Below are 576,716 nucleotides of genomic sequence, written 5' to 3'. Positions count from 1 at the left end.
CTGCAAGCAAAAATGAGATGTTACATGATTCGTTCTGATATAGTAGTACGGTTTTTTGTTATCTTTGAATAAACAAAAGCTTTTCTCTGTCAATTTGCACCTTTCACATTTCTTCGTTCAGAACATAATTAGTGGAACAAAATCTCTTACCTCTGCTCCTTTTATTTTTTATATTTTCTACTGTTACTTTATACTTATGCTCATAAATAATAGTGATAAAAGCATCACGGATGTATAATTTGTGCAGATTTCATTTGGTCTTGTTGAAAATTACACAGAACCATTTCATTAGTATTTGAAATATAATATAAACTTCAAGCCTCAGTCAGGATATATGGTTAGGAATTGAATGAGCATGAAAATCTATTGTATTTGCACATATTTGAGACATCCATTTGGGCAATAGACTATAAAATAGCTGGTTTAGCAGACTAAATGGAGTAAATGCATTAGGTTTTTAGATCATTTGGAATCATCTTAGATGAATTCCAAATGAGAAAAAATAATCCATGTGCATTAAAAAGAAACTAAAATTACTCTCTATTACAGAATGTGTATTCATAATCATTGTAAAGCTGTCTTACTAATGATTTTATATGACCATATGATGCTAACCATTTAAAAATGCCAGACACTATTTATTATAAAAAATAGTTCAAAAATGTTACAAACCATTCCAATACAGGGAAGAGCACAGTGCCGCTACCTTAACACACTGTGTGTGAATTTTACCGTCCATTCTCACAAGTGTTTGTCCTAGGCAGATTTTTACATAGTTATAGTTGAATCTATATTCCATAGCCTATAACGTATGTTTTTGCATTTGCTATATTTTACTTATTTGTAGTGGCAGAGGTAGTTCACTAGTCCAAGTATTTGTTCTATAACTTGCTTAAACATTGCTCATTGGCTGGATGTGTATGTGTGTGTGATTCACTTGTTGTGTCTGATTCTTTGCAACCCCATGGGTTCTAGCCCTCCAGGCTCCTCTGTCTGTGGGATTCTCCAGGCAAGAATAATGGAGTGGGTGGCCAGTTCCTTCTCCACACTGGCCAGAGAGTCTGCCATTTTTCTACTGAAATATCATTATAATAAATATGTATTTATGTATAAATACATACATAATATGTATTATGTATACATATACATGTATACATAATCATTTTTACCCATTTTGGATTATATTGTTGAGAAGGATAACTACTAAGTTAAAGGATATAATATGCTTTGTGGTTTTTGACACATATAGCCACATTGCCTTAGAAAACTTTTATGCAATTTTAGAGTGCAATTAGCAATGTGTGAATCTGACAGTTTCACTGCACCACCATCAAAATATAATTATTAAAGAAACTAATTTAATAGACTTGATAGACTTTTCTGGATTTTGTCTTAAATTCTTTGCAGAATAGGTCCAGTACTGCTGTGGAAATACAGTTGTGGTTAGAGAGACTGAAGCAAGAGACCCAAGGTGTTTTGGTGGGTTTTACCAGTAAAGCCAGAGGAGGGTGACAAATGAGGTGTTTCAGCTAGATGTAGATAGAGTACAGAAGGGTTTCCATTCAGAATCCCAGGGCTTTTCTCTCCTACTTTTTGGTTCAGGCTTTAAAATTTGTCATGTTCTCCTGTTTGTTGGAAGTAAAGAAATAATCTCTACCACCTGGCACTTTAATAAGAGACTGATTACTTTAGTCCCCTCAGACTCTGTTTTGTGTGTGTTAGCCGAAGATAGGGTCTCATCTGAAGTTTAACCTGGACTCTCCTCTGTGCTCACACTGTCACACCTCTGGTGTCAGGGGAAGTTCTGCAAATGCTTTCTGAGTCCTGCCTGAGGAGGAGGCAACTTCTGAATGGAAAGTCTGACTTTTGGAGACTCCAGTAGATTTTTTTTTTTAAGTATTATGTTTTATAATTTCTGGTACTTGGAAGACCTACGACTTCAAATAGCCTTAGGCCATTTGACCACTGGTCAATTAGAGTAAGCGATTCAATTACTTTTGCAATTGGCAGTGAGCAGGACCATGGGACCTGGCAGGGACTTACTGTATTTCAGGCATGAAGGAAAGTCTGTGACAGTCTGCCACCTTGACAAGTGTGTGTGTGTGTGTGTGTGTGTGTGTGTGTGTGTGTGTGTATGTGCACACATGCATACATTGGCAAGAGAAGTAATGGGGTTTGAAATTATGTTTGTTATCTAAGTAATACTGTAATAAGGGGAGGGAACCAATATAGCCCTGTTTTTTTGTTTAGTCTTTACTGAAAGATATTTAATTTTCTGTCTTGATTAAAACTAGACATGTTTTTCTGGTTCAATTCAGTTCAGTTGCTCAGTCGTGTCCAACTCTTTGAGACCCCATGAATCACAGCACGCCAGGCCTTCTTGTCCATCACCAACTCCAGGAGTTTACTCAAACTCGTGCCCATCGAGTCGGTGATACCATCCAGCCATCTCATCCTCTGTCGTCCCCTTCTCCTCCTGCCCCCAATCCCTCCCAGCATCAGGGTCTTTTCCAATGAGTCAACTCTTCTCATGAGGTGGCCAAAGTATTGGAGTTTCAGCTTCAGCATCAGTCCTTCCAATGAACACCCAGGACTGATCTCCTTTAGGATGGACTGGTTGGGTCTCCTTGCAGTCCAAGGGACTCTCAAGAGTCTTCGCCAACACCATAGTTCAAAACTATCAATTTTTCGGTGCTCAGCTCTCTTGTACTGGGTCTATTTGCTAGGGCAAAGTGTAAGATGAACACATTATCCAGGTGTGCTAATTACAGCAAAGGACAAGACTGTGTGTACATACGTGTGTGTGTCTGGACGCTCATGCCCATGTCCACTATTTGAAATAGAAGTGGTGACCCACTAAACTGAACAAGACTTGAGTGTATCTGTTTTTAAAGAAAAAAAGGAGTTTCTGTTTTTAAGTAGAGTTATAGACTATGGGAAAAGAGCTGGTAGGACCAGAGAAGTTAAAGATCCAGGAGAGAGAGGGAATGACTAATAGAACAATGCTCCTAGTCACAATTCACAAGTAGGACTGATTGAGCAATACAAAGTGGAGAAGATAGTCCAGTGTGGCTTGATGGTGAATCTGGAAACTTGAGCAAGAGAAAATAACTGAAGTCAAGGGAGTGGTGAACTTGTTTTGGGCGATCATGCTGAAGGTGGAATAACTAAAAACAAACTTAGATGTGGAAACCTGAAAAGAAGGAGCAAGTGGAGAGAAAACTTGTGAGTGTGAGTTCTGTGTTGTCTACCTTGGTGCTTTAGTCTACAAATGCCACAAAAGTCTATACTTGTCACCTGAGAAAATCAGAATTAAATTTTTTTCCAAGAATTTTAGGACAAAATACATGCTAGTATGCTTTCATTTTATTAAGAGTATTAGAAGACTTAAAGCAATTACACTTCTGAGTTCATATTCAGAAAAACTGAAAGCAAAGATCTGAGTAGGTATTTGTGTACTCACATTCTTTTTTTTTAAAATTTATTTATTTTCATTGGAGGCTAATTACTTTACAATATTGTAGTGGTTTTACCATACATTGACATGAATCAGCCATGGATTTACATGTGTTCCCCATCCTGAACCCCCTCCCGCCTCCCTCCCCATCCCATCCCTCAGGGTTGTCCCAGTGCACCAGCCCTGAGCACCCTGTCTCATGCATCCAACCTGGGCTGGCGATTTGTTTCACATATGATAATATACTTGTTTCAATGTTATTCTCTCAGGTCATCCCACCCTCACCTTTTCCCACAGAGTCCAAAAGTCTGTTCTATAGATCTGTGTCTCTTTTGCTGTCTCGCATATAGGGTTATTGTTACCATCTTTCTAAATTCCATATATATGCATTAGTATACTGTATTGGTGTTTTTCTTTCTGGCTTACTTCACTCTGTATAATAGGCTCCAGTTTCATCCACCTCATTAGAACTGATTCAAATGTATTCTTTTTATTTATTTATTTATTTTTTTCCAAATGTATTCTTTTTAATGGCTGAGTAATAGTCCATTGTGTATATGTACCACAGCTTTCTTATCCATTCATCTGCTGGTGGGCATCTAGGTTGCTTCCGTGTCCTGGCTATTATAAACAGTGCTGCGATGAACATTGGGGTGCACGTGTCTCTTTCAATTCTGGTCTTCTTGGTACGTAGTCACATTCATAGAAGCATTATTCATAATAGCCAAAAGGTAGATGCAAAGTAAGGGTCCTTAAGTGGATGAAGGGATAAACAAAATGTGATATATACATACAATGGAATATTATCCAGTCTTAAAAAGGAAGGAAATCCTGATATATGCTTCAGCATGGATAAACCTTGAGGACATTGTGCTAAGTGAAATAAGCCAGTCCCAAAAGGATAAATACTGTTATGATTCTATTTATATGAGGTACTTTAAATAGTCAAATTTATAGAGAAATAAAGTAGAATGGTGGTTGCCTGGGGTTATGGGGAAGGAGGATGGGGAGTTAGTATTTAATGGATATTGAGGTTTAGTTGGGGAAGATGAAAAGTTCTGGAGCTGTATGATGGTGATGGCTGCATAACTATGCGAATGTACTTAATGAATGAACTCTGTACTTAAAATCGGTTAAAGTGGTAAATTTTATGTTATGTATATTTTGTCTCAATAACAAAAAGCTGAGAGCCATATAAATGAAGTTGTATCCCCCCGAATTATAGTAATCTCTTGCCAGATACAGTTTTTGGAACTCTTGGGTCCATTTATAGTGATTCAAATTTTTATAAGAAATTTTAAAATCTGAGGTCATTTACATATATAAAGTTTAGTTCCATCCTTGGCATGTGTTTCCATATCTGGCTATCAAAATCCCTTATTAAGCTTTATAATACACAAAACACAAATTTCTGGGCCCTGTCCCAGACCATTTAAATCATACTCTCCAGGGATGGCAGCCAAAAATTAGTATTTGAGTAGTTGTTTCAATGGTCCTTATTCAACAAAGGAATAGTAAAAGTTCTGATTAGTTTTCCTCTTTCAGATATGTATGTATATCTCTGGGAGGGGTCACCCAAAGAAAAAAGATTTTTTATATTTTTCCCTTTTGATAAATGTTTAGTAGACTAGTTTAGGGAAATAATACTTCTTTTATTATTATTTTTAAAGTTTCCCCACCAAGAAAGTTCTGAAATAATTCTTCTTAATCATCTTGATAAATTTTAAAAAGGTGTAAGCATTTTGTAGAAGGAAATTAAGGGAGCACCAATAATAACTAACATAGAAGTGATTGCCATCCTTGGTGAGTGGAAGTTCACAGTCAGGTATTAGTTAATATAAAGAAATAAAGAAATTTGACAGTTTTAACACCTCAAATGTTGTGAAACACTATATGTAGTGCTGATTTTCATAAGGCTTGCATCGGGCAGGGATTTGGGAATTTATATATAGGAAGAATGTAAATGTAAGATATTAAATTTCAAACTAGTAGGTGATGATTCTTGATTTTTTTTTAACTGGATGCTCAGGCTATGAGTACGTATACTTCAACAGATCACAGAAAAGCAGCAGTGGTTCTAGAGCAATTGAAGAAGGATCTCATGGAAGATTTCCTACCAGGACAGGCTTTTAATAACAAATGTGATTTGTTTTGCACAAGATGTCTTCCAGACTTTTACTTACTCTGCTTTCAAATATTATATATATTTAGTTATTTAAATTTTTTTTCCTGTTTGACCTTTTATTTTCTATGAAAAAATATTTTTAACCATTTTACCAGCTCCAGAAGTTTTCAAAAGCAGTATTGGCAAAGGATTACTGTAATTATTTCAGGAATGAAAATAAACATTTATACACTCACTCTTCATTACCTTAAGAAAAATTGGATAAGTAACTGAAAACATTTTAATAGGGTGGCAGGACAAGGCATTAATAATTTAATGGAATGATTTCCCCTATGCCTCACCTCTTCCCTGTCCTACTGAGCATACTTACAAGAAAAAAAAAATGTTGACAGCACACAAGGAGGATTGTCATGAAAGCATTTGTGAAAGTGAAATCCTTAAAGCTACAGCCTGTGGGCAGCCGTCAGAGTCTGTGTGGTTAAGGTGATGCCCATTGGGGAGACAGGGAAAAAAGCACCTTTGTAATTTCTGCAGGCCACTGCATCAACTGTCCTTGATGATGGGGAAGCACAAGTGTGCCATGGCAGAAGGCCGTCCTCAAAAGAGGAACAGTAAGATAGCAATCTCAAAGGGATAAGAATCTGGGCCTTCCCCATTTCCTCTGGACCTTGTCAATCCTGGGGTCCTTGTATAGTTCCTGGAGGAGAATGAAAGTAAACACCAAGAGGTGATTTTGATTAGCTGTTTTCCCACTGAGGTGGCTGGGGACTCAGATCTAGGAACAATTTGATACAGTAGACAAAGAATTCTAGTACCTTATGTTGTGGAGCAATTTATGAATGGTACATATGATGAAGGGTGGTGAGGCATATGTACTGCTTACCATTTATTTTCAAAGTTGATTTTCACAAGACCTGTTTTTAGGTGGATGGGGCTTTAATTTTACCTAATGGCAGACAAAGCTTTCCCTGAATCAGGTGTTAGAGAAAGAGGGAAAGACCGTGGAATTGGTTCTGAGCACAATTATAAGTGACAATAATGTGGGAAAGATCAATGCAAATTTGGAAGGTTTCCTAGAATTATTGACTTTATACAAATTCTTTTTTTAAGGCTGAATTAGCAGCTATCAGAATCCATACACAATTTTTTGTTTTGCATTTCAAAAATTGCTACAGTATAATGGAGTTGCTGTTGACAGTATGTGTGAAAATACCAGTAGGGGAGCAGGTTTTTTTTTAACTGATTAAAATGTGTGGAGCTGCCGTGATGATTTCCTCTGTGTTTCCTTTGGCTGCAGATAATACCGCAGAGCGAACTCGGTGACGCACGCAGGCAGCTGATAACAGCTGACACATGTGGATCTCAAGCCAAGTGTGTATTATCAGAAAACGAGCTAAAAACCCCGTAGAACTCCCCACTGCCTGACTTGAAAACACTCCTTTTGAAATCGGTTAATGACTGATGATGTTTTAAGTTTTGCATGCAAACACACTTCCAGTGAAATATGAATTGGAAGCAAGAGCGTGCCCCTTTAATGAATGTGAGCTAGGTACACAACAGAAGTATTGATGTACTTTTAATAGCAGAATATCTGAGAATTGCATAAATCATTCACTGGAATTTAGAACAAAATATTGGATAGCCTTTATTTGCCTTTTAAAATTTAATTTTAATATTTTAATCAAAGTTAAACATTGATAAGAGTTTAAAAAGTCAAATACCACAGGCTTAAAAAGGAAAATAGCAGTTCTCTGCCAAACCTCTTTCCACCAGATTCCAGCTCCCTAGAGACACCACTTTCAATCATTTTAGTCATAGCCTTTATTATTTACTTTAATATTTTAAAAATAAACTGCTTATATTGTTGTTTCTTAATTTTCATTCTTACACATCAACTATGACTTCCTATTATAGAAGATACGAATTTGGTCTCTTCCACCCCTAGCTTCTCTGTTTATACTTTGCTTTTCCAATCCTTCCAATAATAGTTTTTCTGTTAAATCATTTGGTGCATGTTTCCTGGTTAAATTCCATGCTTATAATGGTTATTCAAATATAATTCACCACTTAGCCATAGGGAATTATTATCATATTTCTTTCTTGTACAACTTTTCATTTTCCCTCCTAACCGACTTTTGTCAAATTTAGTTTCCTATGCACACACATAGCATTCACTTTTTCCCCAGCTCCCCAACAGGACTGCAGGTCTCCTCTCATTACTCAGCATGGTCAGACACAGCAAGTGTGGTGGTTTCAGCACTGCTCAGATCGTTGACAGAGCCAGCTACAGGGCACACGAGGCTCACTTGTAGTTACTGCTTCCAGGAATGACTTGGCCACTCTTTCCCTGAGTTGCTCCCAGCCAATGACTGAGTATGACAGGGGGATCAGGGCCCCCTTTCTGCTCTGGTAACAGTGGGCGGTCTTTGCCTGGCGGTTCCCATCTTCACTGGCTTAGCTGAAGATTTCTCACGATGGCATTGTTTGGGAATTTCTTACCAAATCCTTCCCTTCTCTTTCTCCTTTCGAGTGTCGAGTCAGCACTCCAGCCTGAAGGTCTCCCTACGTAATCCTGCTGCATTCCCGTTTAAGCATCACAGACATTTCTCCCAATAAATACCTTGCATGTTCTAATCTTATCTTGACCCCTGCTTCCTAGAGGTCATAAGTGGGCACACGGGTGCTGGGTGGGAGTGTTCTGAGGAAACAGGCAGTAAGATGGGGCTTGGGGACTGGCTTGCTCTTTGCCAGGTGAGGTGGACCTCATCGTGAGAGGAAAGTGAGGCCTGGTACAGCTGGAGGCCCAGTTACTTAAGATTTCAACCTGTGATTTGGGAAACCAGACAGCCAGAGGGCTGATTATTGCAAAACTGTATTGATGTCCTACAAGGGATAATGAGAAACTGAGGGGTGATTAGCACATGGTTAAGAGATAATTGTGTGCACCAGAGGGACTTTTTCACAGGTTACAAGTAAGTCCTTATCTTCTACTGTGGAAAAACACAGCCAACCAGCATCATTCTCAGCACAGGGACTAAATGTATCTGTAATGCAAACTAAGGACTGTCTGATTTCACAGTCCAGTCACTTTGCAATAGGTCAATAAAAATGGCCCAATGATGCAAGCATGTTTGCCTTTGAGCCCTTTGCTATGTTCACCTATGTAGGTTAGACAGAGTTTCTGCTTTATACAACACTGGCAAAAAAATTAGTGTTTCACAGCTATTTAAATTATTTCAGGTACATTCAGATTATCAAGGAGAAGTCTGGAAGTTGAACAGAAACATAATTTCTCGATTGTAATCTTTGCAATCCTGTGGACTGTACCCTGCGAGGCTCCTCTGCCCGTAGGATTCTCCAGACAAGAATACTGGAATGGGTTGCTATGCCCTCCTCCAGGGAACCTTCCCAACTCAGGGGTCAAAGCCACATCTCATATCTTCTGCATTGGCAGGCAGATTCTTTACCTGTAGCGCCACGTGGGAATCTCTCTATTGTAATTGGAAAGGTGGATTAATAGCTTGTCTTTTTATGTAACTTCCTTCTTGTATATTCAAAAAGCAACATCTTCAAAGATTTTAAAACTCTTAGAGTAAGATTACCGCTGATTCTTAATTTATGATATCTCACTTCAGTAGAAGTTAACATTGGTACTAACTTCGAAGAAAAAATTTGATAATCAGTGTAAAAATTTACACAAAATTACAGGAAATTTTGTGAGTTTGAGGGATGGTGGTTAAACAAGCTATTTTATTGATGGCAAATTTGTTAATCACTTCAGTCATTTATCAAATGTATTAATACAAATCAATCAGGGCTATAGTATAAAATTTCTTTTTTAAAAATTCTGTGATTTAGGATTTCCATTATGGTGGTCTTTTTTTTTTTAATTCATAGGAGTTTTTTATGTTCACATGTTCACATCTAATTTTTATTTTTGAGAGACAAGATTTGTTTTTATTTTACTATTGGTTGCACTGGAGAGGAACAACATTATTGGCCACCTTGTGCATATGGGGATTTTTTTGGAAAGTGAATACTATGGCTCGTTTATAACCATACTAAAAAACAACGATAAAGTAATGAGGGTGATGCCGTCCCACAGTGGTTACCTCTGCAGCATCAGTCGTGGCACTGTTTTGGTGAACAGACTTAGAGGTCTGAGCACCTCTCAAAGTGATTTTTATCTTTGAACAAATATAGAGACTGATCAGCAGAGTGAATTACTCATTGAGGGCTTGGCAAGAGGGAGTTACTATGAACAAATGCTGGTGAGTTTAATGACTCTTTAGGAACATGCAGGCACTTATGAGTCTCTGGGGTTGCAATTTGGGTACTTCATGAATGTGAAATTGCCAGTCTAGTTAAAAGAGGCAGAAATTATGCAGTGCTTTTAGGAAGCAATTTTAATATGAAAGGAGCACTGGAAACCAGACAGGGCATGACAATATTGTGTTACTAACTTTCATTCTGTCATCATGAAACAGTGAATTGATTCCATGAGGAAGATGGAGCAAAAGTGACTTTTTAGACATCTTTTTTTTTTCCTTCTAAGAGTAGAAGAGATAATCGGGGCAAGACTTTTTATTCTCAGTAAAAACATGTATATCTTATCCATTTGTGTATACCATTTAATTTTTCTCAAGGATGTTTGCCATCTTACACAAAATTTGTTGTTTATCCCTCTTTCTCAAAATAGAAAGCAAATGATAATTACAGAGACTAGTGCATTCATGAAAGACATAAGGATGGAGATTCTTTTCATATGCTCCTTTAATTCTGTAGTTTGGCCCGAATCAAAATGACTAGCTTTGGAGAATGATGCTGGATGAATCAAGTAGTCGCTCTGTTTACAGCAACTGTTCCATTGATGATATCCATTTTTGGATATTACAAATATTTTCTTTTTTCTATGTCAAAATATAAAACATACCAAACAAATCATTTTACACTACCTGAGTTAATTAGTTCCTAAGACATTGGCCCTTTCTTAGGACTTCATACACATTCATTTCATTGATGATATGCTGACAGAACAGGAAAATTTGCTTGTCTGCTGGGCATATTGGAGTACATGTTCTTCTACAAATACAGGGGTCTGACACCTCAGTATATTTTTTGGAGTCCAAAAGTTCTTGGCATGAAAGATAGATATCTTCACAAATGAACTCGTCAACCTTTAGTAGGACTGTTTAAGGGCTTCCCTGGTGGCTCAGTGGTGAAGAATCTGCCTGCAATGCAGGAGCTTCAGGAGATGCAGGTTCGATCCCTAGGTCAGGAAGATCCCTTGGAGAAGGGTACGGCAACCCACTCCAGTATTCTTGCCTGGAGAATTCCATGGAGAGAGGAGTCTGGTGGGCTACAGTCCATGGGATCGCAAAGAGTCAGACACAATTGAAGTGACTGAGAACACACACAAACAGGACTGTTTAAATTTTGGAAGTAGTTTATTCCACATATTGGAATACTGCCTAATCTGTTAACTGGATGACCTAAAAAGCTGCCAACTTTGAGTAATGCCCAGAGTAAGAGAAAGCTCTTCAGTTGGCTCAGGCTGCAGTGTAAGCAGCCCAACCATTTGGCTCTAGTATCCAAGGGAATCCCATGTTATTTAGAGTGTCTATAGAAGACCAGAATGCTGTGTCAAGAGCTGATGAGAAAATTATGGCAGAGACTCATACCTCTGACTCAAGAGATAGCTGGGATGGAAAGCTGGCTCACCTCTCTTTCTGCCTCACGGCTCCTCTATTATCAAGGAAGTTCATGGGAACTTGCTTGGGCTGAGTCCATGCACACTATCCCTGTCTCCTTCTTTCATGGGCAAGTCTGGGAGGCATTCTATAAACTCATCAGGAGGTCCCAGGGGAACAGTGTGGCAACACCACACAACCAGAGACCACCAGGAACACAGCTGTAGTTGAGCCAGTTGGGTTTCATGCTAGCTGCAGACAGAGAGGACGTACCAGACGAGGAGCTGTGGGACAGCTCTGTCACAGGCAGTGAGGAAGTTGTCATTGTTCAGTTCCTCAGTCGTATCCAACTCTGCAACCCCAATGACTGAAGCGCACCAGGCTTCCCTGTCCTTCACCATCTCCTGAAGTTTGCTCAAACTCATGTCCATCAAGTCGGTGATGCCATCCAACCATCTTATCCTCTGTCATCCCCTTCTCCTCCTGCCTTCAATCTTTCCCAGCATCAGTTTCTTTTCCAATGAGTTGACTCTTTGCATCAGGTGGCCAAAGTATTGTAGCTTCAGCTTTATCATCCATCCTTTCAATGAATATTCATGGTTGATTTCCTTTAGGATTGACTGGCTTAATCTCCTTACAGTCCAAAGGACTCTCAAGAGTCTTCTCCAACACCACAGTTCAAAAGCATCAGTCCTTTGGTGCTCAGCTTTCTTTATGGCCCAACTCTCACATCCATACATGACTACCGGAAAAACCATAGCTTTGACTAGATAGACTTTTGTTGGCAAAATAGTCTCTGCTTTTTAATATGCTGTCTAGGTTTGTCATAGCTTTTCCTCCAGGAGCAAGCATCTTTTAATTTTATGGCTACAGTCACCATCTGCAGTGATTTTGGAGCCCAAGAAAATAAAGTCTATCACTCTTTCCATTGTTTCCTCATCTATTTGCCATGAAGTGATGGGACCAGATGCCATGATCTTTGTTTTTTGAAATTGAGTTTTAAGCCAGCTTTTTCACTCTCCTCTTTCACCTTCACCAAGAGGTTGTTTAGTTCCTGTTTGCTTTCTACCGTAAGGGTGGTGTCATCTGCATATCTGAGGCTATTGATATTTTTCCCAACAATTTTGATTGCAGCTTGTGCTTCATTCAGCCCAGCATGTTGCATGATGTACTCTGCATATAAGTTAAATAAGGAGGGAGACAATATACAGCCTCCTTTCCCAATTTGAAACCAGTCTGTTGTTCCATGTCTGATTCTAACTTTTCTTCTTGACCTGCATACAGGTTTCCTTAAAGAATTTTTAGTTGTGCTGGGTACTTTAAGAAGTGTTCAACACAGGAGCTTGGCTCTGAATCCAGTGCTATCAGGAAGTGAGGATAATTCTATGATTAGGCATTTTATATATTATTTATAATGTGGGAGGAATAAAGTGAGGTCCTGTCAATAATTGGTAAAGAAGTAGCAGTCACATTAACATGGTTAGAGAGATGCTTTGTGATTCTTATTGTTTGGACAGTGTTCATGTTTTGCCTGTTTTTAGATACAATTATGTTTCAGATATAATAATAGTTTTGTATTCTAGTCTATTTTAATTGCAGTGTAGCCTTGTCTGATGTTGATGTTCTATGAAATTACTTGTGTCTAGGAGGAGAATACCAAGAGCTCGCTATGAGTACCAAGCCAGATATTAGTCTAGCTGATAGTTCTAGGTCAATCATGTCTGAAGCTGTTTTTCTCTCTCTTAAAAGCCACTGGTAGGCAGCTTCCCTGGTGGTCCATTGCTTAAGAATTTGCCTTTCGATCAGGGGATCTCATTTTGAACCTTGTTCAGGGAAGTAAAATCCCACATGCCACAGAGCATCTGAGCCCTTGCACTCTGGAGCTCATGTGCCACATCGAAGACCCAACAGTGCCAGATAAAGAAGTATTGTTTTAAAAAGCCACTGGGGATAGCACTGGTCTCGGTAACATCTCTTTACATTGGCTTTTATCCTTCCCTGTCTCACTCTTCACTTGCACTCCTTGGAATATAAGTTTGGCTTGCTACACTTTATCCCAGTCTGTACCCTCATCCTTCCCCAGGCGTGATAATTCAAGCTAAGTCACTCTATTAGGGAAAAAATAATATTCCAAGCAGTATTCTCCTTTGGGATGAAGGCAGTTTAGGGGTGATTCCTGGCAGCAGTTTTCTGTGGTGGCCGTGAACACAGTGCCATGGACATGAGCAGTAGCATCTATTGGACTTGGCCTGGGGCATGGTGACTGAGGACCAGAGACGCACCACACTCATGTCCTTCCAGATACTGTGTTCCTACATAAGCCTCTGGAATGAAACTATAATCCTGAAAAAAAAGGAGGTAAGTAGAAACATTCTGATTTTACTGTGGAAAAAATTAGAATGAACTAACTGTATCTTCTGTTGGCTAATATTATGTTTCTACCACCAAAAGAACCTGAGACAGAAAACAGTTTCAGTGATCAAGAAAATAAAGAAAAGTCTGCTTCCAAATGTATGGTTTGATAATTTAGTCTCATAATTAGAAGTGTTGACAATGACCAGAGAGGGGCATGGTCTAAGAGGAAGCAGAGAAAGCCCAGGCTATTTAAATTTTCTTATCTGTACATCTTTACATGTTAAAAAATATACAACAAATACATATTACTTTTGTAATCAGTAAAATACAAGCATTACTTTAGAGGAATATCATCAAAGCAAATTTAGTCCTGAAAGGTCAAAACTGATTACCAATGACTGACATTAAGTTGTACCAAACAGTTATTATTATTAAATGTATCTTAATAGAAATAGTAACTGATTAAAACATTTAAATTGGTCTTGTTAATATTTTCTCAGCTATTGATAATAGTATCAATTTATACTATAATACTGACAATTTTTGTCTTTTTTTTTTTTTTAACAAACTCCTGAAAAGAAAAAATGAAATTTCTGTTTCTTGGCATATATATCACAAGTAATTGGAGAAGCTACTGAGGAGTTCATGCTTATGTTATAATCAAATCTGTGATCACATGGCATTAACAAGTAGTAATTTGCTGGTAACATTCTGAGTTATTGGGGGCAGGTATTGGGGCTTCCCTGGTGGCCCAGAGATTAAAGTGTCTGCCTCCAATGAGGAAAACCCGGGTTCGATCCCTGGGTCGGGAAGATCCCCTGGAGAAGGAAATGGCAACCCACTCCAGTACTTTTGCCTGGAGAATCCCATGGACGGAGGAACTTGGTAGGCTATAGCCCACGGGGTCGCAAAGAGTCGGACACGACTGAGCGACTTCACTTCACTTCACTTCATTGATAGACACTTAAACGAGTCATACAGGAAATGTCATGACATTCACTTTTGTGGGCAGTAGGGGCAGGGAGATTCTGTCTTCAGCTCTAATTTCAACAAGGAAATGCCTCTTTCTGCCAAAAGAAGTCTCATTCTACCAAATCCTCCCCCCCGCCCTTTTTTTTCTTTCAGTTAATGTTAACATGGTATATTTTTCTCCATTCACTGACTTAAAAAAAATATATATCACAGTAGAGTGGATGTACCATTGTATTAGTTTCAGGTATACAGAAAAGTGATTCAGTTATACGAATATTCATTCTTTTTCAGACTCTTTTCTCATATAGGTAATCACAGAATACTGAGTATTGTAGTATACAGTAGGTCCTTGTTGGTTATCTGTCTTACATAGGGTAGTGTGTATGTTAATTCCAAACCCCCTTTCCATATGGAAAACATAAAAAAAGCCAAGTTCATGCCACAGAGAGAAAGCAGTGGTTGGAGTGGAGGGGCCTGTCTGCTGTGAGAGGACAGATTGATCACAGGGAGATACTGGGTGCAACTGCTGGGCAGAGAGCATTAGGCAAGATTCAGAGCCTTCAACAGTAATCAGCTAATGCTACCTAATCATTCAGAAAGTGAATATGAAGGTGAAAGTCGCTCAGTCATGTCTGACTCTTTGTGACCCCCTGGGGTGTAGTCCATGGAATTCTCCAGGCCAGAATACTGGAGAGATAACTTTTCCCTTCTCCGGGGGATCTTCCCAACCCAGGGATCAAACCCAGGTCTCCCATGTTGCAGGCGGATTCTTGACCAGCTGAGCCACAAGGGAAGCCCCAGAAAGTGAGTGATTAAGGACTAAAATGGAAAGGAAAAACACAAAGATGCTGAAACAATGCATTAGAGTTGTACAAGAGTGAGAAGGGGTGGTACACAATGAAAGGACCCCGATGACATAAGCACTGAGCCCTCAGCTGGCACTAATAGTTAGTTGGAAGTCATCTACAATTTGAAAAATTGTAAATACATGTATAGATAGGGTGAAACTTTCATAAAATGAAAATTTTATTATATTACTAATATAATCAATATGATTCAAAGATACGCCACAAATCGGGAAAATAGTGGCCACTGAACTGTTAACATTTTTTTCTTTCTGAGTTTGTGTCCAGTATTGTGCTGAGCAGTTGGTACCAGTTTGCCTTGGTACATTTAATTTCTTACAACACTGAGGTAGGTACTGTTATTTCCCTCATTTGGAAAACCGATGTTCAGAAAGACTAAGCACCTTTCTTAAGGTCTCACAGCAGACCACTGGCAGGACGGAATTCAGACTCAGCTGTCTGACTCCAGAGTCAGCTATCTTCATCACTAAGTACACTGCCTTTCCAAACTGACTGCCTGTTGTCGTCATCATACCGTCTGTGAGGAGCACTTGGAAACTCATCAGAACCTGTCTATCCTTTATAGAGTTGGGGGAGCACAGGTAGAGAGCGTTTTAGAGTGTGTATTCAGCATCTTGCAACAGATTTTCTGCGTGTCACTTGCAGGTAATCAAGGCAAAGTACAGTTTCAGGCAGCGATATTTATGGATACCTGGATCATACGAACCATACCTAACATTAAAAGAGAGGTTCTGGTGCCTAGGTTGAGCAGGAAAGGTAATTGATTCAGAATTCTGTCTCAGCGAGGTTCATTTCTCTCTGGGGAGGCTACATTTCAAACTTACACAGCATAAAATGCTACCACAGATATTCTTGAGAGTTGATGGTTGTAAACCTCTGAGATTGAAAGGTTGAGCGGTGAATAAATTTCTTTTGGAATCAAGCCCTTAAGTTTGGAAACAGAATTTGTAGAAGGTTACAAGGCAATAAAGTAAGCACCAAAAATATGACAATATTTTAAAATTTTCAATTGAAAACCCATTTGTTTGGAAATCAGCAAGCAAGTGTTTTGCAAGAATAGAAACATCTCTAGCATTTTAAAATTAGGATACTCTTCCCCGTCTTGGCCTAAGGCATAAGAACCACAGGGTCAAGTTTTAATGGTTGGGGCCAAGGCAATTCGCTCTTTCTGTGTGGAATAAATGAAAAGGAGCAATACAAGATAAATAAACCTGTTCTAATCTAAATAGATCTAACATGGCAGATTTTATAAATGCCCAGGTTTTCATTTGAAGCAAATTATTCAACCTGACCACAGCTTTCTCCTTGCAGATTAATATTGATTTTGACACATCAGACTATTAGATATTCCTAGAAGCTGATTCCTTTGGCTATAATGCCTCATTCTTTTACCCAATGAATATTTATTGAAATACTTCTATTGGCCAAGCTCTCTTCTGGCTGGGAAAATAGTTGGTCACAAGATAGGTCCCTGCTCTTTTAAAGGAAACACTCTGATGGGGAAAGCTAGAGAGTATTCAACATTTTGTGTATATATATGTGTGTGTATGTATATATCTCAGATAGTGATGAGTGCTTTCAAGGAAATAAAGCTGAGGCCTGTGATAGGGAGGGAGCTGGGGCTCATTTGGAGGAGGTAGCCGAGGAAGACCTGAATGGCCCACAGGAACGACTTGTGCAGAATCAGTGAAAAAGCTTTCCAGCAGGGGAACTGATAGAGCTGTCTGCTAAGAACCAAGAACTAGACTGTTCAAGATAGAGATTGTATAAATCACAGATTGCCTTATTGAAGCAAAATAATCAAGAGACTACCTAGCATCACCCCCATCTGCTGATGAGGTCCCAATTCCATTGTCACAAATGAGTCAAATACACACTGTTTGGTAATACTGGTTTTTATTAACTATTCACAGTAATGGCAGAAACAAATGAATGGGCATTCTTGCATAGTAAACAGGAGACTAATATGTGGGTTACCTGGAGAAGCTTAGTAAAATAGCTGGGGCCAGTTTGATAGTTAATAGGTTAATTCTATTAATTATCTCTTAAGAGTTAAAAACATGCTATGTAACACACAGGTTAAATGTTGTTTGCTGTTCAGCCGACTTCATTTGGAGGGTCACTTTTGGTTGTTTCTGTCGCAAGTGCATTCCAACAGCACTGGCCCAAGCCTGTTATTTCCACCTTGTGGCTCCCATGGTGAGTTCTGACGCTGATGTGCATAAATGTGGTTGTTTCTTTGGTTTCCTAACAGGTCTGGAGAGTTACAGATTGTGCAAAAGACTGTGGGTCAGTTTATCTTTCCAGATATAGAACAAAGTAAAACTCTTCTAAAATGCTGGTACTTAGTAATTTTGTAAGTTTAGCTTGCCTTTCCATGAATAAGAAGGAAGAGCAGAAACTTAAAAATAAAATGAGAAATCATGAGTGCAGGATAATGCTCTTGAGACTATGAAGATAACAAATAGCAACAACACACACACACACACACACACACACACACACACACACAAGATCCTTCCATTGCTCCTACTGTTATCTCTCTTTTTGTAGTATTATTAGCTGTACTTTTTCTAAAGCCTGAGAACATTCGGTGGTAATTTAAAGTGAGAAAGCACAATATAACACACTGTGCTCAGTCGTGTCCAACTCTTTGTGACCCCATGGACTGTAGCTCACCAGAGTCCTTTGTCCATGGAATTTTCCAGGCAAGAATACTGGAACATGTTGCCATCTCCTACGCCAGCAGATCTTCCTAACCTAGGGATGGAACCCCTGTCTCTTGCCTGTAATATTACTATATATCTTTAATTCATAGTAACTGGTGAAGGAAGAGAAAGATAATTGAGACCTTATAAATCAGCAAGGATAAGTGAGCCAGGCTATAAATCTGTTGGTAATTCAAAAATATTTAGAATTATCTCCTGACAAAATTAATTGTGGAGTATCTTAGTAAAGTTAATAAATTAATTGTGTTCAACATAAAAATCTCCTAATATACCAAGAGAAATTAAGTTGTGAGGGATGTTCCCTTTATAGGACTTCCTCTTTCTCCTTTTATCTTTTTATGGCAAGTTCTATCTTAGAGAGCAAGGTGAATGTTTCTTGTTTTCTTTCAACTATTTGTTTTTAAAGAGAAAAAACTTGAAAATGATAATTTGTTATTAAATTGTAGAATGGGAAGATGTGTCACTTACTTATCATCATCCTCAAGCTGGCTGTGCTTTAGAATCTCCTAGCCTCTTGAGTCTCAACCTTTAATCTGCATAATAATGTGAAGAAATATACAAAAAAGATCTTCAGAACCCAGATAATCACGATGTTGTAATCACTCACCTAGAGCCAGACATCCTGGAATGTGAAGTCAAGTGGGCCTTAGGAAGCATCACTATGAACAAAGCTAGTGGAGGTGATGGAATTCCAGTTGAACTATTTCAAATCCTGAAAGATGATGCTCTGAAAGTGTTGCACTCAATATACCAGCAAATTTGGAAAACTCAGCAGTGGCCACAGGACTGGAAAAGGTCAGTTTTCATTCCAATCCCTAAGAAAGGCAATCCCAAAGAATGCTCAAACTACCACACAATTGCGCTCATCTCACACTCTAGGAAAGTAATGCTCAATATTCTCCAAGCCAGCCTTCAACAGCGTGTGACCTGTGAACTTCCAGATGTTCAAGCTGGTTTTAGAAAAGGCAGAGGAACCAGAGATCAAATTGCCAACATCCGTTGGATCATCGAAAAAGCAAGAGAGTTCCAGAAAAACATCTATTTCTGCTTTATTGACTATGCCAAAGTCTTTGACTGTGTGGGTCACAACAAACAGTGGAAAATTCTTAAAGAGATAGGAATACCAGACCACCTGATCTGCCTCTTGAGAAATCTGTATGCAGGTCAGGAAGCAACAGTTAGGACTGGACATGGAAAAACAGACTAGTTCCAAACAGGAAAAGGAGTTCGTCAAGGCTGTAGACTGTCACCTTGTTTATTTAACTTATCTGCAGAGTACATCATGAGAAAAGCTGGACTGGAAGAAGCACAAGCTGGAATCAAGAATGCTGGGAGAAATATCAATAACCTTAGATATGCAGGTGACACCACCCTTATGGAAGAAAGTGAAGAAGACCTAAAGAGCCTCTTGATGAAAGTGAAAGAGGAGAGTGAAAAAATTGGCTTAAAGCTCAACATTCAGAAAACTAATGCCATCCGGTCCCATCACTTCATGGCAGATAGACGGGGAAACAGTGAAAACAGTGGCGGACCTTGTTTTGGGGGGCTCCAAAATCACTGCAGATGGTGACTGCAGCCATGAAATTAAAAGACGCTTGCTCCTTGGAAGGAAAGTTATGACCAACCTAGACAGCATATTAAAAAACAGAGACATTACTTTGCCAAAAAAGGTCTGTCTAGTCAAGGCTATGGTTTTTCCAGTTGTCATGTATGGATGTGAGAGTTGGACTATAAAGATAGCTGAATGCTGAAGAATTGATGCTTTTAAACTGTGGTGTTAGAGAAGACTCTTGAGAGTCCCTTGGACTGCAAGGAGATCCAATCAGTCCATCCTAAAGGAAATCAGTCCTGAATATTCACTAGAAGGGCTGATGTTGAACCTGAAGCTCCAATACTTTGGCCACCTGATGCAAAGAACTGACTCATTGGAAAAGACCCTAATGCTGGGAAAGATTGAAGGCAGGAGGAGAAGGGAAGGACAGAGGATGAGATGTTTGGATGGCATCACCAATGGCCATGAGTTTGAGCAAGCTCCGGGAGTTGGTGATGGACAGGGAGGCCTGGCGTGCTGCAGTCCATGGGATTGCAAAGATTCGGACATGACTGAGTGAGTGAACTGAACTGAACTGAATGTACATAATGAGATTCATGTGGGGAATCTTATTAAAATGCAGGTTTTGATTCAGAAGTTCTGGGGTTGGCCTGAGATTCTGCATCTGTAATATGCTCCCATGTGAGCTATTACATATTGATGCTGCTTTTCTGTGGACTACAGTTTGAGTAGCAAGGAGATAAAAAATTCTTAGTATAGAGGCCACAACCCACTGCATGTTTGAATTCATCATATCTAATGTTAGATCCGGGAAACTGAATGTTACAGAAGCAACCTCAAACCAGAGTTAGGTCTAGCTAGAAGGCAGTGTTAGTCCAATTATGTATTAGAATCCCTTGCACATCATTAAGGGTGCAGTTTCTGTGCATCTCTAGTCTTAAAATCTTTAGAACTGATGCCGATGGAGGGAACCACTCTTCCAGCAGTTCTGGATAAGAATTCTTTCATTGCATGAATTTAGTGAAATTGTGTTGGAATTTTATTGTGCAAACAATCTTGGGGTGATGGTTCATTGCTATCAATTACTTTGTTAAAGAGCTGATAAACCCTGAGAGTTAGCTGGTGGCCTAATAGTTAGGATTCTGTGCTTTCACTGTCATGGCCTGGGTTCAGTCCCTAGACAGGGAATGAGATCCCACAAGCCATGAAGCCAAAAACCAATAAAACAAAGAAAAAGGAGCTGAAACTCCTAAAATATTACAATCCACTGATTTAAAAAGTCTAGATTAGAGAAATATTATTGTTTACAAAAGGATCCTTTGTAAAATGCTGCATAATCGCTTTTAAACTAAACAAATACTATTGATTATGATATGATTATTTAATATTACTAAGAACTAAGGAATGAGTGCATGCTTAGTCATTTCAGTCATGTCCAGCTCTTTGGGACCCTATGGACTACAGTCTCCTAGCCTCCTCTGTCCATGGGATTCTTCAGGCAAGAATACTGGAATGGGTTGCTATGCCTTCCTCCAGGGGATCTTCCCAACCCAGGTATTGAACTCAAGTCTCCTGCATCTCCTGCACTGCAGGCAGATTCTTTACCGTTGAGCCACCGGGGAAGCCCCAGGAAACCACCAGTTAAATAATGACACACCATACATCGTTAAGATGTATTCTAATTTCAAAGATGTTAGAATTTTTTGAAGTGTGCCCTGGAATCAATGGATTATACTATTCAGTTATGTAAATTCTCTGTACAAAGTAATTGTGCAAAGTATAAACCAGACTAATGTGGACCCTGTTAGTTGCATATATAAGTGTAAGGTGCATATATGCCTTCCCTTTTCTGCAGCTGGCATCAGTTTTGATTGATTGATGCTTAGGCCCGTTTATATATTTTGAATATATATATTCAAGAGTGCAAGGACATTAATCACCAAATCTTTTATAATAGTACTTAGAAATGTTGTAATGTCTGTTAATATAAAATTGGTAATAATGTATGTTGATATGTCCACACAGTGGGTTACTAGAGAACTATTAAGATGCTTATATTTATTATCATAAACTAAATTCATGCTATATTGATAAGTGAGAAATAGGAGCCTGTTTCAATAATATACATAGTTGTATGTGCATTAAATATATAAAAAGGTATTTATCAAAATATTTTAAGTAGAAGATTATGGGTAATTTTATTTTCTTACTATTTTTTATACATTTTATTTGTAGTTTCATGCACTTAACAGGCATTTTTTATAACCACAAAAAGACTGAAAGTCTATTTCTACTTTTAAAAAGTGATACTGAGAATTTTATTATAATTAAATTGGGGAAAATGTATGGGTACGATACTCTATATTATGGAGACAAAACTATAGAAAATACCTACAGTTCTTAAAGAGGAGACATACAATCACATCACAAATGATAGCCTGTTTTCTTTGGAGCAGAGGGACATGATTCTTAATAATATTAACAAGAGCAAGTCAAGTATATAAAAAGTAGAGTATTAGTAAGGAAGGTATGGAAACATACTGTTTTATACACACACCCCCAGCCATGGTTGCTATAAAAATCATGCTTGCTTGGTTCTGTAAAAGGAGGAAATATTTCAGAATTTATGGTAAAGTCATTTTGGAGGTATAGAAGGCTGCTTTGGAAAAAATTCCACATTAGTCATGCTTTCTTTTAGGCTTAATAAAAGTGAGCCTGATCTGATGAATGGAACATTGTTAGAAGTCAGAAAATATTCCTGTTTCTCATTATGCTTATCATTTGTCACATGACTTTGATGAAGGATCCTCATCTTAGCATGAGTCATTAATCAACCAAAGGTATTTAGAACATTTTCTTTAAACATAGACATTTAATAAGCAAATACTAGTTAAAAATAAAGCTATCTAAAAATAGTTTTGTTTTATTATACACTTTGAGGATCCAGTAAATCTTTTCTGCTTTTGAGAACAAAGAAAGGAAATTAATTTAGAGCTTAACAAGCCAATTTATATGTGTGTGTGTGTGTGTGTATATATATATATGTTTCTTTTTTTAAAGAAAAGTAGTGGCAGGTAATTTTGTTCTATAGTTTCAGGTAATGAGAGGCTATTGGAACAGGGACAGGCATACAGGTGATGATTTTTACTGAAAGAACCATAATTTCAGTGATAGATTTTGCCAGGTTAGGACTAGTGTTCGGTAGGTTCTGTATTTCAAAGTTCTATATGAGATTTGGCTTGAAAAATGAGTCTGTTGCAAAATTAACTTTGAAAACCCTTTAATTTTTTTCATTTCCACAGTGTATTGACAAAGAAACAGGTTCAGAGTAGGGTCCCATTCAAGCTCAGCGATTAGTACCTGGTAGGTGTAATGCCATGTGCTTTCCTGACACATTTGGTCATTATAGCAATCCTGTCACCTTGGCTAGGTGAATATCATTACCACATTTGTCCCTTGAGTAACCTGACACTCAGAGAGGTTCAACAACCACCCAAGCGATGGCATACCTGTCTCTGCGCCCAGTCCTGCTTCTCCTCCTCCTGTTCCTTCTCCAAAGCACTTTCTACCTGGGCAGACTGCCTCTTCGCCATGTTGGTTCTCTGTGTTTGAGCTTGCTTCAAACCAATGAAGTCATAGCATGTAATTCATAGTGTTCCTAAAAACATCCATTGAAATCGCTGTTATTAGAAATGGCTGATCTCAAGACAGCAGCCCTTGTGCGAATATGTTCAGTGATGACGAACTCTACTCAGTTTGTACTCAGTATAAGTACAGAGTAAGTACTCAGTAAATACTCAGAATAGTATGAAAGTTTTATTTAATAATTTTATAAGATCAGTGTGGGGAGTATGTCTGTGCAGACTTCTCTATGTGTTTTTCTTCTATAGCAGGAAAATGATATATTTGTAACTTTAGATGTTATCCTGAAGACCTATAATTTTGCACTGTGGGCATAAAGGTTCTTTATTTTCACAACAAATCTTAATGATATTCTTGATTTTGAATTCATTTTATATAGTGTATTCCTTTCATGTGAACTAAATTTCTACAGATTCTGTAGGTTCATTAAAAACATTTGCTTAATTCTATTATAGCTATTGGTGAAATGCGGTGAAAATGTGGGAAAAACAGAACCCTGGTAAACTGTTGGTAAGAATGTAGACTGGTACACCATTATGGAAAACAGTATGGAGATTCCTCAAAAAATTAAATACAACACTATCATAAGATCCAGAAGTCTGACTTCTGAGTATGTATGTAGCCAAAGGAAATGAGATCAGTATCTCAAAGAGATATAAGGACTTCCCTGGTGGCTCAGATGGTAAAGCGTCTGCCTACAATGTGGGAAACCCGGGTTCAATCCCTGGGTCAGGAAGATCTGGAGAAGGAAATGGCAACCCACTCCAGTATTCTGGCCCGGAAAATCCCATGGACGAAGGAGCCTGGTAGGCTACAGTTCATGGGGTCGCAAAGAGTCAGACACAACTGAGCAGCTTCACATTCACTTTCATATTCATTGCAGCATTATTCATAATAGCCAATAAATGGAAACAACCTAAATGTTAGTTGATGGGTAATAAAAATGACCCCCTGGAAGAGGAAAAGGCAACCTGCTCCAGTATTCTTCACTGGGAAAATCCCATGGACAGAGGAGCCTGGTGAGCTATAGTCCATGGACTCGTAGAGTCAGACATGACTGAGGACACACACACCAACATATGTACACAGTGAAATACAATTCAACTACAAAAAAGAAGGAAGTTTTGCCATTTTCAACAGCATTGGTGAACCTCGAGGACAGCATGCTAAGTAAAGTAAGCCAGAAACAAAAAGACCAACTGTATGACCTCACTTGTATATAGAATCTGAAAAAGTCTACATTATGAAACTAGAGAGTGTAATAATGGTTGCTTGGGGCTATGGGTTGGAGGAAATAGGGAGCTGTTGGTCAAAGAATACAAACTTTCATTTATACAAAGAATAAGTTCTTGGGATCTAACGAACATCATGGTGATTGTTGTTAATCGTACTGTACTGTATACTTGAAGTTCCGTAAGAGAGTAGATCTTAAAGGTGCTCTTACCATACACACAGACACACACGTGTACATCGACAAAGTAACTACATGAAGTAGTAAGTGAGTGAAGTTGCTCAGTCCTGTCGATCTCTTTGCAACCCCATGGACTGTAGCCTGCCAGTCTCCTCTGTCCATGGGATTTTTCCAGGCAAGAATACTGGAGTGGGTTGCCATTTCCTTCTCCAGAGAATCTTCCCAACCCAGAGATGGAACCCGGGTCTCCCGCAGATTTCAGGGAGATTCTTTACCATCTGAGCCACCAGGGAATCCCCATATGAAGTAATGGATGTGTTAATTAACTTGATTGTGGTCATCATTTCACAATGTATATTATTATGTTGTACACCTTAAAAATCATATTTCACAGTCTAAATATACCCAATTTTTATTTGCCAATCATACTTCAGTAATGGGGAAGGAAATGGCAACACACTCCAATGTTCTTTGCCGGGAAAATCCCATGGACAGAGGAGCCCGGCAGGCTACAGTTCATGGGGTCGCAAAGAGTCAGACGCAACTGAGCAACTTCACTTCTTCTACCTCTTCAGTAAATCTGGAAAAAATTATCTTTAATTTGTACTTTAAAAAAAATGTTTACAGTACTAATGGACTAAAAATCTCAATGAGATGTCATTACTCAAGCTCTGTTCTCTCACAAAATCTTAGAAATTTTTTCTTTTGATTGCCTTAAAATGCTCTCTAGGCTGGAATTGTTTCACAAACAGTTTTATGTTTATACTCACTGTGTAAATTTGGAACCCCAGGCAGGTGCTGGGCTGGTTACCAGTGAATTCATCTGGTCAGATGCTTCTGGTTGCTATTTTAGGGTCACTGTGCAATGTGTACTTTTTAGAAAATCTCTTTAGTGTGGTGTAGCAAAGTTGATTAGACTTCCACCTAAAGAAGGGCTTGGGTAGCATCTAAATCTCTATTTATCTATGTATTTAAATTGAACTATAGTTGTTTTAGGGCTTCCCTTGTGGTGCTAGTGGTAAAGAACCTGATTGTGAATGCAAGAGACATAAGAGATGTGGGTTCGATTTCTGGGCCAGGAAGATTCCCTGGGGGAGGGGATTGGCAACCCACTCTAGTATTCTTGCTTAAAGAATCCCATAGACAGAGGAGCTTGGTGGGCTATGGTCCATGGAGTCGAAAAGAGTCCTACATGACTGAAGCAAATTAGCCGATGTGAGTAGTTGATGTAAGAGGTTCCCAGGCAGTTCAGCTGTAAAGACTCCTCCTTCAGTGCAGGAGCCATAGGAGACGTGGGTTCGACCCCTGGGTCAGGAAGATCCCCTGAAGGAGGAAATGGCAACCCACTCCAGTGTTCTTGCTGGGGAAATTTCATGGACAGGGTAGCCTAGCGGGCTACAGTCCGTAGGGTCACGAAGCGTCAGAGATGACTGCAACATGCTAACATGCAACACAATTGATTTAAAAATTGTTTTTATATGACTGGATAAGGCATAATTCTTTTCCTATCTTAGATATTATTTTTCAACCATGAATTAAATTTGTCTCAGTTCAGTTCAGTTCAGTTGCACAGTCGTGTCCGACTCTTTGCGACCCCATGGACCGCAGCATGCCAGGCTTCCCTGTCCATCACCAGCTCCGAGTTTACTTAAACTCATGTCCACTGAGTTGGTGATGCCATCCAACCATCTCATCCTCTGTCGTTCCCTTCTCCTCCTGCCTTCAATCATTCCTAGCTAAGTCAATTAAAAATACTTTAGAATGACGAATTATCATTATCCTTAGATATGGCAAAATCACGTTTTCCAAGGTGGGATTTATAATTATAAGGGGAGGGCCTCATTGTCCTCTTAGTCACCTGCATTGTGCTCAGTTACTCAGCTGTGTTGACTGTTCAGACACAATGCATTTTTCTGAAGAGTCTACTCGGTGTGACCCATAGCTACTTCCACGGGTATTTATCCTCCCTCGGCTACTAAAGAGAATGTGCCCTTGAGATAACACGCCAGTTAGATTGGGGTAGTAGAATTAGTAATGTTACTTACTGACTGCTTTTTCACCTTCTGTGGGTCTCAGTGAAATGAAGACCAGCCCCTTCTCTCAATGATTGCTTCCTATCCATCCTGAATGTTGCCATTTACATTCTTCACTGTGATTTTTTTTTCCTATTTTGCTGTGGAAATTCATTTCCTTAGTAAAAACAACAAAAATGGTTGTATATGAAGATACAAGATATTATTTGGTTAAAACAAGCCCCTGTTGCTTTTGTTGTTTCATTCAGTTTCTCATCCTTTGAGTAAACTTCAAGCAAAACTAGCTTTGCTGTGTTGAAGAACATCCTACAAATGTGTATGTGTGTATGAAAGCGAAAGTGAAATTCACTCAGTTGTGTCTGACTCTTTGCGACCCCATGGACTGTATGCTGCTGCTGCTGCTGCTGCTGCTAAGTCGCTTCAGTCGTGTCTGACTCTGTGCAACTCCATAGATGGCAGCCCACCAGGCGCCTCCGTCCCTGGGATCCTCCAGGCAAGAACACTGGAGTGGGTTGCCATTTCCTTCTCCGATGCATGAAAGTGAAGAGTGAAAGTGAAGTCGCTCAGTTGTGCCCAACTCTTTGCGACCCCATGGACTGCAGCCTACCAGGCTCTTCTGTCCATGGGATTGTCCAGGCAAGAGTACTGGAGTGGGTTGCCATTGCCTTCTCTGCATGGACTGTATAGTCCATGGAATTCTCCAGGACAGAATACTGGAGTGGGTAGCCTTTCCCATCTCCAGGGGATCTTCCCAACCCAGGGATTGAACCCAGATCTCCCACATTACAGGAGGATTCCTCACCAGCTGAGCCTTCAGGGAAGCCCAGATATGTGTGTGTATATATACATATACATATACACACACAGACCTTGTAAGTTCAAATCTGTTAAGTAATTATCATAATCATAAATCTTATGTGATATTTGCTTATCATTTATTTATCTTTTGTCATCTGAAGTGTCTTGTCTTCAGAGAATACACATCCATTTCTGTAACTTTTTTTATTGATAGTTCATTTGCACTTCCCATGTACAATTCTTAAATGTATATTTATTAATATTTGCTTATTTAGTTATATAAAAGATAATCCCACAGGCAATTAGTCCCTGCCCACTGTCTTTATATGTTCATAATAGATCCTTATGAAGGATTGTTTTGTATACTTAGTCTTCTATGGGCTTCCCTGGCGGCTCAGTGTAAAGAATCTGCCTGCAATGCAAGAGACACAGGTTTGATCCCTGGGTTGGGAAGATCCCCTGGAGAAGCAGATGGCAACCCACTCCAGTATTCCTGTCTGGGAAATCCCATGGACAGAGAAGCCTGGCAGGCTACAATCCACAGGGTCGCAAGAGTCAGACACACATTAGTGATTAAACCACCGTTCTTCTGTATTTTAAAGTCATGAGTGTCAAGCTGCTTTATCCACAAAAGAAATTCCTTTAAACTCAAAAGTATGCACAGGTAGACATTTTATGAGGATTCAATTCTAAAATGGAATTAGTTCCCATCGGGCCCCACAAAACAAGGAGCCTTCTCTTACTAAGTGTGAAAGTACAAGCATAAATTTCAGTTGTGGAGATATTCTATAAGTTCATTATCTTGCCTAAGTAATTATTTTTGTTTTTATGTCTAAAGATGTCTAAAAGATGGCTAAAAGCATAACAAATCTTTAGAAAGTATATTTTTCCTTTCATTTTAGTAATTTTTACTAGTTAAGAAATTTGCTGTAAATATTTGTTGACGCTAACTTTTATAAAATCATGATTTTTTTCTGGTTATAAACAATACAATTTCATTGTAAAGATTTATAAGATCAGAGAGGCATAAAGAAAAGAAAAATTATCAATGTTTTTAACAAGTAGCAAATTATCTTAAAAATGCACATCTATAAACATTTTAATGCCATTGGAATCATATATGTTTAACTTTTTTCTCTTAACATTATATAATTTGCTCTTTAATGGAACAGCCATCATATGAGATTTCTCTAATTTATTGAAGTCCCCTGTCTCATCTTGGTCATTTAGATTTTTCACACTTTTCACTTTTATGTATAATGGTTCAATAAACATCCTTAAATATAAATATTCATGTGGTTTTCTGGTAACTACTTTAGATATTTCATTTGGAGTTAAATCACTGAATCAAAAGATTTGCATTTTCTCCCATACTCTGCCCCCTTAGGTGATTTAATACTTTGCGGTTACTTTAGTTTCCTTCTGCAAAACATGAAAAACTGATCTGATAAACTAATTTACACATGGTAGTGTGTGTAAATGTGTTTTCCCATCCCTCTCTCTTGCTCAGTTGTCTTAGGCTAATTTGAGAAAAGAGTTTATGGAGATAGAGGTTTATTTGGGGGAAGTTTGTTGGAGAATGGTCTCAGCTACAACACCGGAAGCAGATTTGAGCAGAAGGGAAATTGTGGTCTTCAGCCATCCCAAGGAGTTCAGGTTGCTCTTCAGATGTTTCTTGAATTGGGATAAGATTTGTACCCCATCCCTGCCCCTGGGGATCCCCTTCTCACACTGACTGTCCTTAGGTCAAAGTGGGCTGTCCCAGAGGGGTGGGGTCTTGGGCAAGGCAGTGGACGAACTCAGCAGCTGCGTGGGATGAGAGCCTCAAAATGAGGGGTTGGAGGCGTGAACCATTGGTGCCATCCACTTGGCATTATCAATTAAGAACAGTTAAGGTGACAGTCTAAAAGAATTGCCTCTCCTTTGGGAGGATTTTCTTCTTGCTTGGCACCTAAACTGGAAGATGTATTTGAACGAGTTCTCCCTCACATCTCTTCCACCTCTTAGAAACCTACTCCAGAATTCAAAATAATATTTACTTATGTGCTTCCTCGGTAGCACAAACGGTAAAGAATCTTCCTGAAGTGTGGGAGACCTGGGTTCAATCCCTGGGTTAGGAAGATCCCCTGGAGAAGGAAATGACAACCCCCTCCAGTATTCTGGCCTGGAGAATTCCATGGACAGAGGAGCCTGGTGGGCTACAGTCCATGGGGTTGCAAAGAGTTGGACACTACCTTTTCACTATGATGTCTGAAGGAGGCACCTAGAGGCATTTACTGACAAAGCAGTGGTGTTAAACACTACATATTTTATATCAGTGAAGAGTTTACTAAGTCCAGCTGTGAAAATAATTTACTTATTATATAACAAAGTGACTTACTATATTTTGACCATTAAACCACATTTTGGCAATTAAAAATATTTATGTGTACTCCTGATGAAGAATCCCCACCCCCCCCCCCCCCCCAACCAAAGAAAAGGTCTACTCTTAACTCTTCATTAAGTATTTATTGGCTAGACAGTGTTGTCTGGGGACAATTTTATTTCTGTTGTATGTGGTTTTACTTGGTGAATATTCAGATTGTTTTTATTCTCTAAGATGAAAATTTAGATCACTTAACAACACTAAAATACTTAAGAAAAGCACAGTTCTTTGTTGCCATAGTCTGTATGCAGAGATGGAGTGAATCTGGTGAGAGTCATTTAGAGTACATTATACCTTGTCTCTCCCACCGAATGCAGCTATAAATCCTGGACTGAATGCATAGAACAAGTATTTGCAGATCCTAAAAAATAAGTGGTAGCAGATGTGGTAGGAAAGGAGACCACAATTTGAAGAAAATAGTGGTTAAATTCATCATTTTTTCCTCTGGTATCCATTAGCTTAGGCTCAAGGCAACCAGAATCTGTAAGTGCACATAGGGGAGTGAACAGGAAGAGCTTCAAAAGGTTTTTAGTCCAAAGGATAGGATCAGGAAAGTGGCAGAGTGTCAGTGGCATCAGTGAAGGTTTATAGGTGCCTCAGACTCTGGGGGGATGGACCTTTCTTCTCAGATTGGAGGAGGTAAGGTCCCAAGAGAGGGGGAAAACCCTTATTGTTGTTTTTCTACATCTGTCCTCCCACCGCTGAGTCCAGGGGTGGATGCAGTCACAGTGCTGAGTGGCAGATAAGGGATAAACAAAGTGTCAGCTTTTTTACTGAAGGACTGGGAAGGGAAGCTTCAGGAACTCAAGAGAGTAGAGGGGAGATTATACCAGGTGAAAGTTTGGGAAAGGGACTCCATAGAGTTTATGATTTTCTGAGGTCACTCAAGACACTACCAAATTGATATCTCTTTGCTCCTCCAGCCAAAATATATGACAGTTCCAGTTGTTTTGCTTCTTCACCAGCACTTGGAATTGTCTCTTTTTAATTTAGTCTTTTCCGTGTGTATATGGAGTGATGTGTGCTTTTTGTGTTCTGTCTAGTAATTCTCTAACCAAGTAAAACTCTTCTCTAATTTCTTCTTTAAATTTTATAGATTCATCATTTATAGTTAGGTCTGTGATCAATTTCAAATTTGTTTTTATTTGCAGTGTAAAATGAGTTGAGGCTCCATTTCCTACATGAATATCCAGTTGTCTAGAACTCTGTTGAAATCACTATTCTTTCTTCATTGAAGTACTTTGGAACGTTTGTTTAAAGACAACTGACCATATATGCATGGGTCCATTTATGGAACATGTATGTGCATGTAGTAGTGTCCTTCAGTAGTGTCCAATTCTTTGCAAGCCTATGGACTGTAGCCTGCCAGGCTCCTCTGCCAATGGGATTCTCCAGGCAAGAATCTAAAGTGGGATGCCATGACCTCCCCCAGGGAATCTTTCCAACCCAGTGATTGAACCTGTGGCTCCTGCACTGCAGGAGGATTCTTTACCCCTGAGCCACCAAGGAAGCCCTTTTATGGGTACTTCATTCTGTTGATTTATGTGCCTGTCCTTAAATCAATACTGTATTGTCTTGATGACTGTGGCTTTATAATGCATCTTGAAATCAAAGAGTAAGTGGTTAAAATTTGTTCTTTCAAAAAATTTAGTCTAGGCTATTTGAAGTCTTTAGCATTTTGATTTAAATCTCAGAATCAGCTTGCCTGTTTTTATCATAAAGCTGTCTGAATATTTACCAGGATTTCACTGAAACTGTAAACCTCTTGGAAAAGAATTGACCCCTTAACAGCATTGAGTCTTCTAATCTATGGACATAGTACATGTCTCCATTTAGTTAATTTTTCATTAATTTATTGTAGCAATTTTTTATAGTTTTGCTTGTACAGTCTGGCACATATTTTATATCTCTAAGAATTTCATGGTTATTGATGTACTAAAAATAACATTTGAAAATTTTAATTTTGCACTTGTTTCTTGCTAATAAGTAGAGACAAATACTTCTTATATATTGATTTTATAATCTTCTGCCTTTATAAATTGACTTATTAAATCTAGCAGGCTTTTACTAGATTTCTAGGGATTTAGTACATTACCTGAAAATAAAGACATTTTACTTTTAACTTTCCAATATTCATGTTTTTTATTTTTCTTTCTCCCCTTACTGGTCTGGTTTGGACCTCCAATAAAACACTGAAGAGAAATGATGAAAGTGGACATTATTTCTTGTTCCCAGTTATGGGCTGTGGTGGGGGAGTATTTAATATTTCAACATTAAGTATGATGCTAGCTTGTAAGAATCACAAAAGTTCTTTATCAAGTTGGGGGAATTCTTTTCTATTCCTAGTTCACTGAGAGTTTTTATCGTGAAAGAGTATTAGTTTTTGTACCAACTGAGATGACTTTATGATTCTTCCTTTATTTATGTGTTGAATTACATTTATTGATTTTTCAAATGCTATGCAGCCTTGAAATTCTGCAATAAACTATGATGTATTGTCATTTTTATGTAATGCTGTGTTAAATTTGGTAATATTCTGTTATGAATATTTGCAACGACATTCATGAGAATTTTGGTCTGTAGTTGCTATTTAAATTAGAAAATATTTTTAGTAATGCCTTTATCTGGTTTTGGTGTTAGAGAAATGCTAATCTTCTAAAATGAGTTGAGACATTTTTGAGGTAAATTTGTGTAATATTGATGTAATTTATTTCTTAATATTTGATATAATTCATTAATGAAGCCACTCGAACCTAAGTTTCCTTTGTATTTTAGTATTTTATCTAAATAAGCAAATAGAGAATACTGTATTCTGTTTTTCATAATATTCCATTATTATCCCTTTACTAGCCAAAATACATGTAGTGATGGTTCTCTTTTATTCATGGTATTAATACTTTGTTTTTTAAATAAGTCTAACTATCTGCTTATCGACTATATTGATTTCTTTTAAAACAACTGAACTTTTAATTTCACTGTTCTATTGTTTATTTCCTATTTCCTTGATTGTTTTGCTCAATTTTTCATTCTTTTCTTTTCTCTACTTTAGTTTTAACTGGTTTAAGTTGTTTATGGTTAAAGCTTAGACTGTGAATTTTAGGACTTTTTCCCTTTCTAATGTAAAAACTTGATGTTATACCTTTTTTCCCATAACACTGTTTCAGCTGAATCAGATAAATATTGACATGATGTGCTTTCATTGTCATTTAGTTTAAAATATTTTCTAATTACTTTTGTGATTTTTCCTTGACCAAAGCTGTATTCAAAGGCTGTTATTTAATTTCTAAATATTTGGGGATTTTCACAGATTTCCCTCTTCTGATCTATAACTTAACTCCAGTTTGGTCAGAGAACATAAATCTTTTTCCATTTTAATTATTTAAAATTTTATTTAATGGCCCAACTTGTATACTTATGGCTCAACAATGGTAGAAAACTCAGTCTTTCAAATGCGCATGGACCATTCTTTAAGAATGTGTTGACTGCGGTTGTTGGATGAATGTGGTGATAATGTCACTTAGGTGTTCATGCTGTGCCCTGGAGACATTTGCAAAAAAAAGTGCCTCAGAATTCTTTAGGTGAAAGCTTGATAGACAACTGTTAGAGAGTAGTAGCTGTCTACCCAGAATCTGTTTTCCCCGATTTCCGTAGAATTTTATTTTGGCGTGTGGTTGACCAGCTAAATATTATATTTCTCCTTTTTCTCTGTAGTGGCATATGGCTGTATGACCATGTTCTGAACAACAAGTTCCCTAGAAGGGCATGGGGTGTCCCTCCATTCTGCTGCGTAGAATGTGGATATGGTGGTAAGCCATCTTTTAGTATGTTGGGTGTGGGCAGAGCCTCAGGGATGGTAGATCAGTAAGATACAATTTGGGTGTCTGATCATAACAGCCCGGGACTGCTTAAAATCAGGAGAAATAAACGTCTTTCTAGTTTAATCTGTTGTTATTTCAGCTGCTGATTCTTAATCTCAATGAATAATTGTTCATCCCACCAAGTTCAATCAAAAATGTTCTATATCAATCTTATCATATTGACTAGGTACTGAGCTTACAGATAAGAATTTTTTTTTTTTTTTTAAGAAATGGTTTTGTTGCTTGAAAATAAGGTATACTCAGTCTTTATTTCCCCATCTTTATTCCCTCTGGATACAAAAATCTGTGCATGCATGGGTGTGTACACGCAAATACACATATACACACATACATTTTACTACTCAAACTCATTCTAGGAAGAGCTTGAGATGCTTTGAATGTGTGAGATTATTGCACAAATAACTACTGGCTTTGTGGTCTCTTGCACACCTATTAGTAGTCCAGGTCCATGCATACTAGTAGAACTTCAGCCCCTAAAAATTATGGGTTAGGTCTAGATTCATGTAGGTGTGGCTCTGTTTTCATGAAGTTCATCTAAAATACAATGTGTACTCTCAGTTTTCAGACTAAAGCCTTTTTTTGTTACATCAGAAAATATTTTTTCCTATTATTCCTTTGAAAATCGATGCTTTCCCTGTTCTCATTTGGAAATTCCTATTATATTGATACTATGATTGGTTTTATTTGATCTATACTATACATATATATATATATATTTTTTTTTTTATCTCTTTACCTTTGTGTTCTGAGTTCTAGAATTTCTCTGGTTTGTCTTTTCCTTCTAAATTCAGGCTTTTTTTTCCCCTGTGTCTAATTTGCAGATCAATGTCTCCTTTGTGATAAATTTGGGAATGAAAAAGTTGAGGATTACATGAATCTATATATATTAAGTGGCTGTCCTAATAAACATCAGCTTTCTTTTCCTATGGTGTTTTACTTTCTAGCTTTCCTGTTTTATTCCTCAGCACTCATTAGTTTTCATGCTTAGCATTCTTTTTGTCTCAGTTTTACTCAGATAATAAGATTATTTTTAAAGCTTTCTAAGAATTATATGTTAAAAACAGTAAAGATTTGAATGGAATGCTAAGATGAAATCTATGGTCATTTACTTATCTGGTTCATAATCTATACACCAATGTTATCACTACTATTATTTTAAGAATAACTAAAATTATTTAGTATGTATCAGGCATTGATGTTCTACACATATTAATTTATATAATCTTTAAAATAACATATGTTAGATGCCATTATTATTCTCATTTTGTTGAATATATAACTAAGGCAGCATTTTGTTACCCTATTATCTTTGTTAATATTATTTTTTTAAAACAATTGAATACTGGTCTATTTTTAAAATTTATTTTATTGAAGTATAGTTGATTTACAATGTGTTAGTTTCTGGTGTATAGCAAAGTGACTCAGTTATATATATATATATAAATATATATATATATAAAATATATAAATATATTTTCTTTGAACTTCACTATGAGCATTGCTTTTTTCCTTTCCTCACATAATATAGACAAACCTTCCTCACAGACCTAAGGCTAAGAAGTCAGAATCTGACTACAACAAATGTGTTGAAATTACATCAGGATTTTGCATTTTACTTAATTTTTTCCATTGCCTTAGTTTGGGTCCTAAGCTTCTCTAGCTTGATTTATTACTGTTGACTCCTAGCTGGGCCCTAGTCTTCAATCCCTTCTTCATCTGTGTCTTCTGCTATACTCACCACTAGAATAATTTTGATCATTTATGTAATTGATTTAAAAAATTAACAGCTGCTTGGGCTTCCCATGTGGTTCTGCAGTAAAGAATCTGCCTATCAATGCAGGAGACGTAAGAGACATGGGTTCAATCCCTGGGTTGGGAAGATCCCCTGGAGTAAGAAATGGCAATCCACTCTAGTATTCTTGCCTGGAAAAGTCTTGGACAGAGGAACCTGGTGGGCTACAGCCCATAGAATGCAGAGTCCAGCACACACAATGACTACTGAGTAACGATTAGGAGATCTTATTCAGTCCTCCTAAAAACTGAATCCTGACCTTGCTTATCGCTCTGCTGATGTCTCTTCTAACTGAAAGTAACTAACCCAAAGGCTCTTATTCACTCACAAATCATCATGATTTGATGCTGAATAAATTTACAACTCTTGACTAAGTACAACTGATTAAGGCTATACTTTTTTTTCCCCCACTTGGAGGGAGTTAGGTTGTAAGTTACTGTTTACTAAGGGCTTATGCTGGACCGGGGTGTGTGCTAAGCCCTTTGCATGCATCTACTTTGTAGAGGAAAGATGAGGTTTAAAAAACTGGCTTGCCCAGTATCAAACATTTAATAAGTAAGGCTGCTAGGATTTGGATGTAAGGGCATTCTAACTGAAGCTTGAGTTCTCACTGCTTTCTGCTAGTTTCCTGCTTTGAAGAATAAGAGGGATGGAACTGACTTTGCAAACAAAACATAGGCACCCAGTTTCCAAGAGGTAATGAGATAAATTGCATCTGGGTAGCTCTGTGGGGAGGAATTTGAATGTTGTTACTGTCCATTCAGTTCAGTTCAGTTCAGTTCAGTCTCTCAGTCGTGTCTGACTCTTTGCGACCCCATGAATCGCAGCATGCCAGGCCTCCCTGTCCATCACCAACTCCCGGAGTTTACTCAGACTCATGCCCATCGAGTCGGTGATGCCATCCAGCCATCTCATCCTCTGTTGTCCCCTTCTCCTCCTGCCCCCAATCCCTCCCAGCATCAGGGACTTTTCCAATGAGTCAACTCTTCGCATGAGGTGGCCAAAATATTGGGGTTTCAGCTTCAGCATCAGTCCTTCCAATGAACACCCAGGACTGATCTCCTTTAAGATGGACTGGTTGGATCTCCTTGCAGTCCAAGGGACTCTCAAGAGTCTTCTCCAACACCACAGTTCAAAAGCATCAATTCTTCGGCACTCAGCTTTCTTCACAGTCCAACTCTCACATCCACACTTGACCACTGGAAAAACCATAGCCTTGACCAGACGGACCTTTGTTAGCAAAGTAATGTCTCTGCTTTTTAATATGCTATCTAGGTTGGTCATAACTTTCCTTCCAAGGAGTAAGCGTCTTTTAATTTCATGGCTGCAGTCACCATCTGCAGTGATTTTGGAGCCCCCAAAAATAAAGTCTGACACTGTTTTCACTGTCTCCCCATCTATTTGCCATGAGGTGATGGGACCAGATGCCATGATCTTAGTTTTCTGAATGTTGAGCTTTAAGCCAACTTTTTCACTCTCCTCTTTCACTTTCATCAAGAGGCTCTTTAGTTCCTCTTCACTCTCTGCATATCTGAGGTTATTGATATTTCTCCCAGCAATCTTGCTTCCAGCTTGTGCTCCATCCAGCCCAGTGTTTCTCATGATGTACTCTGCATATAAGTTAAATAAGCAGAGTAACAGCCTTGACGTACTCCTTTTCCTGTTTGGAACCAGTCTGTTGTTCCATGTCCAGTTCTAACTGTTGCTTCCTGACCTGCATACAGGTTTCTCAAGAGGCAGGTCAGGTGGTCTGGTATTCCCATCTCTTTCAGAATGTTCCACAGTTTATTGTGATCCACACAGTCAAAGGCTTTGCTGTAGTCAATAAAGCAGAAATAGATGTTTTTCTGGAACTCTCTTGCTTTTTCAGTGATCCAGCAGATATTGGCAATTTGATCTCTGGTTCCTCTGCCTTTTCTAAAACCAGCTTGGACATCTGGAAGTTCTCGGTTCACATATTGCTGAAGCCTGGCTTGGAGAATGTTGAGCATCACTTTACTAGCATGTGAGATGAGTGCAATTGTACGGTAGTTTGAGCATTCTTTGGCATTGCCTTTCTTTGGGATTGGGATGAAAACTGACCTTTTCCAGTCCTGTGGCCACTGCTGAGTTTTCCAAATTTGCTGGCATATTGGGTACAGCACTTTCACAGCATCATCTTTCAGGATTTGAAATAGCTCAACTGGAATTCCATCACATCCACTAGCTTTGTTCATAGTGATGCTTTTTAAGGCCCACTTGACTTCACATTCTAGGATGTCTGGCTGTAGGTGAGTGATCACACCATTGTGATTATCTGGGTCATGAAGGTCTTTTTTGTACAGTTCTTCTGTGTATTCTTGCCACTTCTTCTTAATATCTTCTGCTTCTGTTAGCTCCATACCATTTCTGTCCTTTATTGAGCCCATTTTTGCATGAAATGCTCCCTTGGTATCTCTAATTTTCTTGAAGAGATCTCTAGTCTTTCCAATTCTGTTGTTTTCCTCTATTTCTTTGCATGATTGCTGAGGAAGGCTTTCTTATCTCTCTCTCCTGGCTCTTCTTTGGAACTCTGCATTCAAATGGGTATATCTTTCCTTTTCTCCTTTGCTTTTTGCTTCTCTTCTTTTCACAGCTATTTGTAAGGCCTCCTTAGACAACCATTTTGCCTTTTTGCATTTCTTTTCCATGGGGATGGTCTTGATCCCTGTCTCCTGTACAATGTCACGAACCTCCGTCCATAGTTCATCAAGCTCTCTGTCTATCAGATCTAGTCCCTTAAATCTATTTCTCACTTCCACTGTATATTCATAAGGGATTTGATTTAGGTCATACCTGAATGGTCTAGTGGTTATCCCTACTCTCTTCACTTTAAGTCTGAATTTGGCAATAAGGAGTTCATGATCTGAGCCACAGTCAACTCCAGGTCTTATTTTTGCTGACTGTTTAGAGCTTCTCCATCTTTGGCTGCAAAGAATATAATCAATCTGATTTCGGTGTTGGCCATCTGGTGATGTCCATGTGTAGAGTCTTCTCTTGTGTTGTTGGAAGAGGGTGTTTGCTACAACCAGTGTATTCTCTTGGCAAAACTCTATTAGCCTTTGCCCTGCTTCATTCCGTACTCCAAGGCCAAATTTGCCTGTTACTCCAGGTGTTTCTTTCCAGTCCCCTATAATGAAAAGGACATCTTTTTTGTGTGTTAGTTCTAAAAGATCTTGTAGGTCTTCATAGAACCATTCAACTTCGGCTTCTTCAGTGTTACTGGTTGGGGCATAGGCTTGGATTACTGTGATATTGAATGGTTTGCCTTGGAAACGAACAGAGATCTTTTCTGTTGTTTTTGAGATTGCATCCAAGTACTGCATTTCGGACTCTTTTGTTGACTATGATGGCTACTCCATTTCTTTTAAGGGATTCCTGCCCACCCTAGTAGATATAATGGTCATATGAGTTAAATTCACTCGTTTCAGTCCATTTTAGTTCGCTGATTCCTAGAATGTCGACATTCACTCTTGCCATCTCCTGTTTGACCACTTCCAATTTGCCTTGATTCACGGACCTAACATTCGAGGTTCCTATGCAATATTGCTCTTTAGAGCATCGGACCTTGCTTCCTTCCATTAGCTGCAGGTAAATTGTAAGGTCTGTTGAGTCTAGAGCTTGGCAATATGTTTGCCAGTACTGATAAGCAAAAGGTGGAGTGTTTCCCTTTTTTCTTTGGTTAAAGATCAGCTCACTTCTTTCATGTTTTGTTTTTATTTGCTGATAAAGAAGATGAGTAAGAGGATAACAGATGTGAACACCTAATCATGTTCCTTTCTATTATGAAGTGATGTAAAATCATGGTTGGCTTTTTATGTAGTTTTATGAAATTATCATGAATGGTCTTTTAGTTTGACTTAGAGTTACTACACAAATACTCTCTGGAAAGGTCATGTGGACTTCCAATGGATCTCTTTTGGCATTCGTGATTGTCACTTCCCGATCAGTGTGAGATCAGGTTGAGATCCATTTAACAGGTTGAGATACAATTAATTATATTTTGCTTTAAAGGAGAATGTTTAAGTCAATAAAGTAGTTGCCTAGAAATTGAAATTGTGGTAACTTGCAATAATTCACTCTTCATCCTTCTGAATGATGTTTTTAAAGTCTGTTACTCATTCTTCCTTTCTTATTTTTTTCAGATATCAAGAAATATGATTTCTGATACACTTATGTCTATGCTTAATCACTCAGTCATGTCCAACTCTTTACAATACCATGAACTGTAGCCCTCCAGGCTCCTCTGTCCATGGAATTTTCCAGGCAAGACTACTGGAGCGGGTTGCCATTTCCTGCTCCAGGGGGTCCTTCCAGCCCAGGGATTGAACCAGCGTCTTTTATGTCTCCTGTATTGGCAGGCAGATTCTTTACCACTGAACCACCTGGGAAGCCTTCAATGCACTTAGCTAATACCCAATAAGGGGTGAAGGAATTAATTCATTTAGCGTGTCCATGACAACACTAAATTAATAATTCAGGGTAGTTAAAATTTCAGCAGATGCTTTATTGATCCAAAATATAGTTTCAGTTTATCGAGTTGTTTAGAATAGCTTATCTATCATTAAACAATAATCAATTGCCAAAGGCTTGAAAAGGCCTATGACAAGCAATGGAAAGTTTGTATATTAGAATGATAATATAAAATTCTTGAATTGATACACATTTTCTATTTTTATAGTACTTTTGTGGTGATAAATAGTATAATGTTTCATTATTTATGAACACATCTACATTTTATATCGTTATACAATAGTTACACAATAACTGTCTGCCTTGTGGTGATAAAAAGCAGAACACTTTACATTATTTTAAAATTCATTAACCAAGAAAATAATACAAAGTTGTTTCATTTTCTTTTAAATTCATATGTAGGAGAAACTTTCAGTATGGGTTTTGGCTCTATAACAAATGTTGGAAAATGTCACTTTTTAAAATCACAGTAGCATTGACTATCTTCGAGATTCTTTTAAAAAATATTATTTATTTATTTGGTTACTCCGGTTCTTAGTTGCACCATGTGAACTCTTAGTTGCAGCATGTGGGATCTATTTCCCTGACCAGGGATGGAACCTGGACCCCTTGCATTGGGAGTGCAGAATCTTAGCCACTTGACCACCAGGGAACTCCCGGTCTTTCAGATTTTTAAACCCAAAAAGGAATATTGTTTTAATAGTTTGTTATCAGTCATCTGAAGCTGTAATACTTGCTCTCTAGAGCTCTTTCACTATATGATATGAATATGCATGATGCATGCAAGGAGGAATAATATTTCACATTATATGTAAAATTATTAAATCTTATATCTTTGGGATGTGGCAGGTGGGGTGAAGTGGAAAACTAATCAGTCTTATTAGAGTAGAAGTGCATTGTGGTATATGAGTCAATCCTTGCGAGATACAGGGAAGTTCTATAGCATTTGTGAGTGATCCATATGCCACCAGTAAATCTCCACCTAGGTCAAACAGAAATAACTTAGGAATTAAGATAACTAACATTTATTTGTAACTAATTGTGTATCAGGCACAGTCCTACACATTTAAGCTGTAAGAAGTCATTAATCCTAACAAAAATGTCTTGAAATATATATTGACATTAATCAGATACCAGTAGGTCCAAGTATCGGAGAAGGCAATGGCACCCCACTCCAGTATCTTGCTTGGAAAATCCCATGGATGGAGGAGCCTGGTAGGATGCAGTCCATGGGGTCGCTAAGAGCCAGACACGACTGAGCGACTTCACTTTCACTTTTCATTTTCATGCATTGGAGAAGGAAATGGCAACCCACTCCAGTGTTCTTGCCTGGAGAATCCCAGGGACGGGGGAGCCTGGTGGGCTGCCGTCTATGAGGTCGCACAGAGTCGGACACGACTGAAGTGACTTAGCAGCAGCAGCAGCAGCAGGTCCAAGTATTTCACAGATGAAGCGAATTGAAGCAGGGCGTGGTTAGATGACTTGCTGCCTAGCCAGAAAGCGGTGGGACTGGGACTGGATGCTGGCAGTATGGCAGTCAGCTCTCTTCATTAAATAAATGTCTCCCTTAGGATTTAGATTTAGATCTAAGTCATAGAAATAATCTGTTTTCCTGGCTTTATTTATTTATTTTTCACTTAAGATAGAAGATTCCTGCCAATAAATGTCTCATTTATTTGGAATTTATGTCTTAAGGATATTCAAGCCCTAGAGAATGTTTTATTACTCAGTGGTCAGTCTAGTGTTGAGCTTAAGTCATTTCTGTATTCAGTCCTTTCATTTGTTTTTTATGAAGATACAGAGAATATTCTCTGAGTTTCTTATGGTTTACTGCTGAGTCTTTCGAGGTATCTCTTCTACCTTTCTCCTCTTTTCCTTGTTTACAAGCACCAACCTAGATTAGGCTCTCTTCTGTCTCCTCAGTATAGTCCTAGCTCTATTTTTCTGTGTACACTCAGTCCCCTTTGTCTGACAGTCATGGCCTTGCTGGTGTGGATCTAACTACCTTTCTAGTTTTACCTGAAAATTCATAACAATCAGGGATGCTAACATATATTGAGCACTTACTATATTTGAAGCACTGTGCTTATTTCTGGTCATATAAAGATGAATATGACATACTGTGTGCATTTATGAGTATCACAGTGACTATCTCATTTAATTTTCACAGAAATCATATGCAGTATGTACAATTAATAACTTCACTTTACTAAAGAGAAAACAAGCTTGAGAATGTGCATAACTTATTCAATGTCACAAGATCCCTAAGTGATAGAGCTGGAATTCACATCCTCAGTTTCAGGTTCAATAATACACTGCTTGTCATCATTCTGAACTTAACCCATCTTTAACTCTACTGGACCACTCACTGGCTCCCCTTCCCCCCAGTTTTATTGAGACATAATTGTCTTATAACATAGTGTAGCTCACTGCTCTCCTTACATGTCATACTTTTTCCACTTTGTGGTCTTGTCTTATTGTCATAACATCCTCCTTGAAAGTATTTTTCAAATTCTCTTTCCCATCTCTGTTGAGTACTGATTGCCCTTCGAGGCTGTGGATACATTTGACCTTTCCGATCACAGAACTAATGTTGTTTTGTGTGTGTGTGTGGTAAACTCACGTAGTGCTCTGTCCTTTCTTGATGATACAAACTGTATATGGCTCCTGTACCTTAAGGGTTTCTTGAATTTTGAGATTTAACTTTATATTTCTCAAAGTGTCTACCAAAAGTCTGGGATCAATCAGTATGTTCCCCTAAATTCATGCTGTTAAATGATTGCTTTCCCTTCTTCTCAGAAGGAAGCAAGAATGGGTTCTAATTCATTATTCTACTTGCCATTTTCAGGATTTAAAGAATTGTCATTAACAGCCTTTTATGTGAAACTCATGATTTATTTGGCTCTTTAGGTACCAAGCTGAGCTTAATCAAGTGTGCTAATTTTTTAAACAATAAAATTTTCTGATGATGTCATGTAATAAAGTTCTCAGAGAAGCCGATTCAGACTTTCCACCAAAGAGTTGTGTTTGGGCATAGACAACATAAACATCAGCCACATTTTAGCACAACCTTCATCATTCTCCTGTGGTTTGACTTTTCTGATGCTGTCTAAACTTAAACACAAAAGGAAACCCCACCTTATATGGATGACTTAGAATGGAAAAGAAGCTCCACAGCTTTCCTGTTTGGCTGGCGAGTTTGACCTTTTCCACACGTGCATTTGCTTTGAACTCCTCCTAAGTTAGGTGCTGAGAAAATATAAGTTATAATTAACATGCTTTCTTTGGGTTTCCCTGAACAAAACACTTTCTCTCATGATGTACTGTGCATATTTACTTTGAATGAATTAGAAGTTTTAAAATTACATTTAGAAAGAAGATAATGTGACTGCTACTTGTGTCTTTGCTTTTCATCTAAGGCTGTAGGATTGGGCCCAAATGTGAAGGGAATAAAACAGGGGAGAACCTTCCTGTTTAGCCACGGAATAACCAGGGATAAGAAGTTGAGCATATAGGCTGTAATTAAATGTTTTATTTTTCATTGTCATGAGAACTAACCTATGGTATTACTGTGTAGCTGCTAACCAGCTGTTTCCTTTCTATTGTGGTTTTTATGAGCTCTCTACTTTAAGTTTATATATCACTTGGGATTCCGAAGCATAATGAACTATTGCTTGTAGTTTCAAGGTCAGTGGTTGGGATTTTGTTTACTTTTAGATTTTTAGTTTAATCTAACATGTTTAAAATGTTTTCTCTAATTGCTATTATGAGTATGTGAATATTTATTGAAGCCTGCCCAGAATGGCCCCCATGTTCGAGTGAGGGAAAATATTGAATGAGTTAATAAGCTAATTAAAATTCACCTCTCTCATCTGCCCTTCACTATTCTGCTGAACATATGATTGTCTCAGTTTCCCACTCAGCGTTAAAGTTGGAAACTTGGACCCTGAAGCAGAGGCATTTATTTGCCTACAAATTTATACATAATAATAAACACTATATTCACGTAACAGCAGCTTCTGTTATTTCATGCCTTCACTGGCCTGATGCCAGAATTTCACCAACAGGAGAAAATCCTTTGTTTAGTCCCGTTCAATATTGTTTGGGATCAGATAAACCAAAGACATATGGATAGTATATCAGTATCACGATTCCAAATTCACAAGTTACAATGTTGGAACATAATGGAATATGTTTATGTTTTCATTTTTCTGATTAGCAGGATGTGAGTAAATTATAATAATAACATAATATTTGCCATATGCTATTTGAGTTCTATGTATGTATCAACTTATTCATCATCTTGATAATTATTATTACTATCCTTGTCTTAAAGAAACTGAGAGAAATGTTAAGAATCTTGTACATGATCCTACAATATGTAAGTGGCAGAGCTAGGATTTGAATACAGGCGAAGTAGCTCTTTGCCCTGCCCTGGATTGCCTTGAGTTGTTACAAGAAGTAAGTATTAACTAAATTTGTGATTTCAGGATTCATCTAGTGACACGTGCCTCTTTGATTTTTGTGTTTGATATGTGTGATTGACTTCCTCTAAACCAGTGGAAAGCTTTCTTGATTCCTTAGGACCAATAGTGTAGGGTAGCAATGCTTCTACCTAGAGGATCAGCCAAGTCAGAATGAAGAATCCACAGTAGCCTGTCAGGGCAGATCAGGGTATATAAGGCAATGTCAACCAAATGCAGAGAGCATTGAGCTGAGATTACTAACTACATCAGGCTCCAGTAATTGAAATGTTTCATAGGAACCACCTTTTCTAAAAGCAAGGGCAAAATTCTCATAATTCTCATGTGAATTTTTGATAAATTTCAGAGCCTTAAAAGGTTATATCACCCTGATATTCACTTAAATTAACTAGATCAAATAGCTGAGACCACAGTAGGGGCTCTCAAAATATTTTTGCTTGTAGATTTGGATGGATAAATGGATGAATGGATAAGTGAAAGAAAGAGAACTGAAGTACATAAGATTTCAACTTGCCATGGTTTGTTGAGGCAAGCAATGTTTAAATGATTTTCTTTCTTTCTTTCTTTTTTTTTTTTTAATAGTTTTGTCCTCTCCTAATCCTTGATAGAGGCTTCTCAGGCGGCTCAGTGGTAAAGAACCCGCCTGCCAATGCAGGAGACCCAGGAAACGTGGATTTGATCCCTGGTTGGGAAGATTACCTGGAGTAAGAAATGGCAACCCCTCTAGTATTCTTGCCTGGAAAATTCCATGGACAGAGCAGCCCAGCATGCTACCTCCCATAGGGTCACAAAGAGCTGGACCTGACTGAGCAAGAGCACACTCACCCAATCCTTGATAGGCGAGGAAGAGGGGCTATAGAGAAAGGGGGTGCTGTCCAGGTCATTTTCTTTCTTCTTCTCAACCAGAGTTGCCACAAAATACGGAAAAAATAATCTCCATGCTATTCTTGGTGAGGGGCTAGGAATATAAACAGGAAGAGAAACTAGAATAACTATAATAAGCACACAGTAGGTAAAATGAAGTCATTGAATTAGCAACTGGGAACTATGTCATGACAGCTTAATCTATAGGCTCTGCAGGCCGTGTTATTAGAGGGTAAAGTGAAGTGGCTCAGCCGTGTCCGACTCTTTGCGACCGCATGGACACTAACCTACCAGGCTCCTCCATCCATGGGATTTTCCAGGCAAGAATACTGGGGTGGGTTGCCGTTTCCTTCTCCATATTATAGGGTAGCTCCAGTCAGTATCATCTAGTAAGGAACTCCAGCAAGAGTACTATGAAATACTTTACAGGTCAATGTTTGCCATTGAATGCAAAAGATTGATGATGTATACATTCAAGATGTATGCATAGCATATTGGCTTTCTTTGATTTAATATCTATTTGTATATTAATTAGAAGAAATTAGTAGCTTTGACAATAGTTTTAAAGAGCCAAAATGAGGAACTAAGTGAAATAGGGTGACAGCTAGTATGTGCTCTACATAGTTGACATGCTGCAAGTAATTGAGAAAATGTAGATGGACATGAAAGTGTGGAGAAGGCAATGGCAACCCACTCCAGTACTCTTGCCTGGACAATCCCATGGATGGAGGAGCCTGGTGGGCTACAGTACATGGGGTTTCGGAGAGTTGGACACCACTGAGCGACTTCACTTTCACTTTTCACTTTCATGCATTGGAGAAGGAAATGGCAACCCACTCCAGTGTTCTTGCCTGGAGAATCCCAGGGACGGAGGAGCCTGGTGGGCTGCTGTCTATGAGGTCACACAGAGTCGGACACGGCTGACGCAACTTAGTAGCAGCAGCAGCATCATGACTAGGTGGAGATACACTGATGAATTCATGGTGCCAAACTCTGAGATTTTACTGGGGAGGATTGAGACCCAGGCCTCTGGGAAGGTGGAGTGAACTAATAAAATGTCATGCTCAATCTTTGCTGAGATCCAACTGAATGAAGTTAATAGGAGGCGCTATTACTTAAGGACTCAAAGGTTAACAGAGACGAAGTTGTTTCTAGGGTGGCGTATGTTCCTTGGATGAAGACAAGGATAGTCAGTGGTTAACAAGTGAATGAGAAGTATTCTCTAATATTAGATGTTTTGCTATCAGATCAAGCAAGACAAAGGGACTGTGCCTGACAGAGCAGTACGCAGGGCTGCCCTCAAGAGGTGAATGGGATTAAATAACATTTCTCATCGGAAAAACCAGAAAATCATTTTAATACAAAGACTATGGGTTTTTCACTAGCTTTTCTTAATTTTCTTCACTTAATCTTTTAAAAAGTTCCAGTGACTGGAAATTTCATGGAGTCCTCAAAGCCATAAATATCACATGCAGAAAGATAAATGGAAAATTTTGCAGTTAGCTTAAGAGACTAACTACTTAAGTGGAAAATGGGGAGGAAGAGCAAGCTTAAAGCACTTTGCATGAAAATAAAAATTTTAAAAGTGAAATGAAGCATTGTATTCAGATGTTTAAAATTTAATCTTGTGTATGTCACAAATTAACTGTGTGACTGTTGGCACCAAATCTTTTTAGATTCTTAATTTCCCTATCTGAGAAAGAGGATGCAGGATAAGATCATCTTGGGAGTTCTATCTGGATTTAATTTTATAATTTTATAGTTTAGAGGTTTTCATTAAGCATAAATTCCACATGAAGCAATGATGTGACATATGATGCCCAAAATCTAATTCATTAGGAGAAATACAGAGACTAGATCATCCCACGGTATTCAACACCAGTCACTTCATTTGGCTGGACCATCAAGTTCTGGCTGCCATATATTTGGAAGGATATTGGAAAATTAATAGCACATCTGGAGGAGGGTGACTAAAGTGTTTATATTCTGGAAACAATATTATGGAAAAAATGGTAAGATGAACTAGGGTTCATTATCCCAGGCCAAAGAAGAAGGAGGCTCCCAGAAACTTTCTTCTAATGTCTCTTCTTGAAGCTCTAGGCAGAGGTTATAAGATTTTCCTAAAGGCTACATAAAAATAGATAAAATAGGATGTTCTAATGATTAAAGTTCTCTAGTAATAAATTGGATTGCTTTGTGATGAAGCTATTTCCTCACAAGGGTAATGTTTAGGGAAAAGTTGAACAATCATGTCTGTCTGGGTGGGAAACTCAATTTCATGACCTCAAGGGTCCCAGGCACTCAAACTTACTTCCATCCTATGATTTTATGAATACTGATGTTAGTTTTGAAATTGCAATTTAAAAAATTCACATACTAATTTCAGATGTGACTATTTTTAAGGCACACTACCTAGCTATTTTTTAATTAATCAGTAATAAAATAAGCTTTGTTGTTTGTATTCAGTTGCTCAGTCATGTCCAACTCTTTGCAACCCCATGGATGCAGCACTCCAGGCTTCTCTGTCCTTCACTGTCTCCTGAGTTTGCTCAGACTCATGTCCATTGAGTTGATGATGCCATCCAACCATCTCATCCTCTGTTACCTCCTTCTCCTGCCTTCAATCTTCCCCAGCATCAGGGTCTAGGAATATGTTAAAAATGGTCAAAACTCTGACAATTCCATTCAGATATAAATTGGAAAAGTATAAGAAGCTGCAACACAATCTAAAGGTTCTCACCAGCTCCTCTGCCTCTTTCTTTCACAAGGATTTCTCTCAGCACATTTCTTTCCCGTCTTATCCTGTCTTGATGTCTGCTTCTTGGATGGCCTGAACTGACATAGGGATAAGTGAACAATAGACATTCACTGTTTATTTGAATTTTAGCTGTTTTACTCTTCCCTCTATGATTCCAAATTACTTTGCTTTCTTTCTATCAACAGTTTCTTCCTGTTGATGGATATAGAGTTAAAGTGAGTTGGAATTTTGTTAATTTTTAATGGAAAAGTAGGAATGATCTTCCTGTTTGTTACAAAACAACTCATTATTTTAGAAGAATGATAGTTTAGAATATACTGAAGAATTTTAAGAAAAAATGAATATTTTAAGTGAAAGTATTTCATATCACTTAATCTTAGACTTTACATCTAAATGGACTAGTAAAATCTACATTGGTGTACAGGATCACTATATATGTGTAGACATGACTTTTAGGAGGGCCAGCTAAAGGGTGGTAGAGAGTCAAACACCTGGCCAGGCAAAAGTCCCTCCCCTGTCTGGATTTGCTGTCTCTTCTGCTGGCATGTCCAGCCAGTGAATCTCAGATGACCCAAAGCATGGAATTTCCTGCAAGGTAGCAGGAGGGACAGGAAACACCATGTGCTTCCTGGTTTTGGAGGTGGCACAGGGATATGGAGCAGCCAGTAAAAGCAAACAGCCTGAGGTGGGAAGGGATTTGGTGACCTTGTCAACAGAGTTTTGCTTTTCAGCAGAATGATACAATCACTTGTCAAACTTCAATCTGAACTCAGTGAATAACTACTGGGAACACTTACTGGCTATTCTTTGGTGGCTCAGCAGTAAAATGCAGGTTTGATCCCTTGGTCTGGAAGATCCTCTGCAGAAAGAAATGGGAACCCACTCCAGTATTCTTGAGTGGGAAATCCCATGGACAGAAGAATCTGGTGGGCTACAGTCCATGGGATCGCAGAGAGTCAGACATGACTTAGTGACTAAAACAGCAAACAATAACAACAAACCCACTTCTTGCAGAATATTTACTTTCAAGAAAAGTGTTAGTCGCTCAGTCATGTCCAACTCTTTGTGACCCCATAGACTATAGCCCACCCTCTGTACATGGAATTCTCCAGGCAAGACTACTGGAGTGGATAGCTATTCCCTTTCCAGGGGATCTTCCTGACCCAGGGGTCAAACCTGGGTTTTCTGCATTCCAGGCAGATTCTTTACTGTCTGAGCCACCAGGGAAAAACTGCAATTTAATAAGATAGAGGAGGGGAGAAAGACAAAGGGGAGAAAAACAAAGATAGACCCAATCTTCACTGCCTTGTAATGTGCCAGTGCTCAGTAGTGATCAGCAGACATTATTTTGCCCTGGAGTCAGGGAAGGCTATTCAGGAATCCCTTCACTGAGGAGAGTCTTGTGAAAAGTTGAGGAGAATAACAATACGTTTAGACGGAGAGAAGGGTGTAGTCATTTTAGTTAAAGAGAACTGCTGCAGACTTTAGCTCTGAGGCAAAGAGAATGATTTGTGAATGGGAGCCAAGAACTTGGGTAAACCTTTCAGGTGCTTAAACATGGTATAAAACACTATATATCAAGAAGTAGAGTGAGGCTATAGGAAAAAATATTTCAATTATAAACATCTCTTTCTTTTATTTCCTAATAAGAAGCCATATAATATAAAGATTAAAGGCAGGAATCGGAATGCAGTGTGGATATGAATTACAGTCATGTCATCTTAAGAAAGTTACTTAATCTTTCTGAGCTTCTATTTCCTCATGAGTTAAATAGTGGTAAATATTAGCACCAATTACAAAGGATTTTTATGAGAATTATAAGAGATGAGGCAGGTTTGATGTTTATCACATTGCTCATAATATTTTGTGGGGGTCCAGATTCAAAAGTGACCAACTGGAGGAGCTACCGAAGCATCTCAACATAATACTTCCTTACAAAAATGAGCACACATGGCTTTAAAAAAATTTTTTTTAATTTTTAAAATTAGTATTATAATTTATTATGGCTCTATCAAAATACCATTGATATAATCAGCTTTTATCACATAATTCAGTTTATATTAAAAAGATATTTACTTATTTATTTGGCTGTGCTGGATCTTGATTGTGACACATGAACTCTTAGTTGCAGCATGTCGAGTCTAGTTCCCTGACCAGGGATTGAACGCAGGCCCCCTGTGCTGGGAGCCACTGGATCACCAGGGAAATTCCTGCAGTTTATATTTTCAACACAGTGAGATCAAAAGAAAAGAAAGGTTTTCTGCATCCTGAATTAGAAATATCATTTGATAAAAACATTTTATAATTAAGAAACGGAGATGGTTATTTTAATATGATAGGGTCTCAATAAATTTTTTAAAATTTATTTTAAATGGAGGCTAATTACTTTACAATATTGTGGTGGTTTTTGCCATACATTCACATGAATCAGCCATGGGGATACATGTGTTCCCCATCCTGAACCCCTCTCCCTCAAATTTTTTTAAATGAATAAGTCTACCCATTTAGTCAACTAACCTTTATTTTAAATAGTGATACGTGTTATAAAAAAGTAAAGTAGGGTGATGTGATACTGAGCGGGCTATGTGTGTGAAGGTGGGGTTCATGCTTTCCAGTTAAACTGGGTGCTAGTTCTAAAGTCTAAATTTACAAATTGTTTGAAAACTGGAATTCCTATTTAGTATGTCTAAATTAAAAACTGTCAGAAGATGTATAATAAATACTTCAAATTTAAATTAAACACTTCTTTGTGATAAGTTAAATTTTATTTATCTCAGAGTTCATGGACTTCTTCTGGTGTTTTATTTTCCTTTCATTTGAAAATGAAATTGGAAAAAAAACAAAGTTACTTTCAGTAATTGAAGGTAAATTGTTAAGCATGGATTTTTCTCCCTTTGGCTAATGTTTCATTGCCCTCTACAATGCTGGCATTTCTAGAATGCCAACCAAGTGATTACTCTGGAGTCTCCCCAGTTGATTTTCATTGACACTATTAGAAATTCTCAAGAACTTTGGATTATTATAAGTTTTTGTGTTTGTATTAATTTACAATCATATACTGTTTTGTTGAATATTTGAAGCTGACTTGGTGATGATGTCCTTTTCTGTAATGAGTTTCACAGATAGAGTAGAATACGTGCCTGAATTCTCAGACTCATCCATTTATTACGAATTTATCAAGAGGCTATCATGTGCCAAGTGCTTGTGATATTAGGTTGAATCCTATACTACTGTTGTTCTTCTTCAGCCTTTTTTGCCTGAAAAATAAAAAATTTGTAATAGTTCAATTTACTAGAAAAACAAATTCTCCTTTAAAGAATTTTCAGTAGAATATAACATTGTAGATGGATAAACAAAGGAATGCCTTTGAAAATTTTGCTTTTCAGTTCAGTTCAGTTCAATTCAGTCGCTCAGTCATGTCCAACTCTTTGCAACCCCATGAACCACAGCACACCAGGCCTCTCTGTCCATCACCCAACTCCCGGAGTCTACCCAAACACATGTCCATCGAGTCGGTGATGCCATCCAACCATCTCATCCTCTGTCGTCCCCTTCTCTTCCTGCCCTCAATCTTTCCCAGCGTCAGGGTCTTTTCCAATAAGTCAGCTCTTCGCATCAGGTGGCCAAAGTATTGGAGTTTCTGCGTCAGCATCAGTCCTTCCAATGAACACCCAGGACTGATCTCCTTTAGGATGGACTGGTTGGATCTCCTTGCAGTCCAAGGGACTCTCAAGAGTCTTCTCCAATACCACAGTTCAAAAGCATCAATTCTTCGGTGCTCAGCTTTCTTTATATCAACTTAAAAATTTTGTGGCCATGGATATATACAATTCTGTAGGTCAACAATATTTCTGTGTAATGAAACTGTTTCCCTAATACCCAGGCTCATTTAGAGGAACTTGTTTCCTACATTAAATACCCCAGAGTAACATATGATTTCTTAATCCTTGTGCTGTACCATAAAGAATTACTGATTTGTCCACTTCGTTGTGATTTTAAAAACTAATTTATAATTAAAATTAAAATGAGGAGAAAAATAGCAGACCAGATTCTTTTCCTGCTTGGTAGAAATAATTAGTCTTTTAACTTTTCATATCCCTACCTAACCCCCTTTTCAAAGCACAAATAATTTCACTTACCAGATACTTCCAATGCCGAAGCTTTCATAATATACACAGACATGGGGCATGAAATTAGAATGGTACTAGAATGGGGACTGACATGTGTACTTGAATTCAGAGCTTTCCCCCCTCCTCTTTTTGATTTAAGCCTGATAAAACAACCACATATGGATTTTGTTCTTGTTCAAGTCTGACTGTGGTTATGAATCCTGGCAAATGTGTCCACCACTACAGAAGTCCACAAAGGGCTTTGATTATTGACTCTATTTAACAACCTTAAAAGAGTTCATTGTTCTTGGTCCCTTGGGGACAAGGCGAGCTCAGAAGGGTAGTGGGTTGGATAAGGAGGGCAACCAAGGAGAGGGTTATGAACACTGTAAAATGAAGATATTTTAAACCTGAAAGTTTCATTTTTAGTTTATACTTAGGCATTGTTATGTAATAGAGCACACAATTAAAAGTTAAGAAGATGGGTTTCCAGTCTGCTAAATCCAACAATCCTTTACCATAAAAGTTTATCTTCCTTTTTACCCATTGTTCCCTGCTCCTCCCACTTCTGTGGAGGAGGGGACCCTCCTTTCCACCAGGGCCAACCACCCCACCATGCTTAAATTCCATCCCTCTTCTATTATCCTTTTTCTCCTCTCTTTTTCTAATTGATCCTTCCTATCGGTATTTACACATGTACATGTATTTTAATTTTAAGAATCTCTTCATTCCCTCCAGTTACAACCCTTTCTATTTACCTGCATACAACAAATAACAGAAAACAGTTGTCTTAACTCAATGGTTCCATTTCCTTAGCTTGCATTTACTAACTAACCTTCCTTTGAAAGGATAAACTAGTCATTAATCACTTCTCTGATCAATGCTAAGTCCAGCACACATTATTAACATTTCATATCACTTGACCTCCTAACAAAGTATAATAAACCCAATCATTCCATCCCAATGGAAAACTTTACTGCCTTAGTTCTCATGACACCAGAGCCTCAAATTTCCATGAACTCTCTACTTGCTCATTCTCCTTTACCAGTGAATCCTCATCCATCTGATCTGTGAGCTTTAAACTTAAAGCTTCAGTCATAGACCTCTTCTGTTTTCCCTATACCAACCTTATTCAGTAGTTTCCCAGTCTGAGGAATCCCTACATAAAAATGATTATTCCTACATCTCTTGGTAAATTAGCATGATCAGTAAATTGCAGGTATAATAAACCAATAATAACATTAATGCTCTTTGAGGAGAGAATGATAGTTTTCTATTGATATGTTTATTTTGGCCAACTTATTATCAGCCTATTCATTTTGTACATTCCTGTTCTCACTAAGGATATCAATTTGAATGGTAATAGAGGAAACATTAATTTTTTTCTTTATCTTGAAGTTTCCTACTTGATTTTTTTAAACCTCATCTAAGACCTAAATGATTTTTGACAAGTTTCTGCTATACAAAATTTGAATTAGATGTGATATATGATATATAGTGTATGGCAAGAGTGTATTTTCCCTATTTATGACCAAAAATGAATTTTTAGTTTACCTTTATTGGAAAAACAAAAGGTAATTAAAGTTAGCTTACCTTTACAAAATTAATTGCTTTATTTTTGTTTTTAAAATTAATAAGGCAAATAGGATAAGTTTCTATGAAATAACAAATTTAGCCAAAACAAGACTTACTTTTTAAAAAGTAAACTTGATCCATTTAATTCAAATAAAATTTAAATTGAATTTAATTGTTCTTTACAATACAAAGATTTATTGTTAATGATGAATAATAAACCTCCTTGAATCATAAGCCAAAACAATATAAATAAAATATAGCCCCTGCTTCATTGACTATGCTAAAGCCTTTGACTGTGTGGATCATAACAAACTGGAAAATTCTTAGAAAAATGGGAATACAGACCACCTGACCTGTCTCCTGACAAACCTGTATGCAGGTCAGGAAGCAACAACTAGAAACTTACATGGAAAAACTGACTGGTTCAAAACTGGGAAAGGAATAGTGTATATTGTCACTCCATTTATTTAACTTCCATGCAGTGTACATCATGCGAAATGTTGGGCTGGATGAAGCACAAGCTGGAATCAGGATTGCAGGGAGAAACATCAACAGCCTCAGATATGCAGATGATACCACTCTAATGGCAAAAAACGAAGAGGAACTCAGGAGCCTCTCGTGAGGGTGAAAGAGAAGAGTGAAAAAATTGTCTTAAAACTCAACATTAAAAAAACTAAGATCACAGCATCTGGTCCCATCACTTCATGGCAAATAGAAAGGGGAAAATGGAAGCAGTGTCAGATTTTGTTTTCTTGGACTCCAAAATCATTGCAGATGTTGACTGCAGCCATGAAATTACAAGACACTTGCTCCTTGGAAGGAAAGCTATGACAAACCTAGACAGCCTATTAAAAAGGAGACGTATCAATTTGCTGACAAAAATTCATATAGTCAAAGCTATGGTTTTTCCAGTAATCATGTACAGATGTGAGAGTTGGGCCATAAAGAAGGCTGAGCACTGAAGAACTGATGCTTTTGAGCCATGGTGCTGGAGAAGACTCCTGAGAGTCCCTTGGACTGCAAGATCAAACCAGTCGATCCTAAAGGACATCAACCTTGAATATCATTGGAAGGACTAATACTGAAGCTGAAGCTCCAGTCCTTTGGCCACCTGATGCAAAGAGCAGACGCATTAGAAATGACCTTGATGCTGGGAAAGTTTGAATGCAAAAGAAGAAGAGGGCGACAGAGGATGAGATGGTTAGAGAGCATTACCAACTCAATGGACATAAATTTGAGTGAACTCCAGGAGATAGTGAAGGACAGGGAAGTGGGGTGTGCTGTAGTCCATGGGGTCACAAAGAGTCAGACATGACTTAGCAACTGAACAAAAACTCCTAAATTACTTACAGAAAATTTTCACTGAAAGCAACTTTTTTTTTTAACCAAAATCATTATCTTATTTGAGATTCAAATCCTTGTCAGATGATTGTGATTTATACGTCTTTTCAATTTTACTAAAGTTATTGCTGCCTTCTTAATTGTTCGCCACAGAATATACACAATGGATAGGACAGCTAGGATGTGAAACTCAGTAAGTAGCTTTTGTCATAAAGGTGAACTTCCCCTGGGTCCCTTGCTGCACTCCTTCAGTGAATTGACTCAGAAGATAACTCCTCATCAACCTTATCAATACTGTCCATAGCCCTAAGCCTAGAAGCCTCTTTTTCCATCTCATACCTTGTCTTTAGAAATCACCCTTTCTAGCCATCAGGCATATTTGTGAAACACAAATATGCCTGAAACACAAATAATATAATATGAAACAGAAAGACACGATAACTACTAAGTGAGAGAATATCAAGAAAAGGGAAAACCTCACAATACAGTTTACTTTTAACCAATGTAGTCCCCCGCCGGCAACCTTTACTTACGATGTGAAGCAGCAGGAGGCACATTACTATTGGTGTGACTGTGTCTTCTTTAGAATGACGATTTCCCTTTGATTTTCTATTATATGAGGAAAACTTCTTTGCTTTCTTAAGTCGGTTGGCTGTACATAAAGGGAGTTGCGGAACGTAATTTGAGGAGAGATTGACATCATTCTACCTTCCTCTAGTCTGTGTAACAACTGCACTCATCAGACTTCAAAACCCTCCCCAACTTGGCGTCAAATTCTGAGCATGAATTCATCCTGATGGACGCTATCTATCCCCCTGGCTACCTGCTGTTGGGGCCACCTATTCTCTAAAAATAATTGTTAATCAGAATATTCAGCCACAACCCATTACATCGTGCAGCATGTGAAGTTCAAAAACTGATGTTTAGTGTTTCTCCAATCATTCTTTCACATGGGAGCTGTGGTGGGATCTTACAGACCTTCAGACACTGCAGGTCTACTGAGAAACTCTGCAGAGACAATTCCACCTGTTCACAGGCTTCACTTCTTTCAAACTCAGTTCTGGGTGGATCAAATTGCTTACTCCCTGTCTCCACTTGAATGTTTCAATGGGCCAAAACCCAAATTCCTGACTAGGTCTCTTGTCTATCTCCCATTGTTCAAAAAAGCAAATTGTGAGCTGCTCCTTGTGTTGCTACCCAGGAAATAACGCCAATATCCACTAATTGCAAATATCAACACCTGGCATCCTTCTCTTATCAGTCTCCTTAACCTCCATATTAACTAGTCTCCAGTTACTGTTGATTCTGCTTCCTAAGTATCTCTAAGTTGAACATTGCTCTTTAATCTGTATCCCTGTCACCCCTCATCAGACTACTCTCTTCTTTTGGGCTGCACTTCCAGAGCACACTTAAGCAGCCTTCATCATCTACTATTAACCAGGCCACTGTATCCACTGTTCTGCCAATGGATGATTTTTACAATGCATAATCTTATCATGCCTCTCCCTACTTGAGATTCCTTAAGAACCGTCAGTGTATTGCTCTGATGATGAAGACTGAAATTCCTATTAAGACATGTAGTGACTTATTAGGAGTGGGATCTGGCCCCTGCTAACCTCACAGGCATCACCTTTGACATACCCCCTTTTATCATTGCTTTCCACTCATATAGACCTAAAAACACCCTATTCTTCGAGCTTCCTCTAGTTGCTGCACTGTGGCCCACATTACCTGTGCGTGTGCGTAAGAAGTTGCTTCAGTCCTGTCTGACTCTTTGTGACACTTTGGTCTGTAGCCCACCAGGCCCCTCTGTCCTTGGGATTCTCCAGGCCAGAATACTGGAGTGGGTTGCCATGCCCTCCTCCAGGCGATCTTCCCAATGCAGGGGTTGAACCTATGTCTCATGTCTTCTGCCCTGGCAGGTGGGTTCTTTACCACTAGCGCCACCTGGGAAAGCCTGCTCGTGTCATATTTAGGCAGCCTGCTTTGCCTAAATACCTCCCGCTCCTTTCTTCTCACTCTTACTCATCTTTCAGATCTGAGTTGAAATGTCATTTTCCAAGAGAAACTGGAAATTCCTTAGGACTGTGCATTTCTGCCTAATTTCACTTACAACAATTCTAATTATACAGTTAATTGCACAATGTGTTAGTTATTATCTATCCCCGAGGCAACTCTGATTGCTCCTAGAAGGCAGAGAATGTATTTGTTATGTTTACCACCTTATCTTTAGCATTAAAACATGCTAAACACAATTGGGGGGATAAATGAGTAAATGAATGAATCCTTAAACTCACTTCTTTGCTACAGCTCTGTTCTTGAGGAATAGAATTTATCATAACCATTACATAAAAGAAACCTGAATTTTTATTTTGACTTTGTAAATTAATTACACTTTTTGTAGTAAATAAACTGCTTAACATTTGAGACTTTTTTAAAAGTAATGTCAACCTTACCATCTCATGTGTCATAAGCTTCATGTGATTAAAATACATTTTGATACACAGCAAATTAAAGAACAACATGAAATGTTAAGTTATAACAATAATTATCTGTGGTTTGAATTTATTGGCATGAAAAATAATCCCATTTATTTGTAAAAGCAAATATAAATATTGATTTGAGATTAGCACTGCAGCTGTTCATTATTTCAGGGTTCATTAATTATTGCAAGACATAATTTTTGAAAGTTCAAGGAAAATAGAACAATTATTCTATAGTATGTTTTCCTACTATTATCTAGAAAGTGATATTTTCAAATCAGTAGTTCTTATAGAGAAAATACAAAAATATATAATTTTAATAAATTTACATGCCAAAATTAATATTTATTTTCTTTTCTGTTTGAATACAAACCAGCATAGACATGAACTTGGCTGTTTTCTCCTGGGATACAAGAAAGCACTATTCAAATTCAATCAGAACATCCAGATGTAAATGAACTGTTCATTTAGAGTTCACAGGATGTTCACTTTGGCTTTAGTTCTTCCAGACTGGATTTATATCAAGACTTAAAAAAAGTTAATTAGCAGTTCTGGCAAAATTAAAGAATATTGTTATTTCACCTTGAAATCACTTAGGTTGACTAGTTATTGCAAAACAAAAGTTGTCAAAATGTGACCAATTATTGCTTAAGTATAAAGATTAAAAATTAAACTCCTGATGTGGACTATGTGTTTTTTTCCTCAATCATATTTTTGAAAAACAAGGTAGGTATTTATCAAAGGATCTTCCACGGTGGCTCAGGGGTTAAGAATCTGCCTGCCAATGCAGGAGATGTGAGTTAATCCCTCATCTGGGAAGATCCCCTGGAGAAGGAAATGGCAACCCACTCCAGTATTCTTGCCTGAAAACTCCCATGGACAGAGGAGTCTGGCAGGCTATATAGTTCATGGGGGTTACAAAAAGTCAGACACGACTTAGTGACTGAATAACAACAATAATTTATCAAAGAGAAATACAAAATCAGTGGCAGAAAAGAACATGCCTTTTAAGGTCTGTTTTATACCTATTTAGTCTTTTCTTTCTTTCCACAAACCACAGATCCAGGCTGGTGCGCTACTGTGGCTGTCCACTGCTGAGGGCCAGCTCCTTGCTGGTTGCCTGGACGTGACTGCATCAGCTGAAGGGTATTTTGACAAGAACTACCTACTATACTTATGGAAAGTGTTGTTGTTCACTCACTCAATGTGTCCGACTCTGCAACCCCATGGGTTGTGGCTTGCCAGGCTTCTCTGTCCTTCACCATCTCCTGGAGTTTGCTCAAACTCATGTCCACTGAGTTGGTGATGCCATCCAACCATAGGAAGTGTAATGTTTTGTTTTTACCAGCTCAAGAATGAATATGTGACAACCAAAACCAAATCTCCTAAAGAATATCAGATTTGCAAATTAGTTATTTGAATTGCTAGTCTGACCTCACATTTTCCTAATTTTAATATAAGAGATTAACATATTTTAAAAGTTTGTCTTGTCTTTTCCAAAACGGCAATTTGTTTTCCAGAAACTTCCGGCCACTATGATTTAAGAGTGTCATAACCTGGCGCTCTCAGAGACCTGTTGTGCCTATGAGTCTTTTACTCTCTAATAAAATAAACCTGGATTTGCAGAACATCTGGGACAGAAAATTTTCCTCACTATGTTCTATTTGATATATTTGAATTTGTACAATGCATTTCCTAGAAAAATTCTACCTAGTACGCATATAAATCCTAGGTAGAACAAATATAAAGGAAACCACTTATTGGTACAGCACACTTAAATGGCAGAAAACCAAGAATAAAGAGTAAATTTTTAAAGTAAGCAGAGGAAAAAGACATATTACATATGGAAACAATGAATGACTGTAAAATACTATCTTTAAAGTACAGAAAGAAAAAAATCAGTCTAGAGTTCTATTCCCCCCCCAAAAAATCCTAATAATTAAAAGCAAAAAAAGAAGAAGCCAAAAGCATTTCCAACAGGCAAAAGGTGAGAGTTTTAGTTTTCAGTTAACTTTGCACTATACAAAATTCTGAGAGGTTTTCAGACTTAAGAAAAGTAATAACAGATGGAACAACTCTAGACCTACAGTAAGTAGTGAAGAGCACCAGGATGAGTAAATATTTGGTTAATGTATATATGCACATATTAAAAATAAAAATGCTAAAATAATATTTTAATAAAAATTAAAATACTATAACAATATTTTAGTTTCTTCAAATAATATGCTGACTATATAAAATAATAATAACAATCTATTGGGTCTATCACAAGTGTAGAATAAAATAGAGTACAAAAGTCAGAAAGTGGGAACATTTTACAATTATAAGCTTACAACTATAATGTTCTCACAGTGTTTGGGAGTACCATAATATTATTTAGATTAAACTGTGAAAGCTTAAAGATAAATTATTATTTCTAGACTGAGCAATCTATAAAAAGCAAAGAAGCATATCAAAATAATCAACTGATAGGAATAGAGTAAATACTAAAAACTACTTTATTCAAAAATAAGGCAAGAAAAGAGAAATGGAATAAAAGTTTAATGGTATAGACAACAACATGGGAAAATAAAATGCAACCATATTAGTACTTACGTTAAATATAAATAGACTCCAACTAAATACTCCAAGTAAAAGACAGATGTTCAGACTGTATAAAAATTCTATCTATTCTCTTAGAAAAACCACTTTAAATAAAAATGTACAAATGTGTTAGCCACTGATGAAGGTATGTTGTTTCATAATGAGTGATTTCTCTCTGTATTTTACAGAACATGTTAGCCAAAGGCTATGCAACTATTTTCAATCTGGGCCTATGTACAATATAGGCCAGGGCTTCCCTGGTAACTCAGCTGGTAAAGAATCCACCTGCAATGCAGGAGACCAGGGTTTAACTTCTGGGCAGGAAGATCCCCTGGAGGAAGGCATGGCAACCCACTCCAGTATTCTTGCCTGGAGAATCCCCATGACAGAGAAGCCTGGTGGGCTACAGTCCATGGGGCAGCAAAGAGTCAGACATGACTGAGTGACTAAGCAGAGTACATATACAATATATATTTCTGTTTCCAAAGAATCACTCAGTCATCAAAATTTGGGATGTACTTGGTTGAATATAGGATGTCTATATACTTTCTGAGAGAGATATCAAAATAAAAGAAGACCTCCCATGTAAGAAATGATCTAATGGTGGAATTAAGAGAAATACAACTGAAAACGTACAAGAAAAGATGCAGAATGAGAGTTTAGGGTCAACTACAGATAATAGACTATTAAATGGTCTGTTCTGATCAGACCTGAAATCTGTTTTGACCTTGCTTGCAAAATGGACCAGATGCAAATTATTAAAGGATGCTGAGGCTGGTGAAATAGAGAGACATTACCAAAGAAGTTCATTAATTCACTGAAAAAACTGGAGTTAAAACTATTGTCATGAGTGACTGGGGTAATGAGCAGAAGAGGGAGAATGTGCTTTAAGTGTAAGGATAAAATCTTGATTGTGATGAGGGAGAAAAGTCAGGTCTGAAGCCAGAGGAGGAAAAAACTAAAGGAAGGGAAAGATAATAAAAGAGTTAGCTGACTTAGGAAGCTAAGTCTGTGAACAGAGGGAATGTACAAGTCCCTTTCTTCATGCAGGGCTCTAAGAAAGCTTTCCAGGGTTCAAGTGGCCTGCAAAGGCACCACTCTGTAAGGCTAGACTCTAAGCTAAATATAATTGTGCTGCTCTCTGTCATTTGAGTGGGTGCCTTTGTTTACTGCCCATAAGTGACCACCTCTCAACAGATCAATATTCTTGGTCCCATTCTTGACATTTTAGTATTCTTATCAACAAGGACATGGCTTTCCCTCTTAGCATCTTAGCATAGTGTCTCAAACATTATTTGCTGATTTTTAATAGTTGGTTAACAAACACAATATCCTTCCTAAGTCCTGCTTTCAGCACCCACCAAATCAAAATGCCAAGATACAGCATTCCAGAGTCCAAGGAATGTTACAGTTGTCACCCAAAAAATTTAGAAAAGCAATCACACAAATTACAACTTTTTTATTCAGAACACAAGTCAGATATTCTTGAGCTCATTCAACAAATATTTATCAAGTATCCTCATATGGTTTCTGTTTTATGTACATGTGCCTTGTATAATATCTGTAAGCCTTTCAGCATGTGTGTCCTTATTCAGTGACATTGGTTGGGTAAAAAGCACCTAGCTTTTGATGACCACCTCATGCCAAGTCCCTAAAGGATATGCTGCAGGCTTAGGGTGTGGTTTTACTGATTACTCACTACTTGTGAACCTGCCAGTTTTCATTAATGTGAGTATTTCCATCAAAGCTTTGCATTCCTAAAATGATTTCCTTGTGGCTCTACTATGGAGTCCTCTTTGCCAGTTCCTGATATCATAAGTTTTTCTAACTGACCTCTGAGCTCTTTCTCTGTATTCCCTTTTGTCCCTTGGATATAAACGTGGATTAATTAGATGTTAAACCAGGCTTTCAAGGTGAAGCAATGCTCCCTTAACAAAGTTTTGGAAGGGGAGAATTTTCTTCTTCTCTGTTCTCCTTACTTATTCAAAGATACTCAGACTATATTTCTCTATTGGTGGAGATTATTTTGTACAGTTGGACTGACTTGCCAATGCACTAAGAATGTGTTCGTGGAAACTGACTCTAGAGCAGTGCTTCTCTGATTTGAATGTGATATAAATTGCCTGGGGATCTTGTGAACATGCAAATTCTTCCATTCAGTAGGTCACTGAATTTTACTGAATTTGTGCAATGCAAGCAGTCCCTTCCTGAACTCTGACCCCAAGGATCACCAGAATCACCTGGAGTTTGTTAGAAATATGACACTTGGGTACCACCCACATTTACTAAATCAGAATCTGCATTTTAACAAGATCCCAGGTAATTTGTTTGTACCTCAAAGTTTGGTAAACATCATCCTAAAAATCACACAGAATCTGGCAAAAGCACAATTATTAATATTATAACCTTTCAGTATATCTTTACTGAGTCCTTCTCTGAATATTCCATGAGGACATGGCTGCATATAGTATCATTAATTCAGTTCAGTCATTCAGTCGTGTCGGAGTCTGCAGCATGCCAGGCTTCCCTGTCCATCACCAACTTCTGGAGCTTACTCAAACTCATGTCCATAGCGTCAGTGGTGCCATCCAACCATCTCATTCTCTGTCGTCCCCTTCTCCTCCTGCCTTCAGTCTTTCCCAACATCAGGGTCTTTTCTAGTGAATCAGTTCTTCGCATCAGGTGGTCAAAGTATTGGAGTTTCAGCTTCAGCATCAGTTCTTCCAATGAATATTCAGTACTGATTTCCTTTAGGATGGACTGGTTGTATCTCCTTGCAGTCCAGGGGACTCTCAAGAGTCTTCTCCAACACCACAATTCAAAATCATTAATTCTTCGGCACTCAGTATTCTTTATAGTCCAACTCTCACATCCATACATGACTACTGGAAAAATCATTGCTTTGACTAGACGGACCTTTGTTAGCAAAGTATATCTCTGCTTTTCAATATGCTATCTAGGTTGATCATAGCTTTCCTTCCAAGGAGCAAGTGTCTTTTAATTTCATGCTACAGTCACCATCTGCAGTGATTTTGGAGCCCCCCCAAAATAAAGTCTGCCACTGTTTCCACTGTTTCCCCATCTATTTGCTATGAAGTGATGGAACCGGATGTCATGATCTTAGTTTTCTGAATGTTGTGCTCTAAGCCAACTTCTTCAGACTCCTCTTTCACTTTCATCAAGAGGCTCTTTAGTTCTTCTTCACTTTCTGCCATAAGGGTGGTGTCATCTGCATATCTGAGGTTATTGATGTTTCTCCTGGCAATCTTGATTCCAGCTTGTGCTTCCTCCAGCCCAGCGTTTCTCATGATGTACTCTGCATATAAGTTAAATAAGCAGGGTGACAATATACAGCCTTGACATACTTCTTTCTCTATTTGGAACCAGTCTGTTGTTCCATGTCCAGTTCTCACTGTTGCTTCCTGACCTGCGTACAGGTTTCTCAGAAGGTGGAATCCTTAAGTGCAGTACTTCCCACTGTAAATTCTATGGAGAATATTTTGAGGGAAATAAGAAGTGTTATAATTGAAAAGTGTTATTAACTGAAAAAAATATTTCTATGATCCACTAGGTTTGAATGAAACAAAAACAAATTTTGAAGGATATTTCAGAGACTTTAAATTATAGCATACAGTTTAAATATCCACAGCGACATTTCCCAAACTAATTTCGACATGGAACCCTTTGTCACAGAGGATCTCAAAGGATTAAAGTCCTGTAGAACATACTTTAGATCAGCAGTTGGCAATCTACACCCTGCAGAATGATTTCAACCCACTGCTTGTTTTCATACTGCCCATGAGCCAAGAAAAGTTTTTAGGTATTTAAGTGATTACAAATCAAAGAATAATGCTTCATGACATGGATAAAGCCAAAGGAGAATAACATTTCATGAAAATTATGAGAAATTCAAATTTCAGTGTTCATAAGTAAAGGTTTGCTGGACTACAGCCATGCTCACTTGGATCTGTTACCTATGGTTTCTTTCATGCTGCAGGGACAGATTTGAGCATCTGAAGAAAAAAGTCACATGTCCTGCAAAGATGAACATATTTATAACCTGGCCTTTTTAAACAAAAAATTGCCAGCACTTGCTTTTGATGATACTGCTAGGTCTGGCCTCTGACTCTGCAAAAGGGTCAATAATAATAGGTCAAAAGGGTCAATAGCAATAATATTGTTATTATTATAACAATAATAATTTCTTTTGAAGAGTACAGGTGTGTTAAAGATGACAGTAAGCTCCAGCAAATCAGTGTTTCCTCATAGAGACACTTTAAAGTCAATATAGACATGTAAAATAACTGTTTAAATAAATTATAATAAGAATCTCTTTCTGAAGTTCACAAGTAGCTTTTAGACTTCTAAAGGTATAGAGAATTTATATTTGGTAGCTAAACTCTACAATACTCTAAATTAACAATATCTAGTTAATAAATATTTACATGAATTTTTTCTCAGTGGTTGTTCAACTTTTTGATCTTTGGAGCCTTTCTCAACCTTAAAAATTATTGAGAATCTCAAGACTCTTTTATTGATGTGAGCTCTACCCATCAATATTTATCAGATTAGAAATGAAAACTGAGATATTTTTTAAATCTGTATTTATTACTCATTTAGAAAGACAATAAACTCACTTCATGTTAGTTCAAATAATAGATATTTTATGAAGAATAACTATAATTTTCAAAGAGTGTCATTGTTTGATATTTTATTTTGCAAATCTCTTCAGTTCAGTTCTGTAGGATACAGAAGATTCTCACCTATTTCTTCATTTAATCTCTTATGACATCACACATCATTAGGCCTCTGGAAAACTCCACTGTATACTTATAAAAGAATGATAGTGAAAAAGGTAAATAATGTTTTGAAATTACTATGAAAGTTGGCTCAACCTCATGTACTCTCTGAAAGGGTCTCAGAAGTACTTTAAAAATTGTTGCTCTGTTGTAACAGAATGAATATCATATACATCACACAGACATATACAAACATGCACATTTTTACAGTGGTAGCAATTCTTGACGGTCCCCAGTTTAGAATGTAGTGTGTTTCAAACATTTGCTTGTAAGCTGCCCGATTACTTAGTGCAAGTCACTGGGTCCAGCAGGTAATCAGGCAGCTTACAAACAAACATTTGCATGTGTCTGAGTGCCTCTGAGGCCCTTCAGAGAGCACAGAAAGTTGAACATACATTCATAACAATTTCAAAACTTTATTTAGCTTCTTCACTCTCATTCTCTTACAATCTCAGGGCTGCAAGTAGTAAGTGGTAAATGGAATCCTTCTCACCACGACTTGTTTTCTTCCCAACATAAGTACTACCTCTTCATTAAATACCTTGCTAACTGAACAATACCTACATTTATTTATATGTCCACCAAGTACTTATTGACAGGCCCTGCTCTGGATGCAGAGTATATGCTATAAGATAGATAAGTCTCTGACCTCATGGAGTTAATGTCCTAGAGGCAAAAACAGAAAATAAATATATATGATGTCCCATGACAACAAGTACCGTAGAGAAAGTGATGGGGAAAGCATGCTTTTTAATTAGGGTGATTAGGGACAACATCTCTGAAGTTACACTCAAGTAGAGACCTGAATGAAGCCAGGAAGCATGCCAGAGGGATATTGGAAGGAGCACAGTCCCAGACAGGAGAACAGGAAGAACAAAGGCTCTGGAGTGTCAGTGTTCTTGGCATGTTTGCAGGGAATAACAAAGAGGCGAGGGGCCTGGAATTAATTTTGAGTAGGGGCGGGAGCACTAGGGAATTAGGTCAGAGAGGTAGCCAAAGGACACTTTATCCAGAAAGATCAGAGAGATGGAAACTATTCAATCATGTATTCTCATTTTCTGAAAGGAAAAAAAGAAAGCTTTTTATTATATTAAGGTGTTTTCCTTGAGAAAATGCAAAAAAAAACACCAACTTTCATCATTTTTGCCATCCATAAATGGGTATTCAAGCTAATGTGTTCCATCAGTTTTTATTCTCTCAGTCAACCTTTATTAGGCACCCACTATGCTCTAGATCCTGAGCCAGGTCGGGCTGTGGCAAAGGAGAAAGGTAGTTCTCTGTCCTCCAGGGGCCCTGTGTCATATACAGGAGGAGGTCAGGTTGACAAGAGTGTCTTCCATTACTGTCCACACAGTTCTTTCCAGACGGTGGTTTCCACAAAGCCCTAGCTGGAAGCCTGCCACTTACTGACATGTTGCTACAAATTTTAAAATTAAATGTTCTACAAGAAATGGAATCAGTGTGGTAATGGACCCATCCTACTACTGTTTCAGAAGGGTTTAAAAGCATTTAATTTCCATGTCACATCCATTAAAAATTCAATGATGTCATATACTCTGGGGAGCAATCCATTTCCTAATTTGAAGTAGAATCAACAAAACATGATTCCAAGAGGAAATGAAGGTGACAGGGTACAGAATAACATGAAGCAGGACATAGACACCTATCGTGAACCTCCCTGGGATTAAGTGACCTTACAGAGAACAGAGAGTTTCATGGACACAAATCAGAGAACCAGACCACATGCCATTTTCCTGAGAGAGAGAGAGAGAAAAGTGTAAATCAGGATAAAATAAAGTCAATGTGATATGCATAAAACACTTTTAACATTGGTTTCCTCTGTGCTGAAATGAGGAAAACAGAGCATAAGGACAGCCAAGTGAGGGGACTGGATAATAAGCTGTGGGATTAGAGAGGATGCAGTTCTGTGGAGTGGCCTCTGCCTCTGCAGTCAGAGGTGCTGCTGGCCAGCTGGCACCCCCCCTGCACAAGGCTCTTTCACGTGCCAGGACTTCAGAACAAGAGACACGCGCTGTGGACATGCTCTCTCTCTCCGGTTCTGCTCCTCTGTCCTTCCATCCTTTTCTGGTGTGTTTACATTTGCACTCAGATATTTCATATGGATCATGAAAGCTGGTAATATATTGCGTCTACAGAGTACTACATTACATTTTCAAGGGCATAAAAAGCCTTTACATTAAGCTGCCAAGTCAAGTCCCTGCCAGAATGGTCCAAGCTAATGAGAAGGTTTGTAAATTACAGTTAAATGGATGAGACATGGAGAATGAGACATATCCTGGAGAGCAAGCAGAGGGAATCACTGGGGATCTTTGGCATTTCTTTTGCATGATTGTAGTTGAGTGTTGGAGAATATAAGTCTTTACATGTTAATATATTTAAAATGCCTATAAATTTCAACCTAGAACTAGGACAGGTGTAATTCAGGCTGAAGGGGTCTATTCCAATGTTTTATCCAATACAGTTGTTCAATAGATAGTCACTTAATGAAAGAAAGGACATGGCTCTATAAACACAAGTAGATAGGCAAATATCAGAATTCAGAAGTAAGGAGTAAGGACAATTTGACCATTTGAGTCTGCTTCTGTCCCTGCCTCATCCCCACAGAGGGGAAATTCTATTAGATTTTGAATAGATATCACTTTCTGATATGATTTAATTTTAACTAGTCCTACCACTAGTCAAGGCTATGGTTTTTCCAGTGGTCATGTATGGATGTGAGAGAGTTGGACGGTGAAGAAAGCTGAGTGCCAAAGAATTGATGATTTTGAGCTATGGTGTTGGAAAAGACTCTTGAGAGTCCCTTGGACTGCAAGGAGATCCAACCAGTCTATCCTAAAGGAGATCAGTCATGGGTGTTCATTGGAAGCTGAAATTACAATACTTTGGCCACCTCATGCAAAGAGTTGACTCACTGGAAAAGACCCTGATGCTGGGAGGGATTGGGGGCAGGAGGAGAAGGGGACAACAGAGGATGAGATGGTTGGATGGCGTCACTGACTCGATGGACATGAGTTTGAGTAAACTCCGGGAGTTGGTGATGGACAGGGAGGCCTGGCATGTTGCAATTCATGGGGTCGCAAAGACTCGGACACGACTGAGTGATTGAATTCAACTCAACTCAACTCAACCACTATGTCAGGTGATTCCATGACCAATTAGTAAACATCAACTGATTTTAACTTCTAAATTGGTCTTTTCCCTCTTTCTGCATTTTTTTGAAGTTTTGTTTTATATGCATTTGTTTTAGAGTCAAAAAACATAAAGGATTTTAAAACTCATAGACCTTTGATTCTTTAGACTATTTTCAAGCCATAAAGACTTTAGTTTCAGAGGTTTTCCCATTTTGCTGCTGAAAAGCAAGTGATTTTAAGGATCCTTAGATAAGAAATCCTTAGAAATGTCTGGTCAGAAAATTAAAGTAGAAGGAGAATCAATTTCATGGTTATAGTTTCACTAATTGGTTGGTCAGAAATAAGGCAAAAATTAATCAACTTCTTATTTTTCCAAGACATATTTTCTACACATCTTCATTACAAAGCATATTACATATTTTTGTGATGGATCAAAAATTGACAAAATTATTATATTTTTAAAAATAAGTTATTTTTAAATTTCATAATAACTAAGAGAATTTAATATTCAAGTTTTTTAAAAGCACATCTCCTCATTACCAAGCCAAGCATTGTGAGAGTTAAATTTTAGATGTGTGAAAGTGTTAGTCCCTCAGTTGTGTCCAACTGTTTGCCACCCATGGCCTGCAGCCCACCAGGCTCCTCTGTCCATGGAGTTTTCCAGGCAAGAATACTGGAGTGGGTAATGATTCCCTTCTTCAGGGGATCTTCCTGATCCAGGGATTGAACCCAGGTCTCCTGCATTGCAGGCAGATTGTTTACCATCTGAGCCACCAGGGAAGCTCCTAGATATAGCTAATGATAATTGCTTGAGCTTTGCTTTGCACATCAGTAGCAAATTGTAGTCAGATAGATAAAATCATACCTCCACTTAATTCCTCTCTCTTCAGGTTCCCTTCTATATAATTCTGCTCATCATTAAAAAGAAATTAACCAAATATCTAAATGTGTATGAAATTACCCTGTGGTATCTATGTTCCCTATTTTTAATGAATTGAATTGAAAAGAAAAAGCAACCTGTTACATTCTTATGAAATGCAGTTAGTAAAAACTTTAGTATTGGTTTTTGTGTTTAATTTTTGTTTTGTTAGGTTGTTTTCATGGCGCTCGTTATAAGGAATTGTGTGTGACTGGGAATTAGAGTTAAGAATGGAAAAGTCCAAAAGGCAAGGGGACAGGGAATAAGAAAGAAAATAATGGACTGAGCTTCTGTGTGGTGGGTTGCAGAGCTCAGAACAGAATATTGTGGGGCTTTCCTGGCCCTTTGGAATCAGAATGGCATTCCCTAGGGAAGATGTGTCTGAGATGAGTGCTGAATATGGGATCCAAGTCTGCCAGGCAGACCAGGGTGAGGATGGGGGAGAATGTTACATGCAGGCAGCAACACACTTCAAGGTCCAGAAGTGAGCGAACTAGCCCACTTGAGGATGTGCAGGAAGCTAAACTCAGTGAGTGTGTCCAGGGCCGTGGGAAGTGAAGCTGTTACGGCAAGCTGTGGCAGACCATGGCCCTTCACAGACCATGCCAGAGATTTTGGAATATATGGTGTAGGTGGTGTGAGTTCCTGAAAAGTTTTGTGCAGGACATAGGGGTGAAGTGCTTGTAACATGTTAATATATTCATTTTAGAAAGATCACATCTGAGGTTGTGTAGAATACTGAAACAGGACTGTTCCGAAGATGAGATCAATCTTGTGTTAGTCAGCATAAGCTAAGTCATGACGTGGTAAAAAACAATGCTTAAATCTCATGTGACTCAGTGCAACAAGGGGGTATTACCCACTTGTTCTGTGAGCTCTACACAGATCTCTGGGTCTCTGTCCCACAGTGTCACTCATGGACTCAGGCTCCACTGTTTTGACTGCACCATCTGGAGCACACGGCTTTTCCATCACCCAAAATGAGGTAAGAATTAACTAAAAAAAAGTTTGTGCAGTGGATCTTTGGGATGCTTTGGGATGAAGGTCATAAGTGTCATTTTCATATAATCACAGCAAGTTACATGGCTCTGCCTGATCACGGGAGGCTGAGAAACGGAGGAGAGCAGATGGAATGCTTGCCGGAGATCACAGCCTTTGCCACAGTAAGTTCAGATGACAAGATGAAGGCTGCTAGGGGATCCGCCTGCCAATGCAGGAGACGCAAGGGATGCAGTTTTGATTGCTAGGTCGGGAAGACCCCCTGGAGAAGGAAATGGCAACCCACTCCAGTATTCTTGCCTGGAAAGTTCCAAGGACAGTGGAGCCTGGCGGACTACAGCCCAAGGGGCCACAAAGAGTCAGATATGGCTGAGCAGCTAAGTACATGGGACTGGAGAAAACACAGTCGGCGTGAGGGTCTTAAGGTGGTAGAAGCAACAACCAGGCAGTCTTGTGGGGAGGAGAGAGGAATGACAGAGGATGATTACTGAGTAAGTACTAAGTGGTGCCAGTGTAGTTAACTTAGTAAAACTGAGAGAGGCCCAGCTGTGGAGTGAAGAGTGATAAAGTTCATTTTGGCCAGTACTGGTATCTGCGCAGTTTGATGAAATATGTCCAGTAGTTAACTGCAAGTCTGGAGCTCAAAACTGAGTCAGGGCTAGCTCTTGATATTTGTTCACAATCAACAATAATGCTGGAGATTTAAAAGGTGCAAGAGGATGATTCTTCTAAAGGAGAGGATATAGTATGAGAATAAGTGAGAGTCTAAACTGTTACATGGTTCATGCACTCTGGATCCAGAGTCATCACTCTCATATTGATGCAGGAAGTCGAGGGTCAGAATGTCTACTTACTCAAGACTATCATTAACTGGGTCTTGATGTATGGTTACAGAGGTCAGAGACACACCGAGAGATTTATTGAGTGAGTGTCTATCTGATACCTAAAGAAACAGAGCAAGGATTCTTATGAACTTTTGTAGAGATTTATGTTAGATAATGAAGAACAACTTGACACTACAGATCACAAGACACTAGGAGAGTTTATTAAATAAAATGGGTCGAAACACTGATGCGACTTCTCTGAGCATGTACGTTTTCACACTGTGTTTCTTGGAGGGGCCTCAGTAGCTGCTGTGGGATGCAGGGGAGGGTGGAGCTCAGCAACTCGCGACTTCCACTGCCACCTCCACCAGCTCGGCAGTTACTTGTTTCACACCGTTTAGGGTTTCATTTGCTAGAGAGTACCACACTATCAATAATACAAACGAAAACAAAAACATTTGCTTCTCCAGTTACAGTGTTCAGAAGACTTAGCTGAGGTTTTCAGCATTTCTTGCTTGGATGATCTTATTGTTCTTCCAATGGGTCTCCCTGCCTCATGTTCCCTCTGTAATCCACCCGCCACATTGCTCCCAAAGTGATCATGCTCAAACACAAATCCAGTCCTAGCACTTCTTTCTTTCTCCATGGCATTTATCGACTTCCTATCACCTTCAGGATAAAATGAAACTTTATAGGATGGCACTTAGAAGGCATTTCATGACCAGCCTCTGCCTCCTCTCTCCTCCATTTTCAAGACGCCTTCATTTGTTGCCTGCGCATCAGCCATAACAAATGACTTGCACTTGTAATGCCTTGAAGGTACAGAATGCTGTCGGCTTGGCTAATTCAGCTTTTCAGAGGCAGCTTCAGCATAACTTACCCTTAGAATATTCCTCTACTTCTGCTCCTTCCACCCTGGGTCTCATTGCAATGAAATGCATCCTTCTCTGACAGTGAATTTCCCACAGCATTGTATTAATGGATGTTTTGGTTTTCTCCCCACTGCGGAGAGCACCTTGGAGCTGGCTCATCAACTCAGCTTCCTCAGACCTTGACCCTGTACTCGGCCGTCACCTTGTGTTTTAACAACTACATGAATGAATGTTTTCCTTTGTAGACATTATTGAAAGCAATAGATTTTTATCTGTTTGATTCATTTGAAAAGATTTGGTCATTAAATATAGACAAAATGGCTTCAAGGTTTTGTTTGTATCACTTTGATTCTTTGTTTTTTGTATTTTTAGAGTTTAATAGCCCTTGTAAACATAATGTTTGGAAATAGCATTTCAGAATATTAGGTAAGACTTTTTGACTCTTTAAGATATAAATAAAAATATAAAGTAGAAATTATAAAATAAAAATTTGGATAGAAAGATCTTCTTTAATGAAAAATATCACTGCAGTCTTCCTATTTCAAATATCCTAAAGCATTACTTTCTTTTCTTATAGTGGCCCAGCCACAGGTTTAATATCACCCACAAGATAAAGTTGAAATTTCTTAGCCTGGTTCCCAAATCCTCTATAATTTGACCCCAAGTGACTTCCTCAGTCACATTACTCACTGATCTTTGACACAATTATTTTTGCCTCACTTAGATCTTTCCCCCATAGTATTTCTAGTTATTCTATTTGATTATTAATGGATGTTTTTCAACCTGAGAACTTATATGTTCTTATTTCTGGAAATTCTCCATCATTACATCTTAGATATTATATATCCAATCTTTGTTCATACATGTGGAATTTTTGTGAGGCAGGCATAGGAATTTCCATGATCCCTGACTTCTTTTTTATGTCCTTCATTGTTTTATCTTTCTCCAACATGCTAGTGAGATGTTCTGTTCTACCTTTGAGTTTGTCTTTGAGTATGACTTCTCTGCTTTATAATCATTTTCCTGAAATTTAAATTTAATGGTTATATTGTAACTTGACGTTTCTGAGATCTTTCATAACTTTCTGGCTTTAATTTACAGATGAAAATTCTTCCTTCATAGTTTAAATACTGTGAACATAACTTATTGTAAACTCCCTTTAATATCGTTCTGCTGTTGCTAGTTCCTCATGTCTTATTAACTGTCTTTCACGTTGAATGATCTATTTTGTTCTAGGGTTATCATTCATGACCTTTTTTTTCAAAGGGAATTATCTTTTCTGGAGATCTTGATAACCATGCTGGGGTGATTTCCACCGATATATCTATCTGTACTTTCAAGACGTTTATTCAAAATTATTTTATGTGTTAGTTCTTCAGAGCACAACCTGTAATAAGATTCCAGTTCCCACTCCCATAATCGCTCAGTCTTGAGGTTCTAATATTCCTAGAAGACTCCTTTTTTACCCACAGGGTGGGGCTGTTGGCTTATTTCCAGTGGCTACTTTGGGTCTGCAGGCAGAGATGTTCTGGGTCCTTCATGGTTTCTGCATTGCTTTCTGGGGTTCTGCCAGTTCTGCCCAGGGATCCCAGTTCTGATGCCAGCCACGCACATGTTTTCCTGGGCCAGATTCTGACCTTTAATGTCCATGTAAATACCAGGCTTTGCAACCTGTAATCTCTCCTGTTCCTGATTCATTTTTCTATTTTCTATGTCTAGCATGTGGAGATTTCCTTTTTTGCTTTTGTGTTCTGCTATATATCTAATATCTAAAAATGCCCATTGTCCCTATTTCTATATAGTTGGGAATGTTACCTATTGATCTTAGCTGGAAAACTGCCTACTATTAATAGTTATTAACTGTCTAAATATGTAGTCCTCTGTTTCTATTGTTATCTCCATTTTGAATAATCTCTCCAATTATCACTGCCTATTGGAAATTTATTCTAACATTCCATGATTTGAGAGCTTGCTAAAGGTAAACTCTTCAATGATTTTTTCCCCCTCCAAGAACCAATTAACCACTAATCACTTCCTTATTTGTACTGCTTTGACATCTTTTGATACTTAATGATATTTTGTTATAATTGCTTTCTGACTATTTGTCTTCTAGTGAGATTATAAAATTTTTGAGATTTGGGGCTATTTCGTAAGCTTCTTGAATTTCTCCATAGTAATATATATAGAACTGGGTATTCAAATAAATACTTTCTAGTGTGAGAATGACTGAAATAAAAGATACACTAGAAATAATAATTTTATACTATTATACTTTTATTTTAAAAAATCTTAACAGTTTCATGCATGCAACATCGTATTTTGAGTTCTGTCTACATTGTCACCACAAGATTACCACGAAAAGTTTAGTTTCCATCTGTCACCAAGCAGCTAAACTCCTCTAACCATTTTGCCTTCAACCCATCCCTTTCTGCTCTGGTAAACATTAATTTGTTCTTTGTAGCTATGTGTTTATTTTTGTTTGGTTTGGTCATTTATATATATATGTATTTGTTCCACACATAAGCAAAATCATATAGTACTTGTCTTTATCTATTTGACATTTCACTCAGCTTGATAGCTTCAGGGTCTGCCCATGTTGTCACAAATAGCAAGATTTTTATCTTTTTTATTGCTAAGTAGTATTTCATTGCACAACCTCTTTATTAATTCATCCACAAATGTTCACTTAGGTTGTTTCTATACCTTGGCTGTTGTAAATCATTCTGTGATAAACATAAGGGTGCATATATCTTTTCTAATTAGTGTTTTCATATTCATAGTATAAATGACCAGAAGTGGAATAGCTGGATCATATGGTAGTTCTATTCTTAATTTTTTGAGAAACCTCCATACTATTTTCCATAGTGGCTGCACCAAGTTACATTCCCAACAGTATATGAAGGTTCCTTTTCTCCAACATTTGTTATTTCTTCCTCTTTTAATATTAATAATAGCAATTCTAATGGGTGTGAGGTAATATCTCATTGTGGGAATATAGAAGATAGTTGCAAATCATGTATACAATAATATTCAAAATATGAAAGAACTCATATAACTCAACAACAAAAAACAAAGAACCTGATTAAAAAATATGCAGAGGATCTGAATAGATGTTTTTCCTAAGATGCATAGATGGCCAACATGCACATGAAAAGATGTTTAACGTCACTCATTTCTAGGAAAGTTTACAGTATTTCAGGTTTAATTTAAATAGATCCAAGTGTCCAGAAAAACAGGATTTCTTTTTCAAATTTTGTTTTCCTTTGTTTCATGTTTAATCATTTTATTCTGTAAATAAATTTATAAGGCCAGAGAGATTTCCAAATCCTAGGTTACTGAAGGGGAACAGAAAGAATTTATTTCAAGCAGTATAGAATTAATATAATAGATAAAATCTGAAGGGAATGTGTTTGTGCCAACAAAAGAAGCTTTCTTAAACCAGTAGGGAAATTTAGCTACTTTTGCAGATATCTGCTTAGAATTTGGTCCTGAATAAATGAACTAACACCAGCTGATCTGAGTCACTTTCATAGGGAACTATTTCTGAGTTCCAGTCCAAAGGAACTCAGGAAGGTATGGGATGCAGGTTACATTCCAACAAGAACCAACCAATAAAAACTTGAACACTTTGAGGTCTTTGGCTTTGCCTGTGAACACGGGAACACCCAAAGGCACCTTCAAATTAAAAATAAACACACTGTTCTAAAGAGTCCTGGATGTGTAATTTGGTAGAAATTTAAGGGATGTCTTTTTATAGTAACAGAGTCTACAAAGAAAACAGAATTCAGGTAAGGTTAAGACCTTTCCAGTCATAAGTGTATGTAAATGACCTTTAACTCCAGATTCAAATATGCTGGGCCAACCCCTGCTCTCCCCATACTTCGTGAATAAAACACACAGTGCACCTATCAGATGATAGTACATTAGAGTAAAAATACTAGCTAACATCTATTATATAATTTCTCATGAGAAGTTATGTTCTTATTCTTCACAAATGTCTTACTTAATACCTAAATACCCTATGATATCATTACAATAGTTATTTCCCATTTGCAGAGAGAGAAAACTGAGATTCAGAAGGCTAGTTAACTTGCTCCAGTCACAAAGTAGTCTCAAGCTACTAAGAAATTCTTACTGTCCTCCTATGACCCTACATTAGAAACATTTGTCCAGGGTTCTCTAGGAGAATTTAGATTTTATTGGGATTAGAGGGAAAACAGCAGTGTCGGTTAACCTGCTGGCAGTCTAAACTCAAGCCCTTTCTATTTTGTCATAGTTTGATTATAAAGTTCCTCTAAGCCTCTCTTTCTGGAAACTCCATTATTACCACTAATCTTAGATTTAGAAGGATGGCTTCCAACCACTCTCTGAACGTGGACACATCTGATATGGATTAAATGTAAATTAAAAAACAGTGACTCCCAAATCCACTTTAGCTGGTCCATCATACCTGTAAATTCTATGCTCTCTTCATCCCACACTCCAATCCAGGTTGTCTTACAAGCTGAGAGCCTGTTGCTAGCTGTGTGGGGACAGGCCACAAATCATCCTGTGTGCCTGGAATCCCTGTTTGTCATTTTTTTTTTTCTTGGAGAGTTGTATCCTTAAATATTGACTGGCAAAGAAGTAAAGTTTGGAAACTATGACTTCTGAAAAGCTTATAATGTTTAGAGCAGATTTATTTAAAGGAAGGATATGGTCAATGCTTTCCCCCTTTCTTCAATGAAGGCCTAGATATTGAATTTCATATTTGTTAAAAACAATATTTTTAAACTCAGAGAACTTTGGATAAGAAAAGAAAAAAGAAATTAGGTTACTATAAGTAAACTTTTGTAAATTAAATTACCTCAACTACAGAATTTATTACTGGGAAAGCTTTTGAAAACTTCTCTAGAGGTCCTTAAAATTTTCTTACCTGTACTCCTCAAGATGGAATAGTAGGGTATCAATTGACTTCATTTTAAACTTCCTTCCAACCTTCTCTTGCTGTTATTTATGATTCACCCCAATGAAAATATAAGCCTTTGTAATGTGTATTAAGAAAAGAAGCAATTTTCTGGTCCCCTGTAAATACAAACATGCCATGCTACACGGAAAATTAAGGACGTTGCTGTCACTAGTACTCAATTCGAACTCTTAGGCAATAAAAATGAGCAGGGCACGAAATTACAGCAAAGATTCTCAACTTTTGATAAAGTAGACTCCCCTTGAGGAGCTTATAAAAGTAAAGATTTCTGCATCTTCCCCTTCTACCCTCCTTTTCTGCTCCAAAATTCTGAATTTAATTACTTTGGGTGAGTCTGATGCATTATGTTTTATGAATATATGTGTGTTAGTCACTTAGTCACGTCCAACTCTTTGTGACCCTACGGACTATAGCCTCCCAGGGTCCTCTGTCCATAGAATTCTCCAGGCAAGAATACTGGCGTGGGTAGCCATTCCCTTTGCCAGGGATCTTCCAGACCGGGGACTTGAACCCAGGTCTCCCACATTGCAGGCAGATTCTTTCTCATCTGAGCCACCAGAGAAGTCCAATGAATATATGTATGTATTTTACAGCCTATTTGGCAGGCCATTTAATGGTTTCTTACAAAAATAAATACAATCTTATAGTAACATCTAGCAATCACTCTCTTTGATATTTACCCAAAGGAATTACCCAAAGGAGTTTGGATAATATCAGCTCATTATGAATTTACCCAAAGGGAAATAACATCTGCACAAAAACCTGCATCTTAATTGCCGAAACTTGGAATCAACCATGATATTATTCAGTAGATGAATGGATATACTGTGATACAACCATACAATGGAATATTATTCAGTTAAAAAGAAATGATCTGTTAAGCCCTAAAAAACATAGAAGAAACTTAAATACATATTACTGTCAATACAAGTTCATAAGTTGTAATGAACATGCCTGTCTGGTGGAGAGTACTGATAATGGGAAAGACTTTGCATGAGTGGGGGCAGGGGGCACGTGGGAAATCTCAGTACCATCCTATTAACTTTACTGTAGACCTAAAACTGCTCTAAAAAAGTCTTTAAAAAGTCAAGAGCACTCCCAAGCAGCACCCCTATGGCTGGGCAACTGCGTTGTGTCGTTTTTCCATTCTTACAAATAAAATAGTAGGAAACAGCCCAGTGCTGATTTATTCCTGCCCTGAGCCAGGTTCCCAAGTGGGACTAGAGGAGGGAGTCCCATTCAGGACCCTCCACACATGGAGGGCAGGCTCACCTGGTAACTGCTTCATCTGCTCAAACTTGAGTTCCAGCTCATTCTGCCATTTCACCTTCACCAGAGCCTCCCCGTCTCACACAGAGCTGCCCCTGTTCACCTCCTCCCTGCTCGCGTTGTTCACAGTCTATGCAGAGAGGGGAGACAAAGCTTGGTAACCACTTGGGAATTTCCCTGACCTTAGCCCTGGCCTCTAATCTCACCTTCCAGGCCAAGAGAAAGCCACCTGCAAACCAGAGCCTCGTTGGCTGAGAATAATCAGTACCAAGATAAGGCCATTTAAAGTGGATCCATTTCTTTAAAATATGGGACAAAATTTCAGAGTAAGCTGTAGACTGAAAATGTTGATTGAGGCTTAACTTTAAAAAATGAAACAGAAATTTACAGTTTTTCATATTTAAATACTTAGATTCTAACTGCAACTACACACTGATGCTTTGAACAAAGCAGCAATCATAATTTTTTCAAAATGGTTTGACAGCACAAACAATATCCTTCACCTGATGTTAAATTACACAGCACACAAAATTCTTTTTGTTACCTGTGAGGGCTCTAATTCATTTTTAACGAAATGTTTGTATCTTAACCCTTGTTGGTTTTCCTTTTTTTATTGTTAATTGGCCTAAGCCTGTTGGATCCTAAGTTGCCAGTGCCTTTGAGCATGTGACATCCTGGATCTTCTGCAAAACACGAAAATTCTCTCTGCAGTCCATTATACTGGACAGAATTTGTCTTGCATGTCTGCATGTGTATGTTCAGTCATGTCTGACTCTTTGCGACCCCATGGACTGTGGCCCACCAGGCTCCTCTGTCCATGGGATTTTCCAGGCAAGAATACTGGAGTGGGTTGCCATTTCCTCCTCCAGGGGAACTTCCTGACCCAGGGATCGAACCCCTGCATCTTCTGTGTCTCCTGCATTGCAGGTGGATTCTTTACCACTTGAGCCATTGGGGAAGCCTGAATTTGCCTTGACTTACCTGCTGCTGCTGCTGCTGCTGCTAAGTCACTTCAGTCGTGTCCGACTCTGTGCGACCCCATAGATGGCAGCCCACCAGGCTCCTCCGTCCCTGGGATTCTCCAGGCAAGAACACTGGAGTGGGTTGCCATCTCCTTCTCCAATGCATGAAAATGAAAAGTGAAAGTGAAGTCGCTCAGTTGTGTCCGACTCTTCGAGACCCCATTGACTGCAGCCTACCAGGCTCCTCCGTCCATGGGATTTTCCAGGCAAGGGTACTGGAGTGGGGTGCCATTGACTTATCTGCAAAACTCAGCAAAAGGCATATCTTTTGTGTATAATGACTCAATGGCTCAGATTGGATACTGATGTTAGTGAGGAGAAATGTTTGAAGGGGAAATGCTTTTTTTTTTTTTTTTAGTGGCCAGTTCATAGGCACTACTTTCACATGATGACTTTTGCTCTTTGCCTAAATATGCAATATGGTGGTTGGGATTTCAAAGACACTATGTGGACCCATGGACTGCCTGTATAATATGAGTCTTACAGATCTTTACCAAAAGTTCTAAGACCTTGGGTGTCTATGGACCCCTGCTGCTTCACCTGTCTATTCCAACCAGTTACTTTATAGCTGAGGAAACCTAAGACCAAGAGAGGGTGTAACTTGACTAAGGGTACACATAAAGGTATCTTTCAAAGGAGCTGTTTATTTAAGAACAATGCTTTCGAGTCAGAAAGACTTGGTTCTAATCTCAGCAATCTCTCTTACAACCTTGTGGAACATCTTATCTAAAAGGTAGGACTAATCACAGTAGAGCCTACATGGTGGAACTAGAGATGAGAATGTATGTCAAACTCTGACCACAGTGCCCGGCCCCTGGCAAGGGCTCAGTGATGAGCAGATGCTGTTAAGATGGATCTGGGATCCAGCTCTCCAGCCAGAATCCACCATGAGTTGAGATCTTGTGTGACCAATGACACCAAAGGAGGTGGCAACCATGGAAAAAACTCTACAATGGGAGACCACACAGTTCAGTTCAGTCGCTCAGTCATGTCCGACTTTTTGTGACCCCATGGACTGCAGCACGCCAGGCCTCCCTGTCCATCACCAACTCCCGGAGTTCACCCAAACTCATGTCCATTGCGTTGGTGATGCCATCCAACCATCTCATCCTCTGTCTTCCCCTTCTCCTCCCACCTTCAATCTTTTTGAGCATCAGGGTCTTTTCCAATGAGTCAGTTCTTCGCATCAGGTGGCCAAAGTATTCAGTATCAGTCCTCCCAATGACTATTCAGGACTGACTTCCTTTAGGATGGACTGGTGAGATCTCCTTGCAGTCCAAGGGACTCTCAAGAGTCTTCTCCAACACCACAGTTCAAAAGCATCAATTTTGGGGTGCTCAGCTTTCTTCACAGTCCGACTCTCACATCCATACATGACCACTGGAAAAACCATAGCCTTGACTAGACAGACCTTTGTTGGTCATGCAATGTCTTGCTTTTTAATATGCTGTCTAGGTTGGTCATAACTTTCCTTCCAAGGAGTAAGTGTCTTTTAACTTCATGGCTGCAATCACCATCCGCAGTGATTTTGAAGCCCAGAAAAATAAACTCAGCCACTGTTTCCACTGTTTCCCCATCTATTTTCCATGAAGTGATGGAACTGGATGTCATGATCTTAGTTTTCTGAATGTTGAGCTTGAAGCCAACTTTTTCACTCTCCTCTTTCACTTTCATCAAGAGGCTCTTTAGGTCTTCTTCACTTTCTGCCATAAGAGTGGTGTCATCTGCATATCTGAGGTTATTGATATTTCTCCTGGCAGTTTTGATTCCAGCTTGTACTTCCTCTAGCCCAGCGTTTCTCATGATGTACTCTGCATATAAGTTAAATAAGCAGGGTGACAATATACAGCCTTGACGTACTCCTTTTCCTATTTGGAACCAGTCTGTTGTTCCATGTCCAGTTCTAACTGTTGCTTCCCTACCTGTATACAGATTTCTCTAGAGGCAGGTCAGGTGGTCTGGTATTCCCATCTCTTTCAGAATGTTCCACAGTTTATTGTGATCCACACAGTCAAAGGCTTTGGCATAGTCAATAAAGCAGAAATAGATGTTTTTCTGGAACTCTTTTGCTTTTTTGATGATTCAACGGATGTTGGCAATTTGATCTCTGGTTCCTCTGCCTTTTCTAAAACCAGCTTGAACATCTGCAAGTTCACAGTTTACATATTGCTGAAGCCTGGCTTGGAGAATTTTGAGCATTACTTTACTAGGATTTTCCTTGTGGCTCAGATGGTAAAGCGTCTGCCTACAATGGGGGAGTCCTGGGTTCGATTCCTGGGTTGGGAAGATGTCCTGGAGAAGGAAATGGCAACCCACTCCAACACTCTTGCCTGGAGAATCCCATGGATGGAGGAGCCAGGTGGGCTACAGTCCATGGGGTTGCAAAGAGTCGGACACAACTGAGCGACTTCATTTTCACTTTCACTTTACTAGCACACATGACATCATTATTCAACTTTTGCAGCTAACTAGTGACTTAGGATTGCTCACTTGTCCAGCAAATATGTACCTGATAGCTACTGGCAGGTGCAGTAGTAAAGATTTAATGGTGGAAGGAGACACAGCCCCTCCCTTCAGTTCTGTTCACAGAGATCTGCACTGATGATGGAGAGAGACAGAGAAGGGGCACCTTATGAACAGCGTGTGAAGGCAGAAAGAGATGGCTTCCTGGAGGAAAGAGTGAATAAGCTGAGACCCGTAAGATAGACACTTAAATAGCCTAAAACTACACTACCTACATAGTAGTCACTAGCCTCATGCAGCCACTGAGTACATGAAAAATGACCAGTCTGAATTGGCATGTGTGGTAAATACCAGATTTCAAATAATTAGTAACCCAAAAATGTAAAATATCTCAATTTTTATATTGAAAACACATTAAAGTGATAATATTTTGGATATGTTTAGTTGAATTAAATATTTTAAAATTTAAATATATTTTACATGAAACATAAATAGAATAGACTATAATAAGTATATAAGTAAGATATATTTGTTATATTAATTATTTATTTGAGGTTAAGTTTCAGTGCTCATAAAGGCTATTTGTTTTGTTGTTTGATAATTACAGACAAACAAATTCATGATAAACAAATGACTGAAAAAGAAGGATGGGAAAATGAGAATTGGCCGTCCTCTTCATATCTTCCATCATTATATGTATGCATTTTCACAAAATGATAAATAGCTAAAAGTAGTCATTTTGCCTCAAATTCCCAATCAGGTTTAAGAAATCTCTTGACTGAAGTTTATAATTCTAACTGGACAATGACCAGACCCTTATGACATTGGAACTCCAATCACAGTGACCTTCAGCATTTGCCTAGAATTTCTTGAACCAAAGAGTGTTTAGTGGAAGGACTAAAGGCATGAAAGGTAGGATCCAGGTAGGAGAGGTGGTGACCTTTGGAAGGCTATATTTCATCAGAGGATACTTTCTGTGAATTTCATTAATGATGTTGAAGTTGAGCAGAGGAAATGCTCTTCTGAGGATGATACAGGGTGCTCTAACACTTGACTCCAAATGCTCCTTCTTGCCTTCACTCAAATAATGTGTGCTTGTAACATAGACTATATACTCAAGAGGCGATGCCCAAGTCTTCACAGTGTATCACTGTGAAGCAGTGATACACCTGCTTTATTGACTTTATTTTAGTCTTAAAGGGATTTAAGGCAATTTAATTCTCAAAACATCACTGAGTATCTACTATTTGCAATTCATTGCACCTGGTAATGAACATGAGCGGCAGAAGCTCTTTTCTCTATCAGTTCTTCAAAGGAAAGGGAGTTTATGTTATAATCAGGTGAGAAGATGCACTGTGCATTATTCTCACCAATTCATGGTCATTTGTAGTTACAATGCAGTGTAACTCATAAAAGGAGTCACAAAACCTTGTGACTTACTTCACTTTTTCTCTCTAGTTTTATAAGATATATACTGTAAATGCAAATTAAACTTCAAATGAGTTTAAGTCCTGCCTTCTAAAAAATCAGGCATAAACCGATACTTCCCGTAATTCTATCCAGAATGCTTGCATGTTTAATGGTTATGTGAATTCAATAATTAATTATAGTCTCATTATCTAGAAGAATCTATGTCAGAAAAGAAGCTTATGGACATTTAGGAGATAGCAGATTAGAGCATATTAAGACATTTCCTGTGTCATTCACCCCTCAGGCTGATCAGTCTTAGATAAACATATCTTCATCAAGATTCCAGGCTTACAAAGCTAGGAGACTAACCCTAGAAACAAAAACAGATAACAATCACATCAAGGTGATTACAGTTTTTCAGTGTACTTCCCCCAACATACTACACGCTTGTTTCTTACATCTGCTTAATCATGCCCGTGGACCAGTGTTCTCTCAGCCCTGGCTGCACATTAAAATCACCTGGGATATTTTAGGACTCTTGATGCCTGGGCCACACCACAGGCCACAAGCGACTAGCAGGCATGCATGTTAGAACCATTAGATGCAACAAGATAGGCACAGTAATAGTCTTGCACTTCCATTTTACAGGTAAGGAAGTGAGATGCAGAGGCACTTTCCCGGGATCACATAGTTAGTAAGTGACAGAGCTGGAATTTGAACTCAAACAGTTTGGCTCTAAGTTTATTCTTTGCCAATAATTAGGATTTTTTAAAATATATATTTATTTTTTTATTTGACTTCATTGGATCCTAGTTGCAACACATGGCATCATCAGTCTTCATTGGAGCATGTGGGTTCTCTAGTTGCAGCATGTGGGATCTAGTTCCCTGACCAGGGATTGAACCCAGGCCCCTTGCATTGGGAGCATGGAGTCTTAGCCACTTGGGACCAGAGAAGTCCTGGTGGAAGTCCTGGAAGACTTTTTCCACAAATACTTGTCTGATGCAGCTTTCAGAAACTTATGCTATGGCATATAGAAATTAGATATTGCAAGTTTCATGGGTGCTTTTAGATTTATTCTTCATATTTTACCCAAGACTTCTCTCTATTTCTGCTGCACTGGAGGAGCCATTAATAAAGTGATGCTATAGTTGCTTTCCTAATATTAGCCCATGGTTTCAAAATTTCTTTGATTTGTGTTAGGTACTGTAAAACTCATCAGAATTGCATGTTAAAGCAAGAAAAGAGTCTCTATGTCCCTTCCCAAATCTCTGTTACTTTTCATGTCTGAGACTCTTTTTAGTTCCCTTTATTAGTTTAGCGTGCCCTTAATTCAGCACCAAAAATCCAGATTTCTTCCAGCTCTTGAACATCGTCCCATTTCAAAATTTTAAAAACAAATTATCATAGCAATAACTATGTAAATAGGACAGATACATCTCAGCCTTTGGCAAGCAGCCTTGAGAACTGAAACAGTTTCACATTGTAGATTTCAATCAATGTAACAAACTTATGGAGCACCATCTATATATAGTGAATCAATTCTAGATTTTAAGGAATGATTTTAGAAGTTCCTTGTTTCAAGTTTTGATGCAAACAAATCCCTCGAGGCCCGTGTTAAAAAAAAAACACACACACTTTTTTTGTTAAAAAAAAAAAAAAAACGCAAAAATGTGATTCAGGAGGTGGGAGGTGAGATCCTGGACTTCGTGTTTCTAACAGGCTCCCAAGTGATGGAGGCTGCTGGCCTGAAGGACACTGCTGGTAAACTGGTTCTCCCCAAAGGAGGAAAACAAAGCCTTGATTTGTAGCATTTGCTAATTTCCCTGGTATAAATGCTCCTACAATGGCCAAGTTCAAGCTACCAGCATGATGTCACTGAAAATTAAGTTGGGAAGAGACTGTGAGCATATTGCACACAATGGACTCTCCCAAGCAGACACAGCCCAGCCCCAGCACACCACTGGTTCTACGTGACTTCAAGCACACCCTGTTTCAAGATTCAAAATAGCAAATGATGCGGTTCTACTCTGCAAAGAATTTTAATAAGGTTAGAGAGACAAAGAAAGTTGTAGGGAAAATGACCAGAGATTAGTTATAAACTGCTGAGAATCAGTTCAAAGTAATATAGTTCCCAGATAATATAGACTGAATTAGAAAGTATGTTTAAAACGTTAAAAATTGCATGGGGCCAATAATAGAAACATTGAGAGAGATTTGAACCAGGTTTTGAGGGTGGCAGCTTCAGATGAACAGAAAAGAAGATTCACAGAAAAGGAAGTGGGGAAGGAACCATCAAAATGTCTGAATCAGATGAGATGGGGATAGACCTTAGCTTATGAAGGAGTTGGGAGTAGGGTGGTGGTTGTTCCAGAAGCAGAACAAAGGCATCCTGCTTTCACAGATGTTTTATTCTCTGGCATGATTAGAGAACAAAATATTCAGATTAATCAAACTTCCAAGTTAATAGCGTAGACACAGATGCCAAAAAGAGATACCAATATTTAAAATAATCAGTTCAGTTGCTCAGTGGTGTCCGACTCTTTGAGACCCCATGGACTGCAGCACGCCAGGCTTCCCTGTCCATCACAAACTCCTGGAGCTTGCTTAAACTCATGTTCATTGAGTAAGTGATGCCATCCAACCATCTCATCCTCTGTCGTCTCCTTCTCCTCCTGTCTTCAATCTTTCCCAGCATCAGGGTCTTTTCCAATGAGTCAGTTCTTTGCATCAGGTGGCCAAAGTATTGGAGTTTCAGCTTCAGCATCAGTCCTTCCAATGAATAGTCAGGATTGATTTCCTTTAGGATGGACTGGTTTGATCTCCTTGCAGTCCAAAGGACTCTCAAGAGCCTTCTCCAACACCACAGTTCAAAATCATCAATTCTTCGGCACTTAGCTTTCTTTATGATCCAACTCTCACATCCATACATGACTACTGGAAAAACCATTCATTTAAAGTATGAAGTATACAGAACCTAATTTCTTTGTTCTTTAATGGAGAAAAGACTTCTAGAGCTGCCATTTCTCATAACTATCACTTTGAGCACCTTTGGTGAGATTCTGGTAGAGTCGGGCATGGAGCTTGGAAGTTCTGTTCCCAGGGTGCTATAAGACAAGAATGCTCATAAGCCTTTTTTCCAGGGCTGTGGTGTAAGGGCATCCTAAGAAACTCTATCCCATGGAGAGAATTGCTAGCTGGAGGAAACAGTCCTCCTTAAAATGTATTGAGTCTTTAGGAGTTCAACCTCAGTTTCTTCCTGTTAAATGGGTCTAATAATACCTAACTTATATGGCTTTTGTAAGGATTAAATGGAACCTGGTCAAGACATGTTAGTGCTCAGTAAACGCAGGTTTCTACATTCTCAGTATGTCTTGGAGAGAAACTATATCCAACTGTGAACTATGTTGGAATGTCTGGGGACCTTCGCTGCTTCCTTGGGAGAAGGCTACTGCTAGACCTTCAGACTCCTGCTTTAGTCAGCCAACCAAATGTGAGAAGCCTCTTTCCTTTTCTGAGAGCTGAACACAGATTTATTTTGAAAAAAAAAAAAAAAAAAAGGCCTTTTTCTTTTCCATGTCTTGGAATAAATGTGCTATTTCATTTCATTAATTTGAGCCCTGTTAAGAACCAGAAGAGGGAACTTAAGGTCAGTCGGCCTCTCAGGTTGAGAAACTCTTAAGCTATAAGCTCCAGAATCTTCTCTTTGTCTCTGATTCCAAACGGACTTGTGGGGAAAAGTGATATAACCATGAGATCATTGTGTTCTTTTAGATGATTTCCTGTTTCCTGTGTATTTAAATACACAGGGAATAATCCCACTATTAAAATGAGACCCTGTATGTGTGTACGGGCAGAAGTTCAATGAAAAAGGAAGAAAAATATGCTTGCTGAATACCAGATGTAGAATGCATAAATCCTGTCAGAACAAGTGGGGAATAGCTTTATGGCTGACTTGCAAGAAACCTAAGGGAACTGGGAAGTCAGATAGGCATGTGTCAAACAGACTTATTTAAATCATCCGCTTCCTCAGCAAAATAAAAGTTTGAGAGGGTTGTGTTTTCTTTTGTGGTTTGAAATTACAGTTGTATGCCTCAGAGGTCCCGCTTGATTGAGGGCTTTCAAGCAAAGAAGTTACACTACCAAGTTGAGGCTCTTTGCAACACTGGGATCACCCAGGGCCTCTGCCCGAGGTCTCCAACCTTGCCTGGTTTGTATTTTCTGCTCTTTGTCATCTTAGAAACAAACTGCTGTGCAACTGACCACTGCTTCAGGCCCTCCAGCTTGTCAGAGCTAAGAGACTTTTGCATCTGGAAGAGAATGGTGCCCACTAGCCTACTTTTCAGACCAGGTGATCAGGTCCTCAACCCTGTACACTTGGAAGGGAGGCAACTCTGTCTCCTAGCCTCTTTCTGCCCACAGTTCATACACTACTGATGACCCTAAAGACCATCAGTTTGTATTAAGACAAATAAACCTGATTTAATGTGCTTGGTGACAAGACTCCTAGGACTTTGTAGTGAGAGTTAACACTGACACCAGTAATGTTCAGGTCTGACCTCCCGATAGGAAAGTCCTTCAGAAGGCTGGCTACCTTACAGTGGGTAAGTTACTGGTGTGAAAAGATGCATAGCAAAGCCAGCTAGGTATTAACTATTTCCTTTAAGCTACGGTAGCCACCAACGCCCCCCCACCACCACCCCATATTCTTTTTCTCAGCACATTTCTGTTTTAAAATACCCTGTTGAATATATTATTTCTGTCACAGCTATACTCAGTAGAATAAAAAATTATCGTGCTGTGAGAAGACTATTGGCTTTGGAGACAAACTAACCTACTCTACTACTTACTATTATTGTTACTATTACCTTTCCAACGCGACTATTAACTAATTGTGAACTTGATATGTGATTATACCTCTCAGAGCCTCGGATTCCTTATTTTGTTACTGAGATTATATAGGTAAAAATCATTATCTTTAAAACCTAGCACGGTATCTCAGCATCTGTTAGTTTGGAAAACCTTGACAAATCCTTACTCTTCACCATTTTCTTACTAAATCCACCCATCCTTTTACTAAATGCTTACTGAACACTTTTAAGTGCCAGCGAGCCACTAAAAGGGTTACCGGACCAGGTTTATTTTGCCCAGTAAACCAAGACGCTAAGATGCTCAGGTTTGCGGCAAACAGAGGGTTTATTCGCAAGGCGGCCAAGCCAGCAGACAGGATAACAACTCTCAAATCTGCGTTCCTGGAAGTTTGTGTGCGTGTGTGTTAGTTGCTTAGTCGTGTCCGACTCTTTGCAACCCCATAGACTGTAGCCCACCAGGCCCCTCTGGGATTCTGCAGCGAGGGCCGCCTGAATGTGGGGTGGGGCGGGGGCGGGGGCGGGGGCGGGATGGTGGGCGTGGGCACGTAGGGGGCGTGGGCGGCGTGCAGAGCGTGGGGCGTGGCGACTGGAGAACGTGGCGTCGGCGTTGTGCACGTGGGTAATAGTTATAGGTCTCTGCAAAAACGCAGGCGCTTACCACCACCTGAGGGTGGAATTTTCGGTCCTCTTGAGTCAAAAGGTCACTTAGCAGGAGCTCACGGGTGCCCAGGTGGAGGGTTGGTGGTCCTGGACGGTTCAGCCCCCTGAACTCCAACTAGATGCTGCAGCGGACTCCGAGTTCCTAGAAAATAACTCAGGCAAAGGTCTTACTGTCTAGGCTTTGTGCCACTTGGAAGACGCGCAAGTCTTGTAGACAACCTTGATGCCTGAAGATAGGGAGAATGGATTTCACTAGGGATTACCCACGGTTTCAGAGCTACGAACAAGAGGAGCAAGAAGACTGGAGTGGGTTGCCATTTCCTTCTTCAGGAGCTCTTCCTGACCCAGGAATGGAATCTGCATCTCCAGCATTGGCAGGCAGATTCTTTCCCACTGAGCCACCTGGGAAGGTCTCTACGTGGAGGCAGGCAGGTATCGAAGGTATGCACCAGGCATAAAGCTGTCGTGAAGGGAATGTTGGGCTCTTTCAGGTCAGCGTAAAGTGTCAGGAAAGCCTTAACCGAGGACGTGACTCAGAAGCTGAGCCCTGAAGAACAACGGACAGCTCCCCCGCTAAACGAGGTGGGGGTTGGCAGGGGTAGCGATGATGGGAAGGGTGAGCCTTTTAGAAAGTACAGAGCGTGCAAAGGCCAAGAGACAGAGGAGCATGGCCCTCTTTGAGAATTACAGATCGTTCTGTGTGTAAGAGCAGGGAGTCTGGTGGGAATGGGAGGGCATGAATGTCAGGAAAAGTGAGTCAGAAGCTATCAGAGGCCTGAGGAGACATGCAGAGGCTTAGATGTTTTGTGTTGTGAGCAATGGTGAGCTCTGGAAACTTTGTGAACAGAAGCATTCTGGTCACTGTCTTGCTGATGGGACATGACTCCTGCAGAAGTGCTTATTAACTCTGTGTGTGTTTGTGTGTGTGTGTGTGGGTGCGCGCGTGCTTTGTCGCTCAGTTGTGTCTGACTCTTTGGGACCCTATGAGCCTGTAGCCTGCCATGGACAGGTTCCTCTGTCATGGGATTTTCCAACCAAGAATACAGGAGTGGGTTGCCATTTCCTGCTCCAGGGGATCTTCCCCACCCTGGGATTGAACACAAGTCTCTTGCATCTCCTACATTGGCAGGCAGATTCTTTATCACTGCACTGCTTAGGAAGCCCGTGCTTATAAACTTGATATTCATAATTATTTTTTATTCATCTTGATATTTAGAAATGGGCCTAATGTGAAAAAAGTTAAAATAATCAGGCCACATGTAGACACGCTTTGGCTTCTCCCTGACGCTTTCCTGGGAGGTGGTTGTAGTAGCAGAGGGCTTCTTGTTCTGCTTGTTTGCTCTTCACAGTCAGTTTTATTCTCCTTTTCTTCTTCCTTTCCTTCAAATATCCCTTTTTTAAAATAAAACTTCTGAAGCACGAGTGGATCTTTTCCTGTTGTGACAGTGGGGGAAATGACTAAGCTTTTGTGACCAGCCTGTACCTGGAAGGACAGCTAGAGTCAGTCTCAGTCTGGGGGCAGGGGTGGTGAATGGGAGTGAGGGTGAGTCCAAAACATGCTGGGCACTCAGTTGTAGACAGGGAAGAGGATGGAGGAGATTTGGAGTCCAAGAGCTGGGGTCCCAGATTACCTTCAGAGTCGGGGCCTCTGCTGCTTTGCAGCTCAAAGGAGGATGTCCCAATAAGCACAGACATTAGAACCAGCCTGATAGGAGGAGGAAATGTTCCAGGGGAACGATGCCAGATATATAGAAGTAGGCAGGATCTTTTTGGTTTATTGGATCAGTTCACAACCATGCAGGTAAGGGTTCTAAGCAAGATCGGTGGTCTTGATAGCAAAGTAGTGTATTAGACCTCGATGCTAGGTGAAAACCCGAGGGGTATGGTGGCAGTTGACTGCTTGGGGACAGCCTCATTTCTGGCACTCTGGCTACGGGCTCTATTGGCAGGATGGTGAGATTTCAGTTCACTAGATGGTAGGAATGAGTTTGCTGATTTCCTTCCTCTTGTCAGGTAAAACAGCAGCTGGGCCAAAGGACAAACTATGATGTGTGAGTCTCAGCAGAAATAATGCCTAGACAGTGTTGTTTTTCTAGTAGTAAGCAAACTGAAAAAATAGAAGTGTGCATGCCAAAGGGAGTGATTTTTACAGTTCCATGATTTCCTGTATGTTTAGGAATGGTCCTCTGTAGCAAGAAATACATGTCTTTCAGTTTTGAACTTTGAAAAGGCTTCTATAGTTTTTTAAAAGTGCCGTTGCATTGAGACAGAAAGAAAATTTCAGAATTAATATTGCCAAATCATGGGGAGAGGGAGAAGGGGGATGGCCAGGGGAGGGCTAGAATATGAAGGCTGGAAGGCAGAGTGTTGATTGCTACTTCCTCTATGGACTGTGACTCCCAGAATGCGTAGAGTGAAAATTTATTGGGACAAAATTTACATATTTATAACAAAATGCAGTTTAGAAAAAGTAGCTAAATGTGCTAGCATCTGTTTTCTTTGTTGATGTTGCAATATTATATAAGGCCTGAATCTTACCACATTTGTGGCTCTTATCTAAGAATGCATACCACCTGGGTTGGGAGGAGGAAGATGAAATTGGGAAAGTAAATGATTGGAAGTGTCCTGAAAGAAACCAACTAGATGTTTTGTTCAAGTCAGCAGAATCTGAGAAAACTTACTATGTAATAAGTTGCGGATTGGGTCAGGAATGTTCTGACATGTATTTTCCCCTCGTTTTCTCCCTCTTCTGCCAGAACCTATAGTGATTGTATCACTTCTCTTGACCTCTTCTCCCACTTGTTTTGTTGAGGTTACCTGAGTTCACTGTCCCTGGAAATGGACCAAACAGATGGGTAAGCGATGTGGTGAGTTTAAAGACACATCTATTCTCTGGGAAGGGGGCAGGAGAGCAGAAGATAGGTATATTAGCTATCCACTGCCGCATAACAAATTATACCAACATTTAGCATCTGAAAACAACAGTCCCTGAGAATCAGGAATCGAGAAGGGCGTAGTTGAGTGGTTCTGGCTCAGAGTCCCTGATGGAGTTGCAGTCAAGGCAGTCAACTGAGGCCACCATCCTTTGAAGCTGGGACTGACAGCTCCACTTCTAAAATGGCTTACTTATACAGCGACTGACTGGAGGCCTCAGGCCCTCACCCATGAAACTCTCCTCAAATCACGAAACTGGCTTCTCCCAGAGTGACTCTTGAGAGAGAGACGAAGACAGAAGCTACAGGGTTTTGTTATGACCTAGCCTTGAAAGTGAAGCAGTATCACCTCCACTGGAAGTCACCAGAAAGTCACTACGTCCATCCCGTGCTCAAAGTGAGGGAAATTAAACTCCACTTCTTGAAAGAAAGGATATCAAAAACGTCTGGGCATGTTTTAAAATATATCCTAGTTAATATAAAGTAGATAAACAACAAGATACTACTGTATAGAACAAGGAATTATATTCAGTGTCCTGTGGTAAGTGTGTGTAAGTTGCTCAGTCGTGTCTGACTCTTTGTGACCCCAGGGACTGTAGCCTGCCACGTCCACGGAATTCTCCAGGCAAGTATACTGGAGTGAGTTGCCATTTCCTACTCCAGGGGATCTTCCTGAACCAGTTATCAAACCCGGGTGTCCCGCATATCCTGTGATAAACCATATTGGAAAAGAATGTGAAAAAGAATGTATATAACTGAATCACTTTGCTATATAGCAGAAATTAATGCAGCACTGTAAATCAACTGTACTTCAGTAAAATAAATTTAAAAAATTAAACTAGGGCAATATGTGTAGACCTGCTTCACAAGATGTAAACCTGGGGCTGGGACAAAGTTATAGGTAGTGTCTCATTCTGCAGACAGCAGCATCATCTGTAATGAAAGACCAGAGTTCATGGGTCATCACAGACGAATAGGGAAAGGGCTTGTTGGAGAAGATTTATTGAGGATGTTATTTCAGGTATCTCTGTTCAATAACAAACAGATTTTATCCAGTTTTTTGGAATAATTAATATATACAAAAATCAAAGTTTATGGTCACAAAGTAAGTCTCTCTTTTTTCCTGGAAATCAATTTGTTGCTGTCGTGAAAATCTGAGTGCCTGTTTCTCCAAACCCTTGACAATACAATAGGTTATCCTCCTGATATTTGCTGTTCATTTAATGCTTAAAATTCCCTCATTTATTTTGCTATCAACTACATATACTTAATTTTGCCCACTTTTTATTTGCGCTTGTCTTTTTTTCTCCTCATTAATAAGTGGAAGTTCTTTAGCAGTTAAAGAAATTAGCTCTTTACAAGAATGTGAGTGGCACATATTTATTTCCAATGTGTCATTTTTTTTGACTTTGTAATGTTTTTTCTCTTCTTCTTCTTTTTTTTTTTTTTTTACTGTTTAGTAGTTTAAAAACTATCTGTTTTTGTATGGTCCCATTCATCAGTTTCTTTTCTACTTACAGCTTTGAGTTTGTATCATTCTTCGTCTTCCCACAGTAAGGTTATTAAGAATTCTTCTATGGTTTCTTTGAGTTTTATTATGGTTTATTTTTTTGCATTTTAATTTTGGTTGAATTGATTCTTTTAATGCTTTACACTGTACTAAAGTGTAATTGTATAAAATACTAAATTTGTGTCCATTTTATTTCTTATTCAGTTTTCTCATTTCCAAAATAGGGATAATAAATATTTACTGAGTACCATCTATGGCTTTTGGTAGAAAGGTTGAAAGCTAAATCTGAATTTTCTTTTTCATTACTTAGAAACCTTCATCCGTCATTGTATTTTTGTTTCAGTGGGAGAATTAAGACTAACATGGTTTACAAGGTAGTTTGCTTTAATGAGACAATCCTGGATTCATATTAACCATTTCACGTATGCCTGCATCAGGGCTTCTGCTTTCTCTTATAGTGTTCAATTGAACTATTTTCAACAATATACATCCACAGCTATCACTGTGGAAATAATTTTGGTGACCGATAAAACCGAACAGGAAAATGTCTTTTATCATGAATGTTACAGACAAAATGTTAGTCTTTAGTTGGTTATTTGGAAATCAAAATGATGTTCCACTGAAACAATATTTTAAATGTTGGTTAGGTTATTGGGCCTTATCACAAATCCCACATTTATATATTATATGATTCAGGATAGGAAGAACGGTGCTATCAATTACACATAACAATATTTTATAATACTATTTTTCTGGCAAAGTATAATGCATCTGATGGTGATTCAGGAAACTAAAATACATCTTCTCCGGCCCCAGCAGCAGTAATGAGGCTCCCTCGTGGAGGTATGTGCCGTTGGGGAATAATTGTAGACTCCAGAAAGACATTCTGGTCAGAAGATTACATCTTTGTATTAGGGAAAGTAATTTTGTAATATTTGATAGTTGCGCTAAATGGGATATCTAGAGAAATTATCTTCAGTGTAGAATTTCAGAGGTATACCTTATTTTCCTCTTAGTACATGGCCATATACTCAAGGAGCCTTCTTGAGTATAGCCAGAGAAGCTGGGGACTCGAACTCGGTCAGCTGTGTAAGGCAAGGAGCTAGAGTGAGAGAGATGGGAAGGGTGAACCTCGCTTTGGGATATGGGAAGCTGTGGAAGTTACTTAGTAGAATACAGTGTCTGTAAGGCATAGAAAAATAAGTATGTATTGAGAATGACATATGAAATGACAGGGTCACCTTTCTAAAAAATTGGATTATCTGCAAAGGTGGCTAAGAAATTTACATAGGCAGGTTGCTACTTTAGGGACATCTGCTAGTGTGAAACAGGGTCTTAGCCACCTAGTAGGTTTCAAAGGAAGATAGGTCCTGGGAAAGATAAGGAGGTGGGTCTCCAAGACAGAGTCTGTCATACACAGAAAGAAGATAGTAATCTAGCTGTCAGGCCTGGAGGCAAGATGAGCATTGAGTCTGAGGAACCAGGAAAAAAATTCTGTTAAAGCCTGAGACCAACCAAAAGGGTGAGATGATGTTGAGCCCCATGCTGGTGGTTTAGAGCTAGCTAATCCTTCATGTCTGTGGTTGAGACCTGTCTTTGGAACTAGAGCACACAGGTGGAGATAAGAATGAAAGTGGTCTACCTGTTGGGCAAGGAGGGAAGAGAAGCCAAGGGGCGAAAAAGATAGTTTTCTACCAATGAAAGGTGGCTGTTTTTCATGGAACTACCTATACTGATGCATTGTTTAGTATCAAATATATATTTGTTATATAGTATCAAATATATATTTGTGCCATGATCATTTAATGTTTTTGCCCATGAGGAAAAAGTTATACATGCATAGTATTTCTCAATGAAATTTGTTAATGTCACAAATGTAATGGCAATTACAAAAGTTGGCTAATAAATTTGTAAATAGTATTTCAGTTCAGTTCAGTCGCTCAGTTGTGTCTGACTCTTTGCAGCCCCATGAATCGCAGGACGCCAGGCCTCCCTGTCCATCACCAACTCCCGGAGCTTACTCAAACTCATGTCCATCGAGTCAGTGATGCCATCCAGCCATCTCATCCTCTGTCATCCCCTTCTCCTCCTGCCCCCAATCCCTCCTAGCATCAGGGACTTTTCCAATGAGTCAACTCTTCGCATGAGGTGGCCAAGGTATTGGAGTTTCAGCTTCAGCATCAGCCCTTCCAATGAACACCCAGGACTGATCTCCTTTAGGATGGACTGGTTGGATCTCCTTGCAGTCCAAGGGACTCTCAAGAGTCTTTTCCAACACCACAGTTCAAAAGCATCAATTTTTCGGTGCTCAGCTTTCTTCAGAGTCCAACTCTCACATCCATACATGACTACTGGAAAAACCATAGCCTTGACTAGACAGACCTTTGTTGGCAAAGTAATGTCTCTGCTTTTTAATGTGCTGTCTAGGTTGATCATCACTTTCCATCCAAGGAGTAAGCATCTTTTAATTTCATAGCTACAATCACCATCTGCAGTGATTTTGGAGCCCCCAAAAATTAAGTCTGACACTGTTTCCACTGTTTCCCCATTTATTTGCTATGAAGTGATGGGACTGGATGCCATGATCTTAGTTTTCTGAATGTTGAGCTTTAAGCCAACTTTTTTACTCTCCTCTTTCACTTTCATCAAGAGGCTTTTTAGTTCCTCTTCACTTTCTGCCATAAGGGTGGTGTCATCTGCATATCTGAGGTTATTGATATTTCTCCTGGCAATCTTGATTCCAGCTTCTGCTGCTTCCAGCCCAGCATTTCTCATGATGTACTCTGCATATAAGTTAAATAAGCAGGGTGACAATATACAGCCTTGACATAGTCCTTTCCCGATTTGGAACCAGTCTGTTGTTCCATGTCCAGTTCTAACTGTTGCTTCCTGATCTGCATACAGACTTCTCAGGAGGCAGGTCAGGTGATCTGGTATACCTATTTCTTTCAGAATTTCCCACAGTTTGTTGTGATCCACACAGTCAAAGGCTTTGACATAGTCAATAAAGCAGAAATAGATGTTTTTCTGGAACTCTCTTGCTTTTTTGATGATCCAACGGATGTTGGCAATTTGATCTCTGGTTCCTCTGCCTTTTCTAAATCCAGTTTGAACATCTGGAAGTTCACGGTTCACGTACTGTTGAAGCCTGGCTTGGAGAATTTTGAGCATTACTTTACTAGCATGTGAGATGGGTGCAATTGTGCAGTAGTTTGAGCATTCTTTGGCATTTCCTTTCTTTGGGATTGGAGTGAAAACTGACCTTTTCCAGTCCTATGGCCGCTGCTGAGTTTTCCAAATTTGCTGGCAAGTTGAGTGCATCACTTTCGAAGCATCCTCTTTTAGGATTTGAAATAGTTCAACTGGAATTCCATCACCTCCATTAGCTTTGTTCATAGTGATGCTTCCTAAGGCCCACTTGACTTTGCATTTGAGGATGTCTGGCTCTAGGTGAGTGATCACACCATCGTGATTATCTGGGTCATGAAGATCTTTTTTGTACAGTTCTTCTGTGTATTCTTGACCTCTTCATAATGTCTTCTGCTTCTGTTAGGTCCATACCATTTCTGGTATTTACAGGGAAGCAAATATATTAGAAAATGAGCCATCAAAAAGAGAATGAACTTCATTTTTACTCATTTGGAATCAAGTTCCAAATTATGATAGTTTGGAATGAAAGTCAAATTATATTTTACCCTTGGATACATTGGTGCATGCTATCAATAATCTCTGCTTCTTTTCCCCTGGGTCTTCTGGCTGGAAAGTAGGCAGGATGATAACAAGAAACAAAAATGCAAGGTAAACTGCAACTAAGAATGTGATAGATTTAAAATGTCAATATAAGAATGATATAAATATCTCAGCTGCAAAAATAAATTGTAACCCTGGTTAGTATACAGTATTTTCAATATGTGAAAAGTGATGAGGAATTGGCTTACATTCCATGCCAAAGAACAAGTTCTCAGAATGTTATCAGTGGAAATGTTATCAGTGGCCACATAAGCAGACTGCAGGAGCATCTGTCCTTGCAGGTGAGAACTGCAGAAAAATTCACTTTTAAAAAGCAAATTAAAAAAAAATAAATAAAAAGTGAATTAGCAAGTTCACATGGTTAAGACCTAACCACATTTCTAGAAGCAAATTAACAAAGCATGGCCTTAACATGGAAAAGTTGAGGTCACTCTTTGGAATCCGGGAAGACATTTGCAATGGAAAGGCTGGGTTTTTTTTTTTTTTAGAAAGTTATTTTAATACTTTTTAAAGAGGAAAATTGGGTGTGAAAATACGTGATACTAGATGAGTATACATAAAAATGTTGATATTATAGCATGTGACTGACTTGAACACAAACCCTGAAGGTTTTAAGGCTGGCTATGTAAAATCAATCTGTGATTTCTAGTTATGCTGCCAAGTTTAGGCAGACTTTGATAATTCCTCTAAATCTGCTAAACTTTATGCTGAGATCTACCATGAGTAATTCAGTAAGTGTGTCCTGTGTATGCTCCAGAATTCACCACAGTAGTCTAATTTGTTAAATATAAATTTTTTCATTAAAATAGATAATAGTGACCAGTGACTTGTAATAAAGCCATAGGTCTAGATTTGTGTTTTAAATAGATGTATAATACTCCTGGGGGAGGGACTCAGATGGTAAAGAGTCTGCCTGCAATATGGGAGACCTCGGTTCTATCCTTGGGTTGGGAAGATCCCCTGGAGAAGGAAATGGCAACCCACTCCAGTATTCTTGCCTGGAGAATCCCATGGACAGAGGAGCCTGGTGGGCTACAGTCTGTGGGGTCATAAAGAGTCAGACATGACTGAGGGACCAAGACACACACATACGTATGATACTCCTGATAATTCACCTGCATTGTTTTTTATTAGGTTATGACACACACACTGATTTCTGATAATTGAAGTTCGCAGAAGTGAAGTGCTTTTTTCAAAATTACAGAATGACGGACTAGAGCTCAAATGGGTAAATTCATACATAGTCATTCTGCTAAATCTTGTTTCTCTTCCCTGTCTTTAAAGAACTAGAAGGATCTTTATAGGAAGTTGATAGGAACTGAAAGGCCTGGAATATATAATCATGAGACAGAAAGAGATTTCCAGAACTGACTTTTACTTCAAAAAATTGATTGTTGAAAGGTTAAAAGATAAAACTTTAAGTTTGTATGCAGTTTTTATGATTTATTATTTGTCATTTTGCAAGTCATGTCATTTCTATTTTGGTTTTTCATTTGTAAAATGGAGATAACCATGGTGCTTATCTCACAGGGTTGTGGGGATGGCTTAATAATATAAAAGGCTTGGGATGGTACTTGGCACATGATAAGTGTTCAGTAAGTAGCAGACTTTACCACTGTGGGCTTCCCTGATTGGCTCAGACAGTAAAGAATCTGCCTGCAATGCAGGAGACCTGGGTTTGGTCTCTGGGTTCGAAAGCTCCCCTGAAGAAGGAGATGGCTACCCACTCCAGTACTCTTGCCTGGAGAATTCCATGGACAGAGGAGCCTGGACAGAGGGCAGCGGGGAGGGGTGGGGTGGGTAGCCACTGCATGCCAAGCCCTATTGTATCCTTAACGTACATGATTTTATTTGATCCTTACAATATCCCTGGAGGATAAGTAGTATTATACTTGTCTCATATGGTAGATGAAAAAAGTTTGGTAAATGGCAACATTTGTGTGGCTAACAAGATTAAAGGTCAAGGTTCAAATCCAGGGCTGTGTAATTGTATAATAGGGGTTGGCAAAATAAGAATTTTTTTTATACTTTTAAAGAGTTGTTTTAAAAATGGGAAGAAGACTCTATGTGACTTCAAAGTCTATAATACTTACATCTGGATATTTACGGAACATATTTGCTGACTGCTCTTGTAGAGTTATTTTTCCTTCTATCCTGATAGGTTAGCCTACCTTTTGGAAACCAGGTGCCTATTGTAACTGAAAAGAATTTTCACATTTTCATTTATTCAACAGACACTTATGTAGCTCTTGACAGGTGTGAGTCATTTGTATAGGTGCCTGGTCTAGAAAAAAAAATGAGACAAGGACATTGCATCAAGAAGCTTATAGTCCTGTAGAGTCAGAAAGACCCCTGATAACTACAGGACAGTGTGGCGGGGGTTCTAGTCCAGTATCACAGTGTTCCGTGGAAACACACGAAGGGACCTTGAGTGTAGGACTCAGAGGTCAGCTGTATCTTCCTGGAAGAACTAGTAGTTAACATTAGTTCCACAGTTTTAGTTTAAGGGTGGATATTGGATATTCCAGATAAATGGAGCAGCAAACAAACAGAAATGCCCAAAGATGAAAAAAGATTAGAATTTGAAGAGCTAAAAATGTGGCCAAAATTTCAGGTATGGGAAGAGAAGTGGGAAGGGGTGCCTGGCAAGAGATCAGGCTAGAAGAGAAGGCAGGGTTTGAAGTATAACTATCTTTCATGGCATGCGAAGGTGTTTGGCATTTATCCAAGACTATGAACCCTGTAAGATTATGGAATTATTGGCAACTTTAAGCATGAAAGTGGGATATTATTTTCATTTTAGAATAATCCTTCTGAAAGCAGCATTGGGGGGATTGTACTTGGGGGGGATCAAGAGTGAAGGCAAAGCTAACAGTCATTGAATAAAAGAGATTGGATTTACCCTTCTGCCTTAATCAACCATAAAACTGAACAAAATATATAAAAGCCACTCTTTCAGACACCAGATGACAGGCAGCGGGACAGTGAATCCTGAGGGAAGGGAAACGAAGGAGGTAAGCCCCATGACTGTGAAGGATTTCTTTCTGGGGGTGCATTCGACACTGCACAGCAGAGAGGAACAGTTGTCTTACGTAACTGAGGAGATGGATTTAGATAGTTTAGGAAGTCTGAGGTGTTTCTAAATGGTAGGGCAGAGTAAGGAGCAATGCAGGGAAAGAATTCTAGAAATACATATATGGGGGCCTGTGAGTCTTTGAAAAATATTAGGACGTGCATGAATAGGGTGAAACTTTGCAAGACTGGACAAATAACAACTAGAAAGTGTGAGCTGGACAGGTTTCCACAACTCACACAGGCCTGGAAATTACTTATATTACTGCCAGATAGAATGAAGGGCCCTCACTGATCTCTTGAGGAATGCTGTAGTGATTCTAGAAGGGCTGCATTTTACTAGTAAGGTAAACTATTACTGGAGTAAATGTTCCTTTGGGGGTGTGTGTGTGTGTTTTCTCAGCCCCCCAGTTGTATCTGACTCATGATCCCATGGACCGTAGGCCCCCAGGCTCCTCTGTCCATCCAGTTTTCTGGGCAAGAATATTGGAGCAAGTTGCAATTTCCTATTCCAGGAGATCTTCCCGACCTAGGGATTGAACCCACATCTCTTGCAGGTTCCTACATTGGCAGGCAGATTCTTCACTACTGAGCCACCTGAGAAGCCCAAATGTTCCTTTAGACCCCCAAACAAAACGTAAAATCAAGCCTCAATGCAATCTAAATAACTAAGTATTCTTAGAAAAGAATAAATAACAAAAATGTTTTAAATTTATTAAGATCTATTAGTCTCTGCCATAAGAAACTAGGAAAAGTGGAAAAACCAAATGTAAATTAATTGTAAGGGAAAGAATCAAAAACATAAGAGCAGAAATCAAAATACAAATAAATGTTGCAGAAACTCATGACCCAAAGCCAAGTCTTTGACAACATGTCTAACTAAGTTGATGAAGGAAAGAGAGGGAAGACATAAATTGTCAATATCAGGAATCAAAGAAGGACAATAACTATAGACCTTACAGACTTCAACTGGATAATAAGGGAATTTAAAAAATTATGACTGTAAAGTTGTTGTTGAAAATAACCTGTGATGGCAGTGGCCATCCAAGAAACAGCAAAATAGCAACAATAAAGCATTTATTGAACGATTTTCTGTGGCAGGTCCTGAATAGGCAAGGTAGGAATAAAGACCAATCAGAAGTGTGAAAAGCAAAAGCATTAATTACTCAGTCTTGTCTGACTCTCTGTGACCCCATGGACTGTAGACCACCAGGTTTCTCTGTCCATGGAATTCTCCAGGCAAGAATGCTGGGGCAGGTAGCCATTCCATTCTCCAGGCGATCTTCCTGACCCAGGGATTGAACCAGGATCTCCTGCATTACAGGCAGATGTTTTACCATGTGAGCCACCAAGCAAGGTAGAAATAAAGACCAACCAAAAGAGGAAAGCAAAAGCTATATTATTCAGAGCTTCCTATACCAAGAGAGCCAATCACTATTAACTGCACTTTGGCAAACACTCAAAGACAGGCAGAAGAGTCGGAGAACTTAATACTGGATAAAAGGGAAATCTCCAGGTATGTCCTAACTGGAGACTATTGGCATGGGGAAGCTATAGGCTGAACAGCTAGAAGCAAAACATTCTACTTGATTCATTCAGGGTGAAAATTTTACTTACTCTGGTTTATTCTAAGTTGGAAGAAGGGACAGAAAATAAGGAAACTGTCAGTTATTAATCAAGTCCTGGATATTCGAAGCTGGTTGTTAGAGAAGTAATTGTTTAGCTTCCTGGATAGTTATTAGAGATAACTGTCTGATGTATGGTAAGCTGGCTTCCTGGCCTACTTATTGTGAATAAGGGGGTTGATTTTTTGGCCAGGTTGTGAGTCAAAGTTCTGTTTTCACATATGGTCTGGCCATCATCTGTTTGTGTATTCAGTGCCTTAGTAATAAATGATATAGTGATACACTCTTTCTTCTGAGTGTATAATGAAAAGGGTGATTCAGTCCTCTTGGGGATATCTGAGAAGACTTCACACTAAAGGCAATATTCAAGATAAATCTTGAAATCTAAGGCAGAGGGAATAGGAAAAGAAATTGCTACCAGAGATTACAACATTTGCAAAGAAACAAACAGGCAAGTAGTGTTCGGGAAGCAGTGACCTTTGAGAGAAGCTTGAGCCTAGGAGGGTGGGGGAGCAAATGGTGAGCCAGGAAAGAAAGCTTGGAATCAAAATGTCATGGACTTTAAATGCTATTCCAAGGCATAACCTTATGGACTCCAGAGGAGAGAGGAATGGTTGCCAGCCAAAACTTATTAGACTTGTGTTTTAGGAAGATAATTTTTGTGACAGGAGAAAATGTGCATGAGGTGTGTCAGGAAACTGGAAGCTTGTATGCAAACTAGGACAGTATTTTATAGATTGAAAGAAGTGGTGGTGAAAACCTTGATCTGGGCAGAGACAGGGAGGATGCAGCAGGGGGCAGATAAAGGAGACCAGGGCAGCATTTTGGACACAGAGGGAGTGCTCTATAAATATTATGTTTCTGAATAGATAAATGGAATATCTAGACAGTGGAATGAATAGGGCTTGATGACTGATTGATATTATAACATAAAGATTGAAAAGAGCCAAGAACAATTAAAGTTTTTAGCTTCATGACTGTACAGCAATACATAGACCAAAGTATGAAAAACAGGGAGTATGATAGTTTATGGGTGAGGATGTCAAGTTCAACTCCGGATGTGTCTCAGGGGCTTATAAAATTGGAGTTGTTGTTTAGCCATTAAGTTGTGTTCAACTCTTTGTGACCCCATGACACCAGGCTTCCCTATCCTTCACTATTTCCTGGAGTTTGCTCAAACTCATGTCCATTGAGTCAAGTGATGCCATCCAACCATTTAATCCTCCTTCTCATCCTGCCCTCAGTCTTTCCCAGCAGCAGAGTCTTTTCCAGTGAATTGACTCTGCATCAGGTGGCCAAAAGATTGGAGCTTCAGCTTCAACATCAGTCCTTCCAATGAATATTCAGGACTGATTTCCTTTAGGATTGACTGGTTGGATCTTGCTGTCCAAGGGACTCTTATGAGCTTTCTCCGGTACCGCAGTTCTAAAGCATCAGTTCTTTGACACTCAGCCTTCTTTATGGTCCAGCTGTCACATCTGTACATGACTATTGATAAAACTATACTTTTGACTATGCTCACTTTTGTCAGCAAAGTAATGTCTCTGCTTTTTAATACATTGTCTAGGTTTGTCATAGCTTTTCTTGCAAGGAGCAAGCATCTTTTAATTTCATGGCTGCAGTCACCATTCACAGTGATTTTGGAGCCCAAGAAAATAAAGTCTGTCCCTGTTTTCCCCATTTATTTGCCATGAAGTGATGGGACCAGATGCCATTATCTTAGTTTGTTGAATGTTGAGTCGTAAACCAACTTTTTCACTCTCCTCTTTCACCCTCGTCAAGACACTTTCTAGTTCCTCTTTGCTTTCTGCCATTAAAGTTCTATTTCTGCATATCTGATGTTGTTGATATTTCTCCCGGCAATCTTGATTCCAACTTGTGCTTCATCCAGCCTGGCATTTCTCATGGTCTACTCTGCATATAAGTTAAATAAGCAGGGTGATAGTATACAGCCTTGTACTCCTTTCCCAGTTTTTAACAGTCTGTTGTTCCCTGTCCAGTTATAACTGTTGCTTCTTGTCCTACATACAGGTTTCTCAGGAGGCAGGTAAGGTGGTCTGGTATTCCCATCTCTTTAAGACTCTTCCACAGTTTGTTGTGATCTACACAGTCAAAGACTTTGGTGTAGTCAGTGAAGCTGAAGTAAATATTGTTTTTGGAATTCCCTGGCTCTTTGTATTGTTCATCGATGTTGGCAATTTAATCTCTGATCCTGTGCTTTTTCTAAATCTAGCTTGTACACCTGGAAGTTCTAGGTTCATGTACTACTAAAGTATAGCTTGAAGGATTTTGAGCATGATCTTGCTAGCATGTGAAATGAGTGCAATTGTATGGTAGTTTGAACATTCTTTGGCATTGCCTTCTTTGAGATTGGAGTGGTTTTGGCAATGAGGTGTGGATGCAGGCATTGGGGCTCACTGGTAGCACATAAGGAGTTGTTGGAATCATATGAAGGAGTAAGATAATAGAAGAGGAAACAGCAGTTAGTCAATTAAAAACTCTCCCCATTTTAAACTGTTAAAAATTGACCCTTCTTTGGAATATCCCCTTTAGATTGCTGAATGCCCAGTTCAGCCATTCATCTCCTTGGAGGTAGGGAGATGAATTTTGAGAAAAACTGAAGAAATCAGGTTGTATGGAGTGTACAGAATTCTGTGGCTCTGATTTTGAAGCATGGACTATGAGTAAGTGAATGACCTACTCATGTGGGGACCTGTGTTGGAACCAAACTCACCAAATTTCTGTGACTTTCACCATGTGACTTCTTTGAGCTCCCTACTGAGGTTAATTGTATTCACTTTAGAGAACATTTATGGTTAAATGAGATAATTCTATTATAGATATATATATAGTAGCCCCTAGCATATAGTTTTTGCTCAATAAATAGAAGCTATTATTATGAAAGGAGATAGAAGAGTAAAATAATTTTGCAACATATAAATTGTTTATATTATGAAGATAATCATGTAGACTTAATTTTTTTCTCTTATCTCTTTCCCACTTGGGAAAAAAAGTATTTTGCTCCAATAAAATTGATTATAGTTTTCAAGGAGAAGAATTTTTTAAAACCTACAAAATGATATTTTATTATTTCTTTGCTTCAGCATATATGCTTGTCATTGTTAAAAATTATTCTTAGAATTATCTCATATTATAGCACCCAAGCATTTATTGCATGCCCACCACATGTCATTTACTGTGCTTGGCATTTGAATCCAAAGGTAAATAAGGCTGCTTCTCTAGAGAAATTCATTCACTCAATAAAATATTCACTTAGTATCTACTAAAGGTGTGGAAATGCAGCAGAGAATAAAGGCTTTGCTAGGCTACATTTAGGTGAAAGGAGAGGCAAGAGAACAATAAACAGATAAAGAAGGTAAATGTAGATGGTATTTAATGAAGAAAAGAATAAAGAAATTATAGGTAGAGAGTAACTGGATGAGACCAGGTGACCCGTCTAGGGGTAGAGGAGCATGACAAAATGAAAGTGAAAGTCACATAGTCATGTCCAGTCCAGGCCAGAATACTGGAGTGGGTAGCCTTTCCGTTCTCCAGGGGAATCTTCCCAACTCAGGGATCAAACCCAGGTCTCCCACATTTCAGACGGATTCTTTACCAGCTGAGGCATAACGGAAGCCCAAGAATACTGGAGCGGGTAGCCTAGATTGGATCTTCCCAATCTAGGAATAGACTTGGGGTCTCGTGCATTATAGGCAGATTCTTTACCAACTGAGCTACCAGGAAAGCCCAAGAAGCATGACAGTAATGAGTCAAATAATTATTATGAACCCATCTATTGCACAGTTGGGGACAAAGGAAATTATAGACATCACAAATGCAGCCCAAGTAGGGAGGAAAAGCTAACAATACTTTGGAAATAAATTACTTTTGAATAAGATTTTAGTCATTTTAGAGGTTTTATACATTCATGTCTTTTAGTTTGCCCTCATTCTTGAACTAGGGGTAAACTTTAATACAGGGGAAAAAAATCAGCTTTCTTATATTCTTCCAAATATACACTTTGGATAAACATTCTGATTGTAGATTAACCTCAGAAATGTTGGATATAACTTTTGTTGTAAGTGAAATTTTTGTGTCAGTAAATCCCTAACCAAATAAATCTTCATCCTCTAGATCTTTAAAATCTAGGCTGAGTGTCTTTAAGATTCTTAATTATCCAACCAACATTTAGAATCTAAGTCTTGGGACTTTGGAACTGGAAAGTACCATCTTGTCTAAGACACTCTTATTTTGCAGAAGGTGGAATGGAAATAACAGAAAACAAAATAACAGAAAGTAAAAATAATAATAATTGACAGAACATGAACAGAAACTTTGGCTCCATTATCACCAAATCCGGTGATTGAGATCTTTCCAATTTTCTCATCCATTCAGTGAACTAGGACTTCCAATGTTCCAGGCACTGTATTAAATTCTTGGTGCCCAGATGAGTTAGAAGTTATTTGCAGGAAATCACGCTCTCATGTCCTGGAACTTTGTAGATTGGCAAAAGACATCTTAGTTAGGCAAGTTACAGTTAAAAGCTCTCAAATACAGTAGGCATTCTAGAAAATGTCAGGTTGACACATTAGAAGAAGCCTCTGAACATGTTCTTTATCCTCCTGCATAAAGATTTTTACTCATGGTAATTTAAGGGGAAAGCTTTGGTATTATAGATTTTGAATTACAATGCAAACTTAAAGACTTACTAATTTCTGAACTATGAAAAGTTTCTGAGCTTCAGTTTCTAGAGACAAATTGTGACAAGTCGCCAGCCCAGTGCCAGGAATATATAGTAGACACTCAGTGAATGTTTGCCTTTTATTTTCTTTTGTAACTTTATGATTCTGACAAGATGAAAATATGCTTGTGGAAGTACTTGTCAGAGGGAACTGAGAAATGGAACTGTAAGATCTAATATACTAATTCATAAAATAATTTTTACTGAATATAAAGCTTAATCTGAAATTTGTTTTTTACAAATATTATTACTCAGTTATTTGGGTTAATATAGTGATAATTTTCCTTCTGTGATTGAAAACTGATTGGATTTGATTGATTTGTCTGAATCACTAAACTTTTAACTTTGCTATACCAAACACAGACCAGTTTTATTTGTATTTCATCACTGTTATGCTTGTTTAATTCATTGCTAAGTCCTTGGTACACAGTAAATGTTCCATAACTATTTACATGATGAGTGAATGATAGTATTTACAATAGCTGTAAAATATATATGTATATTAAAATATATAATTAAGATGTTCTGTTTCATTTTAGACTTTTAAAACCCATTTTAATTCTTTAGATAACAAATGGCTTTTAGGTCAGGAAGGGAATGGAAGATATATTAAAACGACTTGCCATCCTCTGAAACAAAAACTCAAGAGAATTATTTTTACAAATGTTAAATACAAGCCATTCTGCTCAGAAGAAGAGAGGAAAATTGTCAGGGGCTAGGAAAGAGCTAACCAATTGGTCAGATTGATTAGATTGGTCACAAAAAACTAACTAATCTAATCACATGGACCACAGCCTTGTCTAACTTAATGAAACTATGAGCCATGCCATGTAGGGCCACCCAAGATGGTTGGGTCATGGTGGAGAGTTCTGACAAAACATGGCCCACTGGAGAAGGGAATGGCAAACCACTTCAGTATTCTTGCCTTGAGAACCCCATGAACAGTATGAAAAGACAAAAAAATAGGACACTGAAAGATGAACCCCACAGGTTGGTAGGTGCCCAATATACTACTGGAGATCAGTGGAGAAATAACTCCAAAAAGAATGAAGGGATGGAGCCAAAGCAAAAATAGCACCCAGGTGTGGATGTTACTGGTGATGGAAATAAAGTCCAATGCTGTAAAGAGCAATATTGTGTAGGAACCTGCAATGTTAGGTCCATGAATCAAGGCAAACTGGAAGGGGTCAAACAGGAGATGGCAAGAGTGGATGTCCACATTTTAGGAATCAGTGAACTAAAATGGACTGGAATGGGTGAATTTAACTCGGATGACCATTATATCTACTACTATGGGCAAGAATCCCTTAGAAGAAATGGAGTAGCCTTCATAGTCTACAAAAGAGTCCAAAATGCAATACTTGGATGCAGTCTCAGAAACGACAGAATGATCTCTTTGTCTCCAAGGCAAACCATTCAGTATCATGGTATTCCAAGTCTATGCCCTGACCAGTAACCCTGAAGAAGCTGAGGTTGAACAGTTCTATAAAGACCTACAAGACCTTCTAGAAAAACACTCAAAAAACATGTCCTTTTCATTATAGGGGACTGGAATGCAAAGTAGGAAGTCAAGAAACACCTGGAGCAACAGGCAGATTTGGCCTTGGAGTACAGAATGAAGCAGGGCAAAGGCTAATAGAGTTCTGCCAAGAGAATGCACTGGTCATAGCAAACACTCTCTTCCAACAACACAAGAGAAAACTGTACACATGTACATCACCAGATGGTCAACACCAAAATCAGATTGATTGTATTCTTTGCAGCCAAAGATGGAGAAGCTCTATACAGTCAGCAAAAACAAGACCTGGAGCTGACTGTGGCTCAGATCATGAATTCATTATTTCCAAATTCAGACTTAAATTGAAGAAAGTAGGGATAACCACTAGACCATTCAGGTATGACCTAAATCAAATCCCTAACGATTATATAGTGGAAGTGAGAAATAAATTTAAGGGACTAGATCTGATAGAGTGCCTGATGAACTATGGATGGAGGCCCGTGACACTGTACAGGAGACAGGGAGCAAGATCATCCCCAAGAAAAAGAAATGCAAAAAAGCAAAATGGCTGTCTGAGGAGGCCTTACAAATAGCTGTGAAAAGAAGAGAAGCCAAAAGCAAAGGAGAAAAGGAAAGATATACCCATTTGAATGCAGAGTTCAAAAGAAGAGCAAGGAGAGATAAGAAAGCCTTCCTCAGTGATCACTGCAAAGAAATAGAGGAAAACAATAGAATGGGAAAGACTAGAGATCTCTTCAAGAAAATTAGAGATACTAAGGGAACACTTCATGCAAAGATGGGCTTAATAAAGGACAGGAATGGTGTGGACCTAACAGAAGCAGAAGATATTAAGAACAGGTGGCAAGAATACACAGAAGAACTATACAAAAAAGATCTTCATGACCCAGATAATCACGACGGTGTGATCACTCACCTAGAGCCAGACATCCTGGATTGTGAAGTCAAGTGGGCCTTAGGAAGCATCACTACGAACAAAGCTAGTGGAGGTGATGGAATTCCAGCTGAGCTTCTTCAAATCCTGAAAGATGATACTGTGAAAGTGCTGCACTCAATATGCCAGCAAATTTGGAAAACTCAGCAGTGGCCACAGGACTGGAAAAGGTCAGTTTTCATTCCAATCCTTAAGAATGCTCCAACTACTGCACAATTGCACTCATCTCACACACTAGCAAAGTAATGCTCAAAATTCTCCAGGCCAGGGTTCAACATGGCCATGAACCGTGAAGTTCCAGATGTTCAAGCTGGTTTTAGAAAAGGCAGAGGAACCAGGGATCAAATTGCCAACAACTGCTGCATCATGAAAAAGCCAGGGAGTTCCAGAAAAACATCTATTTATGCTTTATTGACTATGTCAAAGCCTTTGACTGTGTGGATCACAATAAACTGTGGGAAATTCTGAAAGAGATGGGCATATCAGACCACCTGACCTGCCTCTTGAGAAACCTGTATGCAGGTCAGGAAGCAACAGTTAGAACTGGACATGAAACAACAGACTGGTTCCGAATAGGAAAAGGAGTACATCAAGGCTGTATATTATCACCCTGCTTATTTAACTTATATGCAAAGTACATCATGAGAAACACTGGGCTGGAAAAGCACAAACTGGGATCAAGATTGCCTGGAGAAATATCAATAACCTCAGATATGCAGATAACACCACCCTTATGGCAGAAAGTGAAGAAGAACTAAAGAGCCTGTAGATGAAAGTGAAAGAGGAGAGTAAAAATGTTGGTTTAAAACTCAGCATTCAGAAAACTAAGATCATGGCATCCAGTCCCATCACTTCATAGCAGATAGATGGGGAAACACAGTGGAAACAGTGTCAGACTTTATTTTTGGGGGCTCCAAAATCACTGCAGATGGTGATTTCAGCTATGAAATTAAAAGATGCTTACTCCTTGGATGGAAAGTGATGACCAACCTAGATAGCATATTAAAAAGCAGAGACATTACTTTGCCAACAAAGGTCTGTCTAGTCAAGGCTATGGTTTTTCCAGTAGTCATGTATGGATGTGAGAGTTGGACTATAAAGAAAGCTGAGCACTGAAGAATTGATGCTTTTGAACTGTAGTGTTGGAGAAGCCTCTTGAGAGTCCCTTGGACTGCAGGGAGATCCAACCAGTTCATCCTAAAGGAGATCAGTCCTGGGTGTTCATTGGAAGGACTGATGTTGAAGCTGAAACCCAATACTTTGGCCACCTGATGCGAAGAGCTGACTCATTTGAAAAGACCCTGATGCTGCGAAAGATTGAAGGCAGGAGAAGAAGGGGATGACATAGGATGAGATGGTTGGATGGCATCACTGACTCAGTGGACATGAGTTTGAGCACACTCTGGGATTTGGTGATGGACTTGGAGGCCTGGCGTGCTGTGGCCCATGGGGTCAGAAAGAGTCGGCCTAACTGAGGGACTGAAGTGAAGGAAAGAGCTGACTCATTGGAAGAGTCCCTGATGCTTGTAAGAATTGAGGGCAATAGGAGAACTGGGCCACAGAAGATGAGATGGTTGGATGGCATCACCAACTCAATGGGCATGAATTTGAGTAAACTTCAGGAGATAGTGATGGTCAGGGAAGCATGGTATGCTGCAGTCCATGGGGTCACAAGGAGTCGGACACAACTTAGCAACTGAACAATAGCAGAAAAGAGAAAGTCCATCAGAGTGGGGGCTAAAACTGCATGGCTGACCTTGTGCCAGGACCAGTTTAGGACCGAAGGGGCTGGGGTTTCAGTGTCCACTCAGGAGGCCGAGCTGTCTGTCTGCTGGCCACAGTGTTGGAGTGGAGGGGGCCACCAGGGTAAGCTGTGTGTTTGTGTGTGTTGGCGGGGGTGGAATCTTATAGGGAACGGGGAACTGAATTAATTCCACTCAGTGAGGAGGAAGAATCACCATGAAGGATTGGCTCCTGGCCCACATTCTTTACATGGGGTTCAAAATTACACAATTTGTGTGGAGCAGGATCCCCAAGGCTCTAATTTAAGCCCAAGTTTGGAGCCATGAAACCCAGAGGGCCAGACTGTGGCCCATCAAATTCATGCTAGTGGTTCCTCTGGGAAGAGGGAGAGGGATAGGATGGTGGTCAAAGAAGACTTCAACTTCACATGCAGTATTTGTTGGGGGATATAGCAAATATGAGAACATGCTACCAGTTTTCAATTATTGATGAAAACACGAATGTTTTTCTATTATTCTATGTATTTTTCAATTATTTTAATATGGTAATTATTTTAACAAAGAAACATATTTTGAAGAAATAGGGTAGCTTCCCAGCTTTCTATGGTAATTCTAGTGGCTAAAGTCTGTTTCATATTGACTTCATTTGGTAGCATCAGGAGTGATTAAGAAAAGAAAAAATGTTAATATAAATATCTATCTCCTATTTCTTAGAAGTTACAATGTTACAATCTATTAAAAAGTATTCTTGGGATAAAAGCTTTACAAATATCTAATCTAGTCATTTCCTTTGACTCCCTTGATCAGTTGTGATAGCACTAACTTAGAAGGAATACAAATCCACAGGACTTCCCATTCAGTTCACATTATGTGGCATGAGAATAGTGAATGAGAATTGAGGCCAAAAAAAGCACTTAAGTATTCTTGGACATTTATATATGATTGTCAAGTAGACCTTATATTGGCTGTGTGGTTTTGTGTCTGTGTGAGTGTGTTGCTTTAAATAAAAACTTTGAACTCTTTGCTCTAAAAGTAATCCACGTTTTTTCTTACTTTACTGAAGTGTAAATTTGGAACATTTATGTGCAGTAGATCTTCCTGAAATTTTTCTATCAGGTGCAATAATCAACATGCCATTCATATGTATTAATGTTTTATGCAAAAAGGAATATGTTTTTAATAGCAAATGACCGCTTATGCTAAGAAAAGGAGTTAAAAACGCTTCTATCTTCTTGAATGTTAACTTGGAATAAGAACAGCTTTGTTATTCTGCCTCATGTATTGTGCTTTCAGATATGAGTTTTCTCTCTTAAAAATATTACCTTGAAAGAAAGTCCTCTGTGAAAAAATACTCCTAAAAGAGTATTCCCCTATGAGAAATGATCTCCACTCAAAATGTCAATTTAAAAAATATGCTTTGAATCATCCAGTTGCATCCCTGTTCACTTTTTGTTTTGGCTCACTATATATTTGAAAACAACTAAACAGACCTTACTCAAATTTTCCAAAACAATTCTTTTTTGGAAAAAGACCAGGAAGCAGAAATATAAATGTCTGGACCCAAAAATGTTCTTCCAAAATTTAAGAATTCGATAAAACTAGATGTTTAAAGTAAGCTTTTTAAAAATACATTGAAATTATTTTTTCCATTGTAATTGCTTCACATTTCATGTAAATGTACACAGTCATATGTTATAATTTTTATAAATATATCCTGCTTGGATGTTACAGGAATCTTGGAACATGTGATCTGGAATGATAGCCCAGAGTTGCTCTTAAGAGAGTGATTATCTATTCCTCCATCACTGCTACATTTAGGATATGACGATATGTTAATGTTTGCAGAGCATTTTGAGATATTTAGAATAAAAGTTTGTTAATTTCAGACTTGTGACTGGAGATGGAGATCTTATAAATGGAAATGGCCATTGGGAAAGCCAGAGATAGAATTAGAAGAAGCATTTTAACCAAGGAGTGTTGAGGAAGGTTGTGAGAAGTAGAAACATAGAAAAGATAGACCTGGGTCAGACATAATCACAGCAATAACATGTCCAAAAGTTCTAACAATAGCTGATAATTTTCAAATTCATATTATTAGTCATAATTGTGCTTGAAAAATCATAGAAGGCACTCATACTAAGAGTATTGGTGATGGGCTTGGAGGACATATGCTATTCCAGAAATTTTAAAGGGTGAGTATAACTTTCCTAAAATAAGTGTAAGACATGGACACTTGTCTTCAGGCCATCACAATGGATAAATATGATTATATTAATAAACTTGGAGATGAATTAAGTCACTTTGATAAATATAATTATCTTTCTTATTGGTTGCATCAAGGTTGCACTGTAATGTGTATCCCCAGATCAGTTCCTAGAATTCTTGTCTATCTGCAAACCAAATTTTAGAACTTAGTTCTCATATGGATTCATTATCCTGGTTTCCCCAAACCTAGCTAATCAGCAGGAACAGCTGTGGAACTTCATGAAGAGTTCAGATGGAAGGATCTCAGAATCTCTTAAGATGGACCTTGGGAATCTGGCTTGCTTTTATAAACTCTCCAGGTGTTTGAGAACCCTTGCATAACAGAGATGTGCATCAAATATTCAACACCGAGTAATCTATTAACATTTGGTGTATGAATAATGGCAGGAAGTGAAGAGGAACTGCAGAGCCTGTTGACGAGGGTGAAAGAGAAGAGGGAAATAGCTGGCTTGAAATTCAACATTAAAAAAAAAAAGAAAAAACTAAGATCATGGTGTATGGTTCCATCACTTCATGGCAAATAGAAGGGGAAAAAGGTGAAAACAGTGAAAGATTTTATTTTCTTCGGCTCAAGAATCACTGAGGAGTGATTGCAGCCATGAAATTTAAAGATGCTTGCTTCTTGAAGGAAAGCTATGACAAACCTAGACAGCGTATTCAAAAGCAGAGACATACTTTTTTGACAAAGGTCCATCTAGTCAAAACTACGGTGTTTCTGTTAGTTATGTATGGATATGAGAGCTACTCCATAAAGAAGGTGAGCACCAAAGAATTGATGCTTTAGAATTGTGGTGCTGGAGAAGACTCTTGAGAATCGATTGGACTGCAAGGAGATCAAAAGAGTCAATTCTAAAGGCAATCACCTCTGAATATTCATTGGAAGGGCTGATGCTAATGCTCCAATACTTTGGCCACTTGATGCAAAGAGCCAAGTCATTGGAATAGACCCTGATGCTGGGAAAGATTGAAGGCAGGAGGAGAATGGGGTGACAGAGGATGAGATGGTTGGATGGCATCACCAACTCAATGGACATTTGAGCAAACTCCAGAAGATAGTGGAGGACAGAGGATCCTGGCACACTGCCACCCATGGGATTGCAGAGTCGGACACAATTTAGCAACTGGACAATGACAACACATGAATAAAATCTATCACTTATTCTGTGTGTGCTGTATGCCAGAAATGTGTTTTCTTTATCTGCACAGCAGTGTTTCTTGAAATTATTATTCCCGTTTTAAAAACTATAACTCATTTAGCAGAGCAGGTCTGTAGAGTTAGTAAAAGGCAGAGTGAGGATTCCAATATAGTTTTGCTTAACTCTGGGGCTTGTGGGCCTCTCCGAATTGCACAGATATATGTTCTGATTTCTCACAAATGTCCTGACCATGTGTGTATTGGGTTTGCTTCTGGCACATTTAGTAAGAAGAGTTCTGTATTCTAAAAAGTTCCAATAATATCTGGTGTGTCATTTAAGCATCAATATCATTACTGTTCTCTTGTGCTATTAAGGACTTTGAATTGTGAGATGATACTAGAGTTTTGTGTCTGTTTCTCATGATCTTTTAGCTGGTGGATCCTTTGAGATTTGTACTTTAATACTGACAAGGAGAAAAAAATGGAAAATATGCAGTAACTTTCTCTCTGCATGTAGAAGAGAGAAGAAATACTGTATGTTTTCAAGAACCTAGCATTAAAGAAAATGTTCCAGTGGTAAGCTCCTCTCTCTTTGCCATTCACTACTCCTCTTCCCATGGTGACTAGACATGGGTCCATTCCTAACAGGTGACTATAGAAGGTATTCTTTGGCTATGGGAAAGGAACCTCAAGAGTAATCTCCTATCCTTCTATAGTAATGACCACTCAGTCTTTTCTGGAACTAGGCAGAGCTTTGAAATTTGGCAGGAGGGTTGAGACCTCCCTCATTTCTGGATAACACCTTTAGATTTCCAGCAGTTCATTTCAATTTTTGTCCCCATGATCCATTCTTATGTAAGATTATTTATACATTTGATGTAATCTGTGTTGTATTGCAGCAAATGACAAACCAAGAATTTCCTAATGTGCATTCCTTATAGAAAGGCAATGCTGTGAATAAAAATCCTGTGAGAAACAAGACATTGTGATCAGGCTGCATAAAAGCAATAAAATGTACTCATCCTTTAACATAAATGTCCTAAAATGTTAAGGCAGAAGTGTGATAAGAAGATGCAGAAATACTGAAATGAAGAAATTATGCTTGCTTGTAAATGAAGGACATTCTTTTCAGCCTGGACCAGACTTTTGGTCAGGTCTTACATCTGTGTCCAGGGTTGTGTCATTTAGATTTTTGTTTCTCTGCTACATACCGTGCAGCCAGTAGACATGGACAGTTTTGTGAGTTAGTGGAATGAAGATGCTTTTCTGGCAACCTGGCAGTCATGCTGGGAAAGTGTGTTTCACATTCTCTTGCTCACTCTCCCAAAATCGTTGTCAGGACAATTTCATACAAGCTGGGTGTTTACAGTTTGGGGCTATGGAGGAGGGGAAAGTATTTTGGCTAATGTGTGCTGACGTCAGTGGCTTAAATCCCGGGCAGTTGAGGTACTCTTGTTGCTTAGCAAATGCATGCTTATTTTCTGGTCCAGCTTTAAAAGTGCTGAAATAGTTGTCTTGTAGGTGGTATTGGAACGAAAGGCTCCATCTTTGAAGCAAAAAACGCTTCTGAGAACTAGAGCAGCTTTATGTGTGGTTAAATTACATGTATCTTTCATATCGGTGTATAAGGTTTAATGGAATCATGATCAAATTTCTGTATGAGAGAGAAACAGAAATAGCATTTAGATTGCAGCCTGGTTGCATGCCATGTATAATAGAATTTCATCTCACCCACCTCTAGGCTATTGGTAAAAACTTTTCTTGGTCACATTTGTATATCACATAAAAGTTCAATATTTTGAAAGAATAAAGGACTCCCCCTTCTCTGGCCTCCTTCCATGTCCCAATCTAGCCTTTGGTAATATTTCTTCTTTAAGGATCTTTCTACTCTGGCATGGTTTGAATTACAGAGCAGAACAGTTCAGTTTAAAATGCCCCAGAATAGAAATAATAGAGTAATAAAGTATGGAAATGTCAAATTTTCAGAAATAGATGCAAACATTCACTTCTCCATGGTCACAGTTGAAATGAGCAAAGTAAATGGAAAGCATTGCTCTTTTATTTTGTTCCTTTTCATGAAATTTAACCACCACATAGGGATATAAAGATGTATAAAAATATAAGTATAGTACAAGCCAGAATATGATGGAGAAAAGCTTTAAAATGTTCAAGAATATATTATAGCTGATTACAGAATATAAATATCCCATCTGAGGGGGGCCTCCTTTCCAGAATCAGTGTGGATAAGATGCTCTAAAAACTTTCCACACAATATACTAGAAAATGGGATAAAGTATGACAGATATTAAATACATATTTGAGCATGCAAAAAGTAAGGCGAAATTGCAAATAGCAGGGGATTAAAGGGGAAGTTTGAAACCAGAATGGTGAACTTACACTCGATATAAAGCTATCTTGGGAGAATAAATTGTTCTCAGTAACTGGGTCTTGGATTTTTATGGGTGCACTTGTTAAAACTTTGGGTCAGTGCAAGGTGAAGAAATGTAACCCCATGTAAAGCCAGAATCTTCTAAAGCTACATATTTAGTCAGTGAAGTGGTGGATTACAGAAACCTTTTAACTACTAATAAAGGCAGAAGACTCTTAACTCCTTGAATCTAGGTGGTAAAAATCCCTTTCTAAAAATTGGTAACTGCAAGCTTGTCCTAATAGCACCATTTGAAAAGCCCCAAGTGGAGATACTGACTTCAGGTGGAGCTGAGTTGGTAGTGCCCCAGAGTTCCCTTTGAAAAAAATCTAACTCGATCCAGGAGGGATGCACCTACTGCAAATTCTTGCAGGATTAACACAGATAAAGCTCAGAAAAACATGAACTTGCAGCACAAAGCAGGCTTACAACCTTGAACTTGTTTGCTTGAGAACAGTATGACTCCAAGGATTTCAGATATTGAACTCACTGTAGCCAAGATAAAAATGTTTAAAGTACTTAAGGGAATTATACAGTAATTTAATAGCATTAGCATGGAAAAGGATATTTCAAAAAAGACTGACAAATGTAAAAACCAATTAGAAATTAACAAAAATTATTGAAATGAATTTTCATTGAGTGGGTTACACAATAAATAAAGCTGAATAGAATTAATTAAATACACATACATATATACACAGCTACTCAGTCGTGTCTGACTCTTTGTGACCCCATGGACTGTAGCCTTCCAGGCTCCTCTGTCCATAGGATTTTTCAGGCAGAAATAACTGGAGTGTGTTGCCATTTCCTCCACCAGGGGATCTTCCTGCCCCAGGGGATCTTCCTGCATTATAGGGGTGGATTCTATACCACTGAGCCATCAGGGAAACCCCAATTAAATATAAGATACGTTCTAAACGTATTTTCCAATGTGCACCAGAGTGAAATGGAAATAACGGAAACTAAGGAGCAATTAAGGAATGTGAAGAGTCAAATTATTTGGTGCAATAAACATCTCAGTATTTTAGAAAGTGAGAATTTAGGAAATGCAGTGCAGGACTTTAATCCTTAATTCAGCAAGCAGAACAAATCCCAAAGAGAACAAATTAAAAGAAATTCATACAAAGAGTAATTTTGATCAAAACATGTAGAATATCAGAGGCAAGAATAAAATCTTAGGTAGACAAGGTAGATTATCTACAAAGGAATGACAGAACAAGAGCTGACTTCTCAATAAGAATGGAAGCCAGAAGATGGTGTAATAGTGGCTTTCAAATTTTGAGAGGAAACAGTTGTCATATTAACATATTCAGAAAACTAACTTTCAAGATGCAGGGAAAAACAATGACATTTTTCAGGTAAACCAAAACTGAGAGTTGGTCACTAATCATCTTTTATAATTAAATTTTTCTAAAAGAGGAAAAATAAATGCAGAGGGAAAAAAAAATGAGGTACAAGAATAGAGAACAAAGAAATTTGTTAACTTGTAGAAAAGTTAAACAAGCATATTATAGAATGTATTATTTTTAGAAGTTAAAAAAGACAAGTTACCATGGTAGGTATAATAATGAACTCCCAAGGATGTCCTTGTCTCACTCCTCAGAATCTATGAACATTATATTATATGGCAAAGGGAAATTTAGATTGCAGATGGAACTAAGGTGCTGGCCTTAAAATAAGATTATCCTGTATTAAGGCTTCCCAGATGGCACAATGGTAAAGAATTGGCCTGCCAATTCAGGAGATGCAAGAGATGAGGGTTCAGTCCCTGGGTTGGCAAGATCCCCTGGAGAAGGAAATGGCAACCCACTCCAGTATTCTTGCCTGGAAAATTCCATAGAGAGCGGAGTCTGGCAGACTGCAGCCCATGGGGTCACAAAGAGACAGACACGACTAAGCACACACGTGCACACACACACATTCCATATTATCACCTAACCAGAAAGGTTCTTGCCCATGGAATAGGAAAACAGAAAAGGGTCCACGAGAGGGAGATGTGACTATAGATAAAGTAAGAGTGAATGTAATGTGAGAAAGGCTTGACTGCCTTTGCTGACTTTGAAGATAGAGGAAAAGGCCTTGGGCCAAGGAGTACGAGCGGCCTCCAGAAACATAAAAAAGCTCAGAACAAGATGCTACTCAGAGCCTGTAGGAGGGGATTAAGGTCTGCCAGCACCTTGATTTTAGCCTGCTGGGATCTGTGCCAGATTTAAGGTCCACAGACTCTAAGATAATAAAATTTTTATTAAGCTGCTAAGTTTGTGGAATTTTGATACAGCAGCAATAGAAAACTACTACCGATACCAATAGTGTAAGGCAAAGGAGGGAGGCATTTGAAAGCATTTTAAGATGTGTTTTTTTTCAGGAAGATAGAAACGCTGATTGATTTGTTAAATGAAGTATGCATATTAAACTTTTATGAGCTACTATTTTTGAAGAACAGATAGAATATGTAACCTCCTCAATACAGAAGGAAAAATGTATAAAAAATCTAAAAGTGATCATAGAAGGAGAAAACAAGAAACAATAATAAAAGCAAAATGAAGTGGAAGTTACAAAACAAGATGGTAGAAATAATTCCAAATATATTAGCAGTCATAATAAAACTATAAATGTATTTAACTCTCAACTTAGATATCAAGTTGAGTGAAAAGTCAGAACCCAGTCATTGCTGTTTAAAAGTGACAAATCTAAGGTGTAAAAACATAGATTGAGAATAAAATTAGAGAAAATTATACTTAGAAAACACTAATCAATCATGTTCCTAGTGTATCTGTTTTATAGTCAAATGAAAATTTGAACTAAAAATATTATTAGGTTCAAAGAAGATCACTGCATAATGGTAAAATATGGTTTAAAGCGCTTATAAAACATAGAGCTGTAATGAATTTGAACAAAGGAAAAATAGGAAATAAAAAACACAAATAATATTTTTTTTAACTGCAGCATAGCTACAGAAACAGCAAAGATTTATCCTTTTTTAATGTAATCCTAAAAACAAATTTATGGCAGTATATTTTAAAAATTGGGAGAAAAAAATCCCAAGAAAGATATAGCTTGTAAAACTGACTCAGAAAGAAATAGAAGGCCTAAGTAGAATTCTAAGTAATATGGAAACTGATGTCAGTCATATGATAGAGATTGGCTGGATACTCAGCAAGTCTATTTCCTTTTCCTGGAAATATTCATAGATCTGGATTCCAATTAGGTTGGATCCATAAGTCTGGTGCCACCTAGTTCAGTTCAGTTCAGTCGCTCAGTCGTGTCCGACTTTTTGCGACCGCCTGGACTGCAATACGCCAGGCCTCCCTGTCCATCACCAACTCCCAGAGTTTACTCAAATTCATGTCCATTGAGTCAGTGATGCCATCCAACCATCTCATCCTCTGTTGTCCCCTTCTTATCCTTCAATCTTTCCCAGCATCGGGATCTTTTCCAATGAGTCAGCTCTTCACATCAGGCGGCCAATGTACTGGAGTTTCAGCTTCAACATCAGTCCTTCCAATGAACACTCAGGATTGATCTCCTTTAGGATGGACTGGTTGGATCTCCTTGCAGTCCAAGGGACTCTCAAGAATCCTCTCCAAACCACAGCTCAAAAGCATCAATTCTTTGGCGCTCAGCTTTGTTTATAGTCCAATTCTCACATCCATACATGACTACTGGAAAAAACATAGCCTTGATTAGATGTACCTTTCTTGGCAAGTAACATCTCTGCTTTTTAATATATTATATAGATTGGTTATAACTTTCCTTCCAAGGAGTAAGTGTCTTTTAATTTCATGGCTGCAATCACCATCTGCAGTGATTTTGGAGCCCCCCCCCAGAGTAAATCTGCCACTGTTTCCATTGTTTCCCCATCTGTTAGCCATGAAGTGATGGGACTGGATGCCATGATCTTTGATTTCTGAATGTTGAACTTTAAGCCAACTTTTTCACTTTTTCATTTTCATCAAGAAGCTCTTTAGTTCTTCTTCACTTTTTGCGATAAGGGTGGTGTCATCTGCATATCTGAGGTTATTGATATTTCTCCCAGCAATTTTGATTCCAGCTTGTGCTTCCTCTAGCCCAGCATTTCTCATGATGTACTTTGCATATAAGTTAAATAAGCAGGGTGAAAATATACAGCCTTGATGTACTCCTTTTCCTATTTGGAACCAGTCTGTTGTTCCATGTCCAGTTCTAACTGTTGCTTCCTGACCTGCATACAGGTTTCTCAAGAGGCAGGTCAGGTGGTCTGGTATTCCCATCTCCTTCAGAATTTTCCACAGTTTATCATGATCCATATAGTCAAAGGCTTTGTCATAGTCAATAAAGCAGAAATAGATGTTTTTCTGGAACTCTCTTGCTTTTTTGATGATCCATCAGATGTTGGCAATTTGATCTCTGGTTTCTCTGCCTTTTCTAAAACCAGCTTGAACATCTGGAACTTCACAGTTCACATATTGCTGAAGCCTGGCTTGGAGAATTTTGAGCATTACTTTACTAGCGTGTGAGATGAGTGCAATTGTGCGATAGTTTGAGCATTCTTTGGCATTGCCTTTCTTTGGGATTGAAATGAAAACTGACCTTTTCCAGTCCTGTGGCCACTGCTGAGTTTTCCAAATTTGCTGGCATATTGAGTGCAGCACTTTCACAGCATCATCTTTTAGGATTTGAAATAGCTCAGCTGAAATTCATCACCTCCACTAGCTTTGTTCGTAGTGATGCTTCCTAAGGCCCACTTGACTTCACAATCCAGGATGTCTGGCTTTAGGTGAGTGATCACACCGTTGTGATTATCTGCCTCATGAAGATCTTTTTTGTACAGTTCTTCTGTGTATTCTTTCCACCTCTTCTTAAATCTTCTGCTTCTGTTAGGTCCATACCTTTTCTGTCCTTTATTGAGCCCATCTTTGCATGAAATGTTCCTTGGTATCTCTAATTTTCTTGAAGAGATCTCTAGTCTTTCCCATTCTATTGTTTTCCTCTATTTCTTTGCAGTGATCACTGAGGAAGGCTTTCTTATCTCTCCTCACTATTCTTTGGAACTCTGCATTCAAATGGGTATATCTTTCCTTTTCTCCTTTAATTTTGGCTTCTCTTCTTTTCACAGCTATTTGTAAGGCCTCCTCAGACAGCCATTTTGCTTTTTTGCATTTCTTTTTCTTGGGGATGGTCTTTTCCCTGTCTCCTTTACATTGTCACAGTCCTCTGTCCATAGTTCATCAGGCACTCTGTCTATCAGATCTAGTCCCTTAAATTTATTTCTCACTTCCACTGTATAATCGTTAGGGATTTGATTTAGGTCATACTTGAATGGTCTAGTGGTTTTCCCTACTTTCTTCAATTTAAGTCTGAATTTTGAAATAACAAATTCATGATCTGAGGTACAGTCATCTCCCAGTCTTGTTTTTGTTGACTGTATAGAGCTTCTCCATCTTTGGCTGCAAAGAATATAATCAATCTGATTTTGTTGTTGACCATCTGGTGATGTCCATGTGTAGAGTCTTCTCTTATGTTGTTGGAAGAGGGTGTTTGCTATGACCAGTGTGTTCTCTTGGCAAAACTTTATTAACCTTTTCCCTGCTTCATTCTGTACTCCAAGGCCCAATTTGCCTGCTCCTCCAGGTGTTTCTTGACTTCCTACTTTGCATTCCAGTCCCCTATAATGAAAAGGACATCTTTTTGGGGGTGTTAGTTCTAGAAGGTCTTGTAGGTGTTTATAGAACCATTCAACCATTCAACTTCAGCCTCTCCAGCATTACTCGTCAGCGAATAAACTTGAATTACCGTGATATTGAATGGTTTTTCTTGGAAACGAACAGAGATCATCCTGTCATTTTTGAGATTGCATCCAAGTACTGCATTTCGGACTCTTTTGTTGACTGTGATGGCTACTCCTTTTCTTCTAAGGGATTCTTGCCCACAGTAGTAGATATAATGGTCATCTGAGTTACATTCACCCATTCCAGTCCATTTTAATTTGCTGATTTCTAAAATGTTGGTGTTCACTCTTGCCATCTAGAAGGTAAGTACAAAAATGAGTATAACACTCACAAGGACTGCCACCCACAATCTTTCTTGGAGTTGTTGCCTCACTTTCACTTGCAGCTGAAGGTAAAAAAAATTTTTTTTAGATGGTAGAGCCATCCAGTAGAAAAAGCTGGAAGAGAGCTATGGAATAGAGATGCTAAGACCAGCATCCAGTTGCTACACACGTGAAGACTGACAAGGAAACTTTCTGTGTGGGTAACAAATGATATTTAGGGAATGTTGACAATAGCTGCTGTTGTAATCCTTCCCACTAAAACACACACACACACACATCCCAGACAATTACATAGGCAACTCTGACCAGTGTTCAAGGATCACCTCATTCTAATCTTACATAAATTATTCCAGAGAATAAGAGAGTGATAAGGCTAAAACAGGGCTTCCCAGGTGGCACTAGTGGTAAAGAACCCGCCTGCCAGTGAGGGAGACATAAGACAAAAGATGTGGGTTTGGTTACTGAGCCGGGAAGATCCCCTGGAGGGCGACATGGCAACCCACTTCACTGTTCTTGCCTGGAGAATCCCATGGACAGAGGAGCCTTGTGGGCCATAGTCCAAAGAGTCACAAAGAATTGGACACGACTGAAGCAACTTAGCACACATGCACAAGGCTAAAATAACATTAATACCAACACCCGAAGAAAACTGTATGAGAAAGAAATAATACGATTTATGAAATAGATGGAGAAATGCTAAGCAGCATAATAGCAAATTCAATCCAAACACAAACATATTTGTATTTACACACATGGACAAACTCATTCACCATTCGACAAACATTTTTGAGCCAGTATGTGCCGAGCAGCCACGTAATGACTTTAGACACATCACACATCAGAGAACACATGCACAAAGACCTCTTACAGTCTAGCAGAAGGAAGTAAATGAGAATCTGTAAATAACAGAGTCCCTAGCATCAGCCTTGACTGAGACAGTGGTTTTCCCTGTGCTGCCCAAGACTGCCGTAGTTTTGAAAAACCACATCTTTCTGATGACTCATACTGAGCTTATGGTTAAAAGGAATTCCCCAACTTTTGTTTTGTTTCATATGAGCTGTGACCAGGTCTCTTTCCAATCCAGTTATTATGACATATATCAGATATACCAAATATAAAAAAAAAATGTATAAAATAATGACCACCCAGATATCTGCCTCTAGCTTGAAAAATGAAACTTAAAACATTCTGTTGGACCTGCTGTGTACTGCTCTCTGCTTGTGTTTCCTTCTCTCTACACAAAGCTATTTCTAATGTAAATTTGTTTCCAGTTTTGCTACATATTTCTGTGTATTTTCAAGCCATAGGAAATATTATTTGCTTATTTTAAAGCCTTATATAAATGTATTTGAGGAATGTAACAAAAGCTATTTGCCTAAAGGGTTTGGCCTGTAATAGCCCCTGTGATAAGGCTTTGATAAGGCTGGAAAGATAGTTTGCAAATTTAGTAAAATCAAAATGCAAAATGGTCACAATTACTTGCTGCTTACCAGAAACCCACCTAAAACAAAAGGATTTTAAATATTTAATTTAAAAATCACAACTATAAAAATATAATAAACATAATAGCTATAATTTACAGAGTGCTCATAAGGTCCTTTATCTTCTCTAAACTACGGTCTAAACTAGGTCTTCTTAAAGACCTACAAAAATGTTTCATAATTATATCTACAAAGACATGCTCATTTTTTTAGATTCCAGGGTACTTTATGAATAATTATGGTAAATAATTATTACAGTATATTGTAATTTCATTTTCTGTTGTAGATTTCTATTGATGTAATGGATTTCTATTCTAATATATATCTAGTCATTTTGTTGAAATCTCTAATTCATTGTATTAATTCTAATGATTCTTTGGTAGATCCTCTTGGACTTTCTATAAATATAAATATATTTTCTGCAGTAACTGACAGTAATGTTTCTTTATAATCTTTATACTTTTTTACTTCTTATTCTATTTATACTGATGACTAGGACGTCCAGTTAAATGTTTCATTGAAGTTGTGAGTGTGTAGAGGGTAAGTATGTGTGAAAGTGTGGTAATCGCTCAGTCATGTCTGACTCTCTTCAGCCCATGGACTGTAGCCCGCCAGGTTCCTCTGTCCATGGGATTCTCCAGGCAAGATTACTGGCATGGGTTGCCATTTCCTTCTCCAGGGCATCTTCCTGACCCAGGGATTGAACCCGGGTCTCCCTCATTTTAGGCAGATTCTTTACTGTCTGAGCAGCTGGCAAGCTCATAGACAGTAGGGCTACAGTTTACAAGGCACTGAAAACTGAATGGCTTAAGTAACAGGAATTTATTCTCTTACCGTTTTGGATGTTAGAAATCAAGGTGTTGAGACTTCCTTGGCGGTCCAGTGGTTAAGACTCCCTTTCCAAAGCAGAGGGTGCAGGGCTCCATCCCTGATTAGGGGAATAAGTTCCCACGTGCTGTGGGGTAAGGCCAAAAACTAAAAAGAAATGAAGGTGTTGACAGAGTTGATCATGAGGAAAGTTCCTCTTCCAGGCTTCTTTCCTTGACTGGCTTTGTAGTAACACTCTTCCTGTAAACATCTGTCTCTAAATTTACCCTTTTTAAAAAGGACACCAGTCATGTTGGATTAGGGTCCACCCTAGTGACCTCGTTTTAACTTCACTGCTTCTGTAAAGACCCTATCTCCAAATAAGGTCACATTCTGAGGTCCTGGGAGTTAAGACTTCAGTTAATTTGGGGGCGGGAAGACACAATACAGCCCACAACAGAGGGCATCCTTGTCTTATTCCTGACTTTAGAAGGAATATTGCTAACATTCACTTTCAGTTACATTTTTTATAGATTTTACCAGATTAGTCTTTTATTGGTCAAGCCTTTTCTTCATACACATTCTTTTCCACTGCAGAGCCAGCATGTCGGGTAAGGCCATGCGGTTCCAGCATTCTTGCTGTGACTGCTGGCCTTGCAAGGGGCACACCTTGTAATTATTAAAAGAGTTCATCTTTGTGAAGTACTTAGAGCAGCCTGCCAGGTAATGTGGGAAAAGTTTTACCTGTTATCAGTATTATTGCCAGTGATTACTCTCAAGGTTTATGACAATTCTGAAACATGTAACTAATCCCACACCCTAGGAAAGTATGGGGAGTGCCCAGTTCATTCTCAGAAGTTGCAAAGATCTTTGTGTAGTTTTTTTTTTTTTTTCTCTAAAGGAAGAGAGAATCGATGACATTATGTCACCAAAATGTGCACTTTCTGTTAAGTAAGTTTGCACCAGCCCTGGCACTGGATCTTCATTCTTGGGCTGCATCGTTTCTCTCCTGATATTGCTGCTCCACTCTGAATTTCTCTACCAGTCACATCCTCCCTCCCTCTGAGTTTCTGCTTTCCCAGAACTTGGCTTATGGATACAGCTTCATTGACCACCGCTCCCCGCGACCACCACCTCTCTTATTTCCACAGTGTCCATCGTCTGTTTGAGCCTTGTTTGAATTCAGATTCCTGAGAAGGAAGTCTGATTGGCTCAGATCATCACATTTTGCCCTTCTTTGGCTGCTGTGGAGAGAAGAGTCCCAGCCATCAAGATGATCACCTAAATACCAGGAGCTGTGGCTGGGACAGTTCCATATAAGACTGTGCTATGATGAGCAGGCAGTAATCTGTCTGTGTGAAAATATGTATGTGAAAAAGATGGAAGTAGGACATAAAACAAAACATCAGATTCATTTTCTGTAAGGATATAAGCGCAGAAGTCCCGACTGAGTCATGATCTTTGTGAACCTGGTCCCTGCGATTGTGCACTGCACAGCAGCGTTAGACGGCAGTCTCACCCACAAGCCAGGACCCAACATCTTATTTAGAAAGAAAAGTACTACAGGAGTTGCCGCTTAATCAGGATAGCACAACAATGCCGGTGGTGTTTGTGATTATTTGATATTTTGGAGAAGACTCTTGAGAGTCCCTTGGACTGCAAGGAGATCCAACCAGTCCATCCTAAAGGAAATCAGTCCTGAATATTCATTGGAAGGGCTGATGATGAAGCTGAAACTCCAATACTTTGGCCACTTGATGTGAAGAACTGACTCATTTGAAAAGACCCTGATGCTGGGAAAGAATGAAGGCAGGAGAAGGGGATGACTGAAGATGAGAGATGGTTGGATGGCATCACTGACACAGTGGACATGAGTTTGAATAAACTCCAGGAGTTGGCGATGGACAGGGAGGCCTGGTGTGCTGCAGTGCATGCGGTTGCAAAGAGTCAGACACGACTGAGTGACTGAACTGAACTGAACTGATATTTTTGTGCATGTTTTCTTCAGTGTGACAAGACTTTAAATACAGTAAGTCTATTCATCTTAAAGGTAATAGCCTCCACAGATCTGTTTTGCTTGCCACTAATGCTCAGTGAGTATTTACAGAATGAATTTATGTAGAGATCAAATTAATGTTTTTGATAGTCAGTAAACTCAATAGAATCAACTAAAATTCCTTAGAATCAATAGTTTACATCAGTAGCATGGCCATGTATAGAAAAATTGTGCAAAAATCATAAAAGTTTTTATATTTATTAACAATAATTATAAAATATAGGTTGCCTTCACAATGGCAAAAACAGCAGAGAAAAATTTACAGTAAAACTAAATTAGAATATTTTGAAGAAAGCTACAAAATTTTACTTAGGTATATATAGGAAATTTAGAATAACCTTTCTGGATTAAAAAAAGAAAACAATATAAAAAAACGAAAGAGCAACATTTCCCAAGTCAACTTATCGATATAACTCAATTATAATCAACATGATATTAAATGGATTGTTGAGAAGAATGAATATATGTAAATAACATGAAAAACTTGGAAAGCAAGATACAGTGCATAAAGAAAAAGGTGTATGACTAGCACATCAATCTGTAGATCAGTTGAATACAATTCTTCATCCTAAAAATTCTTCCTGGACACTTCATCCTAGTTTATATACCACAGCACACATACATTCATACAATGACTATGTAAAGGCCACAGCATTAACCAATGACGAGGTAAGATTATTCTATAAACGATGCTGGGAAATTGCTTTTCAGAAAAAACTCAAATCAGACTTTCAACTTATATTACAAACCAAAATCATTTCCAGAATTTTTTTACTTAAATGGAATAAACAAAAATGGGAAGCTCAGGTGGCTCAGTGGTAAAGAGTCTGCCTGCAAACGCAGGAGATGTGGAAGATGCGGGTTTGATCCCTGGGTCGGGAAGATCCCCTGGAGGAGGAAATGGCAACCCGCTGCAGTATTTTTTCCTGGGAAATCCCATGGACAGAGGAGCCTTGTGGGCTATGTTCATGGGGTCACAAAGAGTTAGACACAATTAAGTGACTGAACATGAGTACAACAAACAAAAATACGCAAAAAGGCAACAAATTTGACTGGCAAAAGAGTTAATATAATTAATATATCAAGAGTTTCAAAAACTGATAAAAAGAAAACACCTTTATAAAAAGAAAGCAATTTAAATAAATAAAAAAAGCCAATTAAAATATGTACTATTATGTAAAATACATGCGTAAAAATGCTATTTTCCTCTATCAATATAAGAATTGCTTATAATAATACTTAATTCAGGCAATAGTATAATAACATGATCATTTATTATACTGCTGCTAGAAGGAGAAATCAGTATATCATTTTTGGAAAGTGAGCTTTAAGAAAATCATGCATTTGAACTGTTATAAATCTATTCTTTAAGAAGATGAAGTATACCAATACTTATATTTAAGATCCTATTTTTATTTATAAATTAAATCAGGAATGAATCATTATGTTCAATGATGGAATAATCAAGAAGTAAATTATAATACCGTGTGATAGAATTTTTAAAATACTACTTAATGAAAGAGAGGAATGCTTACAAAATAGTATTTAGTGAAAGAAAAAACAGAATATATTACTTTATATGCTATATACAGTAAATTCTTTTGGCATTTAAACATACTATAATTGATTATTAAAATCTGACTATTTGTTAAGGACTTATATGGTTCATGATATAGAATATGTTTTCATTTGGGAAAACTGCATGTGAAAGATTTCAGGTTCTTTTCTAATCTTTGTTTGTATACATGTTTCTTTAATTTGTCCATCAGCTCATTTATTTTTGTGTCTCTACAAAGATAGTCCTAAATTCTTTGATATCAAGTACGCAACAGGTGTGAATATTGAACATATTTTTCTCTCTTTCTAATACATCGTCCTCAAGCACCATGCCCCTTGCAGGTTAGGGCTAGATACACTGCCTTGGATAGAGAGCACGGGGTTGGCAGACTTTGACTGGTATGAATGCAGGAATCCACTCATGATGCGGTGCCCCAGATAGTCAGTGAGGAGGTGACCCCTTGGGATGTCGGCAGACAGCTGCCTCTGCAGAGGACTCTATTTTAAAGCAGAGCAATAACAGAAATAAAAAGGTCTCTAAAACCAAGACCTCTTGACTCATTATTCCAAATCTACTATAGTTAATAAATCTCAGAGCTGTATTATAAAGCAAATCAGTTATTTATAAATAATTAATTTGGGTAAGACTGAGGTCAAGACACTTTGAAATCTACAGGAATGCTAAATATTCCCTACCAGATAGTGTACTTCCCAGGTATGGAACCTAGACGTGTTTGAGCAAGGTAAGCCATTTATATCTATAATGAGAATTTATATGTTCATATACACATTTACTTGTTAAATATTTTATGCCATGAAGGCAGGGGCCATGTCAGTTTTGTTCGCTACTTTATATTCTGCACCTTGCACACCGTCTGCCACCTAGAAAACTCAAACACATATCTGGTGAATGAAAGAATGAATGAACCAGTATTGGAATGAACCCACCTTAAGTTTTAGGACCAGCTGATTGATTGTGTAAGGTGATATCTTTCTTCTTGTTCAAGAGCTTTCAGTTTCATCATGTACATTTCTTTTATCTTCATTCGGACCCAACATGTGTATAAAATAAAGAAAAGACTGGGCATAACGCTGTCACTTAATGGTTCCCCGTTCCTGTCATGGTGTTTTGGATAGACCTATACTGGGAATTTGAAACTAGGGTAGATATATAGTTTCATAGATTCTGCTCATTTATTAGAGTGCAAAACATTGTTTTTTATGGAAAATTACCCTATTATTTGAGGTATCAAATGGCTAGGAGACATTAGTACTGAAAAACCAATTAAACATGAAATTAGCATTGTTCAAGTAGAATCATCGAATGCAATATTTGGCTTGTGTGTGTGTGTGTGTGTGTTGTTTTGTTTTGATGATCAACCTTATACAAGCTTGTTTAGAAAAGTCAGAATATAACATGTTGAAAAGAAAAGATCACACACACTCCCCTTTCCAGAACCAACCACTGTTCTTTTGATGTATTGATTTCCTTTCAGTCTAGAATAAAAATTTTTAGCACTAAGAGAGCCCTTGGAATGCATTTAAATATATTCTGAAAGGAATGAAGAAAAGAATAAGCTGGGGAAGATAAACCAGGCTGGAAATATGAAAAGCATTAAAAATGATAAGAAAGAAAACACAGACATTCATTATTTATTTTTTAGTGTCAAAGGAACTTGAATTTGTAAAGATTCAATTTGAACTCCCCTCAATTAGAACCCACTGGTAAATAATTACAGAATTACAAATCCGGACTATGTCACAGCAATCAAATAAAACCAACCAAACATCCCGCCTATTTCCCCTGTTGCCACCAAAGTGATCTCGGAGAATTATCTGCTCAGTTTACACCAGATCTTGATTAGTAAGTTCATAGATGAAACCCACTGGGGACAAATTTTCTTATTTCCTTTCTTGTATTTACATGGTATTTCATGAGCAAGTAACAAAGACTGATTCAAACTTTGTGTTCGATAGATTGGTTGTTTTTTATGAGGTGATTTTAGAAAATATAAGATAAAATGATTGTGGTAAATAAGGATCATACAAAAGTTATTTTCATAGCAGCAGTGATTGTTGAAGTAAAATTAGAAATAATGTAAATGTTTTATAATAAAAACTGAGTTAAATAAATTATTGCGTTTTGATAAAATATGGTGATGTCACTGAAAGTTAATGGCATGAGAATATTATCACAATATTTGAATTGAAAAGCTACAGTAAATTACTCTGTGTGGTATGAATCTATTTGTGGAGAAATGTATTTTTACTTAGAAAAGAGACTGGAAGAATATACATCCAATTATTCAGCAGAATGCTGGAATCATGATGATTTTATTACTTACATGGGATCATATGTGCTTTTTAGTATTTCCCACATTTTCTACAATGAGTATATATTTCAGTAGATTGTCCTATTTAGACAGGCTGACATTATGAACCTAGTTAAGCCATCAGGCATTCTTTACCCAGAGTACTTAAGCTCCAAGAAGGTCCATGGAGAGGTGTCAAAGAATTTGTGAACCCCAACTTTGCAGGATGTTGTGTTTGTGTATATATTGTTCTTAGAAAAATGAAAGTGAAAGTGTTAGTCACTCCATGGTGTCTGACTCTTTGTGACCCCATGGGCTATAGCCTGCCAGGCTCCTCTGTCCATGGGATTCTCCAGGCAAGATTAGTGGAATGGGTTGCCATTGCCCTTTGCAGGGGATCTTCCTGACCCAGGGATTGAACCCGGGTCTCCCCCCACTGCAGGCAGATTCTTTACTGTCTGAGTCACCGGGAAAGTCGTTGTTCTTAGAAGAGGATCCGTATTTCACTGGATTCTCAGAGTGGTCTGTGACGCTCTAAGGCCCAAGAAAACTGCTTTCTGGTAACCTGTTCTAAATCCTGCTCAAGATGACATTTCAAAGTAGGTGTCTCCACACTCCTTATTTCAAAGACTCTATGTATATAAGCTCTTTGGCCAAGTGGGCCTTTCACATTAAATTTTAGCCTTCTATGTGTATTTGAAACAAAGCCAGAATACTTAAGCACATAAATAAAATTAGCATTTACTGGAAACTATAGCAGAAAAGGTAAATTATTTCCTGTGTGATAAGAGCTGTATCTTATCATCAAAACTCCAATATATCTTGATTCCTGTAAGAGTGAGAATCAAAGTTTCATATTACAACTAAATAGCCTAATCATTTATTACTGTTATTCATCTTTCTTATTAAATGTATTTTGAAGTATTACCTCCTGAGGAAGCATTCATCTTTGCTCCCTCTTGATTTTTTTTATTTAAATAACCATAGGACATTGACTTTACAAGAGTTCAAATGGTCTTTGGCTGAAAGTGATAAAATCCTAAACTGATCTTTATGAACTTATTTATATTTTCCTCCTATAAATGGACATAGCAAGGGACTCAAAGCTGTCCTGCTTGTTGCTTGTGGAGCCTAAAATCTTATGGGGCCTGTGCCAACACCACCCACACACTGAAACCCAGAAGGACATTAGTTTGTTTTTCTTTCAAAAATTAAGTTGCTTGAAATGTTTTTTACTTTGTTCTTAACTTTTATTTTGGATAATTGTACACACAACTCATAAAATACTTCTTTCATTCATTAACTGATGAACTGCACTCTGGCTACAAAGACCACATCATAAGTACTTGCTAAAGTTATAAGGAGAAAGAAGTGGATTCATTTTTAATTTATTATTCAATAAAATTATTATTTCCCATGTGGGACAGATACAGAATGTGTGGCTTTTTTGAAATACCAACCTGCAGCCTCATTTCTGTCCAGAGAACAGTACAGCCTTTTTGAGTCTGACCCTATAAAGTGTTTTGTTTATTTGCTTTTTAATTCCAGGGTTGATCTTGCAGCCTTTACACACACTGTTTCATGGTGAACATTGGAAACCTGCCTCCATAGTCTTTGCAGGGAAGAAGGTTGTGGTGGTTCTCCTTTTAAAACAAGTTCTTCCCAAAGCACAGCAGCCAGTTTGGATTTTGAAGAATTTTGTCTAAAACGGTAACATTTTTGTGGATTTTTGCACGTTGCAATGTCCTTTTCACTATCCCATTGATGAGAGGGGATGGTGCTGCCTTGCTGTGACACTCACTTCCTGGTTGCATTTGGTAATTGCCCAGGACCTGCAGTGTATACCACTGAAGTTTTCAGTATAAATCTTTAACTCTTAAAGATTAAAAATATTGTTCTAAGAGACATCACTCTAAGAATTAGTCACCCAGGTCTATAATTAGGATTATGATCAGAAGATTCTGATTAGGCCACCAGGAATAGCAAGGCAGAAGGGCAGAAACCAAAGATCTGAGAACACATGGAAGAAGTTTCCTTGAAGATACTGCTGGTAATTTTGCTGTGTTTGGCATAATAAGGTTTAAGAGTAGAAATACTTCAACTTTTCAACTTTTTCCTAAGCTTTAAACTTTTCAAAATCTGAGACACAGAGAATTGGCAGCTATGTATGGAGGAGCTGTACATTTGGTTAACATATTCCATTGTGTATTAAATGTAGTTTCCAACTACTGGTGTTCAATAGATGCAAACTTATTATGGTGTTCCTGGTAGCTCAGATGGTAGAGTCCGCCTGCAGTGTGGGAGATCCCGGTTCAATCCCTGGGTCGGGATGATGGCAACCCACACCAGTATTCTTGCCTAGAAAATCCCATGGATGGAGGAACCTGACAGGCTACAGACCATGGGGTCACAAAGAGTTGGACACGATCGAGCGACTTCATTTTCAAAATAAAATGGAATCAGTGTTATGTTATCATCTTTAATCTTAACAACTGTTAATAATTAGCTATTATATAAGCTAGTTAATATTAAATTATTATAATTTTTGCTGTCATGGAATACTGCAAAAAAATCTTTCCAGTGGAAATCTGTCCTTTTTAGACTCATGAACCATGGGGATGAGGTTCTCATGCCCTTCATGTTTGCTCAACCACATCACTAAACATCCCAGACTTTTCTAAGTGAATTTCATCTAACAAGAGATTTGTTGTTTAGTTGCTATGTCATGTCCAACTCCTTTGCGACCCCATGGACTGTAGCCTGCCATGTTCTTTCTCTCCGTGGGGTTTCCCAGGCAAGAATACTGGAGTGGGTTGCCCTTTCCTTCTCCAGGGATCTTCCTGACCCCAGATAGAATCTGCATCCCCTGTATTGGCAGGTGGGTTGTTTTTTTTTGTTTTTTTTTTAACCACTGAATCACCAGGGAAGCCCAATAAGAGAACACTTGTCTTTTATTGGCACAATCAGCTGATATCCAGGGAACACTCCACCATTTCTCTATAGTTTCAATATGGAAGCACACACCTGTTTTTCATCCTTCTTGCCAGTCCAGTGACTTCAACATTACTCACTTTTTCTTCCAACTCTCTGATCTTTACAAAATGCACAATTTCTATCTCCATTCAATTTAGTCACTGTATTTATGATAATAATTTAGATCTCATCATCATTTAGTACTACTTTATTGCTAGTATCCCAAACTGTAACATTTTTTAATCCCCCCCCCCAAAAGCTTTTTTTTTTTGGCTCTGTTTATTTTCTTACTTCTACTAGTCTACTTCAGGTCCTAATGATCCTCCAATCTTCTTGTTTAGTGGCCCTCTAACTCTAGTGTATATTCTAATTACTTGTTGAACTGTAGTCTGTGGGCCTTACCTCCAGAGTTTTGGATTCCATAACTCTGAGACGGGGCCTGAGAATTTACTGTTCTAACAGGTTTCAAGTGATGTTGCTGCTGCTCTGGAAACTGCCCTCTGAGTCACTATTCTTGTTCAATAACAAAACTTACATTCTCTTAGAGAAATAAGTGGTTAAGATCAGGATTTTTGGAATCAAAGAGACCTAAGCTCAAATTCTGCCTCATCAATTTTTGGTATTTTAAAGTTTTTTAAATTTTAAATAATCTATTCGTTAAAAATTTACATATCACTTTGTCAGTTGGCGTATTACTTTATTCCATCATCACCAGTATGGCTGAACCTATTTTTCAGTATTAGCAGTTGTTTTTCCTTTCATTTTTGTGAGCTATCAATCTCATATCTGTTTGTCTCTTTCTCAGTGATTGATACAAATTTTTATACATTTTAGGTACTAATCTTTCATTTCTTACTGTACAATTTTTATTTTATTACAGTCTATTAAAATGTTGGAGAAGACTCTTGAAAGTCCCTTGGACAGCAAGGAGATCAAACCAATCAATCCTAAAGGAAATCAGTCCTGAATATTCATTGGAAGGACTGATGCTAAAGCTGAATCTCCAATACTTTAATCACCTGATGTGAAGAACTGACTCATTGGAAAAGACCCTGATGCTGGGAAAGATTGAAGGCAGGAGGAGAAGAGGGCAACAGAGGGTGAGATGGTTGGATGGCATCACCGACTTGATGGACATGGGTTTTAGCAAGCTCTGGGATGGACAGGGAAGCCTGGAGTGCTGCAATCCATGGGGTCGCAGAGTCAGACACTACTGAGCAACTCAACTGAACTGACAGTCTGTTTTTTGTGTTTCAACTATATATATGATATCTTTTTAACATCTTAATATAATCAAGGTTATCAATCTTTTACACTATAGTTTTTTGGCTTTTGCATCCTATTTAATACAAAAGGCCTTTCCTACTTGAAGTCATGACCTAATACTATAACTCCCCTTTTGATGCCTTTCTAGGTTTAAAAACTTTTTATTCTATTTTTTATGCTTTCTGAAATTAATTTTTTCATGTGCTATAATGTAGGTATCTAATTTTTATTTTTTCCGTATTAATTATTTCTGTTGTTTAATTGCTAAGTCATGTCCACCTTTTTTGTGACCCCATGGACTACAGTCTGCCAGGCTTTTATATCCATGGGACTTCCCAGGCAAGAATACTGAAGTGGGTTGCCATTTCTTTCTCCAGGGGATCTTCCCGACCCAGAGATTGAAACCACGTCTCCTGCGTTGCAGGCAGAGTCTTTACCACTGAGCCACCTGGGAAGTTCATGCTTATTAACAGTTCATCTTTTACCATTTTCTTGAAATGCTACCCCTTTCATATATCAATTCCATTTTATGTATGAGTCTGTTCTGTTTGGTGATTTTATCTAACATTGCACCAATGCCACACTGTTGCTTGTGCGTTTTGCTATCTAGTAGAATAAGTCTGCCTTAAGCCTACCCACCCAAGTTTACTTCTTCCAAGAAAAAATTTTGTTGGTATTTTTGTTTAGTTTTGTGTTGCTTTGTGTATTAGTTTGGAGAAAACTGACATCTTTAGTGTGATGGATCTTCTCATCTGTGCATGTAGTATCCTCTCTACTTATTCAGGTCTTCTTCTATGCCTGTCAGGTAGGTTATATGATTGACTTCCTTCTTGTTGGTATTACTACATTTATCCTTAGGTACTTTGTATTTAATTGAAAACCCTTTCTTCAGCATAGTTCCTTCTCCTACTCTCATGCTGCTACTCTTAATTCCATAAACTGTCCATTTTTTGAATGACCAGTTTGGAGATTCTATTAGTATTTCCCCCTTTTCCACAGTATTTATTTTGTTCCCATACAATGTGGCCTCCTTTTCCATCACTGTAAAAAGTTACTCTTTAAATTGCTTACAGGTGATCCCTGAATTGCCAAGTCCTATCACTTTTCCCCAATTTTTCTCTTCCTCAGTTCTCCACATCAATTCCGATGTCCTTCTCAAAATTTCCTCCTTCTGTGTCCATGGCATCTCAGTCTCTTGGCTGCCATTTTTATTATACTCTTTGCCGCTTATCTGGCTTGTTATTCTCCAATTTTGCAAACATAATGCTCTTCTTCTTGAGTGACCTTCGCTTTCTATGTGCTTTCTTCCTATGCACTCCAGACTGGTAAGGATTTCTATGTGCCTTCATCAATAATACAAGCACTTGGCATATTGTAGGTGATGAATAAAGGCTTCTTAGACAAATGAATGGCTCTCATGACAGCTTCTTCTCTGTCCATGGGATTTTCCAGGCAAGAATGCTTGAGTAGGTTGCCTTTGCCTCTTCCAGGGGATCTTCCCAACCAAGGGATTGAACCCACATCTCCTGTGTCTCCTGCAATGCAGGCAGATTCTTTACCAGCTGAGCATCAGGGAAGCCCGTTATCAACACCAGTGCCAGGCACTTACTGATAATTATTCAAATTTGAACTTATTGCTATTTTTGTGCTTCATTATAGGCCCATTCTACTTTTGGTCTTATTCCCTTCTTCCCTTCTAATTAAAGAAGGTATCCACTGTTCCCTAATGTCTTTCTTCCTGATGTTTTCTCTTAGATCCTTTACATGAAATTCCGTCTATTATTTAAAGTCCTTTTTTTCTTGGCAGTCTTTTCTCATTTTCCTTGATTTCATGTAATCTCCTCTACTTTTGAATCTTCATACTCTTTGATTTCTGCAACTCTCATTGCGTCTGTATTCATTAATAATGAAAATCTATTTTTAAAGCAGGCAAAGATTAAAAAGAATGATAATTCCCAATCTTGGCAAGGGCAAGAGAAAAGAAAGTCTCACACCTTGTTGGTAAGAATTTATAGAGAATAATTTAACAATATGTATCAGAGCCTTAAAAATGTAAATAGTCTTTGACATAACAATTTTCATTTCTGTGAATTTTTCCTAAGGAGGTTTTAGTTTGGCAAATTTTGAAATATAGTATAATAGAAGACAATAAAACTGAAACTATAAAATCCTTACATCAGAAAATATTCACAGTATAAAAAAGGACATAAAATATTTTTTTCCCCCAGTATAGTGCCATTATTTCAGAGAAGGTAACTGTGCTTAAAATACCAGAAAGACGTACAGCAAAAGGTTAGCAATAATGTTATAGGATTGTGGTTGATATAAATTTTTTAAATGTTGCACTTTTCTATATTATCCACATTTTCCTGAGCATGTGTTATTGTTGTTGTCGTTCAGTCATTAAGTTGTGTACGACTCTTTGTGACCCCATGGACTGCAGCAAGCCTGGCTTTCCTGTCCTTCATTATCCCCCAGGGTTTGCTCAAGCTCAGGTCCATTGAGTCCATGATGCCATCCAACCAGTTATGTTTATAGCTTTTTTAAAGTGGCAGGAAAGTTGAAGTATGGTTGGTTTACCGCCCAGATTCCTCCTCCTCTCTCCCACTACTTCATCTCTTAGGACCGAAGCTCGCACTCCCCTGCTGTGGAGGTCCTGAAGACTAACCCCTTCCCTCAACACTGGTAACTGCCCTTAACCAAAACTAAGCAGCAGCTGAAGAGTTGCCTTTTCCAAGGTCAGGCTCCTGGCCTGGGGGTTCTTTTACCCCCCTCGGCTGTAGTTGTAGGGCTCTAAAGGCCCAGTTTGAGGGCACACAGCAGGGCCGGCTAGCTCCAGAGCCCGCTGTGCTGGTCTGTGTTGAAACTGCTTCATGTCCCATCTTCTCCCTCTGTCTAGTCCTGCTTCCTTCCCTCCCAATAGCGTCAATTTTAAGAGCACACCATAATAAACTTCCTAGGTGGAAGTTTCCATTTCAGAGGCTCTTTCCAGGGAAACTAACCTGGAACATCTACTGTCTGCTGGACACTTTACATCAATTGCTTCCAAAAAGTTTTGCCATAATATTGTAAGGTAATCACTGACATGTCTGTCTTTCAAAAGATGAAAATTATATTCAAAATGTGTATTTCGTGCAAAGACACACTATTAGTAAATGTCACAGCCAAGTTTGAAAGCAATGTGTTTGGGTATAAAGACTGTGATTTTTGCATTGAGCCAAACAGCTCTCTGTAGGCTGCCTTGTGTTTTATTATTTTTGTGCTTTTCTTGTTCTCTCTGGTAAATGGTGAATTCTTTGGCTGCAGGAATTTTGTCTTATTTATCTCTGAATCCCCTGCAGAGTATTTCATGGTGCCTTGCACATAATAAGTGCTCCGTGTTTGTGGAATTGAACTAGTCAAGGTTTAAAATGTAGTTAGTTCTACCTCTGTGCCACACAAAATGGATTTCCTAGCAGGAAAGGAAGTCATAATGGTAAGATGTAGCAACTGTGATTCAATTTATGTTCCATAAAATAATTTCCTATAAAAAAGTGATACTAATTTTCTTTTCCTCCTTCCTCAATATTAAGCAACAAAATATTAGTTTCCAGAACTTTGCATTTAATTACTAACATAAGCAAATCAGTGATGTGTAATAAACTTATATTGAACTTTGATGGCAAATATCATAGCTAATACCATGTGTATTTAACTCAGACTTCTATGAAATCTAAGTTACTTGAGAAAAAAAATCTACTGAGAAGAAAATGTAACAAGAAGATGAGCTTGTTTCTAACACAGAAATTGAAAGTAAGTATGGCTGAATAATAAAGAATCCACCTATCAGTGTAGAAGATGCAGGTTTAGTCCCTGGGTCAGGAAGATGCTCTGGAGGAGGAAATGAAACCCACTCCAGTATTCTTGCCTGGGAAATCCCATAGACAGAGGAGCCTGGTGGCTACTGTCCATGGGGTCACAAAAGAGTCAGATATGACTTAGTGACTAAACAACAACAGCATATTGACAGAATTGAAGATTTTGCGGCAGCAAACAGAAATGCCTGAATGAGGATTCCATCATCCTTTAGAGTTTGCAGCTGCAAGTTGAACTTTTCTTAAAAAGAAAAGCTGCCAGATTTATCATTTTAAAAATAAAAAAAAATTAACATATCAGTGATGGGTTGTGTTTTTATGATAAATAGCATTAGATCCAGCTTTATGTGTAGAGAAGGGAAGTTTAAAAGTAAACTACAAAAGACATGCAGTGGAGAAAATTTTTCTATGTGAACAAGTTTTATTATTCTTGTACTGCCAGAGAATCAGTGTGAAAAGTTACTTCTAACACTGATTAAGGGTCAATGAAGTTAAAAATTGTTTATGCTCTAAAGCGCCAGAAAAGGACATAATGGGCCCATATAGTGCATTACTGGTAACTTACCCAAAATACATTATAAAAGCAATCAGTACAATAGCCTGGATATTCTTCAGGTAGGTGAGGCCATGCAAAAGGGGTGATTTCAGGTGCCACCACCCCCATGAGTGGGTCCAAACACTGTGAATTCTGAGATACCACAGTTAAGAATTTATCACTTTGATAGATTAATATTTTCTATTAAAATACACATATCCCTAAGAAAACACTCATCCATTCTTTAAAATAAATGTGTCTTTTATTGGAGTAAAGCACAGGAATAGAAATCTGAAAGCTAAAATACAGCTTTGAAAATTGATAAAATAGACCATAGTTGTATTTATATATAGTGTTTGTTGTTGTCATTGGCTGCCCATGTGGCATGCAGGATCTTAGTTCCCTGACTAGGGACCAGATCTGTGCCCCCTGCATTGGGAACATGGAGTCCTAACCACTGGACTGCCAGGAAAGTGCCTTATATATAGTTTTGATCAGTGTTAAACCTTAAATCTGAAGCCTAAAATCAGTCTGGAGGTGGTGGTTTAGTCGCTAAGTCATGTCCCACTCTTGCAACCCTGTGGACCATAGGCCATCAGGGTCCTCAGTCCATGGGATTCTCCAGGCAAGAAGACTGGAATGGGTTGCCATTCACTTCTCCAGGGGATCTTCCTGACCCAAGGATCGAATCCAGGTCCCATGCACTGCACATGATCTCCTGTATTTCAGGGAGATTCTTTACTGAATGAGCCACCAGTTTAGTTCAGTTCAGTTCAGTTCAGTCGCTCAGTCATGTCTGACTCTTTGCGACCCCATAGACCGCAGCAAGCTAGGCCTCCCTGTCCATCACCAACTCCTGGACTTTACCCAAACTCATGTCCATCAAGTTGATGATGCCATCCAACCATCTCATCCTCTGTTGTCCCCTTCTCCTCCTGTCCTCAATCTTTCCCAGCATCAGGGTCTTTTTAAATGAGGTGGCATCAGGCGGCCAAAGTACTGGGAGTTTCAGCTTCAATATCAGTCCTTCCAATGAACACCCAGGACTGATCTCCTTTATGATGGACTGGTTGGATCTCCTTGCAGTCCAAGGGACTCTCAAGAGTCTTTCCCAACACCACAGTTCAAAAGCATCAATTCTTCAGCATTCAGCTTTCTTTATAGTCCAACTCTCACATCCATACATGACAACTGGAAAAACCATAGCTTTGATTAGACGGACCTTTGTTGGTAAAGTAACGTCTCTGCTTTTTAATATGGTATCTAGGTTGGTCATAACTTTCCTTCTAAGGAGTAAGGGTCTTTTAATTTCATGGCTGCAGTCACCATCTGCAGTGATTTTGAAGCCCAAAAACATAAAGTCTGCCACCGTTTCCATTGTTTCCCCATCTATTTGCCATGAAGTGATGGGACTGGATGCCATGATCTTAGTTGTCTGAATGTTGAGCTTTCAGACAACTTTTTCACTCTCCTCTTTGACTTTCATCAAGAGGTTCTTTAGTTCTTCTTCACCTTATGCCAAAAGGGTGGTGTCATCTGCATATCTGAGGTTATTGATATTTCTCCCGGCATTCTTGATTCCAGCTTATGCTTCATCCAGCCCAGCTTTTCTCATGATGTACTCTGCAGATAAGTTAAATAAGCTTCCCTGGTGGCTCAGATGGTAAAGCATCTGTGTGCATTGTAGGAGACCCAGGTTCGGTCCCTGGGTCGGGAAGATCTCCTGGAGAAGGAAATGGCAACCCACTCCAGTATTCTTGCCTGGAGAATCCCATGGACAGAGGAGCCTGGTAGGCTATAGTCCATGGGGTCGCAAAGAGTCAGACACGACTGAGAGACTTCACTCACTCACTCAAATAAGCAGCGTGACAATATACAGCCTTGACATACTCCTTTCTCTATTTGGAACCAGTCTGTTGTTCCATATCCAGTTCTAACTGTTGCTTCCTGACCTGCATACAGGTTTCTCAAGAGGCAGGTCGGGTGGTCTGGTATTCCCATCTCTTTCAGAATGTTCCACAGTTTATTGTGATCCACACAGTCCAAGGCTTTGGCATAGTTAATAAAGCAGAAATAGATGTTTTTCTGGAACTCTCTTGCTTTTTTGATGATTCAACGGATGTTGGCAATTTGATCTCTGGTTCCTCTGCCTTTTCTAAAACCAGCTTGAACATCTGGAAGTTCACGGTTCACATATTGCTGAAGCCTGGCTTGGAGAATTTTGAGCATTACTTTACTAGCGTGTGTGATGAGTGCAGTTGTGCATTAGTTTGAGCATTCTTTGGCATTGCCTTTCTTAGGGATTGGAATGAAAACTGACCTTTTCCAGTCCTGTGGCCACTGCTGAGTTTTCCAAATTTGCTGGCATATTGAGTGCAGCACTTTCACAGCATCATCTTTTAGGATTTGAAATAGCTCAACTGGAATTGCAAGGAAGCATTCAAATAACTTATACTGATCTATCTCATTATATACATCCCTTTTTTATTTAGCCTTATTCTAGATGTTCTCTAAAAGTTTCCCTGCAAAATATAAGCAACCATCTCTAAGTCTGGAAGATCAGTTGTGTGACAGTATTTTCCCCTGGACACTAATTCTTTGTTTTGAAGAAGTATTATGATCTTTGATAAACAGAACAAAACAAAACACCATACCCTCTTTTCTTGTCCTTTATTATAAAAAACCAATAACAGGGACCTCATATACTTTCGGAGGACCACTCTTGGATTGCCTCCATTCTGTTCATAGCCTTACCCTATCATGTTTTCTTTCAGTTCTAAAATGAGATGAATGTCTTCTAGAAAAAGCTTAGAAATTTTGAAATTTCTATTTTATTGCATCAGTTGAAACATCTCAAATTCATGAACCATTTAGACTAACAAGTCTCTTCTTTTGAAATCTCAATTATCAGTCATAAATACAATATTATAATCATTTCAAGTTTGTATAAATTATTTTAATTAATCAGTTGCTCTGAATTCCTACCTTTGATCACCCACTGAAAGAATAAGCTTTTTAATTTGAGAGAAAGAAGAGGGAAGATAGGATGGTAAGAAGGTGTGAGTGTGTAAAGTTCTTGTTGTTTTAGTCACAGAATCCTGTTCCACTCCTTGTGACCCCATGGACTGTAGCCCCCCAGGCTCCTCTGTACGTGGGATTTCCCAGACCAGAAACTGGGGTGCATTGCCCTTTCCTTCTCAAGGGTATCTTCCTGGCCCAGGGATCAAAACTATGTCTCCTGCATTGGCAGGTGGATTTTTTTTTTAACCACTAAGCCACCTGGGAAGCCACTGAAGTTATTAGGGTAGCACAATAACTGGGACTGGAGTATAAAAAAAGGCATGAGGTTAGTGCCAGACCAACTTACTATTTCAAAATTTTGTCTTCAATGGGTTTTGATTAAGATGAGAGAGATTCCAGCTTTTATCTCTTCTTGCTCATTGCTTTCTGCTATATCTCTACTCCCTTTTATCCTCACCCAGATCAAGCATGAACTTCCCTGGTAGCTTAGATGATAAAGAATCTGTCTGGAATGCAAGAGACAGGTTCAGTCTCTGGGTGGGGAAGATCCTCTGGAGAAGGGAATGGCTACCCACTCCAGTATTCTTGCCTGGAGAATTTCATGGACAGAGGAGCCTGGCAGGCTACCAGTTCGTAGGTTCGCAGAGTTGGGACACTACTGAATGACTAATACTGCATCAGTTGGAGATTCATTAAGCCTACTTTTACTAGAAATAAATTTAAATTACTTTATGGGTTCCCTGGTTTTTGCAGGCTTTGTGGCACTTATGATGCCCACTTTTTTTTTTCATTTATTTTTATTAGTTGGAGGCTAATTACTTCACAACATTTCAGTGGGTTTTGTCATACATTGACATGAATCAGCCATGGAGTTACATGTATTCCCCATCCCGATCCCCCCTCCCACCTCCCTCTCCACCCGATTCCTCTGAGTCTTCCCAGTGCACCAGGCCCGAGCACTTGTCTCATGCATTCAATCTGTGATGCCCACTTTTTAAAAAAGATGTCTTTACAAATCTGAATGAAAAATGCACAGGAAGAATTTTATAGCCAATTTATCTCTCAATCAGGCACACAGTCACAGACACCATTTTAAGGGGAGAAAGCCGGTACAAATGATGATTTAAGCAACTGTACTGAGCAAGTAGAAAAGAGGGGTGAGCTCATTGACTTGTCAGAGCATCCCCATGTGGCAGGGTGGGCCAACTGAAGAGGGAAATGTGGGCTGGTAAATATTTAGTAATTATGTAGTGTGTGAAAACCTTAGCCATGGAAATATTTTCTCAGTTTAAAATTCTCAATGTATTTTATTGGCGTTCCAATGATGTGTATGCATTTGGGGATAAAAAGAACAAAATGTACATTTAGCAAATAAAGTGAAGCAGTAAAGACATTGCTCAACACACTCGGAAAAGCTACTTGGCCACGTTCTGTGAACTTCCAAATATGTTATTTTCACTGAGGCTTTGGCTTCTTCCTATACCTTGTTCCCTTGTCAATTATACACACCCCCTCCCAGATCCCAAAGAACCCCCTTCTCTTTCCTTTTATTAGAGTGCTATTTTGCCTAATTTGTGTACTTTATTTATTCATCCCTGCACCTTTCTAGGGAGGATGATGTATGAGAATGGTTTATTTTTCCTGCTCAAGCCACTGGCTTCATTATAAGGACCCCAGGTAAAAGCAGTGGGAGTCTGCCCTTCCCAGCATGACTGCTGTCAGGGTTATGTTTTTAGGCAAAGTTTATGGTTGGTACAGAGAGGTTCATAATCTTAAGCATGACATTATGGAGCATATGGAAACTGAAACTTCCGAAGGAAACATTCCATTCCAATTTTTGGCAAAGAAAATAAGACTGAAGGAAGAGAGAGAATTAGATCATGACACATGTTACTTGGCAAAAGAGAAAGTTGAAGAAAATGGGATGAATAAAGGCCCGGGAGACAAAATACTGGCATCCCTTTCGTACCTACGACACTTTCTTTTAGCTGGCTTTTAAACTACTTTTTTTTTGTTATTCTTAGTGTCTTTATGTTCTTTAGTACTTCATGCTTAATGAAACATGTTGAAAGCCATTTAGTTATTTTTCTAGGAAGCTCCTCCTCCAGTTTCAGAGCTCTCTATGATATTTTTGTGGTTTTTCAATCTGCTTTGATTTTTCAGAATTTGACTAGATTCCTGAAGCCAATATATTGTCTTATTTCCATTTTTCAGCTGTGTTCAATTTTTGGATTATTTAGAAGGGGTGATATTTTGTTTCTTTTTTGGTGCTTTCAAACTGTATATAACAAATACATTTAAAACACAGAAACTAATATTGTAACATATTGACTAAGTAAGTCTGGTAGCAAGATGGAAAACTAAAGAACCTGGCACTCCAAGCAGGTATTATTTTTGAATGAAATTACATTTTCAAGAGGGTGAAATTATAGCCCATCTATGGGACCAAGAGCAGAAAGAGAGTTGTGTTCCAATATTTCAGGGGATGTGAGAAACAGGAATTTAAGTGAGCGATTTTGTTTTCTCTTTATTATAGAAGAAAGTAATTTGTGCATGCATTGAAAACTTTCCTTTGGAACACATATTTTACATATTAGAGTATGAAGTATATATGATGTTGATAAAGATTAGTCTATTAACATTTAATGAATAGAGCTTTCATAGAATTACCGAAAGAAATACTATTGCCAGTAAAAATACAGAATTCACTAAAGCCAGAAAAAGTATATAAATAGTCTCAATATTCAGGAAATTCTGTGTAAAATAAATGAAAAATAGAACTGCATGCTGTGAAGAAATTCTGTAATTAAAACTTTAAATAAGGAAGATTATTTTGATAATCTTGGGTTAAAATTGTATTTTGATAAAATATTTGGCTTTTTTGTGTGATCAGAGTGTCTGGTGTCGTCTAATCAGGGCATGTGTGCTAGCCTGAAAAATACATTCTTCTCTTGTTAGACTCTCCCTCTACTGCTGTTACTTTGATCATCATTTATCTTTTTATCATGATTTTTTGAACATTTATATAGATAGAGTGTTAATTTGTTGTTATGGTGTGATATTTTAAGGACAAGTATATTTTTATAGGAATAAAATCAGTATATATGGCAAATGCATAAAACTATGAAAGAGAATATCAGTAGTTCACCAAAATATATCTCCTCTTCTTCATGAGCACGGAGTTATGCTACATTTCCCAGCTTCCTTTGCAGTTGGGTACAGCCATGTGACTGACAAAGATGCCATCTCTATGCCAGTATCGAATGTAAAAAGCATCTCATTTGGAACGATAGAGCTAATTGATATACACTGAGTTATGAATATAATTGTCTTTAAAGGATTTTCAGAACTCCTTCTTGATCTATTACATTTTTCCCCATCTATTCCTTCATAGTATCAACTGGGAGCAATAACACTTCCCTTGACTATATGATAATATTAGTTAAATGAACCATTTACCTTATAGATGTTCCAATTCTGTGAAACCCGATAATGATTTTCTGTACATCAGTAAGCATGTGTTGATTGGCTTCCCTGCCCCAGATGGGGAGGCTGGATTAAGTTGACCTATGTAACAAGGGTACTCTTGGCCAAAAACAGAGGCAGAATTGCCTCTCTCCTGGGGCTGTGGATATTTGGATCAAAGGGAGAAGAGGATTCAAACTGAATCCCAGAAAGGGGGCTGAAGGAAGCCACAGAAGAATGCTCAAATGTTCGTTCCATTTGCAAAGGCTTGGAGTTGGTGAGCCACGTGAAAGGAGCGCCTGCAGGAGAGGACTGAAAGAAAGAAGGCGGATGTCTACAGAAGTGCCACTTGGCTAGATGAGATCCAAGCAAGGGCCAGTTATTTGAGGAGGATAGTTTCAAACTCAGTAAGCTTTCTGTGATTCCAAGTTTACATGCACCTTAGGTATACACAGTATTCATAATTCATTGCTCAACCATATTAAAGTATTACAGGGAATGTGAGTGGAGAATACCAGAAAAGGTAATTAAAGAAATATTTCAGCTACTCTGATCGACAATGTGAAAGCACGAGGAAAAAGTGTATGCTACCAATCAGTATTTTCAGAAATGTTTCACTCAGTCTACCGATGGAAAGATCAGGACTTCAGAGGAAATACAGGATGCTGTTTGACAGGTCAAAGTGGAAATAGCTCCTTAAATGTTACTTTTAAGCAGAGAAATATTTAACCTTGTATTGTCATACACATAAATTTGGCCCTCGAGAAGCCAGCGACCTTGAATATTGGAAGAAATCTTGACCAGTGCTGTGGATTCTGTCATCACCTGCATACAGATCTTAGCACCAAGTCTTAAGGCAGAGTGCCCAGTAGGGAATTTCTGGGACATGTGTCCATCAGTGCTGCAGTGACATGTTCTATTATGTAACATCACGGCAGGCATAAGCACAGAGAATGAGGATCACAGAGGCACAGTTCTGTGTTGCAAACATTCTCTTTATCCAGCCAATCAATCCACAGATGGATCCAAACATACAGATGGGAACTAGAATCACACTGGTTTTCCCAGCAAAGTGTTTTAAAGAAAAAGAAAAAAAAACTTTAGGTTTTGAGATTGCATTGCACATGACAAGAGAAAGAAAACTGTGGGAAGAGACAAATAGAAATAATTACCTCAATCTTGAACAGAAGAATCATCTTTATGTGCAACTAATGTATAAAGTAATTTGGAGTGTAGGTAGAAATTCAGCATTGTAGATAGGAATTATCGTATGAGTTCAAGTAAAAAGAGAAACACTATACTTCATTTTATTATACAACCTAGGGTCATTCTACATTTACAAGACACAAAGCAATTATATACTCTACATGATATTTTTTAAGACCTTGAATTTGGCCTGACTCTCTGTGTAACATATTCTACATTTCTATCTTTGAATGGAACTAACTTCCTACCTGCGATGTTTAACTTAACTGTGAGCAGATTTGTTATGTCTCAGGAGCTTTTCCACTCAGTTTTTCTTTGATTCATGTGTCAAGGGTTCTGTGGACTCAGAAGCCTAAACTCAGTTCAACTGTGTCAAGGGAAATCTTGCCACTAATAACAGTAAACGCGGGATACTTAGAAGGATTCTGACTGAGAATGTTTCTCCCTCAAGGAAGGACAGTCTGGGTCACCTTGATAGCAACTGATTGTGAAAAGGAAACACTTTTATAACATTAACCTTTTTTAAAAAGCATGAAAGTGTGTAACTTCCCACACATAGATTTATAGGACCTGGGAATATATAGTGATAAGCCAGCTAATCCCAAAATAGCCCTAATTTTGTGTCAAATAATGCTACACATTTCCTACCTGCCTTCTGCAGGTTTTTCTGATTTGTCTTTGAATTTTCTGGAAACTCAAGATGAAAAGAAACATGTCTTTATTTTTCAGACATATCCTTATTTTTGTTGCCCTGGAATATTAAAACTCGACAAGGAAAAGGTACCTGCCTATCATCTTAACCATGCATTTGAACATCACACCAATGAATATATCATACTCAAAGATTATGTATATAACATACATTATGTATTATATATAATGTATTTTATCTGTTCTATTGTTGTTTAGTTGCTAAGTCTTGTCCAACTCTTGTGACCCCATGGACTGTAGCCCCACAGGCTCCTCTGTCCATGGGATTCTCCAGGCAAGAATACTGGAGTGGTTGCCATGCCCTCCTCCAGGGGATCTTCCCAACCCTGAGACTGAACCCAGATCTCCTGTGTCTCCTGCATTGCAGGCGGATTCTTTACCCACTGAGCAAGCCCTTGCACAGAATAGTTTCACACATATCATTCTGTCAAATCAGTATACTGGACTGGGATTTTTTACACTTATTTTGGATACCAAAGCTTAAGTCAAATTGTTCATGGTCAATGAATAGTAAAGGTTGGAGCCAAAAGCCACAGACAGGTTTTCTGACTCCAAAAGGTAGGAATTCTAACTTGTAGTACAAACATACAAACAAAAACTTAATGCTAACCATAAGCATGCTATTTAAGATTTTTCTATGGAGTGGTGGACGTTTTGGCCAAGTTGGAAAAAAATGACTATGTAGGGGATGAATGGAGAGAGTAGCATGGAAGTATATACACTACCATATGTAAAGGAGATAGCCAGTGGAAGTTTGCTGTGTGACTGAGGAAACCCAGATGGGCTCTGTAATAACCTTGAGGGGTGGGAAAAGGTAGGCGGTGGGAAAGAGGTTCAAGAGGCAGGGCACATATGTATACCTGTGGCTAATTCATACTGATGTATGGCAGAAACTAATGCAATATTGTAAAGCAATTATCCTTCAATTATAAATAAATAAATAAATAAATCTTTTATAAGCATTAGTGTTTAAAGTACAAAAAAGATCTTCATGACCCAGATAATCACGATGGTGTGATCACTCACCTAGAGCCAGACATCTTGGAATGTGAAGTCAAATAGGCCTTAGGAAGCATCACTACAAACAAAGCTAGTGGAGGTGATGGAATTCCAGTTGAACTATTTCAAATCCTGAAAGATGATGCTGTGAAAGTGCTGTCAATATGCCAACAAATTTGGAAAACTCAGCAATGGCCACAGGACTGGAAAAGTCAGTTTTCATTCCAATCCCAAAGAAAGGCAATGCCAAAGAATGCTAAAACCACCGCACAATTGCACTCATCACACACGCTAGTAAAGTAATGCTTAAAATTCTCCAAGCCAGGCTTCAGCAATACATGAACCATAAACTTGCAGATGTTCAAGCTGGTTTTAGAAAAGGCAGAGAAACCAGAGATCAAATTGCCAACATCTGATGGATCATCAAAAAAGCAAGAGAGTTCCAGAATAACATCTATTTCTGCTTTATTAACTATGCCAAAGCCTTTGACTGTGTGGATCACAATAAACTGTGGAACATTCTGAAAGAGATGGGAATACCAGACCACCTGACCTGCCTCTAGAGAAGTCTGTATGCAGGTCAGGAAGCAACAGTTAGAACTGGACATGGAACAACAAACTGGTTCCAAATAGGAAAAGGAGTATGTCAAGGCTATATATTGTCACCCTGCTTATTTAACTTATATGCAGAGTACATCATGAGAAACGCTGGGCTGGAAGAGGCACAAGCTGGAATCAAGATTGCCGGGAGAAATATCAATAACCTCAGATATGCAGATGACACCACCCTTATGGCAAAAAGTGAAGAAGAACTAAAGAGCCTCTAGATGAAAGTGAAAGAGGAGAGTGAAAAAGTTGGCTTAAAGCTCAACATTCAGAAAACTAAGATCATGGCATCTGGTCCCATCACTTCATGGGAGATAGATGGGGAAACAGTGGAAACAGTGGCAGACTTTATTTTTCTGGGCTCCAAAATCACTGCAAATGGTGACTGTAGCCATGAAATTAAAAGACGCTTACTCCTTGGAAGGAATGTTATGATCAACCTAGACAGAATATTAAAAAGCAGAGACATTACTTTGCCAACAAAGGTCCGTCTAGTCAAGGCTGTGGTTTTTCCAGTTGTCATGTATGAATGTGAGAGTTGGACTATAAAGAAAGCTGAATGCTGAAGAATTGATGCTTTTGAACTGTGGTGTTGGGAAAGACTCTTGAGAGTCCCTTGGACTGCAAGGAAATCCAACCAGTCCATCCTAAAGGAGATCAGTCCTGGGTGTTCATTGGAAGGACTGATGTTGAAGCTGAAACTCTGATACTTTGGCCACCTGATGCCACCTCACTGGAAAAGACCCTGAAGCTGGGAAAGATTGAGGGCAGGAGGAGAAGGGGACAACAGAGGATGAGATGGTTGGATGGCATCATCAACTTGATGGACATGGGTTGGGGTGACTCTCGGGATTGGTGATGGACAGGGAGGCCTGGCGTGCTGTGTTCCATGGAGTCGCAAATAGTCTGACATGACTGACAACTGAACTGAACCTAACTGGAAAAAGCTGAAATGAAAAATTCTCTGAATGGGCTACATACAAGGCATATTTCATCAGTTTTTGAAAACCAGTAATATAGAAACTATCTTTTGAAACAAAGAAAAAAAAACATATTACATACAGGAGAACAAAAATAAGAATGATCATTGAACTGAATTATAAGCTAGAAGGCTATGGGATGACAACTTTAATGCAATAAAAGAAAAAAGAAAACTGCCAGCCTAGAAGTCTATGTCCAGTGAACATGTCCTTATTAAGATAACATAAAGACATTTTAGCACAAACAAAAGCAGAGAGAATTTGTCACTTTTCATCAACCTGAAGAAAATTATACCAAATGAGATTTGAATTTACAGAAAGAAGATTTTTCTTTACCCACAAATATGTGGGTAAATAGTAATTTTTTCTTTCTATGATTTCTTTAAAATAAGATCAATACCTAAGAAATAATAATACTATATTATAGATTTAAATGTATGAAAATAATATTACAAAGAGCAAGAGTAATGAATATAGTATTTTTTAATCATATTGTCTCAAATATTGGTATAATATTTGTCAGCTGTGAAAAGGTGAAGGTTAAAAATTGTAATCTCTTGAGTAGAGAAATTGCCTAAAAATAAAGCAGTGAGGTATATACCTAATAACCTAATAGAAAATAAAGTAGAATACTAAAAATTAATTGAAAATAGGAAAGGAGGAAGGCAAAAACAAAAAGCAAATGAGACCAATGGCCAAAAGGGAGACTACAAAATACTCTGTATCCTTTGTAATCAGGAGAGTGCAGATTAATGCCACAATAACATACCATTACATACCCACAAGAATGATTTACATTAAAAAAAAAATCCCAGCACAACTGTTGAAAACATATGGAGCTATTGGAACTCTCATACATTGCTGATGGAAGTATAAATTTTTACAACCACTTTGGAGAACTCTTTGTAGTTTCTTATAAAGTCAAATATACGCCTACTTTTTGACCATTTCTAAGTATTTACCCCAAATATATATCCATTAAAAGATACATTCAACAATATTCATAACAGATTTATTCACAGTAGCCAAACTGGGAACAATTCTGGTGTCTATACATAGGGGAATGAATAAACATTTTTGGTTTATTAATTCAATAATTGCAGTAAAACAAAAAACTCTTGATACATGCAACAACATGGATGAATTGTGAGGATATTACAGTGAGCTCAAGAAGCCAGCCTTAAAAGTCTGTCTTCCAGAATTCCACTTAAATATAAATCTATAGCAGGCAAAATTAATCTGTAGTGACAGAAAACGTATCAGTAGTGGCCTGGGGCTGAGAAGGGAAGTGTATGTAACTGATGTGAAAGGAACAGGAGAGAACCTGATGATCTGATGGGCATGTCCTACAACTTGATTTGAATAGTTGCACAGATGCTTACATTTGTCATAATTCACACTATACAGATAAAATGAGTACAGTGTGAGTTTTTTACATCATAGTTTACTGATGTAAATTATACCTCAATAGAGTTGATTTTAGTTGTCATAATGCATAGTAGAATAAATTCAATAATTAAGGTATATGTAAGCTATTATTCTATATTAATATTGCCCACTTATTATTTGCATCAGAAACTGCCAAACATGAAGAATCCCATGTATATCTGAAGTCGTCCCTTCAATTTCCTCTTGCCCCAGTACTCCTTTACCAAATTACCAATTAATAAATATCTTTCAAACCTTCATATTAGTTATAAATAAGTCACAAATTTCCTCAAATGTCTCATATAGTGAGAATTACATATATGTGTGGAATGAAGAAATTGTAGTTAAGGAGGATGTAAGAAGGATGAAAAGGAGATTAACTGAAATTTTGCTACTCAAGAAAGTCTGATCAGCATGATAGTATATAATAAGTATTACAGTTCTTCAGCAGCTGAGTTTGAAATAAGGCAGATGTCAGGAATCAGTCAGATATAAAGAGGCTTCCCACATTTGGTTTGAAAGTAAATTTTTTAAAAACACACACAGATCATTTGACTTGCACATGACCTAAAATTAAAGTTGGTCATTGTTGGCAATGAAAAAATACCAAGAAACCTGTTTGTCTGCAAGTACTGCTTATTTCTGCCCCCTGGTTTTGATTATTTTTTATGAGCCATTCATTCCACTTCATTCCTATTGTCTGTATCAACAGGAAACATAGAAAGTAAAGAAGTAATTGAATTCATGCTTGACAACTGTAAAGTTTAATGGATCATTGAAATTTCTCCCTTCACTGCCAGACAAGCAAGCTTTGACTTGTACTACACTTGATCTTAGCCAAAAGGCTGAGAAGTGATTAAGCTTTGACTTGTGATCAAAGAAGAAAACTTAATATTTAAAATTTTATTTTGTACCCTTTCACAGGTACTAAATAATAGGTACCAAAGAACCAGAGGTCAGTTAACTAAAATGAGATTATTTGTTTCTCAATTAACTGTGCAGCTGTCTGTCTGATCTCTGAAATAAGTAGCTGAATTTAATCTTGAAGGACATTTTTACTTTTAAAATCCTCTCACTACCTGAAATTGTGATGTAGAGTAGGAGAAAACTAGTATCAAAAGTAACTGCTCCTTACTGCACATTTCAAAATATTTTCTAACATGCACATTTGATGAAAATTTACTTAGAGAATTTATTAAATTACTTAAATTATATTCATATACTTTATACAGATATACAATAATTTTTAACATTTGACATGTGATCCATGTATTGAAATCATTTTTATATTGAAGTAGATGTTAAATAAATTGATACTGATTATATTTTAGGAAAAAGTATATAGTTTAGTTATAGTAATTTCCATTAATACCATTGAATTATGTAAGATTGTAAAAAATATAGGCATGTCACTTTTGTTTTTATTTCAGAACATATTTCTATACCAATGAGTAAATAATGATCTTATATTTCTTTGTGGTAATCAGGAAAAATGTAGACTACTCTTTTATTTATGCTGATTTAATTGTCATATTTACATATTTTTTGCCTTTTGATTGGCCCATACATCTGTTCTTAATGTTTCTGTGAAAATTATATGAAAACCACCAAGTCAAGGTTTTGATCAGTAGTTCAGAAGCAACCCAGATGCAATATAAACACTAGAACATAATGCTTCCCATGGCTAGTGATGGGACAGGGCCATTTTTCATGGATCCTGAAGAGCCAGAGAAGCCAAAAGTTAGAAATATGTCAGCCTCCAAGTTTAAGATTATCTTAAATAGCTAAATGCTTCCAAATGTGCAAGTTTCCCCAAAGCTACTTTGATTTTATTCTGTTCCTGCACTAGGAACTGAAGAAGGGAATGGCAGCCCACTCCAGTATTCTTGTTTGGAGAACCCCATGGACAGAGGAGCCTGGTAGGCTACAGTCCATGGCATTGCAAAGAGTCAGACAGGACTGAGCATCTATCACTTTCACTTTCATATTAGGAATGAAAGTTTCCAAGTGTAGATGAACAATTTCTTATAAAATTCTCAGTCGTTATCAGAAATATTAGGTCAAAAAATCCTCTTTAAAGATAACTCAGGGATAGTGATGTTTTTGCATGTGAGAAATGTGAGAATATAAAGACAGATCTCATTCACTGAACACATAATTTTAACAATGTGTTGTAAAATGAGAAAAGATACTTCCCTATATTTTGAATCTACAGTGATTCAGATGGGGGTGTGTGTGTGTGTGTTAGTGGCTCAGTCAGGTTCAACTCTTTGCAACCCCATGAATATTAAGACTCAACAAGGAAAAGGTACCTGCCTATCATCTTAATCATGCATTTGAACATCACACCAACGAATATATCGCACTCAAAGATTATGTTTATAATATACATTATGTATTATACATAATGTATTTTATATATTTTGTTGTTTTTTAGTCGCTAAGTCTTGTCCAGCTCTTTTTGTCACCCCATGGACTATAGCCCGCCAGGCTCCTCTGTCCATGGGATACTCCAGGCAAGAATACTGGAGTGGGTTGCCATTCCCTTCTCCAGGGGATTTCCCAACCCAGGGATCAAACCCAGGTTTCTTGGCAGATTCTTTACCATCTTGACCATCTGAGCCACCAGGGAAGCCTGATTCAGATGGTAACAAATAAGTTTAAAAACCATCGAATAAGAGAATTAAGTGAGATATACATCATAAATTATAGATAGTACTGTTTAATGTAGAATCAGGAATAAGCATTTATCATTTGTTTTTTTCAATGGCTCAAGTGCTTGTCCTAAACAGACATCAAAGTGCTGATTTGTAGCCTCTTTGTTCCTTTGTCTTCACATCACTAATATGTGGCAACTCAACTAGTCAGGTACAGTGAATTCAAATATCATTATTCTATGATCCTAAAATATGTAGTCTAAATATATAATAATAAACCAGAAGTCATGTCCATGTCACTTTCAGTTATGAGATCCTTGGTCATTATCATTGTTTGATTTTGTTTTGTTTCAATATTGAGAACAAAACGTAAAGAATGTAAGCACCAATTTGACAGAAAGTTTAGCATCCAGCAGAAATGATATCACTTTCTAGTCATCTTTCTTCCATTCCCACCCCCAAAAAATTAGATCAAGTAAGGAAAAAAGAAAGGGAAAAAAGATTCATTATTTTTCAGTTCTGATTGTCTGTCTTTTCCTGTTTGATATAAATAGTATTAAATACCTGTACATTTTTTAAAAAAATACACAATGAAGGATGTAGTTATATAAGTTGGTTCTACCAATTTGGAGAGCAATTTGGTTCAATAACAATATCTCCAAAACATTACATTCAAAAAAACAAAGTTGCACGGAGATACACTTGATGCATGTGTGCTAAGTCGCCTCAGTCATGTTCAAATTTTTGGGACCCTATGAACTGTAGCCCACCAGGCATCTCTGTCCATGGGATTCTCCAGGCAGGAATACTGGACTGGTTGCCATGCCCTCCTCCAGGGGATCTTCCAAACGCAGGGATCCAACCCACATCTCTTATGTCTCCTGCTTTGGCGGGCAGGTTCTTTACCACTAGCACCACCCAGGAAACAGATACACTTGGTCTGATACTATTTTAATGGCTAGGGGAGAGAAAAGAGAATTGTATTGAGAGAAAGGCAGAAATACTCAATTATATTGATAATGTTTAACATTTTTATACCAGGTGGTAGATTTGGGGATGTTTATTACAGTAAGCATTTTATACCTTTTGGCATTTCTGAAATATTTCACAGTAAGAAACTTTAAAGAGAACAAGGTTATTTAGCTTGAAGCTAGAAAAGTGTTTTAGCTTTTATGTGATACATGAGAACTAGCTCTTTTATGCCTTCACAAATAGAATTAGAGATTTAGTTAGGCTCACTTCCCCAGTTTTATGAGTCCTTAAATATTACCATAGGTTGCAAAGAAGTTTCTGTGACTTTCTGAACATCTTGAGAATGAAGCTGGCTTCTTATCTTTCTCAGAAAGTTTGGATGGCCCAAGCTAACATGACTACATCACCTCTCTATGTCCTGCAGCTTTTCAGTTCTTAATTGTAAGATGACAATAGTTCAAGGTGAGCAAAGAGAAGAGGGAAGAAGAACATTTGCAAATACAAATACCAGAGATCAAAGCCCATAAAGAAGGTCAAACAATAAACATCACTGGAAATAGTCTCTTTTTTCACTTTTGTTCTTTATCATTAGAAATGCTTTCTAAGCAAACCAGCTATATCTTCAGTGTGTTTTTTATTCAGTGTTTTAAATTGAAGTTTTTATTTGTATAGGCAGTCTCCTGGGAAAAGACCTTAAAGATATCCCCAAATAATCAGCCAAATGATAGAGTCAGTTGGAAAGATGTTGATCTTTTGTTTTTCCATTTCTGTGTCTAGTTGAGATTGTTGCAAACTGTCCATATTCATTATCTGTTTTACTGAGACAAGATTTAACCTGATCCTCCACCTGGAAATGGGATTTAGATTAGATTTCTAACACTCTAGTATTTCTGGATAAGGGATGGTATTTGCAGGCTCCATTCTCTAAGTATAGAAAGAACAAACATTTCTTCAATATTGTTTATCAGTTGTTAGTGTGTAAATTTATGTTTTGGTGTAACATTCCTGAAATAGTGCCACTTCTGTTAAAATTTAGGAATCAGTCTGCATGTTTACATAGATGGGGTAAAATTTGGTTTCTTTCTTCCTAAATATTTGCTTCCTAGGCTTGCTAGGGGACCTGCCAGTTAGAGAAAGTAGGAATGCAATCCTAACTAAGACTTAAATTGATCCTTCCTATGGACACACTTCCCAGAAAATCACTTGTGCCAGTTTTGACCAGGAAACAATGCAAGCTCCATGATTACCAGGAGTTTTGTCTGTTTTTGTTCACTACTACGGACCTGGTACCTAGAATACTGACAGCATGCAGTTTGTGTTCAAACATATTTGTTGGCTAAGTGAATGGATTATGATTGTGTTTTCATACACGAATTCTTCCTAAAGATTCCAAAAGATTTCCTTACTTCTGTAAATGTTAGAATTTTGGTAGATCTTTTTTTTTTAATTTCCACTAGATATAAGCAAAAGTGCTTTTGACCTCTCAATAATAAATGTTTATAGAATGAATTTGTAACCTAAGTGTTAGGTAATAAAATCATTTTTCTAATGTTAATGGAATTTTGAGCTTTTCATATAATTTTGGTAATTGCTGCTGCTGCGGCTAAGTTGCTTCAGTCGTGTCCGACTCTGTACGACCCCATAGATGGCAGCCCACCAGGCTCCTCTGTCCACAGGATTCTCCAGGCAAGAATACTGGAGTGGGTTGCCATTTCTTTCTCCACTGGTAATTTCTACAGTAGAACAAACATTGTCATTTACATGTATATTGTTCATGCATACACAGATACCTCTGCTAGGGAAGAAAATAACATGTACATCTAGAATAATATATTATCTATAAAATATGGCTAACAGTATCTATGCTAGTTTACTCCAAAGTATGTGGTAAGAATCAAATGTAGTTACATATTTTAAAGCCCTTTGAAAATGTAAAGTATCAATCAAATGCTAGGCATGGGAAAAGAGTTGAAATAATGACTATATTTCATAATAGTCTTTGTTTTAAAAATTAAGCAGATAAATTTAACCCCATTTTGGGGGAATCATCATATGTTTAAAAAAGTTGACCTATATCAACTATAATTACTGAAATAAGAAGCTTCATTTTATTACCACACCCATTTTGAAGCTGATAAAAAGCAGAGCTTTTTCACATTATTAAGCCAAGTCCACAGGTTGAGATAAATGTTCTCCACTAATGAGAAATGCCAATTTTGAGAGAAAGTCTGTGTGTTCTGAAGCCAACGTATTCAAGGAGTATTATCTGTTTTACTAAAAAATAATAATTTCCCCACAGTGCAGTGCCATCAGAGAGAAATTAAATTTACGGTTAGCATATTTCTCAATTGTGAATATTTTGCCTTGCTCATTAGGTTATATGTCATAATACTGGTTTCTATTTCTGGTTAAAAAACATGTACCAAATACTTCTATACAAAAAGACTAGAATTTAATCTAACTTATGATAATTTTTTTCAAAATACACATAAAAAACATATATGGAGTGTTATTTAAATAACATATTTTTAAATCAGTGTTTTATTACTTCAGTATTAGATTTATAGCCCCAAAGCTGGATTTTGGTTTGCTATGCTTATCTCTATCAGATTATAGAAAATAGAATCATAATAAACATTAGCAAATTTCTATCTATTCATTTATTTCTTCAAAATAATGTATTTTGAAGAATACCTATCACCCTGCTAGCTAATGCTCAGTTATTCATTATGGAAAATTCTGTATAACCTGAATTTCTGAATTTGCATTTTAAGGCAATAAAATTTTATTGCATAATGACTCAGAATGTGAAACTCCACTAAATATTCTCATTAATATATCCTCATATTTTGGATGTAATAAGAATAGTGAATCCTAAAATTATCCCAGGTACTCTAAGCATTTGTTGAGGATGCAGAATAGAATTAGGAGTTATAAATTTCTGCAAGCACAAAGACAAGAGAAATTTGCTTTAGAAAATTTGATTTCTAGTCTTGATTCAACCAGAAACAAGAGTACATTAGGAAGACAAAGAGAGTTTTTCTGTGTCTGGTGATTTAACTGCATTTTAAGGTTTCAGAACCATATGGAATATTTCTCTTTAAATTAATATAAATGAGCAAGTGTATGAAAATCTCTCTACATGCTTTGTTTTTTTCTCCTCTATAGCACAGAATTTCACAGCAGTTGAGTTCTTGGAATTGTAAAAAGTATATAGTTCTTTTAAAAATATTTTTTAAAAAAGGATAGTATATGCAAAAATGGTACTACTAAACCCATTAAAAATAAAATTACCTTTTTCTGGGAAAACACAAATAAAACTGGCTGAGACTACAATTACTGGATGTAAAAGTTCTGATCTTGGAGGATTTGAAGACAAATATTTTCCCAGACCATTCAGAATAAGCATATCCAAATATTTTCTTTCCAGGGAAAAAGAATGAAATAAAGCTACATTCTACAAACCTAAGTATATAATGTATTGACTAAAGAACTAATGTGTATTGCAGACAATAATCTTGAAATAGTTTAAAAAATTATTTAGAAAACTTCACTTCCATAAGTTAAATTTATTTATATCTTCTTATTTGTTTATTAAACACTGAAAGACTTCACATTAACATTACCACAAATATTTAGCCAAGAATACCAGCTGCTGATTATAGGCTTATGACAGAAAATTTGGCATATTTCCAATCAGATGCCTCTACTGTATCCAAAACAAAGCATTAAAAAATACAGTGCTTCTCTGATGAAAAATGTTAAATCCGCAAATGAGCATATTTGAGAAAATCAATCTACACATGGATGCTAAACCAATAGACCAGGATGTTTACATAAAGCTGAAAAACAAGGACATCACTGCATGATGTGTCTCCCTTAAAAGACCAGTGACACTGACTATAGCTGCATACACACAAACACATATACTCACATGCAGAAAAATAATAGCTAGCATGTTTGAATGCTTACTCTGTCAAGGCTGAGGAGTTTACACAGACTAGCTCATTTAGTCTTCACAACCCAGAAACTATTCTTCTAATGATTTTAGAGATTAAAAAAAAAAAGTGGCACACGGGATGTCACACATGTCCAAGGCCTCAAAGGCATTTTGACTTCTGAGCCCATACTTTAAAGCACTGTGTAATGCAGTTCTGTGTCACATGCGCTCACTTTCTGATATAGAGAATAAAGATACCAACCAGACAGCCTTACCATGGATTAGGCATACATTACTCGGGAAGTGGGCCCTCCAGCCCAGTGTCACACTCTGGATTGAGTAGGCTTGATCACACCAAGCCTTTTGTCTTTTGTTTAATCATCACTGTCCCAGAGTTGGCGTTTATCATATTACCTTTAAGTGCAATAAACAAAAACCCTTCATTTCAAAGTTGACTCGCGCAAGAGAATGCCGAAGCAGGAACAGAAAGACCACGTGGGACTGTTCTGCCTCCCTGAGGTTGCTTTTGCTTTAAGGTTTCTACCTGTTAGATGCCGCTTCCTCCACTGTGGCTTCAGGTTTTTACGCTACTTTTCACATTATGGTCCAAGTGTGCACAGTAGACTCATAACAAGTATATCAGTAGCCATTGCTTATGGAGCGCTATTCAAATTATCTGCATTTATACTGACCATCTGTCGTACACTGACTCATTTAATCCCAAATAAGAGTCATTATTTTCACTTTTCCAGATAAGAAAAAAAGAGATCCATGAAGATTGATGAACTTGTCCAACGTTACTGAACTAAGAAGTGGTAGAAGTAGGTACAAATTCAGCTTTAATTCAATGCCTGCAGCCTTAATTTTTACACCGGAACTTCCTCTTCCCAAACATCCCAAAGAATTACACCCTAAAGGAAATTTACTCAAAATTACATTTTAAAATATTCTATGTGCCAAATAGAGTACTAGAATTTTAGGTGCTAAGAATATATCAATATCACTGTTTTTAAATTTAGTGTCTACCAGGGATGAAAAACATAAAACAAGGACTTCAAATTGTCAAAGGATTTGCTAGGGTTAGAGCTGGTAGGGGAACAAAGACAGGAAAACTATTCCAGGGAATGAAGAGTTGACAGATGATGAAATCAGCTAGGTAAATAGGGAGCTGGGAGGGGTGAGGGAGAAGTAGGTCAGGTAGGTCATAGGTACAAAGGACCTCAGAGAACAGGATATTTGGGGTTTTTTTAAACTTATTTACTTTCGGCTACACTGGATCTTCGTTGCTTTGCGTGGGCTTTCTCTAGGTGGGAGGGGGCTACTCTGTCGCCGTATGCGGGACTTATTGTGGCTTTCCTTGCTGCAGAGCGGCGGCCCTAGCAGTAGTTGCGGCTCCCAAGCTCTAGAGCTCGGGCTCAGTTGCTCCGTGGCATGTAGGATCTTCCTGGATCAGGGATCGAACCCAGGTGTCCTGCATTGGCAGGCAGATTCTTACCCACTGTGCCACCAGGGAAGTGGGAGAACATGGTATTTTCAAGGAGCTTTTTTTTTTTTTAAGCATTTTCCACCATTTATTCATGTTTTCAAAAACAGTTCAACTTTCCTTACAAAACAAAGGTAAAATAGTACATACTACACATACATACCACATTTTCCCTCCTATGACTTTAGCCCACTCCCATCCCATCAAAAGAGAACAAACAGAAAAAAAAAATAGCAATAATGCCAGAATATATTACAAAACAGAAGGAGATATCATCTGCTTTGTATCCAAAGGTTTCTTCTCCATTTCTCATCCTAGGCAAGTAGCCATCATTGAACATGCTGTGTGCCAAATTAAAACATAACTTTAACATATGTTAGATCTCACTAGAGACAGTAACCATTGTAGAAGCTGGCATTTTGCCAGCAACATTTTTCTTTAAGTAACAGGTATGTCCAGTGCCGGATCATAGAGTGAGAGGAGATAGCTCAGTGAGTGAAGTCTAATGCTGAGCAGAGGCCAGATCATGTGGGACCTTGTAAATCATAATAAAAATGTTCTTCCTCAAAAATTAAGTGGAGCTGGTCACCATATGGCAACGTCCTGATGTGATGCACCTAGGTTATTTTTGTGATATTCCTGCCAACAATGTACAGCCTGAATCTAGTGAGGAAATGTCAGACAAAGCCAAGTTGGGGGATGTCCTTGAAAATAAATGATGTACATTCTACAAAACGACTGAGATCATAAGAGTCAGAAAGATTAAGGAACTGTACTAGATTAAAAAAGATTAAATACATAGATTAAAGATTAAAGACAAAAGGAAATTATGACTCTGGATTGGATCCTAGATCAGGTACAGTGGTTATATACAAGAGAATGCTTATTTTTAAGAAAACAGCATGAAAGCATTTGGGTTTCCCAGGTAGCACTAGTGGTAAAAAATCCAGATCCATGGGATGGGAAGATCTCTTGGAGTAGGAAATGGCAACCCATTCCAGGATGCTTGCCTGGAGAATTTCATGGACAGAGGAGCCTGGTGAGCTGCAGTCCACAGGGTCGTGAAGAGTTGGACATGACTGAGTGACTGGGCATGAAAGCATTTAAGGATAATGTTACTATGTTTGTAATTCTCAAAAATTCAGAAAAATTACACATATACATATATGCTGCTGCTGCTAAGTCACTTCAGTCGTGTCTGACTCTTATGTGACCCCATAGACAGCAGCCCACCAGGCTCCGCCGTCCCTGGGATTCTCCATATACACAGAAAGCAAATAAGATAAAATATAATTGGGGGAATCTGAGTCAAAGTTAGAATTCTTTGCACTATCAGATTTTTTCTGTAAGTCTATCACTATTCAAGCTAAACTTTGGAAAAAACTAAAGAATTCTTTGAAAGCTGCTTGGAAGCTCAAATAATCAAAAAGATTATTGAGAAACAGCAACAGGAAAACAAATACTAAGGATACAAATACATTCACAGTGGCATATGGTGGTAAGATGAGACATTTTCGTTCATTTTCCTCCACGGGTAGATGAATATTTTTAACTCGGCTTTTCTAGAGCATCTTCATATACATATATACTCTTCAATCTAGATTGGAAGAGAAATTAAGGCGTAGATTATATTTTTTTTCTAAGATCTACTATCTCAGTTCTAGCTTCCCCTCTGTGGATTTTTTTCTCTATAAGTACTCCACACACAAAATTTCCTATCCACAGAATTTCCTATCCATGAGTTGTCCTTGATAGTTTTCTCAGGAAAAACAAATCAGAATGTAGTCTAGCCCGGCATCTACAAAAGACATACAACAAACACATTTTACATTGGGGCTAAAATTGAATACATTATGTTAAAACTATCCTAGAACAACCTTTAACTATTCCATTAAGTAGGGGATCATTGATTCGTATAGTCATTTTTATGCACGGTAAAATTTGACAACCACTGAGCAGAGCAAAAGGAACAAAATAAAAATTTGCATGCAAATATCTGAGCATTCAAATGATTCTGCTTTTAAGATTACCAAATCCTCAGCAGTTTGGGGTGAGGAGGAAGGTATGAGATGAATCTTAAGTGATTCTGCTTGCTGCAAAGTTTATGCCATTTGGTTTAATGTTAAGTCTCTAAGAACATATACATGTAAATAGATTTATTTGTTGTCAAGATTAAAAAAGGGTAGAGCAAATAAATTTTGCTTGTAGCCATGATGAAGGAACTGGTATCACAGTAGGCCTCCTGTCATCAGCAACTATAAAACTGGAAAAAATATGTGAAATCACTTCTTTTAGATGTTGAACAAAAGGCAGCACAAGACTGATTCCTGAAAGAATAGCAAAAATTTTTTTTTTCAAAAATGAACCCTGCGACTGTACTGGTTTTCTGCCTGGCATCACTTTCTAGACTGTGGCCAGGGCAACTGAGAGCACCCAGTTTCCTTGAGCTAAGGAGACAGAGGTCGAAATTCACAGTCAGTGATGGCTGGGATGTGTACAGCAGTTATTGAGAGATGTGAGCTATGCAAAGAAGGCGTTCCAGCAGTATGCATAGCGGCCCCTGGAATCTTTGACTGCATAGTAAGCAGTGTATGTGCAGGTTGAAACTCCCTGAAGTGGGACAAAGTATACTTCTAGAAAACAACAAATACCAAAGCGCAGAGGATTGATCTAGAACTAGACAGAGCAGGTGGATCTTTGTGTTCTTACCTGCCAAGAAGAAAGCACTTTATGAACAATGCAGGTTATGTAGAAACTCCAAAAAGGCTAATCTAAGCCTAGAAAAATGTTATTCTTGACCTATTTAACAACAAGGCTTGAAAGAATCAACTTCTACTGCAAGTAAATTAACGGCATATAGGAACAAAACTCAACATTCCATTAAGGAAAAATAATAAAATCCAGTCAACAGTAAAGCATCTATAATGTCCAGTGCATAATAAAAAATAACTAGACATTCAAAGAAATTGGAAAATATAGCCCACAAACATTATGAGAAATTATTCAATAAAAACAGACCCAGAAATTACACAGATGATGAAATTAGTAGACCATGCCTTTACAAGTGCTATTATAAATATACTCAAGAATTTAAAGGGAAAAAAAGGCTTAAAAAGGAAAAAAATGAAATAATAAGGAAATGAAAACTATATTTAAAAAAAGGAATACTAGAGATAAAAATACAATATCAACAACTAAAAACTCACTGAATGGGCCTAACCTTGGACTAACTACTGCAGAAGAGGCTAGCAGTAAACATGAAGATGGAGCAGTGGAAATTATCAAAACTGAAACATGGGAAAGGGCAGCTGAAAAATAATAATGGAGTTTCCATAACTTATGGTATAATTTCAAGAATATCTGAGAAACTCAACAAACTCCAAGCAAAATAAACACAAAGAAGACCATACCAGGTAATAACAAGGTCCCATCAGGTCAAAGAACTTCTGTAAGCGATGTGTGTGTCCTCAGTCACTCAGTTCAGTTCAGTTCAGTTGCTCAATCATGTCCGACTCTTTGTGACCCCATAGACTGCAGCACGCCAGGCTTCCCTGTCCTTCACCAGCTCCCAGAGCTTACTCAAACTTATGTCCATTGAGTGAGTGATGTCATTCAAGCATCTCATCCTCTGTCGTCCCCTTCTTCTCCTGTCTTCAATCTTTCCCAACATCAGGGTATTTTCCAATGAGTTAATTCTTTGCATCAGGTTGCCAAAGAATTGGAGCTTCAGCATCTGTCCTTCTAATGAATATACAGGGTTGATTTTCCTTTAGGATTGACTGGTTAGATCTCCTTGCAGACCAAGGGACTCTCAAGAGTCTTCTCTAACACCACAGTTCAAAAACATCAATTCTTTGACACTCAGTCACTTGGTCTGTCCAGTTGTTTGCAGCCCCACAGACTCCTCTGCCCATGAAATTTTCCAGGCAAGAATACTGGAGTAGGGTGCTGTTTCCTAGGGATAACAGGTAACACTTACACTCCAGGGGTAAGTGATATACAAAAGGAATTTATTTTGAGGATTAGATCTTATTCAATTATGGGATCTGGTTAGCAGTCCATAAGACCATTGCATCTGTGCTGATATTGGGCCTGAAGTCTGCAAGGAAATATAGACGTGAAGTGGAAGAAAGCAAAGATGAACCTTGAAGAAACCTGTGGCAGAAAATTGAAATCTATGAGGAAAAACTAGAACCCACTAGAACAAGTATGAATGTGTGTTTGTCTCATTCTCTTCAATTCTGATAATGTGAGTGATCTGCACATTAAGTTGGCAACTTTCTTAATGAAAATGTGCATGAGAACTGCGGTTCACAGGATCTGCAAGAGGAGCTCTGGTTAGAATTGTAAGCCCGCTGTTGCCCCTCAACACCAGTAAGGTGGGCCAACAGATCAGTAACTGCACACACAAGCTGCAACGTGCCTTGCTCTATGCCAACCTTCTGTGTGTGGAAACTGGCTATTCTCTGTCTACCTTCCTGATCTCATGCCTATTTCTGTTGTGGCCAGTGATACAGGCAGCGTAACTCTGAAAAAAGTTTCCAGTCTAGATAAACTGACACAAACCAAAGCAACCACACTCCATCCCTTCACAACTTCGCAGCCATATATATCTCTTTTAACCATACTTAATTTCCAAATAGAGATAATAGTAAAAACATCTTTCTCTATAACATGATAAAAGTATTTGATCTACAAATAAAATAATGCTAACCTCTCCTGAAACGAAGATACAAATCCCTTTACTCAATTTCGGTTAATGTTCATTTCTCTTCTAGCTGAATCACACTCCCTCTTTGATATTGCTGTCATTGTTCCATCCCCCAGCCACATCTGACTCTTTGCAACTCCATTAACTGCAGCACGCCTGGCCTCCCTGCCCCTCATAATCTCCCAGAGTTTGCCCAAGTTCATGTCCATTGAATCCATGATGCTCTTTGATATTTTTTGACTTAAATCCTGAGATACAACTTAGCTGCTATTAATACACCTTATATATTAGGGGATGAGGGGAGAAATATAGCTGGTGAATGCAAATACAAATTATTCATATAAAAGTAAGAAAGAAATGCTCAACTATTACAGTCTTAATTTCTGCTACTGGTCATATGTTTTCACATAGTATTTGTAAGCTTCATTTTGCCATCCATACCTTCTTTGTCTTCAGCAAGCATCTTTCCTGGTCATAATTCTTTGCCTAGTGGGACACACCAATCCTTCACTCCTGAAGGATATAAACCATTAGCAGTTTTGCTCAATGACTTTTACCACAGGGCATGGAAATACCAAGATGTGTCCTGAGAGATTTCATGAATTGCGGACATACCCCTCCTTACCATCCTAAATGCAGTGGAAACTTCATTATCCTTTTGACAGAATCAATCAATTCAGCCAGATTAAAATCCCTCTTCTCTACTCACTGATTCACTACTATGAGTATTTCTAGGTGGCCACATGACAGTGTCAGATTCCCATTGAATGGAACCATTTCTGTGTCCCCCAGTAGAATCATTCCTTTCTTGAAAACTAAGACCTTTAAGCCAGAAGAACCAAAGTTTATGGAGATGAAAAGATATACTTTTGTTGGTGACTCAGCTCAGCTGGTAAAGAATCTGCCTGCAATGTAGGAGACCCCAGTTCAATTCCTGGGTCAGGAAGATCCCCTGTAGAAGGGAACGGCTACTCACTGCAGTATTCTGGTCTGGAGAATTTAATGGACTGTATCCATGGGGTCACAAAGAGTTGGACAGTATACAGTGACTTTCACTTTCACTTTTCACTTTCATTAGCAATCAGTAGTGACATGAGCCACTCCATTTCTCTTCTGATTCCCAGGCCTGTGAGTCCTTGTTGAGAGAAAAAGCATCATAAACTCAAAACTGGTCCAGACTGTATACCCTTTCCTGGATAACATTACTGCAGCCCTTCAAGGTGTTATCATCCATCTGGCATCATAACCCAGTCTTCAAAAGATCATTCTATCACGTTAACTGCTTCTGGGTGATGGAGAAGATAATACCAGTGAATTTCATGCACACAGAGCTTGGACTAACCTTTCTTAGCTATAGAGTGATTTCCTTGGTCAGAAGCTATGTTGTGTAGAATATCATGGTAAGGAATAAGGCATCCTATAAGTCCACAGAGAGTGATTTTGGCAGAAGCACTGTAGACAGGAAAGGCAAATGCATATTCATACTAAGCTTCTATTCTGGTGAGAATAAAGTATCCACCTTCTAGGATGGAAATAATATAATCTTCTTACTACCCTGTAGCTGGACTGATCTTCCCAGAAACGGTGTCATATTGAGACTCAGTGTTAATCTCTGATCGCTGATTGGGCACTCAGCAGTGACTGTTGTCAAATCCGATTTGATGCAGATAGTGTACATTGCTTAGCCTATGCAAAACCTCTTTCTCCGCTCCCCACAGCCACTTTGTTTATAAGCCCACTGGACAAAGACAAGGGTAGCTGAAAAATAGCTTCCTTTATGCCCACAGAGTGGATCATCGTGTCCCCTTCTGAGTCCTTGGAATGCGCATTCTACTTGCCTTCCCTGCTGTAGAAGGTGTCCCAATGACATAGCCTTTAGAAAGTAATGTGTCATTGAGCCCATCTGAACTGTTTACGTTTCTGAACCTGGTTAAGGCCTCTATGCAAACTTTTTAGGTTATGGCAGGTGAATGTGGAGAAAAATGTCTTAAGTAAGTTCCTTACTTATTAAAACCAACCTGAAGTGGTCTGCTTTTCTTTCTTTGGTCTCTCTTCACTCTGTGTCGGGGGCCAGTTTACAAATCAACTACTTTCTGGAGAGCATTGGTGTAGGTAGGACTGAACTTTCTCATGACAATCTGCGCCTATATCTATCTGCCTACTTCTTCTCAGATCTCACTATCATCAATTTTCTAATCACCTTCCCTTTCACTGATGATCATCCAACTAAGCCATTAGCCACAGCCCATGTATCAATATATATCTGGCCATCTCTTTCACACAAAACTTTCCCCAAATATTGGGAAATAGACAAGAATGTGTTTTTTGTTCAGCATATTCAACATCCTACTAAAAGTTTCAGTCTAGAAGATGAACAAAAAAGAAAAAGTAGAAAAGAAGTATTTTGACTTCTAATAAATATTAGAAAAGAAGAAGTGTCTTTATTTACAGGTAACATGATCATGTGTGTAGAAAACTCTCAATAATCTAAAAAAATTACCATTGATGCTCACAAGTGATCAAGCAATGTTGCAGATACAAGATCAATATAAAAATATCACTTTTATTTCTATATACCAGTGAAAAACAAATGGGAAATAAAATTAAAATATACTATTTATAATAGTAGCAAATAATGTAAAATAGTTAAGAATAATACATTCAAGATCTGTTATATTGGAACTAAAGCACATTGCTGGGAAAAATTAAAGACCTAAATAAATAGAAATATAGAACATGTTCATGAATAGAAAGGCTTGATTTTTTTTAAGATGTGAATTCTGTCTAAATTTATCTATAAATTCAAAGCATTCCCAAACTAAATCTCAGCAGGGTTTTTTTTAATATAAGTTGACAATATGATTCTAAAATGTATGTGGAAATAAAAACTACTCAGAATACTCAAAAAATCTTGAAATAAAATAATGCTTTGAAGTATTTATACTATTTGGTTTCAAAACTCACTGTAATCAAGATGGTGTGATATTGCATAGACACTTATAGTAGATTCAAGTAAATATTGATCCAGAAACATGTCCATATTTACATAGTCACTTGATTAGTATTTTCAACCAAAGTACCAACATTATTTAATAGGGTAAAGAAATTTTTTTTTAACAAATGGTCCTACAAAAGATAACAACTTCTATGAAAGCAAAAATGCACCTCTAATTATACCCCACATCATCCATTAAAATTAATTCAAGATATATTGTAGTCCTAAATGTAAAGGATAAAATTCTAAAACTTCTAGAATAAAGCAGAGGATTATTTTTGCAAACTTTGAAGAGACTAAAATTTCTTAGAGCACAAAATGCTTTACTCATAAGAGGAAATTTCAATAAAGTGGGCTTGGTGGTGGAGGTGGTTTAGTCACAAAGTTGTGTCTGACTCTTGCGACCCCAGGGACTGTAGCCTGCCAGGGATTCTCCAAGCAAGAATACTGGAGTGGGTTGCCATTTCCTTCTCCAGGGGATTTTCCCAACCCAGGAATCAAACCTGGGTCTCCTGCATTGCCGGCAGATTCTTTACCGACTGAGCTACAAGGGAAGCCATAAAGTGGACTTAATCAAAATTTAAAATTTCTTATCCACGCTAACATTAAGAAAATAAGTATAAAAGCCACAGGTTGGGAAAAACATTTGCATCACAATGGACTTTGATTTAAAACCTAAAAACATTCCTCCAACTCAAAAATAATAAGACAAACAATTCAATAAAAATAAGTAAATGACTTGAATGGATACTTTGTAAAGAAAGATATACAAAAAATTTATAGACACATTAAAAGTGATCAGTCCTATTAATCATCAGTGAAGAGTAAATTAAAATGACAATGAGATAGGACTAAATCCGCTAAAATGGCGAAATTAAAAGGAATGACAACACCAAATGTTGGAGAAGATATGAAGCAACTAAAATTGTCATACATTGCCAAAAAGGACTTGTATATTGGTATATAACCACTTTGCAAATCTGTCTAGCAGTTTCTTATATACCCTTCCCTATGACCAGCAATCCTACACTTAGGCATTTATCCAAGAGAAATATTTTTCTCATGCACATAAAATGACTCCTATGAAAATGTTCCAAGCAAATTTATTCATAAATAAATAAAAATTAGAAACAACTCAAATATCCAAGTACAGGAGAATGATAAAGGAACTATTGGTATAATCATATGATATATTGACGCAACTCATCAGTAATAAGAACTAACTCCTGATATTAGCAACACCATAGATAAACTTCAAAATATTATGCTGGGTGAAAGAAACCAGAAGCAAAAGACTATATACTGTGTGATTCTGCTAATTTATGATTGAAGATACGAGAATGGTGGTACCTATGGGTGAAGGGCATAAAACGCTTGAGAGAACATTTGAGGATGTTCATTTAGGATGATGTGTGTTGTGATTGTTAGCTGCTCAGTCATGTTCTACTGTTTTTGAACCCATGGACTGTAGCTGGCCAGGTCCCTGTGTCCTTGGAATTCTGCAGGCAAGAATACTACAGTGGGGTTCCATTCCCTTCTCCAGGGGATCTTACCAGCCCAGGGATTGAATCCAGGTCTCCCTCATTGCAGGCAGATTCTTTACCATCTGAGCCATGGGGGAAGCCCTGGTAGGATTATAGATAGGCTCCATAGGAATTTGAGTTTCATGGGTATATATAGTTGTAAAAGCTTACTGCACAGAATAGGCATTTCATTTCATGTTTATCATTTTACTGTATGTGATTATATTTCTGTGAGGTTCATCATATAGTTAGTGCTCAAACATTTGCTTGAAACTAAATTATTTTTTATTAATCTCCCATACACAGTTGTTTTTTTTTTTTTTAAGTCATGAACTATCTTCAGCAGCTGTTTCCTGCCTTTCTAAGTCAAAATTTCCTGTCCAGGCCCTGCTAAACAGTTACTATTCTCATGCCGTTGAGTGTTTGTTTCAGGACTTCTTATAGTTATTGCTGAATTTTTGTGATTGGCTAAGTATTCCAGAAGAAGGGAAGTTACTGAGATCAGAAAAGTCAAAATGGTCCAGAGAATGCATCTGCACAGTAACTGTCGAAGTTCACCTGCGCAGCTGACTGTCTCCTACCAGGCTGAAATTCTAACAGTGAAAATATACATTATTTGCAAAAACCTAAGCAAACTTGGGGGTGGATTATCTAGCATGAATTTGCATGAGTAAGGCAGCTTTATGCGTACTAGGTCTTCAGAGTGACTCAGTGGTAAAGAATCTGCCTGCAATGCAGGGGATGCAGGAGATGTGGGTTCGATCCCTGGGTTGGGAAGGTCCCCATGGCAACCCACTCCAGTATTCTTGTCTGGGAAAATCCCATGGATAGGTAGCCCTGGCAGGCTACAGTCCATGGGATCACAAAGGTTCAGAAATGACTGAAGCTGCCTAGCACGCATGCACCTAGGCATGCTAAGATTTCTGTTGCTGTGGTTGTATGTTTGACGCCAAGAGGCAGACTCCAAACCCATCTTCACATGCTGCTTCCCTAGGCTACAGTTTCAATGACCACCAGTTTATGAGAGGCTGTTAACGCTGTCAAACCTTATTATCACTAATATTGCCCACAGTTGCCCATAGCATCTACTGCATGATTTTCCTTTTCTTACCCAATTAATGAATGAAATCAATTCCTAGGACAGTAAATAAAAACTGCAATGCTTCCATGAAAGATAATGAGACAAATAAAAGCCAACAGAAAACCGTTTTGTTTTTTGTGTTTTTTTAGTTTCGAGAATTCTGTTTTTAAATTGGGAGATGGTTTCTTTAGAATGCTGTGTTAGTTTCTGCTGTACTACCACACTACAGCGTGACGTACGCGCGACACGTGGGGCACTGCGGCGTGACGTACGCGCGGCATGTGGGGCACTGCGGCGTGACGTACGCGCGGCACGTGGGGCACTGCGGCGTGACGTACGCGCCGCACGTGGGGCACTGCGGCGAGACATACGCACTGCACGTGGGGCACTACAGGACTACAACGTAGTGAATCAGCTATATGTTTACACATGGGCTTCCCTGGTGGCTCAGATGGTAAAGAGTCTTGTCTGCAGTGCAGAAGACTTGGGTTGGGAAAATCCCCTGGAGAAGGGAATGGCAACCCACTCTAGTATTTTTGCCTGGAGAATCCCATGGACAGAGAAGCCCGGTGGGCCCCAGTGCATGGGCTCCCGAAGAGTCTGACATGACTGAACAACTAACAAACACACGCATGCCCTCCCTCTTGGATGTCCCTCTCACTTCCCATCCCACCCATCTAGGTCATGACAGAGCATCAGGCTGAGCTCCCTGACCGATACAGCGGCTTCCCACCAGCTATCTATTTTATGCATGATCGCGTACATATGTTAATCTCAATCTACCAATTCATCCCATCCCTCTTAGCCTACCCTGTGTCCACTCGTCTGTCCTCTATGTCTGTGTCTCTATTCCTGCCCTGCAAATAGGTTTATCTCTACCATTTTCCTATATTCCATGTGAACAAAACAAAAATCAAATTTAAGAAACCAAAAGAGAAGTAGGATGAGGAGGAAAACATAACGTATGCATTGCATTATGAAGCATATAATGTCCCTTCAATCTCTTTTCTTACAATATGTCTTTGAATAGTTGCATTGAATTTTTCTTTAAAACTAAATAACTGTTATCCACACTAAGAAATAATTTAAACTTTTAGGATACACTTTCATGATTTGACTGCTTTCATTCAGAAAATTCTCTCAATAATACATCTTTCACAAAGAATTAAGTTCGTTAATAATCTAGTGAGTAAGAAAATATTTAAATCATGACTCTATGTTCTCTCATAAGCTTTACAATATGCCCTGATTTTTTGTGCTACAGTTTTGAGTTTTCAAAAACTCCTGATTCATTCACTTAAATTATTTTGAAATATTTGTAAACCCTGAAGCTACATCATACAGTAATATGAAAAACAGTCTTACAGATTGCTTCCTGACCAAACAGTATGAACTAGGTATTTGCTATTTTTAAAAATAGATTGAATTTACTAGGTGGTAGATTTCCATTAGGAAATAGAATGAATCATTTTCCGAAGGGCCTTAGGTTTTTTGTTGTTTTTTTTTTCACTTTTTGACAGACAGATGACCTTGAAGTATGGTCTTCTTTCTGTTGTGTCTGTCATTTTGACAACCTCATCTGTTTGTACTGCATTCATCCATAGGTCTACTAAGTTATACATGCTCCTGTGACAAACAGTTATTAAGAGCGTACTGTTGCAAGTACAGGCGAAACAACTGTGAACAAGACGGATGTAGCCCCCCCCCCCCCCAGCTTCCCAGGTGGCTCAGTGGTAAAGAATCTATCTGTCAATGCAGAACTTGTAGGTTCAGTCCCTGGGTCAGGAAGATCCCCTGGAGAAGGAAATGGCAGCCCACTCCAGTATTCTTGCCTGGAGAATCCCATGGACAGAGGAGTCTGACAGGCCATAGTCTTTGGGGTTGCCAAGAGTCAAACAGGACTGAGCTCACTGACTGACAGGGAGCCCCACCCCAGTGGAGCTTAGAGTCTCTCTTCTTTAGGTATTATGCAAATGACTGTTTAATTTAAAAGATCGCAAATGTCATGAAGTAAAAGTAAAGATATGCTTGAGAGTGTATTATTATGAGAATACAGATTAACTTGGTTGGAGGTGGAAATGGCACTTTATGAAGGATTCTTTTAATACCAGAAATTAGTTTAAATTTGGCAGGTATAGTGTTTCCAAGTATAGTTACTTTGTGACAGCATTGTCACTTTTTGGTCACATTGGTTCCAGTCCATCTGCTGTTTGTCGCTCCACTAATTAAGTACAAAATTAATCCTTATTTTCTGACTCAAAAAAGTCCAAAGATAAAGCAGCAACTGCAAAGTGAAAGTATGAGTCGCTCAGTGGTGTCTGACTTCTTGTGACACGTGGACTGTAGCCCACCAGGCTCCTCTGTCCATGGAATTTCCCAGGCAAAAATACTGGAATGTGTAGTCGTTCCCTTCTCCAGGGGATCTTCCTGACCTAGGGCTCGAACCCAGGTCTCCTGCATTGCAGGCAGATTCTTTACCATCTGAGCCACCAGGGAAGCCCAGAGTACACAATTATTAAATGTTAATTAATTCTTGAAAGATAGTATCTTGTGACTTTATGAAAATCGCATTTCTTCATTCTTTAGGGGGAAACACTGGGGAAAAATAGGTGCTAAAATTTGATATAGTTCTGAGTTTTGTAACAATCAAATAATTTATATATTTGCTTATAAAAAAACGTTACTCTCACCAGCCCAGGTTGGATGCATGAGACAAGTGCTCGGGGCTGGTGCACTGGGAAGACCCAGAGGGATGGGGTGGGGAAGGAGGTGGGAAGGGGGATCGGGATGGCAAATACATGTAAATCCATGGCTGATTCATGTCAATGTATGGCAAAAACCACTACAATATTGTAAAGTAATTAGCGTCCAACCAATAAAAATAAATGGGAAAAAAAAATGTTTAAATTGGGAAAAAAAAAAATGTTACTCTTGCAAGTTTTGTTTGATGCCTTTTAGGGGCAAAATCATAATGCAAGTGCAGTTGTTCCTTAATTTGCTTAATTTTATTGATCTAATCATATAACTATATTGCTTATCTATGGAACTATATAGTTAACATTGCATAGCTATAAATAATTTGATGAATAAATTTCTGAAAGTAAGCTTCTATTTTATAGACAGTATAGAACTCGTGAATGTTTTTTTTCTTTACTTTCATTACTTAGCAATTACTATAGATTTGTATCTGATAATGCACAGTCTCACTATACCTTATCTGGAAGTTAAAAACTGTGACAAAACTTGAGTGTCATTGCTGAGATGCTCCTAGATGAATTTTAAGTTCGTTTTAATTCAACCATCGTGTTCATTTTATAGTGGCATTTCACAGATAAAAACATGAAGCAAAAAGTAATCACAGTTTTGAAAACCCCAATTTAGAAATTTATTTTGGAAATCTTAAAGTTGCATTATCTTTATTTTGTGCATTGCCCACTTTAAGAATAACTAGCTAAACATTTTTTAAGAAAACAGGTTAGTCATTTATTGGTTTTCTTGGACTGCAGTAATCAAATATTACAGTCTAAGTGTTTTAAGCAAAATTTATTTTTTACTAGTTCCGGAAAGTGGAAGTCCAAGATCAAGATTTCCGCAGGATTGATATCTGGTAAGAACTCTCCCCTTGGGTTGCCAGAGAGCTGCCTTCTCACGGGTGGTCTCATGACCTTCCTTTGCTACATGTGTATGGGGAGAGAGAGAGAGTGAACTCTCTGGTATCTCTTCTTTTAAAGATGCTAGTCCTATTGGATCAAGGCCCCAGACTTATAACCTCATTTAACTTTATTTATTCCTTATGAGTCTCCATTTCCAAATATATCCAAACTGAAGCGTTAAGCCTTCAATATATTAATTGAGGTGGGGAAACACTAGCATTCAGTCAATAACGGTCATGAAAATGTCCATTTGGTTTAACTCCAAAATCAATAATGTATTGCTTTACTTAACAAGAATGAACCAACCTCTGATTCACAAAGCTCAGGCTTTCATCAGGCCATTGGAATAAACAGAAATAATTTCATGTTCAAGAGATTATTTAAAAATGATACAAACTCAATTTCAGAGTTGAATATTGATAAGCCCACCTTGTTAACAGGACTCATAGAAAGATATTTTAGTATCTTTGGTGCGATGTTCAGTGCATCAGGGATTGTTTTTAATGCAGGTATAATGAATGATGTGCTAACAATGAGTCCTATTATTTTATTTACATCACTCATTCTATTGCTGTTGTTCAGTCGTTCAGTCATGTTTGACTCTTTGTGACCCCATGGACTGCAGCACGCCAGGGTTCCCTGTCCTTCATCATCTCCCAGAGTTTGCTCAAACTCATGTCCATTGAGTCAGTGATGCCATCCAACCATCTTGCCCTCTGTTGTCCCTTCTCCTCCTGCCTTTAATCTTTCCCAGCATCTGGGTCTTTTCTAATGAGTTGGTTCTTTGTATCAGGTGGCCAAAATATTGGAGCTTCAGCATCAGTCCTTCCAATGAATAGTCAGGGTTGATTTCCTCTAGGATTGACTGTTTGATCTCCTTGCAGTCCAAGAGACTCTCAAAAGTTTTCTCCAACACCACAGTTCAAAAGCATCAATTCTTTAGTGCTCAGCCTTCTTTATGGTCTAACTCTCACATCCATACATGACTATTGGAAAAAAACATAGCTTTGACTAGACAGATCTTTATTGGCAAAGTAATATCTCTGCTTCTTAATATGCTGTATAGGTTGGTCATAGCTCTTCTTCCAAGGAGAAAGCATTTTAATTTCATGGCTGCATTCACCATCTGCAGTGATTTTGGAGCCCAAGAAAATAAAGTCAGCCACTGTTTCCACTGTCTCCCCATCTATTTGCTGTGAAGTGATGGGTCTGGATGCCATGATCTTAGTTTTCTGAATGTTGAGTTTTAAGTCAACTTTTTCACTATCCTTTTTCACTTTCGTCAAGAGGCTCTTTATTTCCTCTTCGCTTTCTGCCATAAGGGTGGTGTTATCTACATATCTGAGGTTATTGATATTTCTCCTAGCAATCGTGATTCCGACTTGTGCTTCTTCCAGTCCAGCATTTCACATGATGTACTCTGCATATAAGTTAAATAAGCAGGGTGAAAAAATACAGCCTTGACATACTCCTTTCCCAATTTGGAACCAGTCTGTTGTTCCATGTCCAGTTCTAACTGTTGCTTCTTGACCTGCATACAGGTTTCTCAGGAAGCAGGTCAGGTGGTCTGGTATTCCCATCTCTTTCAGAATTTTCCACAGTTTGTTGTGATCCACACAGTCAAAGGCTTTAGTGTGGTCAATGAAGCAGAAGTAGATGTTTTTCTGGAACTTTCTTGCTTTTCTATGATCCAACAAATATTGGCAATTTTATCTCTGGTTCCTCTGCCTTTTCTAAATCCAGCTTGAACATCTGGAAGTTCTTGGCTCATGTGTTATTGAAGCCTAACTTGGAGAATTTTGAGCATTACGTTGCTAGCATGGGAAATGAGTGCAATTGTGCAGTCGTTTGAGCATTCTTTGGCATTGCCTTTCTTTGGGATTGGAATGAAAACTGACTTTTTCCAGTCCTGTAGCTACTGCTGAGTTTTCCAAATTTGCTGGCATATTGAGTGCAGCACTTTAATAGCATCATCTTTTAGAATTTGAAATAGCTCAGCTGGAATTCCATCACCTCCACTAGCTTTGTTGTAGTGATGCTTCTTCCTAAGGCCCACTTGACTTCGCACCCTAGGATGTCTGTATCTAGGTGAGTGATCACACATTATGGTTAAGATCACACATTAAGATCTGTTTTCTATAGTTCTTATGTGTATTCTTGCCACCTCTTCTTAGTATCTTCTGGATACAGCTGGATTGCTGCCTGGTTTTTAATGCAAGAGTTCTAATGTTTTTCAACTGAGAGACCAGTTGTCCTTAAGTTTTACAGAGAAAGACCCTTCAGCTCTGATGGAACCCTCACCCATTTATCTATGTTTGCATTCTCTGTAGGCTTCCCAGGTGGCACGAGTGGTAAAGAACCTGCCTGCCAATTCAGGAGATGTAAAAGATGTGAGCTTGATCCCTGGGTTGGGAAGATTCCCTGGAGAAAGGCATGGCAACACACTCCAGTATTCTTCCCTGAGACTCCCGTGGACAGAGGAGCCTGGCGGATTACAGTCCATAGTGCCGCAGAGTCGAATACGACTGAAGCAACTTGGCACACAACCACATGTGCTCCCCAGGTGGTTCTAGTGGTAAAGGACCCGTCTGCCAGTGCAGGAGATGTAACAGATATGGGTTCGATCTCTGGGGTTGGGAAGGTCCCTTTGAGGAGGGCATGGCAACCCACTCCAATATTCTTGCCTGGAGAATCCCATGGACAGAGGAGCCTGGCAGGCTAAGGACCATGGGGTCACAAAGAGCTGGACACGACTAAAGTGTCTTAGCACACACGCATGCACATTCTCTGTGGAGCTCTGTTCTGTAACTGTATGCTTCACACACAGTCATATAACTCCTCTAGGAAAGGGGGCATGAGAAAAGATAAAAGGAAGCCAAGGAGAAAGCCACCGGACAAGTGGATCATCAGTCAGGGCCCTGCTCACTGGGATTTCACAGTGCGTGTTAGCACAGCACCAGATTAGCTAAGTGGATAATTTAGGTATCAAAGGGACATAATTCAAGAGGATGAAGTGGTTAAAGTCAAATTTTAAAAATGAGACATCTGTTTGCTATTATTTTCTAATATATTAGAAAATATTCAAAGGTAAAAAATTTTATTTATTTATTTTTTTGCTGATACCCATTATGAGGTGCTTCCATGACCTGAATTGCTAGTCTGATAAAACTTTAGTGACAGAGACAGTGTCAGCATTTTTAGTTTGTTTATTAAACAGTGTTTATTAAACTGGAGAAAGAGAGCTGCAGAGCAGTCACTAGCGATTTGATCCAGCATTCAAATATCAGTTCTTAAAGTAAGAAATAAAGTTCTAAACTGTAATTATTAACCATAAGTATACATTGTAAGAATGTCACTACATAATGAAAAAGTGCCTCATCTTTCCTGCAAAAAAGTCATGAAAACAAATAGACCGAATAAAGCACAGTCTTAAAAAATATTCACTAGTATGCTAGCATGTCATTTAATGTAATTTATGTTAAATTTTAGAGTGGTTAGCCTGAATGTAGGAATGTTAAAATGTTTGTAAGAAACTCAATAGGAAAGATGAAACTCATGAAGCCATACAAATATATTGCAGCCTCCTTCACCATGCCTGTCCCATAATGGTTTCCTTGTAAAGATTTGTTGACACATTGCTTGGCTTGAAGATGTAATAGTATAGCATAAAATTTTTATAAGGTGCTTTCTAAATACCTTTCATTTATCTTCCAAATGTAACTTTTGCTATATCCTGGGACTGATTTTGCCCTTTATTGTGTTATGACTAATAGACACAAACTTGAGTTATTAGCTTTGCTTTGCTTTCTATATTTCCTTTTAAATCTTTATGAGGAATAGCACAGGAACTGTAATGTTTACATTTCCCATCCTCTCAGCTCATCTTATGTTAAAAGAGGATTGAGGAAGTTTCATGAAGTGTGCCTTAGCTCAGAGCCAGAACCGGTATTCAGAATTTTGCTGGGGATGAGAGACAGGTCAAAGCTAGGGGAAACAAATGAGAAAGGAGGAGATCAGGAGATCCATATGCAGAAAGCTCTGGCTCTGGAGACAGAAAATGTGGGTTGGGGTCCTTGTTCTACCACTTAAGCTAAATGAATCTCAGGTTCTTCATTCCTGAAGAGGGGCTGCTAATGAGTGTGATGGTTAGAGATAATATGCTTCGGTTCTGGACTACAGTAGGAGCACAAAAATGTTATTATTCCTAGAGATCTTTGATGTAAAGATGTAATAATAGATATCATCCAGGAAATACTTTCTTTGGGCTTCCCTGGTAACTCAGTTGGTAAAGAATCTGCCTGCAATACAGGAGACCTGGGTTTGATCCCTGGGTTGGGATGATCCCCTGGAGAAAGGAAAGGCTACCCACTCCAGTATTTTGGCCTGGAGAATTCAATGGACAGAGGAGCCTGGCAGGCTATACAGTCTATGGGGTTGCAAAGAGTCGGACACAGTTGAGCAACTTTCACTTTCACTTTTCACTTTCAGGAAATACAGAAATTCTGGGTAGGTTGAAGTCTAAACACCTCTTCCAAAGCCCCTGCATGCGTGCTAAATTGCTCCAGCTGTATCCCACTCTGTGTGACCCTATGGACTGCAGCCTGCCAGGCTCCTTTGTCCATAGGATTCTCCAGGCAAGAATACTGGAGTGGGTTGCCATTTCCTCCTCCAGGAGATCTTGCTGACCCAGGGATCAAACCCTCCTCTCCTACGTCTCCTGCATTGACAGGCGGATTCTTTACCACTAGCGCCACCAGGAAGCCCCTCCGCAAGTCCATCCATGAGCAAATCGCAGTGGTTCTGAGGAAAGCTGAGAACTGTTGAGGTCTTGGGCTTCGAGGGTATCATGGAGAGCTATTCTCCCACAGGTGCTAGGAAACTGGCCAGGAAACTGTTGCCCTATGTGTCCCCTGACTGAGGCCCAGATTCAAACGGAGTGGTTCTCTGTGACCTGTGACACTAACACCTACCCAATGATTCTTATCAAGTTTAGCAAGTCACTGCCTCCTTCTGGCTCCTGAGTTGGGAGCAGTTCAAACCCTTTGGACACTGTAATCTTCATTTCTGTGGAGAGGTGGGGAGAACTGTGTTCAAAGGGAAAAGCAGACTCCTAGCCCTCTAGCAAGCTCACTCTTCCGGCCTTTGCGAGCTTCCTCCAGCTCGGCACACCCCTCCTCTGCTGATTCTTCAGATCTCCTGAGCCTGGCAAAGCGGCTCATGAAAGATTCTCATTGCTGGTACCCTAAATCCCACCTCTGGCTATCCTCTTTCTCCCTATAACTGGAACTTTTACTCGAAGCATGGAAAATAGGTTAGGACCCTTACTGATGGGGGAAAAGCCCACATTCCACTTTCAGCAGGTACATGTGATGCTTGTTCCACAATTCAGAATATCTGTCAGAATTGTTAGGTGGTGAAGCTGGAGCTCCCTCACAGGCAGCGTGCTCTGGAGTCTACGTTCTCACTCTCAGACCACACCACTTTCCTCTAACTAGGGTGGGTTAGAGGGGATGGGCGGTGAGGAGAGTGGGGATAAAAAGTGGGCTAAAGTTGAATAGAGTCTTAACAGCTAAACCAAGGAATTCTAATCTTATCATGTAGCAGACTGAAGTCAGAGAGATGAAACAAAGTAATATTTGAGGAAAATTAATCTGATGGCAGAACCCAGGATTTAATAGAAAAAGGAAGATATTAAAAGCCTGAAAGAAGGTCTAGGAGGGTATTACATTAATCTCAGTGTGACACGATGAAAATGCAACCTGGGAGGTAATACTGGAAATTAAAAGGAACCAATGGATATGAGCTGGGAAGCTTTGAGAGATTAGAGTGGAAAGTAAAAATAATAATTCTGATTTTAAGACTAGATAATAAACAGAACTACTTAAACAAAAAGAAATAAACAACAGAAAACAGAAAAAAAATAGGTAACTAAGAAGTTCTGATTAAGAAATTATTTAATCTGAACCTAAATTTTATATTCCTCAATTTACACTTCTTCTTGTGTTATCTTCAGCATAAACATTGCTCTTTAAATCCCCATTAGTTGTTTCCACTTTAAGCTAAATGATCCTGATGTTACCGTTTTTCTCATTCCCTCATTTCTCCAATAAGTATCCATATGTAGGCTTATTATTGGACAGAATTAACATGCTGTACTCTCTGCCACCTTTCTGTCAGGAGAAGCACAAGAAAGGATTCTGGAGATAAAACTGATTGTTTTCCTTAACTGAACTCTTATTATGTACCTATTTCTATGCTGAACCTCCTACATATATTATCCAGTTAATGCCCACAACAATATTATGAGATAGGCACTATATTTTACAAGAGAGAAGGCTTAGGCTTAGAGGAGTATAGCAATGTCCTCAAGGTCAAAAGAGCCGAAAATGATAAGCCAGTAGTGTATCCCCTGGCTCCTCCAGAGCCCATACTATTCTATTAGCCACTACTGATACTGAAATATGGTAACTGATTCTAAATTCATTTGGAAAAGGTTTTGCAGTCTTGAAATTAAATGAAGCTTACTCCTTGGAAGGGAAGTTATGACCAACCTAGACAACATATTAAAAAGCAGAGACATTACTTTGCCAACAAAGGTCCGTCTAGCCAAGGCTATGGTTTTTCCAGTGGTCATGTATGGATGTGAGAATTGGACTATAAAGAAAGCTGAGCACCAAAGAATTGTTGCTTTTGAACTGGGGTGTTGGAGAAGACTCTTGAGGGTCCTTTGGACAGCAAGGAGATCCAACCAGTCCATCTTAAAGGAAATCAGTCCTGGGTGTTCATTGGAAGAACTGATGTTTAAGCTGAAACTCCAATACTTTGGTCACCTGATGCGAAGAGCTGACTCATTTGAAAAGACCCTGATGCTGGGAAAGATTGAGGGCAGGAGGAGAAGGGGATGACAGAGGATGAGATGGTTGGATGGCATCACCGACTCAATGAACACGGGTTTGGGTGGACTCCAGGAGTTGGTGGTGGACAGGGAGGCCTGGCGTGCTGCAGTTCATGGTGTCCCTAAGAGTCGGATGTGACCGAGCGACTGAACTGAACTGAACTGAACTTCTCACTGAAGGAAAAAATCAGGAAACAGGTGACTGTCTTTTTTATATAATGACCTATTTATTGCATTTAAAAGATTAAGATCATGGCTTCTGGTCCCATCACTTCATGGCACATAGATGGGGGAAAAGTGGAAACAGTGACAGACTTTATTTTCTTGGGCTCAAAAATCACTGTAGATGTGACTACAGCCACAAAATTAAAAGACACTTGATCCTTGAAAGAAAAGCTATGAAAAACCTAGACAGCAAATTAAGAAGCAGAGACATCACTTTGCCGACAAAGGTCCATCTAGTCAAAGCTATGGTTTTTCCAGTAGTTGTGTATGGATGTGAGAGTTGGACCATAAAGAAAGCTGAGCACCGAAGAATTGATGCTTTTGAACTGGGGTGTTGGAGAAGACTCTTGAGAGTCCCTGGGACTGCAAGGAGATCCAACCAGTCTGTCCTGAAGGAGATCAGTCCTGGGTGTTTATTGGAAGGACTAATGCTGAAACTGAAGCACCAATACTTTAGCCGCCTGATGCAAAGAGATGACTCATTGGAAAAGACCCTGATGCTGGGAAAGATTGAGGGCAGGAGGAGAAGGGGGTGACAGGATGAGACAGTTGGATGGTATCACCGACTTAATAGACGTGGGTTTGAGCAAACTCAGGAGATAGTTAAGGACAGGGGAACCTGGCATGCAGCAGTCCATGAGGTTGCAAAGAATCAGGCATGACTTAGCAACTGAACAACAATTTATTGCTATAGTTTACCTGTCAGATAAGGATGTTGGTGTGATTGTGATTTTATTTCAGATGTGAGGAAGACTATTAACACACATTAATACTCTAGAATGTAGATATACTTCCTGTGAAAGAAAATTTGATATGATTTAGAAAATCCTGAATCTCATCCACTAATTCACTTTGTTAGTCCAGATGTAAACATAGTTTCAAAGTATAAGCTCATGAAAAGAATGTTAGGGTATGACCTACCCCATGAAGAGGTCTGACTATATAAAACAATTCCTATATGCTCAAAAGGAAGTTTTAAAAGGGCCATATAAATCGGAAATCAGAGTGTATAGAGGTCTGTAATTTAAGGACTTTATCTCCAAAGTATGGGGATTGCTTCCGTTGATGATTTTCCTATTATCATTAATCAACTCTTCATTTGAAAAACCTACACAAGGGAATTGTTGGAAGAGTAGGTATTCACATTTAATTTCTTCTAAACATCTTCTTCCCCAGTTTCAAACACATTTTTCAAATCTCGCATTCAAAGTTCCTACTACTTTGCAATAACAGTAACAACAGGCTTATGAAGATGCTAAGTGGCACTTATTCAGTGGAGTAATTGGAAGCTGCAATGGCTATGCAAATAAATGTCCCTCTGAGGGAAGAATGAGAGCTTTGCCTTGAAATTGCAGCTGTGAAAAGCTGCTGCTAAATGGAGAAGAAGAGACCAGAAGATAGAGAATGGGAATTAAGGTAGAAATAACTAACAAAAATGTCTGTAATAAGTGAGTTGTAATGGTGCTCACAGTGGATAGTCAAGTCTTTATGTATGTGGCAAGCACCAATCTGACGCTGTAAAATAAAGTGAAGATGAAATGTATTTTTGTTTTTCCATATAGTGTCTTTTAGTTTCCTTTATTATGAACTCTTTAATTTCATTTGTTATGACCAAGACAGATCATGGTCCTATGCCTTGGCAAAAAAATAAAGCATTTCAGATGCCGTGTCTCGAAATCCTCACATTGACCGAGCCATCAGTTTTTCACTTCCTATCTCATTAATGGCTTTGAACATTTTTTACGTTTATGTTTTGATATTTGTTAACACTCTCTTACAAGTGATTTTCAAATAAGCAAAAACACCTTCAAGGAAAAGTTTGATTCATTTGCAAGGCAGAGTCTGTGGATTTCCTTTTGCTGGTCCTCTTTGCACTTTCAGTGGAACAAACAGTGCAATTTTTATCCTTTCCGTTTTTAGAGCCGCAGCTGTAAAAGTAATTAATGGCTAAAGAAACTCTAGCACATCCTGCAGGAGGCCGTTCTGCATTCAGCACAAGCTGTGGAACCAGAGCCTCTGCATGCTAGTAACCCTCGAGTTGTATCCTGGTGAATGCCGAAGGACTCCTATCTTAACCTTGGAATCTGCAAAGCACCCTGATTTATTTTGGCCACTGACACCCAAGGAAAAACTCATATCAACAGGTGTTCTCATTGCAGTTTCAACTGATGATTTTGGTGCATGTAAAAATATTTTTTAATCTCTGAAAGTAGATAGTGATGACCTCAGACTTTCCTTGCATTATTAGCTAAGAAATGAGGATAGTCACACATTTTATAAAAGGATATGCATTTCCTTCCCCGTGATTATTTTTCTTCTCCCTTTCAGTCTCCACTTTTTTTCTTTTTCTTCCAAATGCACTTGTGCCAAACATGCCTGTGGTTAACTAATTTCAGGTATAATGAGGAAACCGATCATGTGTGCCACCTGCATAGTCAATGGACCTGAGGTGGGATTTCAATCAGATGAGCTGGCTTCTTGGCCTGGCAAGGCTCTTACTACCTGTGACTTTGAGTAAATTGCTTCACTCTCTAGATTCTCAATTTTCTGATCCCTAAAAAAAGATTAACAATACCTGCCTGGTTTTCTTCACAGTGTCCTGGACAAATAATGAATGTGAAAGTGCTTTGTAAGCTGTGACATTCTTTACAAACACAGGGAATAATGGTGATGTTTTGGGGGGCTGTGTCATGAGGCATGTGCATGTGGGATCTTAGTTCCCCGAAGTGAAAGTGAAAGTCACTCAGTCGTGTCTGACTCTTTGCCACCCCATGGACTATACGGTCCATGGAATTTTCCAGGCCAGAATACTGGAGTGGGTAGCCTTTCCCTTCTCCAGAGGACCTTCCCAACCCAGGGATCAAACCCAGGTCTCCCACACTGCAGGCGAATTCTTTACCAGCTGACCCACCAGGGAAGCCCTTAGTTCCCAGAACCAAAACACATGTCCCTTGCAGTGGAAACAGGGAGTGTTAACAACTGTATTTTGACAGAACAAGACTCTCCACAAACTGGTGAGAGAGAGGTGTCAGTCCGGGATTCCCTTCTTCCATCTCATTGACTCATCTAATAACAGCGAGGCAAGAATCGCTTGCCAAGCAGGAGACACAGGTTTGATCCCTGTGTAGAGAAGATCCCCTGGAGAAGGAAATGGCAACCCACTCCAGTATTCTTGCCAGGAAATTCCCATGGATAGAGGAGCCTGATTATGAGCATGGGCTCGTAAACTTAGCGACTAAACAAAAGACTTTATGCCACATTTTCCCTGGTGAGTGGGAGAGCTCACATTTATCAAGTTCAGAGGAGGAAGATGAGCTTCTCAACTCCTTATTTCTGCCCCTGAGCCAAGACAAGCTGTATCCCAGAAGAGAGAGTTACTGCTCTAAGGAACATTCTGCCTCAGCTTTGCTGCTGCGCCTCTGAAACGCTCAGGAAAGCGACGTTAAGTTGTTAGGACTGTCGCTCCACCCTTGGGAGAATGCCCAGGGGATGTGGACTGCCCCCAGGCAGCCCACAGGAAGCTGGACCAGAAAGTGCAGAGTCACCGCGCACCCGAACGCCAGCACGCGGATCTCTTCTGCACTTGGTACATCTGCAGTGGGCTCTCTTGCAAATGTCCAGCTGCTCGACATTTGAGAAAGATGGAGATGTGTTTTGTTAGTCTTTAATTCACCATTGTAAGAAGATAAGCTAACATTTACCCAATGAGAATTGGATAAAATGGGAAGAATTACGACTAAACTATAGACCCAGGGCCTAAAATTATTCTGACCGTGGCCAAATAAAAACATTAAAAACTGAAGATAGCATTGAAGCTATTTGCAAAGATCCATTTTAAAGGCTTATTTTCTTCCTCCTTACTCAGATTTGACTGGGAAGTATCAAAGAACCTTTTTAAAATGCATCTGCTAAACTGTAAGTAGCAATGTTCTCTTCACAAAAGTGTCTTTATCAATATTTACTATCTCGATAGTAGCTCAGCTGGTAAAGAATACACCTACAATGCAGGAGACCCTGATTCAATTCCTGGGTCAGGAAGTTCCCCTGGAGAAGGGATAGGCTACTCTATTCCAGTAGTCATGGGCTTCCTTGGTGGCTCAGTTGGAAAAGAATCTGCCTGCCATGCAGGAGACCTGGATTTAGTCCCTGGATTGGGAAGATCCCCTGGAGGAGGGCAAGGCAACTCACCCCAGTGTTCTTGCCTGGAGAATCCCCTGGGACAGAGGAGCCTGGCAGGCTACAGTCCATGGGGTCACAAAGAGTCAGACACAACTGAGCAACTAAGCACATATTAAAAGTTAAACTTGAGAAATTTTAAAAATATTTATTTATTTACTCAAAATTAACAAAAATAAGCACACTACTCATTACCATCAGAGCAGTGATATCATCATATGTCATATAGCTACTGAAAATCTCAACTGTACATTCATGAGGAAATAAAAGTAAGAAAGGCAAATTATTTATTTGTATTTGCATTCTGATAACTGCTTTCAGTACTTACATGTTGGTTTTCCTAAAATAATATAAAAAACAAATAAGGAGCTACAATGTATTATTTTGTTTTTAAAGAAACAAAATAATTTTTACAAATTCTACTGAAGTATAGTTGATTTATAATATTATATTAGCTTTAAGTGTACAACATAGTGAGACAATATTTTTATAGATTATACTCCACTTAAGTGAAGTAAGTGAAGTCACTCAGTTGTGTCTGACTCTTTGTGACCCCGTGGACTGTAGCCTACCAGGCTCCTCCATCCATGGGATTCTCCAGGCAAAAATACTGGAGTGGGTTGCCACTTTCTTCAATACTCCACTTAAAGTTACTACAAGATAATGGCTATATTTCCCTGTGGTGTACAATATATCCTTGTTATTCATGTATTTTATAAATTGTTACTGTTGATCAGTCACTCAGTCCCATCCAACTCTTTGAGACTCTGTGAACTGCAACATGCCAAACTTCCCTACGCTTCATTATCTCCTGGAGTTTGCTCAGACTCATATCCATTGTGTTGATGATGCCATCCAACCGTCCCATCCTCTGTCACCAGTAGTTTGTATTTCTTAATCTCATACCCTTTTCTTGTCCCTCCTTCCCTCTCTCCACTGGTAACCACTAGTTTGTTCTCAATATTTGTCTGTTTCTGTTTTGATACAAACATTCGTTTTACTTTTAGATTCCACACATAGGTGATAACCTAGAGTATTTTTTTCTCTAGTATTTCTCTAGTATTTTTTTCTCTTAGTATTTTTTACTAAGCGTAGTATACTCTAGATTCATCCACATTGTTGCAAATGGCAGCAGTTCACTGTTTTTTTATGACTGAGTAATAATTGTATATATATACTGTATATCACATCTTCTTTATCCATTTATCTGTCAGTGAACATCTAGGTTGCTTCCATCTCTTGGCTATTGTAAATACTACTTCAATGAACACTGGGGTGCGTGTATCTCTTTGAACTGTTTTCACTTTCTTTGGAAATATACTAAGTGGTGGAATTGCTGGTATGGTAGTTTGATTTTTAGTGTTTTGAGGGACCCCCACACTGTTTTCCATAGTGGCTGTGTGAATTTACATCCATGCCAGTAGAGTTCTGGGGTTCCCTTTTATCCATCCTCACCAACATTTCTTATTTGTAGACTTTTTGATGATAGACAGCCATTTTAACAGGTGTGAGGTGATATCTCACTGTGGTTTTGATTTGCATTACTCTGATGATTAGCAACATTGAACATCTTTTCATGTGTTTCTTGGCCTTCTGTCTGTCTTCTCTGGAATAATGTCTAACCAGATATTCTGCCCATTTCTAAATTGGATTGTTTGGAGTGTTCTTCTCTTGACTCATGTGAGATGTTTAAGGGCTTCCCAGGTGGCACTAGTGGTAAAGAATCCGCTTGCCAATATAGGTAGATGTAAGATACATGAGTTCAATCTCTAGGTCAGGAAGATCCCCTGGAGTAGGAAATGGCAACCCACTCCAGTATTCTTGCCTGGAGACTCCCATGGATGGAGGAGCCTGGTGGGCTACAGTCCCTAGGGTCGCAAAGAGTCAGACACTACTGAAGTGCCTCAGCATGCATGAGATGTTTATGTATTTTGTTATTTATTTTTTATTTTTAAAATTATGTAAATATGATAACACATTTACAGGAGACTTGAAAAATACAAAACAAAGTTGCATATAGTTTCACTATATTATTGCAATCTTTTTTTAAGTAGCTAAATTAAGATTTTTATTTGAAGTTTCAAAAATTAATAGAATGAACAGACAGAAAAGCAGAAGGATATGGTAAACCTGAAAAGCACCATGAACCGATTCAGCATAACTAAGATTTATAAGCTTTTCACACAACAGCAGGACACAACTTCTTCTATTCAAGTTCCCATAGACTATAAACCAGGAGATGCTGGAGCATATCCAGTGACATAAAACAAGGTGTAATATTTTCATGGTCTAAATATATTGAAGTCATACAGAGTCTATTCTCTTATCACTGTGGAATTATGTTAGAAATCAATATCAAAAGATATTTGAAAATAACCCACATATTTTCAGGTTCAGTGTGAAATTTACTAAGAAAATCTTTGCCTTGGTCATTGAAAGCCTCAATAAAGTGAAAAGACTGAAAAAACACAGAGGATGATTGCAGAGAAGAAAGCATTTAAGTGAGAAAATAATATCAGAATGAGAAATTAATATCAAAGATATTTTCAAAATCCCATGTCTTTGGAAATTAAATGTTCACTTTTAAATGATGGGTGTATCTAAGGAGCTATAGCAAGGAAATTTAGAAAATATTTGTAACAGAATAAAAATGAAAATAGAATTTTTCAGAATATCTTGCATGCAGCTGAAGCTGCTCAGTGCAACTAAATACAGTATGGAATCTTGAATAAGGTATGAAAAGAGATGTTTATGTATTTTGAATATTGACCCCATATTAGTCAACATCATTTGCAAATATTTTCTCCCATTCAGTATGTTGTCTTCTCATTTTGTTAATGATTTCTTTTGCTGTACAAAAGTTTTTAACTTTACTAGATCCTATTTGTTTATTTTTGCTTTTTTTTTTTTGCCTTAATAGACATATCCTCCAAAATATTGCTATGATGTATGTCAAAGAGTGTTCCACTTTTGGAACACCTTTGGTTTATTCTGGGAGATTTATGGTATCTGGTCTTACATTTAGGTTTTTAGTCCATTTTGAGTTTATTTTTGTATATGCTGTGAGAAAATATTCTAATTTCATTCATTCACATGTTGCTGTCCAGTTTTCCCAGCAGAACTTACTGAAGAAAGTGTCTTTTCTTCATTGTATATATTTTTTTTTTTTTTTTTGTCATAGAGTAATTGACCATAGGTTCATGGGTTTGTTTCTGGGCTTTCTCCTGTTCCATTGATCTATAGTCTGTTTTTGTGCCAATGTAATACTGTTTTGATTACTGTAGCTTTGTAATATAGTCTGAAATCAGGGAGCATGATTCCTCTACCTTTGTTCTTTTTTCTCAAGAAAGAAATAGAATAATTTTTAAACTTAGTTTCATTGATCTTAAAAAGTATTTTGCATTGTTAAGACCATGGGCGATGAATTTGAAGCTCTACCCTGCCACAGACTGACTGAGTGATGTTGGACAGGTTATTTAAGTTTCCCAGACACAGTGTTCTTATTTGTCAAATGAAAATGGTAAAAATATATCTACCTGTTGAGGTTTGTGGTAATGAAAAAATGACTCTCTCTCTCCCTTTCTCTCTCTCTCTCTCTCTCTCTCTCTCTCTCTCTCTATATATATATATATATATATATATGTGTGTGTGTGTGTGTGTGTATGTATGTATGTATGTGTATTCATTACAATCCTCCAGACAGAAAGATAGTGAGGGAGAATATATATTTTACTTTAAAGAATTGGCTCATGTGATTATAGAAGCTGGCAAGTCCCTGTAGGGTGGACCATATGGCTAGATACTCAGGGAAAAGTCAATGTCACAAAACTGTCCAAAAATGATCAGACTGCAGACCCAAGAAAGAATCAGCATTACAGTTCAGGTCCACAGGCCATCTGCTGACTGATTTCCCTTTTGTTCAGGGTAGGTCAGTCTTTTGTTATAATTAGGCCTTCAACTGGTTGGATGAGACCCACCCACATTGACGGAGGGAAATCTGCTCAGAGTCCACAAATTTAAGCATTAATATCATTCTAACAACCCCTCGCAGAAATATCCAGAATGTTTGATGACATATGTAGTCACTGTGGCCCAGACAAGTTGACACATAAAATTAACCATTAAACTATACAAGGAGCTTGAACCATTTCTAGCATATGCAAGCTTTCAATAAATGTTAATTATTATATGTTGTTAGTATTGGATTGAATACTATATTGGATAGAACTAGGGTTCAGTCCCTGGGTTGGGAAGAGTCCCTGGAGGAGGGCATGGCAATCCACTCCAGTATTCTTGCCTAGAGAATCCCATGGACAGGGGAATGTGATGGGCTACAGTCCATAGGGTCACAAAGAGCCAGACACAACTAAGTGTCTTAGCATGCATGCAGAATAGGTCAACTTAGTTTTTCATACATAAAATAGTTCTTATTTTTGTGTCAGCTTACAAGAGCATTCAGACAAATCAATGGAAAAAATTAACGTAGCTCAAAAGTAGATCTTAATATATATAGTGATATGATGTGATAAAAATCACAAATGATTATGGAAGTTGAGTCAATTATTCAGTAGATGGCACTAATAAAAGTTGTTTAATTATTTGCCTAAAAATCACTTTATATCATCAGTTCAGTTCAGTTCAGTCGCTCAGTCGTGTCCGACTCTTTGCGACCCCATGAGTCGCAGCACACCAGGCCTCCCTGTCCATCACCAACTCCCGGAGTTTACTCAAACTCATGTCCATTGAGTCGGTGATGCCATCCAACCATCTCATCCTCTGTTGTCCTCTTCTCCTCCTGCCCCCGGTCCCTCCCAGCATCAGGGTCTTTTCAAATGAGTCAGCTCTTCGCATCAGGTGGTCAAAGTATTGGAGTTTCAACTTCAACATCAGTCCTTCCAATGAACTCCCAGGACTGATCTCCTTTAGGATGGACTGGTTGGATCTCCTTGCAGTCCAAGGGACTCTCAAGAGTCTTCTCCAACACCACAGTTCAAAAGCATCAATTTTTCGGCACTCAGCTTTCTTCACAGTCCAACTCTCACATCCATACATGACTACTGGAAAAACCATAATCTTGACCAGACAGGCCTTTGTTGGCAAAGTAATGTCTCTGCTTTTTAACACTTTATCCCAAATGCAAAATTAATTCCAACAGGATTTAAGAATGAAGTGCTAGAAAAGTTACGCAAAAATTCAAGCGATAATCTATAGATTTATCTATAAAAGTCTGTAAATAAATGGACATCCCTAGTGGCTCGGAGAAGGCAATGGCACCCCACTCCAGTCCTCTTGCCTGGAAAATCCCATGGATGGAGGAGCCTGGTGGGCTGCAGTCCATGGGGTTGCTAAGAGTCAGACACGACTGAGTGCCTTCACTTTCACTTTTCACTTTCATGCACTGGAGAAGGAAATGGCAACCCACTCCTGTATTCTTGCCTGGAGAATCCCAGGGATGGGGGAGCCTGGTGGGCTGCCGTCTACGGGGTCGCACAGAGTCAGACACGACTGAAGCGACTTAGCCGCAGCAGCAGCAGCAGCGGCTCGGTTGGTAAAGAATCTGCCTGCAACATAGGAGAACTAGGTTCAATTCCTGGGTCAGGAAGATCCCCTGGAGAAGGAAATAGCAACTCACTCCAGTCCTCTTGACGGGAGAATTCCACGGACAGAGGAGTCATGGAATCCCAAAAAGTAGGACATAAATAAAAACTAAACAAATAAATATTTAGTTTATCTCTGGGTAGGAAGGAATTTCTTAGCTTAGAAATTATTAGAAAAGTTACAAAACATCAATATATTGATTACATTAAAATTACCATTGTTAAAATAGCTACTCCTCACAAATATGAATATAACAAACAACATATGTACAACACAGTGAGCTTTTACAAATTGCTAAGAGCACTCTAAGACCCCAGGAGAAAACATGGCAAAAGTATCATATGGATCTCTCAGCTTCCTTTCATTCCAGAAGGATGAAAGCAGTACATGTTATTTATTATACTGAAAATGTATGTAGGATTCACAGAAATGTGAAGTTAAAGAAAAAATTACAGTCAGCTTGGATCTCCCAATCACCTGAACTACAATAGAGGGTTGGTTTCACAGACAGTTATGAAAATTGTTCAGTTGGAGAAGAAAACCTCTTTGTTTACCCTGCATTTGTACCTTATAGAAAACTTGATTAGATGGTTCAGTAACACTGGCTGGATGAAAGAAATTGATTTATAGGTGTGCATTTTGGAGAACATTTATAACATTGATAAATAAAAAGGGGATGTTTTCCTAGACTTTGTATTGTTCTAACTCACATGAAATGAGCGGTTTAATTTAATTCTCTTTCCCCCTGTTTTTGGTGAGGTGTTATAGTCCCACCAGCTGTGGTTCTTTGAAGACAGTGATCCCACGACTGATGATGACTTAGTGTCTATGCTGTGCCTCTCACAAGTTCAACACACATCCCTATGTCTCAACACCACATATAAGAACAATTGTCTTGGAGGGATTCATTGGTAGTTTTTCAAAGGTATTTGAAGAGAAAGCCAAATTCCTGTTGCTCCCTTCCCCTACCATTTCCAGAAGTGTCATCACACAGGTTGACTCTTACCTCTGGTTGCCCCAGACCAGGATAAAAGGTCTGGCTTGACTCATGGGGACTGGCTTTGGCTGCTCGGTGAAAGAGCCAAGCTCTAATCCTGATGATTTCATAAGAGCCTTCTGTGTGGTCTCGTGGAAGGAATACTCAGCCAGGAGTCGGGAAATCGGAGATCTGCTCCTGGTTCAGTTTTGAGGGCAAGTGGCTGGGCCAGCTTTGCTGGACTCTAGTGGGGTTTGTGGGCCTCCTGCCTTCCCATTTCAGTGCTCCGTAAAAAAGCAAAGCCTTTGAATTCACACATCACTTGGCTTCAATCTCTATCACTCATGAAATTCAACTATTAGGTTTACCTGTCTGAATCTCACTCTTCTCACTTATAAAGTGGAGAAGCTAACTACATCATGCAACTTAAGTGAAAACGAAATGAATGAATGAATATACACAGGATTGTACCATGTAGATAAAGTAGTATGCTTGGCATACCACAATCTCAATAAGTGAACTTCACTGCTTTCCTCTTAGAGCTGATCTCACCATCTGGTTTCCTAAGAAACCCATTTTTGATTAATTTTCAGAGAAGAAAAGATCATATGAGCTTCTACATTATCAACTAATACAGAAGGAAGTAACTGTTCCTTCTCAAGTATATTGGCATTTTTATAAGAAAACATTAGAAATTATAGCTATAGGATCATATTGAGGCAGCAAGGAGAAGCCAGTAGGGACTGTGCCTGAAGATATAGGAGAAATTACCTAGAAATTCTTTGCATTAGAGCATTTTTGACTCAGTCTTTTGAGTTAAACCTTCTAAACCTTAAGTGGTCAATATTTTGAAATAGGTAGGACATCAAGATCATTATCAGTTACACCTCAGTGTGGTATAGCTTTTCAGATCCTTTTTCAGAAGGGAAATTTTAATCTGTGTGTGTTGAGGAAGTAGGATGCAGTTCATACCACCTAGATATTTGATAAGTTAGGGACATCAGGAAGATGGGAAATATGAAAAATAACTTGTACATAACTACACTTGAACCCAGAATTGTAAGAACATAATAAAATACTGGCATAAATAATTTTGCATGAAATGATTTAAAATATTAATGCATAGTATTTTTATTTATCTTTGTAAATTATTAAAAATAATTATGAAATTTTCTTCTCGAAAGCACATTTCAAAAAATCATAGTAATCATTACACTTCTCCACTTAACCATAGATGCCCACAGAAAGTCACACATTTCCTTCCTGTTGAACTATTGCTCTACAAATCATTGTATTTTCCTAGGATTTTACCGTCTAAAGTTTCATTGCAGTATTTGTGGTAAACTCTATTGTGTATGGTATTACAGGACAACAACGATGCATAGGGCCTCAAAGCTATAATGACCAGCTATTCTGTGGTCAGTAAAAGGAAATTATATAACATTAGTTGCCAATGTGCTCTTAGGGGAAAAGTCTTCACATTGCTCCAGTCCACCCCCTGCCCCTGTCACTTGCCACTAATAGTAGGTTTTACAAATAGGTTGAGGGTAAGTGGACCCTGGAGTACTATTCTCTGTGCCCCAAAACCATGCCCAGCCCTTCCGCTTGGTTATTTCAAATCAGTGGTGGGAAAGTTTGGGTGCATTTAACTCCCACACAACGTTACTCTGTCTTTTCTATCACCGTGTGAGCCTCGTCTCAATCTAGGCACTATCATTATTATCCTATTTACATAGGACATTTTTAAAAAGAATAGTCTGACCCAAGATACAGGTCATCATGAACTTTCCCATCATGTTCGTTCTGCTGGTGATGATTTTTGTTTGTTTTTCACTTTTTGAAGCATTTACAATTTAAATTTATAGCTTCCCAGGTGGCTCCAGTGGTAAAAAAAAAAAAAAAAAAAAAAAAATCTGCTTGCCAATGCAGGAAACGCAAGAGACATGGGTTTGATCTCTGGTTCGGGAAGATCCCCTGGAGTAGGAAATGGTAACCTGCTCTGGTATTCTTGCCTGGAAAATTCCATGGGTAGAGCCTGGCGGGCTACATGGGGTCACAAACAGTCAGACTGAGTTTGAGCATGCACATACACGCTATTTAAATGAAGAGGAAAGAGAGTAATGGTTACTATTTCCATGTCGCTTTGAGATTTACCCTTCACATATGCTTCTCTTTCATAAGGAAATGGCTTTTCAATAAAATCTCTGCCACTCTCCATTGTAGAAGGAACCACTTCTCCAGGAAGACAAGGCCCAGCCCTCATCAGCCAGCGCTGGCCACGTGCTCACCCTGACCCTGTGTCTGGCTTGTGATGCCCATGATTATGGTTCTTGCTGGCAGTTCAGTGGCTCAAGTCTCAGAAAGCAGAAAAGGAATTTTGAATTACAGGGGAAAATGATGCTTAAAAAGGCAACAGTTTACTGATGTCTATTTTTTTTTCTCTCTCTAAAGTATTTTCATACAGTTTATCCTTCAATTCAATCAAGTATGGTTGGTCATACTTCTTAAGGAAATTTATTTCATTCCGTAGTAAGTCTTGGTGAAATAATCCAACTAGACTATACTGAAAAAAATATTATATATCCATAACTCTCTTCAAAGAACATGTGACAGAATAGATACTGAGGATGTTAATTTTAAAAACTTTTTTTAAATGTAGGGAAGAATATTTTTTGCTTAGTTAAAATGTACTGAGTTTATTATGCTATAGCTTTTGTTTATATTGGAGAAGGAAATGGCAGCCCACTCCAGTACTCTTGCCTGGAAAATCCCATGGACAGAGGAACCTGGTAGGCTACAGTCCATGGGGTGGCAAAGAGTCAGATACGACTGAGCAACTTCACTTTGTTCATATTAATCAGTCATTTATGTCCATTTTTATGTCCTCCTCCATGCAATGAATCTCTTTATGCATTTGATTCAGTGCTTGAAAGGATATAGATACTTTAAAAAGAAAGTTAATATGATTAAATAATTACCTCCATTATTTTTATCATGACTTGATTTTTTGAAAATTGCTAATTATTTCTTTGATCACAGAATGCTAAGTGTAATTATTGGACCAATATTCCCAGTGATAAAAACTTTAAAACAGAAATTCATTTACATTCCTCAAAGTTAATGCTTTATTATCTTCCTTCTCCTCAAATGTCGTTTTATCAGTAGTGATGCATTTCCTTGTATGTTTCTTACCCTGCCAGGCTTGAACCAATCAGATTCACATGCCTGAGATGAACCCCTGCTCCTGGCAGCACAGAAATCATTCAGGAATGCAGACTTATAAGTAAGCAATTAAAGCAGGCTCTGAGCTCTGTAAGGCATGTAGCATTCATACCAGGCAACAGGTGATTTATTTTCCATTACTTCTTCCCCTTGTCCCAACTATCTTCTCTCAAAATAGATAATGTTTTATTCTATCAAATATATATATTACCTTATCCTTCCTAGACAGTTTAATGGAAATAGGCAGAGAACAAACACTAACTAAAAAAGAAGTCATGATTACTCATTATATTAATTCATCACTGATTGTGTGATTTTGTCATACATTTTCTATTGGGGCTCCTGAAGACTCTGGATCTTGTGTTTTTCATGTCCTTCTTCCTTTTAGATTTCATGTGGACTATTTTCTCTATTGTCTCTTTTCTGAGATTTTTGAAATATTTCTCAAAGGCACATCAAAGCCACTGGTGTGTTTGCCCAAAATGTTTCTAGTCCCTGCTTCTCACCAGCAGAATCAGATTCTCTGAAATAGGAACCTGAAAATATTCATTTCCAACACATACCAGCTCCTCCCCAGGTGGTTCTTATGTACGTGTAAGAGAAAACCACTGAGGAACACAGACCTGCTGATATCACCTGCAGTGCAGTTATCCTTCCAGTTATGTCCTTTTTCTGCATTTTCTCCTCATTTGTGTATCCATTTCTCCATTTTCAAGGGGATTTGTGAGCCAGTGCAAAACAGTGTTGCTTGGTCCTGCCCACCAAGTCTTCATCCAGGCTTACAATTATCAATATCAACAATCATGTAACAGAAAGATCCAGACCCAATCTCAGTCATTTAACACAATCCTAGAGACATCCTCTGCTTTCAATACAGAAGATCTGGGTGTGATCCTTGGGTCAGTAAGATCCCCTGGAGAAGGGAATGGAAACCCACTCCAGTATTCTTACTTGGAGAATTCCACAGATAGAGGAGCCTGGTGGGCTACATTCCGTAGGGTCGCAAAGAGTTGGACATGACTGAGCGCCTAACACTTTCACTTTCACTTTAGAGACAGCCTCGGGGATTCCATGGCCAGCATCACACCACTGAGCAGATCACCACTTAGCATCACAAAAGTGATACTGTGCTGTGAGACTGAGTTGAACACACCTGAAATAAGAAAAACAAATGAACAACGAAATTTCATACTTGCTGAGTCTTTTCATGTCTATTTCCAAAACTCCAGATCCTGCTAGTTCTGTCCTATGCCACCTTCCCACTGCAGCTCTCTCACACCAGCTTTCTTCTCATATTATTTATATGTGGGAATCACTTAGAACTGTGTCTCTCACATGTGACTGTCATCTATAAATTTTAGTTGTTACAATTATTATTTTTCAAAACTACACTGAAGTAGCATGTTGGTTTGATTGATTTCTCAACAGGCTGGTCCCACTTCCTGAAGCATTCTAGGGACTTTGCCTCCGGACTAACAACCAGCTATTCTCAGTCATCACAGTTTTAGGAGGATTCCCCTGACCTTGTTCCAACCTCTTTACCCAAACCCTAAGCGCCCCTTAAGAGTGGACCAAACATCATTTGTCCTTGTGAGTGTTTTCAGTCTAGTGTTCTAACCTTCTTGAGATCACGAAAACACATTTTTCCCTTTGATTTATTTTATCTAAGTGTCTTGGGCAGTTCCATAAATGGGTTTGTTGATAATAACTATGAACATGTTTTCATTCAAACTATCTCTCTGATGAGTATTTGGTGGCTGTTGAAAGAGAAACTTTTGCCCTTTAGCATAGGGTATTAAAACCTGAAGGTTAAATGTATGAGATTGACTTTGAATGACCTCACTAAAGCACACTGTGCAGAAAAAGAGTCTTAAAGTTTAAATGTCTTCTCTTTGATAGGGCTACAGAACGGCTTTTCCACCCAGGGCTAGCTTTTGGAATGATGCAAGCGTATGTTTTCACATTGTCAATCCGAAGTCAGTAAAGTCTTCAGATTTCCAAAGGGATAGATCTGTAGTTTAGGTTTCTGGGGTAGGGGAAGTAGAAAGGTCAGGTTTATCATCTGACTGGGTGATAAATCTGTTTTGCAGCTGGTCTGACCAAAAACATTTTTTGAAGAGGCCCTCTTGGAGAAGGAAATGGCAACCCACTCCAGTACTCTTGCCTGGAAAATTCCATGGATTGAGGAGCCTGGTAGGCTACAGTCCATGGGGTCACAAAAAATCAGACATGACTGAGCTACTTGACTTGACTTCTCTTCGCCATGGTGTTTCTCAAATTGTCTGTAAAGACTGTACTTTGTTGGCATCAAGGTGGGCTGCCAGTGAGGAGACCCTAGGCTTTAAGCACAATTTTTTCACAATGGACCCCACCAGAAGATCACAATGAACCCTTGATCTGAAAGAATTGATGGAAGAATCTAGAGTGACAAGAAGAGCTACTTCCATCCAGAAGGGCTGGCCGGAGTGCCATGAGTAAGCCCTCCTAGAACTCATCTGTGAGCACAGGGTGAAGAACTTGGTAAACATTCAGTGCTTTTTAAAAAATAACTCAAAGACTGAATGAGCAATTTCATTTATATTCTTCTCTGATCAGGATATAGGGCTCCACTCCTGAGCCAGACCTGGATATGAAATTCTGAATCTAACAGGCAGCAATCTCACACTGTTCAGAGTCTTCAAATATTTTCTTGCTATGCATGCTAAGGAACTTCAGTCTCGTCTGACTCTGTGCGACCCTATGGACTGTAGCCCACCACGTTCCTCTGTCCATGGGATTCTCCAGGCTAGAATATTGGAGTGGGTTGCCATTTCCTTCTCCAGGGGAACTTACCGACTCAGGGATCGAACCCACGCCTCTTATGTCTCCTGCATTGGCAGGTGGGTTCTTTACCACTCGTGCCACCTGGGAAGCCCAGATGTCCCCTTGAGTTAGCCCAGTAATTCCAGGAAGTGATAACAAAGTTCCCTTTACCTGGCACATTCACCACACCAAGGCCAGTTTTGTGAGTTCAGAAAGTTCAAAGTGAACTCGCTCAGTTGTGTCCGACTATTTGCGACCCCCATGGACTATAGCCCACCAAGGTCCTCTGTACATGGGATTTTCCAGGCAAGAATACTGGAGTGGGAATAACCCTTAATTGCAGGTAGGCAGTGAAGATGTCCTTCCTGCACAGTTGCTATAGATTTGCAAGGGCTGTTTGTGCTAATGAGGAAAGACCTGCCTCAGCTGTATGTAAACAAAGAGGCCTTGCATGATCTCGAAGCATCTAAGACTCAATCTTACTGAAGATAAGGCAAAGGAAATTAGGGGGCACGACCTATAGGTTGCAACTTCATCCTTAAAGTGGACTTGCTCCTCTTAGGCCAGCGACTAAAACATTAACATTGTGTGCTGACTCTGAGTCAACCTTTTAAAGAGTTTGGGACATTAGGCAGACTTTCATGTTAATGCTCCACTCCTTCTAGCCTATTCTTTCAGGCTTACATATCAATGAATGGATTTACTGTTGGAGGCAGGAAGGTAGGAATGTAAACTTGTGGGGGCAGGGGAAGAGCAGTTGGCATCTCTAAGGTGTCCTGGGGGTTGGCGGGAGCTGGACCACAGAATGGAATTAGAAACTGAATGAAACTCTGTCCGTATCAGTTACTCTGAGGAGGGAGCCAAGAAGTTGGCAGCTGACATGTGGGTGTAGTATCTAGGCTGCTGGGAGACATGTTTAAGGAAGAGCTATTGCTTTACCAGAAGCATTGACCAGAAATGGCTCCTGAAATAGAACGAACCCAGGGAAGCATTTGTTTGTATGTGAAATCACTGGGGAACCTGTGGAGAGGTCAGAATGAAAGAGATGATACTGGGAAGTTCATTTGAGAGCTGGGAGTGGGAAAGGTCTATTGCTATGAGGATTCCACAAGAGTGAGAGTTTTAAAAACAGGTACAATCCTTTTTAAGAGTAACCAACAACTATTGTAGAGAGGCAATGCTTGTGAACCAGGCTCTTTGGTGTTGTTTAGTCACTAAGTCGTGTCCAACTCTTTGCAATGCCATTGGACTATAGCCCGCTAGGCTCTTTGTCCATGAGACTTTCCAGGCAAGAATACTGGATTGGGTTGCCATTTCCTCTTCCAGGGGATTTTCCTGACCCAGGGGACCAAACCCTTGTCTCCTCAGTAGACAGATTCTTTACTAGTGAGCCACCTGGGAACCAGGCCATAGCAAGAGCTGAAGAAAGTGCCTGCCCAAAAGTCAAATGTTCAAAATAAATATAATTTTATAAAGAAAGTGCATAGCGTATGTGTATTTTATAAAGACAGTATAAAGAATGTGGTGTGTGTTTCTTTGAAAACTTTTATTTTGCAACTAGCATTCATAGACTTTTCCCCTCCAACTGACTCATTGTATTTGACTAGTTAAAAATAAAATATGAATATTGGTGTGATAGGCCAATACTTTGGAAACCTGATGTGAAGAACTGACTCATTGGAAAAGACCCTGATGCTGGGAAAGATTGAAGGCAGGAAGAGAAGGGGATGACAGAGGATGAGATGGTTGGATGGCATCACCACCTTGATGGATGTGAGTTTGAGCAAGTTCTGGGACTTGGTGATGGACAGGGAAGCCTGGCATGCTGCAGTCCATGGGGTCGCAAAGAGTCGGACACAACTGAGTGACTGAACTGAACTGACTGATATTGGTATGTGTACAACTTCCTAATGTTGCATCTCTAAGTATTTCTGTGTACCCCGACCCCACTCCATACACACACACTCAACTGATAGTGGAATTGTTGTCTTCTGTGAGTCTGATGGTTTTCACTTCTTGGAAGTTGCTCTTCTGGGAAATACAGCCTACCTGTCATAAATGAAAATACTGTCAAAGTGTTCCCTATCTTGCTAAAAAGTCAAAGAGGAGGAAGTGTGTTTTATAATTGACAAAAGATGAGAACCAGTTCTTACATCCTTGCTTGGGGGTTCAAATCCAAACTTACAACATGTCCACTGACCATACTATTCTAATTAGAATATATTAACATTAGTTCCAGCTGTGACTGTGGTTATCCATGCAAATGAGGTTCATCAAAAGAAAGTGTGGATTCCACATAAATTTTTTTCTGTCTACACGGCATATGGAACCTTAGTTCCCTGACTAGGGATCGAACCCTTGCCCTTTGCATTGGAAGTGTGGAAGCTTAACCACTGGACCACCAGGGAAACCCACACATAAATGTTTGCCACTATTCTTTTTCTGTCACTATTTTGATTTTAAATGAGATATGCACAATATGCATGAAAATAAAATCTATTCTACTTTCAATATTAATACTTATCAATATCAGTACTTTTTACTAGAGAGACTTTAAAGGGCTCTTGTGTTTATCTCTCCATCACTCCCCCCACTACTCCCAGCCCACTCCTCCAGGGTACCCTTTTTTTTCAAGCTGACCCTTCCTTTCTCTATGGCCACCTTGTATTAACGGCAGGAGCTGCCATGTTGCAGGATCCTGCCCCTCCTTTGGTTCCACCTAGGTTCTTTAGTGTAAAGAACTTGGAGTCAAATAGGGTATGAGGCAGACCCTCTCCCATGGCAGAAGCTATGGAATGTAGAATTTTAAAGGTATAGATAGCCATGGTTCCTGCCATGTGTGGAAAACTGCTCTAAAGTGAGAAAGATTGACACTCCAAGAAGAATAAAGGCAGGACATAGAGGAGTAATCCTGTTGATGTTCAAGCTCCTGGTTCCACTTATTTCCCTGGATCACTGCCTATCCTGGTATTTGGTTAGTTCAACACTTCCTTGGGTTGCCTGAGCCAATAAATGCCCACTTGTCCTAAGTGGGCATTGCTTGGGTTATTAGTCATTTAAATAAAGAGTCCCATTCAGAGGATTTGGCAAAGTTCTAGGTGTGAAAATGGAAAGAAATCCTGGGATAGATTATTTCAAGGAACCGTAATCAGAAATATTAATCCATAGCCAGACCTATCCATGGCATGATGTATAAATAGGATATGCGTCATTGGCCCCAACCCACATAGGATAATTTTAAAATATGTTGCAAATTCTTTGGCATTCCACACCCCTTCAGGTGGGATATAATTTCCCCTTCACTTGACTATGGACCTAACTTAGTGACTAGCTTTGAACAATAACAAAAAATGTGGCAGAAATGACTATGTGACCTCTGACACTAGGTCTTAAAATAGATATATTCTACCTCGTGTTCTCTATCACAAGCCACTTTATCTGGGAGAATCTAGCCTCTGTGTCTTGCAAGCACCCAAGCAGCCCCGGGAGAGGCCGCGTGGAGAGCAACCGAGTTCTGACAACAGCCAGCGCCAATTTAGCAGCCCTGTTAAGTGAGTCATCTTGAAAGCAGACTCCCCGGTTCCATAACTGAGCTCTGGTCAATATCTTGACTGCAACCTCGTGAGACACCCAGAGACAGAACCACCTAGCCAAACCATTCCTGAATTCCTGACGAACAGAAAAAAATAAAATGTTTGTTTTATTTTAACTCATTATGTTTACATTTATTATACAGAAGAGCTGATTCATTGGGAAAGACCCTGATGCTGACAAAGACTGAAGGCAAAAGCAGAAGGAGTGGCAGAGGATGAGGGGGTCAGATGGCATCACTGACTCAATGGACTCAAAGCTAAGCAAACATGGGAGATAATGAAGGATGGAGGAGACTGGTGTGCCGCCGTCCATGGGGTCACAAAGGGTCAGACAGGACTCAGCAACTGAATAACAACAATAGCAACAAAGAGAGAATACTATCTCCAAGACTGAATGGGGGTTATTTTGAAGAGGTTAGTAAGTCACTTTCAGTAGTAAGTGATGGCAGGAATTCCTCCAAATAGGCCACCCAGTCATAGAAAGGACTGAAGCTCATGATTAAGGAGTTTGATGCTCCCTAGCTAAGGTTAAAGGTCCTAAACACAGTTACCGAAGAACACGTAAGAACAGAATCCCCTAGGATAACAGAAGTAAAATAGAATAACAAGTGGTCAATATGCAGAGTTTTGTGGTCAAATATATTTAGATTTACAGCTTTGCTATGCTAATTTCTGTTTGAACTTGTTACTTGTTCATATTTTTTAGAGTTTTATTTTAGGATAATCATACATTAGGACTTCCCTGGTGGCTCAGATGGTAAAGCATCTGCCTACAATGTGGGAGACCCAGGTTTGATCCCTGGGTCGGGAAGATCCTCTGGAGAAAGAAATGGCAACCCACTCCAGTACTCTTGCCTGGAGAATCTCATGGTCGGAGGAGCCTGGTAGGCTACAGTCCATGGGGTCGCAAAAAGTCAGACACGAATGAGCGAACGCTTCACTCACTAATCATACATTTATAAAAATGTAAAAATTAAAATTGAAAGAATTTTGGAGTATCCTTAATACAGCTTCCTCAAATGTTAACATTTTAGCAGTAGAAAATATAGCATAAGAAAATAAGAAAAACAAGCAAAAAGTAAGTTCTAACACCATTTCTTCGAATAATTTTTCTCATGAATGACTGTAATCTCAATTTATATTCATAAAAATTTTATGATGTTAACTAACCCTGTCCCCTCTTTTTCTTTTCCTTGATCCTGTTTTTCCCAAGGCACTTGGGTTGCTATTTTCTCCCTGCTGTTTCAAATTGTTCTTTTCCAGTGAAAATTTATGGGTCCAAGCTTGTTTCTCTCTTCAAAAGATACAGCCATGAGCTAAGAAACCATCCTCAAGTTTCTCAATCTTAGTTTCCCAATATGTTAGCAAACACAATTTCCATAATGAATGATCCTTCCCTACCATGCCCCACACAAAGAAAATTTGAGAAATTGATCATAACCTTCTCCGAAAAATAGTTCTAGAAATGTGCAAAATATAATAAATTTTCAATGTGTGTATCTTTCAAAGAGAACATTCTTTTTTATCTCATGACATGAAGGAATTTGTTTTCAAAACTTGAACTTAAGAACTATGCAAGCAGAGAAATGAACAAATCAGAGTTAAATCATAGATGGCACCATGTACCTATATGTGTCATCTGTTCACCTGTCACCCCACCCTGGATATCAGCTCCTTGAAGGCAAGAACCACACCTTTTTCAGTTTTGGGTCCTTTGTATCTAACACAACACCTGGCACATAAAGTATGTTCTGACTGACCTCAATATGATAGAGAAGTTTTCTCTTAAATATTCCATTTCTCAACAAGTGATTCAAAACTTGAATATGCATCCACTAAGACATCTAGATCAAAAAGGGGAAAATTCCTTATGAAGGGTCATTCCAGATATTTGTAAGTAAAGCTCAGCTTTCAGATACAGGAATGGACCTTTCCACCAATGTGCCTGCAGGACCAATTCGTGGCCCATGTGAGCCCTGCAGAAGCTCCACTCATGGGTGTTCCAGGCCTCTTCTCAGAGTCCCCTCCACCAAGTCTATCCCTTGCTAGCTTGTCTTCACATTTGGCTATAGAGTAGAACTTAGTCCAGAGGGCACATCAATGGTTCTCTTTTTACTCTTTTTTTTAAAAAAAAACTTAATTATTGAGGACAAATAAAAAACAATGAAAATATAAACACAGTGAAATGATAGTTTCAATCCACATACAGTTTTCATAATTTGTGGTCAAGAAGGAGCTCCCTGTATTTGACCAGGCCTCTCTTCCTATGTGCACCATGTTCTACCCGTTTCCTTTCTTAAGTCTGTGAGATATCAAAGTGCCTTCCTGCAGGGCAGGGTCTTATTCTTAGTGGACATAGCACGAGGCAGTAGCCACGAGCAGTAATGGCCCAATAAATAGCTGTTACATGAGCAAAGGAATGAACCATGGGGCTAATTTTTCATCTCTCTGACTGCATGAAAGGGATGGGGACGCTGGGAGAAGAAATGTTGGGAGAAGGAGAGACACAAGGCCAATCACTGACATTATAAATTCACTGCGGGAGCTTGACTTCCCCACATAGCAATTATGTGTCATATTGTGTACATACTCTATAGCTTACTTCTCAAAACATATTTGTGGGTACATTTTTGCCAATGCTACTTTCATAAGACATGTTCCACGCAAATAACACAGACCAGCCAGCAGCAAAACCCACCATGTCCTGTTTTGTTTTTTTCTCTCTCTGCTAATGTAGATAAGACTCAAGATAACTGAGCTAATACTTTTCCCACCTCAAATAGAATTCTTGTATAAATTAAATTGTGAGTTACCTTCAGGTCTACAGAGTAAAAAGCCAGTAGAACCATTCTATTTTGTACGTGTGTGGTTACCACTTTCTTGGCACCCAGTTAGGATATTTTTGACTCTCTGCTGACATGAGCTATCGAGCCCAGTTGAGAAAACCCTCTGAGTGAAAACAAACAAAAACTCACCAGAACAAATTAGGGACGGGGTACTTGGACGCAGTGTAAGCATTGTGAAACCATCAGAACATGAGGATTTAGGATGTTCCTTTAAAGCCCCTTAGAATTTCTGAGAACACTCCTTGGGAAGTGTCTTGTTTTCATGGAAAAAGTTGTTCCATGCCTGACAGCATGAAGAAGCACATGAAGATCGGAGGCTGTGAAAACATTTTTGGCAAAAGCCAAGCTGGTGGCAAAAGTCTAAAAATTGTGCTTTCACGGGTCTGCCATAGTGTGCAAACCTTTTTAGTCTTTATTTTATGAAATTAAGAATGATACAAAGCAATTGATACCTCTGTTGCCTCCAAGGGAAAGCTAGATTTTGCAGAGTTCTGGCATATATCAGTGTGTGATTTCTTCAGATCAGCATCTCAGCTGGAATCCACTGTCGTTGCAGAGTTCACCTGATATGCTTTGGTTCATCCATTCAGCAATTCTTCATTAAACTCTCATGAGAGAGGATAGCCATGGCCAATTTAATAAAGAGGTAGAGTTTAATTTTTTAAATTGATATACCATTTATGTATCAGTAAAATCAGCACATTGGTTTTATTGATACAACATAATAGGTTTCAGGTGTACAACATAATAATTGGATGTGTGTGTCTACTGGGAAATGATTATAAGTGTGGTTAACATCCATCACCATACAGTTACAGTTTTTTTGTGTATGATGAAAACTTTTAAGATCTACTTTCTTAACTTTCAAATACACAATACATACCACTAATTGCAGTCACCATATGAACATTACATGCCCAGATTTAAATTTTTAGCAGGTCACCATAGTGTAGAAGCATAATGAAACCTGTATGTGTTAGTTGCTCAGTCATGTCTGACTCTTTGCCACCCCATGGACCGTAGCTCGCCAAGCTGCTCTGTCTATGGAATAGACCAATAGTGCAAGAATACTGGAGTGGGTAGCCTTTCCCTTTTCCAGGGGATCTTCCCAACCCAGGGACTGAACCTGGGTCTCCTGCATTGCAGGCAGATCTTTGTCATTTGAGCCACCAGAGAAGCCCATAATGAAGCCTATTCAATTTTAATTCTACCTTTAATTTGTATCTGAAAGAACAGGCAGGCAGGATACATTTTAGTATGTCAACTAGATAAGCTGGATATTAGCCATTCAGGATGTGAAACAGAACAGAGAAGATTACAAAGATTTTAAATTTTTGTTGTTGTTTAGTCGCTAACTTGTGTCCAACTTGTTTGCGACCCCATGGACTTGTAGCTCCAGGCTCCTCTGCCCATGGAATTTTCCAAGCAAGAATACTAGAGTGGGTTGCCATTCCCTTCTCCAGGGGAGCTTTTCGGCCCAGGGATTGAACCTGCATCTCTGACATTGGCATGCAGATTCTTTACCACTGAGCCACCAAGGAAGCCTTGAAATTACAGATGGAAACAATCAGATATGGTATTAGCAGCATTTTGATGCAGGTGAAGTGAAACTAACTTACAGAAGAGGAAAAAATGAGAATTTCAGCAATCAGGTTACATGAAGAACAGGTTACAGCAGAACTGAGCAGAGCCAGGCTGGGCCAGGATGTCCTTCGATAGTCAAGTGCGGCCTTACCAGCACAGTTATTATCCCAGAGGGGACCTGCTCGAACAAGCCCATTTCTGCTATTGTACAGTGTGACTTTTGGTCCTTTCATTTTCCCTTCCCTCCTTGAAGAGGTAAGAGCCACAGCATAATGGAAAAGGGCACCTGGCTTGCAGCCAGCCCTCCCCGGATTTGAGTCCTGCTCTGACACAACCAGCCAGCTATGCCATTTGTGTGAGTTTCCTCGCCTTTTATGCCTCCAACTTTGCTTCATAAAATGGGCCTGGTGATGCTCACTTCACAGACTGGAATATGCTTCACTCCTACTAGCTAGTATCTCTTACAGAGACATCAAGGCCATTTCTTATTAGCCAAAGTGAACCAACTGGCATCATAAGTCAGAAATCCCTCTGTAACTGTTTAGCACTAATTATAAGCAATCTTAAAATTAAGAACACCAACATTGTAAATCAACTATACCTCCATAAAAAATAAATTTAAAAAAGACAGTACTATCAGCATACAGTTAGGCAGTTACGAGCCACTAATTCTTCCACATTTAAACATTTTATAGTGGTGGTTTGCTTAGAGTTTGAAAAACAAAAGAACTTTAGATTTTGAAAAGAAATGATAGGCTGCTTTATTTCAGAAAAGACAGCTATCTGAGTAGTGTTCTAAGAAAAACAGACCGTTTTTGAAAGTACTTTACATGGACTGAATAGTGAAAGGACTAAAGCACAGGGAGAAAGTGGATTATTATTTTAAAGTATGTTCAAATAATACTAAAAACCTTACTGTAAGTATTGTGTTGGTTTTGCCAGTGAGTGCCAGGGCTTGTCTTCCTTTTTAACCCACAAAGATTTGAGCACCTGCAGTTTGGATAGGAACAGATCAAATATTTTATAATCTGAAGTAACTCAAAGGAAGTTTGGAATGAACGTAAAACTCAAGGTCCCCATCTTCCCTGTTTCCCCCAGGCTATAAACAGACCAAATTCAGCCGAACCTAAAGTAACTTGATTACGACCTGGCAGCCCCCTCAAGCTGTGGCTGCCCTCACTGTCTTTGGCAGCCAAGAGAATTTAGTCTTCCCTGACCGTATCCATCTCCTCTGCTCCCATTCACAGCTCAGCCTTCCACGTTTCCTGCCAGCCTCTTGAAATTGCTCTCGGCATGGAGCTCACTGTAGACTTCAGAGGAAGAAGCTCCCCCATGGTTCCTGTAGTGCCGCACATCGTCCTGGGCTGATATTCCAGGAACAGCCCTCTCTGAGCCCTGCCGCTGGTCAGAGCCTCATCCTGTCACCGGCCGCTGCCCTCTGAGGTTGGAAGCAGTGTACTTTGGGCTGAGGGATGGGGCAGGAGCAGGCATCCTTGGAAAGACAAAGGACACAGGCCTGGGAGTCACACACTTAGGCTCGGAAGGAAACGGGTCTTGTGTCATCAAAGCCTGTGTTCATTCTCTAAGAATTCATTTGTATTTTGAATAATCAGAATTTCAAATTATCTGCAGTGCCTTAAAGTCACCACGATCCTATTCATTTAATTTCAGTGAATAGATTAATGTGTTTGTTTTACAATGGTGCCTGGGTTTTCATTTGAAAAAATTTACAGGAAGAGCCTCTCTGTCTTTAGTCGACTTCCTAATTACACTAATTTTATGTGATTGATATATTAGGCTCTTGGGAAAGGGAAAACAGGGGCAGGGAGGCCACAATACAATCCCTTATTCTCAGCTCCAGACAGCACAGGAAATCCTCAATTAAATTGTACCACTTCCCTCAGCACTCAATAAAACTCACGCATTATATTTAATATCTTTAAACTCGTTTGTAATAATGATTTTATGTGAAGTGAGTGAAGTGAATTCATTCCTTCTAGACCTTCTTTTTTTTTTTTTTTTTGGTTCTTGTTACCAAGGAATGTGCGCTTTTGGTGAAACATCAAAATTCGAGAAGAATAAATCATGAAAAATTCAAGTTTCCTTCTGTTTCCCTTAGGTTTTCATTTAGAAAACTTTCTGAAATGTTTTCTCTCAGTTCAGGAAGGTAGATAAGAGGACATCTCCTCACTCACAGCCAGAAAACTGTGCACTTAATGTTGTGCTGGGACTTTTTTCTTGACAGGACCGAGAGGGGTATGAGGGTCCCCAGACCCAGAAAGGATGCAGATGCCGCAGGGCAGCGTCTCAGACGAGCGAGAGACTCTGGGCCTGGCTATGCTGTAGCATTTTTTCTTGTGGTGCGAGGTCTGACTGAGAACAACGTGTGCCTTGTGCGTGCCCCGTCAGGAAGGGTGGCTGGACCCTGACAGTTAGCAACTTGGCATGCAGCCTTCTGAGTCAGTGGCCCAGTTAGGGTCTGGAATGATTTTCCTCCCACCTCTGCTCCTCAGCCTGGCCTGTGTCACCACCCAGGTGGACGTTAGCTGAGGAAGAGCTGTTCGTTCCGGGAAGTGTTCCTTTCACCTGTCATCCATGGCTGAGCAGCGCAGGACCTAGGGGCCTGGGTGGATCACAGTTGTGAGGAGCACATTCCCTTTATGGTGAGCATCTGACAAGTGCCAGCCCCACCTGTAGGATCAGCTCATACTCCTGAGGAGGATAGACTAACCCACCCAGTTCCACTGTCCTCTACTCTGACCTGTCCCTGGGCGTTACTTCCTCCAGAGCTGTGTGTCTGTGACCCTCTGTGTGAGCCTTACCTCACTGAGGTGAGTATTCAGGACTCCATCCTGACATCAACTGGCTTGCAGGCTTAGCGTTAAGTGCTGTTCCCACCCTGGTAAAGAAGGGAGATCTTTAGGTTAGACTAAAGACAAAAAAAAAAAAAGATTCAGAGCAAAGTTCTTTCCAAAAGTACTATTTATTTAGATGAGTATTTTTTATAATTTTTTTTTAATTAGAGGATAAATACTTTACCTTAGTGTGATGGTTTTTGCTATACATCAACATGATGAGTATTTTCTCTCTCAGAGGGGCGCTGAGTTTAGGAAGGGTAGAACCCCTGACAAACACATCCCTTTCCTACGTCGTCAAAATGTTCTCAGAGACTCTAAGCAATCATCCTGATTCGGTAAGTCTCCAAATGTCCAGAGCGTCTCTGTGGTAGAAGAGGAGCAAATGGCTAAGAGGACATCATTTCTCAAAATCCTGTAATCCTGACTGTCTCCTATGTGATTCTGAGGAAGGAGGAAGGAAAGGGGTTAACCATCAGGATCTGGGTACCTCTAGTGGTCCAGCAAGACTTCTAGATGTCCAGAATACTCATTAAAAATCTCCAAAAAGCTCATCAATTTTAACGACAATTTTAGCCTCAAAAGATTATTTGGTTACAAAGTTAGCCTAATGATTGTTGCACATATGAAGATAATATTTTAGCACTAAATTTAATTTATACTAATAAGAGAAAATTGCTGTTAGTCTCAAGATAGATTATTTTTGACTACTTCAAAATATGTTTTGAAGTTCCTTAATCATCTTGATAGCATCTCATATACTCAGAATGTTGTATTACTCAGACCATTGACATCAGGCCTTAGCTGCCCACAGGAAAAAAGGAGTAGACTTTTACCTTCTGGCACCCCTTTGCATTGAAAACGTACTCTGCACAAAATGAGTGCTTAATAAATAATGAATTAATTGGCAGGGACCATTTAAGGTCCCAAGAGCTTTAACCTAATATATTAGTGATTTAATATTTAAGCTTTGCTTTTGTGTTTAGAAGGGAAATAGAGGGAAATGTGGGCTGTTTGAAAGGAGCACTTGAGTTTTAAATCCTAGCTCCCAGCCATGGGTTTGGACAGGTTAGCAATCTCTCTCGGATCCTATCTGAAACTTAGCTATAAAAGGCAGACGATGATACTTTCTCACAGAGTAACTGCAGGGATCGGCTATGATCACCTGTGAAAACGCCAGCACAGGACGTGTTCTGAGTATAGCAAATGACATTCCTTTCCTTCCATCTCTACATGGTCCTGTTGATGCATCCTCTGCAAGGTTAACAGAAGAGTTGTAATAAACATTCAGGCAACATGTTTTTTCCCTTAAGTTACAGTAGAAGGGTAAAATAAACATATTTACCCGCTCATGCGTTGCTCAGCCCATTCATTCAACCTTTAACCTACACTCTCTGAGTACCTAAATCTGTCAGCTGTGGTACGAAGCAATGGGGCTTACAGAGAATTTTAAGACACAGTCACTCCTTTGAAGAACTTATCCATTCTCCTCTTCACTGTAGTTCATCTACCTTCCATCTGTGGAGATAAGGGAGAAGTAGACCAAAGAGTTGAGGGAGGGGAAATGTAAAAACAAAAAGAAAAATTTTAACAGAAGTTCTTAAAATTGTATTGACATAAAAATGAAGAATTTATTAAAAATAATAATAGAGCTAGTTATGCTGTATATAATACACCAGAGGAAACTGTGGCATATCCTCACTTAGTTAAGGCAAAATTAGCTTTTGGTTTGTGGCATGTACTCTGAAGTTTCCAATGCGGTAAATAATATTTTGTTGTTTACCCCACTCTATTTTCCTAGTGTTTCTTTGACTTGATCTTGTCTGAGTTAACAGACATTTTCTGGAATATAATTAGTTGATATCATCCAATTCATAAATCTTCCTTTTCCAAAAACAGTTCCCATCACTGTGATGAATAGCATTGTGTTCTTTTATACTCACCAGGTGTGTTGATACTGAATTTAGGATGTGCCCAGAGTGACGGCTTCTGAAGTTCCCTTCACACATTTTTGCTCTCTTTTGAGACTATCTTTTCCCAACTTTAAGTTTTAGATCAGGAACGAAGCCTGAATCTCCCCCAGGCATATCTGTTAGTGATCTGCTACTGAATAAGAAATACCTGGACTTCGACTTGGGAAAAGATGAGAAGAGATACTCATTAGATTTGCTTCAAAATGTTGAAAGAATGGCATAGGCAAAAGTGTTTTCGCAAACTCCCGTTTGCTGTCTTTGCCATCCCCATGGTGTGGGAGGGAGCTTGACTCTCGCAGCTGTTTGCAGTGAGGATTTTCTACCATTCTCACCTGTAGTTATCTATCAGTCCTGGTAGCATGATTTTTTAATATGGAAATGGATTCTTTTTAATGGAGAAAAAACTCTTTATACCTCAAATTTAGCATATGTTTTTGTGGGGAAAAAATAAAACAATCTGATAATTAAAGCTATTGTTGGTATGGACCCTGTTCTTGACCCCAGCGTAATCCAAACTGATCCCTAAAGAACATTTATTCCCTAGCAGGTTGCCCTTCCTTCCTTCCATTAACATCCTGCAGGAAGGCCCAACTGGCTGTACCTTGAGAGCCAGGAAGACTGAGGAATATGGCACACGCTCCAAGCCACAGCTGCCAGCAGTCCCAGTGCCCTCTCTGGGCATTCACCTCCTTGTCCCCTTCCCCTCTAGTCTCGTAGGTGCCCGTTCTCAAGCCCTTCAAGTGTCTTGCCATGGGGCCTTTGAGTGAGGCCCATCCTGTCTGATTCCTCACCTAACAGTCTGAGATCTTTGTCTTCTTCTTCCATTCAAAATAAACAAATAGCCCACATGATACCATGTCAGAAATTACCTTTAGTGTCTCTGCTGCTCTTAAGCAAGTTAGGCATTAAAATAGAACATACAGACCAACAAACAATAAGCAAGTCATTAAGTAAAAGCAATTATTTTTTAAAAATATTTTGATCATCAAGGGCCATTTTCTTTTTTGTTAATAGGCACTGCAATTTTGAAAGATTGCATCTATAAAGAAGACTGCACACTACCTTAACTAAAATTGACATCCTACTTAGGTTTCTCTTCATATCACACACATATATCCACTTTCACTACAGTAATAGACATGTTTTCTATTTTTATTATTTAAGGACAGAAGTAATAATCTATCACAACTTTGAGAAATGCAAGATTGTAAATGGGGATTTGCTAACTAAGTTAATATTGTTCCAACCAAATATAAGAACTTTGACAGTTTGGGGGGGGGGGCTGTGAAGACTTATCATTTCAATTTAGCTTTTTAAAGATGTAAAAACTGCAAGATTCCTCTCCCTCTCTGCAATTACTGTTTTTACTAAACTCCAGGTTTCCAAGCTCCTCAGGGTGGGGATCCCTGGTTAGAGTTTGCCAAAATAAAACTTAGATTTTTTTTACTGCCTTATTTCTTGCAGCAGCTTGTTTCCATGGGTTGATGCTCACAGAGCAGTCAAAAAGATACCAACATGATTTCCTGTGATCCTAGTACGCGGGTTGTCTATTACATGAAGTGTGCCAGGATCCTTGCCCTACACAGCCTGGGATGGAAAATGTAGGAGGAAAAAAAGGGTCAGGATGACAAGGACCTGAATTGAAAGAATGAGCAAAATTCAGCTTCTCCTCTATAGATTTTTTCACTCTAAGTGCCATTCACAGAAATTTGGTATCCATGGAGACGAATGCAGTACATGCTAAGGTTACGTATTCTCTGCAGATACAGCAGGCTGGCTATCCAATCTGACGCCACATTTAGGAATAGCAGAGGGAAAATGTTTGAGAAAAGTGTTGAATAATTAATTGAGTACTTGTCACATGCAGGGAACCAGGATTTGCACAATGAAGGATACAAAATATACAACAAACGATCATAAATATGGACCATTTGTGTCCAGGTAGGAGTCTCAGCTACCTTTAGCATGCTAGCTTTTCTTAAAGCTGTAATACTGTCTATGAAAATATGAGAAAATGTTCCTATCATAAATTTGCATTTTAACCCCTGCTTTGGTAGAAAACAAAGTGTTGTCAAACATAAGATGGAATTTTCCTAAGACATATTTATAATTGAATGATAAACAAGAAAGCAAGAATTCCCAGAAATTGAGTATCATCACAGCCTTGCAGGCTGGTAACCAGAAATGAGGCAAAACTGGGGGAAATGGAAATCACTGAGAGAAGTTAGCCTTCTACAGCCTGATGCTTTAATCAGGGTGAGAGAGCTGTCATGGCAAGAAGAAAGGAGTGTGTTCAGAGGAAGAGAGGGGAAGGAGACAAGTAGTCTGGAAACAAGAACCCATTCAAGAAAGCTGATGTAGGTTATGACCAGGAATGGGAAGTTCATGGTGATTTCGGTGGGAATCAGGGGAGAAGGACCCCTTGGGGGTTAAGGAATTCCCTGGGCTGCAATTCTGTCTGAACTCAATGTTAAATCCTAGAGATGCCAGCTAGAAAAATTCTATGAATTCTCAGTGGAAGGGGGTGAGAGTTCTGGCATAGCCTTGGGGAATAATCCTGGGAAAGAGTTAAAAGCTTTCCATTGTTCTAATTGTTTGCTCAGGTCCTGGTGCAGTTGGTAAAGAATCTGCCTGCCAATGTAGGAGATGCAAGAGACTTGGTGTTCGATCCCAAGAGACTTGGTGTTCGATCCCCGGATGGGGAAGATCCCCTGAAGTAGGAAATGCAACCCATTCCAGTATTCTTCCCTGGAAATTCCATGGACAGAAGAGCCTGGTGGGCTCCAGGCCACTGGGTCGTAAAGAGTTGGACACAACTGAGCACACACTACTACTATTGTTCTATTAGACTCGGGGAATGATATATTTGGATCAATTTTATAACTTCTTAAAAAATGAAAAAGTTAAAAGCCCCTGCTGCCTATTCATTGGTCAGCCAGGTGTATGATTTGAAGAAGGTGGGAAAATCTGTATTGATTTAAGATCATGTCACATAGAAAATGTGGTAATGAAATTGTGTCATGGCAAATTGCCAGGCATAGGAGATAACAGGGGAAAACAATTGAGCACTCTAGAGAAAAATGCATCCTTATTTTCAATCTCCTGTTAAAACATGTCCCAGGCTATTCTTTAACCTGAGAATCAAGAATATTTTCCTGTTGACAGATGTCTACCTCAATAAGTAAGCTGAAAGAGTCATCCTGGTCATATAAAATGTTGTATGTATGTGTCTTTCTATTCACATACTCAACACTGGAAATCGTTTTCATGCCACTAATTAATTTTGCATGTGATTTATTTGACTTAAACATTTTTTTAAATTTCACGTAACACATGAATTATGGCCAACATGGTAGATCCACACTGTACCTAAGCATCTCCACTTGCCCTTCTCTTCAGATAAATGTTCAAAGTCACCATAGTGTGATTGTAAATCTAAAGAAGAAAGTCATCACATGCCCCTGGGTTGTTTTTTGTTTTTGTTTTTGTTTTTACAGAGAGATTCTGAAGTCTATGTGGTATGGACTTAGCCATGTCTAGGTAGATCTGATAATATTAAAAGTTTGTCATCTCCTCCAGCGTGAAGCTGCAAGATGCACACCCTTGTTCTATTTCTTAAGTGATTGGTTAAAGCCAGTTAGTGACACTGAGATAAGTAAGAGAGCTGAGATGAATAAATTGGCCCCTCCCTTAATACAAGGATCTGTTTCTCAGGAAATATCTGGTTTGCTATCATTAGAAGTATCTACTTCTCCTTTTACTGCATACACCCACATTATGCCAGTTCTGCATGTATTCCCATTGTTCTTCTGAGGTCCCCCAAATAAATGTAAAGGTGGAGTTTCCGGCTGCTAGCAAGCCTCCCTGAGACGTAATTTCTTACACCTTTATTTTAATGCTAGGTGGAATATTTGTTTCACTGCCCCTGCCCATCAAAACCTTTGTCTTCTTGCAAAATAAGAGCCCCATGCATTGGTCACTCATTAAACTATCCAATTTCTGTCCCCTGGGTTCACATAATCTGGATTCCCAGCACAATTTAACTGCTCCTGGGTTACTGGCCATGTAGCTGTAAGGACCTCCTTTCAGTCTTTTTGAATTATATCCTTTGACTTACACATAAATTCTCTACCCACTCTCGCTTGTTCATCAATTCAGTCATTAAAGAGAGCCAAGTATTGATGGCATCAGGTTCTGTATTAGGTGCTGGGAACATATATCTAGTTAGACTTGGTCCAATGACATCATAAAGCTTACTGCCTAATGGAGGTATATTGTTGTTTTCAGTTGCTAAGTCGTGTCTGACTCTGCAACTCCATGGTCTGCAGCCGGCTAGGCTCCTCTGTCCTTCACCATCCCCTGGGGTTTGCTCAAATTCATGTCCATTGAGTCGGTGATGCTATCTAACTATCTCATTCTCTGCCACCTCCTTCTCCTTTTGCCTTCAGTCTTTCCCAGCATCAAAAAATCTTTCTGCATTGAGTTGGCTCTTCACATCAGGTGGCCAAAGTATTAGAGTTTTAGCTTCAGCATCAGTCCTTCCAGTGAGTTTTCAGGGTTGACTTTCCTTTAGGTTTGATCTCCTTGCAGTCTAAGGGACTCTCAAGAGTCTTCTCCAGCACCACAATTTAAAAGTGTTAATTCCTCGGTGCTCAGCCATCTTTATGGTCAACTCTCACATCCGTACGTGACTACTGGAAAATCCATAATTTTAATTATATGGACTTTTGTAGTGGTTTCTGCTTTACTGAAAAGTCTCTGCAAAGTGGTCTCTGCTTTACTGAATACTTAAGAAAGCTGTGTATGTGCTTTCCTAAAATAAAATGCTTTCCTACTTACTAGAAGACTACCAAAAAATAATATGTGAGTTGAACTTTCCTTAAATGGAATTCAGGTTTTAATGCCCTGATACAGCTTGCTATTTTAGGGAATCCTGTAAGGTTAATAATCAAACTTTAGTTTTAAAATTTTTATTATGAATCTGAACTTTTGCAATGAGAAATTTTGTTTAATGTTGGAAACTTTCATAAATAGTTCAAAAAAGTCAGGCATTTCAAAAAATGCATAAAAGTAAACATTTATTAATATAAATGGAATCACTATTTTAAATGCTCTCAGGGCAATTGTGATTTAAAGCAATCCTTATATAACAATGCAAAGAACATAATTAACCATTAACTTATTTTTAATAAGTTAGGACTTTCAAATTATAATTTCTGTGATACAAAAGCAAAAAATTTAGCAATATAAAAATTTAATCAATAGGAAAAGCAAAATGAAAATTATGGGAAAATATATGTTGATTCAATGAAAAGAAACACACTGACAGTTCATTACACAAGACCTTTTTACCTCTTGTGTTTGAGGAAGCAAATTCCCTTGAAGTCTTTGCCTTGGAATCTCTGTTCTGCCATGTTTTATTTTCTTAGGGCTACCATAACAAAATACCATGAACTGATGGCTTAAACAACAGAAACACTCACAGTTCTGGAGGCCAGAAATTCAAAACCAGGATGTCTGCAGGGCTGGTTTTATTCTGAGGCGTCTCTTTTGGATGTTAAACAGATGTCTTCCCCTCTGCTATCTATAAGTGTTCCAATCTCCTCTTCTAATAAAGACACCTGATTTGGGATTAAGAGCCCATTCTTACAAGTTCATTTTAACTTAATTACCTCTTTAAAGGCTCTAGCTCCCAATGTAGTTACATTCTGAGGTTCTGGGGTTAGGGCTTCAGTCTATGGATGTGGGGGCACAACACAGCCCATAACACATCTCTAGATTAGAGAATTCCATTTTACAAATAAATAGCAATGCAAGCTTTTTTTCCTCCTATAAAAACTTCAGTGTAGAGTAGGTTATCAGATAACTGCTATATTCATAGTAGACACTTTCTGAAAATCAGTTGATGAGATGATAACAGTGCCTACGTTGGAGAGCAGAGAGCAGAAGAATGAAAAATGGGCCCCCCAGATGAATGGAAAGTGAGTGGAGAATTGCGTTAGAATATGCTGCCAAGGAGCTACCTTCAGGAAGGTATGTTCACAGGCAGCTGGATGAAGGTGGGAGGGCAGAGATGCAGAAAGATCTGATGCCTGCAGGCTGAGAAGGAGTCCAATTACACAGGAGGAAGTGTGTAACTGAAGCTAAATTGTGATTTACAAATTGGCCCTGGTGGGGAGCGGTTAATGTTAAACATTAAATGCTAGAGGTTAGACGTTCTTTACTTCTTGCTTTTCAGTTGTTCTTTCTGTTTGATGTTTTTGCCATGGTTCCAAGCTGAATTAGCACTTTGGAGGGACGATCTCGAAAAGTTGATTTAGGAAATAGTTTTACTGAAAGAACAGCAGTGGTACGAGGAAAAGAGAAAATGATCTTAAATGCATAGGAGGAAATCTGGTGGTGGGGCAATACTTCTCTTCTGCCAAATTTAAGTAATTCATTCTTAATGTATTTTTTGCTGATGAGATAAGCCCTGGCTCATGGTAGGCGCTCAGCAAATATTTGTAAATATTATTAATGTTTACTTTATACTTAGCAATAGCTTTCCTGCAAAGAAGTAAAAATTCCATTTTCAAAGGTATTAAGATGTGCTCTCAAAAAAAAAAAGATGTGCTCTCATTGCCCTCACTATCCTCTCACCCACAAGGAGGATTCAGAAACAGATCGGGTTACAATGAAGCAGAAAGGAGAAGCTGGTATAGAAAATAGCATCAGTTGTCAGGAAGACTGAGTTGTAATTTGGAAGGGTGGGGTGTGCCAGAAGGCTCGGATCAGATTGAGCATGAGGATTAGAACCGAGGGGCTTTGAACCAGGAGAGATAGGCTAAGAAGCTGATGAGCCGGTCAGTACCCCCTGAGGATGTTAGAGGTTATACCTCTTTTTCTAAAGTCTTAAAACTTCTGAATTCTGAAGCCTGGGTGTTTTCCCTTTCTCTAAACACAATTTTGAGGGTTCCTATGATACAGGTTCTTTTTTAGGTTCTTTTCTACCTAAATTGCTACTTTCCCCCATATTTTTGCAGGCTTCTCTTCCTTTGCCTACCTCTTAAATATTGGTGCTCCTTTTTTTCCCCCAGACCCTCTTTTTAAAATATATCATATTATATATGTTTAATACATATCATGTATGTTTTACATAGGTTAAAAATATCTTAAAAACTATCCCTTGGCCTTAAAGTTTATTTTAGTGGCTTGGATCATGCAGAAGACTTTAATTTTGGTATAAGATACCTTATCAACTTTCTTTGTGGCCTTTGCTATTTTGTCTTTTTGAAGAAGGTCTTCACTACTTTGAGATCACATGTATCCATCCAATCATACATTTTCCTACAATTTTAACATTTTGATCTGTCATGTTTTAGTAGTCAACTGTAGTTTCTATTTGTAAATGTTTTTTTAGAATGTATCTAAGTTTAAATTGTTTGGATGTTGTATGTTGCAAATGAGTGGCCTGTCTCAACATCATTTACTAAGTAAATTCTTTCTTCACTCATTTAAAATACCATCTTTATCATGTACTAAGTTTTGGTACGAGTCGATTCTCTTCTAGACTTTATTATGTTTCATTGGTTTATTTTTCTATTTATTTATGCTTCCCTGGTGGTTCAGTGGTAAGGAATCCTCCTGCAATGCAGAAGAGGCGGGTTTGATCCCTAGGTCGGGAAGATCCCCTGGAGAAGGAAATGACAACCCACTCCAGTATTCTTGCCTGGGAAATCCCATGGACAGAGGAGCCTGGTGGGCTACAATCCTTGGGGTTGCGAAAGAGTCAAACACAACTGAGCAACTAAACAACAGCAACAACACATCAATTCCATAATGTGATAATGTTTATAGCTAATTGTGCTTGGTTGCTCAGTCATGTCCGACTCTTTAGGACCCCTTGGACTGTAGCTTGCCAGGTTCTTCTGTCCATGGGGATTCCCCAGGCAAGAATACTGGAGTGGGTTGCCATGCCCTCCTCCAGGGGATCTTCCCAACTCAGGCATCGAACCCAGGTCTCCTGCATTACAGGTAGATTCTTTACTGCCTGGGCCACCAGGGAAGCTCCTTATAGCTAATTGTTAGGTACAAAAGGTGTTCTGTTTCCCTCCTAGCAGATTAACATGTTCCATTCTGAAACACATTTTCCCTTAGATTCCATAACACCATCAGTTCAGTTCAGTTCAATTGCTCAGTCGTGTCCGACTCTTTGCGACCCCATGGACTGCAGCACACCAGGCTCCCTGTCCATCACCAACTCCTGAAGCTTGGTGAAACTCATGTCCATTGAGTCAGTGGTGCCATCCAACCATCTCATCCTCCGTCGTCCCTTTCTCCTACTGCCTTCAATCTTTCCCAGCATGAGGGTCTTTTCAAATGAGTCAGTTCTTCGCATTAGGTGGCCAAAGTACTGGAGTTTCAGCTTCAGCATCAGTCCTTCGATGAATATTCAGGACTGATTTCCTTTAGGATGGACTGGTTGGATCTCCTTGCAGTCCAAGGGACTCTCAAGAGTCTTCTCCAACACCACAGTTCAAAAGCATCAATTCTTTAGCATTCAGCTTTCTTTATAGTCCAACTCTCACATGCATACATTACTACTGGAAAAACCATAGCTAAAAACCATAACACCATATTCTCTTCTTTTTTTTTCTCGTGTTGCCACTTTGCCCATATTTTTATAGACTTCTCTTCCTTTGTCTACCCCTTAAATATTAGGATTCCTTTTGGTTTTCCCCCAGATTCTCTCCTATCATCATGCAAGACACACTTTCTGAATGATCTCATTGGCTCATATGACTTCTTTCACCAATATCATGGTATCAAAACCTCTAAACCTAGTTTTTCTGCTGAGTTTTATAACAACATATCCATCTTCACTTTGATGTTGAGTTCAAAACTGAATGTACATATTCCCTGCCAGACCTAACTCAACAAGTGGCACCGTTTGTCATGCCTGAAACTTGAGTGCCTTCTTTGAGAGTCTCATTCCTTAGCCTCATCCCACAGTAAATCTCTCATCTCTCACCTTCAATCCATCACCAAATTATATTGATGACATTTCCTAACCAACTGTTAAATCTGCTCATATCCCCTTTCCACATCACCACCACCCTATTCCAAACCACCATACTTTCTCTTCTGGTCAAGCCACCAGACTTCCTTTATCTGGTCTCCATACAACTGTCAAACTAATATTTCAATAAACTTAACATTTCAGTACAGATCTAGTCATGTTGTTTGTTGTACGAAACTCTTCACTATGTCCCCATTTTTCTTGGATGAAAGTCCAAATTTCTGAATATGATTAAAAATCCACATACTGTCTTCACTTTTTTCACTGTAACCACACTGAGCTCACTTTGGTCCCAAGAATGAACCATGCTCATCTTCACCCATCTTTGTGTTATCATCTCAGCATGCAGTATACACGCATCCCTGGTACTGCTATTTCTATTGGCATTTCTCCTTACTCATCTCAAGTATTCTTGTTTTTACCAGAATATCTTTTACTTATCTTTAGACTTCAGATGTGACTTTGTTCAGGGAGAAGCCTTTTGGGGTTGAAAATCTGGTGTTCATTTCTTCCTTAAATACTCTCAAACTACCCTGAACTTTCCTTCTCATATTATATATTTCACCATAGTGTAATCACCAGTTTAGTTGTCTGTATCCAGCATGAGACCATTTAGCTAATAGTAAGTAATTCAGTAGTGTTATTTTAATTCCCTAGTCACAAGCCTTTAATAATCCCTCATTCCTTAATCAGTAAAGGTCAGATTCCAGATTTAACTTTCTACAATTTTTCACTAATCTACTATGTTGGCGTTGCAACATATTATTCCTTTCCCATATCTCATATTCCCATTATACTTAAACTAACACAACAGGTCAGTCCTTCAACCTAACATGTGTTTTCCTGGTCCAGGATAAATGAAATCTCCATCATTATGCATTCTTCCCAAATTCCCTCATGTAGAAGTAATCTCCCCTTTCTCTGAATTTCCATTGTGTCTTTTTATGTTCAGAGCCTTGTTGCATCTTTTCTCTCATTACTATTATAAAACATAGTCTTAGTTTTGATGCCAAGTATATAACTTTTAAAGTTAGAGACCACATCCTTTTGATCTCTGTCATTCCCCAGTAGCATGTTGAACATTAACCACTGGGTTCTGCCTGTGATATATACTCAGTATTTCTTGAACAAATTTAACATCTGTAAGGCCACTGAGAAATTTATCTTCCTAGAGATGCAGCAGGAGAAAAATCATATTTTCTATCTATTAATAGAGAAAATAGAGAGTTGAATTATAAAGGAGAGAAAACGACTAAGAGTGGTCATTTCTATGAGTCATGGGCTATTTAAGAGGATTTGGGAAGAAAATGAAAAGACTAGAATAAGGTGACTCCTTTAAGGTTATTTTTATAACTAATAAATTTCAGAAAATGTGGTCACTTCAAATACCGTGTTTCAAAGAACACTCCAAAGTATGTATTAAATAGTTATGCCTCAGAATACCAGCTCGTATTTTAAACACAGTAGTCTCAGACGGATATTACTGTGTTTGGTAGAGATGATTAGACAGGTATATATATAATTCTTAAAGTTTTCTTGAGCTGCAAGTGCTGAAGTATTTACAGCAGGGAGAGAAGTGTCCCCTCTAGGAAACACTGACACTATATTGAATTTGTTTAACTCATGTTAAAAGTAACAAAAAGCCAACTTAAATGGCTGCAGGCAAAAATGAGATTTCCTTGGCCTCACATAATTGACAGGATTACGCCACTCATGTTGTATAACAAAATATCATAGTCTGAGTATTTAACAATAGAAATGTGTTCTCTCATACTTCTGAAAACTGGAAGTCGAAGATCACAGAGCCAGCAGAGTTGATATCTGATGAAGGCTGTCTTCCTGGCTCATAGATGACTGCCTTTTGATTATATCCTCACATGGTAGAAAGAGAGGACGGTCTGGTGTCTCCTCCTTTGCTTATAAGGTACCATACTGACTGGCTTGAGGGTCTACCTTATGACCTCATTTAACCTTAAGTACCTCCTTATGAACCCTAACTCCAAATACGGTCACATTGGAGATTAGGGCATAAATATGTTTCGGAGGGAGTGGGTGCAGGAGAGACACAATTCAGTCCATAACACTGACTGTTGAAACTTGATTTCTGAGAGATCACTCTTTCTTATGCATCTACCTCTGTGGATCCTCCTTTTTGGTCTCTTTTGCTGGATCATTTTCAATTTCCCAATATCTAAACATTAGGAGTTCCCAGCATTTAGACCTTGAGTCTATTCTCATGCCCTAAGTGATTTTGTGCACACCCATGACATTCAATACCAATTCGCCTTTGGTTCTGGACATCTCATAGATACTGTAAAGGTAACATGCTGTGTGGTATCATTTTAAGTCATGACAAGTAAACTCAAATATGCCTTCAGTGCTCTTGACCAAAGAACACTGCTCTTTACTCTCCAGATGACTAGTTCACATATTCTCTTTTCAAACCTCCACCTCTCTTAGTCAATACTCCTAATTCCTATTCCACTGAGAAATTAGAAGTCACAAAGAACTTTCATTCACAACATGACCACAACCCATCTAGCCCTACTTCTATCATTCACTCTGCCTTCTCTCCTATTTCTATGGATGAATCATTCATGCTACTTTCAAAGCCAAAGTGAAAAGTGACAAAGTGAAGTCGCTCAGTCGTGTCCAACTCTTTGCGACCCCGTGGACTGTAGCCCACCAGGCTCCTCTGTCCATGGGATTCTCCAGGCAAGAATACTGGAGTGGGTTGCCATTTCCTTCTCCAGGGGATCTTCCTGACCCAGGAATCAAACCCAGGTCTCCCGCATTGCAGGCAGATGCTTTACCCTCTGAGCCACCAGGGAAGCTCCAATCACCCCAATCACTGCTATAATGAATTACCCCAGACTTTCATGGATCTGGAGGTGGACCTTGCTAGGTACTCTGCTTAGAGTCTCACAAGACTAGAAACAAGGGGTCAGCTGGTCTGTGTTCCTTTTTCAAGGCTCTGCAAGAAAATCCATTTCCAAGTTCATTCAGGTTACCAGAAGAATCCAATTCCTTGGAGCTGTAGGACTAAAGTGACTTTCCTTGCTGGCTGTCAGCTGGGGGTAGCCTTAGCTTCTAGAGGCCTCTCTCTGCCTTGCACATGGGTCCTACATCTCAGAGTCAGTTGTGGTATGCTAAATACTTGTGACATTTGGAATTTCTCTAACTTCTTATTCTGCTTCATCTCCTCTCTCTTTCCAGTCAGAGAAAGTGCTCTGCTTTTAAGGATCCATGTGATTAGATTGAGCACACCCAAATAATCCAGGACAATCTCTCTCTTTTAAAATCCATAACCTTCATTGTATCTTCAAAGTCCCTTTCACCATGTAATAGAGTATATTCAACTGATTCCAGGGACTAGAGTGTGGACATCTTTGGCAGGTTATTCTGCTTATCACATACTCCATTTGTGCTCCAAGAATTTCTCCCTCTGTCCTTGCAACACTAATTATTTCTTTCAACTGGGTCTTTTTTGACAGCATACAAAATGCTGATATTTCTCCCATGTTAAAAATGCTTCCTTGATTTCATTTTCTTTCCACTTACTGTCCCCATTTCTCTGTTCTCACTGGAGGAAACCACCTTGAAAGAATTGCTGTCTACCCCCAATTGTCCTTCCATTCTCTCTTGATCTTCCACCCTTTCTACCATACTAAACCTGATTTTGTCAAGGGCACAGAGGATTACACATTTTAAATTCAAGGGTCAATTTTCAACCTTCATCTAAATTTCATTTTACAAAGCTCACCATTGAAAATTTCATTTGGCTTTCAGGATACCCCAGTCTTAGCTTATTTCTTACCTCTTGGGAGCTCCTGCTGAGTCTCCTTTGCTGGGTCTTCCTCGTTTCCTGACTACTTAATCTCTGGATACCTGAGGCTTTTCCATCTGTACTCATTTCCCTGGTAATTATATCCAGCTTCATGGTTTCAAATATGATGAATATACAGTGACTTCCAAAGTTACGTCTATAGCCTAAAACTGTCCCCTGAACTCTAAGCTTATATATTCAACTACCCTTCCCATATCTCCATGTAGATATCCTATAGGCAAAGGTAACACATTCACTGTCAAACTCTTTATCTTCCCTCCAAAGGCTGTTCTTCCCACTCTTGGTCAATGCCAGCGCACTTCTTCCATTTAATGGAACCCAACATACTGGAACTGTTAGTGACTCCTCTCACTAATCTACCTCCCTTATCCCTAGTGTCCAATCCACTTTAAAATCCTATTATTTCTAAAACCAAAATATAATCAGGAGCCAAGCACTTCTAGACATCAAAGCCATCTATTGACACCACTGTGATGTCTGGCATGTTTTATTTCAATATTCAAAATGTATTTCAATATTCAGTACCCTCTATCAGTTCCCTTTCGTCCAGTCCGACCTCCACACAACTACCAGTGAGCCTATTAAAGGCTAGTCTGCTTAGAACCCTACTTCTTTCAGGGTAAAAGCCAAAGACTTTCCGATGACCAAGAATTCCCTACCTGATCTGCATGCTGTAGGCCCATTGCCATCTCCTGCTGCTCACCATGCCTCTACCTCAGAGTCTTTGCACTTGCTCTGTGCCTCTTCTTTCCTTGTTCAAGTATCACCTTTGTCATGAGACCCTCCCTAGATATTCAGTTTAAAATTGCTAGACTCCATCTGACCAATAACGCTTCCTGGTCATATTTTTTCCTCCATAGTATTACCACTATTCAGTATCCTATTATAAACTGTCTCCCCTCAGAAGAATCTAAATTTTATGAGGGTAAGGGCTTCTGGGTTAATCTGTTTGTGTTTTTCACTCCTGCATCGCCAACACTTAGAACAGTGCCGGGTATAGAGTAGGCAATCGGTCACTATTTGTTGCTTTTGAGTGAAGGTCCAGAACCACTCTTCAGTTTATCTCAAAACCAGGTTCTTCTCTTGGTCTTCCCTAAGTCAGCGTGTGGCAACTCTGTTTGCTGAAGCCAGGATCCTGGGAAGTATCTTTGGTTCCTCTCTCTCATACCCCATATCTTGAAATCCTGCCAGTTACACACACACACACACACACACACACACACACCCTCCAGAATTCTGCCCTCTCATTCTGTCCACTGCTTACGCCCAAATTCAAGCTGTTATTGCAGTGCCCTCACTATTGGTCTCCCTGCCTCACCGCTGGCTCCCCTGGAGCCCATTTTCCACACAGAAGATAAAGGAAATCATAGGCTTTCTTTACTTCAAAACAGTCTGTTAGGTTTTCTACCTGGGGATAAATGCTAATCCTTTACGGGGCCAGTGAGATGCTTCCAGATCTTGTCCCAGACATATCTCCCTGAACCCATCTCTTCCTGATGTTCGTTGTCTTCCAGCCACTCTATTTCCCTTTCTGTTTCTTGAACATGCCACGTATTCCCCTCCCTCAGGCCTTCCCACGGTTCCTCTGCCTGGCAGCAGAGACACGGGTGACCGCTCATTTACTTCATTCAGGCCTTTGCTCCCATTTGCTTTAAAAGCGTGCATCCCTAATCATCATTTCTTAAACAACACACACTTGTGCATATGCATACACACACAGATACACCTGTGCCCTTATTTTCCTTTATTTCAAAGCCCTTATTATCAGCTGACATTATATATTAACCTATTTTTATTGCCTGTCTTCCCTCTTCTCCAAAACCTAAACTACATGAAAGCAGATACCACCTGTTTTGTTCCGACTTCTGTATCTCCAACATCAAAGATGAACCCCAACAACTACGGTCTCACTTAACTCTAGTGTGTAGAATCTCAGACAGCTATCAATACCTTCTTTCTCAAAGAATCTGTATTCATATTTGAAAAAGGACTCATCTGTCTTAAAAGTTGCGCCTACCCCTAAAACATTGTCTGTTTCTAAGGCAATGGAGAAATCAGATTGGTCAGTCTGGGTCACGTGCCCCTTCTAGTTCTTTTGGAGGGGAGGGTCTTAAGAGGAAGGCAGTGCAGTCTCTAGATAGAGGAAGGAAAGTCTCCGAAGGAGGGGGAAGAAAGAGGTTCTGTTAGCAGAATGGGGGGGGGGGGGGGGAGGATATGGGGGAGGCAGAAACAACAGATGGCCACCACCGAGATTTTCCAGAGTGGGAAGAGAAAAAGAGGGATGAGCTGGGGGCCCTGGTAGAGGAAGTCTCCCTAAATAACTGTACCTTCACACAGTTTGGGCGAGAACGTGCTGAAGCCCCCGGCATGCTTGTGTGGCATCCCCGTGCTCCGCTTCTTGAATGATCCCCGTGGGGGGTTGCAGGAGGGATCTCCCTGGCATGAGTAATCCTGACGCTTCACCGCAGAAGCTGGAGGAAAGAGAGAAAAGCAGGGACCAGCAGCATAAACATAATTTCTGTTCTTCCCTACCCAGAATATCGTTCACCGGCTCAGAGGCGCAAGTCTGCCTCCACGGCGATCAAGATTAGCAACTCTTTGAGGGAAGGGTAAAAACGAATGAGTTCAAAAACAAGCAACAGCTGGCTCGTGGGCAAAGGTGCATACACACGCATTGGGGGGAAATAGAAATCTTTGCCCGCTCTCATCAAGCTCAGCGTTTCTTGTCTTGTTTTGTTTTTGGATACACCTCGCCACAAGGTATTTTAAATTGTTAAAATTTATTCCTGGAAATAGAAAATGTGTCTTGGGTTCTCCTGAGAGCGGGGTGCCCAGGCTCGGCGCAGGCACACACACACACACACACACACACACACACACACGCATTCTTCCCATAGCACAGCACTTTAAAATTAATAGCACATGCAGAGGAAAAACTAAACCCTTTGACGTCACTCTTGAAATGAGGAAACATAAACAGAAAAGGCTCCACTCCAGTGAGCTGCCAGAGTTGAAGCCGATTGGTCTTCGCTTTTCCTTGCCTGTGGCCACTGACAGCACCTCCCAGCCCAGCAGGCCGGCTGCCCGCTCCCCCAGCCAGTCGGGGGGTCTGGGCGCTGCAGCAGGCTCAGCTCCATCCCAGCGCTTGCTGGGAGAAACGTGGTGTCCTCACCCACAGAGAGTCTCTTTCTACCGTCCTTCCTTCCTTCCCAATCTCTCTGTGTGCTTTTGGTTTTCTTTCTTTTTTTTTTTTTTTTTCTTATTTTTTCTTACTTAATTATATTTGTAATCCTGGATGAAGTTGCTGGATTCCGCAGCACAAGTCTTCATGAACAAGCGGCTGCGCTCAGAGATTTCACGGCATTCAGAGGTCACAGAACTGCCACTATGGTTAAATGTCTTGTTTAATGGTTGAGGTAGGTACGACAGATTTCAGCGGCAACTCGTTTTTCTTGAGAGACTCCCAGGAGAGAGATGGCAGGAGTTTTATTTTAAATGAACCTGTATGTATATATTTTTTGGTCTGTGATTGTTACTACAGCAACCAGCTTTTGAATTTCCTTCCTTTTTCTAGGCGAACTGACTAAACATTATCACTTACCCTGAATTAACTGTTTCATTCCAAGCAGCCTAATGAGACACTCTGGCCTTTTCACTGGTCTTTGAGCCCCTCCTGAGAGGGTTGTGTTTTTTTCCTTTGGTTTTTTTTTTTTTTTTTTTCATGAATGCAATATTTCTTCTCCAATGTAAATCTTAGAGTTGAGTCAGATTTTCTTTTTGGTGGGACAGGACAGGAAAATACTGGTAAAGAGATTGGTGAGGGTTGTGGAACAGGGAAAAAGAAATTTCATTTTTCTCTTGAGTTTGTTATGTTTGTTGATAGAAGATGAAGAAATTAGTAGGAAGGGAGAAAAAAATTAATAATGAGACCAAAGGTTAAAAAAAAAAAAAAAAACCTATGGAAGATGTACCCGAAATATGAACTCTTGAGGAAAATGCAATTTATCAATTTGTTGAATTTTTTAAAATGTTCTGGATTTGGAAGTCAACAGGGGAGATCCAGGCACTGAGTTATATGATCAAATGACTTAGATATCATTATTTATTAAAGGAGAATAAAACTTCTTTATTAGCACTGCAAATTTGCTAATTGTCTTCTACAATAGTTGAAAGCAGAGTGAGATATTTAATTATGGACTTGAGTGATTGAGCCTGGGAACTAATCAACCATCTATAGGTTCTGCTCTTCATGTGTTTGACTAGAATAACTATTAAAATGTTAGACTAAACCTCTTTGCCCCTGAAAGCAGGCATATGCATTTATATACATAAACCACTGAATGTTGCAGCAAGCAGGGCAATTAAACCCAGGGTAATGAAACCCAGGGTAATGTTGTTTTCAATGGCACAATATTATTTTAGGTTGAGGAGAAACTCTGCTAAAAATCATTCCTATCTAGAGTCAGTTATTGTAAGAGCAATTTGAGTAATATATGGTTAATATGGATTTCCATATTACCCTTCTCAGAGTTATGCAATAACAAGACAGGATTGTTTGAAACCATTACTCTGTTTCCAAAATTTCTTGATTTTTTTCAAAGGTTTCTATTCTCAACATTAAGAGAAATTTTAAAAACTGGGTAATGTTAGCAGTAAGATTAAGCAAGGTGTAAAACACATCGTGCATTTCAAAGAATTATGAAATTAACTAAGAGTGTAATGTACCAAGTTAAGAACTGCAAAAATATTAGCCCTGAAATGCAGAGGATGTGCTGTGAATGGACAATTGCTTTTCTGCAGCGCCTAGTGGGAAAACAAGGACTTTGTGTACTGCAAATGCCTAACTGCCGCTCCTCCATTTCCTCTGCTTTATCTTTTATTACTGGCTGGTGAGACAAAGACGGGTGTCAGTAGTTAACGTTTTGATTGACATTTTCTTTAATATAATGAAGTCGCTTTGTGTATGAAGTAGAAGCCCAAAGTTAACAAGTTGCAACTCCAAAGTCTGTATCCTCTTTATAAGGTTTTTCACCTGACACTAAGCTGTCTGGTTTCAGAGTGTCCTCTGTTGAACATGAGACAAAATCAGTGGTGACTATATATATGTCAGCCCATTAACTGGGAGAAACTCTTTTGAATCAAGTTACTTAGGGCAAGGATGGAAAAATCCAAGATGTGTCAGAAGCAGACATCAACTTAGAAAAAATAATTGCCCCAGCACATTTTGCAATGCCTTACATGATGTTCTGCACAAAGTTCCCCTTTGTCAGTTCTCAATTAATACCTACTTAAAATGTTTGCTGAGAATTTACTACCCTTCATATATTGTAATTTAAATAAATTTCAACTATGGTATTTTCAACTGTCTTTGAAAAAAGTTTTTAATGTTAAAGCCCAACCTGACGTATAATCTATTTAGGAGGGCATTTGGAACACTGACTGGTGTTCTTTTCAGTCAAAGGAACATTTTACCCCAAAACAGATGCAAAAGTAAATTTCCTCAAAGTGAGATGGTACCGCCTGGGAAATGCCTCTGCCTAGGAATTAATCTTCCAAAGTTGAATTTGTTAACCAGGTTCCAATCATAGGGGAAGCTGCATGTTGACTCACACCACAGAACATGGTGTTGGAAGGAATGCATTAAGTGGTAAACTAATCCCAAGCAAGACCAAAAGGTCTTCATTATATTAAAGAGAAGTATCAAAAGTAAGAATCAGAATAGACTTCAGAACATCTAAATGTAAAACCTATTAGGTGTTCTAAGTGGTCTAACTCACATTGATTGGTAGCTGGTAACTTACCAAAGGAGGTAGGTAACTTATTGAAGAATCTTCAATGTTCAAAAATTTTTACCCAAAGACTCCACCATCCTGTGGATTCAGGTTATCTGTCCCAGAGAAGTTCACAGACAAGCAGGACTCTCTCTTTCTAAGAGGTGCATCTAGCTGGGGAGAAAGAGATTTGGCGTTTGGAAATGCAATGAGATCCTCTCTCTCGGTGCTTTCCCATGGTGGAATCTCCATTTCTCCTCAGAGCTTCCCCAGGGCCTCCCCACTTTTCCTAAGAATGAGCCTCGGGGAGCATATCTATCGCTCACGTCAGAGCCATGGGGTATTTTACAGGTATCAGGACCATTGACTTTACAAGCATCATAGGCGACTTTGTCAACATGCTGGCTTTGATTCCTGAGGTGATGCACACTTGGTGTATTGTGTGCGTGTCATGTCCGACTATTTGCAACTCCATGGACTGTAGCCCGCCAGGTTCTTCTGTCCATACCAGTTTCCAGACAAGAATACTGGAGTGGGTTGCCATTTGCTACTCCAGGGGATCTTTCCAACCCAGAAATCAAACCCACGTCTTTTGCGTCTCCTGCATTGGCAGGCAGATTCCTTACTATTGCGCCACCTGGTATATAAGCAATGAGTCATTTGGTATATTAGCAATCTTTAAAGTGATGATACAGAAGTTTGGGGGAGAAATGGGGGGAAAGGGATGTAGAATGGAGTTCTCCAGGCCAGAATACTGGAGTGGGTAGCCTTTCCCTTCTCCAGGGGATTTTCCCAACCCAGGGATCGAACCCAGGTCTCCTGCAGTGCAGGCGGATTCTTTACCAGCTGGGCCACAAGGGAAGCCCAAGAATACTGGAGTGGGTAGCCTATCCCTTCTCCAGCAGATCTTCCCGACCCAGGAATCAAACCAGGGTCTCCTGCAGGCAGTTTCTTTACCAACTGAGCTATCAGGAAAGCCCATGTCACCCAAAGTGACAATATCTACTATATTCCAGGCATGTTAGAGATTTGAATAAAGAGTGCAGTGAAATGTGTCAACATTCTAGTGTACAATCAAGGCAGGTATACTTTCCCAAGAATTGCTTAGGTATCTAGATGATTTAATTTGTACCCAGGAAGAGATTTCATGGGGCACATAAGAAAGAGCAGCAGATAGAGACGGGACCAGACAGGACCCTTATTCAGGCTCTAACTAGTTGGGAAGCACTTGCTTACTCTTGATCCCAGTTTCATCACCTATAAATGAAATTGGTTGTATTGGATTATTTCTTACAGTCTTTTTTTGATCAAACTTTTTATAGCATTCTTATTTGGGAATTTTAAAAATTCTATTTGTATATGAAAGTGTGAGTGTCAGACTTTTATTTAAAAAATTACTATATGCTTTCCACATGTCAAGATGTGGACAATATATTTGTAGTGATATCCATAAAAATTGTAATGTTTAAGGGAGTCAAAATTTTCCCATTGGTTGATTAAGCTATTGTACAGGTTTGAGATGGTGAATTAGATCAGTGCATTGATAGTTTCTCCATCATCACTTGAACTTGGAACCGTAAGAGTTCCAAAAAGCAGGAGTCCTTCAAGAACTTTGACAGCAACCCCAAGTGCCAGTAGCCAGTTGGTACAAGCAAGAATGTTTCCTAAACTGTGATGGGCTTGACCACTGATGCAGTGTCATATGGCAGGAATGTCCTTTGTGTCAAGAAACCAATATCCCAAAGTGGCTCAGAAGAACTGTGTGAGTTAAGGCAAATTTCTTCAACTTTGGAGGCCTCAATTTCCTCTGCTTTAAAATGAAGATCTTGGAATACTTCTAGGATGCCTTTTTCCTTTCCAGATTCTGTGCTTCACCGTGACAGGTTAATAGTGACTTGTTAGCATTAAACTCTTTTTATTCTTCCATCTTTCCCATCCTTTATTTCTTCTACTTCCCTTAAAAGTTTGCCTGTATTCAATTGTACTAGATTTATATAATTTTGCCTCCAAAATACCCTCATTGTCAAGGGAAAACATGAACAAGTCCCTGGGTTTTGGGCAATTTCTCTACAGGCGGACTGTGGCTCCCCAGGGAAGACCGTGTGTCCTCACCCTATTTCTCTCCTCTGAGGCTGACACGCTGCTCCTAGGCTGTAGCACCCTTCAGACAGTAGAGGGACATGTTCTTTTTTTTTGGGGGGGGGGACATGTTCTGAGTTCATTGTATCTGGAGACTTTAATGTGACAAGTGTCTTCTTCCTAGGTGCCAATCATTGTCTTAGGCTTTCTGTATTATTTCACTTTAATATCTCCTCTGCTCCAATTCTGGTTTCTTTAGAGAATAACTGAACACGTGTTAATAGCTAAGTTGGAGGAATCCTTAGAAGAAGAATGTTTTTGGTGAACCGATTGTCCATTGAGTGTCTGCTCTGAGAACTTACCCCTGTGGTATGGGGGGGATGGGGGGAGCTGCCTCCTCCTACTGGTGGATTTTAGTACAATTCAGTTATCCTAATTCAGGCACTGGTAGGATCCTCCTTGGGTCAGAGCATTCTTGTTGGCATCTCCTTGGGTGTTGATTTACAGTTAACATCTCAAGCGTGGAGAATAGGGAGCAAGGTTTGTAGCTTCAGATAAACCTAAAAATAGCATGACACAGAACACACATAAGTCTATTAAGCAATATATATTTCTTAATATCCTAGTGTGTAAAGAAATACCCCAGTATTTTCAAAATTAAAATCCTTTCTTGGATGCTTTGTACATTTATTTACATACAGTAAGAAGCATGAAAATAACAGCCTTAGTCAATATATTAGTAAAGAAAGCTTATTTTATTCATACCCCTCAATCTGTTCCTGTCCCTTCACACTTCCTTTCTTCCTTCCTGTCTCCTTTTCTTCTCTCTCTTGCATTTGTAAGAAGATGGAAAAATTAAGATTGGTAATGAGAGTTTGATGGCGTTTCCTCTTATAAAATTTGAAGTTTGTTTGTTTTAGTTTTTCCTTTCTAGTGGCTGGTGAATTTGCATAAAATTTTTCATTGAAATTCCTGCTCAGATTCTTTTCTTATTATTAGCTTTTGTGTTTTAGATTCATAATTAGCATATAAAGAAATGTAACAGACATCTTTCTGCATGATGAAAATCATCATTACCTACTTACTGTTTCAAATACACAAAAAAAGATTTTGTCCAAAACAGAAGTTTATACATGATTTAAATATACTAAAGGTTCTTTGAGAATTTTAAGAATATTCTTCTTTTCCTTTGGGGTGGTAGGTGGAGTTTAGGGTTAGTTTGGTGTGAGGAGGTATTTCCATGGGTTCAGATGTAGACGTGGGAGGTTAGTATATACCTGCGTTTGTGTGCTAAGTCACTTCAGTCATGTCTGACTCTTTGCGATCTCATGGACTGTAGCCCACCAGGCTCCTCCGTCCATGGAATTCTCCAGGCAGGAGTACTGGAGTGGGTTGCCATTCCTTCTTCAGGGGATCTTCCCTAAGCTCTTCAAAATTTGATATCTAAAATAAAGATACTTAATGTTCAATGTTTTACATATTCTTTGACTCTAGTAAATCTTAGTCTAAGAACATATCAAATTATGTTTATTTTTGCCTTCTTTGTAATATAAAAACTCAGAAGCTATCTAAACTGATAATAGGTGAGTTGTTGAGTACATTATTTTAAATCCATAGACTAGAATATCATATCGCTGTTTAAAAGAGTAAGCGAGATCTACATGAACAATCTGGAATGATTTTCAAAATGTGACAAGTGGGGAAAAAGCTACATTAGCATTTGTAAAGCTATATATACATATTCACACACACTGATTGAAACGGTCTACAAATTCAAATAAAAATAACAATGGAAGCCTCTGGGATGTAAATACTGTAGAATTGTTCAACTTTTCTCACCACAAGTTTATTATGTTTGCAATGGAAAGATTATGGGTATCTGTTTACTTTCGCATGATATTTAAGTTAAAGGTGAGACAAAATTGGAAAATGAAAGGAGAAAGAGTTCTATTTTTTAATTGCTTCATTAGATTCTTCCTTCAATCCTGAGTTTCCCTCCCTTGCCTTTGACACAGCTGAGACCAGCTTGTCCCTGAAGCGAGGAGAGAGATAGCCCAGGTTTCCTGCTTGAGTAACTGTGGACCAATCATTTCTCAGGGCACCAGTGTCCTCATATACAAAATGAGAGTCTTAGTCGAGCTCAGAGTTCCTTCCAGCCTTCATATGTGTTTCAGAGTTTTCATAAGAAAACTTGCTGGCCTGTTGCCTGCCAACTATTTGAGACTTTTCTCCATAAACTAAATGTGCATATTTTACTCAATATATTTTATTGGTTTGAGCACTTTAAACTTTCTGTTTTAGAATTAGTTTGGTGTAATTTTTCAAATTAAATATGCACAATTTATATTTACTCAAATAGTGTTTAAGGAAACCACCCATCACAGACTTTTTAAATTAAAATATGCTATAATATCATTTATTCATAAAACAGTAGGAAACACTGTTTGTATTAAGATGGGTATTTTGCACAGTAATACAAGCAACAGATGCTTCAGTTTCAATATGATTTATACATTTCTTGGTTTTTCGGGAGGGAAAAAAAAAAACTTTCATTTCCCTTTCCCATTATGCCACTTACCAGCTGTGTCCAGCCAGATGAAAGAACTCAGTCATTTACAAAAGTGTAGATGCATTCTCGAAAAAGGAGATGCTGCAGTGATACAGACGTCTAAAGAATGCCTTGATTTAGAAAAGATCATTAAATTGAAGGGAAAAGTTGTTTTCCCTGTGATAAAAAGACAGTATCTTTCCATGTCCATCAGACTAGTGTTCTTGTTTTTCAATAAAATAAAAACTATTTCAATTTGGTTTTTAGTTTGATGTGGAAAATGTATTGGTCATTTTAATTATTTAGTAATTTTTATTTTCTGTTTTTCTAGATCTTTTTTTTTTTGTTATTGTGCTTGGAGTAAAGAACAATCTTTAAGTTAAAACAAAAGGGATAGACACAAAACAGAAATTTGTATGATTTGAATGACATTCTAGATTTTTCTCTATACATTTCTATTAATTTTTTTAAGAAAAAAAATTGTTAATCATTTAAAAATAATCCAATGACTGATAATAAAGTAGCTGAGAATTACTATCTTCTTTTTCATTAATTTGTTGCTGCTAAGTGTCTGTGTGAGTTCAGGAGAGAGAGAGAGGGCAAACCCTTCTTAAACTTGAAAACAAATGTACATAAAAACTTTTCAAATGGTATTCATGTCAGAAACAGTGAATTGGATAACATAGCCTATTTAAAATATGTCTCCTTTAATGTAAATCTTTAAAAATATAGGTCAAATATATTTATTGAATTAAATGGTAATAATATATATATATATTTTTAATTTAGTTTTCATATATTATGTGGAGAGAGAAGGGAAAACAGGAAGAAAACAATAAGGATCAAACTTTTTTCAAGAAAAACTGACCTTATAACCTAAATTGCTGCATTCAAGTTCCAAATGCTGGCCTTAAGTTATTTAGCACGTTTGACTTTTAAGCCTCTTAAATGTGAGTTTAAAATGAGGTACATTTATGTTGTAAAATTTCTAACATTTACTCTACGCACACAGTTGGATTGGTTTTCATATTAGTCGCCTAGTTCAGAGCACAAATGTCAAATCAGTTCTTTCTCAGAATCTTCCTATTAGGAAAGGATTCATTATGCCCATTTTAATGACAAGGTAATTGAGGTTCACAGAAGTTAAAACTAATAGAGTTGAAATTGAATCCTAGCTTTTTAAATGACAGTTGTGTTTTTTTTGAGTTTTCGGTGTTTCACAAGCATTATGTTAAAATCCATCTTTGATCATTCTAAGCATAGAAAAAGAGTTTTAAAATTATTTTACAAAATATAAAAATATCTATGTCAAAATGTTAAATCAATCTACTTGAAATATTTTTAGGAGTTTCCAGTGTATCGAGGAAACATTATTTCATTTTAAATTCATTCACAGTGACTAAATCTGACACTTTCAACTTCAGAAGTTTTGTTCTGGAAGGCAGTGTCGTATAATGGTAAACAGTGTGGAATCTGGCACAGTTCGCTGTGGCTTACTGATTAGCTCTGTGATCCTGAGCCAGTTAGTCTCTCTGAGCAGCACTCTACTTATTTATAAAATGAAGGTGTTTATAATATGTGCCTCATATGGTTGTTGAGAAGATCAAATGCACTTTATTTGTAAAGTGCTTAAAGTCATGCATGACAGGTAGTAAGCATCATGTGTGTATCAACTGGTATTGTTTGCTTACACTTATAAAAATGATTTCATGGAGAGTTATAACTATTTTGGACTTAGTACTATGGGGTGCTTTAAACACTTAAAAGAAATAGTTTTAATTTTATTTTTAAACTATAGCACATGTGCAGAGAAATACTCAAAAGATATAAATGTACAGAATGGTTCACTAGTTACAAGTGAAACACTGTGTAACCACTACACTACCCAAGCCAAGAAAGAGAACATTATTACATAACTGTCACTTCAAAAATCCTGTCAAGCCTCCTCCACTCTTTTCACTCATCATTATACAGTGAGATTTAGCAGATTGTTGCATACAGCTGTATTTTATTTAATTATTGCATCATATCTAATTATCTGATACTATGCAACAATTTATTCATCCATTTTACTATGGAAAAATGTTTCAATTGTATCTAGTTTTTAATATTATGAATAGTACTGGTCTGAGCATTCTTATGCCTGTCTTTTGATGCACCAGTACATGTATTTCTGCTGACCATATGCGTAGGAATTAGTTGCTGGGCCACAGAGAATGTTTATGTTTTACTTCAGTAGAAAATTCAAAACTGCTCAAAATGGTTAAAATATTTACACTCCCACCAACAGTGTATGGTTTATAAAGTTCCTCACTAACCTTATAATTTAGCATTTAGGGGAGGTATGTAGTGATTAATATATGGTGGTTTTAATTTGCATTTTCCTGGCTGCTGATGAGTTTGAACACTTTTGCACATATATATTAGACATGTAAATATCTTCTTTGTGAATTGTCTAAATAAGTCATTTATATATTAATTTATAGGAATTTTTAAAATGTATTTTGATACCTTTGATTGCTATCTATTGTACAAATATTTTTCTCCCATTGGTAAAATCTCCTGTTTCTTTTCTTGGTTCTCTACATTTCCATATAAATTTTAAAGTTAACTTAAGATTCTTCCCTAAAAAAAAAAAAAAAAAAAAACCACTTTTGGGATATTGATGGATTTGGGAAGATTTGACATCTTTCCTTGAGTCTTTCAATTCATGAAGGTAGTATATTCTTCCCTTTATTTAGGTCTTTGGTAATTTCTCTCAATAATAGCTTGCTTTGTGGTCATGTTGCATATTCCTTGCTAGATATATTACTAAGCAATTAGTATTTTGATGCTATTCTAAATAGTATCTCTTCAATTTTAATTTTTAATTTTTGTTACTAATATATAGTTGTTTGTTATTTAGTCACTATGAAAAACCAATTAAATGTTGGTGTATCGATTTGTTGTCAGCAGCCTTGCTGAACTCACTTGGAAATTCTAATAATTTATCTGTCAATTCTTTTGATTTTCTATGTAGTCAGTCATACTATCCAAGAATATTGGAAGGCATGTATATATGCCTTCTGTATATATGTATATATATTCTTCTTAAATATTGACAATTTTTTCTTATTGTAAAATGGCTAGGATTTTCAGTAAATTGTTGAAGAGATAATAGTGGGTAGTGTATTGTTTTCAATATTAGAAGGAAAATTTCCAACATTCTACCATTAAGTATGATATTGTCTATAATATTGGAAGTTTCCTTCTATTTCTAGTTTGTAAGTTACCGTGAATAAATATTTGATTTATCAAATATTTTTTCTGATATTTACCATATGATTTTCTCTATTATTCCGTTGAGGTGGTGATTAATTTTACAATGTCAAATCCAACTTGAAATCCTGAAGTAATTCCAATTTCATCATGATGTGTTCTGATATTTTTTAATCCATTTTTACCTTGTTTCTGGATTGCTAATAACTTTATTTAGGATTTTGCAGCTATGTTCATTAAGAAAAATAAGGCTAAAGTTATCCTTTCTGGTAACAACCAGGTTCCATTGACCTCATAAAAATAGTTACAAAATATTACCTTTTTAAAATTTGAGGGAGAGAGATTTATATAAATTTATATAGATTCATGCCATTTCTTCCCTAAATATTTTTTAGACATTGTAATCAAGTCCATCTAGTCCTGGAATATTTTGTGGCCAAGATTTTAGTTACAATTTTAATTTTACTAATTTTTATGGGTTATTCAGATTCTCTACTTTTATTTTCAGTTTTGGTAAGTCGTGTATTTCTAGGTCATCTATTTTATCAAAATTTAGTAATTAGCATAAGTTGTTCAAAATTCTTTGCTTTTTAGGCTAACCTTTTATTCTTGCTCTTAGTTTATTATGCCATTTCAGTTTTTCTTGTTTTTCTCCAATGGTTTTGCCAAGATCAATTTTACTAGATATTTCAAGTAAAAACTTTTGACTTAAAATTCTCTTTATTTATGTGTATTTATTGTCTGTTTATTCATTTTAGTCCTTTATTATTTCCTGTTTTCTTCTTTTTTAGATTTATTTTTTTAAGTTTTTTTCTATTTTCTCAGGGTTTTTTTTTGTTTTTTCTTTTTCTTGGCTCATAGCATTTCAAGCATTTTCTTCTTTTGCAATATATACATTTAAACCAATAAATTTTTCTCTAATTTGCATCCCCAAATTTAGTATTTCCATGATCAGATAGCTCAAAACAGTTTCAATTGTTAACTTCTTTTTGGACACTTAGATTATTTAGATGTGCATTTATTAATTTTCAAACACATTGGGATTTTGTAGTTATCTTTTTGTGACTTTCCTAGTATAATCTGCTGTGGTCATATGTCATAATTGATAATACATGATTTAGGTCATTGAGATTTGGTGTAGCTTACATGTATGATCCGACATGTAGTCAACTTTCATGCATGTTTCACACACATGTGAAGTGAATTTGGACTCTGGCTGTTAGGTACTACACTCTCTGCAAGTCAATTGGTGGTGGTTGTCACTAAGTCGTGTCGGACTATTGCCAACCCATGGACTTCCATGCTCTTCTGTCCATGAGATTTCCTTCTCCAGGGGATCTTCCCAACCCAAGGATCACACCAGAGTCTTCTGCATTGCACATGGATTTTTACCACCAAGCCACCAGGGAAACATATACAGGTCAATTCAGTTCAGTCACTCAGTTGTGTCCAACTCTTTGCAATGCCATGGACTGCAGCACACCAGGCTTCCCTGTCCATCACCAACTCCTGGAACTTACTCAAACTCATGTCATTGAGTCAGTGATGCCATCCAACCATCTCATCCTCTGTTATCCCATTCTCCTTCCTTCAATCTTCCCCAGCATCAGGGGCTTTTGCAGTGAGTCAGTTCTTTGCATCAGGTAGCCAAAGTATTGGAGCTTCAGCTTCAGCATCTTTCCAGTGAATATTCAGGACTGATTTCCTTTAGGATGGACTGGTGTGATCTCCTTGCAGTCCAAGGGACTCTCCAGAGTCTTCTCCAGAATCACAGTTCAAAAGCATCAATTCTTCAGCAGTCAGCTTGCTTTATGGTCCAACTCTCACATCCATACATGGCTACTGGAAAAACCATAGCCTTGACTAGACAGACCTTTGTTAGCCAAGTAATGTCTCTGCTCTTTAGTAATGTCTCTGCTGTCTAGGTTGGTCATAGCTTTTCTTCCAAGGATCAAGCGTCTTTTAATTTCATGGTTGCAGTCACCATCTGCAGTGATTTCGGAACCCAAGAAAATAAAGTCTATCACTGTTTCCATATTTTCCCCATCTATTTGCCATGAAGTGATGGGACCAGACATCATGATCTTAGTTTTTTGAATATTGAGCTTTAAGCCAGCTCTTTCACTCTCCTCTTTCACTTTCATCAAGAGGCTCTTCAGTTCCTCTTTACTTTCTGCCATAAGGGTGGTGTCATCTGCATATCTGAGGTTATTAATATTTCTCCCTGCAAACTTGATTCCAGCTTGTGCTTCATCCAGCCTGGCATTTTTCATGATGTACTCCGCATATAAGTTAAATAAGCAAGCTGAAAATATACAAGTCAATTAGGAAATTGTTAATCACATGAAAGTGAAAGTTGCTCAGTCATGTCCAACTGTTTGCAACCCCATGGGCTATATAGTTCATGGAATTCTCCAGGCCAGAATACTGGAGTGGGTTCCTTTCTCCAGAGGATCTTCCCGACCCAGGAATTGAATTGTGGTCTCCTGCATTGTAGGCAGTTTATTTACCAGCTGAGCTACCAAGGAAGCCCCTAATTCAGATCTAATAATTGGTTCTCAGGAAGCAAAGAAAATCAATATGTATCGTAGTGGTCTATGGCCCTCCAGAGAGACTCAGGGCATCAACAGATGTATAGTGTACATGGTTTTAAACTCTTTTGGAAGGAAGTGATTAGAATAAACAAATCTAAAAAGTCTCCTTAAGGAAATAGGATGGTAATGGAAAAAAAAGGATGACAGATGCTTAGTTAGATACAAATTTAGAACTATTATATCATCATGGTGAATTAAAACCTGCCTCGTAATGAGACCCATTTTTTTTTCCTCTATTAACGATTTTGCCTTCAAGTCAACTTAAAAATCTATACAACTAGCTTTCTGTTAGCTAGTGTCTATGTGACTTCTCTCTCATTCTCTAAGTTTTAAATTTTCTTTATGTTTATGGTTTAAATATCTCTCTTTACAAGCATCAGATAAGTAAATATTGTTTTATCGTACAGTCTGGTATTTTTCTTTTCAGTGGAGTATTTAGTCATTTTATATTTAATGTCATAATAATATATTTGAATTTAAATATGCTGACTTACTATGCTATTTGCCCTTCCTATTCTATATTTCTTTTTATCTCTTTGTTTGTTGTCTTTTGGACTGATTATATTTGTAATTTCTTTGCCCTTTTCCTATTAGCTTATTATTTTTACAACTTTTACATTGTTTTACTGGTTATAATGCAAGTTACAAGAGGTGTCTTTGACCTAATCAAAGTACAATGCAAATTAGTACTTCTCTCACTTTGTGGGAAACTTGAAAACCTTAGAATGAATGCCTTCACTACTTATGTGCTTCTTCTGAATTATATGTTATTTTTAGGTATTTAATTTTATATAATTTAAATTCCACAATAATTATTGTTATTATAGTTTCATATAGTCTTATATACACTTCATTTCTTCCTGCATCTCTGAGATTACATATAGGATTTCCTTTAGTATAGTAATAATTTGGCCCAGTTTTGTTTTTTGTCTGAAATGTATTGACTCTTTTTCTAATAGGTACTTTTCCTGGGAAGCAAATTCTAAACTGGTAATTCTCTTCCCCCACTTTATGATGTTATTTTCTTATAACTCACTGTCTCTGTTGATGCCATAAAATAGTCTACTTGAAAATTTATTTTTAATTGAAGGATAATTGCTTTACAAAGTTGTGTTGGCCTGAAATACAAAGGCTCATAAGAGACTACTACCAACAGCTCTATGCCAATAAAATGGACAACTTGGAAGAAATGGTCAAATTCTTAGAGAAGTATAACTTTCCAAAACTGAACCAGGAAGAAATAGAAGATCTTAACAAACCCATCACAAGCAAGGAAATTGAAACTGTAATCAGAAATCTTCCAGCAAACAAAAGCCCAGGACCAGATGGCTTCACAGCTGAATTCTACCAAAAATTTAGAGAATACCTAACACCTATCTTACTCAAACTCTTCCAGAAAATTGCAGAAGAAGGTAAACTTCCAAACTCATTCTATGAGGCCACCATCACCCTAATTCCAAAACCAGACAAAGATGCCACAAAAAAAGAAAACTACAGGCCAATATCTCTGATGAACATAGATGCAAAAATCCTTAACAAAATTCTAGCAAACAGAATCCAACAACATATTTAAAAAATCATACACCATGACCAAGTGGGCTTTATCCCAGGAATGCAAGGATTCTTTAATATCTGCAAATCAATCAATGTAATACACCACATTAACAAATTGAAAGATAAAAACCATATGATTATCTCAATAGATGCAGAAAAAGCCTTTGACAAAATTCAACATCCATTTATGATTAAAACTCTCCAGAAAGCAGGAATAGAAGGAACATACCTCAACATAATAAAAGCTATATATGACAAACCCACAGCAAGCATCACCCTCAATGGTGAAAAATTGAAAGCATTTCCCCTGAAATCAGGAACAAGACAAGGGTGCCCACTCTCACCACTACTATTCAACATAGTTTTGGAAGTGTTGGCCACAGCAATCAGGGCAGAAAAAGAAGTAAAAGGAATCCAGATAGGAAAAGAAGAAGTGAAACTCTCTCTGTTTGCAGATGACATGATCCTCTACATAGAAAACCCTAAAGACTCTACCAGAAAATTACTAGAGCTAATCAATGAATACAGTAAAGTTGCAGGATATAAAATTAACACACAGAAATCTCTTGCATCCCTATACATTAACAAGGAGAAAACAGAAAGCAAAATTAAGGAAACAATACCATTCACCATTGCAACAAAAAGAATAAAATACTTAGGAGTATTCTACCTAAAGAAACAAAAGACCTATACATAGAAAACTATAAAACACTGATGAAAGAAATCAAAGAGGACACAAACAGATGGAGAAATATACCGTGTTCATGGATTGGAAGAATCAATATTGTCAAATGGCTATTCTACCCAAAGCAATCTATAGATTCAATGCAATCCCTATCAAGCTACCAACGGTATTTTTCACAGAACTAGAACAAATAACTTCACAGTTTGTATAGAAATACAAAAAACCTTGAATAGCCAAAGTAACCTTGAGAAAGAAGAATGGAACTGGAGGAATCAACCTGCCTGACTTCAGACTATACTACAAAGCCACAGTCATCAAGACAGTATGGTACTGGCACAAAGACAAAAATATAGATCAATGGAACAGAATAGAAAGCCCAGAGATAAATCCACGAACCTGTGGTCACCTTATCTTCGACAAAGGAGACAAGGATATACAATGGAAAAAAGACAACCTCTTTAACAAGTGGTGCTGGGAAAACTGGTCAACCACTTGTAAAAGAATGAAACTAGAACACTTTCTAACACCATACACAAAAATAAACTCAAAATGGATTAAAGATCTAAATGTAAGACCAGAAACTATAAAACTCCTAGAGGAGAACATAGGCAAAACACTCTCCGACATAAATCACAGCAGGATCCTCTATGACCCACATCCCAGAATTTTAGAAACAAAAGCAAAAATAAACAAATGGGACCTAATGAAACTTAAAAGCTTTTGCACAACAAAGGAAACTATAAGCAAGGTGAAAAGACAGCCCTCAGATTGGGAGAAAATAATAGCAAACGAAGCAACAGACAAAGGATTAATCTCAAAAATATACAAGCAACTCCTCCAGCTCAACTCCAGAAAAATAAATGACCCAATCAAAAAATGGGCCAAAGAACTCAACAGACATTTCTCCAAGGAAGACATACAGATGGCTAACAAACACATGAAAAGATGCTCAACATCACTCATTATCAGAGAAATGCAAATCAAAACCACAATGAGGTACCATTACACGCCAGTCAGGATGGCTGCTATCCAAAAGTCTACAAGCAATAAATGCTGGAGAGGGTGTGGAGAAAAGGGAACCCTCTTACACTGTTGGTGGGAATGCAAACTAGTACAGCCACTATGGAGAACAGTGTGGAGATTTCTTAAAAAACCTGGAAATAGAACTGCCATATGACCCAGCAATCCCATTTCTGGGCATACACACTGAGGAAACCAGATCTGAAAGAGACACATGCACCCCAATGTTCATCGCAGCACTGTTTATAATAGCCAGGACATGGAAGCAACCTAGATGCCCATCAGCAGATGAATGGATGAGGAAGCTGTGGTACATATACACCATGGAATATTACTCAGCCATTAAAAAGAATTCATTTGAATCAGTTCTAATGAGATGGATGAAACTGGAGCCCATTATATGGAGTGAAGTAAGCCAGAAAGATAAAGACCATTACAGTATACTAACACATATATATGGAATTTAGAAAGATGGTAATGATAACCCTATATGCAAAACAGAAAAAGAGACTAAGATGTATAGAACAGACTTGTGGACTCTGGAAGAAGGCGAGGGTGGGATGTTTCAAGAGGACAGCATCGAAACATGTATATTATCTAGGGTGAAACAGATCACAGCCCAGGTTGGATGCATGAGACAAGTGCTCGGGCCTGATGCATTGGGAAGACCCAGAGGGATCGGGTGGAGAGGGAGGTGGGAGAGGGGACCGGGATGGGGAATACATGTAAATCCATCAATGTATGACAAAAACCACTGCAATGTTGTAAAGTAATTAACCTCCAACTAATAAAAATAAATGAAAAAAAAAAAGTTGTGTTGGCTTCTGCTGCATAACAGTGTGAATCAGCTTTAAGTATACATGCATCTCCTTCCTCTCGAGTCTCCACCCACCTCCTCATTCCATCCATCTAGGATGTCCCAGAGCCCCGAGCTCCTGTGTTACACAGCAGCTTCCTACTAGCTACCTGTTTTACACATGTAGTGTATATATGTCATTGCCACTAGTCTTTTAAAAGCAAACTGTCCTTTTTTGTTTTAACTGTAATTCTTTCTTTATAACTTCGATTTCCAGTAGTTTTAACTATGATTGCTTAGGTGAGGTTTTCTTTGTATTTATTACTATATTTTTATTATAATATATGTTTTCATTATATGATGATGATGATGATGATGATATTATTAGCTTCTAGATCTCTGACAAAATTCTGTTTTGTCTATCACATCCTTGCATACATTATATGTATTATTTTGAAGTCTCTGTGACTGTTTTATTTATATCATGTCTGTATCTATTGTCCATTAGTGCTCCTGATGGGTTCACATTTCTTGCCTTTCATATGCTTGGTTATTTTTGATGAGACACTGGACATTACATATAAAAGCTATGGAGATAACTTGAGGCCTACTGTGATACTCTCTTTCATCAGATAGTATTTACATTTGCTTCTGCCAAGTTACTGGTGGTACTAATAGTCCTGATTGTCTTAACCTGATTTTGTGTTGAATGAATATATATGAGATGCTTAAAACAGTGGCTGGCACGTATTAAGTACTATGCAGTTAGCTCTTTTTTCCTTTCATTGCTTTCTTAAAAAGATATAGAAAGATGCATTAAAAGACCCCAGTATGCACCAGAAGTAAATTCTTAATTTGTTAAAATTTAATTGTCTTTTATATCTGAAATAAATTTAGAAATGAGAAGTTGTAATCAGAATCATAAGCTAAATAGATAAAGATGTGTTTACCTCCCATATTTCACTATAAGCAGTACTATCACCATTACATAAATGTTTACAGCAGAGAACTGTATTTGCATCAGTGCAATTACCTTATTTTATAACTATTATTTGCCAGTAGTACTTTGACAAATACCATTTTGGAGGTTGCTAATATCCTAAAGAGAACTTGGGTTAAATAACTGTTTGCTAATAGACAATTTTTCATCTGCACTGCCTATTTCCAATCAAGGATATATACCAAAATGTATCATTTAAGTTTTGATTTATGGCTTTCATGCATGGAAGCTAATGTTATCTTACACAGTTGTTGTTCAGTCGCTAAGTGAAGGCACTGTCTCTAAGAGTTATCTTATTTAGTAGTTGATGTGAATTAGCTACCATGAGCTATTAGCAACTTTCATCATCCAAATTGTTTCACAACTCCTAGTTCCATGCAAGCAAATCTAATATCTCTGAATGAGACATTGTGTGTTAGTTCATATGTGTTGTAAACACTTAAAATGTTTTATTTTCAGTACAGTAGCTATGTCCTGTGGAATGAGCGAAATATTACTCAAATCAGTTCAGTTCAGTTGCTCAGTTGTATCCAACTCTTTGTGACTCCATGGACCACAGCACACCAGGCTCCTCTCTCCATCACCAACTCCTGGAGCTTACTCAAATTCATGTCCATTGAGTTGGTGATGCCATCCAACCATCTCATCCTCTGTTATCCCATTCTCCTCCTTCCTTCAATCTTCCCTAGCATCAGGGGCTTTTGCAGTGAGTCAGTTCTTCGCATCAGGTAGCCAAAGTATTGGAGCTTCAGCTTCAGCATCTTTCCAATGACTATTCAGGACTGATTTCCTTTAGGATGGACTGGTTTGATCTCCTTGCAGCCCAAAGGACTCTCAAAAGTCTTCTCCAGCACCATAGTTCAAAAGCATCAATTCTTTGGCAGTCAGCTTGCTTTATGGTCCAACTCTCACATCTATACATGGCTATTGGAGAAACCATAGCCTTGACTAGATGGACCTGTGTTAGCTAAGTAATGTCTCTGCTTTTTAAAATGCTGTCTAGGTTGGTCATAGATTTTCTTCCAAGGATCAAGCATCTTTTAATTTCATGGTTGCAGTGATTTTAGAGCCCAAAAAAATAAAGTCTGACACTGTTTCCACTGTTTCCCCATCTATTTGCCATGAAGTGATGGGACCAGATGCCATGATCTTAGTTTTCTGAATGTTGAGTTTTAAGCCAACTTTTTCACTCTCCTCTTTCACTTTTGTCAAGAGGCTCTTTAGTTCTTCTTCGCTTTCTGCCATAAGGGTGGTGTCATCTGCATTTCTGATGTTATTGATATTTCTCCCTGCAATCTTGATTCCAGCTTGTGCTTCATCCAGCCTGGCATTTCTCATGATATACTCTGCATATAAGTTAAATAAGCAGGGTGACAATATACAGCCTTGACATACTCCTTTCCCGATTTGGAACCAGTCTGATGTGCCATGTCCTGTTTTAACTGTTGCTTCTTGATTTGCGCACAGATTTCTCAGGAGTCGGGTAAGGTGGCCTGGTATTCCCATCTCTTTAAGAATTTTCCACAGTTTGTTGTGATTCACACAAAGACTAGCATAGTCAATAAAGTAAAAGTAGATGTTTTACTGGAATTCTCTTGCTTTTTCTATGATCCACTGGATATTGGCAATTTGATCTCGTGTTCCTCTGCCTTTTCTAAAACCAGCTTGAGCATCTGGAAGTTCTCAGTTTGCATACTGTTGAAGCCTAGCTTGGAGAATTTTGTGCATTACTTTACTAGAGTGTGAGATGAGTGCAATTGTTCTAATTATTATTCAAATAGTTGCAAACAAAATACTATTCCCAGGATTAAATTTAGCTAAACTAGAGTCAATGTCTGGTCTCGTTATGTAAAACCAGGTTTTTGGTGTTTAGTATTTATCCGTTGCTTCTGGCAGCTTGCTGGCTTTTCTTGGGCATTTGTGTTTCTAGTACTATGTTATGCAAATTTTCCAGTGCTGGGTTATCTTTGGAGACAGGTGAGCTTGAAGTTATAGCTAACAAATGCAAAGTATGCCAAGTCCTTAAGCTAGAGTCCAGTTATAAATTATTTACAAGCAATTTTAAAATAGCTTGAAAAAAATATATTTTAGAGAAAAAACAGTAAAGAAAAATATGCTTGAAGTATCCTGCTTTGTTGATTTGCCTTTTAAATAAGTGTATACTTCTAGTTTTCATAATGTCATCTTTTTCAAAATAGAAATTTTAAAAATTGAAATTTAAAAAGAATTGATGTTTAATGATTTTCAAGTATATCACTGAATATGTGCTAAAGCATATTAAACTAAAACATATTAATAAGTGGTATGTTTCCTAAAATGTGCTGTTTTGAATTGATACCATCATCATTACAGGTAATAGAAAACAAAGAAAATTGACTTAATATTTAGGCCAAAAGACTAAGCTTTATGTGTTACTCCATGGATTTTTAAACTGAGAAGACATTTTTAGCTTTAGCACGTTATAGAGTAATAACAAGGACTTATTACAAACTGTTGTGTAACTAGCAGTTTTGCACAATTTTTAATTGCAAATTCTTGTTAAAAGGTACATGAGTAAGTTGTTCTGTTTCTAGCACAAATATTTAGTTTTTTCTTTAAAGAAATCAAAAAGGAATTCATAAATAAATTTTAAACCAATTTAATGCATTGAATTTAAATTTTTAAAAAATTTATAAGCCTGTTAATTTTGCATTTAGGTTATTCATGCAATCTTGAGTAAGCAAGATGACTTCAATTATTTTCTAACTGTGAAACAGGCTGAAAATTTTGTCACCATTTTCAAATCAGAGTCTTATATCATAGCTTTAAAAAAAAATTAGAATTCCAGGCTAGGAGAAGTTTTTTTGTATGGGTGAGTTTAGTACAACATTCTCTGCATCCTGGCTCTTGTCCTCAGCCAGTGTTCTGCTTGATGCCAAGATGGTCATACATATCTTTTGCTTCTGCTCAAGCTAATGTTTAAATATATTAACTATCAAGGGTTTCCCTAGTGGCTCAGATGGTAAAGAATCTGCTTGCAATGCAGGAAAACTGAGTTTGATCCCTGGGTTGGGAAGATCCCTTGGAGAAGGAGATGGCGACCCACTCTTGTATTTTTACCTGGAGAATTCCATGGACAGAGAAGCCTCTTGGGCTACAGTCCATGGGATTGCAAAGATTCAGACACGAGTGAGTGATTATCATTACTACTATGATGTTGACTATCATCCCTATTAATGCCTATATTTTATCAAGAAGCAGGCCTGATGAATCAGTAGGTGGAGACAATTTAAAAGGAATATTGGTTAGGGGGCTTCCATGAACACCCAAAACTATGATACAGTGGATCTTTGACTTCCGCACCATGCATAAGCAGTGTGAGATCTGTGCCCAGTATTCAATCCTAAATTAATTCTTACATGAACTTAACTGAGATTTAATTTTAGGCCAAATATTTAAAATTTTTTCTTGTTTAGTTTGGCCTAGATGCCTTAAGTATGCTGACTCAATTATTATTGTTTTACTTTTGATAATGAATAATTATTATTTATTTTAAAAATAAAACAGTATTTTATTATTATTAAGAGAGCATCAGATAAAAAATCAGATATACAAGTTCATGTACATATGTGTGTGTCCATGTGACTAGAGATAGATATAGATATATAAATATAGGTACAGATATAGCTAAAGTATTTGTGCATGTATATACAAGTACACATATGCAAGTATATAGCCAGATGCTGACTGGCACATAATATTATTACTTTAATTAAGATAATCTATGTTTACAAGTAATTGTGTTAGATATTAGAACTGGGATTGGTTTGATTGATGTGAAATATAGGATGTGCACACATAACAAACTATTAATTGGCCCAAAACTTTAGTATCTTATATTCAGGAGCATTATGGTCTTGAGAAAAATTCTAATTTCTGTTTAAATCTCTAAATATCCCCAGAAGATCTCTAATACATGGATGTAATTGTCCCCTTTTGACTGCACACTGTGACTCCCATTGATTAAATAACTAACCTATGGTCACTGTTTCTAAATGACAGAACCAGGATTCATTGATTCAACCATCAAGTATTTGGGAGCCTAGTGTAGTATCGGGACTTGGAATATTAAAGTTGAAAAGAGGAAGTCTGCATCTCCATGAAGCTTGCATTCTAGTGAGAGAAGCCTGAGAGTTAACACGTAAGCAAGGACATGAGACAGATCATTTCAGATCTTGCTAAATGCTGTGAAGAAATAAAGCAGGCTATTGAGATGTCTCATTGCTGGCAGTAGAGATGCAGATGTGTAACTGTGAGGTCAGTGGAGTCTTATCAAGTGGATGCAGCCATTTCAAAGATGGATGCAGCCATTGCGAAGACCTGGAAGAAGAGTGATCCAGGCGAAGGAAAGAGCAGGAGCAAAACTCCAAGAAGAAAATAAAATTTCACTGTTTGAAAGACAAGAAAGGTCAGGGCTGCTGGAGCAAGATGAGATTTTCGGATGAAAGGAGAAATGTGGGTCGAGCTAGGCAAGCCCCAGACCATGTACACCTCCACAGGCATGGTCTGAATTGTCCCCTTCTCACAGTGAATGGGACACCCACTAAAATGAAGGAGACAGGAAAGAGATCCAACTGATTAGTGCTTTACAATGATGACTCTGGCTCCTGTCCAGAGAATGGACTGTTCAGGCTGGGGTATAGAAGCCATCATGGCTGGCTGTCAGTTACTGCAGGTGATGAGAGGTAAAGGTAACTTGGCTTGAGGCAGAGAGAGTGGAGTATGGTTAGTGTTCAGATGTGGGTATCTGACAGTGTTGTGGATAGGAATGGATAATAGACTGGGTCTAACGGAGAGGTATCAGTGCACAGTGCTTATGATCCCGAATGCTGGAGCCAGGCTCCCTAGGTTTACAATCTGGCTCATTCTCCCACCAGCTTTGTAACCTTGTACAAGTAACCTTGGATAAATAACCTGTTCTCCAATTTGTAAAATTGGAGGAAGAAGCTAACTGTGCCTTCCTTACAGGATTGCTGTGCAGACTTACTGTGTGTTTGTACGTGTCTCTATGTGTATGCGCACTTAGGACCGGTTCAGTAGTCAGTACTATGTGCATTGTGTACATATCCATTAAGTAAAGGACAATCGATAAATTCTAGATTCTTGGCTTACATCACTGCAGGTACTACTGATGGGATGTGGAAGACTGAGGGAGGAGGACGATGGAGAAGGGAGGTGCAGGAGGAAGGTACGAGTGCTGTTTAGGTTTGAGATTAAGTTTGAGATGCAGGGCTGAAGGACAGCTCTGAACTGAACTTAGATCCGTCAATACAGATGCTATTTAAAGTCTCAGCACCAGATGAGATCACCTAGGAGGACAGTGTAAATAGGAAGAGGGTGGAGGACCAAGCCTTCCACCAGCACCCAGATGTCGGGAAGGGAGAGGATCTGGGAAATGATTCAAATGCATATACTTCTGGGTTTTACGTGGTGCTGCCTATATTGTCGGAGCCCTGCCAGAGCTCGTACTCCAGAAGACTCTGTAGACATGAAAGCCTCTTTATACATTCCTAGTAGGAAGGGACTAAGGCTTCCACCTTGAACCCCCCAACATACAAATTTTCCATACTTACTTGAGTGGAGCACAAAGAAACTGTGGTATAAATACACTGCTCCATGTTTACTCTTAGATGTTTTTAGCACAATCATAGTTAAATATGGCCCCTAAGGAGAGCTCAGTTGCTTTAATTTGTGCCATTATTATATATTTTCCTTCATATGAAAGGATATTGTTATTGAGTTCAGTTGCTAAGTCGTGTCCAATTCTTTGAGACCCCATGGTCTGCAGCACTCCAGGCTTACCTGTGCTTCACTGTTTCCTGGAGTTTTCTCAAACTCATGTCCACTGAGTCTGGGATGCCATCCAACCATCTCATCCTCTTCTCTTCCTTCCCACAATCTTTCCCAGCATCAGGGTCTTTTCCAGTGAGTCGACTCTTTGCATCAGGTTGTCAAAGTATTGGAGCTTGAGTTTCAGCATCAGTCCTTCCAATGAATAGTCAGGGTTGATTTCTTTTAGGATTGACTGATTTGATCTCCTTGCAGTCCAAGGGACTCTCAAGAGTCTTCTCCAACACCACAATTTGAAAGCATCAATTCTTTGATGCTCAGCCTTCTTTATGAAAGGATGGCACCTCCAATTTACAAAGACACAGTTTACGAATTTTTTTCTTTTTGATACAGAAGTCTCAGTTCAGTTCAGTCACTCAGTCATGTTCAACACTTTGCGACCCCAAGAATTGCAGCACGCCAGGCCTCCCTGTCCATCACCAACTCCCGGAGTTTACTTAAACTCATGTCCATTGAGTGAGTGATGCTATCCAACCGTCTCATCCTCTGTCATCGTCCCCTTCTCCTCCTGCCCCCAATCCCTCCCAGCATCAGGGTCTTTGCCAATGAGTCAACTCTTCGCATGAGGTGGCCAAAGTATTGGAGTTTCAGCTTCAGCATCAGTCCTTCCAATGAACACCCAGGACTTATCTCCTTTAGGATGGACTGATTGGATCTCCTTGCAGTCCAAGGGACTCTCAAGAGTCTTCTCCAACACCACAGTTCAAAAGCATCAATTTTTCGGTGTTCAGCTTTCTTTATAGTCCAACTATCACATCCATACATGACCACTAGAAAAACCATAGCCTTAACTAGATGGACCTTTTTTGACAAAGTAATGTCTCTGCTTTTTAAAATGCTGTCTAGGTTGGTCACAACTTTTCTTCCAAGGAGTAAGCGTCTTTTAATTTCATGGCTACAATCACCATCTGCAGTGATTTTGGAGCCTAAGAAAATAAAGTCTGACACTGTTTCCACTGTTTCCCCATCTATTTGCCATGAAGTGATGGGACCAGATGCCATGATCTTAGTTTTCTGAATGTTGAGTTTTAAGCCAACTTTTTCACTCTCCTCTTTCACTTTCATCAAGAGGCTTTTTAGTTCCTTTTCACCTTCTGCCACAAGGGTGGTGTCGTCTGCATATCTGAGGTTATTGATATTTCTCCCAGCAATCTTGATTCCAGCTTGTGCTTCTTCCAGTCCAGTGTTTCTCATGATGTACTCTGCATGTGCGTTAAATAAGCAGGGTGACAATATACAGCTTTGACGTACTCCTTGTCCTATTTGGAACCAGTCTGTTGTTCCATGTCTAGTTCTAACTGGTTGCTTCCTGACTTGCATACAGATTTCTCTTGAGGCAGGTCAGGTGGCCTGGTATTCCCATCTCTTTCAGAATGAAAAGACTGTGTGATCCACACAGTCGAAGGCTTTGGCGTAGTCAATAAAGCAGAAATAGATGTTTGTCTGGAACTCTCTTGCTTTTTCGATGATCCAGCGGATGTTGGCAATTTGATCTCTGGTTCCTCTGCCTTTTCTAAAACCAGCTTGAACATCTGGAAGTTCATGGTTATGTATTGCTGAAGCCTGGCTCGGAGAATTTTGAGCATTACTTTACTAGCATGTGACATGAGTGCAATTGTGCGGTAGCTTGAGCATTCTTTGGCATTGCATTTCTTTGGGATTGGAATGAAAACTGACCTTTTCCAGTCCTGTGGCCACTGCTGAGTTTTCTAAATTTGCTGGCATATTGAGTGCAGCACTTTCACAGCATCATCTTTCAGGATTTGAAATAGCTCAACTGGCATTCCATCACTTCCACTAGCTTTGTTCGTAGTGATGCTTTCTAAGGCCCACTTGACTTCACATTCCAGGATGTCTGGCTCTAGGTGAGTGATCACACCATCGCAATTATCTGGGTCGTGAAGATCTTTTTTGTACAGTTCTTCTGTGTATTCTTGCCACCTCTTCTTAATATCTTCTGCTAGAACTGGCAAAATCATTCCCTAGGCACTATATTATATATTTATGACAGTTTGATTTCCAGTCAACCCATCAAAGTCCATGTAAGTCACAACGGTGTGAAATCACTGTGCCAAGAACACGAAGACACTGAACAACACAATGAACAGAGTTTATGGAGATACTTGTTTCAGTTTCTTAAGATACCAGGCACACATTTTTCTTCTCCTTCAAGTAAGGATAGAGGGTTGCCTATTGGCAGAGATGGCAGTGGGCAGAGAAAAGCACATCCATGACCACGGTCACTTACATAAAAGATATATCAGTGATTGCAGAAAACATAGGTGTATGAATTAAGAAGAATGCTGAGGAAAGATAGGAAAATCAAAGTCTAGCCTTAGCTTTGACATTCACCGATGCTGTGATCCCAAGGAAGTAACTAACTGTTGACTCAGTATCCATTCGTTTTGTATTGAACTCATAGTGTTATTGGAAGAATAAACTGATATATACACGTGTATATATACATAAAATATGTATGCATGAGTGGCAATGTGGAGTAGAAAAATCCAAATAACTCTTAAGTATTTTGCATTACTGTTTTTGTCTTATAGTCTCATACCATCTCTTTGTTTATTTTTTCCAAGTTTATTTATTTTTAATTGAAGGAAAATGGCTTCATAATATTGTGTTGGCCTCTGCCATACATCAACAGGAGTCAGCTATAGGCTCTTTGTTTATTTTAATTCATGATCTTTAGGGAAATATGAATGGCTAGATTTTAATATTGTGGAATAATAATATGAGAAATGAATTTGAAAGAAAACAACTAATTCCAACAATTCATAATAAGTTCTATTCATAATAACATTGTGATTAGGTCATCTCATTAGCTCTTCCAATTTTTCATAACAGATGCCTCAGTGAGCTGTCAAAAAATGACCTAGTTCCAGCTTTCTTAAGGGCTTGAGTGCTTGCAGAGAAGAGCAGTTGCCTTAGAAAGTTTTTTCTTATGTAAATATAATCAGTAGCATCCTTATAATTTACCTCTGGAAAGCAGTCTAGAATTTCATTATAAATAAATATTTAGCATTTCACTGCTGCTCCATATGCTAAGCCAGGAGGAATTCCTGTTTAAGATTTCATAATTTTATCAGTGACTTTCCAACAACACTGCTTGAACTTTTCTCATGCAGTAACATCCACACCATAACTCTGCTGTTGTCTTTTTAAGGATACTTTCGATTTCATGTAAGATACTGGCAGACAAAAAGCACACAGATAAAAATATTTGTGGCATACAATTTTTGTATAGCTTAATGATGAATGCAGTCCTCAAAGACAGGTGTTCATAGAATATTTTAAAATGGTTAGAAGTCAGAGGTTTCCTTTTTTTTTTTCCTGTCTGATTCGTGCCCTTTGCTTCAAGACAACAGAAGGAAATCCAACTTTGTGGATTCTCCTACTTAAAGAAGTCTCACAGGACAAATCCATTCCATGTTTGAAGTGTTGTCTCTTAGATAAATACTACCAAGAACTGTGTAAATGCATTTATTGACGTCTACCCCACTAGTTTCACCTGGAATCTCACTTTTCCATCCACTTACTTGGCTTTTTGGTCAGTTCATACATAACACATTGCACTCTGTTTAATTGCACAGTCAATAATAAGGGTGCATGTGAACTTTTGGGGAACATAACCTGAGTTAATACTACTATTTACATATCACTATGGAGTGAGTGTGCTACATTTCTCATTTCTTCACATCCAGATCTTTCACTTAAATTATTTTTGAAAACCTCACAATAAGATTACAGTTATCTTGGACTAAGGATTTTTCTCAGATAATTTTATTCTATGAATTAAAAAAGGGCTATGTGTAGCAGCACCATTTTTGTGTTTGGGTGTATTGTCTAATGTATTAGTATTTTGACCATCTGATTTAAATTAATTTTCTGTAATTCTTCTTGTATTAATGAATACATTTTGCAAGCCCTGAAAAATTTACTCTGGTTCATGTACACAATTGCTCGCTACAAAAAAGCTATCAGATTGTTGTACTTACTCTGAAAATAGAAGGACAGATCAAAGAGCGAAACAAATCCAGTGATCTAGCAGTAAATGGCAACCATTATTTCATCTCCTTCACCCTTCTCTACCACAAGCTTGTAAACTTCCTCCTCAGAACACATATCTGAATTTCTGAACCATCAACAAAAACAAAATGACATGAGGAGATGCAAATATTAAGAATGGGAGTAAAGATTTTCCCCTGTACTTTCAAGTGACCCTTAGTTTCTAGAATTTTGGGAGTCAACATTTGAGACCTAAGATAATCTCAGAATTTTTTTTGCTGAAATAATACAGTGTCCTGTGAATATTTTGATTATGCAGAGTTTTTTTTTTTCACAAATTGTTTTTGAAGGATTCTTCAATGTTCTTTTACTGAGATCTTTAATAAACTATGATATAGTTCTGAGAATTTCACTAATTCTGGAGAATAGGTCCTTTAAAACAGTAGTGGAACTTATTGGATATATGAACTAGGCACGTATGTTTTATTTTGGTGGACATTGTTTTGTTGTGATCATAGAAGCAATATAAACATGAAACTGGAAAAATATGAAAATGTAAATATTGATAATCATTTTAACACTTCATAGACCTAGATATTTTTCTTTCCAAAATAGCTTCCTCTTTTTAATTGCAAAGATTTCAAATGTACATAAAAGTATAGATGATGTGACAGACATCTGTATACCCACCACCTAACTCAGCTATAAGATCTTTATTTAACAAATATATATTGAAAACTGCTGAGCTAGACATTGTTCTAGGCACTTGTAGATTCAGCAGGGAGTGAACTAGATAGTGAGGGAACACAGACAGTAAATAAAATGCACGTGTAAAATATGATAGCTGGTCATAACTGCCATACAAAACAGGAGAGGAGGGAGGATGGTTGGGGGATGTTGGGAAGCTGATATGAAAATTTAAATAGGGTGCTTGAAGGATCCCACTGAATTAGTGGCTTTATGAAAGACATGAGACGAGTTGGGAGAGTGAACCATGCAGATATCTGGGGAAACAATGTTCTAGGCAGAGGGCACAGCAAGGTCAGTGCCCAGAGGCGGGGGCGTACCTGAGGTGTAGCGCTTCTATTATTTCTTTCTTTTCTTCCTGATTGATTTCTGCCTTTATTCCAATGGTTTTCTTTCTTCTACTGACTTTTGGTTATTCTGTTGCAAGTTTTAACCTTTCTTCCTAATTTATACAATTCAAACTAGAAATTTCCCTCCAAGTACCTTTTTAACTGGACTCCGTAATCTTTGAAATCTGATATGTTCATTGTGGTTTCTTTCTAAGTATTTTGTAAATTCCATGATTTGTATTCTATTCAGTAATGATTTAGAAGTGGTTATTTTAAATTTCTAAGTGTGGAAGCTGAAAAAGAGATGGCTCTGTTTTATTGTTGTCTAAAATCGATGCACTGTGTTCAGGGAATGCTGCTTATGTGAAATGATTCTTAGATATTGTTTGATTTTTTGAGTTTTGAGACTTACTTTGTGGCTTAAGTTGCTAATTTTTGTGAAAAAAAAATCAATATGAGAAAAAAAAGAATATATTTTCTGTACTTGTTGGAACGGTGTTTACATAAAGTCATCAGCTGGAGCCTGTTAACTGTGTTGTCAAAATGGTCTATTCCCTTATCTAGTTTTCTGACTCTGAATCAATGACAGCAGCAAGTATGTTAACATCTCCTGCTGTAATTATGGATTTGTGAATTTCTCCTTGTATTTCTGTCAATTTTTGCTTTGTGCACTTAGAGGTTTGCCTGGTAAGTGGATAAATGTTCAAAATATTCCTGGTGATTGTTACTTTTCTGTCATGACATCTATCCCATCTAACATTACAATATCAATAATATTTTAATAATATTCTAATATTAAAATCTGCTTTTCTGTTTCTCTTTGGGTTTCTATTTTCCTGAAATATCTTTTTTTTTAAATCCTCTTACTTTCAGCATTTCTGTAAGTGCATATTTTTGGTGTTTCTCTTTAGATAACATAACTGAATTTTTTTAACTATGTTTCAGATTCTTTGTCTTAATTGTCAAGTTAAATCCATATATACATTACATTTTATTTATTCAGTTTTAACTTTGGTTTTCTATTCATCATAGTTTTTTGTTATTTCTTACTCTTCTGCTTTCTACTGGATGGATTTGAGAAGTTTTTTTTTAATTAAAATATAGTTGATTTACAATGTTGTATTAGTTTCAGGCACATAGCAAAATGATTCAGTTTTTTTTAAAGATTATTTCCATTATAGGTTATTACAAGATATTGAATATAGTTGCCTGTGCCATACAGTTAAATCCTTGTTGTTTATCTATTTTATACATAGTAATTTGTGTCTGTTAATCACATACTCCTAATTTATCCCAATGCTCTTCTCCCCCTCCCCCCGTCTTCCACCAGATTTTAGTGTTTTTAATTCATTTTCCCTGTACTAGTCTGGAGATTAGACTTTTCATTTTTTATGATTTCAGTGATTACCCTTAAATTTTTTAACATTCACACTAAAGTTAAAATCAAAGTGAATCAATATTTATTCAATATCCCCATCACATCCCAGAATAATGTAAGGAATTTACTTAAATCATCTTAACTCAAATTATGTCCATATACATTCCAACTGTGATATTTTATCTATAATTTGAGCTCTACCTCACTTTTAAGCCCTAAGTCATTATTTTTAAAAATTTTTTGTAGTAAATGCTTATTTAAATTTACTTGTGGTTTCCAACATTTCACAACACTCTTTCCTACAGCTCATTCCTTCTTTTCAAGTTCACATTCTTTCTTTGAGGATCAGTACTTTCAATGTTTAGACTGAAAATATTCTTTTTAATCCTCACTCTTGCGTGATGATTTAACAGGATATAGAATTCTCTGAGTATGAGTCATTTTCTCTCAACACTCTGAGGATAATATTCTGTTGCATTCTAGTTGCTAGTGTCGCTGATAATTTTTTTCTGTGAGTCTAATTGTAGTTTCTTTGTGGTGCACTCTGGTTACTTTTAAGCTTTTCTGTTCTGTCTGTTCAGGCCCTGTGCAAAGCACATTCCAAGACAATATTAGAAATACAAAGAATTTCTTGGGAAAAATGGATAAAGGCCCATGGTAGCAGGAGTAGATGGTGAAAGCTTTCAAACCATAATACAGATCTGATGCTGCAAAAGGCAAATTTGGTGTAGGAAGAGGCAGCCTGCAGGGCAACTCTGAGAGCCTTGGTCAAGCTTGTAGGGATCTCTTAAATTGGAGGAGTTTGGCACTGGACTGGAAAAGTTCAAGTGTGGTACCCGCATCGTGCCCCACGCTGGCTGAGAGCCAGCTGTAGAGCGCGTGGCCTCCCAGTGACCACTGCCTTAGAGCCTCAAGGCGCAGCCCCTGCTGGCTGGCAGCGTGTGCCTGCTGGCGGCACGTTCTCTCAGGACCAGAATTGAGGGCTGCCGCACTCCGTCTTTCGTATTCTGCAGGCTCACTCAAACAACTAGATTTACTTCTACCTTTCTTCACTCTTATTTCTCCTAGCCTACATTTCATGTATGTCATCAAATACGTTTCAATTTCAGCCACACTTTCTTTGAAAATTGTTATCTACCAACCTGTCTCAGTTTCTTGAACGTCTGTGACATATATATGTTCCACATTCCCGTTGCATTATCCATTGTTCTCAAACACTCATATTTACCATATCTTTGTATTGCACTAGACTTTATTATGAACAGGGGCTTCCCTGATAGCTCAGTTGATTAAGAATCCGCCTGCAATGCAAGAGATCCTGGTTTGATTCCTGAGATGGAAAAATCCCTGGAGAAGGGAGAGTCTACCCACTCCAGTATTCTGTCCAAGAGAATTCCATGGACTGTATAGTCCATGGAGTTGCAAAGAGTTGGACACCACTGAGCAACTTTCACTTCACTTAATTGTGAACACTGTCCTTAAATTTCTCTTCCAGTTACATAATCTTTTGAGCCAGGTCTAAAAGCCATATTTGAGCTTTCATCTTTAATTATCTTACTTCCCATCTTATTTTGAAAAATTTTTTCAGTGTCCTGTTGCTTCTCTTATTATTTTGCTCCTTTCATTTATCTCCATTAATGCTTAGCCTCCTCGTTTTAAGGATTGCTTCAAAATGTTCCAATTCTCCTGTCTGCTGACTCTTTCTTGATTAATTTGCTTTCATTTTTATTGTAGTTTTAATTGCTTAGCTTATATTCACCAGAGATTTATTTTTTCGTATTTTACATGATTTGTGTTTTCTTCCAAACAGTGTCCTAGTAATTTTACCATTCTAGAGTCAGTCTGCACATTCATGTTTTATAATTTACAATCTTATACCATTCAAATACTAGGCTCAGGTCTTGTTTTTCCATTGCTCATGTGAGTATTCCTATATTCCCTTTATAACAAAAAGAAAAATTGGCTTGTTATTTCCCTGGAATGATGAGCCAAGACCCTTATTTCTCTTTTCCCTGAGGGGATAGCCCAGGGTCACGCTAACATAAGATTCTCAGTTCCAGTTTTCTTCTGAATAGATACTAAAACCCCAGTCCTATGCTCTAGCTCTTACAAGTCAATAACTTCTTTCTTAGTTTTGGCTGCCCCAAAAGCAGGTCCTGAGACAAGAGCTCAAGGGCATATAGACCCTTTGGTAGGAGTACACAGAACCCCAGTAAGACAGAGACAAAATAAGTGGAAGGAAGGTGAAGGAAACCAACAGAATGTGTTTTTAAGCCAGCTATGTTAGTGGATGATTAAAGTGGCAATCTCAAGGAAATGGTTCAAAACACATGCCCAGGGACAGCCGTGGTGGTTCAGTGGTGAGGACTCTGCTCCCAATGCAGGGGGCCCAGGTTCGATCCCTGGTCGGGAAACTAGATACTCACATACCACAACTAGGGCCTGGCACAGGCAAATAAATAAATATTTTTTAAAAACCCACATGCCTGCAATTAACCCACCACAAAGGGTGAGGGAGCCAGTATATTTATATGTCATATCTGAGAAATCATTGAGTGAGGCTTACTAGGGCTGGGGGTGAAGGAGATACTATTCTCTGACATTTTCAACATGCCAAGGAAAATTAATCAGAGCAGCTTCCAGACTTCTGGAGAAAGAAAGCTCAGAGTCAGAGATGTGGATCCTGGCCATTGAAGGCAGCAGGAGCGCCCTGAGAGACCCGAGAGGTGTGGCCTGGGAGCTCACAGCATTTGCTACAGTATTCTGCTGCTTGCCAGAGTTCTCCCATGATTGGAACACCTGGGATTAGCTTCCCTCTTTGGGCTGATTCTTAGGGACTTTCTTTTCTTTCTTCTTCTGTTTCATAAGATATTTGCAACTTTTGTTTATTTTATCAAGCTTTTATTTTTCATATGTGTTTATAGTTGGAAAGAGGTCTACCTAGGTCAGCTTTCCTGTTGTTGAAACACTACTCTAAGATATTTAAATATACTCTTTAATTTTATAAAATAGAATCATACTAAATATATCATCATGACTTGCTCTCATACTTAAGTTAACTTTGACACATTTTGCATAACCAGTTATATAGGTAGGTTTGCCTCATTCTTTTAAATTTATTTCTCCAAATTCTCACAATTAGATAATTTTTATAGGATGTCACTATTACAAAGTATGCAATAAGCATTATTCCACCTATATTCTTACATATTTATTGATAGTATGTCTCTGAATGAATTCCTAGTACTTGAATTTATGAGTCAAACTTTTAGCACAGTTAAATTTTAAAAGACATTACCAAATCCACCTTAATTTTTTCTTTACCATTTTTAAAATTCTCACCCATAGCAAATGAGGGTTTTTCCCTTATCCTTACCAAAAATGTGTAATATCAATCATGTGACTCTTTGATGATCATATGAGTGAAAGTAATAGGTTACTTAATTTGTTTTATTTTCATTATTAGTGAAGACAATTTTATATACTTCTGGTCCTTGGTGTTCACTTGTATGACTTTTGCTCATATTTTTATAGGCCTTCTCGTTTTTAAATTTGATTCATAGAGCTTTTTTATGTTATGAACACTAGCCCTTTGTTTTATATCTTGAATATAGTTTTTGAAGTTTGTGTTTCATTTTTTGAATTTGTTTATTGTGTTTTATTACCCATGTAAAATTTTATGTAACCAGTTTCATCCGTCTTTGATTTTGTGGTTTCTCATTTTCATATCATGCTTTAAAAAAAAAAAAACCTTCTATAATTATTAATTATAAAAAGAATCTAAGCAGTTATTGAACACTCACTCTGAACTGTATATACCATGGCATGAAGGAAAAGGACAAAGATGAATGAGAAGCCTTTTATTGCTTCAAAAAGTATCATATTAAATATAAAATATTTTGTTCTGTAAAAGGAATGAAGTAAATAGACCTTTTCCCTCTCTGCAAACAAACGAGGGAACAGATAACAACTCTCCAAACTTGTGTATCTGTTTTTAAAAACAATCTTAAACCAGTCAAAACATCAACACATATAGTAAATAATAATATTTAGAAGTGATCAGCAAGAAAACCCAGTCCTAGAACTCAAGGTCTGTTTATATACTGATACTCTCAAACTGTCAAACAGTGCTTTATTAGCTGAGGCAAATTTGGCAGGACCTACAAAAAAGAGTCTTTTAATGCCCCCCCCCCTTTTTTTTGGTTTGTTTAATCAAGACTCATTTCAGTAGCATTTTTACACATTTACTACAATGACCAGAACTTCCCTGGTTGCCCTGAGGTAAATGAATCTGCCTTGCAATGCAAGAGACGTAGGTTCAATCCCTGGGTCGAGAAGATCCCCTGGAGAAGAACATGGCTACCACTCCAGTATTCTTGCCTGAAAAATCCCAAGGACAGAAGAGCCTGGCAGGCTATAGTCCACTGGGTCTCCAAGAACTGGATACGACTTAGTAAACTAACAACAGCAAACAACAACTTTAATGACCAGATTGCATTGTTGATGCAAAGGGATCCTGTCTAAGACATGATCCCTCCCCTTAAGGAGAATATCTATATGGAGAGGCAAAATATTCATAAATGAAACAAAAAATAATTTGAAGGAAATAGTGTGGAACAGACCCTGTGTATATACACATACTGACAGCTTAGGAAAATGGTACTCAGTGGCCCTGTAGCCACTGACAAATACTCATAGTTGACAAATAGTTCTGTCAACTAAATTGACAAATAGTTCAATACAGAGATTCCTTTTGTTGTAATTTGTAGACCATATTGACATTTTCAGACATGAACTTTTGGACAGTGGGAAAGATATTAATATACATAAGTTTTATATGTATAAAATTATGTAAAAATATCTACAAAAAATGAAAGAAATAGGGATAACCCCAAAGTCTTGATTTTTTTATTAATATGTGGAGCAGAACAGTGAGTAAGCTATGGAGGCAGATACCCTAGAAAAATCACTTATCTCTGTGTTTGTACATGTACTAAAACTCCATCCCACAAATCACATTCAGACGTTGCTGACACTCACCCCTCCACTCTTGCCCAGACCTCTTTGGCTTGAGTTGCCTGTCAACAAAATGGGATTCAGAGGGAAGATCTAAAGGAGAAAACAGTGAACTACAGGTATTCCACCAAAGAGAAAATCTACTTAGAGAAGTCTCTGCTCTGTGCCACATACTTTGGAAGCAGAAATGCTGGTGTTCAGCTGAGGGGCTCGTGGGTTTATTCATCTGATAAACACTTACCAAACGCATACTATGAGCCAAGCACCATAGGTATAGATGGGTGGAATCAAGAGTCACTTTGTAACCAGTTAGGAAGTGAAATGTCAGGCTAGAGCAGGATAAACTGGAATGGTAAATTAGATGTGTGGAACTAAGGAAAACACCACAGACAGAATCTGATGGCGGGGCGGAGGTTTGAGATTCACAGTGGGAAAACTGAAAATAAACCAGGATTAAAAGTAACGCTTGGAAGCTCTATCCATGAAGAAGTGAATTTGTCTTTATTTTTCTGTCCTGGAACTTAAGAAAAAGAGAATTTGGAGCTGATCTTCCACTGGGCCCTAAAGTTGAGGAAGGCAGAGGAAGTTAATGCCAAGTTTCCGACATAAAAGAAATCCTTCAGCAAAGGGGATTTCAAAGAACTTAGCTGAATAATTTCCATTTGGGGCTGGTAAGGAGAGGGAGAATTGCATTCGGGGGGTAAAACAAGCAGGAAGAAGGCAGTCGTCTGGATATTTTCTTTGCAATCTAGATAATACTAAAGTTCAGCAAATGAATAAACAAAATTATAAGTTTGCTAATAGTTCCAATCCCAGAGATAATGAAGAGGAATTTTTTTCTTTTCCAAGCAAGAGTCATTTCAGGGTAAATCTTAGACCAGGTTTGGTTTTTGTACATTTGCCTCAATGTATTTCAGAGCTTGGGAGATTCAGAGGTTCCACAGAGAAGGGTATGCTTCGTTTCGTTTTATGACATTTCAATTTTGAAACTTGCAGGTGGCCTGTGCTGTTTTATCAGGCTACATGGGGAGGAGGACATATCTTTGAGAGAGTTTGTTTTAGAATCAGAATGTTGAATAAAAGAAGTAAAAAGTCCAGTGCTAGCGTCTACATGCTAATATCCAGGTCCTGCAATATGTTTTTAATAGCAAATACCTTTTGCAGTATTCTGTCTTGGAGAATTCCATGGACAATGGAGCCTCGTAGGCTCCATGGGGCTACAAAGAGTTGGACAAGACTGAGCGGCTAACACACATTAACACACACACACACACACGCACACCGATTGCAGTGACCTGTAAATCTCGAGTGGCCATTGGCCTAAAGACCAAAGGGGTTATAGGCTAATAAAGTCAACTTTTAATGTAAATAAAGCTTCGTGCAGACCCCAGGATCCAATCTGTTAGCAAACTGTTAGCATTTCTGGACTTTTCCCTTCTTTTTCTTTGTGCTATATGGGATTTTACTTTGAGGAACTTGAAATATTCTGGAAAAAATGTAGTTGAAATAGCTGTGTAATTGAAATAATTGCACAATTCTTTGGTACATGATGTTTAAAAGCATTTGAAAATTTGTTTAAAATGAAGTTGAGGAAGACTTGCTTACTTTAATCTCCTTCATCCTCCTGCTGGCTTTAATTTGTGAAACAGGGTTAGAATAAGTGTACAGTTGGCCTGCCATACCCACAGGTTCCACATTGGTGGATTCAGGCAACTGCTGATCAAAAATATTCCAGAAAAAAAAAATCAGAAAGTTTCAAAAAAGCAAAACTTTAATTTGCCTCTGGCAACTATTTACATAACATCTACATCATATTTGCAACTATTTACATAGCATTCACATTGTATTAGACATTGTAAGTAGTCTAGAGATGATTTAAATTGTATGGGAGGATGTGCATAGGTTATATGCAAATACTATGCCATTTTATATAAGGGACTTGGGAATTCATGGATTTTGGGATTCCCCAGCAGGGTGGGGTTGGGTGGGAGAATCTGGGAACCAATTCCCTGCAGATAGCAAGGGATGGCTGTACTCTTTATTATGTTGAGCTAAAATTTTTTTACTATATTTTGAACAATATGCATTGGAACCATTCCTTAAACCAGATTGAAATTTGCAAGTGATTAGATTTGGAATGGAAAATAAGGCCAGCAGGAGCAGCCGGCCTGATTCATCTAGGGGAATCTCTCAAAGCCTGTTAAGTGAAAGGTTTGTGGCTAATTCTCATATTGGATATCCACAGCACACCAAGTTCTTGTTTATTAGCATGCAGTGTGACCAGCTGGGAACAAAGACTTTTGTTAAATTGTCTCCTTCTTCCCTGAGTTCCTCACAATGCTGACTAAAGTCTTCTTCGTAATTCATGTTTAAAAAAAAAAAAGAAAAAGTCTCCTGGGTTTCGACACCAAAAAAAAAAAAAGTTTTCAACTGAGAAAACGTTGTTTTCAACTTTCCTTCCCTCTGTGTTTCTTCTGTTTTCTGCCCCTTTGTTCTTTGTTTCCCCTCAATATCAAATCTGATTCCAGTTTCTTTCAGTTAGAACATTCTCAATTTCCCCCTTGCCATTCATCAATTTTTCTGCCACTTTCCCTTAAGAATTTTCTCAATTTAAACCTTATTCAATAATAAATATACTTCATAGACTGAACAGATGGATTGCAGAACTTTTTCCCTTAAGAGTTCCATGTACGGCAATTTTCACTTCTCAAACGAAACAGTGGTGATGATGATAAAGTATTCAGTCTTTGCAGAGTGTCCATGCAGGTTTTAAAGCAATTTCTGTACTTGTGTACCATGCACCTTCAGAAGGTAAGTTCTTTACTACCCTTGATTTGTAATTTTTATTTTGTTATCTAGAGTTTTTCTCTACTGAGAATGAAGATTGTCACTTTTCCCTATTGGAAACTTTCAGTGACTGATGGAGACCTCGATATTTCACTAGGTGGCCAGTAGTTTGACATTTCCAGTTACTACTAAGCATCCATTAGACTGAGCTGAAATCCATGTCTATCTTTCTCTTTATTATTACAACGGAGAACAAATGTCCTCTCCCTTTCATAAGACAGACTGGAAGATAAATCTGCACGCTTCAGACTAAACATCCTCAGTGACCCCAGGCATTTCCTCAAATGTCAAGGGATCCAGGTCCCTCTCGTGCGTGGTTTCCTTTTACCAACACACTGAAATTTGTCAAGTTTCCTATTTAAATTTTGTTGTTTATTTAGGAGAATAGATTGATCATAAACAACTTAATGACCACCATTAAAATATTATATTAATGCATATTCTAAAAGTGGGACATTCTTCTCAAAGATCTGTTAAACACATGGCATAGTACATGGGTCACTATCAGCTAAAGAAGCTACTGCATCAACTGCACATATACTAGATGTTCTAACAGCTCTGCTGAAGGTAGTGAGATTAAATCTTCAACAGGAGGCCCTGAAGGGTTCAGCCCATAGAGCCTTATGTTTTCTATTGCTCACATAGTATTAATTTAGCCAAGCTAAATGAGACAGAGCATCTCTTGATGTCCGATCTATATTAATAAGCTGTATTAATTCTCCTGGGCCATAAAGTCACTGGAAAGTAAAACAAATTTTTCTGAAAAGTGCTTTCTAATTGTGTCTGTAAAATCTGATGATGTTTATTCCTTGAAATATGGGCCTGAAATAGACATTGCTTTAGTCAACAAGGCAATTATAGTGAAGGAGCTTTTTCAATGAGATTAAGGGGAAACCTGCTTTATTCAAAGAATTTTCATCAAGTGCTCACATGTGCCAGATACTGAGCTAAGCTGTGTTCTCAGCCCTTGGTGCAGACTCCTGTAGGGTTTTAAATATGGGTCAAAATAAACACGAAAAGTTCACATAGTCCCAGGTCACCAAATGTCCTCCACTGATACCTACAGCATTTGTTTCAGGGCCACTCCAGCAGTGCTGAGTCCCCTCCCATTGGGCTCCTGCATTCTCATTCATCCAGATCACCAGTGAAGAGAGTGGTTTCTCATCAGCTTCTGCCCAATTGCACCATGTTGAATGGACAGGACTAAATCTGCATGGTTGACTTCTATATCAGCAAAGTCTTTGGGATTTCAGCTTTATTTTGTATTTGGTAGGAAGAACTCATTTAATACACAGAATATGACTTTATTTTGTAAATATTTTATATAAAATAATCCTTGAATATTAGTATGTATCGATAGATGCTTGCCCATTCTGAATCTTAGCAGCTCATATTCCACACATTCATAGCATTTGGGTCCCAAAATTCCCTCGTAGCTGAGTCAGTAAAGAATCAGCCTTCAATGCAGGAGACCTGGATTCAATCACTGGGTTGGGAAGATCCTCTGGAGAAGGAAATGGCAACCCACTCCAGTATTCTTGCTTGGAGGATCCCATGGACAGAGGAGGCCTCTGTCCATGGGGTTGGAAGAGTTGGACACAACTTAGCAACTACACCACCACCACCACTGTCCATGTGGAATAAGTTTTAGGAATAGTGCTCAGTCACTCAATCATGTCCAACTCTTTGCAGCCCCATCAACTGTAGCCTACCAGGCTCCTCTGTCCATGGAGTTTTCCAGGCAAGAATGGAGTGGGTTGCTATTTTCTACTCCAGGGTATCTTCCCGACCCAGGGATCAAACCCATGTCTCTTGCATCTCCTGATTCTTTACCACTAGGACCTCTGTATTGTAAGGATTCACACTAGGCTTATATTTTCTCTAAACAGTAGATGTGATTTACACTGGATAAGTTGGATCTACCTAGTAACCACCTAGTGTGTATTGATTTTAATAATTTTCAGAATTTTTCTGATTGTACAGCATAGAACTGCTCCCCAAGACGCTTGGGCCCTCCACACTCAAACTGGACCCTTCTTGTACCCTTCCTTAGTCATGGCTCTTGGATCTCATGTCAAGGCTGGTATGCTGGTCCCAATACTTTTTTTAAGGTCACTGGCATGCTACAGATCAAATCCAAGAGCTCTCATTGGGTTTTATTTTCTTTGACTTACTGTGGTATTTCATATTGTTGGCAACTGGCAGTATTTCTGGAGCCCTCTCTTCCCTTGTTCCTGGGGACGTTCTCTATTTCTAATCTTATGGATTAGTCAACAGGCACTTGCTGAACACTAAGTAATACTTACTAAGATATACACTAAGATATACACTACTCGTGTATATCTTTCCTATTGTCCTATCCACTGTTCTTTTCATGATCTCTAAACTCAGGTCCACTGTTCTTCACATTCTTCCTCTGAGCTGTCTTCCTAAGAATCAAGTTAGTAAAATTATAGAAGCTTTGAGTAGGAAGAAACTGTAGTCCCAGGCAATCCGAGTAGCATTCTGCAGAAGAGGAGATGATGCCCAGTAAATTAGGTGTCGTCCCCGAGATCTTGGAGCTACTCAGTGGCAGAGCTCACATCAACTCGTGTAAAAAGCCAGTGAGTTTACACCATCGCCTCAGCTTGTGTGGGATCTCAGGATCTGCTGAAGGCTCAGGCCCAACTCACCTCTTGATTTTCTAGTTCTGTCATAGTATTTCTATTCTTCTGTATTTTTGAGTGAAGGTTTTACTCACACTCGACATCTCCCAGTTTCTTTCATCCTCTACCCTTGGAGTCAAATATTTAGAGTGTCCAGTAGAGTCTTTCTTCATGATGCCTTGAGAATCTGTTTTTTATCTTTTTTTTTTCTTTTTGCTTCACTGCCAGCCCCTTGGTCTGGAGCTGCATCTTAACAAACCTGTGCATATAATGGTTAACCTCTTTGCAATGATAGTCCAGGGTTTGGTCTCTCCAAGTCCATTCTGTGCTTCAGTATTTGAAATATCACTTTCCTACATCAGCCTGTCAGAAAACCAGTGCCTATCTCCATTTATAAACAGTTCTCTGTAAATGTTTGTAAATGTTCAGGAAAATAAAAGACAACCCTTTGGGGAGGCAGCATCTGTGACAAATAGATCTCTAGGCAAGAGTAACAATATTTTAAGGGATATTTCCTGCCCTTTTTTCTTCTTTCCTTCTTTTCTATCGTCTGTTCCTTGACAAATATTTGCATATATTTGCTGAGTATTTGTACTAAACAAGGTTGTGTGCTGGGGGCTATTTATACAACAATAAGTCTTGCTTTTGAGTATTTTATAATTTCTCTGTAGATTAACTGCATAGACCTAAGAGAATAGAATCATTCACTAAACTCTAATCCTACCAGGAAAATAAGAGATCTTGAAAGGATATTTAGTGTATATTTTACACTGACATGTTGGTGTTTATTTAAATATTTGTACTATATTCTTCTTTCAGAATTTTTCAACAAAAGCTTCTACTTTGTAATTAACCAGTACTTATGAAGGACATTTTAATTAAGGGCTTTCTTTTCTTGAAAAAACTTAATGGTTATGTTAATCTGTACCCTTTCAGTTATCCACATTTAACTAAAGTGTAGTTATTTACTCTAAATAAGAATAACTTATGGAAGTTTCTTGTAGTCAAGTCTAAATCTATAAACTAAAATATCTCACATATTCCTCTCAATGGATTTTAATTTTTTTAGCACTAAGTTCAGTATTTCAGTCTTTTGATGCCTGTATAATCTGGTCCCATATTACCTTCTGATAATTTATCTCCCACCACTCTCTAAGTCTTTATTCCACTATGCTTATGATTTCCATGGATATATAATTTTGTTTACTTACATTAATTCTTCTTTTGGAATGTAATCTCTTATCTCTATCTATAGTACTATTGACCCGATTTAGTTTTTACTATATGTCAACTACTACATTGCATACTTTTACCTGTATTATCTCATGTGAATATTATGGTAGCCTATGATCCCAATGAACCTCACTATAAAGGTTAAAAATACTGAGTCTTAGGGGAAGTAAGGTATCTGCCCGAGGTCACACAACTAGTAAATGATGAAACTTAAATCCATCTAACTACAAAGTCTGTGTGCCTAACCATTATGTTCTGCTGCTTCCAAGGTCTTAGAATTCTGGGTAATTTTGTGATCTGAGAAAAATTATCCAACATACCTAAGCCCCAGTAAAATCTTTAAAATAGGTTCTTGTTATTTCATTGATGGTTATTATACATATAAAATAAAAATCACTATCCTGGGTTATTTAGAAACAAATATCAAAGATGTTGGTAAAACTAACATCCACAGTGAAGTATGGTAGCTTTGTTTTTGTTTTTCAGTGTTTGTAAATCTGTTTCCATGTATGTAATTCTGGGTACCCAGATGATAAAAGTGAGTAATATGATCTACCCCTAAGAATATATACTTTAAAGAAAGCAAACATAGATTCCATAAATATATCTAAAGTTGTATGATTGCTGAAAGTTAGAAGTAAATTTTTTAAAATATCCAACCAGATGATTTTTCAAAAATTTCAAAAATTTTTCATCTTTCTTGGTTAGAGAAAATATTTCTGAGACTACTGTTGGTATTCTTGAAGAGAACTTAAAAGCTTTAATTCACTTGTAACTTCATGTAGCTGAAAAATATTCATTATCACCTATTTTGAGTTAATTTTTGGGCTAGGCTCAGGAGACAGTAATAAAAAGACAGAGTTCTTGTTTTCATGGAGTTGAGGATCTGAAAAATAAGTATGATATCAGTAATCATGCATATAACTATGTGCTTACAACCGGGTTAAGTGTTTAAAGAGATGTGTATGTTATAACTGGAGTGTGTAAGTAGAGGAATAAATAGTGGGTAAATCAAGAAGTTTTTCTTGATGAGGAGACTTTTACTTAAGGAGAGATGCAAGAGATGTGTAGGAGATGATGAGTTGAAGCAAGTTGGGGAGACAGGGCTGACAGAGGGAATAGTATATACCCAATTTCAGAAAAGAGGAGGATTTCTGAAGAAAGGAGGGAGAGGATTCTAAAGTGGCCCTAGAAAAGACAAATGATAGCCTCCTAGGTTATATGTTTTATTTTCCAGATTTTAGTCCAAGAGAAATGGGAGGCAGTTAAAGGATTTTAAGAGTGTGTGTGTGTAAAAGGAGGCAACATGATCATATTTTAAAATACATGTATCTTTCTCTGTTGTGTAGAGAATGATTTTGACGGAGATTCTTGCAGTCTTGGAAATGCTGGCAGTACGAGGATGGGGGGAAAGGAGATGGGAAATGATTGACAGATTGATGCATACCTTGGAGATAGAATTAGCAGGAATTGGTGAAGGTTGAATGTGGAATGTGACAAAGACAAGGTATCAAGTAGGACTCTCAGGTTTCTGGCTAGATCAGCTGAACATATGGTATCATTTACTTTAATGGAGATGACTAGAAGAGATGAGAAGAAAGTGGAGGCATGAAGAAAGGGAGAGAGGAAAGAGATAAAGGGAGGGAGGTAAGAAGGAAGGAAGGGAGAATGGGGATGGAAAGGGAGTGAGACGGTTTTCAGAGAAGATTATTGTTTGTTTCGTTTGGAGCATGTTTTGGAATTTAAGATTTCTATGAGCCATCCAAGTGAAGTTTTTCATGGAGGCAGTCAGTATACTTACTATAACTGAAGAGAAGATAAGGGTACAGATATAAATTTGGAAATTAACATCATCACTATGGCCTTTGAAGTAAAATAACATGAATGAGGAAACAATAAAGTCAGAAGTGAAGAGAATTTAAAAACTAAGTCCTGAGAAATGCTAACTTTTAAAAGTCACATGGAGGAAGAGGTGTGAACGAAGAATGACAAGTGGCCAGAGAGACAGGATAAAATATATAAGCACTATATATGGTGCTTATACAGTGCCCCACAGAGCAGAGAGAGAACATTTCAAGAAGCAGGACTTCTGACTTTAGCAGACTTCTGGCTAAAGTGACATGATGAGCTTGGTAAATCTCTCTCTCCAAAATGTAAGATATTCAAATAGCTAACAGGCATGTTGAAAAAGTGTTCAACATCATTAGTGATTACAGAACTAAAAATTAAAATCACGGTGAGATACCATTGGTGGTGGTTTAGTTGTTAAGTCATGTTCCACTCTTGTGACCCCATGGACAGTATCCTGCCAGGCAATTTGTCTATGGGATTTCCCAGGCAGGAATACAGGAGTGGGTTGCCATTTCCTTCTCCAGGGGATCTTCCCAACTCAGCGATCGAAACTGTCTCTTGTATCTTCTGCATTTCAGGTGGGTTCTTTACTGACTGAGCCGCCAGCAAAGCCGTGAAGTGTTAGACACTCAGTCATGTCCGACTCTTTGTGACCCCATGGACTGTAGCCCACCAGGCTCCTCTGTCCATGGAATTCTCCAGGCAAGAATACTGGAGTGAGTAGCCATTGTCTGCTCCAGGGGATCTTCCTGACCCAGGGATCAAACCTGAGTCTCCTGCATTGCAGGCAGATTCTTTACCTTCTGAGCCACCGGGGAATCCCAAGATACCATCACACACCCACTAGAAAGGGTTATATTCCTAAGAACCTAACAGTACCAAGTGTGGGTGAAGATATAGAGAAACCGGAAGTCTCATAGCTTTCTGATGGGAATGTAAACGGTGCAACCGCTTTAGAAAACCAGTTTGACAGTTTCTTAAACATATCGATTATATTTGTTTACCATATGGTAAGCATGTTTGCCAGAAACTCCACTCTTTGTTAGCCACACAAGAAAAATTCAAACAGATATCTACACAAAGACTTGTATGTGAATTTTCATATAGGCTTTATGTGCAATAACCAATAACTAGAAACAATACAAATGTTTATTAACTGATAAATGTATAAAATGTGGGATATCAGTAAAACAGAATATTATTTATCAATTGTATAACCTCCAAAACATTGTGCTAAGTGAAATAAACCAGACAGAGGATCACATATTGACCACTTTTATATAAAATATCTTTTAAAAGGCAAGTGTATAAGACAGAGAGCAAATGAGTAATGAGTGACTGCTGAAGCTAGAGGTAGGGACTCAAGGCAAACTGGACAATAGGAAATTTACAGGATGATAGAAAGGTTCAAAAACTAGGTTATGCAACTTCCCTGGTGGTCTAGTGGTTAAGACATAGTCTTTCAATGTAGAGAGTGTGAGTTTGATCCCTGGTCAGGGAGTGAAGATCCCACTTGCTTTGCAGCCAAAAAAACCGAAACATAAAACTGAATCAATATTGTAACAAATTCAATAAAGATTTTAAAAATGGCCTACATCAAAAAGAAATCTTTAAAAGAGTAAATTTTAAAAAACTGGATTGTGGAGAAACTTGAACAACTGGATAAACTATCACAGAACTTTAGATTTACAGTGGATGAATTTTATGCTGAATAAATTACACCTCAATAAAGCTTTAAAAAAGGGAGATGATTAACCTACAGTGACTGAGCTACAGTGAAGGAGTCCCTATATCTCATGCTTTTCTCCCACCCCACTTAATCTTACTGTTTGTCTCTAATCTTCCTTTATCATGGCGGCAACACATTCTACTTTTTTTGGTTTTTTTTTCCACTTATTTTTATTAGTTGGAGGCTATTTACTTTACAATATTGTAGTGGGTTTTGTCATACATTGACATGAATCAGCCATGTTACATGTATTCCCGATCCTGATCACCCCTCCCACCTCCCTCTCCACCCGATCCCTCTGAGTCTTCCCAGTGCACCAGGTCCGAGCACTTGTCTCATGCATCCAACCTGGGCTGGTGATCTGTTTCACCCTAGATAATATACATGTTTCAATGCTGTTCTCTTGAAACATCCCACCCTCGCCTTCTCCCACAGAGTCCAAAAGTCTGTTCTATACATCTGTGTCTCTTTTTCTGTTTTACATATACGGTTATCGTTACCATCTTTCTAAATTCCATATATATGTGTTAGTATACTGTAATGGTCTTTATCTTTCTGGCTTACTTCACTCCATATAATTGGCTCCAGTATCATCCATCTCATTAGAACTGATTCAAATGAATTCTTTTTAATGGCTGAGCAATATTCCATGGTGTATATGTACAACAGCTTCCTTATCCATTCATCTGCTGATGGGCATCTAGGTTGCTTCCATGTCCTAGCTATTATAAACAGTGCTGCGATGAACATTGGGGTACACGTGTCTCTTTCAAATCTGGTTTCCTCGGTGTGTATGCCCAGAAGTGGGATTGCTGGGTCATATGGCAGTTTTATTTCCAGTTTTTTAAGAAATCTCCACACTGTTTTCCATAGTGGCTGTACTAGTTTGCATTCCCACTAACAGTGTAAGAGGGTTCCCTTTTCTCCACACCCTCTCCAGCATTTATTGCTTGTAGACTTTTGGATAGCAGCCATCCTGACTGGCGTGTAATGGTACCTCATTGTGGTTTTGATTTGCATTTCTCTGATAATGAGTGATGTTGAGCATCTTTCATGTGTTTTTTTGCCATCTGTATGTCTTCCTTGGAGAAATGTCTGTTTAGTTCTTTGGCCCATTTTTTGATTGGGTCATTTATTTTTCTGGAGTTGAGCTGGAGGAGTTGCTTGTATGTTTTTGAGACTAATCCTTTGTCTGTTGCTTCGTTTGCTATTATTTTCTCCCAATCTGAGGGCTGTCTTTTCACCTTGCTTATAGTTTCCTTTGTTGTGCAAAAGCTTTTAAGTTTCATTAGGTCCCATTTGTTTATTTTTGCTTTTGTTTCTAATATTCTGGGATGTGGGTCATAGAGGATCCTGCTGTGGTTTATGTTGCAGAGTGTTTTGCCTATGTTCTCCTCTAGGAGTTTTATAGTTTCTGGTCTTACATTTAGATCTTTAATCCATTTTGAGTTTATTTTTGTGTATGGTGTTAGAAAGTGTTCTAGTTTCATTCTTTTACAAGTGGTTGACCAGTTTTCCCAGCACCACTTGTTAAAGAGGTTGTCTTTTTTCCATTGTATATCCTTGCCTCCTTTGTCAAAGATAAGGTGACCATAGGTTCGTGGATTTATCTCTGGGCTTTCTATTCTGTTCCATTGATCTATATTTTTGTCTTTGTGCCAGTACCATACTGTCTTGATGACTGTGGCTTTGTAGTATAGTCTGAAGTCAGGCAGGTTGATTCCTCCAGTTCCATTCTTCTTTCTCAAGATTACTTTGGCTATTCGAGGTTTTTTGTATTTCCATACAAATCGTGAAATTGTTTGTTCTAGTTCTGTGAAAAATACCATTGGTAGCTTGATAGGGATTGCATTGAATCTATAGATTGCTTTGGGTAGTATAGCCATTTTGACAATATTGATTCTTCCAATCCATGAACACGGTATATTTCTCCATCTGTTTGTGTCCTCTTTGATTTCTTTCATCTGTGATTTATAGTTTTCTGTGTATAAGTCTTTTGTTTCTTTAGGTAGATATACTCCTAAGTATTTTATTCTTTTTGTTGCAATGGTGAATGGTATTGTTTCCTTAATTTCTCTTTCTGTTTTCTCATTGTTAGTGTATAGGAATGCAAGAGATTTCTGTGTGTTAATTTTATATCCTGCAACTTTACTGTATTCGTTGATTAGCTCTAGTAATTTTCTGGTAGAGTCTTTAGGGTTTTCTATGTAGAGGATCATGTCATCTGCAAACAGAGAGAGTTTCACTTCTTCTTTTCCTATCTGGATTTCTTTTACTTCTTTTTCTGCCCTGATTGCTGTGGCCAACACTTCCAAAACTATGTTGAATAGTAGTGGTCATTCTACTTGGTTTTGAGCTTAACTTGTTTGGAGCAGAATGAACTTTTTAGTTTGCTTGAGAAGGTAAATGGGATCCTTTACTCAGCAGTCTGATCTTCTAGGGTCAAGCCAAATTGCAGATTCTCAAGAACCTCTTTAAGTTCTCTTCAGGAAACTGGCTCATTCCAGAGAAGGCCTGAGATTTGAATAATATGATCCACCAACAGAGGTCCCAAGCCTACATCAGTGTAGGTCTAAATGCAGTCAGGCTCTTGCTGAACCATTGCCAGCCTGACCTGGGAGGGCCCTGGCTCAACCCCTCCTGTCCAGCTTGCTCTAGCTGGAATGTCTCATTTCTTTTCCATACCAGCCTCCCAGTGTGGGTAGATCAGGGACATAAGGGTACCAGTTATATTCCTTTTTTCACTTTGTATTACACACAATTCACAAGAAGTTATACACTTCTGATAGTGACATTTTCAAAAAAGAAGTTCCATTTTCAGATTTCTGAAGAAGCATAATGTTGAGATGTAGTGGACAAGTCAAGAGTTTCCTGAAAACTTGTCTACTCTCTGTTTTATTAACATAATAAGTTTATTAGACAGATTCTAGGCATTCCCTGTGGTGTTTGGAGCTGTGGGTCTTTTGTGCATTCAGACAGGCCAAAGAAGCAGATCAGAGGACTGCTATTGATTTGTTCCACTCTGGTGAATGTAAATGATTCATGTTCCACAGGATATGTCCTACTAGGGATAAAACAGAAGGAAGAAAATGTGCACAGCTTCAAAGGTGCAGCTTGATTCCACTGGTAACCCAGCACACGGCAATTAGTACACCTGACATTTTTAAGTATGCATCATAAACTCCCCAAGGAATCAGCACCGTCTTCCCTGAAATTGCTATAGATTGACAAAAATGAGTAGAAGGAGGACAACACAGAGAAGGATCAAAGGAAGAAGAGCATCTGCAGCCTACCCTTTTAGCTGGCGTTAGACAAGCTGCACCCAGTCCAGGAAAGCAAATATGCACCTCTTGATTGGTTTATTTCAACTTTAGGTTCTCAGTCAAATTGAGAGGAAAGTATAGAGATGTCCCATACACTCCTGCCGCCTATTTAATTTTGTGTGTTTTTTTGTTTTTATTGGCGTATAATTGCTTTGCCATATTGAGTTAGTTTCTGCTGAACAATGAAATGAATCAGCTATATGTATACTTATATTCCCTCCCTCTTGAACATCACTCACACCCTCCATCCTATCCTTCTAGGTCATCACAGAGCACTGAGCTAAGCTCCCAGTGCTATATGGCAATCTACTTTACACATGGCAGTATATATATGTTGATCCTACTCCCCAGTTTGTCTCACCCTCTCCTCCCCGTGCCCCTGTGTCCACACATCCCTTCTCTACATCTGCACCTCTATTCCTGCCCTGCACTTTTTAAGGTCCGTGGAGGAACATGCATATTGCTAACGTGAACATGTCTCTGGTCAATTTAGTACTCTGAGATTTGGGGCGCCCCTACTATCCTTGTGCTTCTCTATGCATGAGCAACACAGTCTTTAAAATACTAAAATGTTGAAATGTTTATTCACATATTATTGTTAAAAGTCAATAGTATAAAAGAAAAGCATATTTTCTTTCTCTGCAATCATAAGTCACATGCCAGAAAAGCTATCTTACCTCCTCCCAGGACTCAGAGGATTTCTATTGCAAATAGGCTTGGGATATATATTCTCCCAGAGTACCATGTGCTTTGACTTTGCTGGAACATATTCACAGGTAATGCTGCATTTACAGGTATAATAGATCTTCTCCCAGCCCAAGCCAAAGAGCAGAGACAGTCTTAATATTTCTGATTAACTCTAATCTTGTGCTAAGTTAGGAAAACTAGATTTCAAAGTGGAAGCAATCATTATCAAGAATAATAAAAATGGTGGATAAAGAGAAATGGTGGATAAATGGTCTGATAGAAATGGTCTGATAGAATGACACTCATTAAAATGAAAATCTATGTGGAGATGAGTGAACAGAAAGTCATAGATCATTAGAACCAAAGGAAGAATATATGTTCCAGACATTGAAATGGTTGGTTTTATCTTTTCTTACTGTGGGTGAAGAATTCCATCCACCTGGCTCAGTAATGGTGGGAAAACATGGCAACCTTCTGAACATTATGAACTCTTATAATAAAGTCAACAAAACCAAGGCAATCAATTCAAAGGACTTCTAGGCTAGGAGTTCTTAACCAGAGGTTCATGCCAGAAACATCTGGAAAGAGTCCTTAAAAATGTTCCGTCCAGGCTTCCAATGCCAGTCATTTTCATTCACCTAGATCTGGAATGAATCTCAAGCATGTGAATATTGAGAAATGTCCCCAAATTATTTTTATGACAGCCCTAGTTAAGAAAAGAAACCATTTTCTACTTCATAGTTGCATATCTGCCATCTTCTCCATTAGATCACAAACTCCTCTAAAAGGAGCCTGTTGTATTTGTGACTTTTGCTATGATTAGCCCTGGGAGACTTATGAGCTCCAGAAAGAAAGAACATGTGTTAAATTTATTCATTATTGTAATTTCCCCTGCTCTCCTCCATAGCCCCCAGGTAGAAGGGCAGGAAGTCTGTGGTTGGTGCCCAAAGAATTTTGAATTTTAAAAGTGAATACTAGAAATGTAATTATTTATATATGGACTTGAATTGATTTTTTTTTTTCTGTTGTTACTATAGGTTCTCAAATGTTTGTTGACTGAACATACTGAGTTTTGAAAGTTAAGCAGAATTTAAGGAGTCTTGAGTGGTATTTAGAGATATCAACATTATTACTATGATCTTGCCCCTCCTTGAACTCACATAGGTTGATTCTGTAGCTCATTTATGCACTTACCTTGTTCTATCTTCTTTTAAACTTTCTACCAAATGACAAACACCTGTAGAAACAGGAATCATTCTTTTTCATCCTGTGTCTCCTGCTATGACAAGCACATAGCAGGTATGCAATTATAGAATCTTTGACTTGATAGTCTGTTATCCAGAAATTAATAATGACAATATGTACTTAATCCCAAGAATAATTACACCGTTGTCATTGAAGTAAAAAGAGAACATTTAACTTCAAATTTTGAAGTCTTTTAAAAATAGATGTTATAAGGTGACTTAAAGTGGCTCTTTTAAGCTGTCACCAAAGGCATTTATTCTTGTTAAAAACCTGATCCATTTATATATTCATGCATAATTTATATCCCACCTACTTCTAAAAATTAATTGAAGGAGCCATTAAGATGATGCCAGTTATGAAAACTTGAATCACAGTAACAAAACCAATTACAAAAAGTTTTCTTCTCAACTTACTTTGACATTTTTAAAATATTTTAGGTTAAAACATTGACCATACCTATGTGCATTATCTCTACATCAAATAGTTTGGGGCAATATATTTGTTAACAATGTTGTAAGCTAGCTTTTATGATTCTATTTCAAATATAGCATTTTAGATTAGTTTTGATCCATACCATTAATTTACACTATTTTAAATGTCATGAGGGCTACCAGTGGCTCAGTGGTGAAGAATCCACCTGCCAATGTGGGAGATATAAGAGACACGGGTTAGATACCTGGATCAGGAAGATCCCCTAAAGGAGGGCATGGTAACCCATTTCAGTATTCTTGCTTGGAGAATTCCATGGACAGAGGAGCCTGGTGGGCTACAGTCCATTGCTTCACAATGAGTCAGACATGACTGAGGTGACTTAGCACACACATGTGTGAATGTTATGAACTAATGTAAGAGGTGAAAAATACCTTGACTCTTGGCTTCATATGAGTTAAGTATGGAGAATTCCAATGAGCTGGGAAATCAAACAGTTTAAGGTCTCAGTAAAGCCACATTACAGGAATTATAAGTTGTTCCCATTTTTCTTGAAAGGTGATTTAAGGTGAGCACTCCAAAGAAACAAGAGAATTCTATTCTAAGAAAGAAACATGATGCAAATGGAAATACAGGGAGAGAGAAGGCCCCCAACAAAAGCCATCTTCCCTCCATCCAAAGTGCACTTAAGTTGCATGATTCCAATAAGCTCCACACAATTAATGTATCCAAAGGGTTTGTATGGCAGATACTTAACTTTCCATGCAACTGTGTTGAAGTGTGCAGTACACCTTGAACATGTATTTCAAATTGAAAATGAAACATTTGGACACCTCAGTACAAGATGAATCCTGCTAAATATGGGAACATTTTTACCTAGGTGGGTTCTGTCTTACTTTCTATTGTCTGAAATATGATTCCAGTCTAGCCTGAAAAACTACAGATTTGATTTTAAGGGAAAATTTTCTCAGAAAAATATTTATAGTTTACCTTTAAATATTGGCTCATTTAATTTAATGCCTTTTAATGTGAGGTGGGATTGCAATAAAATTTTATTGATGAATTCTCATTAAAAATACAGTTAAGCAGTCAGATCAGGTAAAGCAGACAATCCTGTTTTTTCAATAAAGACAGTCCTGTAATTAAATAAAAATTAAGTAACTAGATGAATTGTTTTGAGATTTACTCTCTGAATTGGCAGTGACATGAGGGTTGCCACTCAGCTTTAAGAAGGTCCACATGCAATAAAAAAGCTTTGTATCATTCAGAAAGAAATCAATCAATGATTAGAAATCTACTCATAATAATAATGAGCAGCAAGAGCTCAGGATCTGGGACTTCCCTGCTGGTCCAGTGGTTAAGACTCCACATTCCCAATGCAGGGCACATGGATTCGATCCCTGGTTGGGGAATTAAGATCCCACTCGTTGCACAGCATGGCCAAAATAAGTAAAAAAGAGAGTTTGCGGAATGAATTTTTTTTTTTTTAAAGCAAGACCCAAATATATGTTGTCTGCAAGAGATACATGAAAAAAAAATCCAGCTAAGGATTTCATGTTCAAAATCAATGCTGTTTAATCAAGTTCTGGAAAACAAACTCAGATTTACTTTTAACACACAAGATGAAGTTGCTGCCAAATGTGAGTTGCCATGATAACCAGATCAAGGAGAAAAGGATCTGCCTTCGGACTAGAGGGAGACCCAGCATCCCAAGACCTCTCTTCGACAGCTGCCACCATTGCCAGGCCAGTGGGGGATTCAGTTACACTAATATGCCCATTCCTGATCCAGAAAGAAGTCCTTTATCCAGTATTAAGTTCAGTGCTAGCCTTGCCAATAAGCGTTCTAAGAAAGATCCGAATGAAATGTGGTTGTAAGTCTCTGCAGGGTTGCTCTGGGCAAGAACATTTGGGCATATTGGCTAAAAAGTTCTCTCATTATAGACAGGCAGCGCTTTCTACCTGTAAACAAAGGCTTCTCTTGCTTACTGACAGGGCTTGCTAAGCCATTAGCTTTGGTGTTCTTGGAGGGGCCAAGGGAAGACGGCAGAAAGTGACGAGAGTCTCAGGGGGATTTCAGCAGAAAAGACATAGCCCTCTGCTTCATGCTTCTCCTTCAGCTCTCTCTACTGGCCTGTGCTTCGTCACCTCTCATATCTCTGCCCCACGTATTTCTTCCTCTTCAGCTGTACCAACCTTCTTATTTCCTGTGAAACAGACATCTTGAGAATGTCTCACCCTTTTCCACGCATCTTTCCCTGCATCTGACATATTTCTTTGAAACAAGATTTAAAACTTAGCGCCTCTTGCCACCACAGTATTGTAAAGTAATTAGCCTCCAATTAAAAAACCAAAACAAAACTAAGCGCCTCTTATGAGAAGTTGAACTGTTGAGCAAATGAGGACAATTTCTAGAGAGGTTGGACCTAGAACGTGCCAAGGGACGGGTATGTGAGTGGGTGGGGAGCGGACAACTTTTCCTTGCGTTGGTGAATTCCTGATCATGGTGCACTAGAGCTGGAGGCAGAGCTAACATATATAAGCCTTAGTTCACAGGAACTGATTCCTACAGAATAGGTTGACTCAGTCCTCTGGGTTACTGCCAGAAACATCTCCCTTTGGTCCCAAGATAACTACTCGCGGAGGAGCCAAGATGGCGGAGGAATAGGACAGAGAGACCACTTTCTCTCCTACAAATTCATCGAAAGAACATTTGAATGCTGAGCAAATTTCACAAAAATTCCAAGATAACTACTCTAAGCCACTGCCTCCTAGAATTGGGCCAACCAATGCCACTGTCTGCACTTTGTTAGGTCTTGTGACTTTAGCACTCATATTTGCAGCCCAAATTCTTATTGTACCCCTGTTCCTATCTGACCAAAGCAATTTTCCACATTAAACCCTTCAGTTATAATCATCACTACCACTTGTTGAGTATCTACTATGTGTCTGGTAGTGTGTTAGGTATTTTACATAGAGCTACTGTAATGCTGACAACATATCTACCAAGACTGTTGCTACTATAAATTGTATATTGCTATCATTATTTTATAGATGAAGAAAAGGAGACATGCATGGAGAGACGGGAGAATTTGCCTAAGAGTGCCAAAATTGTGATATAGCTGAGAATTAAGCCAAAATAAGCCTGGCTTCAAAGTCAAGGCTCTGCCCCAGAGCTCATCCCAGTTAACAGTTCCTCAGCATGCTTCCCAAAGTCCCCCTGACTCTGCGGATGCCTGCCTTTCAGCTCCATCTCCAGCCCTCCTTTAAATGTTTAACAGTAGTTAAACACTTAAAATTGATCAACTCCCTCTTCTTCAGCATGTATCCATGCTCTTTCCTCTGCTTGAAATACGGTTGCCAATGTACTTAGCACCCCTCATCTTTCTAGATGGACTTCCCGTCTAGAAAGTCCTAGTCCTTTCAAGAAGGACTTCCCAGCACCCCCCTTATACCCACTCCCACGAGAGCACTTAAAACAGCATGGCATCAACAGTGCTCATAATTAGGTGTGTTTCCACTTATTCAGTGAGCCTCAGGAGGTAAGGTCTTTCTCACCTTCTCATTCCCAAAACCCAGCACAGGTCTTGGCACAGGCAGAAACCGAAAGTACTTGTTGAATGCAACTTATTTGAAACTTTAGAAGTGTTTTTCCATTGGGAGGTGTGTGTGAGAAAGAGACAGACACAGAGGACGAAAATCTGTGCTTGAATCTTCCCAACTTAATTTCGCATCTCGTAAGAAAAGGAATAGTGTCTTCCACTTTTATATTGTTCTCTTTGAAAGCCCCTTGCCTGCTGAAAGCACCAGAATGAATGGCCCTGTTTTCAAGTCAGTGTTGAATACACCCATGAGCATGAACTCTCCAGAAGAGAAGGGTTATGAGAGGCCAGTTGACGACAGAGAAAGTGCACATTTATTTAGTGTGTGGATCTCACCAACTTGCTATAGGATTTGAGATTCTAACACAAACAAAATAAAGCTAGGCAATTAAGAATAAATATTGGGCTGGGACAACATAAAGGGAGAAGTCACACTTGAACTTCTTACTTCAATTTGGGCATTTGATTTAGCAACGCTTCCTAGCAACTAAAACAAAATCAGAAACCATTCAGTACCATGGCTTATCAGTATTCATTTGCCTACAAACAATAGAAAACCTGGCTCACAGTGTCTTAAACATATAAGAGTTTATTCCTCTCACGGAGGTCTGAAGTGCCTGCCAACCTTGACTCAATAGCTGGATTGTGTCAGGACCAGCATCTCTGCAAGCCTCCTGGTCTTTTGCTCAGGCTTCCCACCTATAATGGTTGCAGGATTGCTACTGCTGTTCCAGACATCACATCCAGGTTGAAAGCATGAAGAATAGGCACTTTAAAAACCATTTTTGCTGCTTATATCAGGATTAACAAAAGCCTTTAATCAATAAAACATAGGAAACTCCTTCCCGTGTTTTATTGATTAGAACTATGGCAAATAGTCACTTCTAGCTGGAAGACAGTTTTAAAAGCACATGTCTTCTAAAAGTTTAGTTTGTTGTACACATGAAACTTATATAATATTATAAACCAACGTTACCACAGTGAAAAAATAAAATAATATATTTTTAAAAAGCGTGTCTGTCCAACTGTGGCAGGATGCATGCTACCCAGGTCAAAACTAGCATTCGTTTTACAAGGGAGAATAAAGCAAAATATATTAGACAGGAAACTCACACTTGTAGTTTATAGTTGTCATTGTTGGCCAATAAATACCATAAACTCTAGCAGAAATTTATCACATGCATGCATGGTTGCTCAGTCATGTCTGACTCTTTGCAGCCACATGGACTGTAGCCTACCAGGCTCCTCTGTCCATGGGATTTTTCCAGGCAAGAATACTGGAGTGGATTGCCATTTCCTACTCCAGGGGATCTTCCCAACCTAGGGATGGAACAGTGTGCGATCCCTATCCGTCTCCTGCATTCCAGGCAGATTTTTATCCACTGAGCCATCAGGGAAATTTAATGAATTAACACACACATATTTGGCCCCCTAATTAAACTCTTTGAAAAAAGACACAAACTTCATTTTCCTGCTTATAAAAGTAACTGTGAAATTTTTGGAAAATAAAGTTATAAAATATATGACAATAGTGACCAGTAGTCATGCCCTCCAGTGATATAGTATTTTATTTAAAATGCCATATTCCCGATCTTAAAGAATGCAGTGACATAATTATAGAACACTTAGAAATTACTCAGCACATAGCATATAATTAATTTATCCTACAATTCTACCATCCATAAAACATAGATAAATTTTAGCTATTTTAATGAGAGAAAAACAGTTTCACAAAATTGAGATCATACTTTAAAAAAAAGCTTAGCCATTTATTTTGACTAGGAATTCCTCCAAACCATCATTTGTTATGGTCAGAAATTTATGTACAGAATTTATTTAACCTCCTATTATTGGACATTTAGTTTGTTTATGTTCCATTATAAAGAATCCAAGGACTAATATTGTTATAGTTACATTTGGGAGTAAATTATTATGATTTTGTAGGGAAAAAATCCTAGAAGTAAAATTGTGATGACAAATGTTATAAACATTTTCAAGATTTTTGACACATATTGCCAAATTATGCTTCAGAAGAGTTATGCAATTTAGTAAATAAGAATCTCATTTTCCCTGAACCCTCGCCAGCATCTTATGTAAATCTACTGTGCAATTAAGTTAAAGCTAATAAATTTAATAGTTTTTCTTTTATTAGTTTTGCTTGTATGTTCTTGATATACTTGTATGACTAAACATATTCTAAAATGGCTTATTAAAATTGTATTTTGTCCATATTGCCTGTTTATAACCTTTGCCTATTTTCTACTAACATACTTATATTTTTGTATTGATTTATAAAAGTTCTTTCTATGTTATGAACACTGATTCTTACGTATGAAAGAAGAATATTCTTATGAAATAAGACCAAGGATATAACTATTTGTTTTGGGACTCAGTTTTGTTTACAGCAGTCTTTGATTCCTCCCTTTTTCACTTGCAATAAAAGCCTTTTGCAAACTTTTAAAGAAATATCTATGGACAGTAGGTTCTCCAAACCATTGCACATACCACAAAGTCCTTCCACCGTTTTCATATTTGTCCATGGATGACAACTATCTGGGTCTGTGGTTCTTCATTAACATTCATTTCATCTCAAAACTCTTGGTTATTTCCTTACATGATTTCTGGAATTTAATGTTGTATACAACTCTTTGTTAACACCTTTTTAAACTTCCAATTCTACCTGTTTTCTATTCAACTTCAAGGATTTGATGTTGTCCACAAGTGATCCAAAGCTAGTCTGATTGTTCCTTTGTTACTAATTTCTCCCTCTTGTCTCCTGTTTTTTATAAAAAACATTTTCTTTATCTTCTAATAAATGAAAAACCTCAGCCAGGTTGTTTGTTAGCATGAAACTGTCTCTCTTTTATGTTTTTATTTTAACTTCTTAGAGCATAGTGAGTATGTTCAATCTGACTATATGAATCTTTCTAGCACACACACAAAAGTATTTCTTTAACTGGGTCTTCATTACTCCATTTTATTTCTTCTTTAGGACCATCAGCTGTTCTCTTGAGAACTATAGATTGATTTTTTATTATATTGTCCTCCATATCTATTATATTTGCCATCATTACTTTCAATTCTTTTTATTAACTACCTTCTCAGTTCCTGTTTATCCTATCTCTGATTCCATTTTCTACAGTATTAATTTGGATCTATTTTCTTCCCAGTGAGAATTCAGATATTTCTATTGCACTTACAGTTTTCCTTCCATTCTCCTCTATTTCACACAATTATCTTTAATTCAATTTGTCTTTGGTTTTGATCCTGATTTTTGTTTTGTTTTGTTTTGTTTTTGCTTTTTTGTATCCTCATGTCTTTCTGCTCTTATTTCATGGAAGGTATATCTACTTGCTTCCTGTTTTAGGAATTCAATTCTTAAATATTTTTTCTCAGCTATAACAGTAATTATTTTTTTATGTATCTGTAGATGATTTCCTTATTCTATGATTTTTTTTTCAAAATCTGCACTAATAGAATAGCTTTCCATACTCAAAATTTCCAGTTGATAGAATATTTGATCAACCTTGAACTTTCTGAGAGTTATTTCAGTGTTGGTGATCAGTGAGAAATCCTCTTAGCTCCATTTCTAGTGTCTAGGTAATATTCAGCTGGATTACTTCTGTTAGGTTGATGCAGTACCTTCTAATCTCAACATCTGACTCTTTGGCACCATGATTCTGAATGCCCTAGGAACTTGTAAAGCCTTATCAAACCTTTTTCCCAAAGATTTTTGGATATCACAGTGTATGCAGCACCAGTGGCTGGAGTGAGGAGAATAAGACATTGAACCACCCCTTCAGGAATGCTATGAACTTGACCATCACAGACATTTATCAAAGAAACTAAAGTGGCAACCCCTGCTAGGGTCTTCAACCAGATGGCCACAGAGCAGGTGACCTATTGCCAAAGACAAATGCTTCTCTTTAGGAAGAAGCAGAATGAAATTAAGCAGCAGTGAGTTTTGCCTATGAATTTAAATTTACAGGGCTAGTTAAATAATAGGTAGTAATCTATACTCAGGAGCAAAATAAATCGATACAGTCTCTAGTTATATATGTGAGATGAAAGATTGTTGCAATTGACTAGGGGATCTTTGGTGGGAGAAATAGTAATTATACATTTTATTATGTGATCCTTTAAACTTTGAATATGTTCACAATTATTGGAAGTTCATAGCCTGGTTCACAGTAGACATTTGATAAATATTTTTCAATGAACGCACGACTGATTAGTGATCATAACTTTGGGAGAATATGCCTAAAAGAGGGTGCGGAGCTGAGCTGAAGTTGGGGCTGCTCCCTTCTTCTTGTCCCTATGAGGCAGCCTCTCTGAGCCTTGGGAAGTAGGACTCATGGAACTGAGAAGGGCCTAGAAGAAAGGCTCAGGCTCCATGCTGATCTCCAGCCACATCTCCAGGAAGCAGCTGTAACCAGCAGCCTCCAATCGTCTCCACAATCTATTCAGCTCATACTCACCATGTTCCATTAGTTGTATGTCAGCAACTGATATCTTTCGTAGCACACAAAACCCCTAGTTTCCAAGGACAGTCATTTCGGTGCTTAAGTTTACATAATGAGAGATAAGTATGGAGAAACACTGGTTACTGTACGCCCAGTAGTCCTAAACTATGCAAGGAACTAGAAAGCAGAATGTCTGGGTTCTTATTCTTCCTTGGACTCTGCCTGACATTCAGAATATTTCTGAATCTTTCTGAGTTTCGGTTTCCATATCTGAAAAATGGAGAAATTGAACAAAGTCATCTTCAGCTGTAACACCCTCAATTCTCTTTTCAGAAAAACACACTGTTTCCTTTACTGGACACGGAGACGGTTTATTCTGTGAATGTGTCTCTCGGAGCTTTATAGGTGTTTGTTTAGAAGTAAACAGGAAAATTGCTTATGATGCTCCTCTCCCCACTCTAGTTGGAGATTAAAAGAGTGCATTTTTTTCAGTATGTTCAGTTTTCAAAAGGCACGCTGGAGGAAGTCAGCCAGTTTCTGCCCACACAACCTCCAAGTGACGTCAATGGAGCAGAACACACCCATCTCCAGGCAAGTTTTGGCTCATTGTGTGAGGTTTTGTTTTGTTTTTTTCCTTTTTAAAGAACAACTGCAAAAATGATTTCTCTCAACTCAAATTACACAATTTGTTCTTCTTTGTGCCCTGACTCAGCAGTAGACATAATGTGGAAAATAAAGCAAGATCTCCTTTTGACACAAGTAAAACAGGACTTAGTTATATGTGAAACACAGGATGTTTGAGATTCTCAAACACTATTTAAGTAATACTCCTTTTGCCATAGCCTCCTCCTAATTTCAATAAAGACGGCTGATAAATAATCATTAGAGGGACAACTGGAGAAACACAGCTAATTATCCTAATTTTGATCTGAGATTTGATCTCCCATCCTGCTATTGATTTTATTACACATCTTGGATTTATGTCTTAGCTTAGCTCTTAAAAATATTTTAAAGGATTTTCCTGGCAAGAAAATAGAATTTGTATTTTGTCCTCAGCTCTGTTTCACATAATAAAGTCAAATAGACCTGGTAATTGCATTCTATGTAATACAGTATGACTATAAGAAGAATAGTTAACAGTCACATAGCTCTTAATATGTGATAGATACAGCATGGCTCAATTTTCACAGTAACCCTGTGAGGCTGATGTCGTTATTCTGATTTTACTGATTAAGAAACTGAGGATCTGAGAAGTTAGGTAATTTGCCCAGAGTCACACAGCTGAGCAAGTGGCATTTGGATTCCAAATCAGGCAATCTGGCTTCAAAATCTAACCACTGTGCTATCCAGACAATAATTTGTTTGCTTTTCCATTCAAAAAGCTTTTAATGGTACTTGACCATTCTAGACTCTGAGAATAGTCAGCTACTAGGTGATGTGGAATAGAGACATAGAAACAAAATGAATAGATAAGGAAGGGAGTCCAGATTTTGTTTGTACCTGCGCTGGCTCAGACCCTGTGCTAGACAACCCACATCTCTTAATTTGTGTAAAACCTAAATGTGCAAAGCTGTATCAGTGACATTTGATTGACAAAGAAACTGAGTTTTAAGGATATCATCATGTGCCAAAGATCACACAGCTGATAAAGGTTTGAATTTTAATCCAAGGCCGTCTATTTCCTCCACCTGCACTTTCTTCTTTATACACACTACTTTCATGCTTGTTTGCCTCAGTTGTGTCTGACTCTCTGCAACCCTGTGGACTGCAGCCCACCAGGCTCCTCTGTCCATGGGATTTCCCAAAATATACTGGAATGGGTTTCCATTTCCTTCTCCAGGGGATTTTCCTGACACGGGGATTGAATCATGTCTCTCATGTCTCCTGTACTGGCAAACAGGTTCTTTACCACTAGCACCACCTGGGAAGCCCACTATCTCCATAACCGTGCATAAACAAAATACTTACAGTTTATTGTCTTGGCTAGAGCAGAGGGCATGCACGAGTGCCCCCAATATTTGGAAAGGTCTTGGAATTTTTTTAGAGGTGATGGCACCAAAAGGAATTTCTGTATTGAGAACATCTATCATTATATTCCATTGTAGTCTGCATGGCACAGTGTTGAGAAGATTGCAAACAAGTCTAGGTCCAAAGTGGTCCATGGACAGATTTTCACATAATTTTGATTAATAGTATATATTTGATCTAAGGGGCTTCCCTGGTGGCCCAGAAAGTAAAAAATCTACCTGCAATGCAGGAGACCTGGGTTCTATCCCTGGGTTGGGAAGATTCCCTGGAGGAGATCATGGCAACCCACTCCAGTATTCTTGCCTGGAGAATCCCCGTGGACAAAGGAGCCTGGTGGGCTACAGTCCATGGGGTCACAAAGAGTCGGACATGACAGCGATTTAACACAGCACATTTGATCTAAAACAGCATCAAAACATCTAATTCCTTTATAAAGCAATTGTGAATGAATTCAATGTTTTACATATAAGCTCTGATATTTTTAGATGAATTAATAGAAATTTTGAGTGACATTGCAGTTTTCCATGAGTCTGTGTAGAAATTAAAATCAGCATCCAGTATGTGATATCCTAGAAAAACCAATCTGTAAATATTAAAAGGTGAAATATATGAAAAATATGTAAGTACTTTAAGTTTTTCAAAATAATAAAAATGTGGTATAAATTTAAAGTTAGTCTACTTTTCCCCTCTTTATTTGAATAGAACACTTTTCTTCAAAAATATTACCAACTGAATAAAGGCAGTTTGGGTTTAAATTGTCCTCCTTTCAGAGTTGGTTCACATCACACCAAATGTCTTATTTATGTTTAAATACCACAGGGAATGGGCAAGAAATTGTATGTTTAAACTGGACTTTTTCAAGACTTTTAAGGCCAGAACTTTTGCTTTGCCAAAGACCAAATTGTTGCAAAGTAGAGCTAGCACCTGATCTTGTGGTGAGCTAGTATAAGTAAATATCTCCACCTGGAAATGGAAACAAATGTTCCTGAGACCCTGAACACCATCTCTTAGCCTGGGGACAGCAGTTTGCTTGTTGATGAGGCTGGAATACAGATGCTGAGAGTGAGGATCTCCAAGAGAACCTTTCTCCCTAACACATAGCCCACACCGCTTGTGCACTTGCAAATTTCATCACCTTCCGGGCCACCACAAGTTCTTAAAAACCCAGAAGTGCTTATAGACACCAAGTCACTTTTGTCGATATTTTCCCCATGTTTGAATGGACATTCCAATAAGAAATAACATTTCTCAACAAGGTTCACCCAAAGTGGTCTTAAAAGCGGTCTTCCCAATCATGTCAGAGTCTTCCAACAATATGTTAGGTGTATTATAAGATTACATCAAATATTATGATGTGAAATACTTTTGACCTCTGTAGAAACATAGTATTACTTTTAATCACAGAATCAATACCGCTTGAATGCAGCTTTTAACTTCTCAGTCCCTCCTGGGATATACAGAGATCTCTGAACAGGTCTATATACACCTGATAGCAGAGATCAGCTGATCCCATTCATCCTTCATGAGTAATGCTACATATCACACAATGCTGTTCATTAACTTCACAGAGTTCATCTGCCTTCTCTGGATGCAAAGTTTATTTATCCTTTGTAAATCTGGGTTCTAGAGCTTTCAGCTTCCTGCAAGTCCCATTCAGAGTTGAATTATGGGCACTCAACCTATGTAGTTGCATAGGCCCCATACATGGTTCAACACTCAGAAGGGTTTAGTGCTCAGAAGGCTCCTTACTTGGTTTAACAGTCTGTTGTAGGATCTTGAAATCCTTAATCCTTGAAGTCCCTTAATGAACAAGGGGCTTTGCATTTTCATTTTGTTCTGTGATCTACAAATTATATAGCCTGTCCTGATCACATTGTAATGTTAATGTAGCAAGTACAAAGGTTGATTTAAAGTGGAAGAACTAAAATGGGACTTCCCTGGCTGTCCAGTGGTTAAGACTGTGCTTCCAGTACAGGGGGTACAGGTTCAGTCCCTGGTCAGAGAACTAAGATCCTGCATGCCAAAAGGCATGGCCAAAAAAAAAAATAAAGTGTAAGAACTAAAATGAAAGACTGACCAAAGTGCTGCTAACATACATAAGAAATTTTCCCAAGTAGAATGTCCCTTCAGTAATTATATTCAGATTTATTTTTCTGGTTAAAGAATTCTATTTTTTTAAACTGATTAATTCTCTAACAAATAATGTGATACATGCACAACACCCCTGATTCAGCTATGACCAATTAATGCATATATATTAAAAAAAATAGTTGATAAGTAAACTGAGCATGAGGAATGTAAGAAAAGAGAAAGACCAACCGGATTCCAAAATCTTTAAACTTAGTGGTTCAGAAAGCAAAGAATCTGCCTGCAGGATTCCTGCAAGTAAAGAACTGTAGGAGACCTGAATTCCATCTCTGTGTCAAGAAGATCCCCTGGAGAAGGGAATGGCAAGCCACTCCAGTATTCTTGCCTGGAGAATTCCATGGACAGAGGAGACTGGCAGGCTACAGTCCGTAGGGTTGCAAAGAGTTGGACATGACTGAGTGACTAACACGCACACAAACATTTAAAACATTCAACACTGTCTTTTCAGGATAATCATTACATGGACTTCTCTTCCAGAGAACTCACTATCCTTTCTTATTTATTTTTGGATTATCATTGTTTTATAAAAAATATCGCAAATATGCAAATGTCACCAAAGTTGAAATTGCACGTGGTCAGACCAACGGGGGCCTGTAGGCCTTTGTAACCATCAGTGAGCGCAGTCTTACCATGTTTCCCCTTCTTTCCCTGTGTGGGTGCAAGGGCGTGGGGAGTGGGCCAACATGACGCGCAATGCACTGTGCAAAAGCCAGCATGAATCTCAGGCCTTTTTGTGCACAGAAAGGACTGATTGTGTGGCGGGCAGCTGGAATGCACGGCGGTCACTTTGTGAGCAGTGTTAGCAGACATCATTTTGCTGGATTGTTGGAGGAGCGGCAGAACAAGGACAGAAAGCAAAGCTCCCTCTCAGAACTTCTGCGGCCCTGTAGTTCTCCTCCTCCTCGTCGTTCACATTGTAAACAAGAACCCTATACATTCAGAATTCTTCAGCTCTGTTTTCTCAATTGGGTGCTGCTGTCTCAGGAGTCCAGTCCTCCCTTTCTGGCTGCTTGGAAATAGACAATTCAGTTCGTGTGCTCAGAATGACATGATGAGGGACCCAGCAGAACAGGGCCCTGGTGGCAACTCAGGACATTTCAGTCTGGTCCTGTGATGGGGGCACTAAGGAGCTTTTAACAAAGAGCATTTTAGAGAACTTCTCACGTATAATGGCAAGAGAAAAAATCAGTATTTTTTTCAAGGTATCTTAGATTTTATTTTTAAGAAATCTCAATAGAAAATTCTTTACAAAACAGTCATCAAAAATTGTACCCATTGGTCTGCTTATGGATCTGCTGGTTTCAGTGTTACAGTGTTGGAGAAGTGCCAAGCTCTGCTCTTGTCATGTTGCTTGATATTTGGCCAACACTTGGTCAGTCTGGGTCTCAGTCCTCTAAACATTCTGCGTGCTACACTCCCCCACTCCCCACCAAAACTCACAGCTCCTGCCAACCCAGTCTCCTCTGCTGAGAAGTGACCTTATATGTAAAACCTTCCATGAGGAAGAAGTTCCAAACGTCTTTCCTATTTTGCTAGTTTTTGTTGGATTTTAGATTTTGGAATATGTATCATTTTCTCTGTAAGCTATACTGGAAAAAACAGCATGAACATATTTAACACAGTGTCCTCACAAAATGCAATCACACAAATATTTTCAACGATGTGAATATTTACATTTCTTATTTTGACTTGGATTTTAATGAGGCTTTCTTTTTAATCCTCTAGGCTTTTCTCAGGGTGTCATTTTGCCAATGTGGTTAATGAGATGTCTCTTGAGCCCACGTGCATTTTTAACTTCCTCATTACAGTTGATAGGGTAACCCAACTGAACCAGTTAAAATGATTCTTAATTGCCCATCCCACTTTCTCTTGCCAGCTCAGAAAAAGCTTGGTAAGAGAAGAATGACTTGGTAAGTCAAGAGGAAAATAACTGATGTAACCCCATAGTTGGTGAACTTCTCACACCAGGAAATCTCTGCTAGTTCTGGTTTAACTCCTGCCTTCAGCTTTGTGCTGCTTCCTCTAGAATTCTTGGAGACCCTTCCTGTTCATACACAATTTAAGAGTCAGCCAACAACTTAAGAGGAATTTTTACACAGATTTTAGGGTTTCTCCCATATGGCTTTTTCTCTTTTGGAGTTCTATTAATATTTCTATTTCTTCTTGCAGCCCTGAACTCTGACTTCTTGCTTCCTTAAGCCAGTAAAATTGTGCTTTTCCACACTTCTTCCCTGGCACCCCAAAGAAATATGGAGCCCCCCTTCTTTCAAGGAATAATTATCTTTCAAGGATAATCATCATTCCATTTTCTACTTGTTCTTATTGTTCTATAGTGCTTTCAGTCAACTAGGCTGATCTAGTTATTATCAGAAAAGGAAGTTTTGTCCAATAAAAGCTACTCTATCATGCTCAGGTCTGGAATTCCTGAACTACTATAATTAATAAGAGAATATTCACAATATGCTACTAAAAATTGAATATACAAAATCAATTCCATTTCTATACACATGGAAAAAAGCAAACAATGTAATTTTAATTTACATTTATAATTTAATAGAAAAGTATAAAGCACCTAACAATACTACAAAACATATACAAGACTTTTTTAAAGAGAAAATGATGAAATTTTGGAAATTTTGGAAGGTTTTAATTATAACCTTAAAAAAAAGATATATATCATGTTCTTAGAAAGACTCAATATGAAAAAGAACTAATTCCCCCATAGAGGAAACATGGGCAAAAGATTGAAAAGACATATCAAGGCAGAGAAAATAGAAAATGGCCCAACAGCATTTGAAAAGATGCTCCACTGCACCAGAAATCAGGAAATGCAAAGTTAAGTTTGTAGGAGATATTATTTTACATTTACCAAATTGGCAAAAATGTAAAAATCCAACAATTTCAAGTATTACAGAGAAACAAAAAGGCTCATCAACTGCTCATTGGAATATGAATTAGTTCAATTTTCTTAGAAAATTATAAATCATATCTATTTTACAAGCCAGCTATTTTACTCCTATGTATTTATCTGGAGAAACTATTATACATATGTGGGTAACTGTTCATAAGACTATCATTGCTAATAGTTAAAAAAAAAGAATGGAAACAACCCAAGTATCTTACCAACAGCAGAAAAGATAACCTATTGTAGTATATTCACACATTAGAGTACCATACCACAGTAAAAATGAAAAGAATACAGCTACATCCACGGAGAAAGCTTGGAAATATATAAGTTTGGAAGAAGGAAGCACAAGGATCCAAACTGGGTCCATTTGCATAAAGTTCAAGACCAAACAACATGAAATAACAGATTGTTTGAGGAATATCTATATGGATGGGTCTAGTGAAGAAGAAAAAGGAAGGTAATGATAATACTACTTTCAAGATGGATGTTTCCTCTAGATAGATGGAGGGGGGATGTGAGTGTGGAGAAAAAACAGAAGGAATATCAAAGATGTGGTGCTGTAATATTCTCTTCCTATGCTTATGGAGGATAACTGGGTCCTCTATTAACATTCTTTAAATTGTACATAAGTATTTATACTGTCTTCTCTGTGTATGATATTTCACAGTAATACATGTTATTTTTCCATCTTTATATTTTTTATGTTGTCTATATAATTTTTTAACTGCTCTCTGTAGTTGCTATGGAAAATGAGATATCTGGGCAACAGGGACCAGTGGTAAGGTAAGATGCAGAGCCCAGGGCTGGTAGGGAGAAGAATGGAAGGGTCAGCATCTAAAAGTCTGCAGCTGCACCATTGGGATCTTCAACAAACAAGCAGATGTGATCTTAGAGTGGGTCTTGGATGAGGAGACCACATCTAGCCCTTCATCCTGCTTACATATAGAAGCTACCAAGTATCCCTCTTAACACCCTTAACTGCTGCCATAAGCCAGAACACATCTCTGTTGCTTGCAACCCAGATCCCTGATTGGTGTATTGCTTTTGAGGTGTCTATGGAACAGGTGAGAAGGCTTGATATTGCCATTAGAAATACAAACTTGAAATTTACGAAGGATGTCTGAGCCTGACATACAATATCAGTCAAAACTGTGACTACAGATGAGTTCACACCAGGGAGGGTGTGAAGCATAAATCCCAAAGAAGACTCACTACAACACCTAGCAAGCATCCAACTTCACATCTGCCAGTGTCTTGTGCTAAGGTGACATTGGCACAGTCTTGACACCCATAAGTCCCACTTCTCCACAAACCAGGGTCACAGTCACTACTTTAGGAACATAGGTACAGCCTATGGATACATCTGAATACTCACTAACCGTATTTTTAAACTTTGTTTGATTACATGACTTTTACACAGCCAAGAATATTACTTCATGATCTAAATAAAATTTCTCTAAGAATGATCCCATACTTTTAAAACATATCAGAGTATTACTCTGTATAATTAACCTACATTCTTGTATCAGAAGCATAAATAAGCAAGAGTTAAAAAATAAGTTATTAACTAATAAGTTAGCATATAGTTACATACTAGTAATTATATAGTTGATAGCACAAAGCTCTACCAGGCCAGTATATATAAATCTTTACACTGGAGGAAAAATATTTAAAACATTAGGATAAAAGGAAAAAGCAAAAATATTTGATTGTGAAAAAGGATTCAATAATTACAGTGAACATCTCATTAAACATAGTCTTTATTTGCAAGAAAATTGGAGAGCTCTAATTAAGTCATAAGCGGTCCCTATGAGTAATTAACTGTGGCAGGAAAATTCTAGGTGGTCTGTTAAATCTCCATACCCACAGCTGTTGAGGGGAAAAGCATAAGCATGTGCTCTGATTTTAGATGGGTGGCGAATTTTTCTCCAACTGGATGGTCTTGTCCACCATAGGTCATACATACCAAGAACTGGGATTTAAAAGAGGAAACCATTTCATGAATAATTTTATATGAGTTCTAAGTTGAAACGATCATTTTTTTAACTGCTAGAAATACTTGGCTACTAGAAATTTTAAAATTTCATGTGTCTCGTATTTGTGGTTTGCATGTGTTTATATTTAATGACCCTTTGGATTTGTGGGCTGAAAGCATATGTGGAAATATTTTTAAAAAGAAGTCAGAGTATTTGAGCTATAGAATTTCAAACTAGAAGAAACTTTTAAAAGTGAATGATGTAAAAGTGCTTATATGTTCTCAACTGAGCCCCTACTTTCTATGACACACACTCACACAAATTTCTGTCCATCTAAAACTAGGACCAGTCTAAGTAGAGAGCTGATAGAAAAGAGTTTGACATTGGGAAGAATCTCCTACCTAGTGTTTCTAAATATTCTATTAGACATAAATTTTGGAGTTAGAAAAACAGCAAAACTGAAAGAAAAAATTGAGAGGACAAGAGAGTGGAAAACATCAGTGGAAAACAGAGGAAAAGTAGAAGGGCATTCTAGGTAAGAAAAATAAATTGAACAAAAGCTGAAAGAGAAAAATAATGTGGGGTCTTTAGAAGAAGAGTGACAAATGTGCTATTGATAACAATAGTTAATATTTTAAAATATCTTTTAGATTACAAAGATTTCTTCTCAGGTATATTTTCATCATTGTAGAAATCTGCTTTTATACATTCCCATTTTACAGATAGGAAATTGTGACCCCAATTTAAAAAATATGGACAAGATTACAGTCAGTCAGAGGTGGATCTAGAACTTGAGAGATCACTAGTCCAACTTGCCTGGGATTGGGGTTTCCCGGGGCACCAGAGTTTTGGTGCTAGAAGAAGGAAAATGTCTCTGGCAAACCAGGGTAGCCTATCACTCTACACTTGAACCTACACCTTCTGATTCTTGATCCCATGCTCTTTGCATTAATAACAATTACAACTTGATGTGCCAGGAACTCTATAATGAGGACCGCACATAATTATCTTTTAAATCTGCAAAACAAGCTCATGTTTAGTTAATTCTCCTCTCCAAATAACCTGGACAAAGAAATTGAGTTGACTCAGCAGGTAAAGAATCTGCCTAATAGTGCAGGAGACACAGGTGTGATCCCTGGGTCAGTAAGATCCCCTGGAGGAGGACATGGCAACCCACAGCAGTATTCTTGCCTGAAAAATCCCATGAACCGAGGAGCCCGGTGACCCCGGTTTGTGGGGTCACAAAGAGTCGGGCACTAAGGAGCACGATTCACACCAGGTCAGTGGTAACTTCCTTAAAGTCACACAGCTGCTAAGAACCTGGATTCAAACTGGATTCAAACTCAGGCCCTCGTAGAGCAGGGCCAGCACTGCTACTCACAACGCAAACTGCCCAGCGCCCAGCTGCCGTCCCATACACTTGCTCAGGACCACAGTCCCCACTGGGCCTTCTGCCACATTCATTTATCGTTCTGTCATTAGTGTGAAAACACAGCTTAACTGGAACTCAGATTTCATCTTCAGCACACAGCTTCTACTGCAGCCACTGTTTACTGAATGAAACATCCCTCCTGACTTTCATCCTGCCAGTCTCCCTTTGAAATAACCTCTCTTATTGAAATCCTGCTGTTGCCTGTCCTACCTTTGAATCAGGTGTTCTGATTCAAAAAGAGTTCTTTGGAAGTATGCAAAAAATGGCCCTTTCTCCTTTGTGTGAACCAGGAAGAACTGCCATACAACTTGTTTTTCAAACTGTAAGCAATTAGGCTCACTTTAGTAAAACCCTACTTTTTTGTTATCCTCTCTGATACACTTTGCTTAAAAAAAAAAATATGCTCCTTGGAAGAATATGCCTTATTGGCACAGAACAGAGCTTCTAGACACCATTTTAAGGCATGAAAAGAGATATGTAAGCTTATTCATGATCCTGTTCTCATTATGTGAATGATGAGCTTGTCAGTTTCTTAAAACTGTAAAGTCCTGGGTGACAGGAATTGTGTCATTTTCTTTCCTCTATAACCCACTCATCACCGGCACAGTGATTGGCAGAAAGCTTTCCAGAAATGTAGACTTGACTGGAATACGGTGTTAACCAGAGATCTTGCTGGCCCCAAACTGAGGCTGCGAGATTTATTTGATTTTCTTATGACCTACGGCTTTAAGCCCTGTCACTTTTTTCCTCCTCCTGCCTAAGTCCTCACAGTTGCTGACCCTAAGCAGTATAGGGATATAGTATACCACTTCAGAAGTAAAAATCTTACATTGAATATTCAAATTACTTGCCTTTTTATTGAGGTATAACTAAATCCACTAAAATTTACCCTTTTAAGTTGAGTTTGAAAACTCTATACAACAGGACACAATAAAAATATATATTACCATCACGCCAAAAAATGTCCCCCACTCCCTTGTTGTCGACTTCATTCATCACTCTTGAGCCCCTGGTACCAGGAATCCGCTTTCTGTCTCTTTCAGTCTGTCTTTCTGAGACATGGAATCAAGCAGCAGGTAGCCTTTTGGACTGGCTTTTTTCACTCTGTATGATGTTTCTAAGATTCATCCCTGTTGTTGACCCTCTCAGCATTTACTTCTTTTTACTGCTAATTATTATTCCAATGTGTGGCTATATAAAAATTTAATGATCCATTCCCCAGTGATGTACATTTGGGGTTTTGTCTGTTACAGTAAAACTGCAGTGAACAGGTCATGGCATGGATGTGTTTTCACTACTCTTGAATAAATACCTAGGAATGGTCATAGGGTGAATGTATGTTTACCTTTATAAAAAACTGCCAAACCATTTTCCAAAGTCACTATAACACTTTGCATTCCCATCAGCAAAATGTGTGAATTCCAGATGCTCTACTTTCTTGCCAGTACTTGGCATTATCTGTCTCCTTAATTTAACCATTCTTGTAGGTGTGTCTAGTAGGTGTATTTTACTGTGGAAATACAGTGAATTTAATTTGCATTTCCTTGGAAATGACATTAATAGATCTCTTTGGGGGCATTATTTGTATATAGTACAATGATATTACATGGTAGAGTTAGATGAGTTGACAAATGTACTCTCTTTATGTAACCCACACTAGATCAAGGTATAGACAAAAGCCAATTAGCTAAGAATTCCCTTTGTACCCTAGTACCTTTGTATTATCAATCTCCTCCCACCACATAAACCACTGTTGTGGGTTTTTTTCACTGTAGATTACTTTTCCTGTAGTAGAGCTTCATATGTATGGAATTATGCAAAGTATACTTTATTTATGGCCAGCTCCTTTCACCTAGCCTGATGTGTTTGGAAGGTCATCCAAGTTGCAGTGGGCATTTCCTATAATTTCTGAGTAACGTTCCTTTGTTTGGAAAATCCACAATTTGTTTATCCATTCTCTTATTCGTTAACATTTTAGTTGTTCCCAGGTTTTGTCTACTATGACTAAAACTCCTGCAGATATTTTTGTTCAAGCAGTTTTGTGAAGACACATTTTTATTTCTCTTGAATAAAGAGCTAGGAGTGGAATTGCTGGGTCAGAGGGTAGGTATATGTTTACCTTTAGAAGAACTTGCCAAGCTGTTTTCCAAAGTGGCTTTCCCACTTTGCATTTCTACCCACAAAGTATGAGTTTCAGTTGTTCCACATCCTTGTCATATTTTTTTCAACTTTTTGCTGTTTTTTTTTTTTTTTTAAGTTTAGCCCTTTTAATGGGTATGTGGTGATACTTCACTGTGGTGGTACCAAGTTTAACTGATGAGTAATCATGTACTATTTGTCCATTTGTATGTTTTCCCTTGATGAAGTGTCTGCTCAAGTATTTTTTCTTTTTCACTGGGTTATCTGTTTATTGCTGAACTCTATAATCAATTGACTAATCTGTAGTGTTTTTTTCACATATTTTTGCATACAATTCCTTGTTTCTGTGTGTAGCTTGGAAGAAGCATAATAAAATACAAGTAAGTATATATTACTTGTATATCTTTATACTATATTAATGTAATTTATAATACACTTTAATGAATATATTTTATAAATACATGTTTGGTGAGCAAATGTTTTCATTTGATGAAGTCTAATTTATTAAAAATATTTTTATAGTCATTCTTTTCAATATCCTATGTAAGAAATCTTTGCCTACCCCAAGGTTGCAAAGATATTCTATGTTTGCTTCTGAAAACTTTGTAGTCTTCACTTTTACACTAGGTCTGAGACATAAAATTATTTTGTGTGTGTTTTTGATATGGTAATAGTACATTATCGTGATTTTTGAAGCTTTATAACAAAACTTAAATAATCCCCCCAAATTGTTCTTTTTTAAGAGTTTTTTGGCTGTTCTATATCCTTCACATTTTCAGAATTAACTTGTAAATTTTTACAGAAGTCTGCAGGGAATATTTAGACGTTTTTTATTTTTGTGTGTCAATTTTGTATAGTTTTTATTTTCCAGTTTTCATTGTCACATAATTTTTCTTTTGCCATGTCAAATCTATTGCCAAACCCCACCAAGTAAGTTTTTAATTTAGGATATTGAAAATTTCGGTTCTAAAAGCTTCATTTGGTTGTCTTTTTCAGTTCCAGTTTTCTACTGAAATTTATCATCTACTTAGTCATTATATTGACCTTTTTCCTTTGACTCCTTTGATAATAGATATTTTATTCTTTTTTTTTTTAAACTTGGTAAGCTCTACTGCTCTACTCTTAATGACTTCTGCTAGAAACAGATTGTCTTCTCTGTTAGAGACAATTATGGCCCCTGCTTTCGAAAACTTACTGTTCATTTAAGTGAATAAAACAATTGTTTCCAAGGCCTGAGTCTTCAAGGTTGAGTAGGACTTAAATACACAAAAGAAGTGTCTTGGAGTATTAGCTTGTCTGCTTATTCCAACACCTTTTGTCATTTCAGATCTGCCTCTATCAACCTTTTTTCTAGTTGCAAGTTAAATTTTTCTAATCCTTTGCACATTTGGTGGGGTTTTTTTTTTTTGGTGTGCTAGATTTTGTGAATTCTATCTTGCTGAGAATCTGAATTTTGTTGTCTTCCTTTAATAAATATTGAATTTTGTTCTGTAGGAAGTTAAAGGTACTTATACAGGAATTGATTCTTTCAAGGCTTGTCATTAAGATTTGTAAGGGCAAGTTTTGTGTACCCCTTACTCTAGGAAAAGAATGGCCTTAATCCTAAAGTGTGGTGATTTTCAGATCTCAATGGCAAGCCCAGAACTCAGTGTCTACTCTGGCTGGTCAGAACCCCTACAATTCCCCGTGCCGTGTCCACCTGTTGTCCTCATTCCAGGCCCAGCTCCCTAGTAGCTCCACTCTGCGATACCTCACAGATCTTGCCCTAAGCATGAATGCATGCTCAGTTGCTTCAGTCATGTCCAACTCTTGGCGACCCTGTGGACTGTAGCCCATTAGACTCCTCTGTGCATGAGATTCTCCAGCAAGAATACTGGAGTAGGTTGCCATGTTTCCCACCAGGGAATCTTCCCAGCCCAAGGATAGAACCCACATCTCCTACATCTCTTGCATTGCAGGAGGATTCTTTACTGCTGAGCCACTGCAGAAGCTCTACGGCCACGCATATGCTAGTATTTATCAGAAGTCTTAAAGGGATCTTGCTGCAGATTTCTGTTGTTTCTTCTTTTATTTTTCATTTATTTTTATTAGTTGGAGGCTAATTACTTTACAATATTGTAGTGGTTTTTGCCATACATTGACATGAATCAGCCATGGATTTACATGTGTTCCCCATCCTGAACCCCCCTCCCACCTCCCTCCCCATCTCATCCCTCTGGGTCATCCCAGTGCACCAGCCCTGAGCACTTGTCTCATGCATCCAACCTGGACTGGCGATCTGTTTCACACTTGATAATATACATGTTTCAATGTTGTTCTCTCAGATCATCCCACCCTCGCCTTCTCCCATAGAGTCCAAAAGTCTGTTCTATACATCTGTGTCTCTTTTTCTGTCTTGCGTATAGGGTTATCATTACCATCTTTCTAAATTCCATATATATGTGTTAGTATTGATTAGTATTGGTCTTTGTCTTTCTGGCTTACTTCACTCTGTATAATGGGCTCCAGTTTCATCCATCTCATTAGAACTGACTCAAATGTATTCTTTTTAACTGCTGAGTAATATTCCATTGTGTATATGTACCACAGCTTTCTTATCCATTTGTCTGCTGATGGGCATCTAGATTGCTTCCATGTCCTGGCTATTATAAACAGTGCTGCGATGAACATTGGGGTGCACATGTCTCTTTCAGATCTGGTTTCCTCGGTGTGTATGCCCAGGAGTGGAATTACTGGGTCATATGGCAGTTCTATTTCCAGCTTTTTAAGAAATCTCCACACTGTTCTCCATAGTGGCTGTACTAGTTTGCATTCCCACCAACAGTGTAAGAGGGTTCCCTTTTCTCCACACCCTCTCCAGCATTTATTGCTTGTAGACTTTTGGATAGCAGCCATCCTGACTGGCGTGTAATGGTACCTGATTGTGGCTTTGATTTGCATTTCTCTGATAATGAGTGATGTTGAGCATCTTTTCATGTGTTTGTTAGCCATCTGTATATCTTCTTTGGAGAAATGTCTGTTTAGATCTTTGGCCTATTTGTTGATTGGGTCATTTATTTTTCTGGAATTGAGCTGCAGGAGTTGCTTGTATATTTTTGAGATTAATCCTTTGTCTGTTGCTTTGTTTGCTATTATTTTCTCCCATTCTGAAGGCTGTCTTTTCACCTTGCTTATCGTTTCCTTTGTTGTGCAAAAGCTTTTAAGTTTCATTAGGTCCCATTTGTTTATTTTTGCTTTTATTTCTAATATTCTGGGAGGTAGGTCATAGAGGATCTTGCTGTGATTTATGTCAGAGAGTGTTTTGCCTATGTTCTCCTCTAGGAGTTTTATAGTTTCTGGTCTTACATTTAGATCTTTAATCCATTTTGAGTTTATTTTTGTGTATGGTGTTAGAAAGTGTTCTAGTTTCATTCTTTTACAAGTGGTTGACCAGTTTTCCCAGCACCTCTTGTTAAAGAGGTTGTCTTTTTTCCACTGTATATTCTTGCCTCCTTTGTCGAAGATGTTGTTCTTCTTTATGCAGGTTCCAGTTCTCTTCTGTTGAGGAGCATCCTTCAAAATTCTAGCCACTCCATCAGCCCCAAAGAGCATCTTCCTTCTTATCTTGGCAAGACCATTGTGTGCTGCTTTAGCTTCACTTCCCTGTGTCTGTGCAGAGATGTGGGATAATCAGGGAGCTCTCATCAAGAGAGCTCTCCTCCCTCTCAGAGACCAGGATTCTGTGTTTAGTGTCTTCCAATATCTAAGAGCAATTGCTTTAAATATTGTGCCATTTTTCCATTGTTTGCAGCCAGATGAGTTCATCACTACCAATTTCTTCATTGTGGCTGGGAAGGGAAGCTACCTATCACATTTCTTGTGAATATGAAAGAAAAGCATATTAAGCCTTAGGCTTCAGATGTTTTCTTCATCTTTCACATTGGTGTCATCTCTGAAACCAGAATTCCAGTTTCTTTCCTGCTACTTATGTATGTGCAGCTATAAAGCAGAGTGAAAGTATTTGCAATGGTAACATATGTCTTGTGAAAGTTTATATTCCTGTAGGATGCTATTCTATGTTAGGATGTATTTTATAAAGGAAATTTGAAAAATATTTAAAATGTCAATTTTATTTGAAGCAAATTTACTTTTTTTATCATAAACAGTTCTTGTGTATGATTTACAGAGATGCTACAAAAGTGTTTGTTTAAGATAGAAATACAATATCTGTGGCTTTTAAGGCATTCTGTTTCGGCTTGGGCAGAGAGTAAGTACAGAGTCCTATCTTGTTTGAAATATGGCATCTAACATTTTATAATGAATGAAATGTTCCCGGATTATCACTGTAAGTCTGCTGCTACATCTTAACATGGGGATTATTTGGTGCTGTGTTTATTTCCTCTATGGTCTTATGGTAACTTTTTCAAGATAACTGCATTGTGTACTAATTTAAAACACTTCCCAAATTATTATTCCTCATAGTGGGAAATATGAAAGCATCAAGATATCATATCACTTTCTCAGATCAATGGCATGTGGGAGTCATTCTCCAGGGTAAATCTGTGTTCAGCTTATGGAAAGAATCACAAATGTCTTCTGAAAATAAAGAGGAAAGAAAAAAAAAAAAAACTCCTCTGGCTATAATATGAGAGGATAGCAATCCAAGCCAATCTTTCCACTTGTGCTACTGCAAGCCTCCTTGTTTTGAAAGTCTCTTAGGTTAATTTCAATTGAAAATGAAGGGCAGCAGATAATGAATATTTTGTTCCTTTTGACCTAACAAGGAACCTTTTAGGAGGCTCAGCTAAGGATCATCTTCCGGATGTTACATCTGTAACTCTGGCTATTTATGATTCCTGAATCTTGCTAAGAGAAAAATGTCTAAGATATAAACACCTAATAAAATGTTATTAAAGATTATGTAAATTAGACACTTATGTAATCTTGTCCATGCTGTGAATGGCTCTATCACTCCCTACAGCCACTCATAGACTTATTCTTTACTCAACATGACAGTGGTGCTTCCCCACTGTGATCACCTAAGCCCCATTAGGGTACTTGTGTTTACTACATAGGTGGTCTTTAGGCAAAACACACTGTGTTTTGTTTTTCCTAATATTTCAATATGCACTTTACAGTGGGAAGTAGCTCTGGAAACCGAAGTCCCAAGTTTAAATTCGAACTCTTCTACTTAATAGCTAAACGACCTTGAGCAAACTATTTAACCTTTCCTTGATTCACTTTATATGTTAAATGGTTATTAGGATAGTACTTCTTTTTACAAAAGAGTTGTAAAAATTAAAGGAACTAGTTCACGTGACAGTAGTGCCTGGCATATTGCAAGCACTCAGTATAACTTAGCCTATTGTTTTAGTCATCATCATCATTATTATCATTTATGAAGATCTTTAAAGTTAGTTTATTTTGTCATTAAAATAGATTCTTCAAGTAAATAGTTATCCTTAGTTTATAAGAAAACCAAACTTTGCTATAGGTCTTCTAACTCTTAAAGGCTGTATTTCTGTCTCAGTTTTCCTAAGTAGCATTAAAATATTCAAACATTTTTCATGTTGGTAATGAGTCTTTGCTAGATTTAGATTGGTCATCTATTTAAATTATATAATAATTTCAAAACGATATGTTTAGTGTCAACCAACAGTTTCCTTGACAGAAGAGAGATCAAGATTAGGATGTATTTTTTATATACAATTTTATTTATTTAGGCTGTGTGGGTCTTCATTGCTACACAGACAGGCTTTTCTCTGTTGGTGAGCCAGCGCCTACTCTAGCTGAGGTACATGGGCTTTTCTTTTTCTTTTTTTTTATTTTTTTTTTTATTAGTTGGAGGCTAATTACTTTACATCATTACAGTAGTTTTTGTTATACATTGATATGAATTAGCCATGGATTTACATGTACTCCCCATCCCAGTCCCCCCTCCCATCTCCCTCTCCACCCGATCCCTCTGGGTCTTCCCAGTGCACCAGGCCTGAGCACTTGTCTCATGTACCCAACCTGAGCTGGTTATCCATTTCACCCTAGATAATATACATGTTTCAATGCTGTTCTCCTGAAACATCCCACCCTCGCCTTCTCCCAGAGTCCACAAGTCTGTTCCATAAATCTGAGTCTCTTTTTCTGTTCTGCATATAGGGTTATCGTTACCATCTTTCTAAAGTCCATATATATGCGTTAGTATACTGTAATGGTCTTTATCTTTCTGGCTTACTTCGCTCTGTATAATGGGCTCCAGTTTCATCCATCTCATTAGAACTGATTCAAATGAATTCTTTTTAATGGCTGAGTAATATTCCATGGTGTATATGTACCACAGCTTCCTCATCCATTCGTCTGCTGATGGGCATCTGGGTTGCTTCCATGTCCTGGCTATTATAAACAGTGCTGCGATGAACATTGGGGTGCATGTGTCTCTTTCAGATCTGGTTTCTTTGGTGTGTATGCCCAGAAGTGGGATTGCTGGGTCATATGGCAGTTCTATTTCCAGCTTTTTAAGAAATCTCCACACTGTTTTCCATATTGGCTGTACTAATTTGCATTCCCACCAACAGTGTAAGAGGGTTCCCTTTTCTCCACACCCTCTCCAGCATTTATTGTTTGTAGACTTTTGGATAGCAGCCATCCTGACTGGCGTGTAATGGTACCTCATTGTGGTTTTGATTTGCATTTCTCTGATAATGAGTGATGTTGAGCATCTTTTCATGTGTTTGTTAGCCATCTGTATGTCTTCCTTGGAGAAATGTCTGTTCAGTTCTTTGGCCCATTTTTTGATTGGGTCATTTCTTTTTCTGGAGTTGAGCTGGAGGAGTTGCTTGTATATTTTTGAGATTAATCCTTTGTCTGTTGCTTCGTTTGCTATTATTTTCTCCCAATCTGAGGGCTGTCTTTTCACCTTGCTTATAGTTTCCTTTGTTGTGCAAAAGCTTTTAAGTTTCATTAGGTCCCATTTGTTTATTTTTGCTTTTATTTCTGAGATTCTGGGATGTGGGTCATAGAGGATCCTGCTGTGATTTATGTCGGAGAGTGTTTTGCCTAGGTACATGGGCTTTTCATTGTGGTGGTTTCTCTTGTTGCGAAGCATAGGCTCAAGACTCTTGGACTTCAGCAGTTGTGGCACATGGGCTTAGTTGCCCTATGGCATGCAGGATCTTCCCAGATCAGGGGTCGAACCTGTGTCCCTTGCATTGGTAGGCAGATTCTTTACCACTGAGTCACTTGGGAAGCCCTAATGTATTTCTGCTAATAGAAATGTGTCTATATCTCTATATTTGCTTTAGCATTGTTTACAATTAGAATATAGCATCCTTGACCATAATAGATTAAAAAAAAACAAGTAAAAGTGTAGTACCTTGGGTGGCATATACCATGTTACTTCCTCTCCAGGTAGCTTTTTCCTTCTAAATAAATGTTTCTAAATTTTTAATCTTTTAATCTTTTGAAAGGTTATTTCTTTAATTCTAGTTTTCAGCTCCCAGCTGCACACAATGCTCTCTATCAATATGGACAATATTCCTTCCAAACCATTTGTGGCTTGACCTCCAGCATAACTAGTCTCTCTCCAGGACTATTTTTGTGTGTTATGCATGTATTAGTCTCCTAAGCATTTTTATATTCCCGTAGCATGACTCTCCTAGTTTAACAATTTTTCAAAAGGAGATTCACCTAAATATCAGTAATTATAGTTAACTAATCAACCCATAGAAAATTAATCCCAGCACAAGAAGTTCTTTTGGAATCCTTTCAGTACCAATTTAGACTGAGTCTATGATTTAGGTTACTTTCCACTTCTTTTATGAGCTAAACACAACCTAGTAAAGGAAAGGCCTTTGATGTGAGAGCTGGTTGACCATTTCCTGCAAAAGAGTGCCCAATCCAGTTGAAAATGTCTTGGAAACATCTCCAGCTTCATCAGCAAGTGCTGGGGGATGACGTCACTGTGGGATTTCTACCGAACTTTATGTTCTGGTAAACAATGTGGTGCTGGTAGTTGCCGCTGGCGGATTCTTTTTCTCTTGGGAGGAACCAGCAGAGTTCCTAATTCATTTTAAAGCTTTGTATAAAGAGCAACAGAGAGTAAGACAGAGAGAGCTTGGGAGTGGTCAGATGCCTAGGAGGACCACCTATTAAAATCAGGGCGTGCTGGGGACAGTATTTTGGTCTGGTTTCATTCCTCCTCGAGTGCAACATAAGTAAGGAAATGGAGTTTCTTGGAAAATAAGCTATTTCCAACTCACCACCGCCTGTCTCTTGTTTGAGTCTCCGTCCTAACACTGTGGTAGAGTCCAGATGGCAAAGGTTATCTTGGAATTAACGCTTTTCTTAGATGAATGGGTGTATTCAGGAGGTTGATGGGGTGATACAGTGGTGGTGAAAGCTCCTCCAGCGGCAACAATAACAATGAAAGAAACCAACAGGCGGTTTTGCAAGCTTTACCCCTGAACAAAAGCCAAGAGAACATATTGCTTGTCACCAAACTAGGAATAAAAATAATACTAGAGTTTTTACAGAAATAAGCACAGGAAAATTCCTTGCTTATTAAGCTGTTTGCCTTATGATATGTTCCCTTATAAATTTTTCACAAAAGAATGCATACTGGATATTCTGAATGTTTGTATTTTTATTTTTTCAAGGAAAAATACGTAAGGAATTGATTGCAAGAAGGGATTTTCATTTTCTTCAAGAAACAAGGCTCATATGCCAATAAAAGTGAATAAAATATAACTCACAATTTTATTCAGTGCCTTCAGAGAATGTTAACTGGGTTCCAAAAGTCATACTTATTTGTAGTTTGTGAGAGCTTCAGAATTTGGAAGAATATTTTCAAACCCCAAATAACAAAAAACTAGTCTCTTTCTAACCTGTTCTCCATATCCCCTCCTATTACAAAAGAAAAAACTTCAACTCTCCCTTATATTCTTATCCCAACCTCTAATTTTGATATTCATTCTCTCTCCTATCCTTCCCAAAAGCATCCCCAAAATAATGAAAAATAAAATATACTGAGTCAGACTCGGCAGAACAGCTAGTTGATTGACTTCTGCCTCCTACAGTTCAACATCCATGAAATGAAAATTAGCGTTAGAGCTCAGTTCATGAGGGTTATTGTCACCATATAAGGTCAGTTTTTTCACCATATAAGATAAAGCTTGAATCCAAGTTCTTGCTGGCTAACATTGTTCATTCTAATTCTTATTTTTATTCCCTGTTCTTCAGACTGTCACTCTCAAGTTCTCTCACATCAAAGTCTTTATTTCCTCATAAACAACTCTGGATAACGTAAGAAAAAGTACAAGCCCAGAGTGGTGTTTTCTGAGTCAGTGAGGTGCTCCTATATCCCAAATGGTATGGGAGCCAGGGAATCATTTTGAGCTGCAAGGTTTGATAGTGAAACTCTATAGCTTTCTTGGCCCTTATAAAAGCAGGTCACAGCTGCCTGGCTTCCTAATTTGGTTTGATGTGCTGTGAATTCCCAAGGGGATAAGTCACTCTCTTCTTCATATGTAAGCATGGGAGATATTCCAAAAAAAAAAAATCAGTCAAGAGTTCATCTATGATTTTCAGTGCTCTCTACCACCCCACTAAACAGACCATTTAGAATGGACTCAGCAATTATTTATCATCTTGAAGAAGGAGTATATGGCATATTCATCTTTTGAGATATACAACTGCTGTGACTATTCACTAAGATGATATCCCCAGAGGACTTCTTTTTATGCTTTAAGAATGTTTTACTGAAAATGGGTTATCTAGTATAAAATTCTGAATATGAAACTGATCATATATAGAGAAAATTAAACTAGAAAAATTAATTACAAGATATCATAACAAGCAGAGTCTTATGCCAAGTCTATGAAATAGCATTATTATATATTGCTTTTGTTACCCACTAGGCTCACAAGGATATCATAAATAACCTTGTTTTATAACATTTGATGAGACAGAAAGATCTTTCCTCTTGGTCATCAAATTAAGATGCAGTGTGATTTTACACATTGTTCCATCTCAGAACTTGGCCGGGTTCTTTCCCTGCGATTTCCCAGAGCCAGCCACTTCAGGTTGTTTGAGTTTCTGCCAGTGGCTGTGACACAGATGCTTTTAATGAAGGGATGCAACCACCTTCTGGAAAATCTCCTTTGCTTCACTAGAACTTTCAAGAGATATCAATCCTGTTTTATTAATGTTTATTTTAAAAAGAAAGAAGGAAAAGAAACTAAGATAGCCAACACAGTCTGTGTAACCCGCTTTGTAGTCCTTCTTTTGGTGCACAGAATAGAACATTTCTCATGAAAAAAGTTCATGCAATTCCACAACCATATGTTCAGTGCTTGCTGTGTGCCAAACTCTGCACTAGGCCCAACAGACACCAAGAAAACACGTGACCTGTTTGGGAGGAGCTATACAGATGAAATACTACTTTTTAAAAAACTAAATCAAGTAATCAAAATTAATTTATGAGATGTGTGGAGATACATGTGTGTGTGTGTGTGTGTGTGTGTGTGTGTTAGGTCACTTCAGCCATGTCCGACTCTTTGTGACAATACGGACTATAACCGGCCAGGCTGCTCTGTCCATGGGATTCTCCAGGCAAGAATACTGAAGTGAGTTGCCATGCCCTCCTCCAGGGGATCGTCCCGATCCAGCGATCCAGGGATCGAACGCATGTTTCTTATGTCTCCTGCATTGGCAGGCAGGTTCTTTAGCACTAGCGCCACCTGGGAAGCCCAGTTGTATAATGTCATACATGGTAGAAAATTTAAAGGTATGTAGAACTGAGAATGACTCTATTATGTGTGAAATAACAAAATATGTGGTAAGCAAAGCTTCAGAAGCAATGGCAAAGTGGTGGATCATTCAATAAATGGTATAAGAAAAACTATTTAGAAAAAAGTATAAATTATATCAACCTCAAGCAGAACACCAGGAAACGTAGTAGTTGATGGTACATATTAAAAAGCATATAAAGTAGAAGAAAATATGTTTGTACATATGAAATGGTTTTAGAATAGGGAAGGAGTTTCTAGATATAAAAGTCATGAAAGAGAGACCAAATGTCAAATTTGACAGTATAAAAATGTAGAAGTTATATGTAGAAATTTTATAAAAGTAAAACACAAGTGGCAAACAAGTTTGCTTGTAAACTTGTAAAATGCTTGTAAGATATGACAACAAATTAATATCCTTAATAATTGAAGATTTTATATGAATCAACTAATATTACTAATCATGCAGTAGAAACACACAGTGAAAGAAATTCAAAGAAGTGATGGATATGAGCGTACATTAGGCTTCATTAGTGATCAAAGAAATCCAATTAAGACAACAATTATAAATTTTTGCTTTTCAAATTGACAGTTTTTTACTATACATAGCAGTTAATGCTACAAAGGTGCACAGGCATCCTCATTCAGTTCTGATTCAATTTCCAGAATACACTTTCTGGAAATTTCTTTGACAGTAAATATTTAAAAAATTTTTTTAAGTTATAATATTATTTGATCCAATAACACCAATTGTAGAAAAGTGTGTTGAACAAATCACAAGACATTTATGTAAAACTACATTCATCACAGTGCTCTTTATTATTTAAAAAACTGGAAACAATTTAATTGTTTGGTTATAAAGAAATGAAGATATTAAAGTCTATGCAAAGGGTGAAATTTCTTTAACAATGATAAGAGGGAAAGCTCATGAGACAAGTAAGTGCAAAAATCTTAGATACATCTAAATAATTTTTAAATGCATGTATTCATTAAGTAAAATTAATTAAACATTTACTAAATGCCAGACAAATTTTCTAAGTGTTTTATGGACTTTATCTTTTTCTTCACTTTTTTCCTAAATAAATAAGCAAATTATTTATTTATTTTTAGGTATAGTTGATTTACAATATTATATTAGTTTCAGGTGTATGACACAGTGATGCAATACACTCCATTTAAAGTTGTTACAAACTATTAGCTAATTCTCTGTGTTGTACAATATATCCTTGTGGCTTATTTATTTTATACATACTCATTTGTACGTCTTGGGGCTTCTTAGGTGGTTCAGTGGAAGAGAATCCACCTACCAAACAGGAGACATGGGTTCCATCCCTCGGTTGGAAGATCTTCTGAGAAGGAAATGGCAACCCACTCCTGTATTCTTGCCTGGGAAACACTATGGACAGAGCCTGGGGGCCTACAGTCCGTGGGGGTCACGAAAGAGTCAGCCACGACTTAGTTACTAAACACACACACACAGCTTGTGCCTCATATCCCCTACCCCTATCTTGCTCTCCTCCTTCTCCATAGTTCAGTTCAGTCACTCAGTCGTGTCCGACTCTTTGTGACCCCATGAATCGCAGCACACCAGGCCTCCCTGTCCATCACCAACTCCTGGAGTTTACTCAAACTCATGTCCATTGAGTCGGTGATGCTATCCAGCCATATCATCCTCTGTCATCCCCTTCTCCTCCTGCCCCCAATCCCTCCCAGCATCAGGGTCTTTTCAAATGAGTCAACTCTTCACCTGAGGTGGCCAAAATATTGGAGTTTCAGCTTCAGCATCAGTCCTTCCAATGAACACCCAGGACTGATCTCCTTTAGGATGGACTGGTTGGATCTCCTTGCAGTTCAAGGGACTCTCAAGAGCCTTCTCCAACACCACAGTTCAAAAGCATCAATTCTTCAGTGCCCAGCCTTCTTCACAGTCCAACTCTCACATCCATACATGACTACACCTATTTGCATTTCCACCAACACATCTTCAACACCTGTTATTTCTTGTCTTTAGATAATAGTTACATTATACTTTTTAAAAAAATATAAAAGTTGATTCAAGAGTATTTGAAACTTGTAATAAGATTATGGAAAATACTAATTAAGACCAAAAAGAAGTGAATGTGGCTGCTGAGCACTTGAAATGTTGCTGGTCTGAATTGAGACTTGCTATAAGTGTAAGATACACATGAATTTTAAAGACTTGATACAAAAGTATAAAACATTTCATCATTAAATAGATGCTGAAACAATACTTTAGAAATCTTGGGTTAAATAAAACACGTTAATAGAAAAACATCACAATTTCCTTTTTCTTTTTTAGGCCTTGTTTTTTTCCTATTTCCTGTTTTATAAAGTGGCTACTGGAAAATGCAAAATTGCACATGTGGCTTGAACTGTACTTCTAATGGACAGCCTATAGCTGATGTATCATTAATGTTTGGTCACTTACTCTAACATGCAAGAGCCTGTGTTGAGCAAACGTGCCTGAATTCACCTGGTGTTTAATTGAGTGAGGATATGAAATGCTCATATGAGACACAGGCCTTTAGAACTATACTTGTTCTGCAGTTACAGGCAGTGACGCACTCTTGAAAAATTCAAATACAGGGCTGGAGATGGCAGAAGACACTCCATTCCTGACTTCACAAGTAACTCTACCATGATCCCTGTTTAATCAAAATTGTTTAGTTGATTAAATACCATTTAGTTTTGCATGTTATTTTTATTATATTTAAGTACATAAAAATATTTTTAATAATGTTTTATCAAATGTTTGAAAATACTTCTGAAAATGGCTTCACAAAGTCTGTTTGAAAATGACTGCTTCTAAAAGAATTATTACACACGGTTCAGTGTGATTAATCAAACATCAAGTATCAATCTGACTTTAGCTCTGTTCCCTCTCTCTTTGACTTAGATGAGTAGGTCTCAAACTCATGTGCTTGACATTGGTTTTAGAACTTCATTCCAACTCAGAGATTGACTCAGTAGGTCTATGGGAAGGTGGAGTGGGGATTATGCTGGGACTCGAAATGTTAATAAGTTCTCTCTGTGACCTATGAGCCTCCACCTATTGAGGCCCAATGTTGCCAGCCGTCACTGAAGTCAGGTGCTCGGGCTTTAGGAGTTGCAGCATCCAGGCTCAACAATTGTGGCACACAGGCTTAGTTGCTCCATGACATATGAGATTTTCCTGGACCAGGAAGATCAAACCCTTGTCCCCTCTATTAGCAGGCAGATTCTTATCCCCTGAGCCTCCAGGGAGGTCTTTGAGCTGGATTCTGAAATAAACTCCAGGTCTTTAAAATGATAGCCAATAATTCTTGCAAAAATAACAACTGATATTCCATTTGTTGCTCTATAGAGTAGATTATTTAGATTTTTTAATTTACTTGTGAATTTTGGAATTGAGCATACAGATCTCAAATCCTAGTGCATGTGTCAATTTGCAGTGATTGTGAGATGATGCATGAAAGGTACAAGGCAGTGTCTGTCATGGAGGAAGTACTCCTTCTCTCTGTCCCTGTATCTGGGGGGTTGTGTGTGTGTATGTGAGTGAGTGTGTGTGTGTGTGTGTGTTCACAAGAGGGACTCTTTGTCACTACTGTTGTTCTACCAACTAAGAAGTTGTTTGATCGTTCGTATAGGTTATGGTTATTTAAATATGACTATCAAAACAGCCTTTTTGTCCTTCTGGGGTTCCTAAATCCTGTTGCTATGTGCCATTTAACTTCTGTCAATGACTAAAGACCAAATTGCCAAAAGAAGCAAATTTCTAGTTGCAAGAAGCAAGCTATTAGTAAGATGTTTTTTGAAATAGTGAATTGAATGTCAACACTGGGGTATTTCTTAATAGACTAACAGAAGAGTCCCCATAAGGCAGTGAAATATTACATAAAACACACAAAAAATATAAACCAAAACCAATATTTTGTTATCATTTCACTGGATTATATTACATCCAGATGGAAAAACTGGCCTTACTTAGATTTTTCTTGTCTTCAGCGGTTTGTGTGTGTCCATCAATTTTAAATGGAGTATATTTTTAATAGTTCCTATCTTGCTAAGGTAAAATGAAATTTTAGTTCTAAACTATTTCTCTAGGCTGCAACTTACAATACAGCATGCTAGAGTCTCATTATATTTTTAAACAATTCTTTTTGTACATTTATAGAAGTACAGTAATTCCTGTGGTTCATAAGGTTGGTTAAGTTTGTTTATACTGATCCTGGGAGGAAAAAATTTAGTTGATAGTATATTTTGAGTATTTTCCTGAACTGTGAAAGTTGGCAAGATGAGTGATGTTCTACAGAGTTACTGGGAATTTCCCTTTTTGTTAAAAAATATATGAACTCTGCCAATTATAAATAGGGTCATTGCACTATAATGTTCAAATTCACTTTCCTAGATAATTTCAATCATTTTCCTTGAATCAAAAATGATTCTTTGGGGGAAAATGGGGAAAAAAATCAGAATATTGTAGTCACTTAAGGGCTAATTAACTCCTTACAGTATCCTTCTATGCTGATCACTTTTCTGTGTACTTGATTTACCTTGCTTGAGGCCAAATTTATAAAATGAGGCATGCAAGAAATACTGGAATAAAATCAAATACTTGTCGATATTGAAGTGGCAGCCATGGCCAAGTGGTTAAGGTGTTGGACTTGAAATCCAGTGGGGTCTCCTTGTGCAGATTCTTATCTGGCTTGCTGCCGAAGCAGTTGACTTTAATGCTTCCCTAGCGGCTCAGTGAGAAAAAAAATTCTTCTGTCAATGCAGGAGATGTGGGTTCAATCCCTGGGTCAGGAAGATCCCCTGGAAAAGGGAGTAGCAACCCACTTCAGTATTTTTGCCAGGGAAATCCCATGAACAGAGGAGCTTGGCAGGCTATAGTCCATGGGGCCACAGAGTTAACACAACTGAGCAACTAAACAAAAACGAGTAGAAACCTGCCTAAGATCATAGAGCTGGACCTGGGACTCAGGATTTCTGGATTCCTGGGATTCGGGGCAGTTTGAAGATCTGCTCCTTGCTTATCACTAGACTATGTTTGGAAGAAAATCACACACACACACACACACACAAAACAAAACCACAACTTATGATCAGAGGGGATTAAGAAACATCTGGTTCAACTCTTCTGCTTCCCTGGTGAGGAAGCTAAGGCTCACAAAACCACAGAATTTGCCTGGAATCAGAGCTGGCTCTAGAACCCAGATTTCCTCACTCTTAGAAATGTGTTCTGTTTTGCCAGCATTTCCCAAGGTAACAGCAAAGGACAGCATCATCAGCATCACCAGGGGGTACCTCTTAGATGTTTAGATTCCTGGATCCTGTTCTTTTTTCCTCTCTCATGACAGAGCCCAGGACTACCCATTTTAGCAAACACATCAGATAACTTTTATGTTAATTAGAGTCTGAGAATCAGTGAATCTTATATATAGCATTTTTAAAGAAAAATGCTGAATATTTTCCTTATATACAAAAAGGATATAAACTATATGTTGAAATAAACTGTTAGTCATTCAGTCGTGTCCAACTCTTTGCAATCCCAATGACTGTACCCCACCAGGCTCTGTCCACGGGATTTTCCAGGCAAGAATACTGGAGTAGGTTGCTATTCCCTTCTCCAGGGGGATCTTCTTGACCCAGGAATCGAACCAAGGTCTCCTGCATTGCAGGCAGATTCTTTACCATCTGAGCCACCCTTTGAAAAACTGACCCAAATTAAGAGAGATTAATTATGAGAGCCTTCTTGGAGGAAAGTACATGAGCCAGTGAACTGTGGCATTATTGTTGCTGTTTTGTTGCTAAATTGTGTCTGACTCTTTTTCGACTCCATGGACTATAGCCCACCAGACTCCTCTGAACATGTGATTTCTCAGGCAAGAATACTGGAGTGGGTAGCCATTCCCTTCTCCAGGGGATCTTCCCGACCCAGGGATTCAGCTCATGTCTCCTGCTTGGCAGTCAGGTCTTTACTGCTGAGCCACCTGTGAAGCCACCTGGATGATGGCACAGGAGTGGTTATGAATAAGTCATGCATATATACATACATATGAAGAATATTATATCAGTGGGATCTAGGAATCATTCTGGGAAATGAGAAAAAAATAAGATTACATAGAAAGGGAGTTTCAAGAGATAAATGTTACTGTATAACTGCTGAGTTTTCATGCTGCTGAAAGCCATGGGATTTTACGAGTGTTATTAGTAATGAAATGAAAAACACAATGGCAAAAACAAATACATGTGTGTTATTTTTATTTGTCAGAGATTTAATTCAACAATTAATTGTGTTATCTAGGTCATGTTGAGGATCCACAGAGAAGATATATTTCTACTCTTTAGTGAGCTTAAGATCGAAATAGGAGTAATGAATCTTAACATAAGGATTAAAAGACACTTGCTCCTTGAAAGAAAAGCTATGGCAAACCTAGACAGAGTATTAAAAAGCAGAGACATCACTTTGTCAACAAAGGTCCATATAGTCAAAGCTATGTCTTTTCTAGTAGTTATGTATAGATGTGAGAGTTGGACCATAAAGAAGACTGAGCACCAAAAAATTGATGCTTTCGAACTGTGGGGCTGAAGACTCCTGAGAGTCCCTTGGACAGCAAGGAGATCAAGCCAATGAATTCTAAAGGAAATCAACCCTGAATACTCATTGGAAAGACTGATGCTGAAGCTGAAACTCCAATACTTTGGCCATCTTATGTAAAGAGCCAACTCTTTGGGAAAGACCCTGATGCTGGGAAAGATTGAGGGCAGCAGGTGAAGGGGATGACAGAGAATGAGACGGTTGGATGGCATCACCAACTCAATGGACATGAGTGTGAGCAAACCCTGGGAGATAGTGGACAGGGAAGCCTGGCGTGCTACAGTCCACGGGGTTGCAAAGAGTCAGACACAACTTAGTGACTGAACAATAAACAATATAAAGATGTTACTTATAAGGCAAACAATGTTGAGTATTAAAAGATAAAAATTATTATGAAGATTTGGAGAAGGGGGAAATCACATATGGCTAATACAGCAGTGTGACATGAGAAGTAGGGGAATAGATTGGGAAGGTGGTCTTTAAGTTGGACCCAGTAGGCAGGTAAAATTTATTCACAAACAATGATATATTGATTTTGGTCACCTAAAAAGGCCACTGTAACTGTTTAAAATTGAATTTCTTTTACATTTCACCCATTTTAAGTGAAGCTGCTTCAAATAGAAAGTGTGTCTTTCTCTTAATTGAATTTATTTTTTCAAAAACAGATAAAATTTTCTGATCTCTTTTGGATTGAGGATAAGTAAAAAAAAAAAAAAAAAAAAAAACCAAAAAACCAGTCTAGTTCAAAAATTAAGCATGATAAAACCGTAAAATTTACATGATAATTATAAGTGTTTTAAAACTTGCAAATGATTAAATCTTTGCCTCTCAGAGAAATTTTTCACTGCTTGTATAATTTTTTAGCTGTATGTTTAGTCATACATAACACAGGCCCCAAAATATGTTAGTGTGTGCTGATATGGAGAAAGAAGTTAGTCTTAAAATTTCTGATCATAAGGATTTTTCTTTAATTAATCTAAACTTTAAAATGCCAACATTTTAAACATATGTCTGTATTTATGCAATAAGCAGGGGTACAAAACTAAAATCAATCCCACACATTGTACTGCACTTTTGTAGTGATACTTTGGTTGCTATTAACAAATAATAAGGATGTGATACATCTAGCCTACATTACTCTCAGCCCTGAATGTCTTTGTTCTTCAGCAAGACGGAAACTCTGGTGTCAAAGAAAGCATCAAGGGTTTTTATTGTTTATTTGACTGTTGCTTTGAATACAAATTCTCTCATAGTTTGGACATACTCTTGGATTACTAGGTAGATTTTGTTTTGTGTTGCATTTTGTTCTAATAGTATCATTTATCCTTCCACCCCTGCTTCCTTCCTTCCTTCTTTCTTTCAACAAACATTTAAGTAGGAGGCACTGAATAAGGCATCAAGAAAGTAACTGGAAAAAAAAGCTAGGGGCCTTACTTGACTCACTTGAGGAAATGACATCAATTTGATTAATGGGTCCATGGATGTCTTTCCTGGGTACTACCAGGATCCTAGGAAGAGGCACTCGGCATCACCTTGAGTTTAAAGAAGGCCTCCAGGAGGAGCAGGTGATGTCAAAATTGTAACCTGAAATATAGATAAGGAGGAGCTTCTTGGTGAAGGTGCAGAGGTCTCCAGGTGAGGACAGTGAGGTTTTGGAAAGGTGGCTCACTGAGCCTGGAGCAAGAGTACAACTGGGGAACAAGAGACTGCCCAGATGAGAATTCTAGATGACGATGATGGAAAAGTAGCCAGGGGAGACTTTTAAGCAGAGAAGTGATGGACTCAGATTCATAGACCTTTCTAGCTGCTATGTGACAATTAGAATGGAGGGAGGTAACACTAAAAAAAAAAAGATTTACGAGGCAGCTGTGCAAATCTAAAGCACAGGATGAGAGTCCTTTGGGAACTGAGTACTGGCAGTGGTTAGGGGAAGTAGATGAATTTGAAAAGTATAAGCAAAAGGACTTAAAAATGCATTAAACTGTTTTGAGGCTGAGGGATCTAGGGTGGGAGGCAACAAGAAAAAGGGAGAAATCAAATAAGACACCTCGGATTCTGGCTTATGCAACTGAGTTAGAAAATAAGGAAGAAATAAAAAATGTCATAAAATTATTTCCAAGATGTTCGGATTCCAAATATTTTAGTGGTGCATACACGACAAAGGCTTTAATATACATTTATTATTCACCGTAAGATTTCTGGGCTATTGGAATTACATGTGCAATTGAAAGTTTGTGTTATATTTCATTTTTTAAAAGTATCATGTGCCAGAGCTCTTTGGCTTTATTATTCTGACCATCAAAATAGTTTCCTTATGAGGAATCATCCTTGCCAACTCACCTAACCACTTATTTGAAACATCAGTTGTTAATAGATTGGCTGATATTTTATCTTCCTTAAAATTTGCCTTACATTAAAGGTTTTGCACAAAAGGTCAGAAAAGATGTTAATTTTCCTTTTTAGGGAATAGAAACCACATAAAGGTGTAAAATTTGAAAATAAAGACTAGTAATTATTTCATGAAACTGATGAGTAGTTAACTTAAAGGTACTTAAAATTAGATCTTGACTTTAGAACTTTATTTTTAACCAAATTTCATAATTTTATTCCTGTGTTCATCAATTTCAACTAAGTACTCTCTTTAAAAGAATATCCTTTATATGATATGGATGATGGCATATGAAGTACTGGTGACCCATTTGTAGTGATAACATTGAGAGTGTTATCCAACATGAAGACTGTTCATTTTGAAAATAAAAAAGAATTACTCTTGGGGTTGAGATGAAGAAATGTTTCGGGAACAAAGGGCTCTAAAGGAATGTTGGCAGTGGTAAAAGTGAAAGGTATGAATGGTGGCGGGCCAAGAAAGCAACTGAATATTACTTCCTTGATTCCAAAAGTTTAGTATTTTCATTTATAATAAATGAGTAACAGTGATCAAAAATTTTTCCTGGAATAATAACAAAATATATTACAGGAAGTGTTACAAGAGACTGTGTCCTCTCTTAATCACTTCAAAATAAATAGGAGATTTCAACATGAAGAACAGGATTCCACAATGAGTTTAGCACTATGTGCTACATATTATTCTTCGGAACAGTTTGAGGTTCTAACTGCAGACTTTTGAAATATGTATGTGTGTAGGTGTGGGGCGAGGGGTGATGATCTGTGTAAAAACATGCACACATATCCCAAAGAGAGACACACATCTACATCAAAAGATTTATAGACTAATTTCGTAACAAGATTTTTAAAACAGATGCTTGTTAAATATTTTTCATTACCATATATATAAGTGCGAGCACACACATACACACACACACAGATAAATATATATACTATTCCAGAGGCTGAATGGAAAATAAATGGAATAAGTAAATAAAGTAGATCTGCATTTAGCACTTAATCCAGATGGTCTAATAGACAAAGTAATGAAAATGTCAAGCAAAAGTGGAAGGTGGCTACAGGAATTATAGAAAATTCAGGAAAGAAAAAGGTTAATTTATTCTATACATCTGAGTCTCTTTTTCTGTTTTGCATATAGGGTTATCGTTACCATCTTTCTAAATTCCATATATATGTGTTAGTATACTGTAATGTTCTTTATCTTTCTGGCTTACTTCGCTCTGTAGACTTGTGGACTCTGTGGGAGAAGGCAAGGGTGGGATGTTTCAAGAGAACAGCATCGAAACATGTATATTATCTAGGGTGAAACAGATCACCAGCCCAGGTTGGATGCATGAGACAAGTGCTTGGGCCTGGTGCACTGGGAAGACCCAGAGGGATCGGGTGGAGAGGGAGGTGGGAGGGGGGACCGGGATGGGGAATACATGTAAATCCATGGCTAATTCATTTCAATGTATGACAAAAACCACTGCAATGTTGTAAAGTAATTAGCCTCCAACTAATAAAAATAAATGGAAAAAAAAAAAAAAAGAAAAGACTACCTACCAAAAAAAAAAAGTAATCGTTTTACAGTTTTATCAGAGCTGAACATGATTTTATGTAAACATATTAATTTTACATTGAAAATTGGTACAAAAGTATGAATAGGATATATGACATAAATGCAGACTGATAAAAAAAAATAATAAAGTCAAAAAAAAAAAGAAAAAGGTTAATTTAGACTCCAAAAAAATCAAGAAAGCTTTGTAAAGCATCACCATTTTATTTGAACCATGAAGAATAGGGATAATTTGAACATCTGGAGAAGGGAGGATAGATACTGAAGTTAAAACACTAGAGCAGAGTTAGATAACTACATAAATGTGTACATACATATAATATGGCAGAGCCAAGAACTTTACTGATAAAACATCGAATGCTCATGACAATCCTGTGAGGTAGATTTTATCCCATTAATTTAGAGAAGATAAAGCAAGTTTAAAGGGCTTCTTGAGATCACCCATGAGCTGCTGGACTCCAAAGCCCCAGCTCTCTGTCACTTCTTTACGCTTCCTAAAAGATTTGCAAGACAAACGAAGGAAACAGCAAATACTCACTTTGATTGGAGGACAAGCTGAATTTCACAATATCCAGAGTGAAAAGTAAGCCTTTTCCTTCTTAGTTTATTTGACTTGATGAAGGCCAGAGGGTAAGGGTATAATAGACATAGATGGCATGTGTTGTCAGCTTCCTGTGCATTGGGCACTGCTCTAAGAACCTTATGTATGTTATCTCACTTAATTTCTTAACAATTCTGTATTGTCTTCGTTTTTTAGGTAAGGAAACAGGCTTAGAGAGAAAGAGTAAGCCAATTTTCAAGGTCAGTGTGCTAGGAAATGGTGGATCTAGTACTCAAACTCACTATCATGACAGTACAGGCAGAGCCTGAACTCTTAACCACTAAACTGCAGTGCCCTAGAAAGCAGAGTGATGTTATATACATCGTATGTGTATGGATATGATATATGTGTGTGTGTGAATATGTAAATATATATGTATATGCATGCGTGCATACTAAGTCACTTCAGTCGTGTCCAACTCTTGTGACCCTATGGACTGTAGCCCTTCAAGCTCCTCTGTCCGTGGGATTCTGCAGGCAAGAATACTACAGTGGGTTGCCGAGCCCTCCTCCAGGAGATCTTCCTGACCCAGGGATTGAACCCATGTATCATTATGTCTCCTGCATTGCTGCTGGGTTCTTTATCACTAGCGCCACCTGGGAAGCCCATATAGGCATATACATACATATGTGTGTGTGTGGATGTATGCACACACACACATATTTCATACCTAACAGTGATATCCACAAATGCTTGGGTTGACATGACTGAGTTTAGTAGAATTTGTTTAACTGATGATCACTTACCTTGGTTTGTTTTATTTTCTTTCTGCATTAAATAGCATTTACTGGACATTTACTTTATGCCAAACATTCTGCTGGATGATGGAATTCAAAGCTAAGGCACAACTCCTATCCTTAATTAGCATCAGTTCAGTTCAATTGCTCAGTCATGCCCGACTCTTTGCAACCCCATGGATTGCAGGACACCAGGCTTCCATGTCCATCACCAACTCCCAGAGCTTACTCAAACTCATGTCCATTGAGTCAGTGATGCCATCCAACCATCTCATCCTCTGTTGTCCCCTTCTCCTCCCACCTTCAATCTTTCCCAGCATCAGGGTCTTTTCAGATGAGTCAGTACTTCGCATCAGGTGGCCAAAGTATTGGAGTTTCACCTTCAGTACCAGTCCTTTCAATGAATACTCAGGACTGATTTCCTCTATGATGGACCGGTTCAATCTCCTTGCAGTCCAAGGGACTCTCAAGAGTCTTCTCCAACACCACAGTTCAGAAGCATCAATTTTTCGGCACTCAGCTTTCTTTATAGTTCAACTCTCATATCCATACATGTCTACTGGAAAAACCAAAGCTTTTACTAGATGGACCTTTGTTGACAAAGTAATGTCTCTGCTTTTTAATATGCTGTTTAGATTGGTCATAACTTTTCTTCCAAAGAGCAAACATCTTTTAATTTCATGGCTGCAGTCACCATCTGCAGTGACTTTGGAGCCCAGAGAAAAAGTCTGTCACTGTTTCCATTGTTTCCCCATCTATTTGCCATGAAGTGATGGGACCGGATGCCATGATCTTAGTTTTCTGAATGTTGAGTTTTAAACCAACTTTTTCACGCCCCTCTTTCACTTTCATCAGGAGGCTCTTTAGTTCTTCACTTTCTGCCATGAGGGTGGTGTCATCCACATATCTGCTATTCATTATATGCTATATATGCTATTCATATATGCTATAACACAAATCTGTTATTCGTACTTCTTGATTCCAGCTTGTGCTTCATGCAGTCCAGCATTTCTCATCTGCATATAAGTTAAATAAGTAGGGTGACAGTATACAGCCTTGACATGCTCCTTCCCCAATTTGGAACCAGCCTGTTGTTCCATGTCCAGTTCTAACTGTTGCTTCTTGGCCTGCATACAGATTTCTCGGGAGGCAGGTCAGGTGGTCTGGTAGTCCCATCTCTTTCAGAATTTTCCACAGCTTGTTGTGATCCACACAGTCAAAAGTTTTGGCATAGTCAATAAAGCAGAAGTAGATGTTTTTCTGGAACTCTCTTGCTTTTTTGATGATCCAACGGATGTTGGCAATTTGATCTCTGGTTCCTCTGCCTTTTCTAAAACCAGCTTGAATAGCTGGAAGTTCACGGTTCACGTACTGTTGAAGCCTGACTTGGAGAATTTTGAGCATTACTTTGCTAGCTGTGAGATGAGTGCAATCATGGTGTAGTTTGAGCATTCTTTGGCATTGTCTTTCTTTGGGATTGGAATGGAAACTGACGTTTTCCAGTCCTGTGGCCACTGTTGAGTCTTCCAAATTTGCTGGCATATTGAGTGCAGCACTTTCACAGCATCATCTTTTAGGATTTGAAATAGCTCAACTGGAATTCTGTCACCTCCACTAGCTTTGTTTGTGGTGATGCTTCCGAAGGCCAACTTGACTTCGCATTCCAGGATTCTGGCTCTAGGTGAGTAATCACACCATCGTGATTATCTGGGCCATGAAAATCTTTTTCGTATAGTTCTTCTGTGTTTTCTTGCCATCTCTTCTTAATATCTTCTGCTTCTGTTAGGTCCATACCACTTCTGTCCTTTATTGTGCTCATCTTGGCATGAAATGTTTGCTTGGTATCTCTAATTTTCTTGAAGAGATTTTTAGTCTTTCCCTTTTGTAATTCAAGGCTCTCAAGGAATACAATGGGTCTATAAGCATTACTTTATTTCTAAGATTATTTGCTATTATTGTTTCATGTTCTTTCTTGCTTTGCAAAAAACACATAGAGAAAACAGTTTTATGTCATTAGGTTAAAAATATTCAATATAAGCAGGAGCCTGCTAGTTTGCCAAGCACTAGTTACTTAGTGGGCATTGTTAATTGATGAAGTTATGTCATACTGCATGGCAATTTCACAGGCAGATTTGCGGGAATGAAAACAAAGCATGATCTTCAGGATTCCTTGAGTTTACTGACACCATTAAAAATTAAATGTTAAATCAACGATCATCTCTAACTTGTAAAAAGGCTACAGAAGATCTTGAGGCAATAAAGTGATTAAAATGAGAATCATAAACTATCAACAATATAGCCCTTCCTACCCCACATAATCCCCAAGTGACTTTCATACAAGTTTTCTTCTCAAATATTGGAAGCACTTTGCTGGTTTAACCCTTAAGCATATACTAAGATGATAGAGTACAGATATTACCTCTGTTTTCCTGATCTGAACTCTGACAAGGATATTTAAGACAAATTTTGTTAAATTGTTTAATTCTAGTAGTATTTGTCAGTGGAAAGATCTGCTGGTTGAAAATAAAAAATGTTTATGATTCTTGCTTTCCCAAGGGAAAATTATCTTTCAAAAATATAGTACTTGGAGAAATATTTGCCTTTGGGTTGGACTCCACTTAAAGGAATTCATAGTAGATCCACAGCAAAACCCAGTTACCAACTTCTTAATGGGGTAATGGCATCAAAACTTGCAGTTGAGCTTATTTTAATTTAACTTCACTTCCTTTATTCTTCTCTTTCAATTTAAATTGATACCGTCTCACAGATTTCTAACTTGACTGAGATATAGTAATGAAGGGATTGGGCATATTGTTGTCTCAACCCATTTGTTCATTCTTTTTTCAAGCAATATTTGTAGACAGCCTAGGATATGACAGACATTGATCTAGGTGCTGGGGGACAGTGAACCAGACCACAAATCTCAGCCCCTTTGAGAGACCCAAGAGGAGATAACTCTAAATATTGCCTTTTTCAAAGTAGGTTTTGGGATTGAATAAATGATACCAAGGCAGAATATAACTGTTAGCAAAATAAACACTTATTTTCACGGATTTTCATATTCCCTTGCAGCTTATAAAACCTGTCAGTTATTTCTCCAAGATAGCGGATTTTTCCAGCTCTAGCCTGGGGTTGCCATTGATTGCCAGTAGAATTTACAGAAATCTCCTTTCTGAGGCCAGATCCATGTCTCAGAGCTGTTCATATGGAGATAGTCAATACAATTTGACCAGTAATAGTTTTTTGATTGTCTACAGGAACATCTGGATCTTTGACCTCACAAGTAGTTATACAACAGGCCCTTATCCCTGTGGAAAAGTGTTTGTTCCTTTGTGGCTCAGAGACCCTGTGTTTGCCTGTCAGCCTTGATGTTCTGGAAGTCATTTTCTCTAGCACTGGGGTTATTTAATTCCAAGGACTGGTTTGAATTTCTTTTAAAACTATAAGTGTATAGGATTACATTTAATTGTTGGTTTATGTACAGGAGCATTACTGCCCTGAGTTGCAGGGAGCACATTATAAGTACTCCTTTGTCCTGGGTAAATACTCATTCAGTTACGGGCTGGATGAGGTCCCATGAATCTCCGAATCGTGACGTCTGTGCAAGCATTTGGAGATACTGCTGATATTATCTATTAAGCTTGTGCTGTCTATAGGGTCATATAAAGTAGCTTGGAAATTGCAATGTAAATCAAGAAAAACAATGTCTAAAGCTTGGACGTTTTGACCAGATGGCTGGAGCTGAGCCATTGTGAGTACATATTGTTGGCAGCACACGGGTCAGACAAAAAGGCGGTTGTTCCAAGAACTCAGCATCAGCCTTCCAGGGGCAGGAGGACAGAACGGGGCACTGCTGCGTGCTGTGTCGGCTTGAAGTGTAGGGACGTGGAGTCCTGTTCTGGTTCAAATTACACTCTGAAGGTGACGGGCAAATAAAGGGATAATTTTCTTGAAGTACAGCATGCCTTCCCAGTTGTTTCTGAGAAGATGCCTTTTCAAGTGTTAGGGAAGGACTTTTGTTCCAGGAGCTTAGTTCTTCTATATCTCCTGGCATCTAGGGTCTTGAGTGCTAATCGCCCCTATCTGTGCGTTCCCAAGCTTCACTCTATGCATGATTTGAAAGGCCTGGTCTCCATAATATATTAATATTATATTCATGCCAGACTAGGAAACATAGCAAGTCACAGTCTCATTCCTTGATCCGCCCTCCGTCAAGGCTATATGGATTTATACTAAATCAGAAGAAATCTGATGGTGAACACCCCATGAGGTAATACTGGATAGTGAGAATGAGTGAGCAGTTCTGTGGAATTTCCTAGTGTCGCTGGTTGCCAGAAGTCTTGGGGATAGTAGGGTAATGTCATTAATTAGAAGATGATTATAAACTCACAATTATAAGATGATGCTTCACTCACGTAGCAGATCCCTCTTCCCACCGAAGGCTCCTGCCAAGAGTTGTGAAGAGCAACATCGGTCAGCAAATGAGGCTGCTGTCAGTATTCCTGTTACAAAAGCTTTCTAAACACTGTTGGGATTTCTCTGCTGCCTTCAACAGATGGCTTGTGACCTGCAGTGACTTCTGTTCAGATCCAGGGTCTCCAGAATCCAGGCTGCTGGCCAATCACTAAATGGAGTCCCACAGAGCCGTGCGAGGTCTGCTCCCTGCCAACTTCCTCAGCCTCCTGTCTCTTCACTCCCCAAGTCTCCTGATTCTCTGAACCTCATCTCCTTCTAGCCATTCTTAACTTCCTTCAAGTTCTCAATCGCCCTTAAGCTTTTGCACCTATGGTTTATGGCACCTAAAACAGACACCCTTCCAGCTTATCTCATGACGTTCAGTGCCTCCCTTTGTCCACTGAGGACTTAATAAACAGTTTCTCTCTCCCCTATCCAGTTAGGATACCCTATTCAGAAACTCTTCCTCACCCATCAGGATGTGGTTAGTGTACCTGATCACCATGAGAAGTCTCCACGTACTCAAACCTCTTTGTATTCTTCCTTCTTCCTTGATGCCAGGGATAAGAGTGCGTCGGGCAGAGCTAGATGGTCCTTGTGCATCAGTGCAGTAACCAAATGATCTACAAGGACCTCCTTCAGTCAGCATCTTTACTACACAGACACAGAAAGTCTGCTTAATCCTCTTTAATTAGGACTTCAGACATAAGAATTATTTGAAAATAATGTAATCAAAATAGAGATAGGTTCTACTGAATTTCCCAGGCGGTGCTAGTGGTCCTGCCTGCCTACCAATGCAGGAGACATAAGAGACGCAGGTTCGATCCCTGGGTCAGGAAGATCCGGTGGAGGAGGGCATGGCAACCCACTCCAATATTCTTGCCTGGAGAACCCCATGGACAGAGGAGCCTGGTGAGCTACAGTCCATACAGTCACAAAGACTTGGACACGACTGAAGCAACTGAACCCACACACACACAGCATAAGCAGCTGATGACAGATATGTGAATATCTTCACTGAATGGGAAAGCTGCCAATGAAGGTTTTCTGAATGGATATTCTGAATGAGATATTCAGTTTTAGAAAATAAGACTTGACATTAGACCCTCAAGCTCCTCCCTTGCAGAAACTGGAGATAGTTTTCTAGGAAGGATTGGTCCAGTTTTCAATCTGCTCTTTGCCTTCAGATTGCCCATTCATTAAGTAAATATTTGGGGGCACTCCCATCTAACAGGTACTGCTGGCTTCTGTCTTTTTATGCGTGCTTTGGAGGACTTGAGGCTCCCAGGGCAATAGTTCAATGTCAAAAATGAGGAGGTAACTTGGAGTAACCCTGAATTACAGTCAAAAAAGACATGATTTTCTTGGCTTCTCTGCTTCTGAATAATTGTATACCATTAAAAACAATCATTCATTGGATACTCACTTCTACCAGACACTATTTTAGGTGCTTTATATTAATCCTCACTTGATCCCATGATGAACCCACAATGTAGGCAGTAGTGTTATCTCCATCTTATGTATGAGGAAATTAAGGCCAAGAATTACTGGGTCACTTGCCCAAGGTGATATATCTCGTAAATTCTGAAGTCTTGATGTGAACTCCACAGCCCATACTCTACTCATCATAAGACCTTAGAATGGAAAGTCACCTGACCCAACAGGGACTTGTCTATCTGCTAAATAAATAAAGTGACTTGGTTGACCACAATGCTCTCCCCGATCCCTCCCGGATTAATGGTATTTGTTTCTGGTACTGGAGCTGCCCTGTCCAAACTGCAAATCCTCACACAGCCCTCTTCCTTTGCCTGCATTTTTTTTTCAGCTCTGCACCTCACACTAGATTTTGCTTCCTTTGTTTTTCTCAAATCCTTTCTCAAAGGCTGCTATTCCTACCCAACCCAAGCTTCCTGCCCTTTTCTGCCCTGTGGACCTCTGTTCTCTTCATGTCTGGTTTTGCGAGTTACCCTTGGAGGGACCAGTGCTCCCCATTAGGAAAGGAGAAAAATTTTCCGCTCGTAAAGTCCCGTGCCTTACACAGTAGAACTGTGTTCTCTATCTTGTCCACACTACCACCAAGTCCCCTCTCTCACTTCCACCTCTTTTCTTCCACAAAACAACATTCACACCAGGCCCCTTTATGGGCTTCAGGGTCCACAGACGCTTTCACACATATGACATTATTTCAGTAGAAGGCTGAGCATTGTTGCTCTCTCTGTTCTACAAGGAGGTTCAAAAAGGTAAGACATGCCCCAAATCACACAGTTAGTGAGGGCTAGGGTTGGGGTTTCAGTCCTGATATTCTAGGTTCCTTCCTCTATATGTACCGATCTATCCTCTTTCTGTGCTGCTTTCCCTTTTCGCTAACACAAAGTGTCTGTGGACTTCCCCTTTCAGAAGCCCCTGTGTGTAGGGAAATGGTAATGGCATTAGCTGTTTGCTTTCACAGGATCTCTCTTTTTTTACTGAAAACTAGCTGCAGCTTATTATCAACACTTGGAGCTTGGAAAGGATAGAAGATAAAATTCTGACATATTTTTTGCTCTGGTTGTCAAGATTTATGGCAGTGTAGTCTTCAGTACAAGGACTGCAAAGCGTCTCTGGCTTAAGACTAACAGACACAATCTTAAAGAGAACATACGAACATGATGACATCGCACAAGTCTGTGTGGTATCTTTGGCCATTAAAGTGGAAAGTTGAAGAAGATGTCCAATGTTACACTTTTCATTGAGTTGCCCAGAATTTTCTGCATTTTTGCCACCTTTGTAAAATGATCAACAGTAAAAATAAGTATGTTATTTAAATTTCTTTCCTATAAAAGTTAAAATATTAAATATTTGTTTCGAAAAGAACCAAAAAAAAAAAAAGGATTTATGGCAGTGTTATTTGTATCTAATGGAGAATTCTCTGTGTTCATACCAGAATTATTCCCGAAGTGCCTTGGACCAAGATCCCCACTCAGTTGCTATAACTGGGTACATTTAGGAGCGGTGTCTCAGTGATAATCCACATGCCGTCAGCCCTCACAAGTACAGGTTCTGCTAAAATTGGGCTTGCCCTGAGGCCATTGTCATGGTTTTACATGATGAAAAACGTGGTTTCCAATGTGCGTTTTGATGTGTGCAGAGGAATTCAAAACTAAAAGTAGGGTGTGGAGAAAGTCTGCAGGAACTGAAGGGCATAAGGTAACCTAACACAGTAACTCTGAACCTGTGAGTTATCTAACCCCAGAATCTCCCTGAGGGGTCCGATTGGACCATTAGAAAGTAGAGCATTTCTAGTGCCCTCAAAAACAACAGGAAACACGGTTCGTTCTGGATGTTTGTTTAATAACTTAAAAAAATTACCCTTGGGCTGAAACCAGGTTTTCCAAGTTTGGGTTCATAATAAGTAGTTTTTAAACATTTAAAAATAGGGGTGTGTAATAAAATGCTGAGAGACTCTCTGGAGATCGCTGCTCCTGGCACTTCTCTAATAGAAAGCATACGCATTGAGCGAACATTTGACTGAAGAAGAAAACAAAGCTGTTAAAAACTGGTAGGCTCATTTTCCAATAGGAATAGCATTAATATCTTGCAAGTCACTGCTAACCATAGCTAATTAGAGGTTTATGAGGGATGGCCCTTCCCGACGGGTCACCTCGGGTTAGGCAGCCCACAGATTTGCTGTTGGCTGTGGGCAACAATGGATTTGTGAAGAATTTCTGCTCAGCTCAAGGTGATTATCTTTCTTTTTCTTTTCTGCTGCTGATGTGTCTCTTATTTTGACTGGCTGAGGTTGGGTTGGACGATGAGGCCCTGATTCCAAGACAGAGCCAGGTTGTTGCTGGAGATCTGCACTGACAGATTGTTGAAAACTTATTAGTCTGACGTTTTAACAGCCTGCAATGAGATGGAAATCTGCTCTTTCACTGGAAAAACTTAGAAAGGAAAACATGAGCTTGAGCCGAAATCAGCCCCAGGTCCAAATCTGCCATCCTCTGGCACAAAGGGCGGCACAGTGTTGAGAGCCGAAGGCCTGGCGATACCACCCACGGGGTAGGAGAGACTCGGCCACCGTGAGGTTGGAGCCTCTGAAAAGGCACCTCTGGGAGCCAGGGAAATGATAATGGGCTCAATTCTAGGTGCTAATGGCTCCAGCAGTAGCAGAAGTCGGCCTCACAGGAGGTTTCAGCTGGGTGGTTAGGGGTTGTTCCCTTGGCCATCACCATCTTGTGTGCTGATCCAAGGAAAAGGAATAAGAAACACCTCGGGCTTTGTTCCTTGTCTGAGGTAGAAATGGACGGAAAGATTGCAGCCAATACCGTTGATGAGAGAGATTTGGCACCACTGTATTGCAATTATTTGTCACACTGCTTAAAGAATTCACTGAGCACCTTGCTCTTCAAAAGCAAACCTAGCCTTGCTATCCCAGCCCAGAAAAAAAAAAAAAAAGATGGCCATGCAATGTGGCATGCAGGATTCAGGACTTTAGTTCCCTAACCAGGGATCAAACCCATGCCTCCTGCAGTAGAAACTCAGTCTTAACCACTGGATCTCCAGGAAATTCTTGAAATGTGTGTGTGTGTGTGTGTGTGTGTGTGTGTGTGTGTATAAACTCTGCCACTTTGATTAAACCCTCTACCCTGACCCACCACAACATTGCTCCCATCCTGGGCAGCTGCCAAAGAATCCTAACAGGATTTCTGGACTTTGCACAGGTAGCTGTCTCTACCAGGAGAGTCCCTCTCTTTTGCCAGCCAACTCTTTCCTGTAGTCATCTCATTTTGGAAGCCTTCTGGTATCCCCAAACAGTATTGGGTGTCCACCTTGGAGGATGTCCATAGCATTTTATGCTCTAACTCAGACCAGGCTTTAAAATTCCTGAGGATAGGATCTAGCCTAAATCACATTTGCTTTTTTCAGCCACCTTCAGTACAGTTCTTGCATAGAGCAGGCACTTGATAATGGTGTCTTTTTGAGTATTTATTCATTCATTCACTCATTTGATAGACAGTATAAGGGAATCTCAAGCTTCCAGGCCATGTCAGGCTTTAGGGAGTGCAGTCCCTTAATAGAACCTATGTTTTATGATCTATAGACATAAGCCATGTCCTCTCCAGGCTGATTTTCCAGGAGTCTGGCTTTAATTAGTATCATTCGGTTCTTTGTTAGGGGAAAATGTGAGATGGGAAATGACCCAGATGTTTCAAGATGTCTTTTCAGTGTCAAGTTGCCCCTTCATCACCCCCTTTGCCGCTCCACGTCAGATGGCTGCGTCTAATCGCAGCACTTACTGGTGAGTATACATAAGTATCCAGAAAAAAATCCCGCTCATGCTACCCCCAGATAATCCCAAATCTCAAGTACATCCTGCAGAATTGCAGTAAAGAATTATTTCTTCATTTATTTGATTCACATCGGAAATGCCATGATGCGTTAGTCATCGTGCAAGATGCGCAAGGGATGATCAAAGAGAACAAATGCATCAGCATACAGGCATTTGCCTTATTTACTAAAAGCCTTACTAGAGAAATTCTTGTATTGAATGGCCAACTTGCAGAATCCAAGTGCTTAAAGATGGGGTGAGGGTGGAATGAAGGCAGCATGTGCTAAGGATGTGCCTCCTCTGGGTTGTGTCTGTTGCTTCTGGAAACAAGTGAGATGAACTTCCCTTTCCACCAGGGACCATGGTTAGCTCTTCTTCAGATCAAGAAATTCAGCTCTCTTTTTATTTTTTCTTAAAATAGATCTAATCATATGTCAGAGGTTCTTTTCGCTTTGCTTTGTTGAGTGATCTATCAAGTACAGTCATGGAGATGTTGGGTTTTCTGCATCTGCAGTAGCATCCAACATTCAGTCACTGGTTCCATCGGTGTCAAGAGGCAATTGTGCCCAGACCTGTCTAATCCCTGGATTGCTGCCAAGGTGATGGGACCTTAGACCAGAAATTCCTGTGATGCCCTCTGTTTCTCTACTTTCCCAGTTGTGGCCCACCATTAGTTCCCTTCATGAGTCAATTTCACATTTTTCTCTGAGTCATTCCCGGAGGACCAGCCTGTAGCCTACTCCACCAATGATTTTATATGCACCTAATTCCCTTTACTAATTTCTTTTCTGCTTAAGAAAAGGTATAATGGTGGAAGGAAATAATCAAATAATCACAACTATTAATTATTTGCTGATAATGTTCACCATTACCTGCTTGTGGAAAACAGCTACTGCCTCAGCTAATACAGGGGAAAACCAATAAGCAAAAAAATTTCTGTCTTGGGTTTTACTTGTTTGCTAATGTTTCCACCTATCCAAAAATATCAATATACCTGACCTGAAAACACTAGTTGCTGCAAGCCTGCTGAGAGACTAAACACAGGCAGACCTCAGAGATATTGTAGGTTCGGTTCCAGACTACCGCAATAAACTGCATGCTGCCATAAAGCAGGTCAAATGACTTTTTTGGTTTCCCAGTGCAAATGAAAGTTATGTTTGCACTATAATATCACTTATTGTGTGCAATAACATTATGTCTTTAGAAGCAATGTACACACCTTAATTTTAAAATGCTTTATTGTAAAAAATGCTAGCCATCATCTAAGCCTTCAGTGAGTTGTAATCTTTTTGCTGGTGGAGGGTAGGAAATATTTTGAGAATTACCATCATGTGACTCAGAGACACAAAGTGAGCAAATACTGTTGGGAAGTGGCATCGGTAGATTTGCTTGACAGAGGGTTAACACAAATCTTCAGTTTGTGAAAAACACAATGAAGCAGTGCCCAGTAAAATGCGTTATGCCTGCGTGGTCAAGTGCTAACAAATATTCAGAAAAAAAACAGGATGAAATTTTATGTGAAGCAAAAAAAATATTTACTGGTTTAAAAAAGTTAGAAGTGCTGCCAACTGAACAATGTGTAAACTTTTTACTGTCTTTAATTTTCTTACTTCCTCTGAGTATAGCATGCTACTCTTCTGGAGGAGGGAATGGCAACTCACTCCAGTATTCTTGTCTGGAAAATCCCATGGACAGAGGAGTTTGGTGGGCTACAGTCCATGGAATCCCAAAGAGTTGGACATGATTTAGCAACTGAACAACATGTTACTATTATAAATATTTGAATATTATTTTCACTTTAGATATAACATCCCCTTAAGAAAACAGATTTGCTGAGTACTTAAATGTGATTTTTTAAATTGTACTTAATATTCATTTTTTTCACAACTAACTTTATGATGAAAGTACTGAAAAAACACAGTCCACTTAAGAGAAATATACTTTATTGTACATTTTACTACAACACATAATTAAGCTAATGAAAATTAAATATTTTTAATGTAATAAAATAGATGCCATACTTTATAACATCCATCTTGCTCTTCCTAAGTAAAAGGTAAATTTTAGATTTAATGTGGAAGATTCTTAGTAAATAAAATTAGCAACTAACTTGTAAAATATCCTGACTTCTAAAATTAGAAGTATTTCTTTGTTTTTAATATTAAATAATAACATGGGCATTAAACTAGAATTTAATGGATGAGTTCAGTTTGTTAAGTCCTATTTTCATATTATAATCTCATATACGGTAATTTAAATTGGTACATTCTGGTTCGTAATAAATTAAGAGCTAAACTTGTAATGATATTATGATGTAGATAATACCACCCCATTTTACAGATGAGAGAGCAAGTTTAGTTCTCTTTAGCAAGTTTAGAACGAAATAATCCATTATGGTATATAGTAAGTACGTGCTTGCAACAGCAGGATTTGAACTTGGGTCTGTCTAATCCAAGGCCTATGTTCTAATAGGTGGCAACTGTTGCCAACATCACTGGCTAACGAATGAAAAAGGACATAGAAACAGACCTGGCATACTTGGCCAAGGCAATAAGGAAGCCTGCAGTAGCCTATATTTGGGAATCTGGCCAAGCATTTGGGAAGCCATCAGCTTTCATTCTCTCGCTCATTGGAGCGAGGAATATTCTGTAGTGAGCTCTCTCTGCCTCAATTTTCTACCCTCTTAAAAGAGTATAATCAGAGTACAAGAGGGTAGATGTATAGATCACACTTAGAACAATGCTTAGCCCACAGTATGGGCTAGAGAAATTTTAGCTAGTTTACAAATATTTGTTAAGGGTCTGGTATGTATAAGGCATCAGGATTATAATAATGAGGCATGTTAAAAACCCTAACAATGAAACTGGTTTGATTCTTTGCAGTCTATAAAGGCAATAGGCATTACACACCTGAGTTGGTGTGTAGCACAGCTTTGTGCTTTGGAGGGGAGCATGTGACAAGAGACTCTGTATTGCTAGCAGGGCTCCAGCCCCTTGGATGGGGACTTAGTAACTACGCCCTGTTATTTAGCAGAGCTTGCTGGGAGTCATGAACACAAGCAAGGCAAGCTGGTCTCATTATTTTAGGCACAGGAGACAAAGCAAAGACGGAGATCTCTTGGAGAGATGAGATCTGAGAACCAGGTAGAAGCTTGGGGATCGGAACTGGATCAAAGTCTGGGTCATTCTTGGGGAGTAAATGAGCGACCAGGTGGAGCAGCAAGAGGGGAGGGCTGCAGCCCAGAGACTCCAAGAAGGCATGGGGCCTTCCCCCATAGCAGATTCTGTGGTTTTCTGGGGCTTGGACCCTGTGGCTTAGCCTAATTTGTCTCCTAAACTAGGTCTCACCCTGGGTTGCACAGCAGGCAGGAACCTGGCAGCAAAGGCCCTGCAGACAGCGGCATCAGTAAGAAAAAGTGCTGGGAAAAAAATCTGGTTTCTTTCAAATCCTGAGGACTGAGAACAATCAGATTCCCTTCAGGGCAATGCTTTAAAATCAGGTGCCATCATCAGGTAACTTTACAAAGCAGGGCAATTAAAGCACTGGTTAGAGGTGCCTCAGCCATCCCCCAGGTAGCCAGGGAGATAAAGACGAGGAAGAGGACTGCCTTGTGGTCATCAGACAGGCTGCCATGCGCATTCTTGCTGCCTGGTCATTAGCTTGGTCACTGAACCCAGGCAGGCCATGGCTTTTAAGGAATGCAGGTTTCATGGGCGTTTCAGAAACTTCTCTTGGATTTGTTCATGTCCAAGAAAGGAAGCAAGACCTCCACCCATGCCCACACCAACCTGCAACTTGAGGGGTGGACCTCTGGCTGCCCTTGGACTTGGGTACCCACTGCAAGCCCCTGCAGTTAAGGAAGGAAAACTCTTCCATCTTAGCACATGTGTGGGCATTATTCTTAACAAAGTGTAAGGGATCACTCCAGGGTTACTTCCCTGTAGGACCCAGAATATGGACTGATAGAACTTCCTGGCACTTTGTTTCACCAAGGAGCTGAAAACAGTTTAGAAACCTCTGATCTTTCAATTAAAAATAATCATTAACTCTCAGGGCATAAAAAATACCCCTTTAAAAAGCAAGTAATGCAGGAAATGGATCCTAGCAGTTTGAAAGGGTATAACCTCTGCCAAAACACAAACCAGACAGCAACAGACAGTCGGGTCAGACTCCACGGATCGTTAACCCTCACATTTGCTCTCTGATCAGACTTTGTGGCATGTTAGCATCCCATGTTATTTACAGAGAAATGAAGCCTGAAGAGATTAAATAGCATGATAAACATCACATGACATTTAGTTCAGCAGAGTAAAGCCAGGAGAAAACCCATGTACTTTCTGTTCAGTATTCAGCACCCTCTTAGAGCCTTCACGAGCACTTGGTCTTCCTCTTTCCGCAGTCCACCCAGACTAGCCAGCAGCTTACTTCCTTTTCATGGTCTTGAGCCAACTGCCCATCTCTGTGCATGATGTAGGTCATCTCAGAAAATGGGTTGATTTGAATGTAATTGGGTCATGCTTTTCCTCTCAACCTGTGCCTTTGTGTACCAGGAGGTTTCATCATTAGGTATAAAGAATGTAAATTCTCAGATCTGGGAGTTGTTTTCTTCAGAAATTACTTTGTCTTATGATGTTTTAAGTGTAGGTACAATAAAGAATGATGGGAGTGGAATTAACCAAGTCGTGAACAGTGACAGAAAGAGGAAAATGGACTGAAGTAGATGTTCTCAGTCTTCCTAAGGACAAGGAAATAGATGGTGAAAACAAATATAGTCTGGTACTAAATGACCTCCATAAGCCCATGGGAGACAGCAGACAAACAGTGTGTGAAGGGCCATTTTTATAATCAGAGTGTTGCAAATGGGGGAAATTCTTACTTATTTTGAAATATTTCAAGCATAGGAAACAGAATAATTTCAAGAACAAATCATTATAGAAAAAGTTGATAACCCCTGTATACCCTCCAATATTTCATAACTCTGTGTATTTATCCCCTACCCTAAATTTGATATTTTTTTCTTTGCCTGTTTTTATGCTTCTTCTGTAAATATATTCATAGACAATGTGTTATTTTTAGATATTTTCAACTTCATAAAATATGGAGATAGTGTTTTACCTTACATACTTTTACATGGTTTAAACATTGTATATATTTTATATGATTTAAAACTTAAATATATTTTATATGATTTGAACATTATATATTATATAATTTGAATATATTATACAATTTTTATATTATGTATTTATAGGTATATATTCTATATTAATATGTTTTTACAGTAATGTAACCCTAATTCATTTTCATTTTTAACTGCCATGTAGCATTCCAATATATGAATAACATTTATCTGTTTTTGTAACTGAATATTAAAGTTTCACTGATTATCAGTCTAGAAGATGACTTGCTGTATCATAGTCTATGCACATTTTAACTTAGTAAGAATGAAATCCAGTCATTAATAAGTAGAAATTTAGTAAAGATTTTGCCAATTTTTCTCCAAAATGATTCCATCATTTTATACTAAAACTCACAGTATATGAGAATATCCATTTTTCTACACTTTTTTTACAAACTTGTTTCTGCCAGATTTCTAAGTCTTCCCATATCTTTGGGTTCAAAATAGGCTTCTTTATTTTTATCTTTGATTTGCTGGTTCCTGATTATTATTAGTGTGGTGGAATACATTCTCTCTGTTTAATGACCATTCAGATTTCCTCTTCCATGAATTGCCTCTGTCCTCTACTACACAGGCTAACAGGCTCTTTTATCCTTTTTCCATTTTCCTTTGGATTATTTGTTATTTTCTTATTGATTTGGAGGATTTATTTACATGTTTGGCTGCCAACCATTAGTAGATCACATTCGTAAATGTGGTCTAGTCTTAAGTAACTGATTGTATCTCTGGAGTTCGTCTTGCACAAAAATTTTAACAGGCAAGTTGGAACTGAGATGTAGATAAGAAAGTTGATATTTCTATGAGTTGATGCTTCTAGAAAAGCATTATGAATGCCACTTTTTCATCATTTCTTTATTTGAACAGAGAGTTCAGAGTCTGCAAGTTCAGAGAGCTAAGTGTATACCACTGAGGTTTGTGCTTGAAAATATCTGCTTGATTGCAGAGTAGGTAGCTTAGAATAATTTCAGTGCTGAAGAAGGACCAATTTTGAGAGTGAATGATTAACCTCAGATTATTAGATCGAATAGACTGTGTATCTTCTTTTGAAATAGAAACTGTTGGCCGCTGAGTGCTCTGGCTGTGACCCCTCAGAGGAGCACAGAGTCAGCTCCAGGCAGGGGCATGAGGCATGCAGGAACAGTCTATTCCCAGTTCCCCTCTTAGGAGTTTTACTACCAGGAACATCTCTGCTCATGACAAGCGCCTAGATTCAGGTAACTAAAGAAAACACGAAGAGTAGAATGTTATGGTGACGTCAGGCGACATGGACAGGTTGCCTTGGGAATCCTAAAAGGAAATCTTAAAATAATGATGGCTTTCTTTCTATTTCAGAGGTGTGGCGAAATCTTGTTTGAAAACCCTGATCAGAATGTCAAATGTGTTTGCATGCTAGGTAAGAAGATTTCTCATTTTAAATCTGTTAAGCATGTTGATGTCATGGGGGCTACTGTTCTGTTGCCTTACTGATTGTCTCTTGTTCATATTGCAGAGGGTAATCGGCTCTTTTATAGGTTTATAGACAACTATAACACATTTATATGTGGAACACTTGATGATAAAGAGTTTGATTGTAATAACTGTCAATAATTCAGGAACCATGCTTTTGAGCCTTTCAAAATTTTTCTTGGATCATCAGCATAATATCGGGTGCTTTGTATTCAGGCAACTGGAATGAAAACGTAAGAAGAATCACATTATAAATCCTAAACTAGAGATGGTATACTAGATAAGCGAACTATTTATACCACAGCACAAAGTCCTTACTTACAATGCCTGAGAGAAATATACATTCGAAATAAAATGAAGTCAACACAACAGTTAGGCATATTGCATTAGTAATAAAAATCACAGCCTTGTAATGAATGACAATTTGTTTTTGTGGGACGATATATCATCAATGCCTTTCACAAACTCTTTAATATACTGTATCCTGTTAAAAATGAAGTTGATATCATTTTCCTCATTTTATAGATTACAAAACTAGGTCAGAGAATATAAGTGATGCACTTAATATCAAAGTGAGAAATCTAAATCATGATATAAAAGTTTTTAAACTGTAAAATTTTAGGTCTAGTATTTCGATCTTATTTGAGCCACTAAACTATGTCACTGGGTTAGAAAATGGCGACTCACTCCAGTATTCCTGCCTGGGTAATTCCATGGACAGAGAAGTCTGGTGGGCTACAGTCCATGGGGTCACAACAGAGTCAGACATGACTAACAGCAAAACAGCAACAACATGGCTAAAGAGTAACATATCCACTGGAAAATGAATATTTTACTGGAAGCACATGAACCATGAATGTAGCACAGCATCCATAAATCCATGTCAAATATCCAGGAGTCCTTTTTCTTAACCACAAAAATACTTCAAAATGCTAATGGGTACAAATGAGAGAGAGATGGAAGTAGAAAATTTTTTTTTGTCCAGCTGTATGTCCCAACTTTGGATTTTGAGGAAATCATCTTATCACTGTATCATATTTATTTGTCAACTAACTCATTTAATTTTCAAAATAACAGGATGAATTGTTGCTGTTATAACCCTCATTTTGCTGAAAGAAAATTGAAGCAGATCATAACTAAAATGTTGATTATAGTTTCTACATGATCTACTAACTTGAATCAGTTTGAACTTGTGATGACTTTACTTGCATGAGTGCATCACTTATTTTGATTGAATTTTTCCTTGTACTTCCTCCCCTGTGAGTTGTTTGATTAGTTTTTAGCTATGAAAAGGACAAAACAGACTATCCACTACTGCCTATAGATTTAATTTCAATTAAAGCCAATCACCTTTCCATCTCTTCTAGATAATATGGTGTGATTTATATCCCTAACAAGAAAATATTCCTGGCCACCAAATGCATTCCCCCAAGGAATGCACCAAATTCCACAAAATCCCAAGATCAGAAGAATATTTATATAAATCAGCTTTATATTGCTACCACTGTCATAAGAATTTTAGTTGTGTACTTAAATATGTGACAGGTAAAGTCCATCCTAAGTGTCTTGTTTAATTAGATCATTTATTTAAGTAAATTAGGCCATGGCTTCTCTTTCAAAACATAGATATCTTTGACGATGGCAGTGTATTATTAAGCTTTTAGGTTTCATTAGTTTATTATATTTCTATTTTCTTAAGGATATAGAACTAAATAATATAAAGGAACTATGATAATGGGATTTTTATTAGTTTAAGGACATGGAATAATTAAAGATAGAATAGGAAGAACAACTATACATTTTAGCTTTAAAGTAGATGGTAAATATTTATTGAATCTTGAAGATATTACTATGTCTTGTGAGCTTGAGTTACTCTGATAATTAAAATTATGCCCTCAAAAAGATTACCTCTCAAAAGACTTAGACTTTCTTCCTGCTTATCTTTTTAAGAGGATAGCTGCAAAATTTAATTAAAACATTCAAAAAATCCTTTGAAATCTTAGATGAAAGAGAATATCAAAATAAAATTAGTATGGATATCAATACAGGTGGGTCAACCCTCCAAATTGTGTGTTTACCTGAAGCTGGAGAGCTACCATTTCACAGCACTACCATGCAAGATAATGAAAAAAGATGTTGAATAGTTTACTCCTTTCAAAGAAACAAGAGCAACTTACAGTGTGAACATGTAACTTACCCAAACTGAAGCCACATCTTGTATTTTATCAAGAAAGGGCATCAGTATAACACAGCAATAACAATAAAGCTCCACTTCACCACTGTCTGAGGTCTGAATTCTTTTGTTGCTTCCTTTGAGAGGGATCTGTGACCAGCCCTTACGGTTTCTTGAAGCATTTCTTGAGAAAACTTTTTATCCTCAATAATAAAGGAGAGGAGTTTCTGCTATTTAAAGGGACTAATAAGTTTTGTTAAGTGTTTCTAAGTCATGAATCCAGTTTCTGTTTTTGCAGATCATGTTATAACCTTTTTATGAACAAATTAAAATTTTGAAACAAGAAAATCAAATCAGTAAAGCCTGCAGTTCCAGCACTTGACCACTGATCATCCTGCCACCTCAGTATTGAGATCCCTCCTGGAGACCAACCTGAGACATTCATAGCTTTAAATTGTCAAGTTCTTGGCTCACCTGCTCCAAGGTCCCCACTATGCCCACTCACACACCAGGTTTGGAGCTCCTGCCTGGCCCCCAGCTGTGCTCTGGTCTCAGCACGTTTGAGATGGAATAGGGAAGAATGCCACTAGTCAGGCGCACCATTTGCAGTCTTCTTCTGTCCCACTGGTATGTCCCCAGATCATTTAGAAAATACCATTTTTATGCTTTCTGTTGTTTACCTTACCAAACTCACACTTTTGGGTCATTAAGTTCAATGAGGTATAAGTGTAAAATTCACTTGAAGTTACTGACATTCTGAGTTCCAAACAATTTTAAATGAGAGCGAATCCATATTGTCATGTATGGGTCTTAGGTTTCTACATTCTACATTTCTATGTGCAGAGGAATCGTTTGTGTTGGATACGAAGGTGAATAAAGATGCACTGTGGAGGTGGCTACAGAGTACTAACTATGTACTCCTTTTCACCAGTAGTTGCACTTTTATTACAAACAATAGCAAATTATTACTGCAAATGATTTGGTTTTCCCCAAAGATTGTATCAGTTAATCATTTTCCAGTTTTACATAGGTTCTCTTTAACATTTTTGTTCTCAAAATCTTGGCTTTTAGTTTCAAGTACATAATAACCAATTTTTTTTTTTAGTTAATTTTTATTGGAGTATAGTTGTGTTAGTATATGTTGTGTTATCTTCTACTGTATAGTAAAATGATTCTGTCATGGGGACAAGTGTGGACAATGTTAAGCACCAAACGGTTATAAATGTTGCTTTCTTCTTTCCTTCACCCTTAAGGAGTTTGAAATTTCAAACTTCCATCCCCCTTCTTTTAAAAAAAAATTTAGTCATAAGATTTCTCTCAAGTTCAGATAGACCTCAAAGTTTATATAACTATATCAAAGAGTATACACTATATAGTAAGATGTACACACTATATAGTAAGTACCTTAATTATGGGTAATGAACTGATGTTAAAGGAAGAAGGAAGTGGGAGAGAAATGGTCCCTCATTGCACAATTAATGCACAAGGTGTGGCCAGTTCCTCAGAGGATTTTATTTTTCAAAGTATAATGAAAGCATTAGGTACAAAGAACCAAAAAGAAACTACATAAAATGATCAGTGTTGATTCACTTCTTAGTCCATTTGCTAGCTTCTTACTGGGAAATGCTAAATGCTGGAGGGGAGAAGTTTCTCACGAGAGTTCCCAGTCAGGCGTGGTGCCTCTTCTTTCCCTTATAATCTTACAATTTGAATTTTCAGTGGCTCTGCTTTTGTTTCATGTGTGATTCCTTTCATGCTAATTGGTGTCCTATCATTTTCATATAAGTATGTATTTTCTTACCTGCTGTGGCTTAGAAAGGGGTGTTCATACCGTCATGATACTGTTTGAAAGTTTTTATTAAATCGTTTCAAGTGATCATCAGTTTTCAAAGCAACAGAATACCATAAAATCAATATTTTGCTAACATTCAACATGAGCACAGGGAGACTTGCTTTCTGGTCCTACTTCTGAAAAATTAACTGGGTACTCTCAGAAGTTGCTTTATCTTTTAGACTACAATTTATAGTTTTTCTGCCAAGTAGCAACAAAAATATCTATCCCTTCCAGCCCAGAGGTTGTCCTGGTGATGCAGAATGTGATGTTCTGTGAGGAGACATTGCTGGCTATAATGCTCTAGATATGGCATATGCATTAATAAATTAACAAATAAATAATAAACAACTGAAAATAAGCAAATTGATGATGAACAATAATATGCTAATAAATAGTAAATTATTTATTGATGACATGAACAGTGTTTAGAAAAGCAATTGAAAAGATAAACCATGATGTGAGGGCAATTTTTTAAAATATTAAAAACACTCTTCAAAATTTTATTGCACCTCAAAGGCATCATCTAATATTCATTCAGCAGATATTCACTGAGCATCTGCTATATGCAAGGTACTATGCTAGGCACTGGGAATGCAAAGGCCAGTGAAGCACAGAGGGTTTCCAGTCCAGGCAGAGATTCAAGTCCCAAACCACAAAATCTGCAATGCTAGCTTGAGAGTGACAAGTGATATAAAGGGAATAAAGTGTGTTGGGATTTCAGAAGATGAAGAGAGTACATGCAATTGGCATGTGATGACACATAGATTGGGTTATGCAAAGACCAAGAAAGAGGCAGCTTTCTAGGTGGATACATGACCATATTTAAAAGCCCAGATACAGGGAAGTTGAGGGGTGAAGAAGGAAGGACGTGTTTCAGGCCACAAGGGGTGTGAAAGGATAAATTAGAAAGGAATTTGAGGCTTTATTGTAAACAGTTTGACTGTTAGCACCCACTCTAAAAAGGACAAAAGTGCCAAATGATAGAGCATCATGGTCTCTTTTGTCTAGTTGATTAGAGAGTATTTTTTAACTTTAATAGAGAGTATTATAGATTATTCTATATCTAGCTTCTATTGGGCAGTATTGATATAGTTGTTCACCAAATACTTGTAAAATTAAATCATTTTAACCTAATGTGATGAAAGTGAAAGAGGAGAGTGAAAAAGTTGGCTTAAAATCAACATTCAGAAAACTAAGATCATGGCACCTGGTCCCATCACTTCATGGCAAATAGATGGGGAAACAATGGAAACGGTGACAGAATTTATTTTGGGGGCCTCCAAAATCACTGCAAATGGTGACTGTAGTCATGAAATTAAAAGACACTTTGCTCTGTCGCAAAGAATTGGACACGACTGAGTGACTTGCACTTTCACTTTACTTTACCAACAAAGGTCTATCTAGTCAAAGCTATGGTTTTTCCAGTAGTCAAGTATGGAATGGTCAGTAATAATAACATTATAATGTACTGTATTAGGTTTGTTAAGGATCAAATAGCACAATAAATATTAAAGCATTCAGTAAACTGCTAGAGGTTCTAGAAATATAAATAGTATTTATTAGTACCAATAGCTAAAATGTTCTAAGTGCTTTCATTTAATTTAATATTAGTAGTGTTCTTTATGCAGACCAACAGCTTTGGCATGTTTTCTGTTTCAGTTTGCTTCAAGTAAATAGATATTTTCAAGAACATGTTTGCAATCTAGAAATAAGCATATCTTCTTCATAGGTTATTAAAGAAAGATTAGTGTAGGGACTATTTTATTTGTACTTAACTTTGTAAAACTGAAGGTCTATATTCAAAGACAGAAGTTTTCAAGTTGCTTAACTTTGATTTACCAGGATTAAAAACTTGGGGAATTTGAATTAATTTTGACTTACACTTATGAAGCAGTTCATTCTTATTGTGGGAGTGCGTCATCTCACTCCTCCTATATGCATATGCTTCCCTGGTGGTTCAGTTGGTAAAAAAAAAAAAAAAACAGGAGATGCGGGTTCGATCCCTGAGTAGGGAAGATCCCCTGGAGAAGGAAATGGCAACCCCCTCCAGTAGTCTTGCCTGGGAAATCTCATGGACAGAAGAGCTATGGGTTATAGTCATGGGGTCACAAGAATTGGACACAACTTAGCATCTAAACCACTACCATGTCGAAGGATGACACTTTCTAACTCTTAGAAGATAAAAAATTGAAATTTGGACATTCCCAAGGAATGGTAAAGAGGGCATTCTCCTCATCACTCACCCAGGGCCCTGGTTTGTTTTTCAATGCGCCTATCACCAAATGGCATATTTTATGTTTGTTTGTCTATCACTCTCTCCCAGCCTCACGGTACCACACAACCTTATAAACAGAATGTAAATGTAAATATCATGAAAGCAAGGAATTAGTTTCGCTACTGCTAAGTGTCCAGCATCTGGAACAGTATCCAGCCACCTAGCCCCTCATTAGAGCTTAATATTTGCTGAATGGATACCTGCCAATGCATTTGTCGAAATGGAATAATCATCTGTAAAGTGTAGTCCAGATGTGTCAAATGCTGATGGGTATGGCATTTAAAACCCTCTGCTAACTCAGCCAAAGAATGGGTCAGCTCTTAAGCAAACTTAAGTGGCAGTTGCCCAAGCATATTACTCTGGGTTAGAGGATGTAAAGTGCACAGTTCTGCATAAATAGGCAATTAGAACCTACCTATAAGAATAGGTGATTATCAGATATTTCTTGAGCACTATGCTATGCCAGGCCCACTGCTAGGATTGAAAGCTGATGTAATAGTGCATCTCTAGGTAGAATCCCTGTCACCACCATTTGTCCAGAGACAGTGTCATTTCTGTCTTGACCCAAAAAAAATGTTGGGCTTTTTATTGGAAGAAATACAGATTTTAATAGTATTCTACTGTAAGTACTTTTTTATAGATTGTATACTTTTTTAGAGATTTGTTTTTTATTTTTTATTTTTTGGCTGCACTGGGTCTTCATTGCTATGCAGGCTTTTCTCTAGTTGCGACGAGTGGGGGCTGCTCTTCCCCGTGATGCAGCAGCCTTCTCGCTGGTGTGCTTCTCTTGATGCAGAACATGGCTCGAGGACCACAGGGTTCAGTAGGTGTTGACACATGGGCGCAATAGTTGCAGTTCCCAGGCTCTAGAGCACAGACAGGCTCAACAGTTGTGACCCACTGGCTTAGGTGTTCCGCAGCATGTGGAATCTTCCCAAACCAGGGGTTGAATTCGTGTCTCCTGCATTGGCAGGTGGATTCTTCACCACTGAGCCACTGGGAAGCCCCTTAACTATAAATTTTTAACAGACAAATTATTCATGATGGCTTGCTCTCCAGCACGGCTTAAAAGGTACCAACCTGTCGATCTCAAACCACCTGCCTTGCCGGCTGTAAGTATATGTTTACTAATGTGTATCGATTATAAACATTCACAAATATGGAAGTTATCAAAGAATGAGACAAACTAAGTTATAAAAAAGATCATTTTAGATAAAATAAATATTTGCTCCAATTATATCTTTGAGCTATAACATTTCATCATATCTAAATGCCAAAAGATATTTTTATCGACTTCCCAAAAGATCAATTCTGATGAGACAGCTAAACTGCTGGTAAAGAAAGCGCAGTTTCCATAAGCCCAAAGCTTGCACACTGACAGATCAATGCAAGTTTTCAACTTTTGTGAGGCTAACTTGGACACTATCAAAAAGTAATTACTGATTTTTTGCTCCAAGAATCTTGAAGGCCATCTAAAGGTAAGTTGTATACAATAATAAGCAAATGCAAAGAATTTGCTTTTGCCGACTTTTAGGTAGTCAACCATGTATGAGTTTAATACTTTTGGTTTGCAGTCAAAATTTAAAACATTTTATGAATTGCAGCTTAATGAGATAGTTAACATTATGATATCTTATATATCATCATTTTTATCTTTAACTAAATTCTGGACTTTGAAGGTTCTAATTCTATGTAACACAGTAGAAAATTTATTTTTGAAAGAGGTTGTCACATTTTTAAGTATAAGAAAATAATACCAGAAATGCTAACAGAGTATAGAACTTGATAAGATTGGGGAACATCACTATTTTCATATTAGGTAATAATCATAAACTAAAAATCTGAGCATTTTTGCATTATGTGTAGTAAGCATATGAAAAGATTTTCCATACCAAGCTTCCTCCTAAAATTATATTGCAGAGATTCAAGAAGTACTTGAATTGTATTCTTCTGGTCTACAAAATGCAAGGTGGGTTATAAAGACAAAACCCATGAAATTACGTAAGCCATTTGCCAAATATTAGGATTGAAGCTGGCAAGAAGTAATGGTGCTTACTGGGGCTTCCTAGGAGGCGCAGTGGTGAAGAATATACCTGCCAATGCAGGAGACGCAAGAGACATAGGTTCAATCTCTGGGTCAGAAAGATCACCTGGAGTAGGAAATGGCAACCCACTCCAGTATTCTTGCCTGGAGAATCCCATGGACAGAGGAGCCTGGAAGGCTATGGTCCATGGGGTCACAGAGAGTTGAGCATGGGGTCACAGTTGAGCATGTATTCAGGCAGTAAAGGTACATATTAAGCAAAGATTTGTTGGGGTTTGAAATGGTTGCACAGTTAGGAGGGTAGACCTTGAGACCATAAGGTTGCAGCTGGCATTTGCTAGCAAATATTGTTTTGAGAACAGCTAGTAATGTCCTTGAGTGTGATAAGTTCAGAATATTCAAGTTCTCAGTGATACAAGAATGTGTCTGAAACCACATCCACCATGGCCACCTACTTCCGTTTTGGATGCCTGAATCACAGTTACTCCATTTTGATTTTTAAATGCTTTCTTTGCTTTAATGGTTCAAACAAATAGGCCACAAAAAAGCTGTTTCGGTTAGCTCAAAAGTTCAAGTTGAGTTATGTATAAGCCAGAATGACTTCCTCATACCTCAATAAGTGAAAATTTCTTCCCTCAATACAAACTTCCAGTTATGAGATTAAGAAGTCACAGTGTTCTATTGTTTAGCATAGTGAGTATGGTTAATAAAGCTACTATATATACTTGAAATTTTCTAAGACAGGAGATCTTCTATTCTTACCATAAAACAAAAACGGTAACTTTGTCAGGTGACAGATGTGCTAATTAATTTCACTGTAGTAACCATTTCACACAGACTCAGACAAAACTGAACACACACACATATTAAAGCATCAGGTTGTAAACTTTTTAAAGATTATATTGTGCAACCTAAATGCATACATTTTAAAGCCTTACTTCGGTAGAGCTGGAAAATGTTTTAAAAACCATAAAATTATATTGCAGTGTCAAGAAAATGCATTTGAATATTTTGTCTTCTTTTAGAAAATCTAATACTTGTAAAACATAGTTGAACATTTTGGAAGTACATATTGAATTCAAAAGTACATTTTCCACATTTCTCAGGAAAAGTTTAACATCTTATTTCCAAATTATTACTTTCTTTATAGAACAGGTTTGTTAATAATTAGTTTCACCAGGCAGTCATTGGGAGAAGTACCTTACTTCATCTGTTATTTTACTTTTTGTATGAGACTTCTTTCATGGGTCATGTTTACAAGATGATCGATAATGATTTGCCACAATGGTGTTGGGGAGCAGTATATGAATGAATATGATCATGTTGTGGATAGTTTAGGAGACATTTGGAACTTGGTCATCCCAGAGCCTAAAGCAAACCAGTATTTGAAGGGGATTACTTTTTTCATATGTTGCTTTCATAGTAGTTTAAGGCTGAGAGTCAAGTAGGAGAAGAAGCCAGTAATCTCTCTCAACCTAGTCCACCATCTGGACTCCTGAAGTTCAGGGTCAGGTCTCAAATTTGTAACTACACAGAGTTGTATGAAATTTTAAGCCATTACAATAAGTAAAGGATTTTTCCCTGTAGCAATTATACTGTTAGAAATGGAGCAATATCTGATTTACTTTTTTGAAAAGAAACAGTTTGAGTGTCAATTTTCTTTGCATTCTTATAGGAAAAACTTCTTGGAAGATTCATTTCAAATGTGAGCATCTTTAAAAAAGCAACTTTTCAATTAATTTAGCATTGGTAAATGCTAATGTGAACTAATCTGTGTACATGTGTCCAAGCTTATGTATATCAATAGCTTGCTATCCCTTAACAATTGAAATTGTAGTTTGTAATTGACTAGCACTTCTAGTTCCTCTGCTATTAGTTTATTCAGCTATTGATTTGTTTAGGTAGAAAATTCTTTTCTTACATTTTTATTGAAGGTTAGCTTAAATTCTGATAAATATCTAGTTTTTAGACGTACACTTCATTCTTACAAAATTAACACATCCATGTAAAACCATACAGATCAATGTAGACAGCTTCCCTCATACCACCTCCCAGACATCACCTCCCAGAGATCCAGACTCACTGGCTTCCATCACCATCCCCTACCTTTGAAATTTTTGATAATAGAATCAGAAAGCATATTCTTTTTTTTATCACCTTTAATTCAGCATTGTCTGTAAGATTCATCCATTCTGCTGCATATAGCTGTAGTCCATTCCTTTTCTGTTTCTTTTGCTATAGAATAGAGGTCAGCAAATAACAACCTATGGGCTAAGCCTGGCCTGTCACTTGTTTGTATATGGTTTTAGTAGAATACGGCCATGCTCTTTCATTTATGTGTTGTCTAAAGCTGTTTCTACACTGCCTTGGTAGAGTTGGATAGTTGCATTAGACAGCATATGATTTCCAAAGCCTAACATATTACAGCAAAAGATTTCTGAGCACTGCTATAGAGTGTTCCAGAGCATGTGTATGTGCATGTGAATATTAATTCTAGAGGTAATGAACATTTGGCTATCCCTAGTTTTGGACTATTACAAATATTAATGATACAGCTGTGAATATTTTTGTACACTTCTTTTTGTGCACAAAATTACACATTTTCTCTTGAGTACTTAACCTAGAATTGCAACTGGTGGGTATGTATATGTTCAACTTTAATTGATTTTGTCAAATAGTTTTCCAAAGTGACTGTACCAATTTACCTTCCCACCAGCTGTGTATTAACACTTGATAATTATCATTAAGTAAAAGTTAGAACACATAATTCATCTTTCAACTCAATACAAATAACATTTCATTTAACAGACTTTAATGAAGATCACAATACCTTTATGTAAACAAATCATTCAATTCATAATAGTAGTAATAAAGCAGGTATATTTTATTTTTTTATTTTCAGTAAACATACATGAGTTGATGGAGTTTTATGCATAAAGCAAATTTATAGTTATTCTTTGTCAACCACACAGAATTAAATGTCCCACAAGTAATCCTAGGAAATGCCTCCCCACCCACAGTGGAACCAGAAACAAAACCCCAGTTCATAAATACTCTTTTCTGTTGAGATAATTAATTTCCATTTCTTCTTTACTAAAATAATACACATCTATCTTTTTTACAGATCTAAAGTTACATTAACTTATAAAATAAAAGTTATGATATGAAAATTATAGTTGAGGCTTCTAATTGTGAAAAATCAACAGGCTAGACCCTCACTATGAAATCACACAGCATAGTGATTCTAAACTTAACCCTCATATGTTGTTTCTGTGGGTTTGCTCACACTTGCTTTAGGAATGAAGCAAAAAGCATTTTCATTTTGCTCTTTTTAGCAGTTTCCTTCAGTATGAAGTATGTCCATGTGATGATAGAAACGTCACCATTGCTCAGTATCAGAATTGAGCCAAATGAGAGAATTATAATTTCCCTATACTCAAGCAGTGCTTTCGGCTGCCTGGATGATGGGGTCATAGATGATTTTTACTTCCTTCCTTTTGTCTCTTTATGTTTTCCAAGTGTTCAACAAAGAGTAAGTACTCATTTTGCAATCAAAGAGACTTTAGGTAGTTTTCTGGCTTCTGAGGATACAAAGATTTTTGTAGTTGTTTGCTTTATTAAAACCTACACCTGACAAGTGTCAAAATTTGAACACTTACTCTGGTGGTGAACTAGTTGTAAATGGAGGGGTATTTTAAACAGAAGCTGTGCCTTGGGGTAACCAACCGCTACTCTGATTGCTACTTCTTGGACATAAGTTGGGCTTTTGTTGAACTCTCTGACAGTCACCTTTGCTCAAATGAATGGACTTTCTGAGATCGGCCATTCCCTTTGCAGAATCCATGTTACATCTGTGCCTTGTGTCATAGGTAAGAAGTGCCACCCATTGACACACAGCCCGTGAAATAGCACTGAAGTTGCAAAACAATATGAAAGTCAAGTAACTGAGGTTTGTGCTTCCATGGCAAATGGAAGCTTCCAGAACAAACACTGAGAGCCTGTTGCACCGGGGATGGGAGAGGGCTCGTTGCACAAATGCTCATAATGTAGAACAAAACACTGTGGAACTTCCAGGTTCTCAGAATTGTTAGATGTAATACACACACAGACACACATGCATGCGTGAACACACATACACACACAACCTGCCTCCTCCCCAGAGGCCCCCTCGAGGTGGTACAAGAGGTTTTTCAATTATTTCAAGAGACTGCAGCTTTCATTAGACTAAAAGACAACTGCCCATTTCCAAGTTCAAGATCTCTATTTTGTTCCTTTCTTCTCAACTGGGACCCAAAAAGCACAAGGTTTTAATCTAAGAGAATAAAGGTATATAAGCAGGTTTTTTGCACAACCGGTTGGTTAACTTTCAGTATTTGGAGAAAAGAAAAGGAGAAATGTTTAATAGTGTCCTAAAGTGTCTCAAATAAAGGAAGATTCTGATAATGTAAAACCATATAAAGAGCTACATATATACTGTGTTTTGCCAAATATAAAAGATTGCATATGTGTGTAGGGGAAAATTTAGCAGTAGGAAAAAAATTTTAACTTTACTTGATTCATCATATTTTCCTGCATTTTACAGCTCTCCTACAATCTACATGCATTACTTTTTTAAATATTTTTACTCTTTTGCAAACTTCCCTGGTGGTCCAGGGGTTAAGACTCTATGCTTCCACTGCATGGGGTGCAAGTCCAATCCCGGGTTTTGGAAGTGTGTGTGTGTCTGTGTGTCTGTGATGCATGTATTACTATTATAATAGAAAAACCATAAACATAAAAAAGGACCTTAGGCAGTGAAGCTATGTTGTGTGATCCTGTAATGGTAGATACGTGTTATTATAAATTTGCCCAAACCCAGAATGTGCATCACCAAGAATGAATGTAATGTAAAATTGGAACTTTGGGTGATAATGATGTGTCAGTGTAGGTTCATTGATTGTAACAAATGTACCCCTCCAGTGGGGGATATTGATTATAGTGGGAGCTATGGGTATCTGGGGTCAGGGGGTGATGCTGGTAACTATAAACAGCTAAAAAGGGATGAAAAGGCAAGGGGGGAAGGCTGAAAGCAGTGTGTTATTGTGCTTTGGTGAGCTCTGCAGAGCTTCTGAGAGGCCGTCCAGGGGGACTTTGGTATCAAACTTTCCTGAGAACTTAGAGATAGGCAAGCATTTGTTCAGGCTCTATCATTTAGTTTATTGTTTATTCACAGGAAAATTAAAAATGTGTTGTGACCCCTTTAACAACCTCTTTGTTTCTTAAATTAAAAGATTTTTTTTCTGAGTTCATTTTTAAAGTAAATAATCCACTGGAAGGAAATTTAATGACTTCCCTAAAAATCCACAGCTTCTGAATCTTATCCATACCCAGTGTCATTACATAGAGCAGAGTTAGATAGTAGTACTATACTAGGATTTCTAATGTTTACTTATAAATTAATGATTAGAGAAAGAAAAGTTGTGCGGCATTTTGCTTGTAATATGAGCCTGGTTAATCCAGAATTTATAACACATAATATTTTATAACTACATGATTTGCTAATGTGATTTATCCAACAAAAATGGATATTGAGTCTTATAAGTCTGTATACTCTTCTACACATTAGAAAAACAGCAGAGAATAAAACAAACAAAATTCCTACCCTCACAGAACTTAGATTCTAGTGGGATATGATGGTAGGGGGAAGGATGGTAAATAATACAAATCTTGTACTTTTAATTTTATAGTTTAATTTTGTACATCTTCATTTTAAAGATCTTGTACACCTTCATTTTAAAGAGGACAGTGGAAGAAATTCTACTGAGGAAGAAATCAGGCAGGGTGCCTACAAGGATGGGGTAAAGATGGGAGAGGTAGAGGCAGTGGTTCAGATTTTAACTAGATCTGCCAAAGCTTTCCCTGAGAAGCGGGCATTGCCAGGCCCTGCAGAAGCGTGTCCTGCAGCAGGAGGCAACCTGGACAGCCCAAGGACCAGAGGGAGAGGAGTGTGCAGAGGCTCGGGGATGTGGAGCAGGGGCTGGGAGGCCCTGGAGACAGATCCTGTGTGTCACTGCGAGGCCTCTGGCTTTACTCAGCTGAAGAGGAGGAGCCATCAGAAATCTGTGCACTGGTGTCACAAGAGTGGACTTCCATTTTAAAATACTGGATTTTTTTTTTTTTTAATAACATGTTAAAAAAAATTAGTAAAGAGTGCTTGCATCATAGTTTTGGAGAAGCATATTCTCACTGGACTGAAATAGGTACTTGTAAGAATGTATTTAGGAAAATAACAATGAACAGATTTAACACTGCATGTTCCAAATAATTGAAATGGTTCATGTTTATCTAACTTATCAATAGAAAACTCAACTAGAGGAAGTATCACTTTAAAGTGGTTAGGATTTAGGAAGAAAAGGTGATTGGCAATCTCATCTCTAGAAAATTTTCCCTTCTTAGGGGAGCTTTTTATTTGAGTTGTCTTTAGAGTGGCTTTTTTAATGGAAGGGGCTATCCCTATTTCTGTGTTTCCTTCTTAGACTCTTTACTTTCCAAAATAGTAGGTTGGAATCACAGCTAATGGTCTGCTCAGGAAACCAGTTTCGCTAAAAACTAAAGGAAAGGGAAACCTCTCCTTTTTCAATTATCTTTAAAAGTAAGTGCTTGCAAGTACAAAACCGAGTTAAGCACGACCTGAGAGTCGTGGCAAAGAACGGCCACGCTGGATTCTTGGAAAGTGATGCACCCACCACCCACATCGTGCCATTGGCCTAGACTAGTATGTGAACGGCGCCCCCTGGAGTTGCTACGCGGGCCCTGAGAAGGATGAAATAAGTTGCTACGCGGGCCCTGAGAAGGATGAAATAAGTTGCTACAGTCTCGTTGGCTCCTCTGAAGCCCACTTTGTCTGAAAGCCACGGACTGACGCCAGTGTTTTCTTTGACCTATTCAGTTAGAAAATGAAAATACCAGCATTTCTCTGCTCCCATTCACTTTAATTTTACCTCAAAAGAAAAAAATGTGTGAGAATTTCTTTAGAAGAAACAGTAGAGAATTTATAACATAACTCAGAGGAAGAGTCCCAAAACACAATATACAATTGTGCATTCCGTTTACAGTGATAATTGAGCATCTACTGTAATCCTAGAACTAATGCTTGGTAGTAGAGATAGGAAAATAGTAGGTCCGCATCCCCTAACCTTCTTATTTTCTAACACTATACCATCCGACCCTTCAGCTCTATAAGCGAAAGGCTATATATAGTAGCAGATAATGGGACATGATTGGTCCCTTCTCTGTTGTGGTATTTTTTCTTTAAAATGTGTGTATATTCACAGACACACATTAGCCAAAGATCTCATCCCCTCAGCGTAGTTTCATTCTAATCCTGGTGAAGCACTGATGGGCCCAGAAAACTCTAATAAATATGTTTGATTGAGAGTCCAGAGACTGAATTTCATGTCCTGCCTCTTCCTCTAATACTATGTCACAATCTCTTTCTATGTCAAATTCTTTGTCCTTCAAATGTTCCCAACGAAGCCCCCTAACTAATGTCTACTTTACATTGTTTATGAGTTTGCAGATAAGTTGGTGGGGAGTCGAGCACATGGGAAAAACACTGTCTAGACCAACGTAAGGTCACCTTTTAAAAACTCTTCTTTGGGAGTTCAGAGGCTAAGTCTCCATGTTCCCCGTGCAGGGAGCCCAAAGTCCATCCCTGGTCAGGGAACTAGATCCCACATTCTGCAGCTAAGAGTTTGCGTGCCACAAGTAAAAGATCCCACGTGCCACAACTAAGACCCAGTTGCAGCCAAATAAATAATAAAAGTAAATAAATAAATATTTTAAAAAAGAAACTGTGGTAGTCAAGCGAACTAGCCTTTGCTTTAACCTGCCTTCAGTGAAAGATAACTAACTGAACAGACTTGCCATCACCAATATTTTAACTTTTGAAAAAGCTGAGGCAATGATCTGAAGGAGACAGTATTGAAACCTGTGACCTGGGATCAGAAGTAACAACTTTTCTACTATCAGGCACCGCTAGCAGACTTGGCCAGCGAATATCCCTGGAGTAAATTTCCTGATGAACGTTATAGGGTTTATGTCCACATTCGTCCATTTTAAAAACCACTGATGCTGGATGTGTATTAAATTAGATGGTTTGGCTTATCTTTATTTCCAAAAATAATACTGACCATGTAGGAAAGTTTTTAGCAGAATGAAGAGTGGGATAAAGAGGTGGCAACCAGAGACCAGGGGAGGAAGGTCATGACTGATAGCAAGAGGGAGCTGAGGCACGGAGGCTGGACCTGAAGACCCACTGAGACTGCAAATCCCTAAGCTAAAGTAGTTGCGGAAAAAGAAAGTCAGTGACTCTTGAGGAAATATTCTGTTCAGAAGACTTGGCAAGAATACTGTGGCTTTTGAAGAAAGGCCTGCTTTCGACCACACTGAAGCAGATTTAAATTCATTTCGAAACAAATGACTCAAGAACTTCAATTTAAAATGGCCTCTTCATACACATCATATACACATATTAAAATATATTTTTTTTTTCCTAGGGACAGCTATAAAGAGAAGCTTCTCTGTAAGGAAGAACTAACCAGCGCTCACTGGTACTTAACTGTATTTCAGGATCTTCCTTGGCTCATTAAGAGCAAAGAGGTCTCAGATAAAAAGATAAGGTCACTAGTTTATAAGCAAAGCTTGAAATGTTGCTCCATCTGTGCTGAGTATACTGCCAAGATTTTATAGTAAGACCAGAGTTTTAAAAGTTTCTTAGATTTCAAAAACTTCAATTTCAGAAGTTCTAGCCAGTAACAGCTATACAATAAAATAACTATAAAGCCCATATTATTTCATGTTTTGGCAAGTTTAGTAGAAGCTGCCAGTTGTATCACTCTCAGCCATTCTTAATGTACTGTATAATGGAAAATAACCCCATGGCTATTCCAGTGAGACAGGAGGGGAGATGGGATGAGAGGGAAGAAAAAATAACCCAAGTGGGAAAATTATGAAAAGTGGTAAATTTATAAAATACTATGCTATAATCAACAATAGCCTGAGTGTTTACTAGAGAAAATAATTGAATAAGTACCAAAAAAAGACCTATCTTGTACCAAAAGTCCAGATATTTATTGTTTCAGCAAACATTTATTTACTACCTACTATGCACCAACCATTCTCCTCTGCATTGGAGAAAATAGCCACAAGTAAAGTAAACCTAAACAGCACATTAAAAAGCAGAGACAGCACTTTGCCAACAAAGTTCCATATAGTCAAAGCTATGGTTTTCCCAGTAGACATGTGTGGATCTAAGAGTTGGACCATAAAGAAGGCTGAGTGCCAAAGAATTGATGCTTTCTAATTGTAGTGCTGGGGAAGACTCTTGAGAGTCCCTTGGACTACAAGGAGATCAAACCAGTCAATCCTAAAGGAAATCAACCCTGAATATTCATTGGAAGGACTGATGCTGAAACTGAAGCTCCAATACTTAGGCCAGGTGATGCCAACTGTTGACTCATTGCAAAGACCCTGATGTTGGGAAACACTGAAGGCAAAATGAGAAAGGGGTGGCAGAAGATGAGATGATTAGATTGTATCACTGACTCAATGGACATTAATTTAGGCAAACTCTGGGAGATAGTGGAGGACACAGGAGCAGGCATGCTGCAGTCCATGGGGTCATAAAGAGTCAGACACAACTTAGCAACTGAACAGCAGCAAAAGTAAACCAGATCTCTGATCTCAGCAAGTTTACATTTTATTGATGGAAATATATAAAAATTAGGTAAACACATACTTACTCAATTTTAGATAGCGGTAAAGACTATTCAGGAAAAACAAAGCAGGATAAGAGGGAGACAGAGTGACTTGGAGGGGGTAGCCTTTTAGATGCGGTCGTCTCTAAGAAGGCATTCCAGGTAGAGAGAGAGAGCCAGAAAAGGCTAGGAATAGCAAGGTCAGTGTCTGGAATGGAATGAACAAGAGTAAGAGTGGCAGGAAGGAGAAGAGTTGGAAGACACACATGGGAGATCTTGCAGGCTTCTCCAGGCCCGTGCTTCTCAAACTTTAAAATGCACATAAATTGCCTGGGGAATATTGCAAAAATGCTGATTTTGTGTCAGTAAAGGGTCCAAGATTCTACGCATCTAACAAGCTCCCAAGTGATGCTGATGGTGCTGATCACAGGAACACACTTTAAATATCCAGTCTTTCATCCAGGATAAAAAGTTCAGATTTTGTTCTAAATGCAGTGTTTTGATCAGGGAGTGGCATGACAGAACCTATGTTTTAAAGAGCTCACACTTGCTTCTGTCTGGAAAACAGACTCCTGGTGGCCACTAGAAACTATGGTGATGTTGGTTTGAGCAGATTAGTAGTTTGGGCCAGGAAAGCTGTAGTAGAATAATGAGAAGATTGGACTCAGGCAATAATCTGAAGGTTGGGCTGATGAAACATAGCTGATGAATAGGATGTCATAAACAGAGGAGATGAGAGAACCATGAAGAGTTGTCTGAAACAACTGCATAAATGGTGATACCATTGACCAAGATGGGGAGCAGGAGAATGGTAGAAAGAGATACACATTGAGGAGGCAAGTGTTCCAGACTGAATTGTCCCCTCTCGAATTCATATGTTGAAGTGTTAACATATGTGACTCAGAATGTGACTGTATTCAGAAGTAGGTTTCTTTTTTGAGGGGGGTATAGTTGCTTTTGGGGGCTTCCCTGGTGACTTAGCGATAAAGAATCTACCTGTCAATGCCGGAGACACAGGTTCAATCCCTGGATTGGAAAGATCCCCTGGAGAAGGAAATGGCAGCCCACTCCAGTATTCTTGCCTATGAAATCCCATGGACAGAGCAGCCTGGCAGGCTACAGTTCATGTGGATGCAAAGAGTGAGACATGATTTAGCAACTAAACAACAATAAATTACAATACTGTGTTAGTTTCTGCTGTACAACAAGCTGAATCCGCTGTGTGTGTATGTGTGTGTGTGTGCGCGCGTGCACGTGTGTGTGTGCATGAGATCATATATATACACATCTCCCCTCCCTCTTGGACCTCCCTCCCATCCACCCCCATCCCACCCATCTAAGTTATCACAGAGCATGGACCTGAGTTCCCTGTGATATACTGCCAGTTCCCACTAGGTTCTCAGTTTTACTCATTGTAGTGTATATATGTCCATCCCAATCTCCCAGTTTATCCCACCTTCTCCCCCTCCCCTCCCCAATATCCACACATCCATTCTCTGTATCTGCATCTCTATCCTACCCTGCAAATAGGTATATCTGTACCATTTTTCTACATTCCCTTTATATGCCTTAACACCTGATATTTGTTTTTCTCTGCCTGACTTCACTCTGTATAACTGGGTTTTCTAAAGGGATAATTAAGGCAAAATGAAATTATTAGAGTGGGCCCAAATCCAATATCACTGATGTCCTTATACAAAAAAGAAATTTGGACACAGAGATATGTGTCTACAGGAAGAATATCACGAGAACATGAAGATAGCCATCTACAAGTCAAAGAGAGAGGCCTGAAACAGGTCCTTCCCTATAGCCTGCAAGGGAATCAACCCTACCAACCCTTTGACTTTGAAATTTCAGCCTCCAGAACTGTGAGACAACAAATCTCTGTTTAAGTCACCTAGTCAGTGGCAAGTTGCCATCAGTGCAATTCAGTTCAGTCGCTCAGTCATGTCCAACTCTTTGCAACCCCATGGACTGCAGCATGCCAGGCCTCCCTGTCCATCACCAACTCCTGGAGCCCACCCAAACCCATGTCCATCGAGTCCATGATGCCATCCAACCATCTCATCCTCTGTCGTCCCCTTCTCCTCCTGCCCTCAATCTTTCGCAGCATCAGGGTCTTTTCAAATGAGTCAGCTCTTCGCAGCAAGTGACCAAAGTATTGGAGTTTCAGCTTCAGCATCAGTCCTTCCAATGAACACCCAGGACTGATCTCCTTTAGGATGGACTGGTTGGATGTCCTTGCAGTCCAAGGGATGCTCAAGAGTCTTCTCCAGCACCACAGTTGTCATAGCAGCAAACTAAAACAGTAGAAGGGGGCTGTTTGAGGTCTGCCATCTCAGGAGGAGTTGATTAGGGAAGGAGACACACCTGTGAGCACGTGTGAAAGCCCTGATATGGGAATAGGTGGTGTTGAAAGGGAAATTTTATTTTAAACCCCAGAAAGTAGTGATATGATTGAGTTGGATTGTTAGAGTAAAAAGATCCTTGGATCAGAATTCAAAGGACATGGTAAGCTCTAATTCTGCCACTTATTTTTTGCACAAGTCCCTTGAGTTGAGCAAATCCCTTCAGCTCTCTGAGCTTTAGTTTCCTCATCAGGAATGGAGATAACAGTACCCATGGCACCTACCCCATCAGGCTGCTCAGAGGTCCAAATAAAATAAAATTACAAGTGAAAGGAGTTCTCAGAGTATAAAAACTTATATGACTTGTGTTGATTGTTGGGTTGTTACTGCTGCTGCGGTTATCGTTTCCACCCTAACGGAGGCTGTGCTCTAGTGCCGTAGTGAATGGACAATACGCACACACCAGGCATGCAATTCAAGGGCTGTGTGCCTTGATGTTACGAGGATACTCCAGAGTCTCTCTTGGCAATCATCAAGTCATCCATCTTATTTTTTAGAAGCTAAAAATTTCACATTCATGTGATTTTAATTATAACCATATTTTTATTTAAAGTGGGGAGCAACGGAAGATTGTGGTAGCATAAATCACTAGTCATCTAATCTCATTTAGGTTATATGAAAACAAGATGGAAATCTTTGAAGTTAGTGTGTTTATTTGCTAAATCACTCCCATCAAAAAAAAAAAAAAAAAGACAAAAAATCACATTATGTTTCTCAGAACTGTGTGGACAGGAAGTATTATTTTTTGCAGGAATTTTTATTTAAAAAATAAGTTTGGTGTCTGTGCTACAAATCAGTATTCTGTTGGTTGAAAGGGAACCATTTTAGCTACCACTGTTGCATCAAATTATGCAGCTCATTGAAATAAACCATGAGGTTTTCCTGAGCTTTGGTGATGGACTGACTGGATGACAGCTGTGATGTTTTTGGCTCAGTCAAGGTGGAGTGGGGGAGGGTATGGGGAGAGGAAGGCATAGAAACTGTCATTAAAACAATTATCCCCTCCCTGTCCCCAGGTCTCGGGGCTTATTTTAATCCCTTTAATATTGTTTTTCATTTTCTGTAATAAATCATGTTTTGTTGGAAATGCCCATTAGAACTGTGACAGTTTAGCCACCTTGTGGGGAACAATGACCAAACAATGAGGCACCACCAGCTACTTCTGCTGCCCGGCTCTTTGCACCCCACTCAGAGGAGAAGGAAGACAGTTCAGTCTCCATGTCCAAGGGGTCCTCAGCTGCTGTGCTGAGACGTTGACATTCCAAACTGAAGAGTGACACTAATCAGTGACCATGACTAAATCACCCCTGCCATCTTAACAACGGAGTGCTCAAAATAGGTTCTTTTCAGATACTCAGAGCAAGGCTAATGACTTGCTATAAATGAATAATAGCTAACAATTCTGGATACTTTTAGTTGCCAGACTGTGCGATGTGCTTCCCATACATTATTTCATCAATCCTCAAAATAAACCTGCAACATTTTAAATGCTATCAGTTTCTTCTCTTTCAAATTGAACCAAATGGATATGTATTTTATCTCATCCTCTTTATCTTCCAAATACTAGATTTTCTTATTTTCATTCTATGGATGTTCACTTTGTCTCCTAAGACACTAACCCCGAGATATCAGACGATTATAGCTGAAGATTTTTAGTGATTTATATTCAGAGATGTAGCAGGTTAAGGTGCAAGAGATGAAAGTAGACTCTTTCTCCCCAGTGGCTTAGACTGAACAAACCTGGAAATAGTCAACATTGTATATGCAGTGGTCTGGCTCTCTTTTATAGGCTGGGTAATCGTGAAATGTGTATCATTTTTTAACAAGATGACTGATAAAATAACCAGGCACTTAAATCCCAGAAAGTGTATTCTCAATATGTCAGGGGTATGTGACAGGCATTTCTTGTACTTGAACAAAATCAAGGTCTACAGTTCTTTAACTACCGCTCTACGATCATTCTTATCATTCAAGTCTAGAGTCCTCCTAAATGTCACCTTTTCTGGTCCAAAGATTCAAAATCACATCAATTCAATAAGCATGTGTCAAGTTCTTATTGTTTCTAAGGTATGGTGCTGCTGATTCTGTGAATGGATCTGCAAACCTCCAAATGTCCCTCTCTGGGGCTTCTTCCAGAGATCACATACTTACATGCCTCTGGAAGCCAGGGAGGTGATGTATAAGAATGAAACTGACTGAGTTCAATACAAGACACAGTGGTGGCCCTGAAGCCACCCGGAGCGCAAGTATCCCACCTACAACTGCTGCCCAGCTCCTGCCACACGATGTCCTGAGGGAATGCCAGCTTCACATAGCCAAGTTCACGATTTCACCAAGACAGTCTGGAAATTCAGATATCTGTGCAAATGTCCTGTCTTGTAAATGTTGGCAGCTCATGTCATTTTCCTTTCTTTTAAATACAATGCAGCCAAGTTCACTAGACCGCCATTTTGTAACGTCAACTTTAGGGATTCTCAGGGAGGACGTGAGATGTGCCACAGTATGTTTCTACCCCTCTCTCCTCAGGAACTTCACCTCTCTGCTCTCTCACACTCAGGGGGACATCTCAAGAAACACCACCCTTCCACTGGGAAGGGCATGAGTTTGGGGAAAGTGAAAAGTAGGTCCTTTAAAGACCCAGATCCAGCCCCTTCCCTCGTGCCTTTGGATATAGCCGTAAGTAATGTAATACCATCACAGACAAGAATGAGTGCAGCTTTGGATTTCCCTAAGGAAGGAGAGACTTGCAGTGTTCACATGCCCTTACAGATCACTGGAGGGCCTTTGACAGAGCCAAGAAAGTTGGGAGAATTGAGACAAGATCTCTATTTTCAATGCAGTGGGCTCAAGGGAAAAGTAAGCCTTCCAAATTAAGTTTGAGAAATTTAGAGTGGATTTTAAATGAAACACAAGTCTAAAAATTATAGATTTGGGAGCTATGAAAATAGGGTAAATAATTGAATCAAGAGTACTGATATAATTCCCATAAAAATATGGCACCATGGCCAGGACTAGGAGGGTAAAGAAATGGACTTGAACTAGACCCACCCACAATGGTGAGATATTACAGTAACCTATAAGGATGTCTCCAACAAGGCGAAGGAGTGAATGGCAACAGAAGGCAGAATTTGGTAATGTTGGGAACCCCTATATGAAGATTTTTATTCAAAAGCAAGGCTGAGGGAAGTCAGAAGCTGTCGGGTTCTAACATCCAGACCCGGAGAAGGCAATGGCAACCCAGTCCAGTACTCTCGCCTGGAGAATCCCATGGAAGGAAGAGCCTGGTGGGCTGCAGTCCATGGGGTCGCTGAGAGTCAGACACGACTGAGTGACTTCACTTTCACTTTTCACTTTCATGCATTGGAGAAGGAAATGGCAACCCACCCCAGTGTTCTTGCTTGGAGCATCACAGGGACGGGGTAGCCTGGTGGGCTGCCATCTATGGGGTCACACAGAGTTGGACACAACTGAAGCGACTTAGCAGCAGCAGCAGCAACATCCAGACCAGGACTGCAAGGAGATCCAACCAGTCCATCCTAGAGGAGATCAGTCCTGGGTGTTCATTGTAAGGACTGATGCTGAAGCTGAAACTCCAGTACTTTGGCCACCTGATGCGAAGAGTTGACTCACTGGAAAAGACCCTGATGCTGGGAGGGATTGGGGGCAGGAGGAGAAGGGGATGACAGAGGATGAGATGGCTGGATGGCATCACCGACTCGATGGACTTGAGTCTGAGTGAACTCCGGGAGTTGGTGATGGACAGGGAGGCCTGGTGTGCTGCGATTCATGGGGTCGCAAAGAGTCAGACACGACTGAGCGACTGAACTGAACTGAACTGAACATCCAGACCACAGTAGCCATCAGAGGGATCTATTTATAGGGAACTCTGAAAACAGTCCATTTATTAAATCACAGGTAATCAAATCACAGATTTTCTTCAACTTACAATGGGGTTATGTCCCAATAAATGCACCCTAAGTTGGAAACGTTCTAAGTCAAGTCATTTTACTTTTTTTTGTTGAAAGATAATTGCTTTACAGAATTTTGTTGTTTTCTGTGAAACTTCAACATGAATCAGCCATAGGTATATATATATATCCCCTCCCTTTTGAAACTCTCTCCCATCTCCCTCCCCATCCCACCCCTCTAGGTTGATAGAGCCCCTGTTTGAGTTTCCTGAGCCACACAGCAAATTCCTGTTGGCTATCTATTTTACATATTATAGTGTAAGTTTCCATGTTACTCTTTCCATACATCTCACCATCTGCTCCCCTCTCCCCATGTCCATAAGTCTGTCTCTATGTCTGTTTCTCCACTGCTGCCCTGTAAATAAATTCTTCAGTACCATTTTTCTAGATTCCGTATATGTGCATTAAAATATGATATTTATCTTTCTCTTTCTGATTCACCTCACTCTGTATAATAGGTTCTAGGTTCATCCACCTCATCAGAACTGACTCAAATGTGCTCCTTTTCTATGGCTAAGTAATATTCCATTGTGTACCACAACTGCTTTATCCATTCATCTGTCGATGGACATCTAGGTTGCTTCCATGTTCTAGCTATTGTAAATAGTGCTGCAGTGAACAATGGGATACATGTGTCTGTTTCAATTTTGGTCTCCTCAGGGTATATGCCTAGGAGTGGGATTGCTGGTTCATATGGTGGTTTTATTCCTAGTTTTTTAAGGAATCTCCATACCATCTTCTGTAGTGACTGTATCAGTTTACATTCCCAACAACAGTGCAAGAACATTCCCTTTTCTCTACACCCTCTCCAGCATATATTGTTTGTAGACTTTTTGATTTGATGATGGCCATTTTGACCGGTGTGAGGTGATATCTCATTGTGGTTTTGATTTGCATTTCTCTAATAATGAGCGATGTTGAGCATCTTTTCATGTGTTTGTTAGCCATCTGTACGTCTTCTTTGAAGAAATGTCTGTTTAGGTCTTTTCCCTGCTTTTCAATTGGGTTGTTTGTTTTTCTAGCACTGAGTTATATGAACTGCTTGTATATTTTGGAAATGAATCCTTGTCAGTTGTTTCATTTGCTGTTATTTTATCTCATTCTGAGGGTTGTCATTTCACGTTGCTTATAGTTTGCTGTGCAAAAGCTTTTAAGTTTAATCAGGTCCCACTTGTTTACTTTTGTTTTTATTTCCATTACTCTAGGAGGTGGGTCATAGAGAATCTTGCTTTATGTCATCAAGTGTTTTACCTATGTTTTCCTCTAAGAGTTTTATAGTTTCTGGTCTTATATTTAGGTCTTTAATCCATTTTGAGCTTATCTTTGTGTATGGTGTTAGGAAGTGTTCTAATTTCATTCTTTTACATGTAGCTGTCCACTTTTCCCAGCACCATTTATTGAAGAGCCTTCTTTGCCCCATTGTATATTCTTGCCTCCTTTTTCAAAGATAAGGTACCCATAGGTGCATGGGTTTATTTCTGTGTTTTCTGTCTTGTTTCATTGGTCAGTATTTCTGTTTCTGTGCCAGCATCATACTGTCTTGATGAGTGTAGCTTTGTCATATAATCTGAAGTCAGGAAGGCTGATTCCTCCAGCTCCATTCTTCTTCTCAAGACTGCTTTGGCTATTTGGGGTCTTTTGTGTTTCCATATGAATTGTGAAGTTTTTTGTTCTAGTTCTGTGAAAAATGCCATTGGTATTTTGATAGGGATTGCATTGAATCTGTAGATTGCATTTGGTAGTATAGTCATTTTCACAATACTGATTCTTCCTACCCAGGAACATGGAATATCTCCATCTGTTTATGTTGCCTTTGATTTCTTTCATCAGTGTCTTATAATTTTCTGTGTACAGTTCTTTTGTCTCCTTAGGTAAGTTTATTCCTAGATATTTAATTCTTTTTATTTCAATAATGAATGGGATTGATTCCTTAATTTCTCTTTCTGATTTTTCATTGTTAGTATATAGAAATGCAAGTGATTTCTGTGTATTGATGTTGTATCCTGTAACCTTGCTAAATTCACTGACTAGCTCTAGTAATTTTCTGATACTATCGTTAGGGTTTTCTATGTACAGTATCATGTCATCTGCAAACAGTGAGAGCTTTACTTCTTCTTTTCCAATCTGGATTCCTTTTATTTCTTTTTCTTCTCTGATTGCTGTACCTAAGACTTCCAGAGCTATGTTGAATAATAGTGGTGAAAGTGGACACACTTGTCTTATTCCTAATCTTAGGGGGAGTGCTTTCAGTTTTCACCATTGAGAATCATGTTTGCTGTAGGCTTATCATATATGGCCTTTACTATGTTGAGGTAGATTCCTTCTATGCCCATTATTTGAAGTGTTTTAATCATAAATGGGTGCTGAATTTTGTCAAAGGCTTTTTCTGCATCTATTGAGATTATCATATGGTTTTTATCTTTCAATTTGTTAATATGGTGTATCACATTGATTGATTTGCATATGTTGAAGAATCCTTGCATTCCTGGAATAAACCCAACTTGACCATGGTATATGAACTTCTTGATTTGTTGCTGAATTCAGTTTGCTAAAATTTTGTTGAGGATTTTTCCATCTATGTTCATCAGTGATGTTAGTCTGTAGTTTTCTCTTTTGTGTGTTGTCTTTGGTTTTGGTATCAGGGTGATGGTGGCCTCGTAGAATGAGTTTGGAAGTGTTCCTTCCTCTGTAATTTTTTGAAAGAGAATAGGCATTAGCTCTTCTCTAAATGTTTGATGGAATTCTCCTGTGAAGCCGTCTGGTCCTGGGCTTTTGCTTTTGGGGAGATTTTTGATCACAGCTTTAATTTCAGTGCTTATAATTGGGTTGTTCATAATTTCTATTTCTTCCTGGTTCAGTCTTGGAAGGTTGAACTTTTCTAAGAATCTGTCCATTTCTTCCAGGTTATCCTTTTTTATTGCCATAGAGTTGTTCATAATAGTCTCTTATAGTCCTTTGTATTTCTGCATTGTCTGTTGCAACCCCTCCTTTTTCATTTCTGATTTTGTTGAGTTGATTTTTCTCTTTTTTTCTTGATCAGTCTGGCAAAATGTTTGTCAATTTTGTTTATCTTTTCAAAGAACAAGCCTTTAGTTTTCTTAATCTTTACTATTGTTTCTTTCATTTATTTTTTAATTTATTTCTGCTTGGATCTTTATGATTTCTCTCCTGCTACTAATTTTGGGGCTTTTTAATTCTTCTTTTTCCAGTTGTTTAGGTGTAAAGTTAGGTTGTCTATTCGATGTTTTTCTTGTTTCTTGAGGTAGGATTGTATTGCTGTAAATTTCCCTCTTAGGACTGCTTTTGCTGCATCCCATAGGTTTTGAGTTGTCCTATTTTCATTGTCCTTTGTTTCTGGAAATGTTTTGATTTCCCTTTTGATTTCTTCAGTAACCTGTTGGTTATTTAGAAATGTGCTATTTAATCTCCATGTGTTTGTGTTTCTTACAGGTTTTTTTTTTTCCTTGTAATTGATATCTAGTCTTATATTATTGTGGTTGGGGAAGATGCTTGATACAATTTCAATTTTCTTAAATTTACTGAGGTTTGATTTGTAACACAAGATGTGGTCTATCCACATCTTGGAGATATGGAGAATGTTTCATGTGCACTTGGGAAGAAGGTGTATTCTTCTGCATTTGGATGGAATGTCCTGAAGATAGCAATGAGATCCATCTCATCTAATGTATCATGTAAGACTTGTGCTTCCTCATTAATTTTCTGTTCTGATGGTCTGCCATTGGTTTGAGTGGGGTGTTAAAGTTTCCTACTATTATTGTGTTACTGTCAATTTCTCCTTTTATGTCTGTTAGTGTTTTTCTTATGTATTGAGGTGCTCCTGTTGGGTGCATAGATATTTACAATTGTTATGTCTTCCTCTTGAACTGATCCTTGATCATTATGTAGCGTCCTTCCTTGTCTCTTGTCATCGTCTGTATTTCAAGGTCTGTTTTTTCTTATACGGGGATTGCTACTCCAGCTTTCTTTGGCTTCCCATTTGCATGGAATAGATTTTTGTATCCTCTTACTTTCAGTCTATATGTGTCTTTAGGTCTGAAGTAAGTTTCTTGTAGACAGCATATATATGGGTCTTGTTTTTGAATCCATTCAGCCAATCTGTGTCTTTTGGTTGAAACATTTAATCCATTTACATTTAAAGTAATTATTGATATATATGTTCCTATTGCCATTTTCTTAATTGTTTAGGGTTGATTTTATAGAGCTATTTTCCTCTCTTGTATTTCTTGACTATATAGTTCCCTTTAACATTTGTTGTAAAGCTGGTTTGGTCGTACTGAATTCTCTTAACTTTTGCTCATCTGAAAAGTTTTTTATTTCTCCATCAATTTTGAATGAGATCTTTTCAGGGTACAGTAAACTTGGTTGTAGATTTTTCCCTTTCAATACTTTAAATATATCCTGCCATTCCCTTCTGGTCTGCAGAGTTTCTGCTGAAAGATCAGCTGTTAAGCGTATGCAGTTTCCCTTGTATGTTACTTGTTGCTTCTCCCTTGCTGCTTTTAATATTCTTTCTTTGTGTTTAGTTTTTGTGAGTTTGATTTGTATGTGTCTTGGTGTGTTTCTTCTTGGGTTTATCCTGTATGGGACTCTCTGTGCCTCTTGGACTTGATTGACTATTCCTTTTCCATGTTAGGGAAATCTTCAACTATAATCTCTTCAAAATTTTTCTCATACCCTTTCTTTTTCTCTTCTTCTTCTGGGGCCCCTATAATTCAAATGTTGGTGCTTTTGATATTGTCCCAGAGGTCTCTGAGACTATCCTCCATTCTTTTCATTCTTTTTACTTTATTCTGCTCTTCAGGAGTTATTTCCACCATTTTATCTTCCAGTGCACTGATTTATTCTTCTGCTTCTGATATTCTACTATTGATTACTTCTAGAGTATTTTTAATTCCCATAATTGTGTTGTTTGTCTCTGCATGTTTATTCTTTAATGCTTCTAATTAATTTTTAATTAATTCTTGCATTTTCTCCATTTTGTTTTCAAGGTTTTTGATCATCTTTACTATCATTATTCTGAATTCCTTTTCAGGTAATTTTCCTATTTCCTCTTCATTTATTTTGACTTCTGTGTTTCTAGTTTGTTCCTTCATTTGTATAGTATTTCTCTGCCTTTTCATTATTTTTGTTTAACTTATTGTGTTTGAGGTCTCCTTTTCCCAGGTTTCAAGGTGGAATTCTTTCTTCCTTTTGGTTTCTGCCCTCCTAAGATTTGTGTACGCTTCCTATAGGATGATTCATACTGAGTTTTTGTTTGTTTGCTTGCTTGCTTTTCCTCTGATGGGCAGGGCTGAATGAGGTGGTGATCCTGTCTGCTGATGTTTGGGTCTGTATTTTTGTTTTGTTTGTTGTTTAGATGAGGCGTCCTGCACAGGGTGCTGCTGGTGGTTGGGTGATGCCAGATCTTATATTCCAGTGGTTTCCTTTGTGTGAGTTCTCACTGTTTGATACCCCCTAAGGTTAGTTCATGACCCGTCCATCTTGGGTGGCCCCACGCGGCATGGCTTAGTTCATTGAGTTAGACAAGGCTGTGGTCCTGTGATCAGATCGGCTAGTTTTCTGTGACTATGGTTTCAGTGTGTCTGCCCTCTGATGCCCTCTTGCAACACTTACCGTCTTACTTGGGTTTCTCTTACCTTGGACGTGGGGTATCTCTTCACGGCTGCTCCAGGAGAGTGCAGCTGCTGCTCCTTACCTTGGACGATGGGTATCTCCTCATGGCTGCCCCTCCTGACCTTGAATGTGGAGTAGTACCTTCTTGACAAAAGCTTCTTGATGAAAGTGAAGGAGGAGAGTGAAAAAGTTGGCTTAAAGCTCAACATTCAGAAAACTTAGATCATGGCATCTGGTCCCATCACTTCATGAGAAATAGATGGGGAAACAGTGGAAACAGTGTCAGACCTTATTTTGGGGGACTCCAAAATCACTGCAGATGGTGATTGCAGCCATGAAGTTAAAAGATGCTTACTCCTTGGAAGGAAAAGTTATGACCAACCTAGATAGCATACTAAAAAGCAGAGACATTACTTTGCCAACAAAGGTCCATCTAGTCAAGGCTATGGTTTTTCCAGTGGTCATGTATGGATGTGAGAGTTGGACTGAGGATGAGCACCAAAGAATTGATGCTTTTGAACTGTGGTGTTGGAGAAGACTCTTGAGAGTCCCTTGGTCTGCAAGGAGATCCAAACCAGTCCATCCTAAAGGAGATCAGTCCTGGGTGTTCATTGGAAGGACTAATGCTAAAGCTGAAACTCCAATACTTTGACCACCTCATGTGAAGGGTTGACTCATTGGAAAAGACCCTGATGCTGGGAGGGATTGGGGGCAGGAGGAGAAGGGGACGACAGAGGATGAGATGGCTGGATGGCATCAATGACTTGATGGACATAAGTTTGAGTAAACTCAGGGTGTTGGTGATGGACAGGGAGGCCTGGCGTGCTGCGATTCATGGGGTCGCAAAGAGTCAGACACGACTGAGCGACTGAACTGAACTGAACTGAAGTTTAGTTCTCTGGTAGTCTAGGGTGCTGGAGTCAATGCCCCCACTCCAAGGGCTCAGGGCTTGATCTCTGGTCAGGAACGAAGATTCCACAAGTGCTTTGTTATGGCATTAAATGAGATTAAAACAAATATCCAAAAACGAGAAACCAAAGATGAACCCCAGACAAATGGCAGTTACAAAAACAGGCAAATAATAATTACAATAATGGAATATACACATATATACTAGCAAAGTCAAAGCAATCCAACAAAATTAAAGTACAACAGGTTGACCCAGCAAACAAAGGAAATAAAAAATTATAGTTACCAGTTAAGAATAACACTAACTAAAGCACGAACTGGAAAACAAAGACAAGGTACCAAGTGGGGAATAAAGCAATGAAAACAAAACTAACAAATATGTTGAGAGGAAAGGAAAGAAAGAAAGAATAGATTTGCAAAGTTACATAGAGGTAGATGAAGAAGATTTATATATATCAAAGATTAACTGCAAGGGGAAAAGAGCAGTAGGAAAGGCAAACAAAGGAATAAATATAGAAAAAATGTAATAGGTTTTAAAAAAATAAAAGTTAAAATTCTATAAAAAGAGAAAAGAAACAAAATGGAAGAAAGAAAAAAAAAAAAGGAAAACTCCCCAGAACTGCAAAAGCCCAACCTAGAGGCAGAGGTTTATAACAACAATAAAAAGAAAAAAATGTGACTAAGAAAAAAAAGGGAAAAAAAGCTCAAAAGCTTAATTAGATTTCATGGTGCCAATAAAATCGACAACTACAATGGGGAGGGGGGAGAAAACAAAAGAAAAAATCCAAAAGAATCTACAGAAGAAGTCAAAACATAATAATAATTTTTTTTTTTTTTTTTTAGTCATTGCTGTCAGAACCCTTTCCCTTGCTGGGAGTCACAGTCCACCTCATCTCCCTAGGATGCCCTCCAACTCTGTGCTGATCTCTGGCCCTGCTGCGGGGGTAGCTCAGAGTCTAATCTGGTCCTCCTCCTCTGTGTCCTTGCCTCCAATGTCCACAGCTATCAGAACTAGTGCGTTTTCTTTTGTGAGAGCTCTCAGTGACCTTTTATATATTCCATACACACAGAGTCTGCCTAGTTGATCCTTTGGTTTTAATCTGCAGCTTGTGCAGCCAGTGGGAAGGTTTTAGGTCTTCTTCCTTAGTCATACTGCCCCTGGGTTTCAACTGTGGTTCTATTTCCACCTCTACATGTGGGTCGTCCACCGGGGTTTGCTCCTGAGGCTGCCCTCGAGGACTTGGGTCTGCCCCTGTGAGGCCAGGTGCGGAGGTGGTGCCGCTGCTTGGGTCGCAGGGGTTCTGGCAGCACCAGGTACTCAGGGGGGTTGGCGACTAGGGCAGCAGGAAATATAGAAGGGCATGGCAACCAGTATTGGCCCATATGCTCCAGTATTCTTGCTGGAGAACCCCCCTCCCTGACAGAGAAGCCTGGCAGGCCACAGTCTACTGAGTCGCAGAGTCAAACACCACCGAAATGACCCTGCGTGCATAGGTGCAAGGCTTTTTTTTTGCCTGTGGCCGCCCTGCCCCAGTGAGAGCTGAGCGTAAGGGTGGCGCAGCTGTTGGCTTGCGGGGACCCTGGTGGCGCCAAGTGGGCAGGGACACGGACTGCCTCCCGCAGGAGTTATGGCCCTCTCAGAGTCTTTTTTTCCGAGCCTCTCGCAGCTGGAGATCAGAAGGCCTCTTTGGTCAGTCTTTCTCCTAGCTCCACCCATTCAGGCACTTAGAGGACTCCCTTGCCTGGGGTCCTTCTCTGTTGTTTGGCGAGTCAGGCACACAGAGGGCCACACCCCGCCTCCCAGCCCCCGGCTGGGGTCCTAGTCTATATCGGCATATCAGGCACTTAAAGGGGCACCCTGGGTGGGGTCCTACTCTGTAGTTGAGGCATCAGGCACTTAAAGGGGCACCCTGGCTGGGGTCCTAGTCTGTATTGGCATATCAGGCACTTAAAGGGGCACCCTGGGTGGGGTCCTACTCTGTAGATGAGTGCGTCAGACCTTTGTGGGCCAGGTTCTCTGTTGTTCAGCTTCCAGTGCTGGCGTGTAGGGGGAGAGGGGCTATGATGATGATGGCTCCACCCCCTATGCGTGACTGAGCAGTATCGCCTTGCTTCCATGTCTGCCCAGCTTTCCTCCACAGGCATTTCCCACCATAATCTCCTCCCTCACATCCCCTCGCTCCATCTCTCCACAGTCAATAGCAGCCCTTGCCCGGGGATTGCTCTACAAATCCCTAAACTCCAGCTCCCAGCCACTGCACTATCTGGGGTATGTATGGCCGCGGCAAGGACTGTCTGATTCTCATTCCATTTAGGCTGCCACAGATCAGCTGTTTCACTCTCAGCCTTAAATGTTTCTCATCTGACTCAGAAGTTGCCCTGATGTGGGAATCAGACCCCTGCTTCAGTCCCCCCGTCTACCAAGGCCAGGTCCGGTCCTATTAACACTCCTGGTTTTCCCCCTAGTTCCTTTGTCCTACCAAGTTTTTTGAGGTTCTATATATTCTTTTCCACTGGTCAGGTACTCCTGTGCACTCTCAGCTGGCGTTCTGCATGCACTTTTGTGTCTGAAGGTGTATTCCTGATGTATCCATGGAGAGAGATGTCCTCCACGTCCACCTACTCCTCCGCATCTTGTTTTCTCCCAAAGTGCATTTGACTCACTTAACCTACTGAACATCACAGCTTTAGCTCAGCCTACCTGAAACATGCTCAGAACACTTAGGTTAGCCTGCTGTTGGATAAAAATTATCTAACACATCCTATTTTATAATAAAATGCTAAATATCTCATGTAATTTATTGAACACTGTACTGAAAGTGAAAACAGAATGGTTGTCTGGGTACTGAATGGTGGTAGGCGGATCAGTTGTTTCCCCTCTGGATTGCATGGCTTTCTAGGAGCTTCAGCTCACTGCCGCTGCCCAGCATCATGAGAGAAGATCTTGACACATACTGCTAGCCCAGGAAAAGATCAAAATTCAAAATTTGAAGCGTGGCTTCTACTAAATACATAATGCTTTTACACCACCATAAAGTCAAAAAATGGTTAGCCAAACCATCATCTGTCAGGGACCATCGGTAGTTTACAGTGAGTTTGGCATAGTTGCAGAAGGCAGGGAACTATGTTATCCCTTAAAACAATTTTTATCAAGAATGATTAAACTTAAAATTAATTACTTCTGATCTTTGACTCTATCCCTTAGCTAGTGTTCTCCGCTATTCAGCTTTTGCTTTCCTGGGTCACTTGGGGAAGAAGAGAGAGCAGGGGGAGCTCTGAGAGTCCTCTGGTCGTCACTGAAGGTTCTCAGCTCTCATAATGATCCTTAGGGGCCAATCTCACTGTTTCTCAGATGACTGCTTCTAGGAGCTCTGTTCCATACCCACTCACAAGGGAGACTCTACACCTATTAGCAGGGCAAAGAGGAAGCAGGTACAACAGAACTCCAGGAAAGTGCAGGATTCTTTTTCTTTTTTAAGGTACCTGGAATTTATTTGTTATACATTTCTCTGGAACTGCAAAAAAAAAAAAAAAAGAATCCAGAAACATAATTAGTGAAATGGGAAAGCTTTCTTCACTCGTCTTTAAAACAGCAGCAAATGTCAAGAAATGTTTCAGAGATCCTGTGTGATTTCCTCACTTAGTTTCTTGGGCTAATTTCCCCTAATCTGTTTTGGTTTGGCTTTGCTTTGGCAATCAAATTCCTTCTGATTCTCAAATAGTCTATGATATCCAAGTAATACAGTAGCAACTTTGGAGACAGCAGCATTAATAGTTCCTTGATTCAGGCTTCTTGATGGTTAATCCAGGCTGTATTAGGTCCTGAAATCACATACTTTCTACCCATTCATTATCTAGAATTCCTTACATATAAGTATTGCATAATGGGCATTGGTGAATTTCCCTAGCATTAAACTCCTATACAAAAAAGATCTTAATGACCCAGATAACCACAATGGTGTGATCACTTACCTAGAGCCAGACATCTTGGAGTTTGAAGTCAAGTGGGCCTTAGGAAGCATCACTATGAACAAAACTAGTGGAGATGATGGACTTCCAGCTGAGCTATTTCAAATCTTAAAAGATGATGCTGTGAAAGTGCTGCTCAATATGCCAGCAAATTTGGAAAACTCAGCAGTGTCCACAGGACTGGAAAAGGTCAGTTTTCATTCCAATCCCAAAGAAAGGCAATGCCAAAGATTGCTCAGACTACACCACGATTTCACTCATCCCACATGCTAGCAAAGTAATACTCAAAATTCTCCAAGCCAGGCTTCAGCAATACGTGAACCGTGAACTTCTAGATGTTCAAGCTGGTTTTAGAAAAGGCAGAGGAACCAGAGATCAAATTGCCAACATTCACTGAATCATCAAAAAGGCAAGAGAGTTTCAGAAAAACATCTACTTCTGCTGTATTGACTATGCCAAAGCCTATAACTGTGTGGATCACAACAAACTGTGGAAAATTCTGAAAGAGATAAGAATACCAGACCACCTGACCTGCCTCCTGAGAAGCCTGTATGCAGGTCAAGAAGCAATAGTTAGAACCGGACATGGAACAACAGACTGGTTCCAAATAGGACAAGGAGTACGTCAAGGCTGTATGTTGTCACCCTGCTTATTTAACTTATATTCAGAGTGCATCATGTGAAATGCCAGGCTGGATGAAGCACAAGCTGAAATCAAGACTGCTGGGAGAAATATCAGTAACCTTAGATATGCTGGTGACACCACCCTTATGGCAGAAAGTGAAGAGGAACCAATGAGCCTCTTGATTTAGGTGAAAGAGGAGAGTGAAAAAGCTGGCTTAAAACTCAACATTCAAAAAACGAAGATCGTGGCATCCTGTCCCATCACTTCATGGCAAATAGATGGGGAAACAATGGAAACAGTGACAGACTTTATTTTCTTGGGCTCCAAAAATCACTGCAGATGGTGACTGCAGCCATGAAATTAAAAGACACTTGCTCCTTGGAAGAAAAGGTACGACAAACCCGAAGGTGAAAGTCACTCAGTCATGTCTGACTCTTTGCGACCCCATCGACTATACAGTCTGTGGAATTCTCTAGGCCAGAATACTGGAGTAGGTAGCCTTTCCCTTCACCAGGGGATCTTCACAACCCAGGGATCAAACCCAAGCACATTGCAGGCAGATTCTTTACCAGCCAGGCTACCAGGGAAGCCCTAGACAGCCTATTAAAAAGCAGAGATGTTACTCTGTCAACAAAGGTCTATCTAGTCAAAGCTATGGTTTTTCCAATAGTCATGTATGAAGGTGAGAGTTGGACCATAAAGAAGACTGAGCCACGAAGGATTGCTGCTTTTGAACTGTGGTATTGGAGAAGACTCTTGGGAGTCCCTTGGACTGCAAGGAGAGGAAACCAGTCAATCCTAAAGGAAATCAACCCTGAATATTCATTTGAAGGACTGATACTGAGGCTGAAACTCCCATACTTTGGCCACCTCTTTGGAAAAGGCCGTGATGCTGGGAAAGATTGAAGGCAGGAGAAGGGGATGACAGAGATCGAGATGGTTGGATGGCATCACCAACCCAGTGGACAGGAGTTTGAGCAACCTCCCGGAGATGGTGAAGGAAGGGAAGCCTGGTGTGCTGCAGTCCATGGGGTTGGAAAGAGTCTGACATGATTGAGCAACTGAACAACAAAAAGAAACTCATGCCAGCTTTATTGATTCAGACTCTTGGTCCCAAGTATCAAATGTAATGCCAAGCTAGCTTAAGCATAAAGTGAGGAGGGGTTATTGTAAGGTGGTGGCCAGGGAGGCTTCATGGAACTCAGGTTTAGTAAATCTTTTGGCCAGATTTGGGAAGGTAGAACTGGAGGTAGAAATTTGAGAACTTCTCTCTCCTTCTCTGAACATCTCTCATTTTTCTTCTCTTTCTGCGCTGGCTCTCTCTGACTCTGAAGTCCATGGGGAGGCCTCTCTCCTTCTGGTTCTTATCTTGATTCTCAATTTATTTTGTCTTAATGTATAAATACAGAATGAAATCTGATTGGCTCAACTTGGATTCGGCCTATACCTCTTGTCCAATCAGAAACCCCTAGGAGGCAGTTTGTGCATGACACCATAGCTCAGTGGAATTCAGTCTTATAGACCAGTGCTTCTCAAAGTACAGTGTGCATACAAATCATATGGTTATTTTGTTTAAGTGTAAATTCTGATTAAGTCTTGCATAAGGCAGGAGATTCTGCATTTTTTAAAAGCCCCTAGGTAATACTGCTGCTATGATTCACGTATAGCAATTATAGAAGATGGTTTGGACCTATTCCCAATACAATGACTCCATCCTTTTCCCCCCTCAAAGTGCAACACATTCCTTCACGGCTGCCTTCTGCCCCCTAGGGTCTCATCTCCCCTTGTCATAGAGTGGAGTTTATTCAGGTGTGCTTGTCTTCTCTGAGAAAATCTGTACGTTCTCTAAATATGTTTTTCTCACAATCCTCTAACAATTAACTTCATCAAAACTCCTGATCCTTAAGTGTTTGTTCTCATTTGGTTTTCATGGAGAAAAGAAATGACAGCAAATCTACATGATTAATGGGAACCTAATTGGCAAGCATTGATTATATCAAAATATGTAAGAAATATTTGGATATTTGTTTTTTCCTTTGAGAAAATATGCTATATGCCCAAGGACTGAATGTCTAATAGAGCCATTTCAGTCACTGTGACAAGTAGATAAAGAAAAACCTGAAGATAAGATATGCACAAGGCTACACATTGTCTCAAAATATTCCAGGTAGAAGTGCACAAGTCTAGAGAAGTTCAGTTGGAGTCTAGAGAAGCTGTGGATTCTGGCTGGCTCAGCAGTACCTATGCGATTCTGAACTGGCTTCAGAACTATGGATGGTATTCAAAGAGACTTGGCTATGTCCCAGCTAAAATTATCCAGGTAATTTATGCAGAAACTGCCCCCTGTGTTCAAAATTACATTTTGTTATGCATAATATCAATTAAGCATTTTCATGAGGTAAACTAAGCCACATTATATAAACACTCAACCAGCAGAAGAGAAAGAAGGGGCAAAGCTGCACACCTGAATTCCCAGTCGATGAAAGGTTTAGGAAGTGTCCTAAATACCTGAATTTGTCTTAAGCCCTCTTAAAAAATGTTTAAGCCAATTTAAGTACTTTGGTTATGGCATTAAACTTTTCTAAATAAGAGCTGTTTTCTTTTTCCTGTCTCATATTGGGCCATTTTAATGAAAATTAAACTTTTCTAAATAAGAACTGCTCTCTTTTCCTACCTCATATTGGAACATTTTAATGAAAATAGTTTCAAATATCCTATAGGCATTTCTCTAAGCCTTCCCAAGCAAGAGATCCTCTGCAGACTCTATAAGATTTCATTGATTCTTAAAGATAAAAAGGTATCGATCTTCATTGTAAAATCTATTGTAAAATGCTCCAGGAGTTTGTTGCCTCTTGCACCCCAGGGAACCTGAAAATCTTGGAAGATATTAGTTGCTGCCAGCAAGACTTAGTATTTGCTTGAGTTTCTTCATTTCCCATACGTGTGTGCTTGCACGCCAAGCCAGGAGTATTTACTCCCATTGTTAGTAACCTCTTGCAAAACAGACTTCCTCAATATAGTACAAATTCTGAAGGAACAGAATTGAGGAAAATAAGCTTGGTGTGTTTTTCTTCAGAACCAGATGCTCCTGCAGTGTGTTTTTGGCAATTCTTTTATCCTCCTATTAGACCAGCTGGAATGGGGGAAAGAGGCATGCTTTGAATAAGAATAAGACAATTGCAGGAAAATTTTTCATCAGCCAGTGTTGTTGATAAAACAGTCAGCTTGAGGTAAGGAGTGACGCATATTGGAGTCCCTGCCTAAGACATCAAGGTTATGCATCAGGAGACCTGGAAGTAGATTGCAGTCTCCCAGTTTTTTAAAAAAGGTTAATGTCACTGAGATGCTAGCACACATTCAGAAATGACAGCTCCTGCCTACTGCTAACTTAGAACTGCCCAGACCATGTTTCAATTCTCTTTCAAAATATCTTCATCTAATCTGAGAGATGTAGACATTTTCAGTTTAAACAGTTAATTTCCCCTAATTACAGAAATTGGTTGACAAATGCTTATGTTAATTTGCAGTTAAAGAGGCCCAATGGATGACTGATCAATGGTATGTCACATGGCACGTGGTGGCTTTTGTATGAAAGATCCAATCCAGGGTTATTCCAGGTCAAAAAAATATATATTGAATTTTCATATAGAAAGTAAGATTTAGACTGGGGTTTGATGCAAAAAAAAATGAAAAGAGCAAATAGTTCTATTGCATTTGTTACAAACCTGCGCTCTGGAGTCAATTGGATTCTGATAACAAAAGTTCCTTGCTTGTAACATGCTGACTTCTTCACCTGTAATTATGGAGACAGTTGCTCTGAGGATCCGCTGAGATCGCATGGGTGATGTATACAGAGTGGGCACATGGGGAGAGCTCAAAGCACTAAGACTTGTACTACACGGCTCTGATCCCACTTGCCCAGCTCCACCCAATCTTAACCCTAAGGAAAGAGAACAGAAACAAAAATTCAACAGTTACATGGAAGGGAAGATAGGAGGAGCTTTGGAGAACTTTCTAGAACCACTGTCATCCCCTTAGAAGTCATGGAATGAAATGAAAGTCTTCCATTAGCATACTGGGCATGACCACCCCCTTTCACCTGCCCTTTTGCTGCCAGGCTCACCCTGTTTAAGCACCAGACTTTACATTGGATTATTTGCATTCCTGTCTCCATGACAGTTCTTGAAAGGAAAGAGAGTGTTGTGCTACTGTATTTGCCACAAATTCAAAGGGAAACCCACTGGGAAATTAACAAAACCTTCCAAATAGTTGAGTTTCCCCTATTCAGCCACAACTGCCCTGTGGTACCATCTGCCCTCCTGGTTGAGCTGAGCTGAACGAACTATTGGAAGGCCCCAAAGACCCCAAGCTGTAGCTTTCTGCAGTTGGAGGTGAGAAAACTACAGAAGTCTTCAGACTATCCCAGAAATGTCACTACTCTGGGGATACAGAGTATTCTACCATTTTTTTCTAGGTTGGTGGAGAAATGAAGATGGATGTGGAAGGAACAGAAAGATTAGTAAAGATTATCTTGCACATCTCAAAAGGGAATGATTGTTTTGGACATAGACTCCACTTTGGCAAAGATGTGGACAATTTTAGTTCATCTAACTATATTTCTTGCATCACACAAAAGATAAGACAGATAAACATAGCTTGGAGGACCCAAAAGTATTTCTATCACCTGGAAGGATTTAGAAAGTAGGAAAATAGAACCAATGATCTTTCAACCAGCTCAAGTCAAGCCAGCCTCATTCCAAACATTTCATATTCAGAGCAACGGAAACCTTCCATGATGCACTGGCAAGCTGATGGATTGGAGAAGCACCAGCACTGATCGTCCTGACCAGCGGGACAGCCCGCAGGGGCCCCTGAGCCCGCAGAACAGCTTTTCTGTCTCCAGATCCCATGGAGTTCGGTGTTTGCAAGACTTGTTGCTCAGGCACCCAGGTGATGCTCTCAACTCCCCTCCCCTCCCGTGGCTACTAAAACTCCTGGGATCTAATTACAGTGCAGTTAACTTCTCTAACAGAGATTTCAGCCTTGCATGTTACAGAAGGCACCCATACTGCTCACCGGAGACCTTGGAATCAGTGCTCTGTTCAGGGTCTGCTCCTCGCATTTGCGTTACTGAATCTGTAGAGAACGCAAACCTAGCCTGTTGTGAGTACACGTGGGGAAGTCTGGCTGATGACGGTGTGAGCTGCCTCGACTTGTTTACCAAAGTGTCTCTAAAATGAGAGTAATTTCAGAAACTGAGGTGATGACATCTTCCTTTTAGCCTTCTCCTCTGAGTACATGGTGTGAAAATATCTAAACAGACCAAAATTTTCTTTCTGAATATTGCAAAATGGTGGCCTTTAGATCTATTTATTAATATTGTTTATTTCAGGGAAAACACTTAGTAAAGTGTGAAAGCCATATAGTTTAGCAAGCATTTTATAAGCTGGATACTGAAGAAATTTGATCAAGCTTTTCTTATAGAACAAGACCTAACTAATAGTTAGGAAGTTAAAACACAGTTAGGTTTGGTGTCAACATCCTCATTGATGACTCCAAGGAAGATGACATAGGTACTCAATTCATATTTTGATGCTAAATATGTCCTGGACAGCTCCATCTGTCAGGTCTGAAGAACATAGAAGTGAGAAAAGAGAACAATACAGTCATAGTTCTTTACCTGCTTATTTTTCCCTGATCTCCTTTATGTGATGAACCTGTATTCACATCTGTCTCTTCAGAAAGGGATATTAGGAAAGAAACAAATTCTGAATGTTGATATATTTCCAATAAAATATGTTTTATGTTATTCATCCAAGTTCTAATCATTAGGATAGTCCTTTTTTCCTCTCCCAAAGTTCCAATCTACCCCAGACCAAGAATCTGATGAGTTTGGTCACACTGTTTAGGGGAGGAGAGGAGGAAATATCCCATTCTATGATCTGCCTCATCTTAGGGACACTCTTATTACACATAGGGTAGAAGGAGCCAGAAGAGGAGGCAAGTATGTTGTGGGTACATTTCCCTCCAAATACTAGAAACTTCTAGGAGGGAGTTATGATAATGCTATAAACTTGCAGCTCTACCTTATTAAGAGAAGGTGTGCATAGGCCTCATATCTTTGAAGTAATATCTTTGTACAGAGTAGATTATCTTTAGAAGTAACTAAAATTTTCCCCCAAATAACAGAAGTGATCCTTAACCTTGTAATGGATCTATAATGTGTCCTCTAGACACATCTAGAGGAATAGGCAATCATGAACAGAATTTAGCACTTTTTTAAAGACTCAGGATCATAGTCTCAGCTCAGAGGAAAGTTGATCAGAATCGCAGTAAGTGCCTCTGGGTTGATGGCAGGGATGAGGTGATGCCAGTTCATAGGCATTTGGGGCATGATCCCTTTAGAGTCTGTATTGAGTATAAGTCCCAGGCCTCTGACCTGTTAGGTGAATGGTGTGGCTCCTGAATTAGATAATTGGGCAGTTATCTGTGTGGTTACTATTAGATTCAAATGCTACGTATAGAGGCATAGTGTCTGTGATTGTAGTGTGTAGAACAGAGGCTACCAGGCCTGAGCTTTCTTTTTTGGTTGCTCCACGCAGGGTGGTAGTTAAATTAACTTGCATATGACAGAGCTCACTTGTTCCTGGAGATAAATCTCTGCTCCAGAGATAGAGCATGTTGGTGATCACACTGATGAGAACTAGTAACCTGGTTGCAAAAGCTCCCAATTCTTTCCTCCAGAGGAGAAAGAATAAGACCACGTTATCTGAACAACGGTAGTTTCCCCACAAAGGGTAGTTTTATCCTTTTGCCTTGATTTGCTAATATTGGCATAAGAAGGTGAATATTTGTTATGCAAGAAACAAACAATAAAGATGTGTATGTACAATATATGTATGTATAAACACATTTATTATACAAGTAATGAAAGGGAAGGAAACACTATATACCAAAACTGCCTATTTTCACAGTCTTAGAACTTCAAAGTGAAAATCATAAAGCAAGATTTTGAAAGTATTTGTGTATTTTTAAAATTCAAATAATCTGTTGAATAAATCATAGTGATTTCACCAAGCATTCAAAATTATTTTCCTTTAACTGCCTTAGTCTGCGTGGGCTGCCATAACATGGACTGGGTAGCTTAAACCACAGAAATTTATTTTCCTGCAGTTCTGGAGGCTAGAAGTCTGAGATCATGGTGCCAGCATGGTCAGCTCCTGGTGAGAGCCTGTCTGCAGAGGATCCCCTCTTGCAGTGGCAGAAGCGGAGAAAGAGCAAGCTCTGTGGGCTCTTTTCACACTGTGAGGGTCTCACCCCCATGACCTCATCTAATCCAATTACCTCCCAAAGCCCCCATCTTCACAGACCATCACACTTGGGGGTAGGGTTTCAGAATATGAATTTGGAGATCAGTGGGGGAGGAGGGCATCGAATAGATCAATCAGTAACATATGGCATCACATTTGCGAATTACATAGTCTTGAGAGGTACTATTCTCTGTAATATTATGCCTGGCGTAAGCACTGTAGTTGGGCTTCCCTGGTAGCTCAGATGGTAAAGAATCTGCCTGCAGTGCAGGAGACCGGGGTTCAATCCTTGGGTTGGGAAGATCCCTTGGAGAAGGGAATGACTGCTCACTCCAGTATTCTTGCCTGGAGAATTTCATGGACGGGGGAGCCTACAGTCCATGGGATCCCAAAGACTCAGACACGACTGAGCGACTAACACTTCCAAGTACTATGGATCATGTGGATTAATGATAAGGAGAACTGTGTCTAGAGAAAAGAAATTAACCAGTCAAAGTAATAGAAATCATAAGAAGTATTGATGTTGAAGGAACCACAACTCTTTGAAGCTAAACTGGAGAAATCTAAGAGAGGACACAGCTCACAAATATTTTTTTAAGATATCTGTAGACTTGAATATTAAAGAAGGACTTGACTTCTTTATAGTTTCAGAGTAGAATAAGTGGAAATTAGAAGGAGGTAGACTTTGGAAATGTGTAAGACAGAACCTCCTACAAAAGGAACCGCCCCTAAATTATATAGTAAAGTCTTCAGCATGGAACTCCTTCAGATTGACAATCCTCTTCCAGGGAAATTCTAGCAGCAGTGTTGGTGTTAGGCAGAATTTGGGACTGGATCTCTCCATAGTCTATTCTGACTCTAAGATGCTATGTTTTAAGAGCTCAGCTTCTAATGGTAGTTAGTCTTTAAATGATTCAAATGTGAGTGGAAGAAAGAATTTAAGGGCCAAATATACAGTATCACCTTGGGTTATATGAAGCGGGACCCAAAATGTGTTCTTCCTTTTGGGGATACACTTAGGATAAAGCATTAAAAGAAAATGTAATTTCAGACCAAGTGGGTAAAAAAGAATTATAAAATAAAGAATTGATTGATAATTAGGAAAAATCTCATCTCGAATGATGAGATAAGGGAAGAGTTTTTTCTCATTGTTGTTTTATTTTGTCTTAAGGGCATACATTCTTGTTTATTTTGTGAACTATATATTTTCTATGAAAAGGACAGACTGATGGATGTTCATGACCTAAAAAATAGTAACTAAACATGTTGTAAGAAAAATTAATCTCAGTCTAAACTAAGGTTGATGATCTTGTCAGTTATCTGCCAGTATGAAGGAAATGTATCCGTTACATAATCTTTCCTACTCTTAAATAATCAAAATTCTAGAATAAAGTACTCTGTATCCTTTTTTATGTTAGAAATGTGTAAGAATTCAGTTTCTTCTAATAAAGATACATGTTTCAAATTAATTTGCTCTCTCATCTGAAAAATTCAGTCCTGTTTAATTAAACTAACTGGAAATCCAACCAACCTAATGAGTATCAACTAGAAGAACTTGATAAAATGTGTGTAATTCCAATGATTGACTAAACCTTCTAGAATTTGAGATATGAAGATGGAGAGTCTGTTTTGTCCATCACTGTATACCTTCTTGGCTTTCATGGTGCCTGCCAGGAGGAGATCCTCAATAAAAATGTATCAAGTTAATGGAAAATTATTTTCAGAAAGCTAATGATTCAACTGATGAGATATATAAAAACATATCAATCAAATTCCACTAGAGAGTTGCTTCAATTACTGTTGTCTGTGTTGGTTTCTCAAGAACTACCCACTAAATGCGTCATCCAGGGCCTTTGGTTTCTTTCTGTTTTCCTCCTCCTGTTGCAGTATTGTTATTGCATGAACAAATGTATACGAAGATGTGAAATTCAAGTTAGATTTGAATATTGGTTATGTCTCTTTGAGAAAGTACATTTAGTAAGGTTTTAGTTTTTGGGGAAAATTTACTAACAAATTCTATTATGCTTCACTGAAACCCTGGTGGGTCAGAAACAAAGATTGTATAAAGCAAAAGTATGGATAATGTAGATTTATAGGGAGTACATTTTTGCAGATTATGGTTGCAGTATGAAAAAAGTTGAAAACAAAAATTATGCATTTGAGTGCCTTGAGGCAAAAAAATAGGACACATATTATTATTATATGAAGGTAGAGAACTCAGTGAGAAGAAAACCCTGGCCTATGAATAGGAAGCCTAGATTTTTATCAGAGTGTTGCATATCATTTAGCGTCCTAGACTCCAGGTAGCTCATCCATAAAACAGAAGATAAAGCTTGGTCACAGGTCTGTCTGTCTTAAGCAGTGGTTCTCAAAGTGTATTCATTCAAGCATCACTTGTGATTTTGCTAGACATGCAAATTTTCTGTCTCAGCACAGGACCCATTGAGTCAGAAACTCTGGAATTCAGGCTTAGTAACCTCTTTAGACATTGCTCCTTGTGACTCTGGTGCACATTCACTTTTGAGAACCATGAATTTTGGATTCTCTTGAAAACCTATGGTGAGGACTTTAGAGGCTCCGTTCTGCAAAGTTCTGAGAAAAGGTCTCTACAGTGTGGGTGGAAGCATCCAGCCTGCCAGGAATTGAGGTCACCCAGGAAGAAATTAGGGGTCATTCTTTTGCTCTTCTCTGCTCCCCTCCTCTATTCCCCTGCTCCATAAACTCACATCCACCAATATAAGCAAATTGTCCTCAAATGAGTATTCACTTCCAGCCTGCTGATACCTCAAATCCCTTAAAGGGAGAGAGGCCTTCTGACTGACAATTAGATTAATACTGTTAGTATTAATATATGAACATATTTACATAATGACAATAAACCCAATAATATCATGTGTTGTAATAAAAGATTAAAATAACTCATGGTGGAGGTAGTGTTTTCTGTGAACACTTTTTTTTTCCTGTGAACACTTTTTAGTCATGCATAACAAATCATTTTCTAAGTGTCATAACAAACAAGAGAATATTAGCTAAAGGCAGAAAGAGAGAGGTTCCAGTAATGGGATGAACAGGGAGCTAATAAGAAAAAAAGGTTGTGAACTTTTCATAATTTGCAGCCATGCCTTGAATTACCTTCAACAAGCATATTCATTTGAAGACCTTCATGAAAATAGATTTTTCCCCCTAAAGCTACAAACTGTTCCATTTCATGCGATTCTTGAGGATTGTTAGTTTGTTTTGATTATTGTTGTTGTTGTTTAATCCACAAAAGCTTCCTTGTCAAAGAATTTGTCAATTAAAAGTGTCACTATAATCCATAGTGACATAGTTCATTCATAGTTTATAAACCATATTCACCTTCATCATTATTATGATAAATCAAAGATTGAAAGTGGCTGCCCCTTCATTTCATTCCACATATGTTAGTCTAGACATTTTCACCAAAGACATTTCTACAAAAAATTCCACTTCATAAGTAGTCTGTTTTAGGTGACAACTCTCATTCATTTGCCTGAAATGTGGGAGACCCAGGTTCGATCCCTGGGTTGGGAAGAATTCCCTGAAGAAGGAAATGGCACCAGTATTCTTGCCTGGAGAATTCCATAGACAGGGAAGCCTGGCAGGCTACATTCAATGGGGTCACAAAGAATCGGACACAACTGAGCGATTAACACTTTCACTAGTTCATTTTAGTTTTCAAACATGTATTATTTATTTGTGCTTCAGATTATTTTTAGTTCATAATATCTTTAAGATCAAATTAAATGTGCATTGTACAGTGCCTAGCAGATAGTCATGGGCAATAAATGTTCTGTAGCATTTGTGATAATATAATATTTTCGGTTTTTTCTGTTCTTGCTTTGAAATATCAGAATAAATAGAGAAACTTTCCTTTTTACTTAATTGTTCCCTGTAGCTAGACTTGGGATATGGTTTAACATCAGGATGAATGATAACAAACAAAGGAAAATATGATGCAAAATATGAACTATATACCTGTTCATGTTTCATTTACAGATCTTAAAGTAATATCTTCCAGTGTTTGGTCCTTGGAAAGTACACGCAAGACACTTCAAAATAGCTCCCTTACACAAGTGGGAATAATAACCTTGATGAAGTATGAGACTTTAGAGTTTATAAAATACTTTCAAGAACACAGTTTCATGTGATGCTTCCAACAGCCTGTGAAGTAGGCATGGGGTTGTTACCTCCTATTTACTCTGCTGGAAAAAAAAAAAGTGTCTAGGAAGATTTAGTGATTTACCCAACATCACAAAATGAGTTATAAAACCAATTATTTGTCCAGATGCTTGTGTCATCCATGCTCAGCTACCTCTCCTATCGTCACCATGAGCTCCTCCCAGCCCCACTGGCCCGAGTCTGGTCAACCTCCACTACTCTGGACCCGGGCACATTTCAGTAGGTGACATAAAAGGAGAGGAGAGAGTTCTTCGATAGGTAGACTTTTGACTGGAGGGAGATAGATGCCATCCAGTATATGAATCTAAAAGCAGACATGGAAATTCTAGTCTTCGCCAACATCTCAGCCCACCACAATAACACTGAAAATATCACCTGTGTCCTCTTTCAGAGCAGTATATCTTCTTGGTCCTAAACTCTGTGATCTTTCAATCCTGGCCAACCCTTAGAATGACCTGAGAAGATTTTTTTTTTTTTTTAATTTAGACGCTCTGGCCTCACTCCCCATGCATCTAAGATGGGGCGCAAACATTGATATTTTTGAAAGCTCCCCAGGTGACAAATGTGCAGCCAGGATTGAGATCCACTGATACAGCTGAAATGGAAGCAAAGACTGTTATATACTGGCACAGAAGCCGCCTTTTTTCTCCACAAACTAGGTAAAAAGAGCATGTCTGTTGACAGTCCCAGCCATTTCTATGTGGAGGCCTTGTATAATTTCCAAACAAGTCAGAAAGTTGTGTCTACCAGGGAATTCCTGTGGGCTATTATTAAAGGGCTTATGGTTAACTGATGGGCTGAATTAATGGTGAGCATTAAGGCAGATCGAACCTCAAAATTCGGGCAGATTAACAAAGTGACCAATGTGCAGGTACAGATTTCAAGTTTAACTTTGAGTTTCCTATCTCTCACAAGACAAGCACTGGTGGTCATAAAAAGGATGCTTTCTTCCCTTTCCCAGGCAAGTGTGCATGGACCAGCCCTTATAAAATCCTGGGTCTATCCAGATAGACAGAGGAGGAGAGCTATAATTAACTTGAGTAAGCAAAGTAATAAACAGCAGCCTGAAAAACAACTTCTAGAAATCTAAGAGGGACCAAGGGTCTGTCCTTAAACTACCCCTTCCTTTATTAATCCCCTGCACAAGGAAACCCCTAGAAATTACATCAAGAGTTGTTTGCTCTCCTTATATTGGACTCGATTACATGTACATGGTTATGAGAGAGTCTCATTGAGGAAGCACCTAAGCACAAATAAGCTTATTAAAGTGGATGAGTGATAAGAAATAATTCACTTCATATAAAAATGAGAAAATGAATGTATCCTACGAAGTTACAGTGCTAGAGGAAAAATATTATATTGTACTCCTTAACAAGGTTAAATATACAAATTGGACCTGAAGTTTCTCTTTCACCAAAGGTGTATTTGGCCCTACCCTACCTGTAGCAAGGAGATATCTAATTATTAATTAACTTTTGCTAAGCAATTCTAAATAAATAGATTCATAATCAGAAAACCATTGAATCACTCAAAATCATCTAAAATGTCTCCATGATTTATGGAAGACAAACCCACAATACACCGAAAGCAGGCAGATGGGGTAGATTTTTATTTTTTACTTAGAGGATAGTTGTTTTACAATGTTGTGTTGGTTTCTGCTCAACTCAAATGAGTCATAACTATATATGAATATATATATGTGTATATATATATATATATATATATATATATATAATATCCTGTCTTTTGAGCCTGCCTCCCACTCACGCTCTATGGAGTAGACTTTCTAAAGTCAAGAACTTGCTTTTATCACATTAGAAGGGGAAAGAAGTTTATGTATGTGATTTTGTTCAACAAATACTTCTTGAGTTTGGTTTGACATTTTTGAGAGTAAAAAATAACATGGGACCTCCTCAAAATAGCTATAAGACAAGTATTAAATGAGCAGAGAATGCTAGTCACTATCATAGATGTATTGGATTAAATTTAAGACAGCAGATATTAAAGTTCTCATTTAAATATACACTACTACTGAAAAAGAAATGAGGATTAGAAACAGTGAGTACTGTCAGCAGTTGGAAGGACATAATACAAGTTAGTGAAAAGCCCTAGGGCCCAGTTTCACTCTTTCCTCATTATAGCAAACTTTTATAAAACAGCACTTTCATTGGTAGTAAATATTGGCCATCCATTGCCAACAAGTCAGGTCCAGCTCCCTTGGACCAGAATCAAAGCTCATTCAGAACTAAAGCCATTCATTGTGAGTAGTCAGGTGTTCCCTCGCCCCCCACCCTGTAGTCTGTAGTCAGCCAGACTACAGCCCCTCACAGCCCCCTCAGCCCTGGCCTTGGCCATGCTGATCCTTCGGGCCCCAGGATCCTCTGGACCCCCCACCCCCTCCCAAACGCTAACCCCCACCCACCCACACACTTATACCTACTCAGTTCCTACTTGTCCATCAAAATCCAACCCCAGACCTGAAACTTGCTCTGTCAGATCCAAGTAAAGGAGGCGGTCCGTGTCCACAGTAATTTGCCTGAATCCTGGTATCTTGAAAAGACTGAAGACTCTAAAAGAGTTATTTTGTTAAAGGTCCGCTTCTGAAAGAGATGCAAATACTGCTTTTTGTTGGCACTGTAGCCAGCAGGAATCATGCTGGTGAGCTAGTTCGGGCTGACAGTAGGAAAGGAAGCCATGTGTACAAGTGGAAATGTGGTCTTTTCTGAGGAGAGTAGGAAAGTATTCCCTGATGTTAGAAAATGATAGCATGATGAAGTTCTTAAAGCTAACCTACCTACAATCTTTGCCACTCTTGCCAGAATAAGTTACCTTCTGTCCTGAGTGACTGATTGGCCTGAAAGACAATCTTTCTGGCCGAGAGACACCAGTTGAAAGCCTTTGCCATTATCTAATAAGTGTAAGGTTTCTTGCTATAACATAATTTTAATGAGTCACAAAGACACATTCTATTTAACATATTTGTCAGGGGAATAATTGGACCTACATAAAAATAAAAATGAGTGGAAAAGGAATTAAAATAGACTTCAAAGTTTATTTTCTTTAAAAGTCTTATATAGTAATTATTTTTTAATTTTATTGCTAATGAACACAATTTCCTAGCTTTCTTTAAATAAAGAGATATACTCACACAGAGAAACTGAGAGATTGATTTCAAAAATTATTCTTCCAACTTATTTAAATCTCCTTTAAAGTTCACCCTAAACTGAGGAACATATCTTTACGTGTTGTTGATACACATTTAGATTTAGGAAGCTTTCCCAGAAAACACAGATTCCTTAGTGTCAAATCTTAATAAATACATTGAGAATAATAGCAGGGAATTTTCTAATTTTCAAAATCATAACTACATTTTGACACCATCATTGGCTCGTTTACAAACAAGCTTGTCTTTCAAAGTTCTTTTTCTAGAGTTCCAGATTTATTTATTTTTTCAAATAAATCAAGCAGTGATGCTCACTCTTATTTAGGTCGTAAATATTCTTGAGCAAAGAATTAACCTCACTCAGAAACCCATTGATCTCCCGAGTGATCCAGCAACCAACTATATTATTTGATATATTTAGATTTCCCTTAAATTATATATTATACAGACTCCCAAAAGCTAAGAGAGAAAGTAATATTTTCATTTTCTACCATTACAAAGGACAGGAAAATGACAGAGACAAAAGTGCAGATTTTTATCAATGTAGGACAAGAAGGAGTGTTTTGTGACTTTGTTCTCTGCCAGTTTAAACCATTTAAACAATCTAGCTCTGCTGCAGAGAAGAGAAGTGTCCTCTCTTCTTTTAAACTCATTCTCTCTCCCATTGTGGAATGTTAAACACCAAAAATACGCCCATTTGACCCCAAATGTGGTCTTTTATCTTGGCCTGGTTGTTTTTGATCCAAGACAGAGAAACATCCAGCTAGTTACCCTCTTTCTTTTCCAGCGTGCACTGCACTTGTGGAGTACGTCTGAAAGGCCCAGGGCAGAGTACAGTGGATATATTGTTTGGTGTTCTTCCCTCCCTGAGAAATAACAACCCCACTTAGAGCACAGAGATGCTGTGAGGCTTAGACACAATAAATTCCAATTACAGTTCTTTGGAAATATAGCACTGTGGCCAAATATTAAGGCTGATAAGAAACACTCGGGGCCCATAATCCCTGAACTGGTACTTTTAACAGCCCGGTCCAAAAGGAAGCTGGAAACAGTTGTTCCCTTAAAGCCTGTGCCTGTATTTCTGAACTAATGTGTTATTGTTGTTATTGTTTACCGACTGTGTGATAATTTCAAGAATCAGAGGAAGTAGCTCATTTGGGAAAGATAACATACATATTTTTTTCTTTTTTTGTAATTCCATTACTAAGAATCTATCCTCAGAAAATCTAAAATCCAGAAAAGGTTTTTATATAGAGATGTTTCAGCAGTGTTATAAGAACCAAAAATTTAATGACAGTCCACATGTTTAAGAATAGGAAAGAGATGAATTTCATTATCATCTAGGCATATGTTGAAACATTATGTAGCTGTTAAACGCTACATTTGTGAAAAGTTTTAATGACAAAGGGAACTGTTTTTCTTACAGTGTTAAGTGAAAAAGAACCCAAAATGGTATGAGTGGCATAGTGCCAGCTATTATGTATGCATAATATAAAATATGTGTTATATATGTATCTGGATAAGACTGCAAAGAAAATAGGAAATGTTAGCAATAGCTGGTGGGTGGGGCATCATACCCAATACTTCCCTTCTTAATATTGTCCTTTTCATTCCCCATTTATTACAAGAAGAATTTCTCACATTTTACAAAACAAACAAATACACACACACAGGCATCCAACCACTGGAAATGAACTCGGAACACTTACTTTCCAATCTATCTTACCATTGTAAAGTGCATGATGTTGGGAAAATCTCTAAATCAATGCTTCCTTCATAGACTATGGTAATTTTATCTCATAAGAGTATGCTGGAATTAACTGACATATTGTATTTGAAATAATGTTTTGATAAGAAAAATCCCATATGATTACATAACAGTACTCCTTGGAGGTAGAGAAAGTGGGCCTTTCATAGTTTTTGCAGGTCACCCTGTATAGTGAAGATAGTTTGACCACCGTTCCTTTTGCCGCTGCTTGGAATTCTGACCACCATGAAGGAAACTGAACACTGTGGTAAAGCCTGTTTCCTGTAGAATAAGTAAAAAGCTAATGCAAATTTGTTATGTGTTTCCCTGTTTTATATAATGTAATATGAATTTTGCATTATTTTTCAACCTTTCTTTAAAATTGACAGCCATAATTTGAAAACTCCAAAAAGTGATACTAGAACATTACAATTCTCGTTCCTCTTCTATCAGTGATTCAGATAGTGGCAAGAAGGTAGGAAGAAGGGAAAGAAGGAAGAAAGGAAAAGAGGAAAGGAGAGAAGGAGAGAGGGAAAAAAGGAAAAGAAAGAAAAAAATAGAAGGAACTCAGAAATACAGATCCAAAGTTTACTACAAGGAAGGTTGGGAAATTTAATTCTCCTATATGTTGAGAAAGAGGAAGCAGAATGACAATCAGACACCTTTTCTTTCCCACAGATTAGAAAAAAATCAAAGAATTTTGGCAACTAAGATGCCTGGGGTTCAGTCTAGTTTGGGAAGGGTATAGATAGTATGTATCTTGAGAGATATTTCTGGAAACTTTCACCAACCACTAGGTGACATTTAAAAAAAAAAATTCAGAGTTCACAAACAAATCTTTGTTTGCCTTTTGAGGTCAACACTTCAACAGTCTATATCAGGATTTAGGAATTTCTAACCCACAGGGGCATGGGTAGTCATTGGACCTAATTTCGTTCTTAGACCCTGCCTTCTTTCAATTCACATTCTAGCTTTTTTTTTTTTTTTTTAATCACCTAGAAGAATTTTAGCCTCAGACAATACTTTGACAAAGTTAATAAGATTTGACATCAGCTTCTGGTTCGTAGAGCAGGAAGGTGTAAGTGGAAAATAAGGTCAGAAATACAGCAACGAGAAGTGAATTTCCTAACTGGAATCATAGTAACACATGTGGTCAGGGTCAAGAGGTGAAGGGGAAACCATTCACAGTCATAGTTCTAGGGCTAGAATGAGGTCAAGTCTGGGAGGCTTGTCACTGAAAGCTTAGTGAGTTTGCACATGGCACTTCCAGATTTCATTCACCCAGAATTCTAGTCCATGTCATGTGCTAAACAGACCACTTTCTGGTAGAATTTATGTTTTCCTCACATCTCAGAACTAATTGCAAACTGAAATTTGTTTCTTTGGTACTTTTGCAGGTGGTTGATGGAGAAATACATCCTAAAAGTGATTTTTCACTTCTAATAGAAAAAAAAAAAGATTTTACTTTCCCTTTTCTTCTTTACAGCAGAATGTATAGAATTTGTCCTGAAGTCCCAGGCTGCTCTGTTACAGGGAGGGCTATACTCAGTGGCTCTCAGTATTCAATCATCTGCCTTCTTGAGTGAAATCTTAAATATGGAGCATCTTTCTTCTCAGAGTAAGACTCACTTTAAGTCACCAAAGGCCCATTTATCACTACTTATTTAAACTATTACAGGATCTGAATCATATAGCCGAAATCATGGAAAATATAATAATCATTTCATAATACATCCTTTATTATTAATAGTGGCTGCACTGCCCGACCTTGGAATCACTCCTCTACATGACTGCACTATCCCTGTGTCCAAATGTGGATCTTGGCCTTTTGAATAATATTCTCCTTTTTTACCCAAACTTGTCTATCTTGGCTAACCAGAGGCTTACTGCGGATGGATCAGAGTAGGCAAGCATTAGGGTGTGTGTATATTTCTAAGTGCCTGAACTAACATGGGACAAGCTGTATGGATAGTGGGTAACTTGATGAAACAACCTCAATTAGGTCTTCATCTCTCACATTATCCAGGGTGGCTGGGCTTGGATTCATAGGCTGTGTAAGCATTTGTTGTTAGATTCTTGTCTTTAAAAAAAAGAAGAGGAGGAAGTGTGAGAGTGTAGCTTTTTTTCGATCAGAGAAATAAGTTTCTAGGAAATGATAATGGTTTAGAATACGGTTTATGTGTCTCCCTCAGATAAGAGTTTGTGGTCTTTGTTTCGCATGTACCTCTCTCATGGGGTGGCAAACCTAATTCCAAGTCAATAACATATTTGTGACCATTGAATAAAAGAAAAATTAACCAAGAAAAGCATTTGAGTGACCCCTTTAATTCCCAGGTTTACCAATCTCTCCCTCAACTCGGTACACCACCGGGGGTCCATCACTTCCAGCCCTCTGCCCAGACTCACCCTCTCAACTTCTCTTTTCTCAGGAAGAGCCGCTGTCAGCAAAAGGAGTCATTTTTCCTAGAACTGTCCTTTCAATCTTCTGATCTGGTTTTGGCCCCCACCCCAGCTCCTACTCATTATTAGCAATGTACAGAGAATGGGAAAAATCAAGATTCCTTTAGAGAGAGACACACAGACTTATAGAGATGTATACACACAGACTCAAGTAACCGCTTACTTTGTCCTAATGTACTCCTTTTATGAATATGTCTGTTCACAAATGGTTTCAGAGTTGTGATATGGAGAAGTCAGGGAGTGAGGAATGTGTATTTAATGTCTTTTCCCTCTTCTTGTGGGTGGTTATGGAGCCACCTTTCAATCATATGGTTTTTCAGCAGCTCTATCATTTTAGCTAGGAATAGAAAGAGGAAAGTGTGAAAGTCTATATGTCGAAAGAGCTAGTTGAACATATAAGAAAAAGAAGGCTATAATTCCTTTGTTAAAGTGAGTACTCTGACAAAAGACTCTAATGTGAATGTAATTTTCTTTATTTTAATTAATAGCCAACAAATGTCTGTATTCCAGCATGAATTTTTTCTAATATTATCTTCACTATGGAGAGTAAATTTAGGCCCATTCTACAGTTAGAAAAATGGAGACACAGCACATCCAGGGATTTCTTCCAATATAACGAGAGAGCCAGACAAAAGCTAATGACTTACAGATGTAGGATATTTTTCAAAGAAGACACACAAATCATGTTATCTTTGATGTAACATGTGTAGAACTAACAAAATGCCTGCTTTTGAGACTTAACAATAATCAGAGGGGAAAAAAAATCTTTTCTTTTTTTTATTTTAAAATTCCTCTGTGTATGTAGTCATTTCTGTAAGACCAAGCCAGGGTATTTTTTTGTGAATAACAAATCTAACTAAATAAATATTGCAACAAGTTAAATTAAAATTTCCATATAATAAAGTTTAAAATTTCTACCCCTCTTTACCAGTTCTCTTATGGGAGAAAAAACACAGGCATGATGACAATGGCAAAAAAGAAGACTTTCTCTCTCTTCCCAAATCCAGTAGACAGGAATAGCTGTTGAACTTACTGTGTAAGCCAGGTACAGAGGTCCTTGCCTTCAAGTGGCTTCCATACCAGAGACCATAGGTGAGACAAGAGTGCTTTTTGGAGTGAACATGGAGAGCCATCCGTGTTGGGGGAACAGATGAGAGGCCATCAAACTTGGTCTAAAGATCAGGATACAATTTGTGGAAGAGGTGAGAACCAAACTAATACCTAACATACATGTAGGAATGAGCCTGATGAAAGAGTGTGAGTTACATTCCAGAAAGGTGAAGCAGCATGTGAGAAGACCTGGTGATAAAAGAGCTGGCAGCATATTAGTGAGGGCTTCCCTGGTTGCTCAGATGGTAAAGAGTCTGCCTTGAATGCAGGAGACCTGGGTTTGATCCATGGGTTGGGAAGATCCCCTGGAGAAGAGAATGGCCACCCACTCCAGTATTCTTTCCTGGAGAATTCCATGGACAGAGGAGCCTGGTGGGCTACAGTCCATGGAGTTGCAAAGAGTCTGACATGACTGAGCGACTAACACACACAAGCATATTAGTAGAATCCAAAGAAATCCTGTGTGACAGGCGTGACGGGGAGTAGGGATAATTTACCTATCAGAATCGCCCTTTTGCACTTTTTGAACATATTAAATTTATGAACATTCTGTAGTGTGCTAGTTAAATAGATAAGACTAGGTTTAACTGCTGACACACCATACAAACTTGTGGATAAAAAGAAAAAACTGGATGTACACATGAACAAAGACTTTGAATATTTTCCTTAAATGATAGGTTTTTTCCTGAGCTTCCCATTATAAGCTGGGTTAAAACCCAATGCTAGGACTAGCATTTATGTCATTAACCCAAACTCACTCTTTAGGAATTTAAAGGAATATTTTCTTAAAAGCTCTGACATTTGCATTCTATCTTGTCCAGTTATTCTTTACAAAGATATTTGAGATTATTTTCTTGATTTTGGACAAACTATATATTCATGTTAGGGCTTCCCTGGTGGCTCAGATGGTGAAGACTCTGCCTGCAATGCCATAGACCCAGGTTCAATTTCCGGGTTAGGAAGATGCTCTGGAGAAGGGAATGGCTACCCACTCCAGTGTTCTTACCTGGAGAATTCTATGAACAGAGGAGCCTGGCAGGCTAGAGTCCATGGGTCACAAAGAGTCAGACATGACTGCACAACTAACACTTTCACTCCATTTTTAGGAAACTTGGAATATAGAAGAAACCTATATCGAAGAAAATAAAATTGCCCATGATACCACAATGCTGACAGCCATTGTCAATTTTAATTTTCATAGAATATTCATTATATTATTATCTAAGCTTTTCCATAGAAATATATCATTATAAGTTTTTTAGCAATTTGGGTGTATTCCTTTTTGTGTCCGTGTCTTCATGTGATATATATTACATTGATTTTTAAACCAATTTTAATTATATAATTTACAATTTTTTGTAGAACGTATCTAGTGTGTAACTTTCAGCCTAGTTGAAAATAATTTGTAAGCTACAAAGCTGTTGTATTTCAAAGAGTTCAGGCTCACGCAGGCCTCTATTCATTAGTTTTAAGACACCACTGTGGAATGACGTAAGTGGCAAGTATTATTATCGCTGTATTGCAGATGGGGCATCCAAAGCAGACAGCAGTTGCATAAACAAGGCAGAGCTAGAAATATACTGGGGTTATTTTGAAAATAGGTAGAATGTAAATTACAGGTGAAATTCAACGTTGGCACTTAATACTTCTAATCAAAAGCCTCATCTCTTTGAAATGATAATGCATAAAATGTACCAGCCCTCTCTTGCTTCTCCATGAATTAAGAACTAAATCTGACCTTGGGGAGTCCACATGGGTATGAGTGGAAAGTTAAACCAGTTGCATATGCCAAGTTGTTGCCAGACTCTTGCCTGAAGGTTTAAATGGTCTGTTAAAGCTACAAGGAAATCTAAAAGATTTCATTGAATTTGGATGATGAAGTCAAAATACCCATAGGTGTGTGCATGTGCAAACATAAAGAGACACACACAGAATTTTAAGACCAAAAGTAACACTGGAGCCCAATTGCATGGTATTTTTATTATTAATCTTTACTTGGGCACAATTTCACTTGAAGCTAGTGGGATTCTTTTTCCTGAGTCAAGCTGGCGGACTCAAGTCTGTTGGGAGCCAGCAGACCACAACAGACGTCATCAGATCTCTGGTGCTTCAGGATATACATACTGATCACTGCAGGGGTCGGGAAAGATTTTATTTTTTAACTTGCGCAGGCTTGTACAATTGTCAGTGGATATAACCCTTGCCTTTCTTTGAAGTGTGAGCTATCAAAAACTAAATAAACCAGATGGAGTTATTTTCTGACTCAAGGTGACAGAGCAGACCAATGTCTGAATGTTATTTCTTTTTAAAGATGGAAAGAGAATTACAGAGTTACTACATCTAATTTGCATCTTCCTTTGAAAAGGTGGATCCCCAAAAGAAATTTTTCTCAAGTGCCTTTTGTCCTGACTGTAAGTAATAAAATTGAAAATAAGAGAAAGGGCAGATGATTGACCACTTAGCAAGAGAATAAAGGGGAAATTGTCAGCTATGACAGTGACAAACACTGAGTTGGAGGCATTCAGATAACCTCTGTTCTCCTTGTGACCAGATAAATATACACTCTTGCTTCCCAGATTCCTTCCATACTTGGTGCAATACTCGAAAAAAATATTTTTTGACCAGGTTTTTGGCATTTTCATCTTTTCTGGGAATACTTCTAAATGACCTAGGGGAAATTTTCTAAACCAGAGAACAGTTTTGGCAGCAAAAGCAAGCCTCAATATGTATTATGACTGAAACAAAGTAATTTAGCCTTTTACTCATGCAAGGACCTATGAGAACATCTATGTTAAGCAAAATAAAATGAATTTGAGATCTCTATTTTAAATATGTGGACAAATGTTTTACATTCTTATTATTTTAACTCTATAAAAGAAAATGTGGTTGATGATTTGCTAATAAATGAGAAGAAATTAGCTAGATTATTAATGTCAGATTTGTAATTTACTCTTACAGAATTAAGTTCTCAATTGTATTATATTTGTTCTACTTATATGGCTGCTTTCTCTGTTATCATGTAAAAAGTGTATAAAACAGCCTCTCTGGACCTTTATTTTTCTCATCTATACAATGGAGATAATAGGTCCTATTTCAAAGGGCTACTGAGATGATTAGATGATACAATATAAGTAAAATTTCTCACCCCATGACTGTACACAGTAGAGTCTTTCTGATACATTCCTTTCTACCTTCTTGTTATTTTCTATGCCATTTGAAAAAAGTAGTGTGAGGATTTCAGTGGATTAATTGTGTAAAGTCCAACTGGTAAGGGCACAAAGCCAGGTATGTGTGGAGGAGCTACCATTTATGAGTGCTAACTGTGTACCTGGCACATAATAAATGCTCTATAAATATTAGCTATTATCATACCACACACCTCGTTTTATCCTCACAATAACTCAGGAGAGTGTTTCTTTTCATTCTCATCTTCTAGTTGATGAAATTAAGACTTGGGAGGTCAAGTAACTTGCCCAGTGTCACACAGCAGGATTATGACAGCCAGAATTTCAACTGAGATCCTTTCCAGAACTCCTGGCCTCACCCCTGCATACGCCACACCTACTGAAGTATATTAAGTATTGAGCAGGCAGGCCTGGGGTGAAGTCCATCATCTGGAACAGGACAGGGAAACCAGAAGTAAAATAAAATAAAAGACAAGGTAGCTGGCCTTCTCACCTGTGAGAGGAATTTCCAGTAGCATTCTCTAAGCCTCCTTATTCACAAGCATAAAGCAAGTACACAAGCATAATGCATAAGTACTACTTATTCAAGTATATTTAATCAGCTTGGTTATCTGGTCTCACAGCCTCTAGAAGATCTGAAGCAATAGAATTGAAGGTAGGGACAAGTTTCTAAAGCCAATTGCCTTGAGAACAGGAAAAATGAATTCTGAAATCCTGCCAAATGCTGACCCAAAACTTTTTTAAAATGTAGTAGCCTGGAATCCTTACCATACAAGTCCTTGAAGTAATAGACAGTCATAATAAAGTCATTTAAATTGTTAGAACAGAAACGTGTTACACATTTTATATAAAAAATAAATTTCATCCAAATATTATTGTTTTTAGGTCAGGGACTTAAATAGGAAGTATCAGCAGGGAAAGCAATCACTTAAATACATTTCCTCTGTTGATAGTTTTAGCTAACTATCAATATTACCAAAACTATTGGGTTTTGACAATATTAATTTTTTGTTATTAATCCTGAAAATTTAACCACATTAACTTTTAGTTTTTTATTTACTGGACTTTACTCCATTGTACATAATTTTTTGAGTTGGGTGATCAAAATTGTGCCAAAGGCAAATTTTATATCAGGCAGTATTCAGACATCAGTGACCAGCATAGGAAATGGTTTCTTGCACTATTTTAAGAAGGAGTTGGCAACTTTTAATGTTACCACTAATATTTTAACATAAAGTATGATCAGGAAGAAAATGAACTCATTTTCTATAAACAAGCAAACTCCTAAGAATTTCTACCCTAAGCATTTTTGACTGAGCAGGTTATGTTTCAACATACATTGACAACATTGGTTGACAGCCCTGGGAAGTTAGGAAGTATGATGGCAGTGAATAAGATAGCCAGGGAAATTTTCAAAAATATTAAATAATGACTTAGGATTTTTAAAGGCATAGTTGTCTTCTGACTTTTATCTGTAGATTTTCTTGAATTTGGGGGCAAATCATTTGATCCCCAGTAAGAATCCCAATCTCATTATGACTGACAGAACCCCAGAATGCAGATAATTGAATCCAGAATAAATCAGGAAGGCACACCTCCACCAGATTCCCCTCAACCCAAGTCCTGCAAACCAGAATCCTTGGGAAGCTCATGAATGAGGACCAGACAAGACTTCACCTGAGAGAGGGACTGATTTTTCTTTCATCCGTTTCTTTGTTTAGAGCATTACTCCAACACATTCCCTATTTAGTATCAGACTCCTCTTATACATCCCAATTTCCTGGTAGCTCCACGCAGATTAGATCAATAGATGATCACTCTGGGACTATATTCTTCCCCTGAAGATTTTTGGTCTTTGTCCTCCATGGCCTCAGACAGACATGGAAAAATCATACAGTGGATATAGCACCTGAGCATTATGTCCAACCTGACTAAATGTGATCAACTCCTCAGCATTATGAACAACACTGATCCCAACCCAGTCAAGAAAAAGGAGGCCAACACATGGCATGTAATCTGGATCATCATGCCATTTAGAGTCTAATGAAAACCTCTGAGGGCTTCCCAGGTGGTTCAGTGGTAAAGAATCCACCTGCCAATGCAGGAGATGGGTTCAATCTCTGGGTTGGGAAGATCCACTCCAGTATTCTTGCCTGGATAATTCCATGGGTAGAGAAGCCTGGTGGGCTACAGTCCAGGGCATCACAAAGAATCAGACATGACTGAGCATACACATATGAAAAACTTTGAACACTCTAAGTAACAAAAAGAACATGGCACTTGAGTTTTAAGTAACTCAAAACAAAACAATAAAGGAATCTTTATCACTTAAAGAAGTCCAACAAAGTTCTGATGGTTCTTTTTTTTTTACTTTTTTTTTTTTATTAGTTGGAGGCTAATTACTTTACATCATTACAGTAGTTTTTGTTATACATTGAAATGAATTAGCCATGGATTTACATGTATTCCCCATCCCAGTCCCCCCTCCCACCTCCCTCTCCACCCAATCCCTCTGGGTCTTCCCAGTGCACCAGGCCCAAGCACTTGTCTCATGTACCCAACCTGGGCTGGTTATCTGTTTCACCCTAGATAATATACATGTTTCAATGCTGTTCTCTTGAAACATCCCACCCTCGCCTTCTCCCAGAGTCCACAAGTCTGTTCTATACATCTGAGTCTCTTTTTCTGTTTTGCATATAGGGTTATCGTTACCATCTTTCTAAAGTCCATATATATGTGTTAGTATACTGTAATGGTCTTTATCTTTCTGGCTTACTTCGCTCTGTATAATGGGCTCCAGTTTCATCCATCTCATTAGAACTGATTCAAATGAATTCTTTTTAATGGCTGAGTAATATTCCATGGTGTATATGTACCACAGCTTCCTCATCCATTCGTCTGCTGATGGGCATCTGGGTTGCTTCCATGTCCTGGCTATTATAAACAGTGCTGCGATGAACACTGGGGTGCACGTGTCTCTTTCTGATGGTTCTTAAGATACTTATTTCCATACTTTAAAAATGTATGTATCAAAAAATCCAAGTATTTATTATAAGAAAATTTTGATGTCTATGCTTTGTTAATCCCCTAAATATGGACTTAGCCTATGCATTAGCTGTCTTTGTGCCCAAGTATCTCTCACCTTGAGTGATATATGCATGGGTTCCCCCTCCCCACAAAAGGCCCAGAATTGTCTCGTGGTCACCCATCTTTATTTTTACAAAAACATAGTCTCTGCTTATATCCACTTGATGAGTCAGTATGAATACTACTAAGAAGATTTTTAAAAATACATTCCTGGAAATAAATACTACCAGAAATGCAAAGTATTGTTCTTAAAATTGATCTGCTTCTGAAGTTAATAAATGACTCTCTGAGAATAAATTGTTCAACCCTGTAAGATGAATAAAGTGAAGGACATTCCAGGACTCTGTAGCCAAAGTTCTTCTGGTAAATTACAGGGTGCCCTGAGAGAAGTTGCATTGTTTCATTCGATGAAGAAATTAATTCCCAGAAAACAATTTTTTTTAATTTCACAAAGAGTGAAATAAGTGACAGAGAAGTCAAACATCTAGTATAGCTTGAAAAGAAGAAGAAAAGGAAAATCTCTCAAATTGTAAAACTACATCTATCAGGGCACTACCAAATATGCTTTTTCTCATTGTCACCTCAATGTACTCATGGTTTAAAATATTTTGTCTATGAAACTGTGTTAATTTGGCAATAATTATTTTGTTTTTCTTTTTCCCTCTTTTTTAATTACAATTAGACCTTGTGCTCAATAAGGTGTTAACAATTTTATGTCAACTAAGAATTTGAAATTTTTAATAATTGGCATAAGGCAATTTATTTTATAAATTTATCAATTTATCAAAGCTAAATATTTTGTTTCTACTAAAAACATACAAATAATATTTTTACAAGTGTATATAGCTATATGTTAAGCCATTTACTGTATTGAAATATGTATGGTAATATAGCTTTTAAATATATAGCGAAAAATAACTTGCCAACCATAATTCCCTATCTCATCATCTCTCTGAGGCAGAAAACTGCACTGAACTCAATCTTCTCTTTTTACAGAGGAAAATAAGTCCTAGAGTGGTTACTGCCTTCTCCAAGATCAAACAACCATTAAAAATGGAATTTTCTTTTGTCCATAACACTTCTGGAACAAATCCCATCTTTCTATGTTCTCTGAATAAGCTCTTATTTTAAAAGAAGAGACTCACAAGAAAATTGTTTCTATCAAATGACTGTCTCTCAGATCACCTCTTCTCTCCACTGTCCATGACCATTCCAGGAATAACTATTTGCTCCATAATATAGCTTCCCTTGTATCTGCACCTTCCTCCATTTTACCATTGCATTATAACAATCACGCCTGCCTTGGTCTGCCACCCCCTCTGGGGTTATGGGCTTTTTGATCTCCTTATCTTCAGCACTCACTGTACTTAGTTCTACGTTGATTTGGGATGGAAGCAGCTGGACTGAACAGGACACAATGTTTTGTTTTGTTTCCTTTAAAACAAAACAAATATGCCAATACTTCCCAAATTAACACATAAAGACTGGTTTTTTCCCCTAGACTCTATGCTCAAACTATCTACTTGACATCTACTAGGGTATCTGAAGTGAAAGGTATCTGAAAGGCATCCCAAACTCCCAATATCCATCTAAGTGCTTGATTAGCATCACATCTAAATATGTCTCTTCCCATCCCAGCCGCTAACTAGGATACTAGGATAACTAGGATACAGCTGCCCTCTTTCTCTCCCATGCCAATCCATAGGTATATTCTAGAGACCTACTTCCAAAATCTGTCCTAAAACTGTTTATTTTTCCTTTAGTCTCACCCTAGCCAAGCCATTGTTCTTTCTTTATTGAATTTTATTAGCCTGCTTGCTAGTTTCTGCTTCTACACTTGCTCCTATAAAATCCCTTCTCAGCAGAACTACTATTGTGATCTTATGTAAACTACATTAGATCACACCACTCTTCTGAAAAACTTCTGATGGTTTATCATCACACTTGGAATGACATCCAAGATCATCTCTAGTCAGTTACACAGCCTAACATGGTCTGCTCAGAATCTCATCACACACAACCCTCTCCCTCACTCACTGGATCCCTGCCATCTGCTTTTCATTTCTCAGACCCAGCCAGTTCGTTCTTGCTTTAGGGTCTTTCCCTCAGTTGTTCCTCTGCCTCAAATCTTCTTCCCTAGATCTTTGACTGGCTGGCTTTTCCTTGCCATTAATTTTCAGCCTGATTATCACTTAGTTTAAGAGGCCTCTCCCAATCATACAATGAAAATCCCTTTTCAGCCACTATTAATCAATTAATTTTGTTTATAATATCTCTGACAATGACCGAGGACTGTCTTGTTAATGTATTTGTGTGCGTGTTTCTGGCTCCCACTGGAATGTAAAGTCTGACTTGTTCAAAGCTTCGCTTCCTGCCTGACTCATATAAGGTGCTTCATGAATGTTTGTGGCTCAGTGCTGTTCGTTTCATCTTCCTGCCTTGGCTATTGACAAGGTGAATAAAGTCCTGTGCTTCAGAGTCTACCTGAAAAAGATTTGTCATCTACGGTCAAGAGATCTCTTCTCTTTTCCATCCTTGAGCGCCTACTCAAGGTTTCTGTAATGACTGGTTGTTAATTTGTAGTAACCTTTTGTCCCCAGCAGTTGCGTCCTTTGGGCCCTGAAGTTGATTTTCCTCATCTTGGCGCCTGAAGAGCCAGAGTGATCTCTTTTGTCCCATTGCCCTGGCCATGTGTAGTGATACCCGCAGTGCAGGAGGTGGAAGGTACCGCTCTTCAGGTATCAGAAGGGGTGACCTCCCTGCCTGGCCCCAGCGGTGCGGTGGGGGCTAAATGCCAAGCCAGTGTGTGCGGTGCACGCAACATCCTGACCCTTCCCCAGAGTTGGCCTGGGGCTTTGGATGGGTAGTGACTGAGCTCCTGGGATCAGATTTACTTGTCCCACTAGGGAGCACTGGTAGAGAGGGTGGGAGAGACTGCAAAGTACTATGTCTATTAAGTTTCAGAGATCACAAATGGAAACCGAAAAGAGAAAGAAAGGGACAGAGAGAAACAGGATGGTCTCAGAAAAAAAAAAAAAATCAGCTCACTCACCCATTTTACCCCGCTGCCCCATGAAACCAGCTCTTTGCTAATATGGTCCTCCACTGGCTGAGTTTCCATAAGGCCACTGTGGCACTCCAGCTTTTTTCTCAAATTATGGAGCTGCTTTTAGATGCCTATGAGGCCACTCAGGAGTGCATGGTCATTCATTCATTGAACAGATCTCTGCTACACCTGATGGACAGTCTGCTCTGATCAGTGGTATGGTCCAGGTCATCTCTCAGGGCAGAAGATTCCAGAACAGCAGGGTATTGCCGGATCTGACAAACTCAGAGGTAGTCTACAACCCCCAACAAGAGCTGAGCAAGCAGAACCCTAAAGAAAGGTTGATGCTTAGAACTCGTCTAAACCTTCGATGCCTGACTGAAGCCCAAATCTTCTGAGTTGTTCCCGAGTCCCATACCACACTAATCTCACCAATAGTCCTTCTCCAGTCCTCAACGGAGGGGCTGAGGAATGGATAGTTCAGAATGGTTCTATAATTACAGCTCCCCAAAATTCCTTGAACAGAGCACCTTTCCTTCTCCATCCTAATCCCCTGATGGTGAAGAAAGCCATTCTCTTACTTTCTTTTGACACAGTCAATTTCTGCAATCTTCTCCAAGAACTGCAAAAGTCATTTCACACTCTCGTAAGAAACCTTTGATTTCTCTAATTATAGGAACCATCTCATGGCAAAAGTAAATAAATAAACAAAAGTCTTTTTGAAGTTGCTTTACCTTTTTCAGACCACAAGGATCTTATTTAGAAAATTGGTACGAAACTTTAATGCCCTAAATGATGTCCATAAGTCCTGAAGAGGTGACGGAGTTTCCCAGAGTGCTTTTAATTACCAGCCAGCAGCGTGCTTCTTGGGCTTCCCTTGTAGCTCAGTCGATAAAGAATCTGCCTGCAATGCAGGAGACCGGGGTTCGATTACTGAGTCCAGATGACCTCCTGGAGAAGGAAATGGCAACCCACTCCAGTATTCTTGCTTGGAGAATCCCATGAACAGAGGAGCCTGGCAGGCTACAGTCCATGGGGTTGCAAGAGTCAGACACAACTTAGTGACTAAACCAGCAGTGTGCTCTTTGCAAGGTCCTGAGGCACTGATTTACAGATGACAGTCTTACCCAGAAAGATTTGATACTTCAGCAACTTACAACCTTTGATGAAAAGTGAGGAAATAAAGGCTTTTAAGACAATTATTCTCTAGGAATGATTATGCTGTAATGGGTTTCTAGAGAGTTAAAGAGAAACTAGTTCAGTACTCAGTGTCTATGCCTGTTTATTCAGACCACACTATAGTACTCAGCATCAATGGCTATCTATTTAGAACACACTAGAAAAAATTAATATTACGTTTTGTACAACTGGATTTGGAGAACCTTTCAGATCATCTGAAACTCATGTTAGAAGTTAGAACATGAGGAAGAGATGGGAACAGCCCAGTACTGAACAGAAGGGCCCAGCAACTGATATTCTCTGGGGTCCTGGAATAAGCTTTATGATTATTGACAGTGAAAAGCCATACTTTTTTTTCTATTCTCTGTAGTTTCTTTTTTATCTTTGTCTTCTTTTCCACCATCCCCTTGACCACTCCATACCCTTTGTTTTTCCTTACTTTTAACCTCTTTTTTGCAAACGTCTTTATGAAGTATATAATTTACAATGCTGTGTTAATTTCAGATGTGCAGCAAAATTATTCAGTTATATATGTAATTTATTTTATTTTTATATATATATATACACTCTTCCTTAAATTCCTTCCATTATAGGTTATTATAAGATATTGAATATAGTACCCTGTGCTATACAATAGGTGCTGTTGTCTATCTATTTGACATGTAGTAGTGTGTATCTGTTAATCCCAAACTCCTAATTTATCCCCCCTACACTTTACCTCTCCTATTTTTACCCTCTGTATATTACTTGCTGGTTCTACTGATGGCACACAGGGTAAGTGGGCTATTGGTGCCAGCTCCATGCAAAAGAGAACAGGTGATTTGGAAAAGATGGTCATAACTGGCTTTTACTGAATGCTTGCTTTGCACCTGGACTTGTTCTACAGACTTTGCACAAATGCTCTCATTTAATCCTCAGTTTTCCCAAGAGTTCAGTCTAACTTTTCCAACACTTTGGTTCTACTGGAGGATAAAAGCTCTTTCAGTTTTTGTTTTGTTTCTGAAAATTCTCTTTGCAAAGATCCTAAAAGAAAAGCTCCCAAGACATGCCAACTTGAAGAAAATGTCAGAGGTACATTTGACCCATAGTTTAGAGATAAGAAACAACTGTGTAGGTTCTCTAAGGAATTTCAAGTAGATTTCTGTAACTAATCTTTTGTTTGCACATTTGTGCTCTTATGGGGAAATGTGACTTGGGGAAATGTGACCAAGCATGTTAGCAGGGAAAAGTTCTAACCCTTCAATAATTTCAAGAAAACCAGCGTATGGTTTAGGTCAAAAAGAGTACTTGGATTTTGCAACACCAAGTATCCCTTCTGAGGTTTCCCAAAATGCTGTGGCTATCCCCCACCGAACTTTCTTCTTATTTTTACCACAGAAATAATAATGCTATTTCATCATTCATTGTGATCTTGACCGCTTGAGAGGTTCTCTAAGGAAGCCATCAAAGAAATGAGTACCTGCACTCTTAATGTAATATTGCAAAAGTGAAATACAGAATTTACATGCATGATGGACATAAAGAAAAATATTAACTAAAACAAAGCATCAATTATAATTGACGTAAGGACAAATGTATAGATGGACAAATGGAATGGTTGGGATTAATTGGGTTTGGTCAGGCAAAGATTTAGAGTATCTCCTGTTATTTCAAATAAGTGAATTAATTTATTAATAAATTATTACTGAGGACAAGACTTGGGGGATACCCACAGAAATTGAGCATCTGAAAGTCAGAATGATTTTCCCCAGGCTTTGAACTTTTCTCTCCTTAGGGACATTTCTGAAGAGCCAAGACCTTCTGTCACTTTGTAACACCTTATAAAGAAGGTGTTATATAAAGGTGTTGTGAAATTTATAGGTTTACATTTCCCTAGTAGAAGGACTGTGAATATAAATGATGAGGTAACCAAATTTACCATGTGGAAGTAAAGCCAAGAAAAGGAACTAAGGCAGAAAACAGAAAATGCCTGGCCCACTGGAAACGTTGCTGTCCTCAACTTCATCTCCAATCTATTACCCCAGGTCAGAAATCAGCTGAAGACCAGATTTGGATTTCCCTACATGTATTGTACATATGAAAACTGACCCAAGTCATTTCCTTAACACTCGGAAACACTTAAGAATCTCTTTTTCCAATTTCTGGCCAAGCTGTTTAGAAAATCCAGATGCAGCTGGCACTTTGATACTGTAAGCAGCCTTGCTAAATGGCTCCGAAAGGAAAATATCCCTCTAATGTCTTGGGGAAATCGACTCATCTCCACTCACCAATTCTACATCATTGTTCCCTGGCTTTTCAGATCCAAGATTTAGGTCAGAGACAGCAGAGTTTCTGCTGCAATTATGATTAAATCACACAGAAACTACTCTGATCATCTTTCATCACTATCCTGAAGAGTTCCAGTGCATGGCAATGGCAGTCACACATAATGGCACAGGTAAATCAAGTCAGTTTTCATAAGGAATGAAGTTATTTTCGGACTGTGGCGTCTGGTTTGAGGAAACCATCCATTAATGAAGAGAGACCAGATGTTCACCTAATTTTTAAAAAAAATGTCATGTGCCCCATTTTCTTTCTCTGCAATCATTCTGAGAGAGTAAGACCTTCAGCACTTTCTGGATGAAGGTTGTGGCAAAAATCTCAAGCCCAACCTGGTGGCCACATTCATGACCACAGTGGGATAGAATATGGCTTAAAGGACACAGGATATAATCCTACCATGAATAAACAAGATAGAAACAGGTGCAGGAAGTATCATAATTATTCCTTCCTTCTGACTTGCCTCGCGTAAATGTTCATGATACAGCCATGGATACAGTCATGTATGGTTGCAATGTGTTGATCAAACCAAGTTCCTACTGCTTAATAATACATCCAACCACACAGGAAGTGTAGCACAATGTTAAGAGAGCCTGCTCGAGAGCCAACCTGCCTTAGTTCAAACCACTCTTCTAAAGTTTGGTAGTATGTGAATCTTGAGCAAATTAATCTCATAGGGAATCATGATTGTCCCTACCTTCTCTGGACTCTTGTAAGGATAATATAAGGCATTTCGTATAAAATGTGTGGTGCTATACTGAGTACATAAGCAGTGAAAAGAACATGCGTAAGCTCAGGTCTGTGCTAATCCAGGGCTTATGCTGTCATTATTGGTATAATTAGAAAATTACCTGCTGTGGATTGAATGTTTGTGTCCTCCCAAAAATCTTATGTTGAAACCCTAATCCCAGCGTGATGAGTAACTGGGTCATGAGAGTGGGGCCCTCATAAATGAGATTATAAGACTTGAGAGACATGATCTCTCCACCACATGGACATGTAGTAAGGAGGCAGTGTTGGGATAAGGAGCCTCACCTGATCCTAACCATACACCCTGATGATTTCAGGCTTCCAGACTTCAAAACTGTGAGAAATAAATTTCTGTTGTTTCAGCCATCCAGTCTGTCTTCAGCTTGAGCTAAGGTGGGATCTAATTGAAATGATTAATTTATCTCTAGAGTCCCTTAAGACTGTCATTGCATGCTTTGCCTTTCTTGGCTATCTAGGAATAAGAACTTTTCCTAAGCTGCTAAGTCACTAGCAACACTATATCAAGTCACCTGAGAAAGGTGGTGAGAAGATTCTTAAAGTCTTAAAATCATTACAGCTAAACTTTAAGTTTAAAAAAAAAATCCTACCAGCAAATAAAAAATAATTAACAAAAAATATAATTAATCACCCACATTATTTTGACAACATACAAACTCTAACATAGTTCATAAATTTTTGTTTTAAATAGATTTCTAGACATTGTCTAAATTGTCAAGGTACAAGAAAAATTTAATGAAAAAAAAGTTGGTTTTCATCATTATTAATCACAGACACTAACTGAGACCTGTCTTGTCCACAATTATATTTTAATACTACAATGCATCATGCTTTATGATTACTTGTATATGTGTTTGTTTTTCCACTAAATTCGTAAATAACTTTAAGGACAGGGACTATGGTTTTGTATATAAAGGACTTAGCATGAGACACTCAATAAATTATTAGCCACTCAGTAAATGCAGAAGGAAGGGAGGAAGGAAGAAAGAAAGGAAGGAAGGGTACATCCCAGGATTTTATGTTATTATACAAACTATGAAACAATGTTCCCTGCATTCTAAATTGAAAGAGAAGCTGGAGCATTAAAGGCAAATAGTGATACAGGTTATCTTAAAAGTAAATAAAATGGATATGAAGCTCTGCTTTATTTAAATCAGAGAGGCAGTTGAAGTGGGGCACAAAGACTTCATGAAGAAAGTGGGAGTTTTTTGGATGAGATGAGTGGAAAAAATCTTTCCGAATAAAGAGAAGAATAATGTGAGCAATAAATATTAGCTTTCTGATACTGCTGTAACAAATTACCACAAACTTAATGCTTAAAACAAACACAAATGTTTTATCTTACAATTTTGGAGTTTAGAAGTCTAAAATGAGTCCCGTTAGGCCAAAATCAAAGTGTCTGCATTCTTTTCTGATGGCTCTAAAGAGAATGCAGTTTTTCCCTTTTCTTTCTTTGAAAGGTTGCCCTCATTCCTTGGTTTGAGGGTTCTTTCTGTCTTCAAAGCTAACGTTGGCCAGTTGAGTCTTTATCACATCTTATCAGTCTGACACGGACTCTCCTGCCTCCCTTGACCACATGTAAGAACCCTTGTGATTACATTGCATCCATGGAGACAATCCGGAAGAGTCTCCCTATCTTAACATCAGATGATTAGCAACCTTAATTCCTTTTGTTACCGTAATTCCTCTTTGCCATGTAAACTAACTTATTCACAGGTTCTAGGGATTAGGATGTAGACATCTTTGAGAGGTCATTATTCTGCCTACCACACAGATCACTGTGCATCTAGGATGTATGGGAAACAATATGATTCCATAGGAATTTTGAGTGTTAAATGTAAGCTTGAGTGAGTTTACAAGGTTCGGTTAGTGGGAGCATGGTTTTGAAATGTTGAATGCCCAACAAAGGGATTTAGACTGTTTCTTTAGGTAATAATTCTCTCTGTGTTGTGTTACTACTAATATCTCCCATCACTTTTTATTTGTTACACATTAGAAAATAATATGCACATTAGGAAATATCCTAATTTTAAAGATAATGAAGACTTCACTGAACTTTTTTGAATGACTGAGAAACTTAAAAAATAAATTTTAGAAGTAGCTCAATCAATTTATTCCTCAAACTTTGAAAGCAAAGAAGTAATAAAACATAAAAAGGTATTTTTAAAAGCCTAGTTGCAGATGTTCTGGAGTTGACTCCTTATAGTCTAATCCAGACACACATATATAAGAGCAGCAAGATATGTGAACACATGCAAGTCAAAGGTAAGGTATCTTTGCCTTGCACACAAAATAGTCAACAGGACAAGAATGTCCCAAGCAAAAATGTGTAAGAGGACAGAGAATGCAAGAAGTCTCACGGTCAGACTGTTGAATGGATTCAGGGAGAAGATCATGGAGGACAGAAAGTAGCAGGTCCCAGCAGCTCGGAGAAGAATATAGAGCAGAACCCATGGTAACCACCTTTTAGAGACAGAAAGATGTGCAATCATTTTAGATACTTTATGTAATAGAAAGAGCAAATTTTAGTTAGAATTTAAATGTGGGATGGAAAAGAAGGTTACGAAGAAACTCTTAGAGCATCTTTAGATGGTAAAGATTCCACACATGCATCAGTGTTGCCAATTATTCTAGTGTGCTAGGCTTTCTTTCCTTGATGGTACTGCTGTTATCTTCTAGCAACACTGCATACACAAAAGGGGGTGGGGGCTCAGTTGGATTTCCTGTACCATACTACACAGAGAGTGTGTTGTATGTTGTTTATATACATTAAATAGCCTCACCTTTACTTATTTTTTTATGACTACTTTCTGTCAAGCCATTTCCCTGAGTACTTTTCTAATTCCTTTTTATTTTCTCTTATTAAAAAAGTGGTTTTGTTTGTTTGTTTTGGTTGCACCGCATGGCAGCCCTTGCCCCATGCAGTGGAAGTGTGGAGCCTTCACCACCAGGCCTCCAGGGAAGTCGCACCTCACCTTTCCTTTTTGCCCATGACTCTCCAGAGAAGAAGAGGTTCTAAAATCGCCTTGAAAATTACCATGATATATATTCACTTTTAATCCATTATCTCCCAGCTTTCCCTTTCTTGTTTCTTAGTTACTCCTGTATATGATAGGAAATATAGGCGTTCATCAGTGTAGAAAGCACTTAGCCTTAGAAAGAATCAGGAAAGACAACAGGAAAAAAATACAACCACCTGTGTTTCCAATTACCAGCAGATGCTTCCATTTATTCTAAGCGTTCTTATTCAGTTAACTGTACAAATTCTTAATCATATAAATGTGATAGTGTTCCAGCCTCATGCTCTTGATTACCCTTGTCTTCCAGTGGATTTCACATGCCTCTTGCTTCTGGTATCACTTTCCCATGAATGCTAAGTCTCGAGCTGCCTGAACTCCAGGTGATACCTGATAAAGAATTCAGCCTATTAGAGTTTATCTTTTTTGTTTTGCTTTATATTTCACTGTGACATTGCAGTACATTTCTCTGAGTCAGCAGCAGGGTGGACTCCTCGCTGGTTATAGCTCCATGAATGCCTACTTTCTTTCCATCTTTGCTTTGCGGAGTCATCTGGTTACCATTCATTCATGCCTGGAGTATTACAGTGGGAAAGATCACCAGGCTTCATCTGAAGACTGCCTTACATAGACCTTTAATAAATCAAATGAAGCAGTATGCCTTGGTGAGAATATCCATAATGATGGAGATCAAAGACCCAGAGGCTTGCCTGTATTTCAATCATTCTGAAAATAACAATAGCCCCTGATGACTCAATGGTAAAGAATCTGCCTGCCAATGCAGGCAACTCAGGAGATACAAGTTCAGTCCCTGGGTTGGAAAGATCCCGGGGAGAAGAAAACAGCAACCCATTCCAGTATTCTTGCCTGGGAAATTCCATGGCCAGAGGAAACTGGTAGTCTACAGTCCACGGGGTCACAAAGAATCAGATACAGCACAACAAAATGCTGGAAAGGGGAAGGAGTGGCAAAATTAGTCTTAAGTAAATTTTGCTTGAAATTTCAAAAACAGCCATTTATTGTATATATATTCTTTCTTACAGTGGCCCAACTGTTTAGTCAACCTTATTTTTAAAGTTAATTCATAAGGGAAAAGAAATGAATGAAACAAAATTTCAAAGCCAAGTAGTGGTTCAATATCATGAATGCCCCTGGATATAGCCCTTGCTCTTTTTTTTTTTTTCCATTTATTTTTATTAGTTGGAGGCTAATTAAGCCCTTGCTCTTATATTGCAGCTCTGGTTGCTTATTTCCAGTTGAGAGTAGTTATCCTGGGCCACTATTGATTGTTTTCAAAAGTCTCACTACGTGTTCCTATAAAGAAGGTCACTTTTGCTTCATTTTCTTTCATAACTAACGTGGAAGAGGCAGAAAATATCTGCCACTTAGTATACCTCTCACCTTGCATCTCAATGTGGACGGCAGACCAGCAGCCTTGTCATCCCCACGGAACTTCCTAGAAATGCAGGGTCTCAGGTCCCACCCAGACCTGCCCAAACCAAATCTTCATTTTAATAGATTCTCCAAGTGATCTGTGTGCACACTAACATCTTAGAAGAATTGCTGTATAACAGCATCTGAGAGACACCTTTTGGCATAGATATTTAATGTAATTCATAATCACCAGGAGGTAATATGTGAGGGAAAGAGGGAAAAATAAATAATAATTTGAGGAGGCAGAGGATTACACTTCATACACATATAGTCGAAACTTCCTTCTTCCAAATTGACTTTGAACTCCATAAACATAAACATAACTGAATGCCAAAGGGAAAAAAAATAAATGCTCTTAGAAGGTTTTATTCCTTACCATTTTCTCACTTTCCTTTTATGTTGTTTATACTAATAATATTTCTATATCTTATTAGTGATCTAGTTTATTTTGATTATATTAAGAGGGAAAAAAAAAAATCTCACTCGGGCATTTCCCAGCAGGTCTTTGAGGATGTCTGGACAATCTCCCCTCCAGCCTACTGGAGGTCTTCTTAGTTCTTGAGAGTTCTTAGTTGAGAGTTCTTAGTTCTTAGTCTTCCCAGTTCTTGAGAGATACAGAACCCATGTATCTCTCTTGCAAAAAAGAAGTAAAGCATATTTCAGACTTTGTTTAAGCCACTTTTGAAACATTCTACTTGGTTTTATGTACTATACTACCCTGAAAAACAGTTGTGAATTCAACAAAGATGAGCTAGGAGCTATCAAAATTATTAAAATATTTGAGGATTATAGACCCCCAAGGAAAAGATTGGAAGCCCATGTGGTTTGTTTAGAGAAACGAAGCCAGGGGGAAACCTGAGACACGTGTTCATCACCACAGCCTACAACACAAAGCTTCACAGCTCATGAACATCAAACACAACCATTAGTCACTGCAGCCGGAAATTGAAATTCTAATCACAGAAACGGATACAGTATTAATCAGAACACAAAATAACCCATGGTAAAGATGGCACAGGCTTACACTCTAGACATGATTCATAACTGTTATCACACCTCCCAAATGCAGTTACAATGAATATTTATCCTACTGAGTTTCTTTTAACACATATTTTGTCATTCATCTATGCTCATTCACATGTCAATCATTTTCCCCACCTCTCCCCACCTTTGTATCATTAAATCCCTGACTATCTCTCCCGTGGGGCTACTCTCCAATACTCTCTCCAATACTCTGTCTCTGACTTCCTCTTCTCCTGCATCCTCATGCAAAGCATGAGTTTCCAAAGTGGGACCTAATTCAAGGATGGGGAGTTTGACTTTTCAGTTTTTTTTATAGATCTCAGGAAAGTAGAACCAAAATTTCAGTTTAGATAAATTGTCAGTTATGATTTCTTATAGCTTAAAATATCATTTAAAATTTTTCAGCACACTATTGCTTATTTAATCTTTATTTAATATTATTTTATCCTTACAAATAAGATAAAAGGCATGATGGATAATGTTGTTATTGGTACCATACCCTTTTGTAAATGGGCTTCCCCGGTGGCTCAGATGGTAAAGAATATGCCTGCAATGCGGAAGACCTGGGTTCTATTCCTGGGTTAGGAAGATCCCCTGGGGAAGGACATGGCAACCCACTCCAGTATTCTTGCCTGGAGAATCCACATGGACAGAGGAGCCTAGCAAGCTACGGTCCTTAGGGTCACAAAGATTTGGACATGACTGAGTGACTAAGCACATACTATTCGTAGATAAATCTCTAAGTTTGAGGCAAAGCTCAGTAGTGAGACTGAAATACAGTTTTTGTAACCCTAAGGCATTAATAGTAGTCTTGAAGGACTTCTTGGCCATTTCATCATTATAGTTATTTTTGAAGAAGGTGACACACCCGCGAACATGGAATTATGAAAAGTGTACCACCACTTACAATCTTTGCCAATCAGAAATAAGTGTCCCTGGTAGTCCAGTGGTTAAGACTCTGCTCTCCAAATGCAGGAGGTGTGGATTTGAGCCCTGGTTGGGGAGCTAACATCCTGCATGTGGCATAGCATGACCAAAAAAAAAAAAAAGAAAGAAGTTCTGAAATCCCAGAAAGGTTTCAGCCAGAGGATGCTATGGTCACACAGCAAAGTATCAGGTGATGGAGAGAGCAGGGAGGGGGAGCTAGGTGGAGAAAATCAAGTCTTCCAGTCATTTTGTCCTCAACCCCTGCATTATTGGCCTTTTTTTTTTTTTTTTTTTTGCAGGTTAACGCTCAGTGACAGGAAACTTAGCATTAGCTAGATATCTGAGAACCAGGATAGAGGTCTGATGCCAGCTAAAACCCTGGTTTCTCTCTTTAAATGTCCAAAGAAAATAGAAGACATCCTAAAGCACAGTGAAAACTCAAAACAAGGTGGGGAAGGCCAGACAGGTTCCAGTGCCTGAGAAAGGACCCAGGGGCTGGTAAAGAGATTCTCTCCTCTGCTGTTGCTCTAGCTGCTAATACATATTTGCAGAGTGAATAAGGGAATGATTGGTTGTAGTTTAGAAACCTGTTGTGAAACCACACTATGAATCTGTCAGCTCAGCCTCCTTCTACCTCCCCCCACCTCGCCTCTCCTCATCTTGCCCCGCCCCTCTCTTCCCTTCCCACGTGATGGTGGAAATATGTGCTGCCTTCTATGGTCGGTCTGTAGACCAAGTCCTTTTCCCTACTTGCTGGCATGATTCCTCAAGATTAGTTAAGGCCAAAGTTATTACATTTCTATGTCTCCTAAAGGACACTGTAAATTGTTTGAGCTTCTTCTACTTAGACTACCTTAAACAAAGTTGAAAGACCTGTTTTTCCTCCTTTGCTCATTGTGAATTGCATTTGAAATGCATCTGTGAAACCCTGGGTGGTCGTGTGTGTGCGCGGTGCGTGTGTATTTATACATCCTATATCCGTATTTGAACTGATGGAGAGAAAAGCCCAGGACAAAATGAATAAATTCCCTCAACAGTCTCAAATTTTTCTTCAAATATAGAAACAGGGTGGGAGTTAATAAGTATTTAAAGTACTTGCAAAATACCTTAGTGAGAAGACATTGATTAATTAAAATGAAGTTTTGTGAGAATCTAATCTAAAATTGAAATGCATGTGTATTTCTGTTTCTATTTTTTAATGTACATTCTCTAGAATGATTAGAAATATTTAATATTGTTAATATTTTCTTTAAAGTCATGTATAATAAGGGCTTAGCAGCCTATCAACTAGAACAGCCATAAATCCACAATATCTTTACAGAGCCCCCAGAACACTAGAAATTCTTCAAGATGATCCAGGTTCTAAAACATTATGTTTACAAATCTTTTTTCTTGGTCGTATACTTTAGCATTGTGGTTATCAGTTCTTTTCTTTATAGCTGCAGACACACAACAAAGTTTGATATTTTAGGAATCCATTGGAACAAGCTGTTTTGATTTTGTTAATTCTCATGACATTTCTTTCATACAAGAAGAGAACTATGCTACTTTCCTCTTCATGGGAAGTTAGGTTGACTCACATGCTTGAAAAAAAAAGAACTTATTTTGAAAGTCTATCTTATAATTTCCTGTTTGGAGCATATTAAGTACTGATATTAAGACTTAGAAGAATCCTTACAAGTCACATAGATGAGACCTCTTTGCTCTATGAGTCCTCTGGGCACAGACTCTCCCCATTAGCCCCTTCTCCTCTTCCCTGGTATAGTAATCAGTGAATGATGTAAGGGAAAAATCATAGGTTTACAGGTATGCTCTTCTAAAGTAACTATCTGAAAGATAAAAGAGATGCTAGCCTACAAAATGGAACATAGCCACCTTTTAGAAGATTTTCGAGGGATAGTAGTTTTAGTCCAAGTGCTAACATCTCATCAGTTTGTCCCAATCTCTTGAGCCTGTAGTTGAGCCAAAACTCTCCTGAGCCAAGCTTTCTCGCAAGATTTCCTGTACTTCCTGTTTCTATGTGAGCCAGAAATACCATGAGAATGACCTTCCCTGTGGTATTTCTGCACTTCTACTGTGGAATGAAGATAATCCCATATTGGGGAGAATTTTTGTTTTTAATTGTACAGTATTTTTAATTTTCCAAATGTTCTAATGAAGAAGATTCCTCTTTGAGGATGAAAACTTGAGATGGCATTTTCCTGGCCTTTATTTCGACTATGAAGTATTCATGGTCAATGATTCAACATTTTGTAACTTCTCTAAGGTATTTTTACATGGAAATATGTAAAATTATATCGAGAATACAGTGGAAACTTATATCCTAGGATTTTTTTTAAAAGTCCTTCTTAAAGGAATGTGCAATGAAGAGTTATATTCTTAATACATTAGTGTATGTAACATATTATATCTTATATTTGTTTTCTTTGTTCTTAACCCCTTTGTTCCAAGGGTCAGGATATCCTGATGCTAAGTACTATTACAAAATAACTGAACAAAAATAAAAATAGTCAAACACTTAGGAAACTCTTCGGTTGTTATGTCAAGGAAGTTTGTAACTGAGGAGTGAGTATAAGACACTATTCAGGAAATATGCTAATAGAGGACAGCAGCCTACATGTGCTTATTAAATAAAATCATCTCAATTCTAGAGAGCTCAAATGCCCCCAACCTGATGGAAGGGTAAGATAAGAACTGGGAGGGCTGTCAAAAGTGGTAGAACTGTCAGACTGAGGCTTAAATCCCTTCATCTCTTAACAAACAGGGAAGTTTAAAAAGGCCCATCTTTCTCATAAGTGGGTCATTGATTATTTCCTAATTGGATTGTATGAATATCTGGTTGTTGTAGGAATAGCTGCTTGGTCAATATTTTAAACATGAAACTCATAAGCAGCAGTGTCCTAAATGTGTTTTATTGTTGTTTCTTGTCCTTAAAGATGTTGACCCTTCTTCACCCATTACGAAAGGTTTGCCAGCGTACTTTTCCATCCAGAAAAAAGAAAAGTCACTTAATTCAATGTAGAAAACTAAACTTCTCACCCATGGGTTTAGAGGAATAATCATAATAACAATAACAACGTGACGGTAGCTTTTGCTAGTTTCAACTTTTAAAACACGAGGTGAGGGAGATGAAAATAATACACACCCTACATTGGTCCTTATCCTCTCTCCTAAAGAAACAGCAAATGATTGTGTGATCAAACAGCCCCGAAAGGAAAGCAGAGCAGGAGCAACAGATTGTACATCAACAAAATAAAATGCCAAGCAAAATAAACCCTTTGCAATGCTGAGACATGAAAAGGAAAGATGGGATTGTTGCAATGGCCTCCCCAAGAAAATAGGAGTTAGCCACGTGAATGTCCAAGTTCAAGTTGCTCCTACCAACCCAATTTGCTGGCAAAATACCACCTCACTTTGATTTGTGTCAGGGCTTTTCACACTAGCTCCAGGGGACAGCCCCTCTGCTGTGCGAATTCTCACTTCTAGGCTGAGCACCTCTATCTCTGAACCTCGGGATCCAAGACAGGTGGCCCCTGATTATCCTCAATTCAACCACTGTTAGGTGGGGGTGCCATTTGTGGCCCAAATGTCATGTCCCCAGCGCTCTACCTCTGGAAAGCAATTCTTCGACACTTTCTTTTTGCTGTCATTTATGTCCCCAATGGATGTGCTTTAAAATTATTATTCCATCCCAAGCCATGTGTCCAGACTTTGCAACCTCACCGCACGTTTGCATGAGGATCTGGATGCTTCCCCAAGTCACTTCTTTCAAAGTTCGCTCTGGAATGTGATTCACTGTTATTTCCCTTCCAGCCGAAGGGCAGCTGAGGTTACAAAGGGATTGGACTAATAGTCCAAACTTCAGTGAAGTTTGCTGAGAACCAAGTGACAATGGGGAGAGTTATGGAGGAGGGGAGTGTGTGGACTGTGGTCCTGGGGAGCAACCCAGGAGCCTTTCGAATAACCCCAGCTCAGCGCAGACTGTGGTGGACCGGCAAGGTGGCCCCCGGCCAGACCTTCCAGAAAGGAGCAGCTGCGAATCGGTCCTGCCAGTGCTCAGTCTCCCCTGTTTTCTCCTCGAGGGCTGGAGCTGGGGAAACTTCTAGGTTTCCTGCACCAGGAGGGTGACTCCTTACCTGACCCCTTCAGGTAACTGGCCTCTGGAGTACCCCCTCTGAGAGGCTGGCAAAGAGGAGCCCCCCACCTCTTGGCGTGAAGTCCTCAAAGGCTAAACAAGCCACTTGACAAACTTTGACAAGCACCAAAACAGAACTGAGAACAAATAAATCGGAAGATAAAAAGCAAAGGCTGAAACCTCAATGGCTTCCCCCCCCCCGCTGTCGTTCCAGATGTAGCCTGGGATTAATTAAGTGCTGCGAAGTCAGTGCCTGAGAGAGAAGGGGGGGGAAATGCTTTCTCTCTCTAAGGAAGGAGGACAGGAACCGTTCTCACCAGTGAGAAACCTTGGGAAGTGAGTCGCCCTCATCGTCAGTGTTGTGGGGGGACTGGAGGGACGGGGGGCTGTGCCAGGCTGGAGGAGGCTTGCCTTTCCGAAGCTGGAGAGGATTTTCCGGGGCTTCGCCTTCCCCTGCCTGGGAAGAATTTCCCCTCTGGTAGCAGCGGCCGCCGCGGCGGCGGCAGCAGCAGCAACAGCCGCAGCCCGACCTCCTCTTCTGGGGACCAGGGCAGAATGCCTGTGCTCGAGCGCTATTTCCACTCGGCAGAGCTGGGCAGAAGGTGGACGGCCCCAGAAGGTGAGCTGCCCGCCCCCCTGGGCAGCCGGCCGGGGTGCCGGCAGGGGCCGCTGCCCTGGGACTTGCCAGAGATGATCAGGATGGTAAAGCTGGTCTGGAAATCCAAAAGTGAGCTGCAGGCGACCAAACAGAGAGGCATTCTGGAGAATGAAGATGCTCTCCACAGCATTCCAGGTAAACGGACTGGGAGGTGTGAGAGGTAGCAGGGCCAAGTCTGAGGACTTTCAAGTCCCTTCCTTGGAGAGCCCAAGATATAAAAATGGGAAAAGGAAGGAAGGCAAACTGTACCGCATAGGGCCCGAGGGTTGTGATTAATGAATGTTTGCTCTTTTATTGAAATGCATCTTAAAATTAAGAGTGATGTGGCAGGAGGAGCCTGAATAGTGGAAAATCAAGAAATCTGGGATCTGGGCTTAAGCTGTCATTTGATTGTCCCGTGGCTTAAGTGAAATTTCCTAAGCTTCAGTCCTGATAAGGAAGGGAAGAAATTGGGCACTTTTTAATGTCTGTCCTGTCTCTGCAATCTCTTGTTGATAAGCCAGTTGTCTCTGAGAGAATATTCTTCTTAGGTTGCTTTTTTGTAATGCTTTTTGCAAAGTAAACTATATTTTCTCATTTTAAACTATGAGTTTACAGCATGTATTCCAGTTCCCAGGAATGAGTTTGAACTGAAAATTTTTTATGTTGTGAGAAACTTGATAAACTGCCTTGTCTCAATTTCCCCTTTTGACAAATGACAATATTACAAATTTCCCCATTGATATTAGGAAAAATCAACTCACAAATGTGGAAATGATGATTCATAGGAGCTTTGTCACGTTATAAGAATGTGCTGTGTTTGGGACAGTTGAGAAGAACTTTGCTATATTTTTAACAGTGGGGACCACACCACAAACACATCTAGGATCCCTTTGGAGGATCCCAAGGTACTCTGATAACACCGTCAACTAAAAATGCAGGGTGTGCTTTGCCTTAGGGAATATGTTGGTAGCTATTTGGAAAGTGGTGGTTCACTTTAGAACGAATGTGAGCATGTGTTTATGCATTTGAAGTCTTGGCTAGCCCAATGCGTGGAATCCTGACATGCCATTGGTGGTGAGAGATGGGGAACTAGATGGAAAAGCTATACCAAAAATTACCTCTTCTTCTCATGGAAAGAGACTAGGAAATCAAAACTCAGCTAATTTTGTTTTTAATCATTTATGCAGAAACTTTTTTAAGTTGCCTAATAATCTAAAGAGAACATTATTAAAAAATAATGCTCTGGGCAAGAGGAAAACAGATTTGAAAGGAATTAAAAAACAAAAAGTGTTGGTCTCTAGTAAACAATGAATACTTAGGAAAGAGAAGGAAACCCATGAGACTGAGGTTTATGTGGCATTTGGGAGATGGATGCCCAAGGAAATGGGTCTTGGTCAGAAAAAATGAGGTAATGCTAAAGCCATCCCATATTTCATGTGAGTTCAAGAAAAATGGAAAAACCCACCTGGGCAGAAAACTTAACTATGACACTTCAACTTTAACCACTCTTGGTTTGTTTCAGTCTAGTGAATGATTAAAATGCATATTTCAAATTACAACTTTGGTAAAGCTACTTAATCTAACAGATGTTAGTTTGTCTGTAGAGATATGTGTATATTATTATTTATATTATGTGCTAGTGGGCATCTAATTCCTGAAAAAGCAACACTATAGAGAGAAAACAAAAGCCCTACAACTTTTTATCACTTCAAGTTACATTTTTTTCCTGAATGTCGTGAAGTTGAGCTAAATGAGTCTGAGTGTGCCCGCGGGCCCCTAACCTCTCCCTCAGTGGAATATAGATCAGTGGCCGAGCTGGTTCCCAGGGAGGCTGCTCCGTCCTCTCCTGGTACTCTCATCCTGCCTGCCAGGAAGCAAGATCTATTTCAGCACCTCCCCAAAAGCTGCCTGTTTGCCTCCTCTTCCTTCCCTGCTTCCCCAGCCTCAAGGAGATGAGGGGCTCACAGTTTCTGACATGGACAGAAAGCCATTTTTCATCCATATACCCAGCATGAGTCCATATGATGAAGCCCCAAAGGCGAGTTGCTTCACTTCCCAAATTGTCTTGCTCGTTCTCTCATCTTGTTGCTGAGGCCGTGGTTCCTCCTCTCATCAAGTTCTCTGTGCCAGTCTCACCCCACCAGCATGATGGTGAGGGAGTCAGGAGCACGTGCAGATTATTTCCAAAAGCCTGGCATCTTTCTATTTTTAGAAGAGCTGAAGTTGTGTATGGGGTTTAAGTAGAAGGCTCTTCAAAAAACACCAAGACACTGTCACTCTGTCTCTCTCAGATCTGACCCTAGCCTCAGAATCCTCAATTTAGAAATACTTTGACAAATGGAACTATCTCTGTTCCTCCACAGAACCTGAGACTTACCTTATGCTCAGAATGTCTTTTTGACATAGGCAACTGAAAATTTTCATTAAACCTACGAAATCTAGCTCACACATCCCTTTCTTTGTGATGGCTTCTCTGCTCTCCACCCCCCACCCCTAAATCTTCCCCCACAGGCATCTATTCCCTCTCTTTCACTCTCTTTACCTGTAAGAACTTCACATATTGCATTTCTAGTACACAACATTGGCCATGCTAGTAACAAAAAAACAGGAAAATTAAATACCATAACATTCTATCTGTGTTTCAACTGCGTGTGATAACAGATAAATAAGTTTACATTTCTAAAAACCATGAAACTGCAGAAATTCTGAAGAGCATCAACAGTCTAGAGAACTTTAGAGACTGAAGTCACTGTTTCTTAGTAAGCTGAATTTAACAGTAGAGGTTCTGGCTTTTCTTTTGCTTAGTGAGGGACATCATTATTTGTACTTGTACTTCTTAGTTAAGATTGGAACTTTGTTTCATGAGTGAAATAGAAAAGTGCTCTGAGATTTTGCTTAGGTAATAAAGGGAGAAAACAAAAGTAGTTGTGGAAAGATAAATGCATACATAAGTTTTCATGAGAAATATTTAAGATGAAGTACACTAAACTGTGAGTGATGGAAGACAGAGAGAAACAAGGTCTCCTGAAGAGAGTAAGCAAGTTCTACAGAGGAGGTCATACATGGGAATATCTTTGTTAGAGACTAATGCAACTTTTAAAGCAATGGGATGGATTTTGTTTGTTTTTTAAGTCTTTATTTAACAGAAAAGGACCAAAGGGTAAATAGCACAGAAGTACTAATTCTTACTTTGTTTTAATTGGAGTATAATTGCTTCGCTAATGTTTCTGCTATACATCAGCCTGAGTCAACTACATGTGTGCATTTTTCCCCTCCCTCTTAAGCCTCCCTCCCACCTCCCTCTGTGTCATCACAGAGCCCTGAGCTGAGCTCTTTGTGCTATATAGCAGCTTCCCACTAGCTATCTATTTTACACATGGTCCTGTATATAAATCAATGCTACTGTCTCATTTGGTCCCACCTTCTCCTTTCCTCCCACTCCCCTCCACCCTCCAACCCCCATCCCCATGTCCAGAAGACTGATCTTTAAAAAAAAAAAAAAAAAGCAATAAGTTGGGGGAGAGAATGGGGGTTGATAGGACAAAGAGAGAGTCTCAGCTTCACACATCTTGGGGCATGCTTCTAGGCATGGCCCCAGGAGCTGGACAATTGGCAGAGGCACTGCTTGCCCCAGAGAGGGACTCTGGAATGTATCGGCATTCTCAGATTTGGAGTTTTATCTCAGGTCCTTAACTTGTACCCAAGTATTTAATCTTATTAATGCTCATCATTTTCCCTTTATGAAGCAAATGAAGGATGCCTTAATTGTGTAGTTAACACAAACGAGACAAACAGGAATTTAAAGACTAAACAACTTGTCCAGACTCACATTGTGTCAGAATCAGACCATCTCAATCTTCCCAACTCTAATCCACAAAACTAATGTGATCAGGACACAAGCTGAGTAATTTAAATTTAAACCAAGACATTGTTTTATGGGTTATATATTGATGAGCAAACATGTGGACTTGGGAGGTAAGGTAAATCTTGGTCCACGCAGAAAAAAAAAAATTACCATGCAAAATAAGTCAAAGAATTGTGCCTCCTTTACATTTTTAAACTCATTTTATGGGCTTAGGTTTAAGTCAAGGTTCCAGTGCTGGGAAGATTCCCAGGAGTAGATGCCCATCTATTATCAGGAGAAAGTAAGCTTTCAAGCATGCTGGTGAAAGCATGCCCAGAAGAGGGGAGTGGGGAGAAGTAAGAAGGACAGAGAATAAATAAGCAGTTTCTTAAATGCTGTGAGTGCAAATATTATTCTAATTGTGATTCTAGTCAGCAACTTAAGACTAGACATCCCCTAGCAGGACTTGGTCTTAGTTGAATAAATAATTGGATTTCAGAATTCAACCAAATAACTGCAAGCTCTGTAGCTGTGGAACTTACCTTTCGTTTTGATATCTATGGTCTAAATTTTACATTATGTTTTACTTATTCATTAAGCTTGTTTCCATTTCAATAAACTTTGGTTACAGAAATATATAAAACATACACCTCCCTCAAAAAGAAAAAAGCATTCATTTTCCCCATAGCCATTATAACTTGTCCTGTCTTCAAGGAGAATAAAAATATCAGAAATTTGCTTTATACTGAGCCCTGAAAATCGAATGACTTCAGAAGAGAAAATATCTAAAAACAATTCACTGATTCCAGAAAGTAAAATTCAAATTGACAAAGGGGCTATTTTTAAATATCTCAAGTATCAAGCATGATATACATTTAATATGTTGAAGACTGAAATTTTTATTATTATAAAACCAGAAGCATTTATTAGACTGTAATATACACCAGGGACTGTGATAAGTGCCAAAGATTCATGGAGCAATCAAACTTAATAGAAGAACAATTATGAATTTATGAATCAGGATTCCATCTAGAACTTCACTTTGAAAACAAGCATTTGTTAGTTTAAACCTCTATGTCAACTCAAAGCATTGGCTATAAAAACTGGCCAGTAAAATTCAAAAACTCTAGTAAAAAATTCAAGCATATGTTCAAATACTCCTCATTATTAATGATTTCATTCACAGCAGGACAAATTGCTTTGATCAAATAATCAATTAGTCTTAACAGTAGATAACTTGACATTAGTCCATAACATTTTTCTGTGTTCTTATAGACATTAGCCTCCTCTCAATCTGCTGTTGTTGTTTAGTCGATAAGTCATGTCTGAATCCTTTGCAACCCCAGGGATGGTAGCCCATTAGGCTCCTCTGTCCGTGGGATTTACCAGGCAAGAATACTGGAGTGGGTGGCCATTTTCTTCTGCAGGGAATCTTCGCAACCCACAGATCAAATCCACATCTCCTGCATTGGCAGGCAGATTCTTTACCACTGAGCCACCAGGGAAGACCACTCAATCTGTAGCTACTGCATAATAATCATTGACAAGTCAATCCAGTCTTTAAATGTGAATGCAAAATTGAATGAAAACTGGGACACACCATCTCACTTTGAACTAAACCTGTTCTTCATCTGACTTCCTAGTTTTCATAAGTGGCATCACACCTACAGAAACCCTTCAAAACTTCTCCCTTCAGCTCTCCAAATCCACTTGGCTCCAAGTCCATAAAATAAGTTAAGAGTACCAGGGTGTCGTTGTAGTATTGAGATTTTTAAAGGTTTAAGACCTGCCTCTCTGTTGTGAACTGTGTAAACTGTACAAATTACTTCACTTTTCTGCATCTCCATTTCCCCTCCTTTAAAAAAAGGGAGTTAAAACAGCAACCTCTGCAAAAGGTGAGTATTAAATGAGATGATATTAAAAAGTACCTTAAAAAGAGTCTATATCCTACCCCATTCTCAATAAGTGTTCACTATCATAATTATTGATATTGCTGCTATTTCCTCAACAACTTACATCCATTGTTTTCTTTCTATTCCATTATATGACCCTGAGCTAAACCTCAGGTTGTTTGGTCTATTATCTTCCAATAGCCTAAAATGCCAGTACTGTCTTTGTACCCCTTCTTTGTCCTCCATCATTTAGATAAATAACATCAAAAGAAAAATCAGAATACAGCCCCCGTTCAAAATCATTCAGTGATTTTTCATTGCCTATGAAGATAACCCAAATTCTATTATTCTGCATCCAAAGCTCTCTACTCTCTGAAACTAGTTCACTTTCCCCACCTTATTTGTCATTATTGCCCTCTAAGCCCTTGTATTCCACTGTGATAGGACAAACATCCCACAGCCTCCAACTTGCTTTCTGCTTATCATCGCAAATACCTAAAATTACTTTACTTGCCTCCATATCCCCAATTCCAGTCATCACTGAGGACCACACTCATGTGTCATACCCTCCACAAAGTCTCTCTTGTGGTCACCGAGGAAGTGTGCCTTTCTCTTCTGAAGTCTCACTGAACTTTCTTTGTATTTATTTCACAGGCAAATCACTTCTTTATTTTATTATAATTAATATATATTTTCTTCCTCCCCTCCTAGATTTTCAGCTTTTTGAGAATCTGGAGAACATTCTATTTTCTTTGTGTTCTCCCTAGCATCTTTCACATGTCAGCCCCTCAATACACTTTGATAAGTGAAAAAAAGGAAAATTATCAGAAGGAATAAAATAGCTTACAAATTGCCATTAAATGCATGAATGAACTTTTTTTCTAGGCACAGATTACTTAAGAAATATGAATTCCAGCTCTTCCTTTTAATGGAATTATTTTTAAACTTATGTTCTGGCAGAAGATCAAGATTAGTCATTACAGCTTTTAAAGGAAAAGAAAAGAATACACAAGAGTGAATTTCAAAACCATTAAAAAGGTATCAAGTATGTGCAGAACTCATATGAGACAGTTCTCTCTTCATATAGAGGAGTTGTCATGTACTGATAATTATCAAATTTTAGAGTAAATGCATGTAAATTATGCCTGCTTTTATATACTTTTAAAATAATTACTCTGTTCATGAATCTTGGAACATTTTACATCAACTAAAGTTTCAAAAGTTGCTTCTTTTACAGATAACACTCCGTATATTCCTCAACGTAATTTCAAAAATAGATGCGGAAGGTGTGTGTTTACCCGGTTCTACAAATGAGCTTTTGAGGGGATGAAGCTGAATGGAGGATGTTATTCCCACGTCCTCTGCTCTTTGCCTAGAAACAGCTTCTTTTTTCTTTTCTTTCTCTCCTTCTTTTTTAAAACAAGGCTGGTTTCACTGGACAGCAAAGATTGACGTTTGTATCTAATTTCTAAAAGGAAAACATTAGAAACATTATTATTAAAAGACCAAAAGCTCCAAGTTACTTTTTAATCCACAGAAGTAGCTGAAAGTGTGTGCTGTCTTCTATTATGTGATTATTTTCTCTCTTTAATTATCAATACACTCCAAAGTACATGGTAGGTCCATATCACCATGTGAAAAATATGATACAGAGCAAAGCTCAAAGTACTTGTGATTTAACACAGTGCACTAGCCTGGATGTACTCACAATGTAGGCCTTGTTCTTTGTTTTTCTGTGTATGTCTCTCTGCCTTTCCATGTATTTGTATTTAGAATTGACTTTAATTTCTGTGTGTGTGTGCTCAGTTGCACTGTGTTCTTTGCATTGTGACCCCATGGACTATAGCCTGCCAGGCTCCTCTGATGGATCTTCCCAGGTGAGCCTGCTGGAGAGGGTTGCCATTTCCTCATCCATGGGATCATCCTGACTCCGGGATCAAACCGGTGTCTCCTATGTCTCCTGAATTTCAGGTGGATTCTTTTACTGATGAGCCACTGGGAAGCCCTAAAATATTGAGGGCACTCCAAGAGTTTGGATTTGTATCTGTGTACTTGTCTCAAATTTCCTCAAACTACAAACTTATCAGAGACCCTTGCTTCAGAGTACTTCTCACCTAAAGCAATACATATGGCATATTTTATAAATTATACAGTGAGCCCCTGTCCTGAGCATTTTGTTATGACTACGTGTGCTTAGTCACTCATTCACGTCCGACTCTTGTGACCCCATAGACCCCCCCAGGCTCCTCTGTCCATGGGATTCTCCAGGCAAGAATACTGGAGTCGGCTGCCATTTCCTTCTCTAGGGATCTTCCCAACCCAGGGATCGAGCCCACATCTCCTGCATTGCAGTCAGAGTCTTTACTGACTGTGAGAGAAGACTTCTATTACTATAGAAGAACCTATAGGTTACTATCTTTATCATTAGGAACAAGATAAAACCTAAAAGTCAGTCTTGTGTGCAATTGGAAAGCATAATTGACAACACAAAGCAGGATTTAGTTGTATATGGTCTTAAAAGTGGGTCCAAGGGACCAAGCCTATTCTAGAAAACAAAATCCCTGGAGATAAAAAGATAAATTTTGAAAGAGATTGAGTAACATGCTATTGCATGTACCTGGTAGTAGAAATTGGAAGGTGGAAAAGCCAAAAAATTGTAAAATAAAATCAAGGTGAGAGATATAATGGGAATGAATGCAGATCTTTGGTCAAGGTACTGAAAAAGAAAATTAAATAGTCAAGGGTAATAAGACATATAATGTAATCATTAGAAGTTTTCCCATTGGATCCCCAAATGTTCCTCAACCTCTGGAATTAAAGCCAAAACACAAGATTCTCTTTTTTGCTTCCTTCTCCATCTTTTTTTTTTTTTCTTTTGGGCATGGCACACAAATATTAATATCTCACAGAAATCTATAGACTTGATGAGCATTTCATAAAACCACAAAACATACTCATTTAGAAGATCTCTGACAAAAAATTCATTCGAAAATTAGAATTTGCTGAAGAAAATGACTGAGAAAAAAAAGAGAAGGGGACAGGTAGAGCCAAGCATAGGGCACCAAGGAGAAGGAAGAAAGATGAGGTCACTGCAGAAAAGTTGGATCCAAGTATAAGAAAGTGTCAGTCACCCAGTTGCGTCCAACTCTTTGTGACTTCATGGACTGTAGCCAGCCAGCTTCCTCTGTCCATGGAATTCTCCAAGCAAGAATACTGGAGTGGGTTGCCATTCCCAACCCAGGGATCAAACATGGGCCTCCTGCATTGCAGGCAGATTCTTTACCATCTGAGCTACCAGGGAAGTAGCTAAACCTAAGAAGCATAATCAAAAACACATACAGAAATAAAGAGGAAACCAGTCACTGTTAAACACATTTGTCACAGAGATCTCACATTTCCACATTCAAAGGTAAAATAAATGTACCCGATTTCTTTTCATCCCCTAATGCAATCTTCCTCTTGAACCCACCCTAATGAGGGGTAAGAAAATTTGAACTAGTTAGCAAGGCGGTGGCCAGTTTCTTCGGGACGAAGTGACTTCTCTTGGGTGAATACTTCCTCTCCTTGCTCCTCTCCAGGGCGCTGTCTGATGGCTGGGTCTCAGGCTCCCACATGCTCATCTGAGCGTTTCAACCACACGCAAGGCAAAGCGGCAGTCTGAGACAGGGAACCGTGTCCATCTGACCACTGGGCTCTGTCTGATTCTCCTCCCTACAGTCCTCCAGCGTGTCAGGAGCAGATGGCCTAACCCTGTGTCATAGCACCTTTCCCCAGAGGAGGAAGCTTCAGTGTTGAAGGGACAAGAAACCATATCCACAGCCTACCTCTCTGCGCTAGTGAGATCTGATAAATGAGAGTGCCTTTATCTTTTCACAAAAGCCGATTCTTAAGATCATTGTTCTGCCACACACACACACACACACACACACACACACACACACACACAAAAATAAAACAGAAAGCCTTACTCTGATGCAATGATGAATAGTGACTCCTTTCTCTTTTCCTTCTTGCTATGGTATTCCTAACCATACCTAGTGGATGCCTCTGATGAGGTGGATGGGGAAGATACACACAGGAGCGTGCAAAAGAAGAACCACATGGATCTGTTTCCAAAAATGTGGTCTCCGTTATGCACTGGTGTGCCGCCATGTGCTGCGCCCTCTGCTTGAGAACTGCCTACTCAATATTGTTTATTTTGGTTACGTTCTCATGCATGTGCTGTGTCCGATCATTCTCCCCTTTCTACTCCCTCTCTCTTTCTCTTGAAATATGCTCGTGCATTTCTGCAACCATCTCAGGATTCTGACACAGAAAGGTTCAACTCAATGATCATAATGCGTGAAACAGGACGCCTACAAGTCACACTTTTCTGATCAGGTTCCCCGTTGAAAGCTGAAGTTTTATATCTAATGTAAATTGAAATTGTTGTCATAATCATACAGGCATGGTACTTGGGTCAGGTCTGATACATTATTATCACTGCTTGAATGTGCTAATTGGAAATTTCTGAGAGTTCTTTTTCTCCTTTCTCTGCACCTTGCCCCTAGGGAGAAGATTGGGTTGGAGGGCACTGAGAGAAATGTATTGATATGAAGAGCAGGATGGCTACATATTATAAGAGGGATCCTTATTTTTTCCAGTGTTGTAACAGGAACCATTATTGCCTCCTCCATGGTAGCTGATACTGCTTCTCCTTCTCTGCCCTCTCTATATCTCAGTTGAGGTTGAGATACATTTTTTTGTGCCCTCGTTATCTCTTTTGAATAGTAGTTGAGTTCTGTGATGTTTTTCTTGGAGTAGTACTTAATTCTACAATAGAACAAAAGAAAATATTTCCTTGTCAATTAAATCAGCATATAAAATCAAGAACTATGAATTCACTGGACTTAAAAACTCTAAGGCAGGTGATTTCTACCCTCCTAAATCCTAAATGCCCTATTCTTTGATTTGGTGATGCATGCACCTAGAATGTGAACAGATAAAATTGGCCAAAAACAAATCTGGCATTGAAAACATTTTTGAAAATATTTCAAACACTCCAAAAATAATTAGAAACATTCTAGGAGGTCACAGAATGGAAAATGACGTTTCAATATGATGTTCAAGTATTTAGCTTATTCTACAATACAATAAGCATCAGTTGAATGGGAATGTATTCCCCATTTAGAAATAGAAGAAATTGAGACCTGTATTTACTGGTTGTTTATTCAAGATCCTCGGAAAGGGAAGTAAGTGATTCAAATTTCTAGATTTATTCAATTTTTTAATTGAACAACTATCTTCTGAGTGTCTACTCAATGCACAGCATTGTTACTGTCCCTGAGAGGAAAGCAGAATGAAATGATATCATAACCTGTTAGAAAATACAGGTCTATAAACAAACTGATATTGAGGTAGAATGGCATATGTTTTAAGATATAGTAGAGATAATACTCTGTAGAAACACTGAAGAAGGACCAAGTCTATTGATTCAACCAGGTTTTGTTGGTTTTTTTTTAAGTGATTATCATGTGCCAGTCTTGGTTCCTTAGAAAATAAAAATTCATGAACCAAGAAAGTTGAGGTAAATGGATGAATAGATGAATAGATGCATAGACACAGACAGATAGAGCAAGCTAGGTAGGTGACATATGTTAAACTGGAGGTACCTACGCTGGGCTTCCTCGGTGGCTCAGTGGTAAAGAATCCACCTGCAATATAGGAGACACAGGAGATATGGGTTTGATTCCTGGGTTGGAAAGATCCCCTGGAAAAGGGCATGACAACCACCCCCCCCCCAAGTATTCTTGCCCGAAAGATCCCATGGACAGAGAGCTTGGCAGGCTGTGGTCCATGGGGTCACAAAGAGTCAGACACCACTGAAGTGGCTGAGAACACCTACATACCTACACAAAGTCAGTTCCAACACACAAGAGAGTGATTAACTCTGTCTGAATTATGGGTGGTAAATGAGTCTTCAGAGGGGAGATTATTTTGAGGTACCATTCAAAGTAAATTACATTTCTCCAAATGAAGAAGAAATGGAGGACATTTCAGAAAAAAAGAAATAGTATAACAAAATTCAGGGAATTCTGGCAATGCCAAGTCGTGAGATATGAGTATTTCAGGAAGATGAGAAATACTTCTAAGAATGAGACTAGAAAGGCATACTTGGGGGCAGGTTACCATGGGCTTAATATGCCTTTCTAAGGAATGTTTCCTCCAGGCAATGAGAAGATTTCAAATAATTTTAGTGGGAAGTGATAAATTTTACATTTTAGAAAGGTCACTCTAGCAACAGTGGCTGGTGGAGAGCTGGACTTGGGTAAGGGTACCAATAAATTTCTAACCATCAGTTTGATGTTCATTGAAAGTTTTGAGATGGTAAATATTTTTCTTTAACTTACAAACCAACTTTCCCAAGTGCTATAGCATCTTACAAGAAATAAGACACAAATCATCAAGCCAACACCCTTTACCACCTGACACCACCCTGTCCTGAAGAATTTACATCCCTGATGCTCTTTTACCCAGACCTCCCTTTCAAAATCATGCTCATCTTCTCCCCAAATTCAAAACCTGACACAGTGTATCCCCCCAATCTCAGAGCACTCTATCCCTCTTACTTTGCCAAGTTATGCTTCTTCCTGTCTTCAGGTTGCCATGATTTTTTTAAGCAAACAACTTTTTCAAGGCTATGTGTCACAGGATGGATAAGAAAATGTATAAGAAAAACTCAGTTCTTATGTAGCTTATAATGTATCAAGTTAGACAGAATTACTTACTCAAATACAAGAGTATGACAGATACTCCATGAGGACTGGACATTAACTCACCCATCTCTGTAGTGAGACAGGCTGTGTGTGGACTGGTCATGATAGCTATGTCTTTAAACTAGTTAAGACCTCAATAAGATGTGACAAGGTGACTTTCTTGGTGAAGGAATTAATATGAATGTAGGTACAGAAGCAGAAAAGCACGAGAAACTGTTGAGAAATGAAAATTAGTCAAGTTAACTTGCTCTGATGTTTGGCGTAAAGAGTAGTGAGGGAAAAAAATGAAGACATTATATCAAAAGGACCAGAGTTCACATGAACAAGAAATCTTAACTTTTGTAGAACTACTGAAAACTGCTAAGGGGAAAGTAGAGAATTCTTTGCACTGTATAATAGAAAGTGCCTTTATGATCATCTAGTTAAACCTCTGCATTTTCTTAGGTAAGAAAGTTTGACGTACTTAGAGGTTACCCAATATACTTGGAAATAATTCGTGGTTCCTTGATGTGCAGCCACGCTGTTGACTCAGCCATGCTTTCTGCCATGGTCCAAATTTTGTCTCTCAACTCCAAAAATACCTCTCTACATGATAATCTCTCTAAATCTAATTTTCTATCCTTTTCATCCCAAGTGCCAGCATCTCTGTGCCTGCATTCTGTAAACACAAGAGAGAATTATAGATGTACCAATAAATGCTTACTGAGGTGTGTATGTATACAGGTATCTTTCTTGTTTTCAACTATAAATTGTTGTGGGCAAGTCCCAAGCCCTCTCTTTGTGAATTTCCCCATCTAGAGTGTCTGCAGTGCACTAAAAGGGCAGTTGTTCACCAGAAAAGAATGTTAGAGGTGAGAATTTAAACAGGATGGTGAGGTTAAAGGAAGTTACATATAAGATAAATAGAGATGGTAGTTGCTGGTTGCTAAAACCATCATAAATGAAATATGTCTGTGACCCTGTTCTGCTTGTTTCCACCTGTCACTTGGAGACAGAATTTCAGGGTGGGGGAATGATGGACCAGACAGAGCCAGTGCGTGTGGCTGTTGGTAGCTTAGGTCTGTAGTACATTTACCCATAAACCATTGAGGATTAACCTCTTGATCCCTCAGGTTCTATTTGCAAACATCAGTGGGGAGTTCAGAAAGCAAGTTGAAGATTTAGCTACATTTAGGCGAGATTTGATGAAGCTCATCCTTAACCATCCATTTTTTTTCTTGCTTGCTTCTGTAAGGTGTTTGTGTTTGCAAAGGAAGAGTATAGCCTTTCATGGCCATTTTTCCTCCTTTTTCCTCTGAAACTCTCTCCTTTCTCTCTGAAGCCTTCTTGGCTGCTTGAATTGTACCATTCACAGCCTGCTTGCTGGTTACCACCCAAATAAGGTAATAGAAACATAATTGAAGTGGCTTCTTCTTTTTAATGAACAATAGACCTTGTTCCGTTAAAAATAAGACCCTACTCTGAATCATTACAGAAACTTTTTTGATGTTTAAAAAGAAATGTCAGTGACTATGAGGGAGGTGGTGGCGGACAGAGTTTTCTGATGTTGTTCTTAATTATTTGTACTTCATGCTCCCCATACCTCGGGCTCTAGCTGAGGCAGAAACGGTGAGATGCCACAAAATAACCCTCTCTCGAAGTATATTTGGCCTGACAGGAAACAGGAAATACCAGAAAAGATCACAAGAAAAGCTGTAATCATAAGATTTCTAGCCTAATTCTTTTGACGTAAGCAGTTTAGATAAGTCAGATAAGCAATCACAAGCATCCGCGAGCGCTACAGTGCCAATCCAAATACCCCGAGTGCATCTTCCACCCTTTTGAACTCTCTCATTGTTGTTTTGCCCCTGCCCTCCTCTCTTCCCCACAAGAAGCATATCCTGAAATTGTGAATTATGGATTAATGTCAACATTAAGGTATTCAAAGACATTACACAGAGCTTCTAAATTGGTCCTATAGCCAATTCAGCTTGCTCAGGGCATTATAAATCTCGGATGAAGCTGACTGTTAATAAGATGTAGAAACTAACTCTGGTTTGTCTCAGAAGGAGTTTGCTTCCTAAAGTTTAACTTTCCCAATCTTGACAACTAAGCTATGGCTACGACATGTCTTTGATAATAGGCTAAAAATATATTATATAAAAATATAGATTATATATATATATTATATTAAAAATTATATTAAAAAATAGGCTAAAAATATATTACCCTACCCAAAATATACCAAAGTATTCAGTGACTTCAATCATCATTATTATCACTTGTCTTTGGGCATCACCACCTCCATTCCACAACAGCAAATTATTTATGGATTGGTTAGATATACACAACACACGAAATATATTCCCCTATGAAAAGTTTTCAAAACTTCAGAACCAAAACTATGGAATTCAACCATTAGGTCATAAGCAAAGGCACATGTATGAGCTGTTCAGAGGATGAGGTAAGAGATTAAATCAAGATTTAAATAAATATTGCAATAACATATAAATTTAAAATAAAAAATGTTGAGAAGAACTTATTTATATGGCATCTAATTCTAAAAAGATTTGTAAGCTTCTAAGAAGGTCATAATAAGCCATAAGTATACAAAGACATCCTGTCTGGATAAAAGACAAAAACCATATAGTAAAGTAGGAGGGAAGGAGAATAAATATACAAACTGATTGAGCAAAACTGAGATTTGAACTTCCTAGCAGGCAGGGTGAAAGGGGAAAGAGTATGATTACAGCATTCATTGAAAAAAAATTTTTTTCCTGGCTTTGAGTATGTGGAGCAAGTTTTGCTGAGGACTCCCTGTATGATGATGGAGGATGTCCTTCTTAGGAGTTTAATATGCAGCTATGTAGAGGTTCATCTCAGTGAGGGAGTTTTACAGACTTTCTCAGTGATAGATGGTTCCATAGAGACTATTCATTGGGGAGACAAAAGTGAGGTGGCCCAACTGTGACTTTGGGGTGGTCTGACCTAAGCAGTCAGCATAAAAAAGGGTCAAGAACACGTGCATAACTATGGGAGTGAGAATGAAAGTGTGTAACCTCAGGGAGGAAATGCAAGCTTCAGCTGAGGGTTCGGTTCCTGTGAATGTGTTAAGTTAGGTTATAGCCACTGGGACATCCAACAGTTCTACTAATCTCCTAATGGGTGTACCTGCTTTTATAATCATTAACATGCAAAAAGAAAAATTAAGAAGCAAATGCTTCCTCTTAGATGGTAGAAGTGATTTTATATTTGTCTTTGGTCATGCCAGACATTTGCTGTAATTAAATACATATTGGTAAGGAGTCCTAATTAACACATGGGTGATTCTTGAGGCTTTACGGAATTTTTTTACCTGCTACTCTTTACTTTGAGTAGCAAAACTAAGCCCTTTATTTCATCCATGTTTCCCCAGCATATAAACCCATGTAAATGCTCAAAACTTACATGTTGTATTAAAAGTTCAGAGTAAATAATATCTGAATGCATTTTTCATTTTATTTGAACTCATTTCCCATACTTCACCTAACATTCTGCTCAGTGAAAGCCCTTTTAATACTTCCCATGGATTCAGAAAATTGAAAAAAGTGTATGTGTTCAGATTAAGAGATAAATACTATATTCAAGGAAGCACAGTAAGTATTGAAAAGAAGTGGATTTATTTCTATTCAGTGCAAAAGTGATGAGCAGCTGGGTGTCACTATATCAAGAGCTGCAGTCCAGACATCTTTTCTGAGACCACTGCCAAATAAAACTTACCAAGGAGGGTTACCGAGGAGTGTGTGTTCGGACAAATTAATATCAGAAAGAAAACAGGCTTTTGCTTTGCCCAATTATTATATGCTGGGCAATGATCTTGCAAAATAAGTAAGGAAAAGAGTAAAAGATGAGAGAAAGCATAATTGGGCTTTCTAAAAAGAACAGTAGAGTTTAGAAAGGAAGAAGGAGGCCTGAGCTAGATAATGCCAAAGGTAGCACAGAGAATAGAAAGGGGTGGAGTCTGAATGCACTGGAAAGACTTGTTACTATATCTTCTAACTTCTTAAAGCAGAGCTGCTCTTCCTCACAGGTTGCCAAGGTCAAGGTGAGCCCTTTATTATCAACAGTTGCAATATATTTATATTATCAATTTTTGTCAAGCTAAGCCAGTTGGATAGCTTTGCACTTTAATTGAAAACCAAGCTTGAACTAAGGGCCAACCAAGATACATGCAGAACAGGCATGTGGTATACTAACTAGGCTGACTTGGAATCAAGATAATATTCTCTAGAGACCTCTGGACCCACCTCTGAAGTTGTTGAATTCTTTCTATACTCACTGTTGATGTTTGCTCTTGCCCCATGAAGTTGAAATTTGAAGATCATAAAGGCTTGTTTCTCAGGGAGCCTTCAGTTCTCTCCTCCTTGGGGAACAGACTCCATTTTTATAGGGTTTATTTTCTTTCCTTTTAATCTTATGAAAAATTAATAATTGCCTACTACCCATTACCCCCTTTAGTCCTATTATTGGGGATACTTCCTTTTACTTCATTGTCATGGTTAAAAGGTGGACTCTGGAGTCAGGCTGCTTTGTATTTTTACTAAACTCCTTGGACCTCAGTTTTTCCTTCTGTAAAATGAAAATAACAATAGAAACTTCATTATGTGCAAGATCAAATCAGACGGTCCCTGTAAAGAAACTAGCAAATTGTTAGTGCGTTGTAAATACTTTGTAAGTGTTAATGGTTATTATCCCACACTATTCTTATTTCTAATAATTACTCAGAAATAGTAAGGTAGCCTTTTAGTTTATCGTCGAAAAAACAGGGAGCACTTAATTTGCATTCCTTCATCCAAGGTGCGTTACTCTGTGTCATAAATAAAGTGGGAAGAAAAGTCATAGAACAGGATTTTGGCCTAATTATATTTGCAATTCCAGTGATACAATCTTGAAAGTACCCTTTGCTTACCATTTTTAATCAAATATTCATCTGTTATACATTAGCATATAAAGTGAAAACTAATTCTTCTAATCTTGCAATTGTCAAAATGTTCTGATTTATTTGGGGTGAAGAAATGGAATTTAAGTTTTGGTTGGGTCAAAATACATGCAAAAGTAATTTCTAAAAGCACATTGAATTTTCCGGTATTCAGTCATCAACTAAGTTCTCAGCTAAAATAAGTTAAAATGTGAGAGGCTTGTGTTCTCATTTTTGAGTAGTCAGTTATTTATGGTATGAATGTTCACTCAACATCAGAAACCTGTTTAATCACAAAGAGTATTTTACTTGAATTTAGTGGGACTATATCTGAAGACAAAAAAAAAAGACAAAAAAAAGTCGGTTCATAACATGTTTCCATTAGAATTCCAGCCACAACTTTTTAGGAATCAAGATTGATCACTTTTGACAAGCAGCAGACCTAGCCAAAGCACCACAGAGCTGAGAAACTTCTCAGAAACAGGGTTTTGTGAGGAGATCAACATAATGGCTCATTTCCTAATGGAACTGGCAGGATTGGATGTCTTCTAGTTATGTTGAAGAAAAACCATTAGTTTCTCATGAGATTTTAGAGTTTCTAGTATCTTCAGCTGGCGACAAAGGCACCCTGAAATCATATAATATCTGCTTTCCCCAAAATGTCCAAAGACACCTGAAACTACCAGTATGTTTGTTGAACAAAGACTGTGTCTCCATTCCACCTCCACGGTCTATTTCTTGGGAACTCAGCAGCAAGGGAGAAATAACAATCAAAGGGAATTAAGAAAAAGAATATCTGGTTAATTGCTTTCAGAGGAATGGATTAGTAAAAAAATTATCCCAGTTCAGAATGGACAACTCATTGTAGCCCTAGTATATGATATTCCAACTTTTTGAGTAATGTTAGTTTCGGGAAGCTTATATTCCTCCCATCTTATCGCCCAAGTATCAGTTGGTGTTCTCTCAAGCTGTAAAAAGCCTCCCAGGTAGTGCTAGTGGTAAAGAACCTGCTTGCCAGTGCAGGAGACATAGGAGAGGTGGGTTTGATCTCTGGGTTGGAAAGATCCCCTGGAGGAGGGCATGGCAACTCACTCCAGTATTCTTGCCTGGAGGATTCCATGGACAGAGGAGCCTGGTGGGCTACAGTCCATGGGACTGCAAAGGGCTGGACACCACTGAGGCAACTTAGCACGCATGCGTGCTACAAAATATGTGATTTGGGAAAGATGAAATGAAGGGAAGAGGGCTTTTTCACAGATGGTATTTTACAGAATGCATAGAAAAACATACTGCATCTTGTCTATGTACTTTAAAGGTCTATAGACCAAAATGAATTCCACTGAGGACACTAGTTTGAAAGAAAAGAGTGATTTACTTAAGAAATAATTTAATAGAATGTAAGGCTTTTAGGTTCTGCTATGAAAGTATCAGAAATACGATTGGGAAGTCAGCAACCTAAATACACATAATCCACTTTTCAGATGCATGAATTCTGAATGAGCCACCCTGAGCCCCTGTTCAGCCTGAGCAGTGCTGACATGTCAAGTTGACCTGTGCTTTGGACCAGAGGTGGTCTAATAGCAACTTTACAGCATAGAAGTGACTCATGGTTGAGGCAGAGAGAAGATAGAAGAATGAATGCCGTTGCCATCCCTGGTTCTGGTCTCTCTGGAGTTTCTCAATGCAATGATACAGAATTAATCAAATCCCTGGATGTGGATTCGAAAGACACCTTCCTACTTGCTATGCAGATGTAAACGTTCCTCTGTCTGCACCAGAGCCAGCCAAAGTGTGAGCCGTGGAGACCTGAGCTTTGATGGAACCTTGCCAGGGAGCACAGTCACTTGAAACCAAGCCCATGTTTGGTTTAAGCTCAGAACGACAGCTTTGGCAAGGCTGGGGGCAGGAGGAGGGTGATGTTTTGCTGCATTTGAGCAGGAAAAACCAAGGCGCTAGGCATAAATTTCTCAGTTTTAATTATGCAAACTCCAAGAACATAGTGGCTGTTTGAATAATATCCTAAAGTCCACTTGATTAATCTCCCCAAACCATGCCTTTCAGTTTTCATAACTATTTCACGTTCAAGATTTTAGCTCTCACCTCCTCACAGTTGAAATAAATGAACTGCTTTCATAAATAAAAGGCTAAAATCTTACTTTTCAATTAAGAAAATAGTGATGATGATGATGTTAGGGACATTAGATATCACTTTACTGAAAGTATTTGCTATAAATTCATCATTGCCCATCCACCAAAACTTAGACCTCTGCCATACCTAGAGAGGGACACACAAAAAATTACAAATTACAACCCCTTCCTCCTGAGAATTTACAATGCAGTTTGGAATCAAGAAATTGAGCATGAAACATTATTAACAATTCAAACCCTTATATTCTGATGTAAAATATTAGCCTGAAAAATTAGAATCCATCAGAACCAAAATGAATAATTATTTTAAATCTAATTGATAAAAATGAATATCTAATTAATCCCTCCTTCCTTAGCTAATAACCTTTTGGCAGAGCTTTTTTCCTGAATAAGTGTTATTTCTAAATCTAGAGACCTAATGCACAGCATGGTGTCAACAATATACTGTATTGTATACTTGCAGTTTGCTGAGAAGATAGATCTTTAGTTAAATCTTCTCAACACATGCACACAATGGTAACTAGATGGAGGTACTGGATATAATAATTAGTTTTATTATGGTGATCATTTCGCAATGTATACGTATAACCAAACATCAAGTTGGGTACATTAAATATATACAATTTTTTGTGTCAGTGAATCTCAATAAAGCTGTTTTTAATATTTAAGAATAATAATAATAAATAAGAAGGCTTTGAATAATCCCTGTCACTAAATATGTGCTCAGTAAAGTCCAGGTTTTAACCACTATGTAACAGAGCTGGGGTTGTAATTCTCTGCTTCTGACTCCAAATCTAGGGTTCTTTTCACTTTATACACATCCTTCTATACATCTACTTCTTTAAAAAAAAAGAGAGAGAGAGAAAGTAAAGTCCTCTGAGTTGTCTTGGTTGCTCTTTCAGGGCAAACCCCAGCAGGAAGATTGTCATACTATTTCCAAAAAGATTATGCTGGGCATGGTGTTGCCTTTAATATTGTAGATGCTCAGTAATGATTTCTGGAATGCATGAATGTAAATGAATGAGACAAATGCTATGAGGTTGACTGCCACCCTCTGTTTTATTTTCCTCTTGAGTAAATTCAGTTATTAGCTAGTAGCATAACAAATAGCTTTACTTCTGAATGAATCAATGTTACTGTTAATAGCATTGTTTATGGGGGAGTCTCATCAAGAGAATAAGAAATTCTTCACTAATTCAAGGATAGTTGTTTTAGGTAGAGAGGCCTGAGAACTAGTCTAAAATCAGGAACCCTTAGGCCAGTAACTTAACCTTTAATGACTCCTCTCCCTCTCTTCCTCCCCCATCTAATGAAGGAGGACACCCTTACCTGCCAAATCTGAAAGTTAAAGAGGTTGTGAAAACAAAGACAAGAGTACCTCTCAATATGTTCAGCTACTTAGCAATAGCCCACAGAGGTCACACGAGATGTAATCAAACCCAACCACCTGTTGGGTAACATCCAGCAAGCCTGTTCCTCAAGCAGAAATCATTAAGTGAGCATCTAATCCATGCTGGGCATCGCACCAGGCCCCAGGAGGCACAAGGATGACTAAGACTAGGATACAACCGGCCGGCAATTGAGAACGCAACTCAACATACCCAGCTTTGAGGCCCGCTCCGTTGCTTACTACATGTGATTCTTGGCAAAGTGTCCAACCTCTTGGTCCTCGGTCTTCTCCTATGTAAGTTAGTACAGTTCCTGGTACATTGCCAGACCTCAAGCATGGGATATTAGCATTACTGAAGCAGCCCTCAAGGAACTCATGGTCTAGTGAAAAGACAGAAATGGAAATAATCAAATACTCTGTGCTACTTGCTGTGATAGAAGGCAAGCATCTGTGAGAGTATAGAGGAGTGAAGACTTACGGCCTCAGAGGTTACAGTGTGGTCATAAAGTAAACTGTGTTCTCATCCACCACCTTCACGGGGTAAATCCTATTACCCTATTACGTGCATGGGAAAACAAAGGCACCAAGCGGTTAGGACAGTTGCCTTAAAGCCACACAGCTAAGTGAGACAGAATTTGAACTCACATTTGAGCTCTCTAGAGCTGATACTATTAACCAGGATGGCACACAGCCTCTTTCCTGGGAGGATTTTCAAAGGATCGGAATGTTGCCATGTAAACAAAAGAGAAGAAAACCATTTAGGCCTGAGAACAGTAGCTCTGGGCTCCTGACAGACTTCCCTCCCGCCACCTCATCCTCTCACCTCCAATGCCCAGCTAGGCTCCAGACCAACTTCAGAGCCCAAACTCCCTCTCTAGAGTGGATCTGCAGTCGTTTTCAAGACCCTAGATTCAACTGTTGGCTGAGATGGTCCTAGGAATGCACTAGAATCTATCGGCTGATTCTAGACCATCCTGAAGTCCTATGGGGCAAGGGGGATAGAGAAGAGAAGCAAGGGGAGCAGGATTAGACCTGAGTTTGGATTAGATTTTCTATTGCCATTCCAGAGTCTCAAGATCCGTTTGAACCCTCAAAATTGAAGTAGATGGAAAGACAAGAAGAAACAATGAAAAAAACCTTTAATTGAATATTTGTTATCAGTATACCCTTGGGCAGGTTTTCAGTAAAATGAGACTAATACTAATTACCCTGCCTACATAAACAGATTCTATAAGGGACAATATATGTGGAAATGAATCTCAAGTAAATATAGAGAAAAAATAATGCAAGAGCTTGCAAAATTGTAGGCAGTGGCCTGGAAGAATGAGCAGAGTTTGCTTGAGTAAACAGCATCTGAGTAACCTAGGTACCTAGGGAATCTGGCTCCATAGTTGATAAAGATCACAGATAGCACTTGGAACCACAAGTGGATATTTTGAGATTAAAAAGTAAACCTGAAATATCTCACAAAATCAAAGGAACTCCATACCCCTATTAATATCTGCCCCACCCACACCCTCCAGCCCATTTCTCCCACCACCCTGGGAAGTCAGGGCCTCCTTATTTCTTAGATTAGATTACTGCTTAGATTGCTGTGATAGTCCTCTATCTGCATTCCCTGCTTTCAGCATGTCCTAAAGACAGATTCATCCTGAACAGTTTATGCCATCTGAGGCAGAGCTCTGGTTATACAACTCTACCTCAAAACTTTCCAGGGGCTTCCCATTCATCTGGCGTCCAAGATGAATTGAGTTGGCCCCACTCCTTTGGGCCTCACTTTCTGCCTCGCTTTCCCTTTGCACCAACAAAACAAGATGATTTATGTTTCACAAATGCACTGTTATCTTCTCTCTCTGAATTTACTCAAAGTTATTTCCCCTGCACATTCACGCCTCATCCCCAAACCTCTAATTTCCAAATGCCCTCAACCCTCAATGATCAGCTTAATAACCATCTTTGTGTAGCCTTCCCTACTATCTCAGCAATAAACACTCCCACACCTGTGACCCATCACATCTCTTTTTTTACCTTCTGGCTTGTGCTATAGCTATTCCTGTATATTTTATATCTCCCTGGCCACATAATAAATTTCCCTCCAACATCCGTTTGCTCCAGGCGAGGCAGGTACCCATTAAAGTTTATTTAACTAATTAATTATAAGGTTGAATGCAGAACATAATCTTTTTTTAATACAATGTGTGGAATAGCATCTGGCTCAGGCTTCTACTAACATGCAATGAAACTATAAAAATATTCACAACTTCTTAATTGTACGTATTTTTACCCTGGGGTTTGTTTTATTGTACAACAGAAGACTATTAGTAGCTAAAATTTTTCTGAAAGTGCAGCTGTATTAACATTACAGCTATACAGGTAAAGCACAAACAGGTCAAACAAATGCTGTAAAAGAAGAAAAACAAGCCAAATTACTTATAATGATTTTCTGTCTATGCATGAGGAGCCAAAAATCACCCAACAGTAGGCAAAAAAAAAAAAAAAACAGCTTTCTAGCTCATAAAGGCAAAAGCTACCCACCTGCTTGCTTCTCTGTTGGTGACAAGTTCATTGAATTCTGGGCTAAGGGCAAGGCACTCAAGAAGAAGAATCAATGACAGGCCCTTTCTTCCCTCAAACATGGGATCTGAAAAACCATCTTTCTCTCGAAGCTCTGAGGGTCTCAGATTGGGTCCTATTTGATTCCCTGGCCCAGTCTGACCCCTTCTCGGCTGTCTCGTATAGTTGTCTCCACCTTCATATCTGGAGCCTTGACCGAGAACTTGACAATGGAGGTAAGAATCAGTTCCATTCACTTCCTCTCCTTTTAAAAGGGAGTCTGTCTCATGGCCCATAAAGCATTGCTTTCATAGTCTTTAGCTTAACTGTCACTCTTTCCAGAAGACCTCCCCTGATACCCTTAGGACATGCTCCTACTGCATCCTTCATTCTCCTTCATGATGCTTGTAGTTATAGATTTAATTTCTACCTTTCCTCAAAATACCATAAGCCCCTGAAGAGCAAAAATAGTATTTGTTATTACTTTTTACCTGGCACATGATAGAGGCTCAGTAAATATTTGTTGTCAATAAATGAATAAACAATAAACAAGTAACTGAGTCCAAAAGTAGGTTTACAAGGGTGGCATGTGTATGTGTGTGTGCAATTACCTTTATATCTCACCCTTACAGGCAACCCATTGCCCAAGTACCACAAAGCACAATTTCACGTGTGCCTTTAAGTCAACGGGGGAGACACCTACTTGGGTTCAGCTTCTTGGGACAAAAGAACTTATCAGCAGCTCCCTAGGAATGCTGGTCAAACTTGGGCTTGCAGGGTCTTTTCAGTTTACCTTGCAGATGTCATGGAATTGTGTTAATAACTATTTCTCCTGTACAATTATTTTAAAATAAGTTTATCAAATTAAACATTTGCATCACAAAACTACTTTTGAGGCAAAGTCCCAGGAATGAGATGAAATGAAAAGGCTGAAACTGACGTCCTTTTTCTCTCATACTAGAAGCCATGCAAATGCTTATGAGTGTCAGGGTAATTTATAAAGACCTTGGACTTGATTTGACTATTTGCTAAGTCCAATGTTTCTACTGTAATTAGTGATAGTCTAATGATTTTTGACAAGCATGTAATTTAATCCCAGGGTGCTCAGAGCATTGCTTCTTTACCTCCAGCTGAGGAAGCATTGCAGGACCCTGTTCAGAATCTTCCCATCACTTCCAAATACCTGAAGCTGTAGGACCTTTGCTTCTGAAGGGACTCAACCAAACCCAAAGAGCAAACAAGGAGTCCAGGATGCATGACTGTGTATGCAACAATGTTATTAAATTATGCAATTCAGTATATTTGATTAGGTGGAATGGTGGTTCTGTGATGTGCTCATCTACATATTTTGTTCTGGATTTTAAAAAAAAGTCTGAGTAGGCATAAATCTCAGGAAGATCCATTTTCTAGAGTAATAGCTGTCATTGAACTGTTAATATTTGAACTTTAAGCACTAAGCTATGCTCTTTATTTTTTATCAGTTCTTAGTAATAACACAAAAATAGTATTTCCCCCTGTGATTGTCAGAGTTCTCAGCAGTGGTTTACAATAGGGTCATCAATTCACACACCACTGCCACAGGGCTTCCTCAGAGCTTCTCACATTCCAATCGTTTCCATAAAAATTTTTCTTTCTTCCCTCTTTTTTTTTTTAAGTTTTATCCAGGCAAGTCCACATGTGGCCTTTCCTTATTTTTAGTCAGTCTGACTTCATCACAGTCCAGAGGAAGTACTGGCCAAATAGGGTACCCAGTCTCATCCCCCTTCCATAATAGGTCTGAGTGCTGTGCCCAAGGTCTTGTCTTCAAACAAGGGAAATCTCCCCTCACCCCTGTAGGATGACGTAGTGAGCCCTGAGAGCAAAGGTGTACCCTGGTTTGCTGTTAGAGTTTGGTTTGGTCCTTTTAGAAGGCAATGGTATGATAGGAGAATCTGGGATGATTCTGAACTAAACCATGAACAGAATGAAACCTCATTAATTCTCATTTATAAAGCCATCATCTTCTCATTGGAGAATACTTAAATTCTGAGAAATGCAAAGTCCTTTGAGAATGTGATGCTTTGGACAAATTAATGTAACAGTCATGGCCTAAGCAATGGAAAAAATAGCTGATCAGTTGTCACTATGCAGATGAAAACTAATTACGGTAAAACAAAAACATCTAAAATAAAAGGGTGTTTTTTAAAAATTGTCAGGTATGCAGTATATTCTGTTACATAAAGTACCATGATAAATATTATTTAAAAAGAGTAAACAGTTGTACAATATCACGTAGCAACTGAAGCAGGAGAGATGGGGCACAGAGCACAAATCTGAAGATATAGAACTAGTTCTGTTTGCATTCTTGTCAGTGACTCCCAGAGTATTCCTCTGGACACCCACTTCTTATCTCTGTAGGAAAATTCCTTCACACATTAGAAATAATTTCTCATTCTCGGAAATGTTTTAGATAAAAAGATAAAGTATGCATATAAGATGTTTCAGCTCCAGGCATCTTTATAGTAACAGTTTGCCCATTTTTCTCCAGACTAAGCAGTTCCAGTTCTAAATGAGATGGTATTAAGTTTCTATTTCTCAACTCTAACCATCTGCATTTGTGGTTTTCTACTGTCCACTTTCACCCTCATCTCACTAGACTCCATGGTCTATGAAGAGCTATACACCCAAAACTGAGCATAAATAATTTTAATGGAAATGAGTGAATGAAAAGTGAACAGTATTTAAATTAGAAAACTGAGGATAAATTAGGAGTACAGAATTAACATATGCACAGTACTATATATAAAATAGATAACAAGGTCCTTCTGTATAGCTCAGGAAACTACACTCAATATTTTTAGTTATCTATACAGAAAAAGGATCTGAGAAAGAATATACAAATATTTGGTATAACTGAATCACTGTGCCGTATACCTGGGACTAACATGATATTGTAAATCAACTGTACTTCAATTAAAAATTTTTAATTTAAAAAATAAACTATAAAACCAAAACTATATAGGACATTGTAATTACACCTGAAAACCATGTATAAGGACTTCTGTGCACCAAACACAAGTAGAATTAAGGTGTTTTACTTTTTTTTTGGTTTGGCTTGGTTTTCCATTTCAACTATGGTAGATGTGACTTTGACCAGCATTTCATGTTGATATAGATGTGGCTTCACATCTAAGCAAGGAAGGTGTTTTTCAAGTTGCTGGAAGTGAGCCGCCCTGTGTTTCCCACACATCGGACCCTGTTTTTTCAACACCTTGTGGATCACTAATTGGAGTTTGCATAATCTACCGCCAAATTGCAAGCATTCCTTTGAAATGAGTGCTGCACACACTTCCCTTTCAGACAGAGTCAATGAAAAGGGAAGGTCAGGAAGAGGAAAAGCAGCGAACAATGATCTTCTAATTAATGTAGAAGGAATTTCTGGTTCTTGATTTTCTTCAGGAGAAGAAGAAATTCAATCTGAAAGGAAAGTTTGTGATTTATGTTTTCATCCTAAAAACACTTCAGTGCTTAACTGCCCACATCACTTTAATCCGCATAGCACAGGAAAAACAATCTTGAAATAATTGGAAAATGTGCTGTCTATGAAACTTTAAAGGCAGAGGAGCTGGAAGCAGTGAGCAAGCAGAGACGGATCCTAAGAGACAAAATGCTGTCTGCGTGGACTGAATCCGACTTTAAACCATGTGAGAGACTGTGTGTGACTGCACACGTGTGTAGATAGGGATGTGTGAGGTCATGTCAGATCACACTCGAGGAGGAATTTGAAAATAATTGGCAGTGAACCTCTCCTCAGAAAGAAAGTCATGATTTTCCCCTTCAACTTCAGTTCTTGAAATGAACGAGTTTAAAGTCGTTTCAAAAAATGCATGACTGGTAGTTTAAGAAGCATTTGATTATATAAATGTGCCGAGTTTTGAGGGCATTCAAGAGTGCAGTTAGTAATATACTGTCTACCTTAAACATTTTCAAGTGATATCTAGCCAATTAAACTGAGTCTTTTTCAATGAATTGTCTCTAGCATTTTTGAGAACTTTGTTCTCTAATACAGTTATAAAATATGGGAGAACAATCTTAAATTGTAGTCTATTTCTTTGCTTTTAATGCTGTGTTAAAAATCACAGTATCTTCATCAGGAAATAATTCAGAGATAAATTGTTTTGGTAAAAGTATCACAAAAGCGAATGTTAAAAAAATTAATTCAGAATAGTAAGTATAAGGCTTAAAGAGGTGGTATATCCTTCTCTATCTCCAATCTGATTCACCATTGAAGGAAAAATATCACTCAAACAGCAAATCTAAGCTAAACTGAGCACAAGAGATACAAAAATTCAAAGAATATTAAACTGATCATTATCAAAAATTAGAAATCTCCTACCACTTCCACTGGTCTTTTCTTCCTAAACATACATGTTAGGCTACAAATAATTTAAAATGTCATGCACTGTATTTTAAAAAATCAAAGCCTAAAAAAGCAGAAGCAGGATTTAAAACCAATTTTAAGAAACAGCTACTTATCCTCAAAAACAGATGGTAACACATGTTGATGTGACACCCAGAACAGTTTAATTAGAAATGGATTGAGTCCTCAAATTCCAACTGAACAGGAGAAAAAAAAAATCCATCACATTTTATCCCTTTGAATTAGATGCAATAGGTTAAAGCAAATTATATATAATTTCACCATGATGTCTAGGTAGAGTTTTTATTAAGCTCTACGAATATCCACTCAGTTTGCTTTCAGACCTATATTTTTCACATTTTACATGATTATATTAATACGTGGTTCTCAAATATTAACATTGGCATAATCAAATCTCATGAATGACAATATTTTTCAAAGAAAAAAAAATTAAGTGTACTCTAATCTCTTTTATTGAAAAAGGCCAGTAATTGATTCAGCTGGAATAGCATTCTAGACATTCGTTTATGCCATATTTTTGTGTACTTCAGAATATAAAAGAAAAAACATTCTGATCATTTAGAAAGGCACTCTGACTTTTTTTTTAAACTTGCAACATGCTGACTTTTTATTATCATCAAACTAAAATACTATAATATTACTTGAACATTTACAACTCAAATCAAAAACGCTATAGTCAGTAGAAAACAAGTTTGGGGGGCTTACATAGAAACCAAACCCAAACTCCTACCCAAATGAACAATTGAAATTCCTGTTGAGGTTTCAAGCAGTCTCCACAACCCCCTCAAGTGTCCTACTTTTCATGAAGCTCAGCACTTCCCAATGAAGCCAGAATGAGGAGCCCTGAGATCTCTGTGGTTGACTGTTTCCCAAGTATTCCAAACCCACGCCTGGACCAAGTAGCTCCAGGAATCTCATCAGAAGCCTGGACCCCAGGAGGTTTCTAGTTAGATTTCCAAACCAGAGAGGTTTGGAAAAGATCGCATTGAACCTTCGACCCACTCACGGCTTACCCATCTGTATTTCAGATTCAAGCACTCACCTAGGAGTACTAACTCCTTTCACTATAGCTGCATAGTTAATGTGCCATTCGCGCTGTAAGAAACTTGGCTGGGGACAGTCAACATGGTTCAGTTTAACAACCAATAAATATATTGAAAATAACCAATGAAAACAAAATTACAGAGGCTGTTTTGTAGCTGAGCTGCCATGGTCTCTGCAGACAACCTCCACCTTCACCTCAGCATTTCACTAACTTTAGAATCACTAAAGCATCAGAAAGCTTGGACAAGAGAAAAAGTAAGCTGGGGGAGGGTGGGAGGCACACATACACACACAGAATAAAGCTGAATTCCAAAGTGTTAGGAGTTTTATTTTCAAAGTGCTACAGAGGGGACCAGAGAGCTAGTTCATTCCACTTTAATTACAGAAACACCAGGAAATGATGCCTCTCTGGACCTCAGTTTTCTCATCAGAAAAATGGTGTTCAGAACACATTTTAACATTTTAAGATTAAATGAGATGAGTTTATGACAGTGCCTTATAAGATGCACAACTCAGTAGGAACTAAATAGATATCAGCTTCTTCCCTTGGTTTCCACTGAGATTTTTCATTAATTTTCAGTCACTCAACAAATATTTTTTGAACATCAGTTATGCAGCAAGTTCCGAATGGACATTGGCGAGCACAGTAAATACGGTTCCTGCCCTTGTGGAAGCCACAATCTATTGAGGAAAACAAAATAAATAAGGAAGCGGGAGAGTGGGAGAGAGACAGAGGGAGATAGACTGATCAAAGCTGTCATCAGTGCTATGAAGAGATTGAAGAAGGTTCAGAGATAGGAAATAGCAGGGGAGGAGGGGACATGATTAGATAGCTCAAAGCATAAACTGATGCTTGAATTTCATTTTTTTAATCTTTCTGTTGACCTTAAGAAAGAAAAAGTGTCTTCCAATAACTGTGTTGTACCTTACCCAGTTTTAGCATAAGTTTCACAGTGTCACATTACTCTTTGGAAAGACTGCGATCAACTGGCAGGGCAGAATCATTCTGAGGGAGGCTTGACCACTGAAGACTCTTCTGGACATGGATCGTCCAGTTAGCTTTCATTTTGTCATTACATTTCCTTTCCTGAGAAAGGTCACAGGAGAGGATTTGACAGAGCGATGCAGTTGATATTTGGAATCTTGACTTTCTTGATCCTTTTCAGTTGAGCTGCGGGGCAGCGTGTGCAGTGGAGACTGGCCTGGTTGCCATGGTGGATAATGTCTTGACAACAGACAAGGGTCAGGTGTCCGTCTTGGATCTTCAGGCTTGTCAGCAGCTCTTGACAAAGCTGGTCATGTGGTTTTTATTGGCTCACCTGTGCATTCTGATAGGAACAGCTAAGAGCCACTCTGCTCAGCCTCCTCTTTTTGGAGAAGCCCCAGGGGAAAGTGTTGCCAGTGGCTGGGCTGCTCTGAGAACAATGTTGACCCTTACGTCACTCTGGCTGTTCTCCTGGGTCAAGTGTGTGGATGGAATATCTGAGGTAGCATTGTCAATAGGGGCAGCTCCACTTTAACCTGCCTTCCACGTCACAATCCTGGTCACTGTTGCCCCATTCCTGACCCACAACATCACACAACTAGGGCCACAACCAAGGACCTCGGTCAGAATGATGTTGAGGAGGATGTACATAACACATATTAGTGACTGCCTCTGTATACCAGGCACTGTATAGGGCTTGTGATAGGTCTTGGGGCTACATAAAGACATCCCCCCTTTTCTGTGCAGAATGTGACTGGAGGGACATCCCTTGTAGTCCGGTGGTTAAGACTCTCTGCTTCCAATGCAAGGGGCATGGGTTAGATTCCTGGTCAGGGAATTAAGATGCCACATGCCATGTAGTGTGGCCAAAAAAAAAGAAAAATGTTTTTTTTCATTTTTAATTAAAAAAGAAAAGAATGTGATTTGATTAAATAAAAGTGAAAAGTTTCTTTCCTGAGTCACAAAATCATGGGCATCTTTATATTCACTTGCTAGGCTGCCATAACAAAGTACCACAGAATGGGTAGCTTAAACCCTAAGAATTTAAGTGTCCATGGGTGATGCTAATTTATAAATCTTTCTTGCTAAGAATCTCAACCTATATTCTAAAAAACTTGCTATGAAAGTAAAATGCAAATTTTACTGGATCAAAGAAAAAAGTTTTGCTCCTCACGTGCTACCCAATAGACCTAATTCCTTGGTGGGGAATCTATTCCCACCCCATTCTGATGACAAAAAGAAATTTGGGGAAACTAGATTTCTTTCTCTTCATGAGATCATTCAGTGGCTAACTTTAATGAGGGAAAGTTTCTGAAACAAATTCACAAAATCAAAGACTTTGATGGACATTTTTACTCATGAAAAAAAATGTTTTCAAGCCAAGGTCTCCCTCTGTCCGTCTCTTATTCTCCTTTCCTGAGTGCTTATCTTTAGTCACAGCAGAAGCATATTTTAGACTCTTTTAAACTTGAATTTTTGAAAACATTAAAGGACTGCAGGAATCAGAAAATTATCTTGTTCTCTGACAGCTTCAATATCAGGTAAATGATTACTAATGTGCTAGGATTACAAAGAGTTGGTCAACGTGGAAGACCCACTCTCTGCAGATTCTCACAGTGTGCTGAACAGCATTGCTTAGAGCTGTTGACGAATTCTCCTTTTTTTTTACATAATAAATGAGACATCTTAAAGTGGCACAACAGCTGAGACACACTCATGACCACAATGCTGCTCACTCTTCCTCGTTATAACAGGGGTGAGAGTTGTACCGTCTCTCCACCAACTGTGTGGGATTTTGTGTGTTCTGATTTTCATTAGAAGACCTAATTCTGGGTGAAGTGTGGCTTCAGGTTATCAGAGTGCCTACAATATGTACAGCTTGATGGCCCTCTTTTTTCCCTAACTGCCCTTCCATTTCATCCTTTCCCTCTTCTAAGATCTCCTCTTATTAGAATGATCCCTGGGAATGGTATTCACTGTTGAGAAGAGTTCAGATTATATAACAAACTCTCAAGGACAGACAATGCCTCAAGAAGAGGCAAGACTGCTCAGAGGCAGAGAAAGCAAAGTTTGGCCATCATTACTTCACTCGTTTATCTAGGATGTTGATTATTTATCAAATGTTCTGTGTCTCAACTTCTACATCTATGCAGTGACAACGCATTTTCTCTTTACTTTTTAATAGAGAAGATAAGTGTGATAGATTTGAATACAACTGTTTATCCCAAAAACTCATGATGGGGCAACAGTGGGGAAAAAAAAAAAAAAGACTAACCACCCCCAACAAAGAAAAGAGTGTAAAGGGAGACACCAATAAGCAAGAGATGCATTTGGAGGATGGAAAGTAGATGGGAGGGTGATACCTGGGTTGTTTACTTCTTGGTACCACTGCAGAAGGAAAAAATCTGGATAAAGTAAGCAGATTTGTGTCTCATACCTTAAAACTCTCAGGAACTGAACCCACCAACAAGGGGCAAAGGAGATGGTAAAATGCTAAAATTGAAAGAATTGGTTCAAAGTCTGTATGGATTGCAGTTAGACACCGCCCCTCGCCAACCCCCCCCCCAGCTCCCCCACCACCCCCCCAAGTCCCCCGCCCAGATCTCTGCTCTCACTACATTCACACCCAAGAAAATCCTCCGCTTCTACTCTGGCATAATACTGGGTTTTTCTTCTCTGGGAAAGTTGAGCAGCAATGTTCTGGACAACGGAACATGTGAGCACCTGGGGAAAGAGTAGAGTCACCATTCTAAAGTCACAGCAGTGAAGTCAAAGTATGTCTGCTAACTGGCAACACCAAATCACTTCACGTGGAAAGTGGTCCAGCCAGAAAAAAGACCTAAAGTTATTTCCATTTGGGAGTGCCTGGGAAAAAGTGGCCAAGTCCCTCTCAATCCCTGACAATGAAGGAGACTATAATAAAACATGCAGATATGTAAGTTGTCAACTTTTTCTCAGGTACTCTTTGTCAGGGAGTTTGAAGAGAATGTGTTACACCAAATCAGAATATAAACAGAGATAGATATGATGATGAAGACAGAGATAGATGTGTGTGTGTGAGAGAGAGCAAGCGAGCACAAAAATCAGAGAATGCAACACAGGAGAGGAGAGAATGATCAGGAGGACAGTGACCAAAGCTATAGGAAGGAGGTCTAAAGCAGAATGAACAAGATAAGAAAAATATCACACTCGTTGTGCTGGACAACATTAAGATGTTTTATCATTATTTAGGATACACAAAAAACTAAACTAAAAAAAGTATACGGTAAATGTCAACATAATACCCAATGTGACTCAGCTGTAAAATATTAAGACTATGATAATGAATATGATTTAACTCAAATTGGAATGATTAGAGAACAGAAAGTGTGACGGAGAAGGAAGGCTGTGTTAGAATGCTAATTGTCTAAAACTGAAAATCAAGATATAGCAATATAAAAATATTTACAAATATAGTAGGACACCTGTGGTGGTCCAGTGGTTGAGACTCCACATGTCTAATGCAGGGGGTGTGGGTTTGATCCCTGGTCAGGGAACTAAGATCCCACATGCCACATGCACAGCCAAAAAAAAATTTTTTAAGAAATATGGAGGTAAATATCATTAAATATTTTGAAACTCTTAAAAGTAACTGTCAGTGGGGTACATGCCTGGGAATTGGAATGGGATGGTGAGAAAGAGGATAACTTTGATTGTTGTTAGCTTCTTAGTCTTATTTGACTTTTTTTTAAACTGTGTGCCATATTACTTATATAAAAGTTTAAATTAAATTTAAAATATTAGTTTATTAGCCCATATGAAATACCTGTTTCAACATGTATTTTTAAATGAAAGAGTATTTTTAATAAATATTAATCTTAAAAATTCTAAAAATCAGAATTTTATAAATGCAGATCTTTAAAATTATGATTGCATTGTATAATATTTCTGCATTTATGCCTATGAAAGAGGTTTCATCAATCCTGGATTTTTTTTTTTATGGTAAGGCATATTTTCTTTTGTTGTTTATTGAAAAACTGAGTCCCTCAATAATGAACATGAACAGTTTGAGGGTCCACTCTGGTCCACACACATGCACACTGGTTTCCATGATTATTTGAAATCCTATGGAGTCATCCATTGCTAATTCAAACCTGGCCAGGCTGCCTGATTCTAATCTCATCCTAGGGTGAACTGAGGTTAGCCACTGGATGGAATGTTCAGTTCAGTTGCCTGTGAGCTGAGTGCCAAGTTCCATGTGAGTTGAATGCTCTAGGATGCCAGGTGATAAATCGAGGAAAGAGCGATCACATGAGGCTGATGTTTTAGCATAGGCACATGGTCCTTTCCTGTAAGAATACTGAGCAGAGTCGTGGGTCAGATACAAAGAAAATAAGCTTTGCAGGACTTCAGAGGACTAACTCATACATATGTCTGTGGCTGATGCATGTTAATGCATGACAGAAACCAACACAATATTGTAAAGCAATTATCTTCCAATTAAAAATAAATCAATAAAATTTAAAAAATAAATCTCTATACCAGTGAAGGGTGAATGTGAGCCATACTCATCTGTGTATAGGTGTCTAATGAAGATTATATTCTTGGAATGCCTTTCCAATGTTTAGTTAAGACCACTAATCCATTACAACACCTTCACCTTAGGGAAAATGGACAAGAGTGCCCACCTGACGACTCTTATGAACAGACATTAACCCCTTCTCTATCTGCCCATGAAAGATCCTATCTAGTCCACACCTAACTGATTCCCTGAGAAACCTCAATGTTAAATTAGACTTGGGTATCTGGGCATCCCAGCTACAGATGAGTGATGATATCGCAAGGCTATCTCAGAATTCCAATGATGATGAAAAACATTAAAAACCTGAGAAAAAAAGAACTAGTATCTGAAGGAGACAAAAGTAAAAAGAATCTCTTTGGGTTTGTTTTTTTTGTTTGTTTGTTTGTTTTGATTAGCAAGCAGTACACACAATTTTGTGTGTAAGAACCTACCCCAACTCCTAAATATCTTTCTTTTGGGCACTGTAAATCATAAGAGGTAGCTTAATTCATGCTTGAAAAATATATATACATTTTAGACTAAATAATGTTGAAAACTGCACTATATATATTCTTATAAAACAGGCTTTTTAAAAATTATACCTTATTGCAGATATTTTTTTTAAAAAACAGAAAAAAACAAAGTAAAAAATAGCCCAAATGCTATCAACCACAGAAACCTATTTTGTTAATACCTTTCCAGACAAATCTATAGGAATACATGTGAATTTTGTATAAATGGGGCTAAGCCCTTCGTAAAAGTGAAAGTGTTAGTCACTCAGTCATGTCCAACTCTTTGGGACCCCATGGAACTATAGCCTGCCAGGCTCCTCTGTCCGTGGGATTCTCCAGGCAAGAATACTGGAGAGGTTTGCATTTCCTTCTCCAGGGAATCTTCCTGACCTCAGGATCAAACCCAGGTCTCCTGCATCGCAGGCAGATTCTTTACTGTCTGAACCACCAGGGAAGCCCTTTGTACTGCTCCTAATTGGGAGACTTAAATATTCTTAACGAGTACATAAACTTCCATCAGGCATGCCAGTACCCTGGCTTCGTTCTTTTAAAAAGCCACACTTTTGCATCCTCAGTGTATCTGTTCACACATTAATACCATATCTTGAAACTGCATTGTCCAATATAGTAGTTGACAGCCATGTGTGACTACTTAAATTTAAATTAATGAAACTTGAATAAAGTTTAAAATTCAGCTTCTGAGTTATACTAAGCACACTTCAAGGACACACAAGCCACATATGACGACACTTTTGGACAAGACAGAATAGTTTCATCACAGAAGAACATTCTATTGAACAGTACTGTATTGGATACAGATGTTTTTCAGACACAGACCACTTAAGGGCTGAGGTTTTATGGAAACACCTGAATTTTTCTAGAGCTTTGACTTTTACTCTTACCAATGTAATGTAAGGTTAAATCCCTTTGTAGAAGTCAGAAGTCGCAACTCACTGAGCAGCCATTTGGATAAAGGAGGCAAAGAGAAAGACCATCCCATTGTTTCTGGTGATTTCTCAAAGCTCCTGGTTTGCAGATGTTCTGGTGACCAAAATAACATTCTTTGTAACACTGTGCTCCATTGATTAAGATATCATGGCTCTTGTTCACTCAGAGTGAGTGTGAGAGCTTGAGGGTAGGTGCTCTCTTGTAGATTGGGCCCCATCCTACTTCAGCGTGGGAAAATCACTCCAAATCTCAGCATATAAATAAAACAAGGACAATTAATGAGCAGCAGGGTCTGGGAACTGGATACAAACCAAACCACCCACCTGCAGTTCCTCTAGATCTTATGCTATAACGATGAGGAAAAGAATAGAAGGGAAAAAACACATGTGTTCAGTATCATGTTCTCAGGCCGAGCAAAGACCGCCCTCCCCTTCTTGGTCCCTGTGTCTCCAGGGAACAAAATATACAGGCTTGTTCCAGCAATATGAGAAGATAAACTTTCAGATTTTCAAAATTTACGTTGTTTGAATAAGCACCTAAAGTTACATGCTCTCCAGTCTCACACAAGCGCTCTTCTTAAATCTCTGGAGACTGAAAGTTTGGCAGTGAGGACAAACATTCTCACAGAAGATTTCTTATCCTTCCTCCTTCCACTTAAATTTTAACTTCCTCAAAATGGCCTTTGGGATTTCATTTCAGCACGTTTTCCCCTGGACCTAATAGGAGTATGGAAATAGGAGAAGAAAATAGTAGCATGAAAAGAGATTTTCCATTTCTCTAGGTTCCCCAAATGGTCCAGTTTGTGGTCAGTAGGGAGACTTGGAGTCACTTCTCATTTGACATGAACTGTCTTCCCTTTGCTTCTGAGCCATTTGTATTCAGTGGACGCTCCTGTGACATGGAGGTTTTTCTCAACTTTCTCTCCTAAGGAGAAGCCTTTGGAAGAGCTATTGTCTTTACTTATTAATTTGTTCATTCCTATGCTTAATGAATATTTATGGATCAGTTGCTGTGCACGAAGGAAAGAACCAAGTGTCAATTTTACAAACATCAATAAGAAATGGTTCCTGCCCTTAGGAAGTTCTAAAGGAAAAAGAGAGGCAAGGGGTGATGGATGCTGAGATGGAATACTGCACAGAGAAGAGGCATCCATTGAAAAAGGGTGATGGGGGCTAGGGTCCAAGACAGCTTCCTCTAAGAGGGGACACTTGAACTGAGTCTTAAAGGATAGCTATGAACTAGCCAAACTATGAAGGTAGGAAGGAATAGCTCAGCATAGTGAAAACGGAGAAAGGCATAATGTTTGCAGATGGGTGAGTAAAAATGGGTGAGGTTGGTACAGTCCGTCGGGCAGACAATAAGGCTGGAGATTGGACAGGGTCAGATGATGGAAAGTCTGTGTTTCATCCTGAGGGTGATACAAAGTCCTTGAAGGTTCCTCAGCATGGCAATGACAAGAGAGACTCACAACTTCAGAGAGATTCATGTGGTGTGTTTGTAAGGGCTGGACTGAAGGAGGGCGCATATGAGAAGAGAGAGAGGCACATGCCAAGTAAATGATGGCTGCAGTGCCTCAAATGAGAAATTAATGCTTAAACTAAGGAAATGGTGATGGTCTACAAAGTGCCCACTGATATGATTTCAATAAATATTAGTAGATAAAATTTTCAGGATCTGATAACCAGTTGGACAAATGGAAGGGAGCCAGAATGGTTTCAAGGATAATTGAGTGACCAGAAAACAGTCTTAAGGTTTGCTTTGAGAGTGGGGTAATTAGTATCAGACCATCTACCTTGAAATGTGAAATATACAAAATATGCTTAAGGCATGAAACAGAGGACAAGCACATTTGCGATGTTCTGTGCACATCGCAACTGATTCTCATTATCCTAGAAAACCTTGCCTCTCAGATTAGCGTTCTGTTTTCTAGACTTCAGTGACTTTCAAAACAAACAAGCAAAGAAATCTAAGACATTGTTTGCTATATGGAATATTTTAAACTTTGGCATCTACTTATATGAAATCTTTTAAGTCATTTAATCAACAGTGTTTACTGAGATTTATTCTGTTCTAAGCATTGTAAATACAAGAGAAAACAGACCTATTCAAATAGCTCTTTATCTCATTTTATTTGCATGCTTATTTGATTGTTTGCTAATAACTAGTTATTATCATCATGTAGGGAAGGCACAGTGTTCCTCAAACTATAGCATGAATAAGAATCAGGTGAAGAATGTGTAAAACCAATTTCCTGAGCCTTAATCCCAGGCATTATGATTCAGAAGGTCAGTCTGTGTAAGGTCCATGAATTTGCATTCCTAGCAACTTTATACTTACTGCCAGTATTGCTGGTCTAAGGATTACACTCTAAGCTTTGAGTAACTCTTAATTCGTGAAGCAATGTAAGGTTCTTTCTTGTGGTCCTAAAGTATCCATAGCATGGAATTGACGTCAATGGGAATTACACAGGCCACAAAGGTGTCACACTGAGGCCTTAAGTGTTTATGGCCAACCCCTCACCACCTAGCTCTTGCCTTCTGTTTATCAGCTGTATTTCCCCTTGGGCATTGCTGTTGCTATTGGTCCGTAAGTTACTGCAGTTACGGCTCTTGATGAGGTCAAACAGTCCCAGCTGGAGAGACCTGAGAAATGAGAGCAAGCGTTCCTTTGTCTGAACATCTATTCTATCTGAGTTTAAAAATCAAAGATCAATAAACCTGGAGAAAGTGGCGAGATTTGCCAAATATTGCCAGACAGTGGAAGGGCTGTAATGATCAGCTCAGGGCCAGTGATGCCGTCAGCCTGGACCACAAAAAAGATAAATGGGTAAGAACCTGTCTCATGGGAGCATTGTGAATGTAATGGTTAGCCAAGTGCCTCGCTATGAATTCGTTTTCTTGTGAATGGTTTCAAATTGTGGGTTGCTTCTAGGCAGAGTTAAGCTCCTTCTGTTTACTCATGATATTCAGAAGTTTTTCTGGTTTTTGCCTTCAGACGTATATTTTTCAGTCTCACATATAGGAAAATCAAGCAGCAAATCATTGAATAGTTTGGGTATCAAGTGAAGAGAGAGCAATGGGAGTGGAAAGAAGGAACAAATTTTAAGAATATTATAAAGAAAATGATAAAAAGGCTTAGCTTCTTTGACGAGGGGGCTCCATGCAGTGAGACAAGGTAGCTGAAATTAGCTCCCAGGTTTCCAGCTCTTTGACCAGGAGAAGGATGCCATCAATTACATAAATATAAAATTGAGGAAGGACTTGTGTAGGTACAATGCTGAGTTCTGTCTTGGACATTGAGGTGATAGTGGGGCCCCCAAGCGGAAGTGTTTTGAAATGATTAAAAATTTGGGACTAGAGGTTGGGTGGAGGATGCTGTTGGGCCATCCCTACTTGCAAGGGAAAAAAACTAAAGCCCTGTCAATGATGAGGAAAGTTCTGTGAAGAAACCAAGGATCAAGGACTGAACCCTAACTGTCTTTCCAGAGGGTTCCAAATAGGATCTTCTTGGATTTTAATACCTTTGTGCATTTTCAGCTTGTGTTTTAATTTAAATGTAAATAGTATTTCTGGAATAGGATAACCAATAGAGAGATACCCCATATGCCTGGGGCATATACTTACCCACTTGCATATGTGCCCAACCTGTATAGAGAACATAGCCTCATTTGCATGGTATAGAGGCTGACTTGAGGACATTTTCAGTCCTCTCAGAAAAATCCTAATAAAATAGTCTGAAATGGCATGCTGACTACTCTTAGAATGTCCGTAATTTTTTCTTTCCATATCATTCATGCCATGTGATATTGATGTGGGAATCCTTTCCAGCCACATTTGAAAAGCCTCCCCTGAAGCTGCAAACCCAATGGTTTGGAAGAGAGAGTTTAAATAACTCAAAATATACAGTGTAAACAAGCTGGCCTTTTAGTATGAAGTGTACTAAATTAAAGAAACCAGATGCTTTGGTTGGCTTGGAACAGCTGGATTAGGACTGGCTCTCCTTCACGAACCATTTTCTTTGGAGCCTCATCACCGCCTTCCCCTCCTCCTCCTATGCCTCGCTTCTTGCCCTCTTCCTCTCTCTTTCCCTGTCTTCCTCAGCTTCCTTGCTCTATCTGATTTTTGTTCTCAGACAGCCATAAACTCATCAGATGCAGGAGACATATCAAATGGTTTCTGAAAATAGAGTTTGCGAGTTTAAATTATTTGCCTATGCTCATAAAAACTTGCTTACTGGAAACCTGGTGTGACTCTGAATCACACCTTCAATCATAGTTCTTAAGGTGAAGGACTTTTCTATGTACAATTTTATTTGACTTAAAAATTAAACATTAAAATATTCCTGCTTCAATACTACTAACTGGGACATTTTATAGAGTCTCTAGGAAATCACCCCAATCCATAAATCTTCAAGTTATTTATTTATATAAAGTCATGAAGCCTCACAACCCTCTGAGGAAGAGGGTCAACCCAAATATCCCAGTTCGTTTAAAAGTTAGATGAACCTCAATGAAGTGGTCCCTGGTGGTTCAGATGGTAAAGAATCCATCTGCCAGTGCAGGAGACTCGAGTTCCATCCCTGGGTCAGGAAGAGCCCCTGGAGAAGGGAATGGCTACCCACTTCAGTATTCTTGCCTAGAGAAATCCATGGACAGAGGAGTCTTGTGGGCTACAGTCCATGGGGTTGCAAAGAGTCAGACATGAAAGAGCAACTAACACTTCCACTTTCAATGAAGTGGAGTAACTTTTCCTGACACAGAGGCTTTTACTGACCAAATCTATGCAATCTCAAATCAATTGCTACCTTGGGAAAGTATGTAATGTGGATTGAAATCCACTTTTATACAAAATATCTAGAGAACTGTACCAGAAATATGCTTTCAAACTGAACTCTAGAGATATCTCCAAGAAGGGAAAGAAAGAACAAGAAAGAAATGTCACAACCTGAAAGATTAATACTATTGACTCAATGATTAGTATGCTTTATAGCTGGGGGTAGTTTCATGTTTCTGATATCTAAGATAGACACCAGTATTCTCTACCAGAAGGGTTAATTATGGCTTAGCTAATGAAGGTGGTTTTGGAACATTATGTAAATATAAATTGTCCTGTAAGTATTAGGTGTAAAAGCCAATTGCCAAGACACTGCCTCATATGTATGAAATCTATTGTATTTCAACTGGATTAGGGAATCTTTTTGTAGACCAGGGCATCCAAAATGTGCAAGTATCTATGTTCTCTCTTTAGGGAGAATTTTTTGTTGTGCTTTAGTCAGTCAAAACCTAGGAATAACACTGGTTCCACATAATTTGGGGGCAGGGGACACCAATTTCATTTCATTTCAAGGAGTGGAAAAAACACTCAATAAATTCTCCATAGCCTCTTCTTCTCTCCAAAACACCCATCACCACCACGCTTTGTCTCCACCCTCCGTTCCCTTCTGGGTCTTAGCTCCAGGCCAGCTGATGGCTGGTCACTACGGCTTAGTTCTGGCACTTGAAGGAGAGCCGGGTGCAGTGGGCAGGGCACATCCTGGAGATGACCACTCCAGCCTTTTCCCACCCTAGTTAATCTGACAATAAATCCTTTCAAAAATGCATTATTGTATTAGAGACATTTCAGAGGGTCTTAGAGCGGTAACTGATGCACCAGTGATACAGACCCTTTTTGTTGGTGAGCCTTTGATGTCACAGTCTGACTTCACTTCCCAGCTCTGAAACAGGAAAAGAAAAATAGATCTATCACTTTTTCCTGACGCATTATTCACTTCTCAGAAGCAGGAGAATAAAAAGAATTATTCTTTTCGTAGAAACTACACATAGAGAATGCGTCAGGAAATTCTTTTTTGTGTCTTGACTTTGCATACTGATGCCAAAAGTGCTGTCCTGGTATTAGTCTGTTCTGAAATTTATGGGGATTTGTGAAAAGCAAAGACTAAAACTTCTGAGCTGGTAGCCCTGTTGGTCTTGTTTTTGTAATGTACGGGAAGGCTGGGGGTTCAGAGAAAGGGCTCCTGCCTGACTAACTCTTGCTGCTGGACTGTTAACCTCCCCACGCAGATATGCAAATCTTGACTTTCATCAGTAGGATGCTGGTTATCCCAGGGGTGCAAGGCTAAAGGCAATGGGTTGAGGCAAAATAGTGGAAAGAAGGGACTTCTTACTTTCAATATTAAAAATTAAAGGGAATTTATGAAGCTCTCACCCATTTTCCAGAATAGCTCCCCATGCAACTGAGAAGTGAATGTTAGGTTCCGTATTTACCACGTATCTCTGCCCACTTTAATCCCTGATTTCACTGTTCTCTGCCTCACTGGGTTACACAGAGATGACAGAGTGTGATTGAGCAGCAGAGACCACACTGTGGACCCAGCAGCATTTTAGAATTCATGTCACCTGCAGGTGATTATTAAACTCTGAACTTTGTGGGGTTTTGGGGTTATTATCCACAGAATGTTTGCCCCAAATACCCTCATGGTGCTGCTTTATCGGCCAAGTTTTCCAATCCCCTGCTAGGCTATGATTGCTTCTTTCTTACAGAGGTATTTTTAGTATTTGTCCTACAGATAGTTCTCCTACAGCACTTTCCAACAGGCCCCACCATGATGTGTCTTTGTTAGGAGAGACTTTTCCCCATTATTCTGTTTTCTCTGTTTGGATTTTAAATCTGGTAAGTGAAGTTATAAGTCCTGGGCTTGGAGAATATTCGAGTATTCCGCATCACTCAATAGTCTGGACTTGTCTTGCATCTCTTCTTATGCTCATATTCCCTTCCCTGTCTAGATGTAACTTATCCTTTCAGTATTCTAATTCATTTCTTGATGACTTCTAAATGTTCCCATATACTTCTGCTTTTTTCCTTCACTCTTCTTTTTTTATTTAATTTTACCTTTTTATTAATTGTTTTGGAGTATAGTTGCTTTACAATGTTGTATTAGTTTCTGCAGTACAACGAAGTGAATCAGCTTTACATATACTTATATCACCTCTGTTTTAGGTTTCCTTCCCATTGAGGCACAACAGAATATTGAGTTCCCTGTGCTATACAGTAGGCTCTCATCAGTTATCTCTTTTATACATGATAGTATGCACACACACACACACCCGGCTCCCCTGGTGGTTCAGACAATAAAGTATCCACTTGCAATGGAGACCCAGGATTCCTGGGTCGGGAAGAATCCCCTGGAGAAGGGACTGGCTACCCACTCCAGTATTCTTGCCTGAAGAATCCCATGGACAGAAGACCCTGGTGGGCTTCAGTCCATGGGGTTGAAAAGAGTTAGACACAACTGAACAACTAAACATGAACACACATACACTATATATATATATATATATATATATATATATATAAAATCCCAGTTCATCCCATCCCCCTTCCCTTTTTTTATGCTACTTTGGCCTCAAATTGAAACTTTTCCAAAAAGCATGTGTCACAACATTAGTATATATAAAAAGCCATTTTCTTTTTTTCTGACCACAATAATTTACAGAAACGTTAACACCACCCTGACTATGGGCATGCCTTTTATCCTAGGGTGATTTTTCACTGCATCTTCTTTGACTAAGGATTGAAGAATGCAGACATTTTACTCAGAAGAAAAAGTGTAAAATGTAAAGTATTGTTATTAGAGATGTTCAGCAACAGTCTGGGAATGTCAGCAACTAAAGCTATACACAAACAGCGCCAAGGTATATGGGGCAGTTGCTTTGGAAGACTACTGAGAAGCCAGCTGTTATTCCCATTGGCACAGGAATGTGCCAATCACCACCCAAACTGCAGGACGCCTAGGCCAGGTTCTGGGGGAAAAAGCACCTTCCCATGCCAACTAGAAAGGTGCCCTGTCATTTTTTTTTTAAAGAAGGCAATGACATTTTTTTTTTTCAGTTGAGTTATTTTATTTATTTATGCTGCACTGGGTCTTTATTGCTATGCACAGGCTTAGTTGCCCCGAGGCATGTGGCATCTTCCCAGACCAGGGATCAAACCCATGTCCCTGCATTAGCAGGCAGATTCTTAACCACTGTACCACCAGGGAAGTCCAGCCCTGTCATTTCTATGTATCAGAATTATATCTGCAGTTCCTTAGAATGAGAAAGGGAGGCTATTGAAGAGGGCAACATCTTTCTCTCTCATTTTATGTTGTTATAACAAGTAATTGCAGGGTTTATTTTTCTAAGAATTTTTTTGATGTGGACCATTTTTGAAGTCTTTATTGAATTTGTTATAACACTGCTTCTGTTTTATGTTTTGGTTTTTTGACCACAAGTCATGTGGGATCTTAGCTTCTGACCAGGAATCGAACCCACACCCATACATTGAAAGGCAAAGTCTTAACCACTGGACTGCCAGGGGAGTCCCAACTGCATGATGTAATGTTGATTATAATCTGGCTGGTCATCTTTGGTTGATGAATGGTACAGACATAAACAAATACAAGCGAACTTCAGTGGATGACTAATGTACAGGCCCACGTGGATCAATCCGTTTCTTCAAGCTCTCTCGCTGGGAACCAGAGGATTTGCTATCCAAAAGAAAAAAAGTACTTCAAAATTTCCCTAAGAAAGAATTTTTATACCTCCAAGCAGAGAGGGAAAAATACATTTTCCTTTAAATTTATTTATCAGGAGATATTTCCCCTCCAATTTTCTTGACTTGAAATTTAAGTCAAGTCTGTAAAAATGAGGCCTAAGTAACTTTCACTCTGGCTGTACATAAGCAGTTCTTTGAGATCCAAAAGTTTTAACTGAATCGAGATTAACCATTAGAAAATAAAAATTTCATGTGCATCCATTTCAATATGTCTAAGGCATCCAAAGTTTCTTAACTAAATAGCTAGTCTTCTTCAAAAGGGCGGTAAAATAGAATCCTTGTATATACATATGTCCCTTTGAGAAATATATACATACGTATATTCCTATGTTGAGAGCAAATTTGTTCTCATGTTCTTGTTTAGCTTGTAATGCAGTATAGATGTGCATCAAGTGAAGTTATATTCAACAACTGAAATTGGTAAATGTTTTGCTCTTAGAACTATCTCAGAAATTTAAATAAATAAGCAAAGTGATTATACTTTCCATGGTTTTGACAAATCAATCCTGGTGGGAGACAGTCTTTTCTCTGAACCACATAGGGGAGAGTGGACAATCAGTAGCAATTCTGTGGAGTGATCCATTCCATTGCCAGCACACCAGTACCCACAAGACTTGAAGTTCAATGTTATTGATTTCTTTTACCAGGATAGCTTCAAACCGAACAGGCAGTTGAGAGCATACCCTGAAAATCAGACAGAATAGAAGTAGGAACAGACAGAGAGAGGTGTAGTGGAAGCTCAATGTCAGAGATGCAGACCTGGGTTTTAGCATGTCATCACATATACTATATATGTACTATCATGTCTTACTGGAGAGGAGCAAGAAAAGACTGCTTCATAATGTGGGAGTGAAGCAGAGTGACTTTCTTTAGAGACATATTGCAGAGAACTGCTCCTTGTATTAGGAAAGAAAACAAGAGAAGTTGGTTCAAAAATTCACAAACACTAATTGGTGTGCTGTCTTGGCTGAGTGTCTCTGACTCAGAGAGTCATAAATGTCATGAGGAGAAAAGTTAGGGACACGTGAAAAGTTTTCAAAGCATAACAGTGCAAAACAATATGACTGCAAATGTCATAAGACAAAATGAGATTACAAGCCAAGTGAATGAAAGGCCACATATTATATGATTCCATGTCCATGAAATGTCCAGAACAGGGAATTCTATGGAGTCAGAAAGTAGACTAGTGGCTGCTCAAGACCAAGGAGGTAGGGATTGTGGACAAAGAGGATGATAACTGAAAGGTACAGGGTTTCTTTCTGAGGTGACGAAAATGCTCCAAAGTTGACTGTCATGATGGTTGCACACACCTGTGAATGTACTAAAAACTACTGAATGTATACTTTAAATGGGTGGTTTCTGGGATATGTAAATTATATTTTAATAAAGCCATTATTTTAAAATCTAAGGTAATTTGAAAATTGGAAAAAGAAAAGCCAAGGGAATGGAAATCCTCAGGGATGGAATTTTTTCTCCTCAGGACCCTGACCTCACAGCCTGCCCTTTTTTCCCACCTACCCACAGGAAACAAAACAGAGGGAGCTATGAAATATTCTTGCTCACTTAGAAACAGTGAAATACTCTTCAGAGAACATGGGTGCCTCATTTTCTAACCACATTTGAAACCCACTTAAGTGTGAGGTTTGATGGGGTCCCAATTGAGTCCTAGGAGAGTGGTGAGCTTGTGAATTATCGTCCAGCGTCTTTTCCAGACAAAAGCGCTTTAGCTGACAACGACACAAACTCTTGGATGAAAAGAGTAGACATTCAAGTTCTCTGAGGCCCTCTCATAAATAACAAAAAAGATTGGCACCAGGTAGGTCTTACCAGAGACTGCAGCCTTTACAAAGTTCTTCTATTTGAATTTATTTCAAGCAGTCAATAAATAAATGGTTCCATGCTATTAAAAATGGAGAAAAGAGAAGACTACAAACATGTGATTCTACCTCCTGCAATTTGGTCCATTTCCCCGGCTCCCTTCTCAGAGAAAGATGCAATTGTTCACTTGATGACCCTGGTACCCAGCGTATTTTCTTTGGGGCCATCTTTTGAATATTATTTTTGTATAAAGCCAAGTAAATGAATGGGGAAGTTGAAAAACATAATCAGAATGTTATATTGACACCGTTGTAGATTTTCCGAATGCCGAAAAACAAGAAATGAATGGAAGTAGATTTGCCAAAGTGAATATTTTATGCATTTTTATATAGGGCATATTCCCAAGTGGGAGAAAATGCACTTGAATAAAATAAAATAACAGAACAGTTTTGGGACATGTTTAATTTATGACATATATTTGTCACATTTAGGCAGAACTCACACCCTTGGACAATAACATTCCAAACATTTACTTCTTTGTGTCTGCCTTTTTTCTCTTCCTTATTTTCTATCTCTAGTGCTCAGAAGGCACTTTGAAGGCTATTTGGTAGAAGTTACAAATATCCTGCCCAATCATAGGCTTATAATCCCCCTGGAATCGTCCATCTTGCCAAACTGTCTGTCTTAGTGATGTACACAGTGATTACCAGTGATTGTGTAGGCCCTCTGAGATACTCCAAGGCACCAGATGAGATTTTTAAACTAACCCAAAGAGTGCTATATCAACATTAACCTTGAAAACCCAGAAATGGTTGTTCATTTTGTACCCTCAGAAATAATATCCTTCCATTGGCAGGGTAGCGTGGGGTCATCCACTAGCTATGAGAAAAGCTGAACATATGTGGAGCATCAAGGTTTAAAAAAAGAAGCTACCTGAAAATTCTAGAAAAGATTCAGGAATAAATCCTCCTTAAAGCTGGTAATAAAGTGTTGCTAAAGGTTTGGAATTTGGAGAATTTGTGCTTCTAGTTGAAGGAATTGTAGATATAAGATGGCTTCACAGATGCTATATTATAAAATTAGGCTTTGGATTGCTACCTGTATTTTACTTCCAGTTTAATTGTGGCTTCCTTATGCCATTTAAGGGCTTCCCCAGGGGTTCAGCAATACAGAACCCACCTGCAATGCAGGAGCTGCAGGAGACATGGGTTCGAGCTCTGGTCAGGAAGATCCCTTGGAGGAGGGCATGGCAACCCACACCAGTATTTTTGTCTGGAGAATCCCATGAACAGAGGAACCTGGCAGGCTATGGTCCATAGGGTCACAAAGAGTCGAACATAACTGAAGCAACTTAGTTCTCATGCACACATGTATACTATATAATATGAAATATACCTGTACCTTATTATGCTCTTAATCTTGTCAGTAAATATTTTCCATGGTAGTATGCTTTATTATTGGAGAAGGAAATGGCAACCCACTCCAGTACTCTTGCCTGGAAAATTCCATGGATGGAGGAGCCTGGTAGGCTACAGTCCATGGGATTACAAAGAGTCAGACATGACTGAGCGACTTCAATGTCAATGTCAATGCTTTATTATTTTGTTGTAGTTTTTCCTTGAGTGTGAGTAAAGATTATTGTTGATGAAGTCCTTTCTCAGCTCTGATTGCCCAGTTCAAGAAAAAATGTGCCAGTTACCATTCTAATCTGATCCAGGCCACCTGCAGATCACCCTGATTGTTGCTCAGTTACTGAGCTTCTCGTCTGAAGGCCAAGAGTCTTCCCCATTTCTCTGGTACCCACTGCCTGAAAATTTTCTTTCACCAAGTGAACCATTTCTCCATCTATTTCTCCATTTGCTGCTCTGGCAATTTTTTCCCTCGTCTTTGAATTCATACTCCGGATTTTCACTACCTTTTTCTTTGAAAATGTTCCATAAGTTCATTTCTTCCACAAAACCTCTCCCAGTTCACCAGAGCAGTAATAATCCATTTCCCCAACTGAAGTGCCCAAATCCCATGAGACACAACTCAGAAACTTCCAGAGATGATACTTATTATTCAGTGTAAATATTTGCTTGCTTCCTGTACTATTTGCTTTTGCCTCAAACATACCCTTTAGGAGGTGTGTCCTTTCACATATGTGCTCAGTTACAAACTGGGCTACTTACCCATCAGTAGTTCATATCCATGTCTTCCCATTGGAGTCACTGAGGAAACTTTGTAAAAAAAAATACCTAGCTACCTCAGACCCAATTAAATCAGAAAATGTGATTAAAAACAACTGATCTAAAAAAATAAATAAATAAAAATTAAAAATTTTTTTAAATTTAAAAAAAAAACAACTGATCTTAGATGGTTGTGAAGCAGAGTAGAATGTGAGTCAAATTTCTTTTTCCCTCCCATCCTGGGAAGAAGGGGGAAAATTCTGACCGTATATTCTCAAAATATAATGGCAAAAGAAATTTTAAGTATCCTGATGAGTCATATAACTAGAAAGTTAAAGGAAGGTAAGAGCTTATCTTATTCTGGGTCATGGCCATGTCAGTCCAGAGAAATAAAACATTTGCTTTAAATGACAGTCCACTCTTTCTACTCCAATTTTCCGTGACCCACATCTCACCCTCCCCAACCCCTGCTGATGAATAGTAAGGGTCTCTAAAGATTGATCCCATGATTGTGTGAAGTCTGTTGACCTCAAGAAGCATATATTCTAATAAGTCAAACATAAAGGCTACTCTGAGGATTGTATCCGGGTAATGTTATCTTAATTGTACAGATCAGAGTTCCCCAACTCATGTGCTGTTAATGGGTTTCCAGCGTGATGAGATGTTGATCACCCTCAGTCAGTGGGGTAGCCTGGGTCATCCAAGATCCAAGTACTAAAGGCTCTCAACTTGAGCAACCAGATACATTTAACCCAGTGGGAATCAAATGTTATTTTCTGTCTGTTATGAAGGGGAAAAGTTGGGAGGTCCTGGAGAAATACATAGAGACACTCAACATAGAATCTTGAGTGTCTAAAATGAGAAACAACACAGAGCACCAAGCTTTACTCAGTGCAGAAGAAATTCTATACTGCATAAAAATCCATCAGTTATAATTATACAAGATAAAAGCCATAAGCAGCAAAACATCAAATATGGAAAACTAAGAAGTTAATACTAAAGGAATTGTCCCCTGGTGTCACTTGAGTGGAACATTATATTATATTGCTCACAAAGTAATTCCTAATATGATCATACATGAGTACAATAAACTTACAATTGGCAGTCAGTGAACATTGATTGAAAACAAATATTATTGTTTATTTATTTATCATCTCCAAAAGAATGATTTCACATATTTGGATCCATTTTTAGTTCCAGTTCTCAAATTCAAACAGATTAAAATCACATAATTGTGTTTGGACATGAAGAACTGTTTCTCTGGGTTTAATTATCACAAGAGGAAAATGATGTAATGAAAGAAATTCTGGGCATTGTTAAACTTTAATTTCATAAAGTAAGATGTATATCACCATCAAAATAGATTCTCAAAGGCTGTAAGACTTGATAAGGACAAAAAAAAATAAAATACAAGCTTATTAGCATATATATTTATTCATTTAATTCAGGTATCATTTTCCCAGTGATGGCTAAGATATATTCTTGGACTTCTGGGTTTGTAGGTAAGAAACATAGAAATCAGGGAATTTCCCAATGACCTAGTGGTTAGGATTCCAGGCTTTCACTGCTGGGGCCTGGGATTCAATCCCTGGTCAGGGAACTGAGACCCCTCAGGATGTGTGTTGTGGCCAAAAAAAAAAAAAAAAAGAAACAGAACATAGAAATCACTTTATGTTGAGAACACAAATTGTCTCAGTAAGCAAGAATAGAGAAATTTACCTAGAGAAGTCAATAATGGTATATGAAAAGTTCTCTGATGAGTTCAAATATCTTAAAAAATATCCATAACATGCACAAAAGACAGAGGAAATTTCATCTAATGAAAGGCAAACAGAAATGTATGATGCAAACCAAAGAGAAAGAACTTTTTAAAGGATTTACTAACCTGCTCTTTAAAGTACAGGATGGAGAAGAATCAGCCTATGGCCACAAAAGCAGAAAAATGTGAAAAACAGGAGCAGACTGAGAGAGAGCAGTAAAATATCAACACCCTTTTTTTCTTTCTCTTTGTCAAAAAGAATGAACTCGAAGCAGAAAAGGTATAGTTTTGTTTTAAACAAGGTCAGTATAGAGGGTTGGAATGGAAGTCCAAGAAAGTAAAAAACAAATAACAAACAAAAACAAAGGCCATTTTGTGAAAAATTCAAGTTTCTGGGTCTAGTGAATTATAATCCAACTATTTGCAAATAGATTTGTTAAATCCCTGTCAATATTCCTGGTGGAAATATGGAGAATGGGAAAGTGTCAGAAAACTAGAAAAAGGCAAAAGTTGTCTGAGTGTTATTTGGTTCAAAAAATCAAATGATCTCTGTTTGTGAAGTAACTCCACTTCAGCTTAGTCGCCAAGGGTAGTTGTGATGGTTCTGTAAACAAACCAGGGAGCAGAGTTCTGAATGGGTAAATTAATGTATGTTTCAGTCAACCCTGACGTGAGGACTGTCCAGGCACAGAAGTTCAGGTTTCAAGGACTAACTCTATAAGCGCTAATGTTTCTTGAGTTTTATATTTTATCTACTTCTTAAATAGTTCTTATTTCAAGTCAATATACTGCAAGGTTTTTCTTTTTAAATTTTTATCTGTTTATGTGTTTGTTTAGTTCTTGGCTACACTAGGTCTTGTTGCTGTTCTCATGCTTCCTTTATCTGTGGTGAGTGGGGGCTGCCCTCCAGGTGCAGTGTGTGGGCCTCTCATTGCAGTGGCTCCTCTTGTTTCAGGGCACGCAGGCTTCAGTAGCTGTAGCATGTGGACTCAGTCGTTGTGGCACATGAGCTTTGTTGCCCCTTAGCATGTGGAATCTTCCTAGACCAGGGAGTAATCCCTTGTCCCCTGCATTGGCAGGCAGATTCTTAACCATGGGGCCACCAGGGAAGTCCTGTAAGGTCTTTCTATATATCCTTCTGCTGCTGCTGCTGAGTCGCTTCAGTCGTGTCCGACCCTGTGGGACCCCATAGACGGCAGCCCACCAGGCTCCTCTGTCCCTGAGATTCTCCAAGCAAGAACACTGGAGTGGGTTTCCATTTCCTTCTCCAATGCATGAAAGTGAAAAGTGAAAGTGAAGTCGCTCAGTCGTGTCCGACTCTTTGCGACCCTATGGACTGCAGCCTACCATGCTCCTCCGTCCATGGGATTTTCCAGGCAAGAGTACTGGAGTGGGGTGCCATTGCCTTCTCCGAAATATCCTTCTGGGAGCAGTCTAATTAAATTTACAGATGATAAAATGCTGGTATCTTACGTACTTGTAAAATTGATGGCAATCTGTACAAATGAAGTAGCCACAGAACCATGTGACTTGACCAGTTCTTCTGCCTTCTCCATGAAGCCAGGAGAAGGTATATTTTGCCTTAGCCTCCTTTTCTAGAGAGGGTCCTGCATACACTGGCTTGAATAGAGCTTCTACCCGACTAAGTGATAAGACCACCTCTGGGGGTTGGGGGACAGCTCACAGTAACAGGACTTGGTGGCTGACTGGACTTGTCAAAACTAGGACACAAGACAGGACCTAGGTTATAGGAAAAGACAGAACATTAGTCTGGGGATCTATTGAATGTATTAAGCTCCCCAACTGTCTATTGCCAGCACCATCCTCTGAAAACCATTGGTCAAATCATGTCACTCTCTCTTCAAAACCTTCTTGTGTCTCTGTTCTGAGTCGCTAAACTCCTAGTCCCTTCCTTGCCCAGCCCGGCCCACGTGTCACCTCTCTGCCCTTACCTCCTCCCACACTCTCTGCTCCAGTGTACTGGCCTCCTTGCTCGTTCTAGAATGAATCAAGCGTGTTCCTTGTATCCTGTCCTTGCTGTTCCCTGAGCCTGAACTGCTTCTCCCAGATGATCCCATGGCTCCTCCCTCATTTCATTCAAGTCTTTGTTCCAAGTTACCCCAGACGGGCCTTCCCAGACTCTCCTCTATTTAATCTGCAGCCCCACCCCCACCAGGCCACCCAGAAGTCCCTCACCCCTTTCCTGCTTTATTTTACCCCATTGCACTTCCATGAGGTTCCTATCTGCAATTCCTTGTTGATTTTGTCTGTTGTCTGTCTCGCCCCTCTCAAATCTGAGCAGGCATGTTCTATTTTGTTCACTGCCGTATGCTTAGAGTCTAGAACAAGACCTGGCACATAGTAGGCATTCAAAACATATTTGAAGAATAAATGAATAAATATTCAGTTGGTCCAAACCCCAAAAAGCAATTAGTACCAGACATGCAGACTTAATCATACAGGAGAAGAATGCAAAGAGTGATGGTACCAGCGAAGGGTGCAAGGGGACCTCTAAGCCCCTTCCAGTGCTGAGATTTTGACCTAAGTATTAGATACATATACTTGAAAAACATGTTTTATGGACAAAGGTGTTTGGGAAATGCTATGTGAACCCACCTTCTTGGATATTCACAATGAAGATCAATAATTTGAAGGATCCGAAAATGTAATACACATGTAATAGTTAGGGTTGTTCAGAAAAACAAAACCCTGACTAGTATAGATTTTGGTACCCAGAGTGGTTCAAGAGGAATAGAATCTTACAGATGGGTTTTCTGAATTGGTCTAGGCTGTCTGGGATTGGCTGTCTGGTTTGATTAAAGATGCTAATTATTTTCATTAATAACTGGAGCACTGATGAGTCCAAGTGGTGTGATATGGCGATAGTTCTATGCCAAATATCAACACTGGATACTCCTAACCAAATACCTTTAAGAGACAAGTTTCTGGGTACCCACGTATATAATCCCTTCAATTTTTTTTTTCAAACTAACAAATCTAATGAGATTGGCTGTTTACTCCTAATGTTGCTGGACAAAGTGGGAAAAGAAAAGAAGGACCTAAAGGATTCTAATTTCCAGCTCAAGTTCTGTATAAATGACCTGAAAGCTTCTATGTCTGCCCTGAAAAAGACTCATTTCCTGTAGCTGCAAAGCTGAGATTCCTGAAAACCAAGCCCAGAATCTCATCCTGCTAGTGGCTGAATTACAAAACAATTGAATTCCCAACACTGGAGAGTATCTCCTACTAAAGTGAGGGCATTGATTGGAAAGGAATGGGATCCTGAAAATTGGAATGGAGACATATGGGAAGCCTCTGATAAGCTGGGGCCATTGAACCCCTCATTCTGATGCGTCTTCTTTGCCACTAGAAGCAGTTTCTCTGCCTAGCAAAATACCATAGACTGAGTGTCTTAAATATCAGAAATCTATCTCCTCACAGTTCTAGAGGTTAGTCCAGGGTCAAGATATCAACAGGATTTCTTCTGAGGCCTCTCCCCTTGGCTTTCAGATGCCCACCTTCTTGCTGTGTCCCCACATGGCCTTTTCTCTGTGCTCACGTAAAGCTGATGTCTCCTTGTGTGTCTTTTTATAAAAACACCAGTCAGATTGGATTAGAGCCCACCATAATGGCTTCATTTTAACCTGATCACTCCTTTAAAAGGTCTATCTGGCAATACAGTCATACTCAGAGGTACTAGGGAATTACAAACTCAATATATGAGTGTGAAAGTGAGAAGTGTTAGTCCCTCTGTCTGACTCTGCACGACCACATGGACTGTAGCCCATCAGGCTCCTCTGTCCATGGACTTCTCCAGGCAAGTATACTGAAGCCATTCCCTTCTCCAGGGGGTCTTCCTGACCCAGGGATCGAACCCAGGGCTCCTGCATTGCTGGCAGATTCTTTACGGTCTGCGCCACCAGGGAAGCCCAATATGTAAATGGGGGGCACGATTTAGCCTCTAACATTGCACTTTTAAAAGTTTAACTTTACTAGAATTCTGTGTTTCACAAGCACATTTGATTTTAGCACCTTTAATTCACACTTAATTACATATCAAGAATAATGCTCCTTAGTTTGAATTTATCTTACCAATGACCTAGATTTTTATAGCAATATCAATAATTTTATACAATATATAAAACATAAGACAAAAATAGAGAATTTATATTATATGTAATATATTTAATGTTTATATAGCAATATAAAAATAAAAATATTCTTAATAATAAAACATTATTGACAAACCACTTTTATCCATGTGATTTGATTCCACCTTCTATGAGATATACAAGTCAGATATTGTTATCCCTACTTAATGAAACAGATTAAATGAAACTCAGAATGGCTGATACTTACCTAGGTCATAGAGGTAGTAAATGGCTTCTCATATTATTGACTTCTTCCTTGTGATACAGCTTTCCAATACTATATAATACCCATCCTCCTTTAACAATAGAACATGGCTCTCACTTCAGATCAAGACATATTTGAACAGGGATTTTACCACTGGAATCAGTCATCCTGGTTGCAAATCTGCCTTCATGCTTACTGACTATGTCATCTTGGAAAAGTAATTTAACACCTCTGTGTCTCAGGTATGACATAGACAACAGTATTAATCTAAGGTGGGGGGGGGTCTTAAGAGGATGAAATGAGTTAATTCATGAAAAGTACTTCAAACATTACCTAGCACATACTAAACGCTCAATAAATGTCAGTTATTACTATAGACACTGACAAAGACCCTGTTGCTAGGAGAGATTAAAGGCAAAAGGAAAAGGGGGCGATAGAGGATGAGATGGTTCGATTGTATCACTAACTCTGTGGACGTGAGTTTGAGCAGACCTGGGGGACAGTGAAGGACAGGGAAGCCTGAGTGCTACAGTCCATGGGGCTGCAGAGAGTCAGACATGGCTTAATGATTAAACACAGCACATTACTGTGGAAATGTAAGTGACTGGTTTTGATAAACAAACAACATCCTATCACATGGATATAATATAATGGATTCAGCCATTTCCCAACTGAGTCCAGTTTTTGCCATCTGTTTCCCTTCTCAAAAACAAAAAAATGAACAACACTTGGAGCTTAAAAGAATCCCGAGTGCCATGATGGCACGGATGCCTGGAATGAAGAATTCCCAAATACCTCCTGGGCCTGAGCAGGCTCCAGCAGTGAGCGTGGTGGCCTGATGGTCCTTCTGAGGTCAGCAGACTTGGTGTGGAAGTCTCCTAAGAACAGGCCATCTCATGGGACTTTGAGTATTTCCTGCCCGTGATCAGCAACATCTCCTCTTGCAGTATTTTGGCAGGTTTGTCCTTGTTCCCGGCCAGAATCAGGAAGTTCAGAAGCACATGAAAACAAACAATACATTGAAAGGCTTCTCTCAAATTATTCAAAGTTCAAGAAAACAAGAAATTATTCAGCAATATTGGGACATGGTATTTTATCTTATTAATTACGTTTCTTCTCATTAACATACCCATCCTTTTCTTTACAGTCAATGCTTTTCTTGGCATTAATTTCCATGAGACTTTTTTTTTCTCAAAGTGTATTTAGGTATGAGAAGTGATAGGGTGTCACTATATTTTGCAAAAATTTGCAGGCATTTTTGTGACCAGAGCTATCTTGTCCTCTGTGCAATTTTCAAATTATATTTTGATATTAATATCAATCTTAAGAATTACCACTGTTCTTAAGTTCAGCATGATTTTTTCTTAAAAATCTCTTCCCTTCATTTCAATGATCATAACTGGATCAACTGCAAGCCAACACTATAAAGTGCTACTTTTCAAATTTTTACTTATCATTTAAGATCATCTAAATATTGGCTTCTTAATAAAATCTTCTCAGTTTCCCAAATCCAGATGATGTCCAAAGGACTCTGCTGCTATTTCACACTACTGTCACTCAGCTAAATCCAATGGACTTTTTTCAACCATCATTTCACTTACACCTTCAGCAAGATCTCTCTGAAAACCATTCCCTCTCTCTTGAATTACTCTTTTCCAAGACAAAGTGAGCTTCTGGATTTCTTCCCACCTTTACGGCTATCTCTTCTCCTTTATAGACCTCTCCTCCAGCAAGATACTAAATGTTAGGGTTGCTTAAACCTGCATGCCAAGCCTTATTCATTCATCACTTCATTTCCTGGACATGTGTATACATGCCCATAGTTTTATTTGATGTATAAATTTATATCTCCATCCCAGACATTCCCTATGGGTCTAGACCCATACTGCCTACTTGACAGTTTTGCTTTGAAATCCCAGCAATACTTAAACTCAGAGTAGCCAAAGTTGATCACATGAACTTCTCCCAAATCTGGTCCTTTTAAAATTCCCCTTTTCTGTGGTTAGCACATGAATCATCCAGTACGAAAGCCAGAAATCTATGCATTATCTTGAATACTTCCCTCTCGCTCAGACCTGCCAGGCAGTTCTCCCTGCTACACACTCTAAAATCTATTCACTTCTCTTCTAGGACCACTACTGTACCCCAAGTCACCATTCTCCTCACCTGAACTACTACAATGATCTCCTAACTAGTTGTTCTTGCCCCTTCCAATCAGTCTCTGTTATTCACCCAAAATGGTTTTTTTCAACATGAAAATCTGATTACATCATCTTCCCCTTAAAATTGTCCTATCACTTCCTAATTCTCTTGGAATAAGGTTAAACTCCTTAACCTGTCCTGCAAAGCCCTGACACCTCTCCAACCTCATTTTGCCTGGGACGCACCACATCCACTTTGTTATTTCTAGAATATGCAAGGCCTTGTTACAGGAGTTCAGATATGCCATCCTCCTGCAATAAACTTTTAGACTCGCAGGCCTGTCTGCCTGGACTGCTGCACTCAGGGCACTCATCTAATGTGTGAGCTAATCAGGATACTTTTGAATGTGAAAGGGGCGATATTACTAAATACAGCAGGCAAGACCACAGGCCTAAATCAAGATTCTCCAGGGCAAATCGAGACATGTGTTCACCTTAAATTAACTACTGTTCATTCTTCAGATCTCCAAACAAATGTCACCTCCTCAAGGAGGCTCATAACAACCTCCCTAACAAAGGGAAGTTCATTACTCTTGACATCAGTATATCTCCTCTTTGTTCCACTACCCAAAGTTGCAACTTTACATTTATGCATAATTGTTCTGTAATGGCCCCTCTAATAGATTGCAAACTTCATGAGGTCAAAATTCTTCCCAAGGTTCTTCACCATTGTATTGCCTGCCAAAAATATCATGTCTTATAAATATCATTTATCAAATGAAGGACATGAATGACTCCTCTTTGAGAACTTCCTTTATCTGTGATTGATACAACCAACCATCCAGTCATGCAAGACAGAAATCTACAAATCATCTGTGATACCTTCCTCTCCCTCAGCCCTAGGATTCAGTCCCTCCGTGTCCATTTTCTTTGTGGCCTCATCTCTCTCCTCCTCCTTCTCTTCCTTTTCCCCAACCTCTCCTGTTGTAGTTTTTTTCCCAGAAAGCTAACACACATTAGATATGAAGGACATCACCTCCTATTGATAGGAGGTTTCTGAATATAATGTTGCTAATTTAAATTATTTGCCTGTACCCACAGAAATTTGCTTACTGAAGACCTGGTATGAAAGTCTAAATCACAGCTTCAATCACTGTTCTAAAATATGAAGTTCTTTTAAATGTAAAATTATATTAAAATTTCAAATTGGACATCAACTAATTCTCTTTCAATTCTACTAATTGACGCATTTTTACAGGATTACTATGAAGTCATTTTAGACCCAGAGATATCCAAGTTATTTCTCCATATAAAATCATAAAACCTCATGACACTTCTGAGAGTGGGATCCAAACCCAAATATCCCAGTCTCACTAAAAGTTAGATTCCTTCTGGCTTACATATTTACTCGTTTCTATGAATCTCTTCTATTAGACTATTAATTATCTGAAAGCCAACATAACATCTTCGCTACCTTTAGTTTTCCTTTTCCCCACCTATTCCCCAATACTCTGTATAATGTTTTGCATACATATTTATTGAAATGAACTGAATTAATCTAAGGTCTTCTCAGAGCCTACTCTAGAATTGGCCCCTTTGTTGAAACACTGACCCAAAAGTTCTACCACCCTACAAGATACCTGGCTCTCCAGTGGAATCTAGACTCCGTGTGGTCTAACCTGCATCACTGGGGACTCGTGGCATCTCATGCTAAAATCTGAGGCTCCACTGTTTGTCCTGGGCTTGTAGTACTGGCATGAAGCATTGGGATTCAGCTTTCGTTCAGGACACAGCCTTGGTACTGACTTCCATTAACCCTGACCTGCCCAGCAGAGAGAGGAGAAACACACCCAGAAGGATCAAGGAAGCTATGAATAACATCATCAATGAACTGACTGGTCCTTGTTGTGGGGGCTGGAGGCACTACCTCTGCACCGTGGTGGATTAGAGAGCAAGGACTTCCGAGGCCAAATGGCTTCTGATCCCAGTTCAGTTGACTTACAAACTCTATATTCCTTGGCACAATGGGGATGTTACACACACCTGCCTCAGGCGGATGTTATGAGAACTAAACCAGTTCCTACATGTACAGTCCTTAAAACAGTTCCTGACTTTAAAATTCTCCTAAATAATACCTACTATTCTGGGGGAGGACACAGGAATCTTAGAACAGTAACAAAATGATGATAATAGTTACTGGGGTTTTTTGAGAACCTGTGATGTATCAGGCATTGTGAGTGTATGTTATTTATTAAAAAGCAACAAAATTTACTTTGGTGACATTCTGAAGATAAAGAGCATGATCCCAGAAATAAGTGAATAATGTACACACTTACACTAGTGTTTTCGTTACTTAAGGCAGATCCAGATCATGGATTCCCTAAAATGACTCCTCAGATTATTCCCCTTCTTTTCAATCTTTGAGAGAATACATGATTTTTGTGTTCTTTTCAGTCTTGTTATTTTTTTTTAGGAGCTTCTTGGAATTCTCTTAAGACATTCCTGCTGCTTCTTGTTCAATATCCCTTTTTATTAGCCTCCTGTATTCCTAGAGATTGTAACTTTTCCCCTCATTTTCCCTCTGTAAAACCATGAAGCTGAAAAATATCTAGTCTGAGCTAAAACATACCATAGCCATGCTAGAACATAAAAACACTGCTATTTGTATATTCATTTTCACACCATTTAAGTCCCAAAATGTTCATTTGTCACAAAATATTTAATAATTCTAAACTAAAGTTGCAGGGTAATACAGTTAGGCAATAGAATATTGACTCTAACTTCGTGAAATTCCCCTTTGTTTGATTTTGACATGAAGTTCGAAGTTTTTTAGAAGAGAAGAGAGAAAGAACTTTTTTTTCACACATAAAGAAAACTTTATATTGTTCCTTGTGCCAAAAGCGTGGTTTCTGGACAACTAACTCCTGGTCCCTCTCTTTCCTACACACAAAGCTCCCTCAGCAGTAGCCCAGAAATGCACAATTAGTGCAACAGATCACTGGACAGGTTCTGAGTAACAGACAGCCTCACTCAAGAAAGTGAAGCAGAAGATAAAACCTCTGGAAGGGAATCTTCGGTTTCATCAGCCACCTTGGATCTCCTGTGAGCTCACAGTCCTCAGAACAGTCCTCTCTGCCTGACTTATCTAAACTGGCTGCCTGTCGCATGCCATCAATCTGTGCAGTGATTAAATTGCCCAACCTTTCTCCTCTGTTTGGCTAGATCGATGTCTTAGGAGCAATAATTCACTTTGCTAATTGAGATAGTCACCAGGGCTGAGGCAGTGCAGCCTGTTGAAGTGCTGGTGTGAGATTCGTGGACCTGGGTTCTCTCTGCCTTTGTCTGGCAAGTGGGCGGCAGTGACATGAGTTAGAAATATCTAAGGAAGTTCAGAGGAGTACCTTGCACGAGCGCATCTTCTCTCCTGCCGTGTTTGGGCTGCTCAAGAGCATCTTTTGGACCCTACCACCATCTCATCTTCCCTGTTCATTGCGATGCCCTATAAACATCTGTCCTGGGTTCCTGCAGCTGGGCTCATTATCTTTTTCATTCATCTTAGACGCAATAAGAGCACAGTAGCTACTGCGCTGTCACTTTCCTACCTGTTTTCCCCACCCTGAGATGACCTTGACACCAAGACTGGGGCCGGAGTCTGGTTCTCGTCATATGGCCCGTGTTTCAGCCACTGTAAGTTGTCATCGCTGTCAGAGTCTCCACCCTCTTTCCCAGTTACATAAGAGGCCACATAATGTCTGCTCCCTCCCAAGCTTTTATTAAACAGAGACAGCCTGGGAAGCCAAGTGGGCAAGAGGTCCATCCCGGAACCACGTCCCCTGGGAGGGTGAGTAGCTGTCTCAGCTCCCTGCCCATGTTGGCAGCTTTAAATACCCGAGGACGACATGTTATGTTTTCAGCCTGAAGGGGCAAAAGAGAAGCAGCCCTTTCAAAATAAGAATTCCCCTGCTGTTTGTTTCATTTTGGAACACAATAAGAACAGACCGAGGACACGACTCCAAGCTGTCAACGCTTCCTCCACTGCTTCCACAGCACCTTTCGTTTGCCAGAAGAAAAAAAAAGTTGCTTCAGTTAAACAAGGGTCTCATGAATAGTTAAAATAATTGTTTAGCTTGGATATAAGGCCTTAGGTAAACAGATAATTGCTTGAGACTATGGGTCAGTAAAAGCAATGCAGCAGGACACCACGCGACCTGTTCCTCCGACCGGTGGCCTCTGCTCCTGCAGGGACCATTGTCACGGAATCATTTCTCTCTTCCCAAGAGCATATTGAAGCAATTTAATATCAGAAGGGGTTCCTGAAAGCAGGGAGAAGGAGCAAGGCCTTTCTATATAAGAAATTATACTGAGAACATTCATTTTACCCCATTCAAGCTTTGCTTCAATAAAACCCTCAAGATACCTCTTTGGTTTGTATTTAACTTTTCATGTTGAAAAATTCCTGAAATGCATGGTTGGCCAACGTACAGTCGTCCTGACTCTTAGTATTTTTAACAGGATTTTATCCTTATTTTAAAGCAATGATCTATTACACCTAATAGCCGTTGTTAGGTTTATGAGTATCTGCTTCCCAGGTTGTAATTGTAGTTACAGCCAGAATAACCATTTAACAGAATCTTTCAAGTGTGGGTTCTGTAGCTTGTTGTTGTTGCTGTTGATTTGTTTGTTTGGGTATCTTTGCTATCAACGTATTTCATTGTTATTTGTCTCTTTTTCTCAGAAGTGGGATTGCATCATGAAAAAATTATCTTAATTAAGAAGGAAAGAATATGAAAGTGGCTCAGTCATGTCTGACCCTGCGACTTCATGGACTATACAGTCCATGGAATTCTCCAGGCCAAAGAGCTTGAGTAAATTAGTTGCCAGGTCATTTGAGTTCTGCTGAATAATATTTTTAATAATTGCATTCCATTTTCTTACTTAAAAATAATAGATGTGTTGTTGATCCAGGGCAGGATTTGGTTGTCTTATTCATACAGTCCATTTCCACTGAAGTGCTATTTGAATAAACATCTATCTGATTGAATCTCAAATTCACCAAGGGGCTAGATTCCCTGGTATTTAGTTTCCAGGAATCATGATGAATATATACTTGGTTTATGGGCAAAAACAATCAGAGCATACATTATGCAATAAGAAGTTAATGCTTAACTCTTTATACAAGTTTTTTATCCTGATACTATAGAAGGATGGTTGATTAAGAACATGGGGTTTGGAACCAGTTCTGAGTTTAAGCACAAACTCTCCACTCACTAGCTCTGAGCACAGACAAAATATCAAATTTGGCCTCAGTTTCCTCATTGGTGAATGGTATAATAATAATATTAATAGCTTCTTCGATGAGTTGTTGGGTAGGTAATATGAGACAATGCATGAGAAATGCTCAGCACAGCATAAGTATTCAATAGCGTTAACTATCATCGTTATTCATTATTTTCAATAACATTAACATGTTATTTTTCAGGCACTGATAATTTCCTCACAACAGTCCTATGAGATGTGGGAAAATGCTACATAATACAAATTTAAATATTAAAAAATTGGACCTCGAAGTAGTTATTGATTAGCCCAAGGTCACCCAAGATGGCAAAATGCTAATCCTCTCGGTAACAGGAGTTTCCTGATCCTAGCTTATCATCCCCTTTTTACACACTCTGCCACCTGGTGCTGTCTCCTCACAGTTTCTCTAAATCTAAAGTCTTAGAGAATAATGGGTCATCTCTGCCTTAGACTTTCAGATGGACAAATGGAATAAACTCTGGCAGAGGCTTCAAAACCCACAATGATATTAGAAATTTTCTGGGAAAATAATACCATCAGAACTACAAAAGTAGGAGGCACTGTTTGGTAAAACTGAGAAGAAAATACTAATGAAGAAGTGAATTCTGATTGATGAGCCTGAAACCCATAGGAAAAGCCCAAAAGGATGACATAGTAGGTAAACAAATCCACAAGCCCAGCCAGCTTTCCACCAAATGAAGACAGTCTCATCTCTGCATAGGTTTTCAAGTGTGTCTTACTGTCACTCATAAAATATAAATTCATTTAAACGCAGTGCTGAATTTGTTGTATAATTTTAACATGGGGGTGTCTATGACTTTTTTAACTTTAGAAACCAGGTGTGTACACTTCATAGGGCTAAAAATCAATGGTATCGAGGAAAGATCTTTGCCTATGAAGCTGAACAACCTAGATTTAAGGACTAACCCTGCTAATTGTAAGCTTAAAGCACCATAAATTCAGGCAGTCAAAGTCAATAGACAAATGGATAAAGAAGATACAGTATATATACACAGTGAAACATTACTCAGTCATAAAAAAGAATGAAATTCTGCCACTGCAACAACGTGGATGGACCTAGAGAATATTATGCTCAGTGAAATTAGTCAAACAGAAAACCGCAAAAACATTTGATATTACTTATGTGTGGAATCTAAAAATTAACAAATGAATATATATAGCAAAACAGAAAGACTCACAGATACAGAAAACAAATTTTTAGTGGTTACCAGAGGGGAATAAGAAGAGGAGGGGGCAAGATGTGGGTATGTGATTAAGAGAAACAAACTGCTATGTATAAAGTAGAGAAGGAACAAGGATCACTGGGAATTATTGTCATCATCCTATAACAACATTTAAAACAGTATAATCTATTAAAAACACTGAATCACTATACTATACACCTGAAGCTAGTATGATATTGTAAAAACAACTATACTTCAATAAAGAATAATGAAGTTTAAAAATAAATAAATTCAGTCTACTAAATGCCTTTAAGGGGCCTGAGACCTGAGCTGGGACCAGTAGGGTAAGATAGCAGTCCACCCTCTTTTCTGAGCCTCTGTTTTCTCATCTATAAAATAAGAGGAATAATAGTGGTTCTCCTTACAAGGTTATTGTGAAGATCCAAAGAGAGAAACAAGAAAATAAATGTACTGTAATGTCTGTGAAAGTGTTTTGTAAACTCCTTAGAGAGTTATAAAGATGTTGAAGACAACCCGAAGAGAGAAAAACTCTTCATGTTTTGCCAGTGGTTTTCGTATAACTATTGACCATCTACCCCAATGAACTTATCAAATGCTAGCATTCTCTTGTTTAATGCCAGATTATATTCATTATATTCATATTTTGAAATGTACTTTTCCATCCTTTCCCTCCTCCTCCCACTTTGCTGTATTCTGTAAATTGTGACATTCTTTAATATCAATATGGCACTACAACATCAGATTATACAAACCATTAAGGAAAGCATCAATATAAAATTCAAAGCAAGAATTGCCCAAGGGCTCACAGCTTGCAATTCATAAGCCGATGTATACACAAGGCCCATCTGTGAGGAATATTTTAAACAGTCAGTCACATGAATTATAACTGATGGAGATCTCGCCCAGGCCCTGGTAAACTCCAGGAGTTAAGGAGAGAAGATTGTTCCTCCTCTCCATTCATAGGCAGAGGCCCTGGTACCACCTCATGTCCAGGAAAGAGTGGTTTATGGAAGTGGACCCATTACTCCTGGGACTGAAACCTTCCCCAGTTCAAATCTTTCAGAAATATATTGGGTCTCATGTGTTTTTACCTCTCCTCTGATTTCATGTTATACGTACTAATTGGTGGATTTGGTCTTTATATCTATTCTAGTCAATAGAAGACATTCACTTAGAGTCTGCTAAATACCAGACAACACACAAAGCACTATGGAGAAATGCAGAACACAAATTATGATCCCAGCTTTGCTGGTGTGCAGAAGGAAGTAAAACCAGCATTTATTTGCAGGCAGCAAGTGTTATTTTAGATTATCCAGCCAATGGCACCTTGAAGTGAGGCAACTGAGGCTCAGAGAAATAAAGTTTCCAATATCACACAACTAGCAAGTGTCTGAGCTAAGTTTATCCAAGGTCTACCTTGTTCTAATGTTGCTGAAGCTGAAGCTCCAATACTTTGGCCACGTGATGTGAAGAGCTGACTCACTGGAAAAGACCCTGATGCTGGGAAAGACTGAAGGCAGGAGGAGAAGGGGACGACAGAGGATGAGATGGTTAGATAGCATCACTGACTCAATGAACATGAATTTGAGAAAGTCTAGAGATAGTGAAGGACAGAGGAGCCTGGTGGGCTACAGTCCTTGGAGTCACAAAGAGTCAGACATGACTTAGTGACTGAACAACAAGTGAATAAGTACTAGAAACTTTTAGCACCCGCGAAGGTGGTGCTAATGGTAAAGGATCTGTCTGCCAATGCAGGAGACATAAGAGACATGGGTTCAATCCCTGGGTCAAGAAGATCCCCTGGAGGAGGGCAGGGCAACCCATTCCAGTATTCTTGCATGGAGAAGAAGAAGCTTGGCTGGCTGCAGTCCAGTCGGTTGCAAAGAGTTGGATGCTACTGAAACGATTTAACACTAGAAACTTTATACATTGAGTGTCTAAAGTACTAGGAGCTCAATGGGCCCTGGCAGATTCTAAGGCAGGTCAAATGATACAACCTGAGAAGCAAAGAAGGTGGTTGCCAGTCAGAGAAAAAAACAACTCTACTGGACCAAGAGAAACAGAACTGTGGGTAATTAAAACTTCCAATTCGAATAAACGCTCTAATCCCAGCATGCTATTTGTCCTCCAGATTAAGATGCTTCATCTTTATGGCAATAGGAAAAATAAAAAAAACTATGGGAACTTTGTAAATTACCAAAATGTTCACAGACCTATAGATATAAAGGCGCGCTGCTTCACTGGTTAGAATATTGCCAAGTCCATTACGCTCAGCATTCATTAAACATCCCTTTCAATAGCGCTCTCTTAAAGTGAATGGAATCGTTTTTCTCCTGATATTTGGTGTTGGTTCCAGTGACATAAGTGGGTAAGAGAATTTACAGAGGAAAAGTGAATACACTTGGCAACGTTTTCAAACATTTGTTTGGATTTTGTTTTCTAGGAGATGTACGACTGAGGGGTCAGACGGGGGTTCCTGCTGAACGCCGCGGCTCCTACCCATTCATCGACTTCCGCCTCCTTAACAGTGAGTAATCAAGTGTACCTGGAAAGGAACAAACGTTTCCTTTAAAAAAAAAAATTCTCACTTCCCTCTGAACTTCAAAACCCTCGGAGGTCTGCCTTCCTTCCTCTGTGTCTCCCCTCCCAATTGCAAATTAACCCTTGGTCTTTAGATTTCCTTCAAGCCATTCAGCCCAGCCCTACCTCTCAGAGCTTGGGCGGCAGTGGGGTGTCCAATGAAGTCATGTCAGCTTGAAAAATGTAAATCTTCCAAACTGTGAAGCCCTATACAAGGAAACGATTCCCTCTACTATCCAGGACTTTCTCTCCACCTTCAGCCAGGACTAGACCAGATGAGATTCTATTTTAGACCAGATGAGATTCTATTTTATTTTTAAAACTCCACAAGGAAACCTATACTATTCTACCACTGCCCTTAGTAACCATCCATTATCTTATTTCCCTTCTTTATCTAATCTAAGTCTCTGAGGTCCCTTCTTGCACTCCTGGTAGAACTCTTCACCATGGCAAAGTCCTTTCAGTCTATACTTCTGCCGCTTCCTCCATTGTGACTACTTAAGAAGTTCATTTATTGCTACCTTTCCACTTTCTATTTTATTCCTCTTTTGGAGATTTGCTCAACCTCTGGTTCATAATTCTCTTAATCTCAGGTTCCTCTGGAAACCCAAACCAGTAACAGTCACCACTCCAGGTTTCATGTCTTTTATTACCATCACCCTTCACTTGGGACTTGGGGGTAGGGAATGAAGAAAAATGAGTGTATTTCACAACTTACTGCAAGGTTTTCAGTATTTGGTTCTCATATCACTTCCCATCCATAAATTTCAAAGTGCTGGGTTGTACCCACAAAGTATTACTTTTCTTTGGCATAAACAAGTTTAACTCAAGATGTAATTTGATTTATCTTGACCCCTGAAAATTACTAGAAGAAACTGGAACTTGCTATTTCTGATCCTTAGATCCTCCCAAGATCAATGAAGGATGGACATGAGTGTATTTCTCCTGGCTTATTCACCTCCCATATCAGTGTGTAATATCTGTTTTTGCAGTTCTTTCAGAGACAGAGATTTGGAGTAACTCTTTTCATACTAGAGACAACCTCCCTCACCCATTCCCCCAAAACTGCATTTTAGAGGCTAGAATCCGAGTCACTAGACTGATGCAGTTTTGGTCACAGGCTGTGAGGCGCTCCGACAGTGTCTCTTATTGTTGCTGTTGTTGTTTAGTCGCTGTTGTGTCTGACTCTTTGCAACCCCTTGGATTGTAGTATGCAGGCTCCTCTGCTCATGGGATTTCCCAGCCAAGAATACTGGAGTGGGTTGCCATTTCCTCCTCCAAGGGATCTTCCTGACCCAGGGATCAAACCCACATCTTCTGCTTTGGCAGGCAGATTCTTTACTGCTCAGCCACCAGGGAAGCCAACAGTGTCTCTTAACCCCTCCTTATAACCCTGAATGGGTTGTTCCAGCTACCCATGGAAGTTACCCCTTGAGACAGCCTCTAACCTCTATGGATTTCCAGGTCCCAGCCATATGGCTTCACCAAGGAGTATGGGGATGAGCAAGGGCCTGATTTACTGTCCCATGTAGACCAGGACCCTCAACAGCACCACATTCTGAGGGTTAGAGACAAAAAATAACCAAAAAGCCTCTTTTCAGTAGTAAATGAGATGTTATGTCATGGGTTCTAATATACAGCATGAACAAATTAGGAAAATAGGAGACATTTCCCCCTATAATTCCAAGGTTCCAAATGATAAAGTCTTTTTTAAAATTTATTTATCCTAGTATTAATGAGCAACCTCAACTGCTACGAATGGTTATCTTTGCAGGTGGAACTATGGAATTTTAACTGTCTACATCTTAGGCTTCTGTAACACTTGGATTTTTCAATACATTCTTTTACTTTTTAAGCTGAAAAAAGTTGGAATGTAGAAAAAATGTCAACAGAAAATCAATGTAAATACTATTTCACTGTTATATTATTCACAATATAATAGATCATCTGTAACCCGGTGCTTTCCTGTCATCCCTCTGCTGCAGATCCTCCAGGAACTTTCTGGCACCTAGACCCAACCCTAGCCTCCTTCCCCCGACCCAGGTTGCTCTCATCCTCATTTCACCTTGCCTGTTGCTCATGACCTCCCACCCATTGAGTGACAGTGTTGGCCATTCATCTTATAATTCCCTTTCTCCTCTGTCTGCACTCCACTCTGATAACCCTTTCACTCATGTCTCTTTATCAGTAACATATGCTAAGGCAATATTAATTTACCTTTGCTGTACTTCGTTTTATAAGCTGTCTCAATTTTTTTCCTAGATACAAAAAACCTCATCCCTACATAGACTACAAGATCCTAAATGATATATTCTCTTGATAGTTGTTGACCTTTTAGCAACTCCTGTCAACTTACTCAATGAAGGGTCTCCTCAAAAAGATATTAAATAATTATAAATGTCAATCATCCTCTTCATTTAACTGAGCAGCTCAGATAGAACTGAAGCCCTCTGAGACTTTTTCTTATTTGTGATACTACCCATTCCATTGTCTAGAACCAATGACATGACTGTGGTCACTCTCCACAGTTTCCTTAGTCTACAACTGAAGCAGCTTGTCACTCAATAGCAGCAGATGTGTGGATATCTGTGTCATACAGAGTCACATAAGATATATGTGTCCTATCTCCTACTGCCTTATAGTATACAATCTACTTAATTCTCTTTGATCTCATCCTTGTCCATGTTGTGGTTTGCCTGAGTTGTTAGTGTCTGCTTTCCACCTAAAGGGAAACATTTTAAATATAACCTTATAAAAAAATGTAAAACAACCCCCTAAGAATATTTTGGGACTTCCTCCAAAAACTTTTAGTCTTACCTGCCGATTCCAATTCTACACCATAAGTACCAAATTCAAGTGATTTTTTTAATGCAATTTACCTTAACTTTGAGTCAATTTTTCCAAGAATAGGCACAGACCATTTTCCTCAAGTGCCTTCAGTTCTGTAAACTCTCCCAAGAATCTCATCTAGAACTTTAAAAAAAAAAAAATACAGGAAAAACTGTCTCACCATAACCTGTCTTCCCTGTGTCTGCATCCCTGCAGCCTTCCTCCTACAAGACTTCGTGAGAACCACACGGCTGCCATTCCCTGTCCAGCGTGTCCGGGACAGCTTACCCTCTTCCACCCACCTCAGCTATGCCTTGAATGGCTGAAACATGCACAAGCAAAAGCGTGCACTAAGTAGTCAGATCCATGCACTTCTCCCATTAGCCACAACCCCAACCTGTCACAATAGGACAGGAGACATCAGAACTCATATCTAAAATAACTGCCCTTCGATCAGAACACAGCTCCTAGGTATTAAAACAGAACTGGAACAGAGATGGGCAAACAATAGCTAATGCACCAAATCTGTGTCACGACCCTGCCTGTTTTGTCAACAAGATTTTATTGGAATACAGCCATGCCCATCCGCTTACATGTTGTCTACAGTTGCTTTCACCCTATAATGGGAGAGCAGTTTAACAAAGACCATGTGATCCACAAAGTCCCAAAGACTTAGTATATGACCCCTTACAGAAAAAAAAGTTACCAACCTTTAAGTTAGATTTTTTAATTGAGGTAAAGGAGTTTATGGTATCTCTATAGATACATTCAATCCAGTCTATTTTCCTTTGTTAACAACATTTTTTTCTTTTCAATTCCCAGTGCCATGACTTTAAGAATGGACTCACATTAACCAAATTTACATGCAGTAGGAGGATAAGCCAAAGTGAAACCCTCTTGCTGATCCAGATTTTAAACTCCACGATTATAATTTCTACATGCGCAAATGTTCTTCTTCAAGAGGTGCTCCTTTCTCCATATTCTTTGAGGGCAGAGAACTATGGTAATCATGTACCTGTCATCTATGTATAAGGTGACAATATAAACCTTGCTTTGCCTGCGATAGCCCTAATTTGTACCTGTTGTCTAGGCATACTTAATAATGCTACCTTTCAAATATCATAATATCCAGACTTGGACAATAAATTACAATGCCAATGGATTATATGGTTTTTCCCACAAAAAGAGAACTCCAAGCCAACACCCCTCCTATATTACCGGCAAACTGAGAATGAAGATCAGAAAATCCTCCTCATAAAAAACTCACCCAGATCAATAGACATGTGAGATAAAATTACTTGCTAATAGCCAATTTCATTTCCTGTTTATATTTTATACCATTTAGAAAAGAGGCATCTATATGAATTTCCAGAAGCTTCTCTGGATGAGTAGCAGGAAACTGGTTTCAGCACCATTGTGTGGGAATCGGGAACCATAGGCTTTTAAAAAGACTCCTCTTAACATCTAAGTATGGAGGGACAGAATGGAATGAGAAAAAGGTGACAATGATTTTTATTCCACTTGTGGCTCTGAAACAGAGGACTGAAAGGAAGCAGGAGGGAAAGGAATGTAATTTCTCACATTATCCCCAGGCTGATTTCCGACATACTAATTTTATTTACTGACTCTGTTTGGGGGAAAACAAGAGAGGAGAAAATGTAGAGAAGAGTGTTCAGAGAGACAGGTGGCCACAGAGGTGAACGTGGCAGAAGCAATTACAGTTTTATGCAGAGCAGGTGGCTGCTGAGACCCCTGTTGCATCTCTGTCTCCTGACTTAATATAATCAGGAGCCTGAGTAGATAATAACTAGGTGGAGATGTTCCCGTGGCAACCATTTCAAAGCAACACGATGTGATTTCCATGTGGGCTCAGCGAAGGAAGTGACATAGAAAGCAAAGATGCCCAGTGACCGTGGAGTTGGAGGGGAAGAAGGGGCATCAGCTGGAAGTTTTAGGACACTAGCTATCAGTCGCCAGAGAACCTGGCGCTCCAGACCAGCCCTGAGGCTGTGCAGTAGTAGGTTAATTGGCTGATTGGCTTTTCTTCTCAGTTAGTTTGCTAATCTTGATATTTAAAGTTCTATTCCTCCAGACCTGCCTCTCCACGCAGGGCAATTTTAGCTGTAGAAGCATGAGGTAATTTTAGTAGAGCTACCAAAATATTTTCCTTTGATTATAATTTCCAAAATAGAATATTTGCAAACATGTTTATATTAACCTTTATAAGTGACCCAGAGACCCACATGCTTTATCAGAATCTTCCATCTAAACATATTACACCCTGCAGAAATATAAAATACATTCACATAAGGACCATCAAACATAAGCCACCCTGCATGTTACAAATCTGGTGCTAAATGATATCCCCATCTAAAAGATGGGGGGAGGGGGTCAATCTGATTATAAATTCCATTTTCTAAGAGAGAATTCCTAGCAGATGGTGACAGCCTTTCAGTAAACTTCTGAAAGATAACTTTTTCCCTTTTTTTTTTTTTTAACTTGAATCTGCCTGCAATGCAGGAAAACTGGGTTCGATTCCTGGGTTGGGAAGATTGCCTGGAGGAGAGCAGGGCAACCCACTCCAGGATTCTTGCCTGGAGAATCCCACGGACAGAGGAGCCTGGCGGGCTGTAGTCCATAGGGTCGCAAAGAGTGACACCCAGCTGACCGACTCAGCACGGCACAGCAGAGTTGATTTACAATGTGTTAGTTTCAGATGCACAGCCCAGCAACTCAGCTGCAGATGTATTTCTCCTTCAGCTTCTCTACCCTTAGAGGTTATTACAAAATATTGAGTATAGTTCCCTGTGCTATACAGAAGGTTCTTGTGGGAGATCTCTATACAAGCATACCTGCTCAGTTGCGTCCAACTCTTTGCAACCCTATGCACTACAGCCTGCCAGGCTCCTCTGTCCATGGAATTTTTCAGGCAAGAATACTGGAGCAGGTTGCCATTTCCTCCTCCAGGGGATCTTCCAGACCCAAGGATGGAACCCGCGTCTCTTATGTCTCCTGCATTGGTGTGCAGATTCTTTACCCATGAATCCCATGAACAGATGAGGCTGGTGGGCTACAGTCCATCAGGTTGCAAAGAGTCAGACATGACTAAAGGACTAACCACACATGCAATTGTGATTTTAACCAACAATACTGTGTGATATACGTCAAAATTGTCAAGGGACTAGGTCTTACCTCTTATCGCCGCAAAACAGAAATGATAACTAGGTGAAGGAATAGAAGTGTTAGCTATCACTATGGTAGTAATCATATTGTAATATATAAAGGTATCAAGTCAGCATGTTGTACACCTTAAACTTACACAGTGCTCTATGTTGTTATGTCTCAATTTTCTAAAAATAAAAGAAAAATTTAAAAAACAAAAAATAGGAACTTCCCTGGCAGTCCAGTGGTTAAAACTCCATGCTTCCACTGCAGGGGGCACAGGTTCGATCCCTGGTCAGGGAACAGTCATTCCAAATGCCACATGGCAGCCAAAAAAGTTAAAAACAGAAAATAAAATAGAAACATTCTTTAAAAAAGTGTTACTGTGATTTGAAAGAAGTCATGCTCAGAGCATGATATCCCACCAGTCCCGAACCCCAGCCCCGAGCTCTCCAAACAGAGTAGGAAGACGCTAGTTGGGACCAGTTTAGACATTTCCAGTGCCAAGGTAATGCCCCACAATTTCAAAGTTCAATATTTGCCTTCCTCTGGAAGAAAGGCAAGGCACTGGTTGTGGTTGTGGTGCCTGCTGACTCACCTGGAACATACTCCATGAGGGGCACTCAGGGTTTCTGGCTGAAGGCTCCCAGCACTTCAGATGCGGAAGTGCCAGACCCATAAGATGGTTAGCCACCGAAATGCCACTGCATCGCAGAAGGCAGAGTTGATGGTGTCCACCTTGTTTCCCTCGTTCCCTGTCATTATTCATCATTGGCCATTGGTAGATTGCCTCCTAGGGTAAGCATTGTGCCAGCTACCAAAGATACAAAGATACAGGAGACATAGACACTGGCTTCAAAGAATTTACAGAGACACGAAAATGAAAGTGAAAGTCGCTCAGTCATGTCTGGCTCTCTGTGACCCCATGGACTGCATGGACTTCTCCAGGTCAGAATACTGGAGTGGGTAGCCTTTCCCTTCTCCAGGGGATCTTCCCAACCCAAGGAGCGAACCCAGGCCTCCCATATTGCAGGCAGATTCTATACCAGCTGAGCCATAGGGGAAACCCAAGAATACTGGAATGGGTAGCCTATCCCTTCTCTAGTGAATCTCCCTGACCCAGGCAGTCAAATTCTTTACCAACTGAGCTATCAAGGAAGTCCTTTTTCAGAGACATAAGCAAGTACATTTTGATGTGATGTAATACATCTAATAATAATACATGAGTACTGAATAAAAGTGAGCTTCCCAGGTGGCTTAGTGGTAAAGAATCTGCCTGCCAATACAGGAGACTCAAGAGACATGGATTCGATCCTTGGGTCGGGAAGGTCCCCTCGAGAAGGAAATGGCAACTCACTCCAGTATTCTTGCCTGGAAAATCCCATGGACAATGGAACCTGGAGGGCTACAGTACATGGGGTTGCAAAGAGTTGGACATAATTGCCGTGTAAACAAGATTCTGAGGAGAGAGGAATAAACTTTGGGGAAGTGAGAGAAAGGAAGAATCAACTCTGTTTGGGGAAATGAGAGAAGGCTTTCTGGAGGATCTAAAACCTGAGCAACTCTGAAGCAACAATGATGTGAAGGAAGGCTGCACACGGAGGCCAGGGTTTAGGGCTTCAGGACCTAAGGAACCAGGAAAGAGTCTTCACCCAGTCTACTCAACTGGATATACATGTTATTGGAGGATGAGGTATTCAAGGAGGATCCATGCATTATCCCTGACTGTCTGGGGAAAACTATATTCAAAAAGAAACAGTTTTTACCATCTAAAGCCAGAACTGAAAATAGCCCTTGCCTTCTATTAACCTGGCCAACATCCTTTAACAAATTTATTTTTTATCTGAGTGATAAAAAACAGAAAATTGAATCCATGAGGCCAGTATTTCCTCTGGGCTATTATCCATTCATTCAGCAAACACTCACTCTGCCAAACAGGCCATGAGGCCAGGGTGCCCTGAACCACACCAGTAACCACAGGGCTGAAACCATTTACATGATGGCTAGCTCCTGTCTCAGATGACAATGGACCAAAGTCTGCCAGATTCACTGAACACAGATATCTTAATCATTCCTTTCTAGTCCACAGGGAATGTGGGGTGGCAGGGTGGCAACTACAGTATCCATCCCTGGGCTGAAGATTCTGAGTGTTTAAAATAAACATTTAGATATTCCTTTACCCTCAAAGACCCAACAACATTACTATTGGCTAAGACAAATACACATCAAACCAAAGACCATACAAGGCTGTAAATGAATTAGTTCTCGAATAACTGGCATGGACAGTAAATCAGAGACAAGATAAGGCAAAGATTACTGATGTGCCCTGAGCAGGAGAAGAGGGCTTTATGATCTTGTGCTGAAATCTAAAAGATAAGGTGGAGTGTTGGCTGGTTCAGAAATTGCCTAGAGTTGAAACTGTACTGACACATTGAGTAGGAAGAAGGGCCCAAAAGTAGTAAAGTGTGTTGACTAGAGAAAATGAAAAGGCTTGGAATGCCAAGATAAAGAATTTGAACTTGATTCATTAAGGAAAGAGAATTGCTGGAGAATTGTAAGAAAAACATGGATAAAATAGTGTTTCAGGAAATTAACTCACATCCATATCTTAGGAGGAACAGTCCCAATGAATCAAAAGAAATATAGTCAGGCGGCATACGATGATGGCAGTAGAAAGGAAGGTATAAATCCAGAGATGACATGAAGAAGAGGAGATAAAATGTGCTGATACTGAAGACCAGGCCTTCCAGGGGTTGGTCTGGTCATTTGAAACACCAGAGAAGAAGTCATTGGTGAGGAAAGTGGACAGTGATGGGGAAAAGATGGTGAGCTCAGTTGGGACACGTTGTGTGCAGAATAGTCCAAGTGGAAATATCCAGTGCAAAGCTGGAAATAAGGGCCTGCAGTGCAAGAGAGAGAGGCTTGTCTTGGATGCTCCATTTGGGAATCACATTCATCCACGAGCCATATGGCCAGAACAGGTATCACAAAATCAACTACTTTGTTCAGATGCTCCTAGAGTGTCAATTTATAATATTCTTGATTTAGCAAAGCATAAAGCAATGGGTGATAAAGCCCACAAGGAAGGAAGTTTCACCAGCAATTTTTTTTCCTCTGTGAGAAACAGTTTAGACACCTCGGTTCAGATACCCACCCACCCCCCCCCACTCCTTCCTCCCCTCACAGATTCTCTTTGGTACAAACTTGGCTCCTTGTGTCAGAACCCAGAGGGTTTGCTAACTCACCTGAAAACAGCACAGAGAAATGGTAATTTTCTACTGCAGCATTTCCTTGAGTAAAACCCTAACCCACCAGGAGTATTTCTGGTGTAAAGTGGCGTCTTTGGATTTCTGGAGACAGTAAAATATAGAGGGAAGTAGGAGCAAGTCAAGTTTCTTTTGACTGAAGTTTCCCTCTGAGTCACTGAGCTAGAATGACTTGTTTGTTAAATAACATTAAATTCAACCTCCTACCCAGAAGCAGGCACAGGCGATCTCTTGTGACTTCATTAGTAAACAAAATGAGGGGTTATGTCCTCTGATTACCAGTCTACCCTCAGAGTTTCAGAAGCTCTGAAAGACTCACCATGGTCCCCGTTGAACTACATATATGGGAAAATAGTGTTTCCATCCTTAAAATCTTTTGTGTGTTTCCAAACTGAGATCTCAGGGTTAACACACAAGATCAAGATCTTGTTTTCTTTCTAACTAGCAAACTAAATTGCCTTGGGGCACCTGGGTGGTTTATTACTGATAAGTAACCTTAGGAGAGAGGGCAGTGAAACTCATGCCTGAGAAAAGTGGCAGCAATTACAGAGGAAAGTCTCAAGGGAAGGTGGCCAGAGTCACTGCACCTAACAACGGCCACCGCAACAACATTAACCGGGGAGCTGCTTAATCCCCGGCCCAGCAAGCAGGCGGCTGGTGCTGGAGCCATCTCATGCAAGGCTCCCCAAGGCTGCAGTCTCCCCAAGGTCGAGAAGCACAGCGGGGCTGCTGTGAGCATAGAAACAAGAGGTCTTCACACCCTTGCAGGCTGCTTCTTTGCAGGGTCTACCGTGGCTGCCCACCGGAGCCCATGCACACTGAAGCATGGTCAACGGAAGAGACCGATGGAGAGACGGTGAACTTTCAAGTCAGACCCGAATTTAAATCTTACATCTTCTGTGAGCCTGGGAAAGGTTCCCAAACTACTTAATGTCCACACAGAGGGAAGGACGTTGTAACACCTGCCTCACTGGGATGAGGTGAGAGGTACATGAAATCAATGTGTCCAGCAGCCCATCTGGCTCCTAGTAGGTCCACTGTAAATGTAGTCAGACTTTGGATCTATCTACTGCCTCTGCTGAGTGCACCCCTAAACCCGGGCCCCTCCTCTCCTGGGAGACATCTACATTTGTCCCTCGGGACCACAGAGGATTGGTTTCAGGAGCCCCACGCACGTGGATATCAAAATCAGCAAACACTCAATCCCTTACAGTATCCACACTCCTTATCCATGAATGCAGAACCCGTGGATGTGGAACCCAAGGATATGGAACCTGTGGCTAGGGAGAGGGGGGGGTCTGTATTCACTGCTCAAGCCCTCATGCAGTATTATAACCTTTATGAAGACTATTTTGGCCCTCCTAAGAAGCTCATTAGTCCTCCTTCTGTGTTCCCACCACATCTTCAAGAAAGTATCCATCACACTGTAACTGCAAACCCCTTGAACCTGAATCTTCAGATAGTACATTCTCAAAACAAGCTGAGGTGATCTGGTGCAGCAAACCTGGCCCTTCCATGGGTATCTGGAAACCACTGACTTAGGTCAGTTATGCCATACACCTATCAAATGATAATATCATCAACAATAATAATAGCTAAGATGTGTGGAACCTTTAGATTCTAGATATTGCTTTACATGCTTTGCGCATGTTGACTCATTGAATCCCCACAGATCCCTATGAAGTAGGCACTACTATTTAAAATGAGGAAAAAGTGAAATGAAAGTGTTAGTCACTCAGTCATGTCCCACTCTTTGCAACCCCATGGACTATAGCCCACCAGGCTCCTCTGTCCATGGAATTAATTCTTTAGGCAAGCATGCTGAAGTGGGTAGCCATTCCCTTCTCCAGGGGATTTTCCCAACCCAAGTCTCCTGCATTGCAGGCAGATTCTTTACCATCTGAGCTACCAGGAAACTGAAGCTCAAAGAGGAGAAACAACTCTCCCAGGAAGTAACTTGTTAGCCAAAATTCAAACCTCAAAAATACAATGCCAGAGCACAAGTTCTTTACCATTCTGGACTATAATTCTTCTTTATATATATATATGAATGTTAATAGTCAAAGGCAGTCGTGTATGCCATATTATACCTTTAAGTGCCAATTACTATATTAAATATTTTTCTTACATTATAATCGTTATTTTTATAGTACATTTAAACAATTCCCTCTTTGTTATGAAACTGCTTCAGTATAATTGGACAAATGTTTCTATAACTTAACTTACTTATAAATTTGTAGTTATACACCTAAATATTATGCTTTGCAACTATTCAACTGTTTTTCAATATTCCTCCTGTTGGGTCAGATGGTGCTGAGTGACAAATAGCTCAGTTCATCACCTGACCTTGTATGCTTCGATAAGAAAGAGAAGGGTGTGGTGGTGACAGCTGAGGACACTTGTCAGCTGTCCCCAAGAAGGAAATGGAATCACTATTGTGACAAATTTAAGTCAGATTTGAGGCTGCCACCGGTTGCTTTCATTTTTCTCAAGGGGGAGTTGGTTATTTCCTGTCATGCAAACTGCATCATTGAAAGACAGTTTCTGAAAATGTTTATAATACCTTAAGTAAAAAGAAGCAGGATGCAAATTGCATATCTTATAAGAAGATCTCAGTTGTGTTTTTAAAAACACACCAGAATTTTAACAGGGATTATTTCTAGATGATGATTATTTTCCTTTTTCTGTTGTTATGTCACAAGCGTGTGTTCCTTTCATATTCAGGGCAAAAAAAATTATTAAAAAGAAAAAAAAAACTCAATGTTGACCAGAAATAAGAGTATTTGCCTTTTTTTTTTAATAAATAAAGTACTATCAGGATGCAGAAAATGAAGTGGCTTCCATGGTCGAGAAAACATTATTTACTAGGCTTCCTTGGAAAACTGACTGGAAGTTGTGAGATTGGGTGACTATGGAAGCCATGTACTTCGCAATGATGGCTTGTCCTTTAAAAATGAAGTTTATTCCGAAGAACATGAAACCAAACTTCAAATGCACATTTAAACAGCACTTTGTATATATAAGCTTTTGAATGAAGGCGCTCGAGAGATCTTTCAGCCCCATTTCTCAGTTTTACAAGCAATAAAGCAACAGACAAAAAAGAGAGGCCCAGTGACTCGCTGCATGATAATGAAAGAGTTAAGATCCAGGATTCAGGCCTTTTGACATTGCTTTTCCATGCAGTCACACAGCCTTTCCTTATTTATACATTCCCTTAAAGATATAAAACAAATTTTTACCATTTGTGATGAGAGAGAAAATTAAAGCTTCCCCCTGAAGGTGGTGGGACCCAGCTGCCTTGGTTTGGGTTCAGGCAGTAGCAACTGCCCAGACTTCTCTGTTCCTCAACTACCTGGGCTGGAAAAGGATTGAAGAGTGCAGACCTCATAGGGTTATTGTGAAAGGTAATGAGTAAATGTGTACCCATCACAGTACAGACCCTCAATAAAAGTAGGCTTTTATTATTGCTGTTATTCAAATTCCTATTTCTCTGTGACCACATGTAGAAATGCTTGAGAAGAATCTGTAATACATAAACACATTTGACTCATATTGAAGAGTGTTATTAACCCTTTACAGTGTTTCATTCTTTACACATTTGTTCTTTTTTTCTAATTGCAATTTAAGTTCTAATAATTTTTTAAAATTATTGGAGACCATTTTTTTTTTTTTTTGGCTGTACTAGGCAGCATTCACTTTTTCATTCTTTCAGCAAATATTTATTGAGCTCCCCCTGCAATGCCAGACCCATTTCTTTCGCAAGTGATGTTGTAAATAAAGTGGTAGAGAGAAAATGGTAGCTGGAAACACGGGGTTGGACATTTGTTTTGTTTTTGCAAGACATTTAAGCATGATGAAATTATGGTGAGAATGATCTGGTTGAGAAAGAACAATGGAATATATGAGAGAGAAAGGTCCTAACTGGGAGTTGTTGGGGAGGGGGAGTTTTCCCCTCTATCCCTTTTGACTTCTTGTGGCTGGACTAATAATAACATGGACATAAGACAGATGAACAGGAGAAAAAGAAACAAATTTTAATTCATGGGCTTGTTGGACTACTAGAAATGGGACCAACGAAGAAGGCTTCGTTTATACTTTTTAAACAAAATATATCTGTGAGGAATTGACAGGGTGAAGAAACTAAGGTTTGAGGTGCCCAGTTAGGTGAAGAATCTAAACAGAGTTTGGGCTTGTAAAGAAGAACCAAGGTTTATTCATGCAGGTTTCTCAAATTCCCAGTCTCCAATGATAAGCGTGCCTTTCTACCTCCAGATATGGGGAGCACCGCTTTCCCGTGAGAGACTGATTTCCTGCTTTCATGGACACAGAGAGGAAAATCAGAGCATCTCTCTTACATTGGCCATTTCCTAAGTAACTTTAATTCAAAATAAGTAATATGCCTTTGAGGCACATTTGGGGGTGACCTGCCCAGGGCCCCAACAGAGCAAAATGTCCTAGAAAGGTAGTAGAGGGATTTAGAAAAGGAGACAGCTTGTCTAGCAAAACAGAGAGAGAATGAAGCAAAGAAAGGCTGCAGAGTAGGAAGTTTCATAGGTTTTATAGCAAAATAGGAAGGAAGCAAGGTGGAAGCAAGGGTGGTGGAGACAGGTCACTAGGAGACCCTCTGAGCTTGACGGTCATGCATTTATGGCCCAGAGAGAAAATTCTGTGTGCCACCTGGCCACCTGCCCTCAGCAACTGTGATCCCAATGCTGTGGTGCCCCCAAAAGGGAAATTAAGCCCACTGACAACATGCTCTCCTGGCCCTCCCTTGGACATTTAGTCTGTCATTGCTTCCCTTTTTCTCATCTTATGGATAAGCTTGCCCCTCTTGCTGCCCCACCCCCGACTCTCCCATATCTCTACGCAGAACAAAACTGAAAACAAAGAAAGTGATAATCTCCTGTCAAAGATTCCTCTCCCTTTCTTGGGTTTATTTGTGTTCTGTGAGTAATACAATCTGGAAGGAAAATCTAGCCATGAAAACAAGTTTTACTTCTGATTTGTGCATCCAGCCCACAACCACCCACAGGAACCAATTCATCACATGAGGACAGTGGTGGCTGCAGCTAGTTTGCTTCTAGGCAGAGGCTGGAAGATGTTCCCTCCTTGCTCTTATTCCCTGAATGGCTGTGGATCCTAAGGCAATGTGAAGATTTCTAGCACCTTCTCTCTCAAGAGTCACCAAGAAGTAATCTAATCAAGTAAATCGAGTAAACAAACTCAGTCTAGTGTAGATTGCAAGCCCTACTACCCTCTTTCCCTCTCTCGCCTACCATTTTTTGACAATCCTTGCCAAGTGAAAAAATAAAGTCCCCCATCTCCTGTCTTCTTTTCTCATTCTTTCATTTTGTGCCTTACTCGATTTGCTTTAATTTCTATTTTGGAGATAATTCTTGGTAAACACCAGGAAGCAAAAAGTCCACCCAAAAAACCTTATCCTTGGAAGACCTGGAGTAAGTCTCTTTTTACAAAAAAAAGAAAAGATAAACTAGATTAAGCATGTATTGAGCATATAATGAGTGCCAGGATATGAGCTACGGGAGATAAAAGATAAACAAAACATTTGTGTAAAGGCTGGCACACAATTCAGACAAACACCAGATAAATTAACACCAGATAAACTGACAGGTACCAAGGAGGCTCTCATAGAGAGAGCATTAGATGTTCTGGTGAAGAACCTCATGGGGAAGTTGGCATTGGCACTTGGACAGTGGTTGGATTTTTATAAGTGGACATTTTTTTAAAGTGCATTCAAAATAAAGACCAGGAGTGGGAAAGGCTAGGTTCATTTTAAAGGTAAATGTCTTCAAATCCTAGAGTGAATGTATAGTGTTGAAGAGGGGAATTGCACAGTTGAAGAACGTGTAATTAGAATTAATGTAAAATTAGGCTGAACTTTTACTGAACCACGGAGATTGGTTAGAACTAGACCAAAGGCTATCTTGAATACTAGTTTGTCATTTACTCTGTAAAAAATAATAATAATAAAGTGGAGAATCACGGAAAGTCTGTGTGCAAAGAAAAACACGTTTTCTCCTTCCTTGTACCTTGGACAGTAAATGGTTTCTTCTTAATATTAAAACTGAGTTGCAATGAAATGGCCAGTGATTCCTGGCTGTACAATGAAAATGCATTCTCTACCACTTTAGGACCTTTAGTCCAATCTTCTATACCTAACAGCAAGACTTCTTTAAAGATAGCCTTATAAAAACAGTATATACCGTTTTTGATGTCCAATTCTATTTTAAACTGTTACATAGAAAGTGCAGGATCTCAATCCAATATCAATATAAAAAGCATTATTGTAACTCTAAAATTACTGATGCTTGTTGAAAGTGTTCTATGTGCTAAGCACTTTTTATGTACAGCTTTATTTATCCCTCTCAACAGGGTGGTAGGTTCTGTTAATTGCTTTTATCTTCAGTTGGCGTAAGAGGCAGTGGAGGCCCCGAGAAGAGGTGGAATTCCACCAAGCTGGGTGGGACACAGTCAGGTTGCAAAGCCACACAGTGGATTCTAAAGACGATCCCCCCGTAACTCTCTGGTGGAAGCCTCTTCACCACCCTCCCTGATAAGGATGGCATCCCCCTTAGGCAGGTCTCCAGACACACTCAGGCTGCTGGGATCCTCTTTTTCATTGACTTATTCACTCAGTTGGCTTCCCAGGTGGCACAGTGGTAAAGAATTCATCTGCCAAATCAGGAGACACAGGAGATGCAGGTTTGATCCCTGGGTCAGGAAGATCCCCTGAAGTAGGAAGTGGCAACCCACTCCAGTATTCTTGCCTGGGAAATCCCATGGACAGAGGAGCCCAGCAGGCTGCAGTCCATGGGGTAGCGAAAGAGTCAGACAGGACTGAGCATGCACATTCACTCAATAGTTATTTATTGAGCACCTACTATGTGTCAGGCACTGTTCTGATGGCTTAGCTCCAACAGTCGAAAGGAAACAAACAACAGACTTTCTTCTCTTAAAGGACATCTTACAGCGTTTTCTCTATCACATTTATCTTTCATAGGTCTCATTAGGTCTCCAAAATGTCAACACTACTCTTGATACCACTGCCAAAGCATGTTAATCTTCATATAAAAAAGTATTTTCAGAGACAAATAAGTGATAATACCTCTGAGGAAATTACTTAAAAGATAAGGATTGATTAATGTATTGAAAGACAAGCATACTCTAGCCGGTTGAATATTCTCTTAATTGGGACCTGCCAAACACAGATAACCTGTTTTGAAAGAATTATAACAACCAAAATCTCCTAACATAAAAGCTATTCGGGCATACCTTGGTTTTTCTTCAGTGACTCATGATCTCTAAGAATCTTAGAAGGCGTCAGAGTCAATTATTTTTAACAGCAATTATTAACTTAAACTTCAAAACAACCTGTGAGTTTAGCTTTTTTATTTTTAAAATTTCCTTTTCTCAACTTACACAGACCAATGGTACCACCTGAGACTTGAAAATAATCTAAAAACAGTGGGTTTTTATTTCAGTTGTTTGGAAATGACTAACATTTCATAATATAATGAATAAATTTCACCTAATATTAATAGTTGAATAAGTGAGAAACACCCACTGTATGGAAATTAATAAGATGTCACTGTATTCATATGACAGGAATGTTCTCCTGAAGTATTTCTGAACTACCTATTTAACAGCTTTTACCACCTTAAATCACCCATTGGTATTACATTTTAAGGTCTTAAATAGAGAAGATTGAGAGAAGGAGCATTATACTCCTTTAAATGATAATTAAGAGGCTCTGATAACCATTTACCAATGATATTAATGGCATGAATAATAAGAAAGTGTGACTCCAGGTGATTTAAGGACAATTTAAATTACTTGTGAAAAATGAAAACTTGAGCTGAAGTATTAAGGAATTCTTAAACTCCATTTCTTACATTGTGGAGTGGAATTTTAAAAGGAGAAGAGACATATATGCAAAGTGTCAATAAAATAGTGTATATATATCCTTTTAACTGAAGTATAGCTGATTTACAATGTTGTGTTAGTTTCAAGTATACAGCAATGTGATTCAGTAACATATATAGTCTTTTTTCTTCTTCAGATTCTTTTTCCTTATAGGTTAGTACAAAATATCAAGTATAGTTCCTCCTGCTATACAGTAGGTCCTTGTCAGTTACCTCTTTTATATATAGTAATGTGTATATATTAATTCCAAACTCCTAATTTATCCCTCCCCCCTTTCCCCTTTAGTAACCATGAGTTTTTCTATGTTTGTGAATCTATTTCTGTTTTGTAAATAAGTTCATTCATATCTTTTTTCAAGGTTCTACATATAAGCAATATCATATATTTGTCTTTGTCCAGTTTACTTCACTTAGTATGATAATTTCTAGGTCCATCCATGTTGCTTCTAATGGCATTGTTTCATTCTTTTTTATGGCTGAGTAATATTATTTGTGTATATGTGTGTATATATATATAGGCTTTCCCTGGTAGCTCAGTGGTGAAGACTCTGCCTGCCAATGCAGGAGACACAGATTTGAACCCTGAGCTGGGAAGATCTCCTGGAGAAGGAAATGGCAACCCTAAGTGTTCTTGCCTAGGAAATCCCAAGGACAGTGGAGCCTGATGGGGTACAGCCTACCGGGTCACAAAAGAGTCAGACACTACTTAGCAACTAAACACAACATATGTGTATATACACCACACCTTCATCCATTCATCTGTTGATGGATACAGATGAACCCATCAATAACCCATCAATAAGGGTGCTCCAGTGTCTTGGCTACTGCTCACTAGTGCTGCAATGAACATTGGGATGTATGTATTGGGATGTATAGTTTTTTTCCAGATATATGACAAGGGATGGGATCACAGCATTATATGGTAACTCTGTTTTTAGTTTTTTAAGGAACCTCCATACTGTTCTCCATAGTGGCGGCACCAATTTATGTTCCTACCAACAGTGTAAGAGTGCTCATTTTTCTCCACACCCTTTCCAGCATTTAATGTCTGTAGACTTTTGATGATGGCCATTTTGACAGAGTGAAGTCATATTTCATTGTAGTTTGAATTTGCATTTGTCTGATAATTACTGATACTGAGCATTTTTTAAATCTGCCTGTTGGCTATCTCTATATGTCTCCTTTGGAGAAATGTCTATTTAGATCTTGTGCCCATTTTCTGATTAGGTTGTTTCTGTGCGTCTGAGCTATGTGAGCTCAACAAAATAGTATATTGTTAAAAGACATTAAACAAAAGAACATTAAAACCACTTAACTGTATAGGATTAAATGTCAAATGACAGTATCATGTGTGCACATCTCCTGATGCCAAACTTACGCTTCCTTCTCAGAATTAATGAAAATTAATTTTGCTTATTCTTATTTCATATCAATAAAATAAAAACTACATAAGGAAAGAAGATTTATTTTGCTCACTGCTGTATCCTAGTGTCCAGAACAATGCTTTGCACTTGGTAAGGGCTTGACAAATATTTGTTGAATGAATAAACAAATTATTTATGAGTTTATTCAAAAAGACTTGTTGCTATGGATGGTGGATTCTATTTTTACTGTAGTTAATTTGTACATAATATGCTGACAACAGTGGCTGAAGATTTGCCTTGTTACAAGAAGTCTTTCAAATAAGAGTTCAGTAAAGAATATTTTCGTAAAGACTAGCAACATTATATACAGGTATCATATAACATATATTCCATTCTAAAGTATTCATATTTGTGACAAAGCATTAACACTTGAAATACAATATTTAGGATATATTTTAGCAAAAGGAACATATGTTTTTTTCTAAGGAATAAAGAAAATTAACATATATGACTAAATCATCCTTTACCCTTAAATTGCGTTTTCCAAGCCTATAGCCTTCGTTAATATATATCACTTATAACACAATTTCCCAAAGTGCAATGTACATATCAAAGGATACACAGATCTTACTGTTATAGGAATAAGGTTTTTTCTTTTCCTTTAATAGTAACATTTATTTTAATGTACTAAGGAAAATGTAACTAGAGCATGAAATCTTCTTTTTATTGATACCAAATTGATTTAAGATACATTTAAGTAAAAATGAATTCATTTGATTTAAAGAAAGATACTAAGTAAATAGTTGTGTAAGCAGATATGGTAAAGACCATAATAATGCCTCTTGGATGAGTGAAACTGGGGGGACTCTGACCTTCATTCTTGCTTGGAACGAGACATCCTGCATCTTTACGAAGACCTTCTTACAGGACTGGAGTCTGTTGCTTTACCACCTTCACCAGTTAGGTTTTCACATGGTAGAATGGCTTTTAACGTTCTCAGACTCAAGGTTTCTATTTTATAGCACATAGTTTATAATGTCCTCCTATACTACCTTGATAGGAAATCACTAGCCTACTTGTTCACATAAATTAAAAAAAAATCAATCCAAGGTCCTGGCAATAATATAAAGGAAAAATATAAGACAAGCCACATTTAATGAAAACATTACATAATGTTTGCAATATGTAAATGCCCAGGGATAACCACCTTAGAAGGCACTATGATGTAGTCAGATACTGCACCCACATGCAGAACTGCTATGAATGACCGCTACTACCACAGGCTGGAACAAGTGTGTTATATCAGTAACACAATCCATTACCGTAAGCAGTTTTGCCACTGGTGATTTCCTAAGATGGAGAACAACTGCTGATATAGTCCTGTCCAGCTCCTCTCCCTGCCAAAATTACATTCCTCCCTTAATTTGCATAGTAGTTGCATTCCTGAAAAGGGAATATTAAGGTATATTGTAAAGCACAAACTAATAATTTGTACTTTACATATAAGCACAAAAGAATACTTGGTGCTTATACGGAAAATAAGGAAACAGGGTTAAGTTCCAGGTTCAGATAGTTATAAGCAGAATTTTCACCTCCTTGAGTACCTGAGTAACCATTGAAAATTTGGAATATGATACTGGACAACTCTTTGATGTGTGGAACAGTCCCACACACTTCAGGACTCCCAGCATTCCTGGCTCCCTCCCTTTAAATTCCATTCAGCCTCTTTCTGGCATTGTGACATTCAAAAATGCCCCCCAACATTTCCCAAGTGCCTTCCATTTTGATCTCATAAATCCAGTAGCACTCTTGAGTTTAGTTGTTTCTTAAGCTCTTCACGACTAACAGATAGTTATTAATCCAGTTTGAATCTTGGATTTATCAGTGATAGCATTTGGTCCTAAAGTATCTTAAATATAAACATTTAGCTCTATGGCTTCTAAAATGATTATAAAAGTATTCTATTTTATTATTATTACAGTTTTATTGATTGTGGCTTGTTAACTATGAAGTTGGTTGGCTTAAAGTTGTAAAGTATTTTTACAGTAACTTTCAGAAAGTTTGGTTGCTTTTAGGAAAAATATTTCAGAATTGGAGCTCCTGAAAGAATCTGAAATTCAATATAGCTAGAAATCCGTTTACTGAAAATCAGATACTTTCTGAATTATCTAAGCCTCCTAAGGCTGAAGATTTTGACAGCATAGCTTTAAAAGGCAGATTCTTGGCATAATTTTGAGTGGATTTTGATCAAGTCATGCTGAGAAATTTGCAACTGCAGCATTCATTGGGTTGTACAAGAAAGAGAAAAAATAAAGTTAATGAAAACTTTCCAGGGTGAATGACCTTAAACTTAACTGAACTTCTGAACTTCACGCCCTATTGTGATCTTTCTGACATTATGAGGAATTGCTCCGGAGGGTCTCCAGAGCACACAATCCTCACTCTTCATTCTTAAACAGTGTGAAATCTGTCAGCCCAACCAGGTCATCAAGAGGGCAGACTGTGGCTTGTCATTACCAGAGGGATGTTCTCTAGGACTCTGAAGAAGCTGGGCAGATTTTGGTTTTTACTGAGAGTTTGAGCCCGGCATTTTAAGAAAGAGGCTGATTTCTATACATTGGGAAAGCTGGCTTAGCACATGCTTGAAAAAAAGAACATGTCCTACACAAACTACCAGGCTTCCCTGGTGGCTCAGATAGTAAAGAATCTTTCTGCAATGCAGAAGACCTGGGTTTGATCCCCGGGTCGGGAAGATCCCCTGGAGAAGGAAATGGCAACCCACTCCAGTATTCTTGCCTGGATAATCCCATGGATGGTGGAACCTGGTAGGCTACAGTCCATGGGGTTGCAAAGAGTTAGACATTACTGAGTGACTAACACACAAGCTATCAAAGTAATGATTTGACATTCATTCCATTAATTCTTTAGAAAGCTGATCATTGAAAACAACTAACAGAGGTTTATTTGCAGTAAACAGAGAATTTAAAACACTTTTCTCAGTAAAGGTAGAACCTGATTTTTTTTTAAATAATTCTATTGTGGGAGATAAAGAAACAATATCAGTCACTGAGATAGGTGGGAACTCTTAGATGTCTCTTGTTCTACTTGTTCTAGCTCTTTGTTGTGTGTGTGTGTGTGTGTGTTTTTTTTTTTCAAACCTAAGTTCCTTAAAATTTTGGTATGCTGTTTCTCTGCTTATAAACTTGAAATAGGAATAACTATTATTAGTTCAGTTTTTTTTTTAATTGGAGAACTGGGACCTCTGGGTCAAAATTAGCAAATCAATGAAGTTCTCTTTGACTTTCATACCTTCTTTACTTCACTGCATTGTGCTAAATGCTGGGGATTAAAAGGTCAATAAGGCATTCTAAAGGAAATCAGTACTGGGTGTTCATTGGAAGGACTGATGTTGAAGCTAAAACTCCAGTGTTTTGGCCACCTGATGCAAAGAACTGCCTTATTGGAAAAGACCCTGATGTTGGGAAAGATTGAAGGCAGGGAGAAGGGGACAACAGAGGATGAGATGGTTGGTTGGCATCACCAACTCGATGGACATGGGTTTGGGTGGACTCCGGGAGTTGGTGATGGACAGGAAGGCCTGGCGTGCTGCGGTTCATGGGGTCACAAAGAGTCGGACATGACTGAGTGACTGAACTGAACTGAAGGCATAGCTCCTACCCTCAAGGAACTAACAGTTCAGCTGGAAAGAACAAGAAGTAAATATGGCAATTCTGATACAAATGAATAATTGCTTTGCTAAATATAGTTGGAGGTAGGGTTGGCTGTGGGAACCCAGCACAGAACACCAGCAACCACCAAGAAGGATGGAAAAGACTGTTCACCATCCTCCATCTCCTCTCTCAGCCTCTCCACCCCAACTTCCAGCTCTCCCCAAAGTAGAGAGTGCTCCTCTGAGATAGAACCCCAAGCTTAAACTGTTTCTTCTGCCCCTTCCATCAGAATCTGTCTGTTTGATATTGCCTATCTAATTGCAAACTAAGTCAAGCTAAGATATTCATTGATTGGTTAAATAACTTTTTCCAGATGATGTTTGCCTTCTGACTGCAGCTGCCTTACACATGCCACTAATCTCTTTGTTGAATATGCTCCATGTGGATTAATTTTGGTTTATCAGAACTGGAGAACCAAGGCTTGAGCCTGGTGATCTCACTCTAGACCAAAGGCTTTTTCCTTGGAATTACACTTTTGGGGGAAACTTTTAATTTTATGTTGGAATATAGTTGATTAGCAGTGTTGTATTGGTTGCAGGTGTAGAGCAAAGTGATTCACATATATATACATATATATATATGTACATGTATATATTCTTTTTCAAATTCTTTTCCCAAGAATTGGTTGTTATTAATATATAACATTGAACAGTGTTCCCTGTGCCGTACAGTAGGTTCTTGTTGATTATCCATTTTAAATATAGCGGTGTGTGCATGTCAATCCCAAACTCCCCAACTGTCCCTCCCCGCCAACCGTTCCCCCCAGATAAGTTCATTCTCTACGTCCGTGAGTCTGTTTCTGTTTTGTAATTAAGTTCATTTGTATCATTTTTTAAGATTTTGCACGTAAGTGGCATCCCACGGTACTACACTTTTTTATTACAGTCCGTAGGTTCTGCCTAGCTTGACCACCCCTCTGGCTGAGACCCCAAGCAGAGCAGTGCTAACATGTCTCACCTGCACGAGATGGAACAAGAACCATCATGGCGTCATGGCTGCTCCTGGAGACCCCAGGCACACGAGCTGCCTGTTAGAAGGGCAGTTGGGGGTCCCAAGAGAGTGCGGTATCACCCTCCCAAGCCACGGTTTTAGACTATTACTGCTGTGGAGAAACAGGAGTGAGCTTCCTTCTTGACAAGCAACTCTTTAAGGGAAGAGGCCATGTCTTCATAATTTCTGCACCCCCAGTACCACCCAGTGTCTAGACCAAAGTAAACCCTTATTTGGGGATGCCCTGTAGCTCAAAGGGTAAAGAATCTGCCTGCAATGCAGGAGACCTGGGTTCAATCCCTGGGTGGGGAAGATCCCCTGGAGAAGGGAATGGCAACTCACTCCAGTAATCTTGCCTGGAGAATCCCCATGGACAGAGAAGCGTGACCGGTCAGTCCATGGGGTCGCACAGAGTCAGACATAACTGAGTGACTAACACTACTACTACTAAACCCTTATTTAATGTTTAGAGAAAGGAAGGAAGGAAGAAAGAAGGAAAGGGAAGAAACGGAGACAGAAGGAAAGATGAGCTATTGAGACGATTGAGGGCAGGTTTTCTCTGGATCTCTCCAGCTGAATCTCTCTTAGCTGAATTGGTTCCATAGCCATCACCCCTTCCTTCAGGCACAGCAGTTAAACTCTTCACTCTGAGCTGTCCAGGGCTAATGAGCAAGGAGGACGGAAGGAAGATAAACCTCAGCACAGACACTTCATATACTTATTCATGCATTTCCACTTTAACTCCTTGCCTTGTGCATCTCCACAACTCCTTCTTGAGTAGATCTTTCTACAGCTCTAGCAAGTTAAATGTATATTCACTTTTTTTTAAAGTACAAGCCTCTATAAGCTTGTTTTTAGAGCTCTGTGGGTCTATAGTCCTGAAAATAGGAACACATTTCTGACTGACCACTCTACCCCTGCAGTTAGGCTTCACTTCCTCTGGAAGAACATGCAAGACCCAGTCCATTACCACGAAGAACACAGCCTCACTTGTAGGAAATCCCAAACCCATGTGGTATTCAGAGGGTGAGACAACATGATCCTTACATTTCTTCTCAGACTGGCCTTAACAGTAGAGACAACTCCATTGGGTGCTTGTATGTCTCTCCTCTTTTGATCTCTCTTCTTCATTCCTTTTATCCTGCCTTGTCCTCGGATGCTCGCCACTCGGCCACTTCCCTTACCTACATCTCAGGTGCCATCTTGCCTTCTGACTCCATCCAGGGTGAGGGGCGAGTGAATCATCCCAGGATTTCCCTGGAGGTCCGGTGGTTAAGACTTCGCCTTCCACTGCAGGGAGCATAGGCTCAAACCCTGGACAAAAGCTCAGATCCCACATGCCTTGAGGTAAAAAAACCCAACATAAAACAGGAACAGTATGGTAGCAAATTCAATAAGACTTTAAAAATGGCCCACATAAAAAAAAAAAACAAAAAAGTGAATCATCATATAATCTTTCTCATGCTCGTATTTTCCACTTTATATGATAATTTCTAGGCATTTTTATATTAAAATATGCCTTTCCCATCATAGCTAAAGTAGAAACAAAAGTAGTGAAGATGGTGAAGAGAGAATGCCACCACCTTCCTCTGGATAGATGAGGGCAGAAACACTGTCTTGAAAATTTTGTGTATTCGAGTACACAGTACCTTGTGTACCTACATGGAGAGGGTGCTCAGTGAATAGTTGTGGGTGGAGCCTTCCCAGTATTTATGACACTGCTTAGATCTAAGCACTAAAGAGAGACTCAGGAAAAAACAAACAAACAAACCAGCCAACTTATGCTTAAAGTACATTTTCATTCACAACAGCTACCAAAAAATGTTATATATTTATTAAATAACCATTGCCTATTAGAATATTATTTAACATTTTAGAGGAAATTAGAAATATTTAGAAAACACATACAAGATAGATGAGTTTTCTAGAGGAAAGAAAGCTGGAGAAAAGAAGACAAATCCCACCGGCCATGTGAAGCAAGTAGGATTACACTCTCAGATCACATCTCGATCAGACGCCCTTCAGGTAAGAAATCTTAGGAGACTTTAAGGCCCGGCTTGGAAATGGTTAAGCACGAGGCCAGTGTGCATCCTGTCACAGTTTTATTTTGAGCAGCCTGTTTGCCCAAGTACCTCCCACTCTTTCCCTTCCCCAGAAACGGCCGCTCTGTTCTATGTACACAACAAAAATGTTTGTCTTTTCCAAAGCTTGAGGTACTAACCAATGTCTGTGAATTTCTTTGTGTAATAACATAATAATCAAATCACATTAAGTCAGTGTCAGTAATACATGTGTTTTCAATTTGAAAACCCACAAGTGATTTATTATTCACCTCCCAATATTCCATTTGTACATTTAGTGAGAGAAACAGGAAAGTTACATACATAGAATCACTTCCAAGTTTTGCTGCTATGAAGTTATTTCTCTGGTTGTTCTCTAGTTATTTTACTGACTGTCTTTCAATATTAGCCCTCCAGTGTTTCTCACTCTTGATATTCCTGTTCAATGATACTGATGTTAATCTTCAACCTTCACATTTTTACTGTTTTTAAAACACTTGTATTTATGAATTGCACTGAAATGTCCTTTTCTTGCTTTTGTTTTACTATACTTTTTTAAAAGGAAGGAAATCTGAGATTCCTTGAGTATTCATACATTACTGTACCTCAGGAAAAATAAGGTCCCATGCTAGACTGTCAAAAGCCCCCTATTCTTTGCCCTTTTATATTCTGTAAAGAACAGAATATAATGAACAAAGCTTCTTGAAAAATCAAATAGACCTAGGCTCCAGTCCCTGCTCCGCTACTTACCAGTTATGCAGTTCCTGTCCTGCACGGGAGATTACCCTGTTATCTGTTGTGAAACGTTTAGCAAACTTTTCTAAATCCGTTGCTTCATCTGTAGAAACTACCTAGTAATACTGACTTCACAGTACCCACTTTTTTGAAAATTAAACAGGATGACAAATGCAAACTATCTAGTAGGTGCTCAATATTTCTTAGTCCCATCACCCCCTGGCCCCAAGCCCTGTTTTTGTTATAGATAGAATAAATGGAATAGAAGGCCAGGGGTGCTTGTTCTAGATTAAATCCATCAGTTAGATCTTTGAGGACAGTTCGGGGACTCATGCAAGTGGACACTGGAATAATCATCTAAAACAATTTCTTCTCTCTGCTTTAACTCAGTGTGAAAGCCTGCAGCTTTCCTTGACCTAGGAAAGGTGTGAGTCTCAGTGGGAATTTGTTCCTTAATGGTGTTACATGTATGATTACACCTAAGATGCCACTATAACCCATAGAGAGCCATGGGCCATAAGAGACAAATCTCAACGTGCAGGTAAAATCTCAAGCTCTACTGAACTAGAGTGGATGTTTGCATTTAAAAAGCTATATTCCAACTATATATAATACTCACTTGATTCAATCTATTAAGTCAGAGGATTCACTCAAGTGGACTGTAATTCAAGCATCCATTATAACTCATAAAGAGAAAGGAATTCGCTCACAATGAACTTCCTTTCCAAAGAATAAAACATACAGATCCTTTCTGAAGATTTTTGGAGGTCCACATTCCTACTCAGGTCTCTGCTGATGGATACAGTTTGTACTAATGTACCACTATTCTAAAGATATACTTACAGTGTTTTCAAAAATCCAACAAATTCCCAAAGAAAAAGAAGTTCAAGTTCTTCTACACAGGCGATTACCCTGTTATCTGTTGTATAAAATGAATGAATCTTGCCTGCTCCAGACAACTCATCCTTATTATTAGTTCTGTGGAAGTATACATCATGAGGAAAATAATGTGCTACAGGATCTAGGAAAAAGAAAAGTTTCTGTCTCAACCAATAATCACCTTATTCCAGAAAGAATGTTCTGTGACAACCTAGATGGGTGGGATGGGGTGGGAGGTGGGAAGGGGGTTCGAGAGGGAGGGGACATATCTATACCTATGTCTGATTCATGTTGATGAATCAGAAACCAACACAATATTGTAAAGCAATTATCCATCAATTAAAAATAAATAATTTTTAAGAGAATATGTATATATATACATATATATACACACACAATAGATTATTACTCAGCCATCCAAAAGAATGAAATAATACCATTTACAGCAACATGGATAGACCTAGAGTTAATCATATCAAATGAAGTAAGTCAGAAAGAGAAAGACAAATATCATATGATATCACTTACATGTGCAATCTTAAAAACTGATATAAGTGAACTTATTTACAAAACAGAAATAAATTCACGGACATAGAAAGCAAATTTATGGTTACCAAAGGAGATAGGGTGGGAGGAGACCAGGAGAGATAAAGTGTGAATTTGGGATTAATATATACACGCTACTATGTATAAAGCAGATAAACAATAAGGACCTGTGTGTACAGCACTGAGAACTATAGCACAGATCTTCAGTGTCCTATAATAATCTAAGTAGAAAAGAATCTGAAAAAAGGGTAGAGATATATAATATGTGTCTAACTGAATCACTTTGCTGAACACCGGAAACTAACACAACATTGTAAATCAACTATACTTTGATTTTTTAAAATGGTTAAAAGTAATAATAAATAATCACCTATCCCTTCATTCCCTTGTTCAATAAGCACCTTTTAAGCCAACCACCACACCATACAGACGGGTGTGTGGGTTCAATCATATCCGACTCTGTGAGGCCCCATGGACAGTAAGTAGTCTGCCAGGCTCCTCTGTCCATGGGGTTTTCCAGGGAAGAATGCTGGAGTGGGTTGCCATTTCCCACTCCATGGAACCTTCCTGACCCAGGGATTGAACCCCTGTCTCTTGCATCTCCTGCACAGGCAAGCGGATTCTTTACCACTATGACACTCACATGGTCCTCCTCTAAGAGTGCTTATAGTAGTGTTCGCAGCAACAAGCAGAGGAGTTAAGAACACCAGTTACTCCAATCCCAACTGCAAAGCATTAGAGGGACTCACAGAAGATCTGAACGCGTCTGACTGGGCTATTTGAGGTGGGCTATTGAAGGGTTAATGGCATTTCTATAGATGGAGATAGTAATCAATTGAGTAATCAGCTGAGAAGTGTGGGAATCATACCGAAGCTTGAGGGACTTGGGAGGGGGAAAAAACAGCCAGAACAGAGACCTATTTATCTGCAAGGGGACTGGTGGGAGATAAAAATGGGAAAATAAGTTGTCATCAACATTGTAAAGGACCATAAATACCAGAAAAATAGTATAAATGTAACTATGTAGACATTGGGGAGCCACTGAAGAATTTGAAGCAGGGGTGGCTGACATGGTAGGCGTTGTGCTTGAGAAATAAATCTGTCAGTGGTAGGTGAGAGTGATTGGAGGGGACAACTGGAGACCATCAGGATGACTCCACTCTCCCGGGTTGGGGATGCAGAACGAGCGGACGGAGTGAAAGGCAAGGAGCAGATGTATATTACAACACACATCTGGAATTTTTATAGTGAAATATAACAGTTCAAACACGTATCTCTGATAAAAGACCACACTTATTTTAAATATGTGCTGGGAACTAGAGAGTTAATGCAGCAGTTTTTAAACCTCTGGAGACTTAGAATCAACTGAAAGCTTGGTCACCTCAATTTGCTCACCACAAACCATTGCCCTCAAAACTTGGGATTTGCTAAACATTTCAAACACTGAGAAACGGAGGGTTCAATAAAACCACATTGTGCCTGGCACATATTTCTCCTTTTAAACTAAAGAAATTTGATGCTTACTAATTCATTTAAATTTCATTCAAACTGAGATTTTGAAAAACCTCTCTGTTGCCTGGAGAAATCTGAAGAGCTAATTTTTAAAGCCTTTTCCTTCCTTACAAAAAGGAAACAGTTTTTCAACTATCCCTGAACCCCGGAAGTTAGAGATTCGTAATCCATGGGTTGAAGTGGATTTGGGGGTAGGCAAAATAATAGACTAGAAACAGCACATTTTGCCATAAACCAGTGCATTGGATGGTTGAGGAGAACAAGGATTTTGACCCTCTTCAACACTTTCTGAGCACGTTTTCTAAAAGCAAGGCAGCAGGTGTGGGTACAGTGAACTGAGGAAAGAGTTCATTCTATTCTATGACTCATATCAGTCATATTGGTTTTCTCTTCACTGTCAAGAGCATAAAAGAGAAATGGCAATTTTAAAAAAGTAAACATGTTAAAAAAGTAGAACTAGAGAAACAATTCTCTTTGCCTTAAAACCTCCTCTTCCTCCACTTCCTCCCACTCCATGGCAGTGTTGAAGCATAGCTCTTCTTCGAGTGACAGCCATCAAGAAGTCGTGAGTATTTGCCGAACATAGAAGAGCTAATGACATGGGCTTTGCTACATCTCTGCTCAGAACCTGCACTTAGGAAACTTAAAATAACTTAGCTCCTTTTAACTCAAATTGATTTTCCAACTTCAAGTTAAATTTTAAGGCAATGATGAGTTTTCTTTTGGTTTAGGTTTGTTTTCTTTTTGTTCCTTTCCCTTTTTTTGGTGATTTTATTATTGTTAATGTTATGTTATGTGCATTTTTCTTTGTTTTTGGATATCACAACTGATTTTCTTATTTTCCTGTTAAAGACCTTAGAAAATTCCCCAGATGCTGAGGAATTTAGTTTCTATTTTATCTCAATCAAATTGCTCTAGGATTTCAGAGGTCATTTGTACTGACTTTGTCTTAAATATATATCAACCCATGTGAGGACAGTCTCCACACTTGATATTATAGGACAAGTAATATCTTTGTTTGTCCTTAGTTTCTAAGTGCCATTTTCTGACCGCTGGTAATATGTACAGGAAAAATAAACAAATATGGTCATTTATGACCACTGATGACTTTTGAAAGACCCAGAATAGACATAGTATTCTCTTTTCTGTTCTTCTCTTTTTTAAAATATTTAATACCCTCTTCATCCATTTTGGTCACCCCTACCCCCATCTCTGGCAACCATCAATCTGTTCTCTGTATTTCTGACCCAGATTAGATTCCACATGTAAGAGAGATTATATGGCATTTGTCTTTCTCTGACTGATTTATTCCACTTAGCATAATGCCCTCAAAGTCCATTCATGTTGTTACAAATGGCGACACCATTTATTGAAGAGACTCTTTTCCCCATTATATACTTTTAGCTCCTTTGGCATAAATTAATTGACCATATATGTGAAGGGTTTATTTCTGAGCTCTCTATTCTGTTCCACTGATCTCTTTGTCGGTTTTTGTGCCAATATCATACTGTGCAATTACTATAGCTTTGTAAAATAGTTTAAAATCAGCCAGTGTGATGCCTTCAGATTTGTTCTTTGGCAAGGTTGTTTGGTTCTTTTGTGGTACCATGCAAATATTTGGATTATTTGTTCTATTTCCATGGAGGATGTCACTGGAATTTTGATAGGAATTGCACTGAACCTGTAGGATGTTTCAGGTAGTATTTTTCACAATATTAATTCTTCTGATTGATGAGCACAGAATATCCTTCCATTTATTTGTCTTCAGTTTTTTTTTTATTAATGTCTTATAGTTTTTAGTATACAGATCTTTCACCTCCTTGGTTAAATCTATTCCTCAGCATTTTATTCTTTTTAATGTAATTGTATATGGGATCATTTTCTTAATTTCTCATTCTGATAGTTTGTTATTAGTGTATAGAAAGGCAACAGATCTTCATGTATTCATTTTTTATCTGACAACTTCACTAATATCAATTATTGAAAGGGTTTTTTAATGAAGTCTTTAGGGATTTCTATATATATATATCATGTATCAATATCATAATATTGTTTTTATATTTTAAAGATTTCTTGGCATCTGGTTCTTTTATGAAGAAATGGAGACTTTAATGTCTGGAGATACTAATCTGTGAAAATTGGGATTTGACTAAAGTCATTACAGCCCAGTCTGAATTATAAATTATGAAATTTGCTGTGTATGTGTGTGTTGAAATTTTTCAGGCAAGAATACTGGAGCAGGTTGCCATTTCCTACTCCAGGGGATCTTCCCAACCCAGCGACTCAACCCACATCTCTTCCATCTCCTGCACTGACAGGCGGAAGATGTCAATGCAGGAAGCCCATGGGAAGCCCATGAAATTTGCTAAAAGCACATGAAAATAGATTGAAGTGTTTAAGACTTCAATTGTGGGTTGAAGTGAGCACTAGTCTCATTTAGCACTTTGTCAAGAAAACTAGAAGTCCACATTATACATTTTTAAATACATTGATATTATTTTCTACATATTATCTCTTTACTAGGTTTTTTTCATTAGTCTACTTAAAAATTTTATCTATAGGGCAACTGCACTTTAGCATAGGTTGTTTCAATCTTAAAACCTTCATGAAAGGTTTCAAGAAAATTTCCATCCTGGATAACTCCACTAACCTTCCAACTTTGCAGGAATCCTGAATCCTAAACTAGCAGAATTGGCTATACAAAAGAAGTGTTATACTGTAACCCTGCTAGTTGTGTTTCAGGACTCCTAAAATCACACTAATTAACTTTTCATCTTTTTAAAAACCACATATTTAAAACTAGAATTTCAACCTGATTTCTCCAAGGCTCAATCATTCTTAAGCTTAGAACTAGAGCAAAATTATTTGATTCCATCATCATATATTTAACACCTATATGCTGCAGGATAATGTGAAATTTCAAAGAAAACTACCAGGAATCTGGCCTCTGAGACCTTATAGTCTAATAAGAAAGTCAAATGTGTAAATAAGAGTAAATTTGCTATCACACAGGGCACAGTGTTAGAGTGGGGGTCAGTCACGGGAAATGGCAGTGTCAGGAACACCTGGTCTCTGGAACTCCATTTGGGGGGTTGAGAAAATGATTTCAAAAGCTAGTGTATAAATGTAAGTTTTAGCATCATACACTTTACAAATCAGCTTTTATTTTAAAATGGCACTTGATAATCATGTTTCTATAAACTAATAGAAAGAATTGATTCAAATTACAACAACAAACTTTGTAAGGGGCTTCCATTATTAGCAAGATTATATGCTAGATACAAGGAGTTACAACATTTGATAAGATGATTTCTAACCTTGAAGAGTAATAAGTTTATACCAATATCTCTTTAGTGCAAGATATATGAAAATTCTGTAAGAGAAGAATATGAAAAGTATTTGAATAGCCACTAACTCAGCAAGGAATTTCATTATAATTATTATAACATAGTGATTATATGATTATATAATAATTATATAAGTATGATAATTATTAGTACAATAATTATCAGATTGTGGAATTTTATTAATAATATTATTTTAAATATTCAGCGGAATTAGTGTTCTGAAAGTGATGATGTTAAATTTATGAAGCTGAGTCTCCGTGTTTGCTAGAAGCGAGTTCCCACTTAAACATAAAAGCATTCTTTGTTCTCAGAACCACCTGAGCTACCTCTGCACCAATTACTAATTATTCAGATTCTGGAAATATTGGGTTGGCCAAAAAGGTCGTTCAAGTTTTCCTGTAAGATGGTGTGGAAAACCCAAATGGGCTTTTTAAACCTGATAGTAGATATAGACATTGTTGCAGGAACTATGTATACAGTTGACAGAAACAGCCTCATCATATAGGTGAGCTTATAGCTTTTCTTTAACCCCAGATATTTTTTTCTAGGTTTAAGATTTCTCCTAGTACCAAAATGTATCAGCCCCTGTAAAGAGAAGATGCCATAGAGAAGGTACTCAAAATGAAAATAATTTTTATTAACATTTTTTGCACTTAAGCCAATCCCAGCTTGTGAAATTTGAAAATTACCATATGAGCAGTGCCAATATAAACTTCATAACCCTAAAATTAGTGTCTAAATAGTGCAGAAATGTGTTAATATGTACAATTTGTGAAATTTGTAAGAGAACAAGCAAGCAGAAAACGACTTTCACAGTCAGAGTCAATGCGTGCATAGATTAGGCAGTGAGGCCTTCTGGAGCAACGTTTTGTAACTTCCAAATGAGAATATGGGGACCCATAGCCCATTAAACTACAAAATCCAAACAGAAAGCACCATTAGGATAGCTGTGAATGCCTTTAAATCAAGTTTTTTAATTCTATAAAAGTATTAAATAAACCCAGTATTTTATTATTACACTCTTTGTTAAGATTCTTTAAATTTTTGCAAGCTGATTTTAACTGAAAGTGTCCAACTCCTTGCGACCCCATGGACTGTAGCCCGCCAGGCTCCTCTCTCCATGGGGACTCTCCAGGCGAGAACCCTGGAGGGGTTGCTGTTCCCTTCTCCAAGATATCTTCTCGACCTGGGGATCGAACCCAGGTCTCCTGCACTGCAGGCAGATTCTCTACCCACCATCTGAGCCACCAGGCAAGCCTGATTTTAATGAAGCTATCTTCCAAATTTAGCTTACCCAATCATTTAAATTTCTGTCCAGAAATGCCTATCACTATACTCCTAATAATCAAAACAAAAATATGCTACTCACTGAAAGTCCTTTTGGAAACAAATGTGTCAGTTCTTATTTAGTAACTGTATAACACATATCAACGCTCCCAAAGCCAATACCTCGGATTATTATACAACATGGTGATTTATTCACAGGTTGTTCTTTATATGAATGTTTCTCCCAACTATACCTTCAGTTTATATCCTAGTTTTCTATTTTATTATCTCACAGCACAAAGTGCTCCCTAAATGACAGTTGATAAATAAGTTTTAATATTGTTTTAAAATAAATTTATTTTCTTTCATTATTGAATCTCTTCAAGAGAGCTACCTTAAAGTTTTTTTTCATTTAGCTTTATGAATGTCCTCATGTGAGAAAATGAAACTTTATCATTTTCATAAATGGTCACCCAGTATCACTTCTGAATTATTCTCTCATATGTTAAAGAACAACCCAGAGAGCAGTGCTAAATGGATACTTATAACATGCCTTGGTATTTTAGAAAATATTGGCCACCAACAAATACTGTATCTTGGCAGATACCTACCTGCCCATCCAAGACAATAAATAAGAATTTGCACAAATAAAGAATACACATTAAACCAAATGATTCCAAAACCTTGACACTCTCATGATGAATGATGTTATATGCTATTAATGTATTTTTTAACCCACGCACTACCATAAAAATTTAACTATGAGAAGGCTTTATGTATAGATTTATTTTAATAAATTTTTAATTAATTTAATTTATTTAAAGGTACCAAATAATTCAGTAATTATTTCATTTGTAACATAATATTTTCAAAATAAAAATTAAGAACAAAAAAATATCAAAAATGAAAATAAAAATTGAAAGAGATACATATTGTCATGTTCATAGACTATCACCACTTTGACTCTGGGGTAAAAAAAATAAGGAGAGATTCTTGCTGTTTTCCTCTTTTGTTTAAGGCAAAAATGGCTTCTCAGCTCATAGCATCAGGAGATTGGCAATATTTTAGTCAAAATGATAATTTTGGTGACCAGAAATTATCTCTTACCACCTATATTTACTGTATGTAACAAGTGCCATTGTCTTAGTTGCGAATCTGCTTAAGATATTATCTCACATGGAAAGCTGAATGGAAGTTTACCAAGAAACAACCCACAATTTCAATTTGCTATGTTTGTGCCATATTTCCATAATCCAAGCTTAAGTTGTTTGCCTCTGATTCTATTGTGTAAACACAGGCATACTGTCAGCCACAAGGGAGATTTTCTTCTAGTATTTTAGAATGGAAGGATTTTCATAGACTATCAAAAAAAGGAATAGACCACTGTATGGATATTTCCTTTCAGGTTTACACGTAACACAGAAATAATTAATTTCATTTATTTACTGACACATTTGATTTCATTCTATATAGTTCTATATAGAAATATCACCACATTTCTTTGCTCCCAAACGTGGCAAAACTCCTTAAGAGCTGAATATACTCCATGTCATTATGTCAGATTTCTCCCTTCCCATTCTCTCTCTTCTTAGACTCTTTATTATATAATAACATCAGAATTATAGGGAATTTGTGAAAACAGAACAAAGAAAATTCGTAGTCCCTTTACCCAGATGCACCAGTTGTATTTTGCTTTATTTGCCTTGATGCTACTTTCTTCCTAATCACTTGAGAATTTGTTGTATACATCATGCCCCTTTATCCCTAAATATTTCAACATGTATATTCTAAGAACAAGGGATTCTTCCATGTAACCACAGTTCAATTACCAAGGTCAAGGCATTTATAGATAGAATATTATTATCTTGTATAGAAGTCCATATCCCAGTTTTACAAATTGTCCTACTAATATCATTTATGGAATTTTTTTTTTTTGATCCAGGATCCAGTTCAGAGCCGTGCATTGCATTAAGCACACTATGTCTGTGTATCCATTATTATGAAACAATACCTGGGTTCTCCTTGTCCTTTATGAAGTTGATATTTTTTAAGAGTATAGACAGAGGTATATATATATACCTGTGGCTGATTTGTGTTGATATATGGCAAAAGCCAGCACAATATTGTAAACCAGTTATTCCCCAATGAAAAATTAATTAAGTAATTTTTAAAAAGAGTTCGAACAGATTGTTTACTTGAAGAATATGCTTCAGTTTGGGTTTTTCTGATGTCACCTCTTTTGAGGGGTGGGATGTACCTTTGGGGCAGGACCACTGCACAGGTGATGTGTTCGCAGTGAATGACGTCAGGCAGAGTAAGATATCAGCTTCTCCTGTGCCAAGTGATGTGAACTTTGAATAGTGAAGATGGCACCTCCTGTACCTTTGCTCACTAGAAAACTATCCATGTTTTCCTTTCAGATTAATGTCACCTGTGAAAAGACACTTTGACACTATGTAATTATCCTGTTGCTTTTACTTAATTTTATTATCTATTAATGATTTTGGCCTGAATCACTTATTACTATAAAGGTTGTTATTACTAATAACTCTGTTTCTTCTACCTTATTGGCCAGAGCTTTCTCTTCTCTTATTTACTTATTTACTCATGTCCTTACTATGGACTGGTGGAGTCTTTTTTTTTTTTTCAGTCAGTGGTTTATCATCCACTCTCCTGTTATTCATGCTGAGTTTCAAATTTTCTCAGAAAGACCCCTTTCACATTGCCTCCTCTGTTATTTTTCTATGAGCCCGTCATTTTTTGAACTCTCCCTTATTTTCTAGCATTACAAGAAGTCACAGTTCATCTTGTACTCTGCCTGCCCCAGTCCTAGATTCGCACATTTCACCAAGGTTATCTGGCTCCTTTTAGTGATAAATTGTATTTAAATAACAAAATGTGCGTGCTAAATGTGCTTGTATCTGCTGGATATTGTTGCTTATAAGCACACAATAAAATGTGCTTGTTTAAGGGCACAGTTCAATGAATTTTGACTGTGAGTTCTGCACTCACAGTCTCTGGGTTAATGTCATCTGACCACTCCCAAATGTACTTCTCAAACCCAGTCTTCTCCCCCAAGCTCTGGATTTTATAGCCACTTATTTCTACTAGACATCTTCACCTGAATTTCCAATAGACATCCAAATCCAACACGTATCAAGCTGAAATCCACCCCACACCTGTTCCACCTGCAGCCTTCCCCATTTCAGATGATGGCAGCTCCATTCCCCAAGTTATTCAGGCCAAAAACTTGAAACTACATTCAAAATGTATTCAGAATCCCCCCACGTCACCTCTCTCCATGGGTACCTCTATGGTCTAACCAAACCATCATTGCTTGCCAAGATTATTCCAGTAGCCTCAAAACAGATCTCGCTGCATCAAAAGTTTGCTGCTACAATCTTGTCTTAATACAGAGGCCACGGTGACCCTTTTTAAATGCTGTGTTTCCATATTACTTCTCCTCTCAAAACTTTGCAGTGGTTCCACATTTTACTGAGAGTAGAGCCCAAGTTGTCGCAATGGCTTTCAGAGTAAAATTCTCACACACACCATCCACTTTGCTGTCTGAACACATCTCTTTCTCCTCTTTTTTCTCTCACTCTACATGCCAGCATCCCAGCCTCACTCCCACTCTGGAATGAGTTGAGCTGGTCCCTCTGTGAGAAAGGCTTTTCCCCAGATACCTGCTTGGTCAGCTCCTTCATGTCCTTCAAGTTTTGATCAAACCGTAGCCTCTAATGAGGCCAACTTGGGCTATCCCAACACAGAACTCCTGATCCCTTGTCCTTTGCTCTCCTTTCTTCCCCCATTGCACATACCAGCTTCTAACCCATTTTTATAAATTACTTCTTTTTTGTTTATTGCTTATTTTCTATCTCCCTTGGCTAGAATGCAAGCTTCTTGAAGACGGGGGCCTTTATTTTGCTCAGTAGAGGATCTAGAACTGAAAGATCTCACCAAGCATCTGGAACAGTGCCTGTCCCTTAGTAACATTTAGCAACACTCAAAACATTTTTTTGTGGCCTCATTCTACTCATTGCAGTATCTTATTTCCCCAACCAGGGATCGAACCCAGAACTTGCCAGTGAAAATGCCAAGTCCCAAACACTGGACCATCAGAGAATTGCCTCAAAACATTTTTTAATGAATGAACCACTTTAACCTGTACTTTGATTGATAAACAGAAATGAGTGAGAACCCATCAGTGAAACTGAGTCCACATTTAATACTGGTGTGTGCCTAAGCACACAACTTCAGTTCACTGCTCTTATCTCCTTATGGTCTTGTTTATATCTCCCCACACATGAAATCTAAAACCAATTGAAAATAAAAAGAATTTTAATCAGGTGGCATTTCCAAAAAGCAGTGGGTGTTGTGTGCCCTGAGTTAAGTCTTTGCATGCATAATAAACCCAAGTAACTTTCTGATTTGGGTCATTCCCTGACCTTGGGGAGTGCCACATTGTAAAAGGGTCATTTTCTATTTATTTCTCTGCTTCCAATATCCACTGTGATTTTGAGTTCTGTAGAGGAAAAGGGTACATGGGAGGGGGCACGAGAGGAACCAAAATTTCTCTGTGTATGAACTGTATGTTTTCCTACTAGGACCATTCAGTTGACTCCAGATCTAAATTTGGAAGCAGACATCACTCCTGCGGCTGAGTGATTGATAGAATTTCATCTGAGATGAAACATACCTTGACAGACATTCAAATAATGTGCTTGGGGTATTTCTGGACAGTCAACAGTCAAGTTTTAAAAGGCACATGTGACAGGAGTATTAAAATATCTCTACTGACAGGATCAGATTTTTATGGCCACCAGTGAAAGAGAATATACTCCATTAGAAAATAAACACCCTTTTTGCTTCATGTCATGAGAATCTAGGTCACTCTTGTGCTGAGAGTTTTAATTCCTTTGCTGCCGATGTTCCTGGGACATTAGGAAACCTTTCCTCGTGTCCAAGGTAGTGTATTCTCAACTCTTCTAATCAGGTGAAGGATTCCATCAGACTACAGAGATTGTAGGATGAGAACCTGTTCTAAATTCTGAAACCTCCATTCCAGTATAGAAGAATTAAAAGCATAACTGTTCTTTAAATGCATCCTGAAGTATGTAAATTTACTAAGTTTACTAACGTTGTTAATAAGAAAATGAGGTTTTTGATTCACATTCATGTCTTCCAAAATTAGTCAGAAATATCTCCTTTTAATGAATGTAACATATCAGAAATATCTTTCTTGTTCTAAAAGAATTTCAAATGCAGAGTTACATGGTCTCTATTTAAGAAAGCATTGAGAGCATCTCTTGGGATTCTCTCCTTTAAAATGCACTCTATTTTTACAGAGTGGAGCAAATAGGGCTTTTTAAATGTGTAACTTCGGAATTTGATTGCTTTCCACAGATACAACATACTCAGGGGAAATTGGCACCAAGAAAAAGGTGAAAAGACTGTTAAGCTTTCAGAGATACTTCCATGCATCAAGGCTGCTTCGTGGAATTATACCACAAGCCCCTCTCCACCTGTTGGATGAAGACTACCTTGGACAAGCAAGGGTGAGCTAGTTACCCCTCTGTCGCTTCATACCAGCCCAGTGGCTGAGAGGTGTGCCTCCCCCCACCCTCCCACCTCCCCTACCTCCACTGGTAGCACCTCGCTTTGAGTCCTTTCGGAGCCCTGAGGAACTCTGTGACTCTCAACAGTTACTCCACACTTCTGGGCTGTTTCCTTAAATATTAATATAAAGCGAGGTTAGTAGAAGCACCCTCCTCATAGGGGTGGCATAAAGACTAAATAAAGTAAAGCATGTTTGCATGCTTAATAGACTCATACCTAGCACATGCTAGCTCTTTTTATTTTTATAAATGTGCAAAACATTTCTGCATAACAGGAAGTAAAACAAGGGTCTCCTTTGTAGCTTAGTTGGTAAAGAATCTGCCTGCAGTGCAGGAGACCCAGGTTCGATCCCTGGGTTGGGAAGATCCCCTGGAGAAGGAAATGGCAACCCACTCCAGTATCCTTGTCTGGAAAATCTCATGGACAGAGAAACCTGGTGAGCTGCAGTCCATGGGGTCACAAAGAGTTGGCCACTGAGCAAGTAACACACACACACACACACACACACACACACACACACAAGTAAAACAAAATTTTGGATTGGCTGATTACCAATCAAAGAATAACTAAATGTTTTAACCCATTGTCTTCCCATACTAGCTACCCTGAAATAAACCTAGTAATTACCAACTTTGAATTCCACTTTAGTCTATCAGTACAGTGCATTGTCTTTTTTATACATTTCAATTTATTCAAATTTTTAATAAATTGACAATTTTATTAGCAATACACTGATCCAACAAAGGGTGGAAATATAGTGACAATCTAAAAAAGTTCACCGGTCATCTCTAGCCCAAACTCTGAAAGGATATTTAAATTTTAGGAATAAACTGCCTCAGTTTAAACAGAAGTCAAAAGTAATATTTTATAGTTCACATGATAGATAATATTGTGCCATCTGTATACCAATAAGAAATATATTCTAATGGTGTGTACTATTAGGAAATAAGCAGCAAGTAAAGTTGGAAGAACTAATTTGCCAACATTAGATGTACAAAAAGAAAATAATTATCACTCCTTCAAACAGCCAAAGGTCTGAGATAGAGGGAATGTTTGGTTGATTGGTTGGTTGGTTGTTTCATTTGGTGAGAAAGTGAAAGTGTTCGTTGCTCAGTCATGTCTGACTCTTTGAGAGCCCACAGTGTAGCCGACCAGGCTCCTCTGTCCTTGGAATTCTCCAGGGAAAAATAGTGAAGTGGGTAGCCATTCCCTTCTCCAGGAGATCTTTCTCGCCCAAGGATCGACCCCAAGGCTCCTGCCTTGCAGGCAGATTCTTTACACTCTGAGCCACCAGAGAAGCTCCAGAAGCAGAGCAAAGCTAGGCTCCCAGCACTGGGGCATCTGACAGCCTTCTCAGAGATGCCACCCGTCTCAGCAGCCCTCTCCCAAGAAAGACGACACTGAGATGCAGCTAGAAATCGGGATACCAGAGCTCAAATTTTAGCTCTGCCTTTAGAATTGTGTGACCTGGATTAAAAGAGCACTTAAACTGGACTTCACCCAAAACCTACTGTCCCTTTATTTCTTGATGCTATTGTGAAGTCTGTGTGCCATGATGAGGCCTTCAGATTTTATCATAAGACACAGGGAGACCACTCAATGGGAGGTGGGGAAAGAGAGCTGGTCCTCAGCGGAAGCAGGGCCCATGAGAGGAGAGGAAGGCCATCACTGGAGCTACAGTGGGTAGAGTCAGCAACTGCAACTCTGACACCATCTAACTCTAAGCAGGAGGTATTGTTCAAAAGAAAAGTGGTCCAGTGGCTAAGACTCTGTGCTCCCAAAGCAAGGGGCATGGGTTTGATCCCTGATCAGGGAACTATTAATAAGATCCCAAATGCCACTCAGCACAAAGAACAAAAAGACATAACGAAAGGTTTGAAAAAGGACTGAATCAGATATTTGTACACCTACACTCATAGCAGTGTTATTCACAAGACCCAAAAGGAGGAAGCAACCGATATGTGTGCCAGGAAATGAATGGAAAACGAAGCGGGGTATAATTCACGCAATGGAAGATTATTCAGTAGGACAATAAGTCTACATTGGACGATAGGTCTTTAAATTACCCAATATTTTCAATTGCCCACGCTTTAGTTTCCTGTCTGTTAACAGTGGTTAATTTCACATTTAGTCCACACTGAGCCGAGTAATATGCTCATCAATCATCTAGATTCCTTTTTTTTTTTTTTAACGTTACTGTAAACCTCCTCCCCTAGGTAGAGACTATAAAACTACAATTTTAACCACTGTCTATCATGTGTTCTTTACTATGTGCATGCACTGCTCTAAGCTCTTTACATATATTACCTTATTTAATCTTCACAACAGCCCCCCAAAGCAATAGTATTATCAGCTATAGTTTTCTTTTTTTAGTTTGGTTTTTTTTTTTTTGGATAATTGCCTTACAGCATTGTGTTGGTTTCTACCAAACATCAACATGAAGCAGCCACAGGGATAAAGGCCGATGATCCCCCCACTGAAACCTCCCTCCCACCTCCCTTCCCCTCCCACCCATCTAGGTTATTACAGAGCACGGGTTTGAGTTCCCTGAGTTACACAGCCAATTCCCATTGGCTATCTATTTTGCACATGGTAATGTGTTAGAAAACAGGTACAGAGAAGCTAAGCAATTTGCCCAGGGTACCACAGCCAGTAAGACTTGAAGCTGTCATAGGCTGTGGCTGTCTGATTCTGGAGCCTGTCCCTTTAACACTGTTAGTATCACGGAGTGGAGTAAGATTTGTTTTACTACAAACCAGTTGTACATAGATAGTAGTACGCTGCTATTTTCAACTGTTTAATTCTTTAATTCACTGTGTCTCAAAGTAAATGTTTGGGTCTCCAATATGATTCATCTGAGTACTGTTTTTTGTTTGCCTTTTCAGCACATGCTCTCCAAAGTGGGAATGTGGGACTTTGACATTTTCTTGTTTGATCGCTTGACAAACGGTAAGTCACCCAAAAGAATTTTCACTAAAGTACACACCGTAAAATGGGATTAATTTTGTGAAAAACAAAATTTATTTTTAAACACTGTTATTCTTTATTTCTTTCTTTTCCCACGTTCATAAATCTACAGCCATTCTAGAAGGACCAGGGCAAAGGGAAATTAGTTCAGATGAAGAATAAGGGTTGAATTTAGACTTCAGATCTTAATACAATTTCCTTCTGGTCTTGATGACTCCAAAGGCATTTAAAAAGCACAGATTAGATCTTTCCTTGCGTAATACTCCAGCCACATGCAAAAGGAGGTCATTTGTTCTTAGTTGATGAAAACTAGAAACATAAAAGCATATCTGATCAGTCCTGCCTCTTACTGGAGCCAATGGCTTTGCACTTTTATTAAGTGAGTGAGTCTGCCCCATTGCAGGTATTGTTCAGATATGCTTGGCATCATGAGAAGAAAATAATCGCTGAGGATAGAGTACAGAAACTTAGATTGCAGCTGAAGGGAAAAGTAAAGTTCTTATTAGCTCCACTTTTAAAATTCTTGTGCCTACAGAGGTTTCTCTTAAGAAAACAATAAGATCCTACTGTATTTTTAGCTGCCCATTAAACAAATCTGATAATAGGGAATCAGTAGAAGACATCACATTTAATGCTGACCATCATCTACCACGGCCTTCCCAGGTGGTACCAGTGGTGAAGAACCCACCTGCCAATGCAGGAGACATAAGAGACAACGGCTTTATCCCTGGGTTGGGAAGATTCCCTGGAGGAGGGCATGGCAACACACTCCAGTATGCCTAGAGAATCCCATTGTCAGAGGAGCCTGCTGTGTTACAGTCCACAGGGTTGCACAGAGTCGGACACGACTGAAGTGACAGCACGCACCCACTCATCATATACCAAGCTTGTGTTTTAAGTCATCACAGAGGATTTTCTCACCATTCTATTCCTGACAAACAACACATAGTGGAGAGAGATAAAGCCTCAGACCCTGAAACTGAACTTTGTGTGCATGCATGCTAAGTCTCTGCAGTCGTGTCTGACTCTTTGTGACCCTATGGACTGTAACCCACCAGGCTCCTCTGTCCATGAGATTCTCCAGGCAAGAATACTGGAGTGGGTTGCCATTTCCTCCTCCAGGGGATCTTCCCCACCCAGGGATGGAACCCACGTCTCTTTTGTCTCCTGCATTAGCAGGCGGATTATTTACCACTGGCGCCACCTGGAGAGCCTGAAAATGAGCTTTACACTGTGAAAGCTAGACCATATAGGGATGTATCTCATAATCTTGTGTCTCTCTTTGCTCAAGTCAATTGAGAGATGGGGACCAGTACATGAAATTAACCACGAACAAAAGAATTAGTTCAATGGTCTTTATTAAAAAGAGAGTATAATCACAACTCACAAATATATGAAATGACTATGCCAATGACTTTATTTAATTAAATTAATTACAGATTCAGTAAAATGCTACAGCTAGTTCAAAGGAAAATTCAGAGTCATACATATATAAGCAGTAAGAAATGCTGAAATGAATTTGTCAATAGCTGGGAAACTGGGAGGGGAAAATCAATTTTATTTCCCTCTAATTTCATTTTCACGTATACAGACAAGAATCGTCTGCAATGATATTGGTTATCTAAAATTTTGATTCTTGTGAAATAGCTTGAAGATAATGAAAGCTGTAAAAACACACAGAATCAGATACCCTGGACGAGTGTGCTTAAGCAATGCATAGTTTTACATCTGAGATACCAGTCCGTTTCTTAGTCCATTTCGGTCTTTCATAAACTCTTATAATGCTTTTAAAATTCAAAGTCCTTATTCTCTAGTGAACAATATTTCTTGAATGCTTAACAAGTTATTATAGCTTCAGTTTTGCACCTCTGCTGACTTGAGTTACAAAGTATCTCATGGTCAAATCTCATCTTGAATGATTTTCCAAAGGAAGAGTAGGCAATGCGGTGGCTTCAGTTCAGTTCAGTTCAGTCGCTCAGTCGTGTACGACTCTTTGCAACCCCATGAATCACAGCACGCCAGGCCTCCCTGTCCATCACCAACTCCCAGAGTTTACTCAAACTCATGTCCATCGAGTCGGTGATGCCATCCAACCATCTCATCCTCTGTCGTCCCCTTCTCCTCCTGCCCCCAATCCCTCCCAGCATCAGGGTCTTTTCCAATGAGTCAACCTTCGCCTGAGGTGGCCAGAGTATTGGAGTTTCAGCTTCAGCATCAGTCCTTCCAATGAACACCCAGGACTGATTTCCTTTAGGATGGACAGGTTGGATCTCCTTGCAGTCCAAGGGACTCTCAAGAGTCTCTGCTTTTTAATATGCTATCTAGGTTGGTCATAACTTTCCTTCCAAGGAGTAAGCATCTTTTAATTTCATGGCTGCAGTCACCATCTGCAGTGATTTTGGAGCCCAGAAAAATAAAGTTTGACTTCCCTGGTGGCTCAGATGGTAAAGCGTCTGCCTACAATGCGGGAGACCCGGGTTCAATCCCTGGGTTGGAAGATATCCTGGAGAAGGGAATGGCAACCCACTCAAGTATTCTTGCCCCTCTCCCAAAAAGGGGCTCAAAGAAATATGGTGGCTTAGATACCCCTATAAATATAAGAATCATTTGGAAACAAGACACATTTTCAGTGACCATTAAACTGTGCATTTTTTAAAATACCCATACAAACACATACACACACACACAGAGAGACGCACGCGTGTGTGTATCCCTGCTACTGCCATAGGCAGACTCCTTTTAACGCTTAATGTTTTCATTGCCTGTGGCATTGGGGAAATGTCTGAGTTAATTTTTCTTGTGCAATAAGAGAAAACCTGGGACCAGATCATAATAATAATATCCTTTGTACTTGGATAATTTCAGATCTAAAGAGGAAAAGAAATGATCCTATCAGAGAACTTTGATTACAGAAATTTTGGGTCCTATTGTCTGTCTTGATTTTTTTAATAGTAATGAAAATGAATGAAAGCAACTGACTATTTTCCTATAGGAAACAGCCTGGTGACACTGCTCTGCCACCTCTTCAACACCCATGGACTCATCCACCACTTCAAGTTAGACATGGTGACCTTACACAGGTTTTTAGGTAAGTCCTTTTTTCCACGTTTCTACTCCATTTCTCATGAATAATGGCAGTCTACAACACTGTTTAATATAAAGTGGTAAGAACCATAGCATGGTAGATAAAGACCTCATATTAGTCTTAAATTATCCATCTTAATTTTAAAATATAGTTTATCTATTTAAATTATTGAAAAAATATTAGTTATGCTTAGGCTTAAAATATAAAGGCTATGTGAAGACAGGGACTTTGCTAGTGGTTCAACAGTGAAGAATCTGCCTGCAATGCCAGAGACACCGATTCAATCCCTGTGTCGGGAAGATCCCCTGGAGGAGGAGATGGCAATCCACTCCAGTATTCTTGCCTGGGAAATCCCATGAACAGAGGAGCCTGGTGGGCTTACAGTCCAAGGGGTCGCAAAAGAGTCGGACATGTGCTAGCAACTAAACAACCTCAATGTAAAGACAACATCAAAAGCAGATAACTGTCAGAGAAGTTACTGATCTGTTCACATGTTAACAAAACCCAAGCAAACTACTCCTCAAATAATGCCACTCTGGACATGAGTTGTTGAAATATTCAATAGGCTTTTTTTTTAATGAGAAGAACTACTGTGTATCTAGCACACATTGTAGGTAGAGTGTTTTGAGTATGTTACTTCTAACAGTTTCAGTAACTCTGCAAGTTGGGTGTTATCAATATTTGGCCCACAGATAAGAAGTACAACGAAGTTTTGTAACTTGCTCAAGGTCAACAAATTGTAATTGGCAGAGCCTCCATCCAAGCCCAGGTCTGTTGGATTTGAAAGCCCACCATCTTTCCACCCAACTGCACCATCACTCTTCATCAAAAAGCAGTCCCAGCTCTCATTTGACTTTATGTATATGCTTATTTATCTTCCAGTGAATTACCCAGGGCAGATTTATGTTTTTATTTATTATTTATTTTGGCTGTGCTGGGTCTTTGTTGCTGCTCAGGCTTTGCTCCAGTCACAGTGCAAGGCCTTTTGTTGCAGACCATGGGCTCCAGGGCCCATAGGCTTCAGTAGCTGCTGCACGTGGGCTCAGAAGTTGTGGCCCGTGGGCTCGGGGGCACCGGCTCAGTGGCTCACCAGCCTCGCTCCTCTGCTGCGTGTGGGATCTGCGCGGACCAGAGGGCGGACCCACATCTCCTGCACGGACAGCTGACTCTTTACCACTGAGCTCCCAAGGAAGCCCCATCCTTGGCAAAGGTTTAATCACCAAATAACTGTCCTCTGCCTCTGAGCATGTTCCTGACTTCTTTGACTTGCCACGTGGCAGCGCTCTGAATTTGAAAGCTGACTTGATACTTGATACATCAAGAATAAAATAATGGCGATGGTGATAACAACAGCAGCAGCCACCAGGCTTATATGGTGTTTACACATGCTGGGAACTCTTCTAAGAACTTGCATATATTAACCCGTTTCATCCTTACAGTATGCCTTTGAGATCAAAGCTATTATTATCCCCACTTTAAATGGGAGGAAATGAAGGAAATTTTGGTTAAGTAACTTTCCCAATATACTAAGTAACAGAGCCAGGATTTACATATAATAGTAAGATAAACCTGCTGAGTAAAATGTACATGTGGCACAACAGAAATATTGGAAAGCAGCCAGAGCAAGACTCATTCCAGAAACACAAATAACCTCAAGCTAATTGTGTTCAGAGAGATTGAGTGAAGTAATCTCCATGAATGGAGCCAAATAATTTCAATTTGTCTAAAGAGGGAGAATGCAGATACTGTGAGCATGTGTGCACACCAGAGTACGTGTGAAAAAGCCAGAGTCAGTGACAGAAATAACACCAGAATCTAGAGCCATAGTCATAGGCTGGGCTGAGAGAATATGGCCACACTAGGAAATTGGGACATTCTATACACACAGAATATATTGCATCTTAGGCATTGCCTTGGTTATTAGCTGAAGCAGCAAGTGGTTTCTGTAAATTGCAAACAAAATTGCATTATGTCTCTGGTATCAAGAGCACTCTGGTCCTTAGATTGGAAGGGCATGAAAGATAATCATTTGATCTGAATAAGACAGAAATAAATCTAAGGATTCCTCAGCTGGATCAATGAATTTCCACCTGAAGAATCCCAAGGTTTGCTCTGGTCTGTATTTGTTATTTAAGTGATAAAGCCATCTTTGGATGACAGCAGGGCTTTTTAAAAGGAAGCCTCTTTTATGGCCTATTATTCATAAATGGCAGCAAACTTAATTAAACTATAATGTGAAATAAAGTTGTCCTTTTCCTACATATTTATTTTTCCTATGAATGAGAGCCTTCATGAATGCCAAAAGGAGGTGATTTATGAAGGTGGTGAGGAATCCCAAGGGCCTCACAAATCCTTCTAGCCTTTCTCCCCTCCTCCCTCTCCCTCTTCTCCACTAACAGCCCAGTAGAACTGCCAAGCCGGCACACCACGTTCATTTCTAAGGCATCCCCGTGCTGCGCATTTGGGAGTCGTCGCTATTTTTAAGCAAAAGAGACCTTCAATAAGTCTGAGCTCATGTGTCCTGTTTTGTTTTTAGCTGACTGAGTTATCTGTTTACCTCCTAGTCATGGTTCAAGAAGATTACCACAGCCAAAACCCGTATCACAATGCTGTTCATGCGGCTGATGTCACCCAGGCCATGCACTGCTACCTAAAGGAGCCAAGGGTAAGGCAAGTCCGCTGTCCCCCCGGCCTTCTGGAAACGCCATGTAAACTGCCTGCAGGGCCCCAGATCGCCCGATGGAACAGAGCAACTGGGTTATGAGTCATCTATAGCATGAATACAAATTGCTTATATGAAGGGTTCATGGACTTCTCTGGCAATCCAGTGGTTAGGATTTTGCCTTCCAAAGCAGAGAGTTTAGGTTTGATCCCCGATCGGGGAACTAAGATTCCACATGCCTCAAGGCCAAAAAAAAAATCAAAACATAAAACAGAAGCAATATTGTAATAAATTCAATAAAGACTTTAAAAAAATGGTTGACATCGAAAAAATTAAAAGAAAAATTTTAAAAAGGTTTCAGTATCAGCTCTGAAATCATGAAAGAAAGTAAGTAAGAAAGAAAGTATAATAGTCATGAAAGAAAGTAAATTTTCAGAGGTTCCCTTCTATAATTTATATATTTTCAAGGCTGCATTAGGACAAAAACAACCCTCTCTATGACAATCTGCATCTTAGATATCTTCAACAATCACAAAAGTTAGCTGCTTTTGCCTTGATACTATGCCACACATAGTACCAGCACTGAATTTTTCTAGGAAAAGTCTCCCAGCTCATGTTTTTTGATCAGCAAGTAGAATTAAAACTCCTCAAAACCCAAGTTCCACTTCCTACTGAGGCAACTAGACATCCTGATTCCAGCCCAAGAGAACCTGTGTCGATCAAAGACATCTTTAAAGTAAACCCAGATGCAATATGTTAATCAAAAATTTTAAACATGATGATAATGCTTGTTACTCAAAACCTAAACATTTCTTAGCCATATAAAACCTAGCTGTATAACATATAGGATGAGTTTTGTTAGGGTTTTTGGAAAATGATACCTCAGTCCAAGACTCTGTTTGGTTCAATCAGTTCTAACATCAACCACTAAATATACAGACATTCCCAAGACAAAATGGGGTATGCCTCATCCTTATAAAATATCCCAAAGACCTTAAAGGTTTTTTTATTTAATCCTTAAGTAATTTGAAAATTGTAATATGTCACAGTTGTATATTTAAAGTTAGCGCTAGATTCCCATTTTCCTGCTTGTTTCCTTAGCTAACCAAAAGAAAAAAAAGAAAAAACAACAGATTCTCACACATTGCCTCACTCTATTACACACTGGAGAAATATGCAAATTTTGCAATTCAGTCCATTTCATATTCAACGAAGTGGCAATGATATGTGGGATGAAATACAAAAGCGATTTCTTTAACTTGCCCATCACTTTGGCTTCAGCTTTTTCCTTCACTTACAGCTTCCCTGGGAGCAAGGCTGACTGTAGGCTCTGCCTGTCCCCACCCACCATAGAGAGCAGTGTTGCCAACAGGCAGAGCTTTCACAACAGCAAAACACGACAAGAGCAGCAGCAGGAAGAGGAGGCCACCTGGAAGAGCTACACAGTTTGAGCTGCTGAGTCATTTTCCTCCCAGTTCTTTCTTCTTTCCTGAAATTTCATGGCGCTGTTACCTTACTGACAGCTTCAGAAGGTTAAGGTCTGAATGACAGGCCCAAACGATACTAATATGATGATTCATTCCGTGTGATTTAGCCAAAACAAAGGCTAGCCTATTTTGGGAAACACACCAATCAATCTCCCAACTCCATTTTTTAACAGCTCGCCAGCTTCCTCACGCCTCTGGATATCATGCTTGGACTGCTGGCTGCAGCAGCCCACGATGTTGACCACCCAGGGGTGAACCAGCCGTTTCTGATCAAAACAAACCACCACCTCGCCAACCTGTATCAGGTAAGAAAGGCAACAAGATACAGTATGGTGAACTGGTTTAGGCCCAGTACTGGAGCCTGAATCTCACTCTTGGAAATAGCCTTCATTCAAGGTCAGCCTTAGTGATGACCACAGCCAAACAGCATGGATTTGAAATGGGTTCAGCATATCCCCCAGGGAAGATAAAATTAGTTTGCAAAGATATTCAAAGAATTCAGTTTGCTCCAAAGCAGGTTTGAAATTGTCCTAGGTCAAACAGGATTCCTGAGTCTACCTTCTCATGGTCTGAGACTATCTGACTCCATGGGAATCAACTAATATATAATGGCCAATTGAAGCCAGTCCTTGTAGAACTTCTATAAATTATACTTCCCAGGTGCAATTCTTATTCAGATTTATTTTACATCTCTAGGACCATTTGTTAATCACATTTTAATTTTTTTTGTTGGAGTATGGTTGACTTACAATATTATATTAGTTTTAGGTATACAATATAGTGATTCAAAAATTTTATAGGCTATACTTCATTTATAGTTATAATAAAATATTAACTATATTCTGAACTTTTTTGACTTCTGAGACAAACGTATACTATCAAAGACAATAGGCATACTTTGTTGCTATAAAATATTTCAGCAATGCTTGTAGTTTGGCCTGAAGAACTCTTATCTCTGATATTCCTTCAGACATTATAACCCTATATCATAAATGAATCATTCCCAGAATTTTCAACACAGTTTTTGGAAGACCTTTGGTTGTCATTAACAAAATCATTGCCTACAACGGTGTCATTGATCTCAAATGTAGTAGATCTTTTGGGAAAAAAAAAAAAAATCAGCAGAGGAAGAACTTCTGAAGGATTCCCAGAACACAGATGCGTTATATAAAATGGTAGAGATTGAGGATGCATTAATTTCCAATAAAGCACAGCTGGAACATGAAACAAAGCCTTTTCCCATTCATCTGATTAGCTTTTGGTCCATATAGGAAGTGGCATACCAAGGTTTATAATCCCCCTGGTACATACTTCAGCACTGGGCTCTCTTGGGCTGTCAGCCAGTACCTGAAGCTAGGGTAATAATGACCATAAAGAGAGGACAGGATGACAGAATTTAGAAAAACTTTTCATGATGTTCAGTTCAGTTGCTCAGTCGTGTCCGACTCTTTGTGTCTCCATGAACCACAGCACACCAGGCCTCCCTGTCCATCAACAACTGCCAGAGTCTATCCAAACCCATGTCGATTGAGTCGATGATGCCATCCAACCATCTCATCTTCTGTCGTCCCCTTCTCCTCCTGCCCTCAATCTTTCCCAGCATCAGGGTCTTTTCCAATGAGTCAGTTCTTCACATCAGGTGGCCAAAGTATTGGAGTTTCAGCTTCATCATCAGTCTTTCCAGTGAATATTCAGGACTGATTTTCTTTAGGATGGACTGGTTGGATCTCCTTGCAATCCAAGGCACTCTCAAGAGTCTTCTCCAACATCATAGTTCAAAAGCATCAGTTCTTTGGCGCTCAGCTTTCTTTATAGTCCAACTCTCACATCCATACATGACCACTGGAAAAACCATAGCCTTAACTAGACGGACCTTTGTTGGCAAAGTAATGTCTCTGCTTTTTAATATGTTATCTAGGTTGGTCATAACTTTCCTTCCAAGGAGTAAGTGTCTTTTAATTTCATGGCTGCAATCACCATCAGCAGTGATTTTGAAGCCCCCAAAAATAAAGTCAGCCACTGTTTCCACTGTTTCCCCATCTATTTGCCATGAAGTGATGGGACTGGATGCCATGATCTTAGTTTTCTGAATGTTGAGCTTGAAGCCAACTTTTTCACTCTCCTCTTTCACTTTCATTAAGAGGCTCTTTAGTTCTTCTTCACTTTCTGCCATAAGGGTGGTTTCATCTGCATATCTGAGGTTATTGATATTTCTCCCGGTAATCTTGATTCCAGCTTGTGCTTCCTCCAGCCCAACGTTTCTCATGATGTACTCTGCACATAAGTTAAATAAGCAGGGTGACAATATACAGCCTTGATGTACTCCTTTTCCTATTTGAAACCAGTCTGTTGTTCCATGTCCAGTTCTAAAAACTAAACAAAGAAAATAAAAATTAGAACTAAACTTACTAAACTATCTCAGAAGCCACATCTATTGCTTGGGAAAAGCATAAAAATATGACGAGGGGAAAAAATGAATGACTGAAATGAAAGCTCCCAAATAGATTTTCTCTTCTTGTCATGTTTTAAATCTGATTTTTCAAATGTCTTTAAAGAATATAAAGTAACAGAACTGACTGCTTGAACTACTTCCATATAATGTAAAGTGAAAGTCGCTCAGTCATGTCCAACTCTTTGCAACCCCATGGACTGTAGTCCATGGAATTCTCCAGGCCAGAATACTGGAATGGGTAGCCCGTCCCTTCTCCATGGGATCTTCCCAGCCTAGGGATGAAACCCAGGTCTTCTGCATTGCAGGCAGATTCCATATAATGTAAATGCCTCCCTAATGTTAATTTCTCAACATCAAATAAATCACATCAATGGTGTTAAGAGAGTATCTACTCTACTGCCTGATTTGTACATAAAAAGGAGGGTCATAAAACCGTGCTTTGACATGTATAATAGTATATATAAAACATGTAGTGAATGAATGTTTAGACAGAAAGTCAGAAAGAAATATGCCAGATGTTAAACATGCAAAAAAATAGGGAAGTTAAAGTAGAATTTCATCAATTAACTACTCACTGCTAATGAACAAAAATCAATTCTCAAAAGAAAGATATTGCAACCTATCTTATTCAGATACTAAAAATGGTCTCAAAAAATGGATTCCTTACTCAAACTTTTAAAGTGTTATTTTTAATAATATTTCATCTCTTTGTTAAATATAAGCATTCCAATATAACCAAATTCTGCAGCCTTTCAGCAGAGCATACATGTATATTTTGAGCTAGCAACTATTTATTACATGCATCAGATGATATATTAGTATCTAGGAGTAGAAAAATAAATAAAATATAATCCCTGACCTTGGACATTGGTGCAAACTCAGATGCTCAAAATGTGCAACATCCAAGAAAACTTAATCCCAGTTTGAAAAACATTAGAAGAGTTAGCCAAAGATATACATATATACCTCTGTATACTTACATAGAAACAACCTTCTTTAAAGCCTCTGAAGAATAAATACCCATGCTGTTCTTTGTATACAAAGATGTTCCAACAATAAAAAGAGCTTTTTTTTTTTTCTAGCAGTGAATTTATGCATCTCAACTGTCTGGCCTGATCCTCAATAGGAAAGAGAAACATCTTTGAGCTAATGACTAGATAGAAATTGGCATAGAAGACTAAAAACCACATTCAAGATATTAACTTCATCAGTCCCCCTGCTCAAACAGTCTTGGACTCTCTTGAAGGCCAGAGATCCATGTCTTTAATTTAGGAACAGTGTTGAAAACAAAACAGTATCACTTAATGTCATAAAGATACTTCTAATATCCTAGAGCTGTCTAGTATAAAAGTATAAAACTTTTATCAGCCAAATTGGGACTTTACATATTAAAAGTAAAAGTTATTAAGAGGACCTGAGAATAATATGAGATCTTAATTTTGTCCAAAAAATATGATGGCTTTTACATTTGGCTATTTACCATTGCTTATCAAATACCATTTCTTATTGACTATATGAAGAAACTCCTAAAAGAGAAAGAAAGTTCCTTTTAAGATTCAGGTCTGGGACTTCCTTGGTGCTACAGTGGTTAAGACCCCATCCTGTCAATGCAGGGAGTGTAGGTACAACCCCTGTTCAGGGAACTAAGATCCCACATGCAGTGCGGCACAGCCAAAAAAAAATTTTTTAATTCAGTTCAATGAATTGGATCTTGCTGTATCTTGAATCTTTATTCAACACTTACTATGATTCAGAAAGTGAAGTCCCTCAGTCGTGTCTGACTCTTTCTGACCCACTGGACTGTACTACCAGGCTCCTCTGTCCATGGGATTCTTCAGGCAAGAATACTGGAATGGGTTGCCATTTCCTTCTGCAGCGGATCTTCCCCACCCAGGGATCAAACCCCGTTCTCTAGCATTGCAGGCAGACGCTTACCCTTTGAGCCACCAGGGAAGCCCTGCAAGAGTCAGACTATGGTTCAAACACTGGCCCAATGACTTTATCTATTATATTACTTAATCTTCACAGTAGCCCAGTTAGGTGGGTACTATCATCATACCTATTTTCCAGAAAAAAGAAAATTGCTATTAAATTTAAGTGAGCTTCCCTGGTGGCTCAGATGGTAAAGAATTTGCCTGCAAAACAGGAGACCAGGGTTCGATCCATGGGTAGGGAAGATCCCCTGGTGAAGGGAATGGCTACCCACTCCAGTATTCTTGCTGGAGAATCCCATGGACAGAGGAACCTGGCAGGCTACAGTTCATAGGGTTGCAAAGAGTCGGACACGACTGAGTAACAGTTCCTTATAATAAACAGCTGATTAATGGCAGAGCTGGAATTAAACTCAAGACTTCTATCTCCAGAGCCAAAGTGCCTAAGTCCTGTACATACCACCTCTAAAATTCATGTTAATCACCAACAATACTCAGGAAGCTAAGAACTCTCCTGCAGGGCCTCCACCAGGAGACAAGTAGCTTAAAGTGGGAGAGCCTTTGCTAAGTACTCTGTAGTAGCTGACTACAAACCAAACGTGATGGGAAGATAGAGGCAAAAGACAAACTGACTCTGCAGATGGTTTCTGGAAATAAAAAATTTAAAAAAAAAAAACCCTTCAAGGCAAAAGAGTGATATAAATGTGATCTTGGTGTGTGAGTAACATTTTGAGCAGCAGGGCAGAGAGTGTAGCACCAAAGGCAGCACAAACCGGTGTACTTTGGGGATGTCAACCCGCGATCCAGAGGAACTGCAAATGGACTGTCTCCATGGCCTTGAGCTGAGCATAGTCCTGGCATGAATGGCCCTTACCCTCGGCTCAATGACTTGGCCATATCATGATGAAATGTATATTCTCTCCTTGTTAGACCCTGTAGATTAGTTGTATGGAACATGACCTGGGTCAGAAAGTCTTCCCTCTGCATTAAGTTGTCAATGAGGAACTGGCATAACTCTTTCAGTTTTCAATTTTAAGGAAAAAAAAATCATGTTATGTAAAATATCAACTCAACAAGACCATTAAAAACACATGATATTTAAAAATCTTTGGAAATATAGCCTTTTAGTCTACCATGGCCTGTTGGTTGAGACATAAATGAGATTTCAGGAAACTATACGCAGATTTTCAGGTGATGTACCTATATACATTTTTCTAGGGAGGGGATCCATAACTTATATTCATGTTTTAAAATGAGTTATAGATTCAGAAAGTATTAGGAACTGTGATAATGAGTGGAAAAAATATATATATACACACATACACACACTATATATATATACACACATATACACATATATATTACATAATGGGTGCATGCTTGCAATAATATCATGTGCGAGTGTCTGACTCTTTGAGACCCAACAGACTGTAGCCTGCCAGGCTCCTTTGTCCATGGGATTCTCTAGGCAAGAATACTGGAGTGGGTTGCCATGCCCTCCTCCAGGGCATCTTCCCAACCCAGGGATCAAACCCCAGTCTCTTACATCTCCTGCACTGGCAGGCAGGTTCTTTACCACTAGCGCCACCTGGGAAGCCCAGTATATATATATATATATATATATATATATAAATAAACAAAAACTGTACATGCAGACACATTTACTCAACAAATATAACCAAGAAGCTATGCCAGGAACTATGTGGCTTTGAGAACGCCCTGTGCGTGACTGTGTACAATCCAGAATTACTACAAATGAGATAAAATGGAAGAGGGCTTCCTCTCCCTCCTTTTGTTGGCTGTGCTCTTTTAGTTCTAATGAATAAGAAGATCATTGCATAAGGCCCAGCCTGTGCTTCTGCCCTGAGATAAAGAGAGTCAGGGCAGCTGGAGTGAAGGCCAGGTCAGGGGACTCTCTCCCATTGTCCTCTGTCTGGGTCAGACTCACTGGCTGAACTGCCAACCCAAGTTCAACATGAAGATCATAAAGGCGTTTCCACCTGGCACCTCTCTCATCAGACTGGAAGCAGTCCAGGTGTCTGTGGTGAACTCAGAGGGTGCCTAAGAGCATGTGAGAGATACAGTTGAGAATTATTTTCTCTGTCCCTCCACCTGCCGATCTTCCAAAATGTGGGCTCAGCAGTTTTTCAAAATAAACATTAAATCAGATATGATATTGCCTATTACAATTATAAAAGGGATTGCTTTCAGTTCAATTCAAAATCTAGAATATGATACCAATGAACTTATTTACAAAGCAGAAACAGACTCACAGACATAGAAAACAAGCTTATGGTTACCAAAGGGGAAGGCGAGGATAAATTAGGAATTTGGGGTCTTCTGATACAAACCACTATGTATAAAATAGATAAGCAGTGAGGATGTATTGTATAGCACAGGGAACTATATTCAGTATCTTGTAATAAAACATATAAAAATTTTAATTGCTTTTGATAGAGTCCAACTTCATATTAACTATTGACAGAGCAACCCAATGAATAAAATAATTGTTCCATGAAGCATTGTATTTACTGCATTCCTTACTTGTCTTGCAGAGGTTTATAGTCATTTTTCTTAGTCATTTATCATAAGCACTTAGAAGAGGCCAGCATTTTGAACCACTTTTTATTCTTAACGACTCTGAACTGTAAATATGAAGTTGGCAGAGCCAGGAGACATGTTCCTCTGACACGGTCCTATGACCACTACTCTAACAAGCAACTGCAAGGATTATATGTAACCCCATGATTTTTGCAGCATGAAAAGTGTTTGGGGCAAGTAGAGTGAAAACTGTAAAAAGGAGGTTCAAATTTGATTTTCTGTTTCCTAAACTGTCTGCTGTTCATCATGAGGCAGCTGTTGTGTGACACCTCCACGGCCCTGATCCGAATGAACCCAGACCTGCCCCATGGACAGCAGTTTGATGTCCATCCAGGCTCCCTGCCCTTAGAGCAGTATCTTTGACAGATGCAGATCAAACAAGAGAAAGACCTCTTCCAGCAGGCAGTAAACATGGCAGTGCTGTGGCTTCTTCAAGGGCCAAGGTCTTGTTCAAGATTCAAGGAGTTTCTGTTCCCCTGAGACCTCCTGAGCTGGGGCTCTGGCAGCGTCACCAAGGAGACCACTGGGCTTGTTAGGGAGGAACTCGGTGACTTCATTATCTTCTGGAGTCTTGCTTCCCGGTTTTGTGAGCAATTAAAAATGAAAACACAGACTATGTTCCTGTTGTTTTTCTTCCTGCCTCCACTGGTTGAAAAGGTATAATTAAGTCTGAGTCTTGTTGTACACCAGACTCAGTTTATCAACATCAGTCTAAGTATTTTAATCAAAGAAAGTGTCCAGTAAATAGGAGGAAAAAACAACAGCAGTTTAAAGCTGCTTTGTATGATAGCAAATCTGCTCTGCCAGATTCTCTTTGACAAATAGACTCTTGATTTAATTTGAAAACCTGTGTTGGTGGTTTATTAAATGCCAGATGTGTTGTTATTCCGGAACAAAGGGATTGTGTTGTTCTTAGGGTGGATAATACTTGATTATTCAGATAAAAGGGGGAAATAACGGTTTTGTAGTTGGTGTTTGAAGGGTTTTATTTTGTTCAAAATAAATTCTGATAGGTTTTGTTGCCACAAAGGTGGATGTTTACTCTTTCAACTTTACAATGAAGATTACTCTTAAGACTACAAGTATGAAGAGTTTGTGATACCAGAACACATTGTCGTTGGGATGATGTGAAATTGTTGAACTGATGCTTCTGGAGGTAGACAGATGATGTACCTACTGTGGGATCCCAAAACGGAGCTGGGATTTCAGTGGCTATTAAAGTGGTATCATCTCATCCTACGTTCAGGTCTCCATGAGCATTTCTAATGACTTTCTTCTTTTTTCAATCCATCTTTTGCTGATACTGGTCTTTGAGCTGCTGTGAAAGTCGGTGAACCAAAAGAGCAGAACCACCAACCGTTTGTTAAGACAAAGATACCTCCCTATAAAACACCAGTACCTCTCAGCCTGCTCACCCCCAATCCTCCCCAAGTGCAAAGCACCAAAATCTTTCATCCTCTCATCTACACTCAGCCTTGCCTGGCTCCAACCCTTCCTCCACTGTACGGTCAGAATGAGTTCCTGAAATTCAACTGTGACACTTAGATGCCTGCTTAAAATCCCACTGCCCTCAGGATTAAGTCCAAACATCTTAACCCAGTTCACAAGCCTCATTATAATCTGAGCCTCACCACACTTCCTAGCTCCACTTCCCACCATGCCTCTCCTAGGCTCTACGCATCATCCAGTCTGAACTACTCTCAGAATCCCAGGGCCAACATGTGTGCCAGGCAATGGCAATACAGAAGATGAACAAGACAAATAAACATGTCTGCTTTCTACTAGGGGAATCAGAAAAATAAGTAAAATACATGGTATGTTAGAATGTGATCATTTCTAATGATTAAAAAATAGAAGGACTTCCCTGGGAGACTCCAGGCTCCCAATGCAGCGGGAGTGGATTCAGCCCCTAGTTGGGTTCAGTTCACATGCTGCATGGTCCAAAGAAAAATTTTTTAATAAAAAAAATAAAACAGGAAAAAATAAATAGATAAATAAAACAGGGAAGGAAGATCTAAAGTGTCCCCCTTACTCCAGGTCTTCACAGACATGCTTCTCCTGGCTGTTTTAATGAAATGCACTCCCTCCGTATTGCCTGCATTTCCTGACTCCTCTCTAACTCGCTCACCTTTTTTATCTCAACTTGGACGTATCTTCCTCCTGAAAGCCTTCTCTTTCTTTAAACATCCATCTTTCAGGTCCCTCCTATATGATTTCACAGTCCTGTCTCACTTCCTCTGTTATGATGTTTATCTCTGGAAACAGCCATTTCCTGATTCGACGTCCATATCCCACCCCCCCCCCCAGTCTGAAAGTTTCTAGGCACCTACCTTTTCCACTGCTGTATGCTCAGCGCTTGGCACAGTCCTCATGCTCCATGCATATTTGTTGGGTGGTGGGAGGTTTGCTGAAAGAGTAAGTGGTTGGATACACAGACTGGACCCATGCAGTAAGAAAGGCAGAACCTGAGTAGCCTTGAGAAATCAGGAATACAGACAGTAGTGAGTACACACAGGGACCAAGAGTGAAAATCTGACAGAGTCAGCAGCACACAGACCAGAAGGCATCTACCCACACTGTCCACTCAGTAGTCGCTTGTGCTGATTACTACTGTGGGATTACCTACTGCGGGATTACCTACTTCAGGATTACCTACTGTGGGATTACCCACTGCATTCTTACTTCCCCACATCGAGTGTACCATGAAGACAGAGAAGCATTATGAAAAATTCTTTATGATGATATATTCATATTTGTTTATCTTGCAATTGACAGATGCTCCCTCTTATAGATGGTTCCTAGGTGGTGCGAGTGGTAAAGAACCTGCCTGCCAGTGCAGGTAAAGGCAGGTTTGATCCCTGGGTTAGGAAGATCTCCTGGAGGAGGGCATGGCAATTCCAGCATCCTTGCCTGGAGGATTCCCATGGACAGAGGAGCCTGGCAGGCTGCAATCCATAGGGTCACACAGAATCAAACACAACTAAAGCAACTGAGCATGCACTCACCTACTCTGTGTCCTTCCTGGAGTCATTTACCGGATCCTGGTCATCTGTGAGTAAACAGTGGGAGAACCATTGCTATAGTAACTTTAAATCTCTTTGGCTTTTACCTAAGTCTAAGGATTTCACAACAGAAAATTCCAAGTCTGGCTTTTATCAGACCAAAAAATTAACAGGACTCTGTCACTTTTACAGTTACTTAAACTTTTGCAGCTAGGGAACTTTGGGGTTTTGGAAGTTAATTACTCCGTATCCATTCAACAAATATTTACTTATTTAAATGGCACTGTGCCACATGCTGGGGCACAAAGATGAATAACATACGCTCCTCATTCTCAATGGCAATCATGTATGGCAACAGCTTCAAACCAGGCTTGTGTGCCCCTGGGGATACACGAAGACTTTCCAAACGGCGCCCAGGCATGAATAGTGCTCACAGAACTCATTTTCAGCTCCTTAAACTGGGCTGCCTGGAATATGCTCACAGGACAGTCCAGCCAGTTCTGCTTTCCACTCCTCTTTCATGATTACCCTGTTTCCACTGTTCAAAACAAAGGCATTTCTTTTATCCATTCTGCATATTGCATCTTGCTCCAGTTGTGCTGATATTGTATATTGCCCTTGTGTGAAAAAAATACCAAAGAAACAACCAAAAATATTAAAGGAAATCTCCCATAACTGAGGGACTATAATGTTCCCAGCTGTCTCATGAATGGAGGCATTGTCAAAAATTTTTATTCTCAAGCATAATTTTTCCACATTTGAAATATATGTATTTTGATCAGTTAGCTACTAATAATAATCGCATTGTAAACTCCAGCTGGAAAAACATTTACTACTTAGAGCCTGATGTTAAGAAAATGTGTTCAATTAAAACTTCAGTTTATAAACTTATTTTTGTTGCAGAGAGATATGATAGGGTGATCAAAGAATTTCACACATGAAAATATATTGCATTAAAATAAAATTCTATGGGGAAATAGGATAATAAGTTCTAGAGGGAAAAGAATTAATTTCTTATTTTTGACTTAAATAATAAATTGTCCATGTGTTTTCTTAAATAGGTGATAAATGGGCACTAAATGCCATTGGTATTTAGATTCCCTTGCATACATTTGGGACTTCCCTGGTGGCTCAGATGGTAAAGAATATGCCTGCAATGCGGGAGACCCGGGTTTGATCCCTGGGTCAGGAAGATCCCCTAGAGAAGGAAATAGCAACCCACTCCAGTATTCTTGCCTGGGAAATCCCATGGACAGAGTAGCCTTGCGTGCTACAGTCCATAGAGTTGCAAAGACTTGGGCATGATAAAGCAACTTAGCACATCCACACACAGGAGCAATGTCCATGAACAAAGTTGTTATAAGGTGTTTTGGATATTCCAATAGAAGCTTGGGTTGGGAATGAGGAGCTAGAAGAGGGACCTGTCGGTTCTGTTTGGAGAACCAGGGAAGTCTTTCCTAGCAGATGGCAGCAATTGATCTCAGAAATAAGTCTGTGTGTGTGTGTGTGTGTGTGTGTGTGTGTGTGTGTGTTTTGGTGTGTGTCTGTGTATGTGGGCATATGCATACACACATTCATTTCTGACTTTACTAAGGTCATTTTGCTCACTCTTTTTTAGAATTATAAAATCCTTTATTAAGAGTCTTATGCAAATATCCAGCATTATTCTAGATTAAGATATTGAGAAAACCTTTTTATCAACTCTTTGGAGATGATGTGGGTGATAATAAAGTAATTTTAAATAACGAGGTATGTTAGTGACTTCTTAAACAAGGGTAGATGTTTATTTCTATCCTTCATAAAAGAGGCTTGGAGGTTGACCGTCCAGGGCAGTCATGGTGGCATCACAAAATTAAGAATGAGGGACCCAACATCCTTTTAGTCTTCGGTCTTCTATCACTAGGGTGTGACATTTGTCCTCATTGCCCAAGATAGCTGCTGAGCTCTAGCCATTCCTGCCACATTCCAAACAGTGAGAAAAAAGAAAGGGATAAAGCAAAAGAAGCTTCTCCCAGTGGAAGCTGTTCCCTTTAAAACAACTTTCTTGAATATCCCACACAGTATTTCTGTTTACATTTAATGGGTCAGAATTTAGCCAAATGATCCCACCTAATTGTAAAGCAGTTAAAAAATGTTGTCTTTATTCTGGACAACTGTGAGACTCCTCTTAACCTGCTCCCCTTGCAGCTTCCCCATCTCAGGTAATGGCAACACCATCCTTCCAGTTGTTCAGGCCAGAACACTGAGTCCTCCTCGCATGTACAGAAATCAACCACTCTCCCCACTTCCACCTTCCTTGTGCAAGCCTCTACCAACTTTTGCCTGGATAACCCTCTCTCCCTACCACACGCACCTCTTTCTATTCTTATCCCCTACCAGAGTCTATTTTCAACATAGCAACCAAAGTGATCTTATTTAAAGTAAGTCATATAATTTCATTCCTCCCCAACTCCTGCACTGGATCCATGTTTCTCTCAGAGTGAAAATCAGAACCTTACAATGGCCCAAAGGCCGCATGTGATCTGGTCTCTCATTGTGTCTCTAACTCCTAGGCCTGATGTGTCCCCTCCCTCACTGCACATGGACCTCACAGCTGTGTGCTCCCTCTTTGGGCCTTTCCTTTCATTGTTTTCTCCAGAAAGTTTCTTCATCAGCACGGCTAGCTGTCTCCTGCCTCCAAGTCTTTGCTCTAATCTCATCTCTCACCACTTTCCCTTCCCCACCCCACCCCCAAGACTCAAATTCCCACTATTCTGCTCTACTTTTCCCTCTTTCCTTACATTTACTATCTTCTGGATGCCATACTTTCCTCCAAACATTTATTATGTTTACTGTTTATTATCTATCTCTCCCCACCCCTGCCACCTCTAGCTCTTTGTCTCTTCTCTTCACTGGTATATTCTAAGCACATATTACAGTGCTAGGAATATAATGAGTGTTCAGTATACTTGTGCAATGAAATCAAGTAATTTGTTCAGTTATTTATTTAGCAAATTAATAGAAAGTACTCTCTTGGTGCAAGGCATAGAGTTGAGTGGATATGGCAAGAACGAAACAGGCTTCCTGCTGACATGTAGTTTGTAATCCAGTAAGAACAAGAAGTACATACACAACTGTCACACACATCAATGGGACCTAGTCTAGCTGGCCTCTGGACTTGAGGAATGCTCAGAGAAAGAGCTATAAGACTCAGAGGAGAGCCAGGTTCTTCTCTAGCTGGATGATTCCAGGTGGCTTTGTGGATCGACCATTTGAGTTGAACTTTGGAAGACAGGTTTTAGTTTGATCAGGAAACACAGAGGAAAAGGAATTTGAGAAAAATAAACCACCTTGAAAGGCATGAAAGTGGCAAAAGGAAAGGACATTTTCATATATTAATAATTTAATAATTTTCTCAATAATAAGTTATAGTTTTATTACTATGGTATAATTTATTTGAATGATAAGACCTCTGTAGGAAAGAAGAGGTAATGATATTTGATTATCTCAAACATATAGGAACAAAATGATAGTTGGGACAATTCTTAGAAAGCATTGAATGCCGAACTAAGGAGTTAAGCCTAACTTGTCCAGTAGGGAACCGTTGTAGGGTTTGGAGCAGTGCATTGGAGAAGGCACAATCATACTGTGCTATCTCTCTCCTGCTAGAGTGAGCAGGAGAGAAGTTAGCTGAGCTCTTTGAAGGCAGCAGTATTGTCTTATTCATTCTTGGACCCCCAGTGCCCACCATAGCACCTGGCATATGAGTAGCTGCTCAAAAAATATTAGTCTATAGTTCAACCAATGATTAGGGATATGGTAGAAACTTTTGTCAAATAACTCACATTGTGGAAGTTATGGGGAGGATGGATAGAAGAAAGGAGAATTAAGGAAAATAAAGCATTAAAATGGGGTCACTTTGGTGAAAGGAAGGGATGGGTATAAGTGACGCCATGATGGAAGAATCAACAGGACTCAGAGACTGTTCGGATGTGAAGGCTGAGAGTGGCTGAATGATGAATTCTCCCCCAAGACTACCTAAATCTCAACTTATAACATATTCAAACTATAGGATTTTTTGATATGACACCAATTTTGGGGCATGTTGCAAGAATTCCAGTGTGGATTTAGAAACTAACATCTAAGTAAAACAATCACCCATAGATCTTTTTAACATTTTTCAGGAGAGGACCATGCCACACGGCATGTAGGATCTTAATTCCCTAACCATTGGAAGCACAGAGTCTCAGCCGCTGGGCTGCCAGGGGATGTCCCCAACCATACTCTTTGAAAACAGCAACTGTAGATGATTGAGGGGGAAGTTAATATAACAGCAGGCTCTCCTCAGGTTATAAATGTCAAGCATCTGAATACTTGGATGTGGCCAAGCAGAAGTAACTCTGGGGAGGCAGCAAGTGGGGGTATGCAAAGTTTGGTCTTGATGCCTGGCACTCCTGGATTTAAGGTCTTTCTCAGCTACTGACTAATTGTGTAACCTCTCAGAAACCTGGGGTCTTATTATCTGTGGGTTAATGATTAAAACAGTAGACAGTTAGGTGAGAATTCAGTGAGATCATGTAAAGTGCCAGGCACACAGTAGGTGTGGTTCAGAAATGCTAATCCCCCCTCTCTATACACCCCTTCTTGTCTTCTTCTCTGAAATTCACTGGAGCACCCTCACCTCCAACACAGTTCTGGCCAGAACATACTTTTATTTATAATAACAGCTCCCTGAAAGATTGTGTTTGTAATGTGTGCACTATTTTCTTTTTTTTTTTTCCATTTATTTTTATTAGTTGGAGGCTAATTACTTTACATCATTGCAGTGGTTTTTGTCATACATTGAAATGAATTAGCCATGGATTTATATGTGTTCCCCATCCCAGTCCCCCCTCCCACCTCCCTCTCCACCCGATCCCTCTGGGTCTTCCCATGCACTATTTTCTTTTATTCTGTGCCAGCTCCCAAGCCCCGTGCATTTCCTTCCATTTTCTGGTGCTTATCTCCAAATATGGTTTCACCAAAAGATCTCCCAAGCATCCTTTCATTCTGTCTTCAGGAAGATTATTAATGAAGATGTTAAGTCAGGCTGGCATAAATAACAATGCCTAAGGCAATTCCCCAGATGCTTTTGTTCCACTCAACAGGGATATGGCGTCATTTATCATTAGGTCTTGTTACAGTTTTCTGGGCCTCTTGAAAAACTCATGTGAGGGCACTCAGGTCACATCTACTTGAATTAGTCTTGAAGGGAGCGCTCACAAGTGATGAATTAAATGTCACATCAGGGATAGGACATCTGTTACATCACACTAACCTATCACTCTCTGCTCGCATAAATCTTTACAATCAAAACAAATTAGTCTAGCATGATATTTCTCATAAACATTGGCTTTTGTTGTGTCTGGCTCATGCCCAGGAGGAGATAATAGACCAGTTGATAAAAGTAACAAAATCTCGTCACAGGTTCAGAGTTGGTCAAGTGGTGAGTAAGGAATAATGACTCCCTGGCAAGGAGAGAAATGAATAGAAACACAGCCGCCTATACAGAGGGTCAGAATAAGACTCCACATCATCAATTCTGTCTGCAAAGTCCTGGGGAGAAATCACGATCTGGATTTAGAACCCAGAATGGTTGCAGCTTTCTTGAACTTGTTTTTGCCTAATGGACCCTGGATTGTGTCACTCATGAGAGATTCTTTTTTCTCATTTGCTGAAAAAGTTGAACATTGCATGGATGTTCAAGAAGGGTGGGGATACGAAATGATGAAATGCTTTTCAGTCTCTGACCAGCCTCCTTTACTCTCCACTACTATTTTCCTTGCTCCTTTTCCCTCATTTTTTTTTTTAATTGTGGCAAAATACACATAATATAAAACTTACCGTCTTGACCATTTTTTAGTGTACAGCAGTATTAAGTTCAGGGCTTCCCTGGTAGCTCAGAAGGTAAAGAGTCTGCCTGCAACGCGGGAGACCTGGGTTTGATACCTGGGTCAGGAAGATCCCCTGGAGAAGGAAATGGCAACCTACTCCAGTGTTCTTGCCCGAAAAATCCCATGGAGAGAGGAGCCTTGCAGGCTGCAGTCCATGGGATTGCAAAGAGTCGGACACAACTGAGTGACTTCACTTTCAGTATTAAGTTCAGTAGTATGAAGACATTTGCATTATGCAGTCATCACCACAATCACTCTCTAGAATTCTTTTCATGTTGCAAAACTGAAACTCTGCTCCCACTAAATAATAACTCCCTAGTCCCTCAGGCCCTCTGGCAACTGCCATTCTTTCTGTCCCCATGCATTTGATGACTCATATCTCATGTAAGTAGAGTCACACAATTGCCCCCCACTATTTTAGATTTTTTTTTTTTATGTGGTTCATTTTTAAAGTCTTTATTGAACGTGTAACAGTTATGCTTCTGTTTTATGTTTTGGTTTTTTGGTCGCAAGGCACATGGGGCCTTAGCTCCCTAACCAGAGATGGACTCTGCACCCCCCATATTGGAAGGTAAAGTCTTAACCACTGGACCAACAGGGAAGTCCCTTTAGTCCCCCCCACTTTTTTTTAAATGAAGTATAATTGATGAACAATATTGTATGTTACAGGTGTACAACATACTGATTCATAATTTAAGGTTATATTCCATTTATAGTTATTATAAAATATTGGCTCTATTCCCTGTGTTGTACAAACTATCTTTGTAGCTTATTTTATACATAATAGTTTGTACCTATTAATCCCTTTCCCCTATGTTGCCCCCTCCCCTTTCCTCTTCTCAATGGTAGTTCAGTTCAGTTCAGTCGCTCAGACATGTCCGACTCTTTGAAACCCCATGGACTGCAGCACGCCAGGCCTCCCTGTCCATCACCAACTCCCAGAGTTTACCCAAACTCATGTCCATTGAGCCAGTGATGCCATCCAACCATCTCATCCTCTGTCGGCCCGTTCTCCTTCTGCCTTCAATCTTTCCCAGCATCAGGGTCTTTCCCAATAAGTCAGTTTTTCGCATCCGGTGGCCTAAGTATTAGAGTTTCAGCTTCAACATTAGTCCCTCCAATGAATGTTCAGGACTAATTTTCTTTAGGATGGATTGGTTGGATCTCCTTGCAGTCCAAGGGACTCTCAAGAGTCTTCTCCAGCACCACAGTTCAAAAGCATCAATTCTTTGGCGCTCAGCTTTCTTTATAGTCCAACTCTCATATCCATACATGACTACTGGAAAAACCATAGCCTTGACTAGACGGACCTTTGTTGACAAAGTAATATCTCTAGTTTTTAATATGCTGTCTAGGTTGTTCATAACTTTCCTTCCAAGGGACAAGTGTCTTTTAATTTTATTGCTGCAGTCACCATCTGCAGTGATTTTGAAGCCCAGAAAAATAAAGTCTGCCACTGTTGCCACTATTTCCCCATCTTTTTGCCATGAAGTGATGGGACCAGATGCCATGATCTTAGTTTTCTGAATGTTAAGTTTTAAGCCAACATTGTCACTTTCCTCTTTCACTTTCATCAAGAGGCTCTTTAGTTCTTCTTCACTTTCTACCATAAGGGTGGTGTCATCTCCCAACAATCTTGATTCCGGCTTGTGCTTCCTCCAGCCCAGCATTTCTCATGATGTACTCTGCATATAAGTTAAATAAGCAGGGTGACAATATATAGCCTTGACGTACTCCTTTTCCTATTTGGAACCAGTCTGTTGTTCCATGTCCAGTTCTAACTGTTGCTTCCTGACCTGCATACAGGTTTCTCAAGAGGCAGGTCAGGTGGTCTGGTATTCCCATCTCTTTCAGAATTTCCCACAGTTTATTGTGATCCACACAGTCAAAGGCTTTTGGCATAGTCAATAAAGCAGAAATAGATGTTTTTCTGGAACTCTCTTGCTTTTTCAATGATCCAGTGGATGTTGGCAATTTGATCTCTGGTTCCTCTGCCTTTTCTAAAACCAGCCTGAACATCTGGAAGCTCATGGTTCCTGTATTGCTGAAGCCTGGCTTGGAGAATTTTGAGCATTACTTTACTAGCATGTGAGATGAGTGCAATTGTGTGAACATTGTGTGCATAGTTTGAACATTCTTTGGCATTGCCTTTCTTTGGGATTGGAATGAAAACTGACCTTTTCCAGTCCTGTGGCCACTGCTGAGTTTTCCACATTTGCTGACATATTGAGTACAGCACTTTCAGAGCATCATCTTTCAGGATTTGAAATAGCTCAACTGGAATTCCATCACTTCCACTAGCTTTGTTTGTAGTGATGCTTTCTAAGGCCCACTTGACTTCACATTCCAGGATGTCTGACTCTAGGTGAGTGATCACACCATTGTGATTATCTGGGTCATGAAGATCTTTTTTGTACAGTTCTGTGTATTCTTGCCACCTCTTCTTAATATCTTCTGCTTCTGTTAGGTCCATACCTTTTCTGTCCTTTATTGAGCCCATCTTTGCATGAAATGTTCCCTTGATATCTCTAATTTTCTTGAAGAGATCTCTAGTCTTTCCCATTCTATTGTTTTCCTCTATTTCTTTGCACTGATAACTGAGGACGTCTTTCTTATCTCTCCTGGCTATTCTTTGGAATTCTGCATTCAAATGGATATATCTTTCCTTTTCTCCTTTGCTTTTCACTTCTCTTCTTTTCACAGCTATTTGTAAGGCCTCCTCAGACAGCCATTTTGCTTTTTTGTGTTTCTTTTCCTTTGGGATGGTCTTGATCCCTGCCTCCTGTACAATGTCACAAACCTCTATCTGTAGTTCATCAAGCACTCTATCAGATCTAGTCCCTTTAATCTATTTCTCACTTCTACTATATAGTCATAAGGGATTTGATTTAGATCATACCTGAATGTTCCAGTGGTTTTCCCTACTTTCTTCAACTTAAGTCTGAATTTGGCAATAAGGAGTTCATGATCTGAGCCACAGTCAGCCCCTAGTCTTGTTTTTGCTGACTGTATAGAACTTCTCCATCTTTGGCTGCAAAGAATATAATCAATCTGATTTTGGTATTGACCATCTGTTGATGGTAACCACTAGGTTATTCCCTATGAGTCTGTTTCTTTTTTTATTCATTAGTTTGTTATTTTTTTTTAGATTCTACATATAAGTGATATTTTACAGTATCTGTCTTTGTCTCATTTGACTTAGGATGGTGGTGGTGGCGGTGGTTTAGTTGCTAAATCGTGTCCAACTCTTGTGACCCCATGGACTGTAGCCCATCAGACTTCTCTGTCTAGGCAAGAATATTGGGTTGCCATTCCTTTTCCAGGGGCTCTTCCCGGCCCAGGGATGGATCAAACCCCAGGTCTCCTGCATTGCAGGCAAATTTTTTACTTCTGAGCCACCACAGGAGTCCTTCACTTCGGATAATGCCTTCCAAATCCACCCATCTTGTTGCAAATGGTACAACTTCATTCTTTTTTATGGCCAAGTAATGTTCCATTATATCACATCTTCTTAATCCATTTATCTGTTGATGAACATTTAGGTTGTTTCTGTACTTTGGCAACTTAACTTCACTTTTAATAAATGTTATCTTCTGTATATTTTTGTAAGTTTAGAAACATAAACTTGAAAGAAAATGGAGAATGACTAGACTCTTAATCTTAGTCAAAAGGCCAAGAAATGATGAATAAATAAACAAGTAAGAAAATAAAGGAAAAAGATTTCCTGGAGACTAGAAGAGTTTTATTCTCTGTGGATGATATCAGTGGTAAGGCCAAACATGTTCGCTAATTTAGAATAGAACCCAACAGGTTGTTATAAACAGTCATTATTTAAATGGTTAGCAAATGTTCAGACAAGCAGCATATTTAAGGTCAACAGAGAGACTGAACATAATAGAGGTTCTCACAAAGGAAGAAATATCAAGATAGTTGAAGAAGAAAACAACTGTAGATTCAAACCCAGACTTAATGGGCTAAGTTCCATTATACTGGTCACAAAGATTATTGACAGTGGTTCTTAGACTTTAGTAACCACAATAATTAATCACCACAAATCTACTGAAACAAAACTGTATTGACTGGGATTCAGGAGTTTGCATATGTTACCAGCTGCCCAGTAGGTTCTTCCCAGTTTAGATAATGGGCAAGGCACAGATCATAGCAGTGGCTGTGAGACCAGCCTCTGTTTGGTTGAGTAGTATGATTTTTGATTATGCACATAACCCTAGGGTATCCATTACTACTTATTTTTACTGCCTCTCTTTCTTCTACAGTGAGTGTAACCTGAAGGAGTTTTCAAAAACAGGGGCAGAGGCAGGACTGTGGCTGCTAGAAATAGACAGTCATTTAGCCCTCCACTGGAGGGGCAGCAGGTCTCGCCACTCCCCCGTGATTATTATAGCCTGCAAAATAGACCTGCAGTTGTTTTATTTTGTTTCATTTCTGCTCTGCCTCTGTGTCCTCAGGTATGAACTGGCCGGAGGGAAAACATCGGCCTCCACAGAGCTGTGTTCAGCAAGAGAGATCGGTATCTGGCTTCTCCCCTGTTTATAGTTTTAATTTTCTTTCTTTCTAGAATATGTCTGTGCTGGAGAATCACCACTGGCGATCTACGATTGGCATGCTTCGAGAATCAAGGCTTCTGGCTCACTTGCCAAAGGAAATGACGTAAGTGACCTAGAGATGAAACATACTAATGTCCACACGTTAGAGATAAGCCGTGTGCTCTCAGGCTTGAGACCCCCGGGGTGAATGGCAGAGAGCCAGCCAGCAGTGCTTCCGGCCCACACTCCCTTAGTCGCCTATCAGAGGAGATGTGGTGTCAGTTACAGCAACCCAGAAACCAGAGTCCCTCTGTCAGCTCTGAAAGGGCCTGGAGAGTGTAGGACCTAATGTCAGGAAAAGAGATAATAAACAGTTCTCAGCTTTCACACTCTTCGGCCTCAATGCTGTGCTTTGCCAAACTCCTGTCTTTTATGTTAGCAAAATTGTCCTCCTGTGTAGATCCAAATAATAAATATTTATCAAGAAGGAACACAGGAGTTCCCAAGTGAGACTGAAGCCTTGTTCAATAAAGGGTGTTTTGTCATTGCCAATCTTAGTAAAAGGAGAAGTCAGAAATTCTGTTCTAAAACTTCTTTTGTTAAGTGACTGAATGGGCCCCAGCCATTTTTTTCCCACCAGGAATTTACCTATGTTTCTTGCATTTTAAACAGAAGTGGAAATACCAGTTTCCTGGTCCACTGTTTGTTAGGCTGAATATTTAGGCCGAGACCTACTAAATGCAAGACCATGGCCTCATTTCTGGCCTCAGTTTAGCTGCTGCACCACATTGGCCTTAATTTAGCCTCTGCACTGTCTTCTAAGACCACCACCAATTCCTATCTGTTTCATTCAAATACACAGAACCCAAGGTAGCTAGGAGGGAACAAGTAAATGGATCCCTGTACCATCTTCCAGAGGGCCACCAAGGTCAAGGGCCCCGTGGCATCTCTTGGTTGAGCAGCAGGATGCTCTGGGTGCACTGGTTTACCCCTGGCCTTCTGCTCCTATCTTATGCTGCTTCCTAGCAGCCAGAAGAATGTGAAAATCATGGAAGGAATTTCAATTCTGATAACACTTTACCCACTGGAACCCCAAATAAAATCAATCCTCATGCAGGGAATAAAAACTCATGCCTTTTATGAAAACAACACATTGCAAAGATAAAAAGAATTAAGTGCAAAAAGAATTAAAATCTAGAGTAACAAATCAAGTTTGGAGGAGAAAGGAGGAGGTGAAGGACAAGGAAGTCAAAGAAAGAGAGGAGAAGGGAAGGAAAGAGGAGACAAGAAAGAACAAAGTGATTTGTTCTTTTGTCAAACCAGATTTGTCCCAGTAACGCCCTAGTAGGTAAAGACTAAAATAGAAATTTCATAAAAAAAGAAATAGAAATGGCCAATAAACATATGAATATATGTCCAACCTCACTAGTAATCAAGGCAATTCATATTAAAATTACAATGAGTTATATGATATTGGCAAATTGGCCAAAAAAAAAAGTGTAAAGGGTAAGACTGTAAAGCAATGAGAAGCTCATCTATTACTGCTTAGAGTGTAAATTTATACAATGGTTTTGAAAATAATCAGCAATATCTAAGAAACTGAACATACTCTGTGATCCAATAATTTTATTCCTGGACATAGTCCCTAGAGAAACTTTGCAAATGTATAATTTGAGGTATGTAATGGTATTTATTGTGTCATTTTTTTCATAGTAGTCAAAAACTAGAAACTATTCAAGTGATCATCAAAAGTAGAATAGATACATACATTGAAGTACAGTCCTACATTGGGATACAATCTAATCATGAAAATGGATGAACAACAGCTCACACATCAACTCAACTGACCTTCAAAAATATATTAAGCTAAAAAAGCAAGTCACAAACTGATACTTACCACATAACTTAAAGTGCACAAGCAGTTAAAGTTAAACCATAGTATTTAGGTATGCATGCATGGGTGGTAAAATTACTATCAATAACAATTTTGTTATTGATTTTTTTTGTTATTTTTTGTTATATATTTTTGTTTTGCTATTAAAACAAAAGTCAAGATAGTAGTTGCTTCAGGGGTTGAGAGGAAGTGGGGTTGGATGAGAGACACAATGAGGACTTTCTGGGGTACTGGCAGGGAACGATCTTGACCTAGGCAGTGATTGTAAGATGTTTATTTTATAATTTATCCCTTAAACTGTTTGTGTATGCTCTGTGCACTCTATCTAAACCTACTTCACTTTTAAAGGTGAATTTTTAAAAATAGATATGGATTTTCCTCCCATTGTTTACTTTCCATATATGAGGAAAGCCCTAATTTGGTTTACTTTTCCAAAACATCCCATTGTCTGTATACCATTTGTTGACCAATATATTGCTTGAACACTGCTTTTTAATGGTATCTTAATTTACTGTGACTCTTTTGTAAGTTCCAGTATCTCTTTCCAGCCTATCCATTTTGCTCCCTTGATGGATCTTTCCATAGAATCAGTCACTATTATTGGCTTCATTAATATTATTATACCCTTTCTCTCCCCATGCAAGTCTTAAGGTTTGAGTTGTTGTGAGCTCTATAAAATGCACAATCCAAATGCCTGTGATTCTGTGAGTCTTTGTGACCTCCTTCAAGCATACATTTCTCGTTGGCTTCCGATCTTGCCACTCACAGGAACTGGGAATGTATAAACTGCCACAACTTTGTTCACCCAAGGTTTCAGTCACTCTGTTCAGTCCATGGCATACCTCCCATCCAAGGACAGAGTGATGGTGGGTGAGAGAATCACGCTTGGACTGCAAGGGACCAGGACTCTGTGTAATCAACAGTATCAGAGGCAGAGACAAGAAAACAAGCCACCTGATGATGACAGAATCAATCACTCTGCTCAAAGGGATTTGCTTTGTGTGTGTGTTTTCTCTTTCATTCTTGTGGATGCAGACAGGATATTGAACAGCAGCTGGGCTCCTTGATCTTGGCAACAGACATCAACAGACAGAATGAATTTTTGACCAGATTGAAAGCTCACCTCCACAATAAAGACCTAAGACTGGAGGATGTACACGACAGGCACTTTATGCTTCAGGTAAACAACAACAACAAAAAGACATCATTATCCTTGCTGTAAAACACTAAGGATACAATCAATCATTTTAGCACATCTGAGAAAGAGTATCCCCCATGGTATAAGCTAGAGCAGTGACCTAGTTTACTAAAAACCTTAAGACACATGAAATTTTTAAGTGGTTTCCAAGCAAGTAAAATCTGGGTTTCAAGTCAGTAAGTTGATAATATCTCATTTTTCCTTGTTTGGTATCTGCTTCACCACAAAGTAGCCCCCCTGGGTAGTTGCATGCAGTAAGAATTTACCACATTTTGTGGCTTGATGTAAAGTTGATCACTATCATACTTTTGCAATGTCGAAAACTATTCCTTTAATACAAAAGTGTATTATGTTAACTATAGTACTAACAAAAATTGAGAAATGAGTATCTTTCCTTCACCCCAAGCCTATTTAATTAAATCTTGCTTGACTTCTTTTTACAACCTAAACTCATATTCATCTGAAGCTCAAAGATATTTACCTAGTCTTACCATTATCAAGTACCAATAAATAAATGATTTTGTTTAATTGAATGAACTGAATCATATCAAGCACAACACTTTCTGCTTCCTTCCATGGCAAGAAGCCATTTGTGAAGTGCAGGGAAGAAGTGGATCTTGGAAGCAAAAGTCTGACCTGGTATCCAAACCAGAGCCTTTAGCTTGATCTTCCATTTTCTCTCATCTTCCTTCTTTCCTTCTGGCATAAAAGACTGACTGAGTGGATCCTGGATGCATCTAGATAGACCAGCTTTAACCAGGGAAATGGTTAAACCAGGGAAATGGCACATGGGAGACTAAACTATACAGTCTTTTCCCTTCCATACCTTCAGGCTGCCTTCTGAAGTTATCCAACTGCTCTATCCTTTTCAGGAAATGCCCTCCTCCCAGCTGTAAAACTGAATCTCCCTCCTTCTTTCTTCCCAAATTAGACTTCTAGCCCCTGGGTACCACCAACATCTGATTTTAGAGACTCAAATCTTTGAGTAGCTGGAATATTTGGCCTGGACACTTGCATTCTAAAAGGAAAGCTTGCTAAAAAAATTTTTTAAATAAAAAATAAAATAAATAAATAAAAGGAAAGCTTGCTAACACACATTAATCCCTAAAGGGCAGAAACTGGAGGGGGCTTCTGCCACTGACCTCCTCTAACAAGTACTGGTGCCCCCATTCACCTGAAATAAAGAGCCAACCAAGTTTGCAGCTTAATATGACCCAGGCTCTCCCAGACCCCAACACTGCTAGCAGTTCTATGATCCCAAAGAACTAGGTCAAAACCAGCAGACCTTGCTGATGGAGGGCACACCACCAGAAGCACATCTAGGTGGTGGTTTCTCGGCAGTTGTTTGTTAAGAGGGAGAACCTGCTTCTTTGGAAATTCAAGGGACCCCCTCCTAGGGTCAGCATCCCTGACAAAAGCTGGCATCCCAGATGCAGAACTATGTGAGGCAAGCCAAGAAGGCCCAGACTCATCTCTGCCAAGCAAACACTCCTGGGCTTGATACAGCTTAGCTCCCTGGCTGGCAGTCTGAGCTTGCTGACACACACAGATACGGCCATGTAAATGCAAACACACACAGTTTAAGTGATGTATGGAGTCGGCCAGTGTGGTCACTGTGAGGTGAGGTCCCAGTGATCTCACCCGAGCCTGGTTGGGGGCACTGTGGCCTCCCTGCCCACAAGGGGTGGAGCAACAGAAGGAGCCAGGCCACAGCTTTCCTTGGCCTTGCCACTCCAGGTCTCCTCCAGGAAGCCCCATGTCCTTGGACGGTGACTCTTCTCTCCTTCCCACTGCTATAAAGTGGGAGTTCTGAATGAAGGTTTTGTGTGGTGGTGAATAAGTGCTGTTTCCTGAAGAGGCACGTCAGGGAGGCCTCTGTAAATACGGGCTTGGTACCGTGAGGTCGAAGGGCAGGTCTGACCGCCCTTGGGCTTGGGGTACATTTGCTGCTCAAGGATCATCCTTTGACCATCTCTCCCTGCCCTGTCACTTCTCAGATTGCCTTGAAGTGTGCTGACATTTGCAATCCTTGTAGAATCTGGGAGATGAGCAAGCAATGGAGTGAAAGGGTCTGCGAAGAATTCTACAGGCAAGGTTAGTAGGGATCCAATTGCTGAGTGTTCATCACCCCCTCTCCTTTTGGGTGTTTATCCTAATAAAACAGGAAATGGATTGTCTATCGTGACATTTGTTACTTCATCAACTCTTATTACCCCACTTTTCTCTTTAAACCTTTTGCATACCATCTGGCCCTTTTCTGGAAATAATTTTAAAATAAATAAGTTGACTTACTATGGAAACAGGTAGTAACGAGGTGCAGTAACATGAGCAATAGAGGGATATAGATAATTTTCATGGTTTTTCTCTGTGGATATAAGAGGCGCAGGACAGTTTGACTTTTACTCTGACCTTCATGTTAATGAGCTGAGCATGGCTTAAAAGCTAAATGCCATTTGGGGTCAATGTTTTCCATTCTGACAGAAGAACTTGGACTTTTTTTGTATTTCTTTCCCTTGCTTTCTGAAAGTGAATAAAGAAATACAGCATATTTAGTCAGAGTTCATCCTCTCATCTATATATATTGTGAGAAGACAAATGGTCCCAAGTTAGGGTATAATTTTTAAGAGGTTAACCTCATTTAGAAGTAAGGCAATGAATTAGCAGCAGAATCTGGACATTGGGTGGGTTCTTGGCCTTTAAATATTGCTTGTTTCTTCAGGGCTGGTTTCAGTGCTCAGGATGTTTTTTCAGGCACAACAGTGCCCTGATGTTAGTGACAGGCTCAGGTCTGAGAGGCTGAGAACAAATAAAGCCTGAAGTGTCCCACATACCAGCTCTGTGAGGAGGTCAAGTAGCAACAGTGAGCCTTTTGGAGACGCCTCCGTACAAAGATGAGTCAGTGACACTGAGATGGTCCCAAAGACAGAAGACAAAACAGAGCGCAGTTGGTTCACATGGGGCTGGAAGGCTCTGCTCCTCATCGCTTTCCCTTGGGTAAAAGCACCCATGTAGCATCCATTCTGTACAGCTTCACTTCAAGTGAGCGTTAGTGGTTAATAATCAAAAGGTCACTTCTAATTGCCCATGTTACAAGATCATCACAGATGGAAAAACAAAAGGAAACATGATGAACTTAGAGAAGGGAGGTTAGATTAGCTAAGATAAATACTTTACTGTAAAATATAGAAAATGTTGAAACAGCCCAGTGAGAGAAGGGCTAGGATCTTCATCCTTGGAAATCAAACAATGGGACAGAGAAAAGATGCCACCCTGTCCCTCTGGGTTTTGACTTGACCATGTGTTCTTGTTGACGCTGATTGGAGTTTAACCCTTTCATTTACTTATCTTACACTCTGTGGATTATAAGCTGCTTGGGGCAGGGATCATGTCTCTTGGGCAGAAGGCAAGGCATACAGAAGTTGTTAGCTAAGTGGAGTAAATGGGATCAACCAATAAAGGTAATCTGTAAGATGCCTTTGCAAAAATTTGGCCTCATAATAATACACATGTGCAGCATTATAGCGGTTCCCTGGTGGCTCAGTAGTAAAGAACCAGCCTGCCAATGCAGGGGATGTCGGTTCCAACCCTGGGTCAGGAAGATTCCCTGGAGAAGGAAATGGCAACACACTCCAGTATTCTTGCCTGGAAAATTCCACGACACAGGAGCCTGGCAGGCTACAGTCCATGGGGTTGCCAAGAGTTGGACACAACTTAGTGACTAAACCACAACGAGTAGCATTATAAGATAGAACAACCTAGAACATTTGTGACGCTGATCACTAAGGGTGAACTTTCATATACTTTGCTCCATATCATGTCTCCTGGCAGAGAAAGGAAAGTATAGGGTGTGTCAGGTCCTTTTTAATTAACAGCCTTTTTAATTAACTTCTAGCAGAAGTTCAGCTTATTTAAGAGAAGACTAGACTCTCTGGTTATCCAAACTGCTTGTCTTCCATACTGAATTATTTTTTTTAAGAAATTCTATAAAGCACTATTTGTATCATTTTGATTCACCTTCTTCCAGCTTTCCATTTAGGATTTGGGCTTCCACAGACTGCTAACAATTCCTGCCAAAGTATCTTTGATGATATGTGATGTTGATCAAAGGAAAAGCCCAAAAATCAAGGATGAGGACAGAGAGAGAAAGAAAGATGAGATTCCATGAATTAGGAAGACAGTGTTAGATCCTCAGAACAGATGTTAGAATTCAAACATCATTCATCCTCCTCCTCTCAATGACTCAAAAAAAGTAGAATTTCTGTCCTATGGTAACAACATATTGATATCTTCTCAGTCAACCAAGATTCCCAGAAGTTTTCATTGAACATCTGCTTCTAGCCTTGTCTAATCCTCAGCAAAACTGTGATTTTCCTATGTGCAAAGCCCCATTGGGGGTGTCATGAAGGAGACAAAGAATTAAAGTGTCTCACAAGCTCAGAATACTAATTAGTAAAGTTCCTGGAGGAGAGAAACTGCAATTTTCCTCACTGTATTTTCTACATTAACAAAGTATCTGAAATATATAGTGCTTTATAAATTCATTGAAATAGTTGAAAGAATAAATGATCCAACTGGAAGAAAATCCTCTCATGGTGGAGGTCACAGGAGAAGATCTAGTACTAAGGATGGTAGAATCTGAGCTGGGTATTAAAGGATGTGTAGTGACGGCACTGTCCAGTAGGATAGACACAAGGCACATGTGGCCATTAAATTTAAATTAATTTGATTAAATGTAAAATTTAGTTCCTCAGTTTTATTCATCTTATTTCAAGGGACTACTATAGTGGGCAGTGGAGAGAATATAACCATCATTGCAGGAAGTCCCACTGATCTGGATAGAGAGGAGTGGAAATGGGAAGAGGCATGGGGAAGGGACTATCCCCGTGCCTCATAGACCAGTTTGGTTCCAGAGAAGGTAAGAATAAGAGGATCTGTTGAGGCCCCTGTATACCAGGCTGAAGTAGAGACTATGACAATGGGAGTCGTCTTAGAAAGTGCAATTAGGGCAACATATGCATTTGAAGCAGAAGAAATACTAAAGAAACTAGCTAAGAAACAGAAAATGAGTTTTTAGAAACCAGATGAAGATGTGAGATATGCATATGTATGTGTGTGTGCGTGTTCAGTTGCTTCAGTCGTGTCCGACTCTTTGCAACCCTATGGACTGTAGCCCGCCAGGCTCCTCTGTCCATGGGATTCTCCAGGCAAGAATACTGGAGTGGGTTGATATGCCCTCCTCCAGGGGATCTTCCTGACCCAGGGATCAAACCCACATCTCCTGCCTTGGCAGGCGGATTCTTTACCTCTGAACCACCAGGGAAGTCCACAATGGAATACCACTCAGTCATAAAAAAGAATAAAATTTTTGCATTTGTGAAAACATGGATAAACCTGGAGGGTGCCATGCTTAGTGAAATAAGTCAAACAGGGAGAGATTAATACTGTATGTTTTCACTTATATATAAAATATAAAAAATAAAACAAATGAATGAATATTAAAAAAAAAAAAAAGAAACAGATTCACAGGTATAGAGAACTAGAGGCTACCAGCTGGGAGAGGGAAGAGGAAGGGGCAAGACAGTAGTAGGGGATTAAGAGGTTAAAACTACTAAGTATAAAGTAAATAAGATACAACGATGTAATATACAACATAGGAAATAGCCAATATTTTATAATAACTTTAAATGGGATATAATCTATAAAATTATTGAATCACTATGTTGTACACCTGTAACTAATATTGTAAATCAACTATTCTTCAATTTGAAAAAAGAAAGAAGCCAGACTAGAATGAGACCAGGGAAAAGAGATATTTCAACAGAGAAATAAATGAGATTTGCTGCCTCAATACAGAGAGTAGAAGGAAGAGAAATTTCCCTCCAAGTGTCATGCTTGACTGAAAAATCCCTATTAACGGAGCTAAGGAGGTAAGGAGTGAAATCGACTTGAGGAGAATTCATTTTGATATTAAATGGTGTCATACCTGTCCTCTCAAGGCCGTTGTCACCTGGCTTCCCTAAACCCCTCAGGTTAAGCCAAAGTGATTTCCTCACATCGGTTTTGAGAATCACCATGGCCTAGAGACCATGGGAGCCACGGCTACAGTCTTAGAGAAAATGACAGAAATGTGGCATCTCAAAAGATCATAGCTCCGTGGTTAAGTGCAGACCTTCTGAACAGACTTCCAGCATTAGAATTTGGGCTCCCCTCCTCATTGCCAGAAGGACTTAAGTCAACAAACTTCTCTATGCTTCATCTCAGTTTCCATATCTTATAAAATTGGGGCTATATTGAGCTTGTTATGAGGATTAAATTAATTAAATAGGTAAAGTGCTTAGAACTGTGCCTGACACACAGTAAACATGGTATAAATATGTGTGTTTTTCTCCTCCAGTTTAGAAGAGTGCATTCACAGCTGTGAATTCAGTGAGTGGTTCTGAGAACCAGCTTCTCTACTGATTAACCAGATTGTTTTTCCCAATGAGAAAATTACCCACAATTTTTCACCTTCAGGAAGAATCAATAAAGTATTTTGATAAAGCTTTGCATGATGTATTTCTCCTTTGGTCTTCTAGCTGACAGAAGCATTATAAAGAAAGATCATCCTTACTTGTATATGTATGACTGAGCCCCTTCACTGTTCATCGGAAACTATCACAACATTGCTAATCGGCTATATCCCAGTAAAAAATATAAAGTTTTTTTTTTAAAAGATCATCCTGACCTTTTTACTTTATTTAATTTTTAGTTATACTGAGTAAAATTCTAAGGAGTAAGAATGAAAAAGTCAGACCCTTATTTTGATTAATTTTGTAGCTCGAGAGATACTCTCATATAAGATCTTCCTATTAATAGTTCCTCTTCCTTGTTTCCTGCCTACTTATTATTCCTGGTTGTTCAGGTGAAACCAGATGAGGGTCAGGCAGAGTGAAAGGAGGGAAAAACATAAAACCTGTTTTCTTAATCTGTAACTTCAAACCAGAACTTCCATCTCATATTAGGAAATTGTCCATTCATTTTCCTGTTCATATAAAGTTTTGTTCAAAAGTTTATTCTAATCCCAGAGCATACCTATTAACAACGAGCCTATTGTAACTGATCATTGATAGGCTGATATTTTAAATTTTCACAGAAATTACCAGAGCAGGGCAGAGTCAGTCATTGCTAGAGCATTCCTAGCAACAAGGCAAGAAACAGTAATTCCCAGGTAACTCCTTCCAACTAGACCATTAAAAATTTCAAGTTCTACAATACCAATGTGTTTCTTCTTCTTTCTTAGGTGATCTTGAACAGAAATTTGAACTGGAAATCAGTCCTCTTTGCAATCAACAGAAAGATTCAATCCCTAGTATACAAATTGGTGAGTTGAACTCAACTGTAATTTTAAATGAATAATTTTGGCACCTCGGCCAAGAGTCACAAAGAAGATCTACACACAGCTTTTGAAAGATCTTAACTAATCCATGCCTTTTGAATAACTGAATCCAAATAAACACTCTAGTCATGACCTATCTACTAAATAATTATCAATTGAGATGAAAAATACAGTAAAGTCTTTGTTATAGACCCTTAATAAACAACTGTATTAACTTCGTTGTTTAGAATTGAATCAAAACCAAATGAAGGAAAGTAACAAGATTCAATTACTGGCTGCTGGAGGTCAGATTAGCTCACTCTCTCTTTAGGACTTGAAATGTGGAAAATCTATAGTTTCGGATCCTTCCATTTCGGTCACTACCCTTCATCCTCAATGCATAATTTCAAAGGCTGGGTCCCCAGACTCAGGCCCATAAACACGTGACATGGGGTCCCATGCTTCTTCACTTCAAAATGTATTTTCAGTCTTGTTCTCTTAGGGCCACACTCTCAATTGTCAATTTCAATAAAGTGTTAAACAGTAACTCTAATTCCTTTAAAATAGCTATTCGTTTCTTTCACTTCTTTAAACACTCTGCCAATTCCATCTACATTTAAAGCAAGTCTTTCTTTTCCTTGCAGTTTCCTCCAGTTAAAACCAAACTCAGAACTTGAACTCTTTTACTTATAAACTATGGTCCTGATATATACCAGTTTAAGTTTTTTTCTGAACTGCCTTAACACAGTTCAGACAGAACTGCCTTAAAACAACTTAAGGCAGTCACGGTGCAGCAAACTTTTGCAAGGCTCAAGGCTCAATGCCTGGAGATTGGGAGGGCACGAGGCACCCAAAAAGATCAATTGAAAATTGAGAAAACCAGGCAGTTAGAATGATATGCTTCCAATTACTGAGGGTCAAATTGAATCCATAGTCTCACAAAAGAGTCGCAAAGTCAACCTAAGGAAATAGGAATAAAATTAATCTAGTTTTTAAAAATCTGAAGGGAATATGCAAATATTAAAATAGATATATGGGAACACTGAAATTATTGATAATTTTTCTCAATTGCCGTTAATATCATTATGTTTTGTTTACAATTAAACTGATTCCTTCACCTGAAAAAGGGAGAGGGGTGTTGTTATAAAAAGCAGAACCCAGGAAGAATCCAGAGCAGAGAAAGCTACATAATTGCTGGGGAAAGCAAAGGGCAGCAGTATTAACAGAAATGCAACCTCAGCCTCCTTGTATCCAATGCTGTATCTGGCTGGAAATTTTGCAGATGTGATTCAAAGGAAATAGACCCTGACCCAAATCCTAATCCCAGAGCCCAGTTTGTTAAACTCTGGTTAGAAAGGAATTTGCCAGGTACCTGTTAAAGACATTTTCAGTCCCCAGAGAAAAGCACTTACATTGTTAAGCACACAACCTGGATTTGCAAGACAGACTTGATTTTGGAGGTTCTATTCTCTTGTTGTCATGAGAACACACTTATTTTGTCAGATCATATGTCCTGATTTTCAGCTCAGGAAAATGTGGTTACCATAGATACCCGTTTTTAAAATGGGATGAGGATTGAGTGCCTAGGAAAATCCCATGGATGCTACACCAGCACACCAGTAATAAGGAGAAAGAGTGATTATAAAATAACCCTCCGCAGATAAATCTTTCTGTCTCCATTCCACATCTCCCAGCTCTGTAGGTTCAAGGCTGGGAGGTGTGGTATGCAGGGACATATCAGGCTAAACTGGAAAAACCCAGATAGATAAACAGAGTCTAATGGGAGCTGTGGGCTCCAGCCTTCCAAACAAATATTTTTCCAGTGGGTATGAATAATGCAGGTAGTTCCTCTGTCCTGATTCCCTTGGGACTGAAAATGTCCTCTCTTTTTCCTTTCCCAATCCACATTGAGGATTTCCTGAGTGCCGTCTCAGGCTTCGATCTGATTCTCTTTTTAAGTAATTCATATTTACCCAAGTGAAACAAGGATTTAATATCCACCCTTCACCCACCTTCCTCCCCACTCCCATCAAACTCTACCTTTCAAAAAGAAGGTGCTCAATCAAATGAATCTCCAATTGGTGAAACCTATAGAAAGATGGGCTTCCCTGGTGTTTCCAAGTGTAAAGAATCTGCCTGCAATGAGGGAGGCCTGGGTCAATCCCTGGGTCAAAAAGATTCCCTGGAGAAGGAAATGGCAGCCCACTCCAGTATTCTTGCCTCCGAAATCCCATGGACAAAGATGCCTGGAGGGCTGTAGTCCATGGGGTCACAAAGAGTCAGACCTGACTGAGTGACTAACACTTTCACTTTCATAGAAAGATAAGGAATTAGGAATTCCCTGGCAGTCAAGTGGTTAGGACTCGGCAGTCTCACTGCCTGGGGTCCAGGTTCGATCCTGCTTGGGGAATTAAGATCTTGCAAGCCATTAAAAAAAAAAAAAAGCTAAAAAGATGAAGAAAAAGAGGCTTTCTTCAATCCTTTTTGACTCTGAGGCCATCATTTCTCCCCTCCCCCACCTGTAACCCTTGAGGAGAGCGATGTGCCCACAGAGTCAGGCTCTGCATCACTTAGTACAAGAGGGTGAGTGTGAATGTGTTAGTCGCTCAGTCATGTCCGACTCTTTGCAACCCCCATGGACTGTAGCCCACCAAACTCCGCTGTCCATGGGATTCTCCAGGCAAGAATACTGGAGTGCGTTGCCATTTCCTTCTCCAGAGGCTCTTCTCAACCCTGGGATCAAACCTGGGTTTCCCGCATTGCAGGCAGATTCTTTACCATCTAAGTCAGTTTGCACAAATACAGTGGGGACCTGTGGGACAGCCTCGAATCTAATCATGCAGAAGCTTTTCTTCATGAGGAAAACTGCCTCATGGTGTCTATTCAGACTTCAAAATCACTATCCTATCTCCTATGAGAGGTCTTTATATCTAATGAGTAGAAATATAGAGATGCAACTCCAGAGTAATTTCAGGAAAAAAAATAAGCTGACTTTTTTAATACTGGATTTTTAAGTATGGGATTTGTAACTTTTTAATACTTAGGGTAAACCTGGTAAATATTCACACCTTAAACTTCAGAATAGTATAACAATATTGCAGACTATCTTTTTAGATATATAATATCTAATATCTCAAGATGGAAGATATTCAAAATTAGATATGGAGGTAGTCTAGAATAGCAAGCAAGAACATTCCAGAATGAAATCTTAATTGTCTGTCTCCCTACATAACCTTATCAAAATGTACACAGTAAGTCACTGGCTTAACTTTTTGCTCCTTAGAGTCAGGTTATCTAACATCGTCTTATAATATTTAAATCATATTTCACATCTAAAGAGAGAATGCAGACACATATACTAACATTTAGAATCAATGCATCCTTTTCTCATCTCCAGGGCATCCTCAAAGACCAAGTATTGGCTGTTTGTCCAATAAAAAGTAATCCAGTCAAGCCTTATAATTCGAATGCCTATAAACACACAGGGAGAGTTGTCAGAAGATTTCATTATGCTGAAAAAACTTGCCTCTCCCCATACCACAGAAGTCCCCTTCTCCCAATACCAATATTTCAAGGGAAATACAATAAAACCTAAATATATCCAAGTTTGTGATGAATCCAATAATTCCAACCTAGACTGGAAATTATCTTTGCTTTAATAAATCATGCTTTATATGGAAAGCACATTAACAGTGAGACGTGATTAGAAAGTTTAACAAGGCTAAAATAATTAAGAGAACAGACATGCTAACAAAGAAGTCTCATATCAACCCATCTTATCTCATCATTCAAGCAGAACTTTTATGCAGGTAAAAATCTGTTTTGAAGACGAAAGAACTTTTTTATTATCTACACCTGGTTGCTTAAAATAATTGAAAGTAAGACAAAAATGTGAAATGATAATCCTGAAGAAATATCTTCAGGGTAAATGTATGAATGAACTCTTCAGATGGTCTAAATCAACAATGTGTGGCTTCCTGGTGTCACTTTCCCTTTCCTCCCCTCCCTCAGCCACTTTCCTTAGTTCTAGCTCATTTTTTTTTTTTTAACTTTTTTCTTTATATGTCTTTATCCTTCTTCAGGGCTTCCCTGGTAGCTCAGACAGTAAAGTGTCTGCCTACAATGCGGGAGACCCGGGTTCGATCCCTGGGTCGGAAGATCCCCTGGAGAAGGAAATGGCAATCCATTCCAGTATTCTTGCCTGGAAAATCCCATGGACTGAGGATCCTGGTAGGCTACAGTCCATGGGGTCGCAGAGTCCTACAGGATCCTTCTTCAAATGAAAGTGAAAGTGGTCAGTCATGCCGACCCTTTGCGATAGTCCATGGAGTTCTCTAGGCCAGAATACTGAAGTGGGTAGCCTTTCCCTTCCCCAGGGGATCTTCCCAACCCAAGGATCGAACCCAGGTCTCCCACATTAAAGGCAGATTCTTTACCAGCTGAGCCACAAGGGAAGCCCACGAATACTGGAGTGGGTAGCCTATCCCTTCTCTAGTGAACCTTCTTCAAATAGTAATAGCCAATATTTATTGAGTGTTTGCTATATGCCAGGAACTTTCTAAGCATTTCACATGTGTTATTTCATTGTCCTAAACAACTCTACGGGTTTGGTATCCTTCTTAACTCCTCTTTACAAATGCAAAAACGGAGGCATAGAGAGGTTAAATGCCAAGCCTAAGGTGACTTACCTTATGCTCCTAGGCTGAGGGCAGGGACCACATCTTGGAGGCCTCCATACCCCTGGGGCCAAGTGCATCATGGGCCCAATCGTGTGTGAGAGGGGAAAAGAAGTGGTCTTAACTGCCCTGCTGGTGATGACGTTGGCCTTGCCGGTTTCAGGTTTCATGACCTACATCGTGGAGCCCCTCTTCCGGGAATGGGCCCGCTTCACGGGACACAGCGCCCTGTCTGAGAGCATGCTAAGCCATCTCGCGCACAACAAAGCCCAGTGGAAGAGCCTGTTGCCCAAACAGCACAGAAGCAGTGGCGATGGCAGCCCGGACCACAAAGGCCCAGGGACCGAGGCCGAGGAGCAGACTGTGGCCGAAGGCGACGCCCCCTAGTGCCCGGGGCCGGCGCCCTGCTCCGCACACTGATTGACAGCCTCCTCGCGCAGAGGCCTCTGGGAGGGCGGATGCTCTAGGGGCTCTTGCGGATCAACCCGGCCCCTCTCTGGACGTCACCCAGGACCTCCTCGGAGTCCACCCTCTTCCCACTCACCTGCCTCCCTCTTTTCCCAAGTGTACAGAAGCCATCCGTCACCTCAGCATTAGCTGCCGAAATGAGCAACTCCATTCCACGATGAGGGAGCCGATTCCAGGGACCGGCTTGGCCCTGGAGGAGAAGACTAGGGAGTAAGAAAGAGGTGCTCTTGCCGTGGCCCCTCGGGCCCTGGGTCACACTGTGGCGGGTGGCGCTTCCTGAGTCCGCAGCATTTTAGCCCTGGCCATCGGACTGCTGAGCTGCATGACAAAAACACCAGCATATTTGGAACTCCAAGGACATTGGTCTTAAGTGCAAGAGCACAGGCGAGAGAGAGCGTGAGAGAAAGTACCTTCTATTTTAATAATAATTATTATTATAAAATAATAATAAATCTTTTTAACTTTTCTATTTTGTGCACTAGACAATGGATCTAAAACTCTGGACAAAGATTATTCAACGTACCCAAACGTGAACAGGGGGTTCATTGTTTTGTTACGGACTCCATGCCAGTTTGGGTCAGAGATTTGGCATCTTCTCAGTTTAAGAAACCACGTGTCCTACCCGATGCGAGGGGAAGGTGCTGCACAGTCATTCCTTTGCACCATTAGTCAATCTGTCTTTTATCAATAACTCAGATTCAGTGACATTTTATTTTCACACCTGTACATCTTTTGTAAATATCAAGCGCTACTGATTCCCATGCCAAAATACATGAGTATTATGGGATTGCTACCTGTATAAACAATGGCACTGTGAACAGAATACTGTTAGTTTTAATACAAGAGAATGCATTTGTAAATATGGTATAGAGTTTATTAATATACTATCGTTTGCAGATAAAGGCCTTAACTTTAAACATCTTTTCATCTTCTGAAAGCTGCCCAACTCAGTCCTCACAGATGTCCTTCTGAACTGCCTGCCCATGTCCACCTTGATGCTTTCCAGCGAAGGTCACAAACCAAAACTGAATAAAGTCTTTGAGGAAATATTTTGGAAACTTCACATGCATTCCGCTTGAGACCATAGTGTCTAATCTATGGCAGCAAGCATGGTTTCCTCAGATGAACAAGACTCAACAAGCCTGAAGTCACTTTCAATACAGCGATGTTGCACTCTGCTTTAACAAGCCAGCTGATTAGCTTGTGTTTCTACAACTCCTGTCATGGACATGGTGGTGTGTCAGCCTCACGGGACACGTAGCAGGTCTCACCAACCTTCCATAACCCTGTCAGCTAACCATCAGGGACTTCCCTGCTCCCCTCTAACACCATCATCTGTTCTGGCTATAGTACCAAAGCAGCTTTGGTTTATGGTTGGCGTGAATTTCTTTGGTGTTAATAGTAACTGGACTTTTCTTTTTCTTTCATTTCATATGAACTACCCAACTGTTTAGCAGACATTAACATCATTTAAGGAAAGAAAATATTTCCGTTGTCTGGTAGAGTTTACCTTCCTAGCAGGTTACTGTGGTTAATTATGACTCTAGCTAGCAGAGTCACCTTGGAATTTTGTTGCCATTTTTTCTGCAGACACTTGGCTGGAAAGACAGTTTGTTACAGCATTCTTCTGTAATCAGCTAAACTCCGCGTGTTGAACCTTTTCTTTAGAAGTTCCAGCATAACTAATGTTAGATGAAAATTGGCAATGCCCCATTTCTTTCTATCTTCAACAGTGTGGTAGTGGGGAGAATGATAACATGATTGTTTCTGCTACTATGAAGTTGTTTCGCAAGCTAATAGAACCTCAGCTAACTCTCATTTCCTAAATTCAACTCTTTTTTTTTTTTCCCCTCCTAACATACAAATGAAATGTGAGAAACTTGACTGGATTGTATTAAGTTCCTGCAGAAAGACCGAGTCTTGCAGAGTTAAGGTTTAGGGTGAATTGGAAAGTTGGTTGTAGTTTCATTAAAGTAGGAGAGATGGTCAGAAGGTACTAAAGCAAGTGTGAAAACCTCATGAAATGGGTGGATTATAAGTTGAAATTATTGATATGGGTAAGAAGGGGAGTTGTGAAAACTTAACAAACTTTGGGTTTGTTTGGGGGCTTTTTTTTTTCTTGTAATAACTATGAACTGACATGATTCTTTATGGCTTTAATACTCTGAAGCTCTTAGCTTGGTGAGTCCTCAAAAGAGAACACATTGAATGTATTTCTGCTTCCAAACTCACTTATTTTGGTTTGGTGATGCAGAGGACTTTTGAGTAGTCTATTTCTAATTTTTATGAGATCAAATCAAAGAAAGGAATTACTGAGAAAGATACAGGAAAGATAAGGAAGAAGGCACTGTTTTAGCTAATGGAGCCTCTCCTTTGAGTTTAGGAAACAAACCTTGTTTAAACAATATTTATATCATAATTTAAATAAATAAGACTGGAGGCATTTTTCGTAGTTCCAAATTTATAGGACACAAGTATTTTAGGTCTTAAAGAAGAACTCACAGAGAAAACTACCAAATATCTAACCATTAAGCCTATGAAGCAGCTACTAGTACAATAAAAATCTGAAGCAAAATGAGATGTGATGCATAAACTAGTTACATTTGTCTCCTTCCTTCAAGCATATGAGTTCCTAGATCCATTTTTTTTTGTAAAAAAAAAAAAAAAAACAAAGAATGTGAAAACGTTTGTTTTCTTTTTTCCTGCCTACTGGTGGCTGTCTTGCAATATATCAATAGAAGGAGTCTGATTACTAGTTAAGACACAGCTGCTGGATCATCCGGGGACTTTATCTTCACTTTTTTTTCCCCTTAGACTCTGGATCGTCACTTGCTGACTTTCCAAGTTTAATTCCTTCAGTGCTTGAGAAGAAAGGAATCAAACGGTTCAGGTAAAGTTAAAATCAAAAGAGAGAATAGATATCACTGCCAGGCCTGGTGGACAAAGCCTGCTTTTCCTCTTTACAGCACCCACAAACAGTCAGAACCTTTTTCCTGAAACACTGGCCTCCCCATCACTCCCTGATAGGCCGAGTGAACATCCTGCTGTCTTTCTACCTGCCTATGGCTTCCCGCAATGGGACGAGGATCGTGTCCTGCAACACCATCACCAGATAGTGCTTCCTACAAACCACAGACTTGTTTTGTAAACTTTTCTCATGTTGAATCAGATCTGCTCACTGATTTGAACATTGGTTATGAGCTTGTATCTCACTATATTTCTTATGCTTTGTTCTTTTACGCAAACCCTTAAAGTTGTGTTGTTTTGTGTACACACGTGAAGTTTGGGGAAAAAACAAACAAACACCTTGTGAGTTTTTGCTCAAAATGTGGCCTAAATATTCATTGGCATGTCTAGATAAACAATTAAAAATAAAGATAATTTCTTTAAAATATCACAATATGAAGAATACTCTGATTTTCACCAGGTAGCATGTTATCAGCCAACCAGTCAGATTCAAGGTCAAGGTCAAGAACACTGCTACAGACGTGACTCGTGTGACTCATTTCACTGGATGCTACAGAAACAGCCGTGTCCATAACGCTATCACTTGCCAATTAGGGGAAAGGGCCATCATTCAATTCTGCCTTTCCCCTGAGTCCTGATAGTTTTCTGATCCACATTTGTCAAACTCATATATGAATGAGAATAATGTACAATGCTTTAGGTTGTGGAACCATAGCAGACTTACTTGTGAAAAATATAGTCTTGTATTTCAGGATTGGAAGCCACCAAGAACAACAGAAAAGTTCAGGCAAGACAACTGAGTGTCTAAATCTATCTGGAAAGAGAGGAGGAATGAAAAAAAAAAACACAAAAACTACCCGTTTCCAAGAAACAGTGTTGTATCTTTATTTATCCCTCTCATATGTATTTTGTTAAGATTTGTATTCAGAATCTCACTGATTCTGTAATGCTTCCCATGTCTGAATGTAAAGTCACTTTTTTCATTTGTCAACCCTCAGAGTCATCCAATCAGAATCAAAAGTGAGACCACAGTGGTTTTCCAAGTAAAAGTCAGACATAACTTTCAAATGTACCCAGGAACCTAGCAGAAACATCGTCAAATAGACCAAGCCTATATGAGCAACTGAATTTAATTCAACAAATATTGATGGAGGATCTACTATGTGCCAGAGGTTGGGCTAGACACTTGGGATATAAAAAGACCCAATCTGGGACTTCCCTGGTGGTCCGGTCGTTAAGACACCAGACTTCCAATGCAGGGAGCATGGGTTCGATCCCTGGTCAGGGAACTAAGATCCTACATGCCATGCAGTGCAGACAAAAAATAGAAAGAAAAAAAAAAAGACCCAACACTTTCAGGAGCATTCAGACTTGTGTCAAAGATTTGCATTACCAGTGAACTCTTCTGAGATTCTGTGCGAACATCCGTGAGAGATGGACAACGACATAGGATCGTACATGCCATTCAGATGAGCTTGGAAGGCAAAAGTGGTCCCAATCTTGATTCTGTCACTAACCTATTCTGTGACTTCAGGCAAGTTACTCTCTCCAAAATTATTTCCAGAAAATAATGGTTTTGTTATGGTCCAGGAAAATTCCACATGCGGCAGGGCAGCTAAGCCCGTGCATCACAACTCCTGAGGCCCACACGCCTGAAGCCCGTGCCCCCCAGTAAGAGCATCCTGTGCACGGCAACGAGGCGTAGCACCCGCTTATCTCAGCTAGAGGAAGCTCATGCACAGCAGCGAAGACTCTGTGCAGCCGGAAAGAAACAAATCAATTTTTTAAAGCCTTTAAAAAAAACAAAAGAGATTGCATGCAAAAAGCACCCAGCACTCTGTCTGGTACGTGGTCGGCTTTTAATAGATGCAAGCTCTCTCCTCTTAAATTATCAGACACTTCACAAATAGCCATTCACACATGGGTAAGAATGTGGATAACATATGCGGAATAATGTAGTAAAGAATGCTAGTGATCTTACACTGGGAAGTTAGACTCACTCCTGTGTTTTTTTTACCTCTTTATTGGCAAAATTGTTAAACGAACAAACAGAAAAAGACTGTGATGAAGCCTCTTGCCTTAGCTACAGCCTACTTTTCTGTTTAGTCCTCTATATTCTAGAATAGAAGTTAATGTATCTGTTGTTAGCAGTTTTGTCAGAAATTTCTGTGAAGGAAACAGCTCCAAAGAACAAAAATGAGAGCCATTTATATACATTGCATCTATGCCACTGAAGTCCCAGATCCAGCTAGTGATGGCTCTTGTCCTTTGCGTCAGTCCCCAAAAGTTTGCTGGGTTTTCATGGGCTTTGTAGGAACAGGCATGAACTGGTGCTTCCAGGCTCACTTGATTCACTCACTCACACGCCTCCAAACGTGTTCTCAGCTAAAGCTTATTGTCTGTCCCAGAGCAGGCCAGAAAACAGAGGCATTTCCTAATAACATGTCGAAGAAGGGAGAAGGCTCCGTCCTGCCTCCATAGGATTGTGATGGACAAACATTAGAATAATGACTAAACAAGGAACTTTTAGCAATGAAACAGTATATGATGGTCTTTTTTTTTTTTTTTTCAAATAAATCAGAGAGATTATTAGAAAAAAATTTTTAAGTTTTAGCTGATATGGTTTGACGATGCATGATTGCCTTGCTTAGTCATCTAAGGAACGGTGTATCTTTGATTCAATTCCCTGAAATACTTTAAATTCTAGCATTGCAAATACTGATTTAATCTCCAGTAATTTTTTCCTTTTAAGGAAGTGGTCCGATGGAGTTTCAAGTGTGGGCTTTGAAGGCAAACCAGAATTCAAACTCCTTTATCACTTGCTATTTAACCCCAGGCAGACAACTTCACCTCTCTGTGCCTCCATTTCCTCATGTGTAGAATGGGAGTAACATCTACCTCCCAGGGCAGTGTGAGGTCAAAATTAGAAGACATACATAAACATATAGCACGGTTTCTAGCAGAAAGAGGATACTCAACAGATAGAAAGTCTTAGATCGTTTAAAGAACAAAAATTTGGGACTTCCCTGGTGGTCCAGTGGCTAAGACTCCATCCTCCTAATGCAGGGGGCCCAGGTTCATTCCCTGGTCAGGGAAGTAGATCCCACATGTCGAAACTAAGAGTTCACGTGCTGGAACTAAAATATTCCTGTGCTACAAGTGAGACCTGATACTGACCAAAAAAAAAAAAAACCCAAAAATTTACAAAGTGGGAGTTGGAGTATGACTTTCAGTTTCTCTCGTACTTTTTTTGTGCAAAAGAAAACACAAGATCCATTAATAGACATTGAGCATGATTATATTTACAGGTGACCAGTTTGACTATAAAACAATCCTTATAATATGGACAAAATGTTGTAAAAAATGAGTATAGAAGAAGACAGTGTCCCTAGGGCACTAATTACAGAAG

The 576,716-nt window shown here is 38.8% G+C and overlaps 1 protein-coding gene and 1 long non-coding RNA gene across 4 annotated transcripts; one reads left to right on the top strand and one right to left on the bottom strand.

Moving 5' to 3' along the window:
- Positions 1 to 205,383: 205,383 nt before the first annotated feature.
- LOC139032964 (uncharacterized) lies at positions 205,384 to 210,879 on the bottom strand. The gene is made up of 5 exons (XR_011485580.1): positions 210,711 to 210,879; positions 210,531 to 210,619; positions 209,550 to 209,730; positions 209,333 to 209,409; positions 205,384 to 208,002 (listed from the first exon to the last, which is right to left on the bottom strand). It is a non-coding gene; the product is annotated as an uncharacterized lncRNA (long non-coding RNA).
- A 16,331-nt stretch (positions 210,880 to 227,210) lies between these two features.
- On the top strand, positions 227,211 to 573,734 carry PDE7B (phosphodiesterase 7B). Of its 3 annotated transcripts, none has more exons than XM_070461610.1 (13): positions 227,211 to 227,659; positions 338,540 to 338,600; positions 484,722 to 484,805; positions 523,895 to 524,046; positions 526,993 to 527,056; positions 530,067 to 530,162; positions 532,724 to 532,824; positions 534,482 to 534,613; positions 554,783 to 554,874; positions 557,680 to 557,824; positions 559,840 to 559,936; positions 565,122 to 565,202; positions 570,036 to 573,734. In XM_070461610.1, the coding sequence occupies exons 1-13, from the start codon at positions 227,639 to 227,641 to the stop codon at positions 570,257 to 570,259; spliced, it is 1,350 nt and encodes a 449-aa protein (XP_070317711.1). In that variant the 5' UTR covers positions 227,211 to 227,638; the 3' UTR covers positions 570,260 to 573,734. The 3 variants fall into 3 exon arrangements, with proteins under 3 accessions (XP_070317711.1, XP_070317712.1, XP_020736739.2); XM_070461611.1 differs by lacking the exon at positions 227,211 to 227,659 and adding an exon at positions 338,321 to 338,421; XM_020881080.2 differs by lacking the exons at positions 227,211 to 227,659; positions 338,540 to 338,600 and adding an exon at positions 418,637 to 419,131.
- Positions 573,735 to 576,716: the final 2,982 nt, after the last annotated feature.

The sequence above is a fragment of the Odocoileus virginianus genome, chromosome 34 (genome assembly GCF_023699985.2).
Source record: "Odocoileus virginianus isolate 20LAN1187 ecotype Illinois chromosome 34, Ovbor_1.2, whole genome shotgun sequence".
Classification (NCBI taxonomy): domain Eukaryota; kingdom Metazoa; phylum Chordata; class Mammalia; order Artiodactyla; family Cervidae; genus Odocoileus; species Odocoileus virginianus.
The sequence above is the reverse complement of the archived record's forward strand: the minus strand, read 5'-3'. Positions and strand labels throughout refer to the sequence as shown.

Coding starts and splice junctions, on each gene's coding strand:
- PDE7B (XM_020881080.2), top strand. CDS start 418,894: ATGCCTGTGCTCGAGCGCTATTTCCACTCGGCAGAGCTGGGCAGAAGG. Junction 530,163..532,723: donor GACCTTACACAGGTTTTTAG/GTAAGTCCTTTT, acceptor TTTACCTCCTAG/TCATGGTTCAAGAAGATTAC. Junction 565,203..570,035: donor AATCCCTAGTATACAAATTG/GTGAGTTGAACT, acceptor TGCCGGTTTCAG/GTTTCATGACCTACATCGTG.